Source organism: Emys orbicularis, chromosome 2 (genome assembly GCF_028017835.1).
Source record: "Emys orbicularis isolate rEmyOrb1 chromosome 2, rEmyOrb1.hap1, whole genome shotgun sequence".
In the NCBI taxonomy this organism is placed as follows: Eukaryota; Metazoa; Chordata; order Testudines; family Emydidae; genus Emys; species Emys orbicularis.
In genome coordinates this window covers 57,809,582-58,386,297 of record NC_088684.1, presented here as the reverse complement: position 1 = coordinate 58,386,297, position 576,716 = coordinate 57,809,582, and the positions used below count along the sequence as shown (strand labels likewise).

The following is a 576,716-nucleotide window of genomic DNA, read 5'->3' as shown; positions in this document are numbered from 1 at the left end:
CTACCATGAGGTCAACTATGTCATTAGCAGCACCCCAAGCAGACCCCAATTTCACATTAGACCCCAGGCAAGGTTGTGGCTTGGGCTCAGAGGATTCTGACGCAGGCCAAGAGTAGCTGGTGCTTCCTGCTCCTGATCTCAACTAGTCCTACCTTGTCCTGGAGTCCCAGACCCTGTTTAGGACCTGAATACACTACCCCAAGTACACCAAGTGCTTATCACTGTATGGGTCAACTGGTTTTGGGGCAACTTTGGAACCTGTGACCAGTGAATTGAGCAACAGCCTTTTTAAAACAAAGTATTTGAATTTAGCAGTCAGAACAAAGCATTAGAAAAAAAAACAGATTTTAAAACAAACAGCTTGTGTGCACAGTTTGTCTTATCTTACCTAAAATACTGCTATCCCATTATGACTACCCTGGCATACTTATCTTCTTCAAACACCCTCATGGGTTTTAGTGTCTGAGTCTGTCTGGTTCTCGCCTACCTCTTGAAGGCTAGGGTTCTTCATTCTCCAGGAGGCTTCAAGTATTGGCGGCTTTTAACTTCTCTTGGTCAAACCAGTTGCATTGGTAGTCTGAGGGAATGAGGTAAAGTCATGAGAGTTAGTAGTTCTGGTTTTATCCATTAATCACTCTTAAATGGAAGCCGTTAGATGACCATCTCAAAACATTTTCTCCGCCCTGCCTGGATTGTCCCAGAAAGTCCCTTGTTAGGAAGCTTTTAAACAAATATTTGTACAGAAATATCATGCAAGTGATAGATCCAGATACAGTCTTGACGGTTACAAAAGAGCACTCCCATATTTGTCACACTGTGCTTTAGAGATTTTTTTTTTTAATTACAGGTCTAAGAATATATGAAGCTATCATGGAATGTTTGTAGCATGTTTGGCAGCAGCAAGTATGAATTGCTAAGAAAAATGAAAGTCATGAAACAAAAGAAGCAAGCAATTTTATTGCACTTTAATTAATGCTTTTCATTCAAATCTCTACCAAAGTCATATTATCATTGAAAGGAGATGAGTTTAAAAATACTATGTGGTGAAATAAGATCAGGAACATTTCGTGTCTTTCTTTTCCCCTTTTTTCACCTCGGTCCCTGAGTACACCACACCAAGTACATCTATAAACAGTTTAGATCGGCTGTAAACTGGAAAAGTGAAATGTGATGTTATTTCCTTTTGTGTATATACACGGAATGGAAGTGGAATAAATGAGGTATTTTTAAAAGTTTTAATTTCTTGCATGTTATACTGTATAAGGAGTATCCACCCTATCCCTTCAACCATAAGTTGGACTCAAGCGCCAAAGCTCAGGATATCTTCAAGCTACAAACCTTTATTTCTTTGTTTTTCTTTACAGTTATTAGCAAACTACTAAGTCCCTTCTTGAATCTTGGGGGTCTGAACATAGTAACAAATCATTCAATTTTAATTGTATATGTTTTCTGTTATTTTTGTATAATATGTAACTTTTCCTTTATTATACTGTATGTTTGTTTACCCGAATACACTTTTTTTAAAAGGGAAAATATCTTAAGTTTTGCTGCTAATTCAAAAAGACTCACTCCAAAAATTCACACACCAAAGACAGACACATCTATTTCCAGTTTTCTGGACAGCAAAAGCAAACAGAATTTTCCTGTACTGTAATTTAAAACTACCACTAGAAGGCATTTGAAGCACTGTGTGCACCTGCACATATTATATGCATGGTAGAAGAGACATGAATGAAAACTCTTTACATTTCAGACTTTCAAAATATCTCCTAGGTTTTAATCACCTGACTATACGAAGACAGTGAGAGCCTGGTGGTTGTAGTCTCTTACATGCACCATTAAGGAAACAGAAGTGGAAGCCACAGAACTTTAGTTATTAACTTTTTATTGATGTTTTTATATTGTCAGAGAACTCAAACCCTCAAAATGAGTGGATTCAAAACACATTCTTATCACCCTTACTTTCGGATGAATAATCTCTGCATTTCAAAGTAGTTGCCTTTTTCAAAGGCTAGACAAGAAGAGAAAATAGGTTTACGGTAAAATGGCTTCCACTCAAGATATTCTAAAGCAACTTCAATCATTTAGAAGCTGATACTGTAGAATTTATGTGGAGAAATGGGGCAGCCACTATGCTTTCAGAAAGAGCAAAGGAAAGCTTTGGCAATTAAAACCTATTTTATTTTATTTTATTGAAAGGGGACATTAACCAGGACACCATAGTTATCACCTCTCATACCTGTATAAGATAATGTCACTTTCTACAACTACCAAATCTGACACCTTTCACATAGAAGATAGAAGCAGATGAGACACAAAAAAGCACACATGCGCACACACACCTGCAGTGGGGGAGGTGATTGATTAGGGAAGTTGCTTGTTCAAGCTGGTGGTGTGTTTGCATAATAGTGGTATGGCTGATTAGTTAGTGGGACTGATGTGGTGGTTCAGCAAAGCATGGTTGCTGTGAACACAGCAAACTCTTCAACATGATCTCCAACTAACAATACGTCCCCCCAAAAGACTCCCAAAACTGTCATGTTTTCCATGCCTTTACCCAGCCCTCCCCTGGAAATTCATAGAACATCATAACAGACTCACACAGGTAATCAACACCATACAGTCTGAAGCACGGGGACTGCTAATGTGGGCAGCACCTGAACAGACATAGAATGGGTAGGGGATGGAAGGAAACTTCATGCTTGCTCTTGTGCGGGCTAGGGGCTGCTCACAATCTGAGCCTAAAAAGAGATATAAAAATACCAAACTAGATATACCTTAGTTATTTTTATTAAACAGTAAAAACCAAACTCCAATCAATGGTAATGCTTCTAGCAGCAAAAACTGTTATAACCCTCTGGTGTAAATTTCATTGCACAGTACATAAAAACAGCATTAAGTGACAACCAACCTTCACTGAGACACAGCACATCAGCTCATTACTAATCAAATGCTCCCTTAGGAGCCAAGTAAATATTTGCAGACAATCCTCCTGTGTTGAATAAACCAAAAGAAAAAATAGAGTGGAAGCTGCAATCTAGACTGTTAGAAAAGACTTCAAAGTCTATAATTACACAAATCAGCCAGGAGGAGTCACACCTCCATCTGACACTCACTAAAGTTCTAATTTAGAAAAAGTATTCAAATATCTGCTAAATTTTAAACATGTGTTTAAGTCCACCCCTATTTAGCAAAGTACTATAATGTTATGCAGGGAAAGACCATTTTCAAATCTCACCTAAATCTGGGTTTATTAGGCTGGATAAATAATCTTGCAATCTGGGTAAATATTTTAACCAATTTATAAAAGAAATTAAGTGGGAATTTGTACACAGGGATGGCTCTTTTCCCAACTTCTAAGTGTTTAAACCTGTCTCAAGGGAGTAATTTAAGGTTTCCAGCAAAAAATAGATGACTCTATCCACTAATGGTTTGATTTCTGGCCCAGTTTCAGGAAAGCACTTAAGCATGTGCTTAATTTTAAGCACGTCAGTAATGCCACTGATTTCAAAACAAGGGATATGCTTAAATATCTCATTGCATAAGGGCCTGAAGTCCATTCAAATTAATGGCAAAATACCTATTTATTCTACTGGTAGCATGACTGTGTTTTATAGTAGTTATGTTCAAAAGGAACTACAGTCCATCTCCTTTTCCTTGTTATGCTTCTCAAGGTCTTTTAGAATTTCATGCACTGCACATTGGTTGGCTTTGTCCAATTATAATAATACTTTGTCTCTTTTGGCAAGTATGTCTTTTCTAAAAATGTAAGCCATCTTCCCTGATTATTATATGAGAAATGAAACTGCGTTATAAATGTCATCAATTCCCTCATGATCTCTTTAGGACTCAATAAGGGCCCAGACTCTCCCCTGCATTCTGACTCCTCTGCAGAAAGGCTGGAAAGCAGCTGACCAGGCCAGCTGAGAGTTCCCTTAGCACAGGGAAGCTCTCAGATTGTGCAGAGCCAGCACACTTGGACTAGCACCACCTCAAAATGCAGATTTGGTGTAAGACAAGGGAAGGCGTAGGTATGACTGGATTATAGTGCACTCTGACAATCCACATGTGGTGTACAGTGGCTTGGGCTGGGGCAGAGTGGTCCAGAGAATTAGGGAGCTGTAACTGGCTCCATGACATCTGCATCCCCATGCTGAGCATAAAACGGGATAACATTGTCTGGGGAATGAGTTATGTCATTGGTTAAGACACTCATATTAAAAAGTCAGTATTCACCAACGCAACCACACAGTGGTTTGAGATAGATCTCTATCCAAAGTATAAGGCGATAACTGGTGTGGCCAGCTGATCCTCTGTGGTAACTCCTGGTCAGTGATGACATTTTACATATGTTCTGTTCTATTATATACATTTTATTTTAGCAAGTCACAAGTGGCAACTACACAGGTGGCCAGCTCCTCAGCATAGCACCATTGAAGCCAGTGGAGCCAATTTACACAAGTTGATTGTCTGGACCTCTATTTTTACCAGTCATTTCACATTATAACCACAACTTCTAGAGTGACAACAAAAATAAGTATCAGAGGGGTAGCTGTGTTAGTCTGGATCTGTAAAAAGCAACAGAGAGTCCTGTGGCACCTTTAAGACTAACAGATGTATTGGAGCATAAGCTTTCGTGGGTGAATGCCCACTTCATCAGACATGCCATTACATGTGTCTGACGAAGTGGGTATCCACCCACGAAAGCGTATGCTCCAGTACATCTGTTAATCTTAAAGGTGCAACAAAAATAAAATCCCTCAGTTTTGTAAATAAATAGTATCCTTAAGTTTGGTTCTTAATTCTCTCTTGACCCTCTGAAAGGGTTCTTCCCCAACTATATAGTCTTGACCTCTGTCTTTCTCAGCTGTTTCTTCATATAATTTGCCCTAAAATTCTTGTCTGAGGTTGAAATGGCTAAGCAGAGTTCTAATTCTATTGACTCTTAGGCAGACCATATCCAATAGTATGCCGTGTAACCCTACAGTTCTGAGGAGGACTTCCAGGGGGACAAGACAAGAACTATCTGGTAACGTGAGACACATGGGAAGGTTGTCCTTCTATTTGGTCTGGGTCTACTAAATTTAATTGGGTTCAGCCTCTTGGAACTTCCTGTGAAGTTCGGAAGCAAGTTATAAGCATTAAATATTGCCATTCTCCCCCTCCCCCCCCCCACATACACACCATGCAGAAATTTAAATTTTACAGAGTTTTTAAAAACTGATAAATTTAACCAGTGTTCAAAATCTGCTATATTTCTGTGGGGAAAAAAATGGTAGAAAAGCCAGAAAGAGTGAAATATCACCATAACACAATTTTGCAAGCTAGTCCATTCTTTAGGCTCCTGAACTCTATAAGGCAGGAATGTAATTCCTCATTAGAGCTGGTCGAATTGTTGGGTCAGTTTTGATAAATCTTCCAATCCTAAAATTTTTTGAAATGGTCTTGTTTTAACATTTTTGAAACAAAAAAATGTTAATTTTCTGGTTCAGAATGACTTCATTTCAAAATTTTACTGAACTTATAAGAAAGAAAAGTTCTTAAAAAGTCAAAGTTGAAATGAAGCATTTCAAAATTATCAAAGCAAAATGTTTTGATTGACCCGATTTGAAGTTCAGATTATCAGTTCATGGAAATTTCAGATTTCAATCTTTCGTCCCAATTTGTGATTTAAAAAACCTTCAAGATCTTGTGAAATGGCAAAACCATTACTTGCCCAGCTCTATCCAGCATGCCATTTTACATGAGAACTATGTAGGATTGGGACAGCAAGTATCCAAAAACTGAAGAGACTGGAAAACAGATACTCCAAAGGATGAGGTGGGGAAAATCAGTTGAGAGGTATGAGTGAAAACTGGATACAAAATTCACAGGCGTAATGAAAAGCAGGTAGTATTAAAGTGGGCAATAAATAGTGAAAAGAAATAAATTGCATGAGTGCAGATAATTTAACTTCTACCAACACATTTACACTGTATGTTGTGCAGAGAGTTACAATACTTAACTTATTTGAACTTTGAAGCACCTTACAAACACTGAGTAATCCCCATACAGTTATGAGATAGATAACAATTGTTAGCCTTTCCACTGCACATATCCAACAAGCAGTCACATTTCTTGGGCAGAGACCCATGTCTCTCTCCCTCCTGAGTCAGATATTCCCAGGCTGCACAGTTCTCTGTTTACACTTTGAATTCCCCACCAACACAAACTGCCTCAGTAGGCCTGATTTGCCTTCTCCTCAGAAGCTATGAACTGCTGTGACGGGATCACCAGCATAGAACCTGGAACAGTGGGACCACTGTGCCTGGGCTATCTCTCACAATTTTTTGCCACTGAAAAGCAGCAAACCCCTCCAGGCTGTTATCACTCAGTCAGCGGTATGCAGAGACTCACCCAGCTAAGTGGCATGAATGCTCTCCAAGCCATTTATGAACTATAGAGAGGGCGACACCAGAAAATCCTTCCAGCCCCCAGCCTTGTACCCCCAGAAATGTACCATCTTACACTGCTCAAGACCATCTCTTGAACAATGCAAGCTCATTAGTTTGCCACTTTGTCAAAGGATAGTGGACATGCACCAGCCTTTGTAATCTGAGCAGGTTCCCCAAGCACTTTTGACAAATTCACTGGTAAGGATAAAACGTTAAAATAAGTTTATTAATTACAGAAAGATAGATTTTAAATGATTACAAGTGATAGACATAAAAGTCAGAGATAGTTACTTAAGAAAAAAACCCGTCAACACACATTCTAAATCCTAAACTTTCAGACTAAGCAGGATTTGAATCAAATACCTTTAACCCCAGTGGATGTTACAGGCAGATTACAGTTCTTAATACACAGGCTGAATTTCCTTCTCAGCCTGGGACCAATCTCCTCAGTTCTAAGTCTTTGTCTTCCCAGAGTTCTTGTTGCCTTCAGAGTAGGTGGGAGCAGGAGAGAGGTGGTCTCATTATGACACTTTCCCTTATTTTATACTCTCCATTCATGTCCGAGGAAGATACCCAGACATGTCCTGGTGGGCCTTGCTGAGTTACAGAGTTGTGCAATCCCCAACATGTGGTGCTTGCGCAACTGTCTCTTACAGAATTGTAAATCTCTTGTTTACAATTCCCCTGGTAGTCAATGGCTCATGATAGTCCCATTTGGGTGTGGGTCACTTCCATTGTTGCCACTAGAGAGCTAGCAATGAGAGTCTCCAGGACACACAATATTTCAGGAACTACTATATTGCACATATCATAATTCCATATACTATGATGGTACACATATTTTGACAGAACAATAAGTTTTAGCAGATACCTTGCAAGGCATGCTTTGTATGAAATATCACAACCAGATACAAATGATGAATATGGGGGTTACAGGGTGCTATTTTAAGGTACAGTATGTCACAACCGCCTAATTACCCACAGTTGTCACCATACATTCTTAGTGCAGTTGGGGAGGTTTAGGTTGGATATTAGGAAAGACTTTTTCACTAGGAGGATGGTGAAGCACTGGAATGCGTTACCTAGGGAGGTGGTGGAATCTCCTTCCTTAGAGGTTTTTAAGGTCAGGCTTGACAAAGCCCTGTCTGGGATGATTTAGTTGGGGACTGGTCCTGCTTTGAGCAGGGGGTTGGACTAGATGATCTCCTGAGGTCCCTTCCAACCCTGATATTCTGTGATTCTATGATTTATTCTTAATGTAAAAGCATTACAGAGAAAACATATTAAAAAACAATAAAGAACCTAAATGAATTTTAATAAACTGAGATCACCCCCAACTCCAGCAGGTAAACTGTCCTTAAAACCCTAAAGAGGGGGTTTCCTGTGGTTACAAGTTCACAACTCCTTTTGCCTTGCTCAGAACAAGAACACCCATGAATCTGTGAGTTCCTCTTTTATGCCATTTGGGCCTTTTCATCCAGGGAATAAATAATCTGTAGACAAAGGTTTCCTCCCAGGGCGAAGCTTCAAGAGATCAGATCTGGAAATGGGCATTTGCATTCTCCTCCTTGCAACTATTTCCTAGGAAACCTACTCGTTGCGTAGTGGAAGTAGAGACCAAAAGGATTAAATCCAACAAGGTTTTATTTAGACAACTACCATGCATCTTCAGAAGTAGTTGCAGCAGTCGTGCCTGACCACAGTTGTGACACACACACTCACTCCCTGCTTCCTGTTAGTTTTTGTAACACAAAGACCATAACTTCCATCATGCAACACCGGATCTAGCAACACCACATTTCCCCTTATCTTAGAAACAAACCCAATCTTACAAATTAATAAACACCCATGAAGTAATTAGCAAATAACTAAGAAGAAATGGTTATGTAACTATAACACTGCTCTACAGCCAAAATGCTTCTGAAATAAATGTAGTCAAACTTTACTAATTCTGGGTCACTGAGAACGAAAATGATGCTTAAAATTGTTGATTGGCTCTAGTTTTCAAGATATGCTATTGGGTCAGTATATACGACCCTTGACTTGGGAATGGCAGAGGATAAGTGAGTTATAAAGGGAAGGGATCTCAATTTAAACCAGAAATGACTAAAATACATCTTTGACTGAATCTATGAATAAATCTATGACTGGGTTTGGACAGTACTTGCTTTTTAGGCAAAACAATGAATGATGCAATCTGAAGCTGGTATTGCGTCATACATGATAGGAATTGCATCATGTTATTCCTAGAAGTCATGGATGATGCAATCATAACGAAGCTTACATCACTCTGCTGAACAAATTGCCCTATATCAGCTCTAGAAATCATACAGTGTCGTGCTCTCTTATTTGTCAGTGTTTGATTTTGCAAAGGGACACATTTCTGTTTAGCCAAAGTGAGCAGAGATGCCTCGTACTTGTGTGAACAGTGCAGATAACTTCTGCTATGTTTGTGGTGAAGTGACTTTTGCATCACAAAAGTGCAGTATAACCACTATGGTTAAGAAAGCCTATCACCTTTCTTTTGGCTGCAAAATTGGAGATCAGGACAAGAGGTGGGCCCCACACATATAATGCTGCAACACTTGTGCAACAAATCTTCGCCAGTGGTTGAACAGGAAAAGGAAATCTATGCCTTTTGCAGTGCCAATGATTTGGAGAGAGCCAACAGATCATACCAGCAATTGTTACTTCTGCATGGTGCCTCCAGTTGGGAAAGGTGTGTCAAAGAAGAAAAAGTGGACTGTGCATTATCCAAACATTCCATCAGCTATACGCCCGGTACCCCACGGAGAAGGACTGCCAGTTCCTGATGCACCAGAATCATTCTCACTTGAGTCAGACGAGGAAGAGGAAGAGGATGAAACTTCTGGTCCTGAACCATCAATGTCACAGGACCCACATTTTCTCCCATCCTCCTCCTCTGAACCACACCTCATAACACAAGGTGAACTGAATGACCTTGTCAGGGATTTGGAACTACCCAAGAGTAAGGCAGAGCTGTTGGGCTCCAGACTACAGCAGTGGAATCTCCTGGCAGGTGATGTTAGGGTTTCCATGTTCCGTGACCGTCAAAAGGATCTTGTCCCATTCTTCTTCATGGAAGGTGATCTTGTAGCCTGCAACAACATCGATGGTGTGATGGCAGCCCTCAACATTGTTCACGATCCAGATGAGTGGAGACTGTTCATTGATTCATCGAAGACGAGTCTTAAAGCTGTTTTACTGCATAATGGCAATGTTTTGCCCTCAATTCCACTTGGTCATGCAGTCCATATGAAGGAAACCTATGACAACATGAAACAACTTTGGAGGTGCATAAACTATGACCAACATCAGGGGCAGCTTTGTGGCGATTTGAAGGTTGTTGCTCTCTTGCTTGGTCTGCAGACTGGATACACAAAGTACTGCTGTTTTCTCTGCGAATGGGATAGTCGTGCAAGAGATTCCCACTACATCAAGAAAGATTGGCCACTCCAACAGTCATTGGAGCCTGGGAGGAAAAGTGTTCAGCATCCACCACTTGTTGAATCAAGGAAGATTTTGTTACCACCCTGACACATCAAGCTGGGTCTGATGAAGAACTTTGTCAAGGCCATTGACAATACACAAGCAGCTTTCAAGTACCTCCGTGAAAAATTTCCAAGGTTAAGTGAAGCTAAGATAAAGGAAGGTGTCTTTGTTGGTCCTCAGATTCGTGAACTTCTTCGAGATGATGCATTTGACCATGCACTGCATGGCAAGGAAAAGACGGCATGGAAAGCCTTCCAGTTAGTGGCAATAAATTTTCTCGGAAGAAACAAGGCAGACAACTACAGGTTGTTGGTGGAAAACCTCCTCTAGGCATACAAAAGCCTTGGTTGCAACATGTCACTAAAGATACATTTTTTGCACTCTCATCTAGATTTTTTTCCACCGAACTGCGGAGCAGTGAGCAACGAGTACGGCGAGTGATTTCACCAGGACATTGCAACAATGGAGAAACGCTATCAGGGCAAATGGAGCCCATCAATGCTTGCAGACTATTGCTGGACAGTGACAAGAGATGCTCCATTTAATGAATACAAGAGACAAGCCAAGAAGCGCTGAGTAGACACTGAATAGGACTAAACTATGTACAAAATAGTTTTTTGCCTTTTGTTTCATAATAAATTTTATTTATATAACCCTTTTGCTGATTTTTAAAGTGTTACATAAACAGGACAGGTGAAATATTATCATGTAAAGCAACCATAAACACATGAAAAGACCTAGGTTTACAATTTATGATTAAAACTCTACTATCTACACAATATACATAGACATAAAATGTAAAAACTTAAAATATCTTAGAAACAGTAGCCAATCAGTTGTTTTAATTGTCATATTTGAATTCAGCACATCAAAATACATAATAAATAGAACATTTTATCTCTGAAGCAGACGACTTCTCAAAAATTGTAGACCAGTGTAATTAAACCACTAATTATAACAAAAGACTAATATTTTTTGGTTAATAATTACATAACAGTCTCTAGTCCATACAGGTGGCTGTCTGACTCTGGGCCTGACAGACATGCTGTCAATGTCCTGTCGGTTATCCTATACTGTCAGTGGCAAAATAAAATCATCTAAACCAGTTAGTTTATCTGAAACATATCTGCTTTGTTCATGGTAAGCAAGTGCAAGATGAATAGCATTTCATACCCAACCATCTGACAGTTTGTAAGTGTATGGTCCTTTTTTATAACAATTTTCAATGGAGATGTGAACCTGGGTGTTCCTTTTTGTAAGATGCCAAGTTTTTGTACTCATATAAACAAACCACATTTGAATTTCAGTGCCTTGGTGTTTATCTGTAGACATCTTATATTTTTGGTGTTTCTGTTTAACCATTGGTCTTATCTGGCTGCATGGATATATCAGATGTAGGCCCATGTAATCCAGCAATATTTAATTTAGTCTCTACCATGCAACAATGTAGCAAGTGACTTGTGTTGTGGCATGGCACATAGCCCTGTCAATCTGTAAGAAATCAGTAGTGAAGGTTGTCCACACTTTTCTTTCCAACATAGCTGTCTGCAGACTATCTTCCAAACTTCTTTTGAATTGTTCAATTTCTCCGTTAGCATGAGGGTAATACATGGATGATCTTCTATGTCTAATATTCCTCTGTGCCAGAAAGTTTCAAATTCCAATGAGGTATATTGCATTCCACTGTCAGATGCTAATCCTTTGGGGCTCCCTTTCCTGCTAAAGGCTGACAAAAACTTGATCATTGTAGCAGAGGCAACCTGTGACAAACACCACTTCCTTCCATTTACTGAAGTAGGGTGATAGTGTAGCGACAATCACTGGGTGCATTGTCGACTGGACCTACAGTATCAATGTCAACCTTTTCCCATGCCGCATCTTCAAGAAGAATAGGTTGTAAGGGTGGCACATGCATCACCACCATCTTATCCTGTAATTGGCAAGTAACTCATGTTTTTATAGCTTAAACATCCATTCCGGACCACCTATTCACATCCTGTAGACACTGTTTCATTCTGACAATTCCTTGATGTGTGTCACACACAAGATGTAAGAATTTTGGCTGCTGTTCATCTGGCACAATTAACTGACAAGTACCTCATATCACGCATCCATCTTGTAGAAAAAATTCATAGTGTACCTATAAAGTAAGGTACCAAATTAAAGCATTTGGGGTTCTGTGGCCATTTTACTATCAGCAGTTCCCACAATCTTTGTTGAATCTGGTATGCTAAAGCAAACAGTTTTGAATTGTTCTTGTGTAATGCCTGCATTACAAGTAATATAAGTGTTACTTTATAAGTGTTACTATTTCTTTATTGTCATCTATCTGTATGTGAGGTGAAGGCAAGGACAGGCAGGACAAGCAGTCAGCTGTCACGTTTTTAATTCCCTGCCTATACTCTTGCATACGTGAAAGACAGTAGTCCTGCTGGCCATCTAGCAATTTGGCTTCCCACTCATTCGAGTCCTTTAGATGCTAACAATGTCATAAAAGGGCTGTGATCTGTATGTAGTATGGAAGTAAGTCCCTGTCACATTTTGGGGTGCAATCCAGACCAGTGAAGGGTTTCGCTGCCTGCCCTGTAATCCTGATTGCCTCAAAATGATCTGCTGCTGTAGCTCTTTTGCCTGGATGCTCCCAGCCATCATACAAGCATGAACGGCATACAAACATGTCTGTGTGTTAACCAGCTCTGGCTTAGAAATTCTGATTCCAGCAGCCTGCTTGTTACACCACTGCCACATTCTGGCTTCTACCAGTCTTGATTACACTTGGCAAGATAACCCCAATATTTTCCAGTCCCAAATTTTCCCAAAACCATACAGTCAGCAATGTCCAGCCCTCTCCTGGGCCATTCAGAGAGTATTAAGGTTTGTTTCTTTAAAAAAAGATGCAATACCCAGCAGCTTGCCATATTAACTGGAGTTAACATTCACTTTAAGTCAAACACAGAGCTGGGTTAATTCTGATTAAAAGTAAAACAAATGTATTAACAAAAGGGGAAAGGATTGTAAGTGAATTAAAGTACAAAGAATAGAGTTAGAAATGGTTACAAGCAAATAAAAGTGAAAAGTGCTTTATAGAACCTAAGAATTAACAAAACAAGCTATAGATTTTGTTCAAGGTAGTTTCCGGCAAGATGGCTGACCACCCCCTGGTCAAGATTGCCCACAAAGTCCAAAGTGCTTGGTTCCTTTGCCTTCTTAGGTAAAAGATAAAATAAGGGCAAAAAAACCCCAAGTTATAATCCAGTGCACCTTTGAGATAGATTTTTCTGAAGATTACCCCTCAAAGTAAAGTTCATTCAAGCTGTGAGGAAGGTGACATGGAGTTTGGTGGTGAAGGAAGTGCTATGCTGGTTTCTTCCCCTGCTGGTGTTTGCTAAAATGCAAATTGTTCCATTTCCTCCAGTCTCCTCCCCTTGTTGGCTATATGGTCCTTAAATTCACTTAAAGCACTACCGGATGTCAGTTAACCCCTTGCCCTTTTGCATTAGGATGCTGTTAGGGTCACCACTTCTTTGTCACCACTATCAGTGGGACCCATTCAGATAATGCAATCTCTTCAATACCACTATTCTGTACTAAATTTTTTTTTTAAGTTCTTGCAATACAGCGTCCCTAACAGAGTGGTAGATGGTGCAACTTCTGTCATACAAGGGTCACATTAGGTGAAAGTTTAATTTTGTGAATAAATCCAAATGCACAGCCAATGGCCTCCTCTGTACCATCCTTGTTAAAGGTGGAGCCTGGAATATGTGTTGTAGCGGTGCCAGATGGGGTAGAGGCAATGTGCCCATTGACTAACTGCATGTTCAGTGCAGCAAACAAATCTGTGCCTGATGTTATTGTTTTGAGTGTGAATAGAAGCAGGAGGGAAGCCTTAGGGCAGTAGAATTAATGTTGGACATCAGTTCAGCAGTTTCTATACAGCCTGAATCTATTTACTTGCAATAGTTTGGCCATGTGCCTTGGTGCCGGATCTCTTGCTTGGTCTGGGTGCCCACCCTCACAGCAGCCAGAACAACTCCCTCTGCTGCTCGGCAAGCTGAGCCACCCAGGCCCTCCAATACAAGTCTCTTTTCTCCACCATTTTGTCTCAGTCTCTCAATGTGGCACAATCTGCCTAGTCCTCGCACTTGCCCCTTGCGTCAGGGGCGGACCGCAGTGCCCACATTCTCCACCACTTGTGACTGGGTTGGGATTCACCACTGTGGCGCCTCCTGCTGGTCACTCCGGGAATTAGCTCAGTCCATGGGGAGCGCCCTCTGCTGATGGTGTCCCGTCCATCATCTGTTCTCTGCTGGTGTCCGGACCCGCGTTGCTCCCTGCTCGGCGATGTCCATTTCAGGCCACTGCCCTCCGACAATGCCCCCTAGTCCATCCTCATCCCCTTCCGGGGGGGGAATAAGAGGGTTAAACATCAGTCTTTCTCTGTGCCCCCGCCATAGTGGTCAACCACATCCAAAAGTCTAACCCCTTGTGTCAGGGGTCTGGTGCAGTCCGCTACTGCCACATCCAATGGCTAGGTGTATGTGCAAGGGGGAAGGGGGGGACCCAGGCCCGCCCTCCACACTGGGTCCCAACCCAGGGACCCTTTGGTGGCAGCCTTCCTGCCCTCCTTCTCTCCCCCTGATTGGCTCTCAGTAGGCCCTTCCCTGATTGGCTGCCGGCCTGCACAGCCACTCTGGCCTACTCTAGCCCCCTCTCGCATGGGGGTGGGGCAGCCACCCCACCACATTCACTTTTTTAGAAAAAGTAAGTATGAAAACTAAAATGACTGGACTTGCTTCATTCCACCACTTGGGAGCCATCCCCGGAATGTGAAAATAACTCATGGATCCTACTCTCATCTACTCATCTGGTGTACACATTCTCTCTTTTCAATCATATAATAGAATATTTAAAATTTCAATTTACCACCAGACTAAGATATTTACCCAAGCGCCAGGTGTAGAGCACTAATCGATTGTGGTAGAAAAAGAAAGAGACTAAATGTTCTTGACCTCATTTTACCACACAGAGTTTTGATATTGTTCATCTCATTTCAGGCCTATTTTAGATATTTGAGTTGAAAGTATTAGCTGGGTGAATGATGTAACAGGCAAATGGAAAAATCTGCCTATACCACAAAATGGCTGATTCAACACTTTTAGTCTTGTTTTATATTTCATTCTTACAAATTCCCCATGTGTCAATCTACACTCTTCTTTGATGCCACCCAATTACTTTGGATAGACCTGCCTCCTCCCAGGACTTGAGACTACAGGTCAGGAGAAAGGTCTTTTCAAAGTAATATTCAGCCCTGTTGATGATGAATGCATGATGTCAGCATCAAATATGTGTTAAACACAAAGATTTCAGTTTACAGGTGCCTCTAGATAACATTTTAGATGACCTCAGTCCTAAGTGATTCAGCATTCCCAGTGTTTTCATCCCCAGTGGTCAGCATTCCCCATGTTTTCAACTTCTCTAGTTCTTATACTTTTTGGGGGGGAAGAAGGGAAGTGGATAATACAATACTAATATGTACTCATGAAATGTGCCACTTCAAACACTCCTTATTTTTAACATGCTGAGTTAGACAGATTATCTATAGCTTTGTTCTGATGGATTACCTTCATTGGACTGTGATTACAGAATGGTTTACAATGTACCAGAGAAAGGTTAGCAGATTCCATAACTGAAAACCAATAGATGAGCTGAAGTGCTTAAGTGCAGATATATTATCTTGTAGAGTAGCTTGTGTGCTTCCGAAGGGAACGGGAAAGATTATTCCTTCCTTCCGCCTTTTAATTTATTTTTGTTTTGGCCCAAACCAGTGCCTCAAACATTGGTCTCTATTCATTTGTAAATGATTGGTTTCAGTTTGAGAGAGTGACTCAGACTCCACTGGAGCTGTCTCAGTCTCCAAAGGCCAGATTTTCCAAAGTGCTCAGCCTTTAGCAGCTCCCATTGCAACACTTATGGCTTGAACATACTGAGCTCTTTTGAAAGACTGGCCATAAGTCTTTTATGTTTTTTAATGACACGGGGCCTAATTCTCCATTCACTGAAACTAGTTTTACATCCTGATAGCTTTGTTCACCTCACTAGTGTTATTCTTGATTTACAACGGAGAAAGTGAGAAGAGAATCAGGCCCATAGTGCCTGATCCTATAAACCCCCTCCATGCAGAACTCCCACTGAAGTTAATGTGAGCTCTGCAGTCAGTTAGTGAAACTGACCTCTGGGCGGTGCACCAACACTAGCTCTAGGCACCACTTATGTCCCACTTAAGTTCTCAAAGCTTAAGTGGACTTACCTGGTACATAGAACCTATGCTAAGGAGTCTGTTTCTCCCAGAGGGCTTGCAGGATTATTTCACAACCCTGTTAAAGTGTTCTATTCAGAGAAGGGAGTTTGCAGAAATAGCAGCCTGGAGTTCCATGATTATTGTATCAGTGAAATCCACTCTAATTCATTGTGTTTACAAGTTAAAAGGAGCTTTTTTTTTTTAATTGCTACCCATTAAAACTCAAGATGGCTTCAGCAAATCAAGCTGGGCTGCTTTTGTCTTGCACTTCATCATCAGTAATAAAAATTCTTCAGTTGGAACGTAATGCTTGATCCAAAGTTCTCTGAAATCAGTGGGAGTCTTTTCACTGACTTTAGGGCACTTACACCCTATTCCTCTGTCTCTACAGCTTATCCTGGGGTAACCCTGGCCATTCTTAGAGATTCAGTTATCGTACCTGCATGAAAGATTCACAAATCTTCCTCTCTATTCCTGACATATGATTGCCTTTCTGATATGTTATTTTGGATGGTCCACTGCCAGGCAAACCCCACAATGGCTAAAACCAGGCATAACTGACCCCAGTTGGACTGTCTACAGGGTTTGATATTTAGCATTAAAAGCATGAGCCTCTAACCACTTGAAGTAAAGAAGTATCTCCATTAGCTAGCAGCAATAGACTCAGAGTATGTCTACACTGCAATTTAACACTCACAGCTGACCTGTGTCAGGTGACTCGGGCTCAGGCACCAGGACTGTAAAATGACAGTGTAGACGTTCGGGTGTGGGCTGGAGCCTTGGCGCTGGACCCTCCCCCTCAAGAAGAGCCTAATTTCAAGTGGATCTGAACACCAACAATTCCCATTACATTCCCATTAGACCCGAATAGGCAACTTATTTAGATGCCTACAAATATTTAACAAATAAAATATAGAGGGGGTTGGAAGAGGGAAAATTGAGAACATTTGCGGAAAATGTTTCTTGTTTTCTCATTGAAATTTAAAATGGTGACCAAAAATGTCATCACAATTTTGTAATCTGAAAAAATTTGACGAGGTCTAAATAATAATTAAGATTAAACTTTTGGTTTATATAGCACCTTTCTTCACCTCCTTTCCTGTGTATTGGCTCTTTTCGTTTTGCTAATAGACAACATTCTGCTGGTACTGAGTATTGACCCAGAGGGTAGAATGTGTTTCTAACCCCTTTCCCCAACCCATTCAATAAAGCAAATTATTTCCTAAAGTAGTTTTTAATTGTCATGGAAGTCAGGAAGCCACTTCTAATTGTGGCTGAAACCCTTGAACAATGCCATTAAACAAAACCTCAGTCCTCCGAAGACAGTAATATTGAGATAAGTTTCCCTTTAGTTTGTGAGATCAAAATGTCACTTTAAAGCTTTTATTGCCAGCAGACTGCTTATAATGCAGACTACTAGCTATAGAACTTTGCTTCACTTAAAAAAAAAAACATTTTAAAATGAAACATCTTGAAAATGATTGAGAATAGTAGACTCGAAGTTTAGCAAAGAAAAAGCATTACTGACCACTTCAAAATGTAATTCTTACCACAAGCAACAGACCACATTCACATGGCAAAAAAATGACTTTAAATCTGAGGGCAAATCAGAGCAACAAAATGTTTTTTTCTGTATAGAGAGAAGTGGTTTCTAAACTTGCAAGTAAATATGCCAGAACAGTAAAAATATGAACTAAATAGATAGTGTCCATGCTTTAGTTCACTGTTGAAACACACTTACTCCATATATATTTAAATATTAGACAAATGGGGGTCATTTTCAAAGTCATGAATTGGACTTGAGTTCCCAACTCCAATTGACATTTCTTGTGACTTTAGCGCTTAACTGTTCTTTGTGTCTTTGAAAATCTTTCTCAATAAACATAGATACAGATTACCTTTAACCTGAGGTTCATAGTCCATATAGGTTGTATGTTTTCTCTCTTTGTGTGGAGCTGCCTGCTCAGTGAAGTTTAAACCAACCCATAACAAAATACTGGATGTATGCGGCAGTATTTTGTTATAGGTTGGTTTACACTTCACTGAACGGGCAGTTCCACACAAAACACAGGCAGAAATGGAGGCTGCTCAGGAATCTGAACTGGGGCTTGGAGCAGGTTTGCTGGATAGTGTGTGTGTGTGTGTGTGTGTGTGTGTGTAAGACAGAGAAAAGCAGAAGAAATACTGAAGAATCAGAGAGAGAAGCAGCAGAAATCCAAGGACATGGCCAGAATACTAGGAATGTGGCCCTGAGAAAGCCTAGAGAGAGAGAGCTTTAGTGCAAAGTGCTGGCTGGAAAGGAGCTGTGAACCATGAGCAAAGAAACTGTCCCCTGCTGTTTAATACCTATGTGTTCAGGAGAAAAGGACTTTGTACATTCTTTGTAAATAAATAGGATTGTATAAAAAAAAAACCTGACTCTGTCATCAATTTTTTCCTCATGACGGAAACAATCCTCAGGACCCTGAATTTTAACTAACTGCTGGGATTAAAAGGGGGTAATAATATACTATTCGGGTTTTTTTTTAAATATATCAAATAGGCCATATAAGAGAACAATGAGGAGAGGGGTAGTACAGAGTAAGTTTGAAATGTTAATGTCACTCAATTTATTGGGAATTTTAAGAGTGAATCGTAGATTTCACTGTGCGACTCTGCAGTTTCATGTACTGTAAGCAAAGTACCTGCGTAATGACTGTATCATTCTGATGTTTGGAAGTAGTCTAATGTCTTTAAACCATTTCAACCCATTTCCACACCGAGTAATATATTCATGATTTGCTCTTAATGTTGGTGCTGTATGTTTGGGCTCTATTTTTTGCATAGCTCAGTGGTTTAGGCATTGGCCTGCTAAACCCAGGGTTGTGAGTTTAATCCTTGAGGGGGCCATTTAGGGATCTGGGGCAAAAATCTGTCTGGGGATTGGTCCTGTTTTGAGCAGGGGGTTGGACTAGATGACCTTCTGAGGTCCCTTTCAACCCTGATATTCTATGATTCTGGATCGGTTTAATTAACTTTTCTGATTTTTTCACAATACATTTGCTTCCTCCTTAGGTTTATTTTTTCACTTTATGTTTTGTTATTTCCCAGACTAGGGAATTCCTCATAACTCATGTAATCAGCAGAAAATATGTATTGCTAATAAACTCTTAGAGAAGCAGAATGAGCAAAATCATTAAGTACACATTTAAATCCCTTTTCTTCCTTGTAATAAGGCTCTCTCTAATGAGCTGGAATATAGCTTTTCTTGCCCTCTGTCTTTGTTGACATTGATGGCCAAGTATTATCTGAATAGCGTATTTTTTTAAGATAATATTTATAAATTAACCAATAAGCTTTCAAAATATTGTTAATGTTGGTAAAACTTGTCTTGGAGAGTGAATGCCAATATTTAGCTGCCCAACAGTTAAAATGAAGTCAGCAGCAATGTAGGATCCATCCTCTGGCCTGCCAATATGCCTTCACACCAATCTGGAAGGACAATATGTCTCCATGTCCAGTGAGTATTTGGGCTTTCAAAAAAACTTAACTAAGCTGCCAGCTAGTGCCTGTTTTGTTGATGGTTTTTACAATAAGGATACCTGTCCAGCAGAAATGGAAAGGGGACCAACAACTCATTTCACCTGATACTGAACAATCATAAAATTATGACTTTTTTCCACTACTTATCTGGTCTGGATTTGAATCCAAATTCACTCTAGATGTGAAATGCACTTTATCCCTTTATTGATCTTCTTTAAAATAATGTTCATTAAAAACAAATGTCAAAATAACACTAAAAATGGATTGTCAGAGATGGCCTGTGCGTTTGCATATTCAATTATTACTTTATTTTAAAAATGTTTCTTCTAGTGAATCATCGGCACAAATAATAGCAGTTAGGCATGTAGCGTCGAGGTGTCTGCTGGTGTAAACTGGCACAGTTCTATTGACTTCATTGGAACTGCATCAGAAAAGAGAAGTTGGCTCTTAACTAGTTCTTTGTACCTATAAGTCAGGTCATTAGGTTCTAACTAGTAATGTTTGTTTCTGCAATGAATTTTAGATGCAAAAATGCAGGCACCGTTATTTGAGGACACAAAAATTACTGGGTCATAGTCTGTTGTAAATCAGGTCCTAAAAGGATACTGTCAGCTCACATTTAACCCACAATTCTGACTTTCCAAAAGGAAGGATTTACAAATTGTAGAACCAAGAGAGATGTGCTCATGGCATTTTAAAAAAAAATCTAATGAAAACAGTTCAGTAATTTTTTTTTAAAAGCTGTACCTTTACTCATTATATAAATTTTGACACTCTTCCATGATACTGTGCCAATAAATGCACATCTTTACACTGCGTGGCCCCTTTTTTTCCCACCCTCTTTTTTTTTTTTTTTTTTTTTTGTCCATTGAGCAGGTTGCATAATTTTGGAAGTTCCTCCTACCCTTTCATCCCTTTCCCGGAGCCTTTAGGTTTCTTTTTGGACCCAGAGGACATTATGAAAAAAACAATTTTTACATATGATTTAATTTATCATTATTTGAAGCATTATAAATAACAGAGTAAATAGAGATTTTATGCCTCATCCCCATTTTAAGAGGATTTTTTTTACGTAGTTAGTTTATTTCTAAATAAAGTCTTAAGGTCAGAAGACTAAAGAAGTATTAAAACATATACAGAATCACACATTTTCAAAGAAAAATGTTTTTATGCATTTACATAGTACATTTTTTAAATAAAGCTGATTAAACAATTCCAGAAAGGCCACAAAATATTAGTGATAGAGAGTGAAAACATAACTTTAGTGGTATTTACCTTTTTGTTTTACAGTCTTCATTCAGAGCTGTCCAAGAAAGTTTTTAAAAATCCATAATGGAAAAAAAGAGAAAAGAAAAGCAGGATACCCCGTTAGCTACTAGCAGCCAAATGGCAGAACTTCAGTTCTGGGGGCTTGCAAGCAACCCCACCTCACCTGCTGAGCCAACTAGAAGACAATCTTTAACCACATGACCATTAGCGCAAACATACCTCCCCCTTTCCCTGAGCCAACCAGAATATATCTGCAGCATGGTTGGGGTGTGGCTACTGGCTGTTGAACGGTTTGAAAAATGCATCTTTTTTGCAAAGCCTGTCAGAAATGGTCTCCTGCTGATTGGGGCACTAGAAAAACACTAACCAAAAACTGTTTGACCTTTGTGAATAAAACCAGGCTTTTTTGCAAGAGATCTTTGACAGGGAGCCGAAAGGTTGGATTATGGCATTTTGGAAGACACCTACAGGCTCCAAGAAGCTTGAACTGCCTTTGGGTGCATCTGCTCGTGATCAGGAAAGATGACCTACCTACACTTATTTCACTGAACTGGCAGCACTGATACTGAATGCTGTTTTCCATCTAGAAATTGATCCAAAGAAGCAGGGAGATCCCAAGGAGATATCCATGCCTGTAAGTGGGGAAAAAGACATAACTGTACCATACATGCTTGAGGAGAGGGTGCCAGGAGCCCTCTTGCCTGCTTCAGAGCAGACAGAGTCAAGGTATGAGGTAAGGCATTCTACAGAATTTTATAAGAAGTTGCTGTAAAATTATAAGAAGCTAAATGTATTTATGTATTTCTTGATAGAGGTAGGAGGAATAGCCCATATACATGAGCACAGTAGCTGGGGGGCCATTGGAGGACATCAGGAGCCAGTCAGTATTTGACAATCCAGCGATAGATGACAATGTCATTACAGTAAAGCTACTGACTTTTTTTACTATCCCTTTGTCTCTGAAAAATTATCACAATTAAGAGTCTAAAACAGGCTCTCTTTTCTTTGTTGTTTTGTTTTTGATATGTACCTAGGACTGAGAGTCACCTTGTTACCCTCCTACCTCTAGCATGAGGCAGTCTTGCCTGTACTTAGCTGGGTGTCAGCTTCCAAACACCAACAGCCTTCTAGCCACTCAAGCACTCTCCTGTGGGCTATGCCAGCCCTTACTTTGACTTGCGGGTTAATAATAGGTGCACCCCAGTCCCCAAGTCCCTTTGAGGCATTCCCCTATGATATCCAGGCCTTGTCATGGCTACTCACAGAAATACCAGGTCTGCTATCCCCAAAGGACCAGTATATATACCAGCTTGTAAAATTCAGCTCTGGTCCAGAAGGTTGCTCAATATCACAGCTCTTAGATATATTTATAGTGAAAACAAGAATAAGTTTACTAAAAAAAGATTCAAGATTCAAGTGATAGTGAGTAAGGATATTGGAAACAAAACATGTATGTATAAAACAAAATCATAACACACTTTCTACAGACTAAAATTAACTAACAGGTTAATATCAAGCCTAAAGTTTTTCACCCAATGTCTTTTGCAGCTTTTCAACCAAGGTTGGCGTTTCATGAATGTAAATGCTCTGCCCGTTTACTTCCTGGGTGCAGGATGAGGGAGTGTCTTCTTTGCCTTCTACTGATACTCCCCACAGTTCATTGTCTGTACTTTGAGACTGGATAGCCACCCATGGCTTATTTTTCCTATGTACTGCTTGCGTGTTGATTTCACATCTCTTTGTTGACTTCATATGTAAATGGATATCCATTGTGTTAGCTTACAATGCTTAATTTACATCCTAACAGAGAAAGAGATGAATAAATATCTCTTGTCTGACAGAAAACCTTTTTTCTTTTCACCTCTGCTGGTAATTCATACCTTGATACAGAGTCTAAGAACATATTTTCAGGATATATACATAATTCTTTACATAGTATCTGTACATACATTTCACAACTGTATTAATGACTAGTGTGACCCCGGCTTTCATTTAAGACCGCACATGCCATTCTTTGGTGAACCAGAATGTACGTACTAGAATCAGGACATTCCTGTAACCCCCTTGCCAGCTGGCATTAAGGGGTTCTTGGGTCACACAAGCCATGTCCATGCTGGATTACTAGCAGGATGAGGAATAAACTGCCAATGAATATTGAGCAGCCTGAGCAAGAGGTGGATGCGGAGGTAACATTGCATAGAGCATTTTGAAAGAAACTGTTGTAAAATTACGTGGGTGTGTTTTAGTAGCTGGGAGCAAAGACAAAGGATATGGACAAGGATGTGAAGACAAGATTGGCAGAGGACAGCAAGAGTAAGACTAATGGAGTGACCCTGGGGGATGATGGTTCAGAAATGGACAAGAGAATGCTCAAGGTACAAGTGAACGTTTTTCAGATTCTCTCTCTCTCTCTCAAATTACTACAATGTAGAATCTAAAATGTGCTTTTTTCCCTCTGCATTTGACAGATATCTGATGAATCTTCAGAGCATGAAACAGATTAAGAGAATTGCAAGTCTTTGGGAATAAACCTCTGTTTTTAGGAGGTACATTTCTGAAAGGGATGAAGCTTTTTTTAACCTCTGTTCTTTTTAATATCTTCCCCCTGTCTTTCTACACAGGCTTTGGACCTGCAAAATAGCTTACAGCTGGGGCATCTCCTTTCCCCATACACTTCAGTGCATTCTGTGCTAATACATATATGGCGGATTTTTTTACAGGCATGATGTTTGTGGCTGTACAAAGTATGTCAGTGCATGCAGAAATATGGTACCCTATGAATGCTTTGATAGTTAGGATACCATTATAATGTTTGATAAGTAACAGAATAAACATGGTTTTGGGGCACCATTCCCAACCCGATGTGAAAATGTGCCAATCCTCTCTTTCATGATACATTACTTTAATAGTCATACCTAAATGTTCTTCAGAAGAGCTCATATCAGTAAAACTGACCTTTTTTTGGTCTGAAAACCCCAAATTCTGGTGGAGATGGTTAGTCCCTTTCTAATAGTTGTGCATCTGTGGGGTTTTTGTTTGATAAGCGGGCCAGGATGCTACCGAGAAAACATAGGTTATTACTCTGGTTATTTAAATCAATTAAATGTTTCCTTTTTGGGGGATAATTTTAACAATGCACAATAATCTTGAAGGGCCTAGCAACCTGCCTTCCCTCTTTCAAAGGATTGTCATAGTCGGCTATAGAGAATCAGTCCCCACTATCTCTGCATTAGTCTGCGAAATTTTGATGATGTTATTTAAGAAATCTGCAGCATTTATGTCTTTCCAAAATCACCTTTGAGAAAAGAGAGGGTAGTTTAACCCTGGATCATCTAAACGTAGCTGTACATAATCAGAAACAATTGGGTTTCAAACTCTTCCTGCAGAATTTGAATAGCATCGTGAATGGCACCGATCACCCAAGTGAAGGTTGTCACTCTGTACCAATTAGCAAAATAACATTCTTGAAAATACTATAAGTGTTAAATGCTCTTTGATGTCTTACCCACTGTCTCACATACTCCAGATGCACCTGCAGAAACTCTTCAGGTTCATCAGGAACAGGATCTTCCACTCCTTCAGAATCTGGGAAAGAGGGGACTATGACCGTTCCTTCTGATTCGGGGTTAAAGTTATCTGTACTCATTCCTGAAGTGCTGGATTAGGCAGATCTACTTCCCGGTTTTGTCTGGGGGAATTTTGTGAGCATACCCTTCTTCCTAATATGATTTTAATCTTTCTTCAAAGTGTTTTTGCTTTTTTAAGTTTCTTTGCTAATCTTCCCCTCAATATTTTAGACCTCTCTCACCTTTTTTCCTACTCCCCTTTACATTTTCAGGATTCATGTGTAGTCAAGACTGACATTGTGAAGGCCAAGACTATAACAGCATTCAAAAAAGAACTAGATATGTTCATGGAGGATAGGTCCATCAATGGCTATTAGCCAGGATGGGCAGGGATGGTGTCCCTAGCCTCTGTTTGCCAGAAGCTGGGAATGGGTGACAGGGAATGGATTACTTGATGATTACCTGTTCTGTTCATTCCCGCTGGGGCACCTGGCATTGGCCACTGTCAGAAGACAGGATACTAGGCTAGATGGACATTTGGTGTGACCCAGTATGGCCATTCTTATGTTCACTTTACCATCCTCAGCTTTAACCAACCTTATAAGCAACTCATGAGTCTCTGTTATTTTTTGTTTTAAGGTCTCCCTCTCATTCAGAGAATCCAGTTTTTTTAAATACTTCAAAAATTAGATTCTTAATTTTTTTTCTCTATTGCAAATCTAATAGCTGCAGATCTTTGCTCATTAGCGATAACACCCCCACTCAATTTGTAACTGTTGAGGAGTCAGAAATGTTTAACCTTCCAGACACTGTGAAATGCACCGCAGACCTGGGGTCCTCAGGGTTATGTGTAAGGCACGCCCTGGAAGTACGGAGTTGTTAAAAAATCAGGATTATGAACACCACTTATGGGCAGTCTATTGTGTGGGCACTGCTTACCACTAGTCTGGTCATCCTTGGAAACTGTAGCTGAGTCTGAACCTCTTGAATTTCTTAAAACAGGGGTTATCTTTGCCCTTTTTAAAGCTAGTTCTTGTGAGCTTTCTTCTTCTTGTTGCTGTAGTGTACCTTGGTGGGTAATATTTGAGTCTGACAAAGAACATGTATAAACCCTTTTAGGATTCAGCAAAATATTCTAGAAGTTTAAAACAAAATCCTAGGTCTTTATTAATTATATTAAAGTGTCAAAAACCTGCGCAGACATACAGCCCACTGTGTTATAAGCCCAGCACCTTAAGCAGTTGAGCAATCTCTGAGTCAGAATCCTGCTCCTTAACAGTCTGCTAACCAAGTTAAGATACAACTTTGCAAATTCTTGTAGTAATGTTTCCTTAGTATGTAAAAGCCTAGCAGGGTTGTAAAAACAACACACACTTTCACACTAAAAAAAAAGAGGATAATTTAAAAAAACTTTATACATGCATTGTCATGTTTATTTCAAATTAATTTTGAGTGAAACAAAACCAAACTGCTTAGCATTAACAAAAAGGGGGGAGGGGTGTGGAATGAGGAACATTCTAGTCTAACTTAATTCCTTATCTCTGCAAAAACAGTTTGGTAATTACAATCCTGCTTCTTTAAGTAGAAAATAGTGTTACTTTATATTGTACAAAACATCATATTTTAACTCCTATAATACTAAAATATTTGTAATTAGTACTGGCAAATGATTTTTAATGCATTTTAAAGCCTTGCGTATATTTAAATTAAAAGCAAAACTTTAATATAGAGTTATTTCAGAAACTAACCAACATCAACGCTTCCCACAACCATATTGTAAACAAAGCCAGAAACCGTTTATTGCAAATAATTATGAATACCAACAATTCTTGGGTATTATCAGGAATAAGTACATAGTTTTGAATTTGAATGCTGCCTTGATCGAAGTCCAATAATAAAGAGAAAAACAAACTTTAAAATACAGTTATTTTATATTTGCAATATTATTAATAATGTTAGTGTACACTGTTTTGTGGAGTTATTGGGAACAATGACAAAAATTAGAATTTTACCAAAATAGGAGCTATTTGTATTAAAAACTAAAAAACCCAAAACTTTAAAATACAATTCAGAGTTGGAGTATTATTAAAAATAATAGCACATACTACCTTGTGGGTTATCAGGAACAACTATAATTTCTTGAGTTTGACTTCTATCTTGGTTTAAATTAAAAGGTAAAAAAAGTTAAAACAGTTAATTCTCAGATAAAACATAATTTTGTAACATATTACATAACTTATCAAAATTTGTCAACCCTTCTACCAGATCTTGTGAAAATTAAAGGAAAACCTCACCAGTCTATTTAAAATAAAATTCAAACATTTATTACTAAATATCACATGTGTTACACACACACACACACAAAGTATTTTTTCTTCCTGTATCGTCTCCCATTGTGGCAAAAGTCTTACGTAGAAATACATCAGCAACCTTTCATAATTCCTTTATGATGCATGCCCAGTTCTCTGTATATAAAAACACATCTCAAAAGGGAACAACCCTTGTAATGGCTCAAAGAAAGGGTATTTAAAATTAATCCATACAAAGAACCCACCCCCAGCCCCAAATAACACATTTTAAAATTTAGAAATATCCTGGTATTGACGTCTAATTACTAACTAATACGTAATAGCATTGTAAAACACATTAACACGGGTTTTTCATTTTTTAAGGGTGGTATAGATTACATTTTAAAAATTAATTTTCATTCCCATTTTATTTAGTCCTTTATTAAAAACAATTTCTTTAGCAAAGGGATATTGAAAGAATGGCCTACATGACCCCATAAACCCCACATAAAATCCCTTGTTTTTAGCTCAAGAATTTAGAAATCCAAGACTTGAATTTTATTTTTTTTATGGAAACACAGATGTAAAAGTAGGTATAATAAATATTGACATTCCCTTGTATTTATGTCTGTACTTTAGACAATTAGAAAGAGGTTTTTAAACTTACAAACACACATTTGTAAATGGAGATACTGCTATTGCCAAGACACCTGTTTCTTCCCAAATTACAAACTATATCTGTATAAACTATTTTTACAGGAGATTTTGCATATTACACACTTTGTTTAGGCAAAGCTTTGCTAAACTTGAGATGTAACAGGGACCTGACTCTCTGGTGCAGAATGATAATTATTTAATTATGGAAATTATGTAAACTTAGCAATTTCCTGTTCTTGGCCTTTCTAGGATGTAATGTATAGATCCAATCTAAAAACAGACGCATGTTATGTTTAAAAGGATGGACTAGTATAGCTTTTAAACATTTTATTTCAAGTCTCATTTTATTTAATTTTAATCCTATGATTAAAAAAATATTTTGCTGAATACACTGCAAAAGATGGGTTTCTTAGGAAAAAAGATGAGGGGTTGTGGGGGACATGTTTCTCAGGGCAAGTCTACACTACAAAATTAAGTCGAACTAAGTTACATTGACGTACAGCCACCGCATTAATTGAATCAATTTTACGGGTCCGTACTACCCTCCTTTTGTTGGTGGTGCACGTCCTCACCAGGAGCACTTGCACCTATTTAACTGCCAATGTGGGGCATTGTGGGATGGTTTCTAAAAGGCAGCAATAGTCGATGTAAGTAACGCAGTATCTACACTGACACTGCATCGATCTCACTACAGTGACTTAAGCGCTTCGCCTCTTGCAGCGGTAGAGTTATTAAGTCAGTGTAGTGGGTGAGTTACATTGGTGGGAGCTACATTTTAGTGCAGATGCTTACAGAGCTAGGTTGACGTAAGCTGCCTTACATTGATCCAACTCCGTAGTGTACTGTAGACCAGGCCTCAGGAAAGAGTGTCAGAGGGGGCAGTCTTTATCTATCTTCTTCACACAGTTACAAAAATATAGCTTGTCTTTTTAAACTTTTTTTTAATTGTAAAACTCCTTTGTAAATTGTGGAGATGATATGCGGATCTCAAAAATCTTCACAATTTACAAATGGTGTCCTGTAAACTGGGGCTACAGAATTTAAATTCAGAGGCCTGCACACAGCTGAAGTCAAAAGACACCTATTTCCAATAAATATAAAAGGCTATGAAGAAATATATTACTTTAAGTAAATAGAATAAGGGAAATTGGTATAAAGATTAGGCACGTTTTTCATTAGGGTCTGTCTATCATTTTTTATAGACCAGGGTGGCCAACCTGAGCCTGAGAAGGAGCCAGAATTTACCAATGTACATTGCCAAAGAGCTGCAGTAATATGTCAGCAGCCCCCCGGCAGCTCCCCCACTCCCAGCTTCTCCCACCCACCAGCAGCCCCCCCATCAGTGCCTCCTCCTCCCTCCCTGCACTTCCCAATCAGCTGTTTTGTGGCATGCAGGAGGCTCTGGGGGAGACAGGGAGGAATGAGGGCATGGCAGACTCAGGGGAGGGCATGGGAAGGGGTGGAGTGGGGGCAGGGCCTGTGGCAGAGCCAGGGGTTGAGCAGTGAGCACCCCCAGGCACACTGGAAAGTTGGCGCCTGTAGCTCCAGCCCCAGAGTCGGGGCCTATACAAGGAGCCGCATATTAACTTCTGAAGAGCCGCATGTGACTCCGGAGCCACAGGTTGGCCACCCCGTTATAGACAAATGCTAAAGCCATGATGTAGAAAGAAGAAGTTTGGTTCCTGGTACAGGATTAAAAACAAATAAGGCTGTCTGCTAAATTTGCATAGATTTTGTTAAAAGGTTGATAAAGAAATCAACATGCACATTCCTTTTGTTTGGTATTTTAGCTCCAATTTACATTTTAACATGATGCAATAAATAAAGCAGTGTGTTCACAGTGACTGAAAAAATATGCAGTAATTAAATATCAGTGGATAAACCATAACGTGCTGTGTTCAGAACAACACAGAAAAATTTGATGCATTTTAAAAGAGGCCCCTTGGTTAAAGACTACCTTTTGATTGACTCAGCCAAGCAGGCATAGCATCAGAGGGTTCGAAGGGCATGGTTTGTCACAAGCTCTCAGGACAGGGGTTTCTGCCATTTGACCAGTAATAATCTGTGGGTTGAGATGCTTTTCTCTTCTCTCTGACTTTTACCCTTTCTGGATATTTTGAAACTTTCTTGGTCATCTCTGAAAGGTGCCTGTCCCTTGTAGTATGCAACTAGCCCTCTGGTTATAGTTTTGCTCTTTATAACTAATATTTTGTGACCTTTGTGCAATTGTTTCATCAGCTTTATTGAGAAATGTACTACCTGCATACAATTATTTTTTTCTGAAAATGCACGCTTCTCTCTATATTAATACTTCTCCTTTATTCCTCTATCATTGAGACTTTGTTCAATTGTTTTAATGACTTTATTTAGAAATATACTAATTGCATATAAAATATTTTCCTCTAACAATGAGTGTTAACATGTATATGTATTACCACTTCTTTATTCCATGGTTAAGGTTTTTGTAAATTATTTAGTGAGTTTATTTTAAAATGTACTAATTGTGTTAAAGTTATTTTTCTCTGAAAATGAAAAAAATGCATGTTAACATATTTTTGTCTTAACACTTCTTTATTCTGCTGTTACCAAGATATTATTGAATGTCTTTATTTAGAAAAGTATTAATTCCATTCCAATGTTTTTCTCTGAAAATGCTTGTTGATGCATTATTCGTCTGTCATTCAGACTTTGTGAACCTGTGTACTAGACTTTGTGCAGAGTTGCACTAAATAGGTAAAAAGCATGTTCCTCTTAAAATGAGGGAAAGGTATGAAAGCTCTATTTAGCCATTTAGTTCTAAGGCATTCATGAGAGCAAATTAAATGAAAATTTAAAAAACCTTTTAGCTCTATTGGCCATTTAGAAAAAATGCTCATGTCAAAAAATGAGACCTAGGATGAGGCCTAAAGCAGAAAAGAGGCAGGGAAATGTACACCATGAGTCAAGGTATCGCTTTTTTTTACTGCTCAGCTCTTTTAAAACAAAACACACACCTTCAATATGGGTAATTCAAGCATCGCAGAACTAAGAATTGGAAAGTGAAACTGACACCATTAAGTTTCATAGATTCATAGAGTGCAAGGTCAGAAGGAACCACTGTGATCATCTAGTCTGACCTCCTATATAGTAGAGGCCATAGAACTGCCCCCAAAATAATTCCTTTTGGGGGCCGATGCTTTAAAAAAAAGTTCAATCTTGATTTTAAAATGGCCAGTGATGGAGAATCCACCACGATCTAGGTAAACTGTTCCAGTGGTTAATTAGCCTCACTGTAATTATTTCCAGTCTGAATTTGTCTAGCTTCAACTTCCAGCCATTGGCCTTTTGTCTCATATCTTCCCCCTTTTTACCCTCACCTTCTGTGGTTTGTTTAAAGCTCTCCTTACTACTCTAGCAGCCAGTCCTAGAAGAGATTGGTTCCCCTTCTGCTGGGGTGGAGGCCATCCAAACTATACAGCCCTCTCTCCCCATAGAGGATGGACCAATGTTCCACCAAACCAATCTCCCTTGCCCTCTTCACCACATATCTAGCCAGTGGTTCACTTACAGAAATTCTGCCTTCTGTCTTCCTTCTCTCATGGGACAGGTAGAATCTTGGACATTCTTCTTCTTCTTCAGCATGCTTCCAAGTTCCCTGAAGTTATCTATCATCTGTGAGATATCCCATGACACAGTATCATTAGTGGTGATATGACCAATGGATCCTTGCCAGTTGACTTCAGAAGTCTACCCAATCTCAGAGTGATGTCTTGGTTCTTGGCTCTGGGAAGACAATACACCCTTATGGTGTCTGCCTGTTGCTTGTAGAATCTTCTTTTGATTCTTCTTAGTTGTGAATCTCCAACAAGAATTCCTTGGACAGTTGGAGATCTGTGTGTTCACTCTCAAAACTGAGAGAATAGCAAAAAGTAAATACATGGCATATACAGTGAAAAGTAAATAGTATTTCTTTAATTTTCTTTCCATTTTAATATTCTATGGTATTTGGTAACTGTTATAGATTTGTTAATTCTCTCATGTATAAAATAAAAGCCAGAACCTGTAAATAATCACATACTGTGTGTATGATCATGGCTTGTTTTGAGACTATAGCCCAAGTCCATATACCAAAACTTGTAATTTATTCAGCTTTCAGATGCCTTTTGTTTGAAGTGGCATGTTTAGTTTGAAATAAACAAATCTTAGCCAAGCTCAGGTGATTGTGTTTGTCTCTGCCTAGGCCATAGTCAATTTGAACCTGTCTTCAACAAAAGAGCATGGGACAATCCTGGGAGCTAAAAAAAACAATAACCCTTACTTCACGCCACTACCGAGTAAATTAGCTGAAAGAACTAAAATGATAAAAGAGATTGACAGGCATGGCAAACCAGCACAGCTCTGTAAAATAAAATCCTATTTCAACAGCTTGCTAGAATTCTTTGAGGAAGTCAATAAACTAGTGGATAAAGAAGTGAGAGTATAATACATTCAGCTTTGCAACAAGCCTTTGATAAGGTCCCTCACTAAAAATATATATGTTCTCACTATTTTCAGGTAGATTTTTACCTGATAATTTTCAAGTCTTAGAGTAAAATTGACCTTGAAAACCATATGCTGATTGGCTTATCATTCCAAATGTTTATTTTTCTGCAATAGGTGCAGATACAAAGGTTAAGTATCAATATCATGTGGATCTATTTGCTTATTATGAATCAGCCAATCCTTCTCAAATGTCAACGTTGACTAAAACATTTAGGAAGGATGCCAGATATTGGAATGGTTTTGATGGAAAAAATAGAAAAACAGATGGTCCCAGCAGAATCATCCCAATCTGAGGTGCAAAATTATTGCTGGAATTTTCAAAGGAGGCTAAAGGAGTCAGGTGCCCAGTTCCCACTGAAATTTTTATCTTTCAAGGATCATGGAAGACAAAGGGACTTAAGCACATGCTGAAAGTTAAGCACATGCTTACATGGTTTGCTGAATCAGGGCTTTACTGAGTAAGTGGCAGTTATAGGGAGAAATTAGGAGATTAGAGGCTCTTTGCTCCATTTGAGATATAAAGCAGGTACAGCAGTTTTCCCTCTGTTTTGAGCAAGCATTTTGAGTGTCTGTTCCATGTGAGAACCTCAAAAGGATTCTTCTACACAGCCAGGGATCATGAGTGCCAATTTTCTTCTGTATTCAGGTTCCTCTAAAACCTGAATGCACAGCTCTTGCCTTGTTATAGGAAAATCTGGGAGTATCACATTCTTGGTGTCAAGTATCAGAGGGGTAACATTCTTGGTGGAATCCCTCTAACTCTGACTTCAAAGAACTAATTATTGCTCAGTGGGATTTAAGTACATTCTTAAAGTTAAACACATGCTTAAGTGTTTTGATGGCTTGGGGTCTAGGTGCCCCTTTCCCTCATCCCCTGGTGGTTTCCATTATAACACCAGCCTTTTCTCCTTTCCCTCTAAATGGTGCCTACCTTCCCCTGGCAACTCCTGTCCCATTCCCTTTTGTATCCACTTCCCCTCCTCCCCATTTCCTTTAGGAGAAATCAACCTTTGGATTTAGGGGACAGTCATCAAGATTGTGTTTTGGCTCCCCTACCCCCACATAAAGCCCCACTGTGTCTTCAGACTTCACAGGCCCCAAAAATCAACCCTGTGAAGCAATAGGAATTATTCAGTTTCTGGCAAGGACTGCCTTATAAACATATTTAAACAAGCTTTTTGAGTCCTGTGATTTCCTTATGAACAAAAGCAATTCCATCCCAGCGCAATGGCAGATCTAGTACTTCTTGAGACTACTTTAAACTTTGCCTCTAACAGAAATGAAGCACTACTGAAAATGGAAAAAAAAATATTATCTATAACTAGGGTAAAAGAACAAATTCCACTATTAATGCAAGTCACTGCAACAAAGTCAAATAAGGCTAATCTAAACATTCTTCTCAGTTCTGCATTTAGATTCCTGGAGCTCCTAATCACTCAAGAATTTCAACCACAATTTACATGAGATATCCTGTTGCAATAAGATGAAGATAATCCTCGATGAATAATCTTCCGTTGGGACAAAAAAGCATCACTCTGACTTGGTGTATACATGGCAAGGCTTACCAAAGCGCCAGAAGCAATAACAAAACAGGGAAGGTGAAAAGCAGCATCTGATCATTTGAACGGCCTGGACCTCCACAGACATATAGTTCCTGTTGCAGTAGAATATCCACCATTATTCATCCCCTTCCAACTACACTTAGCACAACCACAGAGAGAGAGAAAACTGAAATGTACTTACCATGCCTCATAAAAACTAAATCTAAAAAATAGTTTAATATTATGCATAGCCAACAATTAAAATAATAGGGCTTTTTTATATCTTTATTATTTTTTGCCAGTGCAGTGACCTGCTTCTACTGGAAACATACCCTATAAGTATAACTTTCCATTTTACCTAGGCAGCATGAGTTTTCTTAGCTGTACAAAAGCAATTGTCCTGTCTCTGGGTAGTCCCTGTTAATACTGACTATTAGTTTAGGCAGCTTCCAGAAATAGTTATCTGACTTCACAAGCAAGGAAAATCCTGCAGGGACAAGCACATTTTGGTGCTCAAGAATTTCATTTGGGGTGTCCTTACTGTGAGGTATTTAAATAAATTGCCTTTCAGATCAAATTTAAGGGTTTTATAAACTAAACAATTTCAAATGTCAGTTTCCTATTAGAAATACACAGGGAACAAATTACAGGATAAATCACAGGGTGCTGTATATCTACTGAACCCTATACACTGCTACAGTGATCAACAGTACAAGATCTATGGATCCTGCACATTCCTGTCACAACACGTGGCGGACCTCATCCAATGCACTAAATAGCACAACAACAACTATGTGGGTGAAACCAGACAATCACCACACTCTCGAATGAACTCACACAGGAAAATGATGAAAGACAAAAACACCACATCACCTGTGGGTGAACACTTTTCACATCTAAATCTGACCTCTTAGTCCTTATCCTGAAAGGAAACCTGCGCAACACCTTCAAAAAACAAGCCTGGAAGCTTAAATTCATAACTTTGCTACACACTAAAAGTCATGGATTGAATAGAGACACTGAATAGATTTAGCAATCTATAACCCACTAACATCCTCTCCTTCCTTTCCTCCCTGTGACTGGAGGGGTGTTAATGAGTCTCTTCACATTGAAATTTCCCTTGAAATATGTGTTAACTACTTATGCTAAACAATCTGTTCCACCTTGTATTTAGCTGTCACACTCTAAGGGTAGGTTTACACTACAAACTTGCACTGATGCAGCTGGGCCACTGTAGCGCTGCTGGTGAAGATGCTCTAAGTTGATGGGAGAGAGCTCCCCTGAGAGACGGTAGCTATGTCAGCGGGAGAAGCTCTCCCGCCGACATAGTGCTGTCTACACAGGGGTTAAAGATTGGTATAACTTTATGCTGATGTCTATGCCCATCATCTCTTTGATGGACAAGATTTCCACCAGCAAGAAGTGGTACAACTCTATTTGGAATGAACACAGCTCCATGAAGTCTTTCTACTTCAATTTTTGCAGCACTAGTGATGAACTGCATCAGCTTATCATAATTGATGCACAATCCATGAAGGTGTAGCATATCAATTAAATTGTGAGACCGAACGTCACGGTGTAGCTGTGCAGCAAGGCTTATGTGCAGTGGTGAGATAATTTTGGAATTTCTGTGTACTCTGTAATTGAGAGATATCTTCTCTGAATGTCTTCTGAAGGATGATACTCATTGCTATCTGAATTATTTACCACTTTATCTATCAACCAAAGGTAAAACTCCTGCACTAATTAGGGCTCAAAATTGGTTGACCTCTGTAAGCCACAATCCTCTGGCTTTGGATAATATTCTGAGGTTTTCGTTTTGGCTATTTCAGACCAAAGGATTGAAGTGACATTTTACAAAACCACTTCTTCATTTGAAAGCTGTTCATCGGGCTCACTTACCGGAAGAACATCCCTTTGGAAAATTGAAGTTTCTGCTCTGGATTGCTAGCAGCTTGGATAACATTAGCTAATGTTATTGCGCTGCATAGAACAATGGTAGATTTGCCTTGTCCATGTTGTGCATGGAATGAAATTGCTGAACCATAGTGCCAAATATCAGAGGGGTAGCCGTGTTAGTCTGTATCCACAAAAACAATGAGGAGTCCGGTGGCACCTTAAAGACTAAAGATGCAACATGTTGCATCTGAAGAAGTGAGGGGGTTTTACCCACAAAAGCTTATGCCCAAATAAATCTGTTAGTCTTTAAGATGCCAATGAACCATAGTGTTTTCCTTATGTTGCCTGTAATTTGTTACTGAAATAGCTTGCGGTTTCTGCATCTGAGGGAAGTGGGGCTTTATATCTTTGTTGCAGCTTGGGCAGGAGAAGAGCCTTCTTGTTGGCTATCTCTTCAATCAGCTGATAAAAGGCAAAGTTGTAAGGTGACTGTATTGTTGCAGTGTAACTAGATGGTTTTGCTTTAAGAGTCGTTTTACTTAAGTAGGAAGAAAGGCACATTGAGTGATAAACAGCGTTCTTAGCAATCAAATCTTCCACAGATATTACGAGCAACATGTCATCATCTTCTCGTTGAAGTGCTGCTTAGATAGGTTGATCTTTCAAATGTTTATTTTTATGAAGTTTCTTGTCTTTCTTGTGAGTATTTCTCAAGCAAACAATGTGAGAGGACCAACAGCTGGAGGGTATGCTTGTTCTGGTGGCTGTAGAAGCAGGTGAACATGATGTTCTCTGATAAGAGTCAGAGTCTGTTCTCTCCCCCCCCCCCCCCCCCCGAGTTCAATCCAACTCTGGGATGTGCCAAATTCGACTTACTTGAGTATTTCTGAAAGCAATGCCTATGAGAGTATTGGTGGCACATCATCTAAACCAGCAAACTCATCCACTAGCCACCAATACAATTAATCTCTCCTGGCTTCTGGTGCCAGCACCACAGAATTCCACCCAGCACTGGTGGCTTTTGACAATTTTGCATTCTTTTGATTTTCTTGACAAATAACACATTTTTCAAAGTTTGTGGCGAATCTTTTTCTCTTTTATGCAAGCTTAGAGGGGCTTGTATCCTCCATGTCTTCATAGACTATAACTTCCCTGTAGAGGTAAAATTCCCAAAGTATATTGTTAGCATTACGACCACCATTTTTCATTTTGTACAAATGTATAGACCAGTGCTAAATTAGATATAAATTAGATCTATATGTTATTATCAGAATTGACATTTTTGTCGAGTGAGCACTTTGATTAAAGTGCAATATAAAGCTGTGTAATGTCATGTCTATGGCTAACATTGACTTGTGCATAAATGTCACTGAATTTAAAAACTAGTTTCTAGAATGTTTCAAAGGCTAGTACTGCATGCATAGGCAATCTTCTACCAGGCAGACTAGATGCTACGTTGTATTTACAAAAGCTTACAAATAGAGAAGCATTGCTTTAGGAATTCATGTACATTTATAGCTACCCACTATGCAGTACAAACTGTAGGCACACAATCTACTTACACTGGTGCATAGCCCTCAGTTTGAGGCTGATCTGGTCAGGAAATTTCAATTGAAAATATGGAAAAGTATTAGAATCACTTGTGAGATACGTTGACAATTAAAAATATGCAATGTGAAAGCTTTCATATTCATATTTCATATATCACAAAATGTTAATATTTGCCATTTTTGCTTCATGCTAAGGGAGGAGCCAGGGAGATAGAGGTGGCTCTCCCATGGTGGCTGCAGAAGTGAGAAGTCCCTGAGAGAAGGACTCTGAGCCAACGGATGTGGTTGGTGGCTGGGAGATGGAGGAGACCCTACAATGGCTGGTCAAACAGCAGGAGCAGATGCAGAAGGCCCTGCAGGGCCTCCAGCAGTCCCACCAGGCCAAGAGACAGGCCTTGCTAACCTGGCAGGCAGAACAGCAGAAAAGCCTACAGGACTTTATAAGAGAGCAGGCCAGCGTGCAGCAGCAACTCCTGCAATGAAAGCTGAGTCCCTCAGTAGGGGATGGCACCCAGCCGCCGGGCTAGGGACTCTGTAAAATGTGCCCAGCAGATTATCTGGATGCCTTCCTCAGTACGTTCGAGAGGGTAGCCATGGGCACTGGATGGGATAGGGCAACCTGGGTCCTCCGGCTGGCTCCCTACCTGACGGGAGAAGCTCAAGCGGCCTACATGGCTTTGAGCAAGGAACAGACCTGGAATTATGAGACAGTGAGGGCAGCCATCCTAGACCAGGTGGGCCTGTCGATGGAGAAATACCACCAAAAGTTTCGGTCGGCCAGATGGACGGGGGGCTATGTGGCCCTGGGCATTCACTCAGAGACTGATGGACTGGGCCACCTGTTGGCTGACGCCCAAGACGCAAATGGTGGGGGAGATAATGGATGCCCTTGTCCTAGAACAATTGCTACAGGGCCTCCCTGAGAATATCTGAGTCTGGGTCAGGCAACATCAGCCAATCAGCCAAGTACAGTCGATGTGGCAGTCAAGCTAACTGAGGAGTACACGGAGGCAGATGTTCCCCAAACAGAGGGCCGACCCTATAAAGACAGAGAGTTGGGGAAGAAGCTGAGGGATCTCCTTCCTGGGAAAGGCCCCGAGAGGAAGGAGGAACCCCGAGGAGCTCCCAGTAGAGCCGGTGTGATTGTTTGCTGGCAGTGCAGGTGGCCGGGACATAAAAAGGGGGACTGCCCAGATATGGAATGTGGGTGGGCTGAATTTTGTGGCTGGACTAATGCTGGAAGGCAGACAAAGGGGCAGAGGCTATCCACCATCCCAGTGAGGGTGGGGAGGAAACCCCATAGGGGCCTGGTGGATACAGCTTCAACCTGCTTGCTTGTCCAGAGGGGGCTGGTAAAATAACACTGGATAATTCCAGGTGCATGGATGGCCCTAGAGTGTATCCACAGGAACAGGAGATACTGCCTGGTGGCCCAGGTGCCCCTAGAGTTGCGGGGCAGCTTTAAATGGAAGTGGGTCAGGGTAGTAGAGGGGTTACCATACCCCATTGTGTTAGGTACAGACTGGGGCCCTCCCCCGGAGGGAGAAGGAAAGATTCCCTGAAGAAGGGGTGGGGACCCCTACACTGAGAAGCCCTGGGAAGGAAGAGGTGCAAGGTCCTCAGGGTAGCAACCATGAAAACCCTAGACAACAGAGCCCAGATAGGGTAGACAGAGGAGAAGGAGATGCAGGGAAGATGGCCAGCCCAAGCCCCTTAGAGGGAGAAAAGGGGCAACTGGAGCTCCCCACAGTGCAGCTCCCAGGAAAAGAAACGGGGACCCCACTTGATGGCTTGGGAGAACCTGAGGTCCGAGGTGTCCAGCAGGAGATCAGGATTGGCCCTGACTCCCTACCGTAAGAAAAGGGGATAAAGGAGAAGGGACGCCCTCAGGGGTGCGATTGGTGTGAGGACCTGTGGGTGGCAGCAGAGCTATGGGGACACCCAACCGGTGTACTTTTTGCGGGTGGGGGATGAAGGAACCCACAGGATTCCTGGCTGGGATGATTTAGTTGGGGATTGGTCTTGCTTTGAGCAGGGGGTTGGACTAGATGACCTCCTGAGGTCCCTCCCAACCCTGATATTCTATGATTCTAGGAGATTTTGCAGGTGATCACCCGAAAGAGTGGGAGAGACTTCCCCAGACAAACCCCACCGGAAGGGGGAGGAGAGGCCGAGGAAGGACAAACCTGGTGGTTCATAAGGGGGTGTGTGTGTGACAGGGTGCTGGCTAGGAAGCCCTGAGCCAGACCTCTGTCATGCCAGCTCCAATCAGGAAAGGGGAATTGGAGCTGGCTGAGTAAGCCCAGGCCTAAGTGGCATATGGGGAACAGCTGCTGGCCTTGTTAGCCAGGGGCTACATAAAGGCTTGCAAGAAGGAAGCCAGGGGGAGAGGAAAGGGAGGAGCCAGGGAGTTAGAGGCTGCTCTCCTTTGGTGGGTGAAGAACCTAGCAGTCCCTGAGGCTGTAAGCCTCATGCTGTCTGTAGCTACAAGGTGGTGGGAACATGTACTATAAATAAAGAGCACGGGTGATTGCGCTAACACAGAGATCTCTGGCTGGTTTGTGGGCGCAGAAGTGGCTGAAGATAAAGAGGCCCTGCGCCCTGTTACAGTGGGACTTCAAATTCAAACACACTTTAGAAAAAGTTTAGATTCAGAGCCTAGCTTTGTGCCTTTATCAACTAAGAATGCTAAACAACTAGTTTCAAGAGGCAATGTGTATTCACAACAGTAATTCTTGAAGATGCCCATTTGTGTGGGATTGCGGTCTGTTACTTTCTCAAATATAACAATAGTAACTAAAAAAAGCAATCTAGATCTAACATTTTTCAATCAACCAGCTGATGGCAGCATTTCCCCAATGTAGTCGAGCAATAAGGGTATGTTACTGAGAAGTGCTTGTTTGTTTGTTGCCCATTATATTATGAGATGGTACTACCTATAAAAAAATTGCTGTTTTTGTGCCAATTTTCCCATGATCTGCATTTATTCACATGTGATCCTTTGTATTCCCTGCAGTACCTTACTTAATGAAGACAGCAGTTCTTAGGTTATTAATAGCTCCTCCGACTTATCCTGTAATGCTTATTGTCCTCCATTTCAGCTTATGTAATTACAAAAGTGTCACTTTGGGAAATAAACATTAAGGAGCAAGTGGTGCTTTGACTAGCCCAGGTGCATAGGAACAAGAAAGGGCACAAGGAGCCTCTTGAAGAGAAGCAAAGAAGGAGCAGTGTCAAAGGAGCAGTTCAGACCAGGGATGTGCTTATTGCGCGACCTGGAAGACTAACCCTGAGATGCACAAAGGGATTTAGGCCTTGCAACACTCAGCATCACAGTGCCTAATTTTTTGACCCCTAGAAAAATCACAGGAACAACACTGTGATCCACCAAGCTAAGTTAGGCCCCCAAGACCTCCAGAGAGTTAATGGGAAGAGATAGGTGCCTAGGAATGCAATCCACCAAGCCAGTAAATTAGCAGGAAGCCACCTACACCAGCCAATGGGAGACTCCAACGAGAAGGGTGTGTACTAAGCCCCACCCCTCTATCAGAGATAGTTGCGTAAGTCTAGGCTGCAGGGAGGCACCTATCTGTGCTTGAGATGCACGAATGGGAACCCACCAAGTGGAGTCAGGCAGCTTAAGAACATAAGATATTTCCTGCAGGAATGAATTAGGTGCCTGCCTTGCATCACACAAAACTGCACCCCAGCCTTAGAAAACTTTTAGCTCGCCTGGGTTCAGTTCCCTCCTCTATCTGATGGGGAGAAAGGAGTTAAACAGGAGTCTCCCATCTCTCAGGAGAACGGTCTGATCACTGAGCCATGAGATAGTCTGATGTCAGTCTTCCTCAGTCTCTCCTGTTGAAACTGTTCCCCTGTGGATAAATAATGAATGAGTAACTGGAATAGAGGGACCGGATACAGGATCTCCCACCTCCTGGGTGCATGCCCTAACCATGGCACCTCACAGTCATCCCCACTCTCTCTTTCTCTCACCCAATGACTGGTCCTCTGTAGATAAATAATGAAAAAGTCATGGGCCAAAAAGAGTCAGAGAGAGAGAGAGAGAGAGAGAGACTCTCTATAGCCCAGTGGTTAGGATAGCCACCTGGGAGGTGGGGACCCCCTGCTCAAATCCACCAAGAAAACAGGAACAACACTGCGCTCCACCGAGCTAGCATGCTAAGTGGCGAGCCACATAGTCCAGCCAGGCCTCCAGACAGCAGCCGTGACTCAGACAGGCACAAGCCTGACCCCACACTCAGATGGTCGTGCAGGACAATGGCTCCAGTGAAACTCTGCTCTAATAAGTTCCCCACATTGGACAGCACAGGGACACACAAATGATCTGTGAAGTACATATCTTACATGGATTGCAAGGACACACTCAGAAAAGACACCACCAGAATCTGGGAATCCACTAAGTCCCGCACATGGTCCCAGTTCTGGTGATAAAGGAAGCCCTGCCCCACTGGCACAAGATTGTTCCTGCCTCCCTATCAACCAGAATGAGGCTGGGCATGCTAAAGGCCTCGATCAAATGCTGGGATGGACAGCTCAAAGAGTCACGTGAGAGCACTGTTCACCAAGGCTGGGTTTACAAGGCCATTTCATTGCAGAATCAGGAGCTGGACATCCAGATTGCAGTGGTTAATGGCACAGCTGATACATTTATGCTTATGGTCACCCATAACCAGGAGGTGCACGTTCAACCCACACTAGCAGGGTCTCAGCATTGACTCTGCTGGAGACCAGCCCCCACCCCAGCACCCCCAGACGTTCACTGTCATCACATGGGGCATGGCCATGCTGCAGATTGCCCTCTTACCCTCCCACTTCCCCCCAACCTTCTCTCTCTACTCTCTTTCTCCTTGCTCTACTGTCCTTCTCCCCATCCCTTCTCTTCTGGCCCTCCTCTTCTCTCTCCTCCTGCTCTCTGTCCTATCTCTTCTGTCCATTCTCCTCCTGTTGTCTCATATCTATTCCCTCCTCACTCACCTCCTATTCCTTCTTGCTCCCCTAATCCCTGTCCACCTCTGACCTTTTCTCTCTGCTCTCTAGTCTCTTCTTTCTATTCCTTCTCACTTCCCTTCCCTCTTCATATTCTCCTCTGAATCCTGGAGCCCCTCCATGTTCCTCCATCGAGAACTCTCATCCTGTCCAGGCCCCTCATCAATCTCTGCTTGTCTCTCAGTTGCATTTGTCAAGCACCCCATCTCTTTTCTCTGTTACCCACTTTGGTCAGCTCTTGACAAATGGCTTGTTCCTCAGAGTGCAGTGCTACCCACTGGTGGTTTTTTTACTTTTATGTTCAGCTCTTCCCCCTCCAGCTCCCAATGTGGTCCTCTCCTCCTGATCTTTCTCTCCTGCTTCTCCTCCCCAGCTCCTCACCTGCTTCCTGACCCACACCATTCCCTGTCTCTCCCTGTCTGGGGGCCTCCCTCCTCTTTCTCCCCACCCAGTTCCCCCACAGAAGAAGCTATTCCACCCCTAACCTTGACTTTCTCTTTCCCTCTTCCCGGAGCATCCCTTTTTTGCTAAGATTGCTAAGAACAGCTCTTGCTCCCAGATTCTCCTTCCTCTGTCAACCAGGGACAGTGGGCTTCATGCACATGACCCATCATGGATGCTGGTGTCGCCCAACCTTGGCAGCCGCAAGAGGTTACTCCTCCTCCTCCAGCTCTTTCTTCTCTGTGTGTGTGGCCCCTCAGAACAGGAATCCCCCACTACTTAGCAATGTTATACAAAATGCAGCATGCCAGGAAGATCCATCTGGGACTGTACTATAGTGTCCCACAGGAGGTATGGGAGATGCTGAAGGATCTCTTTATCACCTACCGGGTGGTGGCATGGGCACAGTTGTACCACTCCTCTGCCCAGCTGGAGGGGTTCCTGATGGGGGTGAGGAGTCCAGGTTAGACGAGAGATCCTTTGTCACCTGTGGGGAGGACATGTGTAGCCGGGGTTAGACACCTATCCCCATAGAAGGATTGGACATGGTGGGTTCTGAGTGGTCAGTATTGGCTTGGGTGGGGCATGCATTGGACAGGGGCAATGGAAGAATATATGGGGTGGGGTGATGTGAGGAAGGGAAGCCTACTCCCAGATCCTCCAATGTATGTAGGCTCCTAACATCCATTGAACTCAATGGGAAATTAAATTAAATAGGCTGCATATGATGTCATGTATTGTCATAGTGGAAGCACTATCAACTCATAAATGTTAATTAAAACAGCACTATAATAGCATAGTGTATAATAGTACTAGAAAAAATTAGTATAACACTGTTATAATACTAAATATTAAAAAATCAGACTATAAATCCTCCAGCTTCAACATATAAGCCAACATCTAATTATTTTTGAGGAAACTTTCCCTGGAGACAGGTTATTCCATAACTGCTTACTACAGGGTTTTTCCTTTGAAGCAATTAGTACAGGCCATTGTCAGGGACAGGATGTTGTACTGGATAAACGATTTTTCTGATTAAATATGGTAAGTCATACTTTCCTGAGAATTGCCGTTCCCAACTGACTCCTCAAAACAAACTTAATTCCCTCATCAGTGAATTGACTAACTTTTAAAAAGCATACCAGTGTCCAATCCTCTTCCACATATACTGCATACATGTAACTAAATTCACTCACCCTCTACATCTCCAGAAAACAAAAATTGTGGCTTCCAAATGCTATGGAATCATTTTAGCCAACATAAAACGACAATTACAACTACAAACATTATTTAAACAACAGCAACTACAATTTAAACAAGAATGCTAATAAATGTGTTATTTATTTAAATTAAACAAACTCGACTAAAATTAACATTAATCCTATGGTAGTGGAAAGTTGGCCGGTCTATGTATCAAAGTGACTGCTGCTCTCTGCTTCCATCAATTATCTATGTATCTATCTTGGGTACCTGTATGCCCCTCTTACCATAGCATCCGAGTACCTCACGATCTTCCATTTATTCATCCTTACAATACCCCTCTGAGGTAGGGCGGTGCTATTATTCTCATTTCAGACACAGGGAATTGAGGCACAGACACACTAAATGACAATATTAGGCCTCACAGAATGTCTGTGGGACCCCATGGAATTGAACCCTCATCTCCTAGGCAACGACTGGCACCCTAACCACCAACCCATCCTTCCTCACATTGGGGAATAAAACTTGTTTTATTTTAAAAAGGATAGGGAACTGACTCATACATTCAATCAAAATGAAATCTCTGTTGTTTTGCCTATAAACACACTACTATTAGTTTTATAATCAAAAAGAAATGAATCCCCAGGTTTGATATAGCATTTATAGTAAGTGTATCAAATAAGCAATGATAGGATAGAAGTTGTGACTGCTCACATGGCTTAAGGCAGTTAAAAATCAAATTGCCGCAGAGGCATCTAAGCCATGCAAATAGAAAAGGGCAAGGAAAAAGAAAAAGAGCACTGAGACATAGGTTCTATCCTTCCAGAACAAGGAGGCAAAAAAGATTGAAGGGGGTTGAAGCTTCAGTAGAAATACTTTCCTTGAGTGACAGCTTTTGCCTGCCCCCCTCCTGTCCTTGTTAGTGGAGACATGTTGCACCAAACAGTGCCAAAACCATGATTCTCTGAGTACTTCTCAGTAGTCTGTGGAGAGCTGAGTTTCTAGCTCTGCTTCCTTTATTCAGCTACAGCCAGGACACCTGTGGAAGGAAGGAGGAGCACCTCTAGAGGGTATTCTATAAGGCCTGACAATATACTTGCTGCACATTCAAAACTTTCACTGACTGTAACAGGAGTTTTGAGTATGGTACAACCGCAAAACTGGGCCTGTAGTGGTTAGTTTATTATATTGCTACATGATGTGATACTCAGCTCTGAAGCCTTGGGTATGTCTACAGAAAGAAAAACCCACAGCACCAGTCTCACAGCCCAGGACAGCTGACTTGGGCTCTGGCTGCAGGGCTAAAAATAGCAGTGTGGACATTTGGGCTTGGCCTGGAGCCCAGGCTCGGAGACCCACCCCCCTCGCAAGGTCTCAGAATCTGGGTTCCAGTCTGAATCTAAAAGTCAATACTGTTATTTTATAGCTCCACAGACCAAGCCCCACAAGCCCAGGTCAGCCAACTAGGGCCATGCTGCAGGTCTTTTATTTTCAGTGTGCCCTTAGAGTATAGGCATTTTAAAAAATTTGTTCTAATGCTATCAGTTGTTGATACAGCTTCATCACTTCTTTTTTTCTACCAATGAAACCCCTCACTTGTCCAATTCCACCCCTCTCTCTGTTTTAAGAACATAAAAATGGCCATAGTGGGTCAGACCAAGGGTCCATCTAGCCCAGTATCCTGTCTTCCGACAGTGGCCAATGCAAGGTGCCACAGAGGGAATGAACAGAACAGGTAATTATCAAGTGATCCATCCCATGGTGCCCATTCCCAGCTTCTGGCAAACAGAGGCTAGGGGCACCATCCCTGCCCATCCTGGCTAATAGCCATTGATGGACCTATCCTCCATGAACTTATCTAGTTCTTTTTTGAACCCTGTTATAGTCTTGACCTTCACAACACCCTCTGGCAAAGAGGTCCACAGGTTGACTGTGCATTGTGTGAAGAAATACTTCCTTTTGTTTGTTTTAAACCTGCTGCCTTTAATTTCATTTGGTGACCCCTAGTTCTTGTGTTATGAGAAGGAGTAAATAATACTTCCTTGTTTACTTTCTCTATACCACTCATGATTTTATAGACCTCTATCATATAGCCCCTTAGTCACCTCTTTTCCAAGCTGAAAAGTCGCAGTCTTATTAATCTCTCCTCATACGGAAGCCATTCTATACCCCTAATCATTTTTGTTGCCCTTTTCTGAACCTTTTCCAATTCCAATATATCTTTTTTGAGATGGGGCGACCACATCTGCACGCAGTATTCAAGGTGTGGGCGTACTATGGATTTATATAGCGGCAATATGATATTTTCTATCTTATTATCTATCCTTTCTTGATGATTTCCAACATTCTGTTCGCATTTTTGACTGCCACTGCACATTGAGTGGATGATTTCAGAGAACTATCCACAATGACTCCAAGATCTCTTTCTTGAGCGGTAACAGCTAATTTAGATCCCATCATTTTATACGTATCATTGGGATTATGTTTTCCAATGTGCATTTTGTTGCCCAGTCACCCAGTTGTGAGAGATCCTTTTGTAGCTCTTCGCAGTTGGCCTGGGACTTTACTATCTTGAGTAGTTTTTATTATCTGCAAATTTTGCCACCTCACTGTTTCCCTCTTTTTCCAGATCATTTATGAATATGCTAAATAGGACTGGCCCCAGTATAGACCTCTGGGGGACACCATTATTTACCGCTCTCCATCCTGAAAACTGACCATTTAGTCCTACCCTTTGTTTCCTATCTTTTAACCAGTTACTTTGCTCCCGCCCCCCCGTCTTCACCCCCACACTTACCTACTTCACTCTCGCCATTCTTATTGTTCTGTATGTTTAGCAAGTGGCTTTTTATTGTTTATCTATCTTTGTTTGTCTCTTGTCTACTTAGATTGTAAACTCTTTGGGGCAGGGACTCTCTTCTATTCTATGTGTGTACAGTGCCTAGCGCAGCAGCCTGAGCTACTGGAATACACATAATAATAATTAACTCCCACAATCCCATCTTCTTTCCACTTTTCCCCTTTCTCATTTCAACCCAAGTGCCCATTCAAAATATGCATACTATAAATAAAATATTAGCTCAGATCATACTATCACTAAAAGATATAATCACAGCTTAACGCGCACATTAGGACATATATCCTTCATACATGCCCCAGCAACATTTTCAGAAGTGGCCACTAATTTAGTGGGCCTCAATCTTTAGGTGCCTAACTTGCCACACATTGTTCCTGGTTTTCAGGAGCTATTGAGGATCTGTAGCTCTACTGAAGTCAGTAGGAGTAGGACTGAGCCTTTAGGGACTGATCTGCCATGAGATGTGTGAGGGTGGACACCTGTGCCTGTATGGAGCCCTAGTGAAGTCATTGGGTCTCCAGTGGGGAGCAGGGGTAGGCTTTTACACCTCTCAGAGCAAGTCTTTGTTTGTAAAGACATGTATTCATTCTGAACCAAAAGACAGACATGGTATTGTCTTATACTTACTGAAGTCTGGGTTTTTCGGGGGGGGGGGGGGGGGGGTTCAGTGTTGGACACAGCTCTCCTACCTAGTATACATGGGGAGAATAAACATGAATTTCTCTCACTTATGCACAATTTTTGATCAGCGTGTGTATAAGTACAGCAATAATTCAGTCCACTCAGGAATGCCTTGATGAAAACAATACTGTAGACTGCAAACAGCTACCAATGCTTAGAAACCAGGGGACAAAACTCTCTGTTAGCATAAGTGGGCAAAACTCCATTGAACTCAGTGAAGCTGCACCCTTTTACACTAGCAAAGAATTTGGCTCAAAGCTGATGGACACCTTAGAAATAAATAAAGGGTGAAATCCTAGTCCCACCAATGTCAATGAGAGTTTTCCCTTTGACTTCAGTGGGGCCAGGATTTCACCCAAGGTACATATCTTATCTGTCACAATTTACCTAATTACTCTTCAAACAGGGAAAGCAACTGGAATTTAACCCTTTCACATATAGAGACTAATCACTGTGTGGCAGATTATGTTTTTAAAAATATGTCCAGGGAGATACATACCACATAAGGATACCGACCTGATGGAGATCTTGATTTGCCATTCTTGGCATAACTTTTTGACAGCTAATAATTCATTCTGCTTCATGTTTAAGGCTGTACTGTTATCATCTCTATAAGTCAGCAGAGCATGAAGATGTTGGAATCTGTATTCAACTATAACCAAAGAGTCACCACAGTAATGTTTTAAAGTTCTTCGTTTTGAGGCGTAATCTATTGCAGATGAAACATTAAGAGAAGAAGCAAGAGCTAAGCCACTGAGATATATGAACACAGACTCAAGTATAATGAGTGTATTAACTCTGTTTACAGATGACATTAGACAATGCAGTACATGGAATTTTAATCACTTACACACCCAAAGAGCTGTTTGCAGGTTTTTCCATATGCGGCTTCTACAATGCTCATAGGTTTCAGAGTAGCAGCCGTGTTAGTCTGTATCCGCAAAAAGAACAGGAGTACTTGTGGCACCTTAGAGACTAACACATTTATTAGAGCATAAGCTTTCGTGGGCTACAGCCCACTTCTTCGGATGCATATAGAGTGAAACATATATTGAGGAGATATATATACACACACATCAAACTGTCTGTACTGAGCCATCTTGATTATCACTTCAAAAGTTTTTTTTCTCTTACTTAATTGGCCTCTCAGAGTTGGTAAGACAACTCCCACCTGTTCATGCTCTCTGTATGTGTGTGTATATATATCTCCTCAATATATGTTTCACTCTATATGCATCCGAAGAAGTGGGTGGTAGCCCACGAAAGCTTATGCTCTAATAAATTTGTTAGTCTCTAAGGTGCCACAAGTACTCCTGTTCTTTTTACAATGCTCATAGCAATTTTGCTGTGTAACATTAAATATCTGTGCCAAAATCAACAGCAGACTCCTTTTTCATCCTCTGCCAACTAAATACTTAGCAGATGATACAACAGTTTATCATCAGTAAATACTGATGTGATTGATGTAGGAATTTGTTAACTACCAATCTGTATTTTTTCATTTACTCTTTGTGGTTATGTTCTCTAGCTCTTGGGTGATCTTTGGTTAATACTATGATATTTGTTCTTTCAACTACTTCCAAAATAAAGAATACCACAAACAAGCATGCAATACTTCTACAAGATATATTATCATGAACAATTAGTGTGAAATGTTCTTCTTGTCTTGTCCCTGAATTTACAGTTTCTATGCTATTCCAGATTCCACAGTGAAGCTGCGTGATCTGTGCACACTGATGTACTTGTCCAGTTAGAATAGAAAATTTACCTAATTTACCTGAAAAAAGGTAGCCCTTTGTTCAGAATATTGCCCTTTACCAATGTAAAGGAAACAAGTGGCAACATGTAAACAATGCATCTCTTTTACCAGGCCTGGTATTCTTCCAAATATGTCTGGCGTATTTTTAAATTTCTATCTCTTACCTTGGCCATCACACTCTGCTTGAGTTCAAGGCAAGAAGGCAGAACAGAAGTAGGAATTAACTATATTATGTCCCATCCAGAGTTTTCCCCATATCTTTGCCAATACTGCTGAGATTTTTTTCACAAATACATAATACAAGATCCTAGATTTCAAAATGTTAAGGGAATAATGTTGTTTCCGCATGCTCTGGTGCACTTGACAGTGCAAGGACCATCCTTCCCTTGAACCCTGCATATAGGGGCCAGACACAGCAGCTGTCCATGTTCTCAGGGACTACAAGGACTCCACAGAGCTAGTGACACTGTTAGTGTAGCCCCTTCTCCACCCCGGTATCAGTCTGCAGAACTGACTGAGCACAGAGGAGGGCAGATACATCACCTTTTCCAGGAGTGACCCAATGGTTGGGCTCCCTGGACTCTAACAGGCATTGTGCCTGAGTCTGGTATGATGCTTCATAGAGCTATTGCTGGGACAGGTCACCCTCTACAAGGTCTCCAGTGCGTGGTTCTGGCAATGTCACAATCTGGCCTTACCATAACATTGCATCATGCTAGATGTCTTAATGTATTATGAAAAAAATATTATTCCTAAATGTCATAGGCACAGGTACGTTGTATGTAAGAATGTTCAAGGAATGGTTTGGCAGGGACCCATTCACCGGTGCTCGGTTGGCTAGAGCCTTTTGGATCGAGCCTGCACAGAGACATATTGCATTTGTTGTTGTTTGCTGTTTTTAAAAGCTGCACACAGAAGGGGTCTCTTGACACACAGTGTAAAAGGTTTTAAAATCCTGTTATGAAAAAGTACAAAGATGCCTTACATGTATTTCTTACTGTAAATTTTTCAGCAGCTGAGCGATAGTTCTTCAGAGGACTTGGAGGTTCTGGACACCGACAGCTCCAAAGAGCCGAGCGGATTGGGCCCGATCTGTTTTTGCCCAGACCCAAAACCAGATGCTCAACAGAATGCTAAAACAGAGGGGGATGTTTATTCCATAGGCCTGTACTGTCTAAAGTTGAGGGAGAAATTCGGTATTAAGCCTGTGCAAGTTCATACCTGTAAAATCATGATGTGTGCAATTGTGCGAGCAGCTGTGCACAGAATCATCAAGCACTCCCTGAGAGAGAAACAAAATGAGGATTGCCCTGGGTGTGCCATAGATGCCCCTGGTCAGAGGCATCACAACTGCGTGTACTGGTCTTTAGATGATGTGAACTGTAAAATTAAAGAAATTAGTTTGTGTATGGAGAGTGTGTTAAATATCATCATCACATTGGGATACGCACTGCAGTGCCTCTGTTTAACCCAGGAACATTTAGCTCTAGGGGCAGAATTGGTGGACAAAGTGACAGAGGCCGAGGACCCAAACAGCGTTTTAGATGAAATCATCAAACCGACAGTAAATGATTAATGCGAAATGTTGAATGTCTTCTTCGTTCAGCAAATTACAAAATCTTACTAAGAAAAAACACTAAAAGTTAGAGCGTATTTGGGGAACAAAACAGGGCATGTTGTAAAATAAAATGTCAGTTGAAAATAACAGTGTGAAGCATGTTTTTATGGAGTTCAAGGGGTGTGGGATATATCAAAAGGGAAGTAGATTGCCCCCGTAGTATACATGCAGTTAGGTTACAGTTTGTCAACAACAAGAGGTATATAAGTGGCTTGTTCCTCTAACAAAGACCCACCCACCCTACCCAGCCCTGGCGCCTGTGCATGAGGGATAGAGGTGGTTGGGGCATCTGGACCATTGCAAAGCAACCCCTCTTAAATCATACTGTCTTCCGCTTTGGCTATTCCTTTTCATTCCCCCTCGCCCCCATCCCGGGCCCTCTGCATTAGGGCTTAATCATGACCCCTCTGATTTCAACAATGTCTCAGGTCTCTCATCTACTGGTTCATATTATTAAATGCTGTACAGCATCTAGGGCTACAGTTTGCATAAAAGTGTTTTATAAAAACAAAACAAAAAAATATTCCCTAGGGGCTTAGATAAGATACTGATAAACAAAATTGTAATTGTTGCTTTGCAGGCACTGCTACAAAGTAGCTTTAAGTCTGTTTTTGTTAATATTTCTGATAGGTCATAGGATGGGGGAGATAATACCTCATAAAGTGGGAAAGGGTTTCCGACTGACCAACACTTGACCGTGCTAAAGCATAACAACTAACGCAGAATGGCTACCTACAAAACTGATTCACTAAAAGAGTTATCAACATTCCCCCTAAAACTCAGGACAGCTTTCTTACCCCCATGGCCTGATCTCTACAGCTGTGGATTTTTAAAAAATTTGTTTGTCCTCAGTTTAGATTTTAAAAAACATTAGAAAAGAATAAAGTGGGGCGGAGGGTAGGGAATGAATAGGAAGTTGGGGGGGGGGGAGAGGGCAGACTCTGTATCTCTGGTAAAAAAAACAGCTAACTTTTTTTACATAAGCTAATTTTTTCTTGTGTTTTTTGTATAAATCCAAACTTTAAAAAGCAATCTTGTGTAATTTTTTGTTAATTTTGTTTTTTTATTAAAACACATATGTAAATTCCCCTCAATCGCCAGTTTTCATATTTTTACCCAGTTGCTGTTTTGGTACTTTAAAAACACTATTTTTAAAAGGACAGGCTAGTATCTTAAGCCTTTTTAGTTCACTAAACTTCTACAAAAGATCCCTAAGAGTGGCCTTGTTTTGTTTCAGCTCAGTCAATATTGCTTTTTCATGTTAAACTTTAAAAAAAATAAAAAAAAAAATGCTTCAAATATAGCATACAGAATATCCTTATAAAAGGTCATGTTATATTGCATCTCAGTCAATGCTGTATTTTCATGTTAAATGTTAAAAAAAAAAGTTATATAATGAAACACTGCACTTTTAGCAAGTGTTAAAAGTATGGGGGAAAGTCAAGGGGCAGGGTGTTCTTCAGATAGGCTATCTGTGAGCTTCATGCAGTCACAAAGCGATGGTTTTTGTTTTTTACAATCAGTAAATGGAATAAAATACTTGTTATAACTTTCACAAAGTGTCTTTCAATGCAATCTCACCATTTGTTAAAACTTTAACAGCGTTTAAAAAGTTAGGAAAGAAGTCTGTGTAAAAAAACAAGCAACCTGAAGGGGTGACACCTGGAGCATTGCTAAGGTAGACTATAGTGTATGGATCACTGGATAGCTTAATTAGTCTTATCTGTTTTTAAAACGTAGAGAAAGCCACAGCTCCAGCCTGTGATGTATTATTTTAATAAAATCTATCGACCCAAAGTAAACACAGGAGCTTGTACCTGTGTCTCAGCACACGGGTTGCAAACATTTAAAAACAAAAACATTCTGATAATGCAACAGAAAAAAATCATACTTAAATCTAAAAGTCCTAAGAAAATGAAAGCTTAATATAACTTTCACATGGATTTGTTAAAAAGTGGGGAGGAAAATAAAGTTCTCTCTGATCCACTGGATTACAGAATAAGGGGAATATAAACTAGCTGTTACTAAGGTCCTGTGGTTTTAACTCTGGGGTGTTTCTCCAGGCTCATTTTTTTTTATTGAAAAGCACATGTAAAAATGTTAAATGAAGGTCTGTCAAGGCTGCTTCCCCACTTTGAACTTTAGGGTACAAATGTGGGGGCCTGCATGAAAACTTCTAAGCTTAACTACCAGCTTAAATCTGGTCCGCTGCCACCATCCCAAAGCTGATTCCCTTCCCTGGGTAGCCTTGAGAGACATTCACCAATTCCCTGGTGAATACAGATCCAAACCCCTTAGATCTTAAAACAAGGAGAAATTAACCATCCCCCCTCCTTCCTTCCACCAGCTACTGGTGAATACAGTTCCAACCCCCTTGGATCTTAAAACAAGGAGAAATTAACCACCCCCCCCTCCTTCCTTCCACCAACTCCTGGTGAATACAGTTCCAACCCCCTTGGATCTTAAAACAAGGAGAAATTAACCACCCCCCCTTCTTCCTCCCACCAACTCCTGGTGAATACAGATCCAACCCCCTTGGATCTAAAAACAAGGAAAAATCAATCAGGTTCTTAAAAAGAAGGCTTTTAATTAAAGAAAAAGGTAAAAATCATCTCTGTAAAATCAGGATGGAAAATAACTTTACAGGGTAATCAAACTTAAAGAGCTCAGAGGATTCCCCTCTAGCCTCAGGTTCAAAGGACAGCAAACAGAGATAAACACTCTAGTAAAAGGTACATTTACAAGTTGAGAAAACAAAGTAAAACTAACACGCCTTGCCTGGCTGTTTACTTACAAGTTTGAAATATGAGAGACTTGTTTGGAAAGATATGGAGAACCTGGATTGATGTCTGGTCCCTCTCAGTCCCAAGAGCGAACAACCCCCAAAACAAAGAGCACAAACAAAAGCCTTTCCCCCCCCCAAGATTTGAAAGTATCTTGTCCCCTTATTGGTCCTTTGGGTCAGGTGTCAGCCAGGTTACCCGAGCTTCTTAACCCTTTACAGGTAAAAGGATTTTGGAGTCTCTGGCCAGGAGGGATTTTATAGTACTGTACACAGGAGAGCTGTTACCCTTCCCTTTAGTTATGACACGCCCCTCAAATCACAGATAGTGTTGGACAGCCGGTTCCACACTGGCTGTGATTTCTTCCTGGAGCTCTAGGAGAAAACAGAGTTAATAAGACACATGCACCTTTAGACATACTACTGATTATATAAAAACTAACAATATGTTCCACATTCCAAGAACAATTTTTAACCAGTTGATTCTGGAAAACTTTCCCGGGAGAGTGCATCGGCCACTTTGTTAGAAGGCCCTGAAATGTGTTGTATTTCAAAATCAAAATCTTGGAGAGCTAAACTCCACCGAAGAAGTTTTTTGTTATTCCCCTTGGCGGTATGAAGCCACTGTAGCGCAGCATGGTCTGTTTGTAGTTGGAAACGCCATCCCCAAACATATGGGCGTAGCTTTTCCAGCGCGTACACAATGGCGTAGCATTCCTTTTCGCTGATTGACCAGTGGCTTTCCCTCTCAGACAGTTTCTTGCTGAGAAACACGACAGGATGGAATTCTTAATCCGGTCCTTCCTGCATTAAAACTGCTCCCATGCCCCGCTCGGACGCATCTGTGGTTACTAGGAACGATTTGTCAAAGTCTGGGGCCCTTAGCACAGGGTCAGACATGAGCATCGCCTTAAGCTGGTGAAAGGCCTTTTGACACTCATCAGTCCACTGAATTGCATTTGGCTGTTTCTTTCTCGTTAGGTCTGTCAGCGGGGCGGCGATTTGGCTGTAGTGTGGTACAAATCGCCTATAATATCCGGCCAAGCCTAAGAAGGATTGGACCTGTTTCTTTGACTTTGGAACCGGCCACTTTTGGATAGCATCCACTTTGGCCTGTAGGGGATTTATAGTTCCTTGACCCACCTGGTGCCCCAGGTAAGTCACTCTGTTTTGGCCTATTTGACACTTTTTAGCCTTAACAGTTAGTCCTGCCTGCCGGATGCGCTCGAAGACTTTTTCCAGGTGCTCCAGGTGTTCTGTCCATGAATCAGAAAAAATGGCCACATCATCGAGGTAGGCAACTGCAGATTCTCCCAATCCCGCTAGGAGACCATCTACAAGTCTTTGGAAGGTGGCGGGTGCATTTCGCAACCCGAAAGGGAGTACATTGAATTCATACACCCCTGCCTGGGTGACGAAGGCTGACCTTTCCTTAGCGGGTTCATCTAGTGGTACTTGCCAGTACCCTTTGGTTAAGTCTAAAGTAGAGATGAATTGGGCATGTCCCAATTTCTCCAATAGCTCATCTGGGCGTGGCATTGGATAGTTGTCAGGACGAGTTACAGCATTTAGCTTACAGTAGTCCACGCAAAAGCGTATTTCCCCATCTGGTTTTGGAACTAGAACCACTGGAGATGCCCATGCACTGTTAGAGGGGCGGATTATACCCATCTGTAGCATGTCCTGGATCTCCCTTTGTATAGCAGTTTGGGCATGAGGTGACTCCCGGTAGGGTGGGGTTCTAATTGGGTGAGCATTACCTGTGTCAATGGAGTGGTATGCCCATTCGGTCCGTCCTGGAGTGGCTGAGAAAATTGGTGCAAAGCTTGTGCACAGCTCCTTGATCTGCTGTCGCTGCAGACGTCCAAGGGTCGTGGAGAGGTTCACCTCTTCCACGCCACCATCCTTTTTTCCTTCGTAGTAGACACCTTCAGGCCACTCCGCGTCATCTGTTTCCTGGGCTGTAAACTGGCAAACATTTAATTCTCTGGAATAAAAGGGCTTAAGAGAATTAACATGGTATACCTTAGGCTTTATGTTGGAGGTGGGGGAGGCTATGAGATAGTTAACAGCTGCTAGGCGCTCCTGGACCGTGAATGGTCCTTCCCACAACGCTTCCATTTTATGGGCCTGGAGCGCCTTTAAGACCATGACTTGGTCTCCTACTTTGAAGGACCGTTCTCTGGAATGTTTATCATACCAGGCCTTTTGCTCTTCCTGAGCATCCTTTAGGTTTTCTTTAGCAAGGGCTAAAGAGTGTCGGAGGGTGCTTTGTAGGTTGCTTACAAAGTCTAGAATGTTAGTTCCTGGAGAAGGCGTAAACCCCTCCCATTGCTGCTTCACCAACTGTAATGGCCCCTTAACCTCGCGGCCATACACAAGTTCAAATGGTGAAAACCCTAAACTGGGATGTGGTACAGCCCTATAGGCAAAAAGCAACTGCTGCAACACTAGGTCCCAATCATTGGAGTGTTCATTTACGAATTTACGTATCATGGCCCCCAAAGTTCCATTAAACTTCTCCACCAGGCCATTTGTTTGATGGTGGTAAGGGGTGGCAACCAAGTGGTTCACCCTATGAGCTTCTCACAGGATTTTCATAGTCCCTGCCAGGAAATTAGTTCCCGAATCTGTAAGGATGTCGGAGGGCCACCCTACCCTGGCAAAAATGTCTGCTAATGCCTGGCACACACTTTTAGCCCTGGTGTTGCTTAAGGGTACTGCTTCCGGCCATCGGGTAGCAAAATCCATGAAAGTCAGTATGTACTGCTTTCCTCTGGGTGTCTTCTTTGGGAAAGGACCCAGAATATCCACAGCTACTCGCTGAAATGGGACCTCAATTATGGGTAGTGGCTGGAGAGGGGTTTTAACCTGGTCTTGAGGCTTTCCCACTCGTTGGCACACCTCACAAGACCGGACATAATTAGCAACGTCCTTGCCCATTCCCTCCCAGTGGAAGGACTTCCCCAACCGGTCTTTGGTTCTGTTCACCCCAGAATGGCCACTGGGATGATCATGGGCTAAGCTCAAGAGCTTTACCCGATACTTAGTGGGAACTACCAACTGTCTTTGAGGATGCCAGTCTTCCTGGTGCCCACCAGAAAGAGTCTCCTTGTATAAAAGTCCTTGTTCTACAACAAACTGGGATCAGTTAGAAGAGCTGAGAGGCGGTGGGGTGCTCCGTGCCGCCGCCCAAGCTTTCTGAAGGCTGTCATCTGCTTCCTGCTTGGCCTGGAACTGTTCCCTTGATGCTGGAGACATCAGTTCCTCCTTGGACTGTGGACTGGGGCTTGGTCCCTCTGGAAGCGATGCAGGTGCTGGGGCTGTTTCCATTGACTGTGAACCGCTGTCCGCTGGTACACTATGTGGTATTTCAGGCTCTGGCTGAGTCTCTTGGGTAGGGTTATCTGCTGCTTCCGCCAGTTCAGGCTCGCTGGTGCCCTCTGGTGTTGGAGTGGTAGACAGGTTTGCAAGCGCTGGACTCAGTGCTGGCAATGGTTCTGGCGCTGGTTGTGTTGCCAGTTCCGGTTCTGGGACTGGCTTTGGCTGGGTCTCTGGGATTGGATCCACTATGGCTGTTGCAGTCGTTGGCAGGGGATCCGGTTCCACCCCCTTTGGTTGGGTCTCTGGTAACACAGACGGGGCCCTGGTGGATGGCTCAGGAACAGGGATGGGGGTGAAAGCTTGCTTAGCCTGGCTGCGGGTGACTATTCCCACCCTCTTGGCTAGCTTCACATGGTTGGCCAAGTCTTCCCCCAGCAGCATGGGGATGTGATAATTGTCATAGACTGCAAAAGTCCACATTCCTGACCAGCCCTTGTACTGGACATGCAACTTGGCTGTAGACAAGGTTACAGACTGTGACACGAAGGGTTGAATTGTCACTGGAGCCTCCGGGTTGATGAGTTTGGGGTCCACTAGGGATTGGTGGATAGTTGACACTTGTGCCCCAGTGTCCCTCCAAGCGATAACCTTCTTTCCGCCCACTCTCAAGGTTTCCCTTCGCTCCGAGGGTATGAGAGAGGCATCTGGGTCTGGGGATCTTTGGTGTGATTGTGGTGTAATGAACTGTAATCGGTTGGGGTTCTTGGGGCAGTGAGCCTTTATATGTCCCAGTTCATTACATTTAAAACATCGCACTGCTAAGGTATCACCGGGGCGATGTTGGTTGGTGGAGACTGGTGTGGTGGGGTGAGAAGGCGTCTGGGGTTTCCCTTGGGATGTGGGTGGGGCCTTGGGTTGTCCCCGGTGGTAAGGTTTGGTTTCGGGTTGCCCCTTCTGATATTCGTTCCAACTGCTACTAGTTTTTTTCTTTTCTGTCACCTCCACCCATTTGGCTCCAATCTCCCCCGCCTCGGTTACAGTTTTGGGCTTCCCATCTAGGATGTACCTTTCTATTTCCTCAGGAACACCCTCTAAAAACTGCTCCATTTGCATTAGGAAGGGCAACTCTTCCGTAGATTTAACATTTGCTCCTGATATCCAGGCATCCCAATTTTTCCCAATGTGGTAGGCATGTCGGGTAAATGACACATCGGGTTTCCACCTTAGGGCTCTGAACCGCCGATGGGCATGCTCAGGTGTTAGCCCCATTCTGATTCTGGCCTTGTTTTTAAAAAGTTCATAACTGTTCATGTGTTCCTTAGGCATTTCAGCCGCCACCTCTGCTAAGGGTCCACTGAGCTGTGGCCTCAGCTCTACCATGTACTGGTCTGCAGCGATGCTGTATCCAAGGCAGGCCCTTTCAAAATTTTCTAAGAAGGCCTCAGTATCATCGCCTGCCTTGTAGGTGGGGAATTTTCTGGGATGGGAAGTGGTACCTGGAGAGGGGTTGTTAGGATTGGCTGTTGTATCCGGCCTAGCCCTTGCTACTTCCAGTTCATGCTTCCTCTCTTTTTCTCTCTCCTCCATCTCTTTTTCTTTCAGCTCCATAGCTCTCTTGTGGGCCTCCTCTTTGGCTTTCTCTTCTCTTTCTCTCAGCTGCATCTCTTTTTCTTTCAGCTCCATAGCTCTCTTGTGGGCCTCCTCTTTGGCTTTTTCTTCTTTGGTAGTCATTTTCCTGTTTTCTTGTGCTGGGCCACACCCCTCTGCAGTTGACTGAAACTGGGATGCACTCAGCTCAGGCTTAGATCTAAAAACAAGGAAAAATCAATCAGGTTCTTAAAAAGAAGGCTTTTAATTAAAGAAAAAGGTAAAAATCATCTCTGTAAAATCAGGATGGAAAATAACTTTACAGGGTAATCAAACTTAAAGAGCTCAGAGGATTCCCCTCTAGCCTCAGGTTCAAAGGACAGCAAACAGAGATAAACACTCTAGTAAAAGGTACATTTACAAGTTGAGAAAACAAAGTAAAACTAACACGCCTTGCCTGGCTGTTTACTTACAAGTTTGAAATATGAGAGACTTGTTTGGAAAGATATGGAGAACCTGGATTGATGTCTGGTCCCTCTCAGTCCCAAGAGCGAACAACCCCCAAAACAAAGAGCACAAACAAAAGCCTTTCCCCCCCCCAAGATTTGAAAGTATCTTGTCCCCTTATTGGTCCTTTGGGTCAGGTGTCAGCCAGGTTACCCGAGCTTCTTAACCCTTTACAGGTAAAAGGATTTTGGAGTCTCTGGCCAGGAGGGATTTTATAGTACTGTACACAGGAGAGCTGTTACCCTTCCCTTTACTTATGACAAGGTCTCTGTCTTCATATAGGCTTGTCTTTTAAAGTGTTTATTCCTTTACAAATCTTAATATAACTTTCACTTGTATTCGTTAAAAAGTGGGGGAAGAAGCAGCCTTCTTAGCTCTGATCCACTGGCTTACAAAAGCTGTCTAACAGTGGCTTTGCTGCAAAAGCATAATGCTTCAAATTATCCTTACTGAAAAATGACCAATGTTAGACTAAAACATAGAGGGAAACTTTTTTATCACTATAATTTACTTTTATAAACGGTTCTCTGTGTTTTTTAACCCTGAGGTGTTTCTGCATGCTAACTTTTTATTGAAACATACGCAAAAGTGTTAAATGAAGGGATGTGTCTTCATATAGGCTTGTCTTTTAAAGTGTTTATTCCTTTACAAGACTTAATATAACTTTCACCTCTATTTGTTAAGAAGTGGGGGAAGAAACAATCTTCTTATCTCTGATCCGCTGGCTCACAGACGCTGTTTTTGCTGCAGCTTCAAATTGTCCTCACTAAAAGCATAGGGAAAAGCTTTTACATACTTTTTGTTAGTAAGGGTTTGTGGGTTTAACCCTGGGGTGCATCTGCGTGCTCATTTTTTATTGAAACACACATGTAAAAGTGTTAAACGGAGGGATGTTTCTTCAGATGGCCACTTGGAAAAAAAAGCCTTCTTCTTTTCTAATCCACTAACTTAGAAAGGCTGCTTCAAATTGTCCTCACTTAAAAAATTATCAATGTTAGCAAAAGCATAGGCAAAAACTCTTTTTGTTACTATAAATTAATTTGATAAACTGATTGTCTGTGGTTTTAACCCTGGGGTGTTTCTGTATGCTCATTTTTTATTAAAACACCTATAAATAAAGGGCTATTTCTTCAAATAGGCTTGTCTTTTCAAGTGATTATAAAATAGAACTTTATTCCTTTACAAAACTTAATATAACTTTTATTTGCTTTTGTTCAAAGGTTTAAAAAGAAACAAACTTCTTATCTCTACGTTCTGGACATCTAACAACCTTCTTCTAATTCACTGGCTAACAAAGCTGCTTTTGCTGCAGCTTCAAATTATCCTCACCAAAAGCATAGGGGAAAACTTTTAAAAACTGTTTGTTACTAAGGGCTTATGGTTTTAACCTTTATTAAAGCACCTATGTAAAAGTGCTACATGGCAGGAAAGATGCTTGGGGTCTGTTTTAATAGATAAGAATAAGGCAGTTAAAGGGGAGGGGAGGAGGAGGGTAGTGAGGGGAGGCAGATGGTTCTTGTTTAAAATTTTTGGGACTATAGGATTGGTTCAGGAGAACGTATTCTATGACAGCTGTAGAACAGCATCTGATTGGTCCGATCCAAAGGCGGAGATAACTAGCCTGAGGAGTTGTGAGCCTTGGGAGCTCCCTCTTTCCCCAGGAACAGTCGCAACGGTAAGATCTCTCTCTCTGACTCAATCATGTGCTGCCTATCTTTGCCCTTTGCAAAGGGGCTTTCTTTTCCCTTTTCCTGCCATGTTCTCTCTTTTAACTTATCTTTATATTTTTGTCTTATTGAACTCTTTTTAAATGCTCTTTTCTTAACCTACCCTTTTATTTAATATTTTAAATGCTTCTCTATTAACTAACCTTTATATTTTTACCATGTGCTTACTAAACAGTTTCCTTTATATTTTCTCTTTTATTTAATATTTTAAATGCTCTTTTCTTAACCTACCCTTATATTTAATACACCTTTTCAATTTATCTCAATTTTTTTTATTCTTTAATAACATGCCAAACTAGTCCTTTAAAAACAGCTCTCCTTACTAAACCTAACCAAAAATCTTTCTTTTCTTTAATAACTTAGAATACCAGGGTTGGAAGGGACCTCAAGAGGTCATCTAGTCTAACCCCCTGCTCAAAGCAGGGCCAATCCCTAGACAGTTTTTACCCCAGTTTCCTAAATGGCCCCCCTCAAGGGTTGAGCTCACAGCCCTGGATTTAGTAGGCCAATGCTCGAACCACTGAGCTATCCCTCCCCCGTAACTTACCTCTATTCTTTCAAACTAACCCTTTAAAAACAAAAATCTTTAATTTTCTTTAAGTTCTCTCACTCTATTCTTTCAACCTTTTTCTCTAAACAATCAACCAAATGTATCAAAGCACAAGCACGCAACATTTCCCCTATTCAAACATAAAAGTAATAAAAAAAATTCAAAATGGCCGACGGCGCCAAACCTCGACACCAACGGAAACAGGAACAGAGGGCGGGACCTAAGCCCTAAAGGGGGCATGGAAACCTGTAAAAAAAATATATGGTGATGAATACTATCTAGCCATATACTACTAAGCTGCCCTAATTAGGCCCCCAGAGCTTACGTTGGCATAAGGGGATCCCTGTGTGATTGGCATAGTTGGCTCTATCTCACCTAGACACATAGAGGGTAGGAGTAGGGGCATAGCCAGAGCATTTTGGTACAAATTAGAGCAGCACTAAAGTAAAGCCTTCTTGTAATTGGGAGGAAGGGGACACTGAACTGGCTCCCAACAAACCCAGAGAGAAGATAGAAATAAAGATATCAAGTCCTGTTTGTGCCATCTCCTGTTTGTGCCATCCCCTGTTTGAGTCCAGTGCTGAGCAAATAAATGATTTGTCAATTCAGTGGATGAACCCAAAAATCTGAAGAAAAAAAAATATTGTTTCCTTTTGAACTGGAACTGAATTTTTTCAGTTTCTAGCTAAACAAAAAAACAAACACCCAGAATGTTGTTTGGATCAAACAAAATGTTTCTAATGTTGATTGAAATTGACAATTTTAAACAAAATGTTGATTTGAAACATTTAATCTAGAAAATGTTGTTCTGAAAGGAAATGTCGAAGAAGTTCATTTAAAAAATGTTGAAACAAAACATTGACATTTCCCCCCGCCAAAGTTCTATTTTTTTTCAGCCCAAAACTATTCCCCAAATTTGAGAATAGTTGTGGTGCCCCAAAAAATCCTTTTCCCTCCTCTAATTTTCTCAACTCCAGTGCTGAATACAGCTTAGCCAGATTTGAGGATCAGCACCTTAAATTCTTACTGACTTTAAATGCAAAACAGTGTACATATTGAAGAGTCTTCACAAGTCTCATTTCCGGGGGTGGACACAGCAGGTGTATCCACAGCACTTTCTGTTTGCACACACAAACATGAACACCCAGATCAGGTATTTGCAAATCTAGCTGTACATTAGCACATGCAGTTACTGGATTTTCAAATGTAAATGCCTTTTATAAATACAGAAGCTGGGGGCTGTCTGTACAGCAAGTGTATGTGATTTTTAGTAGGTTCATCTGAAAACTTGTCTCCTCTTCTCAGCAATTGTTGATTTGTACAACTTTACTTTCATTTGTTACATAATCCATTAATTCTACCATCAAAACAATCCCAGCCATGACAGATCACAAATCAAAAGTACTGTATTCAGATAGCCCTCTGGAACTGTGTGAAGTATGAAAACAAATGCCAAGTTATCCTGACATTACTAAATTTCTATTTAGTTTAGTGACAACCTTTTTTCAAATGGTTGGTAACCCAGTGCCCTCCCCTCTCCCTCCTCATCCTCCTGGACAAGGCTACTTACAAGTAACACAAGAGAAAGAGGAGAAACAGACCAAATTCTTACTCCTAATTGGAGGCATCTCCTAAACCAAAGCAGATGGCAAAATAGACTGTGGAACAGCTGACTCATCAGCTGATCAACTATATTTAAAAGAGGAAAGCCAGAGCAGGGATCATCAGATTATCTCTCAAGAAAGTCTCTGACTGCCTGTAAGAATGTTTGCGAAATGAGAAAACTACCCTAAGATAAAAAGAAGACATTTGTTTTCCTGAGGAGGGAGGAATAGTATGTCAGCCATTGCAATCTTTAAGTTTACCCTTCCAACTAGCTGTTGAAGGCGTAGAGACACTTTCCAATATTAAGAAATTGGTGAAATGAAAATTAATGCGTTAAAGTTTCTCTAGAAACAATGAGTGCCTGATCCTACACTCTTCATTCAAGCTAATCACCTGTTTGCTTCAATGGGAATTTTCCAAGCCTCAGGACCACAGGACTGAGCCAATTGTTATTGTACATGATAGCAAAATTCATATTAAGTCCTCATTACTTGATTGCATGATAGGTATAAATAATTGTTAGTGGATTTCCTGTTTCTAAATATAAGTAAATCACAGCAACTCTATGTCAGTTTTAATGCAGTTTTGAATTATTCAACATGTTACAGCTTTTTTTTATGGTAGCTCCCTTATAATACTTATGGATCAAATCATAGAGAAAGTTCACAGGCCTGATTCGCCATTGCCCTGCACCATGCATGGTCATCTGCATGCCAGATTGATAGTGTTTTACAATCACTTTGCATTGGTATAAATGATTATAAGAGATGCTGGCCAATAGAGTATTCAACCCTGCATATTTTAACCACATTTCTTTGAGAAACATGCTTTGCTACCTTTTGAAAACATTAGGAGTAATTTAACACCACACAATATAGACATACTTGTGTTGTACTTGATTACAGGGTAAGTCATTCATCTTAGGCCGAGATCAACTCTGTCTCCCATTACCTCTTATTGATTGGCATTAGAAATGCGGATTCATTAAAATGAAGTTACAGAAAACTTTAAATGTATTACAGAAATGAATCCCACATCATTTCAAGCTTCCTGCTCAACTATTGCTGGAAATGCTTTTCTAATGATAATGGGTAGCCTTATAATGTATGTTTCTAATTATAATGTACAAGTGCTTAGATATTATGGTTATTAGTACTTTAAAATGACCAAATAAATAAAAAGTCTGTTTTTATGTCTTTTGATATTATCTTTCACACATTTTCAAGCCCTATGTTCCACATTTGAGTCATGGAGAGTTGAAAGCTATGTACACACTTGATCTATTAGAACTAATTTTGTGCTGGATCAATTTCTGTGTATCCAGTATTGGTACAATTGTACTTCACCGGCCTCACAAATCTATTATATGCCATATGCAAGAGTTTGTAATGCACCAGAATGAAAATCTTGGATGAAGGTGCTGTAGTATTTGGTCCTAATTTTGCATTTAACTTCAAATGGAGTTTTGGGTTTACAGACAATGTAAACTCGGGTCCTAAAAGCACACAGTATTATTTATTTATACCCTCTCTACCTCTGATCTGCCTCCTTCTCCCTAGTCCTGCATCTCAGCCTGTCTCTCCAACATGTCTTGGATGGCTTATCATCATCTTAAATATAACTCACTCTCTATCAATGTCAATAACGTCACCATCTGCCCCATCACTCAGGCTTTTATTCTGGCAGTTAGTTTTTACCCTTTGCCCCACACATGCATGCCATATCCAACTCCTGTCACTTTTTTCTCCTAACCATCTCCAAGATGTAACCTTTTCTTTCCATCCCCGCCGATAAATCTCTCATTCAGGCTACATTATATCCCACTTTGGCTACTGCAACAATCTCCTCTCTGGCTTTCCTAAAGGCCACATTATCCCTCTCCAATCCACACAAAATGCTGCAGTGAAAGTCATTTCTTTGCCTGGGGATTTGATCATTTCAGTCCCTTTCCTGAGGCCCCGATCCAACAAGGTGCTTAAGCACAACTCTAACTTTAGGCACATGAGTGGCCTCACTGAAGACAATAATATTACTTACATGCTTAAAATTAGACACATACCTAAGTACCTTTTGAACCAAGGCCTTAATCCCTCCACCGACTCTTTGCTTATTATGGTATCAAGTTCAGCTATGTAACTCTGTCCCTTTGCTCTGCTTAACGAGCTTATATCACTTCTTTTTGTCTGTCTGGAAAGTACCTATCAAATACAGGGTGCTACCACCTCATCATATTAACCTTTGTTCCCCTTTAGTGCCTGGACCACGTAAAGAGATTTATGACTCTGCTATTGCTTGTGAGCACACAGACCTGGTCCTTTAGCTCAACTATTTTGAGACTCATGCTTTTTAGATTCAGAGGACCTGAATTCATATGCTGCTAGCCACCTGATGAAGGGCATGGTTACAATCATAAACAAGTCAATAATAATAAATATGCAGAATGAGACTATTTGGATATTGTGCTTATTTTTAAATGATAGGAATTATGTTACTCACTCTTTCATCTGATAATTGTCATTTAAAATATAAGTTTTATCTATTTTTTTCAACTATGTCATCTCCTTACTCCCAGCACGTAAGATCCAGCCTCATTATTTGAGAGATCAAACTGGAAAATAAATATGAAAAACAGATACCAGTATAGCATCCTACACCATGCAGTGTCCAGAGGTCTTCTGAGAAAGTGATGCACAAAATCATGAAGGCATTTAATAAACCCACATTTCTATCACTGCAAAAAATCACACTTCAGCAGAGTTACATTTCAGAGTCTCAATGTTTAAAATAGAAACAAAAGAAAGCCAAAAAAATACCATTAACTCTTTAAATTGGTTATTTTATGGATGTATGTATTTTCCATTAACATAAATTATCTGTTCCATTTAAAATGTTAAAGCAGCACTTTTTTATTTTGTGAATATCGGAACATAGGAATTCCTATGCCAAATCAGAACAGTGAAAGGTGCAAGCAACCCTGCTAAGGACAATTCTGAAATAACTTCCCCTATTGGCTGGTTTTCTCTACCCACTCATCCCAGTCAGGCAGTGCTGGGCTTATGCTTTCAAGTATGAGGGTTTATATTCTTTGGACAGTGTTTTATCCTATTTGACATAACTGTGGGTGTTACTATTATCCAGATACGTGTCTAATCCTTTTTTGAGTTCTACTAAGCTCTTGACGTCAATCATTTCTTGTGGCAATTGATTAAATGAGTATTTTCTTTTTATCATGTATTGCATTTCAATTTCATAGGCTGTCCCCTTTTTTGTGCATAATGAGTGAGGTTAATCAGGAGTGTCTGGTTAGCCTCTCTATGCCATTTGCTATTGTATATATGTTTATCACTCCTTTATCTGCTCTTTAAAGAATTCCAATCTTTTCAATGTATTTCAGTTTCTACATCCCCTGTTGCAGATGTTAATTATAAAAAGGTTATTTTTTAGTGATTATTGAAGTAATGTTTTTATAATATTCCTTACACTGAGTAAAGATAAAGGAAATTCTGTATACCTTTAAATGACATTAAGAATGTGTGTGATCTTAGCAACTCGTTTAATTCAGAATCAGATTAACAGATAGGCCAGAACCTAGGGCCCTAGCTCTGAGAGTCACCTGAGGAGATCAGAATCTTGGTTCACATTTTAAAAAAATGTTTCTCTCCTTCTGTATGCAAATAAGAACTTCACATTGTGACCTCAGTGTTGTCGCTGCCTGTCTGAGTCTGCAGACAGCCTGGAACAATAGCTCAAGGAAGTGTAGGCTGTCCCATTCATCTTAACTTTAAATCCTGCTGCTATCACAGGGAGAAGTGGAGACATGGCATGGGGGCAGAGTCACAGCATGAGACTGGGGCCATGATTGAACCATGTATGGTATGCTTAGGGCTCCATATTGACTTAAATCAAACCTGGTTTTGGTGCATTAAATGTAACAATTTATTTTTTCCCTAGATTTACAGATAATAGTCAAAAATATGATTAATTTGAACTGAGATGCATCATGTGAGTGTAACCTAGAGGAGGGGAGAGTAACCCTAATAACCCAGTTATATAGGTTAGCTCTGTGCTTAACTTGATGGTTTCAAAAGTTTTTCAAGAGCCAGAGTTTTGAAACACATTTTTCAGTACTTATCAAGATTTTAAACATGTATCTCTCTTTTGCATTATTTAATTCACCTGGTATATCATTGAGAACGTAAAGGGCTCCTCTTAAACTGAAAGTACATTTTGTTTTTTTTCTACTGAAGGTACAATTCTTTACAATCCCAGAGTATGACAACGCTGGGCCACTTGTCCACAATCCTTCCAGTACAATCCAGACTACTTGGAATAATTCTCATTGTAATGGCAGAAGTGTAAAGAAGTGAAGCTGAGTAAATTGCCACAAAATAACTTCAGTGAATATTTGCTTGAATGCAAAATGGAATGACCTTCCCGCCTCTGTCTGTACCCCTTCTGTGAATTTTCTAGCAAACAGGTTGATTGTTAGGAATATCCATGGAAACAGCACATTTTAATTAAATTTTAGAGCATATTCTTTGAAAATGAATGTTGAACTTGTAAAAAGGATTACTTACTGGAAACCTGAGTCTAAGTCTAAGAGTTAGGCCCATTCAATCCACCAGGCATCAGAAACAGTAATATGAAACCTAACCAATGCAGCTCAACTATCAAATACTTGTAGCAGGTTGTCAACAATCTGTGGAACAAGAATTAGTCACAGATAATAGGAAGCAAATAGCTTTGAGTAATAAACATTTACGAAAGATGCAATCTGCTAGTGGACAATTTGTGATCAGAACGCTTTGAATACAGTATTTATCACTATATGACTTATTCACTCAGCCCTAAAATGAATGCACTTATTCACTTTCTTTTTAGCTTCACTCTGTCATAGTTTATGATGTCACCAGAAAAATACCCTTAATAGAATTATAAGCCCATCATTCTGCTTTTATTCTCCTGGTATTCTCATAGACTCACGGACTTTAAAACCAGAAGGGATCATCATGATCATCTAGTGTGACCTCCTGCACATTGCAAGTCACAGAATCTCACCCACCCACTTCTGTAGGCCCATAACCTCTGGCTGAGCTACTAAGTCCTCAAATCTTGATTTTAAGTCTTCAAGTTACAGAAAATTCACCATTTACTTTTGTTCAAACCAGCAAGTCACCCGTGCCCCACGCTGCAAAGGAAGGTGAAAAAACCCCACTGTCTCTTCCAATCCCGACCCCAAAAATGGCGCTCAGCTATTCCCTAAGCATATGAGCAACACCCACTAGACAGAAGCCTGGGAAAGAATTCTCTGTAGTAACTCAGAGCCTCCCCCTCTAGTGTCCTATATCCAGCTACTGGAGATATTTCCTAATGCAGTGTTGTTGTAGTCCTGTCTGTCCCACAATATTAGAGAGACAAGGTGGGTGAAGTAACATCGTTTATTGGGCCAATTTCTTTTGGTGAGAGAGACAAGCTGAGAAGACGAAGAGCTCTGTGTAAGCTGAAATGCTTGTCTCTCTCACCAACAGAAGATGGTCCAATCAGGGCCGGTGCAAGGATATTTCGCGCCCTAGGCAAAACTTCCACCTTGCGCCCCGCCTCCGGCTCGGGGAGCCCTGCAGCAGCTCCCCGCACCGCCCCGCCCTGCGGTGTCCCCTCTGCGGCAGCTCCCTGCCCCGCCCGGGGAGCCCCCCTGTGGCAGCTCCTCGCCCCAGCTCACTTCCACTCCGCCTCCTCCCCTGAGCACGCCGGCACCGCTCCACTTCTCCCGCCTCCTAGGCTTGTGGCACCAATCAGCTGTTTGGCGCGGCAAGCCTGGGAGGGGAGGAGAATTAGAGTGGGGGCGGCATTGTCAGGGTAGGAGGTGGAGCGGAGGTGAGCTGGGGCGGGGAGCGGTTCCCCTGCGCGCCCCCTCCCCCCGTTACTTGCTGCGGGCGGCCCTCCCCACACACCCCTGCCCCAGCTCACCTCCACTCCACCTCCTCCCCTGAGCGCGCTTTTTGGCGCCCTCAACCACTTGGCACCCTAGGCGGCCGCCTAGTTCACCTAGTGGTTGCACCGACCCTGGGTCCAATAAAAGATTTACCTCACCTACCTTGTCCCTCTTATATTTGCTAATTGCAGTCATGGATTGGCCATATGCCATTGAAGGCAATCTCATCATACCATTCTATATGTTGTATCAGGCTACATACACAACTCTCAGCTCGGTGGGAAACATTCAGTTAGGTCTGTTTGCTACTTATTTGAGTTGTAAAGCAACTGGACTGCTCAAAGTGTCATTTTTGCATTTCTCTATAAAAGTCTTGTCTTTTGTAAGCTTCCCTGTTACTAGCTCTGTCTGTAGAGAAGTCCCAGCAGACATCAGAATGAGGCATTTGGGGAAAATGTGGAAATAATGAAAAAAGGCCCTGTTAGAAGGTGTTGAAGTACTGCTGCAGAAAATTCAGTCGTGAACTAAACACAACATCGAAAGCACACAACAAAGATGACAAGTAGACAGGCCTTCTTGTTCTTTTTCAAACAGATTTCACCAATCCAAAAATATGAACCATTTCACTCTATATTGAGCAAACCTCTGCTGTGTCTACAGTGAAGTAATGCGACATAAATAAATAATGAAGTGGTGCTCTCAGAAGCATGACTTTTCTACATAATGAGAATCAGAAGATCTGCAACAAGACTAAGACTAGTTCTTAGGAAGTGGTGTGGCTATAAAAGAAAACATTTTTAAAAAACCACTAACATTTGAAACAGCAAGGTTTTAAAATCTCTCTTTTTTTTTTTTTTTTTTTTCCCGGCAAGAAGATGGGTCTAAATCTGAAGGGATTTCTAACAAAGCATGGTGATCTTTCAGAGAAGTCATCCAATTTAAAGAGTATGTTGGACAAAACCATTTGTCTGTGACATTTTCTTACAAACAGATGTATGCTTGGTGGAGTAACCCTAAAATGGAGCAAATTAACAGCATTTCCTCACCAGACAGCTGTCTGCCATCTGCTTTGTAATTACTGTGGTTAGAATGTTCCATTTTATTCACTCCCTTAAATAAAATCTACAAATAAAGAAGAGAGAGTATAAATGTTTCACATGCATTTTAATTCCCTTTTTTCTTAATTTTGGTTGATAGGGTAATTTTCCATTTGGCTTAGGTTATCAAAGCAATTACTGGTATGTCCTTTGATGAAATCCTACCATAAACCACTTGATGGCAACAAAGCAGTTCAAATACTAACCAAGTTTAGAGTGCTGTTTTATAGATATATAAAAGTCTCCATGATCAAGATAATTTTAGACATCTAAACTAACAGACAAATACTTTGACGAGTATAAACCACAGGGGACCAAAGTTCATCTTGCAATTATTCCAACAGGTTCCTTAGCTAAACCCTCCAACTCAGGAATGAAGGCAGATAAAAGGGATAATTATCAAAAGCTACTCCCCCTTAAAGACTGTTGACTACGGGGCTCTGTGTTAGAAATAGAAAGTGATACACCTGCCAAAGTCTTTTGATCCAAATGGATAAATGAAAGGACAGCACAGCACATAGGAGAGGTTCTATTCACTCCATTTTCCAGTGGTAGAAGTAGGTAGAATGAAGGTTGCAGTTGCTCAGTGGCAGAAAGTTCACCTGGAAGGGAGTTACAGCAGCACAATGTCCTTACCAATCCCTTCTCTTCCTGGGGGCCTGGTGCCAGGCAGCACAGCCCCAGAATAAACAGCACTGTCAAGGGAGAGGGTATGGTAGGGGTGCCTGAGAAATACACTGGGTCTGTGTATCTCCAAGGCCTTCTTTGTGTAGCCCCAGCACAAAGACAATGGGGATGTTACAGGTAATCAGGGGGTGATATCATGGGAGAAAAATTATTTCCTGTTATGGGGAGACAGAAGAGACTGTAGATTGTAAACCTCCCAGAACAGGAGCTCTTTTAGTTTGTGGAGAGCTCAGCAAAATGGGGCCTCGATACTGTTGAGGGCTGCAACAACAATAATAATAATAATAGGTAACAGTATCAAGGAATTTGAGGGGCGTAAAGAACTGGCTGGAAAATAAGATAAGGAACTGCTTGATTATTCATAGTACAAGAGATACCCCAGAGCTCATTAGATTTTAATACAGATGCTGGTCCAATGATACTGAGGCCTCACAATGAAGTTGTCAGGATGTCAGCAAAAGATAGAGTGTTCATGGAAGAGAAGCCAGGTCAAGAAAAAGGAGGGGCTGCATAAGGCTGAGGAGGAAAGTGACTCAGAGGGAAACAGTTTACCTACATAATTAGAAACACCTGAGTCTAGGTCAGGACAATGTCAGCCATACAACTGATTGCACTTAGAAGGAGGAAGAAAGAAGGGAAGCAAGTTTTAGTTGTGGGAAATGGGGAAAAGGAAGGTTGGGAGGAGGGAAGGCAGACACCAAAATAGTTAGAATATGGTTTGGATTGGCATCAATACTTGGGGGGCGGGGGAGAAGCGGGTGCACCTCCCCAAAGAGGAGATGGGCTCTGCATCTTGATTCAACTGACAATTGGATATTTGGTATTTAAGGAGACCATAAAGAAGTAAATTACAACAGTCTAGATAAGAAATCATCCTCACAAAAGCCAAAGTAAGAATATTAGTAGAGTAGTGGTTGAAAAAGCACCCAGTGTGGGCACTATCTTAGAGGTGAGAGTAGTAAATATATAACTGAAAGATCTGAGAGGCAGAAGTGCTTACGGTCAAGGGAGAGGAGAAGGAACCATATATGAGAAATGCTAGTTATGTAACTTAATGCCTTTCTGGAAGGCACTCAGATGGGCATGAAAATCCAAACAGAAAAGAAGAGAAGAGAAGATAGTCCCTAAAAAGAGATTTCTACTTCTCTCCTGCTGCAAATCCATATTCAAACCACACTGAAGCAGTCAACAGTTCTCTCCATTTTTGTTCACTTTTTTATGTAACTCCTCACTTAATGTCATCCCGGTTAATGTTCTTTCATTGTTATATCCCTGATTTGTTAGAGAACATACACATTTAAAGTTGTGCAATGTTTCCGTATAATGTTGTTTGGCCGTGGGGGCTTGAAACCAAGGTGGGCCAGCAGTCACCTATCGGATCTCCTCCACCACCACCCCAGCACCTCCTGCCTGCCGGCGGCCCTGCGGATCAGCAACTCCCCCTTCCCCACGCCTCCCACCTTCAGCAATCAGCTGTTTCGCAGGCATTCAGGAGGCTACCAGAGTTCAAAAGGTATGAGTGGGAAATAATCATTATATACAAAATGAGATAGGAAGGCAAAGGAGAATACTAACACAATGACCATAGATACTGACATCAGGAAGAGAAGATGCTGGATATCAGGATGGAATCACATTGGTGCTGAAGCCAAAGGAAAGCCAGGCTCTTATAGCATTTAATCTGATATCTCCTCATATGTTGAAGGTAAAATTCAGAATCAAATCCAGTGCAGTCACAATAATACAAGTATATGAGCCAAACTCAGCTGTACCCAAGGAAAAAATTGACAAATTTGACAATGATCCTTAGAAAACAATATAAAAAGTTTCAACACAAAATGCATTATTGGTGAGGAGAGATTTTAATGGAAAGTAGGCTCCAACTGGAATTCCGAGACTGAAGCAATAGGAAGATTCAGACTTGGTGAAGAAAATGAAAGAGGGGGACATTTCTGCCTAGTTAACAACCGGGTGATAACAAACATGCTATTTCATGCGGTGAAAGAAGAATTGAACACTAAAGATACATGTAATAGTGTAAAAAACAGGATTAAGAGTGGCTGAACAAGGGCTGTCTATAAGGCCAAAACAAAGAAATCAAGGTGGATAACAGATTATGTGTTTCAGCTGAGTAATGAGCATAATATCATGACCGGGGTGAGGGCTGTCAGACCTAATGGTCAAAGCAGGAGTCAGGCCAGAGGGCAAACCAAAAATCAGGAGGCAGGGAGGGTCAGGTTACCAGGAGATCTGGGTGGTGCACCAAGTTACAGACAGCAACTGAATAGTGAAGTCAAGACAGACCAGGGTCAGAAGCCAGAGTCTAGGGTCTATAGCAAGCAGGGCGTGGAGCAGAGACAGGCAGGAGTCTGTGTTGTTGCTCAGACAGCTCCCTTTGTGGCTTCCTGGTTTAAATACTGGTATTGGCAAATCGGGATTGTGAGGGGCTGCCACTCAGGTCCTGCTGGGTGGTACTTCCTGCCAAGCCCAGCCTCATAGGGTCCTCTCATGGGTGCCTAGCCTAAGCCTCCCGTGGCGATGCAGAGGTGGTCAGCAGCCCAAAACCAACCAGGTTCCAGCCCTGCTGGTTCTAACACAAAGGAAGCTGAAGGAGAATAAAAAGGAAGATGCAAGTCTAAGAGCTGAGTACAATAGGTTGAGCAGAGAGATAGTGAAAAGAGAAAGAAGCAACTGGGTATGTGAACAATGTATAAAAAGCAGAAGAATACATGAAGAGAAATGCACTACAGAAGTTGTATTTCAAGATAAGAGGACTGAGTGGGACATATGAGTTGAAGATGTTGGCAGCAAAAGATAAGTGCAGACAAATAATTGAGAGTAAAGAATAAGTGATAGAATATTTTAAAGAGCTGTACAATGTACAGAATACGGTAGATGAAATGGTCCTAGAGAAGCTTCCCAGTACAAATAAGGGAAAGCAGAATTCTTAGAAGAAGTAAAGATTTTAACAGAAAATTTGAAAAAGAAAAGAGTGCTAGGAAGTGACAACAACTAGTGAACAAAATTTACAAATAAAAGCAAGCAACCAGTGAATGGGGGAAGCAATAATAGTGCCAATCTATAAAAAAAAGAGATAAAAGAGTGAGTGCAAGATCTAGAGAGGTATCAGCTTATTGAGTATGTTGGGGAAAGCATTTACCAAGATATTGCAGAGGAGAATGAAGGGGTATGTGGAAGCAGTGCTTGAAGAGGAATAGACCAGAATGAAGTACGATAGATCAGCTATTTGGGATAAAACAGATATCAGAGTAGTACACAGAATAAACCAAACCCGTTACAACAGCTTTATAAACTTCAAACCAGCTTTTGATAATATTTGGCAGGAAGGATAATGGCAAGCCTTGTGAATGCATGGCAGCCCCGAGAAATTGATCAACCTGATAGAAAACATCTGAGTAAGTCGATGAGTGTGGTGAGAGAACACAAGAAGCTGATGGATTTGTTGAGGATGACCATAGTGAGACGAGGCTGCACAATATTGACAGATTTGTTCAGATCTATCCCCATGGTTAAAACAGAGAGGAAATCTAAGGTGCATAACATGATGGTCATACTGGACACCAGCATTATGTTTTTTTATTTTGGTTGCTGATATCTCTGACCCGGTTTCAATGATGTCAGTAATTTAGTCTCTGTTACATATTTTGAAAGTTACAGCCCTCTAGCAAGTATAGTACTCTGGTATCTATAGGAAACAAATGTTGTATTCATTATTATTGTGCTTTAGATGTGTTCATGTTAGTGAAGGATATGGTACTTCACTGAAAAGCTGTACATGTAATTGCATTCTATTGTCAAGCAGGCTGTAGGGCAAAAATATTATTAGGGGACCAACAGCTCCCATTTACTTCCAAAAGTTAATGCCTGGCTTAGGGTAACAATCTTGCCCACCCCAAGCTTTACTGGCTTTCAGGAATGAGGATGCTTCTTAGTTCATTACTTTATGTCCAGCTTTGCCATACATTGAAACTGCTTTACTACGTTTTAAAATCCCTAATTCCCTATCTCCCTCTCTCAGAAATTGTCTAACTCATCATCCAGAGCTGCATATTAATGTCCCTGAGAACTGAAGCTAATACAAATATGACAGGATTATACAGCCAGAAGTGACTAGAGATTGATATGATTCCAAAATGTTTACACAATTTAATTGCAGGGAATAATGCATTGGATAGAATATTTATATATAGACCAAAAATCATGAGTCAGAGTCTAAAAAATTATGAGATTGGCCCCACAAATCATCAGCTTTAAAAAACATCATTCACCCATGTTTTTAGCCAGCTTTCACTTTTTAACTGTCCTCTATCCTTCTGGCAATGTGTATGTGTGAGAGAGAAATAGTAGAGAGAGAGATATTCTATCTTACACTGCTCACGACCTACCCTTGAACAGTGCAAGCTCATTAATTAGTTTGCTGCTTTGTCAAAGGATAATGGACATGCACCAGCCTTTGTAATCTGAGCAGATTCCCCAAGCACTTTAGGCAAACTCACTGATAATGACCAAACATTAAAATAAGTTTATTAACCACAGAAAGATAGATTTTAAGTTATTATAAGTGGTAGGCATAAAGGTCAGAGATATTTATCTTAAGAAAATAAAAATAAAAAGTAAACATGCATTCTAAATCCTAAACTTTTAGACTAAGCAAGAGTTGAATCAAATAGCTTTTCTCACCCCACTGGAAGTTTCAGGCAGGTTACGGTTCTTAATACACAGGCTGAATTTCCTTCTTAGCCTGGGACCAGTCTCCTCCATTCAAAGTCTTTGTCTTCCCAGCATTCATGTTTCCTGCAGCGTAGGTGGGAGAGGAGAGAGGTGGTCTCATGATGTCACTGCCCCTTACTTTATACTCTCAATCCATGTCCCTGGTGGGCCTTGCTGAGTCACAGAGTTGAGCAATCCCCAATGTGTGGTACTTGAGCTTATATGGTCTCTTACATTTGTAAATCCCTTGCTTACAATTCCCCTGCTGATCAATGGTTGTTTAATGCCTGCCTGGGTGTGGGTCACCACCGTTGTTGTCACTGGAAAGCTAGCAGTGAGCATCTCCCAAATTTACAACATATTTCAATAACAACCATATAGCAAAATCTAATAATATCATATACAATAATGATATACATATTTTGACAGAACAATGAATTTCAGCAGACCATGGCATTTCATATGGTACCTTGCAAGGCATGCCTTGTATGAAATATCACAACCAGATACCAGTAATGAATATGGGGGTTACAGGGTGCTACTTTGAGGTATAACAAGTCACACCCTTCCGCCCACAATACAAGGGGACAGATAAGGACATTTGAAAGCCCTGGCATGAGAGGGTATCTGGACCATGGGGCCCATAGTAGATGGCCAAAAAGCTGATGTAAGGACAGTGGATTATTATTTGGTTGGACTTGTTATCCTGGAATGGATAGGACTAAAACATGACCTGGCCAGAGGGCAGTTACAATAAGAGACAGACCACCATAGGATTGGCGTAACCATCAATAGGGAGTGCAAGAGAGGAAAGAACTGCTGTGCCATGCCCAGCCACAAGGGGATGCACCGTTAGTGAATCAACTCTTCTACACTTCCATTTTAATTCTGATTGCCCATTCTAAAAATGCACTTCCGCCTGATTTTCTACCATTATAACTAGGTTGGTAAAAGATGTGATTTTTATACTGATCTATATGGCTGCAGTTTTTACGGCATAGATATTACAGGTTCTATCAGTATAATGGCGCCTTAGGTCAGTATATCTTATTTCTAGGGCTGTCGAGCAATTAAAAAAATTAATCGCAATTAATCACACTGTTAAACAATAATAGAATACCATTTATTTAAATATTTTTGCATGTTTTCTACATTTTCAAATATATGGATTTCAATTACAACACAGAATACAAAGTGTACAGTGCTCACTTTATATTTATTTTTGTTACAAATAATGCACTGTAAAAAACAAAAGAAATAGTATATTTCAATTCACCTAATACAAGTACTGTAGTACAATCTCTTCATAATGAAAGTTGAACTTACAAATGTGGAATTATGTACAAAAAATTACTGCATTCAAAAATAAAACAGTGTAAAACTTTAGAACCTAGAACTTTAGTCCACTCAGTCCTACTTCAGCCAATCGCTCAGACAAACAAATCTGGTTACAATTTGCAGGAGATAATGCTGCCTACGTCTTGTTTACAATGTCACCTGAAAGTGAGAACAAGTGTTCACATGGTACTGTTGTAGCCAGCATTGCAAGATATTTATGTGCCAGATGCGCTAAAGATTCATATGTCTCTTCATGCTTCAACCACCTTTCCAGAAGACATGCGTCCATGCTGATGACGGATTCTGCTTGATAATGATCCAAAGCAGAGAGGACCAACACATGTTCATTTTCATCATCTGAGTCATATGCTACCAGCAAAAGGTTGATTTTCTTTTTTGGTGGTTTGGGTTCTGTAGTTTCTGCATTGGAGTGTTGCTCTTTTAAGACTTCTGAAAGCGTTCTCCACACATAGCGTTCTCAGATTTTGGAAGGCACTTTAGATTCTTAAACCTTGGGTCGAGTGCTGTATCTATCCTTAGGAATCTCACATAGGTACCTTCTTTGCGTTTTGTCAAATCTGCTGTGAAAGTGTTCTTAAAATGAACATGTGCTGGGTCATCATCCGTGACTGCTATAACATGAAATATATGGCAGAATGCAGGTAAAACAGAATAGGAGACATACAATTCTTCCCCAAGGAGTTCAGTCACAAATTTAATTAACACGTTATTTTTTTAATAAGCATCATCAGCATGGAAGTATGTCCTCTGGAATGGTGGCCAAAGCATGAAGGAGCATATAAATGTTTAGCATATTTGGCACGTAAATACCTTGCAATGCCAGCTGCAAAAGTGTCATGTGAACGCCTGTTCTCACTTTGAGGTGACATTGTAAATAAGAAGCAGTCAGCAGTATCTCCCGTAAATGTAAACAAACTTGTTTGTCTTAGCAATTGGCTGAACAAGAAGTAGGACTAAGTAGACTTGTAGGCTCTAAAGTTTTACATTGTTTTGTTTTGAGTGCAGTTATGTAACCAAAAAAAAAATCTACATTTGTAAGTTACACTTTCACAATAAAGAGATTGCACAACAGTACTTCTATGAGGTGAATTGAAAAAATACTATTTCTTTTGTTTATCATTTTTACAGTGCAAATATTTGCAATAAAAAATATAAAGTGAGCAATGTACACTTTGTATTCTGTGTTGTAATAGAAATCAATATATTTGAAAATGTAGAAAAATATCCAAAAATATTTAATAAATTTCAATTGGTATTCTATTGTTTAACAGTGCGATTAATCGAGATTAATTTTTTTAATCGCAGTTATTTTTTTTAATTAATCACGCGAGTTAACTGTGATTAATCAACAGCCCTGCTTATTTCCCCTCCTGTAGAAGACAGCTTTGTTTGTAGACAAGACTTGGGTGACCATGGCAATGAGCATGAATAAGATAGACAGAGCAAGCCTTCAAAATAATATTTTTGTTATTATTTGTGTGTGAGTCTAACCCCCCCCCCCCCATGCAGTGAGTCTTGAGGTGAGGATGCATGGATTTTTCCTCATTTTGTCCAATTTCTAGATTTCTTCCTAGGACTTTCCTCAGAAAATGGTTGAGAAATTTGCAGTGGCTCACTGGATATTACATTCAGCTGCCTCTTTATCACAGCTTTAGCCTACTCTACTTGGTTGTTCACTTAATTTGAAAAAGTTCTGAATGCTATCGTGTACATTAAGATAGACAAAGTAGGTAATACCTTTTATTGGACTGCCTTCTGTTTGTGGAAGGGACAAGCTTTCACGATTCACAGAGGTCTTCTTCAGGCCTGGAGAAGGTAACACTGGTCTACAATTTTTGAGAAGTCGTCTGCTTCAGAGATAAAATGTGCTATTTATTATGTATTTTGATGTGCTGAATTCAAATATGACAATTAAAACAACTGATTGGCTACTGTTTCTAAGATATTTAAGTTTTTACATTTGATGTCTATGTATATTGTGTAGATAGTAGAGTTTTAATCATAAATTGTAAACCTAGGTCTTTTCATGTGTTTATGGTTGCTTTACATTATAATATTTCACCTGTCCTGTTTATGTAACACTTTAAAAATCAGCAAAAGGGTTATATAAATAAAATTGATTATGAAACAAAAGGCAAAAAACTATTCTGTACATAGTTTAGTCCTATTCAGTGTCTACTCGGCGCTTCTTGACTTGTCTCTTGTATTCATTAAATGGAGCATCTCTTGTCACTGTCCAGCAATAGTCTGCAAGCATTGATGGGCTCCATTTGCCCTGATAGCGTTTCTCCATTGTTGCAATGTCCTGGTGAAATCGCTCGCCGTGCTCGTCGCTCACTGCTCCGCAGGTCAGTGGAAAAAAATCTAGATGAGAGTGCAAAAAATGTATCTTTAGTGACATGTTGCAACCAAGGCTTTTGTATGCCTTGAGGAGGTTTTCTACCAACAACCTGTAGTTGTCTGCCTTGTTGTTTCCGAGAAAATTTATTGCCACTAACTGGAAGGCTTTCCATGCCGTCTTTTACTTGCCACGCAGTGCATGGTCAAATGCATCATCTCGAAGAAGTTCACGAATCTGAGGACCAACAGACACCTTCCTTTATCTTAGCTTCACTTAACCTTGGAAATTTTTCACGGAGGTACTTGAAAGCTGCTTGTGTTTTGTCAATGGCCTTGACAAAGTTCTTCATCAGACCCAGCTTGATGCATAAGGGTGGTAACAAAATCTTCCTTGATTCAACAAGTGGTGGATGCTGAACACTTTTCCTCCCAGGCTCCAATGACTGTCGGAGTGGCCAATCTTTCTTGATGTAGTGGGAATCTCTTGCACGACTATCCCATTCGCAGAGAAAACAGCAGTACTTTGTGTATCCAGTCTGCAGACCAAGCAAGAGAGCAACAACCTTCAAATCGCCACAAAGCTGCCACTGATGTTGGTCATAGTTTATGCACCTCCAAAGTTGTTTCATGTTGTCATAGGTTTCCTTCATATGGACTGCATGACCAACTGGAATTGATGGCAAAACATTGTCATTATGCAGTAAAACAGCTTTAAGACTGGTCTTCGATGAATCAATGAACAGTCTCCACTCATCTGGATCGTGAACGATGTTGAGGGCTGCCATCACACCATCGATGTTGTTGCAGGCTACAAGATCACCTTCCATGAAGAAGAATGGGACAAGATCCTTTTGACGGTCACGGAACATGGAAACCCTAACATCACCTGCCAGGAGATTCCACTGCTGTAGTCTGGAGCCCAACAGCTCTGCCTTACTCTTGGGTAGTTCCAAATCCCTGACAAGGTCATTCGGTTCACCTTGTGTTATGAGGTTTGGTTCAGAGGAGGAGGATGGGAGAAAATGTGGGTCCTGTGACATTGATGGTTCAGGACCAGAAGTTTCATCCTCTTCCTCTTCCTCGTCTGACTCAAGTGAGAATGATTCTGGTGCATCAGGAACCGGCAGTCCTTCTCCGTGGGGTACTGGGCGTATAGCTGATGGAATGTTTGGATAATGCACAGTCCACTTTTTCTTCTTTGACACACCTTTCCCAACTGGAGGCACCATACAGAAGTAACAATTGCTGGTATGATCTGTTGGCTCTCTCCAAATCATTGACACTGCAAAAGGCATAGATTTCCTTTTCCTGTTCAACCACTGGCCAAGATTTGTTGCACAAGTGTTGCAGCATATGTGTGGGGCCCACCTCTTGTCCTGATCTCCAAATTTGCAGACAAAATAAAGGTGATAGGCTTTCTTAACCATAGTGGTTATACTGCGCTTTTGTGATGCAAAAGTCACTTCACCACAAACGTAGCAGAAGTTATCTGCACTGTTCACACAAGTACGAGGCATCTCTGCTCACTTTGGCTAAACAGAAATGTGTCCCTTTGCAAAATCAAACACTGACAAATAAGAGAGCACGACACTGTATGATTTCTAGAGCTGATATAGGGCAATTTGTTCAGCAGAGTGATGTAAGCTTTGTTATGATTGCATCATCCATGACTTCTAGGAATAACATGATGCAATTCCTATCATGTATGACGCAATACCAGCTTCAGATTGCATCATTCATTGTTTTGCCTAAAAAGCAAGTACTGTCCAAACCCAGTCATAGATTTATTCATAGATCCAGTCAAAGATGTATTTTAGTCATTTCTGGTTTAAATTGAGATCCCTTCCCATTATAACTCATCCTCCGCCATTCCCAAGTCAAGGGTCGTATATACTGACCCAATAGCATATCTTGAAAACTAGAGCCAATCAACATTTTTAAGCATCATTTTCGTTCTCAGTGACCCAGAATTAGTAAAGTTTGACTACATTTATTTCAGAAGCATTTTGGCTGTAGAGCAGTACCAGAGACTCTAAGCTAAATACAAGATGGGACAGATTGTTAAGCCTGTAGGAGACCACTTGCAATGAAGTGGGCAATTAAGGATTAGCAGGCAACTGGATATGTTACAAACACAAGTATCTCTGTATAGTCCATTATTTTTAGTGTCCAGTAGCTTTATTCATTTAAGTTCCCAGGTTTATCTTTTGAAGGTGGTATGCAGGTTTCCTTTGAGGACAAAGATTAAGAGGTCAGATATGGAGTGATCACTTTGTGGAAAAAGTGTTCTCCCATGGGTGATAGGGTGTTTTTCTCTTTCATAATTTTTCTGTGTGAGTTCGTTCAAGAGCACAGTGATTGTCTGGCTTCACCCACTAAGTCATTGTTGGGACATTTGATGCACGGGATGAAGTACATCACATGTTCTGATAGGCATCTGGAGTGCAGGACCCTAGATCTAAAGGGGGGGTATTGTTGTGAGGGGTATTGATCATCATAGCAGTGGAGATATATCTGCAATTTTGTTGTCCTGGCAGGTCTGGTGCCTCTTTGAGCTGGTATGTCATGGTCCATGGTGAGCTTGCTTCTGATGATGAACTTGGCAAGGTTGGGAGGCTGTTTGAAGGCCAGAAAAGGAGATTTGGGAAATATTTCTTTCAGGTGTGGTCCCCATCAAGTATGGCTTGTAATTATTTGATAAGCCACATGACTTCTATTATAGGATGGTAGGTGACAACTATGGGTGCGTAGTCAATGAGGTTTTCTTTCTCTACTGAAGCAGGTTTTTCCAGTACTTAGGTGACCATTCCATGATGTGACCTACTTCTCTGGTAGAGGGTCCTTTTTTAGTGAAGGTGGTTAGAAGAGTGTATTTCCAGACTTTCTCTTCAGAGCAAATTTTGTGGTATTTAAGTGTCTGGCTGCAGATAACAGATTTGTTGGTGTGGCTGAGGTAGCTGCTGGATCTGTGGAGGTAAGTGTGATGATCTGTGGGGGTTTTGAATATAGTTGTTTGTAGGGTTCCATTGTTAAAGCTGATTGTGGTATCCAGGAAGTTGATGCTGGTGTGGGAGTGTTCCAGAGAGACTTTGATGGATGGGTGGTGACGGTGTTTGAAGTTGTAGAAATCTATGTGGGAGTTTAGGTTATCTGTGCAGAAGATGAAAATATCATTGATATATCTCATGTATATTGTTGGTTTTGTGGTTAATTTTTCCAGAAATTATTCTTCTTCAAGGTGGCCCAGGAAAAGGTTGGTATATTGGAGAGCCATCTTAGTACTCATAGTTTGGACAAAATGTTTGTTGTTAAATATAAAGTTGTTGTGAATGAGGAAGAAATAGATGAGTTTGGCAATGTATTTGGGGTGGCTTTCTGAGCCTTATTCATTATCTTGAGGCAGGAAGTGATGCCATCATCATGGTGAGGGATGTTGGTGGATAAGGAAGTGACTTCCATGGTGCCAAGGGATGGTGTTCTGGGGGAGGTTGTTAATGGTGCAGGGTTTCTGGAGGAAGGCAGTAGTGTATTGGAGGAAACTGGCCCTTTGTATGGTGAATGGTTTGAGGATGGTTTCTATGGGTCCTGATATTCCTTCTGTAAGAGTGCCATGGCCATATATGATGGGTCTGACTGGGTTCCCTTGTTTGTGTGTCTTGAGAAGCAAGTTCCCTGGGTGCGTTACTGGAATATGAGAATGTAGAGTTTTTTCTTGGAGTTTTTTGGGGAAGGATTTGATGGTATCTTTAAATTCCTGTGTGAATTTTGATGTGGGGTCTTCTTTGAATTCTTTATGGTAGGTGATGTCAGACAGTTGTCTTCTGGCCTTGTTGACGTAATCGTCACAATTAAGAACTACAATGGCACCCCCTTTGCTGTTTTGATCACTATTTGGTGGTTGGATTTCAGGGACTGTATAGCTATCCTTTCGGTGTTGGAGAGATTGTGGTGGATGTAATGTTTGTTGAGGATTTCACAATACATTTTTTTCCTGATGCAGTGATCCAGTGTGTGCAGTCCTCTGCTGGAGGCTGTTCAGTCAGATTAGTCTTTTTTCTTATGACTGTCTATGAGGATGAGGTAGTTGTGGGTGATGTCATATTTGTTGTGAAAGAATTCCTTAGAAGAATTCTTCTACCAACTCCACCATTCCTCTTCCTACAGAAGGCTCCCATTTTAGTGCTTAGGCTTGGAAGTCCCATCCTCTGTTCTCCACATGTTAGTGTGGTGTCCAGTTTTGTGGTGAGGGAGAAGGTCAGTCCATTCGAGTACAGATACTTCAATACTGGTTAGGGATAGTTTTGATAGGTTGATGATGTTGGGCTGTCACATAGTGGGTCCTGGTGTTGTGGCTTCTCCTAGAGTTGTATTCTATTGGTTGTAGAGTTATAGTTGGTTCTGCTTTCTCTGTTGGATGGCTGTCAGGGTTCTTTATAGTAGTTTCGGGTGTCTTCAGTGATATACAGGGAGGTTCCTTGATTTTTTTTCTTCCACTGTGTGGGAGCATGTGATTATTTCTTGTTTGAGGTGTTCCTTGCTGGAGTATGTAAGGTGCAGGAAATAGTTCCTCGGTTTTTCTGAGGTCCTTTTGCAGAGCTGTTCAGCATATTTGGAGTTATATGTAGTGGTCAGAGGTTCATAGATGGTGAGTCCTCTGGGGATGATGATTTGTTTCTCACATCTGCACAGGAAGTAGATGTCACCGTTCAGTCTGGCTTCCTTCTCCGTCCTGTGAAGTTTCCATTTTAAATCACAAAATTCAGTATCTTCCATCATTGTTTGCAGTGTTGCTGTAGCCATGTTCATCCCAGGATATGAGAGTGACAAGGTAAGTGAGGTAATATCTTTTACTGAACCAAATTCTGTTAGTGGAAGGAACAAGCTTTTGGGATTCATAGAGCTCTTCCTCAGGTTTGAACCTCTTATGCTTAATAATCTGTCCCACCTTGTATTTAGCTTAGACACTCTGGTTACCTTCTCCATAGCTGAGGAAGAGCTCTATGAAGCTCAAAGCTTTTCTCGTCCACCAAGAGAAGTTGGTCCAATAAAAGCTATTACCTCACCTACCTTGTCTCTCTGCTACCAACACTGCTAAAACACACAAGCAATTATGTACATTTTTAGTCTCTCCTTTGCTCATTAGGCTTCCAACATATCAGACAGTCAGAGTGGTACCAATTTAAAAAAAAAAGTCTTGAGGAAATATGTAAATTATCATCCTAGTTTACAGTTCTATTTCTGCCAATAATTACTGAAAATTATTGCAACTTCTGCAACACCTCATGAAGAAACAATTTCACACATTTTAATTGAGAGCAAAGAACTGCCACTAAGCAAAATGGGCCTGTTTGTAAATATCTGGCATAATCACCTTTTCAGGAGAAGGTTAGAATTCAGTAAGAGGAATATAGTGATATCAGAAAGACCTGAGGAGAAGGTTGCAGATATGTCACAGCAAAAGTCAGATGGAGACAGCTGAGGGGAGGAATAGAAGAATAAGGAGCTGTTTTCCTTTCCTTTTACAATAGGCTCTGGGAGAGGGTGATTAACTGTTTGAAAGTTAAGTAAACCAGACTGCACATATAGCAGAATAAGCAGAAGTTCATTCCTACAGTAACTAGAATCACAGAGATTGTGTATTTTTTCCAAAGTATATTTGATTCTTACAAAACTAGGATTGATAACTGTGGAGCTGTAGTATTAAAAAAATACCTCACTTTCACAATACAGCTGTGAGACTGCACTGGGCTGTGGATGTAGTGCTCTGTTTATATCTTCCGACCAGAGTTTTGTTTTTGCTTTCCCACCTCATATTTTTGCACCTCACTAAGGCATTTTAGACATCTGACCACAAGCTTTTGCTTCAGCGACTGAATACTTACAACATTTCCAGTGCTACCCAAATAGTTTAAGTACTGCCAGAGATCTATCTTGGGACATATTTCTTTTGGAGTTATAGGCTTTCATCCGGAAGTATTATACATTCAGTAGTCTCCAATATCACTCGGCTACATGTTGGTCATTTCAGACTTCATGAATTGTCTCTGCTACTTGCACGTTTGCATATGCTGAAAAATATGCCCTAATAGACTTCATGGAGTCTATGGCTCTATTCCCTTTTTGGGGTAAAACTCAGCTTGGAAAAGTGGTTTTGTTTATTTGTATTTGTGGATTTGTCTGGTTCAATTGTTTGTACATTATTTTATTTTATTTTTTTTGCAAGGTATTGTATTGAAGGGGTTGAAAACGTTGTCATTCTTGACATGGTAGAAAGCCTTTTTCAGAGAGGAAGATTTAGCAGCATTTTCTAGAGATGTTCAGAGTCTGGATGCATGTAATCTTATCTAGAAATTAATTCCATCTTCTCCCTCCCCCCCCCCCCCAAATGCTTTGTACCAACTCTCTCATGCGTCATTCTGGGATTGGTGATCTGCATTTTCCGGAAGTATTACTGACTCAGCTGTGTGTAGACTGAAATTCAGTCTTCAGTGTAGCTGGGGCTTGATCCATTAACTCCTCTTCCAGTTGTGTTATTCAACATCTCTAAAAGCCAGCGAAGGTTAAAGGGAGAGCTTGGAGCCTGGTGAGCAACTAAGGTCCTGGTCAATTCAAACAAAATTCCAAAGAGTTGAAAGTTAAATCCACTAGGTTTAGGGCCTGGCAGGAAACCGAAAGGTTTGGGTATCGTAAGGATATCCAAACCCAGTTTTGAGTGACTTAGGGCTTAGGTCTACACATGACAAAGAAAATAAAGATACACCATTCTTCCAGGGTCTGCTGGGGGCCTTCATTCTCTGTTGGAACAGAGCTACGCTCTGACTTACTATACAATTCTCAACAGCCACTAGTGCTGCTTACCACATCAGTAAGCTCTGACTCTTACGTTAAGCATACTTTCCTCTGGGCTTCTTTTTTGAAATCTCTCAAATATAGACAAGAAGTTTTTACTTTTAAAGAACTCTTTCCTCTCCGCCTCTAAGACTAGAGCTGGTCAAACTATCATTTTGAACCTTTATCTGCTGGATTTATCCCCCTTTTCTGTCTCTGAACAGCTCCTGCTTTATACATTTTTATTCATTATTCAGAGTTGTTCCATGGATAGTTTTTATGCACCTGTTTGAGCTCTGGATTATTCACAAAGTCATTATAATGAATATTCAGTCACTTCTTCACTATTGGAATTGGGTGTTGGAGCACTGTGGCTGATCACCTATGGGACATTGTATTGGTCCCTCACTGGAGTACTTAAACCTAATAAAAGGTGAGACAACTAGAAGTGCTGACAAGAGGCTGATCTTTATTTATTTCCTGGCCCCAGTCACATGACATGCACCAGGCTTACAAAAGGCTAATACCACTGTCACATGGAAGAGGTCAGTATTCACTGATTTCAGTGGCGACTGTTACAAAGACCTTAATAAGCTACCTTTTCAACTCTAAATCCATCATGTTACATCCCAAAACAAATTTTGTTCTGTGATTACAGGAATCAATTACAGGCCTTCTTTGCTTTCTGTGAATATTCCTTGGTACAACATTTCAGTTGTGTAGGCATTTGCAAGCAGTGAATAATAAAAGCCTAGACACAGGCCAAATCAAACCCCACATTCTTATTCAGTACACAGTTTGTGAGATGGATTTTACTTTATTGAGCTGGCTCTACTTAGCCTGGTGCACATAACGTCTTCTTGTGTTGGATTTTCCGATGTAATGGTAAGTGGGAAAAGGGAGGCAAGAGGAAGTCATTAGCAGATTGATTAATGAACTTGAATGTCAACAGATGTGAACAAGTGTAAAGAGGCATGTGACACCAATGTGGCATTGCTGTCACAGAAGAGGGGCTCTCTCATGAAGAGATGGCAGTGTTTTGCCAGCCGCCTACCTAAAGCTTTGGTTGGTAGTTGTCTCCTACTAAAACTAGCACAACGTGTTGAAAACGGGCACCATTCCATCTCAGCAAATAGGCAGAGGTTTATATACCCAAGAGACAATAGTAGCAAATTTGTTATGTGAAACAGAGCCAAAATTGTGTAAACAGATGTCTATCCTGAGACTGCAGGCGTGTGTTTGAGGGGTTGTGCAATTGTCAAGTGAATTCAGAGCTGCATGGATTTCAGAACCTCCCCCAGAACATGTGCAGCCACAAAGGTGAGATTTGTTTTCACTTTCCCCACCAGGAATGGGGAAAGGCATTGTAAAGAAGCCTACACCACCATTTTTCTTCCTACAGAAGACTCCCATTTTAGTGTTTAGGCTTATTATTCTCACTGTTTGTAAGATGAGAGGCATACAGCAAACTATGTAACCTGCAAGAGAAAAAGTTCATTTACTTGAATATATTTTCATCACTTGAATCCATATTTTAGGTCACCTAATTACCGGTAAGTTGATTTCGGTCCCTCAAAGAAACAGCAGCACACTGGAATATAAGAGTGAAGTTATACAGAAAAGCCTCTATGTCTCGAGTGCTGTCTGATGTATGTCACCACAATATTTGAGAAGGGCAGTTATGTAACAAAGAAATGCAGCTAAGTGTGTTACTGCTTTTATTTCCTACAACTTGAGCCTGATTGTCCTTTCACCTACCCTAGTATAAATCAAAAGTATTCCCACTGAAGTCAGTGTCAGAACCGTGTGAAAGGAGAATCAGAGTCTCCCCTTTTAAATGGAGGAAGGACATTTTAAAAGCTTAATTCCTCTTTTTATGAAGTTATTTTAAATATATACATATTTAATTCTGATGTCTTTGTGCTGTTCAGGAATCAGCACCTGCAATTGTCAGGCAGTGGCCACTGAAATTTTACCAGAGATTTTAGCAATTGTTGTGGGCAGGTGCTCACTAACAATCCTGTTCACAATAGCATCTCGGTTTTTGTAATTCAACAGGCCTCTAAAAATCTAGTGGTTCAGCAATGGAAAGAAAAAGTACATTTAAAAACTATAGGGGATTAATCTTAACCAAGCTACAGCATGCACACTGTTCTAATTCATTTTCCTCCCACCCTCAAAATCCTCACATGCAGCCTGACAGCTTAATCATCAACATAGTGTCAAAATCCAGGTTTCTGGGTTCATTAAAGGAGTCAAACCCTGAAATATTGCCAAGTCAGTACAAGTAAAATAAAAAATGTTTTTAGACTTCTCTTAGTCCCGTAAAACTGTTTGTCCATATCACATAATCACCACCCAATTTAACCTACATCTCACTCTGTCTGTGCTAAAAAAGAGACCAGTGACTGGAATAGCAGGAGTTCATGAAGGTCAGGATTTAGATACATTGGCAGAACTGTTGGGAAGCTTGCACAACACCTGTCCACATTACATTTGGGTGCAGTCAGTGGTAATATTGATTCAGTTTCCTGAGTATTAATTTTAAGAACAGAGCAAAAACCAACACCAAGCTGAGTTAGGCCATGTCTACACTACCACTAATGTTGCTCAGGGGTGTGAAAAAAACCACACCCCTGCTAAGTTCCCTCTAAACTGCGTGGCCGCGCAGCAGGCTATAAAGGGCCACGCAGGTACGCAGCCACAGGGGCCTGGCAGGGAGGGGAGCAAGTTGGGGCATGCAGGGTTGCCGCAGGCCTCTCCCCCAGCCCCAGAGCTCCTGCCAGTGTGGAGAGGTGCCTCTCCCCCAGCCCCAGAGCTGCTACCGGCGGGGATAGGGCTGGGGAGAGTCCTCCGGCCCCAGCCTTGGATTTCCTCATCAACCCAAATTCCTCATCCCTGGCCCCACCCCAGAGCCCATAACCCCAGCTGGGGCCCTCACCCCCTGCACCCCAATGCTCTGCCCCAGCCCTGAGCCCCTTCCCACACTCTGAACCCCTCAGCTCCACCCCCGCCACATCACCTCCATATTGGTGCACATAACAAAATTCATTCCGGACATGGATATAAAAAGCGAGAGGGAACATTGCCCCTGAGCGACATAAGTTTCATTGGCATAAGTGTAGTGTGCACAACGCTATGTCAATAGCTACTGAGGCTCGTGGAGGTGGTTTGATTATGTCGACAGGAGAGCTCTCTCCCATCGACAAAGAGCGGCTACACGAGCGATCTTACAGCGGCGCAGCTGCATCGGTACATCTGTGCCACTGTAAGCTCGCTAATATAGACATGGCCTTAGTCTCCATAATTCTAAATTTCATTTTAGAAATGTCCAGAATGGAAATAAATGCTATTTAGAGCGCCAGCAAATTATCAATGGAATATTGAAATACCCTTATTTCCCATCTTACATTTCTAAGCCTGGATGATTTTCATCCCATTAACTATGTACAAAAATGACTACCTGGAGATGGATCAAATACAGCCTCTTCTTTGCATAACTTCTGTATCAAGGAGGAGGAAAAAGCAGAATCATGAAGCACAGAGGCAATAAATGGGAAGCAATACAAAAGAAAAGCATCTCATTTATTAGTTGTGCAATGCATTTTCCCTCAAACAGCTCCTATCCCAACTCACGCTAAGTTAAGCAATTATGATGCATGCACAGATGGCTCAGCAGTGATACATTTACAGCTGCATCTAGCTCTCACACACAGGTGTCTCCATTAGTATTTTCTACCTAGCCAGCAGCTGTAGCGGCAGAAATAATTGTGGGGGAGGGAATCCCATACAACTGACTGAAACAGAAATAGAGAGAGGGAAAAAAAACAAAGAGACTAGTCCAATTTGTGACAGGTTCAGAGCTAAAGCCTGAAAAAGTCACTCCCCTCCTGCCATGTCTGAATCATTTGCAGATTTTCTTACAGCAGATGGATTGGGCAATTAATTGTTTCTCTGGCATTAAATGGCATAGGTATTACAATGCTCTTTGCACTCACGTGAAACAGCAGCTACGAGCTCTTTTAATTCACATTAGTTCAAGTTTTTTAATCTAAGTGGTCAATAGCTTAGCATTGTTTTCATATTGCTGCCTGATCTGAGAAAATCATGCTGTCATTCAGTAAGTGTTGTTGTTTTGCTGAACAGTACCCATGTCAATAAAAAATAGCAATATTAGATGCATAATTGACGTCCCTTTAGGTCTGCTTCGGCAGATGCTATTGAGCCTGTTTTAGTGAGATCTGCTGTCCTGGCTGCAGACATTCACTTTTTAATGTGTCCCTTTGCATGTACAATTAACTGTTTTGCATGATCAAATGTAAGTTTTCATCTGAGCATGAATATTTGGTGGGAGCTTCTTAGACAATGGGGTTTGAACATTTCAACCTAGGAATATGTTTTTCCACAAGAACTTTCACTTTCTGTGAATACTAGGATCATAGCTGAATCATTGCTTAAAGTATATGTGAATATGGGAAGACAACCGCTCTACCCCATTTTGCCTTGGTGAATTAACGTCCAAATAATCTCAGTGTTGATTGGTTGTTAGTAAGTAGGTTGTTTTTATTCTGAATTTGCAGCATACAAAAACGAAACCTAAATTATATGTGTCTATTAACCATGGCTTATTCTGCCACCACTACTTACATACTTTATACTGTAAGTACTCCTATTAAATCCAATGGCGGTGACTCATGGAGTAAAGGAGTAAATGTAGCAGAATCAGGTGAACTGGTAATCATTCCGTTTAATTAGTCACTGAGCTAAATTCACCCCTAGTTTATACCCATTTCTGCCAATGTCCCCTATATCTCTTTGGCAACTGGAGAACTATAGTTGTACTCCTGTTATAGTTGGTGTTGCTGACTGGACAGGTTGACTAGTACCAGCACATTCACTTAGCTGCCTCTGCTGAGGGACATTGGTGGTGGACATTGTCTGCCTTTCTCTAGTGGTGTTTTCCCCTCTGCTCTCTCCCCAAAACATATCTGCTCCTTCCCCTAACACACCTCTGGAGTCCTGCAGGCCTTCCTGGCACAGGGAAGTGACTCTAACTCCCTGTCATTGTGCACGTCCAAAAACGGGACGCACATAAAAAACACAAGGAAGGCACTTAAAAGGTTATCCAATTTCTAAAGCATAAAACTGCATGGATATCAATTATTCATTTCAAGTCAATCTTAAAATGCTTCCAAACTGATTTCCTTCCCCCTTTATTTGTCCCTCCACGTTCATTTATTTCTAATCCGGGAGGTTCATTCTTTCCTCCAGTCGGTTACCCGAGAAGGACAAATGGACTGCCACTTTGATAATGTACCCACAGAAACATAGCGATACATCATAATTTATAAAGGTCAAATAAAATCTTATGATTTACCAAATCAATATTGCAGATCAAAACTATGCTTTCAGGTATCAGAATGGAAAGGTCTGCCAAAATACAAACAGCTATATACCCTTGATCTTTGAGCAAGTCTCTCATTGACCTCAAAAGGAGGAAGAGCAATTTTTGGCCCTGAGAATGGACTGAACATCTTCCATACAAAAAAGCCAACGAGCAGGAAGTCCAAACCATGTGAACAAACCCAGCCTTATGAGCCAGACACATCTATGGCAAGAATGCATTTCAACTATCTAGCCAGCATATAACACCATCTCTGAACTAAATAGTATGATTGCATCCCTTTAAATTTAGTACATTTGGAAATAGATATTCAGTTAGCAAGGACATCAGTCCAGTTGTCATCTTGACTAGAATTTTGTGAATCATCTTTCCATTTTGCTTGAAGAAATACAATCTCTTTTACTCAAGCACTGTGTGAGGGTCAAATATATTTTAGAGATTAGCTTGAGAGAGAAGGATGGACCACGTTTTGCTCTGTTTTAGATAGAAAGGGACTGTAATTGGCTTATGACACTTATAATTCTTTTTCTTTTTAACAAGTACAAACAAAAACCCTAATATGTTTTTAAAAACCATAAAAAGATTTCAGAAGCTGAAACCTGTCTGACCACTGAGGAAGTACAAAGTAAATTAAGTTTTCTCTTAAGAATCTGAACCCTTTGCCAGAGTTCAAAATAATTGCCAAACAGGAACATTAAAAGAAAAATAAGGACTTACACCTAAATTATGCATGCTATCACACATAGTTTGCATGTACAAAGTGAAAAGTTTCTCAGTATAATCTTCAATTTTACCACTTCAAGTCTGCTATTAAAAGGACCATTGTAGCCACTGAAGATCCATGAATGAGGAGAATATAAAATTATATCCATTGATAGGCTTTAATAGTGAAGTCTCAACATAACACTTCATATTGGACAAGCGTTCCCCCCAATTTTATAAGAACTAGAATCTTCCAAAAGTGCTTGGAGTGACAGTATAACATAATGTAAGTGGGAATTTCTGCCTTAGATGAACATCATCTTAACATTTGCTACTTTCAGAGCAAAGATAAATGATTCCAACCTTTGATGTTTTTAACCAAAAGAATATAATTAATAGTAAATTCCATCAAGTCAAGAGTTATATGTATAACTAGGTCTTTGAGATTTGCTATCAAATATGCCAAAATAAAATATTATCAAAACAAAGTAATCATAATGTATGTTAATAGTCATGTAGTACCAGACGTGACCGCTGATCTTCTTTATGGGGCTTCGCCACCAGCACCCACTGACCTTTAAGACAGGTATATGTCAGTGTGCTGGTCTCTGGGTTTGCATCCCAGAGACTCCATGGGATAAAATTCTGGCCGCACTGAAGTCAATAGGGCCAGGATTTCACCTAGGGAGAATATCCACCACTACTCCATCAAACTTGCACACATTTGTCCTGAGCTTCATTCCCTAGTCAGAAGGTAGAATACTCATTTTGCATGATTTGAAAGAGAGTTGGGCTCTACTGTTTAAGTTGAATCAAAAAGTCAAGAGGTGCAGGGTGAGAAGGACAGGGAAATAGGGCCTTTAAAAATAATAATGTGGAATAATTGTTCTCCTTAGTAACATGCTATTCAGAATAGTGGCAAATTGGTATGTGAAATGAGGAACAGGACAATTTTCCTGGCACACCTTAGTGAGTATGGAACAAAATATTAAGGGCTCCGTTCCGTCACATTTAAAGCACTGTCATGATCAAATCCTGCTGCCCTGTCCAGAATTTCAGAACACTCACAGAAAATAAGCCAGATAATAATATCACATGATATTCCCACATGCCAACTGTCATTGGAGAGTAGCCTGACCTCACAATGACCCCAAATGTTATAAACTGGAAGGATTAAGAACCAGGAATAGTATATTCTTTTGATTACTTTTCAGTGAGGTAGGCCAAAATCACAACACTAGGAAGAACAAACCTGCTTAATCAAACCAGTCTATTATGTTAGTTAATGTTCATCAGATGCTTTGAGATACTAATGTGTAACTGCAAAATGTTGTTGTTCTCCATGCACACAGATGATTTCTATTAACATAAGTGAAAATTATGATGTCACCGAAAGGAGAATGTACCCCTCATTAAGTACTCACAATAGATATCTCACAATATGGCTTCCACCCTACATTTCACCCACTCCAGAAGATACTCTAAAAAATGAGCTGCATGTTTTGGACTACTAAACCCAATAGAATAAATTAATTTTGAGGTTGTAGTGCAGTTTCCTGTGGACAAGTGTCTATGTCAAAGTCCACCAACATAATTACTCTTCATGGAAGTCTCAGAGGATCAGGTTTAAATGAATATTATTGATATGGAATTACATCCTCGCCTATAGATAACTTATAGATGTGGTCTTGGGAAGCTCATGCTGACAATGATTGTGTAGAACACTTTTGGAAATAAATAGTTTTTCCAAGATTGTCCAACCAGAATCTTTAATAAGCATTTTTTTAAAACCACTTTCAGTTAGAAGAAAACATTGTTTTTATCAAGAAGCGAATATTTTATGTCTAGTCAAGACATGGCAAAACAAAAACACTATTAAGTGAACCATAAGGTTTCAAAAAATCACAGGAGGGGATTAGTCCTATGGAGCTGAATTACTGTTGCACAGGGAACCTTAATTCTGCATTTCCTAACTTTGAGTGCTTGACTTTGCAACCTTAGTGTTCTTTTAACATAAGATACATATTTAACACAGAAAACTAAGTTTTTAAAAAAAGTAAACTGAAAAAAAATTCCATCAGGTTTGTTGTTGATTATTGGTATTATCGTAGCACCTAGGAGCCCAAGTCATGTGCCCCATTGTGCTAGGTGCAGTACAAATACAAAACAAAAAGAGTCTCTATCCCAAAAACCTGTGAATCTAAGCATGAGACAAGAGACAACAGATGGATACAGATAGACGTGGATTACCAGGAAACAATGAGGCAATATCGTCTAAATAGATAAGACAGACTTAGGGTGGGAGAAGAGACCTAATAGTGTCAACTGTGATGGAAGCAAAGGTAATGTTAGTTCCATGATTTTTTTTGCAGAGAGCGGGTACAGAGGGAAGCTTGATGTCCTTAGGAGGCAATCAGGTAAATGGGAAGGGAAGGGATGGAGGGGGACAAGGAGGGGCAAAGAGTAAAAGGGGCAGACATGGAAGGAAGCTGAGGTGAAGAGACTGAGGAGGGAGAGGGAGCATTGGAACAACCAGAGAGTCACCACAGGGCAGAGCAAGGGTACGTCTATACTTACCTCCGGGTCCGGCGGTAAGCAATCGATCTTCTGGGATCGATCCTGGAAGTGCTCGCCGTCAACGCCGGTACTCCTGCTCCGCGAGAGGAGTACGCGGAGTCGACGGGGGAGCCTGCCTGCTGCGTCTGGACCCGCGGTAAGTTCGAACTAAGGTACTTCGACTTCAGCTACATTATTAATGTAGCTGAAGTTGCGTATCTTAGTTCGAAGTGGGGGGTTAGTGTGGACCAGGCCTAAGTCAGAACATTCCACAGTTTTGACTGGAATGTCCAAAGGTCCCCGCTTTGGCTGCTTCTGCTACTACCCGCTGTAGTCTCTGGCTTGCTTCTCTCTGCAGTTTTCCCCAAGGCCACATAATGGGGGTGCGGAGGGAAGGCATCACCTAGAGCCCCCACCAAAGTAGGGGGTCTCTGCTGCACAGTTCTGGATCCAGGGGGTGTAGGGCTGACCCAGACTAGCCCCATTTTACTCCCTCCCCCACAGTGCAGCAGTCGCTGCTTTGGCAGCTTCTGGTCCTACTGGTTAGAGTCTTATGTGGCTTCATATTGACAACCATATGGGTCATCAGCAGGGTTGGAACCTTTAGATCCACTGCACAGACCTCTGCCACTTGAGCTAACAGAGTAATTTATAGCAATAGTAGGTTGTCACCCTGGACAGGGACCAGTACTAGGAGGGATGAGACACACAACTCTCGCCATTTCTTCAAAAGTCACATGAGTTTGGTGGGCCTGGAGCCTGTCAATGACACAAGACAGTCCAGCTCTCTAGCAAATTTCAGCTCTACCTAAGGAAAATCCCCTCAGATCGGCTCCCTGCCTCCTGTGGAACAGCTGCAAGAGGAGCAGAGGTAAGGTGGGAAGAGAAAGAGCGGACGTGGGAACAGAATTGATGAGGTTTGGTGGGGAAGAACTGAAGTGGGGGCAGAATTAATTGTTGGGCAGGGGCTGGGCAGATGTGGGGGTGAGAGCTCCTGCCACAGGGGCCGAATATCACCTTACTACATTTGGGAGCCTTAGCCAGGCAAATTATCACACACACACGCACGCACTGGGAGAGTTAAAAAAAAAGTCAAGAGACAAACACAATATAACCTTTTAAAATAATCATGATTTTTGGGCCAATCCCATGATTTCGGAGGGACTGATTCATTTTTTGTATTCTTTGGGGTTAGCAATACTGTTTCCATTCCATCTCTCTCCTCCACCCACCTCATCTGTGGTCCTCAGAAAATCTCAGTGCCTCTCCCCTACCCTACCCCCCAGCTTCCTGTGTCAGGCTCTTTGCCCAACCAGTCCCAGCTTTTCCCCCACACCCTGGGTCCTCAACAGATCTTTACCTACACTCCACTAGGTCCCAGTCTCCTTACCCAGCCAGTCCTGGTCTCCCCAGCTCCATGTCCAATCTGTCTCCCCCACAGCCTACTGGCTCTCAGTTCTCTCACCATTTCCTCCTTGGCTTCCAATCTCCTTGCCCAGCCAGTTCCAGTTTCCCTCTCCCCCTCCCAGTTTCCTGTCCAATCTCTCTTGCTTCTCCTCCACACTGCCTGGTCCCAGTAGGTGAGCCATTGACAGCACAGGAGATACAGGCTCCCTTGCTTTGACTTCCTTCCAGTGCCTCATCTCCAACCAGGACCACAGTAGCCCAGAGCTTTAATTGCAGGAAAGTCCTGTTTAGGCCCCTGCCGCTGCAGACTGGGTATGTGTGTGTGTGGATAGAATCTTCAAGAAAATTAGCTGTGAAGCACTAGCAAGATGGCAAAAAAACCACATCAATTCACAAAGGCCACCTCCTGCCAAATTTCATGTCCCTGCACCAAAGCATGAGAAAGCTAGAGTTTCTCAAATAAAAGGTCACCATAATTTAGCATGGGCAAAATCATGTATTTTATTTTAACCATATTCTGGAACATGGCTGAACTATTTTGACTAAAGTTTTCCAGAACAACTTGGCCTAAGGCAGACCCCTGGCATGTAAAATTTCAGCCCAGATGGTTAAAGTTGGGCAAAGGTATAAGTGTCAGGCAACCTTAATAAGAGACAGAGCTACCAGCCTTATCTCTAATAGAACATTTGGCTTCAGGGTTCTAAGCTGACATTTAACAAGGAATACTCCCTTTCCCTTCTGACATGTCCCTATATATTAACTCAGGTTTGTTTTAGTATGTGAAACTTTTTATTTAGATTTTATAGTGGGAAAGGAGGCTTTCCAGCATCCTCAGGTTATGGAACTAGGCTGTGGTAATCCAAGGAACTGCTGCTATTCTCCTCCAATATGCTCTCAGTGCTATCATTTCTTTGAGCAGCAGAGATGTGAGAGCCTTGAATACTAGAAGCCTTTCAAAACGATTGAGGACAAACATTTGAAGACTGAAAGTGTTGAATATTTAGGGAGAATTCTATCCGTTTGTACACTTCCAAAGTATTTCTGATAACCCTTCCCTTCATTTCCCTGCTGAGAATGTGAAGTTGTCAGAAGTTCTTGGTTTTCTTCTGTAAAGCTGAGTGAAACTTTGCAAATTAAACCTGAAATCTGGCAACGTTTATTGCCTTCCAGAAATTTAGCCCTTGAATCTTTTGGCAAATCTTGACAGAGTTTCAGGCCCATGCCTCTCCAAAGGATTCTCATTCCTGGCCGCAGGCCCCAGACCCAACTTCACATTGGGCAGGACAGCCTCTGGGAGAAAAGGTATTATCTGGCTGTGCATAAGCAGGTAGATGAGGCTGACAGAGGGGTCAATGGTTATTTTCACACTATAGTTCTTATAGATTCATGGCCCATGAAGTTTGTTTTGAGCTGCAGATAGGAATGAATCCATAAACTCAAAGCAAAATTCAGCAGAAATTAATGTTTGGTCTGACTAGAGGTTGGTCTGGCTTTGGTCTGTAAATTAATGTTTGGTCTGGCTAGCAACTATGAGAAACTGCTGCGTTTCACAGAGTTTCCCACCAAAATCCCACCCAGGACCCTGTCCCACTTCCAGCACTCCATCCCATAACAGACCAGCCATTCATCATAAAAGGACTCATGAGGGAAAACTGCAAATGCTATCCTTTGATCCGTGCCATTCTCTTTAGTGTTGTTCTGTTGCCTACATTCTGAGTTGTAAATTCTAAGGGGTTGATTCTGAGAGGAGCTGAGCACTTGCAAGCACCACTGAAAACAATGTGAATTATGGGTTTCCAGCACTCTCAGCATAAGGTTCTTGCTGTCTAATAGCCCCATTTTCAATCAGATGAGGTCCAGAAGTTGTAGAGGAGAGCAGATAATCTGTGCCTCTCAGTTCTCTCCCTGAGAACTAGTGCTCCTTCTTTTCCCTCTTCCCTGCATTCTTCAGCTTATTCTTCCATTTCCCTATCTGCTTTACTTCTCACCTCCAGTTACCTTACATATCGCTCATCCGAGCCCCAGTCTCTGTGATAAAGGTCTTATTCTGTATTTTTCAAGCAGACATTTCAAGACTCACTCTTTTTTAAATCTTCCCTAGTTCAAATTAACAACCTGGTGGCCCTCTGAATGATTTGTCTCATGTTTAATTAAAATGTAGCACTAATTACATTTTTAAATAACAGCTATTACATTTTTTCCCCATTTTTGGAATCTGACAAACAAGTTTAACTTTGTATGCTTTTGCAATTTAGGAAAGCTAATAAAATGGTTTTTAATATGATCAGTGATGATAGTAAGTGTCTGAGGGTGGGGGGAAACCTCAGAGACTTAGTGCTCCTTGCCCCCTCCCCATTACGCACAGCCTCAGTGACATAGCACATGTTGAAACCCATCTAAAAACAGCATTCATAGGGGTCTGGTTTTCCACTGATTTCTATGCAAGATTGAGTTTCTCTCCATAGAGTCAGAGTTCAAGGCCAGAAAGAACCACCAGATCTACTCTGACCTCCTGTATTTCACAGACCACAAGCAGCACCAAACAATTGAAATTAGACCACACTATTACTGCCAACAGCAGACTAGACCAGTATGTGCCACAGGCAGAGAAGAGGAGGGACTGAGGTGCACCAGTGTCTAAGGCCCCTGCATTGGCAGGGAAATGATTAAGGAAGCTATACCCAGAAAATCCTGGCAAATGACCCACACTCAGCAGAGGAAGGCAAAAAACTCTGGAGTCATTACCAATCTGACCTGTGGGAAAATGCCTTCCGAACCTCACATATGGCAATCAGACCCCGAGCATGTGGGCAAGAACCAGCCTGCCAAGCACCTGAGAGAGAGAATGCTTCATGCCAACTCAGAGTCCTGGCCTTATGTCCCATCTCCAGCCATGGCCATCTCTGCTGCTTCAAACGAAGGAGACTAACTCCCCCTAGAATTCACTGGCCGGAGCGGAGGGGGTGTGTGAGTTGGGGAATCCCTTCCTGACCCTGCAAGTGGCCTGCTAAAACCCTGAAGCATGAGTGTGTAAGAACATAAGGCATAAACCAGAAGTGAGCCCCAGGGCTGGTGAGCCCTGTCCACTACCATAACAAACAATCCCAACATGCAATCACACTCAAATTTGTCCAGCTACCTTAAACATAGGTGACCAGAATAGTACACAGTTTTCCAAATGAAGTTTTACCAGTGCCTTCTAGAATGGCATGAATACCTCTCTCTACTGGAAATGCCTCCCCTGATACATCCTAGGATCGTAATTACCTTTTTCACAGCCACATCACACTGGTAACTCACAGTCATCCTGTGATCACCTCACAAATCCAGGTCTCTCACCTCCTCTGTTACTTCTAACTGATAAGCCTCTACCTTGTAGCAGAAATTCTTTATGCTAACTGCGCACAATTTCTGGAAATGTCTGCCTCTGAGGAGTTAAATTAGAGCCATAGACAGCACTAGAAATGTGGGAACTAACTCAACCTGCCATTTCCATTTGTGCAGTAATAGCCTCCTCATTCCACCACCAAATGAAAACAGGTTTAAAAAGTAGAGCTATCGTAATACAGTCAATCCAGGAATTAGCAACCTGAAATGACTGGGGAAAATATGTTTTAAAAAAGGTTTGTTACAAAAAATTACATTAACTGTTAAGGTTGGGATTTTCAAAGGCATCTTAGGGAGTTGGGCACTGATTTCACTGGGCTCCTTTGAAAAACCCATCCTAAATGAATGACACAATCCATACCTTGAAATAAACATTCTATAAAGGCTGAATTCCATGAGATGTTGAGGCCTCTCTGCTCCCTTTGATTTCAAGAGGAGCTGAAGGTGCTCACTCTCACAACGCTCTCAGCATCCTGCAGGATCCGGTTTTCAAACCAGATCTGAAGCTATTTCAATGCTTCTCACACTGCAGTAAAATGTCCAGTTTACCTCTGAAGTCAGCAGTGCTGTAGTGTGTAAATCAGGCAACCTTGCCATAAGTCCATGTGCCATAGTTTGCATAGGTTCCCTGTCTATAGGTAGTGGGACATTCCATGTCTCTTTTTCTCCATGTAATTCTACATTCTTCTTACCATACTGAATTTTAACATGTTCATTCAATATATGTTCACAAATTGTTTTGGTTCAGAATTTTAAATGGATTCTTTTCCAGCTTCTAGGTGTTCACCTCGTAATCATGGGCTTTCCCGTTTGACAGAAGAGTTTGCTATCCCGGTTTCTCCTGAGTTAATTTAAAACCAGTGTAAAAATGATCACTGAGGATGCACCCCATTCCCAGGTCAACAAATGACTGAGCCCAAGGAGTGTCTGCTACCAGCAAGTCCCGTCTTTTTTTAGGACTATGAGATAAAGTCCTAACTCTCATACACTTCCATTTCTGTGTGCAAATTATTCCTGCCACCGCATAAATCACATTCTGTAATTAGAAACCTTGAGTGTCTTTTGTTTGGAACAGGCTGCCACTAAACAGCTTCCTTTCTCGCCCATATTAGGAACTCACTGATGGATAGCCCCTGGCTCCAATGTATCTATAGCAATAGCTTCTAACAGGGAGGATCCTAATGTTCCTCTCACTCCATACCCTCTTCAGCTCCTTGCCTTATATTTATTGATTACCTATAAATGGCTCTCTTCTTCTTTACTACTTGCTTTCACTGCAGTAGCTTTTGCCTGCCCAACTACAGTCACTTTATTTTCCATAAAGCTGCTAATTATGCATCTTCCTCCTCCCGCCATGAGATTCAGACAGTCCCGTAGCCTTTTCTTAACACTTTTCATTATTTGACACAAAGCCATTACAAATAAAGTGGGAGTATGTAGGGCCCACAGGGAGCTGGAGAGTAACCTCTCCCTATATAGCTGGAGGAAGGAAAGAAGTGGGGAGGGGGGCATTTTGCAGCTCTTAGGAGCTGTCCAGGCATTGCCACCAAGAAGTAACTCCCCACTTCTTGATCCCTCACCACCTTTTTATATAGAGAGGTTTCCCTGCAACTCCTGTGAGCATGAGACAACCCCACTGTACTGCTAATAGCCTTTGGAATCTGCACCCCCTGCATTTCTAGCAGGATGGCTCTAGTCACTAGAAATATCCCCTGTTGCCTATTTGCATGGCTATTAGGAGATAGAACAGAATTTAGACCTGAAATTTGGGATGGTTTGCATACTGGGACCTTATACAAATTGTACTCCCACCCCCCAGCCAGCTGTAGATTTTCTGGGTCCTAAAAGCTGGCCATGAAATCAGATGCCAAATTTTATTGGATGTATTTCTTCCATGGTTGTAGGTCTCAAAGTCTGGCTATACTTAGGAATGTCTCTTAATCCTTTAAAGACTGAAAATGTACACAAAGTATGTGTATTTCCTCCTAAGCATTTGTATGTCAGACAGCCTTGAAAATGTCAGTATTCTGAAGGGTACATGGAGCCAATTCCTTCCCGGTGTGCATTCTATGTCATTAGAATAATATCCAGAGAAAATATATCTTTGCTGCTCCAGAATAGCATTCTTGGGCATATGTGCAATTTTCAGGACATACATCTAGAAGACACTATGAGATCAGCATGATTCCATCCTTTCTATATTTAGAATTTTTCTTTCCAGACTGCTACATGCCCCTCTATAGGATCTATATCAATATGCAAAAGTGAAGGTATATCATTTTCCATAAATCTGACCCAATCAGCCAGAATTCCTATTGTTTAAATTAAAATCCTGGAACGGCTGTGCTCTTCTACATGGTCTTTTAGTGGTTTTATATTACAAAATCCAACTCAGCAACTTACTCACTAGTGCTGATTGTGCCACTGTTTGGAAAACCAGCATATAAGACAGTCCTATAGCTCCCCATTTTTCTCAGACTGCTTTTCATGGAGACCAATTTTGCATACATTCCTTCAGGTTTTTTGTTCTGGGGAGCTTAAAGCTGTATTCACGTTATCATTTTTATCACTTGAAACTTCAAACAGCTCTCACATTATATAACATCACTCTCATGAGATGATATAGGAGAGGCCAGTAGGCTGCAAGAATTTATAAAATAATCTTGCCTGTCTCCTTTATTTTTTTGCACTTTTATTTTCCTCCACGAATTATATTTTTCTGGCTTCAGCAAATTCTTAAGGTAAAACTCAAATAAAACTGCAAGTGAAAAAGTACAAAATTAGCTGCCTCCGCCAGAAGCTCACTTTTTGGACATGCCCTCTCAACTTACTGTATTTCTAATAGAAATAGGCCTGGACCCAAACCCTGGATCTGTGTTTTGCATTCTGTAGTGGGAAGAACCAAACCCCTGGATGTCTGATTCTCCACTGCCTTGATCTTTGTGCAGTCATTTATATTTCTGCAAAGTGGGTCTGAAACACTACCATCCTGATAAGGTAGCATTTAACTCTTGCTTTGTATTCACTTTATGCAAATATAAATGACCATGTATCCGTTTCTAAAAATGCCTCCTTTCACTTTCAGTTTACTACGAGTTTACTTTGTTCCTTCTTCTTGGATGAGGATTTGGTCACAATAATCCAGGCTGGATAACTGTAACTCATAGGCCTGGTCTACACTAGGAGTTTATATCGAATTTAGCGCCGTTACATCGAATTAACCCCGCACCCGTCCACACCACGAAGCTATTTAGTTCGACATAGAGCTCTCTTAAATTCGACTTCTGTACTCCTCGAAAACGAGAGGAGTAGCGCTAAATTCGAAATGGCAATATCGAATTAGGCTAGGTGTGGATGGAAATCGACGGTAATAGCTCCGGGAGCTATCCCACAGTGCACCACTCTGTTGACGCTCTGGACAGCACTTCGAGCTCGGATGCTCTGACCAACCACACAGGAAAAGCCCCGGGAAAATTTGAATTCCTTTTCCTGTCTGGGCAGTTTGAATCTCATTTTCTGTTTGGACAGCGTGGAGAGCTCAGCAGCACTGGCAACGATGCAGAGCTCTCCAGCAGAGATGGCCGTGCAATCTAATAGAAAGAGGTCCCCAGCATGGACTGATCGGGAAGTCTTGGATCTCATCGCTGTGTGGGGCGATGAGTCCGTGCTTTCAGAGCTGCGCTCCAAAAGAAGGAATGCAAAGATCTACGAGAAGATCTCTAAAGCCATGGCAGAGAGAGGATACAGCCGGGATGCAACGCAGTGCCGCGTGAAAATCAAGGAGCTGAGACAAGGCTACCAAAAAACCAAAGAGGCAAACCGACGCTCCGGATCCCAGCCCCACACATCACGTTTCTACGAGGCACTGCATTCCATCCTAGGTGCGGCCGCCACCACTACCCCACCAGTGACCGTGGACTCCGAGGATGGGATATTGTCCACGGCCGGTTCCTCGTCGGAAATGTTAGGTGACGGGGAAGATGAGGAAGGAGATGAGGAGGACGAGGCAGTCGACAGCGCTTGCACCGCTGATTTCCCCGACAGCCAGGAGCTCTTCATCACCCTTACCGAGATCCCCTACCAACCGTCCACAGCCGTTACCCCGGACACCGAATCAGGGGAAGGATCAAGCAGTGAGTGCTTTAAACATCTCAACATTTCATTTTAACATAACTGGAATATTTATATTGTTAAGAATGGGCTTTTCAGTCACTCATTGAAACATAGAAACTTTTATTTATAACAAAACAGGAATATTAACTATATTTGTAATTTGTTGTTCATGATTTAGTTGGCTTAGTCAACTATTTAGTCCTAACTATGTATAGAAAATCAAATAATGTCCGGATATTCATGATTAGGCCACCACAGGACGCTCCACTCTGTAGTCCCTTATGCTGCACTTAAATGAAAAGACGGTCAATGTGCCCGGGAATGGACAGACAGTCCTCCTGGGATAGCTCGGCATAGCTCTCCTGGAGGTACCGCTCAAGCATGCGCATGAGGTTCTGCGGCAGGGCGATCTTGTTCGGTCCCCCGTGGTAACACACGTTCCCACGCCATGAGTCCATCAGGTAGTCCGGGATCATTGCACGGCACAGCATGGCGGCATACGGCCCTGGCCTCTGCATGGTCTCACGAAGCATCCTTCCCCTCTCGGTCTCCGAGATCCTCATCAGTGTAATATCACACATGACGCCCTGCTTTAAATTAGGGAGGGGAATGTTAGTATTGGGACTGCTTTACAGCCACGCGGTGGAGGCGGCAGAGGGGCAGCATACAGGGAGCTTTCCCGGGGACAGCCGCGAGGTGGTGGGACAGGGGCAGAGCTCATGCTTCCCTGATTGCTGCCAGCAGAGAGTGGCCTTGCATTCATTGCGAAAGGAGCCCAGTGCTACTATTACATTTTTAAGCTGCAACAAGTCTACGGCTTACCATGTTTTCCTGCAACAGAAGTAGAGGTGTCCTGCAACGCTTCTCTGATCGCAACTACAGGACCCCAGGCAGTCAAGGCGAGGGCCGAAAATTCGACCTTGTCCTGAGTGCGCATGTGAAAGGCCCAGTGCATGGTGTTGTTCACAGAGAAAGACTATGTTCTTTGTTAGCAACTTCATTTATCTGTCTCAGGAATTTACTCCCTTTTTCCCATTCCCACAGACACATCTGCGAATGTCTCCCAACCCAGCCTGGCATCACACTCCCAGAGGCTAGCGCAGATTAGGAGAAGGAAGAGAAAGACGCGTGAAGACATGTTTTATGAACTTATGGAGTGCTCACGAGAGCAGGCAGCCCAGACGACACAGTGGAGGGAGAACTTGTCACAAATGCACAGAGCAGTCATGGAACGGGAGGAGAGGTGGTGCCAGGAGGACCAGCAGGCTACTCAAACCCTGCTTGGACTAATGAGGGAGCAAACGGAGACGCTCCGGCGCCTAGTGGATGTTCTGCAAGACCGGAGGCAGGAGGACAGAGCCCTGCTGCTGTCTATCTCTAACCGCCCTCCCCCGCCACCAAGTCCCACACCCCCCTCACCAAAAGTCCAAAGAAGGAGGGGCGGCAAGGGCCGTTAAAACTTTCAGTCGGCCCCTGCACACTGCTGCAGCAATGGAAGGCTCTCGTTCCAAAGTTTGAAAAGTCCTTTCCTACCCATCTCACAATAGCCCACGTCCAAGTTTCTTCCCCCCCTTTTCATGTGCGGTTCATAATAAAACATCTGTTTCTGTTAAGTACTGTTTCCGAGAGTGTCTGTTAGAGGGGATTCTGTCTGAAGGGGGGGAAGGGGTTTGTTACTTGGACAGGACAGTCACCTGTAGCAGGCTACAGAGGCGGGGGCAGGTCCAGCATCAGGACACATACACAGTACAGTCACCAGTTACCCTGGTCAGTCTGGGAGGCGGTTTTCATGTTCTGGGGTGCGAGGGGGTTGATCTGTGATTTTGTGGCGGGGGAGGGCAGTTACAGATCTTCTGCCGCGGTCCTTATCCTGGATCACAGAGCCACGCAGCAGGGGATCTGTTACCCTCCGCCCCCTGCCAGAAAGTCACTTGGCCGACACATACATGCAGTCCCGCCCATGACTGCTGGCAGGCTGCGTTGAAACAACCAATCCAGCACTGCGGAGCCTGTCATTCCCAGAGTTTAGAAGCATCATTTGCATCAAAACACTAAACCCGCCCCCCGCCACAGTCTGCGTCCCCGGTTTAAAACATTCCCGCGAAAACAGTAAGAAAGAGAACCTTGTTCAGTAACAAAACGGAACAGATTTTATTTGTTGGGAAGGTGGGGAAGGGGGTATGAAACTTGGAAGGATAGTCAACAGTAACTGGGTAAAGAAACGGGGGCAGGTTCAGCATCTGTGTCCACAAAGTAAACAGTCACTGGAGACCCTGCTCAGTCAGGAACCTGGCTTTCAAAGCCTCCCTGATGCACAGCGCGTCCCGCTGGGATCTTCTAATCGCCCGGCTGTCTGGCTGGACGTAATCAGAAGCCAGGCTATTTGCCTCAAGCTCCCACCCCGCCATAAAGGTCTCCCCCTTGCTCTCACACAAATTGTGGAGCACACAGCAAGCAGCTATCACAATGGGGATATTGGTCTCGCTGAGATCACAGCGAGTGAGTAGGCTTCTCCATCTCCCCTTGAGACGGCCAAAAGCACACTCCACCACCATTCTGCACTTGCTGAGCCGGTAGTTGAATAGTTCTTTCCCTGAGTCCAGTGCGCCAGTGTAGGGCTTCATGAGCCAGGGCATTAGCGGGTATGCAGGGTCCCCGAGGATGACTGTAGGCATCTCCACATCCCCAACAGTTACTTTGTGGTCCGGGAAGTAAAGACCTTCCTGCAGCCGTCTACACAGACCAGAGTTCCTGAACACCCTAGCGTCATGAACCTTGCCAGGCCATCCAACGTAGATATTGGTAAAACGTCCCCGATGGTCCACCAGTGCTTGCAGCACCATGGAAAAGTACCCCTTTCTGTTGATGTACTGGCTGGCCTGGTGGTCCGGTGCCAGGATAGGGATGTGAGTCCCATCTATAGCCCCACCGCAGTTTGGGAATCCCATCTCGGCAAAGCCATCTCTGATGAGCTCCACGTTTCCCAGGGTCACTACCTTAGATAGCAGTAGCTTGACGATTGCCCTGGCTACTTGCATAACAGCAACCCCCACGGTAGACTTGCCCACACCAAAGTGGTTAGCGACGGACCGGTAGCTGTCTGGCGTTGCGAGCTTCCAGAGGGCTATGGCCACTCGCTTCTGGACAGTCAGGGCTGCCCGCATCCGGGTGTCCTTTCGCTTCAGGGCAGGGGACAGCAACTCACACAGTTCGAGGAAAGTCCCCTTCCGCATGCGAAAGTTGCGCAGCCACTGGGATTCATCCCAGACCTGCAGCACTATGCGGTCCCACCAGTCCGTGCTTGTTTCACGGGCCCAGAATCGCCGTTCAACAGTATCAACAAGATCCAGTGACAGCGAGATGTCCTGGGCGCTGGGTCTCATGTTCTCAGAGAGGTCGGAGCTAGTGTCCGACTTCATGCCGTCACGGTGGTGCCGTAGCCTCCTCTCATGATTGATCTGCAGCTGCCTCTGGTACAGGTGGAGGAGAAGCTGCGAGGAGTTGAGAACTGCCACAACTGCAGCGATGGTCGCAGCGGGATCCATGCTCGCACTGCTGTGGCGTCCGCGCTGTCAGTAATCAGAAAAGCGCGCGAACTGATTTCCCGCCGGCGCTTTCAGGGAGGGAGGGAGGGAGGTTGTGAGTGACGGACGGATGACGACAGGCGCCCAAAAGCACCCTCGACACATTTTTTTACCCAGAAGGCATTTGGGGCTCGACCCAGAATTCCAATGGGCAGCGGGGACTGCGGGAACTGTGGGATAGCTGCCCACAGTGCACCACTTCCAATGTCGACGCTTGCCCCGTTAGTGTGGACTCACAAAGTCTCACAAAGTCGAATTACTGTCCTTAGTGTGGACACACACGTTCGACTTAGTAATATCGATTCCACATAGTCGAATTAACTAAAATCGAAGTACTCTCGTAGTGTAGACCAGGCCATAGTATCTGAAGTTGTATGTGAAGACAATGCACAGATTTCAACTGGTACAAAAGGTGGCTGCTCACCTCATCCATGGTTCAGGCCATTGTGAGTAAGTCAGGTCTGTGCTCAACTCCCTCCATTGACCCCCCAGTCAGCTTCTGATGCCACTTTAAGGCCTTGGTCCTAATTTTCAAAGAAATGGATGGATCAACCCCCAGCTGCATCAGAGATCGAATTTCAGTTTTTAAACCACCCCAACAACAGTGTTCCTCTGGGACAATGCAGATCACCAAGCCCAGGACAAAGCATTCTCTACTGAGGAGATCCAATTATAAAACACTTTCTCAGAAAACATTAGCCAAATCCAGAGTCTGACCATCTTTATGAACATCACAAAGACTTCCTCTTGGAGAAAGCCTTTCTGCCATAAGTGATGCAATTTGAACAATGTTTTTATTCCCAATCCCCTCCAGAGCACCCTCTCTGAAAAATTACAAAAGCCCTAACCCCAAGCAAACAGGAAATAAGGTGTACATTTTTAACTGTGAAGGTAAGTAACCATTGGAACAATTTACTGAGGATCATGTTGGATTCTCCATGTCAGGACTGAGGGCTCAAACCCTAGCCTAGGGGCAATGTCTAAGTCAAGAGTGGTTGTTTTTTCTAAAAGATATGCTCTGGGAATTATTTTGGAGACGTTCTATGGCCTGTATTATACAGGAGGTCAGACAAGGTGATCACAATGGTTCCTTCTGGCCTTGGAATCTATGAGCAGAGTTCTGACTCCTCACAGAGAAAAGTGCCGAAGACCCCAAGAAATCCACTGGGACTTTGCTATTGATTTTATGTGGAAAGTGGTCAGATACTGAGCAACAATGTGAAATTTTAAGATAGACTGATTAGTGCAAGAAAGTGGAGAATCACTTCTGGGTCTGAACACATCTACATAGCAAGTTCTACCCACGTGTGCAAAGGTTTCAGGGTCAGATCCTGCATCAGTTACTTCATAGATCATGTATTAATCTCCAAAGTATCTAAGGGTTATAATATTTATTCCCCTGGTAACAAGCATCACCATCAGAAAAATCTGGTCTTCATGTGGACCAGTGCTGGCAGAAACAGGAAAATAAGCACTGCAGGTAAAGAGGATTATCACATGAACTGGGTAGGAGTTAGCATTCAGGCCATTAAGGGAGGGATGAAAGGCTGAGAGTGTTCTAAATAGGCAGGATCACTAAAAGAGAAGGGAACGCAGAAGGATTTAAGACCCAGGAGATAGAGCAGCAAACATCCAGGGAGGTAGGAAGACAAAGTGATCTAGAAACATTCATGTGCAATGCAGATTGTTTTCCCTTTTTAGCCTCAAAATAGTCCAATCTCCTAACTTAGGGAAAAGTCACAGGCCTTGTCTATATTATCGTATTAAGTCGACCTAAGTTACACGGTGTCTACGGGACACGCTCTCCCATCAACTTTCCTTACTCTTCTTGGGAAGCTGGAGTACTGGAGTCAACCAGAGAGCACTCTGTGATCGATTCACTAGACCCGCTAAATTGACACTGCTGCATCGATCACAGCAGTGCCGATCTACTGGTAAGTGTAGACATGGCCAAAATGTCCAGCTTCCACTCTTTGCTGCCTTGTTCCCTACCTCTTCCCCCATAAAAGAAACCATGCACTGTTACATATATGGTAGGCTGTGAACCTTTTAAAAAAACTTTCCCCCATAGATACATACACAAAAAGTAATTATTCTTGTTTTAGTTTTTCCCCTTTTTTTTGGTCCTTGTCCCTTCATGAAGGGAGGTTCACACCTTAAGAGCCAGACATAAAAATTTGCTTGTGGAAAGAGATGCGGAGGCCTATAACTGTCTTCAACATAGTTCCATTTTATTAGCTACAATAAGTGAACAACACATGGTGATTTGGTCCCACGTAGGTAGGTGCTCTAGAGTCTCACATGTCTTTGTGGTAGATAAAAAGGGGAAGAAATTGCAGCCAGAATTTCAAGTATCCATTGATCTTGTCCTAGAGCAGGGGTAGGCAACCTATGGCACGCGTGCCGAAGGCGGCACGCGAGCTGATTTTCAGTGGCATTCACACTGCTCAGGTCCTGGCCACCGGTCTGGGGGGGCTCTGCATTTTAATTTAATTTTAAATGAAGCTTCTTAAACATTTTAAAAACCTTAGTTACTTTACATACAACAATAGTTTAGTTATATATTATAGACTTATAGAAAGAGACCTTCTAAAAACGTTAAAATGTATTACTGGCACGCAAAACCTTAAATCAGAGTGAATAAATGAAGTCTCGGCACACCAAATCTGAAAGGTTGCCGACCCCTGTCCTAGAGTATTTCAAAATGGTCACCCCAAAATTGACGCACCTACAATCAGGGACCATTTTTGAAACTATTGGATTCTGTTCCTAATGGGAGATCATGCTCTCTGACTGGGAACTCCTCTCAAAGGAGTGGAGATACAAAACCCAACTTCCTTATTAAAATGCCAGTCCTTATAATTTATTCTCTTGAACCTCATGGCAGCTTAAAGGGTTGTAATTAAACAGTCACTATTGAGCAGGTATCAGGCTAAGAAGCATTTAATCAGTACTCGTAACAGTGGCATGATAAGACACTAGGTTGTGAAAATAAGTCATGCACTGCTGGAAAAAATCTTGCCTACTATAAATGTAGTTCAGGTGTGTTTATTAAAAAAAACAACTTACAATAACAGACGGTGGAAACTAATTTATCTGTTTAGACAATTCATATTGCAGCCCCAGTAATTCTATTTTTTGGGAAAAAAGCTCATTTTTCAGATAGGTTTTCAAAGGAAGCAGTAGAAGTTTCATGACAGCCAAAATTTCAGACTTCTTGAAGATTTTTATTTCTGTAGTTTTAAACATTGTTCTAAGCTTGTACCTTGTCTATAAGCCAGGTGGGTAACTATGAGTAGCTCTAGTGGGGAAAATGGGTTGAGGATCCACTAGGTGCTGACAACGTTACACCTTAAAAATACACAGAATTGCAAAACGCTCTTCGCTGGATAATGAAGTCATTATGAGAATAATGCAGACTTGCCTACTTCACGGGGGTATTAAGAATTCTCTTAGATCTCTCAAAAATCACTTGTAGCCAATCCTATATTAAACTAAGGATTTATTAACTAGGAAAAAGAAATGAGTTATTTACAAGGTTAAAGCAGGTAAACATACACAAATGAGTTATTCTTAGGTTTCAAAAAGTAATCAAAGCTGCTGTAATATGCAAGCTCTACATGTCCTTTAGGGCTAACCAAGCTAAGCAGCTTGGAGATCTCTGGCTTATGCTTAGAAATATTGCCCTCTCCAAATTCCAAGCAGCATAGTGGTACAGATCCTTCTGGTCAGGGATTTTTATTCTTCCCCCCAGAGTTCAAACTGTGATGGGACAAGGGTTTGTGCACATCCCCTTTTCATAGGTACTGGGGGAGTCTTTTGTCCACTGATGTTCCACAGTGGTTTGTCTGGTATCTGTACTCTTTCTCTTGTTGGGCAGGCGATGACACCTCTTGTGGTAAACTCGTATTTCACACTTGATGATGATTTTCTTCTGACTGTGGGGGTTTCCAGTTTCATAGCAATCACTTTGATAATTACAAAGCAAACACTTACCGGTAAATATTACCTTATAACATGGGCTACAGATATTACAAGTGAGATTAATGCACGCAGCAACCCACAAACATTTCATGAAGTCCAAACACTAAATGCACCTCTATAAATCTAATACCTATTTTAACAATACTCACACAGACAGGTTTCCAGTTATGCATTTGTCAGTATTCATTGGGGCCTAAGGGTCTTGGCATAATCTGGCACCAGGTCTGCCAGCATCACATTTAGCTGGGCACATCACTGTTAATTGATTGCTAATGACTTCCTCTATCCATTTTTATGAAAACTATATGTTGTATCAACAACACGCTCAAAATAAAGTGCTATAGCACCTGATCTAGTTGAATGGCAATGTAAATGCTAATTTCCTTTGAACATTTTATAATTCCTTTCCGACCTTGTAGCCAGTCAGTATTATTCCAGCATTGAGACTAGTGCCAGATAAAGCATCATACGATGGTTTTCATATCCAAAAATAGAACTAAATCCTAGTCAATTTTGCCCTTTATGTTTTGTTTCTTTTAGCCAAGTGTTTGGGATCACCATAAATCAGATTATGAAAAAGCGTTACAGAAACTGTAAAGCTGTCTTCAAGTTAAAATACATTGGAGCAGGAATAAGTAAATACGGTCATTGTGACTGGTATTCTTAGGCAAACCTCAGCTATTCTCTCTGCTTCAATGCTAAAGAAAATACATTATCAAGGTTTCTATTTCAAAATTCAGTTTAATAAAACTTAAATGTTACTATGTGTGAATGGTTAAATTCACCCTTGATTTAACTCCATTGAGCTCAGGGGAGTTGGTATACCAGGGATAAATATGGCCCATTGGAGCCAATTCTGCTTTCATTTACACTATTACCAATTGTAATAACTCTGAGGAGTGCAACAGTTACCCAGATTAACGCAGGTGAATGTTGAAAGCAGAAGGTGGCCCTCTATGTGCAGAAAAAGCCACCATATATCAGTGTATGACAGTTATTTCATAGAAACAGAACATTTTAAGCCTTGTAAATAAAGTATAGCACACATGGCTTAACGCTGAGTAGAGCAACGTACGTGCCAAAGAGAAGGACCTGATACCATTCAGTTAGGTGGGATTCTACTGCAAAAGCAATCAGTGATTAACTCCTTTCAAAGCTCGGAGAAAAAGAATCCAAAGTCAATGTTATAAGTCAGATTCTGTATTTTCTACCAGTCCTATCTATATCCTGCTTTGGCAGGATCTTTTGCAGAAATCAAACTATTTTGACATTTGCTTACGTAGGTATTTTCTAAATGTACTGTATCACTTAGACATTTCAATGGAAAGGGACCGACTAGCCTGATGAGATTTCTAGCATCAAATTTAATCTTAGCCAAAAAAGGACCTCAAATGCCACAGTGATGGACTCAACATAAGAATCTGAAACGAAACGAGTAGACTAAAAAGGGCCACAGCTTATTAAATTTAACCCATAATCTTTATCTTGTGCAATTACAAACCTTAGAGGCTGTGTTTCTTACTCTATGAGAGTAAGGAAACAGAAGAAGGAATCCTGCTAAACAACCAGTGGGGCCACTGGATGATTGAGATGCTAAAGGAGCACTCAAGGAAGATAAGGAGAAACTAAATGAATTCTTTGCATCAGTCTTCATGGCTGAGGATATGAGGGAGATTTCCAAACCTGAGCCAATCCTTTTTGATGACAAATCTGAGGAATTGTCCCAGATTGAGGTGTCATTAAAGGAGGTTTTGGAACAATCTGATAAATTAAACAGTAATAAGTCCCCAGGACCAGACGGTATTCACCCAAGACTTCTGAAGGAACTCAAATGTGAAATTGCAGAATTACTAACTGTGGTATGTAAATCGGCTTCTGTAACATATGACTGGAGGATAGCTAATGTGACAACAATTTTTTAAAAAGGCTCCAGAGGCAGTCCTGGCAATTACAAGCTGGTAAGCCTAGCTTCAGTACCAGGTAAATTGGTTAAAACTATAGTAATTATAGAATTACAGAATTATCAGACACATAGATGAATACGATTTGTTGGGGAAGAGTCAACATGGTTTTTGTAAAGGGAAATTATGTCTCACCAATCTACTAGAATTCATTGAGGGGGTCAAAAAGCATGCGGACAAGGGGGATCCAGTGGTTATAGTGTATTTAGATTTTCAGAAAGCCTTTGACAAAGTCCCTCACCAAAGGCTCTTAAGCAAAGTAAGCTGTCATGGGATAAATGGGAAGGTCCTCTCCTGGATCAGTAAGTGGTTAAAAGACAGGAAACAAAGGGTAGGAATAAGTGGCTAGTTCTCAGAATGGAGAGAGAAATAGTGGTGTCCCAAAGGGTCTGCTCTGGGACAGGTTCTGTTCAACATATTCATAAATGATCTGGAAAAAGGGGTAAACAGAGAGGTGGCAAAATGTGCAGATGATACAAAACTACTCAAAATAGTTAAATCCAAAGCAGATTGCAAAGAGTTAAAAAGGGATCTCACAAAGCTGGGCAACAAAATGGCAGATGAAATTCAATGCTGATAAATGCAAAGTAACGCACCTTGGAAAACATAATCCCAACTATACATATAAAATGATGGGGTCTAAATTAGCTGTTACCGCTCAAGAAAGAGATCTTGGAGTCACTGTGAATAGTTCTCTGAAAACATCCGCTCAATGTTCAATAGCAGTCAAAAAAGCTAACCAAATGTTAGGAATCATTAGGAAAGGGATAGATAATAAGACAGAAAATATCATATTGCCTCTATATAAATCCATGGTACACACAAATCTTGAATACTGCATGCAGTTCTGGTTGCCCCATTTATGCCAAGTGCAAAGAGACTGACTTCCTGGTGTCTCCTCCAAACTCTTCCCTCCTGCAATCTGTGTTCCTTCTTCCAAGTTATGTTCAGGTTGCTACATCTTTCCTTTTAATGATGTCGTTCTTGTATTTTTTATGCAAGAGTTTTCTGACTTGATGAGACCAGAAGTTACTAGTACATAAACCACCATAGGGGCAAAATCTTTATCATCAATCCATTGTAGCCTGTAAGGCCTCACAGTCCTTCAAGTTTCCTATAATTCTTCAGGCTAGTCTCCCACTTCTAGTTTGTGTTAGTGCTGTTGGTGGAGTTGCTTCCACCCTGTTGCTGCCTTTATTCTACTGGGTGGGGTCTTGTTCCTCTGTGACTCATATAACTTGTTTCTTCTGACTCTCCTACATTAGGCCATCTGTTGGCTGAAGCTCTTTATAAGTCCTCCTGCCCTGCCTTGCCCAATCTGTCCAGGGGTGCTAGTTGTCTGCTGCAGCTTCACAGTTATCTTCACCTTTGTCTCTGCCACTGTCCTGAGCTGTGGCTACCTCGTGTATCCCACTGCAACTTAGACTGTTGCCTTTTGCCATTGCTTTGTATGACTATTTGATATTGGACCCAGATCTGTTCATTTGTGCATTGTGGCCTCAGTTCATTGGCTCCTTTATTGTAGGAAGCTGGGTGCTTATCTTGATGTTCTCTTAACTGCTTCTCTGTCCTGTCCATCATTCCTCCACTGGGCTACAGCAGACTACGCCTCATGGGAAGCAGAGGATTCTCTGGATCATCAGTCCCTGTGCAGGGCTACTCTAGTCCTTGGGAGGCTGTACTGAAATGATCCAGCATTGCTAGGTAGGGATCCCTTCCTGTCTGGTTTGGCTTTGCCATCAGTTTCTTAGCTGTCTTTACTGGTGACTCTGCCTTTTGGTCTTTGTGGATACCCAGCGGAAGAAGGTTTGTGCTCCATTTCCCATTTGGTGCTGAATTGTTTAACTACTTCTGCAGTGTACTGTGGCCCTGTCCAAGCAAAGTGTGTCAGCTATGCCATACCTTGCAAAATGTGCCTTCAATTTCTGAATCACTGTGACAGAGTGCTAAGAGATGGAGCTTGAGCCAGCACTCTGGTCACTATCAGTACCAATTAGGTTCCCCCAAAGAAGGCCTAACTGGTCAGGGGTGTGCCTGATCACTAGGCCAGACTGGGGTTACGAAGTTATGAGCATTAACAGGCAAGTAGTTTAAAAATAGCACAGGAATGAAGAGCTTGAAAAGGAAGGGGAGAGAGAGACAGAAGAAAGCTAAGAGATCTTAACAAGGGGAGTTCTGAGTAAAGGCACCTCAACTCCCCCTCACTTCCATAGGAGAAGGGAGCAGAAAGCTGGAAAACACTGCAAAGGTGTGGATTCAGTAATATGTATAGGTGGAGGGACTGAGACACTTTAAAGTACACACCAATGTTTACAAGCAAGAATGTCTGCGCGGTCTGTGTTCATAGAAAAGGTGGGGGAAGGGTAGCCACATCCCCATTATATGTAGGGACTTGTCCAGGATGTTGCCTTGATTCGTGCAAATGAAGAACCTCCTAGAGAAGGTGAAGAGTCAGCTGCCTGGACAATGGAGGAGACCCTGCAGTGGCTGATGGAACAACAAAGGGAAATGTAGAAGACCGTGCAGAGCTTCCAGCAATCACACCACCTGGAGAGGCAGGCATTGCTCACCTGGCAGTTGGAACAGTAAAAAAGTATGCAGGATTTCATGTGGAAGCATGCAAACGTGCAGACAGCAGTTACTACAAAGGGTAGTGAGCCCGGTGGCGGAGAATGGCAGCCAAACACAGGGACCGGACTATGTAAGATGGGCTCCATGGACAATTCCAACACATTCCTGGGCATCTTCAAGAGGTTGGCTATGGGTGAAGGCTGGGACAGGGAATCTGGACCCTGTGGCTGGCCCCTTATTTGTGGCCTACATGGTTCTAAATAATGTGCAGGCCAGAAACTATGAGGTGGCTACCCTGGATCAGATGGGTCTGTCCACCAAAATTTATAGACAGAAGTTCTGAGTTGTGAAATGGACTGTGTGTGTGGGGCGGGGGGAGTTGTGGCCCTGAGCATTCACCTAAAAGATGACAGATTAGGCCATGGCTGACATTGGATACCTGAACTGTAGGGGTTTGATTTTGGACTTTTTGATTTTGGAGCAGTTCCTGAAGAGCCTCCCTGAAACATACAGCTGGGGTACCTTAGATGCAGCAGTTAAATTGACCGGAGTTCAGAGGCAGACCTCTCCAGGAAAGAAGGCCAACCATTTAGGGGACCGTATCAGGGGAAGAAGTCCAGGAAACCTACTGCTGGGAAGGGTGTAGAGAAAAGGGAAGAGTCCGTAGGAGCTCCGACAGGGATTCATATCCTTACCTGTTACCAGTGCAGGGAGTAAGGACATGTGAAGAGAAACTGCCCATACATGGAGTGCAGTTTCAGCTTGCTCTCTGGTATGGTGGGAATTGGAGCAAGATTGAAATTAGAGTGCCCATGGGGATTGGCAGAGATATCCCTGAAGGTCCCCAAGAGGCTGAGTTGGGGTAGTGGATAGGTCACTCCATCCTGTTGTGTTCGTCACCAACTAGAGGCCCTTCCCATTGGGAAGACAAACTGGCATCGGGAGACCCAGGCAGGAAAAAATAAAACCCAGGTAGGAGAAAACAATACCCAAAGGGAAAGGAAGAGATCTGAACCAGGGATAGAAGCCGCTAGACAAAAAGACAAGACAAGATGAAAGGGAAGAAGGGAAAGTCCCCCAAGATACTGAGGGGGAGGATGAAAAAAGATCCAGGAGTGGAGGTAACATGACCTCATCCATGGAGGTTGAACAGTTAGTTGAGTTCTTACTTCTAGAATATTGGGAGGAGGCACCTCTGGAACTCTTTCGAGAGTTGGGCAAAACAGACCCCCATAGTGTCCAGGAGGAAAGAGAGCCAGTGCAAACCCTGACAAAAAAAGAGGGCGGAAGCAGAGAGAATAACTCAACAGGCTGGCCTTGGGGTGAAGATCTGTGGGTGGAGACAGAACTATGGGGGCAACCTCCACCAAAAAAATGTGATTTTTTGGTGTGCGTATAGAATGGTGAGATCCTATAGGAGTATCCAAGACTATGATCCTTAGAGAAAGGAGAGGGATTGCCCTAATAAAGCATCCTGTAAAGGAGAGAAAAGGAGAAGAAACTTCCTTCTGTTAGGCCTGGGGGAGGTATGTCACAGGATGCTGAGAGATGGAGCTTGAGCCAGCACTTTGATCACTATTAGCACCAACTATGTTCCCCCGGAGAAGGCCTAACTGGTCAGAGGTGTGCCTGATTACTAGGCCAGATTGGGGTTAGGAAGTGAATGAGCTAATTATCCCATCAACAGGCAAGTGGTTTACAAAGAGCACAGGAAGGAAGTGCTTGAGAAGGAAGAGGATAGAGAGAGAGAGAGGCAAGTGAGAGAAGGCTAAGAAAGCCTGACAATGGGACATCTCTAAGTAGGGACATCTCAAACTCCTCCACCCCTGCAGGAGAAGGGGGTAGAAAGCTGGAAAACAGTGCAGAGGTGTGGATGAGCTGATGAGTATTGGCAGAGGTACTGAGAAACTCTAAAGTGTGTTTACAAGTAAAATGTCTCAGAGTGGTCTGTGATTGTGGAAGATGTGACGGTTTGGTAGCCACATCCCTGTCACAATCACAGTTCTTGCTAGAATGTCCACCTCCCAGAAAAGGAAGTAGTAATCTACTGTGACCATGTAGTTCCTAACATTAAAAGTGGACAGGTTGTTTTGACCTTCTCCCAGGATTTGGTTGGGATTTCATGAGGCTACAGGGTCTCCTTGGATCGAGCACTATACTCTTTGCACACCTCTCATTGTTCCATGTATGCTTTCAACTGGGCAGTAGATATGCTACCTGATACATCTCAGGCATGCCTCTATACCCAGGTGGAAAGCATGTATCTGTCTTGTGATGTCAGCTCTTACAACTGCTGGGATTACTGCTTGGTCCACTTTAAATAAAATCCCATTTTGTACACACAGCTCATCCCTCACCTGGTAGTAGGGGGTAACCTCCTGAGGCACTTGCTTCTGGTTCATCTGGCCAGCCTTGGAGTGTGAACTGTTTTACTGCTTGTAGCATCCCATCCTATTTGGTGCTTTTTTGGATTGCCTGGAGCCTCCTATCAGAGATGCGAAGGTATTGTAGCATGTTGATAACTCTGGAGCAGGACATAGTTTATCTGTGTTGCACTCTGGAAGGTATGCTTTGCTCAGTCTAACTACCACCAGTAGTGACTTTCTTGCACTGGAGTCTCAATATGCAGTGTAGTTGCTTGGGTGCATTCAGCAGTGGCTTCTTCATGATGCTGTCTAATGGCCTGGGATCAGACTGCACATTCACCTTGTGCCCAAAAGTGAACTCATGGAATCATTCCATTCCAAAGAGCACAGTAGCTACTTTTCTAGCTGAGCACGTCAGGGTTCTACTAGCAAATGCTATGGTCTGCTGGTTTTGCAGCTGAGCAGCGTTTAGGCCCCTCTCGGAGGCATCACACTGTAATCATGCCCTGCAAGCTTGTAGTACTTTAGGACTGGTGCCTCACTTATGATTCTTTACTCTTTCAAATGCCTATTCTTGGGTCTCTGACCATTCCCATGCTGCTATGTGTGTGTTAACCATCTCAGGGGTTCACAGGCTTCTGGTAGGTAAATGCAGAATCTGGATAGTTAGCCATTCCTATACATTGCTGAACTGTTTTCACATCCTTTGCTCTAGACAGTTCCCTAATGGCTCTCAGTTTCTCAGGGTCCAGGCAGATTCCCTCAGATGTCAATAGAGGTCTAATGTAGGGCAGTGGTTCTCAAAGCTGGTCTGCTGCTTGTTCAGGGAAAGCCCCTGATGGGCCGGGACATCCCTCGGCCCGCGCCGCTTCCCGCAGCCCCGCATTGGCCTGGAGCGGCGAACCACAGCCAGTGGGAGCCGCGATCAGCCGAACCTGCGGACGCAGCAGGTAAACAAACCGGCCCGGCCCGCCAGGGGCTTTCCCTGAACAAGCGGCGGGCCGGCTTTGAGAACCACTGATGTAGGGGACCTGAGTTTTCCTCAGCTTCAGTTTATCTGCATTTAGCCTAATATTCCATTCCCAGTGCCTGTTGAGGAGTTGTTGCAGCTAGGTATCATGGTCCTGGATTGCCTTTTCCTTGATATCTCCTTCTCCTACAATCAGAATGTCATTAGCTACAATCCTGACGCCTGGGAGTCTCTAGTGTCTGGAACACCTTTGGGACCATGCTGATACCCATAGGCATTTATACCTAGTGGTATCTGCCAAAAGGTGTGGCAAACGTTGTCATGTGGCTGGATGGCTTAACTAGCTTACTATGCCAGAACCCATTCTTGATAGCACAGACAGTTAACAATTTTGCCTTGCATACAGCAAGTAGTATATTCTCAGTCATTGGTAAAGGGGAGTGATGTCATTTCAATGCTCTGTTAAGTGGTTTTGGATCAATGAAGATCTCATTTAACCTGAAGGTTTTCTCACCACTACAAGGCTACTGATCCAGTCTGTATTAGTTTCAACTGTAATGATGCCTCTTCTTTGCAGCATGCCAGTCCCTTCTTCCATGGCTCCATCAGAGCTAATTAAACTCTGTTAGTCTCTCAGACTTCACATCAATGTCTATTTCTAAGTTCAGCTTGCCCTCTAGATGTCCATCTCCTTGAAATATATCCTTATGTTCTATTAAAATGCTGAACACAGCCCACGATGGATTGCTGTCCCACACCTCCCATGTTGAGGATATTATGGTGTTGTATTGTGATCAAATCCATGACTTGGACTGCCCTTCTGCCCAACAGTGGGTGGTGCTCTTGTGTGTCACTACTCTAGTCTCCAAGCAATAATGACTCTTGTTCATGGGTTTCTTATTGAAGGCCTGAATTTGCCCACTGACCTCAGAACACAAAGTGGTTCTGTTTCCCACACCCCTTGCACTGTTGCCCATGGTCTGCGCATTTTCTTTCTGCCTTGCATGTTCTTGTTTTCCACATTACACACTGGATCATGAAGCTTGTATTCTCAGTCACTCTGTCTCTGTCCTGCTTTCTGGGTTCCTGTAGCTTGAGCCTGTGTACTTGTTCTATACTGGTGTCTAACATTGTTAAGAGAAGCCGATCTAAGTCTAGAGAAATGTTTCCAAGTAACAAGGACAGCTGAACTGTCCAGGGAAAGGATAAAAACAATCTCTCTTGTAAACTGGAATCACATGTCCCACAAATGATCCTCTATCTAATTAGAAATCTTTTACCAAAGCTCTGGATGGATGCCAGAGGTCTCAGTTCTGTACCTGAAGTATCTATTCCCTATTCTGTTTCTTGGTTTTGGGGTATGTGGGAGTGTGGGGTATCTCTACAGTCACATTCTGTCTGGGGTCACAGTACTCATCAGTATTTTATCAGCTGTTCCAGAGTTTTGGGCCTATTCCTGGCAACGGGGTCTCACTCATTTCGCATGCTTTTTTCCAAACTAGATAGTAAAAAAAAGCTTTAGTGTCATTTTCTCACATTTATCCTCCATGATCAGCTCTGTATACAGACTCATTTCATGCTTTCAGCCTTGTGGAAGCTTTTTGGTCTGGAGTTGCAGAATTCCCCTGTTCTGTTTCCAGGTGCTGTTTTATTTTCCTGTTAACACTGGTCTACAATTTTTGAGAAGTCGTCTGCTTCAGAGATAAAATGTGCTATTTATTATGTATTTTGATGTGCTGAATTCAAATATGACAATTAAAACAACTGATTGGCTACTGTTTCTAAGATATTTAAGTTTTTACATTTTATGTCTATGTATATTGTGTAGGTAGTAGAGTTTTAATCATAAATTGTAAACCTAGGTCATTTCATGTGTTTATGGTTGCTTTACATGATAATATTTCACCTGTCCTGTTTATGTAACACTTTAAAAATCAGCAAAAGGGTTATATAAATAAAATTTATTATGAAACAAAAGGCAAAAAACTATTCTGTACATAGTTTAGTCCTATTCAGTGTCTACTCGGCGCTTCTTGACTTGTCTCTTGTATTCATTAAATGGAGCATCTCTTGTCACTGTCCAGCAATAGTCTGCAAGCATTGATGGGCTCCATTTGCCCTGATAGCGTTTCTCCATTGTTGCAATGTCCTGGTGAAATCGCTCGCCGTGCTCGTCGCTCACTGCTCCGCAGGTCAGTGGAAAAAAATCTAGATGAGAGTGCAAAAAATGTATCTTTAGTGACATGTTGCAACCAAGGCTTTTGTATGCCTTGAGGAGGTTTTCTACCAACAACCTGTAGTTGTCTGCCTTGTTGTTTCCGAGAAAATTTATTGCCACTAACTGGAAGGCTTTCCATGCCGTCTTTTACTTGCCACGCAGTGCATGGTCAAATGCATCATCTCGAAGAAGTTCACGAATCTGAGGACCAACAGACACCTTCCTTTATCTTAGCTTCACTTAACCTTGGAAATTTTTCACGGAGGTACTTGAAAGCTGCTTGTGTTTTGTCAATGGCCTTGACAAAGTTCTTCATCAGACCCAGCTTGATGCGTAAGGGTGGTAACAAAATCTTCCTTGATTCAACAAGTGGTCGATGCTGAACACTTTTCCTCCCAGGCTCCAATGACTGTCGGAGTGGCCAATCTTTCTTGATGTAGTGGGAATCTCTTGCACGACTATCCCATTCGCAGAGAAAACAGTAGTACTTTGTGTATCCAGTCTGCAGACCAAGCAAGAGAGCAACAACCTTCAAATCGCCACAAAGCTGCCACTGATGTTGGTCATAGTTTATGCACCTCCAAAGTTGTTTCATGTTGTCATAGGTTTCCTTCATATGGACTGCATGACCAACTGGAATTGATGGCAAATCATTGCCATTATGCAGTAAAACAGCTTTAAGACTCGTCTTCGATGAATCAATGAACAGTCTCCACTCATCTGGATCGTGAACGATGTTGAGGGCTGCCATCACACCATCGATGTTGTTGCAGGCTACAAGATCACCTTCCATGAAGAAGAATGGGGCAAGATCCTTTTGACGGTCACGGAACATGGAAACCCTAACATCACCTGCCAGGAGATTCCACTGCTGTAGTCTGGAGCCCAACAGCTCTGCCTTACTCTTGGGTAGTTCCAAATCCCTGACAAGGTCATTCGGTTCACCTTGTGTTATGAGGTGTGGTTCAGAGGAGGAGGATGGGAGAAAATGTGGGTCCTGTGACATTGATGGTTCAGGACCAGAAGTTTCATCCTCTTCCTCTTCCTCGTCTGACTCAAGTGAGAATGATTCTGGTGCATCAGGAACCGGCAGTCCTTCTCCGTGGGGTACTGGGCGTATAGCTGATGGAATGTTTGGATAATGCACAGTCCACTTTTTCTTCTTTGACACACCTTTCCCAACTGGAGGCACCATGCAGAAGTAACAATTGCTGGTATGATCTGTTGGCTCTCTCCAAATCATTGGCACTGCAAAAGGCATAGATTTCCTTTTCCTGTTCAACCACTGGCGAAGATTTGTTGCACAAGTGTTGCAGCACATGTGTGGGGCCCACCTCTTGTCCTGATCTCCAAATTTGCAGACAAAATAAAGGTGATAGGCTTTCTTAACCATAGTGGTTATACTGCGCTTTTGTGATGCAAAAGTCACTTCACCACAAACATAGCAGAAGTTATCTGCACTGTTCACACAAGTACGAGGCATCTCTGCTCACTTTGGCTAAACAGAAATGTGTCCCTTTGCAAAATCAAACACTGACAAATAAGAGCACGACACTGTATGATTTCTAGAGCTGATATAGGGCAATTTGTTCAGCAGAGTGATGTAAGCTTCGTTATGATTGCATCATCCATGACTTCTAGGAATAACATGATGCAATTCATATCATGTATGATGCAATACCAGCTTCAGATTGCATCATTCATTGTTTTGCCTAAAAAGCAAGTACTATTCAAACCCAGTCATAGATTTATTCATAGATCCAGTCAAAGATGTATTTTAGTCATTTCTGGTTTAAATTGAGATCCCTTCCCATTATAACTCACTTATCCTCCGCCATTCCCAAGTCAAGGGTCGTATATACTGACCCAATAGCATATCTTGAAAACTAGAGCCAATCAACAATTTTAAGCATCATTTTCGTTCTCAGTGACCCAGAATTAGTAAAGTTTGACTACATTTATTTCAGAAGCATTTTGGCTGTAGAGCAGTGTAATCAGACTCTTCCTTGCTATGCCCAAAAGGGCAATTTAATTGTTTGTATAATGCCACTGAAATGGGGTTACACCAAGGCTGAATTTGGCCTGATGTTTACTTTAAAATATCTACAGTATCTATCTAATCAATCTTTCTAGCGCCCTTACAGAACACTAATCAGTGATGGATCTAAAAACATTGGTGCAATCAGACCATTTTTATGGTCCAAGTGTATATTAGTATGTGAGGTAGCAAGACATCTGTAACCATTCTACTTCTGTACCATTAAAATAGCAAGAGGGTTTTTTTCTTAATTTGTAAAAAAGAATGAATACATTCATTCTTTTACGACTGAGATCAGGGTCCTAATCCTGCAGTACTTGTTCAAGCAACACTCAGTGCGAAGTTTCATCCTTAGTAAATCTTCTTGACCTAGTTAAGAAGCTGAACATATGGGGCCAGATTCATTCATGCTGGTGCAGGGAAGTGCCATCTGTCCTGCTGTGCCCCCAGGGGTATTCATCTGGTGTCTGGCAGATTGTACTATTGCTGCCTGATTCCCTGCGTAGTTTCTACCAGGAGGAGGCAGTTTTCAAACCCTGCCAAGGATTCCATAACACAAACAGGGTGTCCTGTCCCCATTCTGTCCAATGCTATCCACTTGGTCTCCTGCACACCCTCTGGAGGAGAAGAAATGTCTACCCCACAGTAGATTTCCCACTACTAGGGGCCCTCTGCCAGGATCTTTGCTAGGTTCTAATTTTTTCTGAAGGGAATCTGCCCCAAAGTTCAAAGTAAATTCAAACTTAAACCTGACTCAGCAAAATGCTCCACATGTGGAACTTCTCTAGAAGTCTGATGTGAGGTTTTCTGTATTATTTGGTGAATTTCTAATATAGATTTCTGGCTGACAACAATGACTGTATAATCACAGATTCAACAGAATCACCTCTGGTCAGTCTGACTGACCTTTGATTGCGTCATCATTTTTTCAGACATTTGATTTCAACATCATCATAATAAAACTGTAAAAGGTAGACAAGAATCCCATCTGCCCAAGATGGCCCAGAGATGTACCTCTTGGCAGCTTTCATCTGTGTATTGGCTTCTGAACATTGTTACAAAGAATGAATTAAAACAAACGGATGCATTTTGCTTCCTTCAGTGAAGAGAGCTCCCATTAGACACGACTCTGTTCCTTCATTATAAAAAGCAGATTCCTTTGGGGAAAAATGGAGAAAAAGCTAAAGGGAATAGTGAGCTTCTGTGTATGCAAAACACACCAGGTTACCTCCTCATAGTCTCTGCATTCAGTCTATGCAAGACCTGCTTTGTTGCCAGTTAATCTTTCACGAAGAAGGCCTAGTGCTAGATCACTGAAAAGTGCTATAATTTAAATGAATACTGACAGAAATAAGCTATATATAAAATCTTTGTCTTCTTTGTTTAGTTAGATTGTAAACTGTTTGGGGTAGGGATTGTGTCTTACAATGTGTTTAGGCAGTGCCTAGCGTAATGGGGCCACAATCTTGGTAGGAGCTTCTAGGAACTACAATAATACAAATAATAACTGATTGTGAATAATCTCTCATTTCCAGCAGGCTTGGTTGAGACACTCTACATCCACAGTGCTGGATACCCTCTGAAAAGTAAAGTTATTCTACCACTGAGGTCCCCCCCCCATCACACCTTTTCATCTCATTCACATACGTCACAAGCAATAGGCATTGTTCTCTGTCTGTGCCTCTTGGAAAACAGGTTGCTAAGGAAATGGAGATCTTCAAAATGTTTTCAAGAAATTCACACAAGCAAATCTTTACCAATGTGTTATTAAATCATGCAAACCAGAAATGCAAGTGATTGAATGAAAGTTTATTTGGGGGAAAATGTATTATTTATAGCACCTACATTCAACAGTGTATCTCCAGTGCTATGGAGTAGTGAGGCACAAGGAGTACCATGGGAGGTATAGTGATTTGAACAAACAGATAACAATAGAAATCCATTGAGAAGCAGCGGGCTAATTAAGACCCTGCGATTTCTTGGCATTCTCTTGGGTGACTGCTCGACTGAAATAAATCGCTCAGTTTTCCGCATGCAGCTAAGTAAAAGGCCATGAATGAAACTGCAGAACTGAAAATGTCATTGCAACAGCCATTCAGAATCCTATGAAGGTATGTGACCCTGCAGATTATGTAATGCACTGAAAGGGCATGGCTAGCTTTGGAGCAATTTTTATTGAGACAAATGCCTTCCGCATTTTATCAGTTTTCTTTGTTTTTGGCTACAGTTCTGAAGAACAAATGGCGCTATTCTGTTGTTACTCAAGCCGGCCAAGCTCTTAAATAATGCAATTATTTACACCTGCTCCCTCTTTTCATGGCTGTCATCACCACAAATAGTTTTCTTATTATAACACCCATATGCTTTGATGTACTGAAGCATTTTGAAATCACAGTCAGTGACTGAATACTAAAATGAATTCTTACCGAATAATTTCATCAGAACTAAAAGCTGCAATGGTGGAAGAACACCACAAATCACCATGAGCTACAGCATGTGAGTGCATCTCATTATGGGCTAGATCCCACTCCTATTGAAGTACATCTATTCGCTTTGGTGGGAGATGGATCACATCCTGTATTACCATCTGGGAAGTCCAAATACTATTCTGATGTGAGAAAAGAAAGCAACTCACATATAACTTAAGCAAAAACACCTCTGACTGGAGTTTGAAGGAGAAACACTGGAAGTAGGAGGCACGAATAAAAGGAACTGGAAGGTGGATAGTTCTTTTTGTTGAAGAACAAAATCCCAAAAGAGGAAAAGTGAAAAAGCAATTGAGAACTGATATATAAGTGAATAGCTATATAAACATAGTATATAGGACATGAATCTAAAACTTACTAGAATCTTAAGAAGCATTACGCTTCCAAATGTATTTTATTTCATGTTAGATCTCAAATATAAGGCTTGTTGAATTTAGCTTATGAATCAGAAATAAAAAGACTTAGATGGACATTTTAGTGAATGGCAATACTTCCCTTGATTTCAAAGGGAGCAGGGTCTGGCTCTAAATCAATGAGCATGTTTCTTTGACATTATGAAGCATTCTTGTCATGTCAGAGAAGTGACCTCTTTTGTGACTCTCATAATGTTTTGACATCCAGAACAGCAACTGGCTACTGCTGCTGTTGAATAGGAACAAGATTTCATTACCAAAATGTGAAAAATAAATAAATAACATAAAAAATAGCACAAGGACTTGCCCGTCTATGTTTATATTTTTATCAGGGTTGCTCAATCAAAAAAACCCCAAAATTTATAAGGAAGTGCATAATAAATGCACTATTCTGTGCTGGAATTTTTTTCCCCATAGAAAAAGTCAGTGAAAACAAAAAATTATTTTCATCAAAATTTTCCACACAGAATTTCTGGCAAAGAACCTAAAAGCAAACATTTTTGGCTGAAAACAAAGTTTCATTTTAGAAATTCCACTACAGTGTCTCATGGGATGGGTAGTTCAGGTGCCTCCTGCCCCCATTCTCCTTTATGGGCCAGGGTGCTTGGCTGGCTACATCTCCCATGAAGCATCATGGTCTCTTCTCTTGCTGAGCCACCACAGTGCATCATGGGAGTCCAGTGCTTGGAGAACTGGGGCATAGAGCAGAACAGGGGCATGAGGCACTCAAACAACACCTCCCATGAGGCACCATGGCAGGATTTCCAAATCAAAAAGTTCAGTTTTCGGCTTTCGGATTATTTACTTTTTGACCAAAAGTCAACATTGTCCATGAAAAGCAGACACTTTTCATGGACAAAGGCTTTCACCAAAGGCTCTTATGTAAATTAAGCTGCCATAGGATAAAAGGGAAGGTCCTTTCATGCATTGAGAACTGGTTAAAAGACAGGGAACAAAGGGTAGGAATTAATGGTAAATTCTCAGAATGGAGAGGGGTAACTAGTGGTGTTCCCCAAGGGTCAGTCCTTGGACCGATCCTATTCAACTTATTCATAAATGATCTGGAGAAAGGGGTAAACAGTGAGGTGGCAAAGTTTGCAGATGATACTAAACTGCTCAAGATAGTTAAGTCCAAAGCAGACTGTGAAGAACTTCAAAAAGATCTCACAAAACTAAGTGATTGGGCAACAAAATGGCAAATGAAATTCAATGTGGATAAATGTAAAGTAATGCACATTGGAAAAAATAACCCCAACTATACATACAATATGATGGGGGCTAATTTAGCTACAACAAGTCAGGAAAAAGATCTTGGAGTCATCGTGGATAGTTCTCTGAAAATGTCCACGCAGTGTGCAGAGGTGGTCAAAAAAGCAAACAGGATGTTAGGAATCATTAAAAAGGGGATAGAGAATAAGACTGAGAATATATTATTGCCCTTATATAAATCGATGGTACGCCCTCATCTCGAATACTGCGTACAGATGTGGTCTCCTCATCTCAAAAAAGATATACTGGCACTAGAAAAGGTTCAGAAAAGGGCAACTAAAATGATTAAGGGTTTGGAACGGGTCCCATATGAGGAGAGATTAAAGAGGCTAGGACTCTTCAGCTTGGAAAAGAGGAGACTAAGGGGGGATATGATAGAGGTATATAAAATCATGAGTGATGTGGAGAAAGTGGCTAAGGAAAAGTTATTTACTTATTCCCATAATACAAGAACTAGGGGTCATCAAATGAAATTAATAGGCAGCAGGTTTAAAACAAATAAAAGGACATTCTTCTTCACGCAGCGCACAGTCAACTTGTGGAACTCCTTACCTGAGGAGGTTGTGAAGGCTAGGACTATAACAGAGTTTAAAAGAGAACTGGATAAATTCATGGTGGTTAAGTCCATTAATGGCTATTAGCCAGGACGGGTAAGGAATGGTGTCCCTAGCCTCTGTTTGTCAGAGGGTGGAGATGGATGGCAGGAGAGAGATCACTTGATCATTACCTGTTAGGTTTACTCCCTCTGGGGCACCTGGCATTGGCCACTGTCGGTAGACAGGATACTGGGCTAGATGGACCTTTGGTCTGACCCGGTACGGCCTTTCTTATGTTCTTATGTTCTTATGAAAAATTTGGTTTAATCAACCCCCCAATTTTCCATTAAAAGCAGTTTCAATGGAAAATTTTTGATCGGTGCTAACATGCACCTTATCAGCATATCATTGTAAAGGTGCCAGTGGTGCTTAGCTTCATGGATTACACATTTACTGTACACAATGATTCTTTTTATCCCTGGCACAAGTGGGTTCCATTCCACTGATTCAGCAGAAATTCACTTAATTACACCAGAACTGAATTCAAAACTTTCTTTTCTATTTGACTTTTGCCTTCAGCTGTGGATAGGAGTGTTGCTTTATACCAAATCACTCCTGGGTAACATCACAGAAGTCCGTTGTAACACCAGGGATCTGTCCCATCCGGTATAAATAGACGGTATAAATGTATTTTATATTGTTGAGATCCAGCAATAACAGAGTCCCATTTTAGAGCACGATTATTTTTAATAAACATACTTAAAAATGTGGAAGCATTGATGCTTAATTTAAATGTCTAGCCATGCATAGTACCTGGTAACCAAATGGTTGGCACGTTGAAGAGCAAAGTGACCAGCAAATGAACATACAGTTTCTAACAGGTGAAGAGATACTTACCACGGACTTTGTTCCATATAGGTCAAGATTGTCCCTGGTCTTTGCACAAGTGCATAGGGGTGAGGGTTGAGCACTGGAGCTTCTCCCTTGTACAACTTTTGAAAGGGATGATACGGCCCCTGCAATCAGAAATTGCAGGAATTGCCTCTTCTGTGTATCCAGAAAACATACCAAAGAGTGAGGGAAGGAGGAAAGATCAGGCTTTGCTCCCTTCTGCAGTGGCCCACAGACCTGGAGTAGGATTTAGATGGAGAAGACTGTAGCAACCCAGTAATGATGGAGCAATTCACAAGAGTAAGACTCATGGGAGATGAAAAGATTTCTCAGTGGCTGGTCGATGAGTATAGAATTGCCTTCCTGAGGAGATCAGAAAGACCTTGGATTTCATCACCTTTAAATCTAAGTGCAACACCTATCTGTTTGCTTTAGCTTTTCCTCAATGATAATAGTCAAACGCCACCAGATTATAAACCAGCAAAATTCAACAAATCAATAACTAGAACAAAATATCTCTCTCTACTTTGGGATGTCAAGTATCAGAGGGGTAGCCGTGTTAGTCTGAATCTGTAAAAAGCAACAGAGGGTCCTGTGGCACCTTTAAGACTAACAGAAGTATTGGGAGCATAAGCTTTCGTGGGTAAGAACCTTACTTCTTCAGATGCAAGTGATGGGCAATGGACAATTGGGATTGACAATCAGAGCAGCACCTGGCAATGAACCACCTGCATTTTGTTCTTGTAAGATGCAACGAACATGGTATCAGTACCTAGATAGATTAGACATCATTGAATCAAAGGTAAAATATTGTCACCCTATAATAAGAATAGTCAAGAACTGTACTTTGCTTAATAACAGGTCCTTTGTTTAATACACACTTAAAAAAAAAGTTTTGGTACAGAGTTTGGATATAAAAAATAAAAAGATATAGATGTGAAATAAAATATTGGAGTATTGTAAAAATAAATGTCTATTTAGGGAAGCATCTGTGTGTGCTTTATTTTTTTGAGATACACAGGACGACCAGTTTATGCTGCCTTTGAAGTGTTTGGGTTTGTAAAGCAGCTTTAAAATAAGTTCCCCAAATGGTTCTTTTTCGGTAGATATTCTTGGCTCGTTCCTTATGTAGTACCATTTTAGACTAATGCAGTGAATAGAAGTGTCATAAAGGCTTACGTGAAGGAAGGAAAACAATGAGTGCTAGACAATCTGCAATACTGCTACAAAAATGACATATAGTTCTGCACTTAATTATATTCTAATGCCCTACTCTCACCCAAAAAAGCCCCCTAGATTAAGTGGCCTATTTTACATGTTCAGATGGGTTGGAGAATACAGGTAATTGTTAGAAGCTTTCTAATTAGTCTCATAGCATATTTAAATGATCTTGCTTGCAGAATATAGTTAGGGCTTCTGATTTTAGGTTTCAACTGATAAACACTGATAAAATACCCTCTGATGCAAAAATAAAATGTGTTTATCTAATAAACACTGGAAAACACAGGAAATGGTTACCTGTATGTATGGGCTTGTCAACACAGAGCAGTAATGTGGACTATTGGGATGTGATTTGTAAAGCACACTAACATGTTGCACATTAATTGGTCCATATAGACCCTGCTGGTGTGCACTAAAGGTTTCCTAGTGCACTTTAACATAGCCCTGTTTGAAACAGTACTGTCAAAGCACACTAGGGAACATTACAAAAAGATCACTCATTACAATATATACAAAGAGATCCCCCCCAAAACCCATGTTGAGACTTCTACATAAAATTCAAAAATTGCTAAGAATAAACTACAAAAATGAAAATAAACCCTGAAAACCCTAAATATATTGTAGAAACTCAATATTTACATTTCATCTAAGAATCTCTTTCACAGGCTGACAGTTGTAGAATACTTAGTCTTTAATTAGGTCAAACTTTGATGATTCTGTAAGGAACTAAAATGGTTCACTATCACAATTAGCACTAATTGCCCCCCAGACTTCAGAAGTGGCCAAAAGAGACTGATTGGAAGTGGACATTAAATTACTCTCACCCTCTAGAACTGGGTCCTGCATAACGAATCCAGCTGTCATTGAATGGATCCAGCCGTCACTGAAGCAAATGGGAACAGCTTTTGTGTCCAACCGTATGGCTGTTTGAAGCAGCTTGTTTTGTTATTGTCCTTCTTTACCTGTTCTGTAGATAAATAAATGACCTTAGCATCCAGAGTTGCTAGTCTGGCGCTTGTGTCACATCTAAACAAAACACCGCCAAAAAACTAATCAAAAAGCTCTCAAAGCATGATTAGTTTCAGGGCTAAGGAATAAATAATGCTTTGGGTTTTTCAAAATTATCCATAGCCATGATTCAGGAAAGTACTTATGCATGTGCTTAAGTCCATTGTTATTCAGGAAAGCATTAATGAATGCCTAATTGGACTTAAGCACTTACTTAAAATGAAGCACCTGCCAAAGTGATTTCCTGAACAGGAATGTTTTCCTGAATGTGGACCTATTTCTCTAATGGTCATATCAATAAATGGGACAATAGTTATTTCCCTCCCTTATTTTGTTGTTGTAAAGTTTTATCAAGGAATAAGGTAATCTGAATCAGTGTTCTGTTCATGGCACTGTATAGAAGGTAAGCACAATACAAGTATAAATGGTGGCTTTGCTCCTCCCATTTGGCAGGATAATCACTCACTTTAGGATATGTGAAATATGCCCAGTTATTACAGGGGTGAGTGCCTTAAAGATACTTATAATAATAGTAATAAATAGAAAATATTTGTGAAAAAATGGCATCTTTTGGCATAGGTCTGGTCCTGTTTACTGTACAGGAATTATTTACATTCATACTGCCCAGAAGTTTCTAACCCAGTTTCCAATTTATGTAAAGAAACAATACAATTGCCCAACAGTGGTTTCTTTGATCTCTCTACAGATTCATTCTGATATTATCAAAACATAGAAGTGTTTTCTCCATGGCAACATAACCCTGGACACTACAGCTTCATGTAAAGTGAAAAGGATCTCTTAATGGTTTTGTTCATGAGGATATCAAGCACTAAACCTCCACTGAAACGTTTGGAAGGACTGCTGGGGGATTTGCTTCTAGCAATGCATCACTTCCACTTCAGTTCTCAGTTGCATTAGTGGCATTGCTCAAGTGACAAGAATAGCAATATTATTGCTTGCACATATATGCATTATAGTTATTTGCATGAGATTGACAGGGAATGCCTGCCTGTCCTCAAAAGCAAACCAAAAAAGGAAAATGACACCTGATGTTGTAAAATGACACATGAATTACCTCACTTTCTGATCCCAACTTGTCTCCCACTACAGCCCGTGTTGTAGACACAGTTGACATACTGAAATTTGAAATGGAACTATCACTCAGAGCGAGAGGAGACTATTCAGCTTGCTAATCCACTGGCAAAATAGCTCATTTCTTTTCAACTGTACATTATTAATTCAAATTAGGCCCAATATTTAGATTTTACAAAAACAAACATTTACAAAATGTAAGACAATGTATGGGAAACATTTCCCTAAAAGAAGAATTCCAGCAAAAACAGTTGTTTTAAACTAACACACCCTTTTAGGCAATATTTGCAATGCAAACATTGCAGCTCTGGCAACTGAAAGTGAAACTGACTATATAGAGTTAAAGAGACAAGGTGAGTGAGGTAATATCTTTTATTGGACCAACTTCTGTTGGTGAAAGAGACATGATTTTGAGCTAAACAGAGCTCTGTGTAGCCCCAAAAGTTTGTCTCTTTCACCAACAGAAACTGGTCCAATAAAAGGCATTCTAATCCTCACCCCCTTGTCTCTCTAATATCCTGGGACCAACATGGCTACAACACTACAAACATATATAGTATTGTTGTATCCACCAAGCAAAGTATTAACAACTTCAACAGAACTTTATTTACAGTGGAAGTCTCTTTTCCAAGCTGTAGCTGCACACTCTGTAACTCTCCCAGCCTCCTCAACTCCTCACCCCTCCTTCCTGTTTCCTGTCCTTTCAGACTCCCAACAGCCAGTGCTCCCAGTTCTAATAATCACATGCAGTATCTAAACACCACAAGTATCAAAGTGACTTCCATGATTTTAATTGTCTAAAATGAGAGAAAGACAAAAGAGTAAAAGAAAGTGACAAGTAAATTAGATTTTTAAAATTATTTCTAATTCAATAATCAAAGGTGATATCATATACAGTTTGGGTCTGTGAAATGTCCAGTGCCTCCTAAGGAGTTCACAATATATGATTTTTAAGTTGATAATGTCTAACTATAGAAGGAAAAGCATGTGACAGAAATTGCTCTCCTGAACACAGGTGTATGAGGGAAGAAAAATAAGACTCGCAGAGAATCCAAACAATCCGGTCCAAAGAAAAAGAAATATCTGCCTCATCTTTGTTTGTTGTCAGTCCACCACTGTTAAAATCTACCTGCAGACTTCTGAGGTCAAAATAGTCCTCTGTTAGGAATCATTTTACTATGAATCATAATGAGAGTTGAAGACTTACTGATCTTTCAGCCAGCAGTGGATCAGTTGAGGTCATCAGAAATACTGGCCAGCAACAAGTATTAATGTTTGCTGAATGTTTATTGTATAAAGCTTGCAGTGAATGAAGAGAAGACAGGAGGTGTTAGCAAAGGAGTTATCAGTGGCTTCTCAGCCACTCTGAATTGTAGTTCATTTCTGCTTAGTCATCTGATTCTTGTCATTTCATCTATGATTTCATTGTACAGAACAAAACAAAGTACATGGATGTCTGACAGTCAAGAGAATTCTTCCTTATATGTCCCTAGTCTTCTGCATAAATACAACACAGAGAACAAGTAATTACACTGGATCATTGTTTTTCTCCAGTGCTAGTGACATAGTTTCTGGAAGGTTGTTAGAAAATTTGTAAACCAAATACAAGATTCCCATTTGGTTACATTTGTTTGTTATTTTATCTTCAACTGTATTAAGCGCCAAAAAATTTAGGTGATGACACTTTAGAAGGAAGATAAGGGATATATAACAACACACAAAGGCATAATCTTTGGAAATGTTTGGAAACATTTTAATTAAGCAATTCCTTCCTAACGCTCCAGAATACAAGTTTTAGGCATACACGTCAATTCTTTTTGTCCTTTCTAAAGCCAAAAAAATTCTCAACAATTCCCAAAGCAGTACTGAAGCCAAGAGCTTGGCAGAAATCAAAAAGGGATTAGATATTTATATGGATAAGAAAATAGTCATTACAATTATAATTCTGGCTAAGAAAAATAAAAAAGATAAATAAAGAAGAGTTTTATAAGATGCATAAACCCTCATATTTCAGGGTTTAAGCCATCCTCTAGCTACTAGAGATTAAAAGGAAACTTTCCATGTGGGCATGTCATTCCAATAAAGAGATCCTGGAGAATGTCGAGCACTTCCTTTACCTCAGCAGCCATCTGTTGCAGAAAGCTGACATTGATGAGGAAATTCAACACCGCTTCCAGTGCACCAGTGCAGTTTTCGGAAACATGAGAAATTGTGTCTTTGAAGATCGTAGCATCAAGAATCAACCCGAGCTCCTCATGTACCAGGCCGTTGTTATCCCTTCTCTCCTGTACGGTACTGAAACCTAGGTGATGTACAGTAGACACCTCAAGGTTCTTGAATGATACCATCAATGGTGCCTCCGCAAGATCTTCTGAATCAAGTGGGATGACTAACACACCAACCTCAGTGGATTTCTCTCTCAAGCCAAAACCTCCAGCATTGAAGCAATAATTATTTACAACCAACTCAGTTGAGGTGGTCATGTTCTTCGAATGCCAGACAATCAATTCCCGAAGCAGATCATGTTCTCACAATTGAGCCATGGCCAAGGGAGGGGGGCAAAAAAGTGCTTCAAAGACATCCTCAAAGCCAACATGAAGAAGTTCAATATTGACAAACTCATGGGAAACCCAAGCCCTTGATGGACCAAAATAGAAAGGGATCTTGTAGCAAGGATCCCAGTATTTCAAGATCCAACAAAGACAACAGGAAATGGATAAAGGGGGAAGGAGGAAAGAATGCATCGCAGCCTGACTCAACAATCCATATCTGCCCCTTCCGCTGGGAAATGTCTGCCTCAACTGTGACAAGATCTGGAGATCAGGGATAGGTCTCATTAGCCACCTGCGGATCCACCAGCAATAACTGGCTATCATTTTATAGAAGACAATCATCCTCGAACTCTGAAGGATCACTGACAATTGGGGCAGGGACCATCTTTTTGTTGTGTGTTTGTACAGCATCTAGCACAATGAGGTCCTGGCCCATGACCAGGGCTCCTTGGCACTACAGTAATACAAATAAATAATAATAACATTACAGGGTTTCTTATACCTTGGATACAGGACTAGGGGGCCTGTTGGTCTGATCATGTAAGGAAATTCCTGGATTTCAAGGGTGAAATCCTGGTCCATTGAAGTCAATTGCCAAACTTCCATTGACTTCAGTGGGGCCAGGATTTCACCACCAAACTTCATCATCATACAAGAGTAGGATGACCAGATGTCCTGTTTTTAAAGGGACAGTCCCATATTTAAGCCCTCCTGCAGGGGTCCTGACTTTTTCTTAAAAATAGGCAAATGGTCCCATATTTTCCATCTCCCCCCATCACTAGTGGTGGGTCCTGCTGCCGTCTAGATCACTGCTTGCCAGCCACCCGCCCACCAGCAGTGAGGGGAGGGTCCAGTGGCTGATGATGGGGGTGGGTGTGCAAGGCTGGTGGCAGGGCAAAGCTGCAGCATGCAAGGCCGGCTGCTTCTCCTGTTGGTCCGTCAGTGCAGCCCCCACTGTGTGCCGGCTCTTGGTCAGCAGGGCCTTGCCCCCTGCCCCATTTCCGGCTGGTGCTGGCTGCACTCTGCAGCTGCTGGTGAGTGCAGGCAGGTGCTAGGCAGCGGCCAGTTACGTGTCGCCTCTGCTACCCAGTCAGCGGCCCTTTATGTGCTCCCCGTCTCACTGTCCTCTCCCTGCTTTGTCCCTTCACCTCCTCCAGCCCTGCTGTGCCTCCACAGGGCAGAGAACCAGCTCCTGGTCAGAGCACTCAGCTGACCAACAGCCTGGCCGGTAGGCTACTTCTTTCCCCCACTGCCTCAGGCTGGGCTGGTGCCCCGGGAAAGCCCAAGAGCTTCTGGCCTGGGGCACTGGCCAGGAGGAGCCAATCCCTGTGTGTGCCAAAGCCCCGCACAGCGCTGGCACGGGGAAGCCTCTCTGCCCCTTAGCTAAGCTCTGGAGTAGCAGGGGAACAATTTCCAGCCTGTTCATGCCCCGACCCTGCAGGCTCCACAGCAGTCCCCCGGGCAGGGGTTTAACACCCTCTTCACCCTCCTCCCCCACCCTGGGTCCTGCCCCCAGGACGCATGGGGCTGCTTCGTCCTCTAGGCACCCTCCTCTGGGTGGGTTCCCAGAAGCCCCTGCAGTCAGGTTCCCTGGGCCCTGGTGCACAATGCATCCTTAGGGCTTAACCCCTTCCTGCTCACGCTGTAGCCAGGAGACAGGAGGCGGCTGGGTTTTGTCAGTGGCCAGCAGCAGCCTGGAGGTGTTATTTGCCTTTGAACACTATGTGGGTAGGAAGGGACAATCTGCTTCCAGCCACAGGGGAGCAGGGGGAGAAGAGATGAGCTCTGCAAAGACACAGGATGGGTCATCCCTTCCTCTCCCCTCCTGTCCCTTCCCTCTCGAACAGTGCTGAAAGTCTGCTGCTGGCCACATTCTGGTGTGAACCCTGGCAGGAATCTGGGGAGGGAGGGCATGTGACCCTGCGTGCCCTCTCCCTTGTGTTGCATCAGGAAGATGCTGCACCAGCTATCAGGAGAGGCGGGTCTGTCCCAGGGGCCCAGCCAGGCATGGAGGGCAAAGAGCGCCAGGCAGGGAGGGTCGGGTCGGTTGGTCACCCCACCTCCCCATGTGAGAGAGGTGTATGGGAGTGTGTGTGTGTGTGTGTGTGTGTGTGTGTGTGTGTATGTGTGTGTGTGTGTGTGTGACCTCTCACCAGGTGAACCCTAAAGCCTTAAAGATAAGAAGGTAAATAAAAAGAATCCAACTACGCAGTAATTCTTTTGAACAGGGGCTCAGTCAACTTGATGCTCATTTGAACGTTTGTATTGCATAGTTCTGATTGATTGCCATTGAATTTGCTTGAATATGGGTAATTTTACCAGGTGTCCCATATTCAGCATAGGGAAATATGGTCACCCTAACCAAGAGGCACAGTTCTTTGCATGGCATCATAATTCAGCATTAGATATCAGAGAATAATTTCTAGTGAATAAACTGATAATTTTTTTTCTGCTTGTTGAATATCCATGAGCAGATCATAGTTTCTTTGAATGCCTTTACTATTCATATTTTTCTTCCCATTTGTTCTCAATGGAATGATCAAACAATCTGCTGAGAGTATTCAATGCTTTAAATATGAGCTCCCATACTTATTTGTGAGTGATTAAATAATCCACATAGTATTGTGTCTGTTCCTTGATTGGATGAAAGCTGAAGCATGTCCAGCATAAATATGTACATGTGTAAATCACAAATTCAATTTTCACAAATACCTGTTGGTCTAGTTCTGAAATTCACTTTCTCCAAACACTTGTCTATTATTAGTAGTCGTATTATGGTAACATACCAAGACCCTGTTGTGCTCAGTGCTGTGTGCCTCAAAGAGCTCACAGTCTAAGTAAAAGTTGGTTGCTGAAACTGTTTCCAAAAGATCAAAGGCCCTGGCAGTAGTTACCGGTAATTCATTAAAAAAATTGAAAAACTGGCAGAAACTTTTAAATGTATTTGTCCAGTGTATAGAACTCAATCTGAGAAAAAGAATAACAATAAAATACCAAGCATTCAAATAATATTGAAGCAGACAAAATTCATATTGGATGGAGCAAAAATATTCTGAGCTTCATTTCTCCTGGAATTGTTAACCCTACTCTATCATGACCACAGGAAATGTAATACCCAATAGAACAGTGGTCCATATGTTCTACCAGTGGCCAATACCAAATGCTTCAGAGGAAGGTGCAAGAAACCCCATAATCAATAATTATGAAATATCCCCCTGTGATGGGGTATTCACCACACTATCCCTGAAGGGATTAAGGAGTTTCAGAAGGGGCTAATCAACCTATCAAGCTGCTCCTGGGGGGAGACTTAGACATGACTGACAAACACTAATTGAAGATGGAGCCCATCTAGGCAGGAGTAGGTGGGGGCTTGTATAGATCTAGGAAATGAGAGCAGAAGGGGAAGCAGCATGGAGGGTTGCAGTCACTCTCCAGGCCTAATGAGGAGAACAGGAAGAAACCCAGGGGGCAGTAGAAGCCCTGAGATCCTGTCCCTGAAGGATGGGGTTTACCCAGAAGGGTGATGGAGGAGAAAGCCTGCAGAGGGTGGAGCAGGAGACGCCCAGGGAAATGGCAGCAAGGATTAAGATGGTGCAGACCTTGGCTGCTGATTGTATGGTCCCTGGGCTGGAACCTGGAGTAGAGGGCAGGCCCAGGTTCCCCTACCACCCACTGGGAAAGCAGCACAGTGCTGAACTAGAGGACTGCCTGGTATGGCACCTGGACAGCTGGTAGGAATAGGAAAACTATGGAGACCGGGCTGGAGGGCCAAGCCACGAAGAGGAAGCACTGCAACTCCTAGAGAGCTGGAGGGGCCGCGGTGTGAGTGAGCGAAAGAAGGGGGCATCAGACTGGCAGAGTTAATCCCCAGACTCAGCCATAAGGGGGCACTCTGTTACTCCTCCCAATAGTCTAATCCTTTTGTAAAATTCTAATGAGCTTTTGAACTCAGTGATCACTTGTGGCAATGAGTTCCACAGGTTGAATGTATGCTGTATAAACAGCAATCTATTTTAATCAGTTTAAAATGTGTTGACTTTCAGTTTCACTGGATGTCCTCTTGCTCTGTTACTAGCAGACATTTGTGATTAGTTTGGTCTTGGATTATGAGAACAGTGTACAGCATGAATTTCTTCACAGGCCAAAAGGTGTTAGGCATCTTGAATATAGATTTGTTAGAGATGTACATTACAGTGGGGTTAATGTTTTGCTGCATTAGATGTATTTATCTACCTTACTGTGCAGACACATTTAGAAACAGTGGCCTAGGGAAAAATATGTCCTGTCTATCATTCATTACATTAATGAATACTTCCTCTGGTCAGCACAATGCACTAAATAAACTCTTACATCCTCAGATCAAGGTCAGCTCCTCAGCATCACCTAACACAAGCAACCAGTTGGACCTTTACCTTGTTAGAGATACTGCTGGAGTAAAAGAAACTATTTTTTTCTACCATGCAATTAACTGTATTGTGATGAGAACCTAAAGTAACCCAAAAAGACACTATGTTGGGGTGGTGATAGAAAGTGCTAAATTCTGTTGCAGGTTTATCTTTGAATACTGCTGGCATCTGTCCAGATTAATCTGATATGCCAATGCTACCAATACACAAAGCAGTGTTTGTGCCATGCCATAGAGTCTTAGCTATAACACTTAAGCATTGCCTTATATACTGAATATTATTACAGAATGAACATTTGGCTTCTGGATGCTATGGCTTGTTCTCAGATTAATGCCTCAGAACAAGTTGAAATCAATGTGGTGTTTTGGAGTGGTCACATTTGTGAAAGTTCATTCCCTTCATCCCCCCATTCTCATGAATTTAATAGTGGTAATGGAGAGTGGACACTTGGAATCATCCTCCAGTGGCTGAAGTTCATTAAGTCTTATTAATTATGTGAGTGGCACCCATACTTCAATCAGCAGATGGGCACCATTGCTGTGCAAAGTGCAAACATGAAAGTAAAGATTTACATTTCTACTGTCTACTTAAATTAAATGGGGCAATATGTGTATGACTGTGTAAATCTTGCAGAACACAAATTAAACTAAAAACCATTTGGCTAACTCATCGCTATTGACAACAGTTGGCTGCTGTATTGTGTAAGACAATACAATGATAATTGGTATTAAATCTCAGACCTTAAAAGCTAGTGTTTTCATATGTTTTAATGGTCAAACAGCAGTTGTCTTATGTTAGAATCTATATGTCAAAATTCAGTCCAAAACTATGAAGCTATATGAATGATATTATAGTTTAAAATATCACTCTCAGTGTGGTACAAGTGCTGCGGTACAGTCTTCAAAAATTAGAAATAGTCTTTTGAATCTATGTCTGTTTTGTTGTGTTTGCTACCCTGTAGTATAGATACTTTGGGAGATACACAATATCTGTATGGGGATTATTCAGAGGTGCTGTTCAGTGATAGGAATCCTTTCCACTATAGTTAGAAAAATATTTTTTAATAGTTTCCATTATTCAAAAAAGTAAAGCAAGTAAATATTATGAGCTAGATCCTCAGCTGCACCAGCACAGGTCTCAGTGCAGCAGAGGGGTCTTTACAGACAGGGCCGGCTCTAACTTTTTTGCTGCCCCAAGCAGCAAAAAAAAGCGCCGCCCCCCGAGCCCTCCCCCGCCGAGCGCCGCGCCACGCCACGCCCCCCCCGAGCGCCACACCCCGTGCCGCCCCCCCCCCCGCCGAGCGCAGCGCCGCCGGAGCCCGCCCCCCTGCCGAGCGCCGCCGGAACACCCCTCCCCCCCGAGCGCCGCGCCCCGTGCCGCCCCCCCGCCGAGCGCCACGCCGCCAGAGCCCGCCCCCGCCCCCCGCCGAGCGCCGCGCCGCCGGAGCCTGCCCCCCCGCCAAGCGCCGCACCAACGGAGTGCCCCCCCCCGCGGAATGCCGCGCCGCGCTCCCCCCCGCCGCCCCTTACCAGGTGCCGCCCCAAGCATGTGCTTGGGTGCCTGGTGCCTGGAGCCGGCCCTGTTTACAGAACACTTTCAACCCCATGATCACAGCAAGAAGGTAGTTTGGCTCTTGATGCAACTTAGAACAGTCTTCAGGTTGGTCTATGTGCCTAGTTGCCTATGGTCCCAAAGGGACTATTCCAGCAGCATTCTTTGGGGAATAGTGGTATTCTGGCCACATACCCTTTCCCTAAGTAACTAACTACTTGTATCAGGAGCTAGCTAAATAGGGGAATTCAAGGTAGCCAATTAATCCATTTTTTCTTCTGCTTTGCACGATCCGATTGTAGAAGATCTGGCTGTACACAAAGATTATGGCCACATTGCAGAAAGTATTCATTATAAAGGGCATTTTTGCAATGCAGCTCAAATTAGTAAAAATTCAGGAAACTAGTGTTAGGATTCACTAAAGCACACTGAGGTCAATGGGAGTCTTCCACTGACTTCAGTGAGCTTTGGATCAGGTCAAAAAGCCCTATGGCTGCCTTCTTGAATTTCCTTTGGGCTGGTGAAGAATGTGGTAAGTCACTTTGAAATCCAGAAAGCTTGGTATTTCATTCTAACATCTTCTTTAAGTCTATGATACTGAAAGAGACTGACCTAAACAATATACAGTAGAAACAGACCCATGCAGCATAATCTTCACTTGTGCTATAAAATGAAAACAGGAGCTGTCTCCCAAGGCTAACACCAACTGTTAAATAGAGGACATGAAAAAAGTTTCCATTAAAATGTCACCTTGTACTGTAGTGTCATGGATACCAAAATTAAATTTGTGCAAATAAGCAAAGGATCTGAATTAATAAATAACCCATTTTTAAAAGGTCATTTAATAGAGCAGTGTAGAAGTTTGATGAGGCAAAGAATTTTGTTTTCAAGCAAGGTTAGAATAAAAGGCAGATAGTTACAGTATGAGAACTTTGAGAAAGCTATAATGCTGGAGGGTAAGACTTAGTGGTATAGCTTTAGATACGCGGTATGTCTACACAACAAAGAAAAACCTGTGGCTGGCCCATGCTAGCCAACTCGGGCTCATGGGGCTTGGGCTGTGAAGCTGTTTCATTACTGTGTAGACTTCTGGTCTTGGGTTGGAGCCCAGGTTCTGGGACCCTCCTGCCCCACAGGGTCCTAACACCCAGGCGCCAGTCAGAGTTCAGAAGTTTACACAGCAATGAAACAGTCCTGTAGCCCGAGCCCGTTGGCTGAGAAGGGCCAGCCGCAGGTTTTTCTTTGCTGTGTAGACATACCCTCAGGAACTACAGGTTGAAAACCTGTTAGTGTCCACAGACCTTTTATTTTCCCAAAGTAAATAAATGAAGTTTCATGCAGTTTACTGTGTGGGGATTTTTCAGATGAGACCTCAAAAACTTTGATTCTGACTGTTCAGTATAGATAAATGTGTAGATATACTTTGTACCCTAAAATTTATATTCACCTTTTCCATGTGCAATTGAATTATGGGCCCAAATCTAGGTACATCCACTTCTTAGTACCTAGGTACCTGCAAGTACAAATTGTCCTTTTGAAAATTTACCCTTAAATCCCCCAGGACACTATTTATAGGAGTAAGAATATAAGTTGGTGTCCTTTGCAAAAAAGAAAAGAGAATTCTCAGTCTATGTATAAGACATGACACAACAGTTGGATATAGGGTACGTCTATACTTACCTCCGGGTTCGGCGGTAAGCAATCGATCTTCAGGAATCGATTTATCACGTCTTGTCTAGACGCGATAAATCGATCCCGGAAGTGCTCGCCGTCGACACCGGTACTCCTGCTCCACGAGAGGAGTACGCGGAGTCGACGGGGGAGCCTGCCTGCCGCGTGTGGACCTGCGGTAAGTACCTTGTAGTTCGAACTAAGATACTTCGACCTCAGCTACGTTATTCACGTAGCTGAAGTTGCGCATCTTAGTTCGAACTGGGGGGTTAGTGTGGGCCAGCCCATAGACAGACTGGGGAGTGTAAGGAAACAATGAAACAATTTTGGTCAGCTTGACAGGTTGTGGCTTCAGCACACTAGCAGCCTAACCATTGTCAAGTTTTTTGTAGCAATCACCACAAAGGAGAGATTTAAGGCGGATTTTGGAGGATAATGGGTTCATTTTTCAGATGTTTGTGGGAAGCTCCCCCCAAGGATAAAAGAGGCAGCATGGGAGAAAGCACAAAGGTGTCTGATATGTAAAAAGATGCATAGATTGAGATTCCAAGGCCAGAAGGGACCATTGTGATCACCTAGTCTGACATCCTGTCTAACGGGCCACAGAATTCCCCCAAAATAATTCCTACAGCATATCTTGATTTTTAAAATTGCCAGTGATGGAGAATCCGCCATGACCCTTTGTAATTTATTCCAGTTTTTAATTACCGTCACTGTTAGAAATGTGTGCCTTATTTCCAGTCTGAATTTGCCTAGCTTCAACTCCCAGCCATCAGAGCATCATGTTGTACCTTTTTCTGCTGGTTTGAAGAGCCCATTATTAAATACTTGTTCCTCTTGTACATACTTATTAATTGTAATAGTCACCCCTTAGCCTTTGCTTTAAGCTAAATAGGTTAAGCTTGTTGACTCTCTCTCTCTCTCTCTCTCTCTCTCTCTCTCTCTCTCTCTCAGGCACAGTTTCTATTCCTTTAATCATTCTTGTGGCTCTTCTCAGAATGCTCTTCAATTTATCAATATCCTTCTTGAACTGTTGGCACCAGAACATAGTATTGCAGCAGTGGTTGCATCAGTGCCAAATAGTGAGGTAAAGTAATCTACTTCTACCCTGCTTATGCATCCCAGGATCACATTATTTCTTTTGGCTACACTGTTGCACTGGGAGCTCATGTTCAGCTGATTATCCACCACAACCCCCAAATCTTTTCAGAGTCACTGCTTCCTAAGATAGCTCCCCCCATCCTATATGTATGAACTACATTTTGTTTCCAGATTTATACATTTACAATTAGCTATATGAAAATGAATATTGTTTGCTGGCACACAGTTTACCAAGCAATCCAGACCGCACTGAATCAGTGACCTGTCCTCTTATTTAATTACCACTCCTCCAACTTGTTATCAAAAACATAAAATCATCACTGATTAAAGTTTCCTTTCAGATCATTAATAAAATGTTAAATAGCACAGAGCCGGGAACAGATACTTGCGGGACCCCACTGAAAACCTCCCCATTCGATGACTATTCCATGTTTACAGTTACATTCTGAGACCTATCAGTTAGCCAGTATTTAATCCATTTGATGTGTGCCATGTTAATTTTATATTCTATTTTTCAAAATGTAATGTGGTATCAAGTGAAACACCTTAGGGAAGTCTATTACACTGGTCGACAATTTTTGAGAAGTCGTCTGCTTCAGAGATAAAATGTGCTATTTATTATGTATTTTGATGTGCTGAATTCAAATATGACAATTAAAACAACTGATTGGCTACTGTTTCTAAGATATTTAAGTTTTTACATTTTATGTCTATGTATATTGTGTAGATAGTAGAGTTTTAATCATAAATTGTAAACCTAGGTCTTTTCATGTGTTTATGGTTGCATTACATGATAATATTTCACCTGTCCTGTTTATGTAACACTTTAAAAATCAGCAAAAGTGTTATATAAATAAAATTTATTATGAAACAAGACAAAAAACCATTCTGTACATAGTTTAGTCCTATTCAGTGTCTACTCGGCGCTTCTTGGCTTGTCTCTTGTATTCATTAAATGGAGCATCTCTTGTCACTGTCCAGCAATAGTCTGCAAGCATTGGGCTTGCATTGGGCCCCCAAATACACAACCTTATTATTGCTTCTGGGTTTTTTTGTTCCTATGATGTTATTACAAGAGAATGTTGATGCTTTGACATAATGATCTGTTTCAGCCAATGCCATGCAATGCTTCACTAAACAATAAATCATTCACATGTTTGAACTGAATTTATCCTGGAGATAACAGTTCAATATTTTTCTCTCTCTAGAATTTGAATAAATGGTTTACCTGCTCATTATTCCTTTACTTTAGATAGAAATAAATCAAAATGTGAATTATAACCAAGAGGAATTCGAATATATGGAAAAGAGAAGGAACATCTGAAAACTATTTTCTCTTTTTAAGAGGAAAAAGGGGAAATATCCATGACGATCTCTCTCCTTTTCTGCAACCTCTTCCCAACAAATTACACCACTTGTGACACTTATTCTTTTGAAACTGAGGGCATTAAACATCTCAGTCTTCTTGATATCATCAGTTATTAGCTTTCATTTCCTGCTAAGTAGAGGACCTACACTTTTCTTCATATTCCTCTTGCTCCTACATAAGAATGGCCATGCTGGGTAAGACCAAAGGTACATCTAGCCCAGTATCCTGTCTTCCGACAGTGGCCAGTGCCAGGTGCCCCAGAGGGAATGAACAGAACAGGTAATCATCAAGTGATCCATCCCCTGTCACCCATTCCCAGCTTCTGGCAAACAGAGGCTAGGGACACCATTCCTGCCCATCCTGGCTAATAGCCATTGATGAACCTATCCTCCATGAACTTATCTAGTTCTTTTTTGAACCCTGTATAGTCTTGGCCTTCACAACATCCTCTGGCAAAGAGTTCCACAGACTGACTCTGCATTGTGTGAAAAAATACTTCCATTTGTTTGTTTTAAACCTGTTGCCTATTAATTTCATTTGGTGAACCCTACTTCTTGTGTTATGAGAAGGAGTAAATAACACTTCCTTATTTACTTTCTCCACACCAGTCATGATTTTATAGACCTCTATCCCCCCTTAGTTGTCTCTTTTCCAATCTGAAAAGTCTCAGTCTTATTAATCACTCCTCATACGGAAACTGTTCCATACCCCTAATGATTTTTGTTGCCCTTTTCTGAACCTTTTCCAATTCCTAATGTATATAAAGAACTTCTTCTTATTCCCTTTCATGTCCCTTGCTAGGTGTAACTCATTTGCCTAACAAAATTAACATCTATATCAGAACATTCACATGCAGTTTTGGAAAACATCAGTAGTCAATCACACTATTCTGCTTTTGTGCTAAAAAGATTCATTCAACAAATTTTCCTCCCCCCAATGTTTCATTTTTTCTTTCATTATTGGAAAACAGTCATAAATTCCTCAGCTAATTAAATCAAGCTTAAGGGCCAGAGGCTGGGAAACTCTGTGGCCCCTTTATGCCACTCCAGCAGTGCAAAAGAGCCTAAGAGCAACCTTAAGTAGGGCCCAAGGGTTCTTGTTGCACTTACATGATCTTTGGAAGTATCTCATCCAAATACAAACCCAACTCAGATCTTCTTGTGAGATGTGACATGATCATCAATAATGAAAATGATAAGAAAAATTGTTGTCCAATATATGTACATTCTTAAAACAAGACTTTCCTCTAATAATAAAATTAAATAGATTTAAACTACCAAACTACATATAAATGAACGGGCTCTAATTCTCAGCTGTGGCCGAGGAGTGCACACAGTGCAACTCTGACAGACAAGTGTGTATGTGTGTCTGCAACGTGAGACTAAGCTCCTGGGACAATTCTGTATTGCCATCCTTAAGAGATCAAAAATCACAAGATGGATCCACTCAAGAGATCAAAAATTATGAGTCAGACCCCCAACAATCATAGTGGCCCCCAAAATCATCAGATTTAAAACACTATCACATCATGTCTTTTAGTCTATCTTTGACTCCAACCAGGAGCTCAGCAAAGTGAGTCCTAATGCACCTGAGCCCTGGGGTCCCACCTACCTTCGGGTAACTGGAGGGACTCTCTGTCCAGCAGCGGAGCGTGAGACTCAGCATCTCCTGCGAACAGAACAGGAACCCCCCTGGTTAGCCCAGGCGAGCCGTTTGTACCACACACACATTGCACTGGACAGCTGCGGGCTGCCTGCTACCAGTGATAGAGGATCCCAGCCCGGCTAAGCGCTGAGATCAGCGGGCCAGATCGGAATGGTGTTTGCAGGGCTGGGCCCTACCCGGGAAGCTCTGAACCTTTGAGCTGGGCTGGGGTCCAGGCTATCTTTTGACTCCCCTCTACCCTTCTGGCAATATGTGAGACAATTTCAGATTGAAAAGTCAACCTTTAATGTACACAAAAATGCATGCCTCTCCCTGGCTGTTGAAATGGATGTTCCTCTTACCCTATCCTCACCCCTAAGATAAGGGAACTGCTGTCCTTTTCCTATTACTGCCTTGACTCTCTCCCTTCCTAGTTTATTTCCTTTGATTAAAAAAATAGGGCTGGATGGTAAATAGTTTGAGAACTACTGTGCTAATTAATGCATCATGATTCACACTCACACAGAGCACTGATATTACTTGCTGGGGTTGCTGAGTTACAACTGTTCCTATTAACGAATTTTAAATGTTTATCAATCACTCATATAAGTGATCATGTCACAGTAAAATCAGTATGTGATTGGTTTAGCCTTTTGCAAGAAGTAACACTTCCCTGACACTCCCTTTCCCTATGGGTAAGATGTGGTCTGGTGAGACAAAGGCAGCTGGAAGAATAAGATTTCACAAGCAGAGGAAGGCAGGGAGGTAGGTTGGTGAGGACGTTTTGTTTCTGGGGGAGGGATTTGAGTGAGGATTCTCCCTTAACTTTGAGATACACTACAAGGAAGAACCCACAATGAGAGGAAAATGTTGTGTCACCAACATCATTGCTAGCTCTTCCTCTGCCTGCACCTGTAGGGGCCCCCACCAGCCAGGCATCCTGACCCTAGAGGTTTCCATCCAGGCCCTGGTCTTGATTTTCTGGGAATGCAGCCTGCATGTGCCCGTGGACAAAAGCCAGGTCTGAGAGGTGTCTTTTAGTGGTGTTCCTCAGGAAGCAGAGTTGCAGAAGGAGGTGGCTTGTCTCCATTGCATCTGTGAGCATGAGGACTTTGTCAACAAGATGCACTACAGCAGCACCAGAGAAGAATGTACTGTGGACAACATTTTGTTCCAAAAAGTGGAGGAAGTAACGAGGGGCAGGCCACTTTAGATTTATAAGATTAGAATGGCCATGCTGGTTCAGACCAGTGGTCCATCTAGCCCAGTATCCTGTCTTCTGACAGTGGCCATTGCCAAATGCTTCAGAGACAATGAATAGAACAGGACAATTTATTGAGTGATCCATCCCCTGTTGTCCAGTCCCAGCTTTTGGCAGTCAGAGGTTTAGAGACACTCAGAGCATGGGGCTATGTCTCTGAGCATCTTGGCTAATTGATGGACCTATTCTCCATGAATTTATCAAATTCTTTTTTTACCCCAAATATACTTTTGGCCTTCACAACATCCCCTGGCAATGACTTCCACAGATTGACTCAGCATCATATAAAGAAGTACTTCCTTATGTTTGTTTTAAACCGACTGCCTATTAATTGCATGGGGTGACCCTGAGTTCTTGTGTTATGTAAAAGGGTAAATAACACTTCCTTATTTACTTTCTCCACATCATTCGTGACTGTATAGCTCTCTATCATATCCCCTCTTAATCGTCTCTTTTCTAAACTGAACAGTCCCAGTCTTTTTAATCTCTCCTCATATGGAAACTGTTCCATATCCCTAATCATTTTTGTAGCCCTTCTCTGTACTTTTTCCAATTTTAATAAATGTAATAGTATTCAAGGTGTGGGCGTACCATTAATTTATATAGTGGCATTATGATCTTTTCTGTCTTATTATCTATCCCTTTCCTAATGGTCCTTAATATTCTGTTAGCTTTTTTGACTGCTGCTGCACATTGAGCAGATGTTTTCAGACAACTATCCACAATGATTTGAATATCTCTTTCTTGAGTGGTAACAGCTAGTTTAGACTCCATCATTTTGTATGCTTAGTTGGGATTATGTTTTCCAATGTTCATTACTTTGTATATATCAACTTTGAATTTCATCTGCCATTTTGTTGCCCAGGCACCCAGTTTAGTGAGATCCCTTTCACAGCCTGCTTTGGACTTAACTATCTTGAGTAACTTTGTATCATCTGCAAACTCTGCCACCTCATTTTTTACCCCTTTTCCCAGATCATTTATGAATATGTTGAGCAGCACTGGTCCCAGTACAGATCCTTAATTCTGACCAATAGGGAGGAATTGGCTGTAAATTGAATGTGAAAGGCAATGGGGTGAAAGTGATCATGAAATGATAGATTTCATTATTATAGGAAAAGGAAGAGAATGAGGGCAGCAGAACAAGGACAATGGACCTCAGAAAAGGCAGATTTAACAAACTCAGAAAACTGGTAGGTAAGGTCCCATGGGAAGACAATCTAAGAGATAAAGGAGTTCAGGAGAAAAAATACTTGGTCAAGGAGAAAATATTAAAGGCACAACTGCAAACTATCCTGATATGAAGGAAAGATAGGAAGAATAATAAGAGACCATGATGGTTCCATCAGGAGCTCTTTAATGACCTGAAAATCAAAAGGGAATCCTACAAAAGGAAAACATGCACTAACTGCTAAGGAGGAGTATAAAACAGTACCACAGGCCTGTGGGGACAAACTCAAAAGGCTAAGGCACAAAATGAATTATACCTAGCAAGGGATATAAAAAGCAATAGGAAGAGGTTCTTTAAATACATTAGTAGCAAGAGAAAGATGAAGGACAGTGTAGGTCCTCTACTTAGTGGGGAAGGAGAGCTCATAACTGATGATATCAAGAAGGCTGATGTGTTTAATGACTGTTTTGCTTCAATCAATTAATGGTGACCAGATACACAAGACATTTAATAATAACAACAAGGAGGAAGGGACACAAGCCAAAATAGGGACAGAACAGGTTAAAGAATATTTGGAGACGTTAGATGTATTCAACTTGGCAGGATCTGTTGAAATTGATTGTAGGGTACTTAAGAAATTGGCTGAAGCAATCTTGGAATCGTTAGCAATTATCTTCAAGAACTGGACAACACATGAGGTCCCAGGGGACTGGAGGAGGCCAACCATAGTTGCTATCTTTAAAAAAAGGGGGGGAACAAAGGGGACCCAGGGAATTATAGATCAGTCAGCCTAACTTTTATACATGGAAAAATACTGGAACAAATAAAAAAATAATTAATTTGTGAGCATCTAGAAAATAACAGTGTTATAAGGAATAGCCAACAGATTTGTCAAAAACAAATCTTTCCAAACCAACCTAATTTACTTCTTTGTCAGAGTTACTGGCCTAGTGGATAGGATGAAAGTAGTAGACGTGCTATATCTTCATTTTAGTAAGACTACAGTCCCACATGGCACTCTCATAAACAAACTAGGGAAATGAGGTCTAGATGAAATTATTATAAGGTGGGTGCACAGCTGGTTGAAAGATCATACTCCAAAAGTATCAATGGTTCGCTGTCAAACTGGGAGGATTTATCAAGTGGGGTCCCAAAGGGGTCAGTCCTGGGTCCAGTAGTATTTAATATTTTCATTAATGACTTAGCTAATGGAATAGAAAGTAACAGAACTGATACAAGGTTTACAAAACCTGATCAGGGCCAGTGCTACCATTTAGGCAAACTAGGCGGTTGCCTAGGGCGCCAAGATTTGGGGGCGCCAAAAAGCGGTGCCCCCAATTTTTTTTTACAGCGTTCCTACGCCCCCTCCCCGAGCTCGCGGTCGCTGCTCCACTTCTCCTGCCTCCCAGGTTTGCAGCGCCAATCAGCTGTTTGGCGCCGCAAGCCTGGGAGGGGAGGAGAATTAGAGCGGGGGCGGCATTCTCGGGGAGGAGGCGGAGCAGAGGTGAGCTGGGGTGGGGAGCTGCTGCACGGCTCCCCAGGCCGGGGGGGGGTGGGGATCTGCTGCGGGTGTGCCTCAGGGCGGGGGGGAGGGGAGCTGCTGCAGGGCTCCCCACCCCAGCTCACCTCTGCTATGCCCCCTCCCCGAGCACGCCGTCACTGCTCCACTTCTCCTGCCTCCCAGGCTTGCGGCGCCAATCAGCTGTTTGGCGCCGCAAGCCTGGGACGGGAGGAGAATTACACAGCTGCAGGATCACACTGAGCTGTGACTGGCTACACCAGCTTCAGGGCTGCTTCGTGCAGGCAGTGTAGGGCAAAGCAGTCAGAGCACAGGATTGTGGCCCCAACCTAAAAATATTTGCATTGGTTTAACTGCATTTAGTACACATGCACTGTTGTAATCTATTAGACTGGCAATGTAATAAAATAGCCAAAGAAACTAGTGTATAAAATACTTACGATCTAGTAGAAAGGCCTGCTTCTGCACAGTACTTGATCTAATATTCTGTAATTAGATAGACAACTGCTTTTTGTTGATTGGTGCCCATGGTCAAGATTGGGCCAATGCTTACAGAATAAAGAATACTGCAAGTAAGTATATTATTATTATTGTAGTAATAACATAGGGGATTTCTTGCTAAACAAAAGCCTTTACATATACAGTGATAATGTTTAAAGAATCTGGGGAAATATCTACATTTAAGACATTATTATTAAATTAGATGTAGTTTTATGCTAATGGACATCTGCCAGGACAATGTATTCAGAAATCTTCTTGCATTAATATATAGTAATTGGAATATTCTTGGCTGTTTATTGTACTATTAGTCATGATGATGAACTTAAATTCATTTAATTAATATATTCATTTGTTCCAGTTAATACGCTCCATCCTTGCGATACAGATCTCTTTTATAAGAGTATTTCTTTCGGATATTAGGCCAATGCAATTTGTATTATGAAACCTATTATAATGCTTTTTATGAAAAGATCATCTGTTTAGCATGGTCTAAATGTGTTTCGCGAGACCTGTGTTATGGTGAAGCAAGTTTTATAAACGTTCTCTATTTAAGATTTTCTGGCACATTCTGGTCATTCGGGTGAATGGTATGATAACACCTTGTATTGTTCAGTTTATTATAATACTGACTGCAGTCTCAACTTACAGTAAAAAATACCTCTGGGAACTGAGCAATAATGAGGACACTTGCTCGCTAGAGCTCAGTTTAACTTAAAAGGTAGCAGCATCCTGCAATAATATCAAGGGAAGCCAGACTTAGGGCCAGGATGAGCCTTTAAGCATCAGGCATATGGTGGAGATGTGGTGCAGAATTCTGGAACCACCACCTAGTGTGCATGAGGAGCTCCCCTAGTACAGCCTTCTTTGGAAGGGTGCAGCATGTTTTCCCCTCTATGGCTCTCAGCGCTGCTGAGCGATAGGTCTAGAGAGACTATCATGGGTCAACCTCTTCCCTATTCCAGGAAGCACTACACTAGCAAGACAACAGAGGGACTGTGATAGAATTTAGAACCTGCCTAGGAACACAAAGTATGAGGAAGGTCTCCTTATGCTCCTCCCCACCTTCACATTGGGCCCAGGACAATCTGTCTCTTGCTCTTTTTGCTCATGCTTATTTCTCTCAGTAATGGCAATGGAGTTATACATGTGAACCAAGAGCAGCCTGTGGCCTAAGAGCTGAACCGGTATATTCTGCCTTTCATTTAAAAAAAATCATCAGTGGTATTAAGCACATCTGTACTTAGGGATAAATTGAATAAAAATAGGGCGGAGTGGCAGAATACACAGAATACAGAAATCCATGGACTATCCAGGTTTTAGGCTTTCAGGCTGCAGAAATCTGAGTATTTCTTTTTTTAACCAAATCTGATTTAGTTTTACAAGACTGAAAGTGAAAGGCTGCAAACTTGAAAGCCAAAAACCAAGGGGCAAATTCTGCTCTCAGTTATGCTATGCAAATTCCAAATAACTAATTTGAAATCACTGGAGCTATTCAGGATTTACATTGGTGTAAAAGAGAACAGAATTTGATCCCAGGTCGAAACGGTGGGACCGCTGACCAATGGAAACCCAGGGATACACACAATCTTCAGCAACAATAAATATATTTTTGCTGGGGTGATTTTATGTAAAAAGATACTACAGAAGAGAATGTTTTTGTAAATTATACACCATTTATCATAAATGCACTTGTATGGCATAGCATGGAGTATGAGACATCAGTTGTTGGTAACATTTGGACTTTTAACAAGAAAAGTGACACAATAAGTGGTTACTTTGTGGGTGTGGTGTGCGATAAAGTAGGTAGCCATTAGGTGTCACAGAACTGTTTATTTTGTGCAAAAAAGGGTCACAAATCATACAAAAATAGAATACATCTTTGAAACTCAACAAAGCCCCTGTACTAGGGATATCTCTCAAGATAAACTCCTGAAAAATAAAAAGTTTTGGGAGAATCCTTCTTTAGATAAATCTCCTACTAGTTCTCTCTCTGGCAAAAATGTTTCCTGAAAAATGCCCCACTAGACAAAAAATACTTTTTAATAGCACCTCCCTTGATTTAATCACTCCCATCTTTCTAACGGTCTCTTCCTCCCTCCAGTGAGGAATTTATCAGTGTTTATTACAAATATTCATAGCCCGAGGAAGGGGAATGGCATGGAAGGCAGAGAAACAGGGCTATATGCCATCATGGCTTGTGCCGGTCACTATACAGCAACTTACTAAAATTCTGTGCACAGACCAATCCCCTAGTTGGCATGCTGCACAAGCAATTTATATTACAAAAATGGTGCTATGGAAAAATGGAAAGTTTTGCCATTAACTTCAATAGGGCCAGGTTTTCACCCACAGTCTCATGAATGCTCAAGCAAATATGTATCTGCCCAAGTATTTGCAATGGAAATCTCCATGTTGCCTTCTTGAGAATTTGAGAATCACCCAATCAGCGAGCAGCAACAACACCATGTGTGAGTTAGGTGACCAATCTCACAATACAAATACCAAATTTTGAATAATGAACACTAGTAAACACCGTTGGTCTGGCAAATAATCCATAAACTGAGATATTGTTGACTAAGCCATTTCTCAGTTTCAAATAATGAATACAATAATAATAATCCAAGTCTGTTCATAGGTAGTACATAATAAACAAGTGCATAGTAAGCAAAAAGAAAGAAAGAACAAAAATAAACAAAAGAAAGGACTAAATTTAATCAGGGCCTGATTTTCTGTTGCCCTGCACCTTATACAGTCATCTACACTAGTGCAAAGTGAGTACAAAACACTACTATTATGATACAAAAGCATTTTATACCCACTTTGAACTCACTTTTCAGTGGCACAAGTTAATATACAAGGCTCATTAAGGAATTGGGTCCAGTGAATACGTGTGTATACACAGCTCTAAAAGCAGCTGTTTTACCTTACAGTAAGAACAGAACTCTGGGTCACTTCCACCAGCATCCAAGCAGGATTCTCCATTTAAGCTCATGGTAATTTCTGTTTCCAAGCTGATGGAACAATATGGTCTTGTATGATAATACGATAACTGCGTTGAATTTGATGGCCAATATTATCTTTTAAAATACCATTGTATAAGTATTTTTAAGGTAAGATAACGGGAGACAGAGAACCTAGGTGATGGATTAGAATGTTAACCCATAGATTTGCCACTCTAATAAAAGGGTTCTTAAACATAATGTCACTTATCTTACTGTATTTTAATGTTTAGTGCAGCTACAGTAAGTATAAAAATCTCACAAGAAATACTTTAAAAGCGATTGTGGCATGTAACATGCCAACTGAGATTTGATATACTGCAGGAAAGCCTGTGGAATGAATACGTAATTTAAACAAAGTAAGATCTCCTTGACTTTAACAGCATCCACTGGTATTAATCAATCTCTACAGAGCCACTAACTTCAGGTCTGCAGAAGCAACAACAGAGCAGTGGCACTTACTCAGTTATTTGGAATTGTTCATCTATCTTATGAAATTACTGCAAAATGCAATATCGTTTTGATTATTTTTAATAATTATTATTTCAAAAGGCGTTTATAAGCGTGCTAGGTACCTCCCATTATAGAAAATGGGATCCTATCTTCAAAGAGTTTACAAATTAAGATTGTGGTCCTGTAATAAAATTGTGCAGATAGACCCTAGACCCCGTTGGCTTCATTAGAGCTCCTCATGGGTCAAGGGGGCTGCTTGAATGTATCTCACTTCAGGACAGGATCTAAGACACAAAAAAGGCTAAAAAGACAGTAGGATAGTGTGGGGATGAAGGACAGGAACAAGATCAGTCAGATTACTGTGTTACTCAATAAGGATAGTGTACAGCACAATGGAAGAAGGATTTTTTTGTGTATGTCTTTAGAAATAAAATAATTAAAAGTCATTTTTGCATTTATTTTAACTTGCAATTTTTTATAATACACATTAGGAGCAGAATTTGGTTACGTGGAATATACTATTCATACTTGAAGCAATTGGAAGTTATTGCAACTTATTTCTCCTGGGTTCAGGACTTTCTGGTAGTACATGTGTATTTTATTAATAAAAGCAGATATTCACAGGAATTCTACACCTGAAGTTTTAATTTGTTCATTTTAATTTAAATTTATAATTTTGATTTTACATTTAAACTTTAATTTTTTCATTTTAATTTTAGTAACTGGGAAAGAGTTGAAAGTGAAAATAATTATATAAAGTTAGATGTCCAGTCTAATTTTTTTACTTTGGAACATATCAGGATATTGTGCAGATGTCATAAGCTCCCCTTATTTGAGGTTTTACATTCAACTTGACAGAATTTCTCTGTCTGTGTGTAATGTAATAACTTTTGAACACTGCATCCAAAGAATTCAAAAAGTTCAGGGAATATCAGGCATCAGTGCCATAACCTTATTGATTTTGGGGGGAAATCAGAAAACTGAAAGGGGGAAAATGGGGGACACATGAAGCCTCTGCCAGCTCTTTAGGGGAGCAAACAGAGCCCCTACCATAAGGGGGAGGAGGAATATAGGGAGAAGGGGTCACATAGAGCCTCAGCCATGGGGAGAGCATGGGGGGCTCTGCTACGGTGGTGGGGAGACTGGGTAACTTTGGTATGGGGGGTAATGAGTTTGGAGAGAAATGAGGAAATGGGGTACACACAGAGCCCCTGCCACAGAGTGGGGAGAAGAATGGAGTACCCAGGAATGGGGAAAGGGGGCCACAGAGAGTCTCTGGCATAAGGGGGAAGTAGAAATGGGAGGAGGGGGAATGGGGCACACAGACTCCTTGGCAGGGGGAAATTGGGTGACCCTAGTATAGAGGGAAGGGAGGAATGGCAGGAATGAGGGGGAAGGGGAAATGGGGATGCACGCAGATCCCCAGGCATGGGGGAAGAATAGGGGATCTAGGAATAGAGGGGGAGAGGAATGGGATGGGGCACACAGAGCTCCTGGTGGCAGGGGGAGATTGGCAGAGCCTGTTATGAAGGAAGAGAGGTCACATAGAGCCCCTGGCATTGGGTGGGATGAAGGGCATGGGGGGAAGTTGGAATCAGAGTGCACACGGTATGGGGTGGGAGAATGGAGAGGTAGGTCAAATGGGAGTACACAGAACCCCTGGCAAGGGGCGACTGGAGGGAGCTTCAGGGAGTCACTGGCAGGAGGGTGGCCCAGGGAGCTTGTACTTGGGGAGGGAGGGAATGCAAGGAACCCCAGTGCATGAAATGAGCTCAGCCGACACAAGCTATAAAGTGTGTGATCCCTCTCATTTACACATACTCTTCTATAGCAATCTCAGTCTCAGAAGAGATACACACATAACAAGGCACAGTTGTTCCAACTCTTAAGAGTCTCCTTAGTTTCCTTTAAAGTCTCAAAGCTAGACTGTGCAAAGCCCAGTGTAGGGGTTTCTGGGGTGGAGCTGCTCTGCCCTTGGGTGGAGAAATGAAGAGAACTGTAGAAGAAATCTCTCCTGTAGTTCCCCAAGGTGCCTGTAGAAGGTCAGTGTGGGGCCATGTGTCATTTCCTCACCCCTACTACCTTCCTTCAGGATGGAGGAGGTGAGTAGTCCCTGCTTAGAGGGACTGCATTTGTGGTCAGCCCTTGTGCAGTGAGGGGTAAAGCAGCCTCTTGTCTCCAAATGACTGATCACAACCTGGCCCTTTCTCTAGTTGTCTCTAGAGTTTTCCTATTTCAAAATCCTGCTGCTTACCTCAGTTCTGAACCCTGGATGCTTCATAGCCTCTATGCACATTCAGCTGGTGATTCGGATTGGCTGCTGAACATTCCTCTTTCAAGTTCTTTTTCTTAGTTTACGTCGTTTTTTTCCTTCAACCTCAAATTGCACAGAAAAGTCCTCTGCTTATACTTAAATTATTGTGACACATTAGTTGTAATCTGTCAGTAATTCATATTTGACACAGAGCAGAATTAACTTTAAGAGAGTAGTCTAAGAATTATGAGTCCCATTTCTTTTAACTAAGAGGCAAAGCAGACAATGAGCTGTCTGTTAAACTAACATCTTCAGTCACGAACAGGAAATGTTAGAAAGAAGGTTTATTAGCTGTCGAAATATAATGTCTTCCACAGCAATCCTCTGAAGGCCAAGAGACAGGGAGGGGATGCTGTAAATGTAGGTGAAACACCCAATCTGAGTGTCTGTACCCTCAAAGGAACATTTGAATAAAGGTAACAGGAGAACAAATAAGAACTTCTACTCAGGGCAACTGATTATAACAGCGAATGACTTTAAAACAGAATGGACATTTCATAATAGATGGGGATAACCTCATCAGAGATGATATTTAATGAAACATCTTTCTTCATAATTTCATAGATTTGTAGAGTTTAAGGCCAAAAAAACCATTAGATCATCTAGTCTTACCTACTGTGCATCACAGGCCATTATTTCACCCAGTTACCCCTGTATTGAGCCCAGGTGTGGGGTATACCTGATCTATAGGCTAACACTATCAGGATCACAAGGATCACAGACTATAACTTTAATTGGACTGCTTTTAGAATGTCATTTAGGACCCTGGACAGAGTTAAACTGCAACTTCTGTGAAGAGGTAGTGAAGGAAGAGTGCCTGGAGTGTACTCTATTTGGGACTCTAGGTCAAAAGAATATGGATTAAGGTATGTTCTGCCATAAGGTATGTTACTTCCAGGTCTGTGGCCTTACAAACACATGAAAACATGGGGCCCATCTAAAGGATCACCTCATGCTCAAAAGTTTAAGGGGCTAAAAGTAACACTGTACAACCTTTCGATAGATAAAGAACTAAGGCCCAAATCCCCAAAGAGACTTACACATTGAACAAAACTGTAGGAGTAGAACAAAACTAGGGAGAGTTGTTATCTGCTTTTCCCTAGAAGAGTTAGGCGGGTGGGCCATGAGAAGCAGTTTGGATATGTACACAGGGATGTCCCTTGAATACTCCTGAGAGTTCTCAATGAAACTTTCCTGGAGGTACTCTGCAATCCTCTCCCAAAGGTTTCCAGGGATGGCAGCCTTATTTCTTCCTCCACACCAGTCAGCAATAACTTTGGCAGGCACCATTGCAATAAACAGGCTAACAGAATACAAGCTGGGGCAGCTTCAGGAGACCAGCACCAGTTGTGCTCTCTGTGCCTTTGTTACCCTCAGAAATGAAATATCTGCTAAAATTATCGCTGCCAGTGGAAAATGGTGCCAATACTCAGTGCCATTGCTTTATATTCATAGTTTCATGCAACTGAGCAAGACCCTTCTCATTTCCCTCACCCCGGTGGGTCAGACTCATCGTGTCTGGTGCTGTGAGTGGCACCATGTACAAGCACTCCAAAGCAGAAGTGTCCATAAGCATGTTTTGCTTAAAACTTCAGGGGAGCCAAAAGGAAGGAATTCTGAATCTTAACGTTTGCTTTCTGTTGTGACTATACTGATAACATGCCTCTGTGTGTTTTATCTGCAGTGGCTGCTGGTGTGGCTTGGAGGGGTTCCCCCTTCATACTTGCGGAACACTTGAGCCTGAGAAAGAGGAGAAAGAAGAGGACTTGGGATAACCTGTTCAGCAAGATCCTGCAAGCCAGTGCTGCATCAGACCATGACCAGAGGGCCTGGAAGATGAATATTACAGACTGTATGGAGAAGGAAAGAGCAGACAGGAGAAAGGCCCAGGAGTCAGAGAAGGAGATGCCTTCTCCTGCAGCAAACATAGATGCTGCAGACTCTTGTGGACCTACAGATTCAACTATCCTGAACTTGTCTTCATTTGCAGTCCATGGAGAACTCCAATATTGCACCTCCCCCAGCTCCCTCAACTTTCAACGTGGCATCAGGGCATCAACCCTATCCCTACCAATCCACACAGGGGGACATTAAGAACAACCATGGCTTTACATACACTGACCTGTGAGAGTCACAGATGAACATGACTGTCCATTTCCCTTGTTTAAACTCTGTTCCATGAATTTATTAAGGTTTTTTTGTATTTGCACAGGATTTTTTTTTAAGTGTTTTCATTCAGTCACAGCAGGAACAAAGCAGAGACAAGAGGGAATATAGAGGGGAAATCTAATAGACATCTTAGATGTCAGTATACTAATGCAAGAATTATGGGGAATAAAAAGGAAGAACTAGAAATACTAGTGAATAATCACAATTATGATATGACTGGTAACATAAAAACTTGGTGGGAAAATGTACCTGGCTTGAATATTGATATAGAAGGATATAGCTTTTTCAGGAAGGACAGGCAGGGAAAAAAGAAAGGGGGTATTGCCTTGTATATTAAAGATGTATACACTTGCACTGAGGTTGAGTTAGAAGTGAGAGGCAGACCAGTTGAAAATCCCTGGGTAAGGATAAAAGGGGTAAAAAGGCTGATGTCATGGTAGGGGTCTACTATAGACCACCTAATCAGAAAGAAGTGGTGGATGAGGATTTTTTTAAACAACTAACAAAATCATCCAAACACAGGATGTGGTAGTAATGGAGGAATTCAGCTACCCAGACATCTGTTGGAAAAATAACACAGCAGGGCACAGATTATCCAGCAAGTTCCTGGAATACATTGGAGACAACTTTTTATTACAGAAGATGGAGAGAGCAACTGGGGTGAGGCTATTCTGGATTTGATTCTGAGAAACAGGGAGGAACTAGTTGAGAATCTGAAAGTGGAAGACAGCTTGGGTGAAAGTGATCATGAAATGATAGAGTTTATGTTTCTAAGGAATGGCAGGAGGAAAAACAACAGAATAAAGATAATGGATTTCAAGAAGGCAGACTTTAGCAAACTCAGAGAATTGTAAGATCCAGTGGGAAGCAAATCTAATAGAAAAAAAGAGTTCAGGAGAGTTGGCAGTTTTTAAAAGAGACATTATTAGGGCACAAAAACAAACTATGCTAATGCATAGGAAAGATAGGATGTACAGTAAGAGGCCACCCTGGCTTACCCACGAGATCTTCAATGACCTGAAACTCAAAAAAGATTCATACAAAAAATGGAAACTAGTTCAAATTACAAAGGATGAATATAAAAGACAACAACACAAGCATGTAGGGACAATATTAGAAAGGCCAAAGCACAAAATGAGATTAAGCTACCTAGGGACATAAAGGGTAAGAAGAAAGCATTTCACAAATACATGAGAAACAAGAAGAAGACCAAGGTGTGATGTTGTATGATTGAATATGAGCATTTATATCATTGTTGCGACCACTCTTGTACAATTGCACTAAACTTGATACAAAGTGTATCACGTAAAGTGTCAATGGAAAAGTTACAATCTATCAAGTATGATTATCCTGGTTAAATCTGTGTATCATCACTGCATCTGATGTTATGAATATTGGCTATGCATTTGTATCTCCAATGTGTTTGTTTTTGGGGTGACACCCACAAGGTAGTGTACATCCAATCTTGGCCATCCATTGTGAATGGACTATTCAAACTTGATGGGCCATTAAGAAGATGCGCCTCTCCAGATAGCTCTTCCTGAGGATGTCTCAGACAGCAAGGAGCCAATGGCCAGTCCTGTGATTCAGCAAAATATGTAAGGGCATGTGATGTGGACATGTGACCTCAGACTCCATCTTTGTCAGTAACTTTCCATATACAGGGGCCTTGGGCTTTGTTTGTGACAATATATTTCCACGCACATGGCAGAGGATATAAAAGACACCCGTGACATCTCCATTTTGCCTCATTCCTGCTCCAATTCTCTGGACTATGGATTTAAAACTAAAAGGAGTGTTTTGAACTATGGACTGAGGACCTTCCAATCTTTTGGAAGTTACCAGAGAAACTTTTGCAAGCCAACAGTCTATTCCATCACTGCTACAAACCTGATCTAAGGATTTTGCAATCATTTGTATGTATATGATCTTTTTACCATTTATAACTATTATTTTCTTTTATTAATAAACCTTTAGACTAAGGATTGGCTGACAGTGTGATACATACATACACTGAGATATATAGTGACATGGGCATAAGTTTCTGATCCCTTGGGATTGGTAGAACTTCTTATATGGTGAATTGGGTTTTCAGTAACCTCTCACTATATTAGACCAATTTGTCTGGATGCGAACCAAGGGCTGGAATGTCTAAAGGAGACTGCATTTGGCTTCTTGTTAACCAGTGTGGTGCCACAGAAGCTCTTTTGCTACTGGTTTGGTGAATCTAATTATAAATAATCCACCCATTTTTGGGAATTGTCTGCTGTTTCTTGCAGTCTCCCCTGAGTGTCGCATTCTCAGTGTAGTCCATCCCAGGCACTCAGTCACACAAGGACAGGGTAGGCTCATTACTCAATGAGGAGGGAAAGACAATAGTAGAAAATACATCAATGTCCCAGGTGTTAAATGTCTTTTTTGTTTCCATTTTCACCAAAAATTTAGCAGTGATTGGATGACTAACACAGAGAACAGCCGTGTAAATGGCATAGGATCTGAGTCTAAAATAGGAAAAGAACAAGTTAAGAATTACATAGACAAGTTAGATGTTTTCAAGTCAGCAAGTCCTGATGAACTACATCCTAGAATATTCAAGGAAATGGCTGAAGAGATCTCTGAGCCATTAGTGATTATCTCTGAGAACTTGTGGAGAATGGGAGAGATAACAGAGGACTAGAAAAGGGCAAATATAATACATATATATATAAAGGGGAATAAGGACAACCCAGGGAATTTAACAGCCAACATGGATTTGTCAAGAACAAATCATGTCAAACCAATCTAGTATCTTTCTTTTACAGGATAATAAGCCTTCTGGAAAGGGGAGAAGCAGTAGATGTGATATATATTGACTTTAGTAATGCTTTTGATACTGTCTCACAGGGGTTGCAAACACTTTAGAAGTCAGAATTAGAATTCAAAATGATCTTGACAAACTGGAGAAATGGTCTGAATTAAATAGGATGAAATTCAATAAGGACAAATGCAAAGTACGACACTTAGGAAGGAGTAATCAATTGTACAAATTCAAAATGGGAAATGACTGCCTAGGAAGAAATACTGCAAAAAGGATCTGCAGGTTATAGTGGATCACAAACTAACGATGAGTCAACTGTGTAATACTGTTGCAAAAAAAGGTAAACATCATTCTGGGATGTATTAGCAGGAGTGGAGCCGTGAGCGCCGGCTTGCCAGCATGTCCCTGCAGCCCCTCAGCGAAGGGGCGATCAGTGCCGGCTCCGCAGCTCCCATTGGCCGGGAACCGCACTGCACAGAGCCCCCTGGCCCCTCCGCCTAGGGGCCAGACATGCCAGCTATTTCCAGGAGCAGAGCAGCATGGAGCCAGGGCAGGAAAGGAGCCTGCCTTAGCCCTGCTGCACCACCAACTGGGAGCCACCTGGGGAAAGCGCTGAACCCCCTCCCGCACCCCAACCCTCTGCCCCAGGTTGGAACCCCCTCGTGCACCCCCACCTGCACCCCAACTCCTGAGCCCCCTTCCATACCCTAACTCCGTCCCAGACCCCGCACCCCCACCCACACCCCAACCTCCTGCCCCAGCCCTGAGCCCTCTTCCACACCCAAACTCCCACCCTGAGCCCGCACCCCAAACCTCCTCCCACACCCCAACCCCGTGTCCTGACCCCACCCCAGAGCTCACACCCCCAGCCAGAGCCACACCCCCTCATGTACCCCATTCCCCTGCCCCAGCCCTGAGCCCACTCCCGCAGTCCATCCCCCTTGGCCCCAGCCCAGACTCCCCTCCTGCTCCCCAAATCCCTCATCCCCAGCCCCACCCCAGAGCTCACACCCCGAGCCAGAGCCCTCACCCCCTCTCACACCCCAACCTCCCGTCCCAGCCTGGAGCCCCTTCCCACACCCTGAACCCCTCATTTCTGGCCCCACCCCAGAGGCATGGGGAGGCCCTGAGCCTCCATGCCCCCCCCCCAGGGCTGTAGCCATGAGCACTGGCTCACCCCGCTGTGGGGGGGTGAAGCCCCGAGCCTCTGCCCCACTCCACGCGCGGAGCTGTGTGTGGCCCCTGACTGATTTTTTCTGTGGATCAATGGCCCCTGATAGAAAAAAGGTTCCCCACCCCTGGGTCATTATAAAGAGGAGGGTGATAACTTGTTCTCCTTAATCACTGAGGACAGGACAAGAAGTAATGGGTTTAAACTGCAGTAAAGGAGATTTGGGTTAGACATTAACAAAAACTTCCTAACTGTCAGGGTAGTTAAGCACTGGAACAAATTAGCTAAGGAGGTTGTGGAATCTCCATCATTGGAGGTTCTTAAGAACAGGTTAGACAAACTCCTGTCATGGATGGCTTAGATAATACTTAGTCCTGTCTCAGTGCAAGGGACTGGACTAAATGACCTATCAAGGTCCCTTCCAGTCCTACATTTCTATGATTACACAATAAAACTACTATTTGGCTAGTGAAAGCCCCCACTTACTTGTTATCGTACACTGTGACACAACTCCTAGGATCAGAGACAAACACACTGTAATAATAATAAAATGTACAGTAAGCACCACAGAATTAATATGTGCATTTAGGGTGACCAGATGTCCTGATTTTATAGGGACAGTCCCGATTTTTGGGTCTTTTTCTTATATAGGCTCCTATTACCCCCCATCCCCGTCCCGATTTTTTCACATTTGCTGTCTGGTCACCCTATGTGCATTGTCAGTGTTATATTCGTAGATGTGCACCAAGTACCGCACAATTCCAAACAGGCCCCCAACTGCAGGGCCAAGTAGAGCACAGTACAACACAACACATTACTGTAACTTGCTCTTAAAGTGCTCCTTCGAAGCCCCCCTAAGCTGTATAGCTCCACACTGAGCTCTACTGATAGCCCTTGTGTCTGGCTGTTCAAAATCAGCAGACAGCTGCTCCACCTCTGCCCTCCACCCCAGCGACAACTTCTTCCCCTTTGCTTCACAGATATTATGTAGGACACAGAGGTAGCTATAACCACTGGGATGTTTTTCTCACTGAGATCCAATCGAGTGAGTAAACAATGCAAGCACCCCTCAGTCTACCAAAAGCACATTCAACTATCATTCTATGCCTGCTGAGCTGGTAGATAAATCTTTCCTTGGTGCTGTTGAGGTGACCAGTGTACGGTTTCATGAGCCAAGGGAGTAAGAACTAGGTGGGTCTCCCAGAATCTCCCAGTATTTCAACACCACCAATGATAATCTGCCAGGTAAGAAAGGAAATCCCTGCTTGTAGCTTTCTGAACAGTTCTGTGTTCTTAAAGATGCAAGTGTCATGCACCTCCTTTGATTAGCCAACACTGATGTTGATGTGGCATTCCTGGGGATCCATCAATGCTTGAATAACCATAGAAAAGTAGTTCTTTCTGTCGGTATACTCTGTGGCAAGGTGGTCTGGTGCCAAAATATGGATGTTCATGTCATCTATTGCTCCACTGCAGTTTGGGAACGCCATTGCTGCAGATCCATCCACTATGTCATGCACATTGGCAAGAATAGCAAGAGATGATGGATGGCCCTGCACACTTGCATGACAACGGCCCCCACAGTGGATTTTCCAAGTCCAAAATGATTTTCCACTTACTGGTAGCAATTCAGTATTGCAAGTTTCCACAGTGCTATCACCACTTACTTCTCCACTGTCAGTGCAGCTCTCATTCTGGTATCTATGTGCAGTGGGACTTAGCTCGGTACACAGATCCAGGATGTGGCCTTGTGCATCTGAAAGTTCTGCAGCCACTGCTTATCATCCCTCTGCAGCCACTGCTTATCATCCCAAACCTGCATTACGATGCAATCCCACCAGTCAGTGCTAGTTTCTCAGGCCCAGAAGTGGAGCCCCACCATTTGCAGCTCACTGGAAACTCCACCAACTATCTTGACTTGACTCTAGGTATGTTCCACAGCAATCTGCCCTCTAGGAAATGGTCATGTTCCCAGTGGCTCTTCTTGCAGCTCTGCAAATACCTGGGATTATGTGTCCGGTGCTTGCAATGCTCATGACAGTAGTGCACAGCTGGGCAAGCTCCATGCTTCTGTCAGAGATAGCAGACAGTGACAAGCCCCACGCAGCTTCATGGGATTTTCAAAATAGGTGCAAAAAATATGGGCTAGAGCTGACATTCTGGGGTGGAGAAAGTTGGATGATGGGAACTTGACCCTGTAGTTCCAGTCAACCTTGCGCAACTTGTTTCTGCCCCATCAGCCATTGTCAAAGCTTCCCAAAAGACAGTGTGCTGAATGGTGGCGAGTTGTACCCTGTGATTCCTACCCATGATGCACTGCACAGTGCACCAAAACATGAACTCCTGGTGAGTACATGCAACATCGTTGCAAGAAGCCAAGTATGCACGTGCACAAGTAATAGAGTAATTGCGGTGGCTTTATGCTGGTGTAACTTGAACTGGCAAACATTTGTAGTGTAGAACATGCCCTAAACTGGGGATGGACGGAGGTGCCTGTCTCTGTTTGGGATGGGATCCACAGCCAGGAACACTCTCTTGGAATCAGGCACCTAAGTTGTTTCTTGCAAGAACAGCACTGGTGCACATCCAACTCCACACAAAACAGCAGGGAGAGGCTTCCCTTATAACCTTTAGACCAGTGGTTAGGGAACTCACCCAGGACATAAGAGCCTCCACTTCAATACCCCCTCTGCCTGATGAGATGAAGGGATTTGAACAGGGCTTTCCCACCTCTCAGGTGAGTGCTCAAACCATTGGGTTCTGGATATCTTGATGCTGGGCTCCCTTAAACTCTCCTGTTGAAGCTATGCCACTTTGTATAAATAATTAAATAGTGCAACGGGGATGCAGAGAGGAGCACACTATATTCCAGCCTTACAGAATCCTGTGCACCTGGGAGCTCCAGGCAGCATTCTGCCTGCCTAAGAAAAACAAGCTGCTAGAATTTCATACACAAGACAATGTCCAAATCTGAAATAAGTCAGCTTGTGCAACTGAGATTCTTTTGATATTTTATTGATGTGCGTCCGCTCAGTTCAAAGGGGGTTTATATTGGTGCTCTCTAATGTATGCACAGGATCTCTGCCCTGGCAGCAATTTCTACTTATTCATTCAGCTCTGTCCAGAGCAAAATCTTCAGTCCCTTGGAGGAGAAGAAAGGAGCAAGGAATCAATTTCATTTTTACAGCCAAAAAAGCCAAGGTTGTGGTTCATTTAACAAAGGCATCTTGCCCATGATTTGTCCTTTCTAAATGGGCTCTTTCTCTGATCTATTATTGTTTTTCATGATGCCTAGTCTTGTAAGCCTCCACTTACAGAGCTAGGGAGGAAGAGGCGGCAACAGCCATTGGGCCTGGGTGCAACTGTGCACCAAGCTATGGCACCTGTACCAAACAGTTTTTAAGAACTCGTGGCAGGGCCCTGTCTCTATGTCACCCAGTCCCTTCCCTGGAGAGACTCGCACTCAAAGAATACTTGAGCTGCCTCACTTGGCGGGAAGAGCTGGCAGCTGTGACTCATTCAGCTCCTGGGAGGAGGAAGTGACAGCTGTGCCACCTCAGTGGGGGAAGCCAGTAAAAAAGAAACAGAAGACCATGATGGGAGTGGAAAGTCCTCCTAGGGAGAAAAAACTCTGCACCAGCTGGTACCTAATCCAGACCTGGGGTAGGGAAAAGGTGTATATGGGGCAACTGACTGCTTGCCCTGAGCTGAGGTGCTACTGCCAGAGGCTGTTTCTGTGTATGAGGGCATGGAGGAAAACTGTTCTACAGCATCTATAGTGAATGTATCTCAGATGTGGGAAGGAGAATGAAAACAGATGACTCCAATTGCAAGCAGGGGAGAAGAGCTAGCTAAGCTATTTCCATTCCTGTCTTCCTAGGTGGAGGAACTGGATGGAGGTGGAAGACACCTAGGGAGCTGATCTCCCCCTTCCCCCCCATAATAGCTGGCCACCTTTTGTAGTTTTGGAGGGAAGAGGACAGGCTCTTGGCCCCCCCACATCCACAAAGACTTCAAGGGGCAATTTCCTGTTCTCTCTTGTCTTCCTGCACTCTTCAGGGATGGCTGCATGCCTTCTCCTCCATCTTATTTCTTAGGGAGGAGGCAAAGGTATGGCCCACTTCTCCTCACCAGTGCAGAAGGTGATATTGCCCTATGGCAGCTGGACCCTGATTTTGAATGTTCCCTGCTGCTGCTTCGTGGGTTCAGGCATTACTATGCAGCAGCAGGGCCCACAGGGAGTCTTGGCCCTACTTCCATGGAGGGTGAATTGGGGAATAAAGTGGTCCATATCTCTGGAAACACCTGCTTGCCATCCCTCCTATCACTTTCCCCCACCCCCCACCAAGGGATGGGAAAGCATCACTGTGACAGGGTGTACTTGCCCCGCACTGCACAAGGAGGGGTTAATGCCGCACTGTGGGCTGAGGAAGCCACGCCCCTCACCTCTGCTGGGCATGCTCCAACTGGAGCACCAGTATAAAAAAGGGAGTAGCCCAGCTCAGTCAGTGCTGACTGCTGAGGAGGGAGGATGCATATTGCCAACTCCAGCCGGGGAGCTGCAGAAGCCCTGAGACTCAAGCAGATACCTGGCTAACTGAAGACACCCAAGAGAGGTTGGAGCCACCAGGAGCTACACAGGCTGAGGAACCCAGAGACCCCGGAGTTGCCCAGACCACTGCATAGGCCACACAGCCCTGAGGGAGAGGGCATCTATATTGACTCTGGCCACTAGATCAGGCTGCCCTGAGGATAAGGGTGGTCAAGTGGACTTAGCTGTGGGGCTGCAATACCTTTGGCCTGCCTAAGAGGGGGACAGTGTGTACTTGTCCTGCAACAATCCCCCAAAGAGCACAGGAGAAGTGGGCTAGTTGGGCACCATCCAGGGATTATGGAGGTGAGGGGGAAAGACCTAATAAGCACTCTTTGGATGAGAGGTGGCTCTGAAGAGTCATAGGTGGAATGGGAGAGAAGGTATTCTGCAACAGAAAGATTGGATGTCTCCGCTATTCCTCCCCAGTTGATGAAAGCCTCATGTGGTACCTTCCCTCACCCCTGGGTTTGGATGATGGTGGACCCCAGGTTGGTGGGAGACATCTTGCTTTTTTTCCTCTGCTTAGCAGATGAAGGTTCCCCAATGGGAAAGGAGGAATTCTTTGACTTCCAGCCCCCATTTGTGGCAGAGCAGAGGAAGGTGTATATGCCTGCAAAAGTCCTGACTAAGCAAAGGAAACAAGTGAAGGAAAGGTCTTGTCTACCTGGGAAAATTGACCAGGATAACTATCATGGAATAACTATACCATGACAGCTATGCTGCTTAATTCCCTCCATTGGATGCTATTCCAGAATAATTACTCTCCAGAATCAAAGTTAACTTTATTGTAAACAGGGGAGTTACTTTGGCATAACTATAGTGGTGAAATTATTTGCTATAGCTATGCAGCTCAGTTTCCCTATGTAGACACACCCTTACAGCATGCGTGTTGTGTGCGCGTGAGGTATTCCCTCTACGGAAAAAGAGCAAAGAACCAAACATTAAAAGCAGCTGAAAACATAATCCAGTTCTATATAACACTTGCAGGCTTCAAAATCACTAACCATCTCACCCTAAACTGAGTATGTTCAAGACACTAGTGCAAAACACATAAGCATGAGGAACAACAGATCAAAAATAGCAACATGCTAGACTTCTACAGATCCCTTCAGTAAACCTTCATAGTAGCAAATTACAGTACAGCACAGCAGTGAAATGTGCAAAACCAAGGCAGACTCTTACCCCTCACAGAATCAGAGGTGGCAAGTGGAAAACAGGAAGTACAGGGCAAACCTCCAGAGGAACTGTTATACAACCAAGGTGAGAGAGGGGAGACTGAAATGGAGACTCACTTTCTAATCCAATATCCAAAATATAAGGGAGCATCAGAGAGATTTCCTCAAATTATCAGAAACAAGACTTCGTTATAAGGCAATGCAAAAAAAAAAAAAAAAAAAAACTGCATAAGCCGAGGGGGGAGGAAAGAGGCAGCAAAAATAATAGCCTCTCTAACAGCCTGCTACACAATCAAAACTTGCCAATAATGGCAAAGGGCACAAGGGATGAGACTTCCTCTGTGCAGAGGCACACTGTGTTGCACCGTCTCATAGACACTTAAGGTTTCCACACCTTTCACATGTTAGCGACACCTTGTTTAGGTTGTCATGCCAATAGAGCTTGTTAGTCTCTGAATTTGTTAGTGTGTGAATGTGTTACCTCGCTGGGAAGAGGAATGTGTGTGTAGAGAGGAAATGCTCGCGTGTGTTTGCAGGGGTGTGTGTACACACCCTGACTGGGAGGAGGAAGGCGTGTGTGTACACCCTGGCTGCCTGGTGGGAGGGTGTGTGCATGTGGGTGTATGTGTCCCTGGGTTGAAGGAGGGAGCTCTATACAGTGTGCCCACCCAGGCGAAGTGGAGTGAGTGAGGCTGTGTCCATGTGTTATGGCTGGGAGAAGGCTGTGTGCGCGCGCGTTTCTCTGGGTGTGTGTGTGCCTGCACCCTAGCAAGGAGCAGAGAGGGTGTGCACGGGTGTATACCCTGCCTGGCTAAGGGGAATGGAGCTCCTCAAGTGTGCAGTCCCTGTGTGTGCACACAGTGTGTGCCTGCGTGTGCCTCTGATTGTCTCCACAGCTCACTCCATGCTGTGCCGAGCTCCCGGCCCGCTGCTGTTCCCTTTACACAGCGCACACATCCGCAGACACACACCAACACCCACCACCAGCAGCAGCCACCACATCACATGCAACCGGAGGGAGATTACACTGGGGCGAGAGGAGCTTTTCCTTTTTTTCTCAGCCTGCAATCCTAGCCGCTCGCTGCACTGATTTTTGGAGGATGGCTTTCCCTTTTTTTGTCCTCCCTCAGCCCCCTCCGCCCCGGGGGGGATGGTGATTTGGGGGAGTCAGGAATACAGAGCAAAAATCAGCATCAGAAAAGAAGCCCCCAAAACAAACCTCTCCTCTCTCCGCGGGGTTGTCAACAGATCACTTGCAAAGGAAATCGGAGACCAGCCCCTGGAAGAAAGAGGGAATCCCTTTTGTGGTTCTCCAGCCCGTGTTTATGCTGAACGTGGTGTGTTTGAATAAGGTAAGCGGAGGGGCATTTCTCGTCTACTGTGGAGTCTTTCTTAAGAATGAATCACCACTGCTTCTTACGCTGATATTAGTTGCAAAGAAGATGGAAACTGCCATATGGCTCCAAGTGGACTTAGAGTGCCCAGATCTGACTTAAGATATTATTTATAAGTAAGGTAGCTGGGAGCTTTCTCCTTTAATGCACATGCAAAAGTGCAACATGCAGAAATGCTTCTTGGGGAGCTGTAAAGCGATGCTGTTTCCATGCACAGAACTGTTTTTAGACAGGATGCCTGGTAGGTTCAGTTTTTCATAAATATGATTCCCCCGTTGTGGATGGGGTTGAATGATTCTTATGTAGCATACACACAAAAAATTGTGCCTTCTATTTGTATTCCTTCAAAGCTCTTAGAGGAAGAATAACATTCTGTAGTATTCTACTTCCTGCCTTTGATGAAATATAAAGATAAATGCTCACCACTTGTTTCTGGTGCACTATACTGCTGGTGGGGACTTGGTGAAATAAAACCTCACATCTCTCAAAAGATATCTATTATTGTACTTTGCCAAAGTACCTAGTGACTTAAAGATCTTCCTTATCAAAGTAGTGAAACTATTAAATATACCCACACCGGTATAGTATGCAGCATACTGTAATTTTATATAGATTTATATACAAAACTGTATTTAGAAATGTGTGTATTTATAAATGTGAGTATGCTGCATGTTTATACATAATCTAATCAATATATTTTATTGATTTATAGCAATATTTAAATGCATGGGTACATAAAGCTATGTTTATAGCCTATGTATGTACTGTCCATATTTATAGTAGCTTTTGGACTTCATTCAAGTCAAGTTGCATAATGATTAAGATATAAATAAACAGTATATTTACAGTTTCTGGGACATTTTAACTCATTGCTGATGAGACTAACTCCAGTTCCCACATCAGTGCTAAAATCACATTTCACTTTTTCTATATATAAAGCATGTGTTAATACTGTCAGGTGTAAGAGATGTCCCTTAGCAAATAAATAGTCATCAAGACCTTGCGACTAAGAGGACACCTCAGAGAAAGATTCCAGTCAATAATCCTATCGTTTAGTACTGAAGAGCTGCCAGGGTCGGTTTAGATGAGGAAGAATAGCAGCAAAGCTGGACAGGCTTGGGGATGGTGGAAACCTGCTTGGTGAGGAAGCTTTGCTTTAAAACCACACAGAGTTCTCCAAGTTTACCCACCTGGTGTGTTTGAAGGAAGCTTCAACCAGTTTAGTGGAGAAATAGAATCAAGCACTTGAGGCTGAGCAGGAGCTGACAAAAGCTACACATGAAATCAAGAAGTAGGGCCTGATCCTACTTCCATCTGAAGGGAGTTTTGCCAGAGACTGTAGTGGCAGTAGGATCACTCAATTAATGGTGACTCTGAGATTTGTTGGCTATATGATCACCTTATATTTGGTATTAACGGTCTGGTGACCTTTGTCAGAAAGGTAAGGTGCAGGGCAAAAAAGTTTGTACACAATTTGTATTGCCCACTCCTCCCTGTCCTTTCAGACACTTATACACCCAGTCCCCTTTCCCAGCTTCTCCTGTACTTTCAGCTGCCCCAACTTGTTTTTAAAGGATACTTTGACATGCTGTTTTCAAAATAATTGTGTGCTCAAACTGCACTGCCCTCCTCCTTTCTCTGTCAGACACTCTCACTGATGTGCTGCACTGGCCTCAAGTTACCCTCAGTCATAAGTATACACACACTAAAAATGAAAATATCTTCAGGATCAAGATCAGGAGGAAATGATGTTCCAAATTACTTTATTTTGTTCTGATCATTTCTACTGGATTCAGCATTTTGAAATTTCCTGTTGGCTTGATGGTGCAATTTTCTATGCATTTATTTATGTTCACACTTTTTTTTGGCAAATTTAATTGACACACATCTGGCTTGCCATTTAGGGACAAGCTAAGGAGAAAAAGAGCACGGAGGTAAAAGCATAGAGGAGCTTCCTTGCCAGAGTTTGGAACTCAACAGTGCTTAATTTGTAATGAAAGAGATGCTGGGGCTCAAGAATGATTTACTTTCATAATCGATGTGGCAAGCCCAGAGGTGCCGGGGTTATGAACTGCCAAGCCTAGAGTTGCTGCTGCTGAGTCCCAGCAAGTCCTCACACAAATTAAGCACTGAAACTCAACCAGATAGTTGGCAGAGGGTGTTCCTATTCCTTTTCAAAAGAAAAATCTCCAGTTTCCAAGTTCTTTGAGCTCCATGTTAGTTCATGTGCAAATAACATCTTATTCTTGGGGCACCAATTATTTTTAAAGCTCTGTATCTGAGGGCATCCCATCCAATATTCTAGTTCATATTTTGTTCTTTTAGAAACTATATACTGGAGAGGGCTCTATAGTCTCAGTTCTGCATGATTTATATGAAACAGTCAGCTACATTAATGATATTTTGAAAAGTGGTTAGTGATTTTAGATGCCACCATTTTTTGGGGGGTGGGGACAGTCCAACTTGAGACACCTTCAAAGGGGCCTGTTTTTCAGTAAGTGCAGATATCCTCAAGAGGCTGGACAGAGAATGAGTTATCTCAAGTTAGGGACCCAAACACTGAGGCACTTAAAAATCACTAGTTTTGTGTAAAAGTTGGCCAGACAGTACACACACCCCAATTAAAAGTATGAATTTTTAAACTTTTGTGGGTCATTTTTATTAAAGAATTCTGTTTTTGCTTTATAAACTTTTATCTAGCAATAATATGCATATGGCTCTTAAGAATTGTGGGTGATGTCTATCTAATGGATTCTTTGTATGCTTATAATAATTCACTAGGATATATTTTTGGCAACAAGGTTTTCTAATTTTTAGACACCTGAACATGACCAACTCGGACAAACTTTATAAATGAACTGTTTTTACCCTCTATATCTGCAGCATCATTGCTTTTACCAGAACATTGGCATCATGAGAGAAAATGTATGGTTTCTTATAGGAAACTCTCATTTTTCTTTCTAGTGCATGGCTTGGATGGTGGTATTGGAAACTTTATTTGTTGGATTTTTCACTAAATGTGTGGAATGTCTTTTACCTATCACATTACAGTAGATAGAACCGATGTCCACTTTCTGACTGCAACTTTTATCTATAAATCAATATAACCCTTCAATTTTAAATCACATAACCTAAGCTCTTTTCATGTCTAGAATAGTTTCTCCCTCCCCCCCCTAAAAATAGTCGATGTACCATTGCTTGGGACATTCAAAACTATGCTTACAAAATCACGCAATTTTACAATAGAAAACAAACCTGGTTTGACTGGAAGATAGATGACCTAATAAGTCTGTCTCTAAGTCCATGATTCTATAACAGCATGGAAAGAATCTGTTTTGTTTTTTGTTGTTTTGCTCATTGTACATTTTCAGATAGCATCTTTTACTGTCTGCTGTAGCAAAGAGACTTTTATTTTATCTTGCTATTTTGCATGACAATTGTTAATTTTTACTCAGATTTCATTTAAAAATTATTAAAATAGCTAAATTGAACAAGAAGATTTTCATTTAATAAAAATGTGTCATTGTCTTCTCATCTAGTTTGATTTTGTGTGAGAATATAATCGTAATTTCATGTCCACATAAACCCTAGATATTATATGCATCAGTCAGAATATCTAAAATGTGTTAAGAGTATACTGGCCATATTCCCCTTTATGGATGGAGAGACTAGGAAGGCCATTCTATTTTCTCCTGATATTGAACTTGAGAACTACTGTACGAACTATAGTCTAGGTGCAAGTCAGACACACATTTGAGAACTTGCTAACTGTCAGCCATGCAAAATTAGTGTAAACTGAGGACTTGTGGTTGTTACCTTAAACTACAAGCAATAAAAATAGGGTAATTTTGAAATATATTTGTACGAGTATTATTTTGAAAACTCAAAATAATTCTTATTCATTTATGATGACCACACCCAAGAACAGCCTGCAAATACTAATGGAAAAGACTTGGTGCGATAAAAGCTTAGGTTTTTTTTAATGAAGAAAATCTACTCTTAACCATAATGACAAGTAAAGCTGAGTGTTTGTCTGGTTTCCATATGGCCCCATTCATCCTTTGACAGCTCCTCAGGGTCTGTGAATGAAATTACACAGACAGAAGTGAGGAGAATAAGGACCAATATCTTTTCAGATACACTGATGAGATGGATGGATGAGATGCAATATATTTCAGGCAGGGCATAATGAAGTGTATAGTGTTTAGTGGCCGCCAGCCGTATCCAGCAGCCATAGTTTTTATAGGGAATAACGGCAACCAAATTTTAGTTCCCATAATATAGTGAAAGCAAAACCTCGGTATACTGTGACATTGCAGAAGTTTATGCATGCTGCCACTGTAATGTGTGTTAGTTCCTTAGGAAATAAAATGTCAGCCTTTTAGGTAAGATAATGTGGCCAGGAAATAGAAAGTAAAGCTGTAATGAAAATTAATAGTGCAAAATCCTAAAATGCAAAATCCATTGACAACACCAAGAATGAGTTTATCCCATTGATTGTATAACAAGTTAACAAATAGAAATCAATTACTATCATTCTATTTCTAGGCAATACAACACAAAATAAACTTGCCTAGGAGTTTTAATAAGAATCATCTCAAAACAGTTCATATCATTTTCTTTATTAAGAAGTAGCTCATTAAATATGAACCTGTTAAAAATAAGCCTTATTTTCAATTTGCAAAGAAAGTGTTGATAAAGAAACTAACGGATGCACCAGCAGCAAAAAATGAGAAAATAGATAGGTTGGTTCCACAGAGAATTCAGTTACGCATTTTGATTTTTAAAACTTGGGTCATTGGTGAGTTTGATGGCCTCAATCTAATTGGATGAATTCCCACATCATGAACCTTATTGTCTGTTATCATATACTTAATATGAATGCAAAGATAGCTGATGCAAGGATACCAATGTTATAGAGAGATGCTAGGACATCTTGAGCAGGAAATGTACACAACCTGCAGTCATTTTGCTACAGCTGGAACAATTGCACTGATGTAAGCAATTGTTACTTAAAACAAACAGACTTAAAACAGAGAACTGCAATAATTGGCCTTGAAATTACAAATGCATGAGTGACAGTATCTAATGTGCTCATTCAACGATTGCCAAGGTTAGTAGCCCAAAAAAATGATTTACCTTGACATTGGTGCCATCTAGAAGGTCCCAACTTCCAGATTATTTCCATCTAGCTCTTTCCCCACACTGATCATTGCTGATGCTAATTGGATAGTCTTGTGCTAAAATTGTATTCTGGCCAAAATTGTCAAGCCTGGGTGCCTAAAGTTAGGCCTGAAAATTCGCATTTAAGTGAATGCTTAAATGCCAAGTTTTCAGAGCTGCTGCCTGCCACTGAAGTAAATGGGAGGTGTGGATGCATAGCACTTCTGTAAATTGGGCCATTATTATTCAGTAGGCCTAGATGTGGATTTATATGCTTAACTTTAGTGATGCAAGTTTTAAAATGTTGACCTCTCTATACAGGACTTCATTTAAGGGGCCTTCACAGTTTTATTACATATGTTTTGGTTTGATACATAGAAGGTGTTTTAGTGCATTAACTCATTTACCATGTCAACCTTAAAAGGACTTTCCTTTTAACAAGTATTTATTTCAAAATGCGCTATAACAATGATATTGCATAGGACTGTGCATATATGTCCATATTTGTTTTGGATTCCTAGGCCAACTTTTAGATCTCAAATATGAATAATTCAGATATCAGCTTTTCACAAGCCTGACACCTGCCTTTCCAAAACTCATGCAAGGCCCAGTTCTGGTAGGACTTAGTAAAATACAAAACAAATGTAAAAACTCCCTATGTTAGACTACAGTTCCCAGGAAGAAGTACTCTCCTGCAGCTACCAAAGCAAATGATAGCCTGGATGTAGCACAGCTGAAGAAGGCAAGGGAGGATCTGGGGGAGTTAGCAGGGTTTGATGGAAGTCTTGTAGGTCCACTTTTTTGAGGGTATCGACCAGAGAATTTGGGACACCTGGAAGTTCAAGGTGTTGGCTATTCCAGATTCAAGCTAGGGCATGGAAAGCCCCTGCTGATATTTGTTTATTTAATTTTTAGTGATAAAGGCTTTCCCGTGATGAGACTTTGCTGCTGAGGCCTTTTGTAGATTTCTAACTATGTACGAAGGCACTCGTTAAAACTGAGGCACACAGATATTAATTGACTTGCCCAGGAAAGTCTTTGGCAGAGCCATAAATTGAACTCTGATCTCCCAGATCAGTTCCTTACAAAGAAGACAATCTTTCCTCTGAATTTCAACTTACTGTAATTTTGGGATGCTCTGATTCAATGGTTAATTCCATCAATAAATTCAAGTTCTGATCTCAGATTCTGATACGTGACTTGGATTCATGGTTATGGTTTTAGATTTGCTTTTATTCAAAGATTAATACAAATCAGATAATCATCTTTAATAATCTGCTTCCACTGCTTTGTAATCTCACAGAAAAATGCTTAGTTCCTTATTTTTTCAGTTTGTTGGTGGCAGTGATAATTGTTATGAAGCAGGGAAAGAGGGAGATTTATGAAGATAGTGTCTTCATAAGGGTGCCACTGTTTTAGGCCTACCAATCTTGACAGCATCTCATGGAAGGAAAGTGCTGAATTAAAAATATCTCCCACAGTTTCAACGTGTTGTGATGACATTATGAAAACCCCAGTCAAACAGTAATTACAAAAATGGGATCTAATTTATTATTAATACTAATCAGTTTTCTTACAGTACGGCTCCGAGGCTTCACTCAAAACCAAGGCCCTGTAGTGCTAACTGCAGTACAAATATATAGTAAGACGCAGTCCCTACTCTGAGGATCTCAGATAATCAAATATTCAGTTCTGGATATATGAAAATAAAAAAAATTGCCCACAATTCAGCTCTGTTTCCCTGTGACAATTGACCCACACCACGATTTCCAGAGAAGGATGAATATGCAATGAAATACACCACAATGTTTTCAGCAATTCAATAGTAAGTCAGCCCTTAACAACAGAATGCAAAAGTGAATAGAAAAATGGAGCCTCTGTGGAGAATTAGGCCCAAAACCAAAACCCTGTGAGACATGCTAACATGCTTGTGTTAGATTAGATGAAATGGAAATGTATTTTATAAAATGAGCAGGAATACGTTGGAATTGATTTTGCTAGGATCAGATAGCCAGCTAGTTGTCAAAAGCACAAACAATGAAGTATTAATAATGAGGAATGACAGAGTACCAGAGTTAGCCTGCAACAAAATATCATTGTACATCTTTGCAAGGCTTGACTCAATGTGGTGACAGTATCTGAAGCCAGATTACAGTATATCAGATAAACTAAAAACCCAAAGATGGCACTAGAGCTGCTGTGCCACGGCCTCTACCAGCATTTTTACTACAGTTCAAGAAATGAGCCAGAGGCCTGAAAAATCATAAAGAGCTGCGATAAAATATTTTCAGGCTGTGTGTGAGTGTGTGTGTGAGAGAGAGAAGGTAGGGATAAAGTAGCTTGCAGTATTTTTCATTTGTGGCAGGTACCTGATAAGAAGACATGACATTTCCATCACTTTTATGGTAATAGTTGAATATTCCAGGGAATCAAAAAACATCCCAAGTGGTTTAGTTTAGTGTCCAAGCTACCGTTGAGTGTCATCGTAGTGTCACACCAGGCACAGAAGCTAAGAGCTGATAAAGTTTCTCCTATTTTCACACAATTACAATGGAAGAGCTGAATTTGGGAAAATAAACTAGGCAAACAAAGCTCACACTTATTTAAAGTTCTCCAGGTCAACTATACTTGAGCCTAGGGCTGACCTACCAATCTTTATTGGAGTTAAAATCCAATAAGTAATTACAAGTGCTATTGGGGGTTCAGAAAACTTAAATAAGCCAAAACATTCAAGGACTTGTAGTTACCAGGTTTTGTGAACATTTTACCAATTACCTCTCTCTTTTGCTGTCTTCAGGCTGCTTAACTATCTAATTCTGTCCAGCCTGGTTTGTCTGTCTGAGCCTTAAAAAAATAAAATAATATATTAAGTGCTACTCATTGGTTAAGTTCAGCTCATCATCCATGCTCAACCCGAAGAGAACAAGGAACTTATCAAACTGACTTAAGTGCTTGGACAGGCTTGTTTATAGAAGTTCCAAACCCTTGTAAAGTGTTCCCTACAGCTGCATACAGTCATAAACCTGGTCTGCAAGATCTTGGACAACTATTTTATTTTTCAAAACCGAGAAATATGTTTTAATAATTTAATAAATGTATGGAGTATCAAAGTTTAATTACTTTTCTTAAGTTTTCACATTTCTCTCTCTCTCTCTATCTGTTTGTTTGTGCGAGTGTCTGTGTTTTATGTGTGGAGCCTGGGGCACTGACTTTAGTTAAGGTTGCCCAACACTTTCCATTATCGAATCTCTTTCGGTTGCTTATAATTTTGTTGGTTTGGGCTGGAATTTTCCATGCTGGGTGTCTGCCTCAGGTTGTTTTTTTTTTTTTTAAGTTTGAGCTAAAAGAGTTCAACAACTTCAGAGATGAAATTAGGGGGGAAAATACTATTTGCCCATGCTTTAAAAAAAAATCTTGCAAGCATTTAATTGAGAAGCTCATCTCACCTCTATGATTTGGACAAGGAACTTGAAATGTGGAGGGTCAGCTTCGTATCAGGGATTTGTCTTTTGCTGTTCTCATAAAACTATGCCCAAAATATCTTAGTTATATTCCTCTGAAGAATCTCAGTTTGCACATGCTCAGTAGAAGTTTGTTAGTTTGTACTAAACATGATCCATCCATGGGCTGAGATGTAACAGGGTAGGAGGATGTTGAGGCAATATTATCTACAAGTTCATTACACTCCCCTTCTTTCTGTACCTGTACTTAGAGGCCAGGTGCAGTTCTCTCTTTTCAAAGTTAAACCTCAGGGTTATTGTATGAAAATCTTTCCTGTTCCCATACTGGGACTATGATAAATTGGGGCTCTGTCTGTACAATTTATTGTGATGTTGTCATATGAAAAACTGCTGTATCATGAACACCTGTGCATATGTGGATCCACCATTGCTCACAGGTCTTGTAGCAGCTTCGCACCAGAAAGATACAAATAGAAGCTGTTTAGGACTTTAATAACACTATCAGAACTCAAACATCTGGGAACAAAGAGTTAGCTGGATCCTAGAAATCCAATTTTAGCTGACCCTCCCCCCCCCCCCCCCCCCCCGAAAGGAGAGGAGAAAGTAGGTACAGTAGAAACTTACCAGGATAGAACAAAAGAGGAATGGGGTGTGGGGGGGGGGAAGAGGAAATGTGGGACTAGAGAGAGCAAGGTGGGAGGGAGAGGTCACCCATCATGTAGCAGCCTCATGGGATAAGGGGACCTGCATGCTTTCCTGAGTCCAAATGGCCCCAAGGACTCTGGACAACCCAAGGGTCTTGGACCCCAGCCAAAAGAATGCCATGAGACAGGGACATGCATTGAATGTTTATTGTCTTGTATGATCTGTACTCTCCTGTGCTTTGTATGATTAAGTAAATGTGGAGACTCTGAGCAAAGTGGCTCTCTCTATGTGTTAACTGCTTCATAACTGTTGCATGCCCCTGAGAGTTACACTGTAAACAAGAAGCTTCACACCTTTTGGGCAGAGTTCTGGGTCAGGGGTGTGTTTAAGTAACTGGGGTACCTTGGGGATCAGCACTGGTCCTGGAGGCCAAGGACAGTTGGGTTAAGGAGAAGGGGTAACAGACTGAGAGTCAGTGCCCAGGAAATGTTCCAGAGAGGCCAAAGGAGGAACCCGTACTTCAGCCTGTTGAAGCTTAGCACACCCCAGGACATCAGAGTACAGAAGCTTGGAATCCCCTCATGGCCGTCTTAGTGAAAGGCCAAAAGGGGTTCTTGCTAAGCTCTGTGACAGAGACAAAAAGTCAAAATCTCAAATTTTTGTGAACTGAACAAAGTCAGAACAGGTCAGTCAAAACGTTTTGATTTGATACTGACCTTTTACATTTTTTTACTATAAATCACCTTAAATTTCAAAACAAAAATCTTGTTTTGACCCAAAACTAGAACTTTTTGTTTGAAAAATGTTGAAATGAGACATCTCTACAGTTTCAAAACACCTTTTTTCAAACAATTTTCAGAACTAGAAATTTGTTGTAATGACCCTTTTCCACAAACAGTTTCGGTTTTGACAAATTGGCCTTTCCAATGAAAAAAAAATAATTCCAGCCTGCTCTAGTTAATAGTTGCCAGTCCACCTCAAAGAGAGAGTACCATATACTTTCTTAGTGAAGCCACCTTTGAGGGGGCATAGAAAGCAATGTAAGACGTGTAAAACATTCTAAATACTATATGGAATATGAATAACTTTTCAACAAAAACCATTAGATAATAAAATCTACTGTGTTTCTTATACAGACTTCCCCACTTTGTTGCTCTTACATATATTTAAATATATGGTTTCAACAAAACATTTTATACTCTTTAGCACACACACATAAACACATTCCCATCTGATCTTTTTTCAGAGATGATTTATCAGTCTTTATAGTGTGGCCTTCGTATGCAGTGTGTATCAGCTTGAGAAGAAAGGCAGCATCTCATTCAGAAGCCTTTCAGCAAACAGTCGGAGGTCTCCCCAGCTAGCAACATTCCTGCCCTTGGGTTAATGATTGATTGGTCCTCACTTGCTGGTGAAACAGCAGACCATAGCCTCTATCCAAAGTGGTACAGGTATGGGGACCCAGCTCACACAGCAGACACATCTCTTGGTCCTGTGTGGACCACCTGCTGAACCCACAGGGCTGTCTGTCTTTAACTCATCTATTTATAACTTTTCCTCTCTGAACTCTGATTGGCTCAGCTCTCAACTAGTGACTGTGCATGGGACTGCAAGTCTCCTTTCCCACCACGAAACCTTCCTTCACTGTTTCAGAAACAGCTACTGAGCATATCTAGTAACTGCCACACCCTACTTCTGGATGTTTCGGGGCCCTGTAGTTGAGTTGCTTTGCCCTGCACATGGGCAGAGTTAGAGTATTCCAACTAAAATCCATGTCTCCTCCACACTGTTTCTCTCCCTTTCTCTGGGCTAAACAAAGTCAAATGCTGCAGTATAAAGCATGTGGGTTACACAAATACGTCTGTTAGTCTGTAAGGTGCCAGAGGACTCTTTGTTGCTGGGTTACACAAGACTTTCCCTGAATTGCCCCTTCGGGTAGCCGGGGACTTCTGTGGCACCAGGGCTGAGAGAAGGGAGATAGTCTCTCCTGAGTTCTCAGTGCTCTTCTTCCTGGTGTCCAGGCATTGTGTGGAGGAGGAGGAAGCTGCTTGACTAGATTGCAGAGGGGTGAGAAATGGAAGGGAGGGTTTGCAGGAGCTAGAGCAGAGGTAGGAAAACTATGGCCCGCAGGACACATCCGGCCTGCGGGACTGTCCTGCCTGGCCCTTGAGCTCCCGGCCGGGGAGGCTAGCCCCCGGCCCCTCCCCTGCAGCATCACCTTGCCGTGCTGCCAGTGCTCTGGACGGGGGGGCTGCGAGCTCCTGCCGGGCAGTGCGCCTTTGAGAGCCGCGGGTGTAGTGTATTAAATTGCTCCCCAAGGAATGTGCTACTTACGGTGTACTACTTACAGCTGCCAGTATTGGTGCTCTGAGCGGCATGGTAAGGGGGCAGGGAGCGGGGGGGGGGGGGTTGGATAAGGGGGAGGGGGTCCTGGGGGCAGTCAGGGGAAAGGGAGCAGGGGGCGGTTGGATAGGCGTGGGAGTCCCGGGGGGCCTGTCAAGGGGCGGGGGTGTGGATAGGGGTGGGGGCAGTCAGAGGACAGGGAGAAGGGGGGGTTGGATGGGGGGGTCTTGGGGGGTGGTGGTTAGGGGTGGGGGATCCCGGGAGGGGCGGTCAGGGGACAAGGAGCAGGGGGAGTTGGATGGGTCGAGAGTTCTGAGGGGGGCAGTCAGGGGGCTGGAAGTGGGAGGGGGCAGATAGGGGGCGGGGGCCAGGCTCTTTGGGGAGGCACAGCCTTCCCTACCCGGTCCTCCATACAGTTTTGGAACCCCAATGTGGCCCTCAGGCCAAAAAGTTTGCCCACCCCTGAGCTAGAGGGAAGGTAGGAGAAGAGATGTGGGAGGCAGCTGGAGGTTACATAGGTGCAGAAGAGGGAGGGAGGGAGGGAAGAGCCAGACAGTAGTGGGATTGATCAGAGCAGAGGCAAATAGGGGCTAGAAGTAGAGGAGAGAGAGCTGGGCTAGGAGCTGGATAGTAGTGGGGGATGGGGACAGAGACGGGTTTGGGGCACAGAAGCAAAAGGGACTATAACCAATAGAGAACACTCCACTCCAGAAATTGGAATTGAACCCTTTGTCTCCTCTGCTGTCAGCAAACAGCTATGAATCCCACTGCAATGTGCATGTTTCTTTTCCTTCTAGTGGCTTTTCCATGTAAAGGATAGTAGCCTACTATTGCTGTCACTTACTCTGTTAGAGATGTGTAGTGTTGTAGAGATGTGTGGTGTGGGTATAGAGGTCTGAACCCTGCTCTTGACCACCTTGAATCAGTATTGTTCCACATGACAGAAATTCTGTTTGTTCAGTTTTGTTTTTTTTGGTTTTTAAATTAGGAAAATGTATCTAAAAATGGAACGTTCAGGTTACAAAGTCAGGCACTTAAAAGTTAGGAAATGCCAGAATTAATGTTGGCTGTGCGCCCTTAATTCATCCCCCTTCTGCACACACAGATGATGACACAGCCTTCAATTACACGATCATATGCTGCTTTATGCACTAGCTCGGGGGGATGAACCAGAGTTGTGTAGTGAAGGAGACTGTTGTCTGTAGGAGTCCCATTTGATTTGTTGCAGAAGTTGAAAGGTGTGTATTGAATGAGGCAGGGAACTGCTGGAAGAGAATGGTGGTCTCATGGTTAAGGGAGTTGATCTGCTCTCTGGAGGAATTGGATTGATTTTGCTAGTGTTCCTATCATAGAATCATAGAATCATAGAATATCAGGGTTGGAAGGGACCTCAGGAGGTCATCTAGTCCAACCCCCTGCTCAAAGCAGGACCAATTCCCAACTAAATCATCCCAGCCAGGGCTTTGTCAAGCCGGGCCTTAAAAACCTCCAAGGGAGGAGACTCCACCACCTCCCTAGGTAACGCATTCCAGTGCTTCACCACCCTCCTAGTGAAATAGTGTTTCCTAATATCCAACCTAGACCTCCCCCACTGCAACTTGAGACCATTGCTCCTTGTTCTGTCATCTGCCACCATTGAGAACAGCTGAGTTCCATCCTCTTTGGAACCCCCCTTCAGGTAGTTGAAGGCTGCTATCAAATCCCCCCTCATTCTTCTCTTCTGGAGACTAAACAATCCCAGTTCCCTCAGCCTCTCCTCATAAGTCATGCACTCCAGACCCCTAATCATTTTTGTTGCCCTCCGCTGGACTCTTTCCAATTTTTCCACATCCTTCTTGTAGTGTGGGGCCCAAAACTGGACACAGTACTCCAGATGAGGCCTCACCAATGTCGAATAAAGGGGAACGATCACGTTCCTCGATCTGCTGGCAATGCCCCTACTTATACAGCCCAAAATGCCGTTAGCCTTCTTGGCAACAAGAGCACACTGTTGACTAATATCCAGCTTCTCGTCCACTGTGACCCCTAGGTCCTTTTCTGCAGAACTGCTACCTAGCCATTCGGTCCCTAGTCTGTAGCTGTGCATGGGATTCTTCCGTCCTAAGTGCAGGACTCTGCACTTGTCCTTGTTGAACCTAATCAGGTTTCTTTTGGCCCAATCCTCTAATTTGTCTAGGTCCCTCTGTATCCGATCCCTACCCTCTAGTGTATCTACCACGCCTCCTAGTTTAGTGTCATCGGCAAACTTGCTGAGAGTGCAGTCCACACCATCCTCCAGATCATTAATAAAGATATTAAACAAAACCGGCCCCAGGACCGACCCTTGGGGCACTCCGCTTGAAACTGGCTGCCAACTAGACATGGAGCCATTGATCACTACCCGTTGAGCCCGACGATCTAGCCAGCTTTCTATCCACCTTACAGTCCATTCATCCAGCCCATACTTCTTTAACTTGGCAGCAAGAATACTGTGGGAGACAGTATCAAAAGCTTTGCTATAGTCAAGGAATAACACATCCACTGCTTTCCCCTCATCCACAGAGCCAGTTATCTCATCATAGAAGGCAATTAGGTTAGTCAGGCACGACTTCCCCTTGGTGAATCCATGCTGACTGTTCCTGATCACTTTCCTCTCCTCTAAGTGTTTCATAATTGATTCCTTGAGGACCTGCTCCATGATTTTTCCAGGGACTGAGGTGAGGCTGACTGGCCTGTAGTTCCCCGGATCCTCCTTCTTCCCTTTTTTAAAGATGGGCACTACATTAGCCTTTTTCCAGTCATCCGGGACCTCCCCCGATCGCCATGAGTTTTCAAAAATAATGGCTAATGGCTCTGCAATCTCATCCGCCAGCTCCTTTAGCACCCTCGGATGCAGCGCATCCGGCCCCATGGACTTGTGCACGTCCAGTTTTTCTAAATAGTCCCGAACCACTTCTTTCTCCACAGAGGGCTGGTCACCTTCTCCCCATATTGTGCTGCCCAGTGCAGCAGTCTGGGAGCTGACTTTGTTTGTGAAGACAGAGGCAAAAAAATCATTGAGTACATTAGCTTTTTCCACATCCTCGGTCACTAGGTTGCCTCCCTCATTCAGTAAGGGGCCCACACTTTCCTTGACTTTCTTCTTGTTGCTAACATACCTGAAGAAACACTTCTTGTTACTCTTAACATCTCTTGCTAGCTGCAACTCCAAGTGTGATTTGGCCTTCCTGATTTCACTCCTGCATGCCTGAGCAATATTTTTATACTCCTCCCTGGTCATTTGTCCAATCTTCCACTTCTTGTAAGCTTCTTTTTTGCATTTAAGATCAGCAAGGATTTCACTGTTTAGCCAAGCTGGTCGCCTGCCATATTTACTATTCTTTCTACACATCGGGATGGTTTGTTCCTGCAACCGCAATAAGGATTCTTTAAAATACAGCCAGCTCTCCTGGACTCCTTTGCCCTTCATGTTATTCTCCCAGGGGATCCTGCCCATCTGTTCCCTGAGGGAGTCAAAGTCTGCTTTTCTGAAGTCCAGGGTCCGTATTCTGCTGCTCTCCTTTCTTCCTTGTGTCAGGATCCTGAACTCGACCATCTCATGGTCACTGCCTCCCAGGTTCCCATCCACTTTTGCTTCCCCTACTAATTCTTCCCTGTTTGTGAGCAGCAGGTCAAGAAAAGCTCTGCCCCTAGTTGGTTCCTCCAGCACTTGCACCAGGAAATTGTCTATGTGGCTATGTGAAGCTAGCCACTCATGATTGCAACTCAAGTTGATTGGAGCTGTGCTTTGAACATATAAAGTGCTAAATAGTGCTAAGTATTCCGAAAAAACAAGCCCTAATGATACGTCTACACTGCAAAACAATCCCCGGCAGCAAGTCTCAGAGCCCTTGTCAGCTGACTCAGGCTTGCACAACGGGGCTAAAAATAGCAGTGCAGATGTTCTGCTGGGGCTGGAGCCTGGGCTCTGAGACCCGCTCCAGCTTGAGCGGAAACAGCTACACTGCTATCTTTAGCCCTGTAGCACGAAATGTGTGAACCCAAGCTAATGGATCCAGGCTCAGAGACTCACTGCTGCGGGTTATTTTGTTCGTTTGTTCCAGTGTAGATGTACCCTCAGTGTCTCAAATTGAGCATCCAAAGTTAGTGGATACTTTTGACCTTAACCTCTCTGGGCCTCAGTTCCCCAAGCGTAAAATGGGGTAATACCACCCCTCCCCCTCACACGGGTGTTGTGAAAATACATTCACTGATGTTTATAAAGCACTTAGATACTATAGTGAGAGGACCACAGAAATGCCCATGAGGAAATTAATAATTGTATAGTTAGGACATGGTTTGAATGGTGTGTATTAAAAGATGCCAGGGACCAAACACTGAATGAGGAGATGAAAAGAAATATTAAATAACTACTCATTCACTGAATGGCAGGGCTTCTTTGGAAACTCCCCTCCCTCCCCCCCCGCAGTTCATGATTATGGAATTAAAAGCTGCAAGGGGGCTGAATGAAGGCTGCACAGGCATTTCCCAACTTTTGAGTGAGTTTGCAATCTTAACGTTGTTTGAATGTAGTGATGTTGGGTTTTTTGATGTAATATATGTACACACATACATGCACACTATAAGGAAGGGAAATATATTCTATCGAAAGCTGCTTGTATTATATATTGTAGTTATTTTATTGTATCTTTTCTCTACTATTGCAATAGGATGCTAAGGATGTAATCACACTTTTTACTCTCAGGCCCAAGAGCAGTGTGTTGTAATTACACTGACCTATAAGACTCAAGCCAGTAAACTAAATGCTAAAGAAAAATATTAAAATCCTTTTCAGGCTCTAAAATAATTTAAACTTGCAATATCCAAAGAGTTTGGTTGGAGGTAGCCAAGTTTATTTAAAGCTATTTAAAGAATTTTAAAGGTAACCCTGATTGTGCACTTCTGTTTCCTAACTTATGCTTAAAGATTTGTGGTTATTTTGTATGTGTTTTATTATGTGGGTTATAAAGGTGAAAATGTTACTCTCTTGAAGTGAAGACTATTGATTACATCTGTGTGATACAGAGAGAGACGCAAACACTCTCTTCTACCCTCTGTAAACAGTTTCACAGTAATAGAGATTTTTATAACGTTATCTGAAAACAAAAAACAACAAAAAAGCATGAAGAGGCTTATGTAACAGGCTCAAAATACTTTTTAAACATTTCTTAAAAGCTGTTACTTGCATGTGATGTGCAGCATGCAGTGTACAGCAATATAAAGAACACAAATTAGAAATGATGCTTTGATTTTTGAAGAGGTTTTACTTTTCATCTTTTCACGACGCTGCACATTGTGACATGCTATTATGTGCAATAGCAATGCTTGAGTTTATTCTATAATATAGTGGACCCATTCCTCTGAACACTGAAATTAATAGGAGTTTTACCATTGACTTCACTGTAAGCAGAATCAAACCCATTGCTGCTATTTTAGAAATTCTTGATAAATAAACATTTCCTGAAACTTGGAGATTCAACCAGTAATCATGGTGTCATAATAAAAAATGTTTTGTTTTGTCAGCTTTGGCCCAATGCTGGTGGCAGTATAATTTTGCATTGTTCAACAATGCCATGGCACAGCTGTGCTGCACAAATAGTAAAACAAATTTGTGCCGCAAAAATTTTTCTTTTTAAAAAAAAATAATTTTAACTCAAAAGCTAATAAGGGTCTGGTTAGCCTAACCATATTGGTTGACTGACTGATTTCTAGTGAGTTTTACTTAAAGTTGCTAAAACTAGGAAGCACAGTTTAACAAAAATAAAGGAAAGGAAAGGGCTACACAATTGCCCTAAGTTCTCTAGAATTTAATAGAGATTAAACCAATGGACTTCTATAGAAATGACTCTATAAACCTACTGATTGAATTTAATAAAGACTATCATAACCTCTCTAAGTTTTTTTTAAATCTGTAGCAGGGATAAAGTTTCCTGTTAAATTCTATACAACAGCCTAAGAGACCTATACAGAAGTTAACATTGTCTATTAAGTTCTAAGGGATTTTTTCATAAGGGTTGAGATTGCTTTCTGCGATGATAAATATTCATGTATGTTATTGCAGTTGGTAAATATCTATTTATCTCCACCTCTATGTTAAATAATAGATAAATACATCCTGGACCCCTGGACAAAACCTAAGTGAACAGGCCATGCACAGAGAATCTCTCCAGGGGTAGTTCAGTACAGAATCCTCTCTCAAGGTAAGGAACACCTGTTAGCTGCTGTTTGTCTGCTATGTGGAGACTTGCATGAGTGGACTGCGTAGTTCTGAGGGCACAACTCTTACCCCTGCCAGTCCCAATACCCCATTTTGGTACTGTGCAGAGAGCCACCAGAGGGTGCAGATTGCAGGGTGTAGAAGCACCCCCCTCCCCCCCCAGTGCTGCATATGTGCAGCTGGTCCCCTCTGTGCTGCAGAATATTATCATGGTAGTTCTGCTACATTTAGGGCTGCAGTGAGGTGGGTGAGAAGACAGGAGCTGGCCCAGTGGGGAAAAAAAGAGATGCACAGAGTGGAAACATCCAGCCTGAGGGCTTTGATTTGATATGACATTTATCTCCTCAAGTGAAGTTATCAGGTGTCTTTTTCATGAATGAAGATAAATGTTATAGGCTTAAGCCCTCATGTAAATAGGCATTGAGCGGCTTTGGGCTGCCTCCTCAGTGCGTTTACTCTAGGAGATCAGGAGGGAGTTTCATTGTGCAGTGTGGAATGTGAAACGGCAGAATCCTTTTGACTTAAATGATTTCAGCTACTAAGATATTTGTTTTTGACAGTAAGACAGTAAGTTCTACACCGAATAAAATGTAATCTTGTGTGTCTTTTTATACATGCATACAAATATAAATACATGTTTTTATGAGGTGAAATATTAGCTGAAAGGATGTAGACCCTTTCCTTTTCTTTCCCTGATATTGCTTGGCATTGAAGGCAGGCAGTTCCAGTACATCACAGGATAGGGCCCAGATGTCTTGGAGTTCTTCCACCTGCTGAAGGAAGAAAGGAAATCTTTAAAAAATATAAATATAATAAAATCTCTAGGGATTTTTTACTTTAGCTTTTGTGTTGTAAACAGGATTAAATTCTTGTTCTTACATTTGTAATTAAACTGAAGTTATTTAGAATATAAGAACGGCCATACTGGGTCAGACCAAAGGTCCATTTAGTCCAGCATCCTGTCTTCTGACAGTGGCTAATGCCAGGTGCTTCAGAGGGAATGAACAGAACAGGTAATCATCAAATGATCCAACCCCTGTCGCCCATTCCCTGCTTCTGGCAAACAGAGGCTATGGACAGGGCCGGCTCTGGCTTTCTGGCCGCCCCAAGCGAAAAAAAAAAAAAAAAACGCAGCGGGCAGAACAGCAAAGCAAAAAAAAAAAAAAACCTGCAGCGCGGCCGGAGCCAGGGTGCAGGGGGACTCCCTGCCCTGCAGATGTGCCCCGGCTAGCGGGGGGAGTGTGAGGGAGCGGGGGGAGAGGGACAAGGGGGGCGGCCAGGGCTTCAGCGGGGCACTGCCACGCGGCCCCTCCCGCTGTGCCCCCTGCCGGGAGGGCTCCGAACCACTCCGCTCTGGGAGGGAAGGACGCGGGCTGCCCTGCCCGGCTTCCGGCAGGGCGCTCCTGTCCTCCACGCCGCTTCCCCCTACAGGACAGCCAGAGCGGAACAACAACAACAAAAAAGCGGCCGTGCTGCCCTAGGATTGGGCGGAATGCCGCCTCCTACAAGCTGCCGTCCCAAGCACCAGCTTGCTCGGCTGGTGCCTGGAGCCGGCCCTGGCTATGGACACCATTCTTGTCCAGTTCAGAAGAAGGGTCAGGCCGCAGGTAGGAAGACAAGTCTGTTCTCCAGTGGTGGAAAACAAGGATAGCTCTCACCTTCCCTATAAGAGGTCTGTCAGTCTATCTGTTATGTTCTTTTACAGACCCTGTCTGTCTAGCCTTGGTTGAGTTTTTTTGGCCCCTTGACTTGTCAGCATATTATCTAAACATAGTGTCTGGTAAATGAGCAAGAGATCATAGGGAGAACTATTCTTTGTGGGAGACTTGTACCACATTATGTGGGGACTACTTATTTGATATTGGTATTTCCAACTGGGGGTGAAGGGAAGCTGCACTTGTTGAAGGATTCTGCAGCATTAGGCAGTGAATGAAGATGAGCTTGAGGATTATCAGAAACCTGAAGATGCTGGTTGCTGTAATTCATTGGGAATCATGTTCCTGCAGCAACTTAACAGGTAGGCAAAGTGGTGCAGAAGAAGGGGTCTCTGACAAGATAGAGAGTGATATATATGCCTGCTGTTCCAATGTGCAACCCAAAATATAATGTAAATGGCTAGAACAGAGTCATGTGATGATGTTCAAATATCTGTAAGCCAGTCATTAGTTTCTAGCACTAGAAAACTTGACCAGTTATAATGGCAGTGGAGCTGAACTATTTTTAGTTACATGTCAAACCTTCCTTGGTCAATGAGAAGATGCATGGCCATGAAGTAATGTAATAAATCACATAATACCTAGAGCTGCGCAGAGAAAGGTATTTCCATTTCATGGAGGATTTTGATATTTTGAAATTTTGGCTTTGTTTCAATTCAGAGCAAAACCCCAGAATTTCAAAATGCTCTGCAACAAGGGAATGGAGCCACAGAACCCAGAGAGGTCTGCCTGGCAGAATACAGCAGAGCTGTGGACCCTGGAAGCCGGGACTCCCCAGTGAGTGAGGTGAGCTAGTAGGAAACCAGGCAGAAACCCTCCATCAGAACCATCTTGGCAAACTATTTTGATTTTAGATGAATTGGCAAATTCTCACAAAAATGTTTCACTGGAATTTTTCTGACTATCTCTGAAAATACTTTTGGTATTCCCAACTATTTCAATTGAGGCATTGTTCCTACTACCACCAGAAAAAAGAGCTTCCCTTCTCAGTGAGCAACATTACTGCACTTGTCATTATATTCTGATGTGTATATGAGAGTGTAGAAAGGGAGGTATATAGTCACATAAGAAAAACGCTGTGTGAATATGCAGTGTGTTCCAAGATTCCATTTATTTTTCTTTTCTAGCTCCAGGAATGGGGAGACCTGTCTAAAGAGGATCCTACTCGAAAATTTGTATTCTACAAGCTCATTCTCATAAAGACTTTGGTTTCACAGCTGCATCTGTTTCAGAATGGCAGAGAAGGCTCCACCAGCGATGAACAGGAAGTCTTCAAGGTCCACCCTTTCCCTCCCACCAGAACCAGTGGAGATCATTAGGAGCAAAACTTGCTCAAGGAGAGTTAAAATAAATGTAGGTGGGCTCAATCATGAAGTTCTATGGAGGACTTTGGACAGACTCCCAAGGACTCGATTAGGAAAGCTCAGAGACTGCAATACCCATGATTCTCTGCTGGAAGTGTGTGATGACTATAACCTGAATGAGAATGAATATTTCTTTGATCGACACCCAGGGGCTTTCACCTCCATTTTGAATTTCTACAGGACAGGGAAGCTACACATGATGGAAGAAATGTGTGCTCTCTCTTTTGGCCAAGAGCTTGATTTCTGGGGGATTGATGAAATATATTTAGAATCTTGCTGCCAGGCAAGGTATCATCAGAAGAAAGAACAAATGAATGAGGAATTGAGGAGAGAGGCAGAGACAATGCGTGAGAGAGAAGGGGAAGAGTTTGATAATACTTGTTGCCCAGAGAAAAGGAAGAAACTCTGGGACTTGCTAGAGAAACCCAACTCATCCGTGGCTGCAAAGGTAGGGTAAATGACATGCTTAATACCAAAGCACTAGAAAATTAAAAGTACATGACCTGTTTATCTGAAATGCATCAATGACTTTCACTCAAAATGTTTAATATAGAGAAAAACAAGGGTACATGTGATCATGTGAATACACCTGATTAAATGTCTGCTCCAAAGCCCATTGAAATCAATGGAAAACCTCCCATTGACTTCAGTAAGCTTTGAATCAGGCTGAAACACTATAAATATAAACTATAAACCTTCAGAGTTGTTGTATATAAACACAAACACACACACATAATGGTATACTGCATGTATGTCTAATCTTTCCCGAGTATAAGTATGAAACACTAGTAGCTTCCTTGCTTATAAAATCATTTTATTTGATTATAAAGAAATGTTTTCTACAACTTCAGAGTGTTCATACTGTTTCCATTAGGGGCATTGTATAGGTTTAAAATGGCTGTCTCTCAATTCATTAATTAAGGACATCTAATAAGTGGCATCAGCTTGACGGTCAAGAGAGTGGTCCAGCAGCCAGCGGGTTGCTTTGTATCTGGCAAATATCACAGCGATATTATCTCTGATAAAAAAACCTTTGAAACCCAGAATGAGTTCTGTATGAATATATAGAATATGCAGAGATAAGGAATCAGATTGTTTCATTAGACTATGTCCCAATCCTCCTGGCTTTATCCAGGCAAAGTAGGCAAATGTACTCCTGATATCAAGGGGAAGTTTACCTTTGTTAAGAAGGCAGGATTGGACTGGAAGGGCCAGATTCTGGTACTGTTACTTACAATAGAAAGCACTTGAGGAGTCCCATTGACTTCAGTGGGACTATTCATGGCATAAGGTACTACTCAATATGAGCAAGACCATCAAAATCTGGCCCTAAATTAATAGCACTTAAACTATACACAAAGGCTTAGTATACACGCATTGCTTAACTCTGGCTATGCTTTGACCTCTCACTTGTGGGGTACTAGGGTGTCAGTCCTATATTAATAACTTTAAAATATGAAAGTTTATACAAATTTAAAGCATGGCAACATTTCCATGAATTCGTTAATAATTATTTCGTAATAGTAGACATTTTAAAAAGCATATTATTTCTTGTTTTAATTTTTCACCATGGGCTGTATAATTGGATTGAGACTGGACAAAATTTTCTTTAAAGAGTCAAGGCCTGGTGTATAAAGATTTGTAACTAGAGTAAACAGCTGACAGTGAAAAACGAGGGTGTTCTAAAGAATGTTTTAGAAAATACATGCAAATGGGTTTTCTGCTTCTGAGAGTAGAGTATTCTGGGCCATATGTTCCTCTCCATTAGGAGGAGCAGAGGGAAGCAGATGGGCATAAGCTGTACCAAAAAAGTCTTGAGGAAGCCATGTTACACAGTTTGATCCAGTGGCATGGTATAGCGGTCATCAGGCTTCCTGCTGCACTTCTGTGATATAGCTGCTATGCAGCCTGCTGGACAGGGCTGAGTCAGTCCCTCAATGCTGCATATTTTCTTTGCAGTGCGGTTAAGTAAGCATGACCTCCCCCTAACCACCAGAAATATGAGTGCTCTTGTAGAGGGGAGAGAGAATGGCAGCACAGCAACAGAGCCAGCATTGCTGCCAGTGGTAGGGAGTGAGAGAGAGAGCCAAAGCCCCATAGAACCATATTAGATACGCACATGATGATGAAGGCTGTTGGGTTTGAACTCAGAGATCATTGGCTTACCTGTAGCTCCCTAAAAATAACAGGAGTACTTGTGGCACCTTAGAGACTAACAAATTTATTAGAGCATAAGCTTTCGTGGGCTACAACCCACTTCTTCGGATGCATATAGAGTGAACCATATATTGAGGAGATATATATACACACACATACAGAGAGCATGAACAGGTGGGAGTTGTCTTACCAACTCTGAGAGGCCAATTAAGTAAGAGAAAAAAAACTTTTGAAGTGATAATCAAGATGGTTCAGTACAGACAGTTTGATAAGAAGCAAGTGTGAAAATACTTACAAGGGGAGATAGATTCAATGTTTGTAATGGCTCAGCCATTCCCAATCCCTATTTAGCCCTGAGTTGATTGTGTCTAGTTTGCATATCAATTCCAGCTCAGCAGTCTCTCGTTGGAGTCTGTTTTTGAAGTTTTTCTGTTTTAAGATAGCCACCCGCAGGTCTGTCAAAGAATGGCCAGACAGGTTAAAGTGTTCTCCCACTGGTTTTTGAGTATTATGATTCCTGATGTCAGATTTGTGTCCATTAATTCTTTTGCGTAAAGACTGTCCGGTTTGGCCAATGTACATGGCAGAGGGGCATTGCTGGCACATGATGGCATATATCACATTGGTAGATGTGCAGGTGAACGAGCCACTGATGGTATAGCTGATGTGATTAGGCCCTATGATGGTGTCACTTGAATAGATATGTGGACAGAGTTGGCATCGGGCTTTGTTACAAGGATAGGTTCCTGGGTCAGTGTTTTTGTTCAGTGATGTGTGGTTGCTGGTGAGTATTTGCTTTAGGTTGGGGGGTTGTCTGTAAGCAAGGACAGGTCTGTCTCCCAAGATCTGTGAGAGTAAAGGATCATCTTTCAGGATAGGTTGTAGATCTCTGATGATGTGTGGAATATTGGTGTAGAGGGCTTCTACGTCCATAGTGGCCAGGATGGTGTTTTCTGGAAGATCACCGATGGATTCTAGTTTCCTCAGGAAGTCAGTAGTATCTCGAAGATAGCTAGGAGTGCTGGTAGCGTAGGGTCTGAGGAGAGAGTCCACATAACCAGACAAGCCTGATGTTAGGGTGCCAATGCCTGAGATGATGGGGCGTCCAGGATTTCCAGGTTTATGGAACTTGGGTAGCAAATAGAATGTCCCTGGTCGGGGTTCTAGGCATGTGTCTGTACAGATTTGTTCCTGTGCTTTGTCAGGGAGTTTTTTTAGCAGATGGTGTAGTTTCTTTAGGTAATCCTCAGTGGGATCAGAGGATAATGGCCTGTAGAATGTGGTGTTAGAGAGCTGTCTAGCAGCCTCTTGGTCATATTCCAACTTATTCATGATGACGACAGCACCTCCTTTGTCAGCCTTTTTGATAATGATGTCAGGGTTGTTTCTGAGGCTGTAGATGGCGTTGTGTTCAGCATGGTTGAGGTTATGGGGCAAGTGATGTTGCTTATCCACAATTTCAGCCTTTGCACGTTGACGGAAGCAATCTATGTAGAAATCCAGTCTGTTGTTTCGACCGTCCGGAGGAGTCCACGCAGAATCCTTTTGTTTGTAGTGCTGGTAGGGGGGATTCTGTGGGTTAGTATGCTGTTCAGAGGTATGTTGGAAATATTCTTTGAGTCGGAGACGTCGAAAGTAGGATTCTAGGTCACCGCAGAACTGTATCATGTTCGTGGGTCTGGAGGGACAAAAGGAGAGGCCCCGAGATAGGACAGACTCTTCTGCTGGGCTAAGAGTATAGCTGGAAAGGTTAACAATATTGCTGGTTGGGTTAAGGGAACTACTGTTGTGGCTCCTTGTGGCATTTAGCAGTTTAGATAGTTTAGTGTCCTTTTTCCTTTGTAGAGAGGCAAAGTTTGTCTTGTAAATGGCTTGTCTAGTTTTTGTAAAGTCTATCCATGAGGAAGTTTGTGTGGAAGGTTGGTTTCTTATGAGAGTATCCAGTTTTGAGAGCTCATTCTTAATCTTTCCCTGTTTGTTGTATAGGATGCTGATCAGGTGGTTTCGCAGTTTCTTTGAGAGTGTGTGACACAGTCTCTCAGCATAGTCTGTGTGATATGTAGATTGTAATGGATTTTTTACCTTTAGTCCTTTTGGTATGATGTCCATCTGCTTGCATTTGGAAAGGCATTGGCACCCTAACATCAGGCTTGTCTGGTTATGTGGACTCTCTCCTCAGACCCTACGCTACCAGCACTCCTAGCTATCTTCGAGATACTACTGACTTCCTGAGGAAACTAGAATCCATCGGTGATCTTCCAGAAAACACCATCCTGGCCACTATGGACGTAGAAGCCCTCTACACCAATATTCCACAAACAGATGGACTACAAGCTATCAGGAACAGTATCCCCGATAATGTCACAGCTAACCTGGTGGCTGAACTCTGTGACTTTGTCCTCACCCACAACTATTTCACATTTGGGGACAATATATACCTTCAAGTCAGCGGCACTGCTATGGGTACCCGCATGGCCCCGCAGTATGCCAACATTTTTATGGCTGACTTAGAACAACGCTTCCTTAGCTCTCGTCCCCTAACGCCCCTACTCTACTTGCGATACATTGATGACATCTTCATCATCTGGACCCATGGAAAAGAAGCCCTTGAGGAATTCCACCATGATTTCAATAATTTCCATCCCACCATCAACCTCAGCCTACATCAATCCACACAAGCGGTCCATTTCCTGGACACTACTGTGCTAATAAGCGATGGTCACATAAATATCACCCTGTACCGGAAACCTACTGACCGCTACACTTACCTACATGCCTCCAGCTTCCATCCAGGACACACCACACGATCCATTGTCTACAGCCAAGCTCTAAGATATAACCGCATTTGCTCCAATCCCTCAGATAGAGACAAGCACCTACAAGATCTCTATCAAGCATTCTTAAAACTACAATACCCACCTGCTGAAGTGAAAAAACAGATTGACAGAGCCAGACGAGTACCCAGAAGTCACCTCCTACAAGACAGGGCCAACAAAGAAAATAACAGAACACCACTAGCTGTCACCTTCAGCCCCCAACTAAAACCTCTCCAGCGCATCATCAGAGATCTACAACCTATCCTGAAAGATGATCCTTTACTCTCACAGATCTTGGGAGACAGACCTGTCCTCGCTTACAGACAACCCCCCAACCTAAAGCAAATACTCACCAGCAACCACACATCACTGAACAAAAACACTGACCCAGGAACCTATCCTTGTAACAAAGCCCGATGCCAACTCTGTCCACATATCTATTCAAGTGACACCATCATAGGGCCTAATCACATCAGCTATACCATCAGTGGCTCGTTCACCTGCACATCTACCAATGTGATATATGCCATCATGTGCCAGCAATGCCCCTCTGCCATGTACATTGGCCAAACCGGACAGTCTCTACGCAAAAGAATTAATGGACACAAATCTGACATCAGGAATCATAATACTCAAAAACCAGTGGGAGAACACTTTAACCTGTCTGGCCATTCTTTGACAGACCTGCGGGTGGCTATCTTAAAACAGAAAAACTTCAAAAACAGACTCCAAGGAGAGACTGCTGAGCTGGAATTGATATGCAAACTAGACACAATCAACTCAGGGCTAAATAGGGATTGGGAATGGCTGAGCCATTACAAACATTGAATCTATCTCCCCTTGTAAGTATTTTCACACTTGCTTCTTATCAAACTGTCTGTACTGAACCATCTTGATTATCACTTCAAAAGTTTTTTTTCTCTTACTTAATTGGCCTCTCAGAGTTGGTAAGACAACTCCCACCTGTTCATGCTCTCTGTATGTGTGTGTATATATATCTCCTCAATATATGGTTCACTCTATATGCATCCGAAGAAGTGGGTTGTAGCCCACGAAAGCTTATGCTCTAATAAATTTGTTAGTCTCTAAGGTGCCACAAGTACTCCTGTTATTTTTGCGGATACAGACTAACACGGCTGCTACTCTGAAACCTGTAGCTCCCTGGCCATGCCTGCTGCCAGAATAATTTTATACTGCTACCTTATGCTTCCCAACAGCTGGACAGTTTTGAGAGGGGAAACGGCATGGATGTTTTCTTGTAGGTTCTGCTCTGTGTTTGCTCATGTCAGAGAGGCGGCTATGGCCCATAGTACTTAATATCCATGAGTCATGCTACTGCCAGAATATACTGTAAACTAGAAAGCAAGACAATAATGCTGAGCAGATATGGCAAAAGTGAAACCCCAGGTCCTTTCTTTAGTCTATTAGAATGTGTTTTGTTTGGTTTTGCTCTTGATCGTTCTTTTACTTGGTGGTTAATTGTGTGTACATAGAAGGCATGGGATTTTCATCAATACTCAACATTAGTCTAATTCTGCTCCCATTGAATTCAGTAGCAGAACCCTCATTGACCTACATGAGTGGGAACAGCATTAGGCAAACGCTGAGCACTTCTGAAAACCCTGAACAAAGTGTTTATTGACAGCATACTTTACCACTGGTTTGGCCTATTTTGAAGGGCCTGGCAATATATTTGATTTAGGTAAAAAGTGGTACCCACAGTATTAATACCCTGTACAGGCAAGTTTTGAAAATCAAGGTGATTTATTGTTTTTACCTAGTAGGGCTCATATTTGTTTATTTTGCACCTCTTGATTCCCCCCCTCATCTGGCTGAACATGACTCACAGAACATATAGTTTTATTCTATTTGGTTGCAATGAAATGCATAATGTGCTTGTCTGTATGCTGCTATATGAAGCCTATTTGCCTAATTTAAATTGCCTTCTATATGACTTATTGCCCATTTTGTGTGATTCTTGGTTGGTAACTTGAACTAAAGCATATTATACAGTTGGAGTTGCCTTTCAGCTGTCCTCAGCTAGTGAATACATTATATGTAAATATTCAGTGGGTCAAAATCTGATCAATTACTCCCATGGAAGTTGTGGTTGAATAATGTAAATGAGAGCAGAAATTGTCCCAGTGGGCCTAGGCCAGGGGTTCAAACTTGGTTCGCGGCTTGTTCAGGGTAAGCCTCTGGCGGGCCGCGAGACGCTTTATTTACCTGAGCGTCTGCAGGTACGGTGCGGGCTGGGCCACTGCTTCCCGCAGCTCCCATTGGCCAGGAACAGTGAACCGCAGCCACTGGGAGCTGCGAGCGGTTTTACCTGTGAACGTTCAGATAAACAAAGCGTCTCGCGGCCTGCCAGGGGCTTACCCTGAACAAGCCACGAACCAAGTTTGGGAACCCCTGGCCTAGTCTAATGGAGAAGGTTCAGAGAAGAGCCACCAGAATGATGGCTTATAGCAGAGGTTCTCAAACTGGGAGTCAGGACCCCTCAGGGTGTTGCGAGGTTCTTACATGGAGGGGCCGTTTGCTGTCAGCCTCCATCCCAAACCCCGCTTTGACTCCAGCATTTATAATGGTGTTAAATATATTTAAAAGTGTTTTTAATTTATAAGGGGAGGGGTTTCGCACTCAGAAGCTTGCTATGTGAAAGGGGTCACCAGTGCAAAAGTTTGAGAACCACTGGCTTATAGTAATAGATTCAAGGAGCTCAATTTATTTGGCTTAACAAAGAGAAGGTTAATGCGTGTCTTGGTTAGATTCCATAAATAGCTACATATTTGATCATGGGCTCTTCAGTCTAACAGAGAAAGGTATAACACGATCCAGTGGCTGGAAGTTGAAGCTAGACAAATTCAGACTGAAAATACGGCATACATTTTTAACAGTGAGGGTAATTAACTATTGGAACGATTTACCAAGGGTTGTGGTGGATTCTCCATTACTGACAGTTTTTAAATCAAGATTATCCTATGGAGGTTGGGGAATCTCCATCTTTAAAGGTTTTTAAGAACAGGTTAGACAAACACCTGGTCTAGATAATACTTAGTCCTCACGGCAGGGGACTGGATTAGATGACTTATTGAGATCCCTTCCAGTCCTACATTTCTATGATTCTATGATTCATTTCTATGACTGCATGTTTTTCTAAAAGATCTGCTCTAGGAATTATTTGGGGGAGTTGTCTCGCCTGTGTTATAGAGGAGGTCAGACAAGATGATCAAAATGGTCCCTTCTGGCCTTGGAATCTATGAAACATTAGAAAATGAAGAACTAGCCTCATATAAACCAAGATAAACTGAAATTGGTATACATTATGTGCTTTAATACAATATGCTGTTGATTGGATAGCATATTAGGATATATGGCATGATCCTCATCTAAGGTAAAAAATTCAAATTTCAGCACTTTGTTTTAATGGGCAGCAGGTTTAAAACAAATAAAAGGAAGTTCTTCTGCACAAGGAGGTTGTGAAGGATAGGACTATAACAGAGTTTAAAAGAGAACTAGATAAATTCATGGAGGTTAAGTCCATTAATAGCTATTAGCCAGGATGGGTAAGGAATGGTGTCCCTAGCCTCTGTTTGTCAGAGGGTGGAGATGGATGGCAGGAGAGAGATCACTTGGCCATTACCTGTTAGAGTCACTCCCTCTGGGGCACCTGGAATTGGCCACTGTTGGTAGACTGGATACTGGGCTGGATGGACCTTTGGTCTGACCCAGTATGGCCGTTCTTATGTTCTTACATTTAAAGTGTAATTACATATTCACGCAGCAAATTATTAATTTATCCTGAAACAAGGGGCAAGAAGCTGTACTGGATAAACTCATTCCCTCTGTAGAAGGAAAATAGAAAAATTATTGTCTTTGTTGATCCAGTATCACTACAACAGCATGTTGCATCGCTATCTAGTTATATGTTTAGGATCCAAGCCCCCAGACTGGATATGTCATTGAGATGACTTGCTGAATTCCCAGGGAAAAGGGGCTAGTTCAACCATGCCTAGGACATTGTCTGCCAGCCAGTCAGAACAGCATTGGTGTCAGCTTGGCAAAGGACAGCTTTTCTGTCTTCTTGTTCAGAGGTGAAGTTTCTCTTTGTAAGGGAAACAATTATGGGATTTTTAGAATCATAGAATCATAGAATCATAGAATATCGGGGTTGGAAGGGACCTCAGGAGGTCATCTAGTCCAACCCCCTGCTCAAAGCAGGACCAATTCCCAACTAAATCATCCCAGCCAGGGCTTTGTCAAGCCGGGCCTTAAAAACCTCCAAGGAAGGAGACTCCACCACCTCCCTAGGTAACGCATTCCAGTGCTTCACCACCCTCCTAGTGAAATAGTGTTTCCTAATATCCAACCTAGACCTCCCCCACTGCAACTTGAGACCATTGCTCCTTGTTCTGTCATCTGCCACCATTGAGAACAGCTGAGTTCCATCCTCTTTGGAACCCCCCTTCAGGTAGTTGTAGGCTGCTATCAAATCCCCCCTCATTCTTCTCTTCTGGAGACTAAACAATCCCAGTTCCCTCAGCCTCTCCTCATAAGTCATGCACTCCAGACCCCTAATCATTTTTGTTGCCCTCCGCTGGACTCTTTCCAATTTTTCCACATCCTTCTTGTAGTGTGGGGCCCAAAACTGGACACAGTACTCCAGATGAGGCCTCACCAATGTCGAATAAAGGGGAACGATCACGTCCCTCGATCTGCTGGCAATGCCCCTACTTATACAGCCCAAAATGCCGTTAGCCTTCTTGGCAACAAGAGCACACTGTTGACTCATATCCAGCTTCTCGTCCACTGTGACCCCTAGGTCCTTTTCTGCAGAATGGAAAATCAAGAACAACATATGGAAATATCATTCAGCATAAACCTAAAACATATTGTTACTTTGCTATCTTTCAAAGAAATATGAAAAAGAATATCATATTCATTTAATCTACCAATATCTGCATCCTCATTCAGATACTTCATTGCACCTTAGCAGTTGACATGAACAGATTGTTATTGAATCTATTTCTTACACAGTGTGGGATAAACACTGAGGACTCAGTTTGGCTTTTTGGGTGTTTTTTGCCAGTTATCAAACATAATAAAATCCCTATGGGTCTGATCCAAAGCCTATTGAAATTAAAGGGAGTCTTTACATTGAATTCAATGGGCTTTTGATCAGGCATTATGGGAAAATCACACCCATTAATTTTCCATGTCTTTGGAATGAAAATGGATGTCATATGAAACATTTATACAAATTCCTTTGCAAGTCATATATTAACCCCTTGTTTGCCAAGCAGAGTGTTAGCCCAGTGGCCAAGCCACGTTAATGCTGCACTATTGATTTTCACAGAGTGTAGAGTTGAAGAATGAATAATATATGCTGCTTAGCTGGTTGTACACAGTGCAATGGCGAGTTATTATGCAAGAAAAATAGTGTATTATCAAATGGATGTTTCTATTACAAATGTCAGAGCTATCATGAGAATGGAAGAAGATACATTTCTTTACATTTACATCTTGAGTTATGCAGCCCAGACAAAATGTCTTTGCGTCCTCTGTTTTTATGTTAGGCTTAGGGTGTATAATGCTCTAGGTCAGCATGGTTACACTAATAACAATAATGCAATATCCACAAGACCCTATATTAAGGCTCTTTTTGCCCCCAGTCCTCAAGAGCTGTGTTATTCCTGTGTGCTCTCTTGTCTAATTACAGACCTAGGATGAAGGAGACAGGGAAATGAGGTTCTTCCTCCTTCTTAAAAGGATAGGCACCGCTTCTGTACTAATATTTATTCCTGAATTTTCACAAGAGTTTGGTTACCTCAGTACCTGACAGCTTGTGTTGAAAATGAGTGTTTTAATAACTGTTGGTCTGATTTTATTGATGATCCATAGATGGACTTACTATTGACCTCTAATTCCCACTGAGTTCATTAGGAATTCTGTCATGAAGTGGCTACAGAATCGTCCCCCATGCCTTTATCTGAATGCACTGCTGTTATGTCTTTGTCCTCATTCCCAGAACCACTGCCTTTAAGACACAATACTTCCAAAAATGAAGTTATGGCAAAGCAGATCCATGATGCAGCAGATCTGTTTGGGAGATTGGATGGATGCTCATGGATTATAGGCATTTTACCACCAGTTCATCCTTTATTTCAATCAGGACATTTTCCATCTTCACTTATAAGCAAATCTCATTTTCTGTGCAAATCTTTAATGGCAGCCAATGTGACTGTAAAAAAAAAAAGAGATTATATTTTATCCTTGTCATTAAAATTTAATAACTAAAGTATTTTAAAGTCTTGAAAGCTAAGTGAGTTTATTGCTATGCCAATATATATCATATCAAGGAACACAATGGATTGGTAGTAGTTAATTGATTTTGTTTTAAAAGCTTGTATATGCTGACTACTGAGTTGGTCATTAAAAGATTATTTACCTTCTGAAGTTTGCGCATGAAGTATCATGTAACTCATGATTCAGCATTTTTTGATCAGCATAAATATCAAGAAAAACAGGGCTGCCATTTGATCTGTCCTGCTTTGGCGTTTTAATACCTTCCGTTACATAAGGGTTCCTTCAGGTCGTGTGATGTTGTCTATGGTACTGAAAGTTCTTTCTGAGAAACAGAACTTGCTAACTGTTGATATTGGAATAACACAAATATAATGTCTTTTGAAAGTAACCTGTTGGGTATCAACAGTTAATTTTTAGTAATTCTGGTGTTTCAAGTATGAAAGCTATTCTGGGGCAGAGCTACAGTGAGCCAAATCCAGATAATCTATCACTGACTTCAAACAGCCGCACCAGGGAATATCTCCATTCATTAAATATGCAGGGGAAAAGGATCTTTCACATCATGAGCAATGAAAACTGACTTCACTGACTCTCCAGTCCTTGTTTATTAGCTCTCTCACAAGAAAACCATACTTCTGCTGGACAGGAAAATGCAAAGGGCTTGATTGTGAATTTTATTAGGAAAAAAAAAGGAATACCTAGAAAAAAAGGAACAGGTTAATCTGTTCTACATACTTTGTGTTAAACTTTGGCCGGTGGTATTTTCCTGTGCGAGGAAAGGGAAGTGGGGGGAAGTGCCTAGAGAGCTTTTTCTCTCACCGTTCACACAGGCAAACAGGAGCTTTCTGTAGTGCAGTGGATTACACAGATTCACCATTGGATGCAGCTCATTCCATAAAGCAGGATACCTCTTGTGTTGGTTTCATGAAAGAGCAAGACACTTATTCCATACTAGCCACCTCTGCTAAGGGCAGGATTTAGCCCTGTATTGTTTGCTTTGCCACCATTCTTCTTCTTCTATTTCTGACAGTTGTAATGACAAATTACAGATAGCCCAGCAGTGCTCTGTACCTCTGGATCACACTATTTTCTAGTTAGGATTGTAGCATTTTACAGAATATGGCTTGCCCCTCGGTCAACTCCAAGGCATATCACAAGTTGGCTTTTCAGGTCTGACATGTTACCTAAATTGTGTCATGCCTCAGTGGAAAAAACAGAGTGTTATGCCTTTCACTTCAACAGGAGGAAGGTCACATGTCCCAAAAGGCTGCAGTCCCCTTGCATATTTTTATAAGCAGTTGTCATTGTGTTGTGTTCTCTCAGGCATGATGTTTGAAAACAGTTAAGTAACATTAAGACTTATATTAACAAATAGCAATGAATTATACACAGGTGATATTTTAATTGAAGATTATCAATACTACATCTATCACATATCAAGTATCAGGGGGTAGCCATGTTAGTCTGTATCTACAAAAACAACAAGGAGTCTGGTGGCACCTTAAAGACTATGCCCAAATAGATCTGTTAGTCTTTAAGGTGCCACCAGACTCCTTGTTGTTTTTACATCTATCACAGATGACGAACTACACAGAGTATATAGCTGAATGTACTCCGCATGCAGATTTGGGGCTCAGAGCATAACAAATCCATATGATGTCCCTGAGTGCTGGCTTTTGCATTTGGCTCTCTGATTTGTGTATAAGATGGGTGACAGCACAAGAGGGCAGATGGCTCCTAAATGACTATGCAGCTAAAGAGGTTCCTGTGTGTTGCTTCTTCCAGCAAGAAAATGACATTCGTCCTGACACACGTTGGACTCACGTGTGCTCTTTTTTTTATGGGAGTATGTGAATATCTGATGCCTAGTGCTGAGCCCTGGAAGCACTCAACTCTCCAAACATTTGAGGACAGGCGTGTGAGACTTTCACCATTGTTTTTAAAATGCCTTTGGAAGCAAAACAGCATCCCAGTAGAGCTACCTCTATGAGTGGAGACCACAATCTGCTCCTCATATGCATTGGCAATTCTGGTAATTGTGATCCATACATGTGAAAATCACAAGCCCAGATTCTCAGCTGGTGGAAATTAGTGTAATTCTACTGAAACCCAGGGAACATTACTCATTTACATCAATTGAGACGCTGGTCCTCAATTCAGAATCTAGCCCTAAAGTTAAAGTGCATAGTGCACTTTCCATCTCATTAGAATGCAGGCTGTGAACTAATGCTAGATGTGATACATTTTGATAGTTTTAAGAAGCAAAGGAAGTTTAAGAAGAAAGTTTAGTGCTGGATCAATAAAATCTTCATATTATTGACAAACAACCCCCTATTTATAAGACTTGTATAGAATAAGCAGGAATCATTTTAGGGACTGCTAGAGGTTCTGATTATAGATAGTCCACATGTAGACCCTACCAGACAAACCTATTTGTCAGAATAACACTTTCAACAAAGCAGTTTTTGTTTAAATTCACAACAATGCAGTAGTGTGTACCTATCAGAGGCCTAGCAAAGTTGTGTCTAAGAATTGAGAACAGATGGGGAAAAGAGTAGAAGGCCATGTAAAAGGTTTACTTTGGGGACATAAAACTGCTCCAAATCTTGTTTGTTTTCTTGTCAAATTTCAGCTACTTATTATTGACAGTCATTCATGAATCGTAAATGTTATTCCAAAGTTTAGAGATGGACACCCCAAGATTGGAGGAAGTTTGGATCGGAATTAAGGTGGCCCCTGCTTCACTGTCATTATGTTTGGGCTGATCTGAGTCCAAACTTTGTGCCTCAGGTTCATCTGTACCCTAAGAAATGTTTAATGAATAGTGCTTGTCAAAAGTAGCATTTTGCACTCCACTAGACTCCTACCTGAAAGCTCGCACTCCACTCGGCTAATACAAAAATTTGCTTAGATTACCTAACAGATTTTCTATTCTGTCCTCTAATAAGTAATTTAACAAACCAACAGCTGCAAAGTTAATCACGGAATGGCTCTTAGAAGTCAGTTGTTCCCCAAGGTGGTTGTGAATTTCACTGCAGGACACTGGAGGACATTGTCACCTAAGCTTCAGTGTTTTCACTCATCTTTCATTGAGTCCCTCCTGATGCAACCACAAGGGCTGGATACCGCTTAAAATAGCTTAGGTATAGCACATGCCAGAATTATTCCAAGGGCAGCCAAGTAATAGTAATACAGTTCCGGATGTCGTCAGTCATTTGCAGGATGCCCCCTGGATGAGAGGAGTGATGACATTCCTTGCATTGTACAATGCTCAATTCAACTTTACTTTGCTTATTGTAATATCATGCCAGGTGATATTTTTAGAGAATTCACTCAAATCTGAATGACTCACTTCTTATCAAAGTTTTCTAAATCAATTAAGATGTTTACATGGCAATAGAATGAGACATCAAAAGAAGTTTTGTTCTAAACTTATGTTTCAAAGACAGCCTCATTTTCAGATATCTTCATTCCAGAGCATTGTAATCCCCACATTATGTTTGTTTAATTCTTAGGCTGATCAGTCTGCTCTGTTTTGTGAAATGTATGGTTTTGCTGGAGTGCAGTGATTCTTTGCATACCATGACTACATTTAAAAGGCAAAGTCTGTCGTTAGCAGATTATAACTGGGTACTGAAGAGAACAAAAGTAGATGAGCATCCAGTACTTGCCATAGGCTTGTTTTTGGGAACAACAGTGATCTCATTTTCTATTTCTACTTCTAGCAGTTTCACAAGTGCATAAAGTCCTGGCTGCAATTATATGCAATGGCATCACTTTCCAGAAAACTCACTTGTTCTCCTTTACATTTTTCAGGTATAAATTCCAGAGCAGGGCCGGCTCTAGCTTTTTTGCCGCCCCAGGCAAAAAAGCCTCCGACCGCCCCCCCCCCCCCCCCCCCCGCGGGGGGGGGAGGGCGGCCGGAGCCCCGGGGGGAGGGCGGCGAGCTCTCCCCCCAGCGGCCGGTGGGAGGGCGCCGGGGGGGAGGGCGGCGAGCCCCGGCCGGGGCTCCGCTCTCCCCCCGGCGGCCAGAGCGCCGGGGGCAGGGCGGCGAGCCCCGGCCGGGGCTCCGCTCTCCCCCCGGCGGCCAGAGCGCCGCGCCGCCCCCCTCCAGGTGCCGCCCCAAGCACCAGCTTGGTTGCCTGGTGCCTGGAGCCGGCCCTGTTCCAGAGTAACCTTGAAGTGTAAGCTCCAAGTTAAAAACATTTCCAAGTGTCTGAGCTCATTGCACACAAAATCCGCATGATTATCAAGGACTCAGTATCTTACCCATAGCCTACTGAAGTCCATGAAAAAACTATCATGGAATTCAGTGGGTTTTGGATCAGGCCCTAGCTTCATTTAACATGCAAGAGCAAAGCATTGAATATTTAAAAGGAAAACAAAGGTGCATGGCCCAGTCCTGCATTCACTGAACATCCCAAACTCCTATGAAATTCAGTGTGAGTTCAGATGCACAAAGAATGCAAGCAGGCTCATAGGGCTTTATCCCACAAGGCGCCAAGTGCTCTGGAATGAAGATATCTGAAAATGAGGCTAAGCCTTTGAAACGTAAGTTTAGAACAAAACTTCTTTTGATGTCTCATTTTATTGAAAATGTCAAGAAGAGAAGGAATTCCTAGTGGAGCACAATTTTAAACATTTCTCTTCGGTTGTCACTTATTTCTTAGGCCTCGATACTGCAAACACTAAATCACATTTACACATCAGTATTCCCATTGGCACATCACATGCCCATGCTTAAAAGCTCTATTGAATCAGGCCCAGAGGGTTCCATGCCTTGCAGGATTGAGCTATTAGTTTACAAAGTTGTATGTACACAAGCTTACTAGTCATTAAATACAGGTATTTAGTGATATGAGTTAACGTCCATCATGGATTTACTAAAAAGATGTGGAGCACAATCCATCTGTTGTAACTATTAATTTTAAGGGATTTATAATAGGACTGAATTTGGCCATGATAATTATTTAATGTTTGTATTATAGGAATACCCATGGTTCCATTTAAGTATACACAGATTTGTCTCTTGTTTTGCAACACTGATACTCCATAGCATTCTGTTCAATAAGTTTGACTGTAAATAAGTCTTCATTGTACTAGGTGGTATAGAAACACATACACACAAAAGTATGGTCACTGCCCCAAAGTCAATGGAACTGTTGATGTGTAAAGTTAAATGTTCTTTAGTGTTTGCAGGATTGGCGCCTAAAGAAATAAATGACCTATGAAGAGCAATCTTTAAAATTGTGCTCCAATAGGAACTTATTTTCTTCTTGCCATTTTCAGTCACCTATTTTGCTCAGCAGTTGTATCTTTTGACAATTTTTATCTCATGATTTAAGCCTCTCTGGATTTTTTTACAATGCATTATGCAACTTTGAGTCTGTTATTCTATTATTTTATAGTGTGTTGCACTTCATTGTATTCAGCTGCTAATAAGAGTGCATGGTGAGTGTTTTAAGGAATAACTCAGTAGATACACAAACAGGCTAAAGGCCAAGCAGTTCAGCTTTATGAAGGAACCTGATTAGAGCTTAGTCAACTTAGATCAGTTACTCTGAAAATGCAAACCTGCAAGCCTCTTTAAAAGTCTAAGAATACTTCTTCAGAAGGGTTCCAAAAATCTAGATTTGGATTTCTTCACGTTAGTAAATGATGAATGAGGGTTTTAAATAAGAAGAGCAGGATGCAGTGTTTTATGCTATGGGTAAGACGACCAGTATAAAAATACTTAAAAATTTGAGAAAAAACTTGGTTCATTCTTGACAGGAAATAGAGTGAAAGGTCAGTACATTTCTATTGTGTATGTCCCCAGAGGTTAACATAATGACATCTGGAATACAGTTAAACAAGCTAACTGATCAGATTGCATGTTAGAGTGCATCCACAGTGGCTGCAGTGAGTTAAAGGAAATATAGGCTCTTGCCATTTTCAATAAAATATAGGCTTTTCTGGACTTTTAAGTTCATTTTCCTTTAAATAAATGATTTCAAAGAAAATACCTGCATTGGCCTATACTGAGGTGGTATGGAGACTGCTTTGAATGCTTTCACTCTAACAGTCTATGTATTAACTTCTTGTGCTGGTGAATATGGTCTTGTGGTTAAGGCATGCACCTAGAGGGAATAGATCTGGGATATAGTTCTAGCTGGTCAGAAAATGGGGGCAGGGGTCACCTAAAGAAAATGTGGCTGCAGTGAGTTAAAGGAAATATAGGCTCTTGCCATTTTCAATAAAATATAGGCTTTTCTGGACTTTTAAGTTCATTTTCCTTTAAATAAATGATTTCAAAGAAAATACCTGCATTGGCCTATACTGAGGTGGTATGGAGACTGCTTTGAATGCTTTCACTCTAACAGTCTATGTATTAACTTCTTGTGCTGGTGAATATGGTCTTGTGGTTAAGGCATGCACCTAGAGGGAATAGATCTGGGATATAGTTCTAGCTGGTCAGAAAATGGGGGCAGGGGTCACCTAAAGAAAATGTTGACTTTTAGATGAAAAATCAAAAACCAAAATAATTGAGTTAGAAAATGGTGCTGTGTTGCCTCATGGGAATTGTCGTTTGGGTGTCTAATGCTCCCATTCTCCTCCATGGGCTGGGCTCCCTAGTAGAACTACATCTTCCATGATAATACAGGGTCTCCCCTGTTGGTAAGAGGAAGCAATACATTATGGGAGATGTAGTACATAGGGAGACCAGTCCATAGAAAAGAATGAGGACATGAGTTTTCTGATGCTCAGTTTTTCAGCAAAAGAAATAAAATTTTCCATGGACAGGAGACCCATTTCATTGCATCAAAAAATAGTTTTAATGGAGAATTTTGATCAGAACTAGTTGTAGCCCTGTGGGACCTTGGTCAAATCACCTAAACTCTGTTTCAGTTCTGCCACCTGTAAAATTGGGATAGTAACACTGCCCTAAACACAGGTATGTTGAGGGCTTAATTTGTTAATACATATAATATTTCTAAGAGCTTTTAGGTCCTCAAAGTACATAGTGCTCAATATTCACTTGGTCAGAATTCATCTTTCAGGTCACTCAATTTTTATATTTGCCTCAACAGATGTCAATGTCCGCTTATTGTACTCTGAATTTTATTATGCTCAGTTACATTTTACCGTATAGTGCTGAAGTGGATACGCATGTTTTTGACACTATACTATATGAAGGACATTAACCCAAAGCACTTTGTAGTTGCTGCCATCATGAGATGCTGAATAATTCCATTTAGTTCTTACATGGTTGAATCTAGTAAAAATGAACATAATCTAGTTGTCGTGACTTGTTTTGTACATGTACATTTTGATGAAAAACATATTCAAGAGAAATATTATTTTGATTAGAATAACATAGATGAGAGATTTCAGATCAAGAGGAATTTTGTTATATAAACTTACTATAAACAGCATAGAGGGGGTTCAGAATGGAAAAGGCTTCACTGTATTAACTATAGCATGATACTGTGACACTACAATTCTTATTATAATGTTATGTCACTGTGCCACAAGTACTCCTGTTCTTTTTTTAGTGACAACTGTGTGGAACATAAGATGCCTTAAATCTCTCTCTCTCTCTCTCTCTCTCCTTTTTGCCTGCTAACAAATCTCCATCCCGCTGAAGAGAGAGCTAGTCTGGATTGCTATTTTTTCCCCTCTGAGGCTGATCTTGTATTTATTTTAACATCAAAATTTTGTTTTATGGGGTATGAAACTGCAAACATAAAATTGCACGGTGCTCCTGATAATGTATATGATACATGCCTATGGTAATGTTAGTCATATTAAATGTAACCTTAGCATTTATAATAAATGTAACCCCAGCATCATCACAGGCATCTATTCCTTTGTTTAACATGTTTAAAAACCTCCTGGATGCCTGAAGAGAAAGCTTTTGTGACAAAGGAATGGTTAACAGAACACAATCACTGTTAAAAACAAATTTGCTGCCAGTCTTTCATTGAGGCATCCTCCCTTAGGGCTTCTCTAGAAAGGGATTGTGCATCTGTAAACTGCACTGTTCAGGCATAGATGTCTTCTGGGTGTTCAATGAAGCTGAAAGGCAATATGCAAGCTAAAGGAGATTCCACATCAGTCACTGCAAGCAGGAGGCAGAGCAATAATTCCCTCTGCTGCTTTTTCCCCTCCTCCCTTCTTTTTTAGAAAAGATAGGAATTAAATCCACAAGCTCAGTACCTCTGCACATTACATGATTATGTAAAAAGGATGTTATCCATCAGAAACTAGGTTGAAACTATCAAAGCAAAGTATTCTTTTAAGGGAGGAAAAATCCTTTGGGTGTATAAGCTAACTATAGCTTCTTGGGAAATCCCTGTGACAGTCAATTTGCATGCAGCAATCTACATATTAATGATTTCTCATTCAGTGGTGCCTATTGATTAAAGATGAACTGCAGAAAAAGAAGGGAAATAGGGGGAGAACTGCTTTTCTTTGAAGGCAAATACATTTACTGGCTGAAAAACCATTAAAGCTACAATAAAGGGCCTGACTAATGCCTGCAAAAGTAAGGATATTTTTAGTAAAGGCTTCCTCTTCAGCCTTTACTGTCCCTGTTGTGCCTATATATGTATGAGATGTTACGTTCCTTTCCCTATTGAATATACACAGCTGTACCTATGGGGGGAAAAAACAGTGTGAAAACAGCTCTGTGTTTCCCTGTTTTCTGGAGGGCTAAGGGGAAATACAATTTTTCTTTTTTAAAATTGTTGTTCTTATATTTCTCCAGGCTGAGACCTTGTGTGCCAAAGTCCAACCTACACGGGATTTTGAGAAAAGCCTCCCAAGGGAGTTATAACAGGAAAGTTGTCAGACTATTAACTATAGCGGGCACTGCTATACATTTGATTCAGTGCATGAGAAAAACTTTTACATTTTTCAGTGGATGAAAAAGCCTGATACATTTTTATACAATGATGTCAAATACTTTGGCATTCCGTATTTGGTGAGTTGTCACAGATAAGGTAGATTTCCTGGGCTTAACAGGGCTATTTTGGAATACAGTTGCTGTAAAAGGAGATTTACAGTACTGTAAAAAAATGGAACTGAGTTAATGGACGAAAAAGAAAAGTAAAATAAAGGGCCAGATTGTGTCTGAACAGGAGTGTTCCACCTTCCCCCAAAATGTGTAGTAGTGGACCTGCTCCCTTGTGCCTGCTGGGAATGCCAAAAGACACTGTGCCTCGCATACAGAGATTGGCCACAGTTTCAGCCATTGCACTCCCCTGCGCATAAGGAATCAAGGATCTTTCTGAGCTGACTCTGCTAGTGGTGCCAGCCCCTCCAAAAGGGGCAAGAAGCAGACAGAGCCTGTGGCCTGCCCTCTCCTACCAACCAGTATTGTTACCTGCAAAAATCTAGGGCACCCCGCCTATACCTTACCAAGGGCTCAAGGCGTGACCCAATCAATTTAGGCATCCCCACCCTTTCCCTTCCAACGGCCCAGGGTGTAAGGCACCTATTCTTACCCACGGGGCTCAGGAAGAAACCTGGTCAATTTAAGCACCCGCCCTTTCCCTCAGGGCTCTACGGATCTGTGGAACCTTCTCCCAGTGAAAGAGACTTAGATAGCTGTGCTCTAAACATCTATCTATTAGCAACACACAGAGAATACATATACCAGTCCCAACCAGTCACTCAATGGCCAGTCAGGGTGCACTCATCTGGGGTTTCCCGGTGATGCCTCTGCACGTCATGGTCATGCAGAGGTTTTCAGAGTTCTAGTAGCTTGATGTTGAACTGCAGTCTGGAAATGGTTCCCAAAGAGCACTGTTTTTCATTTACATTATATAGGTAAAACTAGCTACCTCCTTCAAATTTACTAAAGCTATCACATTATCCCACACTCCTAAATAACAGAAATTTTAACCAATTACACACTGACACCTATGTGTCCTCCTTCCTGCCCAAGTTTTTACATTTTATCTTTCATACCTAAACTGTAACTTAGTTTTGACCCGCTCTGTTTATGCAGATGATCAGCATAAAAATGTTGGTTAGAGCATACCGTACCATTTGAGTCTCTTTCTGTATCTTCCCTAATTTTCCAGCCCCTGGGTGTCTCTACTTTAAAACCTTGGTGGTTATAACTCTCATTAGGGACATTTCTGAGGTGGGGGTGCTTTATCAGCAGCAGAACATTCTTTTTTTTTAATTTTATTTTAGTGGGGAACTCCCTGAGTTTTACCCAAAGCTGGTTTAATATGGAGGTGGGGGGTTGATCAGGTCTCAGGCCTACAGTATTGCTGACTTTTCACAGTCACAACAGTATGCTGCACCCTCTCAAGATGTGTAACAGCAGATGTGTTGCCACTGTGCACCTGGCGTGCTCTCTGGGGCAATTCAATCACAGTCCATTTTGGACACAGGCCAGTGCCTGAAAGTCCCATCTGTATTGCCCTACACCAAAGAAATTTTAAACTAGATCTGCGGACAGATTCCAGATTGGTTGGGATAGCATCAGTTATGTTTGTGTGTAGGACCTATTGTTTCATCCTGTACTAAAAAACCTAATCCTTCCATCATTGAATTTAGCTAAGGACCCGGCACTGTTTCACATAATAAGGATTTAAGAAAAATGGAATGGACAATCAAGGTTAGTGGATGACTTCCCTAATGCCAGCAGGGGAGGAGAAGAGACCAAGGAACAGGGAGGAGACAAGAGTGGGAAAGTAACTGGATATCTTAGTATGCTGAAATCCTGATGTGCATCAGGGATTTGGCAGATAAAGCCTGTTGGTGGCTATATTGTTCAGCTCTCTTCCCAGACTCCCCTACTTCCCCACTGCTGGTTCCTGTTGAGAGGACTGGCCTTGAAGGAGGAAGCCAACAGCCTAGAGCAGTCTCCCCATCTCCTGGATAATTGGGGATGCTAGTTCTGCTAACTTTCTCCCACAAGACCTTCAGATAATCAAAGTTGTGTTTTCGGAAGTAAAACAGGCCACATCTCCGTTGACCAGGGAAAGCAAGAGTCCCATTTCTTTTCCTAATAGGGTTTTAATGACAGGGAATGACACAGCTCCAGCACGCTTTCCAGAAAGTTTCAGGATCAAACATACCACTCTCACTGTCACTTACTGTTGCAATCAAACATAATGTCAGGTATATAATATCCCTAGTGTAATGAACTGCCCAGGAACACAGGCATTTTTCAGTATGATCTGTGAATACTATGGATTTGGGATATTGCAGCAGCCACATTCTTATGCTGCATGGAAGTGGAAAGAAATGTAATTTCTAACACGAGTTGCTTCTTTTAGCTGTTGAGAAGGGGGTGCTGTATGCCATGTTTTCCATTGTTTCATCATTTACAACATCATAATCACGTATGTACCTGTGTCATCAGTACTTTTGATCCATAAGCCTGTGTAATTCCAAATCGGAATCCTGACACGTTCTGTTCAGAATCTCACAGGTTCCCAATCACATCTATTTCTTTGCTCGTTATTAAAGATTGGGGATTTTTGTCTGGGTTTTTTACACCTGTGTGTCTCCAAGGAGCTCATTTATAACACTATATTCAATATAAAGCTACCTAACTTTATTAAAGCCCTCATAATACCCTGGTTATAACTAAAGCTCTTTGTAAGAATGAAAGTACAGGACTTTCAAATATTGAATTTGCTCTCTCGATCACTCTTTCCCCCCACCTTGCAGTAGTTTCAGAATGCACAGTGGACAAAAAAAATAGACAAATTGTTCACAAACCACTCTGATCTAGTTTGTAAATTAGCACAGCGGGTACTAATCCAGGTACACTGCAGAGTTAGTAGTTAGGTTACTTTTCAAGGTAAACCACTTTATGGCTCAAATCTTTCTACCAAGTGTTTTGGGATTTACAAAGTATAACTAGGCTATGGTAAAAAGCAACAGAGGGTCCTGTGGCACCTTTAAGACTAACAGAAGTATTGGGAGCATAAGCTTTCGTGGGTAAGAACCTCACTAGCTTATGCTCCCAATACTTCTGTTAGTCTTAAAGGTGCCACAGGACCCTCTGTTGCTTTTTACAGATTCAGACTAACACGGCTACTCCTCTGATACTAGGCTATGGTAATTACCCAGCAGTTATTCAACCTTAGCAGAATCAATTCCAGGTTACATTTAGCAGTGTGTACTTTTGAAGTATTGTGTGTCACAGATGAAAACCCACTATTACTTTGCTAATCTGTTGAATTTTCTTGAAAACGAAACACGCAGTTCACAAGGAAAGAGTAAGTACTACTAAATTCCTTCTTGTAAAAATGGTTCTTCCTTCACCTAAGCCTACATTGCTATTAGCAGTAGCTCTAAATGAAGGCTGCCATGAAACAAAACTCATGCTTTCGAGTGCAAAGGAAAAACTCATTGTGTCACATGAATGACCTTTAAAATTCAGAACACTTTAAATAATGAGTATATTATCTACCAAATCATCGGGAGCTTTTTGGTTCAAGTTGCAATGAGTGCTGGGTACAAATGGAAGGTGGCAGTTGATTAGGGTCTGATGTGACAGTTCTCCAATATGCCATCATTTAACTTCTGGCAAAGGGCAGCAGGAGAGTGACAGCTATTTAATAACAATGAGAAAGGGCTCATATGTAATCTGATTGTGTTACTGCTTCTATGAATTCTTAACAATGTTTCCCTAGACTTTATAGCTCAGATTTTCAGAGTAAGCAGGGAACAATTGTATGCATATGTTTGCTCAAATCCAAGTTATTTGCATAAATACCCAATTTGCATACACACATCAGGTATTTGCATATAGTGAGGTAGGTACCTATTAGGCCATGTACACATGCAGATACCTGATTTGCATGTACATGAGAGGAAATCTGCACCGTACCTCTCAATCTGCAAAGGCCCAAATGAGGGACACGAATAAAGTATCCATGATAAGAAGCTTGCAATGATTTGAGGATCTCTGCCATTAGCAAAAATAACTCCCTGTATAATTGTAGTGTCATGATTCTTTATTTTTGATTAAAATTATTTTCAACAAGACATCAGATTTTTTTAGCATTATTTTGAGTCTGAAATGAGGGATTTAGACACAATCACCTGACCCTAATTTACATTACTGTATTTATCTGAGCATGTCACAATTTTTAACTAATTTATGCTTATAGCAGTCCTGTGAGGTAGTATTATCCCCATTTTACAGGTGGGGAACTGAGGCACAAAGAGACTAAGTTACTTGCCTGGTGTCATACAAGGAGTCTGTAGCAGAGATGGTAATTGAACCCAGCTCTCCTGAGGCCAAACCTAGCACTCTAACCACTAGACTATCCTTCCTATTTGGGCAAACACGAGCCTACATGTTTCAGACATAACCTGGACACAGTTTATCCCCACTGAACATAGCCAATCAAATTATGTTTCCATTTATAATTTTTGGCAGAGATTTTTTAAAGCTACCTAAGGGATTTGTACATCCTGTTCCTATTAAATTTAATAGGAATTGAGTGTCCAAATCCCACAGGCAATCTCAGCCTTTGTATTTTTTGGGTATGTGTCATGGAGTTTAAGGCCAGAAGGGACCACAAGCTCATCTAATCAGACCACCTGTGTACCACAGGCCACCAACACCACCCAGGCCCCGCACACTAAACCCAACAACCGCGTGTGTGTGTCTGCATGCACACATGTGTCTTGGCCACATAGTTCATTTGTCCAACCCGAGGTTATTGTTTAAAAGAAAGTGCTGTAGATTACATTATACTTGTCTAATTTAGTTGCTGTCCATAATAGTAACCGTTTTGCCCTGATCAAATTCCTTCAATAGTACATTGTTAGGAAAGTGAGTAAAGATTTTATTAAAAAAAAAACATTTGGGAGTAAAAAAAGAAGGAAAGCTGGAAGTAGAGATTAAAGATTACGGTTGTCTACAGGTAGGTCTGCATTTTATTTTAAAGATATTTTACTCATAGTCATGGACTCTTAATTCCTTCCTGCTCTTTTCACTGGAAATCTCCTTTTGTTCAGTAAGCTGTTATTAAACTATTCCTCTGAGAGCCAGCAGCCTGACTACTCTTTAAATGTAGTTTGGGCAAGTTGAAAGAGTTTATATTCAGTGCAGCCAGCTTCCCTTAGTTTCAGAAGCACAGTACATCCCCTAATACTTTGAACATTTTGGAATCAGCTGACTCTTGAAAGCACAGACGTATGCAGCCAAAACCTTTCAGGTCATCAGATGAAGTTGAATGATCTCTAAACTGGAAGGTTTAATTTACAATGGGCAAAAATTGCAATAAAAGCAGCTCTGCAGGAATGAATCCCCCTGGAGTTGATGAGGAGTGAGAGAAGTCAAACATGAGAGACAGATATGTCCCTGGGTGTTCTGGCAGCAAATGAGAGGAAGGTAATAGGAGACAAATTATTAGTGAGTGATGGAATTCTACTCCAGGTGAGATTGCAGGGGAAAGGTTAGGTTCCTAGGGCAGGATGAAAAACTCCGTTGAGAAGCATCGTGGGTGAGTGGCAGCAGGTAGTCAAGCGTTTCAGTCCTCATTCTGCTACTGGCTTTATGTGTGGCCTTTGGCAAGCTATTTAACTGACCCCTTTGTGCCTCATTTTCCCCATAAGTAAAATAGGGCTAATAATTACCTCACAAGAGCATTATAGGGCTAATTAGTTACTGTTGGTAAAGTGCTTTGAACGTGGAAGTGCAAAGTTAGGGTTAGTAAACAGTCAAATGAGAAGCATCAGGAAAAGAATACGTTTATGTATTGAAAAGATAAAGAATATAGGTTTAAGGGGGAAAATTGGAGATAATGTGGATCTGTATCACGTCATGAAAAGCAGAGGTTACGCAAGGGGGCCCTGATCCAGCAACGCACTTAAGCACATAGACACAAAAATAGTCCCATGGAAGTATTAAAATAAAGCATGTGCTTAAGAGCTTTTCTGATTGGAACCAAGAAACTGTTGTTAATTTTCAGGGATGCTGTGTTGTTGTAGCTATGGCCCCCCACCAAATACCCCCAAAGAATCTGCTTCAATACAGAAATAAACCCCCCTTTGACTGCACACCCCTAGTTGTCAGCTGTCACCCCAGATTGGAACCCATACGGGGTATCATCAAACAACTACAAACCATACTCAGTGGGGACCTCATCCTAAAAGAAATCTTTCCTGAGCCCCTCTTCTGGCCTTCAAACAACCCCCCAATCTCTCCAAACTCATTATCAGAAGCAAGCTCCTCACAGACTAGGATACACCAACTCAAAGCAGCACCAGACCCTGCCAGAACAACAGATGCAAAACCTGCAGGCATGTTTCCACTGCAACAATGATCAACAACCCCCACAACACATCTTTCAGGATCCATGGGTCCTACACATGACTGTCACAACACGCGATGTACCTCATCCAGTGCACTAAATGCACCTCATCCAGTGCACTAAATGAACCAGTAACAACTACGTAGGTGAAACCAGACAATCACTATGCTTTCAAATGAACTCACCCAGGAAAATGTTGAAAGACAAAGACACCATGAACCAGAGCCGCCGACTTCCTGAGTTCCCAGGGGATGTTCAACCCCTGCTCCACCCCAGGTCTCTCCCTGCCTCTTCCTGCCCCTGCTCCTTTCCCTCCCCCCCAGTGCCTCCTGCACGCTGCTGAACAGCTGATCACTAGCGGGCAGAAGGCTCGGGGGAGGGAGGGATGATTGGCAGGGCCCGCCGGCTGGCTGGAGGCCCTGGGGGGAGAGAAGCTGATTGATGGGACTGCCGGTGGGTGCTGAACACCCACTATTTTTTTTCCATAGGTGCCTCAGCCCTGGAGCACCCACGGAGTCAGCACCTATGGGGTGAACACTTTTCACAAAGCAAACCCTCTATAACTGACCTATCCAGTCCTCATCCTCAAAAGAAACCTGCACAACACTTTCAAAAGACAATCTGGGAATGTAAATTCATAATTTTGCTAGTCACTAAAAATCATGAACTGAAAAGAGACACTGGATTTATGGCTTATTACATCAGTCTGTAACCCATTATTTCCCCTTTTTGTCCTATGACTACAGGGCTTTAACAGGCCACTTCACCTTGAATGGTCCCTATAATATGTGCTAACTACTTATACTAAACTATCTTTTCCACCTTGTATTTAGCTGTTCCACTAAGTACCTTTTTCAGACCCGAAGAAGAGCTCTGTTTAAGCTCAAAAGCTTGTCTCTGTCACCAGCAGAAGTTGTTCCAATAAAAAATAATGCCTCACCCACCCTGTCTCTCTAATAATTTTCATGGATTTTTAAGGCCGGAAGGGACCATTAAATTATCTAGTCTGGCTTCCTGTATATTGCAGGCCAGAGAATTTCACTCAGGTCCCCCTGTATTGTGTCCAGTAACTTGCGTTTGACTAAAGCATATAGTCCAGAAAGGCATCTTGGCTCCCTGTGATGGTGGAGTCTGCTCCCCCAGTACACACAGCCTACTCCTGGGACAGAGCCATGGTCTTGCTTCTACTCTCTCCCCTCCTGGGCTATCCCTGAGCTCCCTCAGGTGCAGAAGCAGCAACTGTAATGGGCCCTTGCCTGGGCTGCACAATATGTGGGGAAGCTCCTTGAATTTTCCTTTCCTGAAGACCAGGTCAGGGCCTGTCACAATTTATCCTTACAGGAGCTGTTTAGATTTAATTGGGGATTGGTCCTGCTTTGAGCAGGGGGTTGGACTAGATGACCTCCTGAGGTGCCTTTCAACCCTGATATTCTATGATTCTATGTTGTGAGCAGGATATTTTAAGTGCCGGATTTGATAATGATGTAAGAATTTCCAGAATGAAAGAGTCCCCCTGTTGCATCCTAGCCATTTTATTCAACCCAAAATATAGCAGTAATATTTAGGTGTCACTGCCCGTTGGTGCCTGTTTGTCAAAGGATAAAGGAATTCTCCCAGAAGTAGCTAGTCTGAAGCTTCAGCCTTCTCATTCAAATGAGTGAGAGCGGTTAGCAAAATTGAATCACCCCTTGTTTCTCCTGCTTCATCAAATATTTCCAGCTGCTCTTCCTGTAAATTATGGTTCCAAGTGAAAATTAAGGAATTGTTATTGTCACAACTACCCGTCAGAAAGGCCCAAGCCCCTCCATGCTGACAGCGTCTCTGTCAGAGCAATGTGTATGACAATAAAACATGAGCAATATGAGCAGATCCCTCTGCCTACTGCTTTTGGATATGAAAAGTATGACCTGTTGTTAAGTGTTTAAGCTTCCAGCATTTAGTCAAGACTCAGGACCCATTTGCTCTGTGTGTCAAGGGGAATATTTTTACTACCCAAGGAGAAGCTGTGAATTCTGAGAATGCTAAACAATGTAACATTCACTATGCATGCTGATGTAGCGTCAGTATACACTGAGGGTATGTCTACACTACCCGCCGGATCGGCGGGTAGCAATCGATCTATCGGGGATCAATTTATCGCATGTAGTGTAGACGCAATAAATCGATCCCCGATCGCTCTCCTGTCGACTGCTGAACTCCAGCACTGCAAGAGGTGGAAGCAAAGAACGCGAAGTAAGTAATTTTAATTCGAGCTAAGATACGTTGACTTCAGCTACGCTATTCTCATAGCTGAAATTGCGTATCTTAGATCGATCTCCCCCCCTAGAGTAGACCAGGCCTGAGAGTGATGAGTGCTGTGTAATGTCAGGTCAAGATGAGGGGGCTGTCAAATAATGAAAACAAATTTGCTGATCAATGCCGCTACTGTGGCACTTAACAAGCCCTACTAGCCACGTTTCCAGATGACTGCCAAAAGCTGGGGAGGAACCGTGTTAATGAACAAATAAAAAGGCATATTTTGACCGTTTGATCAAGTATTTTTGAAAGAGAGGAAATCAAGTTAATTACTCATGGGTTAGGGAAGAGATAGAGCTACAACATGCTCATGTGGCATTCCTAGCAAGTAGTTCCCCAGAAATTTTCTGCAACTGTGCTTTGGCACAAGAAGGTAGGCAAGATGTCCTCCTCTGACTGTTATCCTTATGATTATTTCATACTGCAGAAGCACCTAGCAGTCTCAGTAAGGAATCACAGCCCCATTGTGCTAGGCACTGTACATATACACATAATGAAAAGAACACCTATTTCAAAGAGCTTATAGTCTAAGGGCTTGTCTACACTTACCTGGGGATCGAGGAGCAGTGACATCACGTAGATCTAAGCTACGTCAATTTGAGTTACACTATTCATGTAACTCAAATTGCGTAGCTTAGATCGAATTTCTCCTGTAGTGTAGACCAGGCCTAAGTATACGACAAGCAACAACAGCTGGATGCAACAAACTGATATGGGCAGCACAAGCTAACAGTGATACATTACCGTAATAAGCTGTGGTTGCAGCACACCAACTATGTCCTCGTGGGTTTCTGTAATGCACGGTATTCTCTCAAGTGAATCTGTCCCAATCTTCAAATCACTTATCAATGGTATTCACCTTCCTTTGCTTTCCCCCAGACTTCTTCCAAAACCTATCAAAATTGACTGATTCTCAAGTTTTAGCAGGAACTGGTCAACATTTTTTGAAATTGGGAAAAAATAGGGGAAAGTTTCATGAAAATTGTTTACCATGTTTTAGCCGACTCTACTTTTTATCCTCAAATTTAAACCATTGGAAGTGCTATATCAGAACTCACCTGTTCTCCTCCTCTGGCAAGGGCCAACGATAGACGTTTTAGAGAGTGGTCTAAAATCTGCAAATGCACCTTGTTGTGCAGTTCCCTGCCAACGGGGACAGTTTCTTTTGACTCCTGCTGATGGTCATCTAAGAAGCAGAGAATAATAGATTCATAGACCCTAGAGATTTAAAACACCTGTTGGACCATCCAGTCCATTATTCCTCATACTACATTCTCTAGCTCAATGCTTCAACTAGTTTCTTTGGGAGCCCTTTCCATAGACTAATAAATGTCACATCATCACAAGGATTGAGAGCGCTTATTTATTTTTCTCCTAACTGGTGCAACTGCAGATGCTATTGTGCTCATATCAATGTCCACTTGTTTTTATTTAACTTAATAAGCTATTTGTCTCAGTGTCCAGGGGCAATGAGTGCCATAGATTAATTGGTGTTATGGGAAAAGCATTTCCTTGTCCATTTTGTTCTCATCAAAAGTGATCTCTTGTTCTTTCTTTTTAGTAGAAAATAGCCTTCACCAGTCATTGTCGTCTAAATCTAGCTTATCTCCTCTTGCTCTTTTATTTCTTCATTGAGTGGTTATCTGTATTTTACTCCCTTAAGTGAGCTTGGTAAACTTTTAAATAAATAAATAAATAAATAAATAATTTTTAAAAAGCTTCCTCCAAAGTGAGTTTCCTCAGCTGTGATAAAACTTTAACGGCAATGGCCTTATCCAGTAAATTTGCCATTGTGTTACTTGTACCATCATCCCACACAGCCAATCAGCTTAAGTGCAACTCCACACATATTCTTTGCATCTCACATATCTGAAGAGGAGGCAGTTATCCTGTATAGCTAGAACATGAAGTTAATTAATAGAGGTGGAGTTGTAAAAAGGCACTTGAGGGAAATGTCAAGACGAATGCACCGCCCCACCTAATCACAGTAGTTTTGCTTGTTACCAGGCCAGAGACAAAGCACAGCTGGGGCTGACTTCTAACAGTGCTGCAGATAATGCGGCCTTGCTTTGTGACAGCTGGTTAGTGTCTTTTCTGCATCATGGGTTGCACAGAAGAGATCATTGTTTTTCCTTTGGCAAAAGCCCCTTTGGATTTTGATCATTTGGTCCCATTGGCCTAGATCCTCAAATCAATGGGTGCCTAAATACTTTTGAGGCTCTGAGCGGTTGTGCCTTAATGTCTATGGGTTTTATAAAGGGAGACATTTACCTACTAGCTACTTTTTCAGGGTCATAAAATGTTTTTGTATGGAAGTAAAGTATGGCAAATCAAGTGAAATGCTTTGAATGCAAACGTGAATTGTTTGACTGATGGCAAAGAAAGGAGTCCTTATTAGTCCTAACCGTCTGTGGAGAGACAATATTGAGCTGGAACGTGTTAGGGAGCGTATTATGTCAAAGCTGCTTCAGGGAGAGTTCACAGGGAAGTCTTGCTTGTCACATTATGCAGTAGTGCTTGTGCTACCCTGTGGATGTTGATTTTATTAGGGGCTAGCTAAAAATGAAGATTCATTTGGAAGGCAATTACCCTCTTGTTTCTATCTCTGTGGTGCCTCAGACCAGATGTGTGAGTGGATAAAAGTTGACAACCGTGGAGAATGAGTTCAAGACCAGAAAGGGTAATAAAATCCATTTTTTTTTATGCAATACTGTGTGAAAAACTGTTTTTTTGACTGAATGGTCAATGGAAATTACACCTTTGTTTATTGATTTTAAACAAACACATTGTATGAACACACTTGTGGCTATGCTTGTTCTATAAGATGAACTTTCATTTTTGTAGTTTGACTCTTTGAGTCTGGAATCTTGCTCTCTTTCTACTGATCTTATAAGAAATTCATTTCCAGTAGTGCATAGACTGTTGAAATATAACAGTGGGTAAATGACTTTAATATCAGTGAGGCAAAGGTAATATGAGATTTAGAAGTCTACTTAAGAAAAATAAAGTCACAATTGTTTATATTTTAAATTCAATTTTTAAAGCAAATTTTAGTCCCTGCATATACCTACTGGTTTTTAGGGGAGACAGTAACAGCATAGTGGCTATTTATTACACAGTAGACAGCTTGAGCATTTTAGTGCAATGAAATGAAATGCATCTCAAGGTAACAATGTAAAACATAAAAAGACCAGGATTTATTTGTATCTCTCATGACATTCTGAAACATCACTTGATAGGATATATGGTGGTATGTTGTTTTTTTTAATGTAAGGAAAGAAAATTATCCATGTGAGAGGAAACTGAAACAACATTCTGACTCTTTAGGCTAGCAAATTGTGCAGATAAAAGAGGAAATCAAAAGATTATTTCAAGTGTAAGCAGGTCATGTGATGGTAAGTAATCCCATCCACCAATCATTTTACATAATCTCCTAATGCACTGAGGCTTGGAGAGGTAGCACAAAGCCCTTATGGGAGAAAAAAAATCAAGAGGATTTCTGTGTAATTCTTCAGTACACAAAAGAGGAGGAAGGTATTAAAGATTTTCTTCATTTTTCAGAGATTTGGATTCAGATTCAAATCTAAACTTCCCCAGCAAATGTGTTTGGCTCTGCAGTGTTGGCTCAGCCTATCTCTGTTAATTAGAACTCCAATCCAAATACTTAGGTCTTCATCATTATTATTTATTATATGTTTTCCAGTAGCATCTAGAGGCACTAATAGGATTGCCAGGTGCCCGGTTTTCGACTGGAAAAGGGGACCTGAGAGTGTCCAGTTAGATCTACTGAATGGACACCCAAACAGGGCTGGCTCCAGGCACCAGCTTACCAAGCAGGTGCTTGGGGTGGCCACTTCGGAGAGGGGCGGCACGTCCAGCTGTTCGGCGGCAATTCGGCGGACAGTCCCTCAGTCCTGCTCGGAGCGAAGGGCCTCCCGCCGAATTGCTGCCGCAGATCGCGATCACGGCTTTTTTTTTGTTTTGTTTGTTTGTGGCGGCCAAAACCCTGGAGCCGGCCCTGCACCCAAAGTCTGGTTACTGAGGGTGGGGGAGGCGGGGAGGCACCAGGTCATCATCCACGCTAGTCCCTATTCAGCCAGGGCCACCTCCTACTTGCATTGGGCAGCTGCAGCTCCCAGCCCAGGCTCCACAGGCGAGTCCCTCCTGACCCGGGGGTGGGGGGAGAGAGGAAAAGCAGTGAGCAACGCAGGGATGGAGGAAGAGGAGCAAATGGTGGGTGGGACCTGGGGGGGAAGAGGCGGGGTAGGAGTGGGATCATGGGGGAAGAGGCAGCCTGGGTGGGGCATTGGGGGGAAGGGGCGGGGCAGAGGCAGGGCCTCAGGGGGAAGAGATGGGGCAGAGGAGGTTCCTGCTGCAGTGTCCAGTTTTTAAATACTACAAAGTTGGTAACCCTAGGCCCTAATCAGGATCAAAGCCCCATTGTGCTAAGTGCTATATAAAGACATAATAAAAGACAGTCCCTATACCAAAGATCTTGCACTCTAAATAGAAAAGACAGATGAAGTTTGGGGGAAACCGAGTACAGTATACTAGAAACTCTCATGCTCTGAGCAGGGTTAGATGACACAACCAAATACACACAAGTCCTCTTTACACCAGAGCTTCCAGTGGTAAAGCTGTACTCTTTGGGAATTATGGATCCTACTTTTCCCTGTGGTGATGAGGTGTGATAGTACAGTGGCAGAAAAGAGAAGTGGTATCTAATAGAGACAGTGTGGTCTAGCTGCCTAAATACAGTTGTAAGGCGCTCCTGAGTTCTAATCCTAATCTAATCCTATTTTATGCCATTTATTACTCTGTGGCCTAGAGGAAGTGATCTCATTTGTCTGACTTTTCTCATTTTTAATATTGGTATAACATCTACCTACCTTACAGACACATTGTGAGGAATAATTAGGTAATGTCTGTACAATGGTTTACAGATAAAAAACACTACTGTGCCAAGTATTAATATTAAGCAAAGGATTATGAATTCATCCTTTCCCCTTGCTCATCTCATTGAGTTATGAATTTCAAAGCCTGTAGGAGCTACTTAAATGATAACATTATTAAGCCCAGGCTTTCTCCTATGTTTTCCTAAAAAAGAAAAAAATACAGAAAATGTTCATCTAAATTAGGATTATGCATTTAAATGTACAAATAATCTTATATTTTTCTTCTCCTGATATCTTAATAATATTAAGTAATTCATATTGTGCATGCATATATTCAGGTAAAATCTAATTACTAATCAAAATATTATACATGTGCAATGTCAGTGAATGAATGGGCCTATGCTCAGTTACACTAAGGCTACGTCTTCACTACGGGGGGGGGTCGATTTAAGATACGCAAATTCAGCTACGCGAATAGCGTAGCTGAATTCGACGTATCGCAGCCGACTTACCCCACTGTAAGGACGGTGGCAAAATCAACCTCCGTGGCTTCCCATCAACGGCGCTTACTCCCACCTCCGCTGGTGGAGTAAGAGCGTCGATTCGGGGATCGATTGTCGCGTCCCGACGAGACGCGATAATTCGATCCCCGAGAGGTCGATTTCTACCCGCCGATTCAGGCGGGTAGTGTAGACCTAGCCGAAGGGCCCTTTACACTGATCTGTTACATTTACACCTACTTTAAAGGTTCTTCACGTTGCAAGAATGGTGTAAAGGAGGCTTAGTGCACATGGGAGAAAAGCCCAGTATGTGTATGAGAAGTGTAATTTTTGTAATTCCTTGCTTTTGTGCATTAACATTCAATTCACATAACTTTTGCCATTTCATTTTGTAAACTTATTTTTTTATTTTTTGTCTTTAATAGATCCTCTCTCTTTTATTTTTAAAGATTCTGCATTCCCTATGCAGAAAAACCTTCCCTGGAAATAAGTGGGAATTTTGCCTGAGTAAGCGCTTCAGGATCAGGCCCTATTTGCTTATATAATTATAGCTGAACATTAATATAGCTCTTATCTTTTTTATTTGTAATAATAAAAACATAAACTTATCAGCAAAGTTTCCAGTGTTTATCACACGGGAATAAACCCTCTTTATGAGCTGTTGGTGAAGTAAGCCCTAGGGACTCTGCTTGGGAACCAACATTTATTCCTAAACTGTATTAATGTCTTGCTGCTCTAGCTTTTTCATTAGTTACTATGATACCAAAGCCTCAGAGCCAAATACAAATTTTGTCTAGTTTCAGAGGAAAAAAGACAAAGTAGAACTCTTATAATGTGTTATGATCCCAAATAGTCTGACATAAATTTACTTTTATTTAGGTGCTTAGATTATTTAGGTGTTGAACTTTAGGCATCATGTTTGAAAATTTTTGGCTTTAATGATTAGTTTGCCAAGATACCACAGTGTCCTAATTATTATTATTATTATTATTATTTTTGCAAAATTCTAAGGTCTGCTTCAGTGTCCCCCTAAGTCAATGGGAGTCTTTCTGTTAACTGTAATGAGAGCTGAATTGGGTTCTTAGACTGCAATCCTGCAAAGAGAATTGCTGGAGAGGAACCAAGGGTCTTTGCAGAGAACCATTTAAGTCAATGAGGGCTCCATGCAGGTGCAGGGCTTTGCCCAAGCAGTTCCCTTTGCAGGGTCCGAGTCTTAGGGTATGTTGACACGCTAGCTGAAGGTGTCAATGCCAGCTGAAGGAGACATGCTTGTGTTAGTTCTAATCTAGCAAATGTGCTAAATATTTAAGTGTAGCTGTAGTGGTGTGAGCAGTGGGAGGGGCTTAGCCGCCTCGAGTACAGTCCTGTCTGAGACCATAGGGATGTACTCGGGGTGGCTAGCCCCTTGCATTGCCACAGCTACATTTCTATTTCTAGCACACTAGCTCGATCATGGTCTCCTCAAGCTGGAATTTACACCTCCCATTTCTAATCTAGACGTAGCCAGAGTTCTCAAAAGCATCATTTAAATAATACTACAAAATAAGAGTTGAATTCTGCAAAGGCCTGTGAGCATCCTTGGGGGGCGCGGAGCACTCGCAGCTCACGTTAAGTGAATGGGAGTTCAGGACAGTCAGTGAATGTTCATCATCTTGCAGGATCCAACCCATAACATGGCATGCCATAGAAACGAAGTCTTGGGAAACCAGAAGTAGTTTTTATTATGTTCTATTTTACTTCAAACTATAGCAAACTGCTAGAGAAAAAGTTTGCAGAAAACCAAGTGGAGGATACAAAATGTCACGTAGCCCCCTCCAGTTTAAAAAAAAAAAAAAAGCTACTCCATTGCAATCCACCAAAACTGATCAAATCTGGTGACACACATACAAAATACTAGCTTCTTGGAAACTTTCATAAGCAATTCCTTTGAAAACTTGACATGTTATTATTAAACCTCATTCTTTACCCTCATATGGGTAGTAGATTGTGACACGGTAAGCAAAGGGAATCAGACATTTCTTGTTCTTTTAGTCATGCTGTCTGTGCTCACTAGAACACGACCTTAGAATTAGTCTCTTCTGTGCTTAACTGATTTGAAGTTAATATCTTATCAGTCAATTGTAGCTGTTGTATGTGTTTTCATGGAGATTCCCTATGAAATGCCATATGCAAAATGTGAATACCTGGGGAAATGGAAATGGAAATTTAAAAATGAGAAGATGACTCTTTTATTTAAAGAATGAATCTGAAGATAAAGAGACGTAAGTTAATAAAGAGAAAAGCACATTCTGAAGTTCTCTGCTGAACTGATGCCTTTGAGCACACTGGCTTGGATAACTGGAAATGGGATCCAGAGCTATTCTATCTCCTGATGCTTCCCTAAATGTAATGGGAAAACAGAGGATCTTGACCTCTGGTGTTTGAATCCAGCACCTGGCACCAATTCTAAATTCACTTAAAAAAAGAAATAATCTAATGTTGTTCTTAACTCCTGGAAATTTAGATAGTGGCAGGCTAACAGTAGGTTAACATGCACAGTAGGGTTGTCAACTTTCTAATCGCACAAAACCAAACACCCCAGCCCCACCCCTTCCCTGAGGCCCTGCCCCCCACTCACTACATTCCCCCTCCTTCGGTGGCTCACTCTCCCCCATGCTCACTCACTTTCACTGGGCTGGGGTGTGGGAGGGGATGAGGGCTCTAACTGAGGGTGTGGGCTCCAGGGTGGAGCCAGAAATGAGGGGTTCAGGGTGCAGGAGGGTCTCTGGGCTGGGGCAGGGGGTTGGGTGTGGGAGGGGGTGAGGGCTCTGGCTGGGGGTGTGGGCTCTGGGGTGGGGCAGGGGATGAGGGGTTCAGGGTGTGGGAGGGGGCTGTGGGTTGAGGCAGGGGGTTGGGATGCAGGGGGTGAGGGCTCTGGCTGGGGGGTGCAGGCTCTGGGGTGGGTCCAGGGATGAGGGGTTTGGGGTGCAGGAGGGGGGCTCCAGGCTTGAGGGTGGGCACAGGGGTTCAGAGTGCAGGAGGGGGCTCTGGGCTGGGGCAGGGGGTTGGGGTGCAGGAGGGGGTGAGGGCTCTGGCTCGGGGTGCGGGCTCTGGGGTGGGGCCGGGGATGAGGGGTTTGGAGTGCAGGAGGGGACTCCGAGTTGTGGAGGGCTTATGGTTGGGGCTCGGGGTTGGCTTACCTCCGGCGGCTCGGCGGCACAGCGGGGGATCTAAGGCAGGCTTCCTGCCTGTCTTGTCTCCACTCTGCACCCCGGAAGCAGCCAGCAGCAGCAGGTCCTTCTCCTAAACGGAGGCATGGCACGTGGCTCTGTGCACGGTGCTACTCTCGCCCGCAGGCAATAGGAGTGCGGAGCCGGTGCTCGGGGCGGAGGCAGCACGTGGCGCCCTGTGGTCCCCCTGCCTAGGAGCCGGACCTGCTGGCCATTTCCGGGGTGCAGCACGGAGCCAGAACAGGTAGGGACTAGCCTGCCTTAGCTCCGCAGCACCGCCGTCTGCACTTTTAACGGCCCAGTTGGCGGTGCTGACCGGAGCCGCCAGGGTCCCTTTTCGACTGAGTGTTCCGGTCGAAAACTGGACACCTGGTCACCCTAATGCACAGTGATACATTATATTTTTGGTATTTTGTAATCCATCAGTTTTCAAGGTAAGGAAGTTTCAGGCTGAAACTGCTGAGACAAACCTTGCAGATTTGTTCTACAGAGGTAGCAGATGATAAATAAAAAGACACTGAACTCACACAAAACCAGCAGTCAAAACAAAAAACACTCACACCATCCAGCAGTCAAATAAACTGAAACAGACTTTTGGGAATGCTAGATGGAGGGATTCAAACATATTAGCTAATAGACAATATTATGCCTTTTGTGAAAAATTTCACCAGTTGCATCCTATTACAGATTGATGGCCTTAGTTCACTGCTAAAATTGAAGAAAACTCTTCTCTGCAACCTAAAATTTGTATACGCATTTTTATTGTTTTTTTTAAGCTTTGTTTGCTTGAGAGATTCAGTACCCTAGAGTCATAAAAATGATTACAGTGCTAAATAATCATCACGTTAGAGAGTCAGATCTAGATTAAATAAGTGCTTGCACTTGCACACTGGACCAAGCAATCCTCCAAAACTTTAAGGAAGTGTAGATTCAGATCCAGTTCAAGATCCAAGCTTTCTACTCAACCCCATCTGCTGTGTGGTTGTAGATGGATATTACCAGGGTTTTTACCAGGATGTTATCCTGCTCCATTCCTTCAAACGAGGGAGTCCACGCAGCACTGCTTTTCTGAAAAAGAATGTGTAATTTGTAACCATTGCTTGGGGAAGCATTTTAAGACTTTGAACAGCTGTGCAGAGTTTACCATAATGGAATTTGTGCAAGTAGGTCCTGAGCTTGTAAACACTGACACCACTGTTTTTGGGCTTGGGGCCTTAACTTGTACCAATCGGCTGCCAGGGTACTATCTCCCGTATAATGGCTAAGTCTTGCAGTTCTAACTCACTCCTTAATCAAGCCAAACTCCATTTGGGATTTGCCTCAAAAGGATTTAAAGTTTACATACCCTGTATCAGAGGGAGGAACTACATTTTCCCCTTTTTAATTTTGTATCCATGGGACAAATTCTTCTTTCATACATACTTGTGGAGTTTCCATTAAAATAAAATAAAATAAAATAAATATAAAATATAAAAATAATCAGATCCAGCATTAAATTTTCACTAATAATCTCAAGGTCTGTACATAATTTATCTGCTTGGTAGTAGTCAGGGTGGATAAAAATCAATAATTTTTTCAATTTAAATCAGATTTTTTTGATAAAATGCTTTTTGAGGAAAAAAACCTATCTAAAGATAGTTTTAATTAAGATACATTATAGCTCAAAGATATCTCATCATGGAATAGGGATTATAAATTCTAATTCTATAGTATGAGACAGTATATTCATGTAATGTTTAAGAAAAGTTTTGTAAATGAGTTCCAATAGTTCATGGATTAGGGACCCAATTTTATTGGGTTCCATAGGCTTCCGTATAGATTATTTAGGTTCATCTTTCTATCTACCCAATGGGACTCAGTGCTCAGTCTAGAAGATACCATCAGAGATGCTTAGTTTTGCAGTTCTCAGTGGATTTGTGTCTCCAGAGGTAACATGCTTGTTAACAGCAAAAATGTTTTAAATAAATAAATAATATATAGAGCTGAGAAATAACAGACCTCAACCCTATTGTCCCTCTGCAAATTTGTGTACACAGAGTCAGTCAATCCCTTACCTCTCTCTAAAAGTGCAAAGTTTAAAAAAATTCAATGAATAGAAGATTGTTGGGGGCGGAATAGATCTGGACAAGGAGAAGAAGCCTGGAGATAAATGTGAGAAGCGAGGGACATATGCTTTTTTGTTTTTTGTTTTGTTAAAATATTATATCTTTGCTGTTGAAGAAAAAAATCCAGAATACTTAACATTGTTGTTTTAGTTAAATAAAACAATTGAAATGTCTGTCTGGTGATGTTCTCCTAATACAGCATGGTAAGAAAATCCTCCAAATATTAATGATTAACCTGTTGAATTGGAGACAGTTCACCTCCCAGTGACTTCATAAATATCTGCTTCAATTATCTTTGGTAAATGAAATAACCAAACAATCATTCATTTTCTGATATAGCTATAAAACTAATCTGAAAAGTTTTCCAAAATAAATCACTGTTTAAAAATATATAGTGTGTACCTTCTAAAACTGAAACCTACATCTATTTCTGAGTTGTGAAGAATATGTATTAAGGTTATAACAACCAACAAGAATGCACTTTTATGTAGAAAACCATGATTAAATCGAGGCTTCCTGACTAGTGATTTAAATCAATTTGATTTAAATCAAATCCACCCTGTTGGTAGTCCAACAAAAGCACCTCATTTGGTGAAAGTACTTGTTTTGTTTATTAATCATTAATAAGATGGGGAGTATCCAGGAAATACTGTGTCCTGTTAATGGGATTTAAAAATAAAATACTTACTACTCATAGTCTAAGTATCAGGAATATGATACTCAAAATGTTATGCATCACATTGTGTAATCGATCTAGAAAATGTATCTGCTGTATGCAATCAGAATCAGATTCGTAGCATGAATCAGCTATAAAGAAAAATATATTTTCCATGCATCTTTTATTAGTCAAAGTACATCACACCTGCATCACACATGCAACACTTATACAAATTGAAATATGTAATTAAGTGAATTTTAAAGAAGTCATTTCCCCTATTTGATTCTGTGCAGGATCTTGAAAGATCACACACTAGTTCTTGATCCTGCAGCGCCTGGAGGGCAAAGCTCCCATATATTCAATGGTGCAGGATCAGGCTGTTAATGAGCAGCTTTTACTATGTTTAATTTGTGAAATGTAATTGAAATTTAACTACTGTATATGAGCAGATTGTTGGGGGTTTTCTTGTTGGTGGCAGCCATTTTTCTGGGAAATGATAAGATTCTGGCACTGGCTGAATGAATGTGTCCTGTCAGGAATCATAAGGCAGTTTGTGTCCTGCTGAAATGCTGGTTAAATAATCAATGAACCAAACTGACTGTCTAGTATATATGCCAAATATTTAATATTATATCGTATTCTTTTTCAGTGAATTAATCGATATTACAGCAGGGCAGAAACTGGTTAAGAATCTATGAGGCCAGGTCTCAAAACTGCCAGTATCACAGATGTTACATTTCAGCCACATGTCCACTTCCAGGAGGAAGTTCAGATGTGCCCATTTTTAATTCTGTGTTTGTTTGGATTCAGATATATTTCATGCTGTGAGAATCACTTACTACTCAGTATAAGCTTATATATTGGTATTTATGGCAGGCAACATGGGAATAGGCAGCTTTACTGCAGATTCATGAAACCAGTCAAATCACTATGATTTAATTTTGTCTGTATTTTACTGTAGCTCATATGTATTATAGGCATTTTTGTAATGAATTTGGTCACATATAAAATAGATCTGTGTGTGACTAGGGCTCATAGGTGCTCCCATAATACAGATAATAGTAATGATAATATAGAAAATCTATGTGCAGCCTCTTGTTTTGTGATCAACATTTGTTTTGAGAAACTAAAGCACTTAGACTTCAGAGGACAGGCAGCACAAAAGAACCTAAAGTGTTTCAAACACTTCAGAGGACAGCTGGCATTCAGAGGATGATGTTTTGATTTAGCATCAAACTCAGCCCAGCAATTACTTTTATATATATATATATATATATATATATATATATATATATATATATATATATATACTTTTGGATAAAGCTCACAAATCATTAAATTCTGCAAGTGCTCCCAATTCACAGCTGCTCAGACTAGATAAAGCAGCTACCATTGAGATCAGGTCCATTGTTCTAATCTGACCCAAGACCACAGCCAAAGATAGGCAGATTACTATCTGAAGATATGAGAAACCAAAGAACATTTAGCTAGTGGCTAATATTCCTATTAAGACAGAAAACAATTAGGCAGAGTGTTGTATGATTATACTTGAAATTATGCAAAAATGTTGCAAATTCAAATCTGCTGTAAGAATGAGTGAAGTGGAATTGTTTGTAGGTCTTGTAAAATAAGCACTAATAAGCCCCTGAATGGTTTGCCTTGTTGAAACATTTAGTGCAACCCCATAATTATTCACACACATGCTGTTGTGGATAGTCATCAAGATGAACAATTGCTGTCTTGCCTGTGCTCGTTCATAGTTTCAGTGAAGATCCGATGAGGAATCATATCTGTGATGTCTGAGATCTAGATTTTGTATTGTACTGAAAGTAACATGGAGTAAGAAAAGGTGAAGGCTTTATAAATCTGAAATTAGCCTGATAATTGGGCCTGGTTTTATTCCTGCTTGTAAGTGAACTGTTCCTGTTTATGTGCTGTCTGGGATAATAATTGCTTTTCCATCTATAGGATGTGATCCAGGCTCTCAAAAACTTCTAAGCACTTTCTTGAGCTGGGAGGAATAAACAGGTTTCAAACAACAGTTTGAGCAAATAAGACAAAATGTGGCTTTTAACAGTCACATGATCCACCAAATTACTCTTTGGACCCTCTGAGGCTTGTCATTATTGCAGCTTCTGTGGTGTAAAGCAGCAATGTTCTTTGATATGTCATCTCATCAACTTGTGACATAGCTGAGAAATGGTGTGACACCAGAGCTGCATCCTGCCACATGTGCCAGGTATGTAAGGAAGCAGTTTAGTTGGTTAAAAATGCTGGAAAAAAAGGTATCTGAACTCAATTCACATGTTTTCCATTGCATGTTTTGGACTGCTTTGAACTCAGCTGCATAACATCATCCATCTCCTTGTATATCTGTCTTTAGTAAGGCCTAATGCAACTGAATGTAGTGAAATAGAAGGAAAATCTAAAGATGAACACACTGGAAATGTGCAGAAGGCACTCACTTTCTAATTAAATTAATTCAAAATGTCTTGCAGCACATTGAGAGAAGTGAATCTCCGCTGCAATCTGTGAAGCTGCCATGGTGATACATTGCTGTATCAGCGGTACCCACAAACCAAGCACTGGCCATGGTCTGACAGCTACTCAAAATATTTGCGGAGAGCTTGGTATGTTTCTAGTCATTGTTGCCTTACTGTCAAATGTACAGTGTAAAGACTGTACAGATTCCAAACTATCTGGCTTTGAAAAAGTCTCTGACTAGACCCATATGTCAACACAGTTAAGCATTGAAAGGTTTAAGAAAATCCATAAAAAGTCATTACATCTAGCAATGTTTTTTTAATCTATTAAGTATCTGACCATCTGTAAATGTCTAGCTCTAGTGCTAAATCATGACTCACTCAGAGCTACAATGTACAATATAAACTCAAATGCTGCGGCTTAGCACTACAGTATATCTTAGCCCATCAGTGACGTCTGATAACTATGTTCACACGTCTGTCTAAGTTAATAGTATTACAAGACTGCGGAGTGGTTAAACAGCAGACTGGTAGTTACATTAAATACACATACGGTGCACTTGGTTACTAGTCTATTTTTTCCTTCATTGTGCTTTGTAGGAGTCATATTTTGAGTTCATTAAAAAATGAGCTAAATGCTGGGAACTGAATTTCTGGATTTGTTACAGTTATTCAGTGCAGTCCGCATCTATTCTCTGTGTATGCAGAGATTATGGGTTTAAACTCCCACACCATTCCTGGGATAATGACATAAACTCAAAGCATAAATGTGGACTATCTAATTTTAGTCAGGCGGCAGTAAATTCTCCTGCATAAATGCAGAATGTTATCTTTCTGTGAGAAGAAAACAAAACAACTGAACATACTGCTCATGTTAACCTTTCTGCTAACCTAGGAACACACAACAACAAGCACTGCTAAAAGAAGCTCACATTTTCTTTAGCCTCAGCATGTCCTCTCCCAGCTTTAAGTGATAGATACAGAATATTTGTCCAGGGCACAGCTGTGTCCAAGTTAAATTCTGGAAGAAAACTTGGTTTTAATACCTCACATGTTTAACACTGGACACGTACGCTGAGATGGTGACAGGGGCAGTGGCAAAGGGTTGACATGATTGTTAATTGACTCCCTTAATAATTTTTTGACTTCTAATCCTTTCTGTAAACTGACACATATACGCATAGTCTCCACCCCACTGAAAAATTAATTGATATCTAAAATAAAACAAACACAATTGGCGTCACCAGACCAAATTTGATCCCTGACATAAACATGCACAACTATCAGCTAAAGTCAATACAAGCTGTGTGCACTTACACCAAGGCTGAAATTAATTCACCATCTATAGCAGTACAGTGACATGCAATTACTGTGCTGTGCTTCTGTTTATTAGCCTATAATAAACAGGCAAAAGTTTAATGAGGTGTAATATATAAATATCACTGCATTCCAAGGTGTCCTCATTTGGGAACCTTAAAAGTTTTTTAAAACTATGAGCTACATTCTGCCATCCTTACTCATGCAGAGAACTATTTTACTGCACAGATAGTTCCATTGAAATCAATGGGCTGCTCAGAGTACTCAGTGTGAACAAGGTTGGCAACATCTGGCCCTTTGTGAAAACAGGAAATGGATATATAAAGATGTTTGAAAAGGATCCTGGAATTTAGTTAAAAGCTGTTTTTTCCCTTAGCCCAACAGAACAGTTACATTTCATTTTGGGGGGACGGTGGGAGGCAGCAGGGAAAGGTGAATATCTGGCAGATAAGGTGATTTCCTTGCAGAATTAAGCTGAACAGAGGACTCAGAAGACATGAACACTATAAGTGGCTGTAATCTGCTTTGATGGGTTTAGAAAGTCAACAGCCAAAAATAATACAAGAGGTCATTAAACAGCAGTGTACAAGGTTTGGTGTCATCAAGATGTCTGATGCCATGTGCTGGATGTCCTGAAGTATTCACTGTACCTAGGTCATGAAACCTGAGATGGGATATTGACAGAGGAGCAAAGCTTGTAAGATCTGTCTGGAAAGGCTTAGGCACACTATGAGATTATGTTTGTCAGCTGAAGGAGCAATGTCAAAGCCCACACAGACAGAACTAACCACTTTGAACCAATGCAGTAATTTCACAGAGCCTTGAAACACAAAGTTCATTCTGAAAGAAATCTTTATGATAAAATGGTAGATTTAGAAGCCACATCCCACATATAGCACATTAACATTAATAAAGTATCACAGAGCTGTCAAATCCTGATCATCATCTGCAGGTGAGTAGTCCCAATTATACCAATGGACAATTCACCTCAGTATGGGGAGCATGGTTTGGCACCATATTTGTAAATCAGCGATAAAGATTTATTAATGGATTGTATTTAACGTGCATTTTAGGGCTGGTGAGGGATCTAAAGCATAACTATACATTATACTGTATGTAACTCTCCGGTTTGAGATTCAAGCCCACAAGTTCTTTAGCACTATGTGTAATCAAGGTGAACTCCAACTTTCACTGCTTTGCGCCATTTTCTAGCTACACAGAATTCATCATGGCTTATCGTTACTCGTGTAATTTAGATGGAGACTACCAATGAAATCAGTCGGATGCATGAACTTGGCTAAGCCAGACAGCATGTTGGGAGTTAAATCTGATTTAAGGAGACATTCAAAGCTAGGGTGACCAGATGTCCCGATTTTATAGGGACAGTCCTGATTTTTGGGTCTTTTTCTTATATAGGCTCTTATTACCCCCCACCCCCTGTCCCGATTTTTCACACTTGCTGTCTGGTCATCCTACTCAAAGCTGAGAAGCTCAACATAAAAAGTATCTTCAATTTAATATCTGTTTTTATACACTGTATGGTTTTTTGTGGTTTTTTTTAAATATACTGTTCCTAGAAAAAAACAGTGGCACAGCTGCAGAGCATTTTCATATCATAGCAAAACAGAACACAGGAGATAAAGGGACGGTCTGAGGTTAAGGCATTGGACTGAGATTTAGAAGATGGGGTTTCTGTTCCTGTCTCTGCCGCAGACTTCCTGTGTGACCGTGGTCAATTCACCTAGGGCCTGTGCCAAAGAAGTCAAGGCAAAAGCTCCCATTGACTTCAGTGGGCTTTGGATCTGTCACTTAATCCCTATGTGCTTTAATCCCCCATCTGCAAAATTGAAATAGTAATAGTACTTCTTCTTGGAGTGATTGCCCATGTGTATTCCACTCTTGGTGTGTTCACACCCCACGCACAGTCAGAAATTTTCCCCTTAGTGGTACCTGTCAGGGCGGCTCAAGCACCCTCTGCTGCCGCGTGCCACTGTGCACCAGCATAAAGGGCTCAGCCACCCCCAAGCTCCCTCAGTTCCTTCTTGGCACACACGACAGTCACTGGAATCACTTGGCTTGCTCTCAAAGTGTTAGTACTTAGTTAATACCGTAGATAATGTAAGTTTACTTTTTTGCCCCAGTTGGGGGGTTTTCCGTTACTCGGTAGTACCGAGTGATGCCTCGGTCAGCCAGCTTCCAGCCCTGTGTCTCTTGTGCTAGGCCGATGCTCATGAACAACCCACAATCAAGCTGCTTGAAGTTTTTTTGGGGGAAACTCATATTTGGGATCATTGCCAGAGCTGCAAAGACTTTAAGCCTCGGACAAGGAAAGACGGAGAGTCCAGGCTAAAGTTTTTGCTCATGGAGGCGGCCCTAAGATCTCCATCAGAACCCGGTTGGTCAGATTCAGCACTGAAGGTATGTCTACACAGCAAAGAAACCCCCCCAGTGGGCCCCGTGCCAGCCGACGCAGGCTGGCAGGGCTCAGGATATAGGGCTGTTTCGTTACTGTGTACACTTCTGGGCTTGGGCTGGAGCCACAGTTCTGGGATCGTCCAACCGCACAGGGTCCTCATTAGTTCTTGAGGGGAAATCCGTAGCAAGATCTTCACTGCAAACTGTGTTGGATGCAGCGGACTTGGCGGTCCCTGGCTTCTGCAGTGGCCATGTTCAAGAGCTCTTGATTGCCATCCTTGAGGTCTCTATAAGAGGTCAAACAGACTTTACAGGACCTGCCCTTTGAAGGGTCTTTGCTGTTTTCAGAGCAAACTGACTCTAAGCTCCATGACTTGAAGGACTCTCGGGCAACTCTAAGGTCTTTGGGGTTGTACACTCCAATCCTGTCCAGAAAGCACTTCTGCCCACAGCAGACCCACTATTACTCTGCCTCTGCTCCTCAGCAGGAACTGCAAAGAAAGAAGAGTAGGGGTTATAGACATAGACCTGTTCCTCTTCCTTCTGCCTCTACACCAATACCTGCTCCATCTAGACACCCAGGTGCTCAACAGGTGTTTTGATGGGATGTTAGAGCAGGGGTGGGCAAACTTTTTGGCCCGAGGGCCACATCGGGATTGCGCAACTGTATGGAGGGCTGGGTAGGGAAGGCTGTGCTTCCCCAAACAGCCTGGCCCCTGCCCCCTATCCGCCCCCTCCCACTCCCCATCCCCCTCAGAAACCCCAAACCATCCAACCCCCCTGCTCCTTGTCCCCTGACCGCCCACTCCTGGGACCCCCGCCCCCTATCCAACCCCTCTGCTCCTTGTCCCCTGACTGCCCCGACCCCTATTCACATTCCTGCCCCCTTACAGACTCCCTGGGACTCCCACTCCCAACCCTCCCTGTTTTCCATCCCCTGACCACCACCCCAGAACCTCCGTCCCATCCAACCGCCCCCTCCTCCCTGACAGCCCCCCAGGACTCCCTGCTCCCTTACCCAACCCCCCCTCCCCGCCCCTTTACCACCAGCAGGAGCTCACAGCCGCGACACCCAGCCAGAGCCAACTGCGCTCCCCACACTGCCCAGCGGGAGTGGCGGGCCAGAGCGCAGCCGCGTGGTGGCGTGGCTACGGGGGAGGGGCCGGGGACTAGGCTCCCCGGCCGGGAGCTCAGGGGCCGGGCTGGACGGTCCCGCGGGCCGTAGTTTGCCCACATCTGTGTTAGAGGATGCCATGCCAGTTTCCAGGATGCCAGATTTCATTTTCCACGGATTTGCAAACCACCTTTCCCACTTCCTCAGGGCTTAATCCCAGATTACCTCAGACTAATGAGTATTAAGCACTTTGGAAGTGGGATATACCCTCCAATTTATATCTACCCCTTCCTCCCACCCTCTCTCCCCGTCCCTCTCAGGGGCCACTCTCATGAGGCGCTCCTAATCCAGGAGATTCAGTCTCTCCTTCAGGTAAGAGCCCTAGAGGAAGTTGTGCAGTGTCACAGATGAAAGGGAATCTATTCCCATTATTTCCTAATCTTGAAAGCAAAGGGGAGTCTTAGACCAATTTCAGACCCATGCCAGCTCAACAGATATCCCCAAAAGATAAATTTTTGCATGATCACCCTGTCTTCCATTATTTCCTCCCTGGATCCTGGAGACTGGTATGCTGCCCTTGATTTAAGAGACACCTACTTTCATGTGGCAATTTATCAAGGTCACAGGAAGTTTCTCAGGTTCATAGTGAAGCACTCTCATTACCAGTTCAGCATGCTGCCTTTTGGCCCATCAGCAGCTCCTTGGGTTTTCACAAAATGTATGTCTATGGTAGCAGTGTTCCTGAGATGTCTAGGAATACAGGTCTACCCTTACCTGGATGACTGGCTAATCAAGGGCTGGTATCACATCCACTGCTTTCCCCATGTCCACAGAGCCAGTTATCTCATCATAGAAGGCAATCAGGTTGGTCAGGCATGACTTGCCCTTGGTGAATCCATGTCGACTGTTCCTGATCACCTTCCTCTCCTCCAAGTGCTTCAAAATTGATTCCTTGAGGACCTTCTCTATGATGTTTCCAGGGACTAAGGTGAGGCTGACCGGTCTGTAGTTCCCTGGATTCTTCTTCTTCCTTTTTTAAAGATGGGCACTATATTTGCCTTTTTTCAATCATTCGGGACCTCCCCTGATCACAATGAGTTTCCAAAGATAATGACCAATGGCTCTACAATCACCTCCGCCAACTCCCTCAGCACCCTCGGGTGCATTAGATCCTGCCCCATGGACTTGTGCATGTCCAGCTTTTCTAAATAGTCCTTAACCTATTCTTTCACCACTGAGGGCTGCTCACCTCCTCATATTGTGCTTCCCAGTGCAGCAGTCTGGGAGCTGACCTTATCTGTGAAGACCGAGGCAAAAAAAGCATTGAGTACTTCAGCTTTTTCCACATCCTCTGTCACTAGGTTGCCTCCCCCATTGAGTAAGGGTCCTGCACTTTCCCTGACCTTCTTCTTGTTGCTAACATACCTGTAGAAACCCTTCTTGTTACCCTTCACATCTCTACCCTTTATGGGGCTTTGTAAAGATATATACATTAGTGTTTGTGAGGTGCTCAGTAACTAGGGTGATAGAGGCCATGTAAGTAGGTGCCAGGTTGATATACCATGTTTATGGTAACGTCACAGGGTTTAGTGACTGCTCCATGATTTTTGATTAAAAATGCCCAGATAAATGAGGGAGCACTGACCACTGCCAGCAGCGGGTTCCACCCCATCACTGCCACCCTAATCCTGGCCTGGGTGGCAAAGGGAGGTGGGAGGTCTGGAGAATGAGCCCATTCTGGACTCACCCTGGGCAGGGATGGCTTCTGTGTCCCCTGGGGCTGGACCCCAGGGTTGAGAGGGAGCCTGCTTCACACTCACCCTTGACAGTGGTGGCTCCTATTTCCCAGGGGGCTGAGCCCACCTCCCTGCTCTGGGTGTTGCGACTTGTCACACCGGGTCTCAGTGCCACTCAGGTTTGGCCCACTCCCCTAACCTTCCCTGTCATGACGAGAGGCAGTTGGGCTAACCTGAGTGGCGCTGCGATCCCACATGCCTGGTCATAACACCCGGAATGGGGATCCGGGCCCAGCCCTGTAGGACAGGAGTCACAGAAGCTGCCACTGCGGGGTGAGTTGCGGACACAAAAAAAGTCACAGACAAATGGGAAAATCACTCTCTGTGACCTTTTTTCCCTGCGCTGTAACCATGTTACAAGGAGAAGGAATAGGCTTCTCATTTTTCCTTTTGTTCTTAGTCAGTTTCACTTACTGGTTCTGATGAAGTCAATGGGACTACTAGCTTGATTTAGGACAACTGTGTCCACTATGCTAGTCACTATCATATCTGAACACTTAAAGGACTGGACTATAAAAGTCAGGCCCATACTACCTGACAAGACATTGTCTCTTTAAACATTTCTTTTCTTTTCCCTGAGTTGAGCAACATGATAGCACCACTCACTTCCTGGCTCAGCATCAGTGACTCAGGGCCGTGTCTTCCCCTTCTGCGCAGAAAGGGAGAACAGACGCACATAGCTGCATGGCCTTTGTCAAGCCGCCACACTACTGCATCCTTTCATCCAGCAGGTAGGTCTGGCAATAGTTTTTCCAAAGCCTGCATTTCTGTGGGAACAACGGGGACATTTCCCCAGGAACTCAGCTTATGCTTCCTTCAGGCCTCTTCACAACACAAGCAACACAGCAATCTTGCCTGTCATACTGGCAGTGTTCGACTTTCTATTAGCTGTCCACCAATACCCCAGCCTTGGACTGTAGAATCTCATGCCAGCAGTAAGTTTTAATGTATATTGCATTGTAAACTTCTGAGAAAGAATCATATTGCATAAAACAGCCATTCACCTGCTCCTCCCTCTTCTGACTATATCCTCCTAGCCGTGTGGAGATCATTTTCTCTGTAGTGAGCACAGAGAGGTTGCAGGTGGTTATGTGGTTGGGGTGAGGTTACATCCTCCTTTCTCCTGCATGAGGTCTCTTTACTCTCTCGCATGCTATTCTATGAATACTCCCAACTGTGTAATGCAAGTACAACTGAATGTTTTCGGAGATCTGTTAGACTGGATTGTACATTTCCCTTCCTAGAATGTGATGTGACCCAATGTTTTGTTAAATAGCTTTATGTAACATGACAGAATTAGAAGGTCTTTTTTTCAGCAGTTGCTTAAACAAAAGGCTTTATGATTTCAGTTTAAAATAAATGGGTTTGAAATATAATGAATTGTTTTTAGACATGTTTTGGGGGAACGTGTGATTAGAGGCTTGTGCAGAAATCTTTTAGCTGAAAGAATTCTTATGCAAATATTTTTAAAGGCTTCTCTGAAACATGAAAGGAAATTTAGTGCTGTTTGAAAAAGCAGAATTGAGAGCTCTGTATAGAGATATTGCATCCCGTAGTGTTGCCAATTTCCACATACACGTCTGTTAACAGACTTACATCCCAACAGCCTGCACTGCTCGTACTGTTTTAGCATTGAGCAGAGGTGATTTTAGGTAGCATGATGGTTTCATGATGTGACAGATATAAGGATAAAGTTGAGACTGACAGGTGATCTAATCTGAACTGGAACTCAGATCTCCATAGCTGAAAGACTAATGCTAACCTCAGACCTGTCTAGATATCATAACCCATAGGGCTTGTTTCTTCACTCTGTCAGAGCTGTGCTAACATGGAAGAGACAGTGAAGCAGAGAACCTATATACGTTTCATCCATTTAAAACTCAACATATGAGGTGTTGTTCTTCTCTACCCAGATGTAGTTCAAGAAATATCTATCCAAAATACATCCCAAAAAAATTCAAACACACACAATAAAAGAGAAAAAGGAAATAAGAGGCAACAAACATGAAATGATTGTGAGACCAATAGCAAACATAATGACCTTAGAAGGAATCCAACAAAGAGGATCACTAGGAGATTGCATGAAAGAGAGGAAGGAAGGAAGATTGGCTAAACCGATGGGTTTTCAATTAAATTTTACATTACTGAATGAAGTTCCATAAAATTAATTCATTTAGTCTATCTATAGCTCCACCTGTGCACAACAAGATCTGTGATTTCCCCCTCTTCGGCTACTTCTCCATGTTTAAAAGCTGTGGTCATGTGAACTGTCTCTGAAGTTAATGGGAGTTTTGCCTGAGTAAGAACTGCAGGTTGAGTCCTATGAGGAGCAAAGCACTTGACACATTATTATAAATTGATCCGTCTGTCTCTTTGCGTCCTGTAAATTCATAGAGTCCCCCTGGCAACTCTGATGACTATGAAGGGGTGGATTCTAACTGAAATCTAAGGCCCAGTTCTCTTATTTAGTGGAGAGAGAGAGGCTGAGATCCTGGGTTGTGCCTCTCTTTCAGGAGCCCCAATTCTTGGGGGGGAGGGATAGCTCAGTGGTTTGAGCATTGGCCTGCTAACCCCAGCATTGTGAGCTCAATCCTTGAGGGGGCCATTTAGGGATCTGGGGCAAAAATCTGTTAGGGGATTGGTCCTGCTTTGAGCAGGGGGTTGGCCTAGATGACCTCCTGAGGTCCCTTCCAACCCTGATATTCTATGATACAGCTGCTTTAAGACTCTGGTGGATTTTGGCACTAGAATTGGAGTAGATGGCCACAGGAATATCACTGCAGTGTAGGGAGATCACCTAGTGGCATAGAGTTGGCATAGAAACTCATTTCCCCCCCACTTCTGCTGTCAGCTGATGGGGCATGGTTAGTGCTTCCACCAATCTCTTGCTCTCATATCACCCTCTTGGGGGCACTGGCAAACAATGTGACTCAAAGCAGTCCTCAAGCTTCTTTACACTACACCAGTGGACTGGTTCAGAAAACAGCTGGCCCATGATCAAGGGAGCACATTTTTTCAACCTCATCCTAAGCTGCACTTTGATCTCTTGAGTCATAGCTGAGGGTGTTGGGTAGAGTTTGTAACTGTTTTCTAATGCAGGCTCAGTGAAGGGGAGGGTGTATAAAAGGCAAAATTATTTGATGAGTTTAGGATTGTTGTGACTTCTTGTCAGACCTGGTGTCAATTTTCAATAGTTCCTTCAGGTGCAAATTACTCTAGAAAACTTTGTGCCCACATTTTTGCAGAATGAATTGCAGTTGAAAAATCAGACTGTGTGTGCCTCTGACTATGTGATCTCAGCCCACCATCAGCAAGTTAGAGACTCAAGTGCCCACATTTGTGATCACCACAGTTCAGATTTTTCAGTTAGAAATAGTGTCCACAAAGAGAAGGCTGTCCTTTTAAAATTAAGCTAGTCTTTTAGACCACTCTCCTACTAGTACTGCACATTTTATGCATTAGCTTTTGTTTACTAGCTGAAAATGACAGATTAGCATTTAAATGCTTTTGTCACAGTTTTATCTGTTTTGTGATGTCATACCAAACAAGGTGTTATGCCTCTCTCAGAATAACACACAGTGTTGTACACAGTGATTTCCTGCCATTCCCCCCATTCTAAAGGAATGGATTAATAGAACATTTCACAGTATGTATGGCATCCTAAAGTTCTTCAGAAATCTATCATTCACAGGAAATTATGTCTAGCAACACTCTGAAAGCAATTACATTCCCAGTGGAGTCAGGGATACAGTTGCTGATTAGTGGGACTATGTCACTGTAGTTTTTTCTTTTTTTCCCTTTTCTCCTATCTGTTCCACTTCTTCTTGTTCCTTGATGAGTCATCGCTCTCTTTGTCGTTCTTCAACACATCTGCTCTCTCTGCTCTTTCTCCTCCAACCCACTACTTGTCTTCTCTCCCATTCCACTCTCCTTGGTCTTCTTTCTCCTACATTTCTCACACCCCTTGTTTTCTTCTTCTGATACCACTCCCCTCGTGATCTCCTCCTCTCCCACATTCTCTTCTCTTTGTATTCTCATCTTCCCTGATATCCCATCCATTCTCTCTCTCACACACACACACACACACACTTGAAGTTTCCTTTTTACTTCTCTCCACTTTTCTAATAAAAAAAATTCTATTTGGGGGACAGCCTCGTAAATTTAGGGAAGTCTCTTGGACACAGCTTTTCTGCAAACACAAATGGCTCATGATCATTTTTATTTTAAAATAAAGAGAGTTATTGTTGAACCATGCAGCCATTATGCTGGCAGCATCATACAATTTTAATACAGTTCTGTGACAGGGTCGGCTTACCCCGCACTAGCCTAGACAGGGTTAAGCCCCAGGTGTTGACAGCGGAAGTCCCGCCTCCCTGGCAAGACTGGGCATGCTCCAAGTGCTCTAGTAGTATAAATGGAGGGAGACTGGCTCATTCTGGGTTGGAGGCTGCAGGGGAAGGACCTGCCTGGGAAGCTCCTGTGGAGGGCCAGCCACAGCCTCTGACCACGCTGGGAATCGCAGCCGTCCACGGCCTGCCTGCACCCCGGTGACTGGAGGAGACCCTGGAGACGACTGGACCTGCCGAACACAGGGGAATTGATGTCTCATGGGAAACCCCCTACTGGGGCAGCCACACCCCAATGCTATAGACTCTGGTCACTAGGCCATGCTACCCTGCGCCAAAGGGTCGCTTTATGGACTCCGGCTGTTAGGCCCCACTGCCCTGCACCAAAGGGTGGCGCTATAGACTCTGGCCGCTAGGCCACGCTGCCCTGCGCCAAAGGGAGCACTATAGACTCTAGCCGCTAGGCCACGCTGCCCTGCACCGAAGGGTGGCGCTATAGACTCTGGCCGCTAGGCCATGCTGCTCTGCACCGAAGGATGGTGCTATAGACTGTGACTGATAGTCCACGCTGCCCTGACTCCAGGAGCGTGGACCGTCACACGTTCCATTTTGGTTTTAATCAGTTCACAGCACTTCGGTTCTAAACTCCAGGAGAAGTTAGAGAGATGTAGATTTTAAACTGTTCACATCAGAAATGTGGTGAACTCTGCAGTTTCACTTCACTGGGATCTCTACAAACATTTCCTTTGGTTTTGATCCGTCTGAGTTAACTCGCCTCCAAGTTATCCTTTGGGCTTTGGTTTTAAAGGAACCTAAAATCTCAAATTGACAGCTCAGTTGAAACCTTTAACTTCCACTTGACTTTGCACCATCACAGGGAATACCATGAATTTCTTCTGATTTAGAGATGCTTAATCATCTTTGGAAAGTGCTTTCAGGGATATGGATGAAAATAATGTTGTAAAAGTGTATTTTTATTAGTATTATTACTTTAAGTTACAAAAGTTCAGATTTTGAGAAAGGGAGATTAGAGGTTCCTAAGCAGTTACACACCCACATTTACAGGTGCAGTTGCACACATTCATTTGTATGTGTTTCTGCAACCTTTTATTTCTTAGTATTCAACCTCAGAACATGAGTCGCCCTTGATTTACTTGAAAATTGGCTTTGATTCGCTGAAGTGCTTTTTAACAAATCTTTCCCCAAATCTTGTCTGAGTTTTGAGTTTATAAATAGAATCCTAAACCAGACAAGTGTATAGCTCTGCCTGTTTGTCTACCATGCCCTCATCACTGCCATCTGAGTGAACATGTTGCACTTCTCTAGTGTACAGTCAGTCAATTCATATTGACTTTCACCCAGGTTCACATTTATCTGATGCAAAGCTATTAATTTCTGCAGAATAATTGCAAAACTAAACGGCATATACAGTATGGGAGCATGCAGAATGCTATATAAAAGAATAATGAAAATACCAACCCAGTTGTGGCACAACACATTATGCACTCTGTCTTGACAGTATAAAAGTATTGTTGACAATTACATCTTTCCTCTAAAAGAACTATGAAAAAAACCTCACCACATTGTACTGTACGTGTCTGTCTCCCCACCACATCACAGGGCACTAGAAGGTTTCCATGGATATCTGCCATTATTTCCAGGAGGATTCTTTCAAGATTCTGACAGTGGAGTTAGAGCAGTCAACAAACATAGACTGTATGAGGGTACGTCTACACTACGAGGGTAGTTCGATTTCTCTTAAATCGAAAATGTAGAATCGATATTGCAAAGTCGAACGTGTATGTCCACACTAAGGACAGTAATTCGACTTTGTGAGTCCACACTAACGGGGAAAGCGTCGACATTGGAAGCGGTGCACTGTGGGCAGCTATCCCACAGTTCCCGCAGTCCCCGCTGCCCATTGGAATTCTGGGTCGAGCCGCCAATGCCTTCTGGGTAAAAAAAAAGGGTTGAGGGTGCTTTTGGGTAATTGTCGTCATCCGTCCGTCACTACCGCCCTCCCTCCCTCCCTGAAAGCGCCGGCGGGAAATCAGTTCGCGCAATTTTCCGGTCAGTGCCAGCGCGGACGCCACAGCACTGCGAGCATGGATCCCGCTGTGACCATCGCTGCAGTTGTGGCCGTTGTCAACGCCTCGCAGGTTATCATCCCCCTTTACCAGAGGCAGATGCAGATAAACCAGGCGAGGAGGCTACGGCACCGCGGTGAGGGCCTGAAGTCTGAGAGTAGCACAGGCCTGTCAGAAAGCATGGGACCCAGCGCCGAGGACATCACGGTGACAATGGGTCATGTGGATGTTGTGGAACGGCGATTCTGGGCACGGGAAACAAGCACGGACTGGTGGGACCGCATAGTGCTGCAGGTCTGGGACGAATCCCAGTGGCTGCGAAACTTTCGCATGCAGAAGGGGACTTTCCTTGAATTTGTGAGTTGCTGTCCCCTGCCCTGAAGCGCAATGACACCCGGATGCGAGCAGCCCTGACTGTCCAGAAGCGAGTGGCCATAGCCCTCTGGAAGCTTGCAACGCCGGACAGCTACCGGTCTGTCGCGAACCACTTTGGCGTGGGCAAATCTACCGTGGGGGTTGTTGTGATGCAAGTAGCCAACGCAATCGTTAAGGTACTGCTCTCAAAGGTAGTGACCCTGGGAAACGTGGAGGTCATCATAGATGGCTTCGCCGCGATGGGATTCCCAAACTGCGGTGGGGCTATAGATGGAACTCACATCCCTATCCTGGGACCGGACCACCAGGCCAGCCAGTACATTAACAGAAAGGGCTACTTTTCAATGGTGCTGCAAGCACTGGTGGACCATCGGGGACGTTTTACAAACATCAACGTCGGATGGCCGGGCAAGGTTCAGGAACGGGCTCGCGTCTTCAGGAACTCTGGTCTGTTTAGACGGCTGCAGGAAGGTATTTACTTCCCGGACCACAAAATAACTCTTGGGGATGTGGAGATGCCTACAGTGATCCTTGGGGACCCAGCCTACCCGCTAATGCCCTGGCTCATGAAGCCCTATACTGGCGCCCTGGACACTGAAAAAGAACTGTTCAACTACCGGCTGAGCAAGTGCAGAATGGTGGTGGAGTGTGCTTTTGGCCGTCTCAAGGGGAGATGGAGAAGCTTACTGACTCGCTGTGATCTCAGCGAAACCAATATCCCCATTGTTATAGCAGCTTGCTGTGTGCTCATCAATCTCTGTGAGAGCAAGGGGGAGACCTTTATGGCGGGGTGGGAGGTTGAGGCAAATAGCCTGGCTTCTGATTACGCCCAGCCAGACAGCCGGGCGATTAGAAGAGCCCAGCGGGACGTGCTGTGCATCCGGGAGGCTTTGAAAGCTAGGTTCCACAGTGAGCAGGGTAACCAGTGACTTTTAAGTTTCTGTACAGAGAAGCTGAACCTGCCCCCGTTTCTTTACCCAGTTAATGTTGACTATCCTCTCCAGTTACAGACCCCCTCCACCCCCTTCCAAAAAAATAAAATCAGTTTTATTTTGTTAATGAACACCGTTGTCTTGATTACTGTTTTCGCGGGAATGTTTTAAACCTGGGACGCAGACTGTGGTGGGGAGCGGGTGTAGTGTACTGATGCAAATGATCCTTCTAAACTCCAGGAATGACAGGATTCGCAGTGGCGGACTGGTTGTTTCAACGGAGCCTGCCAGCCCTCCTGAGCGGGACTGCGTGTATGTGGGGGCTATGTGACTTTATGGCAGGGGGAGGAGGGTTACAGATCCCCTGCTGCGTGGCTCTGTGATCCAGGACAAGGACCGCTGCATAAGATCTGTAACTGCCCTCCCCCGCCACAAAGTCACAGAGCAACCCCCCCCACCCCCCACGCACAGAACATGAAAACCACCTCCCAGACTGACCAGGGTAACTAGTCACTGCACTGTGTATGTGCCCTGCTGCTAGACCTGCCCCCGCCTCTGTACCCTGCTAAAGGTGACTGTCCTGTCCAATTACCAAGCCCCTTCCCCCCCTTCAGACAGACTGTCCCACAAAAGAACATGATTGAAACCGTAATGAACAGAAACGTATTTTTTATTAACAAGCACACATGAAACTGGGGGGTGAAACTTGGACGGGGGCTTGGGTGAGGCGGGCAGGAAAGGACTTTTCAAATTTTGTGGAATGACAGCCTTCTGGTGCTTGAGCAGTCTGCAGGGGTCGAGTGAGAGTTTTCATGGACTCTGCCGCCCCTCCTTCTTTGGACTTTGGGCGAGGGGGGTATGGGACTTGGTGGCAAGGGAGTGCGGTTACTGATAGACTGCAGCGGGGCTCTGTCCTCCTGCCTCCGTTCCTGCAGAACATCAACAAGGCGCCGGAGCGTGTCCGTTTGCTCCCTCAGAAGTCCAAGCAGCGTTTGAGTCGCCTGCTGGTCTTCCTGCCGCCACCTCTCCTCACGTTCCATGTGTGTCCGGTGCATTTGGGACAAATTCTTCTTCCAATGGTTCTGCTGTGCTGCCTGGGCTCGGGAGCAGCCCATTAGTTCTGAGAACATGTCCTCTCTCATCTTCTTCTTCCTCCGCCTACTGTGCGCTAGCCTCTGGGAGTGTGATGCCAGGCTGGGTTGGGAGACAGTCGCAGATGTGGCTGTGGGAATGAGAAAAAGGTAGTGAATTCCTCCGAAACATAAATGTAGTTGTGAACAAAGAACATAGTCTTTCTCTGTGAACAAGACCATGCACCGCACCTCTCACATGCACACTCAGGACAAGGTCGAATTTTCGGACCTCGCCTTCAGTGCCTGGGGTCTTGCACTGCCGATCTGGGAAGCGGGGCAGGACACCGGAATTTCTGTAGCAGGCAGACATGGTAAGCCGTAGACTTGTGGCTGCTTAAAACTTTAGTAGTACCACTGGCCTCCATTCACATTGAAAGCAATGCCAGTCTCTGCTGCCAGCAATCGGCCAAGCATGAACTGTGGCCCTGCCCCACCCCCTCGCGGATGTCCCAGGGAAAGATCCCTGTATGCTGCCCCTCTCCCGCCTCCACCGCGTGGCTGTAAACCAGCGGTTACAGTTCTGTAAAGGAACTTGCAAGCAGTCCCAATACTAACAGTCCCCTACCTAATTCAAAGCAGGTCATCATGAGCGACATAACAATAATGAGGATCTCGGACAGCGAGAAGGAAAGGATGCTTCGGGAAAGCCTGCAAAGACCAGGGCCCTATGCCGCCATGCTGTGCAAGGCAATGATCCCGGAGTACTTGAGGATCTCCTGGCGCGGGAACGTCTCCTACTTTGGAGGACCCACTAAGGCCGCTCTCCCCAGGAACCTGATGAACAGGCTTTCCCATTACCTCCAGGAGAGCTTCGTCGAGATGTCCCTGGAGGATTTCAGCTCCATCCCCGGTCATATAGACCGCATTTTAATATAGCTGCAGTGGCAGGGACTAAAGAGTGGAGCAGCTTGGGCAGCAGAATCATGCACAACCGGACACTGTTAGATTTTTTTTAAATAGTTGGAACTGAATACTTAAGCGCCCAGGGTAAAGAAATCATGAAGAACACATTGTTCTTATTCTTAATATTCCAGTTTTGTTAAAAATAAATGTTTAGATGTTTAAAACACTTACTGCTTGATCCTTCCCCTGAATCTGTGTCCGGGTTACATGCTGGGGAGGGTTGGTAGGGGATCTCTGTAAGGGTGATGAAGAGCTCCTGGCTGTCGGGGAAATCAGCTTGGTAAGCGCTGTCGACTGCCTCGTCCTCCTCATCTCCTTCCTCACCTTCCCCGTCCGCTAACATGTCCGAGGAACCGGCCGTGGACAATATCCCATCCTCAGAGTCCACGGTCAGTGGTGGGGTAGTGGTGGCGGCTGCACCTAGGATGGAATGCAGTGCCTCGTAGAAACGGGATGTGTGGGGCTGGGATCCGGATCGTCCGTTTGCCTCTTTGGTCTTCTGGTAGCCTTGTCTCAGCTCCTTGATTTTCACGCGGCACTGCATTGCATCCCGGCTGTATCCTCTCTCTGCCATGGCTTTAGAGATCTTCTCATAGATCTTTGCGTTCCGTCTTTTGGAGCGCAGCTCGGAAAGCACGGACTCATCGCCCCACACAGAGATCAGATCCAAGACTTCCCGATCAGTCCATGCTGGGGCCCTCTTTCTATTCTGGGATTGCACGGCCATCTCTGCTGGAGAGCTCTGCATCGTTGCCAGTGCTGCTGAGCTCGCCACGATGTCCAAACAGGAAATGAGATTCAAACTGCCCAGACAGGAAAAGGAATTCAAATTTTCCCGGGGCTTTTCCTGTGTGGCTGGTCAGAGCATCCGAGCTCGGACTGCTGTCCAGAGCGTCAACAGAGTGGTGCACTGTGGGATAGCTCCCGGAGCTATTAGCATCAATTTCCATCCACACCAAGCCTAATTCGATATGGCCATGTCGAATTTAGCGCTACTCCCCTCGTTGGGGAGGAGTACAGAAGTCGAATTTAAGAGACCTCTATGTCGAACTAAATAGCCTCGTGGTGTGGACGGGTGCAGGGTTAATTCGATGTAACGGCGCTAAATTCGACATAAAAGCCTAGTGTAGACCAGGCCTGAGAGAGTACACCACTCTCATCTACCTCTTAATACAGACTTATCAGGGACTACAAAGGACAAGACTGGATGTTTTTCTAAAAGATATGCTCTAGTTCAAACTGGAATTAATTCAGGAAAGTACTACGGCTTATGTTATACCAGAGGTCAGACTAGATGACAACATTAGTCCTTTCTGGCATTATAATCTGTGACTCTGTGAACAGCCCAACAATTCAAGAGGCAATATTTCCAGGAATGATCCCCCTGGGCGCAAGACCTAAACAGTCAAACAGGAAGTGCACAAAAGCATAGGTGTTCAAATTTAAGCAGGCAAATTGAAAGGATGACATGAGCTTCTTTGAAAATGTGACTCTCCATGTCAAAAAAGCAAGTTGTTTAGTGCCGGGCTCAGGGAACTGGTAGTCAAGATTCTGGGATACATTTCCTGACTCTGTCACTGACTCCCTGTTTGACTTGGGGAAATTATTTAACCTCTCTGACTCAGTTTCCTATCTGTAAGAGCTCTCTTTACAATAGCCCTCTTTGTCTATGGGCCAGTCACCCAGTGCCTCAGCCATTTAGCTCTGATGCCACAGTCCCACCATTCACAAATGAGTTGTTCACAGCAGCAGAAGAGGGGAGAGGTAGGACAACATAGGTGGCAACTGTGATTTTATTTGTGGGTGCCAGCTAGTAGATATAGCAATTCTTCACTGTGGTGGTGTAAGAAAGGCCAGTTGACTGCTGTTTGTAACACATCTTGAGAACCTTAGATGAAAGGAGCTATAAAGGTACAATGTATTGTTATTTATCAGAGGGGTAGCCGTGTTAGTCTGGATCTGTAAAAAGCAACAAAGAGTCCTGTGGCACCTTATAAACTAACAGACGTATTGGAGCATAAGCTTTCATGGGTGAATACCCACTTTGTCAGACTCATGCGTCTGACGAAGTGGGTATTCACCCATGAAAGCTTATGCTCCAATACGTCTGTTAGTCTATAAGGTGCCACAGGACTCTTAATGTATTGTTATTGTTCCATTCAGAGCTGGACTGTACAACCCTTCCTCACATGGGTGAGCTCTTGCTCAGAAGAGTTGTCCCACTGAAGTCAAAAGGGACTATTTGTGTATGTGCTTACTAGTGCGAGGAGTAAACAATCCAACAGTGCTTTTCATAGTGCTCTAGCCACCTCAAGGGCAAAAAATCACAAAGGTTACCCCATGCTTGCTAAGTTGTTGCTGAGGCAGCGAACTACTCATTCTGTCCCTGGTTCTCCATGTGTATGACACTCCCAGATCAGTTAGGTTCTTTTTATTCAGCGAGCTTGTCAGATTTCCCCTCTAGTTTGTTTAATCACAGAGAATCCAGCTGTCTCAGCTGGTTCGCAGAAGGATTTTTTGCTCTGTTTAGAAATGTTCTAATCTGTTTAAGTCTCAAGTTATAATAAAGATTATGTAAAAATGTACTCTGAACATGACAGCCAGTGAGCTGTGACCCATGTGTGACTTCTGGAAGAAATGTCACTTGCCTCCTTGAGAAGCAAGTTGCCGCCTTATTTTTAAGCAAGATTGGTTAAGCAGATACATTGCTGTCTCTTTTATAGGTTAAAAAAAACAACAACCTTGATATGACATGTGGTAATCCAAAGTAATGAGACTTGAAGATAATGTAAATTAGAAGCTTTAGAAAGAAAACATTTGCTGTGGAGAAATCATGTTTGAGGTCTGGGAATCTAACCAAAAATAGAAAAGAAATTAGCATCAGTTAGAATTTATGTGTTTTTCCAGCTCTTCTGACCTAGTAATCCTTTATATGTGCTATGCATAATGCATACTCTGTATGTTAATATGTAATGCATTGCATAGGCTGTAAATGTCACGGCACAAAGAGAATGGCTGTCACAAATACAGCCTCTACCAGAGATTAGAAAATCCTTTGGGAAATGTCCAATGCTTTCTTACATGACAGAAATTCAGTGTAAAATTTGCCTCTTTTTAGAAACTTCATTAAGCTCTTTTTATTTAAGAACATAAGAACAGCCATACTGGGTCAAACCAATGGTCCATCTAGCCCAGTATCCTGTCTTTCAACAGTGGCAATGCCAGGTGATTCAGAAGGCATGAAAAGAATAGGCAATCATCGAGTGATCCATCCCCTGTCGTCTACTCTCACCTTCTGGCAAACAGAGGCTAGGGACACTCAAAGCATGGTGTTCCATCCCTGACCATCCTGGTTAATAGCCATTGATCCTCCAGGAACTTATCTACTTCTTTTTTGAACCCTGTTATAATTTTGACCTTCATAACATACCCTGATAACGATTTATACAGGTTGATTATGTGTTGTGTGAAGTACTTCCTTTTGTTTTAAAACTGCTGCCTATTAATTTCATTGGATGACCCCTAATTCTTGTGTTATGTGAAGGAGTAAATAACATTCCTTATTCACTTTCTCCACACCAGTCATGATTTTATAGACCTCTATCATATCCCCCCTTAGTCATCTCTTTTCCAAGCTAAAAAATCCCAGTCTTTTTAAAATCTCCTCATACAGAAGCTGTTCCATAGCCCTAATAATTTTTGTTGCCCTTCTTTGTATCTTTTCCAATTCTAATATATCTTTTTTGAGATGGGGCAACCAGATTTGCATGCAGTATTCAGGATGTGGGCATACCATGGATTTATATAGTGGCATTATGATATTTTCTGTCTTATTATCTATCCCTTTCCTAATGGTTCCTAACATGCTGTTAGCTTTTTTGACTGCTGCTGCACATTGAGCGGATGTTTTCAGCATTTAAAGCATAGCACACTGAACTGTTTCAGTTTTAAAATCAAAATCAAATCAAAACTTGTTTCTGAAATTCTAAAATATTCTGATAAAGGATACACATTCACACCACTTCCAGACTGGAAAAGAATAAATCTACAAGACATCTTCTGGCATGATATTTCTAGACATAAGTAGAAACACTAGGAATCTCATGAGACAGCCTATTCTCATGAGATTTCCAGACCAATTTTGCATAACCATGGGGTTCTGATAATGCAAATAAACTTTGAATATATATCTGAACTTTCTGAATTTCATCCATCACTTGCTGGTAATAGGGGATTGGACAAAGCTCCATCATCTGCGACCAATGAGAAGACAAGGTCAGAAGTAATTTAATTTACATCGGAGGAGTTGAGCCATTATAAAACTAGAATCTAGGCTTGGAATTTTTAGATATAGTTAAATACATTTTAATGAGTGTCAAAAAGATAACTTGTGTGAAAAACTCATGAAAAGAGATTTCAGAATTCATAACCAGCCTCGTAAATAACTTAGTCAAAGCAGCAAATTTGTTATAGGTTAATAATTATTGCATCCAGTCATAACAATTGATGATTAGGTTTTCTAGTTCATTCCATCTTCAATATCTCTAGTAAATTCTATGTAGCAGTTCCAGATAACACCAAAATGACTATCCAGTAGCTACCATCTGTAATTATCTTCTTGTTAAATCACCCAGCACTCAAACAACACTATCTCCCTTAACTGCCTGACCTAGCTAAAAAATATGTCCATGTTCTCTCTGTATACTGCAGAACTTTGATCACATGATTACAATCCCATTTAGAAAGATATTTCCATTAAGAATCAATAATCAAATAAACTTGTAATGAGCTTTACAGAATAATTCAATTCTTTAAACTTAATTAAGCCAAACACACACATACATATTTGTAATTCATTTCCCTAACTTCTGCTTAAAGAATGAGTAACCTCTTTAAAAGAATATAGGAGAGCTACAGCGTTGTGCCTTAGAGGGGCATTGAGAAGAAAGCAAACTTAAAAACAGGCAATATAAAGACAATCTTTCCTGGGATGTATTTTTGAGACTCCTTCTATTTGTGTTTGAATAAAAGCTGTCACCCTCAAAATTCAGCAGCTCTTCCCACTACGACGCTATTCTTCATTTACGACATCACAGTCTAGTATCATGTAAATGACTAGGTGTCATAAATACACCTTTAATGGGCCCAAGTTAGAAATGCAGAACTTTAACATGAACTTCTAATGCTGCAAAAGAAGTGTCATCATCCGCCAATATTTTAGCCAGCCCTAGGGAATTACAAGGTTATGTGATAAAGTATGGGGACCATGCCCACTCACCACAAACCCCACCTCTGGAGGCAGAGAGGACCTCTACTGTGGCCTCCCCAATTTTAGGGGAGTACAGCTCTACTTTTGCACAAGATCCCTAGACACGTCTCTTTAAACATATGCATACAGACAGAGGAGAGCCTGAAATGGGCTTAAGATTCAGTAGAAGATCAAGGTTGAGGAGAAGATGGACAGTGCAGAAGCAAATGCTTGCCAAAACTAGCATATCATATTTTGCATTTATATAGTTCCTTCCTATATTATTATTACAGCTGGTTGAAAAATGTAAAAGAAAAAAAAATGCAAATTTTCAAAGTTGCACAGAATATCCTTTTTTCTTTTTTGAAGGTTTTCATTAATTTGAATTAAATATTTTATATAAAACTTTATTGCAACCATTATTTAAATAGTTGTCAAAATATTTTTGTTTACCAAAACCCAAATTTTTGGTAAATGAGAAACTTCTAACTCTTTTTTGGTAAAAAATTTGATTAAAATATCACGACAAATTTTGTAAACAGTGGTGGTGGTGTGGGGGGGATTTATTCGTGACGTGTTTTTTGCAAAATGTTTCAGTTTCGAAAAAGGACAGTTTTTTTATTTAAAAAAACTTTATTTGAAAAATCTTGACCAGCTCTAATTATCCCCAGTTTTAAACATGAGGAAGTTGGGACTTCAATTATATGCTCTTTGGGGCAGGGACCATCTTTTTTGTTCTGTGTGTTTGTATTGCCTAGCACAGTGAGGTCCTGGGCATGACTAGGGCTTCTGGAAGCTATGATAAACAAATAGTAAAGAAGAAGAAGAGGAAGAACAGTTAAGTGCCTTGCCCTAAATGACACTGCTAGTCTGAGATGTAGATAGAAACAGAGCCTAGATTGCTTGGTTTAGGCTTTAGTTAAGACAATCCTTCCCCTTCTTTCCTTTGAGAATTAGAATGTCAGAAAATTATGAAAATATGAAAGATAAACGTATTTGTTTCATGTCTGATATGTCTGAAGTATTTTGTCATTTTAAAGTTTCTCTGTAAGAGAAGCCTAATCCATTTCCAGAGCTGCTTGGAATTCCACTGAAAGTAAATGAAAAGCCATTTAAGTGTCACTTGTTTATTTCTTTATTCCTCCAGGTTTTTATCTATCTTTCTGAGTGCGGAACTCCCATCTGCTACATAAAAATTGATGTCAGGTTGTGGACGGCCCTTTAGTGTCTAGTTCAACAGTACTGTATTATGGGACCTGTAGGAAAAACTCAGTATTTATTATTTTTCCTTTTTTAACATCAGACTCTTAATATACTCCTGCTGTGGACATGAGAGATGGCAAGAAAAAAACTGGAACAATGTGGAATGAAACAGAAGAAAGACAAAACAAAACAAAAAAAGAAAAAATATACCACTTTGTCCCGGTTTAGTGGCTTCTTGGTCTATTATTCTAAAAAGTTAGGGTCTTATAAGATATTAAAAATTAGAAGTGGAAAAGAGCTAGATCACTGGAAGTGGAAGTGGAAAAGAGCTAGATTACATTGCCCCACAAATACAGGATATAGAGTCTGATTCAAAACCCATCTGTAATGGAACTGCCATTCCCTTGGAAAGCAAAAGTTCTTGAAAGTTGTAAAAATAAATGTGTGCACACGCAAATATACACACTTGTAAATGTATTTATTTATTGAGAAAATGGAAACCCATTTACATGGAGGAAGATTGAACAAGTCACGTAACATATCAGTGCTTCAGTTTCCTACTACCGTACCTCAGAGAGGTATCATGAAGATAAATGAATATTACTATGGTGCTCAAGCACTACCGTGATAAGGTCCATATATAAACCTAACTAGATTAATATATTTGCTTTACAAACTGATCTTATTTAATTCTTGGAACGAAGTGCTAAATATCAACATTGAAAACAGTCTTTTTATTGGGTATTTTGATTGTATTCATATAATGTTTCTATTCTGTATGTTGTAAACAAACAGCATGAATTAGATCTTCAGCAGGTATAAATCTGCATATCTGTATTACCTTCACTGAAGATATGCTGATTAATGCTACCTGAGGATCTCACCATAAATGGTCGACCGCTGCCTTTCCCACAACATATGTGACTGGCAGACCTCATCAGAGAAATAGAAAGTTTACTTCCTGCCAAAAATCCAAGTCCAGGGTTCACTGTTTCTCTTGCAATAATTGCTAACATATAGGAATACGGAGAGAGGCTCTCTCTCTCTCTCTCTATATATATATTGTCTTTCATGTAAGTAAGAGCATAAGATATTGTAAGAGAAGTGGAGCCCCTAGATTGATGTCTTTGTGGGTAACTAAAAAAAAATACTGATTTTTACATAGTTTGTTTTTAAATGTAAAACTTTGGACCTAACTTTTCAGCAAAATATACAGGTACATACCTGCCTCACTGGGTATATTAATGTTTATTTCAAATACAAATGACCAATTAGAGGCATAATTGATCATTTGTGAGAACAGCTACCATTGCTGTGTTCAAAACTGCAGTAATTCTGCTAAATTATATGTATGTTTTTTTAAAAAGTTAGGCCTTTAAGGCTACACATATATGCTTAGTTAATAATTTTCAATCTGAAACATATTTAATGGATTTTTTTTGTTAAAAGCATCTAATTTCACCTTTAAGTGATGTATCTTTACAAACTAACAATGGTGACTTGCCTAAATTTTTGAGGATGTGTATTATATTACACAGTGCAAAACTTGAATAACTGTGCATGCAACGTGTGAGTCTCGTTGTCTAATTTGCAGTCACATAGGTAATAATTAAAACTATGATTTAGTCAGGGGTATTTTTAGTAAAAGTCATGGACAGGTCACAGGCAATAAACAAAAATTCATGGCCCATGACTTATCCATGACTTTTACTAAAAATACCCCTGACTAAATCTTAGCTGGGTGGCCGCTGCTCTGGGGGGACCCCAGGGGCCGCTACTGGGGGGGCCCCAGGGGCCACTGCTCGGGGGGGCACGTGGCCAGCAGCACCAGCTGCCGGAGACCGCTCAGGAGGTCCCCAGGGCCAGCCACACTGGCCGCTGCTTGGACATTCCCTGGGGCCAGCTGCCCGGGTCCACCCAAGCAGCGGTTGGTGCAGCTGGCCCCAGGACTGCTCCAGCAGCGCCGGTGCGGGCTGGTTGGGGGGCCGCCTGACTGGCTGGCTGTGGAGCTGCTCCAGCAGCGGCTGGTGCGGCTGTCCCAGGGGCCACCTGAGCATCTGGTCCTGGAATCAGCTGCTTGGGCGGCCCTTGGGTCAGCCACACTGGCCGCTGCAGAAGTCACAGAAGTCGTGGAAAGTCACAGAATCTGAGACTTCCGCGACCTCCGTGACAGACATGGAGCTCTAGTCATGGTTGTGGAGAAAGGCTAGTAAGTATAACCCAATTGTGTCCTAAACACTCAAAAACCAGCAAATAACCCCCCATTTAACAAACTGACAAAAACCTCCCCTGAAAAAAACCACCATGATTTTTAAGCTAATCTCATGAATTTTTGTGGTTTATCTCATGATTTTTTAATATTTGGGGTTGCCAGTACTCTAGGTCCTGTTTGAAACTCAGCTCAAGTAACAAGTAACTTTTGTTTGTTCAAAAACTGGATCTCAGCAGAAATATAAATTATGCATATCAGCCACACGTGTTTTGTGATTGCCTGGTTACCATATTCTGAGTGGAGATTATCTGTTCCCTTTGCTAGCCCCAATAGTCTTCTTTCTCCTACAGAATGGACTTAGTCCATGAATTAGAGCCACTGCTCTCCATACTACTCCTTCCCCATCTCCACTCCAGACAGCCTGATTCTGAGTAATACTTAGATTTTCATACACAATCATTGGAGGAGATCAGCTAGGGCTGTGTCCTGCCTTAACTCCGCATATAGAACTCAGCAGTGTCACCAGTGAAAGCCTCTTGCAGGAACAGAAAGGCTTTTAGATGGAAATTACATGGACACCTGCTGCATGGTCTGTTTTAATTCTTGGTACCCGTCTTCTCTTGCTCTTGATTTTTAAATTAGACAGTATAAGAAGGATGAAAAAGCAAGGGTCTGTAGCTCCCTGCCAGAGAGTATAGAATCACTGCTGGTTTTCTCAAATTGACAGCCACATTTGGTGTACGGCAGTAGATACTGACCTTCTAGGCGGAACCTGGGTGGAAAAAAGCCAATACAGGACTTGACTGAACAGCCACAGCTCACTTTTGTTACAAATATAGTAAATAGCCTAGTTCATATCTTCTGTGTCAAGACTGAAAAAGTTCAACACATCAGATGTTGACCTTTTAGAGACGTTTGCAAAGCATTTACCAGTGCTGTTCTGAGGTATCCATTTTCTTCATCCTCCCTCACTAAATGGATCAACCCATGAGCTCACGCACATGGAATAAAATAGAAAATGGACTCTATTTGCATTTACACAAAGGCCAATTGACACTGTTCTGACAGTGTAGAGGTGCCTCAGAGTGGATGCAAATATGGTTTACACCCACTTTAAGGCACCTGTAAACTGCCAGAGTGGTGTAAAGTGACGTTAGTGTAAGTGAGAATCAGGCCCCATTTGTTCAGATTGAGATCTTGATTATGTGAACTTTTTCGGAACATTAATTCTTTCATTGGCTCCCAAGCTGGGAAAAACCACTTAGTAGATAAACAACAAATCTTTTATAAAAGCTTATTATCATTCTGAAAAGCACTCACTATCTTTCATGAAGACATTTGTATAATATTAGTTCAAAATGATTTACATGACAAAAAATACATTTACCGGATAAATTGTTTCTAGAAAATCCACCCTGAAAAAAGTTGATTGGTGCCATTAAATTCAGTAGTAGCAATCCCCTATTCCTTCCTCTTCTTTCTACTATAACAAACTTTAGCTTGATGAAGCATTTATTAATTAAAATTTATTTCTAACCTGACTATTCCTGTAAAGAGCACAGTCAGAAACAATTCTAAGAATGTGAACATCATTGAAATCTTCACCATGAAGGCAATGGAAATTCAAACATTTTTTTAAAATTGACATAACCTGTCTCAAAATGTTAGTGCGGTGGTCAAATTATACAGTTAACATAATCAATAAATTCTAGTGATGAAGACAGTCACTATGAATGCATGCACTATGCTCACAATACCCAAACCATCTTCACATAAAACTATTTTTGACACCATGATATTCGTATGTCAGCCAAAGGTTTGAACTGACTTGAGCTCATGGGGCTCAAGCTAAGGGGCTGTTTAATTGCAGTGCAGACATTTGGGCTCAGGCTGGAGTCCAGGATCTAAGACCCTGTGAGGTGGGAGGGTCCCAGACCTTGGGCTTCAGCCCCACGAGTCTGAGCTCCGCAAGCCTGAATCAGCTGGCACGGGTCAGCTGTGGGTGTCTAATTGCAGTGAAGACATATCCTAGGGGCTAGATTGTGACTTGGATCTCATGCCTGCATAGGGGAGTAAGAGTAAGTCTAATGGCTACCTGGACTTTGGATCTGGGTAGCCACATACTCCTATCCTGGAGCAGGGGGCAGGAAGTGGTTGGAGCGTTGGCTCCACCTTTCCTACTCACTGGCAAGCTCTCGGTGTCACATGAATGCGTCCAGTGGCTGCTCCATGAGGTGGTGCAGCTTACACCCCACTCCTTGTTCAAGCTGAGGCTAAAGTTGAAGGCAGGAGAAGCACCTGTACAAATCACATCCTCGGTGTCCCAAGCTGGGCATCTAAAGTTAGTGGCCACTCTTGAAAAGTTGGGCCTAAATGTTTTTCAGTCACATTTGCCTTTTTGATTTCCCCTTTTTGTTCCAGGCTAATTGCCTATCTCTGTGAGCTCCAAAAAGACTTCTCTCAAATACAGGGCCTGATCCAAAAGCCCACTGAAATCAATAAAAAGATTCCCACTGATTTCAGTAGGCTTTAGATTAGGCCCATAGAGCAAATATACAAGGCAAGCAGATGCATTCTTGGTGCTGAGATTGCATTCTCTAATGCTGTGCAGTGAGATGTGTGCACCATTTGCTTACATGGAACTTTTTAAAAAAATGAGAAATATTTTTCCCTTTCGATTCTTCATGTGTTTCAGAGAGCTGCTCTTCCTCTCCCTTTACCCGCCTAGCAGCCAGCTAGCTGGAGCCCTTTGGGAGAGATCTGTCCCACACACAACCCACATCTCAAGTGAAAGCCTTTTTTCAAAATATGTTGAGAGAGAAAATACACTGTAAAGCTCCTACTAATACTCATAGCATAGTTCAAAAGTTTTGAGTAGGTTTTTATTCCCCCTCCCCCAACTTGATGCCATGAGCAGTCTGACAGTTAGAGACAAGCTGGAATGGCTGCTTGTAGTGTCAGCAATTCCTACTGAGGTAAGGTGGCACCAGAAATATGAAAAACCGTTAATGAAACTTCACAAGGATCAAACAGATGGGTACTCTGAGTGGTCTGACCTAGGAGCCTGGGCCATAGGAGATGCTGATTACTAATAGGAAAGTATGCTTATTTGCGGGGAGGAGTTTGGCCCATCTTTTAGATTTGGATACATTTTCCGCTGGAAGAATTTACAGATCATCTTGGTTTTGCTCTGTACCATTAAAGTATCCAGCTGACTTTATTGACATATTTATTCATTCCAGCTGATCTGCTGCTGAACACTTGGTAACAAGTGTAGATGCCAAAAGTAGACCTGCATTGAGAACCTGTTTCAGTACAAAGTCCATTGGTTAATATCCCCGTTTTTCTAGCAGGCTGTGCTGGTGCCAGCAGCTTTGCATGGTAATACATTTCCTCTGGTGTGAAAAGCCAAAGGGAGTTTTTCAGTGGTCTTTTCTTTATAAGAATATTGTAAGTAGGGCTGAACCAAATAGCACTTTCTGGTATTTGTCTGGATGTTTGACTTTGTATATCACATATGAAACAGTACAAGTAATACCAAATTACATGTAAATGATGCACTATTAGTATTGGGCATTGCATTGAAAACATTTCTTTCTGTCTTTAAAAATTATTCATTGTTCCATTAATTTTGTAAAGTTTTAAGCAATCAACTCTAGAACACCTCATAGGATCAGGCTTTTACTAATTATTTAATCAGTAATCAGCAGTGGTCGGTAATTGGAGCTTATCAAAGATAAATTTCACTCTCAAAATATAACTAGAATTAGCACCTTAGTATATAGTTTCATTTTTCGTTCAGAAGATCCTCTTTGTAGCAGTGGCGTTGGAACAGTTTTTATAGTCGGGGAGCTGAAAGCCATTGAACAAAACTGTAAAAACCCTGTGTATAATGGAAATCATTTGAAGCCACGGGGTGCTGCCACATCCTCAGCACTCTTACTTCCAGCTCCCCTGTATTATAGATTTTCAAAGGGTGGTTTTTAAAAGCATGGCAGGCATTGTTTTGGCTAGTACTCCCTGACTATTGGTCTGCAGAATCTCTTGTTTCAAACACCATTTTTATTACTCAAATTACTGTTCCTCTTATGGTGTTTTTCTTTATCTTTCTTTGCTTTAGCACCACTTTAAAGGAAATGGCATTTTGCAATCATGTCTATTGTCATTTTCAGTCCAGTTATTTAAATAATTTTTGCCTGACTGCTGATAAATACGTCTAACTTGATTCCGTAGGCAGGCAGAGGTGTTCTGAAGTAGTACAGCTTGGAAAGCACAGAAGCAGCCACGCTTTGCTAGAATCTCACTGTAAACCCTGTAACACTCCACCCTTTTATTTTTTTCTTCAACACCCACATGCTTTGCACAGATGGAGGGATGTGACAGATCATGGAATTAACAAACCAAGGCTTTTTGTTAAATTTTTAATCCACTCCTCCCACACCTCCAGAGTCCCTCGATTTACAGTTTTATTCAAACTCAATGAACTGCCAGTCTCTGCTAACAAGGCACCTGTTCATAGCATGTGTTAGCTTCCAGCCACATGTTTGACCCTTCTGATATTGTTTTTATTATCCCTTAAACAGAGAGGCCTATACTGAGGTGTGTTTATTACCAGATCATCACACTGTCAGGTCTTTACAAACACAAGACTTTGGCTAGCAATACTCATGTTTCTTTAATTCACTAAGGGTATGTCTACACTACGAGAGTAGTTCGATTTTAGTTAAATCGAATATGTGGAATCGATATTACAAAGTCGAACGTGTGTGTCCACACTAAGGACAGTAATTCGACTTTGTCAGTCCACACTAACGGGGCAAGCGTCGACATTGGAAGCGGTGCACTGTGGGCAGCTATCCCACAGTTCCCGCAGTCCCCGCTGCCCATTGGAATTCTGGGTCGAGCCGCCATTGCCTTCTGGGTAAAAAAAGTGTCGAGGGTGGTTTTGGGTAACTGTCGTCATCCAACCGTCACTCCCGCCCTCCCTCCCTGAAAGCGCCGGCGGGAAATCAGTTCGCGCACTTTTCTGGTCAGTGACAGCGCGGACGCCACAGCACTGCGAGCATGGATCCCGCTGCGACCATCGCTGCAGTTGTGGCCGTTGTCAACGCATCGCAGCTCATCATCGACCTTTCACTGAGGCAGATAGAGAGAAATCAGGCGAGGAGGCTACGGCACCGGAGTGAGGACCTGAACTCCGAGAGTAGCACACGCCTGTCTGAAACCACGACACCCAGTGCCGAGGACATCACGGTGGCAATGGGTCTTGTGGATACTGTGGAACGGCGATTCTGGGCCCGTGAAACAAGCACGGACTGGTGGGACCGCATAGTGCTTCAGGTCTGGGATGAATCCCAGTGGCTGCGAAACTTTCGCATGTGGAAGGGGACTTTCCTCGAACTTTGTGAGTTGCTGTCCCCTGCCCTGAAGCGCAAGGACACCCGGATGCGAGCAGCCCTGACTGTCCAGAAGTGAGTGGCCATAGCCCTCTGGAAGCTTGCAACGCCGGACAGCTACCGGTCAGTCGCGAACCAGTTTGGCGTGGGCAAATCTACCGTTGGGGTTGTTGTCATGCAAGTAGCCAAGGCAATCGTGAAGGTACTGCTGTCAATGGTAGTGACCCTGGGAAACGCGCAGGCCATCATAGATGGCTTCGCCGCGAAGGGATTCCCAAACTGCGGTGGGGCTATAGATGGGACTCACATCCCTATCCTGGGACCGGACCACCAGGCCAGCCAGTACATCAACCGAAAGGGCTACTTTTCAATGGTGCTGCAAGCACTGGTGGACCATAAGGGACGTTTTACTAACATCAACGTTGGATGGCCGGGCAAGGTTCATGACGCTCGCGTGTTCAGGAACTCTGGTCTGTTTAGACGGCTGCAGGAAGGTATTTACTTCCCGGACCACAAAATAACTCTTGGGGATGTGGAGATGCCTACAGTGATCCTCGGGGACCCAGCATACCCGCTAATGCCCTGGCTCATGAAGCCCTATACTGGCGCCCTGGACACAGAAAAAGAACTGTTCAACTACCGGCTCAGCAAGTGCAGAATGGTGATGGAGTGTGCTTTTGGCCGTCTCAAGGGGAGATGGAGAAGCTTACTGACTCGCTGTGATCTCAGCGAAACCAATATCCCCATTGTTATTGCAGCTTGCTGTGTGCTCCACAATCTCTGTGAGAGCAAGGGGGAGACCTTTATGGCGGGGTGGGAGGTTGAGGCAAATCACCTGGCTGCTGATTACTCCCAGCCAGACAGCCGGGAGATTAGAAGAGCCCAGCGGGACGCACTGTGCATCCGGGAGGCTTTGAAAGACAGTTTCCAGACTGAGCAGGGTCACCAGTGAATTTTAAGTTTGTGGACTCAGAACCTGAACTTGACACCGTTTCTTTACCCAGTTACCGTTGACTATCCTCTCCAGTTACATACCCCCTTCACCCCCTTCCCAAAAAATAAAATCTGTTCTGTTTTGATAATGAACACCGTTGTCTTTATTACTGTTTTCGCGGGAATGTTTTAAACCTGGGACGCAGACTGTGGCGGGGTGCGGGTTTAGTGTTGTGATGCAAATGATGCTTCTAAACTCCAGGAATGACGGGTTCCGCAGTGGTGGACTGGTTGTTTCAACAGAGCCTGCCAGCCCTCCTGGGCGGGACAGCGTGTATGTGTCGGCTATGTGACTGTCTGGCAGGGGGAGGAGGGTTACAGTTCCCCTGCTGCGGGGCTCTGTGATGCATTAGATCTGTAACTGCCCTCCCCCGCCACAAAGTCACAGAGCAACACCCCCCCACCCCCCCCAGAACATGAAAACCACCTCCCAGATTGAACAGGGTCACTAGTCACTGCACTGGGTATGTGTCCTGATCCTGGACCTGACCCCGCCTCTGTACCCTGGTAAAGGTGACTGTCCTGTCCAATTACCATGCCCCTTCCCCTCGTTCAGACAGACTCTCCTCCAAAATAAAATCATGGAAACAGTAATTAACAGAAACGAATATTTTATTATGAACCAGACATGAAACATGGGGGTTGAAACTTGCACGGGGGCTTCTGTGAGGTGTGTAGGAAAGGACTTTTAAAATTTTGGGGAATGAGAGCCTTCTAGTGCTAGAGCAGTCTGCAGGGGTTGACTGAAAGTTTTAACGGCCCTTGCCGCCCCTCCTTCTTTGTACTTTGGGTGAGGGGGGTGTGGGACTTGGTGGCGGGGGAGGGCGGTTAGAGATAGACTGCAGCGGGGCTCTGTCCTCCTGCCTCCGGTCTTGCAGAACATCCACAAGGCGCCGGAGCGTGTCCGTTTGCTCCCTCAGAAGTCCAAGCAGCTTTTCAGTAGCCTGCTGGTCCTCCTGATGCCACCTCTCCTCCCGTTCCATGACTGCTCGGTGCATTTGGGACAAGTTCTCCCTCCACTGTGTCTGCTGGGCTGTCTGGGCTCGGGAGCAGCTCATTAGTTCTGAGAACATGTCCTCCCGCGTCTTCTTCTTCCTCCTCCTAATCTGCGCTAGCCTCTGGGAGTGTGCTGACAGGCTGGGTTGGGAGACAGTCGCAGAATGGGAAAAATGGGAAAAATGGAGTGAATGGGAAAAATGGAGTGAATTCCTGAGACAGATAAATGAAGTTGTGTACAAAGAACCTAGTCTTTCTCTGTGAACAAGACCATGCACTGCACCTCTCACATGCGCACTCAGGACAAGGTCGAATTTTCGGCCCTCGCCTTCAGTGCCTGGGGTCCTGCAGTGGTCTTGCAGTTATCTGAGAAGCGTGGCAGGACACCTGAACTTCTGTAGCGTGCAATCATGGTAAGCCGTAGACTTCTGGCTGCTTAAAACTGTACTAGTAGCACTGGCCTCCTTTCACATTGAAAGCAATGCCAGTCTCTGCTGCCAGCAATCAGGGCAGCATGAACTATGCCCCTGTCCCACCCCCTCGCGGCTGTTCCAGGGAAAGATCCCTGTATGCTGCCCCTCTCCCTCCACCGCATGGCTGTAAAGCAGTCCCAATACTAACATTCCCCTCCCTAATTCAAAGCAGGGCATAATGAGCGACATCACCCTGCTGAGGATCTCGGAGTCCCAGAGGGAAAGGATGTTTCGAGAAAGCCTTCAGAAACCAGGGCCGTTTGCCGCTATGCTCTGCAGGGCAATGATACCAGAGTATCTGATGGTGTCGTGGCGCGGTAACGTGTCCTACCACGGAGGGCCCAATAAGATCGCCCTACCCAGGAACCCGATGAACAGGCTGGAAATGTACCTTCATGAGACCTACGAGGAGTTCTCCTATGAGGATTTCGCCTCCATCCCCGGCCATATTGACCGGATTTTCGCGTAGGTGCACTGGGACTAAAGAGTGGAGCGTCTTGGGCAGCATAATCATGAGTTACCGGACATTGTAAAAAAAAATTTAAATACTTGGGACTAAATTGTGAAGAGCCTAAGGCAGACAAATCATGAAAAACCCTTTGTTACTATTGTAAATATTCCAGTTTTTTTGCAGATAATTGTTTACATATTTAAGCACTTTAAGAAACAGCCATTGTTAATATTATAAATATTTCAGTTCTTGTAAAAATAAATGTTTAGATATTTAAAGCACTTACTGCTTGATCCTTCCCCTGATTCTGTCTCCGGGGTAAGGGATGGGGACGGTTGGTAGGGGATCTCGGTAAGGGTGATGAAGAGATCCTGGCTGTCGGGGAAATCAGCGGTGCCAGCGCTGTCGACTGCCTCTTCCTCCTCATCTCCTTCTTCATCTTCCCCGTCCGCTAACATGTCCGACGAGGAACCTGCCGCGGACAATATCCCATCCTCAGAGTCCACGGTCAGTGGTGGGATAGTGGTGGCGGCCGCACCTAGGATGGAATGCAGTGCCTCGTAGAAACGGGATGTGTGGGGATGGGATCCGGAGCGTCCGTTTGCCTCTTTGGTTTTTTGGTAGCCTTGTCTCAGCTCCTTGATTTTCACGCGGCACTGCGTTGCATCCCGGCTGTATCCTCTCTCTGCCATGGCTTTAGAGATCTTCTCGTAGATCTTTGCATTCCGTCTTTTGGAGCGCAGCTCTGAAAGCACGGACTCATCGCCCCACACAGCGATCAGATCCAAGACTTCCCGATCAGTCCATGCTGGGGCCCTCCTTCTATTAGATTGCACGGCCATCTCGGCTGGAGAGCTCTGCATCGTTGCCAGTGCTGCTGAGCTCGCCACGCTGTCCAAACAGGGAATGAGATTCAAACTGCCCAGACAGGAAAAGGAATTCAAATTTTCCCGGGCCTTTTCCTGTGTGGCTGGTCAGAGCATCCGAGCTCGGACTGCTGTCCAGAGCGTCAACAGAGTGGTGCACTGTGGGATAGCTCCCGGAGCTATTACCGTCGATTTCCATCCACACCTAGCCTAATTCGATATGGCCATTTCGAATTTAGCGCTACTCCTCTCGTTTTTGAGGAGTACAGAAGTCGAATTTAAGAGAGCTCTATGTCGAACTAAATAGCTTCGTGGTGTGGACGGGTGCAGGGTTAATTCGATGTAACGGAGCTAAATTCGACATAAAAGCCTAGTGTAGACCAGGCCTAAGTTGTGGCAATTTTAGCTGAAATAACCACCATTTCTTACATAAGAACAGCCACACTGGGTAAGGCCAATGGTCCAGATAGCCCAATATCCTGTCTCCAACCCTGGCCAATACCAGAGCTTCAGGAGAAGTGTACAGAACAGGGCGATTCTGGAGAGATCCACTCCAGTCTTCCCTTCACGTCTTCTGCCAGTCAGAGGTTTAGGGTCCCCCCGAGCATGGGATTACATCCCTGACCATCTTGGCCAGTTGATGTACTTATCCTCCATGAACATATCTGGTTGTTTTGGAATCCAGTTATACTTTTAGCCATCACAATATCCGATGTCAGTGAGTTCTACAGGTTAATTGTGCACTGTGTGAAAAAGTATTTCCTATTGTTTGTCTTAAACCTGCTGCCTATTAATTTCTTCGGGCGACCCCTGGTTTTTGTGTTGTGGGAAAGGGTTAGTAACACTTTTCTATTCACTTTTCCACATCATTCACGATTTTATAGACCTCTATCATATCCCACCTGAATCATCAATTTTCCAAGCTGAACAGCCCAAATCTTTTTTAGTCTCTTCTCATATGGAAGCCGTTCCATATTTTTGATCGTTGTTGCCCTTCTTTGAACCTTTTCCAGTTCTACTATATCTTTTTTGAGATAGGGCAACCAAAACTAGGCACAGTATTCAAGGTGTGACCATGCAACAATATGGAATTTCATCTGCCATTTTGTTGCCTAGTCACCCAGTTTTGTGAGATCCCCTTTGTAACTCTTTGCAGACAGCTTCGGACTCAGTGATCTTGATTAATTTTGAAAAGATAAAGAATAATAAAAGAAAGGAATGGTTGGTGGGACCATGTATTTGCTCATTGTCTGAGGTATCTAGTATATTTAGTGATCTTCAAAAGTAATTCACAATAACTGAAGAATATAAATTCAGTCATTCATGCAAAAGGACAATTTCAACTGAATTATGGGCCACATTGTACAGTTGTGATCTGCGTGCAAAGAGTCCCTCTGTGTGTGTCTCTCCCATTCCTCACACACAAGGAGGCTGAAACCTTCACAAAGTACCCCACTTGAGAGGGGGTGAAAAATTTTCTATCAAAACATTTTTAAAAATAAAAAATAGATTATTGGCTAAATTCAATTTTTTTGGAAATTTTATACTTTTCATTTTTTCTATGAAAAAGAATTCAAAGAAAAGTAGTTTACATTTAAATTATATACAGGTGGAAAAAAACAAGTTTTCTGAGCAGTTCTACTTCCCCCATGACTTTTCTTAGGTCTGTGTGGAAGGCATCTTCCTGCCTTGTGCCCTGTGGAGGTTTCTCCAGAAATCTAATACAGTCAGAACTGGATTATCCTTCCTGCCTGTCCTACCCTTTACATTGAGGATTCCCCCGCTGGAAGGGTTTCCAGGGCCATTCAGGGCCAGGGAAGTCCCTGCAGCACCACTCCAAAGGCCTTTCAAACCATTTAGAACAAAATATCATTATCTGGCCTACTCTAATACTGTGAAATAATTATGTAATTAATTGGTATGAATTAAATTCTAATAATGAATAAACCCCATTTGTTACTGTGCTTTTCCATGTGTAAGACTTAATTTGTACAATGAGCCTCTCGATCCATTAAGAACAAAGAAGACATAATCACTTTGCAGAGCTAGTCAGAATTCTGTGTTTGTTTTACCTGCACTTCTTGGTTTGCACTATCTAGTTGGTGAGTGGTTGGTAGTGACGTGGACAATATGGCCAAGATTTTCAAAACTGACTTGTGATTTTGGGTGCTTCAATTGTGGGATGCCTGATTTTGTTCATAGGGTGGGTGCTCAGTACTTTTTGAAAATCATGCCCCATCAGGTTGTCTCAAGCTGAGCTTTCAATAGCTGAGGAACCCAAAATTACAAATCACTTTGAAATTCCTTATCCAGGTGCCTTTCTTTGATTTGAGGGTACTTTACAAGCTAAGTACCTTCTCCTTCCCAGACACAGAATCAGCTAGGAAAATATAGACATTTGCAACATGGAATGTGCTCACCTGGAGCTCAGTTCTGCATGCCTACAGGCAAAACTCCCTTTGACTTAGCTCTTAGTGTGTGCGTGACTGGTGTGATAGATCTATCATTTACCATTTGGCCATATGCTATTTCTAATGTTTACAATTGCCAAACCAAATTCAAGTTCAATGTATAGATTCTGGAGTGGCAGCTGGACCAGACCAAGATTTGGGAGGCTAACTCTCCAGCCTACATATGAAGCCAAGAAGCTGTCACACATGAAGTTAGTCAAGAAGGAGGGTGGAAGTCAAATGGTTTGTGCAGAGACACAGCTTGTTCTCTGTTCCTTCTCAAAGCCACATTTTGCAAGGTGTTCTGAGAAGAAGCAACTCTCAGCTATATTTGTTATAAGTAATTTCAAAGCATTTCCTGTGTGGTCTTTTAAATCAGCAAGTGAGCTGTCTCCAGTAGTATATTTTATATTTCATTTCTGAAGCATAGATCTATGGGAAAATGTGGTTTTTGAATCTTCCAGGGCTAGGGTGACAAGGTGAACAATGGAGACTCAGGGCTTGGTCCAAATAATGGAAACATTTTCAGAGGAAGATAGCTGCAAAGAACACTTACCGTCATTAAACAATGGGACATGAGAAGCAACAAGGCCATGCATACAAACAAAAGGTGACCCACACAATTATACCTAAAGGGGTCCTACTCTGTTCTTGAACCGCAGTAGGACTATAATATTAATTAAAATGTTATTTTTTTCTTTGATTTCCAATTAAAATTAAAAGTTGTGATGTTCAAATATGGGTTTGGATCTGAATCTGAATGGGTTTGTTCAGGACTCCAACTAGACCCACTACTGAAGTATATCTGAGCTGCAAAATATAGGTCTAAAACTGAACTTCAGCAAAGTTGGTGAGGTTGTGGTTCAGGGCCATTTCTGTTAATGTTTATACTGTGATTTGAAGGTGGAAAGCACTTCGTTATGGCTACATATTATTTATATTTATTTATTCGTATTTCAGATCTGGTTATCAATGGTAGCTCTCAGTATTGACCCCACATCCTTGTTTACAGTCCAAGGAGAGGCAGCTAAGGCACCAGAGACCGAACCCCTTGTCAGCACTGAAGGATGCCCTTACCAAATTGGGGTTCAGGTGCACTGAGTGTGCTCTATGGGGAAATTTCCCTTAATTAAAAAAAGAAAGAACTATAGTATTCCACAATAATGATCCAAAACCCTTCATGAAGAGGGTAAAGTTGATTAAAGCAAGAGGGAAGCTCTCCTTGCAGAAGCCAAGTAGGAGTTCTGCTTCCTCGAGGCAGGGAGACAAGGGATAAGTAGCACTCTCTGATTACAGCAGAGGACTGGGCGCTGTATTGCCCCCAGTCTAGCCCCTGACTACACCTAAAGACTGCAGTGTTTGGGCAATCACTGTAGAATACTGTAGCAACAAGGGAAACTTCCCCACAGTGTAGCCTTCTGTGGCACTGCTGCCTTCTGAGTGCAGTATCAACTTGAGGATGGAGCTTATCTGTTCCAAGCCAATGAAATTTGGTGTCAGTGCAGCACAGGGGAAGCTGTGCCCCCGAAATAACATCCTGCAGAGGCAACCCACATGAAAAAAAGATTAAATCATTGTTCAGGGCACTTTAAAGATATAAGCGTAGAGCCTCATCTGGTCTAAATCAGCATAGCTCAATTGAAGTCAGCAGAGTTATGCTCATTTACATCAGCTGAGCATCTGACATATAATGTGCTACATATGTAGTTAGGTTGTTGCTATTTGGAATTTCACCATTTTAAAATCCATAATTGTATGGGCAAGTCTGAGTAAACCTTGTTTTCCTCGTTTCACGCAATGCATTTGCATTAACAGTATCATATTTTAAAGATATCTTTTTTAACTGGCAGAACGGCAACTTGTGCCAGTCTCCTAAAGATAATTAAAGAGATCGAGACACCAAGACTACACAGGCAGCCATAATGCACCATTTGTCATCACTGCCTAAAGTCATCCATAATATGGGATTATGAGAGAGATCATTTGCTGAAAGAATGAAATGTTTTAGAATTATATTAGAGTGGGACTGGCAGCAATCCTCTGAATGGAAGTGATTTTTTATCCTGTTAGATGTTAAGAAATTAAATGTAGACACAGAGCTATTGTTCTTTTTCCATTGGCCCCCGCGAGTTTTTCACTGGAGATGCATTTGCTAGGTAAAACATCCACTTCCCGTGGCCTTAAAAATTGCACCAGATAAGGTCTGTACTTTAGTGCCCGGGGAACAGAGACGATGACCTGGTGTAATTGATCTTTCCCACCTGTACTTTTAGTTGCAGAACACAGAGGGGAAAATAGGAGTGTGTCAACCAGAAGAGAAATGGAGGAGGGAGAAATTGTAAGGCCTAGATTGCGCCTGGCTCATAAAACAGATCCACGAGGGAGGGAGAGGAAAGGCACAGAGACCTTCAGCCCCCCTTTCCAGCTGTCATGCTCAGAGCCCTGTGTTCTCTTAAGTGCTGCCCCCTGCTAGTCCTTCTGAGCACAACTAATTCCTTTGAGGGAGAGAGCATTTCTGTAGCTTATGTGTGTTCTGTAAAGGTAGATCCACCCTGTCTTCCTCGGCTGGTAGCTAAATTGCTCCAGTGCAGGGCATGAGGAGTAAGAGTAACAGGCTGGGGTGGGGAAGAGTTGAGTCACAGATGCCTTTGGAGCAGTTTGAGGTATAAAGAAGATGGCTCCACTCAGGTCCCTAGGAAAGTATCAAGCACTGGGTGGGTAAACAAAACAGGATTCTGACGAGGCAGCTAAAGAGTTAGAATTCACAGATGTCTGTTTGGAATGACGACACTACTGTGCGTTTAATCCAAGCAGGAAGCTGCTTTATTACTAGTTCTCTGAATTCTTACAGGACAGCTGATATCTCCAAGTCAAACTCATTGTAATGAATGTGACGGCACAGCTAAGAGGTATTAGATAAATTATCAGCAAGTAAAGTAGCTTGGTTGCATTTAATCTGTACAGAAATTAGAAATCTATTTTGAGAACAGTTTCCATTATGTACTGTGGAATATAAAGAGACAAATTGGGCAGGTATCACTTTATAATCTAGTTCGGTGTAATCCTCTAGTTTTGCATCTCTCGTAGTGAAGGGCTATCCCCTCTTTACCTGTCTGTCATATGTTAAGGTTGTAGAGCAGCAGAAGGACTTTGCACTCATGATTTAATCTCTTGACTGCAGTTATGTTGTCTCAAGGGTCAGACTGCGTTACTGTCTAAGCTTCGATTTTATTCAATTCATTTAAATAGCATAGATCTGTAAGTGTGATATGTACCGTAGATTGTAAGTAGTGTATGGCAAAGGGAGCTAATCTCCTTTGTATGATGTTCTGCTTCTGCCCTCAGAGCTCCCGTTGATGTAGGTGGAATTTGAATACAATCTGATTCTGCAAAGTGCTGCGTGTCCTCAGCTCCCGTTAAGATTAATGGGGAATTGAGGGTTGTTAGTACCTCAAAGAATTAGACCCTTAGACCTATTTTTAAGTTGTGCTCACTGTGGTCACATTACTGCTTACTTATGTTATATTTATTTTTAAGATTTCCTAGTGTTTCATATTTTCCCTTTCCTCATGTTCCTCCTTTCTCCACTGTCTCTACCATTCATTTTTTCCCTCACTCCATTTTTTGGTTTTGTTGCATTTTCATGACCACTTCACAGAATCATATGAATAAAAGCTAGAAGAGATATACAATCTTAGGCCACCTGGAATGGATCCCAATTAATGCAGGATTAGTGCTTTTATAGTATTGGGCCTCTCTAATATTCTAATGTTCCAAACAGTGGCACCTTCATTTCTTCCTCTTCCCCTAGTGGTTGCACAGACTAGTATTTTGCATTGGCAAGAAGTTTTCCCTTATGCTCAGTGTAAATGTTTCCTTTCTCAATTTCATCCCAGTACTCCTACATGTACCCCTGTGTGCCACTCCAAGAAATTCATCTCCCTTCTTGTAATAGCTTCCCATATTTATAGAGCATTACAATGTTCTCCCCTCAGCCTTCACTTAGACAATCTATATGTTTTGGACTCTTTTAATCTTCCCTTATGAGTCAGTCCCTTCCAATCACCTAATCATTTCTGGTGCTTTTCTCGGAACTCTCTCCATTTTGGCAAAATCTTTGATAGTAAACAGAACTGCAATAGTCTTGGTACTGAATGCAATAGTCTCCTGGTGTGTTACACAGAGGGAATGGTGTATGTCTTCCCTCCTGCCTGATGTGATGCCTCTGCAGATGCAACTCAAGATTACATTGACCTCCTTTGGTACCTTTTTGTATTGCAAACTCTCATCTAAACGGATGTCTCCTATCACTCCTAGGTCTCCTTTGGCATTCCTGCTTTTTAGGCTTTCCTCTCCACTATTGTGTTTTAGAGCTTAAATTGACCAGCAGAATAAAGTCACTTTTATATTGGAGTAAAGTGTCCACATGGGGGAGTTATACAGGTATATCTATAGTGGAATAATTATTCTGCTATACAGTATCTATACTGATGAATTTCTCCATGTAGACAAGCCTTTAGATAAGTTTCCCTTCTTGTAACATGTATCAATATGCATTTTTTCAATTTACTGTTATGCTGCTCCTATTTCTAATCTAAGTCCCTTTGTGTTACTTAATCATCATCGAAGTACCCAGCTCTTCCCAGTTTTTTATTATCTACACATTTCATTAACATACTGTTTATTTCCCCTAATGAAGATAATTAGTAAGACTGAGTCTAACTCTGATCCCTATGGTACCTCACTAGACACTACTTGATACATTGCCATTCATCATCACCCTTTTGTTTATGCTCTTTGAGCCAATTTTCAATCCACCTGATAGTGTTTATATCCAGGCTAATTTGAATTAATTAGGAGAGTAAGATTTTTTTTTGAGGCACTCTTGAATGCTTCACTAAAATTCAGATTGCATCTACTAGTACCATTCACTCATTTTATGATTGGTCTAAAAAGTAATCAAGTTCGGCAAGATTTATTCTTTATAAGTGCAGGCTGCTTACTGTTTAGGGTTCTAGAATTTGAAGGATTTTTTCAGTTAATATTTATTTGTTCCATTACCTTACAATCGGTAGAAGCTAGACTTTTGGGGCCTGAGTTATCGCCAGATCATGCCAGCTTCTGCCCATATAAGAGTGCAGAGTACCCAGATAACAGCACCATGATGCAGCTGCAGCCGTCATTCTGCTGAAAAGCCAACAGCTGGCCATCTCAGCCCCAAATACAGGCAGTGCTAGCTAGTAAAGGAATGCATTGAATCTATGTATATTCTTGGCTGCCTTTGCTATTGGGGCTCCTATGGAGTCTCTAGCACACTTTAAAGCTATGCTTCCTTAGCTGAATGCCTTGAGAAAGCAGTAAATCCCATCAGGAAATCCTTCCTTGGGAATACCGTCCCCTGCTGACAGGATGCACTCTCGTCCACCAACATAGGTCACTCAAGCCCACGTAGGGTGACCAGATGTCCCAATTTTATAGGGACAGTCCTGATTTTGGGGTCTTTTTCTTATATAGGCTCCTATTTACCTACACACAAACACCTCCTGTCCCAATTTTTCACATTTGCTGTCTGGTCACCCTAAGCCCACGGGATGGCAATTGCCAAGACAATGCTGATTTCTTTTTGTGAAGATGAGCACTATGTTTTTTCACCAGTTTTCTGGTACCTCCCTAGCTCACCATAATTTTTTAGAATGTCCTCAGATTCTGGATCCTTCTCAATTCCTCTGCTTGTCTTTCCTTTTTTCTTCTCATCCTTTATGTCACGTTCTTTCCAAGTATATTCTGAAATTGCCCCAGAGTCATTCCTGACTCATTGTCCAGTATACTCCTCTCTATCCTTTTGACAGAAAAAGACACGTTTTAAAAAATGCTATTTCCATGTATGTGAACTAGTGCTCAAAATCTTGAAAGGCCATTTTTTTCCCATACAAAGTTTTCAGTCATACTATTTGGCACACTTTTCTTAACTGGGTTGGTAATGCAATATATTTAACTGCCAAATGAGCAAGTCAGGTGGGAGGTAGTAGTCATGAGACATCATTCATAAACAAACTAGGGAAATATAGCCTAGATCAGGGGTCTCAAACACGCGGCCCGCTGGGTTATTTTCTGCGGCCCACGAGCTCCTCGCGGCCCCCTGCCCTCCCCCAGCGTTTACCTAGAGCGGCTCCGGCCCGACGTGCACCGGGAGCAGGGCAGGCTCCCTGCCTGCCTGCCCTGCCCCCGCGCCGCTCCGGGAAGCGGACGGAACCTGGGGGAGGAGGGGCGCAGGGGTGTGTATGGCTGTTGCTTCAGACACCGCCCCAAGCAGCTCCCATTGGCTGCGGTTCCCCATTCCCAGCCAATGGGAGCTGCTGGGGGCGGTGCCTGAAGCAACAGCAACAGCCACACACACTCCTCCCCCAGGTTCCGTCCGCTTCCCGAAGCGGCACGGGGGCAGGGCAGGCAGGCAGGGAGCCTGCCCTGCCCCCGGTGCACGTCGGGCTGGAGCCGCTCTAGGTAAAAGCTGGGGGAGGGCAGGGGGCCACGAGGACCCTGCCGCACCCCCACAGCCCTCCTGCACCCCGACCCACTGCCCTGAGCCCCCTGCTGCACCCCGACCCCCTGCCCTGAGCCCCCTGCTGCACCCCGCACCCTGACCCCCTGCCCTGAGCCCCCTGCTGCACCCCGACTCCCTGCCCTGAGCCCCCTGCTGCACCCTGCACCCTGACCCCCTTCCCTGAACCCCTCACCGCACCCCGCACCCTTTCTGCACCCCAACCCCCTGCACCCTGACCCCCCTGCTGCACCCTGACCCCCTGCCCTGAACCCCCCGCTGCACCCCGCACTCCTCCTGCACCCCAACCTCCTGCCCTGAGCCCCTGCTGCACCCTGCACCCTGACCCCCTGCCGCACCCCTCACCCCTCCTGCCCCCCACACCCCAACTCCCTGCCCTGAGCCCCTGCCACACCCCACGCCCCTCCTGCACCCCCTGGGGGCAGGGAGGGGGCGGAGTTGGGGTGGGGATTTCAGGGAAGGGGTTGGAATGGGGGCAGGTAAGGGGTGGGAAGAGGTGGGACAGGGGCGGGGCCTCATGGAAAGGGTGGAGTGGGGGCGGGGCCGAGGGCGGCGGGGGGAGGTGTCAGTAAATGCGGCCCTCGGGCCAATGTACTAGTCCTCATGTGGCCCTCATGGTTATTTGAGTTTGAGACTCCTGGCCTAGATGGAGCTGCTATAAGGTGGGTGCATAACTGGTTGGAAAACCATTCCCAAAAAGTAGTTATGAGTGGTTCACAGTCAAACTGTAAGGGCATATTGAGTGTTGTCCCACAGATATCAATCCTCGGTCCAGTTCTGTTCAGTATCTTCATCAGTGATTTAGATAATGGCATAGAGAGTACACTATAAAGTTTGCAGATGATACCAAGCTGGGAGGGGTGGCAAGTGCTTTGGAGGATAGGAATACACCTCTACCTCGATATAACGCTGTCCTCGGGAGCCAAAAAATCTTACCGCGTTATAGATGAAACCGCGTTATATTGAACTTGCTTTGATCCACCGGAGTGCGCAGTCCCCCCTCCCCCCGCCCCCCGGAGCACTGCTTTACCGCATTATATCCGAATTCGTGTTATATCGGGTCGCGTTATATCGGGGTAGAGGTGTAAAATTCAAAATGATCTGGACAAACTGGAGAAATGGTCTGAAGTAAATTGGATGAAATTCAATAAGGACAAATGCAAAGTACTCCACTTAGGCAAGAATAATAAATTGCACACATACAAAATGGGAAATGACTTCCTAAGGAGTACTGCAGAAAGGGATCTGGGGGGTATAGTGGATGACAAGCTAAATATGAGTCAACAGCATAATACTGTTGCAAGAAAAGTGAGCATCATTCTGGGATGTATTAACAGGAGTGTTATATGCAAGACACGAGAAGTAATTCTTCCTTTCTACTCCGCACTGATAAGGCCAGTGCTTAATCTGTGCCGGAGCTTGCCGGGGTTGAGCCCCAGCACTCTAGGCTTGGCAGTTCATAGCATGGGTACCTCTCTGGCCACCCAGCTCTGAAGGCACCACTGCTGCCAGCAGCAGCACATAAGTAAGAGTGGCAATACCATACCATGCCATGCCATTATTGTCATTGGTAATGACAATAATATCACTGCACATTCAAAGTCATAAATTTAAAATTAAACCAGTGTTTGAGTCTGGCACCTCTTTCATTACAAATTAAGCACTGGAATATTGTGTCCAGTTCTGGGTGCCACATTTCAGGAAAGATGTGGACAAAATGGAGAAAGTCCAGAGGAGAGCAACAAAAAGGATTAAAGGTCTAGAAGACATGACTTATGAGGAAAAAATGAAAAAAATGGGTTTCTTTAGTCTGCAGAAGAGAATACTGAGGGGGGACATGATAACAGTTTTCAAGTACATAAAAGGTTGTTGCAAGGAGAAGGGTGAAAAGTTCTCCTTAACCTCTCAGGATAGGACAAGAATCAATTAGCTTAAATTGCAGCAAGGGAGGTTTAGGTTGGTCATTAAGATAAACTTCCTGTCAGGGTGGTTAAGCACTGGAATAAATTGCCTAGAGAGGCTGTGGTAAAGCTAGCACAGGTAAAGTTAACACAAATATGTCTACTTGAGCTGCAGTCACACCTGAGATTTCAGTACAAAATATACCATTATTCTGAGCTAGAAGACAAGCAATGAAACTATCCAAAAGTCCAAGTGCTATTGCTGAAAAAATGAATGCCAGGGCTACACAGTCTGCCACATGCAGCTGTAAGCTGACCCTTTCCTTACAAGTGCCAGGGCATTTCAGCAGTCAAGCAGCACACTCCACAAAGTGGATACTAATTACTAAACTACAATGGAGAGCCTATGGAATTTTATTTTATAGCCCCATGAAGACCAAACAAAGTGAACATGATTAATGGCACTACAGCAAATACCAAAAGACATAATAATGATTCACTATTTTGGAATATATTTTCAGTTTGCTGTGCAGGAAATTAGGAATGCAATTATTTTAACAGGTTGTTAATGGAAATTGCATACCTAATTAATTCCCTGTGGTATACTATGTTGAAAATTGATCTTGATGTATCGTGTATTGCCACCTGGGTCAAGTTTTAGAGCCATGCTGCTGCTAATGATATATTTTGAAAACTATCAGTGAGGTCAACAGAATCTGACGCTGCTCAGAAGTTTATAGGAACTATAACAGCAATAATCATCATTACAGAGAAGCTTACTTGGAAAAAGACATTTTTATAGCTATAGGCAGTCTGTATTAGAACACTAAGAATTGAGGAAATTCTTTTTTTCACTCTCATCTGACCACCACCACCACATTTTCCAAAGTATCAGAACCTATCTTGGCACAGAATTCTTTGAGAGTGGCCTCCCATGGTCCTATCCCATTGACGGTGGAAAATATCTTATGACAAACTCTATTAGCTTGATTTCTGGTAGCAGAGAAGGAAGACATCATGGTCTCTATCAGCACTGGTAATTGGAACAATCAGGTGTCTTGCTAGGCATGACCATTCTTCTCACTTCATTTGGGTTCAGCACCCATTGAGTTTTTCTATTAAGTCAGTGGGGGCTGAATCCGGCCTTTGTTGCTGTATAGTTCTGGAGAAGGTCTCCAATGGCCCAGCCCCATGTCAGTGATGATGAAACAGTGCTCCATGTTAGCCTACATTGTTGTGCCCTAAATCTAGTGCTGGATTTATACTCTGGGGTCCATACCCATTTTATGGCCTAGTAGGGCTGGGCTTCAGGAGTTCAAGAGGCAGCTCCAGTATCTCTCATGATGAAACTGAATGCATGTGGGTTTCCCTTGGTTCTTACAGCTGAATTCCAACATTGCCTAGGCCTGTCAGGTTTTATTTACATCGAATTAGGGGATCTGAGAGGAGAGAATGTCAGATTTGAATAGAGCTTTGATGCATTCACTCTGATATACAGTAGGTAATGGTAAAGCATTTCCTTTCTTTCAAGAAAAACATGAATGCCCTCTCAATTCTCTCATAAAGAGCCAAACTCTATCCAGCTGCTCTGTGGGTACATGAAGAGTGGAGAGAGCAGAAGAATCCCCCTCCACCATACACCTTTGTGTCGCTGCACAGCAGCAGGGCACAGTCTTAGAGTTCCCTGAAGCACAGAGACTAGTTTCTCCATGGATGACACTCCAAAGGCAGGTGGCTGCATTTCCATGTGCAGGAGAGCTGGCCAGACAAGGAGTGAGGTGTATTCTGTACATTCTGTACAGCTGAAGGAATGCAGCACTCTCTCTGTCTGGGGTTCTGCAGTTCCAAACTGGTCCCTGTGCAGGGCTGACCTTTAAGGACAGGGCTGAACCCTAATGTGGTAATGACTCATATTTTCCCTCCCCCCAGAAAATCCATCCATTCTGTTTATGGCTAGAGATGGATGCCACCCACAGAGATTGGCTTCAGATGTAAACTTAATTTCGAGTAGATTCAGATCTGGGTGTTTATTTTACCCCGTTACAGAGGCAGGGGCCAAACATGACATTCAGAGCCAGATCTGAATGTTCTCAAGTTTGGAGCTATTTGGTCCTGATTGTACTTTGTGCGCATTCATATTGAAGACAAAAAGGAGAGAGATGCTAATAAGGGCCAAAAATTCATTTGTAGCTTCTTGATTTTGCCCTGTGAATGTGCGTATGCTATTTTTTGTACCCACAGAGCTGTAGCTGTGGATGTGTGCCCTGTTTTAGGCACAAAATCAGAAGCTAGTTGGAGGCCAAGCCAGCTAAACATTTGGTCCTGGAGGTTTAACTCTAAAAGCAAAAACAAACAAACAATGACTAATGCTTTGATTTGTGTGTCATTGTGTGGCTATGTCCTTTCTCTACATATATACATTACAACACGAGTAGGGTTTCAGCCAGTCACATCCCTGTTCTATGCTACTCAAGTTGACTAACATTTTATCACCATTGTTAACATTGGTCCAATAGCAAAGCTAGGAACACTACTGTAGACCAGAACCCCAGGGTCACAGACATTTTTAACACAGTTTTTGATTAGATTTGCTTGGAGCAAGCTGCACTGGTGGGAGCAACGGGGCACATTATAGAAAAGCATCCCCATTGTAGACAAGGCCTGTCTGTTAGTGTCCAATGACATTACTCCATTTTCACACAGGCTATTCTCTGAAACAGTTATATTCTTCTTAGCATGGACTTTGGCCTTTTCTAACCCATCTTTTGAGGAGTTATTCCTCTAAGCCAAGTTATCTGCGGGAGTAGCACCACAGAACTTTCAAATAGGCGTGAGACAAGAGAAACCGTTGTTTGATGTTATAGTTTGTAGAATTATCTTGTTGTGGGATAATACTAGGCCAACCGCTGCGGTCCTCAGCAGTTAGTAGGAGGTCCACTGAAGTCAATAGGGATTTGGTTGAGTCAGGATTTGACTCACATTGATCACAGTGCTGAAGTATACCTGGAACAAATGCCCAAGTGGTTTTCAAATTCCTCTGCTTCACTTCAGCAGTTAATACCCACCAAAACTCTCTATACTCCTCTCCTGGGAACACTATCCCTTAAACAAGTTATATCTTACTGTGTAATATTGTACATGCCAGTACGTATAATTCAAAACATGTCAGGCAGCAACCTAGCTTACCACAATAATTGATTCAATCCTTCCTGCTCTTCTGACACAGTAGTTTCAGTAAGTTTAAATATGAATGGCAGCTCAACTGTGTAGTTTACATGTGCTTCTGGCATTTTTCTCTTCAAGTTGACAGGGGACAGCATATGCCCCAAACCAATTTAGGAAGGGCAATCATAATTATTGTTAAATTGTTCAAACCACAAAAGCAGTGCTGACCTAGAACCGGACACAAGGAGGCAGTGAGTAGTGGGGGGAAAAAGTACTCCTATTTGCCTGGCACGTTTGCTGGTTGTGGTAATGACTTATTCAGAAAAGCAAAAGTGAATTTCTTTTTCTTTGTCATTTTAAAAGAAGCATGTTAACCTCATTACATAATTAAACACATTAATTTCTTTCTCTCCAAAGGAAAAGATCCTAGTGTTAGCACGCCTAGCTAAGCGAATCTTCACTGAAGAGTTACTTGGTTATGTGCAAGTCTTTGTTTAATTATGTCTAATTGAACTCCACTAGGATACTGAAGTAGATAAATACTTCACTAAGAGATGATGAAACAGTACAGATGAAAGGGTCATTGTGAATGCAGAGGGTCAGGGCTCTGAGGATGGCAAGATAATTTGTTCAGCATAAGACTGACAAAAGTTGTCACTAATTAAACTCTTTGACCTGGACTTCTTTTATAAAGATCTCCCCCACAGAAATTGAAGATATCTTAGGTGATGTGGCAGGTCATCTTTGTCTATCTGGAATCTGTTTCTGTTGAATGCACAAAAGAAAGCAGTCATACAATTGAACAGATCAAATGTAATATTTTAATAGTGATTTTGATCTTCTAAATAGATTGAAAGTCTTGGTGGAGGAAGACTTAAATCAATTCATATGTTTCATCCAAGAAACTTAAGGCTGACTTGAAAAATTTTTTCCTTCTTTCTCATTTTTCTTTTCTTTTCTTTTTTTTTTTTTTTTTAGTTAATCTAACATGAAGTTTTCAGTCTGCCTTCTGTAGACTAGAAACACCAACAACAAAAAGAAAACAACACCAAAAACAAGAAATAAAAGGAAACAGGTATATTTCACTGGCTTTTTGTCTAGCTCAGAGACAGAAGCTAGTGGCCACCTTGTTCAGTTGGTGTGTGTATGCGTCAGCAAGGTCATCACATGCTGAAGCTGTTTCACAAATGACTTAGACACAGAAATAGCAGCCAGGTCATTGAAGGACTTCAGCAGCAGTAGATCACACACTTAATCAGACTTTGAGTCAGCTGTTGAACCAATCATATCTCTCCACTGCATCTTCAGCAGTGCGCACACAGTGATTGCACTCTGTCATTTTTATGGATGGCTTATCCAAGGATCGAAGAACTCAGCAAACACATAGCAAAGATTACCAACATGGAGGCAAACTACTGTAGATTATGAGGCTTTGGAGTTTGCACAGCTGAGGTTCAGTATATGCTTTTCAGTATGTGTTTGAATACATTCCTATGTCCTCTTGTTTTCATGCGCAATTCTGAAGTGCTTTGGGATACCCCATATCAATCTATGTACACCAAGACACATGTTTCTTGTTTACTGCACTGAGGAAGATCATTAAAGTAGAAAATGTCAAAGAAAAATAGTCCAAATGCTTGGATAATCCTCAGGGTTCAGCATAGTTTGATTGTGAGCTACTGTACTTATCCCACCAGAGGCTTATGAATTTCTGTTCTTGTAAAATACAGCTAAGAATCAGACATCATGAGTCCTGCTTGCTAGGCTTTTGCATTTAGAAATGTAACATGTCATTGTAGAATTGTGTTATAATCTATTGCTAGCCAGATGCTATCTTCAGTTAGGTGGATGTGAGCGCTTCAGGTAATTTTATACTTATATAAAGCAGCTGAAACAAGTATCTATAACATTTCCAACAGAATTTGAAGATGTGCTTTGCATACAACATCAAGAAAAATTGTTCTGCACTCTTATGTCAGTAAGGCTTATAAATGCAGTGAATCTAGGAGAAGGTACTATACCATCATCTATATGTTTGTGTGCAATAAATTATTTTTGTTCAAATGCAATAATGTTGAATTGTCTGCATTGGCTTTTACATACACCATTTATTTTTTGCACATGATAATACGCTGAAATTATACATCTATGATGTATATGCCCATTTCATATTGGTGCATGGCCTGATACTGCAAAGAATGTACATGTAATGGACACCATCTTGGCTGACACCAGAGATTGAACCTGGGACCTCAACAGCATGCGTCTCTACAGATTGATCTAAAGAGGCAGGGTCTCAAGCTGAGAACAATATCCTCTCTGTATCAGCACAGAGGGGGACATGTAACAGGAGCTGTCCACTAAAGGTATGTCTACAATGCAATTAGACTAGGGTTGCCACCTTTCTAATTGCAGATAACAAGACCCCCAAGACTCTGCCCTCTGCCTCACTTCTTCCCCCAGCCCCCGACACTGCTCCGCCTCTTCTCCCCCAAGACCCATCCCCCATCCCCCACTCCTCTCCCACCCTCCCCCTGTTGCTCGCTGAATCGTTTCAAGGAGCCTGCCTGCAGGTAGGAGGTGGCCCCCGCTGAGCAGGGGCTGGCACGGGTTAATGACCCAGCGTCTCTCCCCGCCCTGCGGTAACTGGACTTTTGTTTTGGGTGGCATTGAGGGTTGCCAGCTCCCCAGAAACCATCACCTGGCAACCCTCAATGGCACCCGGACACAGAAGCCAAAAACCATACTGTCTGGGTAAAAACCGGACAGGTGACAATCCTAAACTAGACACCTGCAGCTGGCCTGTGCCAGCTGACTTGGGCTTGCAAGGCTCGGGCTAATGGGCTGTTTAATTGCGGTACAGATGCTTGGACTCAGGCTGGAACCCAAGCTCTGGGACCCTCCCACTTCACAGGGTCCTAGAGCCCTGGCTCCAATCCAAACCCAAACGTCTACACTGCAGTTAAACAGCCCCTTAGCCTGAACCTTGCATTTCCCATCCACATGCATTGGCTAGGCTGCTCTCCCCATCATGCAGCTAAACACAATATGGGTCATAATTGGGCCCTGAGTGAATTTTCTATCAACATTTATTAGCATTTTTAAATAAATTGGCCTAGTCTTTGTTGGCAGCCCTTCTGTGTTTGCTTCCCAAGAATATTTTTGACAAATGAATGTGTTTAATGTTCATTAAACAATAAATTTTAAGCAAATATTTCAGAATGGTTTGTAGTTAGTGAATTTCAAATTCATATTCAAGAGTATTTTCACTGGGAGCCTGATCCTAAGTGGCATGTTCATCCTATCAGGGATCAGCAACCTACCACCTGTCCAATCAAAACAACTCTGTTTTAGCATAGTGAAATCTTCCAATGGACTCCTCTCAAATAAGCCACAGCCAAAGAATTACTTGCAGAAATTATTTGATTAGTTATTGCAAAAAATGAAAACAGTTGATGAGATTGCAATCTGTTCACAGACAATTTGTGAGCAGAAAAACAGGTGTATGTTTTCAGATACATTATTTCTTTTTACTCATCCCACTCTAGTACTGACTATAAACACAAGACTAGAAATAGTCACTGCAATTTTTCTCTATTTCTTCTTTTGATTATTATATGACAATTTCTTTATTAAGGAACATGAGCTTAGAATTTCACACCTAGTTAAACACCACTTAGCCCCCTGACACTGGCTGACTGTATCCCATTAAGTGAAATTTTGGCTAATACTATCCCAGTTAAGCAGTTGTCATTGCCATTCACTATCATTAGACTAAACAGGTTCTCTGGGACACCTCCTAATAAGGGCACCATCCTGATTACGCACATCCCAATTAAGTGAAGTATACTGTACTGCAGAGATATAAGTGTGTCCTGGGATGAATACATTATAGAAATCACTATACATTTCATTTGAAGTGCTAGCAGCTTTATGCATGAAAACAGATGGCCTTACAGGTCTGAATGGGTCTGATCTTATTTAGTGTTAAATGCTGGGCACACATGGATGTGGTGAATCCTTGATCTCATATGGTAGCCTGTATTTTACCACTTCCAAATACAAAATTGTTGCTGCAGTTGTTTTGTCATTTAAAATACAATTGTTTGATTTTATTTTTGGTCTTCACACCCGTTGCCAACATGAGTAACTTTAGTTACGTGACTAGTCCCATCACCTTCAGGCTTTCTGGATGTAAATCAATTCCCAAGACAAGTTCACTTTTAAATCTCACCTCCAACTTCATCAATAAAGTATGATTTGAAAATTCTCACCTCAGTGTAGGCTATCAATGTATATCAAGCACTGGGCTTAATTCTGCACTGGCAAAGTCCACGGGAATTTTTCTGTTCACTTCAATAGAGGCAGTATTGGGCTTAGAACAGACCTCTTCAAATCATCTCTAGCCACTTCTATTGAAAATGTAGCAGAATTTACTCTGTATTGTAATGTAGAAAATTTTTGAGCGACATCTTCTGAAGAAAATTATACAGTGAAATTAAATGGAGGCATCGATTCAAATCAGGTTCTTCCTACTACAAAATGGATCCCCTTGGAACTAAAAGGAACTAGTTAACTAGGGATGTGCACTATCCCCAGTGCACACATTCAACTCCTCTCGATGTCTGTGGGATCCATGCATGGATGAAGTGCAGTATGTAGCCCTTAGCACTGAATATGGTCTAATCAACTCTTGCCTAACAGATGTTAAAACATAGGCACACACATAATTGTCTCCATGATAAAGGGCACAGCTGCTTAATTGAAATAATTGGAGTCAGTGAAATTTGTTTCAGTGACTCTGCACATAGATACATGGCACTCCTCACCCATTTAAATAGCATGCCGGCTGCTGAGTTTACAGTTTGGCATTAGTGTTTGGTAGCATAAACCTCTTGCTCTACTACTTCATACAGCTTCCCAGGCCCTTTATGGCAACTGAATGAATCAACTGTGCTTAATAGTCATTTTTACAATGTTTAATTGCTTTATGGATGGCTTGTCTTTAAAGCAATTCATGAAATAAAAATTGAATGCTAGAACTCCCCTTGTAGTATTACGTTACTATGTGTGTGAGCAAGCTATCTACGGTATATGTCCCCCGTATGATATCTACATTAGATAAACTCCTCTCAGATGCATGAATGGACCTGGTAAATTGTGTTCTTCCTGTTCTACCAGGCCCAAGGGAAGATGGCTGACAGAGTCAGTTCAACCCAGTGGCTGAAAGGCTTGCCAGGTTTTTAGAGGAGAGTGAGTGGTAGCACTGTTTGGCACAAGCTCGGTCTGCTGGTATGAGCCTCTCAGCTCCAAGCCTGCAGCAACGACTCAGGGAATAATGGTTGCTGGACAGCTTACAGCCCAGAGGCAAGGACATGGTTCCCTGTTCATGAGCCTGCACTGATGGCTAATTTCTATGAACTTCTAATTGAAGCAATCTCTTTCCTGACATGTTTCTGTCTCCATGAGAACATGCCAGTTTGGGAGAGTCCAGTGCTGTACAGTATGTGTTACTTAAACTTCCAACAGATTCCTGTTCAGGTTTGTGTATACTGTGTGTCATATAGGACTGGATTTTCTAATTTATGTAGAAATCGCAGTTCAGTATATCATTTTGTGACTTATTATCAGCAAATTTTCTTTGTAGTTTGCCTTCTGCAATAGGAAAGATAAACCCATATGATGCCTGGCGATTAAAGGGTTAAAACCTTGGTTGCGGCAGCCAGAAGCCCTGCAGCTGCTGCCAGCAACCCACCAATTAGGTTTAATAAGTCATCAGGAGTTCCTCTGAGGGAGATGTGGACAAGCCTAATTGGCAGCAGGAAGCTGATTCCCCAGAGGGGGTGGAATAGAAACCTGATTGGCCGCAATGGTTTCATTCTGAGCTGCCGGAAATTGCCTGCATTTCTGTTTGCACTCTGTAGCAGGAAGACTCTCTTTCCACTTGAACTCAGAATAAACTGGGCCACCCTGGTGGCGAAATACTGGCCTCCCTCCCCCCCTGGGTGCAGTACAGCTTCCTTTTCTATAGCAACCAGCCACTGCACCAACCAGTTCATCACACCATCTGGTAGTTTTGGCTTTCCCAGTCTTCTGGTGCTCCTTAAACAACAGTTTTGAATCAAAATAATGGACTTCCATTCCAAAACATAATCAAAATAATAGCTGTCGTGTTTCACTAGCTAATCTTTATTGCTAACTTTGTTCAAAGTTGTGGCAAAGTGCACAATTATCCTACACTCCACATTCTGGCCAATCTCAGAGTAGTTATTGTAGTTACACTGAACTCAACCACAATCAAATTATTTATATGTATTATTTAGGACCCCTTTGGCTGAAATTTATCATGAGTAATTTCCAAAGAACTCCTGGACACTGGTACTAAAATACCAGCTGTTCTCTCTTGCCTGTGGGTATCTCATCCAAGCCTCCCCACATTCCCCGGTATGGCAGACACCCATTTCCTGAAGTTCAGTGCCACTTCCAAAGGGGGGCACTGCTGGGAAAGGTGTCACACTTAGATCTGGTTGGGAACTTTTTTGACTAAATATTTTTTTTGTTGGAAAATGCTGATTAATCTGGAAGGCTTCTCAAGAATGGAATTTCTGGTCAAAATGAGACAGTAAGACCCCAAAACAGCCAATAGCCCAATGGTTAGGGTGCTCACCTGTGGTGTGGGAGACAAAGTTCAAGTCCCCCTTCTGCCTGATTTGGATCAGGGATATGAACCTGGGTGTCCCGCATCCCAGGTAAGTGCCCTAGCGCTGGGCTATAGGGTCAGTCTCACTCATTGAATTATACACTGTCAAATAGCTCCAACAGGAGAGATTGCAAACAACTGAATAGCCCAGTGGGTAGGCCACTCGCCTGGGACATGGGAAACCCAGGGTCAAGTCCCTGTTCCAAATCAGGAAGAGGAAGGACTTGAACTTGGGTCTCCTACATTCCAGGAGAGTGTTTCAACCATCAGGGTGGGTCTCTCTCAGTGCTGGTGTCATGGTGAAATATTTTGAATGGTCTAGTTTTCATTCTGATGCAGGAGGAAAAAACAAATGACAAAACCTTTGCAAAATTCTTTGCTAAATGGAATTCCTGTTTTCCAGCCAGTCCTAGTCACGATGTCAATCATTCAGTGTTCCAGCTAGAGGTAATGAAGCCTCTCTGGCAGCAGTGGGACTGTGAATGATGTAAAATAAACATGGCAGCTTTTTGGAAAGCTCAGCAACAACTGTCACTTTATTTATAGTTATGCATAATAATTATTATTATTCTATATTCAACCAAATAATACTATATGCAACCAAAAGAAGCCATTGTTAGCACAATGTGGATATGAGCAAATGCATGTTTTAGCATAGAGATGAAAAGATGCCTGCACATGTTCTTCATCTGATGGGGATCCTCATGCTGTCCCAGAAATTGTCTTGGAAAGTCAAACCTTTCTTTTGTCTGTCGCTGGTGTCACTGTAGTAGCCCACATGATGAGTCAGGGAACTCAGACTAGACCATCAAATGTCAAGTAGACTCAAATCAGTTAAATTCCCCAAAATGGCAGGCCTGTTCTACTTGTGCAGAAGGTCCCTATGCACAGACAGCTGCAGTTTGTCTCCATAGACAGATATAATAAGAAACCCGTCTGTATCCAAAATGTGATCGTGTACTGCTTCACTGCTCTTCTACTCTGTGCCTTTTGTTAGGGATAGAGGGCAGCTCAAACTCAGTGTGACACCTTCCTTGCACTGGCCACGAGCATCATGTTTTTACCAAAATATAATAGGGAAACAAAATGGCAACCATCTCAATGGCTGAATTTTTGATAGAATTTTCATTGCAGGAGAACTATTGCTCACTAGGGGAACATGCTCTCTTGGTCCATGGTATTCACTGAAAAATCCAAGGGAGGAATGATACCCTGATGTTTTTCTTTCTACATTCCCTCCAAAGTTAGAAATGTGTCTCCTTTCATTACCTTACAGTTCATATCTGAAAGAGTATTATACTTGGAAGAGCTTTTGCTTTGATTTCATTCCCATTCAGGCTTTGGTTGATGAAGTAATTAGTTACATAAATAATTGTCCATTCAGGGGCTACTTGGTGAAAGGAGTGGAAAATATTTAACTTTTGGGAAGTTTTCCAAATTTATATTTCAGTTACAGTAATATTGGACAATGAAAGCTGTGTGAAATGGAGTTATGGACTGAAGTATTTACCGTCCAGTACTAAATTTTCTCATAAAACCTTGCTGTTGAAGATTACCTAACATTACAATCCATGGTGCCTTTGTGTCTGCTGAAGTCAATGACAACAGCTTTGAGCCATATTTCCCAGTGGTATAAGAGCTGCAACTGTAAAGTGACTTGTCTAAAGGCCCAGATGTGGTTCATCCATATAAATTTTACTGGGTATTCGTCTCCAGTTTGAAACACCTATATTAAAATTATTTTTTTATTTATTAGGTAATAGACCTTTACCAACTCATTTAATAACCCATTTCTGTAAATTCAGTTGTTAAAATAATGTTACACCGATCTACAAAAAATTGAGTGTATTTAATCTTGATAGGAAATGTGCTGTGAGGGTTTTGAACCTATTGAACATTGTGGGGTAAAAGTTCCCAGGTGCAAGGTCTGATTTCTATTTAAAGTTGTCACTTTAAGACTTAAACCAAGTGAATTTGCATCCTCCCAGTCCTTCTTCCTGCCAGCCCATCCAAGGTAACAAACCATAGACAGGGCAGAGCCAACATGTCTGGAACAAAGAGCAAATGAGGGCTTTAATATGATGTGTGTCATGGTAGATGTCTCACTGGAGATTGGATCCCCACTGTGTTAGGCAATGCACAGTCTCAGAGTGAGAGACAGCCCCTGCCCTCAGAGAACTAACAATCTCTTGGACAGACTGCGGACCCCTTACTCACTGGTGAACATTTACTCACATGAGTAGTTTCAGAGAAGTCAGAGGGATTCTCATGTAAGTATCTGCTCACTGGTCTAAGTAAGGGGCTCACGGTCTGCCCCTAATTAGACAAGATAGACAAAGGGTGGGAGAAAAGAAGTATTATTAGCCCCCTTTACAGATCAAAACTGAGGCAGAGTATGATTAAATGGCTTCCACAATCATCCAAAAAATCCAGATTTCCTGAGTCCTAATCCAATGCCTTAAGCATAAGACCATCCTTTATCAGAGAATGAGAGATCTTGTGAAGGGAGGTGGGAGTGAGTTGGAGAGAAAGAGGAAAGAGAAATACAGCTATAGAAACTCAGAGATAGGCGTCATGGGGCGCACCACTCACCGCTGGACTGGCGCCTCCTCCTGGTACTCTGGGGACTAGCTAGAAGCTGATGCCCCCCTTTCCACGGTTTGCACATCATCACCCTGCCTCTGCTGTCTGTCTGCAGCCACTCTTGCAGCCTCAGGAACCACAGCGTCCTCTTCGTGGCTCAGCCCTCCAGCCGTGTCACCATCCCTTCCAGGGGAATATAGCTCCTCAATAGTCCTAGGCAGTCCTCTCACTCACTGTCTCACTGCCACTCGCTCTGTGGCAGATAGGGGAACCAGGGCCTGCCCCCTTCTTCGGGTTCCAGCCCAGGGACCTTCAGCTCAGCAGTCTGGGCCTTCTCTCTCTAGCCTCTCTGCTCTATCTCTGGACTTCTTCCTGCCACTAGGTCCCTTTTTATTCCTGTGCTTACCAGTTCCCAAAGCCTCCTCCCTCTTCCCAGGGAGTGACTGCAGCCTGCAGTCTCCACTCACTCCTCCCTTTCTCCGGGAAGTGTCTGTCTTTTCCCAGCAGCCTCTTCTCCTTTCAGCTCCTGGGCTTTATAGTTTAGGCCCAAACTAAAAACGTAAGTGAGAGATCCAACCCTGTGAAATATGTACAAGGAGTGGGCTTACATACCAGGTGTGAAATCCTGGCCTCATTGATGTCAGTGTGAGCTTTGCCTCTATGTTTTCATTTATTTTTACACATAATACAATCAAAACTAGTGGGAATATATTAATTTTCTTCTCTGGTGTTATCCTATGTGGGGGGAAACAGTGAGCAGAAATGGGATAAACAGTTAGTAAAGCCCTGTACTTCTCTGGATTCTCCTTCCTTTAATTGCATTTGCTATTAGCTTTATAACTGTCTGTACTGTGATAACATGTTATATTAAAGGGGCCTTTTAGATGATAAATTAGATTGAGCTAGTAAAAGCCATGTCATGTCTTTTATTGCATTTTTCATTTGTTGTTATTTTATGAGAATTCAGGCTGCCAGCAACTGTAGTCTTGGTACCATTGGGAGAACAAGTAAGAACAAAAATGAATACTTATCAGTGTGGAAACTACAGGAGAGTTCAGCAGGTCTCAAACCTTATAATTAGGGTGACTATGTCCTGTTTTGGGCAGGACAGTCCCTTTTTTAAGCCCTGTCTGGGCCATTGTCACAGGGTCCGCACAGGTTTCTGCCTTCTCGCCCTGTGCTTAGGCTGGTAAAATAAGAGTTCTCACGCCTTCTTCGGGTGTTTCACCCTTGTGCTTTATTTTACGGTGCCACTATGCGGTCCCCTTTATCCCCCAACAGTTATCCCCTCTCTAACCCCTTCCAGGGTCCCTTGGCCCTTGAGGCTCCCTTCCTGTGGTGAGGAGACAGAGCTGTAGCCTCCTCACTGAGTTTTGTTCATGGCTTTTATAGCCCTCCCAGCCTTCAGCCCAGCTGTTGCTGCTTAGCTCAGTCTATTGCAGTGAGCCAGCCCTCGTTAGGGCCTGCAGCTGGTCTCCCTGCTGGCTGCTATGAGCCTCTGCCCCTGGCCTCTCTGCCCGAAAGCAGGGCTTAGCCAGCATTTTAGCAGGCCATTCAAGGGGTTTCACCCCGGCCCTGCCACAGCCATCCTGACTTTTTTTTCAAAAGGAAGCATTTATCCCATTTGCTTTTGCTGACTTGATCAGTTGGCAAAAGCAAACAGTACAGATGCCCACTTTTGTCAAAAAAGTTGGGTAGTTGGGTGCGGAGGAATGTGCGGGGGGGGCGAGCAGAGATGCCAGCCCCCCACAGATTGGGAGGCAGAGCTGGGGGGCAGGCAGCATTCCAGCAGGGTTCCAGGATGGTTGACAGCCTTGCAGAGGAGGGGCGCGAAGGGTTCCACGGGGGGGCTTGGGCGAGCGGCTGGGGGTGGGAAATATGGTCACCCTACTTATAATTAAATTAAGAGCCCTGGAGAAATAAGCCATTGTCTGGGCTGCTTTTTATGTCAATTCAAAAAATTCCCAATCATTGGAAACAAGATCACCACTGCTTTTTGCAAATTAATGCATATGTTCTTTCTGTTAAAGCAAGCACTGAACTGGATAAAAGCAGTCACAGCTGGCTGTGCAAGGGTTGTTTGCATCCAGACTAGAAATGGGCTCACATCTAGATCCCTGTTGTGAACATCCCCAGACTCTGAGGCGTTCAAAACCTGAACCCAGATTCTAACTTTGCCCCTTGAAACAATCTCTGTTTCGGGCATGTAGGTACACACTAACAGATGAAAAGGCTAATACTGTGTTTAATCATTCATGCCTTTGCTTGCCCACAGGAATAGTCATCTATCCCTTGCTGTCCCCATATATTCCTTGCTGGAGAATACCCCCTTCAGAACATGGTCATTACTGGAATGATGTAACAATGCCAGAATCTCTTCTGGAGGCAGCCCTTGTGGGATGCTATGAATGATAATGATCTTATATTTATATGAGGCTTTCATCCCAAAGTGCTTTACAAATTTAACAAACTGCTATATAAAGGAATCACTTCATCCACCACTAAATTTCAGGCAGCTCTCAGGTAAAACATGGGAGGTGTTTAGGAGAGTATACAACACTGTTCGACAGCTTAGGATAGGAAGTAAAGAATCTTTTATCCAGTTGAAATTATAGGGGAATTCAGGCAAGTAGGATGTAATTAAATGGTTTGGTATTTAGCAAGGGCTCCAGAGTTACCAAATAATATCATTTATGGTTTTCTAATGTAAAATAGCAATATTTTTATATTCTGTCTTTACAGTTTGGCATTAAACATTCTCTGGACAAAAACATGATATTACTACATCTCTCTTTAAGCGCATAATGGACCAGATTCAGTGCTCCATTCAGTCAGAATAAAGAGGGTATGCAGAACTGCTCCTGGGGAATACACCCAGGTTCTATGTATGGCACAGAGCTGGCAGAATAGCTCTATGCTTATCCTTTCCTCTGCTCCACCACAGAGGGAGGAGGGAGTAACCAGAGTACAATGGACTCTTGCTATTCTTAGGTCCATCTGGTCCCTAGGAGGCATGAGATTTATGAGTGCAGACTAGAGCAATCCTGAGGCTGCTCTAATCTACAGTTGTGGTTAAGCAGGTCCCCCAGAGTTCAGGAGTTGAAAAAGTAGCTTCACTACCCTCCCTTATTCATTTAGCAGGAGGAAGAGAGAGAATCCAGGCAATGTCTCCACATTCACAGATGTAGTTTTTGCATCCATCACTCATAAAATGCCTTCAGATATATAACGTATAATAGGTATCATAATATTACAGATTTCACCTGTGAAGAGAATTTGACGATTTCAGTCCACTTCCGAGTGGAAAGATGTCTATTTCATGCAAACTATCACAAGCACAATTGTTGGCAGCCTCAACCCAGAGATTAAGGTTTAAATGAGCATGGAGCATATTCTCCCACCCCTGGAGGTCTGAGTGACATAAGGAGAAACTGCTGTACCTGAATTGTACCTGAGCTGTACCTGAATTGTGCGTGGAAGGAGTTCTGGTTCTAGAGCTGTCATGAATATTGAAGTTGGTGGGGGACACTTTTTTTTTTTAAGATTTCATTTTGTTATACTTCCTGGAATGACATAGTAGGAGAAGTACAGGTATTTTTGTGAGTTGCTACTGGATAACGCAATGTAAGTTAAAAAAACCACATTTCTCTGCTAAAATGTCTTTAGATAGAAGTACTGTTAAGTAATTCTACCTTCTCTCTGATCAATGAGAAATAAAATAGCTTACAAGCCACTACTGCAACAGTATTAAAAGTCAGAGCTTGTTAGAGCTAGGATATATTAGCAATACATTTGGACACTAATTCACTGCCATTTTGTTGGCTGGGAGTGATTACTTCTTACGCTGTTCCACCCTGAAAATTTTGTGCTGCTAAAAATGCAGAGTATACATAGGCTGGCCAAAAGGCAGCCAATTAGAAAACTGTTGCTTTGCCATGATCTGTCTTTTTCATTTGTAGACTGGAAACTTCTTCCTTCCACAAATCTATTAAAGCAAAAAGAAAGAAAGAAAGAAAGAAAGAAAGAAAGAAAGAAAGAAAGAAAGAAAGAAAGAAAGAAAGAAAGAAATCTAGAGCACAAAGAGCTGGGTGTCAGAGTAGAGGATAAAAGAAAAGTCATGAGGGTTCAGTATAGTAGTTGAGTCTCTTTTTTTCATTCAAGCAATTATAAATGTCAGATATCATGTTAGCATTAAATTTAGGATCCCCAGCTGCCAAGTAGAACCTATTTAGTAGAGTTTCAGTCATTCAATCTGACAGTTGCACTTAACAATATTTACAGTAACCCTTTGGAGGGTGTTTACATAAAGTAGATTGCAACATATGTACTCCAAGGCTCTGATTTTGTTGGCAGTGGAAAATGCCAGTGATCTAAGGGTTAAACAGTTTTCGATTAGTATTTGAGTTCCTTTGGCTAACTCTTTTGTAAATGGTAGATTGTTTTTAAAATCTTTTTAATAGAACAAGCTTCAGGGGCTGCATCAATCTTTCTGATGATTGTGCAAGTACAGTATATCCACACGGCAAATGGTAGAACAGGCAAGATAGTTCCCGTAACCAGTGAGCAGAAAGCTTTCTCAGTGCAACTGTTAGTGAACTTGTCACTAATGCAACAGAAGCACAAAACCCTGAATCAATCTTTACTGTGTGTATAGAGATGGTATTTACACATATACAGCTTTTGTGAATGTGTATATATATATATGAATCTGTTGTGGATCTTCAATATAGGGTGAACAATTACTATATTGCAGATCTCTTGTGATCAGAATTTTCTATAATCAAAACAGCAGTTAAAGCAAAACACCAATTCGAAGCTTTCATATAAAATTGGCCTGGCATGTACAGGGTTTAGTTTTTGTTCTTTTAGGGTTTCCAGGCTAGGAATATACAAAAAGTTTATTATATGGATATTCTGTGAAGAACAGTAAGAAAGGCCTGTTACCTTTAAAACACTCATTGTTTTTGATGTTTGCCACACCAGATGTCTGCCTCTGCTAGGACACCATGTAGTAACATTCTGGTATTTTGATTTCTGAATAAACACTGATTGAATAATGAAAATCATTTCCTAAATCAGTTTTCATAGGTATTGACATTTTGTCAATATTAATATCTTTTAAAGATCTATTTACTACTTGCCCTCAGATTAGGCAAGTTAAATTACGTTTTAAATAATTCTAATATGCTTTTCATAATGGTGGGTGTTTGTTTACTTTTTGAACTTCAATCAGTTTGGTCAGGGATATAGACTGGTCACTTCCATGTTATATATTATCAATATTCTAATCCAGCAGTTCTCAAACTGTGGGTTGGGACCCCAAAGTGGGGTTAGACAGGGCTGGCGTTAGACTTGCTGGGGCCCGGGGCTGAAGCCGAAGCCTGAACCCCATCGCCGAAGGCCAAAGCCAAAACCAAAGGGCTTTGACCCTGGATGGCAGGGCTCAGGTTACAGGCCCCCAGCCTGGGGCAGCGGGCTCTGGCAGGCTCAGGCTTTGGTCCCCCCTCCTGTGGTTGTGTAGTACCTTTTGTTGTCAGAAGGGGGTTGCGGTGCAATGAAGTTTGAGAACCCCTGTTCTAATCAAATTTTCTTGCATTAGCCCCAAGCTTTTGTTTTTTGAATATACACAAAAGCAGATGAAAATATGCTCCAAGATTTTTTTTGAAAGCCATTAATACCATTGATATTCCATTTCTTTTCATACCATTATCTAAAATCATATTGGGTTATATTTTCGGTGACTTAAGAGCCAAAGTCCCATTGCCGCAAGTTGACTTCACTAAGAATATTTGGTGAAGAATTTGCAGGATCAGACCCTTAGCTCCAGTCCTGCGATCATGTACTCAGATGAGTAGTCCAATTAATCTCAGTGGGATTTCTCACATGTATAGAATTATTCTCCTGCAAAAGTGGTTCCAGATCAGGGAGTTAGTCTTCATTTGGCTAAGCTGTCCATATTTGCTGCTTTTAATTTCTCCTAACAAATCAATCCCCACAGTTTGTTAAGCAGGAGGGATAGCTCAGTGGTTTGAGCATTGGCCTGCTAAACCCAGGATTGTGAGTTCAATGCTTGAGGAGGCCACTTAGGGATCTGGGGCAAAATCAGTACTTGGTCCTGTTGGTGAAGGCAGGGGGCTGGACTCAATGACCTTTCAGGGTCCCTTCCAGCTCTATGAGATAGGTATATCTCCATATATGTATTTATTTTAGTTGAGACCCATGATAATTCTGCGTTTTCAGAGGAGACCATCCCTGTTCTTTAATCTTGATGTGATTAATGCATTTTCCTTTATGGTCATAATTTATTTTCTTATTTTAACAATAATCAAAGAAAATGTCCAAGTAATGCTTGGAGATGTAAGAGATGCAGAAAATTAATCCATTTTGGGGGGGTTTTTTAGGGGAGAGGGAAGAAGCATAACTTGTCAAAATAAAAAAAACAAATCATTCTCTATTAACTTAGCGCCTGTTCCAAAGCCCACTGAACTCAATGGAAAGATTTCAATCGATTTCAGTGTGGTTTTGACCAAGTTAATATATGTTCATAATTTTTAAAGTGTCACTACGGTCAACTGGAGTTGCTCGTAGTTTGATTGATCTAATTGATATTTTTGGTAATTGTCAATCCAGCTGAATTATTCCTCATAAACCACAGATCAATTTGGTCATCCATTAACTAAAAAGAAAAATGGAATGCAAAATCTGATCCAGGGAGCATTTAATTCACATACAAATCTGTTTCAAATGTGATATTCATTTGGAATCCCAACATGTCACATGGAATTTTATGCCTCACAGTATATGTTGGACAAAGTAAAATATATGATATCATCAGGATTATGTCACCTGATTGGGAAGGAGAACAATATAAGGAAGGATTTTTCCTAGGGCTAGATTTTGACATGAATTACACATCTGCGCAAGTTAAGCAAAAGGCAGCAAGAAAATTCCTTACCTCCTTACATCTCTATGGGCTTCCAGGGGCGTGAGTTCAGGTGCAAAAGAGTAAGCAGGGTTATGCACCCACTTACTACTTCCCCGGAGCAGGTGGGCAGGGAATGGGTGACATGCTGAGCTACACTTCCCCCTCTGGGATGCTCCATAGTATGGGTGGGTGTCCTTGTCACAAAATCTATCCTTTAAAGAGCTGTTATAGGGATGTGGTTAAATTCCAAAATAAGCAAGATAAAAAAATTAAAAGCCAGAAGATTATAGCTAGCGTGAGTGGAAAAGAAGTGTGAAAAGAAGAGGAAAAATACTTGCTCAATCTAAACTTTTAAAAATGCTTTACATTTAGAACGAACATAAAAGGCTTTACTAAACTTTTGATACAGAAACCGCTTTGCAGATTGGCACTTTTTCTTAAACTCATGGAAAGTATCTATTCTAAGAGGGAATTCAGGGGTTTTAAAGGGAGATTGCGGTAGGAATTATTCAGAAAGTTCCAGATTTGTCTCTTTTGCCAGCATATTCAGTCCACACTGGTTTAAAGTATTACTTTTCAGTAGGCACATGGATCTGTTTGACTTTGCTTTATTTTATAGAAAACTAGGCCATATTTCCCTTCCAGCAAGGCTTTGATATCTGGTAGCATAGTCTCTGGACATGTGACTGTAGTCTTTTTCCATTAACCTTTATTCTTTTTTACTAGCATCATCAGTCTGTATAAAAATTGGATGTTGCACAGTCAGAAACTGAATTCTAATTCTCTTTGCATTTAACTGGTTCTGTGACTGTGGTTGTTTCAAAAGATATATGGGGGGCTGAGGGAGATATGTATCCAACAGTTGCTAGGTCTTCAGTCTTTCCTGTGTCATGCAAAACTCTGGACCATTCAGAACCTCAAAAGAACACAGAATCCTATTAGATTCTCTTCCAGACACTCTCTGCAATCATCATTTATTTTTCTAAGACTTATGCCTAATCACTTTTTCTCTCCCTCTTCCTTTTTGTCTAGGTAGGGTGACCAGATGTCCCGATTTTATAGGGACAGTCCTGATATTTGGGCCTTTTTCTTATATAGGCGCCTGTTATCCCCCACCCACTCTCCCGATTTTTCACACTTGCTATCTGGTCAACCTACCTCTAGGGTGGCTTCCTTGGGCAGCCATCTTTTATTTGCAACACAGTATCCTGGTAAATATGCCTCTAGGTACTGATATTCTCATTGACGATACCGTGTTGTGGTCTGTGTATTATTTATTATAGGGTCTTTATCAAGTCAGTAGAAGTCTTCTGAGGCAGATGGTAAATAGTCTCCATTCCTATTTCTTTTCACATTCACATTCACATTCAAATCTTACATCTCCTTGTTGTTAGGAGTGGACAGTAGCTTTGTTCAGCCTTCCCTTTGTGCTGAGGTTTAGTCTGCAGCATTTTCATGGGGTTAAGCTTTTCAAAATGCTGCATCTGCTGTGCTAATACATGTCTTAATTTGCTTGTCAACTTCTTCATTTCCTGTGATCTTTGCTTCCTCATTAGCACAACTCATCAATCATATCGGTGTATTCTCTTCATTCATATTCAGATTTTAGTTTATGTTATCTTTGTCTTCTCTGCATTTATTCTGAAACAAATCTTGCCATCTTTTATTTGGACTTTGTCTTTGACATTAATCTAGCCCATGTTTTCCTTATGCCAGACAATATCATTAGCAAACTCAAGGCCATTAAATCTGATGTATTCCATTTGTATCCTTGACCCAGATCAAAACATTAAACTTTTAAATTACCCAATCAATGGATAAGGCAAACAATAGAATGTCACTTGCAGTCGAGTTTTCAAATGAGGGGGTGCCATATTAGGACATCCAGGTCTTCCACTTGGACTCCTTTGGGGTACTCGTTGAAAAAGAATGAATCAAACTGAGCATGAGTTGCACAACTGAGCCATAATTACAGTCACTTAATGACACCTTCCTTTAAATGATCATGTTACTTGTATATACCAGAGAAGCCGAGTGTAGTGATATACTTAAACCCAAACTTTTACCAAAGGAAGCTAATCTGAAAAAAGTTAAGCGAAAAACAAATATTGAAACTAAGTTTACAAATGGTAAATACTGAATTCTGGAGGATAGTCCATTACTCACAGCCACAGGGGACAGTGCTATCACCCGGCATGCAAACTCTGCTTCATGCAGCCTAACTTTATCAGTTGAGTTATTTTCATAACAGTTTATCATCTTGCATCATTTATCTTGTCACCAAAGATGGGCCCATTATATCTTTGCTTTCTGGAACTTACTGCCAAAATGGCACTTTAACATTTACAATCTTTACTCATCCAGGGCATCACGTCAGAGAGTCAGAAAGACATGCAGGGAAAGAAAACAAAGAAATTGGATGGAAATTTCATTTTCACGATTAAGTATAAGCTAGTGAGAGGAGGGAAAAGTGTGTTTCATCCACACAAGCACAGTCCATTATCACATTGTGCAGCCCTTACTCCAGATTACATTTTAATACATACAAACATGGAAAAACAGCTTTCCAAATTACATCAGAAGGTTGGATGTTGTGTGCTGCAACTGATTAGACCAGGGACCAGATTCGGCTCAGGCTTATGCTGGCAGAAACCAGAATAAACCCTAGTATAGGGCCTTGACAGCAGAACAACTGCCAGATGGAGGAGTAGCGCCAGAAAGCTTCCACAGCCTGCCAGGGAGCAAGGAGGGGTCCATAAGAGGCCACTGCAGCACCAGAAGTGGATGGCACTGTCTGGCAAAGAGATGTGAATGAGACAACTGAGGAATTCTCTGATTCAGTGTATTATCTCTAACAGCCTATTGAGCCCTAGCCAAAAAATGAACTGCCCCGCAAACCCTGAGGGGCAGAGTATCTGCAGAAGCATTACCAGCCCTCCTTTGGAGTGAATCCCCCTGGGGCACAAGGAAGCTAGGAGGATGGTGCATGGAAGTGTAATTCACATCTTTCAGCAGCTTCATTGAATCTGGGCCAGCTATTTCTCCCCTTGCATCCTAAAGAAATGTTTCAGAAGCCTAGAGCTTTCAGTAGTGTTAAAGCATTTTTAAGGTCATTGTTTGAGAAAATAATAGTCTTGTTTTATTGGGTCAATATTAGGAGCAGGTCAAAAATGTTCTGTCTACATATGTTTTTGATGGAAAATGTTTTTTAATTCAATGGAGATTTTTCCATTTTTGTGGGAAACTTTTGGGTAACTTTTGAAAAACAAAACCATAGAAAATTGTTGAAGAAAAATTTCGTAGATAACAACAAAAAATGTTTTGTCAAATTGTCATAGGGAAAAAACATTTCCTAACTAGCTCTCGTCGGTAATTTGAACCATGAGAAAAGCCTGAGTGGTCAAACATTGAACTTGTGCAGGGAAGTTTAAAATGCAGTTTTGTTGTAGTTTTATTATTTGGAGGCCTGATCCTGCAGACACTCCTGGGCATAGTCTTTACTACTGTGAGTAATTTCATTGGCTTCTGTGGACCTGATCCAAAACCCACCAAACTCAGTGGAAGTCCTTTCATTACTTTCAGTGGGAGGTGACTCTTGGTATAAGACTGAGCCTAAATGTGCTTAGTATGAATAAATAATACAGAATCTTTAAAATAATGGACTACAACTGTCACTTTTAAAGGAAAGCTGCATGAAAACATTATTTTTAAATATAAAATCAGCAGAAAAATGAATGAATAGTGAAAATGTTCTGTTAATCTCTGTGGCAGGTATTATTAATACAGAATTACTAAAATGTTTTTAAAGAAATAGAGAAAGAAATCATCTTTAATGTTATTAATTACAGTATCTTTGGAACAAGAGTGAAATAACTTGGCTAAATAATAGCCATTTCTGTCTTTAAATCCATTCTTCTTTTTGTTGTTGTTGTTAGAAATAACAATTTATATGGGCAATTTGTAGCATTCTAAGATTTTTTTTAAAGCTCAAGTGAGCTTTTTGGTTCTTTTGCTTCTTTTTTAAAGTAAGGGACAGGTGATCCTGTAAGCCAGTTGGATATGTGGTGTTGGTGTTAGGTAGCCTAGCAGCAGAATTTGATCTCTGACATTTTGCTAGACAATAAATCATTTTTTCCAGACAAATTGTTCAGGAACTGTTGGAAAGAACCAGACAAAAAAAAAATCTTTGCTCTCATCAGACCTGCTCATTTCCTGTGCAGCGAGTTGTACTTTCTTGTATATTTGTGAGGGGGCAGTTTGGAACATGAAGCCCTGATTCACTAGTGCATTGCCTCTTGTGTAGTCATTTAGGCCCTGCTTCAGGAAAGCACTTAAGCATGTGCATAACTTAGCCATAGTCTTAAGTCTCACTGATTCATTGTTCCCATGTACTTAAGCACATCAATATTTTAAAGCACTCTGTGTACTTTGCACTTGAGCCTTTTAAAGTTTCTGTACTTAGTGCATGTATTTAAGTACATTTTAAAGGTACTTAAAGCATAAGTAACTTTTTTATCTGCAAGTGCTTTTTCAAAATAGTTTTTTGAAATAATCACATCCCTCCCAACTGTACTGAATTCTGGTTGGCCCCCAGAACGCACTGTCCTGGCTTGGGAGCTTCAGGCCCAGAGTTCCAGCTGCCTGAGCACCAATTTTTCTAGGTTTTGCTTTTGGTTTTTGCTTGATAGATAATATATATATTACATCCATATCGTGTGTGTATGTGTGTGTATCTATCTATTATGGAAAGGAAATTTATACATTTATTTACATTCATAAATCATAAGAGATTTCTTCATTGTTATTCCATGCTTATTTGTGTATATGAATAAAATCTCATTGTTGCTTTTCTTCCTTTCTCCCCTTTCTCTTCCATTATATGCTTATATTATTTCAGTTGTTGTCCACATATTGGTCAGAGAAAGGGAGCCACTGTAATTGCAGTCAAGTGAACAGGCCTTTTGGTGGGTGAAAGAATTGATCCAGGGCTGCAGGTCGAATGCGGAGATGAGGGCAAAGAGAAGTGTGGCTAAGGGGTCAGATGGGTCATCAGAAGGGCCCCACCGAATTCCCGGCCTTGAAAAATGTGTCACAGACTGTGAGATCTGATCTCCCCCATGAAATCTAGCTATTGTAAGGGAGGTTGTTCCTACTTTGCACCAGGCTCTAGCTGCTAGTCCCGGTCAGTCTTGGGAGGGACAGGGCTTCCTCTTCCCTTGCAGGGGCCACTCCCAGGGCTGGGTCAGACCCACCTCCCGGAACCTCCCCCGGCTGCAGGAAGCTCCGCAGCTGCTGACTGGGAGCCCAGCTCTGAAGGCAGCGCAGAAGTGAGGGTGCTTTGCCTTCAGAGCTGGGCTCCCAGCGAGCATCTGCGGAGATTTCTGCAGCCGGGGGAGGTTCCCGGATGTGGGTCTGACCCGGCTGCAGGTGCAGCCCATGCAGGGGAAGCAGAAGTCCCGTCCCTCCACAGCCCCACAGCTGGAGCTTGGCGCACGATAGGAGCCCCCGGCTGGGGCACCCCAGCCCGGCCCCTCCCCAGCTCTGGGCCCAGCACTTGGAGGTTAAAGGGGCCTTGAGTTAGCTGTGGGGGGGGGGGGGGAGAGACCATGGTGCCCCCCTCACCATGGGGCCCTGGATGGTCGCTCACCCATAAGGCCAGCCCTGCCTCCCCCAAAGTGACAACCTCTCCAAACCCTGAGACCTTCACTGGCTTTAGAGCTGGGTGCCTGGCCAGCAGCCACTGCTCTCTGGCCAGCCAGCTCTGAAGGCAGAATAGGTGGCGGGTATAATAGGCAAGGAAGGCTTTGCCTTCCCTGGCGCTGCCGCTGCTCTGTTGTCACACACCTGGGCTGCGGTGGCCCCGGCCCTACCCTGAGACCCCCACTGCCTCCTCCACTCCATCCCCCCCTCCCAGGTCCCCGCTGCTCATTGCTGCTCATTTATAAGGAAGGCTGTGAATTAGTCCTTGATAAGCAGCATTTAATTTATTCATGCTGAGTACCGGGGACCGGGGGATGAGGCAGGACATGGCAAGCCAGCGGCCGGCAGACTGAGGAGGCTCAGACAGACACTGGGGCAGGCGGCTCGGCGGGGGGGTTAGGGCCTTCAGGGGCAGGAGGAGCTGGGGCTATGAGGATGGTAGCCCAGCGCTGGGGCCGGCCTGGCACTGGGGGAGGCCAGCGTCCGGTCCAGCACTGGGGGAAGCCAGTGGCTCAGCTTGGGGAGGCTGGTGGCTCAGCCCAGAGCTGGGGCCGGCCCAGCACAGGGGGAGGCCGGTGGCTCAGCTCAGCCCTGCACTGGGGGAGGCTTGTGGCTTGGCTTGGGAAGGTTGGTGGCTCGGTCTGGCGCTGAGGCCAGCCCAACTCTGGTGGGGGGGACACGTCAGGGGCAGGGGGCTGGCGGCAGCTTGGCCCGATGTGACTGGGGCAGGCGAGCCAGGGCTCCTCCAGTCATGGGGGCCCCTCAGACTCAGGGCTTCTCCTTTTATGGGGTTTGAGGGGGTTTTGGGGCTCCGGCGTGTGGTGGTTAAGGTCTTGGGAGAAAGGGGCGGAGCCGGCGGGCTAGCCTCCCCAAAGCAGGGGTTCACCCGCCGCCCATGGCAGCACCCTTGCCAGCAGCAGTGCAGAAGTAAAGGTGGCAATCCTGCAAACCACCACCCCCTCGACTCCACTTCAGGTTAGGACCCCGACCCAACCACTCCCCCATGGTTACAACACTGAGAAATTTCAGGTGTAAACATCTGAAACTGTGAAATTGACGATTTTTAAAATCCTATGATTGTGAAATTGACCAAAATGTACTGTGTATTTGGTACATCGATGCCTAGTCATCGGCACAGAAATAGAAGTAACAGAGGATGAGTGTGGAAGACTGTGAGGAAAGGAAAAGGGAGAGACAGGAGTCAAAATCAGAGGATGGTGGACCAGGAGAGGCTGGGTGAGCACTGGATGACAGAAAATGATAGGGCAGAGGAGTTAAATGCAGTCCTGTTCAGAAGAGGAGTGAGAGTGGGAATGGGCAGGAGGGAGGGGTTGAGAGAGGCAGGAATGGGAAAGTAGCAGCCCAACTGCTGCTGTGTGCTTGTGATCTGCGTTGCTGGAATAGTCCCTGGTGGGCTGGCACGGCATAGTGCAGTCTGGAAGCCTGGGAAGCCTTCAATGGCAAATCAGCGCCTGGCAGAGAGCTGCTAACATGGCTTCTCTGAGGACAAAATTTTGCCATCTGGATTGAAAATTATATTTTTGATTCTTCAGTTAGTTCTTCCCATTTGGCTAATGATATCACTTTCCATGGGTCAGCCAACAGGGACAGTCTAGCCTAGTGGTCAGAGCAGGCATCAGGCCTAGTGGCTGGGGTCAGAGCTGTAGTCAGGAGCCAGGGCTGATTGGTCAAGCCGGAGGTCAGAAACTAGAGCAAGTAGGGACAGGACAGAGGCAAGGCTGGTGCAAGGGAGGAGCAGCATGAACAAAGTAACACCAGAGCAGGCACATTGGGAAACATGAGCGTTGAGAAGCCAGTGAGCCGCTGCTGCTGTCAGAAGAGCCGGCCTGCTGGCCTCTTCAGCCAATCAGGTGGCATAGCTAGTCAGGCAGCCTGCTGCAGGCCAGCTGTACTGCTGAGACTGCCTGGAGACTAGCGGTGCTTCAGGCCCAGATGCCTGAGACCATGTCTTCTCTAGTGAGCTATAGTATTTGCCAGTGGAGAAGTCAATCCACCAGCACACCAGTCCAAACATTCTACCTATTGATGTGTGTTTACAAACAGTTCAGTACAGTATTTACAGATCTTCTGAATTACATTTCACTAATGTTTCTTCCAGACCACTGCATGTTAGTAACATCACTGCCAAGTTCTGTAAAGGAGTTGCTAGCTAGCGCAGTTGAGCAGCCACCCACGCTGGAAAGCCTCCAAACATTTCAGGAAATGCTGGTAGATATTGGCAGCCCTCTTTTAAAAGGAGCCTCGAAATGAACACCTACTTATCCAGCTCAAACACGAAGGGGGATCAAACAGGAGAGTGTGGTTGGTTTTGGTTCTTTGAGAATTGCATTTTTAATTTTAGGAAAAGGATCTCGTCATTCTTTAATGTAACTGTTGTGAGCCCAGAATAGAATAGCTTCACACGAGGAATGGGAGAAACAGCTGGGAAGAAATAAGAATCAGTCTTAATGCAGGCCAGCTCTTGAACTGCACCCTGAATTTTTAAGTGCCTGCCTCCCACTTCCTGACCACCAATCAACCTTTTGCTTTTGCAGAAATCCATTGAAATGGAACTGTCTGCTAGGCCTATTGCAGGCTTCAGATCTTGAGATCGGTAAGGCTAATGCATTATGGGGTACATCTGACCTTGTGAATGTGTGATAAAAATAGAGCACCTGGACAGATGAGAGTCATTTCAGAGTCTCCAAAGTAGAGAGCTTTCTGGGGAGGAAGCAAGGGGGAATGTTTGAGGATTTGTTAATATCAAGGGTCAACGAGATTGAGAGAGAAAGAGAGAGATGGTTCCTCTCTGACACTGGAAAGAGGGATCTGGAGTATTGAGGACTTATTCAAGTAAATGAGTATTTCAAACCTTACCAAACTTAAACTATGAACCTGCTGTGATTCACTCAGCACTACTTTGATCTTAGTCTATATACAGCCAAATTCTCCTCTTAGTTACACTGATGCAAATCTCAACTAACTTTGAGGCCAACTTTGATCCCAACTAACTTCAATGGCTATTAGCCAGGATGGGCAGGGATGGTGTCCCTAGCCTCTGCTTGCCAGAAGCTGGGAATGGGTGACAGGGGATGGATCATTTGATGATTACCTGTTCTGTTCATTCCCTCTGAAGCACCTGGCATTGGCCACTGTCGGAAGACAGGATACTGGGCTGGACGGACCATTGATGTGACCCAGTATGGCCATTCTTATGATGAACTCCAAATTATGTTCAATGAGTGTAGAATTTGGTCCAGCGTCATCAATTTATAAATAAACACTGAAAACTAGACTCTGATCTCACACCAGTGTTACAAGGATGTTACACAGCTGTAAATGAGATCAGCATCAGACTCTGAGCTTCTTATTCACTAAATATTAATTCTTCATTTCCAATGATTTTTAAATAAATCATATGTCCATCCAAACAAAGTCAGGAGACTTCCTAAGTGAAAACAAATTTTAAAAGTTATAAAAGAAGACTCAAGAAGGTGACAAGATAAGACCTGTTGAAACATTATCACAAAGTTGCCAAAAATAGATTTGGGAGAGCTTAGATCCCTTAGCGGAAATGCATGATCAATATCTGTTCTCACTTTTAAACTAGATGAGTACAAAGATTCAGATCAGAAATATCATTGAACATCTCTGGTGATGACATAGAACTGTGTAGGAATGTTTGAGCTATGAAGGCTGGTTAAAAGGAAAACCCTATCTTATTTGAATCATATTTTTCTTTTGACAGGTTGTCACGACAGTACAGGGGTGTTGGAGGGTCAGAGGAGGGTTTCTTTTCAGCTGTGTTGCTAGATACCACTTGGGATGTTAGCTGGGCCACTATGCTGATAATGTTGGAAATTGTAATAGCTAGAAAGTGGACCATCCCCACATGTATTTTTTTCTCCTGCTGTATTTAGCACTGATTCAAACTTGACCTGCCATTTAGCTGTGTAAGGAGAATTACTGTTTGTCACTGAAAAAAGGGCATGTCTGCTGCCTTGGGATACTGGTCTGATATCTGCGTTGATAGTGATAAAATTGTTAAAGGACAGCAGTGCAGTGATGAGGCCCTGGGTATCTACCATAGTTAGACTATCCAGTCATTTTGGACCCTTGGCAGATAAACTGTAATTTTATCATTTTATCAAATGCTTTATTTATCAGATTCTCATCCCATTCTTAAATCAAGTTCCAACAATTTAGGGATGGTCTACACTTAACTTTGGCATTGATTTAGTTAAATCAGTGTAACCATCAAGTGTGGATGCAGTTATACCACTATGAAAGTATTTGAATTGGTATAGCTTGTTTCAGAAACAGAAACAAACTATAGGGATAAAAACAAACCCCTTGATGTGGGTATAACTGCTTCCACACTAGAGAATTATACCAATTTAACAAAATGCTAAAAGTTAAGTTCATGTTTAAGGTCTTTTCTGAAGTGAGGCCTATGTTTTTAATTAGTTAAGCCTAGGACTGTCAAGCTATTAAAAAAAATAATCACGATTAATCGCGCGCTTAAAAAAATTAATTGTGATTAATCACGCAATTAATCGTGCTGTTAAATTATAATAGAATACCATATATTTAAACCCCAATGGGTTCTGCTCGATAAGAATCCAAACCAGTGTGGATCGACACATGTTCATGTTCATCATCTGAGTCAGATGCCACCAGCAGAAGGTTGATTTTCTTTTTTGGTGGTTTGGGTTCTGTAGTTTCTGCATCGGAGTGTTGCTCTTTTAAGACATCTGAAAGCATGCTCCACACCTCGTCCCGCTGAGATTTTGGAAGGCACTTCAGATTCTTAAACCTTGGATCGAGTGCTGTATCTGTCCTTAGAAATCTCACATAGGTACCTTCTTTGTGTTTTGTCAAATCTGCTGTGGAAGTCATCATCCAAGACAGCTATAATATGAAATGTATGGCAGAATGTGGGTAAAACAGAGCAGGAGACATACAGACATACAGTTCTTCCCGAAGGAGTCGAGTCACAAATTTAATTAACACATTATTTTTTTAATGAGCATCATCAGCATGGAAGCATGTCCTCAGGAATGGTGGCCGAAGCATGAAGGGGCATACAAATGTTTAGCATATCTGGCATGTAAATTCCTAGCAATGCCGGCTACAACAGTGCTATGCAAACACCTGTTCTCACTTTCAGGTGATATTGTAAATAAGTGGGCAGCTTTATCTCCCGTAAATGTAAACAAACTTGTTTGAGAAATTGGCTGAACAGGAAGTAAGACTGAATGGACTTGTAGGCTCTAAAGTTTTACATTGTTTTATTTTTTAATGCAGTTATTTTTTGTACATAATTCTACGTTTCTAAATTCAACTTTCATAATAAAGAGATAAAGAGTGCAGTACTAGTATTAGGTGAATTTAAAAATATTATTTCTTTTGTTTATTACAGTGCAAATATTTGTAATAAAAAATAAATATAAAGTGAGCACTCTACACTTGTATTCTGTGTTGTAATTGAAATCAATATATTTGAAAATGTAGAAAAACATCCAAAAACATGTAATTAATTTTGATTGGTATTGTATTGTTTAACAGTGCGATTAAAACTGCAATTAATCGTGATTAATTTTTTGAGTTAATTGCATGAGTTAACTGCGATTAATCGACAGCCCTAGTTAGGGATAAATAAAATCAGTGCTTACTAGGGCCCTAGCTCTTGCAAAGCTCTTAACACAGTGTGTAACTGTAATCAGTGGGATTACTCATATGCTTAAAGTTACTGACATGCATAAGTGTTTTGTTGAATCAGGGCCTTTAACTTTAATTTTGGGCGGGAATATGTTATCTTTGTGGATAGGGCAGTACTGCACTAGTCCTGTACAGATGTCATTACATTAAAACACTGAAGATGTTACATGGATAATCTCCAAGATGAGAGAATATGAGGTTTGGAATCTACATAAAGTCGTTGGCACTCATCTCCTTTCCCTTTTTCTTCCGGCATCATCTTTCTCTATTAATCTTACACAAATGGTGTATACATGGTGATTTCTTGGATTTGAACTAATCCAAGCCTTTAAAAATATTTTAAACTAAATATTTTAAACTCTTCTAAATCGTTCCTTCCTCTAAGCTTCCCAGTGTATCCCAGCTTCTCAGTTTTCCTTGACTAGAGTGTAAGCTCTGTAGGGCAAGGGCTGTATTCATTCTGTGTCTTGTACAGCATTGTCAGCATCTGTCAACAATGGCTTTGTATGAGCACATCCCAACTGTGGGTGGAGTTTAGATTCAGATCATAACTCCACAGCTCAGGACCATCTCTTGATTTTGATATTTTTTTGTACTTTGTCTTTCATTTTACCCACTTCTCTGGATCTGTGTCTGCGAACCTTGCTGGTTGGTAGCCTTGCCAAATGAAGTCCTCTCTCCTCATAACAGCTGTGGCATGGGCTGCCAGCTTCCCTGCCCTGTTCCACTAGGCATAGAGGGACCTCCTGTGGGGGTGAGAAGCCATTGCCTTTGTAGCTCATTTTGTCCTTGGCCTCCGAGCTGAGACTGCAAACAGGTGGTGGATTTGTGATGGAGACAGCTGTGCACTGGAAACTGGACTCATTTCACTCCTAGTGCATTTCACCTAGGACACTGAACGGCTCCATCAGATGGTAACATCTCTCAGTCCCTGCTATCCTGGGCTAGATTCAGAGGCCCAGAGGTGAAATACTGTATTCCCTCAGTAATCCTTTGAACCATTCCCACCCTCTCACTTACTATCGCTGATGTAATTATATGTTCCTTTATTGTTAAAATTAATAATGTTGTAACCTAAAGAAGCACTGAGAGTGAAATTTTAGCCCTCCAAGCAAGCCTGCTTAAAAGGCTTTGCATAGAAGAACTGTGTGGCTGTTGGGTAAGAAGTCTTCCCTCCAGCCCTGAAGAGTGGCTTGGATCACCTGGGCAGCTTAATTTGAGTACTGACTGTGGCCCACTAAGCCCCAAAACCTCTACCAGGGGGTCTGATCCAGTGGATCTCTGCAATTCATAGACCCACTGGCCACCTCCACCCATTCTCACAGTTCACCTACACACACCCCTCAATGCTACCACAGGGAAAGCTTCCACAGAGCTTGGATCTGCAGCATGCAAGGGGCTGCAGGGTTCAGACAGAGTGGCAATGAGGTATTTCCATTTTCCTTGGCCCTGCCTTGATTGTGCAGGTGCCTCAGGATTCAGCCTAGAGATGATGCACTTTGGTGTATTTCAGAGCCCTCTGATTTAGTATGTAAAGTCTTAACACATTAGGCACAGCAATGTGTCTGCCTCTGCTGTCCCTGCACACACCACTGCCAGCTGGAGCGGTAGCAGAGCTGGCAGAGCTCTCATACCCTCCCAGAACAGTAGGCACGCCTCCGAATCTGATGATTAAATATGGTGATTATTCAGAAATAGCTCCTGTTATTGTCCCTAACTGATAACTTTGTACTTGCTGCTTTAAAGCAGTAGTTTGTGCTATACACTGGAGTAACGTTAACTCTCCAAGTACATGCCAGGAATGAAAAATAAGGCAAGAAATGTCCTCTGGAGCGGGCTGTCAACCAAGCTCCGGGCTGTGTTAGAAATAAAAGGTTAGTTTCCTATTAATGTGTCTCTTCCGGAGCTCGGCAGAAAAAGCCTTCATGGTGAAAACATCACTTCAAATCCTGTTTTCAGTTCTCAGCTTGTGCTTTTGCCCAGGGTGTCTTTGTTATTTGGCTTGCAGCCAGGGTGAAGGTACCCTACTTCTATTTCTAGTTGAACAATAAAGGCTGCTGTATGTGTATTACCTCCTCTCAGATTCCCACTTTATTAACAAGTCTCTGACTGTTGCAGATTTGCCCTGAGCATGAAGAAGCCCTACTTTTAAAACTATTTAAATGAATATATTCTCAATGGGAAAAGAGAGAGAGTCCGTTCACTTCAGTGGAACACGTAGTCACGCTTCATACCAAGCTGACTGTGCAATGGGGAACCTATAGCTCATAGATACTCATACCAGCCCCATCCTCATGTGCATCAAATCACTGCTTGCACAGCACCACACGCCCATGAAAATATAGGCTTATCACTATGACACTGATATTTCTGGTCATTGGGAGGTATAGTATGATCCAATCATTACTGTTTCCTTCCCACTGAAGAAGCATACTGGAATCTTTGGGCCCAGCCCTGAAGTTCTTACTCAGTCCTGACTAAGGAAAAAAATCTCTTGCTGTTGCTATAACTTATTAAGGATAATGAAAAAATAATGTATCATTACTAATGTGTTGGCTGATTTGTATTTGTAGAGTGCTATGAATGTGCATGGCACTTAAATGAAAAATGAAAGACCTGGTACATGCCCTGTAGAGTTTTTGCAGATTAAATTTATGCATAATTAGATGATTACAAAGAATGTGGGGGAGGGAAAGAGGATGAAGGAAACAGCAATATGATCACTCAGTTGAGGAAGGTTCTTAGAATGTTTTATTTAATTTTCTCTCTGGACAGAATCCCATGTATATTTTAGCTGGGAGGAGATGCTTGTGATAAAGCCCCACTTGTAATTTCCCATTTCCTACTTCCTAGCAAAAAGAAGTGTTGAAGAAATAGGTGATTGATACTGGGAGAATAGCATAGCAGATTGTAATAGCCAAAAGGTGCTGGCCATTTGGGGAGCAAGGTGCTTTTCCTAACAAGCCAAACACTAATGGAGGAGTCTATACTGGACCAACTATCAGGCAGCCTTGTTCAAAGTCCCTGCTGCAGAGTCACTCATAACCTTATTACCCTAAATCTAGATCTTCATGATATACATCAAGGATGTACCACCTTCAAGATCCTCGAAGGACAGGAAAAGGCATAGCTTGTATAAACAGTGTAGCATTGTACACAGATTTATTGGGTGTTTTCTATTTAGTCATTGTGACTATTTTTTGGCAAAAGTTCTCAGTGTAGTCCTCTATAGAGTGAATTATAATCTGAGTCTATAGGACTGACCATATTTTTCCCATTTACTACCGGTTCCATATTAGAAATGTTTGCAGTGTTGTTGTAGCTGGGTTGGTCCCAGTTATTAGAGAGACAAGTTGGGTGAATTAATATATTCCATTGGACTAACTTCTGTTCATGAAAGAGACACGCTTTTGAGCTACATAGAGCCCAGACCTGAAGAAGAGCTCTGTGTAGTCTCTTTTTCCAATGGAAGTTGGTCCAATAAATGATATTAACTCACTCAGCTTGCTTCTCTAATATTAGCAATGTGGCGTTTGGTCAAATGCATATTATTCCCATAGGTGAGAGAGAATGACATTTACCACATATTTTTCTCTTTTCTTTTTTGTTTTAAGTTCATTTTCTTTTCATTTAGGGCAAAGTTCTTCTTTTTGACCCACACTCCCTAGTGCAGTTTTTATTCACTACTACAATGCCACCCTCAGAACTTCCACTAATATTAGAGAGCTCTAATATTAAAGCACCACCCTCAATTCTGGAAAAAATTAGATTGGATCTAAATGTCTCGGTTATAACCCATCCCTAATGGATTTCATTTCACCTGCTGTGATTGCATTGCACTTCCATTGACAACATCCCATTAGACCATGCATGGAGTAAATGCGGGACATGCATCAGCTATCTATAGGGCAGCGAAGAGAGAAGAGTTTTGCCTTTATTCGCTGTATTTCTCTGTTTGATTATTTTTTCATCAATGTGCATGTATTTTACAGCTTACCTTATCAGATCTTAATTTAAAACTTGTACAGTGACTGATTGTACATGTATTCCAACATAGTCCGGAAAAATATTAACTCTCAGTGAGCAGTTTTCTAAAATATAAAGGCCAATAGCACTCAGTACATCAATCAATTGGATAGCATACATATGAAGAACACTCATTTCTCCCATAGAATTCATGTGTAATACTTTTACATTATACCACTGATCTAAGAATAGTTGCCCCAGTGCTGAACCCAAGTCTTTTACATGCTACTACACTGTGTGCTGCCTTCAATTTCCCAGCAATTTCCCTGAGATTTTTTCCCTTTTCCAACGCGTAGTAACTGTGTACCAGTTGTTCTCTTTCTGTCAAGACTTCACGTGGGGGTTTTGTTCTTCGTGATACATCAGTGCAAGTCCCATTAATGACAAACATGCATTTATGGAGAGAGAAGAGACTTCTTAGTCTGGAGGCACCATCCTTGATCCTACCAGCAAATGAATGGTTGGAAGAAGAAAGCCAAGCTTACAGCTCCGAATAATGATTTCAAATAAATAATACAAATGAACACCAAGGGCTAAACTCATGCCTTGCTAACTCCATTGATATTGGTGGAGTTATACTAGGCATGAATTTGGCTGGTTGTGTTCATTTATATTGATTTAGTTATTAAGTCTACATATATTTCTGCAACCCATATCTTGAGGCAGTGAAAACACAGCTCAAGTGCTGACGGCAGCATTACTGCAGCTTGTCGTTGTGAGGAGGCAGGTTTTGTTTTGCTTTCTTTCTCCAAGGGGCTTGAAGACAAGGCTCAAAAGGGATCTTCTTGGCAATGGCTTTACAGAACCTTTAGTGTCACTGGCCATTTGTCTCGTTTAATAAAGAAGACCTGAAACGCCTGCATTTCCACCCAAACTTGTCTTCTGCTTGGGAGGGGAAGAAATTATATAGAGAAATTAGACCACAATAAGATTCCCTTTAGCATCATTTCTAGGAATCTGAGAAAAAAATATTCAAAACTGGCTGTTATAAATTTTTAATTGTTTATTATTCCTTTAAGGCTGGCAAATATAGCCATACTGCAAAAGGGAGGGGCTGAGCCCAGCATGGCTGCATTCATTTGTGTTTTTCAAAGCTTGGTATTTTATTCTGTTTATATTCTTGAAATTCTCTTCAGCTCATTGGGGTATGTAGCAGTTGTCTTTGCTAGTCAAATTATGGTGTTCCACACTACTAGACCTTGGTGTAGTCTGACCACCTCATCCTGGGAGTTCTGCATGGCAGTGTACTGTGGCTCCACTTCAGCAAAGTATTGAAGCACATGCTTACATTCCATCCCTATTGGGCACAAGACTGTAGCAAGTGCTGATTAACTCTGAAAACATGAGTCATTGAGTGGGGCTTAAGCACATGGTGAAATGCTTTGCTGAAGAGGGTTGTACTGCATAATTGGGTCCTATACACAGATTACAGGAACATTACGTGTCTGGCCACTGAGCATCAGAAACCAGGAAATGAACAGACACATCTCCAACTGCAAAATTTGGATGGTGACTAAATGACACACACAGAGTACCCATCAAGATCTAGCATTGTACTTGATGGTGATGACCAGGAAAGCAAACCTAACAGACTATTTTATCTGCTAATTTAGCAGGGCTCAGTGGGGTTGTTTTAAAGACCCTGTCGTTCCCACAAAAGATCCAAAAGGGGACTCAGAAATTTTAAAAAAAAAGTGTGACCAATCCCGTTGTAATAAAACTTCAGAAAGGCTGTGGTTTTACAATGGGATTTGCATAGAAGGGGGGGATGGTATGTAGCTGCTGAAATACATTTTAAATTATGGTTAGATCAAAGGGATGTATGTTTTCTCTCTCTGAGACAAAGCCAGCTGATGTGTCTTCTGGATTTGTTTTATTTGATTCCTAACTGTTATATACCCAAGGCTGAAACAGTAACTCAAGCTGGCAGTACCTATGACTTTTATCAATATGGCATATCATTAATTGCTGTGTCCTTGAATTTAATCTTTCCTAATTGCCATTCCTCCTCATCATAATTATATTGTTGATTTGTATTTGATAGCCTGCAGTTTGTTCTGGATATGTTTCACTTCTTAAATCTTACTTCGATTATTAAATAGAATTCTTTGGGTGGGATGTTACCAGTGACTTGTAAAATATTCCTTCTTACATCTGCTCCAGTGGACCAAATTAATCCCTACTATAACTCCAGTGAAGGCAGTGAAGTTACAACAGGGATGAATTTGTATCAGTATGTTTGAATAGTGACATCCTGGCATCTCTTGGCTGATTTAATTATTTCTGTAAATTTCTGGAGCGAGGATGTGAGAAATGACAAGGCAGTACCTACAGGAGTTTCGAGTTTCTCTAGGTGGCTCCATCTGCTGGCCCCCAAAAGTATTTGTCCTGTGTAAAGTAGCTTTAAGCAAACAAGTTTTTGTTGATGTCAGCCTTTTCACAGATATTTATCCAGCTATACAGAGGTTTGTGTGTGTGTGTGTCTGTGTATAAACACACACTTACAAAAGTGTACATAAACTTAATGTAATGAAACTTAAGGCACTGTTTCCTATATGCATCAATATATTATTTTACTGTAATCTTCTGCTATTCAAAATTTTTGTGGCTCTCTCAGTTCTTCGGGATGAGTCATTTTGCTCAATTATTTTGACATGTCTGGTTACCATTTATATTTCATTTTTATGAGACTCTCTGATCTGCCTTTAGATAGCAGGACATTTTTTTCTGCTCCAAGCAGAAGAAACAGCTGCCTCTCCTCCTTGGACCTAAGTCCTGTATAGTTTTCAGTAACCCTTTAAATTATATGTTTTAAGTACTCTTAACTGGGCATTTAACTTAACTTTGTACAGTAAAATACCAGGCCATTATGAACAACAGATTATTGACAAGCATTGACTAGATGGGACTTAATCATCTCTAATGAGAACAGTCTTTCTCATGAGATTTCCAGTCCTTCTAAAGTCTCAAACTAGTTTCTGGTATAGCTTTAGTTACTTCATCTAAACTGCTTCCCTAACTCCAAGCAAAAAGGAGATTTTTGGGGAGAAAATACTCTTTTTCTGGAAAAGCTGGCTTAAAACCTTCTTGAATTGCTTGAGTTTTTATGGAAGTGTACATTGTATACCCTCCAAAGTGGAACATACATGACATGGTAGTTTAGGCCACATGTCTGTGCAATGTATTGTCATGCCATTGCAAATAATTAATGTGCATGGTGGCATGAAATTAATCAAAGTACAACTAGGTTACTGATTGTTTCTTATGCTGTCCGTTATGTTCATCATGTGAAACAGATAAAGTTTGAAAACTTTCCCAACTTTCCCTGCATCAGGTACTGAGTTGTAGATAAGGGGCAGAGATGGGATGTGTAGGCATATTTGGCAGTTTATTCTAGACTACAGCATGAGTAAAAAAGAAGCAGATGCAACTTTATGTAAAGTGAATGGGAGTCTTTCTATTGACTTTAGTGGTATCTGTATCAAGCTCTAAATCTGTACTCTTACTTCTGCTGTTCCAGACAAATGCCAACAGGTAAATATGTTCCAGCACAAACTACCCCCATGCACCATATTATAACAGAGATATAACAGAACAGCATGTGTCTCTCACACTCAGGAAAGGGCAAGGTGACATTTCTTTATATGTGAATGTCATCTTGGTCTCCATTTAAATTAAATGGAACTGCTTGTATTTGTCTCCTAGCCCTTTGGGTCTCACCCAAACTGCTCCCTGAAGGCAATGTTCTGAAATGAGTTGAGATCATTGGGGCCCAATCCAGTATTATTACATAACATAAAAGAAAACTATATGACAATGGAAAAATTTGAAATGGTCACATTTACATTATTTAAAGTTATACATTTCAGATTGCACTCAGTAACTAAAGAAACATTACAGGCAGCTTTAGGAGATGCTCAGAGCTTGATTGGAAATAGATTAAGTTCACGATAATGAAGCACAGTAGGTCATTCCCTTAAATCAATGACAAGTGCCATGCACTACTAAAGTATTGATTCTTCATAATACTTATACCGATTATTTTAAATGACCTCTGCCAATTCTGTTTAGATTTATGCTGATCCACACCACAGCTGATCCATCCGTAATCACATGCAAGAATAATAATGGTGTTGTTCAGAGAGAGAGCGAGAAATATTGAATAAATTGCATATTTATACCAAGTTCTGCTTCTTTTTAGAACCTATCGTCTTCTCCCCTTCCCTCTGCCTAAGCAAATATGGCTGTTTCTCTATTGTCTAGTTATAACCAATGTTGCTTTTCTAACTGAGGACTGGTTTCCTGCTATTTGGCTGAATTTTCTAGCTTCCCACAACACCAATTTTCTAGCTTTCACTGTTTTGTAGCGAAAATGGCTTAAAACGTAATGGGCCAGATTGTCTGTCTGTTTCTCTGCCCATGGCATTTATCCCAGTCTAAAGTGGATGCAAAATTCTACCATTCAGAGGCTCTGATTTGGGAAAACATCCCTATTCAAAGAAAGGGTGCGTAAATGCTTTCAGGAATCAGGGCCTGATTTAGAATGGTTTTATTCCCTCTTTGCACAGGTGTAAATGATTGCACAAGGTGCAGGGAAACAGAATCTGGCCCATTTTATGTATGGAATTTTAGAACTAGAACCCTGATATCTGTCTGTCCTGATTGTAATAATAAAAAGCACTTGTCCCAATATTATAATAGTAGTAGTAATAATAACACCTAGCTCTTATATAGCACTTTTCAACAGTAGCTCTCAAAGTGTAATGCTTCTCAATTTGGTTCAGGGTGTTGGGATCTAGTTTTATACTTCTGTTGAAAGTTTCTCTTAATTTAGCAGTGGAGAAGGGAAGGCGTCAGGGCTTGGGTTAAAACAAGAAGTACCCCACTGGCTGCACATACGGTGGCCTAAAGATCAAGGTTGGATGGAATGACCTTGGACTAGCTCAGGAAATTTGGGGATATAGGGCCTGATCCAAAGCCAGCTGAAGCCTGACCCAAAGCCCAATTAACTTTGAACCAGGTCCATAAACTTTTAAAATGTCAAAACTTTGGTTTCTGATGACACCTGGCACTTTTGATTTTGCTCTCATACTGCTGTACTTTGTCTCCATGATTTTTAATCCTTTACAGCCTTTGAACAAATGTTGACCATCTTCACCTTGCAGCTGGTATTAGTGATGCCCTAGACTAGCTAGCAGCTGGAGCTGATCTGGGGATTTTGACATATCCCTAATCAGAAATAATTTTGAGTAACTGTTAAACTGCCACATAGCTATCACTTCATGTATACTGTGCAGTAACTGCTCACTCCAGTTTTACACATAAGTACCAAATATCCAATTTAGTGCTAAGTGATACTATAGTATATTACTTATTTCCCAGTGTATCTTTGCATGCTAAGTCATATTATAGGTTGACAAGGTCAACATAGTGTAGCAAGAGACATTTAATAAATGCCACTGTAATGCCACACGCACAGGGCACAAGGCAACACAGTCAGCCACCCAAATAAGGCATGAACTTCAATGGGTTTTGCGTCAGGCCCTTAGTAGGCAAATACACCTTTCTCCACGAACTAGATTATCTTTCAGTCAGTGGCATGAAAACTATAAATAAAACGATGAAGCCACCTGTTCTTTTGTAGAATGGGCTGGGGAGATGGTGTTTGGGTTAAGGTAGGATGAGAAGTTGGAAGGAGAATCAGGGCGGGGTTTGTCACTAGATTCAGTAATGATTGTGTGAGATTTCTGTCACATTTTGGGGACATTTTATTATGTATTTATTTATATTCCAGTGGAACCTAGAGGCCCCAGATGTAATTGGGGTCCCAGGTACACTGGCCATTGTACAAACACAGAGTAAGAGATGGTCCTTTCCCCACTGAGCTTACAGTCATAGAATCATAGAATTGTAGGGCTGGAAGGGACCTTGAGAAGTCATCTAGTCCAGCCCCTGCATGGAGGCAAGACCAAGTAAACCTAGATCATCCCTTAAAGGTGGTTGTCCATCCTGTTCTTAAAAACCTCCCTTGGAAGCCTATTCCAAAACTAAACAAACCATATAGTTAAAAAGTTTTTCCTAATATCTAACCTAAATCTCCCCTGCTGCAGATTAAGCCCATTGCTTCTTGTCCTACTTTCAATGGACACGGAGAACAATTGATCGCTGTCCTCTTTATAACATCCCTTAACATATTCGAGGAATGTTATCAGGTCCCCCCTCGGTCTTCTTTTCTCAAGAGTGAAACTAATTACAATCTAAGTAGACAAAATGGAAGGGGAAATAGAGGCATAGAGACTTGATCAGCATTAAAGAGCAGGTGAGTGGCATATCTTGACATAGAACCCAGGTTTCCTGGCTCCTACACTACTGCGCTATCCGCTAAACCATGCTGCCTCTCATTTTGTGTAGGCATTGGAACTATTTTCCTTGAAGTTCAAAGAGTTTTAGATTTGAGGTTCTTGTTTTGCCTCTGCATGGGCTGTTGGTTCAGTCTTGGAGTCTTTCCAGGCTCTCCCATTCCTGTAATACATGTGTTTAGAAAATATTATTTTTGTGTCCATTCATCATTTTTAACATTATACAAAAATAAAACTGCATTTACACTGCATTCTTCCAATATATTTCCAACCGTCTAGTTCCATTTTTCTCCCTCTTGAGAAGCTCAGACTAGGCCACATGTAATTCATTTTAAATCCTTCAGTACTAAGTTGGTCCTTTACAAACATGCCAGACAGATGAGAGGAATGTCAATGCACAATTGACAATGTGTATTTTTTCAGTGAGATATATGTAGGTCATTCTGGGGGCTAGAGTACTGGGCTGTAGGTTGTCAAAATGATAAGAAATCATGATTAAGAAAGGGTCAAGCAGGTTCAGAACACAGCAGGTATCTCTGAGCAGAGGACAAAGTCTCATTTAAAGATGAATTGGGACTGAGACCTTGCTCCCCTTGGATTATTGGAATTTGCTCTTCCACTTGCTGAAGAACAGAATATATAAAAGATTTTAAAAGTCCCCATCTCATTTAATTTTACAGCTCTTTCAATAGTATTTTATTGCACATAGATGGTGAAATGAAGTCATGGCTAAGGCACATAAAAAGGGAGTTTGCTGAAGTGTGGCCAATTTCTTTCCATTCTAAATCTGCTCTCTAGATAAACACAGAACTTCCCACTATCCCCACCACAGCATCATCCTATAATAGGGCTAGAGTGAGCTGAGCCCTGTGCAAGTATACAAGCGCAGGGAGTGAGTACAATATTGACACCATTTATAATTAAACAATAGAAATAATAATGATCAGATGTAGACGGTTCATTGATTTTATTATGTACATGTACAAAGCATTGAGGAAAAATCTTCTGCATGAAAATAATCCAGGATTTGGGTAATTATCATATTCTTTCAGTCTGAAAGAACAAATAAAAATGCAACTAAACAGATTAATAAATTACATTTGCCTCTTTGTTTCCAAAGCCCATTGTACTTGGTCTGTATTAGTATTGCAAATTGTAGCAGCAAATCCCAAATTTATCTGCCAAAATATTGCCTATGACTAGATCAATAAATAAAGTTGATTAATTGTTGAAAATGATAAATTTGGCACATGTAACATTTCTCCCCCTCCCCTTTTTTGAGTATATCCCTATGGCTAAAAGCGGATTTTATAAATCCTGCACTGAGATTAATCATGTTTTGTATTTTAGAGACAAAATAGAGCCCTGAAACTACAAATTTTGAAGCATTTTCATTCTATACTCATCCAAAGACCCCTTGTGTACTGTAGATTAGAAATAGGTCACAATTAAAAAAATATTCATGGCTTGGTGCCCTAACTAATCTTACTTCAAAAGCACACACCAGATATCCACATCTCAAGGAAACAGTGCCTGAAGCTAACCAAGTTCTGTCTAATCAATCACCTTGGTTGAGCCTTCAAGAATCTTGACATAAAAGCACACTAAGTATAGAGATGTAGACCCTCACAGGAATTCAGGGTCCAGTCACCTTGAACAAAGCAGACACACACAACTAGAACAGGCTTCCAAGGAAGGTTGTGGAATCCCTGTCATTGGAAGTTTTTAAGAACCGGTTAGACAAACACCTGTTAGGGATAGTCCTGCCTCAACAAGGGAGATGGACTAAATGACCTCTCCAGTCCAACATTTCTATGATTATATAACTCTGACTGTGTAAGCTCAAGATATTTAAGGGGGATTTTCAAAGTTTTTACCTCTTGTTTTTCTTTTTCTGCCTCCTCAGGGAATCAGTAGCTGCGCTCTCATCCCCAGGGATTTAGCTATCCACACATTTTTCAGAGAAACATCTGGGGATCTTAAGAAAGGGAGAACCTTTCTCTATTCATAGCCTCTCCACCTCCACTCTTTGATGTTTTTTAAGACTGAAAGACCTTTAAAGGGGATATAGTGTTTCCACTCATTGTGCTGTATCCATTGTGGTCTGTTTAACATTGTTACAAAATACAAAGGAAATGGCAGCCAGAAAGGTGGTGGTTTGGTCTCTGTATCTCCATGCTAACTGGCAAAATTATATTTCTACTTCTATGTAAATCTTTTTCTCTCCCTCTCCCTCTCTCTTCTATATATATGTAATATAATCAATCGCTGACTTTAATACAAATGTAACAGGCTTAGGGTCTTTTATCATATAATTTTATCAGGTATAAAGTTACGAATTAGACTGGTGGGAGATAACACGAAAGTTGAGACCTAAGGGTGATAATGGATATCAAATTAGATACACTTTTAGTATGCAATGCAACATGAGAGCAAAAGGCCAATGTGGTTTTGTGGTACATGTGGTACAATGAGACTTTGGCCATGATTTTGTGTTGTACCTCTCAGAAGACATAGCCTGGGGGGGTATAAGTCATCTTTGTAACTTTGAGATTCTGGACCTAGCTCGTGTGTAAGTTAGAGTAGCCCCAGAGTTCTCTGAGGTTTATGGCGGCTTCCCGTAGCTGACTATTGGCCACTTCGCCAGCCCAGAATAGCTGAAGTATAAAGTGGTCTAGCCACATCCTCTCCTTCCCCCAGCATTCATCCGCCCATCCACGGCACACCCCTTGACCAGTTGTCATCTACGGTTATCCCTCATGTGTTGGTTTACCTGCCTTCATGGCCCCTTTAGGGTGCTTGAGCAACCATAAAGGGACTTTAGTGGAGCACAGAATTGGGGCCGTTGTTACTATTAGAGCTGGCATAGACCTAAAAAATAATTCCATGGAAGTTTAGTTTTTAATGACAATTTTTCTCCATTATTTATTGGCAAAAATGTTCTGACCAGACCTAGTTATTCTTGGTTGTTGTTATTCTTTAAGAATATAACACTAAATGTGTGCTAGGCAGATTACTGACAGTAAGAAAACTAGGACCTATCCTGAAAAGATTGCAATCTAAATAGACAATGTACAGATAAAGGATGAGGTATAGCAGATGATGTAAAACAGTCTGGCTGAGCAGTGAAGTTTAGCATGCCTCTTCCTAGTTCCTTAGTCTGTTTAGTTATTTATACATATATTTTCTAATACCTAAATTGCAGAGCTAAGTATACATCATGTGATGGATCAGGGAGATGACTTCCCTGGTGAGACCTTACCTAGAATACTGTACTATGGAAAGCAAAGCAAAGACAACTATAGGTTTATCGTCCTACTCCTTGATTGCCTTGGAATTATAAGGAAGAGTAAAAGCACTTCCCTTCTAGCAAAACAAAAAGTGATTTCATAAACAAGAAACAAAAATGACTTTGATTTAAAACTCTTTAGGCATAAGTATCATGCTAAGAACTGGTGGTATATCACCCAACTTGAAACATTCTCATCTTTTCCTGGGCAGAAAAATACTACAGAAGCAGTAGTATTAGCAATACTATCATTTGGTCACGGATAGCTCTTGTCAGTGCACTTGCTTCTTGACAGATGATGGTCCTTTTCCTCACATCCTTTTTCTACGTATAATAAGCTTTCAAGTTTGGACTCCTTCAGTATTCTCCTCCCTATTAGTTCCTCATCTTTTTATTGGAGATCTCCATCCCTGTCATAGCATTGTGACAAGGATTCATAATCTCACTTGAAGGTTGTTAGTGGCTAAATTAAATAGGAGAGTGTAGCAACAGGGACAAAAATCAATCTTTGAACAAATGAATATTTCGACTGCAGTCACACAAACAGAATGTTGGGAATTATTAAGAAAGGGATAGAGAATAAGACAGAAAATATCATATTGCCTCTATATAAATCCATGGTACACCCACATCTTGATACTGCATGCAGATGTGGCCACCCCATCTCAAAAAAGATATATTCAACATGGAAAAGGTTCAGAAAAGGGCAACAAAAATGATTAGGGGTATGGAATGGCTGTTGTATGAGGAGAAATTAATAAGACTGGGATTTTTCAGCTTGGAAAAGAGACAACTAAGGGAGGATATGGTAGAGGTCTATAAAATCATGACTGGTGTGGAGAAAGTAAATAAGGAAGTGTTATTTATTCCTTCTCATAACACAAGAACTAGGGGCCACCAAATGAAATTAATAGGCAGCAGGTTTAAAACAAACAAAAGGAAATATTTTTTCACACAACGCACAGTCAACCTGTGGAACTCCTTGCCAGAGGATGTTGTGAAGGTCAAGACTATAACAGGGTTCAAAAAAGAGCTACATAAATTCATGGAGAATAGGTCCATCAATGGCTATTAGCCAGGATGGGCAGGGATGGTGTCCCTAGCCTCTGTTTGCCAGAAGCTGGGAATGGGCGATAGGGGATGGATCACTTGATGATTACCTGTTCTGTTCATTCCCTCTGAAGCACCTGGCATTGGCCACGGTCGGAAGACAGGATAATGGAGTAGATGGACCTTTGGTCTGACCCAGTATGGCCATTCTTATGTTTTTATATGTTCTTATGTGCTCCCGTTGATTACGTTGTTTGAATAGATCTCTGCGCTGGAGTGATTCCTGAGTGAATTCCTTCCTCTTCAAATGTTGTAGGAGGTTCGCAACCCCAAGGCAATGGTTAGGCATTCGGAATAACCTATCAAAGAGGGAAGCCCCCAACACACTTTGCTATATTGGGGACTTGTCAGAGCTGTAGCTCTGTAAGTGTATGCCCATGTCATACAGGAGGTTGTGTCCTGCAAGATGGCTTTGGCTTAATTGACATCTGGCTTTGACTACAATGATATTTGAGGGACTTAACAGGATGTGCTCAATACCTGTCAAAACTTGACTCTTGCATTTTGTCCTGAACTATCCAATGTGACAGAATTGTAGGGAAAGAAACAAGAAATCCACTGACATGTAAGTGATTTCAGTGCAAATAAATATATATAAAACCGCTCTACAATGCAGATAGAGGGCTGTTATCATTACATTTACAAACTTATTAAGCAGGATCTTTATTTTGGTATCAGCATGAGTCATGCATCTCAGCAAAGGAAGTGTGTGGTTGTTTCATTACTAAAGCAAACAAGAAACCTTTGTGTCAATGTTAGGTTCCATAATTTTTATATGTATGATTCAGCACGCTTTGTTCTTCACAATTTGTCAGTGGTTAAAGAAAAGGAAAACACCAAAAGACTGAAAATGTATAAAACACCATCAGATGTAATTAGTTTCAAGATTAAGTTACCAAATATTGTCAAATATCCATATATGCAAGAGTCATTTCCAGGAATCACACCAGTAAGTACAGGTCAAATGTTTTAAAAGGTGAACAAGCGTTCTAGTGATGGGAACAATGGGCAGTCAGCTATAATAAAGGTTTTTGCTCGAATTGACTGATGCCTCAAAGCAGTTGTTCTTTGTAATGGAAGGCAATCCAGGTGTAGTAGTTTCCCCAGTTTCCCCAAAACCTGCTGAGAACATGGCTGAATGCCCACAGCTGCAGCCAGTAGCCTGCTGATGTATTAAGAGCTACAGTTCAAGCTACATTAACAGTGCAAGTCCATTCTGAGGGAAGTGCAGTCCATTTCTCCTCTCTTTATTTTTATGTACAACACTCTTTGCTTATCTTTTTTGGAGATGTTTGCCCATTGGATGAGGAGGTTGGAAATCTAGGGGTACGTCTACACTACCCGCCGTAGCTGAAGTCGGCGTATCTTGGGTCGATTTACCTGGCCGTGAGGACAGCGGCGAGTTGACCGCCATCGACTCTGCTTCCGCCTCTCGCCACGGTGGAGTTCCGGAGTCGACAGCAGAGCGATCGGGGATCGATTTTATCGCGTCTACACTAGACACAATAAATCGATCCCCGATAGATCAATCACTACCCGCCAATCCAGCGGGTAGTGTAGACCTACCCTAAGTCCCTCCACCCTTGAGAACTAACTGGAAATTTACCCCACTGTGTCAGAAACCAACAATTAGAGTGGAAGTTCCCCCAGCGATCTCTCATGTCACAGTAAATATCTCAGTATTGTTAACAAACAGTTAAGAAGATTCTGATTGAAAGAGCAGCACACTTTGTTCTCTTTCTTAGGTCACTTGACTAATCTTACCACTAAATGTATGTGCTGCAGTTGTTGCTCTCTGCTGGCCTTGAAAATCTTAAAAAGAAAAAAAACAAGATAAAAAAAGAGAGATAAAAAAAGCATTCAAAAAATACCAAAAATAAAAAATATTCCCTATAATCACCATTTTCTGTGCAGTAAGTATAAAGAATAGGCTACTTCTGTCAACGCTTCTGCTTTTGGAATTACTGAAAATACTGTCCCCATATATGGACAGCTCTTGAGTAGTAAACTGATAGTGTAACTTTGCAATCGCCAACCATGGGAAGGCATTTCCATCCTTTAATATTGTGACAGATGTGAGTCGTAGGATGTGTAAAGAGTTCAGATGTTTGTATTGAAATGTGTCAGTCAAGCATAGACTTTTGGGGACAATATGTGTTAAAAGGATTTCCTGGGGAATGCATAATGCCACAACTCTGGTTATGCAAAAAAACAGGCTTTTGAAGCTACACCCTGAGGAGAGCACTAGTTACCTGTTCCCAGGGACTGGACATCAAATGCCCAAGTTGTATAAGGAAATAGTTGATCTGACCAACCTTGGTTCTGGTTCCTGATTTAAAGACTGATATGAATTTGTAACCAGTTGTGAGAAAACTCAGTTGTGGGATTTGAAGGACTGGCCTCTACCAGAGCCCTGTGTTGCAGTTGGGGGTGACCTCTGGTAAACTCTTTAGAATGTGTGTAGATTTTTTTATTGTTTTAATATGCTTAATGTGTAATGCTTTCACCTTAAGAATAAATGTGCTTGCTTAGAAGGAGCGGGGTGGTAACTTGTAATTATTGGCAGTACACAGGTTATAGTCTTCGGAAAGAAAGCAAAGCAGAGGTGCTGGCCTTTTAGGCAGACTGGCTTGCTGGGGATATCACAATATATAGAGCAGGGAGCTGTGCAGCCTTAAAACCCACGGTCAGTATAGAGTGAGACACAGGTCTCTGCTCAAGAGAAGTGAAGGCTGGGAGCCGGAAGTCTTTAAATGGGTGCCCTTGAGGAACCACAAAGGTGGAATGAAGGTGCAATTACCATGAAATTGAGACCTATCTTATCATCATCATGAAAAGAAGCATGGTTCAATGGATAGCTCATTGGATTGCAACTCAGAAAAAAAAGTGCAGCTGCACAGAAAATCATCTGTACTGTTCCAAAGACAAATAAAAAGAGGATATTTTGAGATGCGCCGGACTTTGTGTTGTAGATCTAGAATGAACACGTGGCCATAAATACTGTAAAGGCAAGACTTAGCAACTATTGCAAATTCTAAGTTAATGCTACTTAGTTATCTAAAGCTATTGACATGTTTTAAGCACAACCAGTATAAATAATATTAAAGATATTTGGGTTTGATCATACATTCCTTGAGCACACACATTCCATTGGAGAGAATAGATAAAACAATTCTGAAGATCATAAGGGCTGATAACCAGGACATGAAAATGCCCCATTTGTGTGGTCATTGTGAATCTGGATCCTACAGCCCATAAGAACAGAAGTATGTGGAATAGGTTGAGGAAGTGTTACTGAGAAAAATGGTTTTAAAAATTAAATTAGTTTGGGAAATGAACTGGATGATCTCATAGGACTTTACTCTTCCCAACTTTTATGATTTACAAGATGTATTTTTTTAATTATGCATCATCTCTTTTCTCTTTTTGACATATTGCATATAAACACTTTGGCAGTGTTACTGCAACATATGTTTTTGTATGAATAATTCAGTGATTGGACCATTCTGTGTCGCTTCTGTCTATATTCATTTGAATATGGGGAATATACACGACACTGACTAATATAGAAAGACTTGGATAGAAAACAGCACTGTGAAAATGTGTCTGACAGAGATGTTATTTTATATGTAAAATGTCTGCAGTTCTTTAAAACCAAAGAATAATTGGTTTTATTTTTTAAATGATTTTTTATTATTACACTGCTCTACAGCCAAAATGCTTCTGAAATAAATGTAGTCAAACTTTACTAATTCTGGGTCACTGAGAACGAAAATGATGCTTAAAATTGTTGATTGGCTCTAGTTTTCAAGATATGCTATTGGGTCAGTATATACGACCCTTGACTTGGGAATGGCAGAGGATAAGTGAGTTATAAAGGGAAGGGATCTCAATTTAAACCAGAAATGACTAAAATACATCTTTGACTAGATCTATGAATAAATCTATGACTGGGTTTGGACAGTACTTGCTTTTTAGGCAAAACAATGAATGATGCAATCTGAAGCTGGTATTGCGTCATACATGATATGAATTGCATCATGTTATTCCTAGAAGTCATGGATGATGCAATCATAACAAAGCTTACATCACTCTGCTGAACAAATTGCCCTATATCAGCTCTAGAAATCATACACTGTCATGCTCTCTTATTTGTCAGTGTTTGATTTTGCAAAGGGACACATTTCTGTTTAGCCAAAGTGAGCAGAGATGCCTCGTACTTGTGTGAACAGTGCAGATAACTTCTGCTATGTTTGTGGTGAAGTGACTTTTGCATCACAAAAGCGCAGTATAACCACTATGGTTAAGAAAGCCTATCACCTTTATTTTGGCTGCAAAATTGGAGATCAGGACAAGAGGTGGGCCCCACACATATGCTGCAACACTTGTGCAACAAATCTTCGCCAGTGGTTGAACAGGAAAAGGAAATCTATGCCTTTTGCAGTGCCAATGATTTGGAGAGAGCCAACAGATCACACCAGCAATTGTAACTTCTGCATGGTGCCTCCAGTTGGGAAAGGTGTGTCAAAGAAGAAAAAGTGGACTGTGCATTATCCAAACATTCCATCAGTTATACGCCCAGTACCCCACGGAGAAGGACTGCCGGTTCCTGATGCACCAGAATCATTCTCACTTGAGTCAGACAAGGAAGAGGAAGAGGATGAAACTTCTGGTCCTGAACCATCAATGTCACAGGACCCACATTTTCTCCCATCCTCCTCCTCTGAACCACACCTCATAACACAAGGTGAACTGAATGACCTTGTCAGGGATTTGGAACTACCCAAGAGTAAGGCAGAGCTGTTGGGCTCCAGACTACAGCAGTGGAATCTCCTGGCAGGTGATGTTAGGGTTTCCATGTTCCGTGACCGTCAAAAGGATCTTGTCCCATTCTTCTTCATGGAAGGTGATCTTGTAGCCTGCAACAACATCGATGGTGTGATGGCAGCCCTCAACATCATTCACGATCCAGATGAGTGGAGACTGTTCATTGATTCATCGAAGACGAGTCTTAAAGCTGTTTTACTGCATAATGGCAATGTTTTGCCATCAATTCCAGTTGGTCATGCAGTCCATATGAAGGAAACCTATGACAACATGAAACAACTTTGGAGGTGCTTAAACTATGACCAACATCAGTGGCAGCTTTGTGGCGATTTGAAGGTTGTTGCTCTCTTGCTTGGTCTGCAGACTGGATACACAAAGTACTGCTGTTTTCTCTGCAAATGGGATAGTCGTGCAAGAGATTCCCACTACATCAAGAAAGATTGGCCCCTCCGACAGTCATTGGAGCCTGGGAGGAAAAGTGTTCAGCATCCACCTCTTGTTGAATCAAGGAAGATTTTGTTACCACCCTTACACATCAAGCTGGGTCTGATGAAGAACTTTGTCAAGGCCATTGACAAAACACAAGCAGCTTTCAAGTACCTCCGTGGAAAATTTCCAAGGTTAAGTGAAGCTAAGATAAAGGAAGGTGTCTTTGTTGGTCCTCAGATTCGTGAACTTCTTCGAGATGATGCATTTGACCATGCACTGCATGGCAAGGAAAAGATGGCATGGAAAGCCTTCCAGTTAGTGGCAATAAATTTTCTCGGAAACAACAAGGCAGACAACTACAGGTTGTTGGTGGAAAACCTCCTCAAGGCATACAAAAGCCTTGGTTGCAACATGTCACTAAAGATACATTTTTTGCACTCTCATCTAGATTTTTTTCCACCGAACTGCGGAGCAGTGAGCAACGAGCACGGCAAGCGATTTCACCAGGACATTGCAACAATGGAGAAACGCTATCAGGGCAAATGGAGCCCATCAATGCTTGCAGACTATTGCTGGACAGTGACAAGAGATGCTCCATTTAATGAATACAAGAGACAAGCCAAGAAGCGCCGAGTAGACACTGAATAGGACTAAACTATGTACAGAATAGTGTTTTGCCTTTTGTTTCATAATAAATTTTATATTTATATTTTATATTATTTTATTATTTTATATTTATATTTTATTTATATTTTATATTATTTTATTTTATATAACCCTTTTGCTGATTTTTAAAGTGTTACATAAACAGGACAGGTGAAATATTATCATGTAAAGCAACCATAAACACATGAAAAGACCTAGGTTTACAATTTATGATTAAAACTCTATCTACACAATATACATAGACATAAAATGTAAAAACTTAAATATCTTAGAAACAGTAGCCAATCAGTTGTTTTAATTGTCATATTTGAATTCAGCACATCAAAATACATAATAAATAGCACATTTTATCTCTGAAGCAGACGACTTCTCAAAAATTGTAGACCAGTGTTATTAGTTGAACATGCACAAACTATGGAGAAAAAGAGGACTCACTGACCATCCCTACAGGGATCTTACAAGCAAATGACCAGATTCTGATACATTACTCACTCTGAATCAGGGCCGGCTCCAGGCACCAGCTCAGCAAGCAGGTGCTTGGGGCAGCCAAGGGGAAGGGGCGGCACGTCGGGCTCTTTGGCGGCAGGTCCGTCGGTCCCTCTCAGAGGGAAGGACCTGCCACTGAATTGCTGCCGAAGAAGCTGCTGCCGATTGCGATCGCGGCTTTTTTTTTTTTCCCGCCGCTTGGGGCGGCAAAAACCCTGGAGCCAGTCCTGCTCTGAATACAACCTTAATGTGTGTGTGTCCCATTGGTTTCAGTGGGACTACTCGATCCAAGCATTACTATTGCTATGCACCTGTGCAGAGGAGTAAAGGGGTGAAAGGACACCTTTACTGCTACGCACAGGCTACCAATATTGCAAGTAACAATGCAGTGAGAAGAGAACAGCCTCCATTAAGATGCTACTCTGCCTCCCACATGTGTGGATGGGGAGTGAGCAAGCGGGAGGAGGGGGAAGAACAGGAGGTAAAGAGTAGGGGGAGCCTTGGCACAGCTGAGCCAAGGCACCACGGAAAGTACTTTGCACCTGCAAGGGAGAACCCAGTGTCAGTCTAATTCTCTGTATTGCAATCTGGTTCTTAGTCTGCTTCATGGCAGCATAATCACACGTTTCCCCTTGTGTGTGGTGAAACCACAGATGAGCTTGCAGTAAGGTACCACTCATTTTGAATAAGGGAATCAGAATCAGCCCCAGAAGAACCATATAACAGAACATTAAGGGCCTGATCCTGGCATTCTGAATTTAGTGCAAGTTGGACTATTGCTTGCTTTAATGTGGCAGCTCCATTGACAATCTCTATTAGTATGGGTCCCAGGTGTTCACTGTTTTCTTTCATCAGCCAGGAAAGCTAGGGTCAAAGTTCTCTTCCATCCTCGTGTATTTCACTGTGACAGCACATCAACAGCGGGGCATGTTTTGTCACAAAGATGCAATGTGGGCTGCCTCATACATTACAAAAATATATACTCACATTCAAAACCACATCAGTAACCCTGAAAAACACACCCCGAGACACAAAACCAGCAAGGCTAGGATTGATTAGAAACAAAACAGAATATGGTTAGGGTGAAATACAAATGCACAGTGTAAAAAGACAAGGGTCAAAATATTTGCCAAAAAAAGTATAAATAATAAAATTAAGTACAGATATACAGATGGAATCAACAAAACATGTGCCAAACACCTGTCTGATCATTTTGCATGTATGTTATATTCTGTTTCCATCCCTTTGGTTATTTGCTTGTCTGCAAACTCTTTGGGGTAAAGCCAATGTCTTTCTATATGTGTGCGTTTATGCCTGTTCAAATTCATCTGTATTCAGAGAGTTAGCACAAGTCCCAGGCACTTTTTAAGTCCTATTTAAAAAGAAGGTGGCCAAAACTGCTGCAAATCAGTGGGTGCTCCAGTGTTATCAAAACATGGTATCAATACATTGCCTTTCATGAATGTACTTTGAAAGGGGGGGAATGGAGGAAAACTACCTGATGTTGAAATGCATTCATTCAGCCTTTGAAAGCAGCTTTTGTCAGCATCAAGACTATAGTGAGCGCGTGATGTGGCTTTATGTTTTTGACCTCTGTTGCTTTTATGGATGCCAGTTTGCTAAAACAGGCCACTTGTGCATCAGCCAGAATGCCAGTCATCCATTTGAACATTATTTTGTAGTATTTAATCTGGGGGCCAGATTGTGAATCTCTTACTCCCAGTGCTGAGGGGTTATTTGCATAAATAGTCTCATTGACTTCCGTGGGACTATTCCTCAAGTAACTTCTCGCCAGTGGGTATAAGAGGTGCACAATCTGGCCTTCACTAACTGCAAAAGAATCTAATTAAATGTATATTTATAGCTAATTCTTAGATAAATCTTAACAGGATTGTATTTATTATTTGAGGCCTGCAAACTACAGTATCCCAGTCAGCATGCACCACTGTTTCAGTTACCTATAAGTTGTTAGTATTAGCACAATAGCTTTTAACTGCCATGTTGAAACTATAAACAAGTTACAAAGGTTCTAACAATGCTTAGTCTTGACAAATTGGCCTCCCCTCCCCCCACACTGTAGGAATTGTATTTTTAACCTCTTTTTACATGTATTTTAAGCATTAAAATGAGTAGGACCCAAATAAATCAAAAGAAATTGTGTGCTTTGCATGTTTAAAAAAAATATATAGAGTCGTTTTAAAGGAATTGCCAGAGTGAAGGAAGAGAGAATTTCCATCCCATTTGATGCTTTTAATTACATTTCTTATGAATGGTCTGAATCTTTCATACCTGAGTTGCTGCATCGAGCAAGTTATTTTTAGTAGCTGTAGCCAGAAGCTACTGTTGCTACCCTACAGTGGCATATCCATAGATACATTTTCCATTCTGCAGTTTCAGGCTCAGTAGGTAAATTAAATGCATTACCTGATATGGCATCTTTAGTAACAATTAACAAATATTGGACAAATATTAACTGAAAGGAGAGGGAAGCAAAATAAAGACAGCCACAGAAATTGCCTGCTTTGTTTGCTCAAAGATGCCTTAGATACATAAAGCTCAAAAAGAACAGATTCTTTTTAAGGAGCAGATATATCAAAGCGCTTTGAGAATTGCCTTTCTTTTGAGTACACAAAAGAACCACATTTTTTATTTTAAAAAAAGGAGTTTTCAGTGTTTTCAAATTCAGGTGAAATGTTGTATAGAAAGTGATGTGCTGGTTCATTTTAGTTCTGTTGGGTGTTTTGTTTTGTTTTGGTTTGTTTCCTACCCAGTGCTAGGCGGTTGACTGAGAAAGCGGTCTCTGCTGTAATGAATTAGACAGCTTCTACTGTACAAAGTGCATTTTCATTAGGGTGAACAAAGGAGGCTGCTGGATGGAATTTGATGGGTAGCTTTAAATCGAAGGACAAGCTGCATTTATCTGAAGGCAATGCAAAGGTTTATAATGGGCAGCAGGGCCTTTGTCTTTTGTAACAATCCTCCTGCGAGTAGTGCTATGATTCAGAGTCAAATTATAGGCATTTCCTATTATCAAGGCCATTTTAACAGCAAGGTTCACAAACCTCTGTCTTCAAATGTTAAATGGTACTTGTGGGCTTGCTCCCATTTTTGTGTGTGAGCCCATTAGTACTGGTTAAAAGTACAAGCTCAGATCCGCCTGACCCCCTGGGCTGGAGCTCAGGTGGCTAGCTCAAGACTTCCCTGGTACCACAGTATCCACGCTGCCATTTGTAATGCACTAGCTTGAGACTATTTCAGATGAGTTTGGCTACCCAGGCTGGAGGGCACTCTCCCAGCTGCAGTGTAGACATACCCACAGAGGTAAACAGGATTATTGCTATTACATGCCATTATAATATATTTTTTCTTTTTTTTAAAGGAATGGACAAACTTAGAGCCCAAAGATTTAAGCCTATTTTAACTCAGCTCAGGCTAGAAGAAAATGAATAAGTGAAAGTCTCACAAAGCTCACAATCTCACTGTGACTTGCCTGGCGAGTCCAGGCTCCAGTACCATTTCATACCAATGATTAATCTGGGTCCTAAAGGGACTTATTTGGAGATTGGCACTACATTTTAATTTTCCTGTCAATCAAATGTACGTTGCTTTAGGTTGCTCGCAACTTTGTGAAGTGCTCAGAGGTAGCCAAAAAAATTTTTGGTAGCACAAGGACAAGAAGAGGAAAACCCAACACCCCCATCAGGGAGCTGTTTAAACTCATTTCAGGCACTGGTTCAGCAAAGACTTAAGCATGTGCTTTCCCATTGACTTCAGTGGGATTCAAATAAGTTCTTAGGAGTTTTGCTCAATTAGGGCCTAAATGAGCCTCCTGCACACTGCTACGGCCTTTGCTACATGCTGTCATTTTCATCATTCCTCTGTTTACTCCCTTCATTGGGGTGGGGGAAGACTCTCTGTGCAGCCTCAATAGGGAAGGGAGAGGTCCAAAGAAGCCAGCATCAGGAAGAAAATCCTGCCTCCATGCTGCCTAGGATGACTAGGGTAAGGGTGATATCATTTCCATGAAGCCAACTGTTGTATTCAATACAATGGGAACGGAAGTAAACTTGGGTGGCCACTAGTATTACAACTACTGTTCCACCAGACATCCCAGGGGAAAGGCACAGGGTCCTCGTACATAGCAGGGGTGTCACTTGCTACAGGGCAAGGGGAGAAGTTGCTCCTGATTTGCCAACCCAGATTTGCAGACCCTGATTTGCCAACCCAGACTCTTCCTAGGTCTATATGCTCCATTATGACTTCCACTTCCCCCTACCCTCGCCTGTGACTTTGAATGATATAATATAATCACATATAACGTTCTATATGCTGACACAACTTTGCCCCCCACAGAATGTTCCTGAAATGATGCCCTGGTAGGTAGCCTCCTGGGAGTGAAGACATTTGATGGTTTATGGGAGAACATTGTTGATTCTTCCTGCTTGTAAGCAAAGGTGGGCATGGACCAAAAATCTGGGTTTGAACAACCAAAACTTTGGGAAAATTTGGATCCAGATTCAAAGCTTGGTGCTTCAAGCCAGACTGTTCTTTTAAGTCCTAGTGCCCACCAGAGGAAGAAGCAAACCTGTTAATTCTACTCTTTTTTTATCTCACTAACCATAGGGTCATGTAGAAGTGAAAGCTTTCGTATTGGAGCGCTGCCTGGTAGCCTTCTATTAGCTGGATAAGACTAAGAGAGTACCTATTACAGAGGCTTCTGTCTCAGTGCTCAGAAGGGGTGAAATTTCCCCCTTTTGTAGAATGCCAACATGTGCCCCTCAAATGGGATGTAAGTGGGGCATAGGCCTGGGGGCTGGCCCTCTGCAGAGGACTTTTACCCTCAGTGACAGAAGCTTGGGCCCTTTTCTGGATAATGATTGGTCTTTTGTTGATTCTGCCCATGTTTTCGGAACTGGCTAAGTGGTGGTGACATTTGCTTTACAAAGAGTTACTATTCTCTGTGATGATAAATGAGGTTTAAACATTATTAGTGCTAGGCAATCAAAGTGCATGGGGGACAAAATAAATAAATAGCAAGTTGATCATGTTGGCACTGTTTCAGAATTAATATGGAGCTGAGGTTACACTTTCTGAGCTTGAAAATGTCCCTGCTTAATCGGTGCTAATTAGATGCAGATGTAGAAAATATTCTTTACACCAATTAAATCCTAGTTTTTCTTTCTTATTTATCCTTAGAGTGACTGTCCTAGCTATACTGAAGTGTGGTCCTGCTTGTGCCAATAGCCCAACAGCAATTTGAAAGTGTATTTTTAATTAGCTATGCTGTGTTAAATATTATTATTTATTATTGTTATTATTAATAATAATAATATTTAGAAAAAATAGCAAAAGTTAGCAGAAACAGGCAAAAGAGATGTCAGTGTCAGAAGATAAAGAGATGCTAACTTATCACAAAAGACTACAGTGAATTAGAAAGACAGCAGAGGCTTGCTTTCTTAGAAAGAAGAGAGGCTAAAGTAGAAGAATGGAAAGAAAAAAGTAAAGACGGGACAATTGTGATAGGATACGGAAGAAGGGAGTGCTCGGCTGCCAGGTTGGAAGCTGAAGCTAGACAAGTTCAGACTGGACATAAGTGGCAAATTTTTAAAACAGTGAGAGTCGATAAACAATGGAACAACTTACTTAGGGCTGTGGTGGATTCTCGATCACTTGTGGTCTTTAAATCAGAACTGGCTGGCTTTCACAAAGGGCTTGATGCTGAAATTACTGGGCGAGGTTCTTTGGCCTGTGTTATGCAGGTCAGACTAGATGATCATAATGGTCCCTCATGGCTTTAAAATCTATGACTCTGTCACAAGTGGGGGCTCCAACAACAAAAAAATTTGGGAATCACCTGGGCCAGATCTCCCGCTGACATAAATCAGCATGCAGCGATTGCAGTTTATATCAGCTGAGCATCTGGCCCCAGTACTTTAATAAGGCACATCCTGCTGTCCTTGTGCAAATAAAGATGCACACAGCTTGCAAGTTTGGACTTATAGGCTGGTGTCTCATTTACTGCATATTGGAAAACTGTCATCCTGTGGGCTGGATAAAGTGATTTTCATTAATAGGTTTCATACAGAAATATAGCCTGAATCAGAATATAGCCTGAATAAGACTGGCCTAGCCTGCAATTGCAGGGGAATGGACACAATCTCTAATTTCTTTGGACCAGAATCTGATCTCCCTGTTCATATTGGGCCTTAGCCACAGCCCAGTGCAGTCACTGGGAGTCTCTCCAGTCGTTTCAGGGGGCTTTGGATCAGGCCCATTGTGCATTTCCTTACTCTGAGGACGCTGACATTGCTCTGCAGTTCCGACTTCTTCTTAGCATGACTCAGGTGGCACGTGACCAGGATTCATCACCCAATTTGGTCCACTGGTTGGATCGCTAGCTTCCTCGGCCTGGACCTGTTACTGACGGGGAGTGCAACGTGAATGCTGATCCATGCCCCCCAGTTCAGACTAATGAGGCATGAGTAGCAGTGCACACCAAAGTGCTGTGGTGTAATGCCCCTGTGTGGACACCCCTAAGTGAGCACTTTAGTGTGCACTGCTGTTGGCACCCTCTTTGTCCAAACTGTGGGGCAGTGAAGACATGCCCTGAGAATAGTCCCACGGAGGTCAATGGGATCACTCATGGAATAATAAGATGCTAGTTAGTACGAGTAAGGGATTCAGAATCTGGCCTTTTGCTTGTTTTCCCCTGATAAAAATGATTGAAGCAATTATTAAACATTTCCCATCCAAGGATATTTGAAATGAACTACGTGTAAATGGAAATAGGGTTGAAATAAGCAATTTTGTCCACATTTAAAACATCGCTACTTATACCCTTAACACAGTTTCCGCAGGTCTCTGGAAATGCCTGCTGTGTGACTGAAATGATTATTCTTCAGAGATAATGGAATCTTTGATTTTAGACAGCCTGTGAATTATACATAAGGATTTCCCCCCCCCCCCCCAATCTGGTCAAAAAAAAGCAACTGCAGTTTTTCTTTTTAGGAACAATCTGGTGCTTCCATCTTCAAAGCTGTTGTTTACATATCAACAGCTTTGTTCAGTTACTCTATTCTTTGGCCAAGTGTGAGATTACAATGAAAACTAGAGAGCAGGGATGGCACTTCAAGAGACAGATCAAAAGAGGCAGGAAAGGAGTAAACAGGTCTATTATGAGAAGTAAACAATGGTGCTTAAAAGGACACAACCAAGTATTTTGTATTTTGTTTAAACTGATTTCACATTTACTTGTAAAATCCTCTTAGAAGCTTTAAAATATTTTTCTTTCCTGGAACCAATTTGGTTCTTTTCCATTTGACAAAAATGGGTTTTTTTCTCTGTGTATTGAATGAAAATAAAATAAATGTGTTTATCATGGGGTGTCTTTGTGGCCCCCTTGCTGGAGGCCCCACTGCTATGCTACACTCCTCCCTAGGAAATTGCCATCTGGGAGGAAAAGAGCAATGAATATTAGACCTCCAGTCTTGCCTAGAGTGTTCCAAGAGCAGCCATTTTGGGGAACCATTGAGATGTGTTCCTCCAGCAGCTAGAATGGCTGTGGACCATCAATAGGACAGCCAATCAAGGTCTAGCAGGCCAAAATAAAAGGAGCTGCCTGCTGCTAGCAAAGTCAGTTCCTGGCTGGAGCCCATGAAGTGAGGAGAGATGCTCTTAGGCTACTGCCAAAGAAACTAGGCTAACCCAGGGCATGTTGCTCACCACAATCAGTGGCAGAAGTTCAGAATCATAGAATCATAGAATATTAGGGTTGGAAGAGATCTCAGGAGGTCATCTAGTCCAATCCCCGGCTCAAAGCAGGACCAATCCCCAACTAAATCATCCCAGCCAGGGCTTTGTCAAGCTGGGCCTTAAAAACTTCTAAGGATGGAGATTCCACCACCTCCCTAGGTAACCCATTCCAGTGCTTCACCACCCTCCTAGTGAAATAATGTTTCCTAATGACCTTTGTACACCACCATTACCATTATCATTAATTGATGTCAATGCATCTCTGGGAGTAGCATTTGTAAATGCAGGGGTAGGCAACCTATGGCACGCGTGCCGAAGGCGGCACGCAAGCTGATTTTCAGTGGCACTCACACTGCCCAGGTCCTGGCCACTGGTCCGGGGGGCTCTGCATTTTAATTTAATTTTAAATGAAGCTTCTTAAACATTTTAAAAACCTTATTTACTTTACATACAATAGTTTAGTTATATATTATAGACTTCTAGAAAGAGGCCTTCTAAAAATGTTAAAATGTATTACTGGCACGCGAAACCTTAAATTAGAGTGAATAAATGAAGACACGGCACACCATTTCTGAAAGGTTGCCGACCCCTGTGTTAATGAATTGTTCTATTGCAGCAGTTGTTGAAAAAATGGGTGCCTGCAGTGATACTAGAAGTGAAGTGAATTTGGCTCAATGCGTTGATGTACCTCCTACAGCAATAGCGGCCTTTGGTACTATTAACATTTCTCAGTGGTGGAGTGGGAGATGCTTTAAAAAGTAATTCTGGGGGACAAACCTGACTTTCTTACTCAAATCCTTCCTATAATTAATGGGCTTTACCTCATTAAGTGCTGAATAAAAACTGAGTAAGGCTGTCTGCCTAAATCTTCAAAGGTATTTAAGCATCTAACTCCCATTGAAATCAATAGGAGTTAGGTGCCTAAATACTTTTAGGATCTAGGCTGTCGAGATTTAGCAGTAGGTATTTATAAATCAGAACATTTTCCACATCAGATTATAACTGCAAAAATAGGTCAAATTTAGGGCTGGAAAATTATGGGCCAAATGGGATATGTAGAAACCCACTGAAATGTATAGGCATTGTGCCTGTCTAACTAAGGGCCCCAGGGCAGTATTGCTTGAAAGATACTGAACCAGACTCAAAGATGAATTAAGATAAAGTTAAGAGAAGAAAAACAGCATGGAGTGGAAAACACTAACTCCAAGCAAACTGACTACCAGGAGTTAAGAAGATGATACAGGACAAACCCAGTATTTTAAATGGCATGGCAATGGAATGCCAAAGTGCAGCATAGTGTATTTCCGCAGGCAAAATGAGGGTCCCTTGCTACACCTTGTGGCTATAAAACACTTAAGGGAGTAAGGAGCAAGCACACATGATGATGAAAATAAATTCAGAAAATATAAAATTGAGATAGAATTCTCTAGCTGCCCAAAGAGAGCGGTGGGGATAACAAATCAAAGAAAGCCGTAAAAGAGGAATAACAGTGCTAAATGATAAAAATCAGATCTCCTTGTATTACTTTTTGATTTTCTTATATTGTATTTTATAGTACAATCTCAGCACCTAAGTACAACTGCTTAGGCTTTAACATTGGACCAGGCTGCATTTTGAAGGCACTGGCCTCCATTGTGGCAGGGGTAGTTCCAGGAGGCATTGTGGACACGAGGAAGGATGGAGGGGGGAAATTGTAGGCTGTGGGAAGAATGGTGCTCTATCTAGATCCAGCTAACAGATGGCTAGTGCAGACTGGGGAGCAGGACCATGTGTCCACCTCTCTTGAGGCTGCCAGTACATCAGGGTACTAGGAGGGAATAATCACTGCATTCAGGACAATGCAGGGGCTATGATTGTAACTGGATGTTATTTTTCTGAGTGACATTGAGCCCTTTCCTTCCTCCCTATGCTTTCTTATTCCTTGCACAATCATGCAAGGTATAGCCACTATCCAAGCCATTGAGTTCTTCTGTAGATCTCAAAGCTTTTTACAAAGAAGGGTAAATTTCACTATCCCCATTTTACAGATGGAGAAAATGATACACAAAAAATTTGGGTTAAATACCTAAGGTCACTGAGTGAGGCAGTTGCAGATCATGGAATAGAACAAAAACGTTATATACAAGAATCTCATTAGATATCGCTAAAACCCAGCTGGAGTGAAATGCGCAGGAGTGGCGCCAGGGTTTTTGGCGCCCTAGGCAGGGGTCCTTCCGCGCTCCCGGTCGTCATTGGCAATTCTGCGGCGGGGGGGTCCTTCCGCGCTCCCGGTCTTCGGGGCACTTCTACAGCGGGTCCCGGAGTGAGTGAAGGACCCGCTGCAGAATTGCCGCCAAAGACCCGGAACGTGAAGGACCCCCCGCCGCCGAATTGCCGCCGAAGGTGGCAAAATGCCGCCCCCCCAAAATCCTGGTGCCCTAGGCGACCGCCTAGGTCGCCTAAATGGAAGCGCCGGCCCTGGAAATGCGCCTTCTAAACCGTGCATAGCACCACTCTGAACATTTTAGGACGCAAAGTTGAATACCTCATCCAACTGAAAGCAAAAGGGGAAATTTACATGTGCAGAATGCAATTAGCCAAATAGAATTGAGTTAGGACACCTGCGTTTACTCCCCATTTACAAAGCATGAAAACACAAATATAAAACAGTTCCAAGGAATTATTCTTTCCTGTGACTAATTCTGATTGTCTATTTAAATTTTCTGAATCACGTATATCATTTATATTTTCATCCTCATTTTTGAAACCACACTCGCTCTTAGCCCTATAACTGAATCATAAAAAGGAAGTACCGGAGACTATTTCAGAGCTTTGGAGCAAATTAAATTGAGACAGAGACCAAGAATATTGGATACTAAAACCTTTTAATACTTTCATTTCAAACACAGTTAACACTGAAAAATACAGTGGGCCACATCCTCAGCTGATGTACATCAGCAGACAGCCTCTGACATCAGTGGATTGATGCTGGCTTACACCACTTGAGGAGCTGGAGCAATATCTTGAAGCCTCCCAAATTGTTGATAAAATCTGGCCTCTCTTCCCACCCACCCCCAGCATGGGTCTGTCTTCAGCTCCACAGGCCAGCTTGAGTCCATGGCCATGGATTGCAATTTGTATCCTGAGGAGGAGGCTCCTGCTCCCAGGTACTGCTGCCAGAGATAGTACTCAAGTGGTGGAATCTAGGACACTGCCCTGGTCCTTTGAATTATGATGTCAGGGGATCATAAAAACATAAGAACAGCCATACTGGGTCAGACCAATGCTCCATCTAGCCCAGTATCCTCTCTTCTGACAGTGGCCAATGCCAGATGCTTCAAAGGGAATTAACAGAACAGAGCAATCATTGAGTGATCCTTTCCCTGTCATCGACTCACAGCTTCTGGCAGTCAGAGGCTCAGGGACACCCAGAGCATGGAATTGTATCCCTGACCATCTTGGCTAATAGCCACTGATGGACCTATCTCTTCATGAACTTATCTAATTCTTTTTTGAACCCCGTTATAGTTTTGGCCTTCACAACATCCCCTGGCAATATGTTCCACAGGTTGACTGTGCATTGTGTGTTTGTTATGTTTTTTTTAAACCTGCTGCCTATTAATTTCATTGGGGATTCCTAGGTTCTTTTGTTTTGTGAAGGGATAAATAACACTTTCTTATTTACTTTGTCCACACCAGTCATTATTTTATAACCCTCTATCATATCCCCTCTTCATCTCTTTTTCCAAGCTGAATAGTCCCAGCCTTTTTAATCTTTTCTCATATGGAAGATGTTCCATACTCCTAATTGTTTTTGTTGCCCTTCTATGTACTTTTTCCAATTCCAATATATCTTTTTGAGATGGGGCGACCAGAACTGCTTGCAGTATTCAAGTTGTGGACATACCTTGGATTTATATGGTGGCATTATGATAGTGGCATTTCTGTCTTATTATCTATCTCCTACCTAATGATTCATAACATTCTGTTAGCTTTTTTGACTGCCACTACACATTGAACAGATGTTTTCAGAGAACTATCCACAGTGACTCCAAGATCTCTTTCTTGAATGGCAACAGCTAGTTTAGACCCCATCATTTTGTGTGTATAGTTGGGATTATGTTTTCCAAAGTGCATTACTTTGCATTTATCAACATTGAATTTCATCTGCCATTTTGTTGCCCAGTCACCCAGTTTTGTGAGACCCCTTTGTAACTCTTAGCTTGGTCTTCCTTACGTGCTCCTTTAGCACCTCGATCGTCCAGTGGCTCTACTATTTGTTTGGCAGGCTTCTTCTTCTGGTGTAATTTAAAAAAATTATGCTGTTTGTCTTGCTAGTTGCTCTTCATTTTCTTTTTTGGCCTGCCTAATGATATTTTTATACTTGACTTCATTCTCCTTTCAAGTTTCTTCATCAGGATTTGACTTGTGTGGTTTTTTGGTTTTGTTTGTTTGTTTTGTGTTTTTTCTTTTTAAAGAATGCCTTTTTGCCTCTAACTGCTTCTTTTACTCTGTTTAGCCCTGGTAGCATTTTTTGGTGTTTGTACTGTTCTTTTTGATTTGTGGTATACAATTTGAACCTCTATTGTGGTGTTTTTAGAAAGTTTCCATGCAGCTTGCAGGCATTTCACTTTTGAGACTGTTCCTTTTAATTTCCGTTTAAGTAGCTTCCTCATTTTTGTACAGTTCCCATTTCTGAAGTTTAAGGCTACTGTGCTGGGTTTCTTTGGTATCTCCCCCTCCCCCCCCCACCGTTCCCCACAAGGATGTTCAATTTAATTAAATTATGGTTGATATTATGGAGCAGTTCATCTATAGTCACCTCTTCGACTAGATCCTGTGCTCCACTTAGGACTAAATCAAGAATTGCCTCTTCCCGAGTGGGTTCCAGAAATAGCTGCTCCAAGAAGCACTCATTAATGGCATCTAGAAATGGTGTCTCTGCATCCCATCCTGAAGTGACATCTACCCAGTCAATATGGGAATAACTGAAATCCTCCATTATTGAATTTTCTATTTTTGTAGCCTCTTTAATCTCCCTGAGCACTTCACAATCACCATCACTGATGTAATTGAATGGGACTTTTCCATTTGATTATTTCTCTTCAGTTCCTACCTATATTCTATCAACTTCTGTCCTCCCTCTGTATGGACACTGCCCACTCAGCTGCAGAGAAACAGGACATTAGGTAGTTGATAGTCTGCTGTGGAAGGGCTTCACAGTCCAAAGAATGGTATTAGATGACCACTCTGAAAGAACATTTCTCCCACATAAAGCTCAATTACTTGCACAGTCAATTTCATCTATATGGGACCTGATTTTTCACAGGCACTTAACATTCACAGTTACCATTGAGTTCATTAGAGCTGTAGGTACTCAGCTTCTAAAAATCAGGCCCCTGGGGGCCTTAAAATCAAACTAAATAGGGAAATATAATTGCAAAAGGAACAAGTGACTCCATCCAGAGAGAGTTTTGAATGTGATTTCAGTGCAGCCTGCTCCCTAGGAGTCACAGGAGAGTTGACAAATTTGTGGGATTTCTCTTGGTAGTGGCAAGGATTAGGCTAGCTGCTTGGGGGAGAAGTAGAAACCCTCATACACACACAAATTATTTGTTAAGGTAAAGTATGGGACATCCTCGTATTGGAAAAGCTCATGGGGAAGGGAAAGGCAATTGCATACATTTTTGATAAGGAACAAACTGAGGTAGCCAGGGCAGCATTATCTTTAATGCACCCATTTCCTCTATAATTGAAGCTATTTGGATGTGTGTGTGCTAGAGCATCAGATTGCATTTTTAGATTTTTACCTGTTTTCCCTTTATGTTTTCTGTTTCGGTCAATCTTCAACAATTGGCATAGAGTGAAATTCACCCCTATGACTAGATCTCTGCACAACCTGTGTAAGCACTGTACTGTACAAGTAATTCTTTATTTGTTCTTAATATTTTAATGTTAAAAATCTAGTAAAAACGTAAAAGGAAAATAATAAAAACAAACTGGGGACTGGTCTGGTCAGTGCAGCTAAAATTGGGCTCTAACAACTTGGCACAAAATAGGCTTCTAATCATTTATACCTTAACAATTTCTAGTTTGATTGGTGCAGTTCAACAAGAACAGATGCTTTATAGATAACAAATATTATGAATTCCTGATATTGATCTGCACTAAACGGTTGTACATTGTCATTGATTGGAAATTAAATGTCATAATTCTTAATTGATAAATCATTTTAGAGGGCACAGATCATTTTTATTGCCTAATTGTTATTGAAAATGTAGACTTCATTCTTTAAATACCCATATAATGCCTGAATTTACCTTTTTAATGTTACCTAATGAACTGTGACTGTCATCTAATCCAGCAAACTGATTTTAACAAAAACTGTGAGTTCATGAGTTAATAAGCACATTGTAAATTTACAATAAATCAGTTATCATTTAGCACAAGTGTTACATTTTCATTTGAGTGGTATAGATACTGTGGGGTAGATATACACCCTTACAAACAAATTGCACTCAGATTCTGACAGCCAGATCCTAATCACAGTTACACTTATGTAAATCTCCTAAATTCCATTTTCTATCAGTGGAGTTACTCCACTCTGTGTAAATGAGATCAAAATTTGGCCCAAAGTCTTCAGATTTAGCTCTAGTTTTTGAGCCTGAAATTCTTTCTTATAGGTCTTTGGCCTCATTCTGATCTCACGTAGCAGTTTTACATTGATGTGACTCTGCTGATTTAAATTGAGGTACTCCTGATTTATCCCTAAATAAGAGATCAGAATCAGACCATTGTGAGGAGTGTGGTTATAGTTCTGTGTCCATAACCATGCTGAGGGATAGTCTACAGGATATATATGCCCCAATCATGCAACAGAATGCATTTATTTCATTTTGATGCACAAAGCTCAGTTTGGAAACAGTAAAGAGTAATAATCTTTTCAGTCTATACAGCAGTATGGGATGAAAACTTATGTTTTTGTCATATGTGTTAGTGATGATTTTAACAATTCATGCTGTGCACACTGCACTGATTTTTTCCCCCTCTTAACCACAGCATCTCTGAATGTGGTTGCTTATGAAAATTTTAAGGAAGCTTTCAAAATGTTTGTTTCCTGGAGTAAATGCTGAGCACAACAAAGGTCAAGAGGAATACCACTTAAAGAATCATAGAATATCAGGGTTGGAAAGGACCTCAGGAGAGTATCTAATCCAACCCGCTGCTCAAAGCAGGACCAATCCCCAGGCAGATTTTTGCCACAGATCCCTAAATGGCCCCCTCAAAGATTGAACTCACAACCTGGGTTGAGCAAGCCACTGCTCAAACCACTGAGCTATCCTTCAAGTTAGATACAAGCATGATCCCTGTGAAAAGTCATATAGATTTAATTTAAACATGCTTTTTATCATGATTTGATTCAACAATTTTCTCAGTTAACAGCTGTTTACCATAATTGGTCCAGCAACATCAAACCAGATATCCACTGCCAACCCTCTCATGTTTACTTTAAATTTATACTGATGACTTGAACATAGCAGGAAGTACTGTTTGGGTCCCATCTACTTTCCTTACACTAAATAAAAAAAAAAAACAGGCTGATATCCAGACACCTTTTTTATTACTATTGTTTTATTCTACTCAGGTCCAATGCCATGCATCAAAATGTTGAAACTATAAAGTACATTCAGTCTTGAATGTGTCAGGCCAAAGAGACGAGGAAGCCTTATTGGCCAGAGATCAATGCCATCTTTCTAGATTTCCAGCTCTTGGATCAGGTTGTCAGCAAAGCTGTAGCCCTTTTTCTTGGTCTCTCTGCCCTTAGGATCAATCAGTTGTCTTGTTGATCATGTAGGCATATTATTTCTCACAAGGAAGTTATATTTATTGGGCCAGATTGAGCCTTTATGTAAGTGGAAGCAATTCCACTAAATCAACCTAGCCTTCTTACTCCGGAGCTCAGTTGGTGCCATTGTTCTCTGCAGTGGTGTCAGGCACCTGAAACCCATGCAAGCACAGGGGCCCCAAGGTAACAACAGCTGTGGGGCCCTGAAAGCCAGATCTGGCCTGCCACGCGTCTGCTGCTCAGGTCCACCAAGGGCACAAAATGGCATCCTCTGCACAGTATGACCTTTGCATGCACCGTACATGGGACAAACAATACTGGTTCTCTGTTTGGTATTCTGAACATTCACATGGAGATGAGCAATTCTTACCACTGTATTTAAATCCAACTGTATTTAAAGTGTAAGTTTTTATACTGGGTCAGCATGTCTGAACCTCAGATTGATGGAAAGTGACAAAGTTTGTGGTTGGAGGCCTCAGAAGGACAATCAGAAGCACGTTTGTACTCATCCCCTATCTCATCACTTCTTGTCTTTTACCCTGGAGAAAGCCATCTGAAGAGCTGGGTTCTTCTGTGCCACAGAGCGGTTGCATACCTGTATGAAAATTCTCCACCCTCTCCTCTTGCCACATTTTCCCACTGTTTAGAGGGCCCTCTACAACTGCATGGAAGGACGCAGGATTTTTCCTTACTGATTGGCACCATTTTGGAACACATCAGTTAGCAGTGAAATCGATTCACATTATCCGAGCACTGTATAAAAATTAATGAACCACACCATTTTAAGTTAGGTGGGTATTATTTCGAGCTCGGCCCAAAACTAAACACCCTGATCCAAATATCCCCAAACCTGTGGGGAGGTTAGGGTCTGGATTTGATCCTGTCTCTATAATGGATTGAATTAAAACACAGGAATCAAATATCCCTGAATATAGGGAAAGTTTGGATTAAGGTACTGATCCAAACTTTATGTCTTGGGCCCATCTCTAGTATTAGTATTTTATTTTAAAGATGGGGCGATGGAATAAGACTGGGGGATTAACATGTGATTTACCCAATATGAAGAGAGATTTAAAAGACTTGGACTTTTCAGCTTGGAAAAGGGACAACTAAGGGGGGATATGATAAATGTCTATAAAATTGTAAAAGACATGGAGAAAATGAATAAGGAAGTGTTATTTATTCCTTCTCATAACACAAGAACCAAGTTTCACCCAATGAAACTAATAGGCATCAGGTTTAAAACAAAAGGAAGTATTTCTTCACAGAATGCACAGTCAATCAATGTGCAAATCATTGCAAGGGGATGTTGTGAAGGCCAAAACTATAAAGGGTTTCAATAAAGAATTAACTATGTTCATGGAAGATAGGTCCATCAATGGCAATTAGCCATTATGGTCAGGGATGCAACCCCATGTTCTGGGTGTCCCTAGCCTCTGAATGCCAGCAGCTGGGAGTGGATGACAGGGGAAGGATCACTCAATGGGTACCCTGTTCTGTTCATTCCCTCTGAAGCACATGGCATTGGCTACTGCCAGAAGACAGGATATTGGGTTAGATGGTCCATTGGTCTGACCCAGTATGACTGTTATGAGACAAAGAAAGAGGACTAGGCAGGAAGAGAGAGTGATTCAGTGGCAGCCTGTACCATACAACAGTTCCTGGCTCTGAGTCCCATACTCAGTCAACTAGACCATCCTGTCTATCCCTTCATTATACCACTCATAAAGGAAAGCATTTTTGAAGAATGGAATTTATCCCTGAAGGAAGCCTCAATACACTGAAAAGCATGTTGTGCAGCTAGACCTCTGCTCTGACATGATTTTTTTTCAGTGTTTGCCCCACAGAATTTATGTCTGTTTGATATGCTCAGCTCAATAATAAAAGCTAGCCAATCAAATACTGCTGCATGTTGGATATAGGCTCATTAGTCATTTATATTACTCACTATAATGTCTAGACAGCAAATTAGCGCTCTATTCAGCCCTCCCAGGAATTTAGAGTTGGGAAAAAGAAGATAAAAGGACCCCTGGTTCCTGAACTTACTGTCAGGAATCAACTCAACACATACAAAATTGCTTCCTTGGGGGGAAGATAAGTTGTTATTTCTAAGTAATAAGAAGACCTCCTCCTGATGATCTACTCTAGTGGAAATTCCAGTGGGCTCTATTAAAATCATTCAACTAGTTACTTTTCATTTCTGCTGCTGTCTGTTGATTTTTTTTTTCTGGTTTTTGTTGATTTCTACTGGAGGGGCCATAAATGCAAGAATCAGCTGACCAAACAGACTCAATCCACTGTTCCATGCCTGGTTGGCCAACTAGAACCAACTGAAAAAAATTAATTGGAATTTCCATTATGGCAGGGAACCCCCAAATTTCCAGAACCTAAATATTCATATCTGTTACTCAACGTTTACATGTGGTCATGCTTCCAAAATACATATTGAAATTGATAGGGTTTTGTAAAAATACATAGTTTTACCATGGTTTCAGATGTCCTCAAGACCTGTGTAAAACTGGGGCTTGCTCTGTTATGTAACATAATTTGCTCAAATATATCTCAAAATACATCAGATTTAGTATAGTCAATATAGAACAGCATAGTATTTGCAAAATGCAATATAACAATTAATGGGTATGGTAATATGTATTATTACACTTTAACATTTTATTATGTACATAGACAGAATTGTATAGTCTCCACGCAAAGTACTTTGTCTCAAATGTATCAAACTTTGTTTTTGTGTAGAGTGGTCACCTCATTAAGGGTCAGTTTGTGAAGTCCTTACTGAAGTCTGCAAGGCTACTTATGAAATACTGTACTACTCAGTGTAATTAAGAATATCAGTCTGGCCCTACGAGTCATTGACTTCAGTAGAAAAGTGATCAAGCTGAAAATGCTACAGTGTGGCAGAATTAAGGGAAAGTGCTTGAAAACATGTATGATCATGTTTTCATAATATATTATATTTAATAAAAGGATTTATAATCTATATTTTGATGACATGATTTTGTCTTGCGTTGACTAGATTACACATCACTTCACTTCAGCAGAGTTGCAGCTGAGATTAATTTGTGCTGCACCAGACCCAATATGTATCACTATTGATTTTTTTCTCATTTAAATTAGTCTCTGTAGTGACAGATTTCAGTATCAATAACCCATTTTACAATATGTTTGCACTAGCAAACAAAAAACAAAACAAAAACACACTCACAGGGAAATAAATTAAACAATACTCAGGCATTTCTAAGTAACATGATTTATTATTATGCCTCAGAGAGGAGTTAGCAGTACATCTGGAGCTTTTTCTTTATCATTTCCGCCCCATTTACCACTTGGAGCTTGGGAAATTGCTTGCCTATGTGATGTCATTGCTACGTAAAGTTCATGTTGTTTACTTTAATCTAGAGATGGGCCTGAACACTTCCGAATCTTGTAGGGGTTGATGGGGGCTTTATATCAGAACCTACATGCAAACTTTATGGCTGGCCATTTTCTCTATAGTGGGACAACCCCAGATTTGAATAGCCCCAAACTATTTGTGCTTTGAAACATGGATCCAGATCCAAATTCTGTTGCTCCGCTTCATCTGGTCTTATCCACACATCCTGTTACTCTTATTTTGCACCCTTTCTAAAGTTGTTACACCTGCAAAACTCCCTCTGAAGTTATTTGCATGCCTGTGCAGAGACTTAAGGATCAGAGACCCACAGAATGGAGTTGCCCAGCACTGTAAATATGACAGTTATTGCGTGGAGGAAACCACACACTTTTCTCCATCCTTAACAAAGTACAGGCAGGTCTGGAAATTCAGGTTGAAAATGCAAACTTAAGCCCTCTTGCACAATTAGTGACCATGTAAGAATAAGCAGCATATTGTCAAGGACCTTCAGTTTTTCTGAGTGCTCGCTTGAACCTTCAGGGAAATGAGAAGGTGTTTATAACCAAAGGAAAATGGATAAACCAGAACTCTAGCCTTCAGCTGTCAGCACCAGAATACTACATGTCAACTGGAATAAGAGTTGGCTTTGACAAGCATACATCTTGCCTGCTTTAGTCAGCCCAATTTGAAGCGACTTGATTTAAGTACAGATTTTTACTGCAGCAGTAGGATGCTTATCAGCAAAATCCATTAGCTATGAAAGCTGTTGTATTGATTTGTATTTATTTATTTTTTGGGAATAAAATGCTGCTGCAGAAAAGGAATAATATTCTAGTATCCTCACTGTTGACATACTGTATAAGGCTTAGCACTGACTTACTTCCAAAGCAGTAAGAAGTAAGTCAGTGCTTCTTACTTGTCTATCTAGCTTTAGTCACCAGCTTGATAGTTCTATCAGACTACCAGTACATTTAAAAAAAAAACAATATGGAATTCTCTAAAAGAAAGCAGATAACATATGAACAAAGCAGCAATATAAGATTGTGCTTCCATTGGGCTCAATCCTACTCTTGACCTTAATCCATTAATTCCATTGGCAAATTTTCCCTTATTAAGAAGTGTAGGATCTGGCTCATTGCATATTTTTACTAGTGCTTTGTGGGAAATGGGAAACATGTTGCTACCAGGAAATATCCTGCATAGCAATAGATTTCTGCTGATCCAAGTCATTCAGAAGGTAAAACAAATTTTATATTACAGTCTGGATTCATTTTAAGTTGTTCAGTTAAAAAGATTTTATTTACAAAAACAGAAGTTATAGATACAGATCCGCAGCGGGTGTAAATCACCATATAGCCATAAACTTCAGAGTAGTCAAACCCTTAGCTCTCTGAACTAATGGAGCGAGACATGCCCAGGCATCAGGGTGTGTGTCACTTGTATATGTTGGGAGTTCACACTAGGAATCGATTGTATTGTGTCACAGTAAGTATGTGAACCACATCACAGAGCAGCAGCCCTTGTTCAGTGCAGATTATTACTACTTTGGGAAGGAGTCACATAAATTAGATCATTCTCACCACTATGAGCAGTGAAATAGACGGGAAGATCAGGTCCTTTACCAATAGTGTATGTTACAAGTTTTATTGTGTCCAGAATATTTTGCTCAAAAACCAAATTATTTGACACTAACGTGTTTTAGCGTTTACTAATAACTCCTAATCTTGTATCAACATGGTTTTTGGAAGGCACCTTCTTTGAGTGCTATAAACAAGTGTTAATTTATATCTATAATTATTACAAGGGAGAATTACGTATTGAGGAGCTAAGAAGGAGTAACTAACATCAGAGTTATAAGAGAACCCTATAAAATCTTACATTTGAGGCTTATACATAAAGACTGACTTACCTTGAGTGGTCTCAAGAGATAGATGTTATCTGCAGAAATCATGTTACATATTTATTTTAACTGATCATCAAAACAGTTTTCTAAGAAACATGCACAACATATTTTAAGACTTTTATTAAAAAAAACCACTACACATGAACTGTGAATGTCACATCAGTAACCACTTCTATATTTTAAAGAACATTTTGAGTGGCGATAAGAATCAGTAGTGAAAAATATAGTTCTGAAAGTACAACATCTGAATGGGACCACTGCAAAGGTAGGTAATAGTTTGAGCATACTCGTCTTCTTTTAATAAAACCCTCCGACTATGCTTCATATTCATGAACACAGTGCCTTTGATTTCCCATGATAATAATTTAACTCCACCTCATACTAAGCATTTGGATTTCAAGGGGATGTTGTCAATTTTTTTGGCAAATATTTATGTTTGCAGTGTAGAACTTTATGCTCATGGGCCCTTGCTTATAGTTAACAAGTAAATGACTACAAACACCTGCTTCAAATTTATCATTTACATAACTCTAAAACAGTGTAGAATGTCACACTTCATCAGCCAACGAAAACTAAATTAATGCTTCATTTGTGCTCTAGTCATTTAAGTTCACTAGTGTCAGCTAACTAATTGGCATATGTGATGGGGCTCAACCTCCGTTACCTTCAAGACAAGGGAAAGGACCCCAATTAGTCATAGTCTGCATTTGGTGGGGGGAGAAGGGGGTAAATAATTGCCTTCTGAACAGAGGAGGCAGAGCTAAATATAGGTAGACTGAGGGAGCTCAGCTGGAGGGAGAGACTACAGAGGAGACAGGTCTCTGTGATGGAGAGAAGCCCTGGACTAGGGCTTATCAGGCAGGATACAACAAGGGAACTATAGTGAAGCCTGAGAGGGGTGGAAGGTCAATTAATTTGAAGACTTGTTTTGCTACCCAGTAAGGGGTTTAGACTTTTATGTCTCTCAGTCAGAGGGTCAAGCCATAGAATACCCTCAGGGAGAATTGGGAGACGATGCAGGCAGAGCAAGGGCATTTGCAGGTCTGAAAGAGAGTCCAGCAGGGGGTGGTAGAGTTGAGGACTCCATGCAATGAAGTGATGAGAGACAAGGAGGTGCCTATCAGGTGAGGATGTATGCCCACAGCATAGCAATACCAAGCAAATATAGATAAAGTCACGCACAGAGAGACTATTTTAAAATAACATAATTAAGGTTGCAAAGTCAATCACTCAAAAAGCAGAAAATCCAGAATTAAGGTTGCCTGTGTAACTGTGATGGCCTGGCACCTTGGTTAACACTCCAGGGATTGAACCAGGCCTCTCCAGAGCTGCTACAGCGTGAGTTGAAGGGAGTCATGTCTTTGTAGCTGCGGATGGTAATAACTTTTATCATCCTCTGCAGATTGGCACAGTGTAGAACCTATAACACACTCTCCCCCTTTAGTTACACAACCTTAACTCAGCCTCCTTGTGCATTTGCGTTATGATACACTTTCATTACATAGTCACATACTATTTTTTCATAGGACCCCGGCCTCGTTCAGTGTACGAGATGGAGATGCTCAGGAGATGGTTCAGAAATGTGTGATGAAGGAAATTGTTGTCTATAGGACTGCTGCTTTACATGTTGCAGAGGTTAGAAGTGTGTAGTGAATGAGGCAAGAGGTTACAGGAAGAGAAAAGAAGGTCTCATGGATGACAGTTTAACTCTGTCCTAGAGGATGGAATTCTATCCCTGCCATTGCTACAGAGTTCCTGTGTGATCTTATGCAGATTGCTTAAACACAACTTTTCAGAGGTGGTTTCTAACTGTCTTTCCTCATTTTCTGGGTGCCTGACTTCAGATCCTGGGGTCTGATTTGCGGAAGTGCTGAGCACTCACAGTTGCAACTGAATTCAATGCGGACTGTGCTTTGAATATGTTAAGTACTATATAATGCTAGCTGCTCTGAAAAATCAGGCAATGGGCAACCTTAATTTTGGCATTTTCTAGCTTTTGACTTTGCAACCTTAGTTTGAATATATGTATATATATTTTGAGTGTGAATATATCTATATATATTTGCTAAGTTTAAAAAAAAAAAGCAAACAAAAAACATTCCATCATGTGGCATCATATTGACACCCACATGGTTCATCGGCAGGGTTGCAGCCTTTAGCTGTACCACACAGCTATCTGACACTTGAGCTAATGGCGTAACTGCTGGCAGTAGTACAGTGTCATCCTCTATTTGGACCAGCAGTAGAGAGGGATAAGACTCATAGACTTTAAGGCCAGAAGGGACCATCGTGATCATCTAGTATGACCTCTGCACATCGCAGGCTACAGGACATCACCTACCCACTCCTGTAATAGGCCCATAACCTCTGGCTGAGTTACTGAAGTCCTCAAACCTTGATTTAAAGACTTCACATTACATAGAATCCACCATTCAATCAAATCCATAGTTCAAATCAGTCAATGGCTCATGACCCATGCTGCAGAGGAAGGCGAAAACCCCAGGGTGTCTGCCAATCTGACATGGGAAGGAAAATTCCTTCCGAACTCCAGATATGATGATCATATAGACCCTCAGTAAATGGGTGAGACCCACCAGCCAGAATTCTCTGTAGTAACTCAGAGCCCTCCCCATCTAGTCTCTCATCTCCAACTGTTGGAGATATCTGCTGATAGCTGACGTGGCTGGGTCATATGTCATTGTAGGCAACCTCATCATACCATCCCCTCCATAAACTTACCAAGGTCAGTCTTTAAAGAAGTTAGGTGTTTTTACCTCACTACTCCCCTTGTTTCAGAAGTTCACTCCTGTGGTGGTTAGAAATCATTTAATTTCAAGCCTAAACTTGTTGATGGCCAATTTACATCCATAGGTTCTTGTGCCAACATTGGCCCTTAACCTAAATAACTCCTCTCACACCCTGGTGTTTATCCCTCTGATGTACTTACAGAGAGAAATCATATCTCCACTCAGTCGTTTTTTTGTTAGGCTAAACAAGCCAAGCTCGTTAAGTCTTCTCTCATAAGGCAGGTTCTCCATTGCTCTCGGCATCCTAGTAGCCCTCCTCTGCACCTGTTCCAGTCTGAATTAATCTTTCTTAAATATGGGAGACCAGAATTGCACAGTATTGCAGATGAGGTCTCACTAGTGCCTTGGACAGTAGTACTAACACCTCTCCATCTCTATTGGAAATACCTTGCCTGATTCATCCTAAAATTGCATTAGCCTTTTTCACAGTCACATCGCATTGATGGCTCATAGTCATCCTGTGATCAACTGATATATTCAGGTCTTTCTCCTCCACTGTCACTTCCAACTGGAAAGTCCCCCTGCTTATAGCAAAAACGATTGTTGTTAGTCCCTAGGTGCATGATCTTGCACTTTGTATGATTAAATTTCATCCCATTTCTATTGCCCCAGTTTTCAAGGTCATCCAAATCTCCTTGTATGATATTACAGTCCTCCTCCATATTGGCTATACCACCCAACTTTGTGTCATCCACAAATTTTAATGGAACACTCCCACTTTTTGTGCAAAAGTCATTCATGAAAATGTTAAATAAGATTGATACCAAGACTGGTTTCTGAGGAACTCTACTAGTAACCTCCCTCCAGCCTGACAGTTCACCTTTCAGCATGAACCATTGTAGCGTCCCTTTAACCAGTTCCTTACTCACCTTTCAATTCTCATATTAATCCCCATCTTCGCCAATTTAGTTTATAATTTCCCATGTGGAATTGTATCAAATGCTTTACTAAAATTGATCAACTGATTGCTGTGGCATGATCTACCTTTTGTAAGTCTATGTAGTATTTTATCCCAATTACCGTTTACCTCTGTCTTTAGTTACTCTTTCAAATTTTGTTCTAAAACTTTGCATACAATTGAGGTCAAACTAACAGACCTGTAGTTTCACGGATCAGTTTTTTTTCTTAAATATAGATACTAAATTTGCAATTTGCAACCGTGTTGTGTTCAGTTTATTGTGGACTGTTATATGGAGACAAACATAATGTGCTTCTTTCATGGAGACTTTATTTTTGTTTTTTCATGTTGGTTTGTTCTCTAAATCTAAAATGTATGGTTGCTCTGTGAGTATGGAAAACATATTAAAAGGCATCTGTCCTTTTAAACAGGCATCATATTGCATCCAGACCCTTGGCCTTATTTCTTCTTACTTAAAGAAAAGGAATGGGACCTAATTTTGGTATGGCATGGATGTAAAACACATCCACTTGCTTTAAGTAGCAAACTCATCACTCTACCACCAACCAGCAAGCAGATATATATTATTTAGTAGCACTCACCAAAATTACTCTCGGTAGTGAAGAGCATCTATAGTTAGAAACCATCTGATTTGATCATTATATTGCAACATAAGTTTCATCTGTCCAGAAATAGTGCTCAAGCATTTTCATTTCCATGTGTTTTTTCCTGGAAAGGCAGATATGGAGGGATCCAGCTAACATCCTCTAAAATGACATTGAAGCAGCTGTTTCACAAGGGAAGATGTATACAGGACTAGTGGCTGTGCAATTGTCATCCAGTTTATGCAGAGAGTGGTCATCTCTGTGTGAAGGCGTTTTTAAAAGCTTTTCCTCTCTACATAAAAATGCCTCTGGAATTAATCCAACCCAATTCTCTACCAGCTTCTTTACTAGTTGTTTCTGGCCACGACCTCACACATTTCCGTCAGGGGGAAGGGTAGTTGAGCAGCTGGCATCGGATATTCATGTACAGGATAGTCAGCTGCCTTTAGAGACTGATCTGAAATGCTGAGCAAAATAGCCTTAGACACACCAAGGCCTCACAGAGTAAGAGCTTTGTGTAAATAATCATTTCCCCCCTACAACTTCACCCATTCAGAGAGGGCAGTCATCCAGATTATGGTGGGGCAGCCACTTCTATTCTCTAGTTTTCCTATGTCCTGTTATCCTAGTGATTATATTCTGCTTAAGAGACACCAGCCAGGGATCAAAATTCAGGGGCTGATTCTCCGGTCATTTAAATCAAGGGTAACTCCACTGAAGTCAGTTGAATTAGACATGTCAAAATGGTGTAGAGTGAGTAAGGAATCAGGCCCACTGTTACCAAAATTAAACATTTTCAAGGAGGAATTACACTCCCAGTATTGAAGGTCCATCCTGGCTTGCAAAACTGAGACTCTGGAAACCTTATTTCTTACTGATTCAAAATCAAATTCCATTTTCCTGACAATTTGCGATGTATGACCCACGTGACAGCCCCCTTTAAGAGCCAAATGGAAAATATATGTTTGTGTTAATATTGCTGAGATTGCTGTCAGATTCTCATCATGCCCATATTCCTTAGCCCTTCCAGAATACAATTTTCCAGATACTTTTTTGTTTTTATTTGCTACTAAAATAACTGGTTTAACATCTGAAGATGTTATGGGCTGTCTTTGTAAATCTCTCTAAACAGTGGTCTTCAACCTTTTTTCATTTGTGGACCCCTAAACATTTTGAATGGAGGTGAAGACCCCTTTGGAAATCTTAGACATAGTCTGCGGACCCCCAGGGGTCCACAGACCACAGGTTGAAAACCACTGCTCTAAAATAACTTGGCAATAGTCATAACATGAAATTACAGATAGCTGAAGGAAAATATGCCAAATTAATAATTGTAAAAAAAACAGGAGTAAATGTGACATAATCCACAGGATGAAAACATGTATCTGATCAATGTAAAAATTAACTCTTGCTTCCTAACAATAATAATGTTGTTAATTTTTCTAATTGAAAGAGAAGAGTATTGGCAGCTCAAGTCAAATACAGCAGAAGCAGTTAGAGAAGCAGCTCTTTTATAAGGCTAAAGACTTAGAATTTAGTCTGTAGTTTAGGGGCCTCAGTTCTCTTCCCCTGCTGCGGCTCCCTTGTAGCACAGAAGGGAGCAGAACACCTTCCTGAAGATACCCCTCGGTAAGGGGCTTTCCTGGTGGCAAAGGACTGGCAAAGCTGCCCTACCCAATACCACTCCTCACAGCCCCTGGTGTAGTAGGTAAGCGTGGGGTCCAGAAGAGGAGGAGGAAGTATGTTGAGGTACAAAGGGGAGAGGCTGGGGTCCACTGTAGAACCAACAAAATGCTCACAGGTGGCTCTGGGAAGCCACCTTAACTTAGGGGCTGGTCTAAATTGCAGTGGAGGGCCAGATCCAGGAGGCACAAATAGCTTAAAGCCTTCCTTCCCCAACCCTCACTCAGCCATTTCCCTGCCTGGGTTGTGCCTTCAGAACTGCTTCTCCTGAAAGGTACAGTTTAAAATTAGGGCCTGTGCATACAGTCACATCACAGGCCATAGGGATTTCTATAGAATAGCCCAGTGACTAAGACAGCAGAGAAGGAGGCAAAGGACCTCAGTTCTGTTTCTGGCAGATCACTGACCTACTTTGTGATCTTAGACTGTTGTGTGCTTCAGTTCACCACCTGGAAAATAACACTTATCCTCATCTATATAGTGCTTTTGAAATCTCTGATGGGGTATACAGGTCTTTTGGTGACTTGAAGCCTTGCCAGAGCCCTTCACAGTCAGACCTTTAAGAAGAGGCAAAACAGAGAACAGTCTGGGGATGTAGGTGTTAATTCTAAGCCAGGTTTCAGAAGTACTCCAAGAAAAGAGCTAATTAGTGCAGGTGAATCCTTTAGAATCAGTAGCATAAACAGGGGTGTCTTCCGCTCCTATGGTTTACTCTGTTTCATTCTTATATTATTACAATAACTCAGGACAGAGTTATGAAAGTATCCAGATGCTCATGACAATACTGTAGTGATTGTGATAACGGTGTACATAGAATCCCCTCAATTCAGGAGAATTTTACCTTGGAGTCTTGAGTTTTACCTGAATAGACCGGAGCTTTATTTGAGTTTCCATTCTGATAGAAAATATTTATATTACAAATGTTCAGTCCGGGCCTTTTTTTTTTCCATGTATGTCACTTTTGCATGTCTCCATTTGCTGATTGTGCCTGCAAAAGTCTCTTGAACTTGTTTTGTTTATGCAGAAGTTCTGTGCATGTGCCAAAGCTGGTACCAGAGCTTTTAGAGCTGGTCAGAAAATGTGAAAGGATAATTGTGGAAAAGTTCTAAAAATTGTTTTTCTTTAGAAACATTTTAAACAAGAATGAAATTTAAACAAACAGCTATAGAACTGCCTGGTTTGTGAACTCAGATGAGGGAGTTCCCCAGGTAGCCAAGGAGACCATATGCCAAAGAGTTAATTTTTAAGCTCTGAGAGTCTGCCAGCTTCCTGCCTTTTTTCCTCCATCATGCCTTTCTAATGGTGTAAACCTTGCCTGGGGCTGCCATAATTCTTTCCCTGTAGCTATCCCTCTGTACAAAATGACTCTCCCTCTCCCCTTCATTTAGATTATTTTAGGATTTGGAACAAGTCATGCCACCTGATAGTTTCCCAGTTTGTTATACTGGCTGTCATCTAGGGAGGTGCTAACTGAAACCTTATACAATTGCCAGAGAACTTTAGCACAGAAACACTGTGGTGTAACTCAACTCCTCTCTACACCCCCCAGGTTTTTGATTCTATTGTAAATCATAATCACCTTTAAGTGAAAGGGCAGTCTTGCTCCGACCCATGTGGATGAGATGCAGCCTATGTACCAGAACAGAAGGATGTAATGCTCAAAAAGTAGCTTAAATCTGTCTTTGGGGGGGATTTGTTTTAAATGGAAGCATTTCAGTGCAATATTTGTTTTCAGTTGAGGTACTGCAGAGCTATTGAATCAGCAGCTGAAGAAACTTCTTCCTAGCTTTGCAAGTCTGCATAAATGTTTTGATCAAATGAAGGTAAGCTGTCTGCTCTTCAGAAGCCCTGTTGAGTTCCAAGAGAACATAAGGGTTCTCAGCTGCAAGCCTGCCCATGTGAAGCTGTTTGATCACTTAAACTTCAATGACATACCTATTAGTGCTTAGCCTGACTCTTTAAAATGGGTTCATATTTTAATCCATGTGTTTGTGCTGCTTCCTCACAATTGAACAGAACACTTTCAGTTTTTTCCTCTAATTTTTCAGATCCACTGACTGGAAAAAGCATGACTGAATGGAATAAAGTAGGTAACCCATGGGATTGCCATTAGATACGGTTTTGGATACTTCTCTAGTTCTGTGGATGTGACAGAATCCATAAGATCTTGCAAAAGCTTGATGGTTACTTTAAGTTCAAGACCAAATCTGTCTCAAAAGAGTTAGAGGGCTTAGGTTTTTTTAGACCTTAAAGCTTGTCTATGTTAAGTTTCATCCACAGCATTCAACATCTGTGCCAAGAGTTCTCATTAAAACTCAAGTTCACCAGAGCTTGAGCAAACAGTTATACTGAAAGTATAAGGATTATACTTGCCTGTTGCCTTGTGATATCTAGTTTTCCCTGTTATATAAATGCCACTTGTGGCTGTTTGTGTGTACACTGCATATTAATCTACTTGAAATGCTAAGTGAGGGAGGATAAAGCTCTTGTCCTTCCCTGTTTTACTCTCTGTTCTTTATCTGTCTGTGAATAGAAAAATGTAACCTGCTGTATAAGCCCTATATTCTATTTAATTCTATTTATTTGCACAAATCAACTGGAAAGACAGGTGTTTGATAAACCTGCACTTCATTCTATTAGTTAAGTACCCTCATAAACAGAATTGCAAGAAGGTAATAAAAGAAATGGAAAATGGGTTAGAACCTCAACAAATTAAGGAATGTTTTTAAAGACTAACTCACTGCTGCTCAGCGGGCCAGTGTGAGGACTTAGCACCACTTAAGCCCCAAACAGACCTTAAGTAGGACCTAACTAGTGCTTGGGCCGTGGGCTGTCCCTCTCTGCACATGGATATGTTTGACTCAATGTGTTTGGAGAAAGTTACTTAAAAATCACATCAGTGAAATGTGAAGGGAGTTGAACAAGAAAACACTATTTAATTCAGTGGAAGAAATTGTCAAAAAGCACTGCTATAAGGTCTGGCACCTGACTCCACCTGATTCTGTCTTATGCCAGCGGGAAGCCAGTTCTTCTTTGGGCTGCTCTAACTTACATCCTTAGCTGCTTTCAGAATGTGAGAAACTTATAAGTACCATAAAGCCACCTTTGCATCCCTTATTCCTGGGCTAAGCATAGCATGGCCAGGCAAGACAGTCTGGACCTGAATGTGCAATGAAACCAATGAATAAAATTAGAACACATATCCAGGCTGATTGACAGCTGTGAATCACAGCAGATGTCATGCACCCTATGCAGTGCAACATATTCCCAGGCAGTGCAACACATGCAGTGTAAAACATGCAGTGAACTACAGCATTTTACCAACTAACTAAATCAAATATTAGTATAATCCTGCATAGCGTTTCTAAATATCTGTGCTGTTATAAATTAGTGGTTCCAGATATGGATCTAATTAAACCATCTAATTAAACCATGACTGTGTGTTGACTAAACACAGTATCAGTGATACTCACTTAGATTAATAAGAACATATTTATTGAAGATTCACAGCTGTGCAATAGACATTTTGATCAAATGACATGCAGCAAAAGCCAAAATATCTATTATAGCTGTTCATCCTCAAATATGTTCTCAGTCATCTAATCATTCAAAACACAGCAACTGTCTTATTACATCAAAGTGAAAAGAGTAGTGATGCCAATTAACCTGAAGAGTCACCAAGGTTCTTCTAAACCAAGGGCCAGATCCTCAGCTGTACTACAACCCCACTCAGTACTGGTGACGAATACGGGGTCCAAAGACAGCTTTAAGCTACTCTTACCTCTCCCAATACTGAGGTCATTATGGCCTAACTCCAACTGAACATGAATAGGACATTCAAGACTAACAGCTATTTGTTCATTCACTGTAGGTACTGCCTAACTTGGCTGCAAGTAGAGAAGCTTTTTGCTCATTTGTTTCACAAATTTCTATTTGTTTAGTTTAAAAAATTAAAATTAAAAGAAACCATTATAAATTTTGGGAGGCATCTCTTCACAGCCCAGCAACTGTCTGGGGCTGCCAGCACCAATCTCCCATTGCCTCACCTTTAGTGAAAGGCTGTTCTAACACATTATTGTCAGACACTTGCTATGACCATCTATTACATCTGGGCAACATTTTTCAAATTTTCATATTTTGACAAAACAACACAGGAAAAAAGTTAATGAAATTAATTTTCATGTATTTTTTGGATAGTTCTGTGCTCTACAGCAATGGCTCTCAACCAGGGGTCTGGGGCCCCCTGGGGGGCTGCGAGCAGGTTTCAGGGGGTCCTCCAAGCAGGGCCAGCATTAGACTTGCTAGGACCCAGGGCAGAAAGCCGAAGCCCCGTCGCATGGGGCTGAAGCTGAGGGCCCTGAGTCCCACCACCTGGGGCTGAAGCCAATGCCTGAGCAACTTAGATTCACTGGGGCCCTGTGGTGTGGGGTCCCAGGCAATTGCCCTTTTTTCTACCCCCTAACGCCAGCCCTGGCTTTTATATGCAGAAAACCAGTTGTTGTGGCACAGGTGGGCTGTGGAGTTTTTATATCATGCTGGAGGGACCTCAGAAGGAAAAGTTGAGAACTCCTGCTCTACAGGGTGACACATCTTAGATTCATAAGAACTCTAATGTAGGGTTGAAATTAATGTGACATGAAAGAGTATCAGAAATCATATGATACATGGATAGGGCCTCTAGCAGGGTGGCTTGCCCCATTGGCTGGAATGTCCAGTGCTAAGCCAACCTGATTATAGAATGAGCCCCACCTGGGGGAAATTAGGCAATTTCCCCATAAAGAGCAGAAGGTGGCTGCAGTAAAGAGGGAAAGACAGGTGTAAGTGGTGGTAAAGCTGGGGAAAGAACTGGTGGGAAAGCCAGGCAGGAAGCTCAGAGCGGTAACGAAAGCTCTTCAAGCAGGGAGGCCTGGGAGAAACCCTGATTAAGCAGGGAAGAGACTGGGAGACCCACAGGAGAACTTGATAGGCTGGGTAGGATGTAGGGTGACCTGGTGTCCTGGTTGAAAAGGGATTCTGGTAGTTCTGGCCAGCACTGCTGACCAGGCCTCCGCTCCGCATGGCTCCCGGCATGTCCCCCCTCCAGCTCCTAGACGTAGGGCAGGAGTGGGGAACCTAGGGCCCAGGGGCCGGATCCGGCCTCGTGGTTAATTTCATCTGGCCTGCTGTGCCCCCCAGCCTAGAGCTCCCTTCTGCACCTCAAACCCCTCATCCCTGGCCCCACCCCAGAGCCTGCACCCCCAACCAGAGCCCTCACATCCCAACCCACTGCCTCAGCATGGAGCCCCCTCCTGCACTCTGAACTTCTCATTTCTGGCCCCACCCTGGAGCCCTCACCCCCAGCTGGAGCCCTCACCCCCTCCCGCACCCCAGCCCCCTGAGCCAGCCTGGTGAAAATGAGCAAGGGAATGAGGGTGGGGAGTGCAAGCGACCGGGGGGGGAAGGGATGGAGTGAGCTGGGGGGCCTCAGAGAAGGAGTGGGACATGGGCGGGGCCTTGGGCGGGGCAAGGCAAGGGTGTTCAGTTTTTTGTGAGTAGAAAGTTGGCAACCCTAGTACGACGTGGCCCAGGGAAAACCATAGTACAGGATAAGAGTAGACCTACCTGTTCAGTACATGGCCCTGGGCCAGAATCTAGAATAGAGGGTGGGAATGAGTTCCCTTAGTGGCCCCTAGGAAGGGTGTATAGAAGCCCCTTGCAAGGGGTTTTTAAACCCATAGGGGGGCTGCAGCTAAGCCCTGGTGATAGATTGAGGAATAGCACCAGAGAGGGTGGAAGGATTTTGTTTGTGTTTAAAGTTGTTTTGGGGTTTTTAGTTAGGACAGTTATGACTCTGGAAGGGGCAGACTTAAGATGGTGACCTTGGCCAGAGGGCCAAGTCACTGGAAGAGATCCCATCGCAATGCTGGAGCAACTGTCTGCAAGGGGGCAGTCCAAAGCGAGAGAGCTGCTATGCCATGCCTGGCTAGGAGCAAGTGCTCTAGCAATGAGTGGACTCAGTTAAAAAGCCCAATTATAGCGGGTCAGAATTTTCTGAATTGAACATTTTTAACAAATATCTTCAGTGAAAATTCAATTTTCACAAATAACAACAAAACCCCCCTAAAAACTGTGGGGGTTTCAACCAGTTCTAACCCCAGTCAATAATCGTCCTTTAGCTGCTTTTTCCCTAAGGAAAATCCCCATCACAGTAAGCTAGACAGTGACAGAGAACTGGCAGAGCTGGCTCTGTACCTCCCCAAGCCTGTCATAAGGCCCTTGGAATAGGAGCATTCTGGGTTCTGAGGTGTGGCTGGGGCAGGCAGTCCTGTGCTTTAGCTATTCTCCAGATGCTAAGACAGCCCTCAAGATTGAGGGGACACAGACACTGCACCAGCCCAGGGACAAATTAGGTCCCAAAGAGCCAAATTCAGTTCTCAAAGTCAATGGAGTTGGATCCACTTACACCAGAGGTGACTTTTACCCTTTGATCCAAAAAAAAATCATGTAAGTTTCATCAGTTTGTCTAGATTTATGCCTTGAAACCAGAGCAAAGGATCAAAATACATGTAAGGGAATAAATACATGTATTTGAAAAGAAAATATTTTCCCCACCACTTACTATTTTTTGTGTGTACTTTCTAGCCTATCATAAAGAAAGTTATTGAAATGAGACGTAAAATGAAATTATGCAGGAAATGCATTCTTTAACACAATTTCTTCTAATTGAAGTAGGTTTTCCCTAAGGGAGGACAGTGCCATTTAATCAGATTTTTCCTGACACTTCATTTTACGAGACCGGGGTTTTATGGAGATTCATGTCATTAATAACAAATGTGCTGTTTTGTACTTATGTTTCCAAGAAATTTGGAAAGTTTTCTGATAGAGTGTAAGTAATGCAGCTATCTTTGCCTGTCTTAAAACCTCACTTTTTAAAAAACTGCTTATACAGTGGACAGTAGTATATGGGATATTTTTTTCTGATGGACTTTATTAGAGACCTTTTCTTGTTGTAGGAGTATGGAAAGGGACATACCATTAAAAATATGGAGTGGGCGCAGAGGTTAGAGAGGTCTGTTAGAGTGCACCCGAATCTCTTCCCGCTCCATTTCATTTCTGTTGAAACATTGGTTGTAATTGTTTACAAAATTTTACTGACACCCAAGGCAGCAGATGGATGCATTTTTATAAAATTAACTTTATTATTATTTGTGTTACAATATTGCCGAAAGGCCCCTGTCCTGATCAGTGGCCCACTGTGCTACATGCCATGCAAACGCACAATACATAGTCCCTGCCCCACAGAGTTTACAGACTCACTTTAAGATGCTACAAGTAGGTGTACCCAACAGTATGCAAGAGGAGGAGGAGACAGTGAGAAGAGGTTCTCACTACACTGCTGGCTAATGCACAGCTTGATACCAGCTTAGTTCTATTTATTTATAGAACATTTGGCCATTTGTATTTTACCCTCAGCCTCTTGCCAATTCTCTTGTGTTTATAAAATTATGTGGACATTACTCTTTATAGAAACATGATTTACTGGTGCAAAGGTTTATCCATTTCCTGTCAAAAGAATAGATTCCAGCTACATCCACACGGACCCTTTCCCTCTCTGGGCATTTCTTCTGTAAGGGGGAACCACAGTCTTAGTCCCAGTGTTTTTGGCTTGGAAGGACTGAAGCTATCTGGTGCTGTCCAGCCACATTAGGCTATGGAGCAGGGTTGATTAAGGGCACACATGGATTGCTGTATTTTTAAAGGGCTTCTTGGCTCCTTCTCTGATTTGTTCTCCTAACACTCCCAGAGGTATTTTGGTTGATTCAGCCAGGATACAGCTGGGGATTGATGTGGGCCAAAGTGGCTCCACACTAACTCACAGTTCAGTTGCTGGCTGTAACAGACCAAATAGACCAGAAATTTGTATGTAAAAACAAAATAACTTACAATAGGACAGCCCTTTAAAATGTAGTAAGACAGCAAGCAGTAGGATCATTCACTTTATGCTAATATCATGGATTTGTAATTACTTTTGCAAATATCAATTTAATAGGTTACAGATTTTCAAAATCATGCTTAATTTTTATATTATAATCTGGTCTATAAACAAAAGGCCTGGGTCAGGTCAAGCATGTGAGGCCTCCTACTGGTACCATGTAACACAATAAAATCTGCTTCAGATTGGGTGCTCGGCATCTAAACCAGGAACCCCACCACGCAGATCACATTAAGGCAACTACTCACTGAGTGGTGGGGTTTTTGCTGGAATGGAAAATAATATCCTCAAAGGAATAACTCCTGGCGCTGCTGCCTTTCAGCTAGTTTTTGGTTGAACAAAAGTTATGGCAGAAAACCCTGAACCAAATCCACTGTTGAGAAAGTGTCAGGCAGTAGCCAACATCATAAAGCTGTATAAAAACAAAGGAGATCGGAATGATTACAACAACTACAAAGGAATCTCTCTACTTAGTGTTGCTGGCAAGGAATTCCCATGGGTCATTCTCAAAAGACAGCAAGTTCTTGCTGAACGTTTATATCCAGAGAGTCAGTGCAGGTTCTGTGCCAGTAGATCAGTTATCAACACAGTCTTAATACTAAGGCAACTACAAGAAAAATGCCAAGAACAAGAAAGACTTGTCCGTATGGCCTTTATAGATCTTACAAGGTCTTTTGACCTGGTCAGAAGAAAGGATCTTTTCCAGTAGTTAGTTGGTTGCCCCCCACTTCTCATCAGTTTGATTTATCCCTTCCATGATGGGATGAAGGCTACCATCCAGTATGATGGCGATAAATCTGATAGCTTTGAAATCCACAGTGATATCAAACAGGGGTGTGTTCTGGCAACAGCACTCTTTGGTATATCCTTCTCTCTGATGCTTTGTCATGCTTTCTCATCTGGCATTGAGGGTGTACATCTCCATAAAAGATCAGATAGGAAATTCTTCAACGTTGCACATCTAAGAGCAAAAAGCAAAGCCAAACAACTTCTTTTCACCAATAATATAGTGCTAACCATACATAGTGAAGAAAAGATTCAGAAACTTTGCAATAGTTTTGGGCTAGATTGTGATGCATTAGGACAAACCATCATCCTAAAGTAGCCGTGTTAGTCTGAATCTGTAAAAAGCAACAGAGGGTCCTGTGGCACCTTTAAGACTAACAGAAGTATTGGAGCATAAGCTTTCGTGGGTGAATGCCCACTTGCGTCTTGCGTCTGATGAAGTGGGCATTCACCCATGAAAGCTTATGCTCCAATACTTCTGTTAGTCTTAAAGGTGCCACAGGACCCTCTGTTGCATCATCCTAAAGGAAACAATTATGGCACAAGGTGTGTTGACTGCACCAGAAGTTTCAGTAGCTAACACCACTCTAGAAGTTGTGCACAAGTTCTTCTATCGAAGATCAACTGTATCGGAGAACTTTTCTCTAGAGGACAGGCCTAATTCTCTCATTGGAAAGTCAGCTGCCACATCCAGGCAACTCACCAAGATTGTGGGGGATAACAGGAAACTAACATTGAACACCCAACATATGGGCCTACTAGACATGCATTCTGAGCATAGTGCTGTATGGTGTTGATCTCTGGACCATCTTCAGCAGGCGCTGGGCTGACCTAGGCTCAGGTTCAAAGACATTTGCAAGAGGGACTATAAAGCTTTCAATGTCAACATTGCAAGCTGGGAATATGCCGCTATCAACAGGCCACACTGGAGAGCAGCACTGCACCAGGAAGTCAGAGGCTGAAGAGAGTGTTTGAGAGAGAGGAATGTGCAGGGCCGCCTAGAGGGGAGGGCAAATGGGGCAATTTGCCCCGGGTCTTCGGCGGCAGGGGCCCCGCAAGCCCTGGCCCGGCGGCGGTCCGGGTCTTTGGCGGCAGGGGCCCCATGGCAGTCCGGGACTTCGGCGCCATTTCAGCGGCGGGGGGCCCTTCAGTGCTGCCGAAGACGAGGAGAGACTGACTGGCCCCCTGCCGCCAAAATGCCGCCGAAGACCCGGACCGCTGCTGGGCGAGTACAAGCGCCGCAGCTCCCCCGCTTTGCCCCAGGCCCCCTGAATCTTCTGGGCGGCCCTGGGAATGTGAAGACTAACATGCAGCAGGCCTCAAGTGATAGCAGTGTACCGGCTTCATCCACTGGCCCTACATAGAGCACAAATAGTGCAATATCTATTGCAAGGGTTTTTGTTTAAGAATTTGAGGTTTTTAGCCACTCAATGCTGCAGCATGATAGATAGTAAGTAGGGCTGTCAAGCAATTAAATAATTAATCATGATTAATCACACTGTTAAACAATAATAGAATACCATTTCTTTAAATATTTTGGATGTTTTCTACATTTTTTGAATTATTGATTTCAATTACACAGAATACAAAGTGTACAGTGCTCACTTTATATTTATTTTTGATTACAAATATTTGTGCTATAAAAAACAAAAGAAATAGTACGTTTCAATTCATCTCATACAAGTACTGTAGTGCAAACTCTTTATCATGATAGTTGAATTTACAAATGTAGAATTATGTACAAAAAATAACTGCATTCAAAAATTCAATGTAAAACTTTAGAGCCTACAAGTCCACTCAGTCCTACTTCTTATTTAGTCACTCACTCAAACAAACAAGTTTGTTTACATTTGCAGGAGATAATGCTGCCCGCTTCTTGTTTACAATGTCACCTGAAAGTGAGAATAGGTGTCCACATGGCACTATTGTAGCCGGTGTCACAAGATATTTACATGCCAGATGTGTTAAAGATTCATATGTCCCTTCATGCTTCAACCACCATTCCAGAGGACATGCATCCATGCTAATGAGGGGTTCTACTCGATAATGATCCAAAGCAGTGCAGACTGATGCATGTTCACTTTTATCATCTGAGTCAGATGCCATCAGCAGAAGGTTGATTTTCTTTTTTGGTGGTTCAGGTTCTGTAGTCTCCACAGCAGAGTGTTGCTCTTTTAAGACTTCTGAAAGCATTCTCCACACCTCGTCCTCAGATTTTGGAAGGCACTTCAGATTCTTAAACCTTGGGTAGAGTGCTGTAGCTATCTTTAGAAATCTCACATTGGTACCTTCTTTGCGTTTTGTCAAATCTGCTGTGAAAGTGTTCTTAAAATGAACAACATGTACTGGGTCATCATCCGAGACTGCTATAACATGAAATACATGGCAGAATGTGGGTAAAAAAGCAGGAGACATACTATTCTCCCCCCAATCAGTTCAGTCACAAATTTAATTAACGCATTATTTTTTTTAACGAGCGTCATCAGCATGGAAGCACCTTTGGAATGATGGCTGAAGCAGGAAGGGGCATATGAATGTTTAGCATATCAGGCACGTAAATACCTTGCAATGCTGGCTACAAAAGTGCCGTGCGAACGCCTGTTCTCACTTTCTGGTGACATTGTAAATAAGAAGCGGGCAGCATTATCTCCCGTAAATGTAAACAAACTTGTTTGTCTCAATGATTGGCTGAACAAGAAGTAGGACTCTGTGGACTCGTGGGCTCTAAAGTTTTACATTGTTTTCTTTTTGAGTGCAGTTATGTAACAAAAAAAAATCTACATTTGTAAATTGCACTTTCACGATAAAGAGATTGCATTATGGTATTGTATGAGGTGAATTGAAAAATACTCTTTTTTGTTTATCATTTTTACAGTGCAAATATTTGTAGTCAAACATAATAATATAAAGTGAGCGCTGCACACTTTGTATTCCGTGTTGTAATTGAAATCAATATATTTGAAAATGTAGAAAATCATCCAAAAATATTTAATAAATTTCCATTGCTATTCTGTTGTTTAACAGTGTGATTAAAAGTGTGATTAATCGTGATTAATTTTTTTGAGTTAATCACGTGAGTTAACTGCAATTAATCAACAACCCTAATAGTAACTGAACTGCTTTGGTGCTTACACTATCAACTTTTGAGACAGACAGCTGCCAATTAAATAAGGCTTGGTCTACACTAACCCCCCAATTCGAACTAAGGTACGCAACTTCTTAGTCGACGTACCTTAGTTCGAACTTACCGCGGTCCAGACATGGCAGGCAGGCTCCCCCGTCGACTCCGCGTACTCCTCGCGCCGAGCAGGATTACCGGAGTCGACGGCGAGCACTTCTGGGTTCGATTGCCTGCCGCCGAACCAGCGCGGTAAGTATAGACAAGCCCTAAGAGGCACAAGTATACATCAGTTAGTAGTCTGCTGTATTCTTCCCTCACAAAAGAGTTACATCACTTCTTTGGTAGAAACCAAACAGTAAAAAGTATATTCCAATGAACAATATATTGTTTGACTATCTCTCAGTATCAGAGACGTGTCTCTCAAGTTGCACACTAGTATTAATTAAGAACGCACAAGGCTATGACAGTTCCTAACTGCTTAACACACAGAGCTACACTTTTATGTCCGGCTTTCTGCTCTCTTCTTTACAAGCATAGTTAAATTAAACTATTACAAAGCTAGCATCAAGGTCATTGGCTTTGCGAGGAAGACTTTCACTCTTTGTTCTCTGTGGGCCTACTTCCGAGAGATGTTGAGCTGCTAAACGGTTTGTTTTTGTTGCTCAGGATCCATTTCTTTTAGTCCACATAATTTTATATATAGAATGTGCCCCAACATTTGAGGATTAAAGGTCTTCTACAAATGACAGGATAATCAGAAGATACACTTCATATAAACCTTGATTGTATTTGACTTCCTTATATCTTAATAAAAGTCTTGCTTTGAATTTTCACCAGGGGGAAAGTTGAGGTTGTAAAAATAAAATTGCAAAAGACAAGACCTAAGTAATTTGCAATAAAAAAAAATCCATTTGTAAAAATCTTATTTGCAAACTGTTTTGCAATATCCTGGTATTCTTACTGACACATTTGGGGGACTCATTTAAAAAAAAAAAAAAAAAAAAGCCATCTTCTTCGCTTTCTTGCTTAACTCACTGATAACTGTTTTTAGTGTTGGATACAATAGAGTGATCTGTCCATTCAGAGAGAAGAGACCTCATTTTTACCCAAACTCTAATTAAACACCGGTATGATTTTTTTTTCTTAAATGCTGTAATCCAAAGCCTCAACCATTAAACCAATCCAATTTACTATAGACACAAATTGTAAAGCAAAACTAATTTCTGCGCCTGATGATTTACTAAGTATCAGCTTAAAAAGTCTTAATGAGCACAGTGGAATTGGTCTCTGACAGAGCTATAGTGATCTGAATATAAAATCAAGAGTCAGGAACCTCATTAATTCTGGATATTAGCTCTGGCTCTTCTTTTGGGATGTTGGGGCAAGTTCCTTAATCCCTCAGTTTCTCTGTCTATGAAATGGGGATAAGATGGTCTACTTCTGATTCTAGGATATTGTAAGACTTGTTATCTAAATTGTGTAAAACATCTTGAAGAAAAAATCATATTAAAGTAGAAAATACTATTGGTGCCTTTTTAACACAATTTTGAATAGCCCGAATTCACTTAACTCTCATCTTCAGCTTTCATGTGTCTTATCTGCAGATTCTGTTGGTCTTACCTTTCAGGTGAAAGTATTTCCCTCTCCATTCATGCTCACCCTGGAAATCTTGATTCCCTTCTCTCAAGAACAGCAGGCTCCCCAGCTCCTGTAAACACAAATAAAGAAGATGCATTACCAGTCCAGTGTTTCTTGAGAGCTCTGATTTCCCATAGGAGGCTGATTTATCTTCCTCCACATATTCAACATGTTATTAAGCAGTGGATGAAAAATACTTGTATCTTGTGTAGCATACGGCTCCTACCATAACAGCAAATGAAAATTTTAGCCCTGGCCCACATAATATGAGGTTGCTAAACCTCATGACATGCGGTGTATCTTTAAATGAGGTTTTGTTAACCAAGGTAACACGAGTCATTTCTGATCAACTTTCTCAGGCTATTCAGAGTAGCATATGTCTAGTTAGCTTATCGACATCTATTTCATCTCCAGCAGTTGGTGTACTCAAGAAGAGCTGGGAACATTTTGTGCTTTGATACTTCTCTTTTATATATCAGCATGTATTAACAGTGACCACTGTTAGTCAGCACTGGCCAGCAGGACCACATAGTGGGATCTGAGAAACCAGTTATTTTGCCTATAGGGGGAGAAGGCAGCATCTTGGCTCCTATTCTGTGTGGTGACCTGTTGTCAAATCTTGACTCTCTGAATAGCAGTACAGTATCTTGTAAAGTTAACTCTTGCACATTTGAGCATAAGATTTAGTCCTTTATGTATAACTGCAATTATATGGTGCAGTAAGTCATAGGACCCACTGAACCACAAGAAGAATAGACATTCTAGTTAAATATTTGCTGTGGCAGGTCTCTTTCCCTCTTGAAGGTCCTTTTATTTATTTATTTTTCTCTTTGGACACCGTTCTAATTGGTGGGAACTGTCCGTATATTTCAAGGGCAAAATTTGATCCTGATTATATTAATGACAACCATGAGAAGACAGATGGGGAAATAACTGAGGTTTTTAAACCCACGTGGGTTTCATTGCTATGTCCTCGTGAGCAGTCAGTGAATCCAATGAAAAGAGATGGATGGTGGTTACAACCAGAACAAGAAATGGCAGGGTTCAGAGGAATGTAAATGTCATGATTTCTGAGTGGCTAGGAAGCTTTGTGCTCAGGTGGTGTGATTTGCCTCTCACTTACAGTAGTGGGGGTGGAGGGAAACAGTGTAACCCAGTTGTGAAGTTATTCAGTGTCTGGAGAAGAATCAGGCCCAAGGAATGAGTTAACTTTTGTTTCTCTGTTTTTTGTGAGGAATAAATAGGCATAGACCCAAGATTGACAAGATTTATCTATAATTATTGCAGGATATGACTTTTAGTAAAGATGGATCTTAAATAACAGTAGAAGCATTCTTAATTCAACTGCAGCTCATACAAAACTACTGAATTACAAAAAGAATTAGTCCTGACTAACTATAGTTCATCACTACTTCTCTTAAAGGATAATCCTGTGTGTGTCATCCCCCTCATCTGCTAAACACACACAGGTGCAGTAAAACTGGTGCAGTTCCATTGTGCCAGGTAAATTGGTTGCACAGATGGTCCATAATTCTTGAATGCAGTGGTTTGTTGTGGGAGAAGGGACATTGTATCTATTGTTATATGGATCTACCACTCATTCCACCAACCCCCTTTCTGAGGAAACAATTGAGCCATAGAGCTTTAGCTATTGGGCTAATATCAATGCTGGTTTAAGTCTGTCCAGTTCAATGGAGTTATGGGAGCAGAGAATTTGTCTCACAACAACCTCATGGCTGTAATAACTGCCACTCCAGGGCTTAGGGGAGAATTCCTCCCTCTCAACCACTTAATGGTCCCAAAGATCTTTTTAGTGCTGGCCACTCAGACTCCAGGAAAACTGGGATTTTGACCTTAGTTTCCAAAAGACTATGGGCCGGATACTTAGCAGCTGTAAATCAGCATGACTCCATTGACTTCAGTAGACCTTTGCCAGTTTTACATTAGCTGAGGATCAGACCCTCTGTCCTTTCACCCTTTCCCCCCAACAGTAAGATTCTTTGTTTTTGTGAGCATGTGATGCATCCCAGGTGTCAATCATCCGAGAGAATACCCTTCCTCTGCTTGCATCACTGTGCATAATTTTCTCTTGCCACACCAAAGAGACTGCCTATGGCAGAATTGTGGTTTATTTTAATACCTCAACATTTCAGAAAGATTTCTGCTCTTAGACAAAATAGCTGCTATTAGCCCTCCATATCTCACATAGTGCCCTCAGTTAGTCCATCATGTTACTGAGTTGAGAGAATTACTCTTGCTGTGTCAAGTATGAAAAGACCAGGAGTAGTAATTGAAAGGGTAGAATGCATTCTTTTGTCCTTAAGATTTGTACACTATTGTTCAGAGCTGTAGGTGCTCTTGCCATGGGTGCCATATGAGAGAAATAAGTTATAATAAACAGTAATAAGAAAATAGAGATTTTTGTGTGTAAATTAAATACTATATATGCTTCATTTTTTAAAAAATTGCATGCTCACTTCTGTAGCATTTTCATGCTCTTCACTCTAAATTATCTAACAAAGGATCCTGATGCAGAATGGATCTCACACACTCACTGCCTTGATGGCAGTTTGAGGTGCATAGCCTCTAGCTACTGAATGTAAGCCAAATAAAATGTTTTGAGTCTGAAGGTGGCACATTGGTGCACACAATTTTTATAAGCAAACAACATGTACTGTACCAGGCAGAGATGAGAAGTAGTCCCTGAAACAGCACCTTGCCTGTAGCAATGCTCTTTTAATCAGCTTTAAATGAGCACATTGGCACACTGTTCTCTCATTCAGGTCTCTTATTAGAGAATGCACAACAAAATGAGGAAAAGGGATTGTCACCTCAATGACAGAGTCTCTTTTAATGGAACCAGTTCAATAACTAAATCAAAATATCATTCCTTTTCTTAATTTAGTGCTGACTGCTAATAATTTCCCCATTAATTGGGAATGCAGAGAAATAGATGCAGCATTGCTCTGCATGATAATGAAACTTTAGTTCCCTGAAGCTGTTTTCCAGTACTCTTACAAAGCATGTCACCAGGGTTATCTGACCACATCTTCGTTTCTCCCAGGATGTTGTACTAAAAGTAGAAGAGAGACTCTCAAATACCCACAGTTTAATAACTGAAAGGAGGCAGGTCGAAAAGTCGCCAAGCGGTAGAAATACCTGTAATTCAAAGGAACGGAAAGAGTCCAAATTCCGCAGTCTTTAATCAAGCAAAGCTCCCAGTGCAGTTCAAGCCCCTCTGTACTTAATGCTATTCTTTCTATTTTCCTTTCTTCTCAAAAACTAAAACATCGTCTTTTCTGACCACTGCTAACATCTCTAGCTATGCAAATGACTTAGATTTTTTCATCCTCCAGGGCATAAGTGATCACCAGCAGGGGTCAAGAAGAACCCCCCACCCCACCCATACATAATCAGCTAGGTGTTTTGTGGGTCTTTATTATATCTTTCTCTGAAGTACAGAGTATAAGCCACTGCTAGAAGGAGAGTGAACCAGGTGGACCAATTGCCTGATCTGGTATGCAGATCCAGAAGGGAAAGACTCCGTTAATTACACTGGTTTAATAACTAGACCAACATAACAATAAAATCATTTTCATTGTGGCTAATGGGTAACATGGTGATGGGGAAGAATTGACAGGAAAGTGACAGACGCAAACATTACCGAATTGACAAAACACAATTCAAGAGCACAAGATCAGCAACTCAAAGGTGGGTTTTTGTTTTGTCCTGTGACAAATTAAACCCTAGAGATAAAAGTGAAGAAATAAATGCCTTCATATTTATTAGAGCTTGTCAAAATTGGCTTTTTTTCTTAAAGATTTTTGTGGAAAAACTTACATTTCTTCGTAACTTTTTTTTCAGTGAAAAGTGGAAACATTTTTTATTTTCTAAAATAACTAGCCATTCTTCCATTTTGGGGTTTTGGTTTTTCATTGAAAAAAATATTTTTTTCATTTCTTTCAAAAACAATGTTTATGGAAAATACCATTTTCTGAGCACCTCTAATATTTATCAAACCATACTAAAACAGTGGTGAAGAGTTCACCACAACATCTGTCAATGCACTCCACCTCTAAAATTACAATAGGATCTAGACAGCCAATTATGGTTGGCACTGAATAGATGAGTTATAGAGTAGAGAGAGTTCCTGGAGCCCCATTCTTCTGCACAGTGATCCTGTACAGGAGTCAGCCATGTCTTGGCTGCAAGCATTGGGGAGTGCTAGGAGGTGCAGTCAGTGCCAAAGGCCACCATCCCAGAGGGTGTATGTTTAAGTGTGGGGCTTGCTGGGCTCTGCACATTAGAAGGTATCAGCTGGTCAGGCAGTGCTACAAGAGTGCACTCTACTGCTTTTTAAAGCTGTAGCTGAAGTCACTGCTCACCACATTCCTACCAGCACCCCCATACAGACATGATGCCTCCCTCCATACTAAGTGGTAGTACCGGAGCACACCCCACCCCCTTTACCACTGCTCCACTGGTTAACCAGGTTATAGTTGTGTAAGTTACATTTCTAGGAAGCAGGAATAGTGGAAGTTGTATGTCTAATTCAATCATGTACACTAGATAGGATTTGACAACTTTGGGAAAGATTACATTTAGATATATAAAGTAAAACTTCACCCCATCCTCCAAATGTGGTAATTTTCATAAACTTAGTCTCCCCAGATCCTCCAAAAATATCCTTTGGAATGGGTTGTTCATTTGGTACCAGTTATTTTGGATATTTGCTGGTCGTTTAAAAAAAAAATTGCATGCCGTGCTATTTAAACAGCAACCTTTAAGCTGTTTAAAGGAGGAGAGTGCAAAGCACTGGATTAATCTGCTTACAGCCCATATGGCCAGATGTTCCAAGGACTGTAGAGGAGCACAGGTCACAGTTAACCCGCGTTCAAATGGCTTTCTCAGCAAGAGGTCTTTATTCCACTTGATGAATCAAACTGGATGGCATTTTTATCTCTAGTATTGGTCACTGTATTCTGCTTTATCAGGGAGAAAAATGATGTTCATGAGCATGCCCTTGGATTGCACACCAGGAGAACTGGCAACTATCCAATAAGTTGTTATGCTTTATACAAGTCAGCAGTATTTTGGCAAAGATACATGTGTAAAAATGGTAATGATTATTGTCATTCAAAGGGGTGGTAAGGAAAATAAACTTCTGCTTCAGGAAGAACACATAGATACATAAGTGAATTGTATAATCTAGTGAATGTAGGCAGAAGAGTAAGGGCTGAGAAGGAACTGTACTATAAATTAAAACAGATCCTTTTATGAACTGATAAATAGAGCACAATTAATAACATTTTAAAGATACAGTTAATGTATATATCCATTAAGCATTCACTCCAGCCACACACTTCCTGATATCTCATTTCCCTCTAAAAGAAGATGACTTCAGAAAATGCTTGTTGAGCCTTACTTTACAGAACCACTATTTGGCAAATTGGCACCTTGGGTTTGTGTATATGTCACATCTGTGTTAGATTAATTCATTAGAGTTCTAATCACAAATAGGCTACAGCTTCTTATGTTGTTTTCTTAAAGATATAGGAGTTGAGCCAAATGGCTTTGTTCTCTGCCTGAACAGGGAAAGGCTATAAAGACAAATATGTCTTCAGCTTAGAGAAGGTACATGACAAATGCTGTTTGTACAGTAAGTGATTTGGGTGCCTTTTAAAGGTGTAGAAAATCAATGTAAAGGTTTTATCTCCTAACCCATATAACTTTCAGTGTCCAGTATAAAATGAACAAGCTGTTTGATTCCAATGCTGTTAAAAGGAAGGTAATGTTTTTCACATCACCCAGAAGCACAGAGAAATTTTTAAATTTGCAGATAATTTATTGGGAAGTATAGTTAGGATTAATATGTTTGATCTGATTTACTTCAAGTTACTGGAAATTGTAAAACCATAATACCACACTAGTACTTTTCTGATTAATACTGTGGGAGTCTAATCTTTGATCTGCTGCATACAGTAAATAAACTGCAGCCTACTAGATTATACTTTTGTGACTAAGCAAAATAATTTTGTGAGATGAGTATGGAAAATCAGTAATAGGGTTGAACAATGAACATAAAAAGAATAAAACTAATCTAACTTTGCCTGTTTGTATAGGTTATGAATAACTATATACTTTTTGTGTAAGCTCTGTTTCACTAGAAGTAGTTGGAAATGTAATGCAATTAATCAAAAACTAAATGTTTTAAGCAAACATTTGTGCTGAAAGAAAACAATGAACAAATGTTTGATAAGATGGAAACATTCCATTTTAATCTTTTCTAAACAGAACATTTTGATTTTTTCCATTTCAAAATGGAAAATAAAATGAATTTTCCCTTCAATTTTTTTAAATGTTATGTTACAAAGTAAAAATTGGAACAATATTTTGATTTTATTGAAATGAAACATTTTGATTGACGCAAACCGATTTCCCCCCCCCCCGAGTTTCATGTTGTGGGAAAAATTGAATTTTTTGTTTTCATTCAGTTTTGGAATTGAAAAATCCAGTTCTCACCCCACTCGATATATCATCATATAGCTACACGACCATTACAAATATTCTGAGAGTCATGCTTGTGTGTCTACCCCTGTCATTACTTAAGTCAATAGAGTGTCTGCAGTGACTTCAACAGGAGAATGGGTTCCACAGTGTATTAAAAACAGTTACACAAACCATATAATATACATCAGCGGCTCTCAACCTTTCCAGACTACTGTACCCCTTTAAGGAGTCTGATTTGTCTTGCGTACCCCCAAGTTTCACCTCACTTAAAAACTACTTGCTTACAAAATCAGACATAAAAATACAAGTGTCACAGCACGCTATTACTGAAAACATTGCTACTTTCTCATTTTTACCATATAATTATAAAATAAATCAACTGGAATATTAAATATTGTACTTACATTTCAGTGTGTAGTAGTACATAGAACAGTCTGTATGAAATAAGTCATAGTCTGTATGATATTTTAGTTTGTACTGACTTTGCTAATGCTTTTTATGTAGCCTGTTGTAAAACTAGGCAAATACCTAAGTGAGTTGATGTACCTACTGGAAGACTTCTGCGGACTCCCAGGGGCACACATACCCCTGGTTGAGAACCATTGATATACATAATGTAGGGTTTTTTTCACCAGATGTATTCTTTTATAGGATGCAAGGTCCAATCCTAATTTCAATTGAAGTCAATAGTAAAATTCCATTGACATCAGAGGATCAAACCCCATGTTATGATGCCAATCTCATATAATAAATACAGCATAATATAGTTAAGCAATTACTAGTTAAAGGGAAATATCAAATTGTGTAAATTCAAAATATAACTTAAATGCTGAACATTTCTACTTATCTTTTGCCAAAATCCATGTAGTTGTTTATATGTTCTCTTTTTTTCCCCCTAACAAAGTACAGTTTCAGCAATCATAAGCAGCCCTACAATAACTAACCAATAGTTCATATTTTGATTTCATTTACATAGCTGTACTCCAGATTTAACCTCATATAAATCAGATCAGAATGTGGCACATTAGGCTCAAGTGACAGACAAAATATTAAACACCCTGAAAGTCTCCCTTTATTTCACATGATTACATAAATGTCACTTTTAAACTCTCTGATGTAAATTGTCTCTTTTACGTGAAGTAATTACAACCACATTCTGAACCTCTTCAAACTTCTCTTATGGAGTTCCAGTAAGCACCCTGGTCAGATTTACGGCAAGTGAGTGCAGAATGGCAAACTGTACTGTACTTAATGTGCACATATCAGGACATTGACTGTAACATCTCAAAAAACCTGCACTGACTGGACTTAGCTACCCAACTAATTGTCTACACAGTGTGCAGTACTTTTAGACCACAGTGGGACATCTTCTATTTGTACAGTGTTGCTAAGTCAACTATACATGTCACTGTTCAGCTGGGAGAGTTGACCCAAACAAATAATAGATCCCTGTACAAAAGGATTACGTTCCATTGATAACTGCCCATACCTGTTCTTTTTACTCTCTTCATAGTCTTAATTTAGTTAGTGTTATACCACAATCCCTAACAATACAAATAATACGTAATAAACAAAACAAAAAAATAACTTGGAACTAATCAGGATGGATTTGATTTAAATCAAATTGATTCAAATCATTATTTAAATCACTAGTCAGGAAGACTCGATTTAATCATAGTTTTCTACATAAAAGTGCATTCTCGTTGGTTGTTATAACCTTAATACATATTTTTCACAACTCAGAGATAGATGTAGGTTTCATTTTTAGAAGGTACACACTATACATTTTTAAACAGTGATTTCTTTTGAAAACTTTTCAGATTAGTTTTACAGCTATATCAGAATATGAATGATTGTTTGGTTATTTCATTTACCAAAGATAATTGAAGCAGATATTTATGAAGTCATTGGGAGGTGAACTGTCTCCAGTTCAACAGGTTAATCATTAATATTTGGAGGATTTTCTTGCCATGCTGTATTAAGAGGAGAACATCACCAGACACACACATAAATTGTTTTATTTAACTAAAACAACAACGTTAAGTATTCTAGATTTTTTTCTTCAACAGCAAACATATAATATTTTAACAAAACAAGCATATGTCCCTCACTTCTCACATTTATCTCTAGACTTCTTCTCATTGTCCAGATCTATTCCACTCCCAACAATCTTCTATTCATTGAACTTTTTGAAACTTGGCACTTTTAGAGAGATGTAAGGGATTGACTGACTGTGTGCACAAATTTGCAGAGGAACAATAGAGTTGAGGTCTGTTATTTATCACCTCTATATATTATTTATGTATTTAAAAACATTTTTGCTGTTAACAAGCATGTTACCTCTGGAGATACAAATCCACAGTTTGAGGACTGAAAAACTAAGCATCTCTGATGGTATCTTCTAGACTGAACACTGAGTCCCATTGGGTAGATAGAAAGATAAAACTAAATAATCTATACAGAAGCCTGTGGAACCCCATAAGAGTGGGTCCCTAATCCATGAACTATTGGAACTCATTTACAAAACTTTTCTTAAACATTACATTCATATATTATCTCAGACTATAGAATTAGAATTTATAATCCCTATTCCATGATGAGATATCTTTCAGCTATAATGTATCTTAATAAAAACTATCTTTAGATAGTTTTTTTTCCCCTCAAAAAGCATTTTATCAAAAATATCCGATTTTAAATTTAAAAAATCAATTTTTTTTTAGATTTTTTTTCTTAAAAATCATTGATTTTTATCCACCCTGGAACTAATAAGGGCAATGCCAAATATACCTGCTTAGTAACGTTGAGTGAAATTCTGGTCCTAATGGCAAAGACAAAGGCAAAACTCCCATTGACTGCAGTAGGACTAGGTTTTCTCTCTGCTTTTTTTATCTTGTATTCCTTCCTTCATTCCTTCATCGGATCTTAAGATCTTATTCTGCGAGAAGCAGAACACCTCCTGAGAGATGGACTCCATTGCCATTGAAGCCAGTATCTCTCCATCGTTTAAATGGAATTACTTATGTGGGCAACATTTCTAAACTGCATCAGTGTTTGCTCAATCGAGGCCTTCTATTGTAAGCTGTTTGGGGCAAATGCCTGTTTTTAATATCTGTAAAACACTATGCACACTAATGCAGGGCCAGCTCTAGGATTTTTGCCGCCCCAAGCAAAATCAATTTTGGCCGCCCCCCCCCCCCCGGGTTTTCTTACCCCACCCCCCCGGCCCCGCCTCAACTCCACCCCTTCCCCAAATCCCCAGCCCTGCCTCCTCCCCCCAGGCTCTCAAGCCTAGGAGTGAGGGGGGAAAGCGTCGCGCGCGCCGCGGCCACTCGGAGTCTCCCCCTCCCTCCCAGGCTCTCAAGCCTGGGAGGGAGGGTGAGCAGCGTCGCGCGAATCAGCTGTTTCGCGCGCCGCGGCCGCTCGGGATCTCCCCCTCCCTCCCAGGTTTGAGAGCCTGGGAGGGAGGGCGAGCAGCGGCGCGCGAATCAGCTGTTTCGTGCGCCATGGCGGCAGCCGCGGAGGTGAGCTAGGGCGGCCGGGGCACATTTTTAGGGGCGGCAGGGGCGGCATTCTGGCGCCGGCCATGCCGCCCCTAAAAATGTGCCGCCCCAAGCACCAGCTTGTTTTGCTGGTGCCTAGAGCCGGCCCTGCACTAATGGCACTGTAGACATAACGATTGTCTGGCAGCCAGCTGGTAAAGAACAGTCCCGGAGAAAGATATGGTAGCAGGTGCCATCTTTATGCAAATACTTTTAAAATGTGCAACTCTTAAAAGATGTTGAAAGACTGTGTGATGTTAGTCATTATTGATGTCACACATGTAATGTCCCAAAGTAACTCCCCCCCCAAAAAATAAGAGAATTTATCAAAATCAATGTATTTTTTCTTTGTACACATCTTATAATAGCAATACTGAGCAAGCCACAAAACATTTACTGGAGATAGAGGACCATGTGGGGTTAATGGCTAGAGGTTCCGCTCTTCTCAGGAACAACTCCTCTCCTCAGATATTACTTCTTACTTCCAAAGTTTGTGAATTGAAACTCAAATTTGGACAGGCTCGGAGATGCAAGGATGTTACTATTCCCAAAACCAAAGAGTTTAAAACAAGGAGTTGATGAAACTATGAAAAGCCCAAGTGATCTTCCATGGGAAGAAAATTCTAAGCCTGTGATTAAAGCACAAAAAACTCTTTCAAACCAAGTATGGACTCTGGAAGACTCATGTGGCGCACTGGGGCTCTGCTGAACTGCACTCTGCTTTCCCAGATTTTCTTTTGCAATGCAGTAATTTTTTAGTCTTTCTTTAGGAAACTCACTGTGGCTACAGATGGTGCATGGGGCAGCACCGGGGGGGCATTTGGAAGGGGAAGAGGCAGGAACGGTCTGAGGAAGAGACCAGATGATACACCACTGTGCAGATCTTTTGTTTTATCCCCCCTGCAGTGAGGATGTATAAAGCATGTGGAGGATTATTACAGCCCGTAAAAGCCAGTTAAATCTTTGTGCATAGTGTCCCTGTATTCAGTCTGTGGTGGGGTAGGAGATAAGGAGAGTCCTCCCTTCCAGGCAGGCAGCATGTCTGCCCTGCATCCACCTGGTACTTGGACTGCAGGCTGAAGGTAGGATGTTGGCCTATGGGGAAACATAGAGAGACCACTTAGGCCCTGATAATGCTCCTTACTCAGGCAACAATCCCATTAATTCCCATAAATGTGGTGCTGCTGTAAGGATAAGGGGTGTTTTTTCTGTTTGGGTGTGCTGCAGATTTATTGCAGTGTTTTAGTCATTCCCAAGCTGCTTGTCATGATATTTGGAGAGGCAGGGTCTACCTTTGCTCTGGAGACTTCTACCTCTTATGACTTTCATAGAGCAATAAGGTATCCATAGCCACTCAGGACATTACAGTTTTCACAATAGTACTTACTGTGGATGCTCAAACTTCACAGCAACAATGGAGATAGAACTTGACCCTCCTCTTTCAGCAGCACAGGTCTTCTCCATTGTTTTAGCACTATAGGGCTAATGAAACAGCTGAGCAGTTCTGTTCTTCTCCAGTAGAAGACAGTGGTATACAGACACATTAGTTATTCATTATAGTAATATTAGAATAGTTAATTTTTAAAGGGAAGATGGAAAAACAACCAATTCATTTTGATACAAAGAGAAATAGTTAATGTGGTAAAGGTGGCATTGATAGGAAATTTACAACTAGCGTAGGCTGAAAAGTTGGAGAATGGAGCTAACTCCCAGAGATTTATCAGAGTGCAAAGTATAGGTGCAAGTATATTTTTAATGGGACACGGAATCCATGTTTCTTTATGGTTAGACACTCTGAGAAGTAGTGCCCATTTTGAACATTGAAAAGGCATTTTAGGTTCCCACATATACTCAGCAAATTTTGATGGGGATTGACATAGGAGAAATCAATGATTTAGCTGAGGAAATGCGGTAAAATCTCATTTCATGGACGGATCTTTACTTCAGATCCAACTTCAAGCTGAAAATCTTTACATTCAGCTTTGTTTCTGAATTAATTTGTCCTTTGTCCCCTCCTACTCTCCCAGCCCTCCCCATATGTCTCCAAGACATGCTCTATTTAGCAATCATCTCCCACAATATACACCTACAAACAGAGCTTCCTGATCTCCAGAGGGATATTAGACTTCATTTCCTAAGAGAGTGATTTTCATTGGAAGCCAGAATTCTTATGGATGTATGAACTCCTTAGTCGATCTTTATTCAAATGTATATCTGCCAAAGCCCATTTTAATGGTACCCCCAAAGAGTGCTTTCTATTCTGTTGTGCATGTCACTGCATCAGTGGCAAAGAAAAGAGGAAAAACACAGGTAAAACATGAATTTTATGATTTGATAACAAACTATCTAACAGGCAAAATGCCACAGGCTAAATTCCTAGACCAGATTTTTATTGGGATCATGACAGATGTGACATTATTATGTCCTGGAAATTTCACATTGTATGACTCATAAGGGTATAAAGCACTATCTTTTATGGCTGGGATAATGATTATGATAAAAAAAATGCTGTGCTAATATAAGTGCCATTTGAACTATTTGCTGTAACATCTGGGGGGGTGGGATTCAAAAGAAAATACAGAAATGTGTTTGGGGACATTTCTTCTAATCTCTAAATAAATAAATACAAAGGAAATGGAAACTACCGGTTTACTTACTGGGGAGGGGAAAGTCTTCTGGTGTATTAATAGAAATGGGCTCAAGCCTCAAAGTTCAGAGCCAGATAAGGATTTTTGGTACTTCACAGTCCGCAGATGTTCAGATTCAGGTATTTGGTCAATTCCATTATAAAGATAGATCTGGGTTCCCATTTTGACAACTCCAAAATTGGATCTCTGTTTGGACCCGGCTTTTGCTTTGGGTCCATCTGTCCCTAGAAGTAAAAGAATAGTGGTTTTGAATGTAATTGCTTCGACTATTTTAGTTGTAGTACTGAAGTACTTGGTATTGTTGTACCATAGTTTGACTTCTCCAGAATCACTGCAATGTGGACTTGTACTAAGTATCAAATGTGTATATGCAGAGCTGTATCACATAGATTAAAAGCAGATTTTGGTTGAGTTTTGTTGATAATTAAAATGCCCCTTCTCCATGATCTGTGGTGCAGAATTTGTGAAAATAAGAATAATTAACAGGTTAAATCTTTGAGGATGGAAAAGTGGATAATAGGAAAATCAAGTTTGCTGATGAAGTAGTGGATAGTGATTTTTTTTTATTCCCTTATGCTCTAGTTGTATAAATTCAATTAAATGTTACTTTAAGATAAAAATGTATCTTATATGCATATTAAAATTAAATATGAATCTGGATGATTTAGGGGATTGTTAATAGGTTCATACAGCTCTGTCTATACATTGCAAAAAACATAATCCGCCATTGACCATTGAGTCGTGTGTGTGTGTGTGTATAGATACAAGGATGACCCTAACAGTGATACAAGGATGCAGCAGTATGTACCATGAGAACAATAATAAATGTACTCTTGACACTAATTATTGCCTCACCATCATGCTGCTCAGCAAGACAAATGAGGGGCTGCCATCTCGTTTACATCAGTACATGACATAATTTTAAGTAAGGGCAGAAATAGATAATGCTCCTTTTACTTGGCATGCAGCACTCAAAAGGAGAAGGGAAGTTGTTCATCAATAGAGCTGGTTAAATAAATAAATTTGCAATTGTTATATCCTTGTGGGCAACAGTTTTAGGAAGAAACCACTTGAGACACGGAGAGCTGTAAACCTTAAAAGCAGCCATTTATTGCCACACACTGAACTAACCAAAAACCAGCCAAAACTGGCTGGGCTATCCCCTAATAATCTAACTCAGTTGCCATAGCAACAACAAGATTCTATTACCACGACAACCAAATACACAACATATTCCTCCTTCCTTAATGAGAACATCCCCTAAATAAAACAAACACTAAACTAGAGAAGGAGGGTAGACTGCTTCCATTCCTGGCTAAACCCCAGGGATTATTTTGCCCCGTAACCGTGGGTTCACCCTACCTAAAGATCCAGCCATTGAGGAGGCCTTCTGTCTCTAGGTGGATTATGGCGGACTTCTGGTGTTGTCGCACCTGAAAGTGTCTTGGGGCAGGCCTGACAATGGGCTCAGGGTTCATAGAGCGAATGGGTGAGGATGTGGTATCAGCTCATTCCGTGCAGGGGGGTATCTCTCCCACCGGCAGTAATGGAGGGGGAAAGTCAGGAATAGGTGACTCTTGATTCGGTGTCTCGCCAGAAGTGGTGAAGTCAGGCAACTCAACTGAAGATGTGTCCTGAGGACTAGTATGAACTGGCAACAGCTGATCTACATGTCGCTGCCAGGTGAGATCCTCTGCAGTCCGGACTTGTAGGAAACAGATCCTGTTTTGAGCGATGACAGTGGCAGGGACCCATTTAGCTGCAGAAGTATAATTCTGAGCCAAAACTGGCTGTCCTGGACTAAAGGTTCGGTCTTTTGTGCTGGGTGTGTGCCTGATGACTTGATCTTCCTGCTGACATTGCACAATTTGTCAGGGTTCAGAAGGTTTCAGCAGATCAAAGCAAGTGCGCAGCTGTCGTCCCATCATTAGAAAGGCCGGGGATGCCTTGGTCGTAGCATGAGGTGTGTTTCTGTAGGATAGTAAGAAGGTGTCCAGACGCTTTTGAATGGATATTGTCCCCTTGCCGATTTCAAAGCTTGTTTCATTTTCTGCACAAATCTTTCAGCTAATCCATTGGTGGATGGATGATGTGGTGCTGAAGTGATGTCATGTGTCCCATTTGCCTTCATAAAATTTTGAAACTCCTGAGAGACGAACTGCGGTCCGTTGTCACTCACAAGTTGTTCTGGCAGATCAAAACAACTAAAGAGTCCCTGTAGTTTTTGGATAATACTCTCTTCAGTAGTGGACTGCATTATAGAGACTTCTGGCCATTTAGAATGGGTGTCTACCACTACCAAGAACATGCTTCCTTCAAGTGGGCCAGCGAAGTCAACGTGAATACATTGCCACGGGTTTTCAGGCCAGTCCTATGGGTGTAGGGGTGTCCACTGGGGCTGTATTCCTCACACCCTGACATGACATACAAGTTTTTGCCTTATCTTCAACTGTCCAATCCAGGCCACCAAAAATAGCTTAGTGCAATTTCCTTCATGCGCACTATTCCACAGTGACCGGAATGTAGCTGTTCTAACATCTGTGATCTCAGTGGTGATGGGATAATGACACATCTCCCCCACAACAAACAACCAGATTGGATCGATAACGCCGTCCTCCTGGACATATAGGTAACAAGGTCGGGTGAGACTGGAGAGGTTCATCAAGATGTTCCATGCATCACCAGGTCCATAACTTGGGACAATACTGGGTCAACGCGAGTTGCCTTCTTTACCTGAGTAGCAGTGATGGGTGTATTCTCTACCTGTTCAAAGTAAAAGATTTCCTTCTGGGCAATATCTTGATGTTTGACTGGCAAAGGCAGCCTTGAGAGACCATCTCCATTGCCGTGCAGAGTGGATTTCTGATATTTGATTTCATGTGTGTGCGTGGAAAGCAACAATGCCCAACGTTGCGTACGACTAGCAGCTAATCGGGGAATGCGTGTGTGGGGTCCAAAAATTGAAGTCAGAGGTCGTGAGAAGAGTAAACTTCTGTCTGAACAGGTACTGATGAAACTTCCAAATTCCGAAAACGATTCCCAATGCCTCACATTTGATTTGGGCATAGTTAATTTCTGCTTTGATTAGAGTGTGTGAAGCAAAAGCAATAGGCCTCTCTTCTCCCAAAGGCATAATGTGTGACACCACCGCTCCCACTCCATAAGGGGAGGCATCGCAGGCCAACTGTAGGGGTAAGGATGGATCAAAGTGCATCAGAACTTCAGAATTTAGCAGTGTACCCTTAGCTTTGTTAAATGCAACATCACAGGCTTCAGTCCACTTCCAGGCCTTGTTCTGCCCAAGGAGTTCATGAAGTGGTTTTAGCAGTGTGGCTAACTGTGAGATGAACTTTCCATAATAGTTTAATAGTCCTAGAAACGAGCAAAGCTGGCTAACATTTTGAGGAGGGGGAGCCTCCACAATAGCCTTAAATTTTGCAGGGGCCTTACGAAGACCCGTAGCATCAATGATGTGTCCTAAATATTCAACAGAGAGCTGGAAGAATTCACACTTGTCTTTGTGGACTCGTAGGCCATACTCTTCCAGTCTTTGTAGAGTAGCCTCTAAATTCCTTCCAGTGACCAGGATGTCATCCAGATAGCACTGGACTTTTGGCAAGCCACACAAGATCAAGAGGGCTATGGACCAGAACAGGGCGGGAGGAGACGTTATTCCAAAGGGTAGGCCACAGTATCACTAAAGCCCTTTATGCGTCACAATAGTCAACAGCTCTTGGGACTTTTCATCTTTTCATCGACGTGCATCTGTAAATACGCTTAACTCAGATCAATCTTACTGAACTTTTGTCCCCCAGCCAGGCCCACAAAGAGGTTATAGATGCGGGGGAGCGGGTATTGCTCTGCACACAACATCGGATTGACAGTGACTGTAAAATCACCGCAAATCCAGAGGGAGCCATCTTTCTTCATTATTGGAATGATAGGAGTTGCCCATGGGCTATGGGTAACTGGTATTAGGACTCCATTTGTGACTAGGTGCTCCAAGTCTGTTTCAACTTTTGTCCTGATGGCATATGGCACAGTTCTGGCTTTCAGATATTTTGGTTGACTGTCAGGTTTAATGTTCAATGTCACAGTGATTCCCTTCATACTTCCCAGATCCTCTCCAAAAACATCAGCATGTTTCCTTAGTATAGCGGTCAGACCGGTTTCTTCTTTAATCATTCGGTGCACTTCTGCCCAGTTGAGCTGAATCTTCCTAAGCGGTAACATTCCTGACTCCCCACAGTTTTGTGGATAGGTTCTTGTGACACCTTATGCACCCTAGGGGATGCACCGATGTATTGCACCTCCTTTGTAGCCAGTTCCATGGAGACCGCAAGATCAACAGCCTTCTATAAGGTAAGCTGAGCCTCTATCAATAGGCGCTTCCATATAGCTTCACTGTGAAGACCACACACTAACCTTTCACGTAGGGCGTCATTTAACATCTCCTTAAATTCAGTGTTCCGCAAGCTTTTTCAAAGTTGCTACAAATTGTACAACTGTTTCGTCGTCTTCTTGGTCTCTTTTGTGGAACCAATATCTTTCAGCAATTACCAATGATTTTGGAAAAAAACGGGACCCCAGGTTTTCCACAATGTCACTGTAAGATTTGGTCTCTAGCTTAACAGGGTGTAGTAAGCTGCGTAGCAGGGAGTAGGTCTTAGCCCCTACAACACTTAAGAATATTGGCACCTTCTTCTCTTCTGTAATGTCATTTGCAATAACAAAAAGCTCAAAATGCTCAGTATATATGTGCCATTGCACTATAGTCTCCTCAAAAGGTTCCAGCAGCCCCGTAAGTGTAGCCATGGTTTTAGTTTCAGTTTGCACAGTTAGTGCAAACAAGCCAGTTCTCACCCCCTTCCAACAGCAAAAAGGGCTTTTTTTGTACCTTGACTTCTACTTCCTTCTGTTGCTGGGGCAGCACAGGAATCCCACCTTCGTCGCCACATTGTTATATCCTTGGGGGCAACAGTTTTAGGAAGAAATCACTTGACACACAGAGAGCTGTAAACCTTAAAAGCAGCCATTTATTGCCACATACTGAACTAACCAAAAACCAGCCAAAACTGGCTGGGCTATCCCCTAATAATCTAACTCAGTTGCCATAGCAACAACAAGATTCTATTACCACGACAACCAAATACACAACAGCAATGAATAATTCATCCAACTAATTTAGCCTTTTATTCTGCTGTTGGAATATCCACACAAGTAGATCATAATTTCCATGAATTTATCTGTTAACATTTATTCAGCTAGTATTTTTAGTTCACAGTCAGTTCTGCTGATTGATTGTGAACAGTTAGCTGTGAATATTCCCTATTTAAAATTGGAGTTGTTTTGGTTAGTCCTAATGGGTCAGAAGTTTCTGTTGCCTCATTAAACAAGCATGGAAGCATTAGCAGTGCAAATACTGGTACGTACAAATTTAGCATTCAGTTTCCACAAACACTGATGACAAAAAAATCTCAAACACTTGGAAGTTCAGAGAAAGCAGCACAAAAGGGGCCCAGGTACTGCTAAAGCAAAGTAATCTAAAAATCAGACTTCATGGCAGACTTTTTTTTCAGTATCCTCCAAGCTCTGTTCATCAGCCTGGATGACAGCACCTCCCTGACACCAGCAATTGATAGCAGGTGATAGGGAGAAGCTGGAGAAGTCACAGCCTTAAGAAGCTGGGACGGGTGCTAACAAAATTTCCTAAACTGACTTTATCAGGCAACATCAGATTTCTAATAACACTAAAAGCACACAACACAGAAAAACAACACTTTTCATCAATAGGAGACATGGTTATTAGCAGTGAGTATACTGTAATAAAAATAAATATCATCCCCCAACATCCTAACAGGTCTCGGACTCCACCAGGGGAGCACCTTAGAGGCAAAAGAACAACTGCCTGTAATGATCATCCTACAGTTGGCTTGAGAAGGACCTGAGCCACTTCAGGACACTTCCATTCATGCCTGTAGCCTCAGAAGTATTTGGTGATCAATGATCTCAAATGCCATAGAGAGGTCCAACAGTTTAATTATAGATTCCTTCCTTTAATTGTGGTCAGGAGGAGATCATCCAACACAGCAACATTGCTATCTCTGTACTTGTTACATAATGCCTTATGTCCTTGTGAAGGGTGTTCCAGGCATTCACTCCCCCCTGCTGAAGATCCTGCTGCCTTGGTGCACCCCTTTAAGAAAAGAGTGGCAGCAAATTTTGGACCTTCAGGGTTGCCTAGAAAGCCTTCCCTAGGTGTGTTGCTGGTGGAATCGGGGAGTCTGGGTCCTCCAGCAGTTAGAAGGACTGGGAGCAGACAGCAGCACATCAGGGCTTAGTAGGCTGAATAAAAAAGGGGCTGGCTGCTCCTATCAAATGGCCGTTCCTGGTGAAGGGGAGGGAGGAAGGATCTTATCTCTACTATAACCCAGGAAGCCAGTTCTGGCTGACCACACTTTGCATTTGTCATTGAGAGACCTTTTTGATTTACTCTGTGCGAGTGTAAGGTCCGATTGGCTGACTGAGTTATACACTGAGGGACTACTGAAAATTAGTTGAGCTTACTTTACTTTATTGCCCGCTGGTGGCTCAGGTGAGCTGGTGAGCTGAAGACTCAATGAGTAGGTTGTAGGATACTGGAAGTAGACAGGTGTCATTGGAGACTCTTTTGTGAGCTTCCCCATTACCTTGCTTAGAAAAGTTAGACACCAAGCAGTATTTTGCTGTGCCGCTATCTTTCAGTGATGGTTTCTCTAGTATTATTTGGACTATTGCATTCTTTAAGGTTATAGGGTAGACTCTCCTCATCAAAGGAGGTACTGACAGCCCATCAGTGGGGTCCCGTATGTTTTCTACTTGTTTACCATCCAGAAAGGGCAGTGGTCAGAGTGACAGGTGGTGGTAGTTTTTGCCATCATTGCTTCTATCACTACATCTTGTGTGGATGGATCAAATTCTTGAGAGTATGGGGGAAAGGTAGATAGGTTCTTCTCTACCTGGAAGACATTGTAAAGGGTTATGTGTTCTAAGGCTGACATCCCTCTTTCTAAACTTTGTGACAAGTTGGCAGTAACCTCCATCAAATCACCCTTGAATTACAGCCCCTCTGTTGACAGGTGTTAATACTTTCCCAGCAAGGTTGAGTGGTTGCTGCTGACTCACTGAGGCATGTTGTTCATTCCCCACCACATGGCTATAAGGGAAATACAAATGGCTTTCTAGGGAAAAGAGTGGTCTGAGCTGAGCATTCCTGAGCTAGGAAACCTAAGAGCAATGAAGGCTAGGAAGGACGTTTGAGCTGAACTTTGTTGTATTGTTAATTTCTGTGCTTCTGAAAACAGACTCGAGGAATGAGGTAAGTGTGGGCTGTGTTAGAGAGCAGGTTGGGAAAAGCATCTCCTCACAAGCATGGTTGTGGAGACACAGAAGGGCTCCTGGACCATCAACCTCTTCTGCTCACCACCCACCCAACCACCAAACTACAAGGATGAGGGTGTCCCAAACTGCAATCAAAATGGGAAAGTCAAGGTCCTGCCAACTCTTATGTGAGATTTTGTTTCTTTTATTAAGCAGTTGTATTCCTCTCCCTTCTTATGGATCAGCACAGGGGAGCTAATAGAACTATAGAAACACGCACAGCCTGCTTTTTCCTAGACTAGAGAGTTGCAGTTCAGGGACGCTGGAGGCTCCATCAGCCCTCTTTGCCTCTGATTAGATCACACCACTGCACAGCCCAGCATGTGTAGCTTTTCAGTACATGCATGTCCCAGAAAGCTGTAAATAATTTTTGACAGATAGGGCTTTTAAGCCGGTCAGTTGTGCACAAGCCCTGTGGTTTCGGATAGGTCACATCTTTTGACTATGAAATTGTTTTAAAATTTGAAAAAAAAAATGGGTAAGTTGTTTGTTACATGCTATGTTATGTGATGCTTGCTCCTCACTGTACTACAGGGCCGGCTCTGGCTTTTTTGCCGCCCCAGGCAAAAAAGCCTCCGGCCGCCCCCCCCCCCCCTGCGGGGGGGGGGGGCGGAGCCTGGGGGGCGGGGGGGGCGGCGAGCCCCGGCGGGGGCTCCGCTCTCCCGCCGGGGGGAGGGCGGCCGGAGCCCCGGGGCGAGGGTGGCAAGCCCCGGCGGGGGCTCCGCTCTCCCCCCGGCGGCCGTGGGCAGGGTGCCGGGGGGGAGGGCGGCCGGAGCCCTGGGAGGAGGGCGGCGAGCCCCGGCGGGGGCTCCGCTCTCCCCCCGGCGGCCGGGGGCAGGGCGCCGGGGGGGAGGGCGGCCGGAGCCCTGGGAGGAGGGCGGCGAGCCCTGGCGGGGGCTCCGCTCTCCCGCCGGGGGGAGGGCGGCCGGAGCCCCGGGGCGAGGGTGGCGAGCCCCGGCGGGGGCTCCGCTCTCCCCCCGCACCAGAGGGCTTCTGCCCGGGCCACTGCACACTGGGGCCGGGAGCGCAGCCCAGAGGCTGCTCCAGCCCTGCAGCCCGTGGGGCAGCGTGGTGGGTCCAGGCGGAGCGGGCAGGGGCCCAGTGGGCAGCGCGGGGGCGTGGGCCGAATCCCTGCTGCTGCCGGGGAGCCCCGCGCCTCTCCCTCCCGCTTGCGGCTGCGGCTCCTTCCCGGCGGGACGCGCCCCCCCGGCCTGCCGCCGGAGGGGAGGGCGGCCGGAGCCCTGGGAGGAGGGCGGCGAGCCCCGGCGGGGGCTCGGCCCCCCCCCCCGGTGGCCAGAGCGCCGGGGGCAGGGCGGCGAGCCCCGGCGGGGGCAGGGCGGCGAGCTCGGCTCTCCCCCCGGCGGCCAGAGCGCCGGGGGCAGGGCGGCGAGAGGGCGGCGAGCCCCGGCTGGGGCTCGGCTCTCCCCCCGGCGGCCAGAGCGGCAGCCGGGGGGAGGGCGCGGGGGGGGGAGGGCGGCCAGAGCGCCGGGGGGAGGGCGGCGAGCCCGGCTGTGGCCCCGCTCTCCGCGGCGGCCCGAGTGCCGCGCCGCCCCCCTCCAGGTGCTGCCCCAAGCACCAGCTTGGTTGCCTGGTGCCTGGAGCCGGCCCTGCTGTACTAGAAAGCGCTATGGTTCAGCAGTTTGAAATGATGTATAGATTTGGAAAGATGATGTCCTTTCTTACCAGCACTGCCATCTTACAAGGAGGAATGTGTAACTAATGGCCCAGACCATATGACACCATGACACATCATAAACCTATTGTGTAAGTCCTAATAAGAAGCAAGCAAAATGCAGCTCATGCAGCTAAGCAGCCAGGTTGTAAACTATAGAAAGATTTTATATGAAATAAGCAGCACACATTAAACCAGTGATTCAGACTGCCCTCAAAAGAAAGGTATAATCCATTCAGCACACCATTCAGGGAAAGAAAGCATGCTCTCCACTGTCAAAGCTTCAGGAAATTGCTAAATTTGAGTTCTCAAATTATAGAATGTGGCTGTTGCATAATATTAAAAGTTAATGCTGAAGAATTTGGCTTATTCATCGAGGAGAGACATCTCTCACTGGCTACAACCTGGAGTAAGCTAGTGAGGTTCCATACATAACATTGTCTGCCAAGGCATGCCATTTAGGAAACAGTTCTAACACTTGTAAAGTCTGAGGGAGATTGGTTATTCCTACCCACCTCCACCTCAGTGATTACTTAGACTCCACATTTATTCAAACACATGCCTAACTTTATGCAGATGAGTAGTCCCATTCATTTCAACTTAAAGTTAAGCATGTGCTTAAGCATCTCATTGAATTTGGGCCTTCGGTTACAAACTACTTGTGGTAGGGACTGTCTCTCATATTGTGTTCACAATGTCTACCATGGGGCCTTGTTCCTTGAGTGGCTAGGGTTGCCAACTCTGACTGAAGCTATTCCGGGAGATTTTTTTTTTTTTTCCAACCTGACATAATGTCATTTTCTTAAAATATCCTATTAAAATCTCCTGGATAGCTTTCAATAATCACCGGCAGATCAATTCCAATTCCGGGAGACTCCAGGCCAATCCTGGAGGTTTGGCAACCCTATGAGCAGCCTTTGGGCACTATCACAGTACAAATAATAATAATTAATAATTAATTTATGATTGATACCCAACCTGTGGGTCTGGAGAGCCTCCATGTGTCAATTTACTACCTCAGTTCATGAATATGGTGTGTTTCTCTGTGTGTACTTTTCATTCCCTCTCCAAACTCAGGACTGATCTACACTACATAGTTAGGTCGATGTAAACTGCCTTCCGTCAACCTAGTCATGGAAGTGTCTTCATTTAAATTTGGCTCCCACTGACTCTCTACACTGATTTAGTAGCACCACAGTCAATGTAATTAGGTCAACGTTGCTTACGTTGATTGTTACTGGCTTTCAGGAGCTGTCCCATAATGCCCCACACTGACAGTACAATTGATACAAGCACTCCTGGTGAGGTCACACATCGCCAACATAAGGAGCCAAGTGTGCACACACAGGTGATTTAATAACTGCAGTGGCTGTATGCCGATGTAAGTTAGGTTCACATAATTTTGTAGTGTAGACATGGCCTCAGACAGCAACTTTCTCAATTTTCAGAGTAGCAGCCGTGTTAGTCTGTATCCGCAAAAAGAACAGGAGTACTTGTGGCACCTTAGAGACTAACAAATTTATTTGAGCATAAGCTTTCGTGGGCTACAGCCCACTTAATCGGATGCATAGAATGGAACACACAGAAAGAAGATATTTATACATACAGAGAACATGAAAAGGTGGGAGTAGCCATACCAACTGTAAGAGGCCAATCAATTGAGATGAGCTATCATCAGCAGGAGAGAGAAAAAAACCTTTGAAGTGATAATCAAGATGACCCATAGAAGGTGTGAGGATATTTTAACATGGGGAAAGAGATTCAATTAGTGTAATGACCCAACCATTCCCAGTCTCTGTTCAAACCTAAGTTAATTGTATCTAATTTGCATAGGAAGTGAGCTTTCTTGTAACAGGAACTTAGGGCTCTGGGCTGAACTAAGTGATTTTATTTATAACTTTGTTAGACATCTGTTTGAATAGCTGCAGGGTCTGGTACTAACCCTGCCAGAGATTTGTCAACCTCATTATTGAATTGCCAGGAGCATACCTAGAAAGGGCTTTTCATTTAAGGAAGACTTATCAGCTGAGGGCTTGGAGGCTACCTAGGGTTCTAAACATCTTGAGGATATTCAGGGTTCATCTAGAGCATTCTGCAGTATAAAATTCAGACTTTTTTATTTTTAAGTTAACTTTCTCCTGTTCCTGAGAGTAAAGCAGTAGCTTTTTTAAGGTGGTCCTGTGTGCATTTCAGCACTCCCAGTGTCTGTGTCACACTGGGTAGGAAGAATATGATGCGATGTCACAAAGGGGGCAAGGCTTCATTCTTAGGATTAATGATGTCTTCTAAGAGTATAAGCCTTGCTGGGGGCGGGGGGGAGAGACTTGCTACACTTAGGAAAAGGTACAGCCAGCACTCCTCCAGGAATGCTGGTGCATTAGGAGATAGACTTTCAATTCAGACATACCACATTAGGGACCGTCAACAACTCGCCATACCAAAAACTATGCCCCAACAAAGTCAGCTTGCAGATTGAACTAGGAGGGTGAAAGACTTCCTTAGCCTCCTGGGTCCACCAAAATTATTTTTCCTTGAGTCATAAACATGGGCAGGCAGTTACAATTTGCACTACTAGAGAACAGATACAGCTATAGAACACTGTGGATTTATTAATGCTTTGCTGAACTCAGAATACTTCTTATTCAATTATCTTTAATACTTTAATAGAAAGGTTTGATTTAGGGTAATTACAATAATCCTGGTGTTGTTCCAGATAAATACCCTGGAAAATATTCTGTGTTTGATTGTCAAAAAGCTTTTACTACAAGTAAGGAAAATGTGTCTTAAACTGGGATTTGAGAAAGATGGAGGGTCAATGAGGTGGGGAAAAAATTCAGATGCTTAAAAAAAGTCCACATTAAAAATTATAGATTACTGTACTAGGACCTAATATTGCTGCCCCTGAAGTTTATGGGATTCTTAGTTTGTCTTAAATGGGAGCAAATTGAGCCCTATGAGGCTTTCAATTGTAACCCTTCTGTATGTAATTAAAACTCGGGTTAGCCTGCTGAAAACAAATAATGTACCGGGAATTTACCGCATCATGAATGTCACTTTTTTCTTTTTTCTTTGCAGCACACTAGGGTCTCTGTCTATATATATATATATATATATATATGCTTAATGAATGACATCAACCTTTTCATCAAATTCTTTAGAATACCTTCTGCATCCTTTCAATAGACAAGTTATTCATCGGTTGATCTGCATTTGCAGACTTCCTTTCAACTCAGGCACACAAGACTTCCGATTCCAATGTTTCAAACTTCATTGACTAATATCTGTCTTGATATGGACATACCAGTCGCAGTGCTGTCACATGAGTTTGTTTTGTGCCTCCCCTGAGAAATAAGCATTCAGGAAAATTTGGAAGTGAGCAACCACCTTTTCCAGTTCTCTGCCAGGTACCCTTACAGAGGGAGTGTTTCAGGTAGTTTAATTTCTTCCATTTTTGCCTAAGATTTTGTTCCTCTTGGGACCATTTAATAAAGGCATGAGGCACATGAGTGCCGATGGGAGACTGAACTTTATTTCCCGGCCTCGTTCTTCAGACATAAGTCAGTGTTACAAATCATGGGTGTAGTTTGGGGTGGGCATTGCTCAGTGGTTTGAGCATTGGCCTGCTAAACCCAGGTTTGTGAGTTCAATCCTTGAGGGGGCCATTTGGGGATTTAGTGCGGGATTGGTCCTGCTTTGAGCAGGGGGTTGGACTAGATGACCTCCTGAGGTCCCTTCCAACCCTGATATTCGATGATTCTAAGGTGCAGAATTTACTTCTCCCCCCCCCCATGCATGGTTCCATTGGCCTGACTGGAGCTGCCCCCCCCCCCCAATTATAGAAGTAAAACTACATCCATAGTTATAATAGGTTAATAACCCTGTCACATGACAAAAATCACTATCCTCTGACTCTAATGGCTACTGTTACACGATGTGCAGAATCCAGAGTTCTCAAGGAGCCTACATACTGGAAGAAATATTCAGTGCTTTATTGTGGAACCAGTCAGTAATAACAGTTCAGATACTTTCTAATCTTAAGGCTTTCTGAGAAGCCTGTCCAAATGAAAACACAGCACTTTGTTACAAGCACCATTTGGTCTGCATGCAAAAGAGTAATCATTGTGAAAGTTTATTGTTCCAGGGTGTACAGGCTCCAAGCTGATCAAAGAAAACAATTTGCTTCCAAAGTACTAGAGGTTAACAGGTCTCTGATAAATAGAACTTATGTAAGCTGCAATTAATATGGAAAAAGCTGTACCAGGATATATATCTGAAAGGAAAAGTGTGATATTTGCATCCACCTCTACATTCAGCCTCAGCCAGCCCATATGCTGCAGCTTTAGCACATTTTTTGTGTGTGAATGATGTATCTGGCAAGAAGGCCATCAAGGACATTGTAAGCACTGTGACAAAGTTCCTCCTCTATCTTGGTGGGTCCTGCGCTTATTGGCGGATTTTCTTGCCTCAGAGATTCACCATGTGGGTTGGGGAACAGCCCAGAGACCTTCCCCTCTGGGAGAACCCACAGTCCAGGTCAATTGGGAGGTTTGGGGGGAACCCGGGCCCGCCCTCTACTCTGGGTTCCAGCCCAGGGCACTGTGGACTGCAGCTGTCTATAGTGCTTCCTGTAACAGCTGCATGACAGCTACGACTCCCTGGGCTACTTCCCCATGGCCTCCTCCAAACACCTTCCTTATTCTCACCACAGGACCTTCCTCCTGGTGTCTGATAACGCTTGTGCTCGTCAGTCCTCCAGCAGCACACCCTCTCACTCTCAGCTCCTTGCACCTCTTGCTCCCAGCTCCTCACGCTCCCACCACAAACTGAAGTGAGCTCCTTTTTAAAACCCAGGTGCCCTGATTAGCCTGCCTTAATTGATTCTAGCAGCTTCTTCTTAATTGGCTCCAGGTGTCCTAATTAGCCTGCCTGCTTTAACTGGTTCTAGCAGGTTCCTGATTACTCTAGTGCAGCCCCTGCTCTGGTCACTCAGGGAACAGAAAACTACTCATCCAGTGACCAGTATATTTGCCCTCTACCAGACTCCTGTACCCCACTGGTCTGGGTCTGTCACAGCACCAAGACCAGACGTCCAGGGGATCACATGGAGAATTCATAGTCCTGGTTCTCCACTGCCTTGCAGAAAGCATGTAAGATGTTACCTTCATTTAGCAGCATCTTACATGCATTTAGTATTTTACACCCAGTTTGCATTCACTTTGCGGAGAGGTAAATTACTACATAAAATGCAAGGCAGTTGACGGGCCTTATATGTTTCCATACGTCCAGTGTAACCCAATCTTAATACAAAAGAGCTGGATAGAAAAACCTTCAACTTCTAAATAGCATGTTGTTGATGTTAATATTTACTTGTAGGAAGCAAGAAGGTGCTTATGAATAGTTGAAAATTTTCCAACAGAAGAATTCTGTTTGGAAAATGCTGACTGGACCAATTCAAAACTTTTCATGGGGATGTATTGATTTCATCAAACTTTTTGATGAGAAAATATCAAAACATTTTGTTTTGACAAGGTCAAAACACTCCATTTTTGATGCTATTGTTTTGTTTTGACTATAATTTTGAATAGAGAACAGTAGTCAAAATGATAAAGTCAAAACAAAACATTTTGACCTTATTGGAACACAACTTTTTGATAAGGTCAAAAAATATTTTGGAATATTTTTTTCACAAAAAAATCAGAGATTTCAACTTTTCATCTCAATTTGGGACTAAATGAAATTTCAAAATCTCAAAAAATCCCACAGGACAGAAATTCAAGTGTTTTTTTGGCCTGTTCTAAGTAAAACCTATCACTACATTCTACCAAAGGGGTGCTGAAGAGTGTGGTCTGACTGCCTCTTTAAAGTTTTGGGTAACTGTCTCTCACCATGTCAGTAAAGGCTTTATAAAGTCTACCTGTCTAAAAAGAGGTCCTGAAGCCGGGTCTCTTTCACACTAACAAATGGCACAGTTGCCAACCTCCCAGTCTGGGTTTATTTTATCAATGTTTACTATTTTCCTTTCAGTCAAAATAAGATTGCAAGACCATCTGAGCAGATAATTATGTAACTGTGAAAGTTCAGAGCACACTGAACAAAACAAAATATGTTTTGACTAATTTATGCAAACAAAACATATGGTAAAGGTTCTGAAGCAGTCATTCTAAAATCTTCAAAAAATACTAGTTTCCCAAGTAGCCTGGCAGCGGAAGAATTGCATCCAAACTCTGTTCTGTCCTCTGAAACTGGAGAAGAGATTGCTAAACACTTCAGCCCCTCATTGTCTAAATCTGATTAGTTTACTTTACCCACTCCAGTATAGCCATCTCCAAGAATTACAAAACCGTTAGTAAGGCTCCTAAAAATCATGAGTTTGGCTTAAATCGTGAGATTGTTTTTTAATACACTTTGGATTCATTTTATTTACATTCTGGTTATTGAAACTTTAGGGTCCATTCAGGTCATGTTTCAAGCTTTTCTCCACAACTATAAAGGCTAGAAACATACTTTATTTTTAAATGAATGCTGGGATTCTCATATATTGACATGGCTCCAGGAGCTGGAGCTTTAAGAAAGACACCAAATATCATGAGAGTTAGCAACATTGCCACTTGAAGGGATAATTTCAAGATTATTAGGCCCAAAAGTCAACCTACCCACACATTTGTCCCATATTGTTCTTATTAGATATCAGTGACGTGTTGGTCATTAAGTCCTTGGTATAGCAGAAAATTAGAGAAGAGACAGGACTTCGGAAAACTGAATTCACAACACCTCTGTTACAGACTTCCTCTGTGACCTCTTAACATATGCACCAGATTAAGTGTTCACCAATTTGGCATGCCTCCATTTTTGTGTGCTGAACATATATCCCCCGGTGCCTGAATTTCAGGGGTGATGAGGACTCTTAACTTGAATCAGCTCCCTTGTTTAGATGTCTAAATATGGATTAAGACGCTAACTTTATGTGCCCAAGTTGAAAATTCTGAGCATCAAGAATATTCAAGGATTTCAAAGTTCTTGACAAAGAAAGCAACGTATAATTATTCCCTTTTTCAGAAGGGGACTTAAGTACAGAGAAGTTAAGTGATTTGCCCAAATTCATACATTTACTCAGTGGCAGAGTTGGGAATAGTGCACAGGTTTTCTAATTTCTAGTCCCCTTCTCTGCAGTCCCCTTCTAGCCTACCTCCATGCTTTTTTATCTGAGTAGTTGTTGCACATATCAGATACATCCAGCCTCTCATGTACCAAGCACTCTTGTTTTGCATTTCCTCACAGGTTACCATTTACATTTACAGGCTGCAGGAGTCTTACTTTTTGTATTTTCCGGTCTTTGCAAAAGACAGAAGAAAACTCAATCCTGACAGAATAGGCTTCCAAACTCATTCTCCTCTCAGTATTATGTCTGTCCATGCAATACCCTTTGGCGCTGCACTGAAATTTAATTTTTCATTATATTAATGGCAGTGTAAGAGATTATTTCTCCAGTCTAACTCAATGATAACTCACACACACAAAAACATACTTTTTCCTGTATGGTGGTTGCATACAGTTGATTACCAGTCTTGAAACTTGTTGAAAGTTGCTGAGGACCCTTGTATTTAAATGTCAGATATTCATTTTGCTTTTGCCCTCTAGATTTTCCATTTTTGATCACTTCTTCTGATGTTTATATCCAGACCATGTCCATGCTTAAAGAAAAAGTAAATGAATGTCTGGTAGGCGACTGTCTCTGATCCACTTCTTTTTCATAGTGACTTGTGTAAGGCTTTGAATGTGACTTTATGTTGCCCTGGTGAAATCCAGATTGAGTTGATTTGTGTGATGTGACTAGAGTCTTTGCTCAAGCCCTTTTATTCAACCTCCTGGATCTTGCTCTCACTGAAGCCTATGACAAAGCTGTAATTGACTTAATTGTAGGCAGGGGTGTGTCCATTGTGATAGGAATAAGTATTCCAAACAGTTTCCCAAATTCCAGCCAGTCAGCCAATCTCTGGCTGACAAGATTCAAATATGGAAACTTTAATTACATCAGTGCGGTGCAGGCTCAGAGGAGAGGAATCCTTATTCATTATTATAGAAATTCCTTCTCAAGTAACTAATATAATTCCTTATAGTTCTACTCTCCATGTAGCTGATGATTGTAAAACACATAAAACTCAGTGTAGTAACATTGTGCTCATTTTAAACACTTGCAAATTTTGCCTCAGATAGAGAGACAAGACTGGCTCAGTATATGCATTATTCCCTAAAGGAATTTAAAAAAATCTTACTATCTATTTAGGGCAAAATTGGCCAGTTTTTAAGAGTGACCACTGCACTATGCATTTCTAATAGTACCTTCAGTCCCAGGATTTCAAACAAGTTTAAAACATTAACGAATTAAGTCTTAAAACACTTCTGTCAGTATATCCCTAATTTACAGCTGGAGAAGCTGTGACAGAGGTTAAGGGTAAAATTTTCAGAAACACCTAAGTGACTTAGGACGTGGGACTCAAGCTCCAAAGTCAATGGGACTTAGGTTCTTAAGATGCTTAGGACCAGAATTGCAAAGGTATTTAGTTGCCTAAAGGTGCAGGTACATGCCTAGTAGTAGTTATAAAAATGCCTAAGCAGGTTAGGCACTTAATGCCTATTGAAATCAATAGGAATTAAGCATTTAACTCATGTAGATGCTTGTGAAAATCCCAGTGGCCATCTAGCTGCACCTTTAGGTGCCTAAGTACCTTTGAAAATTCTACCCTCAGAGACTTGCACATGATCATACACAAGAGTGCATATGGCAGAGTGAGTAGTAGAATCCGGCACTCCCACAAGACTGACTTTCACCTCTTATACAGAATTATATGCAGGGCAAGACTATGGAAGTGCTACTTGCTCTAACTCATTGGAGCAAAGTGAGGCATTTTACCTCAGTGATACACAATGCTTCCATCATGCAGGGGAAGCACACCCCCACAAGATAGTATGTGCTGCCTTCTGTAGCCAACCAGCTCTAATAGCCACTGTGGCAGGTAACGGGGTCATGTCTCTTCCACACTCCCTCTCAGGTGACTTGCACCGCATGAGGTGCTGTAAAAGTGCAGCCCGCAGTACACACTACAACAACAGTGCTGCAGATGTGCCTGCCTCGTGCATGAAGGTACTACGGTGGTGAGGATTGGAGATTCCTTGTTCCTTCCTCTACAAGATCACAATGGTCCTTCTGGCCTTAGAATCTATGAATTAGAATAAAAAATTCTTCTTAAGAGGGAACACTAGTAAAAGGGATACATTTTCTTCTAGTGTTTTTCAGTTACTCCGTATCAAGACACTTCTAGAAATAAGTGATTCATTCTAGGCTCAAACTTTTATTTGTTGTCACTTGTTATTTAAAGAGAATTATCATGGCATGGCATTAGTTCTATAGTCATCATCATCATCATCATCATCATGTTCCTATTATGCCTCTGGCGTTTAGGGCAGTGACGAAGCTCCTCCACTCCTATCTCTTTCTGGCAAGTCTTTCAATGGTTCCCCAGCTGTGCCCCAGGTTTTTCAGCTTGGCTTCCACAGCTCTTTGCCATGGTGTTTTCAGGTGGTCTCATTTTCACTTGCCTTCAGGTGTCCATCTTATTGCTACTCTGGTGATGGAATCAGTTTCTATCCGAAGCACGTGGCCGATCCATCTCCATCGCCTCCTGGCAATGATGTGCTCAGATCCTCTTGGTGGCACTGTGTCAATAGATCTTGGTTTGAGATTGTTCTGGGCCAAAAGATATGAAGGATTTTTCGGAGGCAGATTGTATGGAATGAAGACAGTTTGGACATGTCATACTTTCTCATTCCCCAGCATTCTGCACTATAAAGTAGTGTTGAAAGTACGCAGCTCTGATAAATCTTGAGTTTGGTTTTGTATTTTGATGATTTCCAGACTGTATTTAAGCTCCTGAAGATGTTCCTGGCTCTATTGATTTTGTTCCGGATATCCTGGCTTGTTCCACCATCCTGGCTGATGGTGCTGCCCAAGTATGTGAATATTTCTACATTGGTGAGAACATAATCCTCTATCCGTACTGGTGATGGTGAGGCAATATTAAAGGTCATGATATCTGTCTTATTGCGGTTGATTCAGTCCAATTTGCTGGCTGAATGCATTGAGTCGAGTTGTTTTTTCTTGTATATGGTGTTCGGTATGTGATAGGAGAGCGACATCATCTGCGAAGTCCAGGTCTTCAAGGGATGAGAAGAGTGTCCATTTAATGCCTCTTGGCATGTCTTCTGTTGTATGCCGCATTACCCAGTCAATGGCAATGTTGAAGAGGATTGCAACCATGACACACCCCTGACATACTCTTGTTTTGACTTCAAAACTGAGCTCACTGTGATCAACACTGCATGTAAGGTTGAAATAGAAGCTTTTGATGACGTTGATTATACGGAAAGGAATATGCCTGCAGAATCCACCATAGGCTGGTCCTGTGAATGCTATCAAAAGCCTTCTCAAAGTCTATGAAATTTATGTAGAATTGCCGTTGCCATTCTAAGCACTGTTCTATTATGTTTTGTAGAGTGAAGATCTGGTCTGTGCATCCACGCCCTTTCTGAAAACCAGCTTGCACTTTTCAGAGAACGCTATCAACTGCCTCTGATATATGCTGGATTATGATCTTACACAATACTTTGCTTGGCACAGATAAAAGTGTGATACCATGCCAGTTATTAAATCACTGAAAGTTCCTTTCTTTGGTATCTTCACTATAACCCTATTGGTCCACTCATCTGGCACTTTTTCCCTTTCCCAGACTGATGTAAATAGAGAGGCCAGGATAGATGCTGCTAATTTAGGATTTACCTTGAACAATTCTGCATTCAAATTATCCTTGCCAGGAGCTTTCCCACTTTTTAAGGATTTGATGGCTTGAATTATCTCTTTCTTAGTTGGGATATCAAGATCTTCTTCTGCCTCCTGGATGTTTGCTTCCTCTTTAGGTGGCTCCCTGTTCAGCAATTCTTTGAAATGTTCTGTCCAGCGCATTTCTTGTTCTTTTTCGGTTGTTTGTAGGTGTCCTTGTTTGTTCCTGATGAGAGTGTTTGTTGGTGTCTCCCGTTTACCACTGATAAGCCGCGTCATTTTGTAGACGATTCCTTGTTCACCACGAGCAACTGCATCCTCTGCTTGTGTTGCCAGATTATCAATATAGTGCCATTTGTCCGTGTGCCTAGCTATACTGCTCGTGGTATTTGTCCTTTAGTTTCTGGGATTTTGTGTCTAAAAATTTTCTCTTCACGGCTCATCTGGTTTCTATGGCGTTCCATGTGCTGGGTGTAATCCACTCCTTTCTTCTCTTCTGCCTGTAGCCTAGACAGGCTTCACTGCTCTGTTTATAAATTTTATAGTAAATAAATTTATAAGTTCTATAGTATCCTTCCCAATTTTTAATGTAATAAATCTTTAAGTTACTCTTAGAAAATAGACTCATAAAAAGGGCAGACAGATGGAAGTCCATGTGCTGTTTTGTAATATGTCCAGCATTACTTAAACTAGATAAATACTGAAGCCTTAAATCTGCCCTTTCCCTCACAAAATCCTGTGAGATTAGGAGAGCTCCACTAATCAAATGCCAACATTTAAAAACCAGCACCCAATGCAAAACATACTGCTAGGGCCATGGGATAGATGAATTAATTACCCATAAGTCTGCAAAGGTGAACTTTAACTCTTTCACACTGACTAAAATGAATTCTGAAATCCCAAATTCCAGGTATTTTTCTGCACATCTGTTACTATTCCACAAGTGCCTATTATATTAGTTATATGCAGTGTTGTTATAGCTGTGTCAGTCCCAGGACATTAGAGAGACAAGGGGATGAAGTCATATATTTTATTGGACCAACTTCTGTTGGTGAGAGAGACAAGCTTACAAGTTTATATAGAGCTCACCTGCCTTGTCTCTACTGTATTAGTGAACATGAAGCAACGAGGTAGAAGATTCCATCCCACTCTCACATGGTCCATTTGATCTTTCTGTGTCCAAGGGATTAACTTTCAAATGAGAGAACACATCCTGAAAACAAGCATTCATTTGAGGTTTTTTTAAACATCTTTCTTATATTATGGGCCAGGTTGTGACCAGCTGCATAAAGAGGTAGAGCAGTGGTTCCCAAACTGGGGTTCACGAAATGGTACAGGGGGTTCCATTGGCAAATTGTTCCAATGGTTAATTAAAAATGTATGCCTTATTTCCAGTCTGAATTTGTCTAGCTTCAGCTTCCGCCATTGGATCATGTTATACCTTTCTCTGCTAGACTGAAGAGCCCATGATCAAATATTTGTTCCCTATGTAGGTACTTATAGACTGTAACCCAGTCACTCCTTAATCTTCTCTTTGTTAGACTCAAGGAGCTCAATCTATTTAGCTTATCACTGTAAGGCATGTTTTCTAATCCTTTAATCACTCTTGTTCTTCTTCTTTGGCCCCTCTCCAAATTATCAACATCCTTCTTGAATTGTGGCCACCAAAACTGGACACAGTATTCCAGCAGCGGTTGCACCAGTGCCAATTACAGAGTTAAAATAACCTTTCTACTCCTATTCAAGTTTCAGCTGCATCCAAAAATTGCATTAGCCCTTTTGGCCACAGTGTCATACTGGGAGCTTGTGTTCACCTGATTATCCACCATGACCCCCAAATCTTTTTCAGAGTCACTGCTTCCCAGGATAGTCCCCCGTCCTGTACACATGGCCTACATTCTTTGTTGCTAGATGTATACATTTGCATTTAGCTTTCTATGTATCCCATGACCCACTCAGTCCTAGAAGTATCATTTTCATGATGTTTCAATGGGTAGTTTTATCCCAAGGATATCCATTACCTCAGTGGCACCCTGAGAGGTAGGGAAGCATTATTATCCCCATTCTGAGGCTCAGAGAGACCAAGTGAATTGTCTATGGTCACACAGGAAGTCAGTGGATTGAACCTCGGTCTCCCATGTCCCAGACCAGTGCCCCAGTCATTGGGCCATCCTTCCTCCCCTGCATTTAGGCATATTAAAATTGTTCGCACCCAGCTTACTGAGTGATCCAGATCACTCTGTATCAGTGACCTGTCCTCTTCATTATTTACCACCCCCTCAATTTTTTTGTTATCTGCAAACTTCATCAGTGATGATTTTATGTTTTCTTCCAGGTTAGTAATGAACATGTTAAATAGGGTGGGGCCAAGAACCTATCCCTTCAGGACCCCACTAAAAACACACCAGACCGATAATGATTCCCCATTTACAATTACATTTTGAGACCTATCAGTTAGCCAGCTTTTAATCCATGTAACCTGTGCTGTTTCTAATATAGTGCCACTTTGCTCTGACCCTCAGCTCCTTTTAAAATGAATTCTGAACTCAATTCTAAAGTGAATTCTGAACAAGTGTACACTTTGCTGTAACAGGAGAACTTCACAGGCATTTTACACTGGTGATGAGAGCAGTAGTAAATGGTCAATGGGATTAGACAGTTCACTGCTGCAGCTGTTCTCTGAAGCCCCTACCAGTGACATTTCTAGGGAGCACTGGCCTCTTTCCTCTACAAAATCCCAGTGGAGGGAGAAAAAGTAGGCTGAATACTCCTCTGAAATAAGTTTAGCTGTCCCATAGGGAGTAATTGGCAGTTCCCTGGGCCTGCTTTGCTGAATGTGGCTCAGAATGATTGAATCCAAAGAACCAGGTCATAAGAAGTACAACAGAAAGTATTTATATGCTGAATATACAGTGGGAGAACATATGTATCTAATAGTCATAGGTAATTATATTCAGCCATGACCATTGTATTGCCTAAGTCAGTGGTCCCCAACCTTTCCATGTGGTGGGCGCCGGACGACTAGCCGCCGAGGAGCGACTGGCTGCCGGACAAGCAGCCACCAAAATGCTGCCAAGAAGTAGCGTCATCAAGAGGCGTCGCTGCCGAAATGCCACCGAAAATCAGCAGCATTTCGGCGGCGACGCTTCTTGACGTTGCCGCTTCTCAGCGGCATTTCGGCGGCTGCTTGTCCAGCAGCCAGTAGGCGGGCGCACATAGATGCCCCGGCGGGCGCCATGGCACCCGTGGGCACCGCGTTGGGGACCCCTGGCCTAAGTCATGCTTTTCCTATTCAATACTGGTTTTCTTGTCTCTCAGATACTCTGTTGCTTTTGAGAAAGAAACTAGAACACTTAAAAGTGGTGTTTGTGGCTTAGTCTTTACACTCACTGCCTCCCTCTCAATTCCGCTGATATTTTTTTAAAGAATGGAGCTGAAAATTAGAGTTAGAGCAAGAACTGAGATGAATATTTGTCCACAACTGGACCCTAATCCAGCCCAACCTTTGTTATGTTTTTTAGATTCAACAAAAGTTCACTTAACTTTTTGAAAATTATGTTTTATACTCGTGTATTTCTGTACTTTCTAGCAGCAGGTGGGGATAGAATGCTAAAACACCATGAGCGAGGTTGTTCTTGCATTACTGCCATCCCAACTGGAAGAAAGAAGGGCCAGGATTCTTGCAAGACAGCTCGTTCTCACTCAATATCCTGCACAATTTTGCAGGTCCACGTGGTTTGAAAAAGGGTTACATAAGCTCCCAACCCTGTGACTGATCTAAACCTCAGAGGTTCACCCATTGCTCATGGAGCTTTGGTGCTCAGTCTATTTTCCTCTCTTTTCCTTACTTCCTATATTAGGCACTGATCCTATAAGCTGCCAGATCCCTTTTGGGCAGTCCTTTGGTGTCAGTTTGTCTGGTCCTCAGAAATGCAGGCGCAGAGTGCCAAAGTAAAGCCCGGTCCTATGAGGTGCTGAACACTTCATGTAAAGTAATGAGTACCCTCAATATCCAGTGAGATGAATGGAAGCTGAGTGTGCTCAGGAACTCCAGAAGGCCCATAGCTTCTGCACATGTGTTTGCTGGTGCACCAGTAATATTGTGAAACTATATACTGGAGGCAAGATCATGTCTGTTCTTTAAGTGGCAAAGGCCCACATTTTTAAAGGTGCACTTACAAAAAATGTGCAGCAACCTTGCATACAGTAGCGGATTTACCATGGAGCCACTGGCGCCATGGAGCCGGGCCCACACTCCAGGGGGGCCCCAACCAGGCCCACTCTTCTCCGCCCCCCGCTCTCTCCTGCAGGGGGCAGAAGCTTGGTGCTCCTGGCACTGAGGCTCCTGCTGCAGTAGGGCAGCTAAGCTCGCCCTCCCCTGCCTCTTCTCACAGCTTGCTCCCTTCCCGCCCTCCCCCTCCCTGCCGCCAATCAGCTGTTTGCCAATCAGCTGTTTGCCAGCAGGAGGGTGGGGGAGGAGCACAGCCGCAGCATGCTCACCTGGGGAGAGGAAGCAGAGAAGAGGCGGGGGTGGGGTCTTGGGGAGGGGGGTGGAACGAGCATACCTACTCTGACTGCAGAGCTGCACAGCCAGGCTGAAAAAAGAAGGTGCTGCTCAGCTCCCGGTACTTTGCAGCTGGACACCACCTTCTGGGTCCTAGTGCTGGTTGAGCTCCCTTCTGTGTGCTGGGAGCCATCCTTCATCTTCTACAACAGTGAGTGCCCGCGGTGGGGCAGGCAGGGCAGGGGAACAGAGGCAGTGGGGAAGGAAGGGGGTGGGATGGGGAGGAGATGGAGTGGTGGGGAAGGGGCATGGGATGGGGAAGAGAAGGGGATAGGGCAGGGATCGGCAACCTTCGGCATGCGGCACGCCAGGATAAGCCCCCGTGGTGGGCCGGGCCAGTTTGTTTACCTGCTGCGTCTGCAGGTTCGGACGATCGCGGCTCCAGGCAAACGGGGAGCTGCAGGACGAGGGATGTGCTGGCCGTGGCTTCTCGCAGCCCCCATTGGCCTGGAGCGGCAAACCACGGCCAGTGGGAGCCGCAATCGGCCGAACCTGCAGACGCAGCAAGTAAACAAACCGGCCCGGCCCGCCAGGGGGCTTACCCTGGTGGGCCACATGCCAAAGGTTACCGATCCCTGGGATAGGGGAAACGGGGTCCCAGCATGCGGATCCCCTTGGCAGCAGCTGGGGCTCCCCTGTTAAGCAGGCCCATCAAACCCTCACCCTGACAAGCCCCACCTCCCCTGCATCTGTACCACCCTGATGAGCCCCCCCAGACACCCTCCCCACTGAGCCCCAACCACCTACACCTAGACCCCCATCCAAATGAACCCTGTAGATAAATCTCTGTATTAAGCCTCTTCACATAACTTTCATATGACTTTGTATTATGCCTCTCTATATAACCTTGTATTAAGCCTATCCATATATAACCTCTAACTTTATATGACTTTGTATTATGCCTCTTCATATAACCCTGTATTAAGCTATTTTCATACAACTTTGTATCAATTTCTTTGACATAGGAACTTTGTATGCCATGGTGGAGCTTCCACATTTATTTATTATTAAAAAAATCAGAATTTTAAAATATTATGCACAGAATTTGATGCAGAATTCCCTCAGGAATATGGGGCGCTGTACAGCTGTGATGGTGGGACTGTGAAGGGGGTGCTGGACAGTAGGGGATCTGTGGGTGGGGGAGCTGGGCAGGGGGTATGGTGTGCAGGGTACTGTGCAGTTGTGGTGGGAGGGGTCTCTAGGCAGGGGGTGCTGGGCATAGGGATCTGTGGGGGAAGTCTCTGGGTGAGGGGGCACTGGCATAAGGGCAGGGCACTGGGCAGGGGGCAGTGTGGAAGGGGTATGCTGGCAGTGCAGGGCTGGATGGGCCAGTGTGCGTCTAGCAGTTTGGGGTTTGTAAATAGTGCCCTTGTGCTGGGCTGAGTGGGGCCACTCCTGCTGTACTGCGTCTCATTGCCCCGAACCAGCCCCTCGCTCTGTGGACTGCCCCCCATCACATGCCCTATTTCCCCAATGGGGGCCCACAAATATGTTTGGCGCCGGGCCCATAAAAAGTTAATCCGGCCCTGCTTGCATATATACAGGTTTTGTGTGCAAATCACCCAGGGCTTAATTCTCTGTCACGTTACTCCAGTGCATGAGTAAAACTGGTATAGCACAGAGGAGAATTAGGCCTTAATGCATGTAAACAAGTTGATTTGTGTGAACACAAATTCCCCACTTGTGTTTGCACATTGGGCATTGTGTGCACAAAAGAGTGAAAGTGCTTTCTAAAATGTCACCACCGTTCTAACCTTAGGCTTCCTATAACAAGGCATGTTCCAAATGTGACTGTTTTGCTTTCGTGACCTCCTTCTGAATGCTAACTTAGGGACAGATTTGTGGCACTCAGCCGCTGGCCATATTGTGGGAGGGGTCCGAAGGGCCATACAGAAGCTTGAATCTCTGGAGGAATTCTGCCTGACTTACCCAGAATTCCCCCAATAGCTCTAAGGATATACACATTGTGCACACTCTTGGGATGTCAAGGCTCCCTCTCCAGCATGCACTTTCCAGAGCCCTGGGAGTAATTTTGGAAGAATTCTGGCTGAACTGGCTCCTCTAGCTGGTGTAGAAAGGAGGCCCATCCCTGCGGAGGAGGCTGTCACTGCTAGCAGCACCAACCTAGTAGAAAGCAGCTTGAGGAACCAATTGATTTGCTGTCCAGCACTATGTGGTTTCTCCCTTTCTTTGTTGCTATCATAGAATATCAGGGTTGGAAGGGACCTCGGGAGGTCATCTAGTCCAACCCCCTGCTCAAAACAGGACCAATCCCCAGACAGACTTTTACCCTAGTTCCCTAAATGGCCCCCTCAAGGATTGAACTCACAATCTTGGATTTAGCAGGCCAATGCTCAAACCACTGAGCTATCCCTCCCCCCTCCTTCATGCTTCACCATAAAGCTGCTGGGCTCATTCAACTTTTGTGTGGACTGACCCTCAAGGGGCCTGTGAGCTTTGCTGGGCTGATATGCAGGAGTTTACCACTCTGGCTAACAGTGTGCCTGAGTTGTAATAATAAAATGTCAGGAATAATATGGGATAGCTCAGTGTGCCTAGCATCTTCCCCTTTCACATGGAAGGTGGATAATGCATTAAGAGATGACCATGAGCCATTTTTATAAAAGTTTCTAACCAACGGGTGGGTGGGAGGGAAGGAGGGGAACCAAACTCTGGGAAACATGCCTGGAAATGTTCTAGGTAACTGTTACTGCAAAACAGAAGTCAGACATAGGATCAAGGGTATTTTGCCATCCATAGTTATGAACTTGGCTCACATGCAGTTCCCCTGTTCCTCCCACTCTGCAGTCAGCTCAGTTAGATGCTGCAAATGAGAAGGAAAATCCTAACCAGTGCAAAAGCAAATTTATTTACATTTTTATGTTTGAAAAGAAGCAACAATGATGCAAGTTCTAACAATGCAAAGACAAAGCTGGTAGCACCAAAGGGAATATATACTTCGAGGAGAGATGGAGGAGAATGAGGCTTCTTCCTTCAGCAAGAATGTTAGGGAAAGTCATGAAATAACCATGCTGCCTGTAGGTTCCCCCTATCTTAATATGGATACCTTGGGGCATCTCAATGTTTAACCTAATTATGAGTTAAATCTGAAGTTTTAAAATATAATAGGAAGGGGGGGAACTTTTTCCCCACGTATAAGCTTAATTGGAGGATCCTGCTTTGTAAGTGGGGAGCAGGTAGGGTGACCAGATGTCCCATTTTTAAAGGGACAGTCCCATTTTGGGGGATTTTTTCTTATATAGGCACCTATTACCCCCGCCCCCCGGTCCCGTTTTTTCACAGTTGCTATCTGGTCACCCTAAGGGCATGGGGGGAGAATGGAAGCAGAAGGGAATAAGCCCTCTTTGCACATTTTTCTTTTGTTTTTAGGACCAAGTTCTACCCTTGGACACACAGGTGACTTCTACTGAAATCATCTGAGGGCATAATTAGACCATTCAGATATCAAAGGCTTGTAGTGAGAAATTGGAGGCAAAAATCTGACCACCCGCATTGCCATTATCATCACAGTGTCCTTCTGACCAAGGACAAAGGCTTCACACTCAAATGTTTTCTAAACCCAAAGAGATTTTTGCCTTTGTTTTTTTAGAAAGGAATGAAATGTCTGAGTTTGGATTAGCTTTTCATTCTACTGTCTACTGCAGTTTCTTTCAGCTCTGTTAATCATGAAAGGACCAAATTTTCAAAACCTTTTGGTTGGTTGACACCCCCAAAAGGCCTGTTTTCACATGCAAATCAAATACTTTTGCATATAAATGTGATATATCTTGATTTAAGTAAGTCTTCTGATACAGTCCCACGTGACATTTCTATAAGCAAATTTGAGAAAAGTGGTCTAGATGAAATTACTGTAAAATGGGTGCATAACTAGTTGAAAGGCCATTCTCAAATAGTAGTTATAAAGGGGTTACTATCAAACTGGGAAGTCATGTCTAGTGGGATCCCATAGGAGTCAGTTCTGGGTCTGGAACTATCCAATATTTTCATTATTGGAGTGGAGAGTATGCTTACAAAATGAGTAGATGACACTGAGCTGGGAGGGGTTAGAAGCATTTTGGAGGACAAGAATAGATTCAAAATGACCTTGACAAATTAGAGAATTATTCTGAAATCAAGAAGATGAAATTTGTCTGAAGACTAGTGCAAAGTACTACAAAATGGGGAATAATTGGCTAAGTGGTAATACTGCTTAAAAGGATCTCAGGGTTATAATGGATCATAAATTGAAAATGAGTCAACAATGTAATGCACTTATGAAAAAGGATAATATTCTGGTGGTATACTAACAGGAATGTTGAATAAGACACAGAAGGGAACTGTCCCACTCTACTTGGCACTGGTGAAGCCTCAGCTGGAGTATTGTGTCCAATTGGGTGCCACACTTTAAGAAAGATGTGGATAAATTCAAGAGAGTCTAGAGGAGAGCACCAAAAATGATATATGGTTTAGAAAACCCAACCTATGACAGAAGGTTAAAAAAACAGGGCATGTTTTTGTAACACCAACAGGCCCCCAGTTGACAGGATCAAACCAGGGACCTCTGGAGTTTAGTGCATGAGACGCTACAGCATGAGCTAAAAGCCAGCTGGCTGTTAGCTAAGGCTGTAGAGCAGACTCATTTTATCTCTCTCTTTAAGTGGTCTCAGTGCCACTAGATGGGACAGAACACCACACCCAGGAGGTGTGTGAGTTACATTTAGTCTTGAGAAAAGATGGAGTGAGGACCTGATTGCCTTCAAATATGTTAAGGGATGTTATAACTAAGATGGTGATCAACTGTTCTTCATGTGCACTGAAGATAGGACATGATGTAATGGGCTTAATCTGCAGCAATGGAGATTTAGATAAGATGTTAGGAAAAATTTTCTATCAGGGTAGTTACACTCTAGAATAGGCTTCCAAGAGAAGTTGTGAAGTCCCACTATTTTTTTTATCCTATTATAAAAAATAGGATTTTTTATCCTATCCGTCATACCCCTCTGTCCTTTTTGTTTGAAATTAATCTGGTTCTTTCTTCAGTACTGCTTTTTCTTAAAGACTCATTAAGAATATCTTATACTTATTACCCTAGGCATAAAGCTGTCATCTTATTCATAGTTTTATAATTTATAAATTATGTATCCTAACATTTTCATGTTCCTTGATTTTTTGAAAAGTTTGGATTAGTTCTATCAATCCTCTCTATACTGTTAGGAACTTAAATTAGATGACTATAAAAGCATCTCTTTCAGGGAATATAAACCATCTTCCTCAGTCTGTCATCTGAAACATCAATATTTAATGCAAGTTACCATTCTGGTTGCACTGTAATTTCCCCCCTTAAAACTGATTATGGCCTTTTTTTTTTTTTGGATGGGTAACTAGTACTGCAATGGCTCTCTGTTGCCACAGGAATCTGTTCTTTAACATCTTGTTTGTCACTTTCACTGGAACAGCACATTACTGTTGCGGGATTTTTTTTACATGAACTTCCATACCATATTTTCTTGTCATAAATATCTGCTAAATGTAAATATGTTTTTATATCTCCTGCTGTTCATTGTCCAGACTGATTTGTGTTAAATTGCATTTGCCAAACACTATACTCAGACGATGATGTAATGAGATATACTGGCCCTATAAACCACACAGAGCCTGGGGACAAACAACCACTGACAGAGAGGAAATACTCCTGGAGTTGGATTTTGCAGCTTGAGAAGAAACCTGGTCTGATAAGTCTGTTCAGAGCCTAGGACTGGAGCTTTGAAGTATGGCTTTGAGGCATGGCTTCCCTCTCTCTTGTTCAGCCAGTCAGGAAGAATCCTGGGATTTGCTAGCCTCTTCACTGAGACATGTTTGGAAGGGAGGGAGGATATAACCACCTCCTTCCCTCATAGGATGGGAGACTGAAGGGAATTGGAGGCAATAGCAATCTCTCCCAAAGCTAGGGAGAACTTTCCTCTCTCCCACCATTCACTCAGTAGTATTGCTGCCAGTCTCTGGGAGGAAAATAGATCCTTCTACCTGGGAGAAAGAAACCCCAGGTAGGAGCCATTTTGTTTGTTTTAAAACACTCCATGAGAGAGACCTCTCTGAGGACATTGGCCTTCTATGGAAACTATCCTGTGGTCTAATGATCCCCATTGGGTTCTGTCACTACAAAACTGGACATTCAACCCCACTGTTCAGGTCCTCCCTCCACTAACCCCACAAATGCATTACTTCTAACTCATTGTGTACTTCATTATCATTCTGTGGTTAACCCTGTATTCAGAGTGCCAGTTTCTCCCCACTGCTTCACTAACCTTGGTGTTAAATATTAACCTCCCAACTCTAGCATCTCGGCAAATGATAATAATACATAGCCCTTACATAGGTCCTGGTTCTGCCATCCTTATTCACACTCTGCAGTGGATACCAATGGGACTGCTTGCAGAGCAGGGTAGTACCTCAGTGTGGGTCAGGGTAGCAGACTGGACCCATTGTGCTCTCCATGTTCTAAGTGGTTTACAAATAGTGTTCAGTTAATCCTCTCAGCATCCCTGTGAGGTAGATAAGAAAATGTTTTATTCCCTGTTTTACAGGTGAGGAAACTGAAAGAGAGAAAGTGACTTACTTAGACCACAGAGAGAGTTAGTGACAGGGCTGGGATTAGTATCTGGGAGTACTTAGATACTTTGGTGACAGGTGCTCTGAAAGAACCTAGATAGATATAGCTTGATTGCCATGCTACGCTCAGACCATTAGCTAATGTCTCTCTCTGTGCCATTGGATTCTGCTTCCTGCCCTGTCATCTCTATAAAGAATTCAGACATATTAGTGAGGTATAAATGATCTCACCCTTCAGAGGCTCTTTGGCTATTTTTTACTCCTTGGTACCGAGATATTCAGGCTATTTCTACAATGGTGTTTTCAGTCCCTCAAGTACCCTCGTAAGATGTGTGAGTTGGGGGAGGGAGGGAGGCTTTATAAATAAAATGTATTATTATGCCTGTAATCAAGAGTGAGGCAAGCTAGGGCCAAACAGTTGATGTTTAAGTCTCTCTAGACTTTAGTTTACCAATATCTCTCATAAGAACTTCTGTCTGCCTGGATCAGCTTCATTTTAGAAATAACAGACAGGGTGGCTGTGTTACCAATTTGCCAATCCTTCACAATCTTAACTCCAAAGAGAGAGCTTGGAAAAGATCTGCCAAATTTCCCTTTGTACAGACTCACTATGCGTAGAACAATTTTTATCTTTTGACCTAATTCCATCTCCGTTTTTTGGGAGCCTTCAAGCTTTCTGTAATCATTTCCTCTACTTGCAGGCATTAGGCCATAATATAGCAATCTCCATTAGATCACTTCTTAATGCTGCATTACACTCTGTTTTATTAAGAACTACTATCTGAGTCCAGCACTCTGTGGTTTTATCACATTGACTTCATCTTTAGAGGAGAACAACATATTCATTTTTTATAAAAGGGCTTTAAAGATGATGAGTTAATGTCTTTTGAGGTGGAAAATGGACTGCAAGAGTTTTAGAAAATTGAAGGGGATTGAATGACTAACATTATAAATAATTACATGGGAAAACTGCAATAACTAATAGGTGATTTTTTTTAACCCCTAACTGTTGAATGGTATTGGTAGTATCAACCATATTAATCTATTTGGAGGAGAACACGGATAGTATTTCTTACCACTACTGTGTGCTCACAGTGTATCAAGCCACTCATTAAAGCCAAATCTTAATCATATATCTCAGGCTGTCCTGTTACTTCCTGCAAGTCAAGGGAGCCTTTATACTAAAGAGAGCCACAATCAGGGCAGGCAAAGGGATGGTGGAAATGCTGTGAAAAGGGAAGAGTGACATTTTTATTATTACTCTTAAGAATAAATTAAATGTACAAAGCAGCTTTTCATTCTGAAGAGTCCCACAATTCTTTATACAAACTTGACAAATTGCTATATTGTACTTATACAAATTACATATACTGTAGGAACTGAGGCAGATTAAGATTTATTGGGGCCTGGGCACAAAGAATATTAAGCCCTGGATGGGGAGGTGAGTAGGGAGGCAGTGGGGGCCAGTGGTGATGGGCGGACTGGATAGGGGGCAGGAGGCAGCAGCAAGGGCCAGGGGCTATGGGAGAGTGAGCCCAGGGCCGGCACCTGCTGCTGCATAGCCAGCGGCTGGAGCCCAAGAGCCCAAAGTCCCATGGCCAGATCCCAGGGCCGAAGCCCGAAGCCCAAGCCCAAAGCTCTGCAGCTGGGGGACAGAGCCCACTGCCATACGGACAAAACCCAGGGCCGGAAAAGGCAGCAGGGGCAAAGGCGATAGGGGAGGGGTGATGGGGCTGGAGCCCGTGGCCCTCCAGCCAGGGGACAGAACCCGCCACTATGCAGATGAAGCGCAGGGCCGGAGGAGACAGCAGGTACCAGCAGGTTTTCTGCTGCCCCAAGCGGCGGGGGGGAAAAAAGCCGATCGGCAGCAGCTCAATCACGCCGCTCCATTCTTCGGCAGCAGGTCCTTCACTCCCTCTTCACTTCGGCGGCAGCTCAAAGAGGAAGAGAGAGACTGAGGGAGTTACCACCGAAGACCCGGATGGGCCGCCCCAATAGCAGACGGAGTGCCGCCCCTTTGTATTGGCCGCCCCAAGCATCTGCTTCCTTAGCTGGTGCCTGGAGCCAGCCTTGGGTACCAGGGACGATGGGGATGAGCCCGGGGCCAGAGCGCACCACTACACGGCCGGGGGACAGAGCCTGAATCCCTACGGCCAGATACCAGGGTCTGAGCCTGAAGCCCCGCAGCTGTAGTCTGGGGCCCCCGGACCCTCAAATTGGCCAGGACCGAGGGTCACAGACGTTAATCCGCCACGGTGTAGATTGGGTTTCCTGCTACTGAAAAGTGGAAAATGAGAGGTCTCTACCAATTAACAACAACACTACCCAACAGGTTAGAACAGTAACTAAAGACAACTGTCATATCCAGATGAATTTTTTAGAGCTTGTTTTAGTATACAATATAAATATCCATGCTGGAATTTGACTAAAACAGTAAGATTAACACACTAATTTTTGCAAACACTCTCACTGGATCTTTACTTATCACAACTTTTCAGAACCTCGGTTTTCTCTCTTATGTGAAAGACCTTCAACACACATATCTCCATGCTGAGTCATTGGCTCAGTATTGAAAAAGACCACTTTATGTGGCACATAGGTGGTCTCCGTGGAAGTCTGCCAGCCAAATATTGACCCCGCTCAGTTTCACAGATATGGCAAATTTTAAATTCTACATACTAAATATATTAGCCCTACAACCTTGTGGTGTGATTCTAACATTACATACATGAAATTAAATTTTAACCTCTCTTCCTTGTCCCATATATGTGCTTCACCCTTGCTCTTGTGGTATTGTCTCTAGTGGTGAAAGGTAGCTCATTCTCCATGCTTATTCATCCCCTGCTGAGAATGCCAACAAAGAGGCCAGTTAGTGAAAATCATGATTAGTTTTTGTGTTGTAGACATTTGTCTGCCAAGAACTGCAGCTGTCTTTTTGACTCTAAGTTGGCCTGGATTTGAAACAGTGACTTAGGGCTTGCCTGTGCGAACAGTTACTGCATAGCATGCTGGGCTGTAAATCTATCCCATAGTAGCCTGCCACATATTAATTGTCTGCGTGGCCCCTGCTGGCTGCACACTAAAAGTTCCCTAGTCTCCACCCCCCCCCCTTTGAAACGGGAGTAGATCAAAGCATAGTAGGCAATTTCTTGTGTGCAGCAGCAGGGTCCGCACGGGGACAGTTAATGCACAGCAGGCGAGAACGAGGTAGATTTACACCCCAGCTTCCCATCATCAACTGTTCCTATTGACAAGCCCTTTGGAGGTGAAAGTCTCTGTGACCTCCCATTCTTCCAGTCTTATTCCTTGCATAGTTTGGTAATGATATGGATTTAAAATGAAATGTAATAATATAAAATTTACTAAAACAAAACCAATAAGCTTTTGTGGATCAATGATGTAAGTGAAACACATTTTTTTTAAGCTAAACATGTATTGGAGATGTTTAGATTTTGTTCATTTCATTTGTTTGGTTAACATTAAATAAAAAGTGAACCAAAGAAAGCTACACACACATTAAAATAAAGCTGAACATCTGACTTAAAGTTCTTAATTTAGACTACATGTTATGAGCCTCTGTTACCCAGAAATTTGTTAAATCACTGTTTTCTAATATGGATAAGAGGCTGAAACGGTAAGAATTAAAATGTTACTGTTTCATGCAGATCTACATGGAAGGAACAAATCCATCTGACTTTATGAATGTGCTGTACTGGTGGTTTGTTGCATTCACTGTGGAGATCTATACGCCCCAATTCAACAGTCTACCCCACTAGGCAAAGCATTTAAGCACGTGCTTAACTTTAGACAAATGCTTTTATCCAACTGACTTCAATGAGGTTTAAGCACATGTCTAATGTTACTGAATTGGGGCCTTTTTAAGGATGAGGCATAACAGTGAAAGATCTAACAAGGAGCTAAAAGGCCCCAGAAGTTTCAAGTGCCGCAGTAAACCGCTGAGACTCATGGAGTTTGAAACGACAGCAGATAGTGTTAGTAGTTTGAAGGGACTGCTGAACTGGGAGGCTAGGTTTAGTAACGTTATGAGACACCTAGACTGTGGTTACAAGTTGAACTTTTACCCGCATGTTTGATTTTCTCTAGTGAATGTGTATACTCTTCATATTTATGACTTGCTATTGCATTTCTATTGTTACCCTCAAAATAGAAGTTAATTATCTCACTCTTCAGAACCCTTAATCTTATGTACATTATTAGCAAGCCTTTGCTAAAGAAGCTAACTTTTAATCCTGTTTGTGCATTGATAAATCTGTCGTGGTCCCATGTGTTTACAAACAGTAGGATGATTGCCTTCTTAAAGATGTGACTTATTACTGGAGAAAATTGCTCTGATGTACTTCAGATGATATCAATACTTACTTCAGCTAGTTCATACATATTTTGAAAGAGATCTCCTTTTGTGAACTAGGATTTTTAAATGTATTCTATTTAAGGACCGGCACCCATGTTTGGTGAGTGACTACTCAACTCACTGCCGTGTAAAACTGCAGATTTGGTGCAACTTTGGATAACTGAATAACCCCAAATTTGCTGTACCAGACCAAGGTTTGGTCATGCAACTCAGAGTATTTTCCATCTCCTCCATGGTGGCCCCCATACAACAGCACTGCCATCCTCTTTAGAGGATGGCAAACATGCTCCCTATGTTGTAATAAGAATGAGGTGAAGGAAACAGGGACAACACTGGAGATGAAAAAGAAAGGATGGTGCCAATGCCTCTCTCAAGGAAAGGGAGACAGTCCATGCTTTCATACCTCAGTTATGAACTAAAAGTGCTAAGTAATCTGTAACATTTTCTAGCACATAAGAAGCCTTCCTGATGGACAATAGTTCATGCTGAATGGAATAACTAATTATGGGGCCAGAAAACTGCGAGGGCTAGAACAGAGGTTCACATATTATTAAAGCTAACATGATGCCATGATTTAGCTAAAGCAGCAAATCTGATTATGCAAAGTAGCTGAGAATCTGTTATACCACTAAGCAAATGTAAGCTGTGCTTTCTTACAATAGCACATTTCCTACCACCTTCACTGAATAATATTCAAGAGTGATTAACTTGTGTGTAGCCAGCCCAGAGCCTTGAATTGCATTTTGGAGGTGAAGAGGGAATTCACTAATGAAGTAGCTTGCATAATCTTTCTTTATTTGTATTTTCTTTCTTTCAAACCATTAGTTCTGTTCTTTCTCCACTCTGGTGCACAGTAATACCTGCCAAGGGGAGACTGAGGAGGTGGATAATCAGACTACTAAGGACCCTTATTAAACTAACAGATTAAAACACTGAAATTCATTTGGGCTCCAGCCAGATGAATTGCAAAAAGCTTCTAGACAGAATAGTTGGACACTAAGGGTCTAATCCAAAACTCATTAAAATCAATAGAAAGATTCAGATTGACTTTAATGAGGTTTGCATTGGGCCCTAAGTTTGGTTTTCTCCTTCCTTGGTAAACAGATGTTTGAACATTTCCTATCCTTAATAGGTTCCTTTTTGTATTAATTATTATATAGCTTAGAGGGATTTCTGGCTTGTCTATTTTGGGGCTATTTAAAAAAAGACTCTTGAAGGGTCAGAGTAAACCTTTGTATGCAATTACCATAATAAAGCTTCTTCATTTTAGATAGTGGGCCAAAAGGGGGCCTCAACCCAGCTTCCCTTTGTGTGCACACTGTGTTGAGCTTGCAACCACTTGGATGGCCAGTTTTTGCTCATTATCATTTATGGTTAATTGGTATGTGGTCACTGTTTCCTACATGCACTCAGAAAATAGTGCAAATGCCCAAAGTCTAGAGTTTTGACCATTTGCCCTCTAGACTCCCTTTTAGAACAGACTCTGCAACTGAACAGCACAGATCTTTGGAAATACAATCCTAGCAAAAAAATGATAATATTTGCCAAACTAAAGACCTACTACAAACAAATTGGACTAAATTAATCTCTGCAATGAATTTGGCCCATTCATTCTCTTTTTGGAATAGAACATATGCCTTTGTAAAAGTCATGGAATCAAATTCTGCCCTCATTTACATCATCTGGAACTCCACAGAAACCAATGGGACTGCATCGGTTTCCAGTCAATGCAAAAGCTGGTCCATTGTCAACTCCAAAATTAATACAATGGGATAATTAACCACTAATTTTACTGAGAGCAATAATGGCTATATATATCCATATATATATCGGAAGAATATATTGAACAAAAATGTATTTTCATTGGAAAGGTCACATGACTTTCCATTTGGCCTTTAGGAAAGCATAAGAACTTGTTGGAAGCCTGCCAGTTCTAAGAGTGTGATGAATTAGATGCCATTTTGCACACAAATAGATACAGTAAGTGAGGAATTTTGGTGCTCTGAAGTGTCTGCAAATCTAGCTGGTAATTGACTCAATTAATCTCTGATCCTGTTTCCACAAAATTATGTGCTTTGAACATGGAAAGACTGGCAGTGTCATGGATGATTAGAGAATATTGCTGTAGTGAGCCTTACAAAAGTATGAATAGTTAAATGACCGTTAATCTTCTGGAAAAAAGAGCCGTGCTTTCCACTCGCAGTCAGGAAAAAATAATTTTGGCATCAATGAAGAATTTTAAAGAACTGTTAAAAATGTGATTAAATACATTGATGGTTATTATAATGATTAACCATCTATGGAATATGAATAAGGCCGTCACTAAAAACAACTTTTATACCTTTTGCAGGCCATGAATTCTTCAGAAATTTGCTTTCTGGCAGCTTAAATGGTGCCTGACCCTTTTCTGAAGATTTTCTATTCCATATATGAGTTGTGTTAATGGCCCACTCTGGCTCAACACAATAGTCCAGTTGACACAAAAATAGGTGCGGTATAAAGAACCCCTATCACACATTTAAATATATAACAGGAGATAATGAATGTGGATAATGTATGATTGCTTGGAAAGGAGCTACAAACTAAGGTCAGGGTGGGGATTTTAATGTTTTCTCTGTACACAGACAAGTTTTGGAACATTATTTACCAATGGAGATATGGAAGACACAGAGAGGAAAATACTGTAGGAAGGCAAAGGACAGTTAAGGGTAATTGTAATAGGATTTCTATATATAGCAAGGATGTGAAGCCACTCTTAGCACTTACTCATTCTTTCCTTGCACAGGTTGACAAAGCATCTGATGTTTCTTCAAGAGCATTTTAGAACTGAACCATTTTCAGGCTTTATAACATTGTCACTTAATCGAATGTCATACATTAGATCCTAGTCCATTAAAATAAACACAGATATGACTGTCAATAAAAACGAGTTTGATAATCGGAGCCTTTAAAGTGGATAGGCAAAGCAGTTCACTGTATAGATTATTTTTCAATTACACAGAAATTGAAAATAGGCTTATTTATGTATTTATTTTTAGATGTATAAAATGTGTCCTTCCACAAAGCTTATCTAGGCCATGCCCAGATGACTGGCTATTAGTAATAATGAATGCCTTGGGATAGATTATGATTTGAGGCAGCTTGGTCTGTGACACTTCGGCTGTGCAATGGCTAGGGTTCAGGAGATTATTTTTTGTCATTTGTACAGCACTTAGGTATATATGGTGTTTTACATGACTAAAATCACAAGCCCCTGACCTGAGGAGACTACAGTTGTAAGTAGACAAAGCACATCAAAGGATAACAATAAGCAAAGATCATAGGAGTAGCCGTGTTAGTCTGGATCTGTAAAAAGCGACAAAGAGTCCTGTTGCTAACAAGTGTATTGGAGCATAAGCTTTCGTGGGTGAATACCCACATGCGTCTGACGAAGTGGGCATTCACCCACGAAAGCTTATGCTCCAATATGTCTGTTAGTCTATAAGGTGCCACAGGACTCTTTGTCGCTCAATAAGCAAAGAGAGGAGGGAAAATGTGGGAGGAGAAGAGTTAAAACAGTGGGAAAGCATGGTACACCTCTACCCTGATTTAACACAACCCACTATAACACGAATTCGGATATAACACGGTAAAGCAGCGCTACGGGGGGGGGGGGGGGGCTGCACTCTCCGGCGGATCAAAGCAAGTTCAATATAACGCGGTTTCACCTATAACACAGTAAGATTTTTTGGCTCCCGAGGACAGCGTTATATCGGGGTAGAGGTGTATATACCTCTGTCTGGTTATTCATTTCACAAAACAAAAAAACATATGTGTTTAGCACAAAATAATGTTAATATGCTAGGGTTTGTGGATAGGGTGCAGGGTGGGGCTCACCAGTAAAAGGTGAGGCTTCAGAAGGGTTTTGAAGGAGGAGTGTGAAGTTTCTTGGCACACTTTATCAAGGAATGTGTTCCCCGAACAATGAGAATGTCTTGAATTAGTATCTGGTTGTCTGAATTAGTATCATTACCCCAGTAGTGTATAGCTAATAGATTGTTTACAGAGTATAGTCCACACTGCAAGTGAGCAACCAAAGCCTCTCTGTTTCAGGTATTAGTAAGGTCTCTGTACCTTGGCATCTAAGGGCCTGATCCAACTCCCCTTGAAGTCAGTAGAAAGATTCCCATTAATTTAGATTCCTACAGGTAAAATCCTGGTCCCACTGGTCAATGGGAATTTTTTCAGTGGAGTCAGGATTTCACCCATTGATTTCAAGGGGAATTGGATTGTACATTGCTTCTGTGTGAGGTTAAAAAGGTAACTCAGCCGGCTGGCAGATAAATTTATTCCCCAACTGTGCACATAGCAGGTCTGGAGGAAAAGAAATCTGAATCCATCTAACTAATGCCTGCTTTTAACTCACAAGGATTGTACAGGCTGTGCTTGTCTACCTTTTTTTATATATATATACTCAGTATAGTATCTTTCAACATTCTTCACCTGTACTTTTAACTCATAAACCTTATGGTACATGGCAGATACATTCAGTACGCTTTGAATGTCATAAACGAATGTCTTTTGTCAGTTGCTATACAGCAAGTGTGTCAGACAAAATGCTGCTTCTGGAGTGAGTGCTAATATGCTACCACAGTTTTTCATCTCCTGTGTTGACATCTCTGTGGCTAGTTAACTTGAGTTTACACAGACTTGCATGTGAAAGTGGGGTTTATATTAAATGCAGCCACACACACAGTTCTCTTTGCCCAAAGCTGCCACTGTGAGAGGAATGTGTGCAGTGCATGGACAGTGCCCATATCCAGAGAGCTATCATTAAGCAAATAACTGAATAGCATAAAACCAAATTCCAAATAACATTTCTGTAAGCAAAAGGAAGGGACATAGCTGTCAGACCATTAAAGATAACTCTAATAGTAATACATTGTTTGTAAGACATTGAAAGACCTACGTGCTTATTGGAACAAAGAAGAGCTATTTGATGAGCTATATAAAAAGGAAAAGGAAAAGTTTTCATTTATTTTATTTAATAATTCTAATTATTTTCAAAGCTCGTTAAATGGAGATGGAAAGGCATTACACAGAAAACCAGAACTCTGATGGTGGACCCTGTCATCTTAAACATAAACTGTTTGCTGTTCAGTTTAATTCTTTAAATGAGGCCGAATGCTCAGATTGTGTAAATCACCATAGCTTTATTGACTTCCAAGGAGCTGTGCGGATTGATACCAGCTGTGGATCTGGACCATATTAACTATAGAAATGGACATTTATGTATTTCTCATTTCATGAGGGGTTGAGATAATATGTGAATGGTCGTTGTTTTTCAGAGGTGTTGAGCATCTGCTGCTCCCATTGAGCTCAGCTGGAATTATGAATGTGCAGAACTTCTGAAGAGCAAGCCTTATTTGTTTACTGTTCATTACAACATATTACTTTGGCTTTACATTTTCATCAGCCAACCATAAGCTTCTCATTTCATCTTACAAACGAATTAGCTACTAGAAACTAAATGCTACATTTGATTACACCCAGAGCCACAGCGCCAAAGTCCCTGGTGCAACTGAGAGTAGAGTCTGGTTCTTGGTGTCTAATATAATGTTCTTATAGAATTGTGTTCAACAGTTTGATATTAAGTTTCAGAAAGGTTGTTTCTAAATATGTCTTCCTTGGATTCATTTTAACTCTGTGCCTCAGATAACTACCAGAATGTCCTCCAGAGTACTGAGAATGCGTTCTGAAGAATTTTAGCCTATTTTCCACTTTTCTCAGAAGAGAGGAAAATAATAAAAAAATCACCAGAACATATATATCTATATCTATATATCCCTCCAGCAGCTCCCAGAGCCCTGCATTCCTTAGAAATCATCTATTGAAAAAATACACTATTTCTTTTCCAACTTTACCATCCCCACCCTCTTCCCCCAAGGACTGATCTGTATGGCTTTTAGCCTCATGACATAATTATCTTCACACAACTGATAGGCAGCATTGGGGGATGGAGTTGTCAGGCAGCTTACTGCCATTGAGAAAGGCAGCCACCAGGGTCTGGGATAGGGTCTTCTAAGCATCCAGAAAAGCATAACTACTGCTTTCTCTGGTGCAACTAATGCTGGGAAACTCTTCTATCTACTTAGTCTCTTTAGCCCCCATCACTTTAATTCCTGAGCACGTCCCAAGTGTTTAGCAGTAACAAGTTCTTTCCTCCTTCCCAGCCTCAATGAGAAGCAGCTTGCTTAGTTTATAGGTTTAGAGGGGTTGCTTGTATAAAGAACTTACTGAGGGAGCTCCATGTCAGAGTAATGAGTTTTGTGTGTAGTTCTGAAAGTGGTGAGGCCAGTGGCCACTGTTACTTCTTGCAGGATTGAGTGCCATCTAGGCCCAGTTTCCACACTTATGGTTCCGATGGGATGCAGCTGAAGTTGCAGAAAGAGAATTTGGTAGTTCAGGCCAATCCAGGGGCTCAGGAACTAGGGGAACTGGGGTAAGGCAGCACCCCCTGCCTTGTAGTAATAATAGTGACTTAATGCATGGCTTCCATCATATCCAGGGTTTACGGTTCAATGGCTTTTAGCACCCCCACAATAAAAAGTGTTCCAGCACTTCTGGGCCAGTCCTGTGGAGGGCTTTGAATTTTGAACAGACCTGAAACTCATCTCTGTTCAGTTGAGAGCCAGTGCAGGAAGCACATCACCATGCCAAATTGCTCATGGTAACTTGTCTTGCTCCCCCTACTGTTCCCTTCCTTCTCCAGTCCCCATTATATCTGGGACACAGTGCCTTCCCCAAACCAGGACCTGCTGCTTTTTTTCCCATTTCACTGGGAACATGCTGCCCCTCTGTCCCCTCCCCCCAGTCCTCTTGCCTCTTCCTCTGTGATTCACTGGAACCCACTGTCTCTTCTCCCTCAGTTCCACTGCTGCTCCTCCTCATTCCAGCAGGGACTGTTTTTTGTCCCTGCTCTCTATCCCCCTCTTTCTTCTCTGCTTCCCTCTCCTATGTTTTTTGCTACTACTCCTCTTGCTTGTTTTGCCCTTGCCACTTTACCTGGCATATCGGGATAGCTGAAAGGCTCTTCTCCAGCTCCCAGTTACCCAAGCCAGCTGCTTCACTAGTGACTTTATTATGCTGTTATGCATATGCACACAGCATACCTGCCAACAGTCAGGGGACACTGGCTGGGACATCATCTCCACACAGTGAGGTTTCAAATGAGGACTGTCCCACCCAATTCAGGACCTTGGCCAGATAGGTAAAGTTTGTATATTTTTCAAAAATTCTCTTAACTTGTTTGAGCTTGAAATTTGATGGAACTCTCAAGGAAAAATAAGCTTTCAGATGAACTTTTCTGTCAGACAGCAGAATACCACAAAAACAGGCTCTGCTGATAATACGTAAGGAAGTGTGTGTTCATACATTTGGGTGACTAGAACAACACTACTCTCCTACAAGCCCAAAAGTATCTATTTACTGTCTGACTTCCTGTGCTTTTATCCCCAATATGATATCAGTTCTGCCAGGGGCCTGATTCTGATCTCACATTAATGCAGATCAGAAGTAACTCCCTTGAAGTCAATACAGTTACACTTCAAACTGGTGTGCAAGGGGACATGGGCCTACTGGGAGATGTGTTAGTGTAACTGGTTGACTGCACAATTTGGTTGAGAAAGTCCAATGAGTCAGAATCAGGATGGACTGAGAATCAGAGTCAGACATATATTCAGAATAGATATGGTTGATTTGAGGGGATTTCTCAGATTTGTTTGCTTGTAAAGTATGGCTTACAATCTTAAAGAGATGGATGTATAAAATGACAAACAGATTCACATTTTGCAAAGGTAAATTTATTTGTATTTTAATCCCAGATTGTTTCACTGAGATTTTACTGAGCAAGAGTCTTTATTTTTAAAACAATATTTGGCCCATACATCTTCCTACTGTGATGGCAAAGTAAATCTACAAATGTAAGATGGAGAAAGGGGTTTTCTTTTTAGTTTTTAAAGAAAATTTAGTGCTTTAGAAAGGTGCTGGATTGATGGCCCCTAGAGTGCTCTATTTATCCACACAACAGGTATAGCATTGGCAAGCTGCCCTGCATGGCAGCTTTTTGTGTGTGTGTGTTCTCAGAAAGAACAGTCACACAAATTACTTGCATCAGTAATAATTATTTAAGACACAAGGTCAAAAAAGTTCCATAATTCGTCTCATGATTTATGTTCTATTCCAATAACCCTATATCTACCATATCAAGTGATTAATGACATTGGTTCTCTTCTTTTGGTTAATGAATAGCTCTGAAGAAGAATGACAGCTGCACAATGTAAATATGTGCAAAAACTAGTTTCTCAATGGCTCAAAAAATTAAAACATTATATGCTTCAGTCAAATCACAAACCAGCTCACTTCTAAGTACATATAAAGTTGTTCTTAGAAAATGGCATTGTTCACCACTTCAAAGTTGTTGTTTATTAATTTATTTTTTTCTAAACCAAAGTTGATAAAAAGGGACCATTTGTTTCACTGTAATCATGTGGCGTTTCAGCCTTGCTCAAACAGAGTATACAAATACTGTATAAAATCCAAACCTTTCCTGGGGGTTGGCTTTGCACATAATTCAAATAGCAATTGCAAAACATGAACTTCAGCCTCTATTTTCTCCTCTAGTATGGCTGTTCCTAGTATTTTTTCTTGCAGGAACTCCTGTGTCCCAGACCTTACTTTCCTCTACCCTTCAACAAGAGGCAATCCATTGCTTCTAATATTCTGTTTGAAGTTAAGATGTACCTGTACCTGCCACTATGACTCATCAGTAATTACTCTGCATCTTTATATAGGGTTCTAGCAATTGGCATGAGGAATAATTCAGAGGAGCATTGCATTTCTATGCAGGGTCCTACAACCTGCCACCCTGTTATGTACCTTCCTTCTCCAGAGTAAACTCTCTGGACCAGCCAATTGAGCACAATTCCCAGAGTTCCCTGCTGATGTCAGAAGATGCAGTTTTGCTGACTTGACAGGTTTGGATAATTGACATGATTTTCCAATAGCTACCCAGACTTCTGGGTAGTCCTCTCAATGGGGCCTCCAAATCTTTTGAAGTTTGCCCATTATAAATTTAAAGTATTTCCTTCCTAATGTATCAAGAAGAACTATTGAAATATAACCAGGCATGACTATATGCCAAAGTCACACAGCTGGTTGAATTTTTGAAATTAGAGGAACTCTCCCTTGTTTAGATATACATGATCTCAGAAGAAAAATCTGTGATATATGTAATGGCAAAGGTTTTTTTTTAGTTGCTTGCTGTAATATACACTTGCATTTCTCAGCTTTACAATATACACAGTGGACTAAAAATGTCAACCATAAGAATATTAATATTGTTAGTAATCAGCATAATAGTAGACCAAGGAAAAACAATGTAATAGTCTATGAAAATTCTGGACATTGAATACTTTCTGAATAGGTTTCTCTCAACAATAACTGAGAAATTCATTCTGATTTTCATTTTGGCCTTTCTCAATTCAAGGATATCTTCTCAGCATTTTTTTATCTGTTCTAGTAAACCCTTTCCTGCCATATTGCAGTTTGAATGTGCAATCTATATTACCACTTTGACAAAGACAGAAAATTGTTCTTTAGATGCAATTCATAATTATGGCATTTTAGCTGTGCCTTTTCGCTTCCTGTACTAAAATCAATTTCTGCCACATCTGGCAAGTCAGCATGTGTGACATTTGGTATTTTATGGTAACAAGATGTTCTGCTACAAGGAACATAAAACTACTTTCCAAAATGGGCATCTTGCGACTCTGTAATAAGAATATAAAAATCTTGGTAGGTGCTTTCATTGTGCTATCATATGTGTTTAGGATCCAATTCTGTTACCCTTACCCACATTTACTTTGAAAGGAGTTTTGAAAGGTATTATTCAGCATAGGCAAGAGTGGCAGACTTGTGTCCTTAAAGTGCTGTTGTACTCAGAAGTGCAAATCTGTAAAACAAAAAAAAATAGCATTTGGGATTCCATGTTTGTTTCTCAGTGACTCCATATCCAAATTTTCTCTGCTTGCAAGTAAAAAGATGGCTTTTCTAACTATCAGCCCCGAGGACTTAACCTGAGACTTGGATGTCATGCTCTATTGTTTCTAGTCCTTCCATCACCAATAGTAAAGATTCTGTAATTGCAACTTCATTGACAAAAATGTTGATGATGTTTGAAGCAGCACAGAATCCAGGTCACTTTTCAACACTGGCTCTACTGTAGGCACACTTCTTGCTCAAACACTGTACTGCAAAATTTATGCTCTGCTGAAAAGAAAAAAATTCTAAAATCCTAGTTTCAAATCACAATGGCCAACTTTGTTTTCTGTTTTTATCTGGGAAGGATGTGAGAATAGAATAGATGACACTTATCTATAGTCAAGAAAGTGCAATATGTCCCACACAGCCTCCCTGAGTTTAATATGCGAATTCATTCATTTGGAAGATGCATTATAATCTTGTATATATCATCCAAAACCAAAGGGAACTTAACTGTAAAAGCAAGCTGAAGTTACCACGCTCGTTGTTTAATGCATCTTTATTTTCTTTACATACCATATGAAACTTAATAAATACATAAAATGTCAGGAAATATAATAAGCAGTAAGATGAATTAATCCATAAGACTGTCAATGACCTACAATGTATAGCAGTGTAATACATAATACATATCTGTGAATTAGACTATGGAGATCAATTTACAGATGTAGAAATTAATCAAAAGTAACCAACAAGCCAAAATGTGCTTTCCCCCTGAAGTAATGACATAATTAAGGCCAAAACATTGCAGAGACGGATCACTGCATAACAACCATTTTGAATTGGGAAGAACCAATGATCTCTAGTTATCCCCACATTAAAAGGATCCATAGAGCAGCAGTGCTTATTAATCCTTTTGTGGAATATAGATTCCCTTCCTGGAGCTCAAATTTGATACTAGAAGCCTTAACAAAACAATGACTGAAGCCTCTACATGCTTTTTAGCCTACTTTCTGTCTCTCAAAGTGGCTTTGTTAGTAGCAATCACCTCAGCTAGGAGGGTATCAGAACTTGAAGTATCTGTGTTTTTCTCATAAAATAAAATGATTATTCAAATGTACCCATTGCTTATTTAATAAAGAAATCGTTTTCCACAGTTCACAAGAAGTAGCATTGCCCTTCTCTCTGTCCTAATCCTAAAGCATCCCAAGGAGACTGAAAAGCATAAACTGGCACTTAAAATCTCTCATAAGTGCACAGAGCCGTATCAGAGGTCCATGATACTTTTCATGTTGTATCACTCTGTTAGAAAAGGAAAGAATGCCTCAAAAACCTCCATTGCATGATGGATTAAAGAATGTATTTCTGAAACCTATAGAGCGTCTGGAGAAAATCAACCAGATAACATGACACCCCACTCTCTGAGGGACTCAGCATCCTCTTGGGGTAAGAGGTCTTGCACTCCATAAGAAGAAATGTGCAAGGCCTCTGCGTGGTCATCCGTGCACATGTACAAAGCACTACAAAGTTGATGTCCTTTCTTCCTCAGATGCAGTCTTTGGGAGAAGAGTATTTCTGAATGTGCTATGTGAGTACTGCTTTGCACTTCCCACTGCACAGACTGTCAGGCATGGAAGACTGTGAGAAAGGAATATTTCCTTCTTACCTGTGAATTCTCTTTCTAATACCCTCCCTGTCCAACAGTCTGACCCCACCCAAGGAGGATTCATTTATCTCAGAATTTAAAGTTGTTGGTTCTCTCCTCTGTTTGTCAGATTAGAAGGGAAAATACGTGTGCATCAAGGAAAATGCTCTGTTCGAGAGTCACAAGTTAGGTGATCTATCTTAGCTATGTTCTTGGAGAATTTTTCAGCATTGGAAGCTGTCATTCTGGTGTTCGCCACCAGCAGGGTGGTCCTAGCCTCAGGCTGGCTGTCAATCTTTGGTCTGAAAACTGAATTTCCTTTACCAAATTTTTCTCTTTTTTCATTACAAAAAAAACAAACAGCCAACCAAAAAAATGGGGGGAGCAATTTTTTTTCTGGCATTCAAAAATTGTCCTGGAAAATGCTTACCATTTTCCAATCAGCTCTAATTTTCAATATTTCTGACACATAGTGAATGTTGAGGAATTTGTAAAGACACATGGGTCTGATTCTCCATTCTGCTACATCAGTTTTATGCTGGAAACTGACAGAGTTGCACCAATATGAAACTGGTGTAGCATAGTGGATCTTTTTTTCCTTTTGTGAATATGACGGTGGCATGCAACAGTAGATGTATTCTCTTCTCATGCAGCCAGCATAGCTTCCTAGTGACGGTGCTTCAATTTACTAAATGAGAGACCTGAGTCTGATTCCCAGTACAAGTCTTATTCTAAAGCCATTCTGCGTGACCAAAATAAGAGCTGTACCAACAGTTCTGGCAGGAGTCTCACCTAGTCTTCCTTACCCATAAAGATGGAATGAGACCAGCTTGGAAAGGGGTGAACAAAATGAGAGGATCCTGGGGCTATGAGAAATACAATGGACGAACCAGAAAAAAAATGGTTCCCAAATGTGCATTTCATTGGATCTAAGAAACCTGGTATGTTAATAACATTAGATTGAAATGTATTGAAGTTTAACAACCCTGAGATATAGTCTATATGTATTTATTCTATAAGCTCTCATTTTAAATCTTCAGAGTCAGTGTCTTTTAATTCTTACTATGTTGAGACGTTATTTACTTTTTTTTTGCAGCTCTTTTGCACTTGGACTCTTTTTGAAGTCAGTGGGGGCTGAGTATATGGCAGGATAACAAGACCGAGTCCTAACAGCATATGCTCTTAACCATTGTATGAAAGGGAGGCTTGAGAAAAGACTGTTCTGGGTGACTGATTGCACAGGGAACATATAAAGAAACTTTATTTTCCAGTAGAGTAATTTCATCCCAGACTAACCCTATTTGACTATTAACTGTATATTTTTAATTACTTTAAAAAGCACTAGCAATCCAAATTAAGCTCCAGGAATTTAATGTTGTCTCAAACTCCCAGAGCTGACATAAATTAATTAAATCTTCCAAACCAATCCACTTTGTTACATTTGGCACATCTGCAAATTTTTGTATAATAAAATATTGCATAAAGATTTAGTAAATTTATTTAGCACATGCCAGCAATGCAGCCCAAAACTCTAAATGCTACTAAATTAAGACCCTGGTCTCTCAGTACTAGAGACTTGTACTATGGATCTTTAACAGGACAATATATATACTGACAGCTGGTGTATTTGGAGCAGAAGTGAAGATAAGCTTCCCTTGGCCCTCCCTTCCCACCTCTTCCAAAAAGAAAAAGAAGAAGAAAAGCCATTCCCAGTTTTGTGATTTTAGAAGTAATTTCATATAGGAAGGATAAGTATGAAGAATGCAGAAAGAACTCATCCCACTGAGTAGAACTGAAATGAGTTAGAAATGTATTTTCACCATCTGCTGCTCTCATGAAATCTGGGGATTTACAAATTGCAGTTTTGTAGAAAACTAAATCTGAGATTTGGTGACTGCTGCAAAATCTGTAACCTCAGGGCAATGTTCTGATATTTTAGACGTCCATATCAGTCATCCTAGATTAAGTTAAGTATCTTCTGTGGGCCATGTGGGGTGAATTGTCTGAGCGGTTAATTTGCCCTCCCCATTTTTACGGTGCACAACCATAAAGAGTAAAATGGCCAAATTCTGCGCTCATGTACAGTGATATACACATGGCGTAATACCTAAGTAACAGAGAGCAGAATTTGGCCAAAAGCATATAATAGGGGAAGTCAATACAACTGGCATAGGTGACCTGAGGCAGCTACAGTTGATTTAGCAGATAACTTGCTCTGACTCAGTACTGAACCATTGCCACAGCACAATGTAAGCATGCAGTTACAAGCAGATGACACCTAAAATTAAGCTGCATCTTTAAGAGGCCTGCAGCAAATTACTTTCAGAGTTCCTTCGTTCGTCTGTTGTGACGAGTGATATTTTGTATTCAACTATCTGTGGTTACCCCAAGATCTGCTGGGAGAAATGGCCATCTATACTGACCCCCCATGCCTCTACATTGCTACCAGGCCCCATTAGCCTCCTGGTGGCTCCAGGGCTGCACAGTTTGGATAGAACCAAAGTTTCAGAGTCTTCCTTTCCAGCCACTGCTTCCAAAACCCCTTCTCAAAAGGCGTTTCACAATATAGAAGGGGAGCTATCACAAGTTAAAAAACCAGGGTCAGCATTAACTTGCATCTGCTTCGTCTTTGGGTATGATCATGGAACAAAGCTGCAGAAAGGATATACCCATCCTGGTTTCAAATACAGACCAGCAAAATATCCATGAGGACCCAGGGAAAGCATAGGAAGCATGCATGGAGCTGGGACTTCCCCTTTCCACACCCTCCCTGACCGAATTGACTGGGCTGTACTACCCTCCACTTGTGGAAGCTCATGATTCTCTCTTGGGCAGACACTAGGCACATAATGCTTCCTGCTTGCCAATTGTTCTGAACTGCATAGTGGTTTTATGATGTGCACAAAAGACTAAGGAAGACCACTAAACTCACTTTCACTCATGACCTCAGGATCTTGTTTTTAAAGTTCTTTTAAAAGCCCCTTTTTTTAAAGTGAGATAATTAACATGAGAAAGAGGAGCCCCTGCTTACGTGTATTACTTTTGAGGTCAAACTTTCCATCAAATCAGTATCTCTGAGGGTATGGAGTTGGCTTTCCTCTTTCTATACAATCTCTGTTCAGACGACCAATTTTTTCTATGGCACAGCTACTTGTATTCCCATTCCTGCTTCCGGATATAGTTAGCTTTAATAGTTGTGGTGGTATTATACAAATAAGATGGTTTCTTATTGTTTCAATAAGAAACGAGGTATGACCTACCATAGACCATGAAGGGGCAGTGTATTTGATGGAGTATAATGCAGCTTCTTTAGTTTTGGAAAAATTCCAGAGAGAAACCTAGCACAGGAAATCCCTCTTAAGTGCCCATTAATGTTTAATAAACTGTATTCTAATGACATATATCAACCAGGCAAGTTTTATTTGCATCTGTTGTTCTCTCTGTTTGGCATTTAACTGGCTTTATTTAGAGTCGGATATAGATCAATACCAGTATTCTTGTTCACTAAACAGCACTATAAATAACCATGCATGCAAAGCAATAGGTAACGTTTTCAGTGGTAATGTAGGCTTTCCTGTACAGATTTAACCTACTGGTCCAACACATCATCGGCTGCTCTCACACGTTTTGAACACAGCATTCTGCAGGTCAGCTGTAAGTACCATCAATAAGGCATTTATATTGAAAGAATTCTGAAATTTCTGTCCTGATTGCATTCTGATCACTAGAAATCACTAAAAGGGTGTGGGTATGGGTGGGTGCGTGTGTGTGTTTCTTGTTATATGCTGTGTCTTAATACAAATTTCTCGATAGCTACAACGACATCAATGGGAACTAAAAAGCTCAGACAGGATGCAGTCAAGATATGGTCCACTGACAACAACTAATGTCAGTCTTCTGAGCTGGCTGATGTGGGTGGGTAGGGGGAGAGGAAAAAGATAATTTTCTGTTGTTAATATTCTTTTCTGCAAGTGGACCACGTAGAGACTCTTTTCCCCATGGAATTTGCATAAAATAGCTGCAAAAACTATTCAGTTTTGCCAGAGCTGCTCCAAACAGAGATATTGTCAGGGCAGAGGGCAAGAATCTAGAGATGTGCCAAAACCTGACAAATTACTCTAAACCACATCATCACAATTGATACTGTGGCGACCAGATCCAAACACATTGTGCTTTGGTGTTTAGCCCACCTCAAGTATTCCTTTTGTCCTTGGAGAAGATCTTTATTTCATTTTGTGGGAGAGGTAGGCGGAGGAATGGCTATCACAGTTGGTTTTGAGCCTGATTCTAATTTAAATTAAGGTCCCTCTATACCATGCTGGTAATTGCAAAGGGGCCTTAAAGTAGGTGTAAATATAATTTATAAAGCCTAAATTACCACTGAAAGTAGTAAATCAGGCTGCCACAACAGTGTAAAGTGGACTTAGTGTAACTGAAAATCAGGCACTTAATCTTTAAGCCGCCTAGAAGTCATGAAATTCTGAACTGTAGAAACATTCTTCCAAGGTGTACTCAACAAACACTGTATAGAGCAGTTAAGTTTGACCACTAGCTAGGTAAGTTTCAGAGTAGCAGCCGTGTTAGTCTGTATCCGCAAAAATAACAGGAGTACTTGTGGCACCTTAGAGACTAACAAATTTATTAGAGCATAAGCTTTCGTGGGCTACAACCCACTTCTTCGGATGCATCCGAAGAAGTGGGTTGTAGCCCACGAAAGCTTATGCTCTAATAAATTTGTTAGCTAGGTAACTAAACTTGGTAATCCTCCTTTTCCCATTCTCTTCACTACTATGTTTATTGCAATCCCATTCTGTGTCATGTCTAATCTGGATTCTTAAATCCTCAGGGCAGAAGTTTGTCATTTTATTTGTCTATAAATGATGCCGTGTAAATAATAACAAATAATTGAACTGGTAAGACAAATGTATTGTGTAATGCCATAGAGTCACACCATACAAAGGAGGACTTTTTAAGAGTAATATCACAGCCAAGGTATATACTAACTGGCCCAAGAGACATCACTTCCAGTACTTTCTATAAATTATTAGTAACAATATCTACCTAGGTATTTGGATTGCCCCCAGCACAGTTCTGAGTGCCTACTGGTCAGGATAATAACAATGCTTCAATCAGTCAAAAAAGATATATTGGAATTGGAAAAGGTTCAGAAAAGGACAACAAAAATGATTAGGAAAACGGCTTCTGTATGAGGAGAGATTAATAAGACTGGGACTTTTCAGCTTGGAAAAGAGATGACTAAGGGGGGATATGATAGAGATCTATAAAATCATGACTGGTGTGGAGAAAGTAAATAAGGAAGTGTTATTTACTCCTTCTCATAACACAAGAATGAAATGAAATTAATAGGCAGCAGGTTTAAAACAAACAAAAGGAAGTATTTCTTCACACAACGCACAGTCAACCTGTGGACCTCTTTGCTAGAGGATGTTGTGAAGGCCAAGATTATAACAGGGTTCAAAAAAGAACTAAAGTTCATGGAGGATAGGTCCATAAATGGCTATTAGCCAGGATGGGCAGGGATGGTATCCCTAGCTTCTGTTTGTGAGAAGCTGGGATTGGGTGACAGGGAAAGGATCACTTGATGATTACCTGTTCTGTTCATCCCCTCTTGGGCACCTGGCATTGGCCACTGTCAGAAGACAGGATGCTGGGCTAGATGGACCTTGACCCAATATGGCCGTTCTTATGTTCTTTTGTTCATGACTCTTCAAGGACATTACCAAACTTAATTTAGCCCCCAACACCATCTGTGTATTTGGCAACTATTATTATCCCAATTTTACAGGTGAGGAAGCTGAGACACTAAAGGAATATTCCCCAGATAACTATGGGCTTATTGGCATCAGTGGGAGCTACAGGTTTTTGGCTCCTCTGAAAATCAGAACACTTTTATTTGGGAGGCCAAATATGCACTTGGATGCGTAATTTAAGGCATCTGGTTTTGAAAATGTTGGCCTAGCTGCCAGTTTTGATAACTCACAGATTATTGACGCTTGAGTGACTTGTGATATCTTCACAACCATGAGATGTTTTTGTAGCTTTATTTACAAGGTTTCTGTAAAGTTTCTGATATATTTAATGAATCACAAAAAAATGTGGACAAGAAAAACATTTCTCTGTATGCCTGCATCTGTAACTTTCACTCTATCCATCTGAAGAAGTGAGGTTTTTACCCATGAAAGCTTATGCCCAAATAAATCTGTTAGTCTTTAAGGTGCCACCAGACTCCTTGTTATTTCTCTGTATATTCATATATGAGATGTCTGTGTTCCCTCTTGCACATTAGCTGTTTCTTCCCCCCCCCCCCCGAAATTTCTACTGCTAAAGATTCACTTTTACAAGAAAAACAAATTATGGCTATTAGGGGACAGGTGCTTAGCTGTTATAAATTAGTGTAGTCACATTGTCTTCAGTAGAGTCATACTGATTTAAAACAGCTCAGGGTCTGACCTGGCAACTCTGCCAATTCAATTTCAAAAGCTTTTTTGGAACAGCTGAATGCTAAGTGATGGGAATGTGACAGCAAAGGTGACTCATCTAATCAGAATTTGATGTATATCTTGATACATTAATCCATTTGTATACTATAGTCTTATTCGGTTAAAATGCATATTTAACTGAGGTGGCATTACGGCTGTGAAATAAATCTTTGTTTCAGCTACTTAGCCAGTTACAATATTGTTTGCTAGTACAAGGCACACTGATTCCTGCTGATTTAATAGGTCTTTTCCACCTCTAATTTCTATGCTCCAGTGATTCTAAATAACTTGAAATTTACCATGTGTAGTTTGAATCAATAACAATAGGTAGTGTACAGAGACAAAACAGAAGGAACGACTTTAGGACCAGTTTTTAGATTTCGTTTAGAACACACCAGTTTGGTGTAGGATTTGGATTTACTCTACTATCCTTAACTTGCGCTTTATGGACCCAATCCAAAGCCTGCTCATGTTAATGAGAATCTTCCTAGTGACTTCAGTGAGTACTGAATCAGGGGCTGTGTGCGTAGAATGTGTACGTAAAGATGTACTGTAAATGCATTCACACAGGCAGAGTTACAGACATTCCACAGTTTAATCCCTTAGTTCTGGTGGATCAAAGCTCATAGTGCTTAAGTGCTAATATCCTAATCCCAACTCCCAGTATCAAGAGGTTAATATGATGCCACTCCTTCAGTTATTTTTGATAAGACTGACTCACATGTTAGGCCAGAATTGATGGATCCATTTAGCAAATGGAAGGCCTGCTGGAAAAAATATACAACTCATTCTTAAACTAAACCTGATAAGCAAATAATGTAAATCATATAGCAGTTTCTAAAGCCATGAGAAATATTAAACCAAGAGGCAATTTTTACACACACTGACCAGAGAAAGTAAATGAATTTTAATAAATGAAGCAATATATTTGTATATGAAGGGAAAATAGCTTTTGCTTGGTTTGAAAAAATATATAAGAACAGCCATATTGTGTCAGAACAATGGTCCATCTAGCTCAGTATCCTGTCTTCTAACAGTGGCCAATGCCAGGTGTTTCAGAAGGAATGAACAGAACAGGCAATAATTGAGTGATCAATTATTCATTCACTCCCAGCTTCTGGCAATCAGAGGCTCTTGGGACACCCAGAGCATGTGGATACATCCCTGACCATCTTGGCTAATAGCCATTGATGAACCTATCCTCCATGAAGTTATGTAATTCTTTTTTGAACCCTTATAGTTTTGGCCTTCACAACATCCCCCGGCAACAAATTCCACAGGTTGACCGTGCACTGTGTGAAGTAGTACTTCCTTGTGTTTGTTTTAAACATGCTGCCTATTAATTTAATTGGGAGACCCTTGGTTCTTGTGTTATGTGAAGGAGTAAACAACACTTCCATATTCACTTTTTCCACACCATTCATCATTTAATAGACCTCTCTCATAGCCCTTCTTAGTCATCTCTTTTCCAAGTTGAAAAGCCACAGTCTTTTTAATCTCTCCTTGTATGGAAGCTGTTCTATACCCTTAATCATTTTTGTTGCTAATATATCTTTGTTGAGATGGGGGGACCAGAACTGCATGCAGTATTCAAGATGTGGGCATACCATGGATTTATATAGTGACATTATGATATTTTCTGTCTTATTAGCTATCCCTTTCCTAATGGTTCCTAACATGTTGTTAGCTTTTTTGACTGCTGGCGCTGCACATTGAGTGGATGTTTTCAGAGAACTATCCACAGTGTCTCCAAGATTTCTTTCTTGAGTGGTAACAGCTAATTTAGACCCCGTCATTTTATATGTATAGTTGGGATTATGTTTTCCATTGTGCATTACTTTGATTTATCAACATTGAATTCCATTTGAATTCCATCTGCCATTTTATTGCCCAGTCACCCAGTTTTGTGAGATATTTTTGTAACTGTATCAGCTGGGCCCTTCTTTTCCATTTCTGTGAAGAAGGAAAACTAGCCCCTTACATTTCAGGTTTCATATTTGTTATACAGTTTGTCAACACCTGTACTACTAGTGCTACTTATGTTTAACACTATAGTTGAATTTTCATTTGCATCCCTTCATTTATCAGCGCCATTCACTGTATTTAAGGACCAAATGTGAAAGGAAGCAGTATAAAAATGGAAGTACAGTACACTGGCACCATTTTCCTCTTTGGAACTATGCTTTCCACTGAGAAAGATTTGGAAACTGTGTTCACATTTTTTATGGTTTCTCTGGCCTGTAGGGGAATATTTTACCCAAATCATGCTGCTCTGAAACAAACCTCCTGCTGATAAAAATCCATAGAAGTTGCTTTTTGTCTTGTTGAATTATGTATGGTGTGCATCCCCCAACTGATCCATTATAGATGCACAGCAACAGCTCATTGGTGCTATGTGTGTGCCTATCTCCCATGATTCAGACTCACTATCAGATTCCAGCCACAACATGTACACGAGGAAATCTGTGTGTGGCAGTGCAGAAGATTTCTGCTCTAGTCTGGCTTTACCAAAGCACACAGAGAAACCACTCCTCAGGCCTTCTGTGATGGGAGTGTCAGAGGGGCATTCCGGGGAAAGCCAAAAGCCCAAGGGTCACAGTTTACGCTTTCATACACAAAAAGAGAAAGATGTTGTGACAGAAAATGGTGCAACCTCCCCTTTCCTAGGGGACTCTCAAGGGGCCAGTGCAGTCTGCAGTGAGAGGCGTGCATAGTCAGGATATATGCTGAGCCCCGCCCCCACCACCATTTAGAACTACTTCCTCAATCCCCAGCACAGTCCCTGAGTGAGGGTCAACTCATCTACCAAGTGTCGGAGGAGCAGACTAATGTAGGGAGGTGTAATTACATTTCCCTGATATGTAAACAGCAGGTCACATATCAGCCACACAGAACCAAAACTGAGAAGGGTACTTCAGAGTTACTCTGATAATTTACTCGTTAAACTCCATGTTGCATGAAGTTTTGCACCTTGATATGACAGCAAAGGCAGCATTGCTAATGAGTTGCTTTCAGATTAATGTTAACTCTCCTGTTACTAATGCCACACTTATGGCACCAAGGGCAACAAATCACTTACCTCCCACCTTTTATCCTTCAAATGTGCATGGTACAATTATAGAAGCATGCACTTCCATTATTATAAAGATAAATCATTTCACATCCAGAATCCAGCCACAATACAATCGCCATGTTTCTTTTAATAGCAATGAAATAAATCAATGTCTATTGGCTGCAGGTACAGTAAAAACAAATATTCTCTGATAAATATGTGTTCCTCATTACTTTTATGTACAGAGAATATATCAGGTATGAAGGACCTTTAATACAGCAGCAAAGTTACAGCCTGCAGAAGCAATTATAAATAACTTGTCTTCTGAAATAATGTAACTTTGTGCTGAAATAGTGCCATCTCAGAGAAATCATATAGAAGTGTATATTATCACATTATGGGCCAAATTTATTCTGGGTGTAACTCACTGATACTTGAACTATGCCAGGACTCCCCCTAAATGTATGTGCTGTGTACATACCTATCTTTGTGTGTGTGTGTGTGTGTGTGTGAGAGAGAGAGAGAGAGAGAGGATTAAAAGACACATGGATTTATCATCTTTCCTCCTACCGTAAATGTTATTTTTCATAAAGATTTTCATAACTTTGGCTAATATTTCTTAATGACTAATCAATAACACAGATTCTGACTAAAGGCTGTCTTGTCCAATGCTCAACCCCCTTCTAAAGATATTGGCAAATAGAGGATGCTATCATCCTTACTATCCTCATTTTTATGGGGGTGTGGTTTATTTAAAATACAGCATTTTGAATGTAGACTTAAGCTTTTTGTAATCTCTGGGTAGAGATAAGCAACATAAACACCCTCCATGTGAAGGAACAACTTTGAGTCTTTGTCATAAGTTGCCAGATGCAGGCAGTTAAAAGAAATAGATATATTTTATAGTCATCATATACAGAACAGATTTCCTGAAGACACAATCTGAGGATAATATATTTATACCATTTTCATGGATTCTTTGAAGAGAAATTTCATTGTATACAGTGTTAAGGGAAATAGCCGCATTATGATTGTGTTCACCTGAAGAATTTATTTTCAGATTTGTTTCTTTTGAATTGTAGACCTACTGATTCACAGCCACAGTCATGGAAATCTCTTGGGTCTCTGTGGCCTGGCAGTGAACTGTACAGTCAGGAAGATTCAGCAGACATTTTGGTCCCTTTCTCGCAGCCACGCAACACTGATTTCCCCCTTTGCAGTCAACTCCTCGTTGTTGGTGCTTTTGGGGAACAGTGCCTGGTAATAAGTCTTTTCAGGATTGAGCCTTAGATTTCCTGCTTATATCCCACGTTGTGCCTGACCCTCACATAGCTATGCAGTGTGGACGAGGGACTAAGGAGACTTCCCTACCCTTGCATGGCTGGCACAGGGGCCATGAAGAATTGCGCTCCTCTGGGCATGGAGACTGCTGCCTCATTATTCCCCCAAGGGCACACAGCATTCTAAAAGGGGCAGAATGGGGCAAAGAGTAAGTAGAATCATGGCTTTATTAGCCCCACTTGCCAGGAGCAGAGAAGGCTACCATGTGCACAGTGTGGATGAAATATGTTGCACCCCATGAGGGACTTTAGTAGTGAGCACATGCATTGTTCTCTCTTGGGGAAGTTCTTCTTCTGAAGAAGTCCTTCCCCTAACACAAGGCTGTGCCTAACTGGCACAATCAAGCACTAAATCACTGAATAGGATTTTGTTCATGTGAGCTACACTGCAAGCTAGGCAAAACTGCCCTTGACTTCATCAGGCCCTAAAAGGTTTCTAATGTACTTTAACTACTATGAGAGACAATTTCAAACTTTACCAATGTCTGAGGAGGTTTCAATCCAGTGAGGACAGAATCTGGATTGAAGCCCCCACAAACATTGATGCAGTTCAGAGTTTGAACCCAGATTTTGCACTTCGCCCCTCTCTTTATAGTGGGCTGAATTCAACATCCCAAATGTGAAGACCCTCCCACATAGGAGAACCAAAACTCCAGATCCAGATACTAATCTTGTGGCTCTTAAAACAAACAAGGGCAAAGATTACAAAATGGTCTTCTGCTGCATGATTCCTAGAAATATGGTAAAAACCTGACACAATTTTAAAACATTTCTATAATTCAAGAAAAGGTCAATTTTACAAAGGTTTTAGAATACTGACATTTTTTCTTATTTCTTTGGGGAAACTGATGGGGAACATCCACATATATATTAAAAAACATTGTGTCCGGTTTTGATTTTTTTTTCTAATTAGTTTCAATATTTTGAGTCCCGAATCACTATTTTTTTAAAAATAAAAGCATAATTATGTATGTCTCTAGACATTGATATGGAAATAATGCTACCATATATATTAATGCTTTTTCTTATGCATAGGGAAGTGGAACAAAATCTAGTAGAAAATAATTTTTCTACAGGATCTTGAAATTCTCCCATGGAATTCAATAAAAATTGAATATCCATGCAATAAAATTCTAGAGATGTGGTTCAAAAAAACCTATTCAAGAGTTTTATCATTCTCTATTACAAACGACAGATTTTTTTATTAATTTTGATAGAACTATATTAAATTATCTTTCATCCCTATTAATTTCTATAGGACTTTTCCAGAAGGGTGATTTTCAGAGGTGCTGAGCACCCACAGCTCCCACTGAAGCCTCCAGGAGCTGCTGATGGTCAGCAAATCTGAAGATCAAGCCAGCATTGATTAATAGAATTAAGGCATTTCTAGATTTTAATATATATATTATCATCGAACAGATTACTTCATGTGTTATTACAGCAGAAATCTTGGTATACTTGTCAACACCTGAATGATAAAACAGAGACATCTACTGATTAAAATAGGGAAACTTGCTTGAATGACTTTGTGAAGCTCTAGCTTAGGACTTGTGAGATCTCCTTTCACTGATGTCTCCATACCAATATTAAGTTCCAAAGTCTTAGTTTCTTTAGGCAGAAAAGATCTCATGTTGCTGTTAGTCACTCTTGAAGTAAATATTACCAATCCATTCAAGCACCAATACTGCTCCAATAGAAATCAATAGCAAAACTCCCAATGATTTCAACAAGAGCAGAATCAAGCCCTGAAGTGTAAGAAGGATGTAATGATATGGAGCTTAATAGATGTTTACAGGCAAGTAGATATTCCAGACAAACCAGACCCCTCCACAGTGCAGGAAGTGTGTAGCACTGTTCTAGGCCACTCCACCATTTGGAAGGAAGAATTCTTTCCTCGCCCATCTGTTCAGAACCTGACCTGGCAACTCAGGGCAGATGCTTAATCTGAAATATGGGCCTAAATTAGGAGACAGGTTTCAGAGCGGTAGCTGTGATAGTCTGTATCAGCAAAAACAACGAGGAGTCCTTGGGGCACCTTAGAGACTAACACATTTATTTGGGCATAAGCTTTCAAAAGCTTATGCCCAAATAAATTTGTTAATCTCTAAAGTGCCCCAAGGACTCCTCGTTAAATTAGGAGAGTTCACCTAACTGAAAACCTGCTTTCCTATTTAATAAGGCAAGCCATTAGTTTGAGTTCATAGAAAGATAAACTGATAAATGATGGGTGGATAATACATTTTGTATATCGAATCTTTAGTTGGTACAATCTGATCTTTCAAAACATGATATGATGACATTTAAATATTTGTTTTAAGAATTTAACTCAGTGGCTGCTTCACAGACTGCATCATATCATGGTAAAAGTAGCAAAGCATTGTATGTAACATTGCATAATTACGGATGAAGTTATGGGAGGGGTTAAATAATATTCTGGAGTAATGTTTAGACTAGAGATGGGCTTGAGCCCAAGCCCTGGGTCTGAACTACCCCAAACATTGGGGAAATTTGGGACAAGATATGAACTTTTTTAGCAGAGAAACGTTCACTATGTGCTTGCAAAACATCAGCTTGCCAGTGTGTGACTCTGGATGATCCAACTGAAAAAGAATTACACAATGACACTGGGCACACTTTTAGCAAAAGCAGGGAGTGTGGGTGATCACCCAGTATCGCCCTCCATACATTCTACAAGAGAATTGTTGTTCACCTGTAGCCTGGCTGTGAATTCACAGCCTCAATTCAGTGCAGTCTTCATACTAATAGTAGGAATATGTTTCTGTGCACAGCCCTTCCCTTTTCCAGATTATTCCTACTAAGAATTGCTGGGTTATGGAATATGCATTCATTAATATATGGACTATGTACACCAACACTTGACCATGCCCCAATGTACACTGCAGCTGCTGTCATGGAAGGTCTACAAAGCAGCCTATCCACACAGTTTCAAAAAGTCCACAACAGAGGCATCCAGCTTTTATCCCAGACTCTTGCTCCTGACCACAGGTTTGCTTGCTTGTGTCTCTGCCCACCCCCAGCAAGGATCTGACCCCATACTTTCCTTAATATTTAGAATCAAAGAATCTCTTGAGGTTGTAAGATACAGAAAAGATTAACATGGAATTCACTGCTATAAATATTTAGCCTGCTTACATTGGCTCAAATTCACTGATTTGACCAGGCTGTGCTTGCTGCAGGACACGAAAGGGCTTTATGCCACTTTTTGAAGCTCCCTGATCTTAGGGCTGATGCCTGGCACAATTTAGAGTAGCCTCAAGGCTGCTCTTATTTACACCAAGCAGTCTATAGCGCCAAAGGGCCATGTTGGCAACCAGGGATGGCCTCACAACACACACTGTTTATTAGCCATGTGTCCTATACCTGAGGCTGGGCCAATAGTGATGTAGAGCTGCTACTCCAGCTCTATGCCACCGAGGGATTCCTCATACACCTTACGCAAAGGAAATCCTCATATAACCAATCTAGCCATTTCACTGGTATAAAGCAGCTAGATGGGGAGAATTAGGGTCATCAATTTCTATGGGGTTACGGCAGTTTATATCAGGCAACATTGTGTTCTTTTATGGCATCATTCTGTAGAAATCTCACTTTGGTTTTCTACCTAATTTCTCATAATAATCACATTTAGTTTACCTAAATATTCTATTTTAAAATCTTCTTGTAATTTACTCTCAACAAGCTAAAAAATAATATCTAAGGATGCTGCCTTTTAATTTACATATGCAAAGTATTTTGGTTTTATTAATTATTCAATTGAAGCTCCTCCCATTTCTGACTGACACTGTTATTTTTGCCTTTGAATAAAATGTCTGTATGTTAATGGAGTCTCATGGATGAATCTTACTGTACATCTGCCAAAACCAATTTGGTATCTTTTTCATGGAATTTAGAAATGGAGTCTAGTTAAACACCAGCACCTTTCTTTTGTCCTTTAGCATTAATACTGTGTAAAACTGGATTTAAGTTAATATGTGTTATTTAAGACAAAGAGTATGGAATTTAGAACCTAATCAAGGCTATTGTGCAATGAAGCATAGGAAAAACTACTTTTTAAACTATCTGTGGGAGTTAAGTAATGACAAACAATTCATTTATCAATAGAGAAGTGATGAAATTGGGATTGTCAGATGATCTCTCTCTTTTAGAAAACGTGGCTGCAGTTCGTATACATTTCGGCATTCATATTCATATGTTTTCAGTATGTTCTCATTTTTGGTAGGATTATCATGCCATTATGTGGCATGGCAGGAGTAAACCCCCTTTAAAGCCCTGCCAAAATGCTGGCTGCAGTCTGCTCTCCAGCCAGGAGGCCAGGGTAGAGACACAGGTATTCAGCAGTGAGCCCAGCTGCAAGCCCTAATCAGGGCTGGCTCAGAGGAACATGCTGAGCTGAGTGCTGACAGCTGGGCTGAGGCACAGGCAGGCTATAAAAACCCTGAACAAAGCTCAGGGAGGGGGCTAGACTGGGAGGAGACAGGAGCGTAGTATCGCTGTCTCCTTACCAAAGAGGGAAGCCTCAAAGGCAGGAGACCCTGGGGAGGGTCTGTGGGGCGCTAGCTGTTGGGAGACCGGGGAACTGCACGAACACTGTAAATAAAGACACTTGGGTGATCCAGCAAGAGAAAGCATGGAAGACTCTTTATTATACCAGCCTAAACACAGGGTGCTGGCACAAAAGTGGGAGAGCCTGCACTGACCCTGTGACACATTAATAGAATTATTGAGCCTCATAAAACACATGAATTACAGAAGTGAATTTTGCTTAGTATATTTAGCACAAGCAAGACAGCTGTAAAACAAAAATAATAAATACCAGGGGTTAACTTTAAACTTAATTTGCTGTGATTGTTTTGGTTCCAAAAACAAAAGTGTTTATTTAGAAGAAAGTTTATAGACTTATGGGACCATGGATGCTGTGATGAAATCAAGTCCCTCAGATTGTGACTGGAGTTTTCATATAAGGCAGTGTCTGGGTGTGCTCCAACCTCCCCACTGAGAAGGCAAAGGGTTAGCTGGACAGGGTGCAAAGAGACCTCTCTTTTAGCCTCAATTTCTTAAAAAACTAAGTCTCTAGCTGCTATGGTCATGGAGAAAAAATTCAAAATCTGAAGTGAGTATAACTGATGTGGCAATATCTGCCAATGTTTGTAGAGAGCCTGTAACAACAGTTCTGAGGAGTGTTATCTCAGATGCCAAAGATATTTTAAATGTCAGAATCATTAACTGTCTGACTGTTCATGTAATAAAGAAGAGGAAGTATCATATTTGACTATCTACACCAATGTTTCCCAAAGTGGGGGTGCACGCCCCTCTCAAAGCATGCAAAGGACTATCTGGTGAGGTGTGTGAAGAAGATGTATGAATTAAGATGGGCAGGCCTTTAACTATACATGGTCGGGTTACCAGGGGAGATGACTGGTTTCACTTTCCTGAAGGGAGACTCAAATTTCACAAGTTTGGGAACCACTGATGTAGTTGAACAAAAAAATTGATCTGATAGATAATGGCCGTCATCAGTTTGGAAGATCAGCCATACTCCATGTATTATGTTACCTCAAGAAAATCAAGGCCAGTGATAGGTAAAGTTGATGAAATAAGAATGGTTTAACAATGAACTTCAATGTGAATGTCAAGTCAAATATAAATTCAAGTGCCTAAGAGATTTCAGCTTTAAATACACTCCATTAAAATATCAACAAATGTGAATAACATTCACTATGAGGCAAACCAAATACCAAAATATCTGTTTTGGCAGCATTTTTATATATATAAAATCAAATATATCCAATTTTCTGCTTCAAGTAAAAGCTAAAAAACTACAGGGTTCCTGTATCAAAATGAGTAACGTCAAAATAAATCTGTACATCAAATAAGCTGATTCCCATACTATCTAGTCAACAAACCATATTACAATTAATTACAGCTAAATGATTGTTCTTATCTGATTTTTCCTTGCTGCTACTTGTTTGGCTGTGCCTTGTTTTTCCTGCCATTTCTAACAACCTGTTTAACAGCAATCAGTAAATAGAAACATTTCACCTCTGGAGACATTTTCCAGCCTAGTTCAGTGGTATTCTGTCTCAGAAATAAATCTCACTCCAATATAACCCTTATAAACTGCTAGTATATTTTCACATCTTCATTTATATAAGGAGATGATAGCAAAAAACCTATGTTTATACAAGGCATGGGAATGGAACTATGTAATTTCAGTGTTATATCTAGTAATGTGCCATGGCAAGTTATTCAGCACCACCTTCATGGACAGCTCCATAGAGCTTTGCTATTTAATGTTTCTGTTATAGTCTGATTCTATCTGTTTGTCTACATTATTATCACCATGGGATAGTCAGCACTCCTTGGTCACCTAAAATGCCCTTAAGGCCAGTAGACTTTTGCGGTGTGCAAGGAATGCAGAATAGTGCCAACAGTGTGGAATGGTAATTTATGCAGCATCATTTATGTGGGAGTTCCAAAAAGTCTAGCACATTGTTGGCAATGATAATACTAAACTTTGTCCAGTCTGGCAAATTAGTAGAACTGTGAAAAGCTTTCATCACAAAATCCAAACACCAGTAAAACTCAGCCTATGATCATCAAAAGGCTTGCCAAGGTTTGTGGACCTTCTGAGTGAATGTGAGCAAAAATTTTAGTGAACCCACACTTTTCCCCCATAGGTTTCAGGGAGAGTTTTATTGTTTCATTCAACATCAGGCATAAGTCTGCAACATTGGCTGATTTTTCTCAGAGTCCTTGGTGTTTTTGAACCCCAAAGTGAAAGTGATGGAATCCAAATGAAAACAAACAAAAAGACCCTTGAATTGGCAAACACTTTGTAAATGGAAACGGCTGGTTTTCGTGCCACTCTTAAAACATCTCTCTTTTGCTTTTACATATCTTTTGGAGCAACATGACAAATTACATTTTAACTATATTCATCCCTTATGTTACCAGTAAACTTTAGCTAGAAATATATTTTATTTTTCTTTTAATCTGCATTACTTTGAATCATTGTATTAATTAAACAATTTGTGTTATATTTATAAATTAGTTATCAACACAACATCTGTCAATAATATGATATTCATGTTCAGCGCTTGATCCAAACCCCACTGATGTCAATGGAAAGATTCCTATTGACCTCAGTGGATTTGGATCAGGTCCTCAGTTATTAGAATGAACTAACATTCTTCTGCATTAAATGCTGCCTGTCAGTTTGCTATTGATTTCATGTCTCCATCTGAGATGGCCTTTCACTATTCAACAACAAAATTACCATAGCTGATTTGATAGGTATTTTTATCCTAATAGGATGAGGCATAATTATAATAGATTCTTCAAGTATTAACTGCAATACTAAGACTTCAATAGGAATTTTTTCCTATTTAACACATTATATATGTTGATTAAGACATGGAGGAGAATGAAACAGAGACAGTGATGAATTGTAAAGGAGAAGGCTGCACCTGCATTGACTCTTGACTTTAACGTGGGGGTTAACCCCATCCCCAACCTAAAAAAATGTATCAGCCATTTATGTTGGTCCAATGCTGTGTTACATGGCCTCGTGCCCAATAACCAATATTCAGGGTTGGTCCCCCTTCTGCCTAACCCCCTTCAGCCCACCTCTGAATCCTCTCACCCTCCCCTGGTGAGGGGGAATGAGGGTACTCATGAAAAGTGCTTAACTTTGTGAAAACATAAGATCTTCTCTTCTTTCTCCAGGCTAATAAGATCCAGCAGTTATCTCCCAGGTCTCTCACTCATGTTTATCCCTGGCGCATAGCCCCTGTATTGGCCACTGCAGGTGCCAGTGAATAGTTTGGCCACCCCTCCCCACTCACCTCACTGCCTGATATCTGTCTCTGACTAATTCAGTCTCCAATTTGTCTACACCACATATTGGCCCCTGTGTCTGATAAATGTACACATTTATCAGACATGTCTTAATCAACATATATAATGTGTTAAATAGGAAAAAATTCCTATTGAAGATGGGAAGATCAGTATAGAAAGTCTTTGTGAACAAACTGGAGGCTAAGCAGGGATCTGAAGGAATAGAGGTCATGGTTCTTATTACACAGGAAATGAGAAACTGTGTGGCGACGACACAGGAAAGGAAATAGAACACCAGGTTTCTGGTAGCCAGAGAGCTTCAAAAGCCTCAAGCCAAAAGCCTCCAGGAAAACTTTTCCTGGGGTTTTTATTTCTCTCCTTACTTTGTTTACAACACTTCTTAGTGGTTACATTCCTGCGCATAGAAAAGCCAGGCAGTATACAGGCACACAAGATAACAGACCCATCTCTTGAGCGCGTGAACACCAGCTGCGAGGGTAGGAATCAAATCAGCCAAAAGTTTCCCAAACACAGACACTGAGGCGAAGGTCACTCCTGCCTTGTGGCCATGGAAACAGTGTGCCGTAACCATGGCTAACAATTTGGGAGCTAGCATTCCTACATCCCCCCCTATTTTATTTTATATGCGGTGTTTAGACAAAGCACCTTCGCAGGGTAGCATACACAATATCACTAGATTGGGTATACGCTAAACAAAGCAACAAAGTAAAACGCCAAAAATCAAAACTAAGACCCCATACTATAAGAGGGTCTTTATCCACCCTAAGGGTGGCTATAACTAAATGTAATTCCACCAAGGAAGAAAAACGTCCTGGCGGATAGCTTAAACATAACATTTCAGCATATCAAGTTGCTATTGCATGCAATTACTATTATCAGTAAGCTTAAAACAGCACATTTCTTTCACTGTCTCACACCCCAGATGTTGCTGGGTGGTTTGCAGACAGGAACAAGGCAAGTACTTAACAGACCTTGCATTTCCGGGGCAACGGCCAGGCAGAAATCAGATTGATTTAATACTTCTGCCAGGTGGACCCAGATGTTAAACTGCAGCCGCTGCTTCATCTGGGGTTCGCCTTGGCAGCCAGGGGCCAACAGGAAACTTCCCAATACACACAAAATAAGGAGTGAATTAGCATTAAGGCAAGCTAACAATGTCACAAGGTAATTTTCTGCGATAGGTTCCAGCTGCTGCTGCGCTCGCAGCTGCTCGGCCTGCAATGAGAGGGCTTTAACCTGTCCCCAGGTTATGCGCTGCGGGGGCCCCCGCGGGGGGCGCTGGCAAGGACGCTCGGGATCCTGCAGATGTAGGTTGAACTGAGGAATGGGGTTCAACAGTCCCTGGTGCCAGTAAATGCATGGTACATTGAATGTTATTTAGCTGGCATCCATTTTCTCTGATGGTCTGAAAGACAAAAGAACAGAGGTCTACCCCATCTGGGCAGTCAGTCAAATTCAAATGATTCAGGGTAAAAGGCACTGCAGCCAGCCATTCCTGGCGGGGAGGAAGGCCTACTGGAATCCCCCCTTTCTGTTTTTGGCGAGCCAGGGCCTGTTTAAGCGCACGGTTGACCCGTTCCACAATGGCCTGGCCTGTGGGATACCAAACGTGTGGATAACATCCCACGTGGTACAAAAGGAGGCAAAGGCTGAACTGCAGTAGGCGGGGCCGTTGTCGGTCTTAAGATGGGACGGGTGACCCATGATTGCCATAGCGCGAATCATGTGATTAATAACATGACGAGAGGCCTCACCCTTCTGGGGGGTGACCCACACATAATGGGAAAAGGTATCTACACACACGTGAAGATACTGCCAGGGGGCAAAAGGCGAAAAGTGTGTAACATCCATTTGCCAAAGCTGATTGGCCGAGGTTCCACGAGGATTAACCCCTACCTCCGGGCTATTGGAGAGAGAAGCGCAAAGGTCACACTGGCGAACGATGGCCTGCGCCTGATGCAATGGGAGAGTGAACTGCTTGGCAAGGGCTTTGGCGGACTGATGAAAAAAGGCGTGGCTTTCAATTGGGGAGGAAAAAATCGAGGCCACCGATTTGACCGCCTGGTCGGCCACCGCGTTACCTTCTGTCAATAGGCCCGGTAGTGTGGTGTGACTACGAATATGTGCCACGAAAAGTGGGCTAGAGCGGGAGAAAAGAAGCTGTTGCAGGGTAAGAAAAAGGGCCAACAAATTGTCATCACAGGAGGGCGACACATAGGAACCTGGAAGAGACTTAAGAACATTAGTAACATAAAGACTGACAGTAATAAGATTAAAAGGGTCATCCTGGAAGCATCGGCAGGCCAGGATGACAGCGGCCAATTCTGCGCGCTGGGGGGAACGCTGAGGCAGGGTAAAGCGGACTTGCCAAATGCCTTGCGCCTGCCAGCTGACCGCACCTCGCGTTGGGCCGCCGTCCGTAAAAAGGGTAAGTGCATCCTTAATGGGGACGGTTGACAAAGACGGCCGGAGGTGAAGATAACATTGTTGTAGGAGTAAAAGGCGGGGGTCAGGGGGAATGCGATATTTAATTTCCCCGACATAGTCAGCAAGAGACAATTGGAGGGTGGCACTGCAAGAGACAGCGCGTTCCCAGTCTTTAGCCGGGATGGGGACAATAATGGCAACGGGGTCCCAACCCAAAAGGGTACGGGACCGTTCTCGCACTTTAAAAATCAGCTCGGCGGCCTGTTGAGGGAGTGTCTGAATAGTATGCGGAGGGGAGTGGGTCAAATAAATCCATTCAATTAAACGAAGACGCGCTGCCGCCCCCTCCTGGGTGAGGACCGCTGTCGGTTGTGGAAGTGTGGGAAGCAAAATGGCAAAAAGGGGCTGTTCCCTTTCTCGGCGGTCGACCCACACCTGGGCCAGGGTCCGGTTAATGAGGGCGACCGCTTGGCGCTGTTCCTGGGAAACGGGAATAACATCTCCGGGGAGGCGGCCCTGCCGAAGGCCAAAAAAAAGAGGGGACAGCATGGAGGTAGTCAGAGGGCAAAAAGGACGAATCCCAATTGAGGGACCCCAATAACTGTTGGAGCTGCACAAACGTAAGAGGGTTGGGCAATACCAACTCGGGACAAACTGGACGGGCATATGACTGGAGCATACGGTGACCAAGATACAAAAAGGGTGGCTGACGCTGGACTTTGTCCGGTGCTATAACCAGGCCACACGCCGCAAGCTGGTGGCGCAGTTCGTCCAGCCAGTCATCAGGAAGGATGGGGTGAGCCACCAGGATATCATCCATATAGTGGTAAATTAAGGCATCTGGGTGTGCTGCGCGGAAGGGCCGTAAGGCCTGCGCAACAAAGTGCTGACACAAGGTGGGGCTGTTTAACATGCCTTGAGGGAGCACATTCCACTGATAGCGTGGAGTGGGCTGGGAGTGGTTCAAAACCGGAACAGTAAAGGCAAAACGCACCCGGTCCTCAGGGTGCAGGGGGATGGTAAAAAAACAATCTTTTAAATCTATTACAAATAACTGGTAATCAAAGGGAATAAGATTGGGATTGGGGGTACCACACTGCAGGGGACCCATAGGCTGTATAATTTTGTTAATGGCGCGAAGGTCCTGCAGAAGGACCATTGAGGTCAGAGCATGTAGGGATGCGGTGAGAAAGGCCAAAAGCCGTGTAGAGTTGGACCTCGCGAGGGGAATTAAATCCAATAGTAAGAGGTTTTATAGCCATATAAATAGGAAGAAAACAAAGAAAGAGGAAGTGGGGCCACTGAAGCTTGCAGATGGAGTGGAGATTAAGGACAATCTAAGCATGGCACAATATCTAAATGAATATTTTGCATCGGTCTTTAATAAGGCTAATGAAGGGCTTAGGAATAGAGGGAGCGGGACAGAGGGGAATAAAGGAGGGGCAATTGACATTAAAGTATCAGAGGTGGAAGCCAAACTTGACCAGCTAAATGGGACTAAATCGGGTGGACCGGATGATCTTCATCCTAGAATATTGAAGGAGCTGGCGCGAGAAATTGCAAGCCCCTTGGCAATAATTTTTAATAAATCTGTAAACTCGGGGGTGGTACCGATGGACTGGAAAATAGCTAATGTGGTTCCTATTTTCAAGAAGGGGATAAAAAGTGACCCGGGTAACTACAGGCCTGTTAGTTTAACTTCTGTAGTATGCAAGGTCTTGGAAAAAATTTTGAAGGAAAAAGTGGCTAAGGACCTTGAGATGAATGGCAATTGGGACAAATTACAACATGGGTTTATGAAAGGAAGATCGTGCCAAACCAACTTGATCTCCTTTTTTGAGAAAGTAACAGACCTTCTAGATAAAGGAAATGCGGTGGATCTAATTTACCTAGATTTTAGTAAAGCGTTTGATACTGTGCCGCACGAGGAATTACTGGTTAAATTAGAAAAAATGGGGATCGATATGAAAATCCAGAGGTGGATAAAGAACTGGTTAAAGGGGAGACTGCAGCGGGTAGTACTGAAAGGGGAACTGTCGGGTTGGAGGGAGGTCACCAGTGGGGTTCCTCAAGGTTCGGTTTTGGGTCCGATTTTATTTAATCTATTCGTTACTGACCTCGGAACCGAATGTAGGAGTGGGCTGATAAAGTTTGCGGATGACACAAAGTTGGGAGGTATTGCCAATTCGGAGAAGGATCGGGATATTTTGCAGGGAGACTTGGATGACCTTGTAAATTGGAGTAACAATAATAGGATGAGATTTAATAGTGGGAAGTGTAAGGTGATGCATTTAGGGATGACTAACAAGAATTTTAGTTATAAGTTAGGGACGCATAGGTTGGAAGTGACGGAGGAGGAGAAGGACCTCGGAGTCCTGGTTGATCGCAGGATGACTATGAGTCGGCAATGTGACGTGGCTGTGAAAAAAGCTAATGCGATCTTGGGATGCGTTAGGCGAGGTATTTCTAGTAGGGACAGGGAGGTGCTGCTTCCGTTATACAAGGCGCTGGTGAGACCTCATTTGGAGTACTGTGTGCAGTTCTGGTCTCCTATGTTTAAAAAGGATGAACTCAAACTGGAACGGGTACAGAGAAGGGCCACTAGGATGATCCGAGGAATGGAAAACCTTTCCTATGAAAGGAGACTCGAGGAGCTCGGTTTGTTTAGCCTAACCAAAAGAAGGCTGAGGGGGGATATGATTGCTCTCTTTAAATATATCAAAGGGATTAATACCAAGGAGGGAGAGGAATTATTTCAGCTTAGTAGTAATGTGGATACGAGAACGAATGGATATAAACTGGCCGTGGGGAAGTTTAGGCTTGAAATTAGACGAAGGTTTCTAACCGTCAGAGGGGTAAAATTTTGGAACAGCCTTCCGAGGGAAACGGTGGGGGCGAAGGACCTCTCTGGCTTCAAGATTAGGCTTGATAAGTTTATGGAGGGAATGGTTTGATGGGATAATGTGATTTTAGTCAATTAGGCATTAACGTGCCATCGCAGGTAAAATGAGGGTCCGGCTGTAGAATCTTGCCTGTATGCTCGGGGTTCTGCTGATCGCCATATTTGGGGTCGGGAAGGAATTTTCCTCCAGGGTAGATTGGCAGAGGCCCTGGAGGTTTTTCGCCTTCCTCCGCAGCATAGGGCAGGGGTCGCAGGCTGGAAGATTCTGTTGTGGGTGGGTCAGCTTTTGTGGCCTGCATCATGCGGGAGGTCAGACTAGATGACCATATTGGTCCCTTCTGACCTTAAAGTCTATGAGTCTATGAGTCTATGAGAAGGCGCCACTTACCAGATTTCTTTTTAATTACAAACACGGGGGTATTAAAGGGGCTAGTGGACCCCTCCAAATGTCCTGCCTGCAGCTGGTCATTAACCAAGTGCTGGAGGGCCTCCAGCTTTTCCAAAGGAAGCGGCCACTGCGCAACCCATACGGGCTCGTCAGTGAGCCAACGGAGGGGGAGGGCCGTACGCCTAATCATCAATATGGATGGTGGCAGTGAACTGTATTAATAAATCACGGCCCCACAGATTAAGGTGGATGGGGAGAATAGTAGGCCGGATATGGGCGCGGCGGGTGCCCTGGGGTGCCGTAACCTCCAACCATCGGGCACTCCGTTGCGAGTCCTGCGCCCCGCCCACACCCCAAACCGCCGGAGCCTGCTCTGTGGGCCAATGGGCGGGCCACTACGTGGCGGCGATGACGGTGACGTCTGCCCCAGAGTCAATAACACCCTCAAACGGCTGATCGTTGAGGCAGTAAATGCGTTTGGGTTGGGGTGAGCCAATATCTTTAACAACCGCTGCCACTTGCGGGTGAACAGTGCGCTGGCCGGTGGACCCGAAGCCTCCGGTTCGGGGAACGTTTCTTCCCCCTGCCGGAAGGGAGTAGGGCACAAGTATGAGTTGCGCCCAGGCATCTCCCTGAAACAGCTGTTTCGGGAGATGGCTCCACAGTTGAACATGGATAATTCCACCATAGTCCGAATCCACCACCCCAGGCACCACAAACAGGCCCTGCTTGCTGGCGGACGAGCGGGGCAGGACAAGGCCCACCACGCCCTCCGGCAGCGGGCCCTGGATCTGGGACGGCATGAGGAGGACCTCCCTGGGGAGAGTAATATCCATATTTTCCTGATTAACCAGGTCAATCCCCGCACTGCCCCTTGTGGCAGCGGGGACGTCGTGCACGGAGAGGGGCGCGACCTTGGGTCTCGGGCTGGTCGCAGGCCCGCCTACTAGTTTCCCGGGGGGTTGTCTCGGTTGGCAGCCAAAAACCGGTTGTCACCCCCGGCCAAACGACACTGCGCAGCCCAATGGTAGCCGTTCTTGCATTTTGGACACAGCATGCGGGGCCTCTGGTCTGTTCGGGGTTTGGCTTTGTTTTTACACACACACCCCCCCCAGGGGCCCGACACTCCCGCCAAAAATGTCCGGGCTTTTGGCAGTTAAAGCAGTTCCCCTGAGGCTTCTGCCCCTTGTGCAGGGTAGCTGCCAGCAGGGCCATCTGATGGGTCTGAGTGCCCACGTCAGCACACGCCCACAGCAATTCTGCCAGGGTATACCCGGGGCGCCCGACCACTGCCTGCATGGCACGGCGGCAATCTGCATTGGCATTTTCGTAAGCCAATTTTATCATTAATTCAGTCTGGGCTTGCAGGTTATCAATCTGCCTCTGGACTGCCTCTTGGAGGCGGTCAATAAACTGGTGGAACGGTTCGGTGGCACCCTGCCGAGTAACCGCGAAGGACTTAGAGGACTCGCCCGCAGCGGGGACCCTGCGAAACGCTCGACGGACACACTGGCCAATAATGGGAAAAGCTGCCTGGGGCGTGCCCACCGCCTGCTCGGGGATGCTCGAAAACTGCCCTGTGCCATATAACTGCTCAGCGAGATAAGCCCCCCCACCTTGTGCTGCTGCCGCAAGCGCCTCTCGCTGGTACTCGCTATCCCACACAACGTATTGCGCGGGAGACAGCACCATGCGACACATGTCTTTCCAATCTTGGGGGAGTAAGAAATAACCGTTTGACACACCTTCCAAGATCCCCAGGGTGAAAGTGGATCGCACCCCGGTCTCACGAACCGCCTTGCGGAGCTCGCGCAGAACCGAGTAGGGGAGAGCCTCCCAGTCCACTATCTGCCCCGCATTTCCATTATCCCGCCAAGAGACGGGAAATGCCTCGAACCCACAGCTGGATTCCTCGTCGGTCAAGAGACCGGCCTTGCGCGCTCGCCGCACCGCCGCGGCGACAGCGCCCCCCCGCCCGACCGGTAGGCAGGGGGGCGCCGCCACGGGCGGCGGCGCAGGGAGGGTCAGCTGCGGGCAGGAGGGGGGCGGCCCATCACCTGGGGGCAAAGGGGAAACCGGCTTGAGGCCGTCGGGGCCGAACCCCTCCAGCGCCTCCTTGCAACGCTGCCAGAGCAGCAGGTGCTGAGCTGGGGCACGAGGTTCACTATACAAGGTGATCCCAATCCGTATCCAATCAAAAAGCTGTAAAGACCCGCAGTCAGGATACCAGGGGCACTGGCGATCTATTTCCCTTAGAAGGTCCTCAATATGAGCGACCGGGACAGCGACACATGAACGCTGCCGTATAATCTCTTGTAACTCTCTTGCGTGCTCCTTCTGGGCACTAGAAAGTCCCCCCCCCATACTCACGAATAAGGGGCGGCAAACAGCCGCGGGGCGCGCTCGGCGTATCCAGCCGTTGAGTAGAGGGGTATCACGTCGGGGTCACCAGATGTGGCGACGACACAGGAAAGGAAATAGAACACCAGGTTTCTGGTAGCCAGAGAGCTTCAAAAGCCTCAAGCCAAAAGCCTCCAGGAAAACTTTTCCTGGGGTTTTTATTTCTCTCCTTACTTTGTTTACAACACTTCTTAGTGGTTACATTCCTGCGCATAGAAAAGCCAGGCAGTATACAGGCACACAAGATAACAGACCCATCTCTTGAGCGCGTGAACACCAGCTGCGAGGGTAGGAATCAAATCAGCCAAAAGTTTCCCAAACACAGACACTGAGGCGAAGGTCACTCCTGCCTTGTGGCCATGGAAACAGTGTGCCGTAACCATGGCTAACAATTTGGGAGCTAGCATTCCTACACTGTCCCAAGCATAGGGGGCTGTATGACAGAAGTTGTGAAACAGAGAATGGTAGAGAAGAGAAAGGGGTCTTTTCCCACACATCTAGCAACTATGCACGATGTTCTTTAAGGATGTTATAAAGAATACCTATGGATTCAGTCTTCAAATCCTCAATCAAAACTCCCATCGAGTTTGACCTCAATAAAGACGTCTAGACTGAGCCTTTACCGTGACATTCACCTAGCACAGAAAGCCAGTAAAAAGACCATGTGTACCACTTACGTGCCACACAAGTGCTGCATTAAGTGGTTAGGCCCTTGAGCAGGCCTTCTACTTGGGAGTTCATGGCATTCTGAATGCATCTCTCTTCAAGGTCAATGGAGAAATTTCAAGCTGAGTCCTTAAAAAAAAAAAAACACACAATGATTTTGGGAAAAGCTGAACTTGAAAGGTCAGGAATTTAAATAATATCATTAAGGAAAGAGATCATGAGTAGCAGAGAGAAGCTGTTCAGTAATTACACACACTGTCAAAGTCTCATCAGATGTGCTAATTGTAATTGTAATACGGGTTTGATCAAATTTATGTTGTTCTGTTAAATTATTTTCCTCCCCTTCATTGTGTTTAGACTGCCACAGGAGTCTGAAGTCAGAGATCATGTTGGAGAGGTGAACTTTCAAAAGGGAAAGTTCACCTGTTGCTTTTTAGGAAAGGAAGTGCTGCTACAACTGCGTTGTCAAAATTCCATTACAAATAATGGTTTGCACAGTAACACACACAGCAGCATGTCATACATATTGTGTGAGCTCATGGCAGGGATGAAATCAACTCATGTCATCTCTGTACTTCATATAGGGTCAAATTCTGCTCTGACTATTGTGTTGTACACTGGTGTGGGCGAGCGTCCTTGAACCATCCCACAGGATGATTCATAGGGTTGAGAGACAAAACAATTGGGAATGCTCCTTTCTGTTAGCACCAGATGCCAACAGCAGCATCTATACATGCTGTGCCAAGAGCTGGGCCATGCATATAAACCAGCTGATCATGCTCCCATGGAGCATATCTGGGCATTCCACCCAATATTCAGTGGGGCCCTAATGGTTTGATCCAAAACCTGTTGAATCAATGTTTTCCATTGATTTCAGTGGGCTTTGGATCAAGCCCGGGATGCATATATCTTCCCTACCCTTGGGCAGATGCCTTAGGGAGAGAGACTCCCTGCACCCTGATACACCTTCACAAGACATTTGCTCATAATACAGAAGTTATTAATAATGCTTCAAAAGCATAATGGGCTACTGGTGTTTGGTTTTCTTCTTTTCCTGATGAAAACATTTAGGAGCCCATAGGTCCACACTTGTACCTGCATTCACATTAGCTGCAGGCAAACATCGTAGGCTATAAATTATTTTACTTGGTACAAATATAATTGTATTTGTATATAGCTTTAGTGCTTGTGAAAGCCAGGCTGACAGGGCTGGCAACTGAAGTTCTGTACACAGAAGAGTAGAGGAAGGGAAGTGACAGTGCAGGTTTGCCAAACCCTGCCCCATCAATGTGCATCAACTCCTTCCCAGAGGATAAATGGGTAGTTTTGGTTTCTGTGCCCATTCAGTCCTTTCCCTCTGTGTCAAAAAAGATGCCAAATATGATGGTTGTATGTGTGATGCAGACAAAAAATGTGTAACTGGAACTCAGATCAAAGGGGATAATATAGCTAATCTAGTTTTACCTAATTGCAAATTTAAACTAATTTAAGCTGATTTCCTTTACTGACTGATTCAGTTCAGCTCTGAATTTTCTTTTGGCAGGATGGCTGCATTTCAGTTTGGACCTAGTGTGTCCTTTCCACCACTTCATGCAATAATTTGGTTTTAATGAGAGTGACCTCAGAAGTAATTTTATAAAAAGGGTTGTTGCAGAGTGAGAGGAATGCAAGAATACCTAATGATCTTCAGATTTTGTATAATAAAAAAACAAAGTTTTTCTATGTCGTCGTAATAATGGTTGACGAGTTCAAGTAAATTAGATGCTTAGGAAGAAAGCCAGTTTTTAATGGCAGTTTAATATTGGAGATCTACCAAATTTCCTACAGCTTGCTGCTAATTCTTGCCATAAGAATATTGAAGCTTCAATATCTACAGAATCCCACTAAGGGTCTGATACTGCACTTTTGACATCAGTGGGAGTTTTGCTATTCACTTCAATAGAAGCACGATCAGGGCTTAAGTATTAGTCTACAGAGAAAAGATTTCTATGCACACATTACTTCAGAAACATTAGGCTAGCAGGAAATATTTAAAACACTGAATGAGGTTTTATTTTTGTAGCTGTAGCTAAATAGTATAAGTTGCCATTAACACTTTATCGATAGATGATATGGATATTCATTTTTAATGCAGAAAGAAAAAATTAAGTAAACTATTTCTTGTCTTGAATTATAGTTCAACTGCCATGCTGTTTCAAATGTCTTTTGTGCTGCTGTTCTAAACTACTCAGAGCGAGAGTAGGTTTTCCAAGAGTGAAATGTGGAGTAAGAAAGAACCAAAGCAAATTTCAAGAATAATGAGGTTTGTGTGTGAAAACTTGCATATGTGCCTGTAATGTGTGTGGGTGTGTTAAATGAATAAGCCTTTTAAAAGGATAAAATGTATGGTAAATGTGTCTCTCTATTCACAGGTTCCTCTGCTTTTTATGGCGCCTACTCATTTAATGCTAAACATGATACCTTATTATGTAGGTTGGTTACTTGATCTCCTAATTAATCACAAAATTCTGGTTAGGCATTTGGCCAAGTGGCCCAGCCGTATCTCAGATAGTTCCCTCAGTAATCCTAAATTCTGTGCAGCCACTCCAATACTGTATGAGGCAAAGGAGCCTGGAGGAGGTGACATGTAAGCTTAGCTGCAGCTTGGCTCTGAATCTCCAGGGCATTGTTTCTCAAAGAGTTCTGCTGTTCCCCCTCTCACTTTCACTCGTCTCCCTCAGGCCTGGTCTACACTTAAAAGTTTTGCCTCATAGTATGTTGGGTAAGGGTGTAAAAAAAATCACACCCCTAAACAACATAGCAGAAGCTCTAGTGTAGGTGCAGTTATGCCAGCAAAAAATACATTTTGCCGGTGAAGCATATTTTGTTCAGGCTGTTGGTATAAGGCAGGGGTGGCCAACCTGTGGCTCCCGAGCCACATGCGGCTCTTCAGAAGTTAATATGCGGCTCCTTGTATAGGCACCGACTCCGGGGCTGGAGTTACAGGCACCAACTTTCCGATGTGCCGGGGGTGCTCACTGCTCAACCCCTGGCTCTGCCACAGACCCTGCCCCCATTCCATCCCTTCCCTCCCCCTCCCCTAAGCCTGCAGTGCCCTTGCTTCTCCCCCCTCCTCTCCAGAGCCTCCATGCCACGAAACAGCTGATTGGGAGGTGCGGGGAGGAAGGGGGAGGCGCTGATCGGCAGGGCTGCCGGTGGGCAGGAGGCGCTGGGAGTGGGGTGGGGGAGCTGATGGGGGGCTGCTGACGTATTACTGTGGCTCTTTGGCGATGTACATTGTTAAACTCTGGCTCCTTCTCAGGCTCAGGTTGGCCACCCCTGGTATAAGGTATATCAGCAAAAGAACTCCTGCTGGTATAAGCTGTATCTCCACTGGGAGGGTATAGTTATACTGGCAACCCCTTTCTTGTGTAGACTGTTGCTGCTGTTACTATTGCTCCCCTGCCAGGCTTTGCCTAATGACTTGTAAAATCTAATTAATTGCAATACAGGGAGTCCTCGGACTTACGACACAATTTGTTCCTCAGAATTGCATTGTTAAGTCGAAACACTGTAAGTCCAAACCGCTTTTCCCATAGGAATCAATGGTATGAAGGGGGGATTGGTTCCTGAACCAAGGCTTGATACACTATTTTCATCACAATAACCCAGATTTTTGTACTAAATGAATTATAGCTGACTAATGCTGCAGTATCAATGTATTTACTGTACACTGTATTTTGTAAACAGCATTCAAATAAACATATAAACTCACATATGCTGCTCAGAATGCCGGGAACACAGGCTCAGAAAGCTGGGGAGAATGGCACACATGCTGAGCCTCAGCCAATCACTTTTCAAGCTTTCTGGGGCTGGGAGCCAATAAAAAACGAGCAACAAGCTATCCTGCTGCCTCGAAGCCAATCAGAAATGACCCCTTCCAGCTCCATACCAAGATAACGCAACCAGGAAGTGATTTCAAGTGAACTTTATGCAAATCGAGCATCATAAGTGTGAAACAAGCATCATAACTGCCTAGGGAGGTTGAGGAATCTCCATCTCTGGAGATATTTAAGAGTAGGTTAGATAAATGTCTATCAGGGATGGTCTAGACACTATTTGGTCCTGCCATGAGGGCAGGGGACTGGACTCAATGACCTCTCGAGGTCCCTTCCAGTCCTAGAGTCTATGAATCTATAAGGGATGAAACGGGCAGTCAATTAAAAAGCGTCATAAGTGGCATCCAACGTAAGTCAGGCGTCAAAAGTCCGAGGACTCCTTTTAATTAAAACATACTATGTGGAATGATGCACAGTTTTAATTACACTCCAAAGTCCCAATGAAATAAAAACTTTAAATTCTTGCATGCAAAGTACTCCACTTAGAAAGGAACAATCAGTTGCACACATACAAAATGGGAAATGACTGCCTAGGAAGGAGTACTGCGGAAAGGGATCTGGTGTCATAGTGTATTGCAAGCTAAATATGAGTCAACAACTGTTGCAAAAAAAGCAAACATCATTCTGGGATGTATTAGCAGGAGTGTTGTAAGCAAGACACAAGAAGTAATTCTTCCACTCGACTCCACGCTGATTAGGCCTCAACTGGAGTATTGTGTCCCGTTCTGGGCGCCACATTTCAGGAAAAATGTGGGGAAATTGGAGAAGGTCCAGAGAAGAGCAACAAAAATGATTAAAGGTCTAGAAAACATGATCGATGAGGGAAGATTGTAAAAATTTGGTTTGTTTAGTCTGGAAAAGAGAAGCCTGAGAAGGGACATGATAACAGTTTTCAAGTACATAAAAGGTTGTTACAAGGAGGAGAGAGGTAAATTGTTCTCGTTAATGCCTGAGGATAGGACAAGAAGCAATGGGCTTAAATTACAGCTAGGGCAGTTTAGGTTGGACATTAGGAAAAACTTCCTGTCAGGGTGGCTAAGCACTCGAATAATTGCCTAGGGAAGTTGTGGAATCGCCATCATTGGAGATTATTAAGAGCAGGTTAGACAAACACCTGTCAGGGATATTCTAGATATACTTAGTCCTGCTATGACTATGCAGGGGACTGGAGTAGATGACTTCACGAGGTCCCTTCCAGTCCTACAATTCTATGATTTTATTATTATAGGAAACCAAAATCATTTCCTTTGCACTAAACATCCTTCAATAACATGAACAGGTATATAGCTGACAACTTAATTCTACAATATTGCAAATCTGCCATTCCATGTGCATTTTCAACTCTTACTGAAACCCCTGGTGAACACAGGATTTGCATGTTACCAGCAACTTGCACCGAAAATGAATGACTCAGAGATAACAGGTAGCATCACCTTGATTCACTAAGTTGCTCTCTCTTCTCTGGACAAGAAGGTCATGTGTCCAAGTCCTAGAAAAGGGTTTGTTCTTGTATATAGTGCTAACAGTGCAGTGTTAGAAGGGGTGCTGTACTTCAGAGTCACCCATTCCTCAGATGAGATCTTCCCCTCTCCGGTCCTACTGCACATTTTGAAAAGTTCACAAGATAACCCCTATATCCTGGCCAGCATCCCCTAACTAAAGCGAAGTCTGATGACAAATTAGACAAATGCTGCTTTCATGATTTTATTATCTCAATATAACTCTGTCATGTACTACCTGGCTATGTCATATACTACTCTTTATATTCTGCGGCAGGCTGAAATGAGGAAGCAGTCTGTTTGGCTGACAGTAGCTCCCAGTTGCACAGTGCATGTTGTTAACAACTTCACAGTTCCTACCTTGGCCACATTGATTATGTATTTATTTTTCCTTCAAATTTTTAAAATAAAATTATAGTGTTATTAAATATTTTATAGAACCCAAGGATGTGCAAGCTACAATGATGTTATTCTAGGATGCTGAGGTATGTGCAATACCTCAGGCTTTATTTACGCTTCAAACCTTTACACAGGGAAACCTGATATTCTAACATAGATAAGGCATGTCTCACAGTTGAGTGAGGAGTGGTTGCACTGCAGTATGATTTGCTTGGGAATCCATTCCTTTGATAACTGACCTCAACTGAAGGATTTCAGTTCCAGGACCACTTATTGGTACTGGCTATGCAATCTTATCCCTTCCATGTTCTCTTACCATCCTGTAGCAGTTTGCTAACGTTCACTTCTTTTCCCTGAATGGGAAGTGGGATGACTTTCTATTGAGAACAGGCCCCCTAGCAATGCCCTGAATAGAGGTGTAATGATACATACAGCCCAGGTTAATTAGAGCACAGCTTCTTTCCTCCCTCTGCTTGGACTGTGGGTCGAAGGAAGACCAAAAGAGATGGTTCAGGATTCATTGAGCACAAGTAGATGGCTCTTATTGCCCTAATATAAATGGTTCTCCTTAGAAGGAAGAGGGTTGACAGGAGAGACTCTGGAGAGATGCATACCTGTCTGGGTTACTCCAAAGTATGGGTGATGGGTTCTACTTTGTATGTTTATTCTGCATTATTCTGAGTTGGAAAAAAACTTCGGATTGTATCTGGGAATGACTCTCAGACCTCTGTGGCCTTTTTTGTTTGTGTTTAGAGAGCGGAGTCTGCTGTAAGTTACAGCCCGACTTGAAAAGACTGGTGTACCTCTCAAAGTATGAGCTAGCCCAAGCCAATGGCCCCTACCTCTGTTATTTCCATTGGGGTCAATGAGTCAGCCGTCACATGTAGGACAGATCTGTATATTGTTTTATTGCACTCCACATTTTTTGTATATTAGAGCACTTCCGACTGCCTTATTGTATCTTTGGAAGAACACCAAACACCAAAAGATGGTTTTAAATGAACCATTTCTGAGAAATGAGAACAAAGGCTTTTTGACTGAGCATCAATTAAATAGTAAAGCAGAAAATAATTAACATTAGTACTTCTAATGGAAACCTTGAGTTACTTATGGCTTTTTTTTAAAAATATGCTTTTCCAAATAAAGTACTTCTATAGATTTGTTTCTAATAACTTTAAACTTTCATAAATAATTTCAAGGCTGCCCATATTCCTTTATCTTACAAATAATTGAACTAAAGGCTAAAACCATTAAATTCTGTAATATATTCTGTTCTTTTATCATAATGCTAACTATCTGAAGGAAAATGACCAGATATTCCTCACAAAATGAAAGCTACAAGACACTGACATTCCTGTTTCCCATTAAAATTAATGGCAAAATGTTTCTCCTTAGACTGAGATCAAGCCATTTCCACAACAATCTGTGGAACTTGTTCCATACAATGATCTGTGAGAACTTGATTTTGTTTGCCTTCAGGCTACTGTATAAGGCTATACTTCTCAACCAAGCTTTTGCCTAATCAAATGGCCATTTCCTTCATTCTTTAAGTGCGCCCAAACTGTCATAGGCATCACAGCAATGCAGGATCAGGCTCTTAAGGCATTTCTTTTTCTTTCCTTGTTTAGGCTTTTCTAGTTTAAAAATTGATGTTTGATTTTATATGTGATGAAATGAGAGATGTGAGCACTATGAATTATTAAATTAACTAAATTGCATGATTAATTTCAGAACATGTTAATCAGTGTAATAGGGTGCTTGGTGGGGTCAGGTGGCCTAGTAGTTACCATTCTTAGCGCCATCCTCTCTGTGGGTAGGATTTGCAGTCCTTCTCTTAATCAGAGGTGCACTCAGGTGGCAGGAAGTCTATGTCCCTCCTGTAATAGGGGTCGTTGGCAGGGGAGCCTCGACCCACACACTCAACCAGGCTCTGACCCATGACCCTAGGAGGGTCAACCATGTCTGGCCCCTGAAGGTGCCTTCTGAGTTACCCTCCCTGGGTCAGTTCCTACCGTCTGCCTTTCTCCTCCAGTCTGATATGAGGCAAAAAGAAAAGGCAACCAAAACTGTCAACCCAACCAGGCTCAACACATAGTCTTCCTCCCTCTGGAAGGCTTCTCTGGCATCCTTGTCAAGAACCTTCATGGAGAGTCTGTCCTCCTCCCCAGCCTCCCTCCTTCTGCGCTGGGTTGCTCTCTTTTCAACTCTTTCTTCAGTTGGAACATGCTCTGCAGGTCTGGAGAGGTGGGGCTAGCTGGGCCCAGTACAGCCCTTTAACCCCTTCAAGCCCAGTATGGGGTCATACACCCCATCACAATCAGCCATTCAGTTTCTCACCAGTGAATAAGGTTTAAAATAATTACATTTAATGCTGAATGCTAAAAGATGAATGTTTAACACAATTACAGAAACTGTGGCATTTTATATTCTTTGCCTGTAGAGTTAATTTGTATTAATGAATATCAACCTTTTTATTTTAAAATTATAGGCCAAATCATGCTCACCTTACTCATAAGTAGACCCTCTGGAGTCAGTAAGAGAAGCAGTATTTGACTTGATGTGGGTAAATCTAGAGTTTTTCTTTGTGAAAATCAAATAAAAGAAATAAAAAATAAAAGAAAAAATTTAGATAACTTTGACTTTATTTGGAGCACATAACACATTTTTTAAAGAATACAAGCAACCACTTACAAATACCTTTACTTTTAACTTCCAGGATGGTTTGCTAACCAGAACCTTGTTTATTTTGTTTTACAGATTTTGGCCATTGTATCCATTCTGTTCATCGTACTGTCAACCATTGCTTTGTCTCTCAATACACTACCTGAGCTTCAAGAAATAGATGAATTTGGACAACCAAATGACAACCCCCAGTTAGCACATGTTGAAGCTGTGTGTATTGCTTGGTTTACTATGGAGTACCTTCTGCGTTTCCTGTCCTCACCAAATAAGTGGAAGTTCTTCAAAGGTCCATTAAATGTGATTGATTTACTGGCCATTTTGCCATATTATGTCACCATTTTCCTCACAGAGTCCAACAAAAGTGTGCTGCAGTTCCAAAACGTCAGACGTGTGGTTCAGATATTTCGTATTATGAGGATACTAAGAATCCTTAAACTTGCCAGGCATTCAACAGGCCTTCAGTCTTTAGGTTTCACTCTCAGGCGGAGTTACAATGAATTGGGTTTGTTGATATTATTTTTAGCAATGGGAATAATGATCTTTTCCAGCCTTGTGTTTTTTGCTGAAAAGGATGAAGATGCTACAAAGTTTACCAGTATCCCAGCATCGTTTTGGTGGGCTACCATCACTATGACCACTGTAGGATATGGTGACATTTATCCTAAGACTCTACTCGGAAAAATAGTTGGAGGACTGTGTTGCATTGCTGGAGTGCTGGTAATAGCCCTGCCCATACCAATCATTGTGAATAACTTCTCTGAGTTTTACAAAGAGCAAAAACGGCAGGAAAAGGCCATTAAAAGAAGAGAGGCCCTTGAGCGAGCTAAAAGAAATGGAAGCATTATCTCCATGAACCTGAAAGATGCTTTTGCGCGCAGTATGGAACTCATTGACGTAGCAGTGGACACAGGAAAGCCTGGCGATCCAGCCAATTCAAAGGATACACCTGATGATAACCACCTATCTCCAAGCAGGTGGAAGTGGGCCAGAAGGACAATGTCTGAAACAAGTTCAAATAAGTCTTACGAGAACAAATATCAGGAAGTTAGTCAGCAGGGCTCCCATGAGCAATTGAATAATGCTGCTGATGCTGCTTCCAGCCCACAACACCTGAGTGCTCAAAAATTAGAGATGTTATATAATGAAATTACTAAAACTCAGTCTCAGCCTAATCTTAATGCTGGCTACCAAGATCAGCCAGTAAAACCACCTGAGTATGAGGAAGAAATAGAAATGGAAGAGGTTACTGGGCAAAGAGATCAGTTGCCAGCTGGACATACAGATGTAATAACAGACATGAGAAGCACATCTAGTATTGATAGCTTCACCAGTTGTGCAACTGACTTCACAGAAACAGAAAGGTCACCCCTTCCTCCTTACCTTGGCTCTCACATGCAAATGAGATTCCAGAGTGACTCTGTTAATCTAGAGGACAACCAAAGAACAAAGAGTTCTCAATTTGTATCACTCACAAGAGAGAAAATGCTTGCCCCTAGAGATGTCACTTTTGACTATAAGCCAATTGACACTGCTGCAAACAATGATGGTTGTGGCTCCCAAACTGTCCTGCATGGTCATTTGCATTTTGACAGTGCCATGGAAAGCCCCAAAAGTTCTCTAAAAGGTAACAATCCATTAAAACCTAGATCCCTTAAAGTTAACTTTAAGGAAAACAGAGGCAGTGCTCCACAAACTCCACCAAGCACTGTGAGGCCATTGCCAGTAACAGCAGGAGCAGACTTTACACAGTCTACTTCTCAGCATATTAGCACCATTCTTTTAGAAGAGAATTCACCCCAAGGTGAAAGACCCATCATGCTGGGTGCTGATGCCTCGATGCTTTGCCAGGGACCTCCTAAAAGATCATCCCCTCTGTTTCCCAAACAAAAGCTTTTCACTTTCCCTTCAAAGGAGAGGAGAAGCTTCACTGAAATAGACACTGAAGAAGAAGAAGACTTCATGGAGATCTCTGGTGTGAAACACGAAAAGAAGCAGGATATCAAAACAAATTGCTTTGGGGACAAACACAATGATGGCACCCATTTAACAGACGAGCCAAGAGTCAGCTCTTCTTCACCCAAAAGCATGGGTCACAACTGTACTCAAGACATTTACCATGCTGGGAGTGAAGTAAAGAAGGACAGTAACCAAGAAAGTTACAAAATGGAAAACCATTTATTTGCCCCAGAAATTCATTCAAATCCAGGAGAAACTGGTTATTGTCCCACACGTGAAACCAGCATGTGACTAGTCACAAAAGCAATAAAAAAAACTCTTCTTAAAACCACAGTTAGTAATGCCTGTGAACTAAAACATGGAAGCCTCAAAACAAAAAACAAAAAAAAGTGCATAAAATTGTTATTTTTGCATGGCATGAAGAGTTGTTTAGTTTACATACTATTTAAGTAAAGAGTTCCAAGACTGCTTTTTGTAACAAACAAACAAAAAGGGAGAAAAAAATGACTCAAGAACAGTGAGTAAAATAAAGAGAGCTCTGTTAGGAGCCAGTGTTCTGCAAAGTCTGACATTTTTAATCCTTTCACTTTATGATTGTAGACAGATTTTAAACTCTGTGAACTTTTTTTTCTCTTGGTTACAATGAGTTTTAGAATTTGCACATGAAAGGATTAAAAGTCAATGCATGCATTCATAATGATGTGAAACAAGGTGCTTTGAGCTTGCAAAATGAATATATTTGTAAATAGTTTGGGGTCGGGGGGAGAGCTACTGTTATCAAGGATCTGTGGACATCAAGTTTCCTGGGACACAGGTACTTCCTTCACAGCACATTGCCTGGAGGATTTGTACAGACTTATGTTGCAAAATTGCAACTTCTGCTTAAAGCATCTCACATATCTTGCTTTCTGTTAAAAAGCTCATGAGTATATCTGTTTATTTAAGGGACTACAGTATTTTTAGTTTATCTGTGCTGTAAATCATAGTATTTTTTATTTGCATAAACTTGGTTGTTGCATTTGTAATTTAAATTAAGGATTCTTGAGAAAAGTAAAGATTTAATGACCAGAACTGAAGCATTTGATATTTTATATAAGCACTGCCAAAATTTCATAATTTATAACAATGCCCCATCATAAAATAAGAATACAAACCATACAATTATTGCTGTGGCAATAAATAGGGCCAAATGGCCATCAAGAATGAAACAGTTTATATCCAAAGAGTTCTCACTCTCAATACAATTATTTTCAATTCTTATTTTTGCTGAAGAATTTTTTTCTTTCTTTTGTTTTATTTGATGATCTCCTGGGGGCCCTTTTTTAGCATTTGCCCCCTTTAACCTACAGTTCTCTTTTCTTTTTAACTATGGTGTCCATGGTCCAGCTGGAGGGCAGAGGAGCAGTTATCTTGAAGGCTGTTTTCATTGCCACTCCATGGATCAACAGAAAAAAAGCATTTAATTAAAGGAAAATATCAGCCACCCCATTCCCCCCGATGCCAAAGCATCTTTATTTTTAGGGTGTACTTGAGCTCTGTCTCAGCCTTGGGAAAGATGCTGAACCCAAACCTAGCTTACAATGCATCAATGAAGCTCTGCATGAATGAAGCTATTCATTTTTTTCTCCAGTAGATTTTTTCACTTCATAAATCCCCATATGTCTGATGAATAAGCAGATTCACAATAATGTAAACTAGCCAATATTTTTCCTTGTGAAAAACAAATAATTTCATTTTGATATTTTCCACTGATTACTTCAAAAATATAGAGCCTGATGCTCTTCTTACTGACAGTGGTCTTACAATGATGTGGACCAGCTCCTTGCCTGAGATGAAGGATTTTCCAGTGGTTAGGGAGGTAGCCTTGTACTTGAGAGACCCAGGCTCAGTCCCTTGTTCTACCACAGACTTCCTGTCTGACTTTAGGCAAGTCACTTAGCCCCTCTGTGCCTCAGTTCCCCATCTGTAAAATAGGAAGAACAATTCTCACAGAGGTCTTGTAAGGAAAAATATATTAAAGCTAATGAGGCTCTGACATACTGTGGTAATGAGAGCCATAAAAGTACTTGAGATAGAGAGCTGGTGTAAATCAGCATAGCTCTCTTGATCTCAGTGGAGCTTGGCCAATTTACAGAAGCTGAGGATCAAGCCATGTGATTCCATTCACTTAAGCAAAGTTGCCCCTCTCTTAAGTGAGTGGGACAGTCCGGTCCATGATGTACTTCTCTTAGAAGAGAGGACATTTTTGTTACAAAGCTGCCTTCCCCAAAAGATTACAGAGCTGATCATGCAGAGCTTACTCAGGTCTCACCCATGTAAGGGCTGCAAGATAGAACTCCAAATACCTGTTCAATTGGCTGGACCAAATAATAAGCACAGCATAGTTCCTTGGTTTAAAATAGGAAAATCTTTAATTGTTGGTCTTTTAAGGACTTTTTTTTTTACCAAAATGAGTCCAAGTGTTTCTTGTGTGATTTGAAACCTTGGTGTACGATATCATTTCTCCCAATCAGTGTCTGGTCATTAATTCTCAAAATAAAAATGCCCTTTCTGTCCTTAGTTGCAGTCCAGGTAACCCTATTGCTACATATAATTTTACCTATTTCTATGGCACTCTGCTGAACACTTTTCAACCATTTGTTTCACTGTTCCAAAACTTATCTCTTGAATGTTTGCTAGTCGTTAATCTTCTATATTTATTTTTATTGTTTACTGGTAGATATTTTCAATGACTCAGACTAAATGCCAGTCCATTTTATATGCCTAAAGTGTTGGTCAGTACGTATTTTCTATTTATAGTTTTGTGAAATCACACAATCCTATTTGATCTGCCTTTAGGTTCTAGCCAACAAAATGAAAACCAAGTTTAGTCCAAATGGAGCCCAGTCCTTTAGTCTTAACCTAGGGAAAACTCCCATTCAAGTTAATGACTCTGTTCAGGCAAACCCCCAGGTCTAGGATTCTGATGCCGCAATGTGCTCCACACAGATGGACCTCTGAACATGGTCAGAGCCCCTTTGAAGTCAGTGGCTTTCTGTACAGGAGCAGGAGTCTGACCATGTGGAGCTCATTGGAGCTTTAATCCTTAAGTCTCCCCTGAGTTAAACCAGTCCTTTATCAAGGCCCGATTCTGCTCCTAGTAAAGTCATTGAGAACTCAGTGGGTGTAGAATCAAGCCCTCATGTCTTGTGCAGGCAAATTCCCATTGAAACCAATGGGAGTTTGGCAAAATTAGGACTGAATAAAACCAAAGTAAGGACTTTGAGATTTGGCCCCTAGTAAAGTCAATGAAAGCTTTGACTGAGTAAAGATCACAAAACCGGGCCCTTATTGTCCATCGTATTTGAAACATTTTCAGAGAAGCACAGAAGCTTGGAATTGAACAGGCAAAGCCAATGCAGTTCTCATTAATAACAGTCACAGTAATTTTAGAAATCTTGAGAGCAGAAGGATCAGGCTTTAGAAATGTTTTTTATGATAGTCTAGTTCACGTAGCAAGTGTTGATCATGCTGAATTATATTTCCAGGAACACAGGCTTGCACAGTGGGCATTTCCAGCCTAGCCTAGAAACAAGGGGCCCAGTCCTGAACACCTAACTCATGCAAAACTCCAAATTAAAATATTGACCTGAGTAAAGGCTGCAGGACTGGGCCTGTCTCTTCCTCCAACAGAGGAAGCATGGTCCTGGGTGATTTGATTCAGTAAAATTAATCTGTTTAAAATTATGCAAAACTACTTGACCTACATTTTTTTCTGCTTTTCCTGAGACTTCTGAGCCATTTCAGACCCAATTCTGCTCCCATTTGCCATATATTACAATAGAAGGAGACCTTTCAGAGTTTGGGGGCCAGATTCTACACTAGTATAAACAGAGCGACTCTGGTAACTCCAGATTTACATGCACACCTTGCAACTGAAACTGGAGTCTGGTTCTTGGCATCCCTGGAACATGAAGATCATTCATGAAGATGATTTTGAAACATAGGCAAAGAGTATTTTTTAAATTTTTACATTGATTTCAGAATCCTGAATCAAAATTGTGATTAATTTTCCATGTTTTAGCCAAACTTACATGTTTAAAAGAGATTTACATATCAATCAGAACATTTTCTGATTGTCTAAATGACACTATTCCAGATGAGGGGTAGAAAGTAATATATTGCACAAAGTGCAAAGTAAATACATATAGTAAACTATGGTTATGTGGGAAACATATGTCTTAAGAATATAATATGGAGGATAAAGTTATTGCACTACACAATTTGTGTAAACCAACACCACCTTTTTTAATAAACACAAAAAGCCTTTTAAACTTCATTTTATAGAACATGTGAACCCTTATGCTGAGGCAGCAATATAATGCACTGCGTTCTCATTTCACAATTGGGTGTAGAAGTCAAACATTGCTACGGTTAAAGGGGTGGTTTGCCATCTGATACAACACCAAAGCAACTGAGTTGAACAGCTATTTATTTCCACTGCCATACTACATAAGCAAAAATATGTATCTAAAACCTTGTATTCTTGTTTCTACCCTTTAAATCAAAGCAGTAATTGGCTTCTTAGTTCCTATTAACAATAGATATCATCTGGTTTCTTCTAGATTAAAAACATTGACATGTTTTAATGGCTGTTTTATATATATATGGATCAGAAGCTTGTTTAAGGTTCTTTATGTCTATTTGGAATGATGTTTATCCTGAAACTAAATCCCAAATATATAAGTGAAAATAGAAATAGAAATTAGTTATGTTTACAAGCAAAATGAATTAGAAATGAGAGAATCCTGAATACAATGTTTAGACTCTTTACGAATGTCATGGAATATTGAATTTAAAACAATTTGAACTTTGAAGTTCTTGTGCTTGCAAAGTAGTTCATTAACTGCTTATGCTACTGCCTTTTAAAAATGGCTTTGCCACAAGGGCTCAATTCTGTTGTCATTATCAGGCCAAACTGCAAGCAAATTCAATGGGGAAAGTTGCAGGTTAGCCTGATAAAGGCTCTCACCCTAACTGATTACATGTTTTGTTTTCATTAATGCACAATTTTGGCTTTGATGGCAATGAAAAGATTTGATCATGTAAAACATTTTAAATGAAACAATGGCAGAAAGAGGCTGTCTCACAGTAGCCAGCCCAGGTCCACCAGAAAGTGCAAATGCAATAAAGGGGAAGAAAGGCAGAGAAACTAAGTAAACAAGGCATGTTGTCAATTAAAAAAAATATCGGTTGTTCTTATACATATATAATGAGGAAAATATGGGTATGAAATATAACATTAAGGCTCTAATTCTGACCCTAACTTACCTACAGTCTTGTATAGCAGTTCCTATGGTTCTTCATTGAGAGTCTCAAAACAGTGAATTATGTCTCCATCTACCTAGTCTGTCTACCTGGGCATTTATACCATGCTTATTATAATATTTGAACACTTTCCTGAAAAATAAACTCACAGTAAAGTCTCACTGTTAAGCTTTGCTTCTCCTCCCATTACCCCCAAATGACAGATATGGCTGTGCAAATATATAGAGAAATTCATTGTCTTGCGAACAGGGAGATTCATGCTCAGAGTAATCTCTCTTGGAAGGGAGTTAAATTTCATCCTGTATTCAGTGATGAACCACTATAGTATCCAGAACACCGAATACTTGCCACACTTTGAACCAGAAAGAGCTGTTTCAAAGCTGTTGCCCTCATTTCCTGTTAACACATGCATTGTAGCAGTCTAGCAGTCTAACTATGGCAAAGTCAGCATACAATAGGTGGGGGTAAAGGCATAAATAGAAGCTGGTGTTTCTGGAAGGCTTTAATTACTATTTGTGCATATCAGAGAAGTAAAAATGCCAGGATGATTCCAAGGCTATTGATTGTTTATATGATAAGTGCCGGTAGATCCACTCACCTGAGGCTGATGAGCAGGTTTTGGGTAGATTTTCAAAGAGACTCACTTTCCCACTGTCACTTCCATTTCCTCAGAGGTTAGCTTCAGATGGCTGCTTTTCATCCAGGCACTGATCTCCTTTAGGTGCTGGCATTGTTAGTATTTGATCTGAGGAACAAGCAGGGCTGGATGCCATCTCTAGCTATTGGTATTTGAGGCTATATGTCTCACACTGTCTCCAAACAGTTTTACATATATTTTGAATAAGATAGGCTAGAGTCTCGCAACACTGCCCAACTGAGGCCTGTGGCAGCAAAGGTGCAGTTTCCCATCACCACCCTCTATGATCATTCTAAGCAGCTCAGTGGATTTGCTCATCCCTAACAGGTCTTTGTGGCATACTAGAAGCAATTTTTAGTTGACTGTTGAAAGCTATTGAGAAATCATACAGCATAAGTATGGATGTTTGTCCCTTGGCCGTGGACTAGAGGAAATCATCAACCTAAGCCATCTCAGTACAGTGTGTGGTCTAAATCCTAGTTGAAAAGGATCTAGGATTCTAATGCAGGTCAAATGTTCTTGGAGGTGACTCTTTCCCAGCTTCTCCATCACTTTGCTTAGGGAACAGAGATTAGATATTAGGCAGTAGTTGGTAATACTGGTTGCATCGCATGATGGCTTCTTGAACACTGATGTCAGCCCAAAGAACATGGTTATACCATATGAGATGTCATACTAGTACAAAGGGGTGAGTCAAGGGTGGAGTAACAGATGTCTGTGTGTTTCCTGTGCTGGGAGTGTAAATACCTTTGGGAAATGTCCCACTGATTTAAGCAGAATTACCCATTAGCTTCAATGAGGATTTCTTCTAAAACATCAGTGGTATCATATGGCCCTGTACTATTACTTTAATGATTATTTTGGTATTTAATTTCCTTTATGAGGAAATTGGTGTGTTAGTCCCCAACTCTACAAAGGGATCAGCATGGTCCCTTTGTAGAGTTGGGGACTAACACACCAATGAATATTGATCTTCTTAATTAAAATTTCCCAGAGAACACAATACTAATTAATTCACCTAATTCAAAATAAAACATTATGCTGCCCAAATCTGCTAATTAAATTTAATAGTGATGTTTCATCACTCTGTATTGTCTGTACTCTTATGGTTAATGTAAACACTCATAAAATCTCTGCTGAACAAAAGAGTGGTCTGGGCAATTAATTTCATTGGGCTAAATTTTACCCTCAGGTAACACTTAGATCCTCCATTGACTTCAATGGGAGTCACACAAAGTGATCAGAAGGAAGAACAAGGCTCAGCATGAACACTAAAACAAAATGAGTATCCTAAATTACAGTGTCTTCAAAGGACACTTGCATATCTACACTGCAATTAAACACCTGAGGCTGGCCCATGTCAGCTGACTTGAGCTCATGGGGCTCAGGTGGTGGGGCTGTAAAACTGTGGTGTAGACATCTGGGCTCAGGCTGGAGCCTGGGCTCTTGGACCCTGCCCCCTCATAGGGTCATAGAATCATAGAATATCAGGGCTGGAAGAGACCTCAGGAGGTCATCTAGTCCAACCCCCTGCTCAAAGCAGGACCAACCCCAACTAAATCATCCCAGCCAGGGCTTTGTCAAGCCAGGCCTTAAAAATCTCTAAGGATGGAGATTCCACACCTCCCTAGGTAACCCGTTCCAGTGCTTCACCACCCTCCTAGTGAAATAGTTTTTCCTAATATCCAACCTACCTCTCCTACTGCAACTTGAGACCATTGCTCCTTGTTCTGTCATCTGCCACCACTGAGAACACCCTAGCTCCATCCTCTTTGGAACCCCCCTTCAGGTAGTTGAAGGCAGCTATCAACTCCCCCCTCACTTTTCCCTTCCTGGGCTCCAGCTCAAGCCCAAACGTCCACTGCAGTTTCACAGCCCAGCAGCCCGAGCCCTGCAAGCCCAAATCAACTGACACAGGCCAGCTGCCGGTGTTTAATTGCAGTATAGACACTGAAGTGCTTATACAGAATCTGACAGGAAATGTCACGAGTGTGACATTAAAAGTGTACTCTTGAAAGGCCTGATTCTTCAAACATTTGTATCTGAGTACCCTCTTATCTCTCTATCAGGAAAGATATCTGAATACCAACCATCACTTTTCAGGGATATAGCCAATCCTGCAGTCCTTGACCGGTCCTGCTCCTCTTACTCATGCAAATTGGCCCATTTGAAATCAGTGGGACTACTTGTGCATAAGAAAAGCTGGATTTGACCATTTGTGAAAGTGAAATTCTCACCACCTACATTCCTAGTTATTCCAAGTGAAGTGAACTGAGGAAGCCCATGTATGACATTAGCTAATGGTTTGATCATGTGACAGTCAAGATTAGCACTTCAGGCCTGATTCTCCAGTACTTTGCACCTTCCGTAGTCATTTACCCATGCAAACTGGGTGCGAAATGTTACCAAGTCGCTATGGTAGGCTAGTGGTGGAGCTAATGGAGTGGGCATCCTGTGGTGGCTATACATTTAGCATGTAGCCCCTTGTCTTCAGTAGAATTACTCTTGGTTTACACTGGTGTGAATGAGAGCAGACTCAGGCCTGAGGTGCATTACACCTACTTTTCACAAATATAAATGGCTACACAAAGTGGTGGACAATCAGGCCCTTGGACTGTATATTTGTGCCCATCTGAAATGAGCGTGTAGGATAGACCTCTTTGACTCATCAGTTTAAAAAATGACGTTTACTTTTTTTACAATTACAGGGGGAAGTACATATATTTTATACTGGTACTTGAGCTAGAAGTTCAGAAAACAAAATATGTTGGCCCAGATCCTCAAAAGTATTTAGACCCAATGGGAGTTAGGCGCCTAAATACCTTTTGAGGATCTGGGCCATTATTCCTGTTCCTGCAGTCTCTATAGAGGAAGCCAATGGGAGTTTTGCCTGTGTAGAACTGAAGAATTGGGCAACCTATTATGACTTTAGGCAAACCAAACAGTATCTATCACATGTTGCAAAATGGAAAAATAAAAAAGCTTGTTGTGGGACAATCAAGGGCACATTTGGTAGAGGCTGAGTTTTGGATTTATACCTTTGTATTTTCAAAGAGTTATGCAGAGTTTTAGCCATAACTCCTGTTAAAGTTAAGGGGAGTCATGCACATAAAATGAAACATTTAGGGATTAGTGTACAAAGAAGTTGAGAGTTGACTACATAACCTATTATTTTAAGATATTTGTAAATATCAACTAAAATATGTATTATTTCATCTTTATAAGTTATTTATTGTATTAGGTACAGTAGCATGTACTATAATTAGTTTTACTGAGTTTAATGAATTTTACTTTGTATTCTTTTGTGAATGCTCTGAATGCTGCAGAAAAAAAAAAGCACAACAGTATTTTTTCAAGTTCTCTCCGCACGATAGCAGTGTCTCACCTTGTTCCATGTTACAGGATTAGCAGCATTTCATTGTAAAACGCTCTGTTAACAACATATCTCTTTCTTTACAAAAAACTGTCGCTAGATGATAAAGGCATAATGTGATAAGTCTTGTCTAACCTCATTCATCTGCCTTTACAAAATGCCCCAGACTTGTGGGAGAATTTGCTGCTTTTGCTTCACATGTTGCTTGTCTTGGGGTGCAGTTGGGAATTATAACAGGGCATTTTGCAATGGTAATTGCATCAAACATGCTTTGTTTCATTATTATTATATTTACTAGAAATGTTTTGATTTAATTTCTTTCGGCAGATAATACCATTTAACAATAGTTTACTTTTTTTCAGCTCCCCACCTTACACCATTAGTATAATAACTTCTCACATTTAATGGTATTTGTATCAATGTCTCCATATCAGCTGCATTTTAACCTCATAAAAAAGGAAATGTGATTTTTTTTGTTTTGCTGAACTAGATTTTGCTAATCAACTAAATATTTCTGCACCAATCAACATATTAATATGCATGTGGTAGTCTGTACAATTGTTCAACATCAGAATACCTGTTTGATTTATGTCAAATGTCTGTAAAATGAATGGCATTGTTCTCCATTTCAGTCTGACAGAATAAGCAGGATAGTAAATAAATGTGTAAATGAATCATCTGTGTCTCATTTCAGTTCTCTGCATGAAGCCACTTTACATTAAACATTGCATACATACCAATACAATAATCCATAGTGTCTTTAGATTTCATTATTTTACAATATCATACCGGGAGCTCTAGTAGAAAATGTGTAAGGAAATAAATTAAACAACTATGCAAATGAAGTCAGAATCCATTATTTTTCCAAGAAAGTAAATACAGGGCTTCTAAGCTGTTTGTTTTCTCTCTCTAACATTACTACTACTACTAATACCTTGCATTTTTATAGATCAAAGACCTCCGCACTGTACAAATGGGTAAATATTATTATCCCCATTTTACAGATGAGGAAAGGGAAGCCTAGAGAGATTTAGCAGTGTTTTGAATTTTCAGCAGTGTCCATTAATCTTGGGTGCCTCGATTTTTGGACACCCAAACTGAGACACTTACGGGCTGATTTTCAGAGGTGCTGAGCACCCAGGATTCCAGTTCAACTTAACAGGCGCTTTAGGTGCTTGACACCTCTGACAAATAAAAGTTAGGAAGCCTGAGCATCCAAAATTATTGCACACTTCTGACAAGGTTAGCCTTAATGCTTGGAACACTGGGATCCTCTGCATGGAGGGTGAACCCAGCTTCCTCCACCCCCCACAACTCTGAAAGAAAGATAATCTGGAAACTACTCAAATGAAAACAGCAGTAGGAATAACTTGCACTTGTTTCCTTTTAATAACAGTTTTGATATAACCAAACATATTTTGTATATGAAAAAGTATTTTTTCATTTTTTTTCAATATGCAGAGAGTCTATATCATTTAGAAACGAATGCATACAACATTTTCCTCTCCAAAATGAAAGCTGTTTTTGAATTTCTATGTCTGATCTGTAAAACAATGAAATAAAGATTTAGGGCCAAATTCTGCCCTTTAATGTGCATGTGTAATTCCTACTATTATTGTTTATATCACTGTAGAAGCCCCATTCAGGATCAGGGTCCCATTGTGTTATGTACTGTACAAACACATATGTAGACACTTTCTTGTACTGAAGAGCCTTTTTGTGTTGATTTTTAACCTCAGGGCTACTTAATGCATAAAGCACATAGATCTTGGTAGCACAGATGAGTAAGTTTTTTTCTGCTCTTCTTTTATTTTCAATAAACAACCTTCCCTTTTTCTCCTGGCCCCAGAGGAGCCCTGCTCCACCCCTCTTAGTGCTCCTCCAATTTACCTACCCTGCCCTCTGTGCGACACCATGCACACAGAGAAAGAAGATTTTGGTTTGTATTAAATAATCAAATCTAGTGATTACTCTTAGTAGTCCCAAGTGTTTCAAAGTATCTCCTAGCCCATGCACCAGGCGTAGGAGACCTTTATGTCCTGGCCTTCCCCTGCCCCCTGCCAACAAAGTGCAGCAGCTCCTTCTTTCGTGCCCATTGCTCTACGAGTGGAATTTCCACTGACTTCAGAAAAGTCTCTAGGATCCAAAAAGGAGCTGTGGACTGATGCAGCAGCATACGCAAACTGATTATACTTGTTGCATCCCACACAGCATTTGATAGGAATGGACTTGATGATGCTAATATACGGTAAGTACAGAAAATGTCACTATTGACCTGGTGTCGGTGCAATTGATCTGCAATTGAACATGAAGTCAAAGGGGATTCAATGTTGGAAAGCAGACAGGCACTAGACCAGGCTATTTCATGAGAAGCATCATATCTGAAATGTACATGGGATGGGAATTAGATAAACAATATCTCCTAAGGACTGTGAAGGCGGAAGCAACCGCAGACGTTCAAGAAGGGAGCAATGTTCAGGGACCAAACTCAAACTGCATTGAGGCTAGTGGTTCTGGGTAAAGAGATCATCCTCTAGTCAACTCAACAAGCAAAGCTGAAGCACTACCTAAAGGTCAACATTGGAGAAAAATAGTAAAAAGGCAATGAACCATAAGGCAGGTTGTCATTAGAAGCAGCCTGAATGTACTGTATGGGCCCAACACTAAGGTCCTTACTCAATTTCCACTTAAACTTTATTCAGGCAAACCACCATTGAATTTAAGAGTGAATTAGAAGCTGACCAAAAATTGAATAAAGACCTCAGGATTTGACCCCAAATGAGGATTTGAGCAATCTTCTATCCCAAAATAGGATATAGATGGGAAATATAATAATAATCACTTCTAAAGTGTTTTTATGCAGAGATTTCAAAATGCGCTAAGGATGGTAAGCATCATTATCCCCACTCTGTGATAGGGAAAATGAGGTGCAGAAAAGTTTTCTACAGTCACAACAAGTAAGTTTCAAGGGCAGGGCTAGAACCCAGGTTTTCTGACTACTAATTATATGCCTTATCAACTAAAGCACACTGTGGCCTATCAAACCCCCCTTTCTACTTGGTATATTCAAACCTAATTGTTCATACAGCATGTTGTGTTTATGTTGACAGTTAGCCAACAGGCAGCGTATGTAACGGAAATAACTAAAATCAGCCATACAGCAACATTTGTTTGTTCTGACAAACGTGCATCTGTGCACTGAAGTCCCAGCAGGCTGAATTAGTGGACGCAATAGACTATAGGAATAAAGCTATCACAAGAGGAGGATACATAGGGTGTTGGTGATCAGGGACTCCCTTCTGAGCAGGACCAAGGCATCCATCTGCTGATCTGAACTGATGTCCCAGAAGGTGTGCTGCCTGCCTGGACCTGCATCTGAGACTTTACTGAAAAGTTGGCAAAGCTCATCTGTCCTTCTGACCACTGCCCTATGCTGCTCATCCATGTGGCCACTAATGGTACTGCCAAGTATGACCCTGAGCAGATCAGCACTGAATACAAAGCTCTGGGAGCGAGGGTAAAGGAGCGGCGGGCACAGGTGGTGTTCTCCATTCATCCGCCTGGTTGAGGGTAAGAATCCAGGCAGGGGGACACCCATCCTGGATATGAACGCATGGCTGCGCAGATGGTATTGATGGGAAGGCTTCAGCTTCCTCAAACATGGAGGCTGTTCTGGGAAGGAGGACTGCTAGGAAGAGATGGGGTCCATCTGACCAAGAAGGAGAAGAGCATCTTTGCACACCAACTCGCTAACCTAGTGAAGGGCTTTAACCTAGCTTCAAAAAGGAGAGGTGACAAAAGCCCACGGGCGAGCATAAAAAAGGCAATCTTAATAGAGGGCTAGATGTTGGGGGTGGGGGCATGGAAAATTAAAATAGGGGCATAGGAGCAACAAGAGGGAAATCAGTGCAGGAACTTGCTCAACATCTTAGATGTCTATACACAAATGCAAGGAGTATAGGAAATAAACCAGAAGACCTGGACATATTCATACATAAACTGAATTATGACTTAATTGGCATCACAGAGACCTGGTAAATCTCATGACTGGAATATCAGTACAGAGAGGTACAGCAGGCAAGAAAAAAGGGAGGATGTGTTGTATTGTACTTCAAGAACATATACACTTGTTCTGAGGTACAAAAGAAGGTGAGAGGCAGAGCAGTTAAAAGCCCTTGATAAAAATAAAAGAGTCTACTATAAACCACCAAATCAGGAAGAGGAGGTGGATGAGGCATTTCTAGAACAAATAACAGAAATATCAAAAACACAAGACCTAGTACTAATGGGAGACTTTAGCTACCCAGACATCTGTTGGAAAAATAATATGGAAAACACTAAATTTATAGTAAGTTCTTGGAATGTACTGGGGACAACTTTTTGTTTCAGGAAGTGGAGGAAGTAACCCGGGGGACAGCCACTTTAGACTTCATTCTGACCAACGGGGAGGAATTTGTCGCAAATCTTAAAGTGGAAGGCAATTTGGGTGAAAGTGATCATGAAACGGTCGATTTCACTGTGCTAAGGAAAGGAACCAGTGAGAGCAGCAAAATAAGGATAAAGGACTTAAAAAAAAGCAGACTTTAACAAACTCTGAGAATAGTAGGTAAGGTCCCATTGGAAGAAAATCTAAGAGATAAAGGAGTTCAGGAGAGCTGGCATATTAAAAGCACAACTGCAAACTATCCCAGAGCGAGGAAGAATAGTAAGAAGCCAGTATGGCTCCATCAGGAATTCTTTACTTACCTGAAAATCAAAAAGGAGTCCTACAAAAAGTGGAAACGTAGATGAATTGTTAAGGAACAGCACAAGCACGTAGGGATAAAATCAGAAAGGATAAGGCACAAAATGAGTTACACCTAGCAAGGGACATAAAGAGAAATAAGAAGAGGTTCTTTAAATACTTTGAGAGCAAGAGAAAGATGAAGGAAAGTACAGGTCCTCTATATAGTAGGGAAGGAGAGCTAATAACTGATTATATCAAAAAGGCTGAGGTGTTTAATGCCTATTTCACTTCAGTCGTCACTAAAAAGATTAATTGTGACAAGATACTTAACACAATACTAATGACAAGGGAGAAGGAAAGCAAGCCAAAATAGGGAAAGAACAGCATAAAGAATATTTAGATGAATTAATTATATTCAAGTCAGCAGGGTCTGATGAAATTCATCCTAGGATACTTAAGAAATTATTAGCTGAAGTAACCTCAGAACTGTTAGCAATTATATTTGAGCATTCATGGAGCATAGGTGGTCCCAGAGGTGCCAGAGGACTGGAGAAGGGCAAACAAAATACCTGTCTTTATAAAGGGATCCAGGGAATTATAGACCTGTCAGCCTAACTGTGATACCTGCAAAGATACTGAAATACATTATTGAACAATCGGTTTATAACACTGAGAGGATAATAGCATTAAAAGGAATAGCCAGCATGGATTTGTCAAGAACAAATAATGCTAAACCAACCTAATTTCCTTCTTTGACAGAATTATTGAGCTAGTGGATCGGGAGAAGCAGAAGACATGGTATATCTTCATTTTAGTAAGGCTTTTGACACAGTCCCAAGTGACATTCTCAGGGAAATGTGGTCTAAATGAAATTACTATAAGGTAGTGTGCACAACTGGTTGAAAGACCGTACTCAGATAGTAGTTATCAGTAGTTCCGTATCCTAATGGGAGGGTATATCTAGGAGGGTACCGCAGGGATCAGTCCTGGGTCTGATACTATTCAATATTTTCATTAATGACTTGGATAATAGAGTGGAGAGTATGCTTATAAAATGTGTGGATGACACTGAGCTGGGAGGGGTTACAAGCATTTTGGAGGACAGGATTAGAATTCAAAACAACCTTGAAAAATTAGAGAATTGGTCTGAAATCGACAAGGTGAAGTTCTGTAAAGACAAGTACAAAGTACTACACTGAGAAGGAAAAATCAATTGCACAACTACAAAATGGGGAATAATTGGCTAGGTGATAGTACTGCTGAAAAGGATGAGGGAGTTATAGTGGATCACAAATTGAATATGTCAACAATGTGATGCACTTGCGAAAAAGGCTAATATCATTCTGAGGTGTATTCATGGGTTGTCATATTCAAGAGATGGGAGATAATTGTCCCACTCTAGTCAGCAATGATGAGGCCTCAGCTGGAGTACTGTGTCCAATTCTGGGCACCACTCTTCAGGAAAGATATGCATAAATTGGAGAGTGTCCTGAGGAGAGCAACAAAAATGATCAAAGGTTTAGAAAACCTGATCTATGAAGAAAGGTTAAAAAAGCCAACTGGATTTGTGTTGGTAAAAGCTTATACACCATCCTACACATTTGGACTTTGGACTTAATAAAGGAATTTATTATTAAATTACTATCTGGTGGTCTCCAATATTAATAATTTCTTATATTATTAATAATACCCACAGTATATGATGACCTAGGTAATCAAAATCTAGTCAGTCATAGCTTCCAAAGTTAGATGTTTCTCATGGCAGCAGCTACAGAAAAGCTGCTCTGGTTCTCCCTGCCTTGAGGGGAAGATTCTGCCGGCTCTCTGTCCCCACTGGGATCACTTATGCAAGGTCAGTTTACTCAGGCTCTTAATGCAGCTCCAGATTTTGGACCTTATGAAATATTGGGAAAATGTACTGTTTGGGGAGATGGGGTTACTCAATATTAAAAAAATGAATAGTGGGGCAGCTCGAGTTCTTGAACAGGATAAAAAATAAGATTTTAATAAATATAAGTAACAAAGAAGTTAGCAAACAACAAATCAGTTCTCTAGAGTTATACAATAAAAAGACGAGTATATTTATGGATTTTTCCATAATGTTTCTGAACGCTTATCTTCACCCAGGAGGATGAGGATATCATTTAAAATATGTACCATTATATAAACTGTGTAGTAGACAATATCACTATGTGTGAAAAAAGTTTCACTTGAAAATTCCCAAAGGGGAAAATTTAGAGGGAATTTTCGGCTAAATTAGCATTTCCAGTCCTCCTATAATTGCCACATCATGTCACAGAAATGCTTGTAGAGCACTGAATGAAAAAAAACTGTAACCACCTGAACGTATTATTATATATTAACTTGACATTCATTTTGATATTTCTGTCAGAATAAACCCCTTTGTTACTCATATATTTTCAGTATACTTTCAGAAGCATCACCTTTCACAAAGATTAAGCTTTCAATGATTGACATTTAAAATAAAACATTAAAAATAATAGTGAAAAGGAATTGTACCAGTTTTAAACTTTTAAATTTTTTAATGACAGAAAATGATTCTTTCCTCATTTGGAATCATGATGTTGAGCCAGCACTACATTCAGTTTTGTCCAATAATTCACATCACACGCTTTGCCTCCTCGGGCATTACTTCAACCTCTGATCCTTTCTACCCCTTTTAGATGTAGCCTGATAAATCTATTTACATCTTTCCCTCTGTCATCATTATCAATGCTTTCACAATATAGTGTTGCGCCAATCCCCAACCCCTTACTTTCCCTCAAGCCTTTTAACACACATAGTGTTCAGATAACCAGTGCAGCCAGAAAATCACAATAGTTTCAACACCTTACTTTCATGGGAAGGAAAAGTTTCTGAGCTGTTAGTTCCTAGTGTCTGGCAAACTAAGCAAAGAATGTAAATTACAGACACTAGAACAGCTGGAATTTCTGCCTTCTAGACAAACAAAGTTTCTGAGAAGTTCCTAATAACCATGTCATGGAAATGTTCATGATCTAGGCCCACATTCTGGCCTGAGTAACAATGGTGTACATTGGGAATAATTCCACTGAAGTCAATGGAGTTACTCCCTATTGCACCAATATAACTGAGATCAGAATCTGGCCCATAGTTTGAAGGCCTTATTCTGCAAATCCTTACTCAAGCAGTCTTTAGCACATAAAATGAATTAACATAAGGAATATTTAAATGAGTAAGAGGTTGCAGAACGGGCCCTATATTTGTTTAATCTAAGGGCAGGTCTACACTACTGCTTAAGTTGATCTAATTTATGTCGCTCAGGGGTGTGAAAAAGCCCCTCTCCCCAGCGACGCAAGTTTTGCACTGTCCACACCAGCGCTATGTTGGCAGGTAACGCTTTCCCGCCGCCATAGCTTACACTTCTTGCTGAGGTGGAGTAATTATGCTGAAGGGAAAGCACTCTCCCGTCAGCATAGTGCGTCTTCACCAGACGTGCTAAAGGGGTGCAGCTGCTATGATGCAGCCTCGCCAATGTTGTGCTGTAGTACAGACTTGCCCTAAGTGACTGCCCGGAGTCCTTGCTCAGGTGAAACTCTGATGAAGTTCATCAGAAGTTCAGCCTAAGGACTGCAGGCCATGTCCTAAATTACTGTAAAAGAACATGGGAAAGGGTCCACAAAACTGTGAGAAATGCTGGTTTCTGGAAAGAAGAGGGACAGTTGCCCGTACTCTACACTGGGTTAGATTACCATTGTTCTTGTTAATGGAAGTTTCATACACTAAACTATCAACACTGGTTGTATACTCATTGCCACAACTGTGCTAATGGGTATAGTTGGTCAGACTGTCAGCTGCATTCTCTTAAACTCTGTTTGACTCTTTAATGTAGCTCCTCAGGAAAACATTTGGGTTAATGTGGTAGAATAAAATACCCTTGAACTTCTTTTCTGTGTGAATTAATCTTTGCAGGGGGGAACTGATCCCCATAGAGTTTGTTAAATTGAATCCCCTAATGTTTGTTTCTGCAGCTACCTCACATTAAGTGAGAATCATGCTACTGATATTCTTTTTGTAATAAATATCAGTTTAATGTTAATTTAAAAGTTGTTTAATATTTAATAATGCATAAAAAGGAGTGAATCTATATATGAACTTCGGAAATCCCACAAAATTATAAGCAAACCAAATCAAACAAGTGCTAACAATATTCACTACGGCATCTACACTACAAAGTTTGCGAATGGCAGGGGCGGCTCTAGGCACCAGCAAAGCAAGCACATGCTTGGGGCAGCCCATTTGCAGGGGCGGCAGGGATCCAGCATGGGAGCTGAGAACCAACAGGGGGCCCTGGGAGCTGTAGTTCCTTGGTTAGCTCCCTGCCTATAGAGCCAGCCCTGGAGCAGGGAAAGAACTACATTTCCCAGCATTCCCTTGGCCACTACCAACAGGAAAGAGGGGGAGGGAGTGAGGTAGCTGAGACCTCATGCTGCAGCCTGCTATGAATGGAGAGCTGCACTCTGAAGGGTAGGGATACCATATTTTAACATTCAAAAAATAGGACACTCCACAGGGAGGGAGGGTAGCCCCACCCTGCCACCATCCACTCCCTCCGACTGCCCCCCATAGAAACCCCAACCCATCCAACCCCCCCTGCACCCTGTCCCCTGATCACCCCCTCCCGGGACCCCTGCCCCTAACTGCCCCCCAGGACCCCACCCCCTATCTAAGCCTCCCTTCTCCTTGTCCCCAACTGCCCCCTCCTGAGACCGCCCCAACTTCCCCCCTAGGACCCCACCCCCTACCTGTCCCCTGACAAATCCCCGGGACTCCCATGCCTATCCAACCGCTGCCTGTCCCCTGACTGCCCCCCCCCCGAACCTCTGCCCCATCCAACCCCCCAGCCCCCTTACCGTGCCACTCAGACCAGTATGTCTGGCTCCGCGCAGCGCCAGACACACTGCTGCATATATGCTGCCGTGCTCCCCCGCGGAGCCACAGCCCCCCTCCCCCCCCCCCCCCCCCAGCACCTGCCTTCCAGATTTGAACACCTCAAAATTCAGGAGTGCTCAAGCTCAGTTTGGGCAGCTGTTACTTCATTTCTCCCAAATCAAATATACTGATCCACTGTAACTTGCTGTAGAAAAAGTAGGATAAAATTGAGCAAGAAATGCTTCCCAGTGGTTATTAGGACTGGAATTGCTATTTTCAACAGCCATTGCCTTTTTGTTTGTTTGTTTAAAAGGAAGACAGTGATATTGCATTGGCAAATTCCCCATAGAAAGAAAGAATGGAAGAAAAGAATAATAAAGGCACCTCAACTTTTCCTCATTTATGTAGGACAGTCTTATAATATGCATCCAGATATCCTCCAGTCACAGAAGCTGAAAATTGTTCCACTTTACTGTAGTTCTGTAACCATATGGGAACCAATCCTGTCTGTGTTCTGTGCACATCTAAAATTCATGCTGAATGCCCGGCCGTGGGAGCGAGTTACCAGTGACCCAGGGCTGCGGCAGAAGGAGGGTGCAGGTGGGGGAGGGTGGGAGAGAGCCCAGGGCTGGGGCGGCAGGAGGTGTGTGTGGGGGGCAATGGTGGGGGGGAATGAGGGAGCCCAGAGCTGGGGCGGCAGGGGGTGTGGGTGGGTGGGGAGAGCCCAGGGCTGGGGCAGCAGGGGGGTGCGGCGAGGAGCCCAGGGCTGGGACGGGGGGCAGCCAAAATTTTTTTTGCTTGGGGTGGCAAAAAGCCTAGAGCCGGCCCTGGCGAACGGAGCTATGTCGGCTAAGAGTGTGAAAACAATCACACCTGTAGCTGACACAGCTATGTTGGCAAAACTCCCAGTATAGACAGAACTATGCCAACAGAAGAGTGCTTCTGTCATCTCGACTCGCCGCCGTGAGGACGGCCAGGTAAGTCGAACTAAGATACTTCGACTTCAGCTACGCGAATAGCGTAGCTGAAGTTGCGTATCTTAGTTCGAAACCCCCCCAATGTAGCCCACGCTTTAGCTAATGCTGTAATGTAGTGTAGCTATGCCAGCTGAACTCCTGCTGGTTTACATGGTGTCTCCAATAGGGGGCTCTGCTGGCATAGCTATGCCAAGGAAGACTCTGTAAGTAGACAACACAGAGTGAAATATCTAGGCTTTCATTTATTTTAAACTCCTTTTTTTATTGCATGTCCTCAAGTTATACACAATTACAAACAAAACAAAATAAATCTATGTTACAAGAATATTATTTAGGTTGCAGTACTCAGAGTACTCAGAAGTTAAAATGCTCGATATACCGTTGCCCATTCAACCTTAATTTTGCCCACTTGTGCGTCCATGCACCCAACTGGAAAAAGGTTTAAAAAAAGAGCTACAAGAATTATTTGAAGTCTGGAAAACCTGCCTTTTACTCAGAGACTTAAGAAACTCAATATACACCGCTACCTCGATATAACGCGACCCGATATAACACGAATTCGGATATAACGCGGTAAAGCAGTGCTCCGGGGGGGGGGGGCTGCGCACTCCGGTGGATCAAAGCAAGTTCAATATAACGCAGTTTCACCTATAACACGGTAAGATTTTTTGGCTCCCGAGAACAGCGTTATATCGAGGTAGAGGTGTATTTAGTTTATCCAAGAAAAGATTAAGAGATGACTTGATCTACCAGAAGGCATACATAACAAGTTCAAATAGTTGGAAACTGAAACTATGTACATTCAGACCAAAAGTAAGGAGCAAATATTTAATAGGGAGGGTAATTAAACATTAGAAAAATTTACCTATGTGGTGGATTCTCCATCACTTAAGAGTCTTTAGATCAAGACTGGATATCCTAAATGATATGCTACAGCTCAAGCAAAAGTTACGAGAAATTATTTTGTGTGGATCTATGGCCAGACATTATGCAGGAAGTCAGACAAGACGATCATAATGGTTCCTTCTGGCCTTAACGTCTAGCAATTGGTTAATCCTGTGCACTGAATAAGGCAAGGATCCTGTGAAAAAATGCTATGTGATCATATAATTAAAGACTGTATCATAATGCATACACAGAAGGAGCAGAATTAAGATGTTGTCCAGACAAGTGTAAACTTGGCATTTCCTAGCTTTTGCAAGCTTGACTTTGCAATCTAAATATTATTTTAACATATTTTATATGTATTTTCTTTTTTTTTTAATTTCTCACAGCTCTGAGTGATGTAGTTATACTGATGTAAATTTGTAGCATAGACCTGGCCTAACTGCTGCTCCTGACAGAATGTCCCTCCTGCAGCTCTGTATGCCGCCAGGTTGGTGCCCAGAAAGGGCTTCATGCAAGAAGTGTGGGTGTGTAGGAGGCTGTGGAGGCGCCAGAGGGAGGATGTGAGGGGAGCTGCAGCGGGAGGGAGCTGCAGGGGTGAAGGGCAGCACGGAAGAAGATGCAAACGTGAGAAGTAGAGGGGCACCCGGGGCTTTCCTAAGGCGGCAGGGACCATAAACGGAAGGAGAGTTCCGCCAACCCCGGAACACACAGTACACCCCATCACTGCCTGGGGCTAGTAGGACGTGGTGTGTGACGTCCCTGTTCCCCCTCCCACCAGCATCTCCCAACCAACCAACCAAAGTCCCGCTCACCAGAGAGTTTTACTGACTGAACGCGGCCGTGAACTTGTCCATGTCCCCACATAAATTGCTTCAATGTAATGCCCCCAAACGCTCCCGCGCCAGACCCTTTTCCGCCCCCTTAACGTCACTTCCTGTCGCGGGGGGGAGGAAGGCTCTGCAGCGGGAGCGTTTGGGGGCATTACATTGAAGCAAACAGAGGTCGGGGTTTGCAGGGCGGAAGAGGCGGAGCCTGAATGAGGAGCACGCGCGTAGTGGTGACGTAATCCCGCCCGTACTGCGGTTACTGGCGGCGCGGGGTCTGACGTCATTTGAGCGCGGGTTTGAAAATACAAAGCGGGGCCGAGGTGGCGCAGCCGGGAGCGCGGCCCCGCGGGGAGATGGATGGGGCCGGGGAGGTGGAGGAGTCCCCCGGGCTGTTCGCAGAGACAGAGGCCGTAGCCGCGGGCTGGATGCTGGAGTTCATCTGCTACGCGCTGTGCCGGCACTTCCGGGAGGGGCGCACGCGGGACTTCGAGCGGAGCCGGGACACGGCGCAGGGTGAGACGGGCTGAGCCGGGGGCGGTGCTGGGGAAGGCGGGTCGCGGCCACTCCGTGATTGGAGCTTTTTGTGTCGTCACATCTCCGGCGGCAGGAGGGGGGATCTCCAGGGCGCAGCCAGCTCCAGCAAAGCGCTGCCAAGAAGACCAGCGCGGGCCGGGAGTGCGGCGGCAGAGCGCTCCACGAAACTGAGCTTCAGTAGCGAGCCGATGTATCTCACGGAGCGGGACGGTTAGTGGCAACGGGGGCTCGGCCCCCGAGACTGAGGAATCCTAAGGGGGGCCGCGAGATGCACTGGGGCCACGGTCAGAGCAGGGAGGGGCGACAGCTCAGTCGGCGACAAGAGGCAACGCGGGGCGGCCCTGTGTGGGCGCCCACGCGCGGGGAAGCCTCCACACGGCAACACGAGACGCGGCCCGGCCTAGCGCGCTGCCCGCACACCTGTAGCGGCCGCTATAGCAGGGCCGCCCCGCGTTGCCTCTTGTCGCCGACTGAGCTGTCGCCCCTCCCTGCTCTGACCGTGGCCCCAGTGCATCTCGCGGCCCCCCTTAGGATTCCTCAGTCTCGGGGGTCGAGCCGCCGTTGCCACTAACCGTCCCGCTCCGTGAGATACATCGGCTCGCTGCTGAAGCTCAGTCTCGTGGAGCGCTCTGCCGCCGCACTCCCGGCCCGCGCTGGTCTTCTTGGCAGCGCTTTGCTGGAGCTGGCTGCGCCCTGGAGATCCTCACGGTTGAACGTTTTTCCTTCCCCCGATCAGGTCAAAAAGTGAAACCCGGGAAAAGGTGCCGGGAAAGGGCTGCCAGGAACGTGCGTCTCTGGAGAACCTGCGCGGGGCTTTTCCGCTGCTGCCTGAAACGCGCTTGTAAAGTTCGCTTCCTTGCCTTAGGCAGGAGTGAGATTGACATTGACAAGAGCCTTCCCAGTTGGCAGCTCGGAGACGCCATCTTGATTTTTCCCACCGAACAGTTCACTTTCCCATGGAAAACTCCGACGAGCTCTAGGTAGCGCTTACAGTGAGACACACTTGTGAAGATTAGTTTGGGCGTTCCCCCAAACGTTTGTTCCAGGGTACAGACACTAGTAGTTCACCGTAAGGATCAGATCTGTGGGCATGTCTACATTTGAAAGTTGTTTGGGGTTATGCTTTTCCAGGTTAAGTAATTTGAAACCACTTCTTTCCAAACTAGTGCATCCGCACTACTTTCTTATCCCAGATTAAGCTAATTTCCTTCAGCATCTGCATGTGTATCCTCCCTGGTGTCCACAACATGCCAAAGATCAATGATGGCATTCTTTGCAAAAGTACAGGCTGGCTCCTCATAGTAGCTGCAGACCACATGCGCTCTTGTTGTTGTCCCTGATGCTTTTATAACCCTGCCAGAGCTCCTTCTCCATTTGGCCACTTCTAGATCTGGTCATTCCAGTGACTGCTATTCAGATGGTCTTGGGAATACTCTTTTCCCCAGAGGGCAAGGAAGTCCAGGAACTCAGCCTGGGGTATGGCTGCTCTATAATTGGAATAAGATTCTGGGTGTGTGAACTTGCCATGGGCTTGAATTGCTTGCAAAGGGGCGCACCTGGCTACACACCGGTATTTGACTGTGACATCTGGTCAGGATGACCCCAGAGTTTAGGAGGCATACATGTGGCTAGCAAAGCACTGTGGTAGAGCAGTGGAAAGACTGCCTGAGGCAGAACAGTGGATATGAAATAATTCTGAATGTCAATTAACTCACTTTGAAAGTGAGTTAATTAATGTGGGTTGAGATGCTGCATGATTCAAAGCAAAAAATGCTAGGGTGGGGAGGCAGGACAGTTTATCCTGGAAAAAAAAAATCAAGTTAACCTGAACCAACGTTTAAGTATAGAAACACATCTTTTGTCCATTGTCTACATTAGTCATGCTGATTTGAATTCTGAACTATTGCCCATCAGCGCTATTCTGCAATTGCAGTGTCCTCTGGATATGGTTCTCAGTTTCCAAATATCTCTCAGAAGCACTGGATTCTTGAAGATCGCAAAAGGCCACTAGTGACCTATGGAACAGTTATGGGAGATTAGATGAGATGCTCTTGTGTATCCACTTCCTTGTGTATCCACTTCCATCTGTCTACTGCCACGTGTCTTGTTCAGTTGTTGTCTGTTCCCTCTTACTCAATATTTTTTTTGTGGGGGGAGTTTTATATGTACAGTAATAGGAAGGGACTCAATGTACTATTATACTAGCAATTTCCCTCCACACTGGAAATAAAACAGTGTAGGTGAAATCTTTTTGGATTAATTTATATATTTGTGAGCCCCTTAATTTTCAGTTAAACTGATTTTTACTGAAAAATTTCTGGGTTTTACAAAAAGTATTATTCAGTTTTTTTTCTGATTTTTTTTTCCACCCTACTTTTGTATCATTCAAATATATAAAATAACTTTTTTTACTAGGAAAATACAATACATTGCGTGAGATATATGTATTACGATAGTGCATTAGTCTGTGTGTATATGCAAAGCTGTCTGTTGAAGTAAGGCTATGTATTCATCCAGGGGTCGGCAACCTTTCAGAAGTGGTGTGCTGAGCCTTCCTTTATTCACTCTAAGGTTTTGCATGCCAGTAATACATTTTAACATTTTTAGAAGGTCTTTTCTAGAAGTCTATAATATATAACTAAACTATTGTATGTAAAGTAAATACGGTTTTTAAAATGTTTAAGAAGCTTCATTTAAAATTAAATTAAAATGCAGAGCCCCCTGGACCGGTGGCCAGGACCCAGGCAGTGTGAGTGCTACTGAAAATCAGCTCACGTGCTGCCGTTGGCACGTTTGCCAAAGCTTGCCTACCCCTGTATTAGTCTAAAAGATGCACACACTAAACAAACGGGCACACAAGCTCTGAAGTGCGTGAGCATCTGAACGTACTGATGAATCTCACCCCCACCACGGACACATTTCAAGCTATTGGCAGATAACGGTTTAAAGATTTGACCCACTAAAATGGGAAGAAAATGACAATCTGTATCAGAATGTGTTACAGAACACAGGGAAATATTCAAAATTTAAAAAAAATAAAAACAGGAGAAAAGGATGAAGTTGTGTGTATGTGCTACAAATGGTGGTAGCCCAATTATTAAATGTAAATAGGCTAATAGTTGTAAGTCTACAACAGTAAACCATTAATTCACATGAAAAGTTTTATTTGGGGGTGATTTGTTTTCTTAAACTCAGAGGTGGCATTGTGTTTTGAGTTCTGTTTTAGTTTTGCAGCAAACCACCGTTGATGAACAGAATTCAAAGCATTAATCTACTGAATACTTTTTCCCCCGTCTTTCCATCCACCAAAATAAGCCCCAATATTTATCCAGAAAAACTATGAATAGTTTTTTGCACTGATTTTCACCTGTTTTTGTTGTTATAAACACTGATAAATTCCCAGGAAAAATAAAATAAACTGAAAACGAAGGGCCCTAGATATTTGGCAAACGTGCACCCGCTGTTTGTGTGTGTGGCTTTTTTTGTTTTTGTTTTTTTTGTGGGTTTTTTTTTTCTTCCTGTGCTATTTGTGCCATCTCTCTCAAGAGAGAAACTATGGACCAGCGAAGTTCTCCAGTCTTGGTTTAAGCAACCTAAATGTTGTATTTCTGGTTTTGGTATAAACAGTTTTCCAACTTGCTGCAATATTTGTCTGAAACTCTTACATTGAACTTTTATTATTCCAGTATCACAAAGCATTTTTAACAAGATAACTGACTAAAGCAACATCTTCTGAAATTCCATCTGTTCTGTTAGTTTAAAGTACGTTGATCAATTTATACCCGAACAGTATGTCAGATCATCTAACTGCAGTTACATTCAGTTTCATGTAAGTGGAAAGTGCTAATGTACAGGAACAAAGGCTCTTTCTGTCAGAGTTTGAAGGAAGGGGAGAGACAGGAAGGAATGCAAAAAACACGGTAAAGCAGTGATCATAGCTATCAATAATAGGACATGTGGTTGAGAAAACTCTTCCCTTCTCCACTCCCTTGAAAAATGTCCACATGTTTGCCTCCCTCCCCAGAGCTAGATAGAATTCAAGCTCTACTTTGCTTCAAGGTAAGGTCAAAATACACTATTACAACTGCACAGTACAGGTTTGATGTCAAAGATCTGGAAAAAATACAGCTGCTGAGGAAACTGGAATGTCTTGCACACTTTAATAGGTCCAGTGCAAAGACTTTTAGTTTCCACTATGGCTTCTACAGCTAGAGAAATACAATTCTTACACATTACCCATTCTACAGTTATTTGAAATCTAACTCCAAGTTTCTTTAAAATCTTCTGAACTCTGGCTCCATCTACAGGATACAGTAGCTAAGGAATGTACTATTTGTATTAGGAAATCATTATCTACAAAGTCCCTACATTACAAATGTAAAACTTAAAGTATTTGTGTTTGAGGGGTGCTATCCAAAACCAAGTTCTAGTTTGTCTAGTCTATTTTGGTTGCGATGAGGAAGGCCAATGAAGTAGTTCCACAATTTATTCTCACTATTTTGCAATTCAAAACTCTATTTCTCTAGCTGAAGTCTAGAGTTACAGTAGTCCCACTGCTCTTGCTCCCCATGTCCACACTGCAGTAGAACTGTAAAGAAATAGTGTAAAGGAAGCCTGGAAAGCAATACAGTATTTAGAGCTGTTGGGTAATAAACCAAGGGCTTTAAAATAAACTAACTTGTAAACACTATTAAATTTGTAGTGCCTGTTCCAACTTTCCCCATGGACCATGACTTACTACCGTAAGCAAGTAAATTAATTTGATTTTTCCTTATGTAAATACATCTTAAGTAAAATAGAATGACCACTGCCGCATACAGTGCGGTCTAGTGACGTTAACACTGGGCTTGGGAGTCAGGAGCTCCCAGATTCGAGCCCCAGTTAGCACAAAGTACATACTTAAGTGCTTTGCTGAATTGCTGTTCTCCAATCCCGGCTCTGCCTCTGATGCTTGTGTGGTCTTGGACAAATTACTTGACCTTCCTGCCCCCTTCCCGTTTTACTTTTCTCATTTGGCTACTTACCCTTTGTGTTGTGAGGGTTCATTAATTCAGTTTGTTCCGCACCTTACAAATAAATATGAACTTTATGCACTGTAACTTTACCTTGCTGTTTGATTTATTTATTTTAATACTAAACTGCACGTGTCTATTAAACAATGTTACAATGCCATCCACTTTCTGAATCTGATATTTTTAGCCCAAAGAAATATATTATATGTCTCCTTTCTACTTACTTGACCCACCCTGGTTTGGTCTAATATTTCTAATTCTAATGAATCTGTTTAGACTGATGGTCATAATCCCCTGGTGTTTCAATTACTTCTTTCCAAAAACTACTTTTACCCTAATAGGTATAATAGTAATATATATGCCCTTCTTCTTTCCTTGTGAAATGTTGCAAGAGGATTTCCCTTGCTTGTGCTTTAAGATGCTGCTGTTATGGTAACACACTTGCTTTGTCAGTCAAACAGCTACAATGAATTTTTTTCTAGGTAATCATATTTCCTTTGTTCCTGGTCTCTGAGGCAGCACATGCTTTTGGGATATTCCCCAAAATGTCTTTGAAGTCTCCAGTTGTATTTTATTTATCTCACTTAAGATTGTGAGCGAAACAAAAGCTTTCATTTACATGTGGTGTTGTGCGATTCTGAATTTAGCCAAATATTTTACAGAATATGAACCTCTGGTGTGCTCCATCACTTCTAGTTGCTGTTGTAAATCTCAAGTCATCTGTCTTAAATATGAACTAGATTACATCCTTTTGTAATGGAGAAGAAAGTTATTTACTAATGCACTTTTGAAAATGACTGCTAATACTTTTTAAAAGCATTTTACTTTGGTTAGAAGACTAGTAAAGTACTTTAAATCTGATAGATATGGCAAGTTCTGTGCCTCTTTTACCTCTATCCACAGTGTGGCACTGCTGGAACAAAACTGATTTAAGTTTACTCTTTCCTTTTTCAGCTATTATTAATGGACTGTCCAAAATAGCCACTCATCAGATGAAAACAGTGTACCTGTGTCAGTTTTTGACACGAATTTCAGAAGGAAAAACACTTGGTAAATATTTCTCAGTTAACTTTTCTCTTTTTTTTAATGTAGTTCTGATTTTAAACTATTATTTGGATGAAGCTGATATGCTTTTCTCCATTAATTGGTATGGTGCACCAGACGAGTTCTTCCTTTCCTTCCTCCTCCCCCAATCCCCACTTTTCTTAGTAACTGTGAATAATTAAATTGCTTTTCTTAAATATATATTTTTCACCTGATTACATTCAGACAGTGTTCAACTTTTTCTTGTTTTTAAATTTAGTGTCTGTTTTTCCAATTATCAAAAACAATCCTGCTTTATCAGTACTGAACACTCCCATTTGGCCTATCCTCGGCCCCCAGGGTTTTTACAGAAATATTGGTAGTGATAGACTTGGGTTGCAGGGGATTCACCTGTACACCCTTCTGGATGGCATCTTGATCAGAGCTCCATCACAGTGAAGAGCACAAAGGGACACATCTTGGATGTTGAATCTCTTCCAGGCATACAGCTTCATCTGTGCCAGGATAAGTTCTCTGGTGCATCCAGTATTCAGTATTCTGTGGCTCTGCAACAAGAAAATATATCCTCTCGCTATGCTTCCAAAGGCTAGGATTCCTGGTGTCGTGCATAGGGGTCGCTCCATGGGCACAATCACTCATCAGAAGTCTTCAAGCCTTCATAGTAAAGGTGTGGGACCACTTCCTCAATCAAATATGGGTTCCTTACGATGGTGGTCAGCCCATGACAATGTGTGCAAAGGCATGCCTATCTGCCTTCCAGATCCTTTAGTCCTCACAAGCACTGCAGATTCAACAACTGTGCCAAGAGCACAGTGCATATCCCAGAAATCCAGGAATTCTAACCATTCTTGACTTTCTCCAAGAAGGCACAGACAGAGGCCTTCAGCCTAGTACTATTACATATCAGGTGTCCACTTTTAGTAGCGTGCTATTTGCAGTATCCTCAGGCTTCCTGGCAGATAATCCACAAGGAGCTAAATTCCTTCAAGCAGTCAGACTAGCAGGGCACTTTCCCAAAATGGGACTTCTGCTAACTTTGGGGGTCCTGACAAGCCATCCCTTCAAGCCTCTGACTTCACTGGCGACCTTTTATTTACTCATTAAGACTTGTTTCTCAGTAGCTGTCACATCCACCAGGTGAGTATCAGAGCTGGCAGCCTTATCTATACAAGAGCCTTAATGCATGTTCCAAAAGGACACGGTGGTGGTCAGGACACCATAAACCTTCCTTCATTCTGTCCAAAACTACAACATCCATCTGAAAAGACATGGCACGCTTAGATGTCAGAAGAACTCTGAAAATCTATCTCAAGCATACAGAATCCATGAGAAGCTTGTGCTCCTTGTTTGTGTCCTTCCCCTCAAGATACCAGGGGCCCAGAGCTTCCAAGTCCTCCATTGCTAGGTTGATTAGACCAGAGTCTCTCAACCTTTCCAGATTACTGTACCCCTTTCAGAAGTCTGACTTGTCTTGCATACTCCCAAGTTTCACCTCCCTTAAAAACTACTTGCTTACAAAATCAGACATAAAAATATGAAAGTGTCAGTGCATGCTATTACTGGAAAATTGCTTACTTTCTCATTTTACTATATAATTACAAAATCAATTGGAATATAAATATTGTACTTCAGCATATAGTGTATAGAGCAGTATAAACAAGTCAGTCTGTATGAAATTTTAGTTTGTTCTGACTTCACTAGTGCTTTTTATGTAGCCTGTTGTAAAACTAGGCAAATATCTAGATGAGTTGATGTACCCTTTGGAAGATCTCTGCGTACCCCCAGCGGTACACATACCCCTGGTTGAGAACCACTGGATTAGACTATTGTGGAAGCTTACAAATCATCTAAGGGGATCTCTGAAAGGATCAAGGCACACTCTATGCGATCTTTAGCAATCTCATGTGTGGGACGAGCTAGTGGATCCACTTCTGAAATTTGCAGAACAGCCACTTAGTCTATAGCTGACACCTTCGTTAAGCACTACAAAATGCCTCCTTTGGGAGGAAGGTGCTGTAGGCAGTGGCCCAGAAATAGATTTCTTCAGACTCTTATAAATGTCAAAACGGGAGCTTTTGAAAGGCCACTAGTTGCAACTAAGTTGTAAGTTTAGTAGTAACTGAAGCAACAATATGAAGAGAGAGAGAGATGGAAATGTGTTTATATAAATATTTCTCTACTGTCTGAAGTTGAGGGCACTTCAGTTTTCTTTGAGTCTCCAGCTATACTGTAAGTGATATTAAGTGTGGCTGACTTTAAAACCTCTATTTCAATAGTTTCAGGAGGAATGATAATCTGTCTATAGTTAAGAAACATACTAAAAAATAGGGGGGAAAACCCTTCCAAAACTAAGGAAGATACTACTCTGTATGCGGTATATGCAGAAGAGGGAGAGTCAGAATTTAATCAGTTGAAATTAAGAGGAAAAACTGAGCCAGATTCCAGGTATTCATCTCTACCCTGATATAATGCTGTCCTCGGGAGCCAAAAAATCTTACTGCGTTATATCAAACGTGCTTTGATCCGCCAGAGTGCGCAGCCCAGCCCCCCCCGGAGCACTGCCTTACCGTGTTATATCTGAATTCGTGTTATATTGGGGTAGAGGTGTACATCCAAAATAAAGAAAATTCATACAAGCAATCATATTTAAACTTAATACCTATGAGCAAGAATACTGAGCTAATCACAACACTGAGAAGTATAACTTGCTTTAAAAACAAAGGCACAGTAGTGTGGTCACCAGTATGTAGGAGGGAGTTCAGTTCCTGTTGTGTTTTGCTAACATTGAAAAGACTCTAATTCAGCTCTGCAGAGCACATTTGAAGAAAATGTGAGACAGCAAATCCTCCACACACTGAAAATATTTTGAAGAGATGTGAATTTTTTAAAACACTAATACTCATTATGCACAGTGTACATAAAAAAAAAAATTACATAAAATTAAATATATTTCATGTGATAATTTCAGCTGTTAAGAAAATGGTGTCATGCTATTACTTTTTGCCACTTCAGAGGTAGCTCTTTCTTCTAAACTTTATTTCATTTTCTCCTTAAGGTCATCGCTTTGAAAGCGATCAGAGAATTTCACCTTTGGAATCTGCTCTGTCAATTTGGAAATTGCTTGAAGAAGAGCAAAGCAAACCAGATAACCTGCATGAAGACATTCATCGCTTAATTTTGATTCAGGTATATGTGTTGATCTGCATAAATGTTTTGAACAATCTAGTAATTCACATACTCAAAAGAAAACTGCCTGAGTTCAACTTACACTTTATACTCCTGGGGGAGTTCTGCATATTTTAGTTGTCAAAATAACACAATGTAGTCACGTTCCCGTTTTCTGCCCCCCAGCGGGAATGCTGAGAGGAAATCACAAATTCTGTGTTGGGGGAAAAAGTAAAGTTCTGCAGGGAACATTAATTCAGTGCAAATTGTGCATTGGGTAGTGGCACAGAATTCCAGCAGGAGTAATTTAATATCTGGTCTTTTAGTAAAACAGTAGCTGAATTGAATTGAGTTTGCATTCCAAATTCCTATTTTCAGGCCCTTATAGCGTCTGACTAAATTACTGTTTTGGGGGTGAAATTTTTTTATGCTTGACTTAACCTAAAGCCCTTTCTTGAAGTTCTTGATGAAACTCCATTTTGCTATTCTATTTCTCAAACATAAGGTCAGGTGAGGTTGAGGTGGAAAAACTTTTATTGTGCTGAAGTGATTATTTATAAGATACCAATCTTTACATTTGGATTTTTGAACTAGTGTCATTTACACACTTGAAAAAACTTTTATTTTGGTAATAAATTACTAAATTGTTTGTTGCATACATGCAATAAATGATTATCTGCTAATTGTAATGATCTGGAACATTCTATACATTGCAATATGTTCAGGGCTTCTCTCTCTGAAACTGACGTTACCCATCAAAATAAAGAGATGTAATGTGCTCATCTGAATGTGATTTTTAAAAATAAAATGAGGATGACACTAGTTCAAAAGCAGGAAAATATTACATATATGCAAGTGGGATGAGGTGTAACTGCTGTTGAGACCATAAATGAGAATTTCAGGGGAAGGTGCGAGGTATGCCACACTAGACAGTTGTGGGATAATCTGCACTTGCAAAATCTCAGGCATGGGGTCATTTCAAAACCTTTTTTTTTTTTTTTTTTTTTTTTTTTTTTTTTAGTATTAACTATTTCTGGGTAGTTCTTGCCATCCATATAAATGTCCAATCATTCTTTGAATCTTGTACTTCTTGTTTCTGTTTCTTACAGCAAAGTACTCACCCACACTGTACCATAGCTAGATGCAGAAAAATAACAAAATGAACTCACTTGCTCTAAAATTAATAGTAAAAACAAATTTCTCCCACTATAATACCTTATCATGGGGAATCAGTTAAAATCTGAATTTGAGTTTTAAGTAGACCTATCTTACTATAGATTTGGTGCCTTGAAAAGCTGCAGAAATTTAAGTTTTATACTTCCAGATTTTCTAAATGGTATTGCATTTTAGTATATCCTGTAGATATAATTTATTTACCCTCGTTATAGGCTGTAGCCGTCCACATAGAGAGAGGATACTTTAAGGAAGCTACAGAAGTCCTTGAAAGACTATTTGCAGAATCGGAATCCAATAAGGTAATAATGGTAACTTCTGGGTGTCTTGGTTTTGGGGGTTCTAAAGTTTTTTGTTTTTTATATTTTCACCTTTTGTGTAGAATTTAAGGGGGATAAAATCAGGCTGTTTAGCTTGGGGTTTGTTGTTTGCCATATTCACTCTGACAGCTGGCTCAGTGAGAGAAGCGGCTGAAAGTAATCTTCCAGGAGTAGACAATACAGCTTTGTCTAGATTAGGATTTCACCAGCATAACTGGAATTCAGTGAACAATTTTAGTGATTCACAAGCAGAAATAGAATCCACCTCATTCCTCATAATAGTTGTCAGTACAATTCAAACAGGAGTAAAGAGCAATTAAAAACTTTAGTCTCTAAAGCAGATGATACTCGTCATACTCATGAGGAACAGATTTGATCAATAAAGACTTCATTTTTATGTAGTTTCTTATGAGCAGAAGCACAGTCTAAGAAAGAACTTTTAGTGAATATTCAATCATCATGTGATAATTGTGCTGAGAAACAAGGTAAATCCATGCATGGATTGTGATGGGTTCCATAGCAACTTTGCATTTCCAAGAAACTTGAATGCTTTCTAGAAGCCTGGAACCTGAATTTTATTCTGGTCATACTCCTGAGTTTTCCACCTGAACCGCTGCAGAGTGCTCTATTCACTTCCTCTTTTATAAGTGAAATTTGTACCCTTATGGGGTGTCAGTTACCACAAACTGCAGCACAAGGAGGAGTTGAAATTTAAAGCTATGTCAGCTTCCAAAACATGAATCTGTAGTACTGTCTGCAGGATTTGGAAGGCTGTTGTCTGGAGTTCAGGTCACATCTTGACCCAACTTTTTCTCATTGCTTTAGTACTAATTGGCTCTTCTTTTTCTGAATATTACTAACAATTGCTAACCTCTTTGAGTGGTAATTTGCAGAGGCAATAAAAGAGAAAAGGTGTTATTTACTAACAACTGGAGTTCTCTGAATTGTCTGCTCTACTCTCCTTTTCCCCATTTCCTTGGAGTTGACGGATTGGCTTAAAGAAGGTGAAGAGGAAATAAGGGTCATTTGGAAAGTTTTGGAATCCATAGGTTACAGTTTAATGTTCATGCAACCCAAACTCCTTGAAATGGTTCTGGAACTCATAAGGCATGGTACAGAACCCAAAATAAGGATCTATGTAGGCAATACCTTCAGAGGACTCAGTTACTAGTAAATAGCTGTCCTTTCTTGGCCATTTTTGATAATTGCCATTCCCAGCCAGTGCAGAATAGAAATTTGAGAAGTGATATTAAGCATATTATAAAATATATTTGCAGGTGTTGCTTATATAATTACTTACAATACATGAATTTTTGGTATATTCTGAATTTTCTTTCTGTTATAGGCTTTAAGAATGAAGCTGGCCTTAATAATTAATGGGAACAATCCAGATCTGCCTTTTCTTCAGAGCTTCAGTTACAATCTCTTGATCGATAAAATCAAGTCTTACATTGATGTTTTCTTGACAGAAAACTCAACGAACTTTCTAATCAAGGTATGTTGAGTAAACACAAAGCTGATAAACTAATAAAAATGGTGCATGCTGAGGCAAAATATAGGGGATGGAAAATGTCCAGGAGATGAGCTGAACTAGAACAGTACCTTGAGCACTTTTAAAGAGAGAAGAGCCTTATCTTGCCACACATGGTTCTTTTAATAAACAAGGTAAAGCATGTGCTTGAGAGAAGAATAGTAAAATAAATTTCACAAAAATTACTACAGAAAATAGATTCTTAATGTGGGAAACAAAAGTATTGCACAACAAGCTTTGTTTAGAAAAGAGATATGAGAAAATAAGAATTGTATGATTAAAACTGGATCCTTTTAAACTTGTGTATTGGTAAGAGGGCCACTTTTTGTCATCTAGAACAGACTGTTTAAAAAATAAGCATGAAATAGCTAGTTACATTATTTTTTCTTTAAATCTATAAAACTTCTAGTATTATACAGCTTAGACATTTATTGTAAATTAATATCAGATTAAAGAATCTAATTATTTTCACTTCTCTCTCTATCTCAAAAATGATTTCAAATAGGAAGGAACAACACTTCTACTGCAGTTCATCTTCAGGATGACACTTTAATAAATTCCATTGTCTTTTACATAGATATTGAAAAGATATGTTATTGAAAACTATACCTAGTCAACAGTAAGGGGAAATTCTTTAATGTGTGCTTTTATAATTGAGTAATTAGGAGGATTGCTTCTAAAACTTTGTGTGGTATTTAACAAAACTAAAGAGAGGAACAAATCTTTAAATCAATGAATCTGAGCTTCTGTAACTTTTTTTTAGAAGCGGAGACCAGAGGAGAGCATTCAAAGTATTAAGTACACTTAAAGTATTCAAAGTGGCACTGTAATATGGGGGTCTTTATCTGCTAGTGTCCCCTTGCAGGAGAATGAGGAACTACGCCAACCTGTCTCCATTGTTCTTTATGCTGTCACACCCAACTCTGCATTTGTCAAGTCATTGTCAAGAACTGACCCCTCCTGGCCAGGTCTTCAAAAGTCTCTGTCCCCTTTAGGATAATAGGGAACAGAAGTTGTGTGACTCCAGTAGGAGCTAATCAGTCCTAATTCTTCTGGAGGTAGGAGCTTCTTCTGTAAGAGACCCTGGCTAGGGTAGGTAGGGGAACCCAGGTGCATCCACTCCACTGGGTTCCAACCCAGGGCCCTTGTTAGTAACAGCCAGCAGTAGACCTTCACAGACCCTTGCTGTTCCCTGAGTGACTTCCTACCTCTGTAGTCTTCCCCAGCTTCTTGCCCTGGTTCTCCCCTTTCAGTGGGTTGGTTTGTCTGGCAGCTTCTCACCGGTATACTGGAGGGATCCTTTCTCTGCTATCCCTCTGTTTCTGGCAGTTGCCCACCCTCCTGCCTTGCAGCCCTTTTATCCTCACAGCTGCTGTGGGGCTGCCAGTCAGCTCTGGCTGAGCAGTCAGTTGCTTTGTTAATCCATGACAGGCTCTGTTCTAACTTTTTTTTTTTTTTTTTTTTTTATTGGTTTAAAAAAAATTCAGATTCCTCTTAGGGCACCAAAGAAAATTTCCTTTAGATAATTCCCTGCTGTTGCTGTGTGTCTCTTCAGTAGAGGTGAGACAGGAAGGCCCAGGAGCTCCACACCAAATGTTCTGAGGCCCATAGTATACCACTCCTCCTTTCCTATCCATCCCTGTTAAACTCTTCAGGAGCATCACTGAGGTTAGTCCTTTCCATGTCCAAAGTACTTTCTGGTACATGCAGAGGAATCCTGGGGAACGAACAGCCCCCTCCTTCCATTGCACAGTCAGCTGTTTTTCCCCTTCTACACATATCCACGGACATGCCTGTACTTCCCTGGCATAGAGAAGTCCCACAACTCCCCCTCACTTGGCTGCATTGTCCCTTGGTACCATGCAGGGAGGTAAGTAAGGCAAAGGGGGCCCATATGTGGGTCAGAGTGAAGGGTGTCTTTCTTGACTACCACCAAACTCGGAATCTTCAGAAGTGCAGCTGCTACTGCTATTGGTGAACTCCTTGCAGGGCTTTGAAAAGAGCAAATAGGTAAGCTGTGCCAGAGCAATGTGTAGATAGTGTCATCAGGCTAGTACTGAGACAGGAGGAAGCGCCATCAAAAAAATCCGTCTGAATTCATACACATTAAATGGGGGGGGTAATTTTTTTTTTTTCTCAATTTGTCAGTTACAATCTCGTGTTTTAACTTTAACAATAACAGGTACAACATTTTCAGGCACAAACATGATTTTCAAATGTGTCCCTTTAATTTTAAATTTTCAAACATCTGACACACTGATAGCTGACTATTAATATTGCACTCTTTTTTTTCTGCTTCTCTCTCCACTTGTGTATAAGCACACAAATATATCCTGATTGCCTTAGATGATGATTGTTACTGTTACAGCCACACCAAAAGTGTCTGCTGTACATGTCGTACCAATATTCTTAAATTCTGAGCTATCAGAAATTTAGTTTTAAATTTAAAATTGCAAGAAAGCCGGTAGGATCTATTCATACAAGCAGTACCATTGAATCTGCCTTTAGAATAACATTTGCTCCGTTAGAATTGCTCTAAAATGTACAACGTGCATCCCCCACATACCCTTGTTTATTTGAACATGCATTGTAATGTACATAGCATCAAATGTGTTCCTCTCTTAAAATGTCTTTGGTTATTGAACTTTGATAAGTGTTCTGATGGAACTGTAGTTCGATGCATAACCTAATGAATGCTACTTTGAATATATTTATCTTAATGGCAAAATGTTACTATTAGAAATTTCTTCAAAGTAACTACTTTAGTATACCTAATGCATTGTAACAGTAATACATGTTGTTACTTAGCTGCAGTTTGTGTTCAAATAAATGCATCACTTGCTCTTACAATCCTCATAGGCAGCCACAAAAGAGGTGGAGACTAAAAGATTGGAAGCAACAATGTCACACAATAAACCTGAAAATACTATTGAAACAAATAATGAAAGTAATTTGGAAACAGAACAAAGGTTTGTAACTGAGCATCATACCAGTAACCATATAAGAATTTATCAGTGGTATTTAAAATTAGCTTAGCGAGTAAAATGTACTTTGTTGTGGGTGAGCAAAAAAAACCAGACTCTGGCAATTTGTGGGAAAATACTATATCTCTCTTTTTTTTTTTTTTTTTTTTTTTTTTTTTTTTTTTTTTTAAATCAATGTTTTAATACTCAAATTTAAGTGAGAGATAGAGACTTGTCTATTATAGCAGGAGTTAGTGTTTTATTTACATGATTTAAGCAAGATTTGTTTTATTCTTTTAGTGGTAAAAATTGTGTAAATTCCATTAATATACAATATATTAACCAACCATAGTTTTGGTTTTTTAGTACCATGGGAGACTCTCTCTATTGCAGGATCTAAGGTTTTTGTGGGTAGGAGCGGGATACAAATGCAAGAAACAATGTGGGACCAGGTATTAAGGGGCAGGATTAAAAAAATAGTCCCGTGCAGGGCTCAACTACAAAGAGGTAAAAGAATTCTTCCAAAAGATAATGTCCAACAGAAAACAAGTTGGTAGGGCTTGGCACGGACTTGGTAAGTATTTGGTGAAGATGCACATTTTTAACTTAAACAAATCTTGTCAGAGAACAAAACCTTGTGACAGTTAAATTAAATAGATTTCAATTTTTTTTCTTTATACTCAAGCTTTTTTAGTCCTGCCCTTCAAATTCAGGGCATACTGGTATATGAAGAAGAGAGAGCAGGGAGACAGGGGTTTCATGCCCTGGTATGCTGCTGCCAAAGTGGAGGGGAGAAACCTGTCCCTAGTTCACTGATGACTCTAGTAAATTAGATCGTCTGTCTACTAGTTGTGATCATAGTGTAGAGAGTAGTTTGGTCTCTTCCAAACCAGTAACCTAAAAAACTGATTTGGAGTAGAGCAAATGGTTTAACTTCTTAAAGCTTCTGTTTGAAAGCACTGACATGCTTTTAATAATGAGGGATGTTGTGGAAGTTTGACTGACTAAACTTGTAAATTTGGAGGCCTTTCTTTCTGACTGAATGTGCTGTAGTGATTATTGAAATCCTAGATCTGCTACAAGCTGTTTCTCACTGAGAAAGATGGTGGGCTAGAATAGATGATCTTCATGTGGATGTAGACCTCACTGCTACTGTTTTTATGCTTGATCTGAACATTTCACTAAGGAAGGTAACCTGGATGCAGATTAGACGGTTAGTGAAAAGTAATTGTAAAATGTTGTAAGGATGGTGCCTTACACTAATTACATCTCTTGAGAGAGAGTGATAGAATACAGGATAGGGAAGATTTAGTTGAAGAATACAAATGGTTTCCATAGGTTGTCTATAAGAAGGATTTAGAATTAAAGTTTGAAAATATGGGCATACTGCTCCTTGAAGGACTTCGTTATAATTAATATTTCAATTTTAAGCATGTATTATATTTAGTCATGTATTCTTGTTTTTTTGGCAGGCCAAGGGATTGCCACTAGTCTATTTTTTGTTTGTTTGTTTTTATTTTTTTGTTTTTAATACTCTGGGTAGATTTAAGGATAGGCTAATAATGGGTCTCTAAGGAGGTTAATGGTTCTACATAACTAACCTTTGTATACTTTGTTAGAAGCTTTATTAGAGAGGGTAAGGTCACTTGACTAGACAGAAGGGTTGAAGTCTAGGGGATGACTTTTGGCGTTTAAACATGTCTATCTTACTTTTTTAAGTAATCTAGAAGATCAGAGAAGTATTGCAGATGAATCATCCGAGAATGCAAGAGAACATCTAAAAAGGTAGAGAATTTTTTGTTGCTCTGTCTCACTAGAGCTGGGTGAAATTTTTATGGCGAATGGTAAATTTGCCAAAAAATGCAATTTTGAGGCAACCAAAACTATTTGAGAATTCAACCCAAATTCTTGAATAGTCTTGGCTGATTAAAAAAATGAGGAAACAAATTTTGAAAAAGTCAAAACAGCTTGTTCTTTTGCAAGCGATGGCATGTGTCAATTCCACTGTAGACTTGTGTGCACCTCATGCACAGATGTTGGAGATTTCTCTTTTACTCAGCAGTACTCATCAGGGCAGCTTGAAGGTTCTTTGTGGCCACACGCCACTGCATGCTGGTTTAAGAGGGCAGAGCTATCCCCCATCCCCCTCAGTTTCTTCATACCACCAGTGATGGTTGTCCAGAATGTATTTCTAAATGGTAGAAAACCCTCAACTAGAATCACTTACCTGCCCAAGTGGAGGTGCTTCTCCATTTGGGCTCATGAGAAAGGTATGTCTCCTCACAAAGCATACCCGAAAGCTGTGCTGAACTACCTTCTAGATCTAAAACAGAATGTGACCATTAGTTCCATAAGGATTAAAAAAAAAAAAAAGCAAACAGGATGTTAGGAATCATTAAAAAGGGGATAGTGAATAAGACTGAGAATATATTATTGCCCTTATATAAATCAATGGTACACTCACATCTCGAATACTGCGTACAGATGTGATCTCCTCATCTCAGAGATATACTGGCACTAGAAAGGGTTCAGAAAAGGGCAACTAAAATGATTAGGGGTTTGGAACAGGTCCCATATGAGGAGAGATTAAAGAGGCTAGGACTCTTCAGCTTGGAAAAGAGGAGACTAAGGGGGGATATGATAGAGATATATAAAATCATGAGTGATGTGTAGAAAGTGGATAAGGAAGTTATTTACTTATTCCCATAATACAAGAACTAGGGGTCACCAAATGAAATTAATAGGCAGCAGGTTTAAAACAAATACAAGGAAGTTCTTCACGCAGCGCACAGTCAACTTGTGGAACTCATTACCTGAGGAGGTTGTGAAGGCTAGGACTATAACAGCGTTTAAAAGAGAACTGGATACATTCATGGAGGTTAAGTCCATTAATGGCTATTAGTCAGGATGGGTGAGGAATGGTGTCCCTAGCCTCTGTTTGTCAGAGGATGGAGATGGATGGCAGGAGAGAGATCACTTGATCATTGCCTGTTAGGTGCCCCAGAGGGAGTGAACCTGGCATTGGCCACTGTCGGTAGACAGGATACTGGGCTAGATGGACCTTTGGTCTGACCCAGTACGGCCATTCTTATGTTCTTATGATACATTTGGCTGCTATCTCCGCTTTCCGTATACGGGAAGATAATAGGCCCCTTTTCTCCTACCCGATTGTTAGTCAATTTCTGAAGGGCATGGCCAGATTATACCCTCAAGTGCAGGATCCCATCTCTCCTGGGGACCTTAATTTAGCCCTGACTAGTCTAACGGGACTCCACTTTGAAACTTTCGTGACTTGCTCCTTCCTTCACCTTTCCATGAAGGTAGTATTCCTAGTATCTCTCCCTGCATCCATTTGTGCTACCAACTGTGTAACACAACCCCACCATCTCCAGAACTAGCACATTCTACTAGAGCACAAGCAGCTTCTGCAGATTTCCTGGCTTGAGTACCAATTGTTGATATTTGTAATGCAGTGACTTGGTCATCAGTCCACACTTTCACTTCTCATTACACCATCGACCGTCAGTGCACTGACGATGCCAGTTTCCATAGCTGTTTGCTTGTGAGTTACCTACAATGGAATTGACATGTGCAATCACTCAAAGAAGAAGAAAGTTATTTACCTTTCCTCAACAGTCGCTCTTTGAGGTGTATTCCACAACCTGCCTGCCTTCCCCGCTCTATTGGAGTCAAATGGGTACGAAGAAACAGAGGGGTTGGAATCGCTCTGCCTTCTTATACCAGCACACAGTGCCACGCAGCGACAGAGGGCGCTCAAGCTGCCCCAATGGGTACCACTGGGGGGGAGAGAAATCTGACATCTTTGCAAGAGGGCGTGAACACCCCTCTAGTGGAATGTACATGTGCCACACACCTCGAAGAACAGCAGTTATGGAAATGTAGGTAACTATTTCTTTTCAAAACTGTTAGTTTAGAAAGTTTCAAATGTCACTTCAGATTGATGTTTTGTTTGACAAGAAAAAATGAAAATTCAGTTTGTTGGAAAAAATATTTTTTTCCAGTTCAGTGACCAAACCGAAAAATTAGCTTGCATAGCTGTCACACGTATTCTGAATGTTTCAGCAGGTCTAGTTGTTATATCTTTATGTATCTTGCAGGTCACGCAAACGCCTTTATTCCTTAGCACAGCCCACCCTCTGGAAGCTAGAAAACGTGCCTTCTAATGAGATAACAAAACACAATAAAACCAGTTGTCTTCAAAGTGAGTATACTGTGGCTTTCATTAAGACTTGTGGTACACAGAATGCAATATAACGGTTCCCAGATAAATTATCTTGATACTCATGGGCTTTCAAAATATTGCCTCTACCTGACTGTTTTCCTCCCTTGAAATTTGCTACTAACTTGTTCAAGTACTCCACCATTTTTTGTCTGCCTTTGGAACAGGAAAGCAGCAATCACGGTGATTCAAGATTCTGCCTGATTTCAGATTTGGGGGCCAAATTCTACAAATTTTAGCTCTTAAAGTTTTAAAATGATTGGAAGGCACAAACCAATCAAAAGATCTAGGAAACAGTTGATTATGCTGTCCACTTCATGATTTATTGCTCTTTAGAGTATATTTTATTTATAAGAAAGCAGTTAGTAGTGCCTGTCCTGGATCTCTCCCCAGGGTAATTCTGGGGAGAAATTCCTCATTTTGTGAGGGAGGAAGAAGAAACAGGTAGGCAGTGACTAGCTTTTTAAAAAAAGACAGCTGTGACAAAGCTGCACAGACTTAGGATGTTAAAATAAGCCGCAGGGGAGATGGATAGGTAGACAAAAGTGCATGTAAATAGTTACAAGGTAGATTTTTTTTTTGTACTGTTTTATTTGTACTAATGGAGAAACGTTTAAATATTTAATAAACAAGAATTCTAAATAGCGTTAAAGTACAAGTAAAATTGTTCTACTGGTACAATCTCTTGCAGGAATTTAGTGGCCATTTCTAAGTATCCTTTTCTGAGTACCCCAACAGACGGTCTGATTCTCCACTGTGCTTATCCCATATAGACACTTACAATAGTCCAAAATAGATGTTCTTGCTTCTCACGGGTGTAAATGTTACAGTGGAGAATTAGGTTCAGAATGTCGACATTTATTGATCTTTGTGTGCTTAACTTATTGATTTAGGTCTCAGTGATTTGCAGAACATTGAAAATGATGGAAAATCTCTGTCTCACAGCCAAACTGGCCGAAAGAAGCGGGTGTGTATTGGTTTTATACTGTAAATGGACCTAAAATTAATTTACAAAATGTATGGGTATTCAGTTAGAGAAAATGTAACATAGCGTTCTTCCCACTTGAGTAATAGCAACATACTGCCCAGTAACTAATGAAACTCAAACTTGCAAAGTGTATTATTTGTTGCTATTTAGGGTTTCAGCATCCTGTATATCTTTTTTCAAACATACTCATTTACAGAAAACTAAGTCATGAATGGAAAACTTTAAATAAACTAGACCATACCTAATTTACATTATCTAGGTTATAGGCTTCAAGACAGCAGTTCCTTGCAGGAGCTTTGGACAAGCCAGCATCAATGATTTTGTCATGCAGTGGTTTAATGTTGGGTTGTCACCTTAGTGAACAAAGTGCTCCATTGTAAGGGTGAAAATACATAATTGGAGTTTTCAAAGTAAACCTATTACTGTGGTCTGATAACAGGCAACTTCCCATAATGCTGCATTTTATAAAGGCCTTATCCATGAAGAAAATGTAGAAATCTGTTTGTAGTCACTATTTTAAACACTAGTTACATCACAGACAAACTAAAGTGCCACTTAACTTTGGGAAACCTAGAAATGTGAGTTTAATATAGGGATGTTTGCTTGGGAACAAGACTCTACTTTTCTGAAATAATGCATCTGGTATACAGTTAACTTTCTGAAATGACTGTTATGATGACCGTTGAAATAATGATAAAATCTTCTAACAGTTAAAGCTAAAATATAGGCTTCAGTTTTCAACGTAGAGGGGCACTCTGAAGAGAGAGTCAGCACAAGATTGTTGGAAATCTTGTTTGAGTCGCCAAACTGTCATTTACAACAGTCTGACACAAGCTGATTCATCCTTTTACCTTGAGTTCATCAGGAAAAGATTAACTTATTTTTGTGACTCAAATTTTTAAGAATAACTAGAGAAAACAACTTTCCTATCAGTTTATTGTGGATAAATGTCCTTCTAGCACCTTTATTCCTCCCTTCCTTAACAGCCTATATCAAAGTCAAAGTACTGGTTAAATTTACAGGTACATCCAATCCTCAAATTAGACCATCTACTAATAAGAGATCCATTGTTAAGCCACCAACATCCATACCCCAGAGACTAATGTGGTGCCTATTTCCATATCTAAAACACTGAGTTGAAACACAATTTACTTCAAAGCAATGATTAACCGTGTCAAAAACTTTACAAATAATTACGGGACTGACCATCTCCTTAGAAGCTACAGATGTTTTATCAAAACAAAATTTTAGAGGAGCACATTGTCAATGTATTTGTTTGCCTTAAAATATTTATTCCTCAAATTGCTCAAAGCCAACGCCCCCTTTCCTCTTGTTTCGTTACTGATTAAGGTAGCAAAAACTGCCACTTAATGACATGAAGAATATTGGCACATTGCCACATGATTTAAAAAAAAAAAAAAAACCCTTATACTGCACCTGGTGTTAAGTTTTCACTCCCCACTAATACAGAAAAGCTGTATATATTATCAATATTTTGTTCTTTGCTATGGTAGTTGTGCATCAGTAGTTAATTACAAACACCTTTCCCAGACTTGTGCTGACTTCAGTGATGCTCATGCACAGATACCTTAGGAAGACCAGAAGCTATGATGGTTAAAGTTAAGTATATAGTTAAGTCAACCCTGTTAAAAATGCAGAAACCCAACAACATATGGAAACAGATAAAAGTTGGTAGGGGGGTGGGAAAAATTGTTAAATTCCTAAATTCTTATAAAGAATGGAAAGAAAAAAATTCAAATTCTACGTAATTGCTCTCCTGAACCTATAGAATTCATACTTTATCTCCTTGCTATTTCTGTGCAGTAGTCCTTGTCAGTGGGATCTCTAATATCAATATTACACAGAGCAATGTTTTTGGTATTCCAGAAAGTTGAGTCTGCTCATCCACATAATCGTGGGTTATATAAGACTGTCTGCATGCATGAAAGAATGCTGTGAATGTCACAGAAAGGGTTGTTGACTTTTAGAACTCCCTTTTCCATGCAGTCCCTCTTTCAATGTTGGCTTTGTTTGCTCTTGTTTTGTAATGGCATTTCATTGCAATGGTTCAGTGCCCATTTTTCAGCTTTTCATAGCAACGTTTTTCAGTTAAGCTACATATTTCAGTCTGATGCAACACTATTGAAAGGAGAATTCTCTCTAATTTCTAATGCCGTTCAGTAGTAAATTGAACTCTACAGATGCAAGTGCCACTTACTTATTTAGGGTGCTAGAGGGCTCCATTTTATACCCCTTTTTTGTGTGAGAAGTCCTTCAGTGACATGAGGAGCCCAACTGAAATCGGTGGGGCTTGCTGTTGAAGCAAGGGATCCAGAATTGGACCTTTATTAGTGGCAAAAAAGAAAATTCAGTTTGGGGGGGGGGGGAGGGTTTGTGGGGAGGATTCAACTTAACTTGCAAGTATGTGTAATACTTGTTTCCATACATGAGCAATTATACGTAAAGGATTTAAGAGGAGTTTGTAGTAGCTTATCACAGGGGATTTAAACTGTTAGCTTTGCTTTTCGTAATTATTTCTCACCAACTTTTCAGTTGTGGGTCAGTGCTGGCTTGCTCTTTTTGTGGCCCGATTCACCATTTGGCTTAACGGGTGGTAACTAGCAGCATTAACCCGGAACACCTCTAGCCCTGAACAAATCTAAGCTATTGAGTCTCTCAGTCTTTGTAGAGTCCTTCATCCTATGTTTCAGGAATGAGCTTTGGAAGGGGACACTCAAACTGTATGAGGAAGCTTGACATTTTAAACTAAAATCCAACTTATTTGAAATAGAAATGGAAATATTTTTAGGAGAGGAACTTTTTTAGATTGTAAACTCAGGGTGGGGACGGTGTCTGTTTTTTACGCACTTAACATAGTGAGACTCAGGCTCCTATCCTATTGGTACCTTCTGGGTGCTATCACAATGTGATTTTTAAATAATACATAGGAGTAAGAAAGGGTCTGGTGACATAAATCATGTAGTTTAGTGTACTAGCACTGCTGTGGTTATCCTTCTGGTAGCACTTCCAGAATAACTCACCCTTACAGGGTTATTCCTTTATCACTAAAACTCTTTATGATGCTGGGGTGAAAAATGACAACTGAGTACATTTAGATTTATATTACAAATGTTCACCTTATGAACGAACAGGGCAGAGGGAGGTAGGATCCAATTCTGAAATCTGCCAGTTGTTACTGCTGTTGCCTAGTTCTCTAGCAGATAGAGAATGCATCGTGCTATAAGGATATGCCAGTTTCCTGCTCTAAGCAGCTTACAATGTTACTTAAGATATGTTACAGCCAGGGATGATGCAAACAGTAAAATATGAGAATGAACAAGATAACAGTAAAAATTAAAAAATCAAGGGGTATATTTTAGTTCCCTCTTACTCTTTCTGTGTGGTTTGAAACTCTGTTTAATTCTGTATACTGTATATAATGCTGTTTGAGAGACTGGTAAGGTTCAGGAGTGGACATCAGCATTGGAAGGCTAGCTAAAAGTGAGTCTTTAGTAGGGCTATCAACTTCCAAATGGCTTGCTTCATTTTTTTGTGAATGAAATGGTACCTGTTAGAGCTATACAACTAGATTCCATTGGCTTCCCATTTGTTTCTGGATGGAATTTGAGATGTCTGAACCTGAAACATAATAGGCTTTATAGTTAGAGTATTTTAAAGGTTGGCCCTCTCCATGCTTTACCCTGAAAGTTGAGATCAGCTGGGACACTTGAGCTGACAGTTCCCCTAGATTTGTATGTCTTGAGAGCAGGGAATTGCCAGAGGAAGGGCTATGTTCTAGAGTTTGCTTCTCCTATTCATCGTTCCATTTGTCCAAAAGAGAGTTAAGTTGCTGTAGTAGTGTATTACAAGAACATTGTGTTTACTTCCTGGTGGATTGATTTAAATCACCAATTTAAATCATGATTTAAATCATCTTTTGCTTTTGTACTCTAGTTCTTTCCTAAAGAAAGGTTGACTCTCATTGGTTGGTAACCATTCCAACATGTTGATTTTTTTCGTTTAAACATAGCCTTAACACTAAGCTTGGTATTACTTTTTACTAATCAGGAGGATGCACCATATCTATATACACTTATTTAAGAAATATTATATCTCAGCTTTCGTTTATTCAGATTAATCATTTTTATATTTTTAATTATGTTTAAAAATGGAGGATGCATTTCTTTACTAGATTTTTTTTTTTTTAACTTGTGATTTGAGTCAAGCTCTAGTTGAATGGAAATTCTAATTTGATTAAAATTGCACACAAAAATAGCATTTTAAATAGTTTTATTTAATACAAAAAATCTTAAATATGCTGGATACATAGGTTTATCAAAACATGTTTTTCATTCAAAACTAACTGATTAATAAAACAAAGTATTATCTGCAGTTAGTAAATTGAACTGATTTTCCTTCAAGATTTTAGAACTAATAGAGCTCATCCTCTCACACTGATAGATCAGAAGAAGAAAAAAAGTTTTCATAGTTTGAAACTCCCCGTTGTTTCTTGACTCTGAATAAACTTTTCAGTCACATGGGCTGCATGAGCAGTTGTGCAGCACCTCCAAATGCCAAATACAGAAATGAAATGGCATTCTCCAGGCAGTGTGACCTCCCATGAACCAAACGTACAAGGTCCTACCATACAGAGTGCACCATTTTGTAGCACAAAATGACATCTTCCATGCAGCGGGACCTCGCACACATGGTACGTGCAAAGTCATGCCATGCAAAGGATGCCATTTTGTAGAGCAGGTCTCTGGCATGTGCAGCATTTCACTGCACAATGCTCTCTACATTCCAGGCAGCTGCTGCTGGGGGAGTGGACACCATGGGCACCATAAGTGGCCCATTGGCCGCCAGTTGGGCCACCCTGAACTAGTAATTGAACTGAAGTAGTTGAATAAACAGAAATGAAGAAAATATTCTCTCTGCACATACAGAAGAGGCTACTGCTGTCAGAAGTTAGTTTAGCACTTCAACAAAGTCTGATTCCAGGTGCTTAGCCTGTGACTTCCATCAGTTTTTTACATTGATCTTCAGCAGAAAATTTGTGCTGCTTAATATTTTTAATTTAAATAATTTTAATAAATTATAGTAAGTTTCAAATTAAATTTTAAATAGGTTTATTTTAAAACTATACCCATATTTTTTTTAATTAAAAAATACATTTTTAATTTTTTTTTTTTAAATCATGAATTTTTATCCAGCCTGATTCAGTTAATACTTTGGTCTAATTTTTGTTGTTGTTTTGTTTTACTGTGTGGGTGCTAGGTGGTGGTGGTCTCTCCTGATATACAGGAGAACAGACTAGATGACCTTGTTGTACCTTCTGGTCTTTAACTCTATGACTTAAACAGTGATCCCCAACCTTTTTCATCTGGCAGGCGCAGGACGACGAGCCACAGAGGACCGTGGCAGCGGGCGAGCATCCGCCGAAATGCCACCGACAAGCACCGTCATCCAGAGGCGTCGCTGCCGAAAATCAGCGGCATTTCGGTGGCGACACCTCTGGATGTTGGTGGCATTTCAGCGGATGCTCGTCCGCTGGCCAGTACGTGGGTGCACTTATACGCCTCGGTGGGTGCCACGGCGCCCGCGGGTACCACGTTGGGGACCCCGACTTAAGACTTTTTTTGAGGGTTGAGTTGAGAGGGTTTGTAGCTTCGTTGGGTTTGGAAGTGCTTTTGTCATATTTGATAACTCGATGCATTTTGTATGTTTAATTTTGTACTTGTGGGCCTATAATGATAGTTGCATTAATAGCAAAATACACTAAATATACTGCTGTAGTCTTAGATTAGTTTAGACGTAGCATGACCTTCTGGTTAGTGCACATGACTAGATGTCAGATGGGTAGTTGCTTTATGACCTTGAGCAAGTTGCTTACTGCTCTGTCTTAAATGGAAATAATACACACGCTTGTATTTAAAATCCTGGATGAAAAATACTAAACATATGAAAAGAACTAACATTTGAAATGCCATTGGTGTTGATGCACAGCATCTCCTTTTGATACTTATTTCTCAAGTGAAACTGTCACAGATAGCTACCTATGTATCATATGGAGAAGTACTGTTTTATGTCCTAATGGTCATTCTGTATGTCAATTAATATTAGATCATCACTGATAAAATTTTCAAGAGCCTGCCTAGCTTAGGTTCCTTAGTAAATTTTGAAAGCCAGTGGGTCATTGGGTAGAATTTTCAAAATGCACCTATATTTTTATTATGTGACTTCTGTGTGAAACTTGAGCAGCCCAAATTTATTTATTCTAAAGGGGTATCTACTTATTCTTTAACATTTGAACTGGTAACCTTTAGGCTGGATGCATATAGCCTCCGGTATTGTGGTCCTTGAAAGAAAGTGGCAAAACCAACCTAGTGACTGGTTTAAAAAGTTTATGCTGTCTGACAGTTTGAGCAAAACCATGTATAACTGCCAGCACTCCACAGCAGCTGTAACAGCAACTGTAATCTTCATGCTTTGTTGGTAATGTGCAATAACAGATGTTGTGTGTAAATCCTCCAAACCCAAACAGGAGAATATCTCCCAAAGTATCAGATGTAACCTGGAAATGTAGAATTAACCTACCTTTAATGTAGCATTATACGAATGCATGTAAACTAATAAGTGAAATATAAAAAATATTTTCATACATTTCTGGTATTTATACTAAATGTGTCAAATTAGAACTTTCTGTGGTGAAAATTTAGTGTATACAATTGTTCTCTTCTTTCTAAAGCGATGGACTTGGGAAGAAGACAGTAGACTGAAGGATGGGGTAAAGAAGTTTGGAGTGGGAAATTGGAATAAAATTCTGATTCATTATGACTTCAACAACCGAACCAGTGTCATGTTAAAAGACAGATGGAGAACTATGATCAAGAAAGACATTGCTTAGTTGGACAGTGAGAACTAACTTCAACTCTTGCACCACTTTTCCCATGAGGATAATGTTTGGACACCTAGCTAGCTTTTCCCAATAATTTTGGTTATAAAGTGTTGTGGGCAGTTTAAGTTGATATAAAATAGCTTCCTGTGTGTGCATTCATTAATACAGTAATGTAAGACTGTTTCTCTCTCTCTATGCATGTATATACTAGGAAAAGCAATAAGTGATAATGTAAGCTCTTAATCTTGTATATTTTCTCCTTTAGAATGTGTTAATATTTTTGAATTTTTTTAATTCTGCAAAGCAAAAGATACCATAGCTTGTCAGTTCTGGTTGGGCAAGGTAAAGTCTCAAAACTAGCATCCTGAAAGTGGAACCAGAACAATAAAAGGTATACATCATCTGTATATGCTCTTGTTTGAGTATAGATATGTAACTTAACATAAAAGATGGCATTTGTCTGTATAAAGTGGATGTTATCACTCATGAAATATAAATGTTTTACTTAATTTGTAAAATACTAATTATGTAATATTAAAGATGTAAATAGAATGTAAAACAGTAAGCTGTCATAAAGGCTTGCATCTGTAATTACGCGTGGGTGTTTTTTTTTTTTTTTTTTTAAATCAAAGAATCAGATTAAGGTAGGTCATGCAGCATCAATGTGATGTTTTTGATCTCTGTACAGCATTTCATTCTTGAGATATCTTGGTCAAAGTGGCTTGTACACTTATCTGCAGGCATGACTGCACAAAAATCTTGCATTGCTAATTTAAGATACTGTCTGCAAGTGTGTGTTTTTTGTAGAAATACTCACGGCATTACTCTATTTGTAAAGATGCCATTTGAAAGTTCCCTACGCTGCTGGCACAACTGAAAATTAATCTTAGCTCTTCTTTCACAGAAGAGGAAATTGGGGTGAGGGTAGAATGGGAGTGGGGAGTAATATTGTGATTAGTACTTATTCTTTGCAGGTCACTTAATCCTCTTGTGGGTCTCTCTCCTCTTCTTCCCCTCCCCAAAAAAAAAATCAGGCTGTGGAAGGTTTGAGACATGGTTCGGTAGCCTGTTTAGTCGACACATGGCAGGCCACTGTGCATAGGGAATGATATAGCTAGCTCAGAGGACTGCTTCTGTATTCTCTCACCGTCAGCTAGTGAAGATAAACTCGGGGAAGGGCAGCTCATGTAAGTGCATCAGGATGCTATTAGCTCATATCAAAAGAATGAGTGCTCCTAAGCAGGACAGTGTGCCACCTATTGCCTTGTAGGGAGCATCTAGGCTCTCTCTTCCATTCTTAAACCTGTGGTACAGAATGCCAAAATCTCAAGGAAAAGGCTTTGTAAGTCAAGGAGAAAACACATACTTCCCTTTCCACCAGGTCATGTTAGAAATTATTGTGGAATCATTAAGTTGCCTTTTCACACCTTTTAGAGGTTAGACCAGTACCACCATGATGGGTCTGGCAGACAACCATGGTTCATGATGACAAACAGCTGCTTCAATGGTGCACTGCCTATTCTTAGGCTCTTTAAGCAAGTTGCATTAGGCTTTTCACAATAACTCTCTCTCTTGAACACATTTCTCTTGCCACCATCCTGAATGTCAAGTTTGAGATCTCCAAATAAGATTTCCTGCTGCATCTAGTTCCTATGTCAGTATTCCATCAGAGCTCCTAGATTCAGGTGTAAACCAGTTTTCTCTGAGATCCTCTGTCCCATCAGCGAAGGAAAACAGAAGTCAAAAGATTCCAGAAGTGAGCTGCTGCCTAGGTAAGCAATGTAGGGTGGAACATTGGTCCACCTTCTACAGGGACAGGAGGACCTTATACTTTGGATGGCCTCCATCTCAATGGTGGGGGGGGACTAATCGTCTCAGGGACAGACTGGCCAGAGTAGTCAGCAGGGTGCTTAATAATAAAAGGGGAGGCTTAAAAGAGGAAGAGTATGAATGAACATTCAGTACCAAATCAAGGAATCAAAAGTCACACACAAAAAATTGCCTATACACTAATGCTAGAGCCTGGGTAATAAATGAGGAATTGGAATTGCTCATTTATGAGCATAAATTTGATCTAGCTGGCATTACTGAACCTGGTGGGATGATTCCCATTATTGGTATGTTAAAATCAATGGTTAATGCCTATTTGAAAGGGCCAAGTTGGCAAAAGGGGTGGGGGAATTGCATTCTGTCAAAAATGGCTTTACCTGTTTCCAAGTCACTTATAACTCAGAAGAAAATGATCTTGAATGCTTATGCATCAAGGTCCTAATAGATAACGCACAATATGGGGTATTGGTGTGTCTGTTGCAGCCTACCAGATTGTGCTGTGCAGCAGGCTGACTGGCTTCTTGCATATTATCAACAATGCGTAGAGAAAAAAGCTGAATGACTTTGATTTCAGTGACACATGCTGGCACTCTTATGTTGCCAGTACTAAAACATCCTTGGAATTTCTAAATATTATAGATGACAATTTCTAACTCAAAGTGTTGCGTCCAACATGGGGAAATTCTAAACTTTGTCTTGACAGGTAAAGAGGAATTTGAGAGAACTAAAAATTAATAGCAACTTAGGTACAACTGATTGACTTGATCCCATTTATCAAGTGCAAACAGAATAAAGTCCACACCAGTGACATATATACACGGAGTTATTAATTACTAAGAATTGTAGAAAATTGATAAGGGAAGCAAAGGTATACAAGGAGAAATCTATGACCAGCAGAGTTAAGGACAATACAAATTTTATTTTTTTTGTACCTAACAGACACTTTTAAAAGCCTTCTAACAATGGCATTGGTCCATTACTAGATTGAAATAGAATTATCAATAATAATGCAGATTGAACATTTCTGCCTTATAAGTATTTGGGGAAAAGAACTGATGATATAGTCCTACAACATTCCATTCCAGTAGTATCTCAGTATGATGTTAAAACAGCGGCTACTAATGTTAGACATTTTTGAGTCAGCAAGTGTAGTTAACTTGCATCCAACAGTTTTAAAAGAGCTGGTTGAGGAGCTCACTGGACCATTAATGTTGAATTTTCAACAAGTCTTGGAACACTGGGGAAGTTCCAGAAGATTGGAAGAAAGCTAATATTGTTGTGCCAGTATTTAAAAAAGGATAAATGGGATGACCTGGGTAATTATAGGCCTGTCAGTCTGCCAACAATCCTGAGTAAGATAACAGAGTGGCTGCTATTGGACTCAATTAAGAATTAAATGAGGGTAATACAACATTGGTTTATGGAAAATAGATCCCGTCAAACTAATTTGATAACCTTTTTTGGATGCGATTACAGATTTGGTTGATAGAGGTGATAGCGTTGATGTAATATACATAGACTTTGACTTGGAACTGCATGATACTCTGATTCTAGAACTAGAAGGATATAAACTTAACCTTGTGCACATTAAATGGATTAAAAGCTGGCTAACTGATAGGTCTCAATGTAATTGCAAATGGAAAATCATCAAATGGGTGTGTTTCTAGTGGGGTCCTGCAGGGATCAGTTCTTGGCTTCACACTATTTAACTTTTTTTATTAATGACCTGGAAGAAAATATAAGTTCATCCCTGAAAAGTTTAGATGACATAAATTGGGGGAGTGGTAAATAATGAACAGGACAAGTCACTGGTTCAGAGTGGTCTGGATCACTTGGTAAGGTAGGCCCAAGCAAAGAGAATCATAGGACTAGACGGGACCTCAAGAGATCATCTAGTACAGTCCCCTGCACTTATGGCAGGACTAAGTATTATCTAGACCATTCCTGACAGGTGTTTGTCTAACCTGCTCTTAAAAATCTCCAATGACAGAGATTCCACAACCTCCCAAGACAATTTATTCTAGTGCTTAACTACCCTGACGGTTAGGAAGTTTTTCCTAATGTCCAACCTAAACCTCCCTTGCTGCAATTTAAGCCCATTGCTTCTTGTCCTATCCTCGGAGGTTAAGAAGAACAATTCTTCTCCCTCCTTGTAATAACCTTTTATGTTCTTGAAAACGGTTATCATGTCGCCTCTTGGTCTTCTCTTTTCCAGACTAAAAAAACCCAACTTTTCCAGTTTTCCCTCACAGGTCATGTTTTCTAGACCTTTAATCATTTCTGTTGCTCTTCTCTGGTCTTTCTCCAATTTGTTCACATCTTTCCTGAAATGTGGTGCCCAGACCTGGACACAATACTCCAGTTGAGGCCTAATCAGTGGGTAGTAGAGCAGAAGAGTTATTTCTCATGTCTTGCTTACAAGACTCCTGCTAATACATCCCAGAATGATGTTCACTTTTTTTTTTTTGGCAATAATGTTACACAGTTGATTCATATCTAGCTTGTGGCTTACTATGACCCATGGATCCCTTTCCGCAGTACTCCTTCCTAGGCAGTTATTTCCAATTTTGTATGTGTGCAACTGTTTGTTCCTACCTAAATGGAGTACTTTGCATATGTCTTTCATTTGTCTATGAATTTCATCCTATTTACTTCAGACCATTTCTCCAGTTTGTCCAGATCATTTTGAATTTTAACACAATCCTCCAAAGCACTTGCAACCCCTCCCAGCTTGGTATCGTCCACAAACTTTATAAGTGTACTCTCTATGCCATTATCTAAATCACTGAAGATATTGAACAGAACTGGACCCAGAACTGATCCCTGTGGGACCCCACTCATGCCCTTCCAGCATGACTGTGAACAACTGATAACTACTACTTTTCAGCCAGTTTTGCAACCATCTTATAGTAGTTCCATCTAGGTTGCATTTCCCTGGTTTGTTTATGAGAAGGTCATGCAAGACAGTATCAAAAGCTTTACTAAAGTCAAGATATACACGTCTACCGGTTCTCCCCCTCCACAAGGCTTATTACCCTGTCAAAGAAAGCTATCAAGTTGATTTGACGTGATTTGTTCTTGACAAATCCATGCTAACTGTTACTTATTACCTTATTTTCTTCTAGATGTTTGCAAATTCATTGTTTAATTATTTGCTCCATTATCTTTCCGGGTACAGAAGTTAAGCTGACTGGTCTGTAATTCCTTGGGTTGTCCTTATTTCCCTTTTTATAGATTGGCACTATATTTGCCCTTTTCCAGTCTTCTGGAATCTCTCCCGTCTTCCATGACTTTTCAGCTCCTCGAGTATTCTAGGATGCATTTCATCAGGCTCTGGTGTTTTGAAGACATCTAATTTGTCTAAGTAATTTTTAATTTGTTCTTTTCCTATTTTAGCCTCTGATCCTACCTCATTTTCACTGGCATCCAATCGCCACCAATCTTCTTGATGAATACCGAATCAAAGAAGTCATTAAGCATCTCTGCCATTTCCACATTTTCTGTTATTTCCCCCCGTCATTGAGTAACGGTCCTACTCTGTGCTTGGTCTTCCTCTTGCTTTTAATGTATTTGTAGAATGTTTTCTTGTTACCCTTTATGTCTCTATGATCTCATTTTGTGCCTTTAGCCTTTCTAATTTTGTCCCTACATACTTGTGTTATTTGTTTATATTCATCCTTTGTCATTTGACCTAGTTTCCACTTTTTGTAGAACTTTTTTTATTATTATTATTTTATTTTATTTTTAAATTTTAGATCCTTGAAGAGCTCCTGGTTAAGTCAGGATAGTCTCTTGCCATACTTCCTATCTTTCCTACGCAGTGGTATAGTTTGCTCTTGTTCTCTTAATGATGTCTCTTTGAAAAACTGCCAACTGTCTTCAATTGTTTTCCCCCTTAGACTTGCTTCCCATGGGATCTTGCGTACCAACTCCCTGAGTTTGCTAAAGTCTGCCTTCTTGAAATCCATTGTCTTTATTTTGCTGTTCTCCCTCCTACCATTCCTTAGCATCATGAACTTTATCATATCATGATCAATTTCACCCAAGCTGCCTTCCACTTTCAAATTCTCAACCAGTTCCTCCCTATTTGTCAAAATCAAATCTAGAACAGTCTCCCCTAGTAGTTTTCTCCACCTTCTGAAATTAAAAAATTGTCTCTAATCCAAGAATTTGTTGGATAATCTGTGCCCTGCTGTGTTATTTTCCCAGCAGCTGTCTGAGTAGTTGAAGTTCCACATCACCACCAAGTCCTGTGCTTTGGATGACTTTGTTAGTAGCTTTTCTTTTTTTTTTTTTAAGCTTCATCCACCTCTTCTTCCTGGTTAGTTGGTCTGTAGTAGACCCTTTCCATGACATCACCCTTGTTTTTTACCCCTTTTATCCTTAGCTAGAGACTTTCAACAGGTCTGTCCTATTTCTATCTCAACCTCAGTCCAAGTGTATACATTTTTAATATATAAGGCAACACATCTTCCCTTTTTTCCCCTGCCAGTCCTTCCTGAGCAAGCTGTACCCTTCTATACCAATATTCCAGTCATGCATATTATGCCAACTATGTCATAGTTGTGTTTATTTACTAGCATTTTGAGTTCTTCCTGCTTATTCCCCATACTTCTCGCATTAGTATACAGACATCTAAGATACTAAGAAATAATGTGCATTTTTAATAGGCTAAATGTAAATATAGATCTAGGAACAAATAATATAGGCTATACTTACACTATGGGGGTGAACTCTATCTTGGGAAGCAGTGACTTTGAAAAAGATTTGGGGGTTGTAGTGGACAAACAGTTAAACATGAGCTCTCAGTGATACAGTGGCCAAAAGGGCTAATGCAATGCTTGGATGCATAAACAGGGAAACTTCAAGTAAGAGTCTAGTGGTTATTTTACCTGTGTATTGGCACTGATGTAACCACTGCTGGAATACAGCATCCAGTTCTGGTGGGAACATCTCAATAAGGATGTTGATAAATTGAAGAGGGTTCAGAGCCACAAGAGTGATATTAAGGGATTAGAACATATGCCTTATAGTGATAGTCTCAAGGAGCTTTGACAAAGAGAAGGTTAAGGGCTTACTTGATTAGTCTCTAAGTACTACATAGGAAACAAATATTTAATCATGGGCTCTTCAATCTAGCAGAGAAAGGTATAACACAATCCAATGGCTAGAAGTTGAAGCCAGACGCATTCTGTTTGGAGATAAGGCATACATTTTTAACAATGAGTGTAATTAACCACTGGAACAATTTACCAAAGATGATGGCAGATTCTCCACTATTGACAATTCTTAAATCAAGATTGGGTGCTTTTCTAAAATATATTATCCAGGAACTAATTTGGGGAAATTCTGTGGCCGGTGTTATACAGGTCAGACTAGATGATCAGAATAGTCCCCTTGGGCCTTGGAGTCCCTGAATCTATAAAACTACAGAAAGTCTGTCACATCAGGTGTCCATGATTTCAGGAGTGGACAAACCTAAAGTGTTGTGCTGCAATAGGAAACTTGTCTTCCATAACGTTATACTAGTCAAGCAGCCAAGACAGATGCTATGTTGAAAGCAAGTAATAGAGATACCTGCAATTCATTCTTATTCAGTGCTATTACAGTGCAAATTTCAAGAGTCAGTTCATCAGTGGTAAGAGAGCTAGACCAATACTCGGTGCTTTTGAAAATCCTACCCAAGACTTTTAGCCAGTGAACAGTGGTTCAAGTACAGTTAGTCCCTTATTTCACTGCTGTAACCCAGATACAATTTTAAAGTAAATGAGCATTTTTACTTTGAGATGGGTCAATCACCTGTTACATCACTGCAGCAGGGACAATAGGACAATGCAGTCTAAATTTACATTACCCTCCATTAAAGAGTACTTCTTTTCAAGGCTAACCTTAAGAATTATCTGCAATTTGGTACATGAGTGCTTTGTTTAGCATCATCTGCCAAAAAATCCCTTTGGTGGTAAGTGATATTAAGTCCTTGAGGTTTTCCATGCAAAACAGGAAGTAAACTAATTGAATAGCTTTAATTTTTAATATGAAGGTGGTTGCCTCCATTGGACAAGGGGAATACATACAGTGCTAATCCACCTTCTTTAAATGTTTATGTTCAATAACATGTATAGCTACCTAGACTTGTCTGAGATGGGGCACAGGATTTGAACTGAGATGCAGTACTAGTTCCTCAGTTTGTCCACTCTAAGCACTTCTAGTGGATTAAGGGTGAGGGTAACTTTTCCCACATTTGAACAGAGCACATTAGCCTGCCTACTGTGGAGCAGGGTCCGTACCTCTGATAGTGAAGGGTGCCTTGTAAGAGATGAAGAGGTAAGAACTGAAACTACTCACGTTGGAGGCATTCAATCTTTTTAATTACAAAAAAGAGAAAAAAGGTAGCTTAGAATGTATTCAGCAGTAAGAAGATCCATCTTAATATCTGGGTACAGGGCAAACATACACTCAACCAGAATGGCTCCTAAAGTCTTGTCTTGTCTTTTTAAAAGTTCGATTAAGGTTCAGCAAGCAAGCACAGCAGAAAAGTAGAGTTCTTGTGGCTTCACAAAGTGTTAAATTGATTTAAAGATGTTCATGGATGTTCTTCAAAGTTCTCTTTCCAACTTTTATGTAAAAATAAAACTATGCACAACAGGACATGAACATTGTTCCACTTGCCGAACTTTCTTCCATGTTCCTTGGCACCGAGGATTACCAACAGCTTGCCAACGGAGAACTTTATTTCTGAAATGTGACAGTAAATTATTATTTTTCTTTAAAAATAATTGAATGTGGGTTTTCAAATACTTTGAACTATAAATTTTACTTTTACTACAGTGCTAGATTGGATGCTTTTAGTAAATAAAACTGACAGGTCAGACTTGATTAGCCTTTGAAACAAAACATTTCTAGATAAATGAATCTTATTCCTTATACTGTAAACTCTCGGGAGCAGGGCCTTTCTCTGTACAGTGCCCAGTACAATGGGGCTTTATTCTCATTAGGGTGTTTGGGCACTACCATAATATACATGTTAATATATACTAAGGATTTTAGTTTGAATTATTAGAATACAAAATTGGATTAAAATCTGTTCCAAATAGTTGATGATTTTTAATCCCTGTTTGATTAACTACATTGGGTGTATGGAGTTCGAGAGAGTAATGTGCCAACCTGTAACTGCTAGAGCTTGGGATCAAATTCAGATTACAGCACTGCCACTTTAAAAAGTGTGGCGCGCCTGCAGTATCATCTGCACCATTCTACCTTTTTTATAGTACAACCGAAAGCTTTAAAACCACTACACTTGGCTGTATGACATTGGAGATATTCATCTAAAAATAAAATGAGATGTTTAAAGTTCTAATATGCACTTGCTAAATCACTAAATAGCTTGGCCATGGTCTCAGCAGCTACTGTAAATAAAGCATAAAGTTCTATCAGAAAGCCTAATGTAATGAATTTAGGCCTGGAAGAAGGGTTCCTTCTAGGCCAGGGCAGAATGGAAAAGTCATCTCAGCTACAGCAGCTGGTCAATGTGAGCTATTTCAGTTCAGCTTTTACATTGATCTTCCACCATTTCACTTCTCTTTAGCCACTGCCTAAACCCTGAGCATTCTTACATTCTCTCCTGCGATCCAGCTGAATAGAAGGTAAGTGAAATCTGAGCTCGGTGTTTTATATTAAAACTACTAAACAAAAAGCATTTAGACTCCTAAAATTGAAATATAGCTTACCCATCAGCACCGACGCCATCTCCAGAACAACGATGGTTGCCAGTATTCATAGCTGGAGGCTGGCAAGCTACACACACAGTATACCCCTCTCGTAGATACTGCATCCAGCGGGCGTATGGCCGATTCTCCACAGTGCAATGGTGAGAGAGTGATTCAGTTTTAAATTCCACACAATATCTGCACGGAGGTGAGGAAAAAATAATACCACTTTAACTGGCTTTAGTACTGATGAGCATAACTTTGTCAGACATTAGCATGTGAATCACTTTTATGCCATAGCCATGCATCATACAAAAAGTATTAGTGATACAGAGCTTAGGAAAGAGATGCTTATGAGTCATTTTCTGAACAATGGCTAAGTTCCACACCCTTTCAGCCACGACCAAACTATGGACCTTGGTTCTGACATTGATGCACAGCCCAAGCATGACATAATGTACAAAGTTCCTTAAATTAGGATGAAACACTTTAGTAGGATGCAGTCTCCCAATCACTCTTATTTTTAATCTAACGGTGAAAGATAAAACTCAACGTATGACTCATTGTTTTCAGAATGCCTATTGGTTTCATTGGCCCAGGGTAAACAGAGTAGGATAGAGCATTAGAGACAGTGATGGAGCTGAGTAGATCAGATCTGTGAGCTACATATTTGTACAGCTTCTGCCACCCAGCCCATGTAGAGCAGTCCTTGGGACTGGAACATTCAGCCAATTTTGTTTATGCAGCAATCTATGTATAACTTCTCAGGCTACTCATAGTTACAAATGTACTTGACTTTATGTTAGCTTTATTTATTAATTTTTTAAAAAAGCAGTCACTCTACAAAATTTCCCATGACCTCAATAAATGTCTAATTCAGGATACTTAGCAAATAAAATAATGACCTGGACTGACACAGAAAATAAAATGCAGTACAGGAGGAGAAAAATTAGATATGTGGTTATTTAGGGCTGTGTGCTGCCCTTAAATTATTCCATATCAAATTAAATTTCTCTGTGTAGATACAGGGCCAGTGCAACCATTTAGGCAACCTAGGCGGTTGCCTAGGGCACTAGGATTTGGGGGGCGCCATTTTCTTTGGCAGCGACCGCGGCGGCCGGATCTTCGGCCGCCCCGGTTGCCGCCGGCATTTAGGCGGAGGGAGCTGGGGCAGCGGAGCGCGGGGAGGGCCGCCTGCGGCAAGGGGGGGGGGCGGCACGCAGGGGAACAGTCACGGTGAGAGAAGTGAAGCAGCCACGGCATGCTCTGGGAGGAGGAGGAGCGGGGTGAGCTGCTTCACTTCTCCCGCCTCCCAGGCTTGCGGCGCCAATCAGCTTAGGCGCCACAAGCCTGGGAGGCGGGAGAAGTGAAGCAGCGACGGCGTGCTTGGGGAGGAGGCGGGGCAGGGGTGAGCTGGGGCGGGGGGGGTGCCTCAGGGTGGGGAGCTGCCGCAGGGGGGGCGCCTCAGGGCGGAGGGGGGGTGCCGCCGTGGGGAGGGGCGCCTCAGGGCGGGGGCTCGGGGACGGGGGGGTGCAAGGTGGAAGTTTCGCCTAGGGCGCAAAACATCCTTCCACCGGCCCTGTGTAGATAAATACTGTCTACTTAACAAGATGACCCAAATGTACATGTGAGAGATTACCCAGCTTCCTCTGAATCTGAAGACCACAGTGGAGAGACAGCTCGTCTTTTTCTTTCCTTACTGTATTCAGAGGTAGTTATGAAAGCAGGAACTGAGAGGGGAAAATAGTTAGATTAAGAACACAACCTTTGTGAAATAAGGTAGACATCTAATCTATATTTTACTTATAGCATCAATTATGTTGTCTTTATTAGAGAAATGATGGCTCATTAAAGATGTCAGAGATGGAAGTCAGTGGTTTATTGAAAACAGTTTCAGCCTGAGCAAACTTCTCTACTCAACCCTGCCAATGTCCCTCCATTCCAGAATGAGGAATGAGTGCAGTCTAATCTCTGAGATAGAATGGGAAATGTTTGGGTTAGATTGCGAACTCCATTTTGTAACCTCCATTTTCAATTAACCTCCATTTTGTGTTATGTGCTAACTGCCTAAAAAAAGGGAGGGGCAGATCTATGCTACAGAATTACTTTGATATAACTACGTCCCTGAGGGATGTGAATAATCCACACCCCTGAGCGACACAGTTATACTAACCGAAGCACAGGTGTAGACAGCACTATGCCAGCAGGAGAGCTTTTCCCACTGACATAGCTACCACATCTCAGGGAGGTGGATTAACTACACCAACGGGAGAGCGCTCTCCTGTCGGTATATAGCGTCTTCATTAAAGCACTACAGCGGCACAACTGCCCCAGTGCAGCGTTTTAAGTGTAGCCCTACAAAAGTTAAGTATTCCAGTCAGCTACATGCCCAGGAAAAATGCTTGACACATCATTGAAAGACAATCTCTGAGAAGCCATCAAGACAACAATCTAGGGCCATTGACTGTCTCTCAACTTCTGGCCCATCCACATGGTATGGAACAACAAATTTGCAACACAGGAACTTGGAGAGCGAAAGGGACAAGGCTGCCAGTGGCCATATGGCCAAAAGAAGAGAGTCAGGGCTTGTCTACATTTGAAACGCTACTGCAGCACTTCAGTGTGGACACTCACTACAGCAATAGGTGGGGTTCTCCTGTTGACTTTTGACTCAGAAAGGGTGAGATCTCAGGACTTTTATTTTGGAAAGTTCTGTACTTGCTAGTGCCTTTTAAAAGTACAGTGACTGTGGCTAAAAAAATTCCTGGCTAAACCTGTGTTCCTTGCTTTCACACTAGAAGTCAAAATGCTCCCAGTTAGGTAGAACTCTGGGGGAGTATATGTGAGCAACTGAGGACTTTGGAGTTTCAGAGACTAGCATACTTCCCAACATTCCCAGTGGCTAAAGGGGGACAAGTCCTGCCCCTGGGGAGTGGGAAGCTTGGGGGGTTGGATTCTGCCCCTAAGGAATGGGAAGCCCACGTGTGGAGTTGCAGAGCAAACCCATCCTGCACTCACCCCATAGCAGCAGTTCCGGTCGTGTGGGTCTGGCTGGGTTGACTCCCACTCCAGGCATTGCAACCTGGTCCCTAGCACAGGGAGTTGCAGTGCTGTTCACATTTGGTCTGTCCCCTGGATGAGGGGGCAACTGGGACAAATTTGGGTGAGTGGCACTGCTGGACTAGGGTGACTGGACTGTAAAGTCCCACATTCCAAGGAAGGGCTCAGAGAAGCGGTCAGTCTGCGAGTGCATCCTAGAGATGCAGAACAATGATTAGATTACCCAGACCGAGGGGGCTTGAGCATGTGTGATCCAGCAGCTGGGTCCACTTACAACAAACTGCTGATCATCCAGAAGGGGCACTGGGCCAAGATGTAATGGTCTCCATGCCCATTCAGTCCTAGCAAATGAACTGCCAATTGTGACAATTGCAACTGGATATTTTTTTCTTTTTTTGGTGGTGATATGGGCACCTATTAAGTAAGAACTGGATTGACACAAATTCATTTCATATAAGCCACTAAATTGGCATCTGATACCATGCAAACCACACATCCTCATTTTTATTTGCACAGCCACATGTGCAAGTCAATTAATCACATGCCTGAGTACCCAATTTGTTGCAAGAACACATACGCATTCATTTTGTTGGTGCACAGACTGGCAAAAACTTTGAAAAATCGCTTCTAACTTTCTACAAAGACAAAGAAACATAGCAGCTTAACTTCCTTTGTATTTCCAGTTCTGCCTCAAAGGCCTTCATTCGTTTCTGACTCTACTCTGTTCCCATTGCCACTAGTATGGCTGAATGGGTAAATCATTGTTTTCATCTGTTCACAAGGCAGGAGTAGTCAGTCCAGATGCAGGACTTCTGTATTCTGTTCCTCCCCAGCCCTATATGCAGGTCTGTTGTTTTCCTGCCTTACTGCAAGCAGCTGCAGTTTGTGTGTCTAAAATGCCACTTTCTTCCATGCCTAAAAGAGGTTCCAGAATGCCACAGAACAGGAGTACAAAGGAAATGTCCTTCCAGAAAGAGCCAGGCGAGAAGGGCTTAAAATGTTATTCTTGTGTCCCTGCCCCTGCAACCTTTTGGCAGCAGGCTTTTTCTGCACTCTCTTCCTATACACAGACACACCCCTTGTATGTAAGTGCAACGGCCAGGCCTGAGCCATAGGGAGCATGATTCTGTAGAAAACCCACATTCCAGCAGCCCCCTGTGGATTATAGACACCAGCAGGACAGGTCCAAGGGACTTTTAGGAGGAATAGGGCTCAGAAAGGACTTCTGGGAGGTAGGGGGATGCTGTCTCTTTAGGACTACCCTAACCCCTCTATTTTCATGAGAATTCTTTCATCTTGGAGCCATAGCTAAGATAAACTGGGCCTCTGTTGCCTCCCTTGCAAAGGATCCTTTTACCTCACAGCTAGGAAAATTTTCCTTCTTTAGTAAGGGAGCTCCTGGCTGTACCATGACCTATTGATCCTAGAGGCAAGAAAAGCCTTGTCCTTCATTTTCCCTTCTTGAAGAACCTCCCAAAGGCGGTGAGCTAGATTTGGATCTGGATCACCAAACTGTCTCTCTCATTGTAAAAATACCCTCAGAAGGTCACTTGTGAGGAAGAGGGTTGCGTGGTCACCCACATAACAAAAATGTCATGGTCTCCAATGGAGCAGTGATATTCTATTTTCTTCCCAAGGCAGCTTCTCTGGGGTGATTCTGCTTACCTCCCTTTCTGTTGGGAAGATGATGGAAATAAAGTTAGTGCTCTTGATTCAACACCTATCCCAGGAACTTACTCAGGCACTGCAGGTTGAACACTGACTTCCATAAACTGTGGTTGTCCCACCTGAAGGTGGATTTATTGGTGGCTTTCCATTCTAAGCTCATGGACCTACTTCTGGAGGCTAACATCCTTTTGTGATCCCATGTACAGGTAAGTAGAAGGGGCTGTTATTTAACAATTTACATGCGGGTGGCACTCAGACTGCTATTATAATCTATGCCTCGTACGCCTCTAGAGTGGCCATCCCAATGGCTCATGCAGATCTGAGGGGGCAAAGCTGTTTGCTTCAAGCTGCCCTTTATGGTATGTAGGAACCTCTTGAAATAGCTCATCTCAGTTGAATCCCCTCAACAACATGTATCAAGCTTCCATCTTCCTTTGGAGCCAACTTCTTGGGTGCTTCTGCACTGGCTCAGAGAGCTCTCCGGATCTGTCTCTGGGATGGGGATATTTCCTCCAAGCTTTGTTTCCTCACTCTTCCCTTTCAGGATCCCAGGCTGGTTGGAGATATGTTGGATATGGTCTTGGAGCATCCAATAAGGAGTGCCAGTTTTGTGTGTCTGACACATTAGTGCAAATGCTTAAAGGAATACATTGTAAGATGGGTTTAAAAACTATTGAGTGGCCTAAATCAAGAAAGTGAAGGGGAATATGTAGTTATAGTTCTTTGTACAATAAACTCCTTGTAAACACTTCCAACAATAATATATCCTCTGTAATTTAGGTGAAGTGCATTCACCTTATACACATTGTTTCCTTTTTATTGGGGCTGATTCTGCAAGATGTTAGGAGCCTCCTGTGAGATGTGGAGCATTTTACCTGTCACTGAAAATCCAAACCTGGCCCAAAATGTGTAAAGAAATATTTAAGTCAGAAAGAATAAGCAGCTATGAAATTATATGAAAGTAAAAGATGAAGTTTTAAAAGGGATGTCTGATGACCTGAAGAAGAGCTCTGTGAAGCTCCAAAGCTTGTCCACATCCGCCAACAGAAGTTGGTCCAATAAAAGATATTACCTCACCCACCTTGTCTCTCTCAAAGTTTTAAAATGCATTTGTACCATGTAGACTTTAACTGCAACTTATTGTCATCAATGCCTGGTGGCGGGGGAGGGGGTGAAACTACTATTAAGTGGTGACAAAAGACATCAGGGCAATTCAAATAAATCAGAGAGAGAGAGAGTACCGTGTTCATGTCCGCAGTCCTTCCCCTGGTAAGTCAGGTATTCCAGGCAGCCAGACTTCTCTTCAAGTATGGGGCAAGGTTCCCCACCATTTTTAGGTTCCTGCTTCACATAGCGCCTACGCATTCGCAAATTAGGCTTACACTGCTCTGCACAGCCACTCCAGTGACTCCACTCCCCAATGATGCACGGAAGAGCTACAAAGCAATATTTGAATATTACTAGCAGTCAATACCACTATCCTATTACAGTAGCACCCTCTAACAACTCTAGTATTAAAGCCCTCTGGGAATGCCCCTTTACTGAGGGGTTTAAGATGAAACTTTCCCTTTGGGAAGATTATTCCATAGTTGCTCACTTCAGGGTTTCTTTCATGTTTCTCTGAATCATCTGGTTCTGGCCATGCTGGAGACAGGATAATAGACTAGAAGGACCTGTGGTCTGATTTTGTATGGCAATTCCTGTGTTGCTAAATTTGGTTTAAAGGAGAAGAGAAATAAAACATAAAACAGTGGAGTTAGGGGGCATCTGCTCTTCACCTCTTTCCCTCCTTGGAGTTACTTTTAGAGTCTTTTTTTCAAGATGACCTTGCTGCTGGTAACTTATTCCCAAAGCTGGTAGAAATTTTGCCTCCACTTCTTTGTTTTCCTTTTGTTTATGTTGGGTGGTCCCTGCTTGCTGTGCATGACACTAGGTCAAATTGCCTTGTAATAACACTTTTTTCCTTCATTCACCTCAGAATATTGTATAAGAATATATATTATTGAGATCCCCTTTTAATCATTTCCCAAAGAACACAGTTCAAATTTCTCTAACCTTTTTGACTGATGTGCCTAGATTCTACTGTTACTCCAGATTTAGATTAGTGTAATTCCAATGGCATTACTCTAATATAACTGAGAGCAGGATGTGAGTGGAATTTATTTTAATTTCTGTACACATTGGTTACCCTTTCTCTGCCTTCATGTCCTTTTCCTTTTTGCAATTAGGTGACAATTCACAAGGTGATGCACAAAATTACAAATTTGGCCCCACGAGTTCCCTTAGATAACACTAGAATATTTTACACTACCTTAAATTTGTCAACGTTTCCCATTATTATTAAGCACCGTGCTGGAGCCAATACTGCCCCTAGAAATTGCTCCTCTGTATTTCAAAGGCCACATACCCCTAGCAATAAACACTCTTTGACGTCATGCTGCCACTTGTTCTTGCTTTGTATCTTTGGGTTTTGAGGGGGAAAGTGTTCTGCTGTGTCAGTCACAGTTAGAGTGATAGAGGGAGGAGGAGCTCCAAGTAAGCACTATTCTTTAGTTGGGGAAAAGATGCGTGGAAGCAGACACAGGCCTGGCCTACACTTAAAATTTAAGTTGACATAGCTACGGTGCTCGGTAGTGTGAAAAATCACACCCCTGAACGCTATAGCTATACTGATCTAAGCCCTGGTGTAGACACAGCTAAGTCAATGGAAGAATGCTTCTGTCGCCCTAGTTGCCATCACTCAAGGAGATGGTGTTCTGACATTGATGGGAAAAAACCTTCTGTTAGTATAGGCTGTGCCTACACTACAGGGTTATGCCAGCATAGATATGGCACCCAAGCCATGCTGCTATAGTCCCCATAGGGTAGATGTGGCCACAGACTACTGTATTCCTACTCTGTTACTCCCAAGAATCATCACTTTTGAACAGAGACTGAATGGCAAAAGCAACAAAGTGAAGCAGCTTAAGGTGAGAGGTTTGAAAATAACAATACAGGTAAACCAAAGTTCTATGAATTCCAATGTTAAGAATTTCTGTTTAATCTAAAATACCTCTGGGTCCCCCCAGACTGTAAACAGGCTATTGTATTTTGACATGATATTGCAAATCTCAATTTTACAAGCTTTGGGTGCCATCTAAGACTGTTAAATATCAGACTTGACCAATAATAATCATTAGTACACTGTACTTCCATATTATCTTCCATCCACAGAGCTCAAAGCCCCACAAACTTTATTAATGAACAAGGCAGTGAATGCATAAATGCCTCCCCAAGTACCTGTTAAGTGATACTAACTTGGGTATGATTGCAATACCTGATCCCATTTTTTTAGATACGATTGATAAACATATTGCTTAATTTCTTTATCACTTTCACATAATATCTCTTATGCATCCTTTTTTGCATGGAAATTTTGTTCTTACTGAAAGGCTCCTACAATACAGATATTCTACAAGAGCTTTGTTTTGATTGTTTGTTTGGTTTGTTAGGCCATTTTATTTGTCTTAGATAAAGGTGCACTAAGGATTGTCTGAAGAAGTTCTGATTTGATCTGGTTCTGTTAATATAAATATGAAGGCTTGATATCACTAAATTTACTGGAGACAAAATACTTATCACTTATATAATGCTTTTCATCTTAGATTCCAAAGTCCTTTGTCATTATTCCATTTTACAGATGGGAAAATGGAGGCACAGAGGATTAAAGTGACACATAGGTTACATAGTTAATGGCAGAACCAAAAAGACAACTAGTTTTCCTGAGTCTTATTCTTGTGATTATCCCCAAGATGAATTCTAAGATACATTAAACACAATGGATTAACTTCATTCCTGGTTTCCCTGGAGTCACACCAAGGCTTAATTGACTCAATGTGATCAGAATTCATAAATAAAGTTTAGGTTTCTAGTTAAAAGTACAAAACTTCACATCTCTCAAAGCTTCGTCTTCAGGTTCTATGGAAATCATTAGTTGAAATATTGAGTTTGACACAGTATAATATGAATTAACATTTTTGGCCACAATGTGACACACTGGGAATTCAACTACCAGTTCTCATGCACAAATTCATGAACGCCTTGAGAATCATACTTGGAAGCAGTGGTGAGCTGGAGCCGGTTCGCGCGAACCGGTTGTTAAATTTAGAAGCCGGTTTAGAACCGGTTGTTAAAGGGGTGGGCAATTGGGAGAGGGAGGTTTTTCTGTCGTTACACCCGCCCGCGGGCTACATCCGGCCTGCCTGAGCTCCCAGCTGGGGAGGCTCCCCCGGCCCCTCCCCCACCTTTCCCCCTCTCGCAGAGCCTCAGCGTGCTGCGCCGCCGGCGCCAGCGCTCTGGACCGTGCCTGGGCAGCTCTGCAGCTCCTGATGCTTTGAGTGGCATGGTAAAGGGGTGGGGCTGCAAGCTCCAGCAGACCGCGCCGCGCGGCATCCGTACACGCTGCCCTGAGCAGCATGGTAAGGGGGCTGGGCCGGGGCTGGGAGGAGGGGTTGGATATGGGGTAGGGAGCGGTTGGAGGGGGCGGAGGTTCTGGGGGGGCGGTCAGGGGACGGGGGGTAGGGTAGGGGGTGGGGTCCTCGGGGGCAGATAGGGTGGGGGGTCTCGGGAGGGGGTGGTCAGGGGACAAGGAGCAGGCAGGGGTTGATGGGTTGCAGGTTCTGAGAGGGGGGCAGTCGGGGGCAGGACGTGGGTGGGGGTCGGATGGGGGGGATGGGACAGGGGGCTTGTACTCACCGGGCAGTTCCCTACCGGGTCTTCAGCGGCACTTCGGTGGCGGGTCCTTCACTCGCTCCGGGACCCGCCGCCGAAGTGCCGCCGAAGAACCGGTAGGGAACCGGTTCTTAAGACTTTGGCAGCTCATCACTGCTTGGAAATGTTCACACAGCTCCACTTCAAACCTTTCCAAAAGCATCTTCTGGGGGGAAAAGAGCCAATATTTTGAAAGCAAATTTTGATTCAGAAGAAAAATTATTTTTCAAAGCAATTCCCTCAGAATTTTAGGAATACCATTCAATAAACAACACATATGCCACATTTTAACAGAGAGCTTATAAAGCCTGTTCTGTTTATATGTCCTTCCTCAAATCAGACTAATATAGTCTTTATTTTTCCAACGTTCTAGTGGAGTTCATTTTTCACCAGGTAAAATGAGTTTATGGCATAATGGCATACAAATATTGTGTGAGGAGAAATACCAGAACACATGGTCAGCTCATTGGCGATTTCAATCAAAGAAAAAAGGAAAACACTGTTCAACTAGATAAAACTTTTGTTTTGTATTATACAGAATTCTTCTGACACCTGCTGGAATGTTTAGCCCAAGTATGGCCTTGCATACTTTTTATGCAGCCGTATAGATGTATTGGATGGATCAGGCAGCCCTCTGAATCAATGCAAGCTGTAAAGACTGGACCATAAGACCTCGTGTTGATCACTTGAGAAAAAGCCTTTCAGGGTGAAAGTGCTTGTGATATAGAAGATAGAATTTAGGTGATACACTAACCAACTTTTAAATGTTTAAAGGTACTCAATGATAGTGCCTGCAGAAATTCTCAGTAATGGATCTGTTATATCTGATTCTTCCAAACTATCTCTTTCTTTATCTGCAATGCTTCCTTCTCTGGATGCATCCACTAAGGATTACATCTTCCTTGCATCTCTCCTCCATATTAATCATGATAAGCTTCTTTCTGCTCTATATTTTCCCTTTCCCTTGGATTTCCCATTCAAATTTTGACAAAACAGCAGCTCTGTCTCGTTTTACCTCTAAAAGCATGGACAACAGATCACAAAAGATGTCCCTGGTGGATACGGATACTCTGCAAGCTGCCTGGAAGAAAAGTTTTAGCAGCTTGTTTCCCAGATTCCAGAAGCAGGTAATGGATACATTATCCCAGGGTAAGAAACTGCCTAATGAAAAGATCTTTGCTTTGTTTGCCATTTAACAGTCACCTTACATTAGACAAACCCATACCAGCGTGACACACTGGCATGAGAGTTCAGCTTTCCATAGCGTCATCTCACCGAGACACTGAGAGTTACAGATTTTGAAAACTGTGCCTATATGGCCTGCTGCATATTTATTTGTTAAATTGTCATAAAGGATTGTATAGGTCTTTAAATTCTGTTCGTGAGATGATTATATACATTACCAGAGATGGCCCAGGGATAATGGGCTTTTAACTGATGCAAATATTTTCTGTGACTGAGTGGAGAAATGCAGGCATCAACTCTCTGCTCTCTAATAACTTACACAGTGACACTTGTTTATATGATCAGGACAAATCTTGCTCCTCTTACTCACAGGGGTGGTCCCATCGGGCCAAATTTACCCCTGATGCAAGTCCATTGACTTCAGTGAACTTGCATCCCTGATGAGTTTAGTCCAGTACCTTATTTCCGCTCATCTCCATCCATTTTGTCCAAAGTGGTGTGGCAAAATTATGTTACTCTCTTGCCATTTTGCCCATGTCATTCCCTCTTTAGATGTCTTCACTGGTCTCCTCTCTTCTTCCATCTCAAATTCAAGTTTCTTGTTTTCACTAGAGGTGCTAAGAACATAAGAATGGCCATACTGGGTCAGACCAAAGGTCCATCCAGCCCAGTATCCTGTCTGCCGACAGTGGCCAATGCCAGGTGCCCCAGAGGGAGTGTACCTAACAGGTAGTGATCAAGTGATCTCTCTCCTGCCATCCATCTCCACCCTCTGACAAACAGAGGCTAGGGACACCATTCCTTACCCATCCTGGCTAATAGCCATTAATGGACTTAACCTCCATGAATTTATCTAGTTCTCTTTTAAACCCTGTTATAGTCCTAGCCTTCACAACCTCCTCAGGCAAGGAGTTCCACAGGTTGACTGTGCGCTGTGTGAAGAAGAACTTCCTTTTATTTGTTTTAAACCTGCTGCCCATTAATTTCATTTGGTGACCTCTAGTTCTTATATTATGGGAACAAGTAAATAACTTTTCCTTATTCACTTTCTCCACACCACTCACAATTTTGTATACTTCTATCATATCCCCCATCGCCTCTTTTCCAATCTGAAAAGTCCTAACCTCTTTAATCTCTCCTCATATGAGACCCGTTCCAAACCCCTAATCATTTTAGTTGCCCTTCTCTGAACCTTTTCTAATGCCAGTATATCTTTTTTGAGATGAGGAGACCACATCTGTACGCAGTATTCAAGATGTGGGCGTACCATGGATTTATATAAGGGCAATAAGATATTCTCCGTCTTATTCTCTATCCCTTTTTAATGATTCCTAACATCCTGTTTGCTTTTTTGACTGCTGCTGCACACTGCGTGGACGTCTTCAGAGAGCTATCCACGATGACTCCAAGATCTCTTTCCTGATTAGTTGTAGCTAAATAAGCCCCCATCATATTGTATGTATATTTGGGGTTATTTTTTCCAATGTGCATTACTTTACATTTATCCACATTAAATTTCATTTGCCATTTTGTTGCCCAATCACTTAGTTTTGTGAGATCTTTTTGAAGTTCTTCACTGTCTGCTTTAGTCTGAACTAGTGTGACCAGACAGCAAGTGTGAAAAATTGGGATGGGGGTGTGGGGTAATAGGAGCCTATATAAGAAAAAGACCCAAAAATCGGGACATCTGGTCACCCTAGTCTTAACTATCTTGAGCAGTTTAGTATCGTCTTCAAACTTTGCCACCTCACCGTTTACCCCTTTCTCCAGATCATTTATGAATAAGTTGAATAGGATTCAACGTTTCCCCTGCTTTTTTTTCTTCCTTCTCCCCTCTCAAGAAGAAAGATAGTCTTGTGGTTAATCACTGAATTAGGCCTCAGGAAAATGGTTCAATTCCTGCCTCAGGTATAGATGTCTTGTGTGACCCTGGGTAAGTCACCTCATGTTCCTCAGCTGTAAAAATGAGGATGATGCTAATTCCCTCATTCACAGGGGTTTTCTTTACACCTCTCATCTAGTGCCTCCTTCCATTCTGCACCTTAGCACTTAGAAGGATCCCTTCTGTTTGTGAGCCAGGTGACATTCAGGGCTCCTTTAAATCCTTCCTTCAAATACACAACTATCTCCACATAACATCACACCTCCAAGTTCTTGCCATTCCCTGTCAGAGGCGACGCATGGGGGGACATGCGGGGTCAAGTGCCCCTCTAGATTGGTCTGCCCGGGGGAGGGAGCAGGGCCAGTTGCTTCTCATGCCCGCCACTCTGGGTCACTGCTCCAGGCTCGGCTGCTGGAGACAGGGGCCCAGCGAGCCATAGCTGGAGTCCCCTCTCCCCCCCAGGCACGTTTCTGGCTCACTCTGTCCTGTCTCCAGCAGCCAGGCCCAGGTGGGGAGCAGGCAGCCACCGCCAGGCTCTCTCAGGTAGCTGCTGCACTGCACAGAGCAGCAACCCGAAGCGCCAGCTTCAGCCATGTGAGAAATGGCTCCATCCCGCTCCCCGCCTGGGCCCGACAGCCAGGGAGAATGTGCGGGGGGCAAGTGGGAGAAGAACAGAGCCCTTCCTCTACCCCAGGTAACGTGGGGCGGGAAGAGCACGGCCAATCTAGGCTGGGCGCAGGGTGGGGAGGTCGCTGGGCAGAGGAGACACGTGGGGTGGTCATATGTCCTCCCCTTTAGATCGGGAGGCACAAGTCATCTATGCCTGATATACGATCTGGCCTATCTTTCTGGACCATATTGTCAGCTCCTTGGGACAGGAACCAAGTCATCATCTTGTAAGCTCTTTGTGCAAGGGGGCGTCTTTTTGTTCTGTTGATACAGATCTGTGTTTGTACAGCACCTAGCACAATGGAGTCCTGATCCATGACTGTGCTGCTAGGCACTACTGCAATACAAATACAATAATGTTATTATTGCTGAATGCTTATATAGTGCAGTTTGCACACTGCTGTTACTCCAGAAATAATAACACATAGCTCAAAATGTCATGTCCTGTGTAGTAGGTGTTTAACAGAATCGTAATGGCTTTAACTTTAGGCATCAATAATTTTTTTTCCTATTCAAATGATTGCAGTACAAAAAGCCTATAAGGCATACATGACAAGCAGAGAGTTAGTCCATGGGGTCATGAACAGGCCACGGGGGTAAGACTCTCTACACCTGTACATGAAAGGGGAATGGAATGTACTAAGTACAAAAGAATATCTGTTTGTTAGAATCATTATTGCCCTTACAATATTTTCTGTATTTAGGATACAAGATACTGTAATTTTTTCTCACACAGCCTGATCCAAAGCCCATGGAAGTCAATGGAAAGATTCCCGTTGATTTCCATGGGCTTAGGATCAGACCCATCTTCAGTATTAATTTGGTTTCGCTGGGATTTTTTGTAATGCAATTAGTATACATTTCACATCTAAGCACCAAGTCCTATGGGAACTGCATGCATACATCTGAGGGAATAGTTTGGCCCTTTGATTAAAAATTGAAATATTTATACTATGGTGCTAGTTTTCCTTTTTTCTAATCATTCTGTAGTGACAGTTGCATATCCATTAACATCTCAGTTTCCTTACAACCTACATCTAGACTTCACTCATAGCCAATTTTTTAAAATGTTCTTTTACATGTATATGTTGGTATTATGATAGCAACTACTGGTCCCATCTGAGATCAGGGCCCTCTTGTGCTAAATACAAACACATAGCAAGAAACAGTCTCTGCCCCAACGATCTTACAGTCCAAATAAAAAGGTGGACAAAAGGTTGGCAGGGAAACAGAGGCACAGAGAAGTGAAGTGCCTTGCCCAAGGTCACCTTGGGCCATTGGTGCAGCTGGAATTAGAACCCAGGTCTTCTAACTCCACTAGGGTCTTGTGACCTATCCACTAGATCATGTTTCCTCCCAAAATATCATCAAATATCAACGTCAAGTTTTCTGGTGCTGTTATTTTCTCAATAAAATAGTATTCAGTGTTGTGTAACTGAAATACCAGCTCAGTAATTATTATAAAACATAATGGTGAGCATATTATCATTATAGTTTCTTATTGATATGGAAATCTCTTAAGTTGTGTAAAGTTTTTACTTTGTCTGCATGTCATTTTCAGATATTAATCATATTTTGCTTTGCTTTTTCTAGTCCTTTAGAGGTAGCTTTTCAATATGGTGTTTGAGGAACGAAATATAAATCATGTTACAGTTATTGGGCACTGTGCCTCAGATTCACTTTGAATTATTTTGAAATGTAGCCCTTATTCCAATAGTGGTTAAATTAAGTTTTTTCTCCCATCCCATCTACATTTTCCCTTCAGTGTACACCACATGTTCTGGATCATTATTTTTCCCATCTTTCCTAATTAAATTTTAAGACACGGGGAAGATTTACAGCTTAATTTATATTAATCTTCTTCCAGCACCTCTTTTCATACAGCACTATATAGTCACAAGTGTCAGACTTTACTCCCATTTTAGTCTCCATTGCTGTTTTATGTTGTCATCTTAAAAAGCTCATTAATAACATTTATGAAGTCATTAATGGCTATCAAAATCCCAGACAGTATTTACTCCCTTCTGTGCTCCTTTGCTGAAGAAAGTTATAAAGCTTATTTAGAAAACATCTATTAGTTATGTTATCATTGCTAATGCAGACAGAGAATCAACATGTTCATTCACAGAAGTATTTCAGGCTCTCAACGATTCTCTAAGTAACAGAAAATGGGGAGAACTGGGGGAGGTGGAGAGTGAAATGTACTCGTCTCTTCATTGTGTCTGTCTGTCTGTCTGTCTATCTGTCTTCCACAAGGCCCAGATGTTGCCTTTTGTGCTCTCCAGTAACCACGTGATTCTCCTTGGGTTCTGTTGGCTGCCATCCACGAGAGAAGGGTAGTTTTAACTTGCTGGTGGGGAGGCTACCCAGGAGATGTGCTTTATGAGGGTGTCCTGGCCCCACCCCTCTCTCAACCAGCCTTGACTACTTTTGGGTGTCCCTGACAGGGGTCTGGTTGAAGGTGGCTTGTGACACTGTGCCCAAATCCTGGTGAACACGCTGCTGCCCAAGTGCACAGCTCTGTGTAAAGTGCTGCTTCTCAACCAAACATCCTTTCAGCATTGTAAACACTGTACGGAAATTAGTTTAAAAATCCCTGTACATAGGTTTTGCAGCCCACACCATACCAGAGCATCTCTTTATAGAGTACCAGGCATGCTACAGTGTCTAGGCACAATAGACCTTAACATTTGACTTGACAGCTTTAGAATGGCCTTTCTTTCGCTGGTTTCTGGCCCACCTTTAATGTTATTTCCGGGCCAGGGCCGGCTCCAGCTTTTTTGCCGCCCCAAGCAGCGAAGCAAAAAGAAAAAAAAATAAAGCAGATCAGCGGCACTTCGGCAGCAGCTCAAAGAGGAAGAGAGGGACTGAGGGACCCGCCACCAAAGACCCGGATGTGCCGCCCCTTTCCTTTGGCCGTCCCAAGCACCTGCTTCCTTCGCTGGTGCCTGGAGCCGGCCCTGTTCCGGGCAGTGCTTTTGTACGTCTTAATATATTTGTTAATTACTCAGATTTGAAGATGGTGGGCATTTTAACTATTTCTGTAATTCCCAAAGTATTTTGTCCAATAGAATCAGAAATTTGCAGTGCTGACGGGGATGGAATGACAAAAATGCTATAGCTAAAAACGTAGATGTTGGGTGGGATGACAAAAGTGCTATAGCATGATAGGAATTCCCCCAAATTACCTCTACCCCATTCCTCATCTGAAAGCATTCTAACTTCAGGTTCTTTGCTCTCAACCTTTGCACTTCCATACAAAGGGATACTCACGCTATTTCAATCTATTTTTCTTGATTTTAATGCCATTTTGGGTGGTTTCAAAACTTCTGAACTACTCAGAACCATCTTGCTAATGCTGTTTCTTGTGCATATATCTCAGTGTTTCTAAATGTGTGTATGCACGTGTGCATACATAACTAATAAAGTACAGATAAGTTTATTGATTTGCAAAATGTAATGTCTTCCTAGCCCTAGACTATTGAGGATGATACAAACTTCCATTGAAATAATATTTGGATTTTTTAAAAGTAAAACACAGTACAATGTTTGTTGGAGTTGCAGAGTATTTCTGAGCAGTCTCATTGAAAAGATGAGCTCAATTAAATTAGTTTTATAGTTGCACTTTCTGGCCTGGATGGATGAGTTTGTAGTTATCTGCCCTCTTCAAATGAGAAGACTTGTCGATGCTTCTGCATGCCTGGCTCCTGAGTTAATTGGGAGTTGCAGGCAAACAGCATCTCTCAAGATCAGGCCCTTTTGTTATCCTGCACCCCATTTTTGTTAACCATCTTCATCTTTCTTCTCTCTCCAGGACTTCACAGACACTTGTACTCCAAGTACATTGTGTTCCTCTGCTAGTTTCCAGGGATGCTTTCAGTAAGCAGGGTCATCCTGTATTACATTCCTAGCAAGTCTCTCCCTCTGAAGCCCTCAAACAGTAGCTCATAATGTCTTCAAACTATTTCCATGGAAGCTTTTCAGAGGTTCTCTTTAACTTTGTGAAGATTAAGCTACATTCTCCCATTTTGGTCTCTTCAGTTCCAGATCTTTTAGCTTAGGGCCAGACTGCCCCTACCCATGGGAAATCCCTCATGTTAGGCATTCTGGAGGAGGGGATTCCTCCAAATCATTCCATCAAGAAAGTGGGGTCTGGCCCCTGCCCCTCTTCTTAAAATGAACAGGGGCTTCACCCCATAACTGCTGAATCCCCCAAGATCCCTGCCTGGCCTCCCTTTGTCCCAGTTTTCTACTAGTATGGGCTCTACTCTTTCATTAAAAGAGAGAGTTCCGTTGCACGGAGGGGCACCACAAAAAGTGAATGCATGCTTTTTGGTGAATTTCCTTCTTGCGATGGGGGAGAGGCAGAAGGTGATGGACAATGCATATTTATTTCCCCAATGCTTCATCTCCCATCGTGCTGCCCTGTGGGGTTTATGGAAGGGGAGGACATGGATGTGGCACAACCTCCAACTTCACATCTATGGACACATCAATGTGAAGAGGGTTCCCTTCCTCATATACAGCTAGGAGTTGTAATTGGCCTATAGATAGAAAGTAGCAGTTACTAGATCCTCTTGAGTAACAGACACCTACAAGAGCAACAGTATTTGCAACCAAATTTCCAGTTCCTTTTTTTCATGTGATAGCTGCTTCTTTCCTCTCTGTTAGTTAAAAATGCCAGCTTGATCCAAAACTAAATCTGAATGAGCACCTTAAACATGGAACCGCATAATGCTATTTTTACTGAGTCCCTTTTCAAAGTATACCTGAATTTTAAGCATATATTGCCCAAGAGGTCATACCTGGAGAAATCCCATAGCTAGAAATCAGCTCATTTATCTTTTTGGGCCTCATGGAAGTTTTTAACCTGATTTTAACTCTTTTAATGTTGATTCAGTGTCTTTACATGATTGCTCCCGTCGAAGTTGTGTATAAACAACTCAGTTCGTTTTCTTGAGCAAGTGCAATGACCACAGAAGTCGTTTTGTTAATACTCCACCCACTGTTTTTCCAGCCTGAGATTACAATGTAAATTATATACTTTTAAAACTGCAGTTGAGACATTCTGTGTTATATCTTCTTGTGACTGTTTCTTCTCTGGTAGTATCAGGAAGGAAGGCTGGTTTGGAGATTAGGGCACAAGCCTAGGACTTAGGTGACCTGGGTTCAAGTTCCTGCTCTACCACAGACTTCCTGTGAGACCTTAGGCAAATCACTTACTCTCTGTGCCTCAGTTTCCCAGCCATAAAATGGAGATAATAACACTGCCCTTCCTCACACTGGTGTTTGGAGGATAAATACATTAAACATTATTGTAAGGCACTCAGATACTAGGTAATGTGAGCTCTATGAGTAACTAAGCTAGACAGCATCACCAGTCAGCCCAACAAAACATCTTGGAGCAAATTTATCTCTGCTGTGACTCCATTAGCTTTGTGGTCCTATATCCTCATTGTAACTCCTTTACAGCAGGAGAAAATTTAGACGATGGCTTAAAAATAAGATCCATAGCATTTTATGGGGTACATAAAAGTGGGCAGGCAAATTCCAGGCACAGCAACTACTGTTGAACCAGAAACGGGATACACATCCAATGCTGTGTGGAGGGATAGGTGAAAAGATTCTTCAGTCTCACTTTTCTGCTTAATGCAACTCCTAGCTGCTATGTTCACACGGGGCCAAATCCATCCCTGTCACTTCACAGCTTGAGGGTGAGTGACACCAATGATGAATTTGCCCCACCGTGTTTTGCATTCTAAAGAAAAGTCAACGCCTCGTTCACATCATCTTACGCCCATTCCCTAATCCAAACAAGCAAAAAAAAAAAATTAAAAAAATCAGGTGGAACATCAAGTACATAAGCCACCAAGATGCAACAAATAATGTTCTTATTATTCTTCCATCATTTTTACACTATCTTTACATCATCATAAACAATAACGCCAATGCAGTACCCCTCCTGGACTAAACTTTGCAAAGAAATGGAAGTTTGTTTCTCTGAGCTGCACCCCTTCACTGTAAGAAATAACTGGTCACCTTGAGTCATTTCCTTGCATTCTTTATTCTGTTGTGACTCACACCCTGTAAGAACTGGAAGAAAACTGGCTGACTCTACTGCTACTAACTAATGCCTCAGGTGGAAGGAAATGCCACAGGGTGCAGTTATTGTACCGAACAGCAGTGGGAGCATGAACAGCTGATAGCTATCAAACCTCAGCTGCCTGCACTTGCCTGCCCTATGCCGGGGTGGGTGCTGAGTGACCTACCTGGGCACGCCTGCGAGTAATCATAGCAGCAGTCCCCCGTGAGCTTGCAGGCTTCATCACAGAAACAGGTCCCATAGACTCTGTCCATCCTCCAGCCGGTGCTGGCACAGCTTGGGTCCCGGCCAGGGCAGCATCTTCTCTCTTCAGAGCAGCCCGCTTCAGCCCGGTGCCAGAGTCTCCACGGCGCCAGCAGCACCACCCAAAGGACACTGGCCAGGGCCCTTGCGCTCATTGCTTCCCCCTCAGCAGCGACGGGTCCGGAGTGAAGGATTCAGACGCTCCGGCTCCTTCGCCCGGCTGAGCTGCGGGCCCTAGCGATCGCCTCCCCCTAGGCCGCCTGCTGCAGCATCCCGGCTCGGCTCCCCCAGCCCGGCTGGCAGCACTGAGTCATGGTCACCGGTGGCCCTAAAAGCTCCGCCGAGACAAGCACCGGGTCGGGATCCACCAAGCCCAGTGCGAGCGCGTCAGACGGCGGGCAGGGAGCGCACGTGGGAGCAGGGCAGGGGACGGGGCGCTGGGGACATGCCGGGAGCTAGTCACTGACCCGCAGCTTCCCCACCGCCGCCCCGGCTTGATCTCCGAGGCTCGCGCTGCGTCTCCCTGCAGCCCGTGCGGGCAGAACACCCTGGCCTGCCCTGAGGAATGCGGGGCGGGTGGGGGCTCGCGCTGTGATCCGGGGCTGGCTCCATCCTCCTGGGCACAGCAAGGAATGTGACTGGCTGCCGGCCAGAGAGAGAGACAAGGCTGCTGGCGGCAGCGGCCGCTGCTACTTACTGCTGGGCCTTCTGGCACCACTTCCCGGTTCCTTCTGTCAAGCAGCCGCTTCAGATTGCCTCCAGGCAGGAGCCCTGGCAGCCCCCCTGGCCTGGTGTGACGTTATTGATATAATCTGGGACCATATAGATCATTGTTGCAACCAAGGTCCTGTAGGGGCACGCAAATCTTGTATAAAGGGGGTCAAATGAGGTGTCTAAGACAAGTTTATGGTTTACTGGTTATGATTAGGCTGTCTATATGTGTGTATCAATTTTGTAGTTGAAGTTATGAATATTGGCTCTATACTGTCTGTATTTCAAACTTATGCTATGCTGCTGGGTGACATCCCAGACAAACTGGTGTTAGCTCTGCCTAGCCTGCTTGATGGCCCATTAAGGACCATCAGCTATACAATGGACCCATTGAGAGAAGGCAAATATGCCTTGAGACTCAGCAAAGTATGCAGGGACTGGCCCAGGTGACTGCAGACTCCATCTTGCTGTAATTTTCCACAGTAAGAACAAAGAGGTGTTCTTACACCTGGAAAAGACTATATAAGGCTGATTCCTCATCTCCATCTTGTCTTCAATCCTGCTTCATACCTCTGGAGGAACTTTGCTACAAGCTGAAGCTGTGAACAAAGGACTGAGGACCCATCCCAGCGGGGGATGTATTCCAGAGACTTGATTTGAACCTGCAGTTTATTCTATCGCTGCTGCAAGCCTGAACCAAGAACTTTGCCATTACTGTATGTAATTGATTCCATTTAACCAATTCTAGCTCTCATCTCTGTCTTTTTCCTTTTATGAATAAACCTTTAGATTTTAGATTCTGAAGGATTGGCAACAGCGTGATTTGTGGGTAAGATCTGATTTGTATATTGACCTGGGTCTGGGGCTTGGTCCTTTGGGATCAGGAGAACCTTTTTCTTTTACTGGGGTATTGGTTTTCATAACCATTTGTCCCCATAACGATGGCACTGGTGGTGATACTGGGAAACTGGAGTGTCTAAGGAGATTGCTTGTGAAACTTGCGGTTAGCCAGTGGGGTGAGACCGAAGTCCTCTTAGTCTGGCTGGTTTGGTTTGCCTTAGAGGTGGAAAAACCCCCAGCCTTGGGCTGTAACTGCCCTGTTTGAGCAATTTGTCCTGAGTTGGCACTCTCAGTTGGGTTCCGCCAGAACCGCATCGTCACAGTGGCGTAGTCGGCAGGATCCTCAGAACCAGGTCAATTAAGCTTTGGGTCAGAACCCCACGCTATCCAAATTTGAATTTTGGGATTGAGAGTTTGGTTGGTTAAAGAACAGTTGCAATGGCTGAGCAAAGAGCATATGAGGGCCTTGACAAAAAAGCCCTGAAAGATTTGTGTTCAGAAAAGGGGATAAGCTTTAGAAAGAAAGCTACAAATCAAGAACTGAGAGATCTGTTAATGGCCAGTGATCAGGAGGCAGGAGATGCCACAGAAGCTGCAGAAGCAATTGGAATGCAAAAGGCAGCAAGTAAACTGCAACTTGAGCATGAACAAAGAATGGCAGAAATTCGATTGCAGGAACTAGAAGCTGAGGCAAAAGTGCAAAGATTTCAGCTCCAAGTCCAAAAAGCAAGGGACGAAAAGCAGGAATTGTATCCTCTTGAAAGTCCAGTTTATAACAGTGTTGGTATATTGCATAGCTCTGAGCAGTTGTCTGGGTGTAACCAAATGTACCCCAACACTGCCACCTTTTATGTAAATTCTGTTACTGTGTGTTCAGTAGAGGGTGGCTCCATAACTTGTGCCAATGCTCTATATGGGAGTGGTAGTGAAAAATTCACAGAGAATGTAAAAGTCAATGGTAAAAGCTGTTTAGGGCAAATTATGGCTTCTAACATCACTCTTGTTAAAGCAGATCTTGTCAAAGAGGAAGATTATTTACCAAATCAGAGTGTGAATGTTGTAGTCCTCTATGAGTTTACTGTAAGTGTGCCTTTAGCCAGAATCCACCTTGAATGGAATGGTGCTAAACATGAGGTTATAGCTGGCGTAAGGAAGTTATTGCCTAAAGATCTTTTGATTGGGGAAAATGTTAAAGCTTTGTTCAGTCCAGGTAGTCAGTCACAGGACAGGAATGATCTTAAACCTCTGTCTATTGTGGGCAATGATTTGCCTGGGGAGGGTTGCTCCAAAGGTTTGTCTGAGAAGAGCTATTTGTCTGTAAATGAAGTTTCTGAATGTCGGTCTAGTGTCTCAGAAGTGAATCTGGAGTTAAATCAAGAGCAGCAAAATCTTACTGGGCAGGAAAATGTTTCTCTGGAGCAGATTAAAGTGGATGGTCAGGTGGAAGCCCTAACTGAGGAAGGAAAGGGTGGATTTTTGATGGGTGATGCATTGGTGGCTAGTACAACTTGTAAAAGTGAACCTGAAAAGGGTAACTGTGATTTGCTGGCCGTGGCTCAGTGTAGTAAGAAGAGCAGTTTATCTGTTGGGAGTGGCAAGGTGCCTGGTAAGGAAGCTGCCCCACTCTCCCAGTCTTTGTCTGTAATCAGCCCTGTGTGCTGGGACAAAGGAGAGGAAGGCAGGAAAAGTTTGGAGGAGCCAAGGCAGCCTTGTGAGCTAATGGCTTTGTCTAGTCAGCAGTTTGGGAAGGCAGGGATAGTGGAAAATGAATGTCCCTATACCTTACCTGTTTCTTGTGTGGAGAATACTGATAGTGAAGGAAATGTGCCTGTATCTGTCAGGGGTATTGACTTGCCTATGGAGGAAGCTACCTCAGTCTCCAAGCAGTTGTCTGTGAACAGCCCTGTGTGCTGGGACAAGGGAAATGAAATCCCGAGCTGTGTGTCTGGTAACAAAGGTGTCTCCAGCTCTTTGTCTGTGGAGCAGACAGAAGGTGCCTTTCAGCCTGTGATGGTTGAGAATAGTGCAGTTGTCTCAGAGCTGGTTCTGGATTCAACTCAAGCCCAGGAAGGGAATGGTCCTAAGTCTGTGTCTGCTGGGGAGAATGGCACTGTAACTAGGTTGCATCCAGTTAGTGTCTTAGCAAAATCCCAGAGACCAGACAATTCTGGTGCTTATATTTTGCCTATTGCTAGTGTGTGGTTGGTAAAGGGTGTAGCAACTCTGTCTAATCAGGGTGATATCCTAGCCAGGGCACAAGGAGAGCATGAAGGTGATTTGGTTGTGTTACCTACTGATGGTGTGGAAACTTGTAGCAAGAAGGAAAGGATTCCTGAACTTGTGTGTGGCAAAGGGAAGGGAAATGTTTCTAACCTTTTATCTAGGAAGTCTATGGGTTTGCCTGAAAGGGGATTGTGTAGAAATCTGCCTGATGGGCCAAAGGTGATCCTGGGTGTAAGTAAGACCCAGAAAAAGTCTGTTGTTGCTCAGGGAAGTGTTCCTTTAGAGCAAGCCCTAGGTGAAGAGGGTAAGGGCAACATTTCTGTGAAGGGTGAATTGCTGCTTAGAAAAGCTCCTGGGGAAAGGAATCCTCATGGTAATCTGTGCAAGCAGTTCACTGCAACTGAAGGGTGTGAGAGTGATTTAATCAAGGAAGTTTCAGTTCCTAACAGCCAGAAATTTTCTGTTGTGAATGGATCCACTGACTTTCCTTTTGAAAGATCCAGTGTGGGTAGCTTTGAGAAGGTCTCAGATGGAGTAAGAGCTGTTAAGAAAGTTGAGCAGCCCTATAACCAAGTGGCTGTGTGTGGCCAGCTTGTTGGGAAGACAATGGTGTTGGGACAGGACTGTCTCCATGCTAATTCGTTAAGTGAGCAGTCTGTGCCTCAGGGTCTGAGGACAGATTTGGTTATTGGTGTTTCAAAGCAGAACAGTCTTATGGCCGAATGCTTGAGGATGCAGGGGGGAGCAAGCAAACTCTCACCCTCAGACTCTTTGGATTTGTGTGGTATCTCTTTAAGACAGAGTCGAGCCTTGGAAATGATAGCAGTTAAGGATATGAAAACTGGTGGACTGGCTCCTGTCTGTGGTAATGCAAATTATTTGTCTGGCTGGGAGAGGAAGGACTTGCTAATAGCTGTTAGCACAGAGAGCCCACCCCATCAGCCAGTGAATTCTGTTAAGCAAGAGAAATCAGGGTTTGATCCTGCAGGACAAGGAGGAAAGAGAAAATTGAATTTTGCAAAGGGAAGCAACAGGTTAACCCTAAAATGCCCAAACTCCAATGGTATTGAGCCAAAGGTGTGGCATGACAACCATGATTGTAGATGGACACTTGCAATGGATTTGTTGTTAATGCTAATAGTGATTTTGTAACTAATGTGTTGCTATTACCAAGAACTGTAAGAATGTACAATGTTCCTAATCTTTTGGAAAATCCCTTGAATATGTTAAAAGGAATACATGAGAACACACTTTATGTTAAAAGGCCTTGTTATACTGATGTTTCACAGTTGATGCCTGTAAACAGTATTGGAACTTTTCACAGGAGAAAAGACATTCCAGACCTAATGTGCTGTATGAAAAGGGAAACTGAGGCACACTACCATATTGCTTTCACGGCTAAATGCCAAGATTCCTGTACTATGAACATCATTAATATCTACATTGATTTAATGTTAACTGGGTTCCAAACATTTGCCAGAGCTTGTATGGATAAAGTAGCTGTTTTCTTTAGCTCTTGGCAAGATCACATGAGACATACAGGAACCATGCTGCAAGAGCAGATCCAATCCACTATTGTTCTAACTAAGTTTTACCTTGAGTTTGTAAAGAGGTTCAATCATGTTATTGAACATAATTTTGATAAACCATTTCTGTTATACTCTAATATGGCTTCTAACCCCAATACTGTAGTGAGACAAACCCAAAGATGGGGAGCTCTTGGGATGCAGTCAGTGATGTTTGTGTCATCCCTTCCTGCATCAATTTTGCGTTGGGGGTGTGACGTTATTGATATAATCTGGGACCATATAGATCATTGTTGCAACCAAGGTCCTGTAGGGGCACGCAAATCTTGTATAAAGGGTGTCAAATGAGGTGTCTAAGACAAGTTTATGGTTTACTGGTTATGATTAGGCTGTCTATATGTGTGTATCAATTTTGTAGTTGAAGTTATGAATATTGGCTCTATACTGTCTGTATTTCAAACTTATGCTATGCTGCTGGGTGACATCCCAGACAAACTGGTGTTAGCTCTGCCTAGCCTGCTTGATGGCCCATTAAGGACCATCAGCTATACAATGGACCCATTGAGAGAAGGCAAATATGCCTTGAGACTCAGCAAAGTATGCAGGGACTGGCCCAGGTGACTGCAGACTCCATCTTGCTGTAATTTTCCACAGTAAGAACAAAGAGGTGTTCTTACACCTGGAAAAGACTATATAAGGCTGATTCCTCATCTCCATCTTGTCTTCAATCCTGCTTCATACCTCTGGAGGAACTTTGCTACAAGCTGAAGCTGTGAACAAAGGACTGAGGACCCATCCCAGCGGGGGATGTATTCCAGAGACTTGATTTGAACCTGCAGTTTATTCTATCGCTGCTGCAAGCCTGAACCAAGAACTTTGCCATTACTGTATGTAATTGATTCCATTTAACCAATTCTAGCTCTCATCTCTGTCTTTTTCCTTTTATGAATAAACCTTTAGATTTTAGATTCTGAAGGATTGGCAACAGCGTGATTTGTGGGTAAGATCTGATTTGTATATTGACCTGGGTCTGGGGCTTGGTCCTTTGGGATCAGGAGAACCTTTTTCTTTTACTGGGGTATTGGTTTTCATAACCATTTGTCCCCATAACGATGGCACTGGTGGTGATACTGGGAAACTGGAGTGTCTAAGGAGATTGCTTGTGAAACTTGCGGTTAGCCAGTGGGGTGAGACCGAAGTCCTCTTAGTCTGGCTGGTTTGGTTTGCCTTAGAGGTGGAAAAACCCCCAGCCTTGGGCTGTAACTGCCCTGTTTGAGCAATTTGTCCTGAGTTGGCACTCTCAGTTGGGTTCCGCCAGAACCGCATCGTCACACCTGGCTGACCTGCTTTCCTCAGGGAACTGCCCCAAATGCTTCTGCGGTGGCCCGGGCAGTGATTAATTTTTGCCAGGGCTGAGCTTCTAGACTTGGCAGTTCATAGTCCCAGCACCTCTGAGTTTGCCAGACAGTTACGAAAATAAAACAATTGCTTGAGGCCCAACACCTGGTTCATTACAAATTAAGCACTGGGCCCTAGCCTGGTTTAAGATGGAAAGCTAGAGAGTGAGTTACATTGGAGGCCAGCTCCTGAAGTCCTTACAGGCAAAGCTCTCTGATTCATTAGAAGCCTGACTGAGTGGAGAATGAGAAACGCTCTCAGGATTTGGACCCAAAAAGATAGAGGACCTCACACTGCTCCCATAGCCACCGCTGGCAAACTCTTCCTGCACTGGCATGGCAGCCCAGTAAAGTGTTAGTTGGAGACCTTTGTACAACCATGAGTTTGTGAGGGTTTCTGTTCATAAATGCCATACTTTCAGGAAGGTGTGACTCCGCTGTGAAAAGTTGCTCTCGTCTAAAACATTGTCTCCGTGTAGTTATTTGTTTGTTTATGTAGATCTGGCAAGTGGAAATTGGCTGTGGAGGAGCCAATGGTTTGTTGTCTTAAGAATATTTCTGAGGTCAGGACACAATTAACAGGCTAAGGAGTATTTATTTCTTAATAAATAAATAAAAGTAGGTTGCTGGGGGGGGAACAAAATAAATTGTAATTGTTGACATTTTAAACAAGAAGCGGGCAGCATTATCTCCTGCAAATGTAACCAAACTTGTTTGTCTGAGCGATTGGCTGAACAAGAAGTAGGACTGAGTGGACTTGCAGGCTCTAACATTTTACATTGTTTTATTTTTTTAATGCAGTTTTTTGGTACATAATTCTACATTTGTAAGTTCAACTTTCATGATAAAGAGATTACACTATAGTATTTGTATTAGTATTTTTTAATTCACCCATTTCTTTTGGTTTTTATAGTGCAAATACTTGTAATCAAAAATAAATATAAAGTAAGCACTGTAAACTTTGTATTCTGTTGTAATTGAAATTAATATATTTGAAAATGTAGAAAACATCTAAAAACATTTAAATAAATGGTATTCTATTATTGTTTAACAGTGCAATTAATCACAATTAATTTTTTATTGCGCAATTAATTGTGATTAATTTTTTAATTGCTTGAGAGCCTTATTATCTACCATATATGCTCCAATACTTAAGAGACTTGTACCAACTGAATGTCAGTCTGAACTTTAAATTTCTCCCAGTTGATTTTCATCTGCTCAGTTAAACCAGTCAAAATGAGAAGTAACCCCTATAAAGTCAATAAAGCTTGACCAGTGTAAAAGTGGTGCAAGTCAATACAGTGGTGTGAGTTAACAGAGTTTACTTCCAATTGAGATTGGGTAGGCAAGAGGAGAATGATGCCCAGCCAGGAGCTGCATTTCCAAAATATCAGGGTGAGATCAGGACTGCCCCCTTCCTTGGGTTTTTCCTTTAGTTTAATATTATTCTTATGATTTCACTTGAAAGGCAGAGCATCAGCAAAGCTTTTAATTCCAAGGTGGAATAGCCTGTATAAATGGAACTTTCAAAGTTATCTGCATTAGTTACAGATTTTTGTGCCCAAGGGAGGGTTGAAATAAAATTAAAAAGGTATGATTAAAAGACAGATTAATCTCAATGAAAAAATTTAAGGCTTAATATGGAATTAGATCTATACCAGTCTGGGGGAAAACAAGACAAGACTGAAAAGCATATAGTTTTATTTTAAATCTTCTATTGGGAGAATTAAGGTAAGTCATTCTTCTAAGCAACCAGAAAAGAAAGTGATGATTAAAGGAATGAGCAGACTCATTCCAAACAGCAGTGGTATCTTGCTGGATAACAATATGCATCCATCTGGTCACTGGAAATAGGAAGTAGTTAACTTTGAGTGCTTCATTTTTGAAATACAAATGTATTCATTATTGTCATTACATAAATAAGTGAATATTATGAGCCAAATTCAGCCCAAATTCCACCAGTGTAAGGGCTGGTGCCAATAAGTTTCTTTCCAACCCCAGGAGTAAGGGAGGAACCAAAGATCATATTGTGACTCTCACAAATAGGCACTGCCCCTCATTCAAGATTTTTGGCAAAGCCACAGTCTATCCCTGTGTTAAGTTATTTTTACATTGATACATTTTTTTTTATTTCTTTTACAGTGGTTTAGCCTTTGCTAATCAAAAATCAGTTTCCTGATAACTTACATGTCTGTTAACTAGGCTTAGATTTTTATTGAGAAAGGCAGTAAACATCGATGTCACCATGCACACCCAAACCAATGAAAAAATATTTCCATTGATAATAGTAGAAATGTACAGATTGGCAAAGTAAGAAAAATGCTGCTTCAGAACTTATTAGAATTTAATGTAAGGCTCTTTACTCTGTATATTTTGCCATATGATGTTGACAGTTTGTGTTCTAATGGTATAAAGCTTTAACTTTTTGAATCTCAACATCTACTGTCATTAAATAACTATTGTCTGCCCCCCCCCCATAATTTCCTGTAACTGTGAACATTTAAATTGATAAAAATTGGAGGGGAGGAGAAGTTTACACAACTGTGAAAATTAAAATTGATAAAAAATGATTAAAGATAAACATCAATATTATCCATCAGAATTATATAAAAAAAAGTTGAATTCTGCCAAGCTTACTTTTAACCTAGAATGTTTTAATTACTACTTTGCAGTAAAGAATAAAATAAACCGAAGTATGTTTTTCAATCAATTTCTATAAAATGTGAATAGTGCATGTGAGCATCATTCTAATCTTTTCCCAGTTTCACACCAATATAATTCTATTGTCTTAAATGGAGCTTTTTTAAAAAATTCTTACTGTTATGAAAGCAGAATAGATCCAACTGTGTTTCAATATTGGACATTTAAAAAAAATTAACCTAACCCCTCTTTGGGCAATAATTTACTGTTTCTTCTTCAAAATTCACTGTAAGCCATGTATTTCCCAAACTCAGTAACTATCTAGCACTACTATGCACCTTTGTCCCATAACACTTGGAAAAAGGAAATGTCAAGAAAACTCAGAGTGCCATTTGCATCTGGGAGAAGTTCTTAATGTTAAGTCAATAACTTATATTATTCATTGTAAATACCTTGCTCTTATTTTTAAAATTTAAATGATAGCCATAGCAATATTGAGGCTCAACCTAATGATAATTCAGTTCAACTTACAAGTTTATTTTAGATATTGTCTGTCAGCGTAGAGCATTATACACACACACACACACACACACACACGAACTCCCTGGAAGACCCTAACTTGCATAAATAGAGGGTGCTCATTTTTGTTTCCTGTTAAAGGGGTTTAATTGATCAAGAAGAGAAGACTTCGTATAGTTTGTTTTGTTGTTATTATTAAGACTTGTGTTTGTTCAGGCCTAACTATTTAATTTTCAGAGATCGCATTCCATAAGAAGGGACATTCTGTTATGGCCGGGTTGTTGTCGGCCAGATCTAGGAGTCAGAGCCAGAGTCTGCAGTCAGGATATTGGGAGATCAGAATCATGAGCTGGGAACCAGAATCAGGTCAGGTCATGATACCAGAGAGTCAGAGGTTGGAGCCAAACTGAAGGTTAGGAACCACAAGTCAGATGTCAGGAGACAAGTAGAAGCACTAGAGCCCAGTTGTTCAGACCGCTTCCTGTTCCTGTCCCTGGCTTAAGTAGAATCAGCAGGCCAATCAGCTGCTCTGGGATTCTGCCAATCAGACTTCAGGGGAAGAGCCTCACACTAGGGCTAGGTTTCAGGGCCCCAGGTAAGCAGTAGTCAGCAGGCTGCCAGGTGGAGGGTTGGAGAGTGGCTGCTCCTCCCATGGGTCTGGGTTCAAAACCCATAAGTCATGACATGTTCTTAATTTTTTAAATAAAACAACACAGTAATTTATGTTGATACAAAGTCTACAGAATGTCCCCACTTCCGTATGCAAGGGTATGCTTCCCTTAAACACCTTCACCATCAATGCACTGAGTTTGTCTTGGGGGTGGTGGGGGATCTTGCTCCTGTTGTTCTGAAAAAGCAAGCCTCTATCTGACAAGAGTTAATTTCCCGCTAAACTAAATACTCAAAGCACAGTGTTTGCTAGTATAACAGTCAGGCAACCTAAAGAAATAACAGCATTTTGTAGTTCTAAAAAACACCATAAAGAGGTCATTTTTCTTTACTAATAATCACCCTATAACAATAAATATATATAAGAAGCTTTTCAGTGGTATCTGGGCCTTGTTGTTAAAAGGAGAGTACTGTGCTGCTCTGATCAATAGCTTAAACTATGTAGGTAAAATGAAGGCCAACCTTGAATTTTTCTTAAGAAAACATTATAAATAGCTTGTCATGTTTTACAAGGGCTACTGCTGCAAAACAGCCTTTAGCTTGTATCTATTTTAGCTGGTAAGTTCTAGCCAGACGGAATTTCACCATAGAAGCAAAAGTTGCCAGCTACATCGTAATTCCAGTCACTGGTGTTGGTCATGGCAGGCAATGATTCATTAACTGGACAAAACTCCACTTGATTTTTAGATCTCAGGATGAGCTTGCATTGCTACCAACTAGCACATTTTTATTTTGGCTTATAAAAGGCTCAAGCCTATGGCTGCTAAAGAAATGTGAAGAACCAAGACATTAGCACTAGTTGTTGCCAAGCGCCTGTGCAGAGAAATCTGAGCAAACATTTATGCCTTCAGTGAACAGAGTAGTGGTGATAATAAATAACACAGGAGAAGCGAGTGTGTCATGGCAGAGACAGATGCTAAAGTGCAGCCATTTTAAAGATTTCCAGTTACTTCTATTGGCAACCAGGAGTACAGTGTGCTCATGAGCTGCACTGAGAAGAAGCTGAGAGCAGTAGCTACCATAATCGCCAGTCATTGACAGAAACGTTTCAGAAGTTTCTAAGGATACCTGATCCCTCCCATTCCCAGCCAGCTGCTCAGTGACTCATGATGTGTACTGAGCAAGTGGTCTCAGATATCCATCATTTGCTCTTTTCCTATTCACACTCACTGTTATCCAGCATTATCTTATCTCTTAATATCAGATTGCGAGGAGATTGAGGTATGTTGCATTCTATGTGATGACTGTTAGAATGTCACTATTCTAGTGTGGGCCTGATTTACTGCATGAGCCATGATTAGGATGGAGGTAACTACTGGGAAAAGGACGGTAAGCCAGAAGCCAAGAAACCACAAAATGGCTTTGATTGTGTTGAGAGAAGCATAGGGCTTCTCCTTGCTCTTCATTTTCTCCTTTTCACTCCTGTACATGAAGCAGCATTTTATGGTAGGGGGGAAAGGCAGAGAAAGAGTAAACTCCTGACCAGCAAAACACTTAAGTTTGTGAATAACTTAAAGCACATGAATAGTCCCATTGACTAAACTGGAACTACACATGTCTTGCCCAAGATCCCATTGGAAGTCTGTGAGAGAAGTGGGAATAGAATCCAGCTTCTCTTAGTCTCTATTGTATGCCTTAGTCACACGATCCTCCTTTCTCCCACAGATCCTGTAGTGCGCATGTTGTTCTGTAGACTCTAGAGCAAATATTAGTCCAGGTAAAGAGCATTCAATCTCACATTTTGTCAGATTCTATGTAATTAGATGAACTGAAGATAGGAGTAACCTATTATCAATTTTATTATTATTTTAAGTTCAGTTGTACTCAGAAAAGTGACTGTGAAATTGGTTTGTGGGATTGCATATTTGTCTCTCATTAACTCCATATCAAATTGTGTGTGTGTGTATGTGCATAATTCCAGCCCTATAGGCTCAATTAGAGATACAAGCTTGATTCTTTCCTTGTCATGCATCATCCCTGGTAATAAAGCTTCTGCAACCTGAACTTAATTAACTGTTCTGATGATTGTGCATTAATTAGCCAGAGTAGAATCCTGCTCACTCTCACACAGCTGTTGGCTGTGTAGTGCTAACAGGAATAAACACTTCTTTTTGTCAATAACGTAAGCAGAAATGGCCATGATTTTATTTAATTTGGGAGCTGATCTGTTAAGAAAGAGAGTCACTTTTCTGAGCATAATCCTACTTTTAAAAAACCTCTGCCAGTCTTTTTACTGCTCTGTTGAAAAGGTGGATTTTGCTGACTTGAATTATTTTGAAAGTAAAAGGTTATTGTGGTGTACACTGGCTGGCAGAGGAAACTGTTTATATAATTCTGGGTTTGCTAATAACAAGCTCTTTGTAGCTAGAAATGATGCCAGTGAAGCTGCTGGCTATATAAAAAAATGCTTTTGCATTTCCTTGCTTTTTCTTGTTTTCTGTCACAGCCTGTTTTCTTTTAATTAGTATATGGACGGTGTTTAGTGTCCATGGACAAAAATGCATTGTGCAAACTAAAATGTGGCTAGGTAGCGTGAAATGTTATTCAGGGACAAATATTCAGGGCCAGGATCTGTCTTTGGATATAAGAGTTTTGCATGCTTAACCCAATTAGTTACACCCATGCAGGGCTGGATCAACATAAAGGCTTTGGGGGTTGCAGCTGAGGGCTTTGGATTTTGAGGGACCCCCCAAAATATGTATCATTTGCTCTATGGATTGGAACAACACAGATTTGATCATATGACCCCCCCTTGACCTGCAATCAAGTCACATGCCAGTTTTATCTGGCAGGGCTGTGGCATGAACATGACTCAGTGTAGAAGAACCTGTAAAAATGTCTGATATAGCATCTAGAAAGTATGAGAGTGGCACTAAAAGGCAGAATGCACAACAATCACAGTGTCTTCACAGGGAAGATATTAAAAAAAACCTCACAAGCTTTTTAATAAAATATCAACAAGTCTATGTGAAGGCACCAGTTCTTCAGAAAATAGATTGGAGAAAAATCAACAGAAGCAAATGACTGGTGCTGAAGTCTGGTGGAACATATCATAAGGCACGTTATCTCTGGGTGACCTAAGAACATAATTTCAAATGTACATACACATATCTCCTTGCATATTATCCACACATATATTTCGTGAAGAAGATGATGACCAGAGTGACACAGGCTTTAGCGATCTTACATCACACTCTTTGGTGAACTAGTATGTAAATATCAGACCCAGGAGATCCCTGTAGCCCTTATGAACTCCTGTGCCCTCTGTCAGTTAATATCAAGAGGACCTTGGGACACAGGGAGTTAGGCACCTAAATACCGGGACCAGGGATTTTTTTAAAAGACTCATCTGTTCAACCCTCCAGAATTCTTAATGTCCATAACTTCTATTTAAATAAAAAAAAAGCTATACAGAACCAAATTCTGCCCTGATTTACACCCATGCACAGGTGTTCTTGAAGGCAGAGTAGGATATTGTGAGCCATGATTCAGCTCACAATATCCTACTGGCTTCCCATAGAATTTAAAAAGAAGTTCAAGGTCTCGATCGTTATCTTCAAGGCATTCTTTGGCTTAGTCTCTGGGTACCTAAAAGATCAACTTAAGCACCAGGCCTAAGACTGTGGTCAACAACTCCACTTGTCTAGCACAATGACACACTCTACAATAAAGGTAAAGTTCGTTTGTGTGGGAGACAGCGCTTTCTCAGGAGCTGGTCCAACATTGTAGAATGAACTCGACCAGGAACTAAGGACCATCACAAACTTCACCACCTTGCCTTGCATTTAGTACAGACATTTCTTTGACCTTGCCTTCTCTAACACAGCAATATGTACATTGAAACCACAACAAGACACTCCATTGCACATGCTTCACTCCCTGGGGGTGGGGGGAGGGAGGAGAGAACTACACATGACAGATGTTAATCATGTTGCTTAGTGCACTATCCTCTGAGGCCTCCTTTCTCTCCTTTCCCAGATTGCCTCCCGAGTCCATCATTTCTTGCTCCTCCCTGCTGGCCCCATCTCCACTTTGCTTTTTGTGCTCTTGGCATGGCTGTATACATTCCAGCAGCCTTTGAACTCACATACTGTATGTGAGGCATAAAGGGTGTGAGGCATCTGAGTGAAGAAGGCCAGCTGAATGTGGGGAAAGTTTTGGATGAAACTCTCCATATCTTACTGCATGCAGGGCCAGCACTGTCACTTATGGAGTTAATTGAAATGGTCTATTAAAGATTGGCAGAAGGATACAGCTGAAGGACCTCGGAGAGAGTTTATGTTTTGTTAGTACTTGCTCCACTTACAGAACTATCCTATGCTTCCTTTTTTGGAATAGCAGTAACAGATACTTCCTTATTTGAAATACTAATCAAAAATGCAAGCAGAGACCATGATCGCAGGATGACACAGACTCAATGGCTCTGCCACGCCAAAGTAAATATTACTGACGGCTTTGCAGTTTCACTTGCTAATCTGGATATCGTTTTAAAGACAAATAATGTGATCTTTAAAAGAGGGCCAGATCCTCAGCTGGTGTCAATTGGCATAGCTCCACTGACTGCAGTGAAGCTATGCCAGTTGCTACCAGCTGAGGATCTGGTTTTAAATGTTTTGACTTTGTTATGCTCTGTTATAATTTCTGGGCTTTAAAACGGTACTGAGCCCAAATGACTGTCCACTCAGTTTAAACTCCTTGTGGTAATAGCTATATTTCCTTCCCCATTTCAAAAGGAGTCTACATACATTAATGAAGTGTATTTGAAGGAACATCTGCTCAGGTGCGAGCTGGGAGCATTGGATGTGTGAGAATCACAAGAAGAGATGAGGACTGGCAGCTACAGACAGACAGTGAGAGGCTGTTCTCCTCACATGAGATATACCCGTCTTCACCATTATAGTTAATAGTCTCAACTGCTCTATGTTGGCTCCACTACCCTTCATGTACTATTATGTTCCCCTTCTGCAAGTGCCTCTGTGCTTTCTCCCATTCTGCCTCCTGTCTCTGCAGTGACTACTCTGATCTCATGCTCCATGCAACTTTTATCTCCTATATATCGTTCTTCAAAACCCCTTTCTGATTCCTTTTCCAATGCTGAAAACCCAGCACTAATTTATAAAAATAACTAAAATTTAAAAACTCAGTAACCATTTACAAATTGAACAGTAAGCAATGGGATCCCCAGGATGGGAATCTTACACATATTGATAATATTAGGGTCATAATAGTGTCCATCTTGGCTTCCCCTCAACCCATTGATGTTTGATGTCATCTTTCCCCACCCATCTCTTACTTAGATTGTAAGCTCCTTGGAGCAGGGATGCTGTCTTCCATTTGTTTGTAAAGCACCTTGTACTTCTACGGCACTGTATAAATAACAGATTATACATCATCATATTGCTGTTAGAAAAGTCAGGGTGTAACAAAGCCATTTAAACTTGCTTTTAAGTTAATGAACATCCCAAAGGAATGGTGTAACTAGAACAGTCTATACAATATGAGCCCTCACATACACCTCATACAATCCCTTTTAAGTCAACTTTATTTTCGGTTCTCATACATCTATTGAGCACAACTTCTATCTGAGTAGATTATACCTCATCTCTTGACTTCAGTTGGGTTGTGTAAGGATGGTTAGGCCCTGAACTGGGATCCCAGTGACTTGGGTGCCAGATTTCCAGTGTGACTTTGGTTAGGTCACTTTATCTCTCATTGCCTCCATTTTTCATCTATAAAAAGAGGATTAATCACACTTCTGTGCCCCACAGGGGTACTGGAGGATAAATTCATCAATGTTTTTAGGCGCTCAGCTGTTACCATGAGGGAGGCCACAGAGGTACTTAGAATTTGGCTCCAAATGTGGGTATAGCCAATTCCCTCTCTTTCTATTCTAAGGACCTGGTTCAGCAAAGCACTTAAGTATGTACTTAACTTTAAGCATGAGAAATCTCATTCACTTCAGTGGAACTAACCATGTACTTAAAGTTCAGCATGTGCTTAAATGTTTCAGTGAACCAAGGCTTAAGTGCAGCTCTGCCCACTTTTGAATATGATGAGCAGTACTAACTGGCTGGATTAACTGATTAAAGCAGGGGTGGCCAACCTGAGCCTGAGAAGGAGCCAGAATTTACCAATGTACGTTGCCAAAGAGCCACAGAAATGCGTCAGCAGCCTCCCCCCCATCAGCTCCCCCCCACCTGCTCCCAGCACCTCCCACCCACTGGCAGCCCTGCCAATCAGCACCTCCTCCTCCCTCCCCGCACCTCCCAATCAGCTGTTTCGTGGCATGCAGGAGGCTGGGGGAGAGGAGGGAGGAGCGAGGGCATGGCAGGCTCAGGGGAGGGGGCGAGAAGGGGTGGAGTGGGGGCAGGGCCTGTGGCAGAGCCAGGGATTGAGCAGTGAGCACCCCCCCGGCACATTGGAAAGTTGGCGCCTGTAACTCCAGCCCGGGAGTCGGTGCCTATACAAGGAGTCGCATAACAACTTCTGAAGAGCCGCATGTGGCTCCGGAGCCACAGGTTGGCCATCCCTGAATTAAAGGTACTGTAAGGTGCTAAGGACATCCTGGGAAGTGCTGAGCTCCTGCAGTTACTATGGAGTTTGGCCAAATTAAGAATCAGACCCTTCACCCAAAATTTGAACTAAATTAATTGGAACCCATTCAGAGCTGGACTATTTTTGTAAATATAAAAAAAGTGAAAACAAGTTTTGAAAGAGTGATAATGGTGTGATGAAATATATCCAGATGTTAAAAAAAAAAAAACTCTCTTACCTTCCCTTTAAGAATGAATTTAGGATTTCCTGCCACCTCATGGTTAGAAATAGAAAGTGCACCTATGTTTCTTCATATGGGAGCTAATTTGGCCGAAACCAACACATTACTGAAGTTTGTGGGGCTAAATTTGTCCAATTAACTTTACGGATGATTAAGGATATTATTGATTTTAGGACTTTTTTCTTTGTAACTTGATTTATTTTGACATTTTTGTTAAATATAGTGGTGGGGGGGGGTTGGTTGTTGTTGTTTTTATAAATTGAACTTTAAAGTCACTTAATTGTGTTTATATCTACTAAGTTCTTGTATAGGTGCCTATCACCATTGTAACTGTGTCTAGTTTTGTCAACAGCTACAACCATATGAGTTCTATTTAGAGCTAAGCCAGAACTGTTGTACTCAGGGAAGTACAGATTCATATTTAAATTGCAATAAGCAGAGGAATACCTGGTAACACTGTGGGTCATATTTTGAGCTAATTCCCACCTGATGAATCTTCATTGACTTTGCAGGGATGGCACCAGATATAAGTCGATGCAGAAAGGGTGAGCTAAGTACAAACCTACCGCTCACCATAGGAACTGGCCCAATATGTCTTAGGCCTTGTCTACACTACACAATTTTGTTGGCAAAAGGCAGCTTTTGTCAACAAAACAGTGGAGGTGTACACACTACAATTCCCCTCTCACCGACAAAACTCTCTTGCTTTGCTGACAAAATAAAACCACCGCGACAAGAGGCAAGAGCTTTTTGCAGCAAAGTTAGATTGACAAAGCGTCAGTGTAGATGCGGCGTTCATTACATCCAGGAGGTATCCCCCAGTGCTCACCGTGACCGCTGTGCTCACTGTTTTGAACTCTGCCAGCTCCTGGCAGTAAACACACTCCTGCCTGGACTACAGGGGCGGGGGTGCATCTCCTGGGTCTGTGGGGAGAGGAAGCTGTGGGAGAACTCGGAGGGAATCACGGAATCAAAATATTAACGCGGAATCCTGTTCTCCCAGGCTCTAGGACCGCAGTGCAGGCAGGCAGAGCAGGCTGCTGCGGTGGGGAAGGGGGAGATGAGAGGAGAAGAGGAAGAGACTGCTGTGCTGTGCAGAGCCAGAGAGGGAGGTGGAGGCTGATGTGGGAGAGTGTCCCCCTCCCCCTGCCTCAGGTTTGTTCCAGCTGCTGTCTGAACTTAAAGAGACAGTATGCCAACACTTTCACTCTCCCCCAACACACACACTCCCCCAACCTGCCCAACACACACTGTCTCTCTCACATACACACTCCCTCCCCCCACACACAATCTCTCACACACTACCCCAGCACACACTCTGTCTCTGCCTCTCGCCTCCCCTCCGCGCGCACACACACACACACACACACACACACACACACTCCTTGTCACCCACTTTCCTTCCCTTCCCCCCCACCACAAACTTCAGTTGAAAAGTGGCTGGCAATCTAATAAGATGCCCATGGAACTATGTGATTGAGACCCCCTGCATCATGTGACACTGTACCTGCCCCATGAGGCATTGCAAACCCTTCCCAAAGCACCTTCAGCCGGTTGCACAGTGGGATAGCTACCACAATGCACTGCTGTCTTTGCCATTGCAAGAGCTGCTAATGTGGATGCGCTCCAGTGTCACAAAGAGCAACAGCAGGTTAATTCCAGCGTTTTAATAAAAGTGGTATAATTTGTGGCGCAGAAACTTGCCAGTGTAGATATATCCTAAGTTTGTTTCCCAAACCTCAACAAGAGCTTTGTGTACCTTGAAAGCTTGGCTCTCTCACCAGCAGAAGTTGGTTCACTAGAAGATATTACTTCACCCACCTTGTCTCTCTAGTATCATGGGACCAACATGTCTGCAACAACACTGCAAACAAGACTTTTATATATAGCCTTAGCTAAGATCTACTTGTTCATCCATTCTTCCCAAGGGGGAAGCTTGAAAGAATATGCATCTTCTCGGGTCACTCCTGTGAAACAATCCATGTGCATCTTGAAAGAATGATTTCAGATTTGCTGTACTAGGAAAAGGTTTGACAGTACCAAGTGTTGAATCTGTAAGGAGGTTAGTCTATTTTCAGAGCACATGCATAAATTATTAACATTAATGGGAATTGCACAGAATAGATGGCACCTCACATTCTCTCTTTAAAATGTTGGCTGCAAATAGAACCCCAGTAGGATAGTTTAAAGTCCATTAGAAATCCAGCAGATGTCAGCTGATGTCTTCTCCTAGGGCAAGTGATTTCTGTGTGATCATAGATTTTTGTATGTAAAGAAAAATCATCCAAACAGCCCAAAGTGAGGCACATAGTGTCTCAGTTTTACATACAGCCTCATATAGAGAATCTTTCTCAAATCTTGGCATAGTTCCATTGTTATTCTGTCATTGCTTCCCTGAGCCTGCTTGTTCCTTCACTCCCAGATCCTACCTGACCTGAAATTCAATGATGGGTTACACCTAAAGTCAGTGTTTACACCTCTCTTGCCCATTCTCACTCCTATCTCCCCTTCCCTCCCATGCACACTGTAAAAAACAAAACCCTTAACAGGACCATGTTCTTTTTTTGTCTCCATTTAATTTTGTCTCTGGCTTATTTAACTCAAATCCATGTTTCACTACTGGAGCACACGTTATTTGAAAAGACAGTAACCAGCCTTCTGCTTTGACAGTCAGGATTAACTTTAAACTCTAGAGCCACTAGAGATGTCTACAAGCAGATTTATGCACCTAGCTTACTTATTTTTGTGAAGACTCATGACAAGCATGTGACACAGAGATCAAAGTAGTCATCTAGTCCTCTCTAAGGGCCAAATTATGCGCTCAGGAGGAAACAAATGGACCTTGCAGTTTGCAGTTTCCCACAAATCATACCAGGGTGAGGGGATGAAATGTTTGCCCCGCAAGCAGCATGAGCAGTGAGCATGGCTCTCCTAATCCACAGAAGTCTCAAGGTCTCCAAGGCAATCTCTTGGATCTTGATGCTTCCACAGGGAGCCAGGACATTTGCACAGAGGCCATGAGGGATGAGGCCCACTCCTGCTATTCTTTGGGCCTCATCCCTCATGACAGCAGAGCTCCCACAAGTCTTGTGCTCCATCATTTCACCGTCTGTACCTGAGGCAAATCGCCTTTAGTGTGTGGGTGTATGTGTGGGGGTGTGTGTGTAAGTGCCCTTGAATATGATGTAAGAAGATGACGCAGTCAGCATTAACTTTATTGATGTGGGAAAATCAATCCAGGCTTGGAGTAGGGTGGTGCTGCAGAGAGCAGTTCATCCAAGTCCTGTCCCGCCATGCTTCTCCACGTGCATGTAGAACACACATGTACTTGGGCAGAGTTGGAGGGAAGGGATGATTATGCTGCAGACTCCTCTTCATCTGACAATATGTGGAGCTTTTCAGTAGATTTTTCTGCTGTTTTCCTAGCCTCCGTGTTTAAAAGGGGAGAGAAGGAGGGGGCCTTAAATGCTTACAGGACCCCCTTTCCCATTTGTTACACAATTTTAAAGGAAAAAATTCTCACTAAATAGAATTACTTTTTCTTGTGTATTCCTGACAGATCAGTTCACAGCATCTTTCTGAAGTGCTTTGGCCAAGGAAGCTGGTGAACATTCTCCTTTTAATAGATTTTATTTTTTCTAATACCAGTGCTAATGCATATTAGGCCAGGGTCTTTATAGGCCAGCACTCGCCATCACTACAAAACACAGAAGGTGAGATTAATCTCTTGTACTGCTCTGCTGAAGTCAATGTACCATAGCAGCTATGAACTTGAACCAATACATTCTGGCAAAAATGTGACTTTCGTTTTTAAGCTATGGAGACCAATGGGTCAGCCGTCCTACGTTGCGCTGCAGTTAGCGCAAGCAGCCTACACATCCATGTGGCAGTCAACAGCTTTTTGGGGGCTGCCTGTTTTCAGTGAGGAGAGCCAGGAGCTGAGCTGCTTCCCAAGCTTCTGTGCAGCAGTGTCAAGCCCAGGCGAGTGACTGAATTACTCCTGGGGAAATTCTGGGCCTGACTCAGTTGCTAGTCCCAGTTGGGCTGTGGGGCCTGGGGTGCATGGGGGGAGGCTGGAACATCTTCTTTCCCTACATGGAGCAGCCAGGGCTGGGTCAGACCCACCCCCAGGAACCTCCCCCAGCTGCAGAAAGTGCCACACTCCCCCCCCACACACACACTTCCTGCCCCCATCACTCCTCAGCCAAGGGGGAGGGATCACTGTATGGGGAGCTGCCTCCCATCCCATCCCACACCCAGAACCCCACCACCGAGCCCCCACCAGAGCCTCACCCCCTGCATCCAGAGCCCCCACACACTCAGATCCCCCTGCCCCTGGACCCCACGCAGAGCCTCACCCTCTTGCCCCCCAAATATAGAAGTCAAACTATGCCTATGCCTTTGAGGGCCCCTGCTGGAGGTCTCATGGTCCTACCACATCCTGCCCCAAAAAAGGAGCAGTAAAGATGGGACCTCCAGGCTTGCCTAGAAAGGCTGCAGGGAAGCAGCCAATCACAGCCCAGCGGGCTCAGTTAAAAGGAGCTGCAGGACCTGAGCAGCTCAGTTCCTAGCAGGGACCAGAGGAGTAAGGAAGGAGCTCCTGGCTGGAGCTCAAGGGAGAACCAGAAGATGGGTTCTGGTGACATTTGCATTCCATGAGGAAGGAGAGGAGAACTTCAGCCCTGAGGTAAGGGTGAAGCAGAAGAGGCTATGTGGGAAGTGTCCTAAGGAATAGCAGCAACAACTATTACAGGAAGCAACACTTGGCTGCTATTTATAGGGTCCTTGGGTCAGGGCCTGGAGTAGTGGGTGAGCCCACACCTGGTGGTGTGGCAAAGCCCCCAGAAGAGGATAAGGCTTGTTTAGAGGCCCAAGTGAAGGGTAGGACTTAAAGAGTCTCCAGGGAGAACATCTGCTTTATACCAAGGCACTACTTTATACTGGGGCAGGCACAGACTTAAAGCTAGCCCAGAAGGGGCTGAGGACTGAGCCCAGAGACAGGGCTAAAGATGTTACCAAAGGCATAGGGACAGGCCCTGTTGGACCTTTTACCCCAGAAGAGGTTTGTTCATTCACATATTGACTGTGTGTGACTTGGTCGGAGGGCTGAGCCACTGAACCCACCCACCCCCTGATGAGGTTAACATCCAACAGGAAGTGCTGGGAGCAGAGAGACAGTGTGCAAGTTTGCACCTGACTGACAGGAGGTGCTCATGATAGGTAAGTGTCACAGTCAGGAATAAAGAGAAATAGAGAGTGAGTGCAGAGATGTAGACCGTGTCTATGCTTACAGCAGCACAGCTGTATTGAAACAGCTGTGCCACTGTAAGAGCGCTTGTATAGCTGCGTTATGCCAACGGGAGAGAGCTCCCCCATCGACACAATAAAAGCAGCTCAATGAGTGGCGGTAGCTATGTTGTGGGATAGCATCTCCCACCGACATTGCGCTGTGCACACCAGCACTTATGCCAGCAAAATGTATGTCGCTCAGGGATGTGGGTTTTTTCACACCCCTGAGCGACAAATGTTTTGCTGACATAAGCACTAGTGTAGACATGGCCTTTGTAAAACTGAAAAATTAACTGCACCCATGAGTAACCTGGTCATTTAGAGAAATATAAAGGGTTAAACATATCGGGCTGGTTGGGGACAATGGTAGCTCAGTAAAGGACTGGCCTACCTATAGCAAGAGATTGGAGCTGTGTATCGAGGTGCTGGAACAATTTGTATAGTGGGGGAGCTGACAGCCATTGAACCAAACTGCAAACCTGATATATAATGGAAACCACTGCAAGCCAGGAGGTGCAGCAGCACCCCTAGCACCAGCACTGGACTGATGAGAAAAAGGTGCCCGTTTTAATGAATGTAATGGGGCCAAAATGTATAATCTGCTGTGCAGTTCACCAACTCCTATTAAACTAGCAGACTTGGGTACGGAGGCCTTGCAAGTAGTGGATAGTTAGTAAACACAGTTATTTGGACTCCACTGTGTACATGTGGTTCCTTCATATTATGTATATTGTGTAAAGAGCCAAAGACACAACAATATTGATTAGATATTTGTCTGTATTTACCAGTCACCACAGTTTCTGTTTTATCGTGGAGTTCACTTAACTCTCTTCTTCCCTGCTCTTTCAAGCTGAAATTTTCACTCATTGTCAAAGGAAACAGACAAATTTGCTCTGTGGCATACTGATCTGTTACAAAATAATCACGTAAGTGGCTGAATGAGCCATATATAACTCTTTTTACTACAATAAGTAAAGTTAGTAACTTTCACTGGTAGGTAGCCTAGATTTAACCTGTTGAATTCACTTAATTCTTAATTAGAATGCTATTTTTGCATGTGAAAATTCATCTGATTTCAGGCAGATGAAAATAAAATAATAAAGACGAACACTGATACCTTTAAAGATCTCTCTTACTGCTGATATACAGGGCAATTTAAGTACAAAGATCTGCAATATGAGAACATTATGGGCCTAATGTAGAACAAGAAAAAGAGTGAGAACAAATATGAATATTTCCATGACTTTCAAATAAATGTTTGCTTTGACCCATGTTCACATGTGCTAAAACTGCACAAAGCAGCCTTAGTGAGGCAGACAAGAATCCAGCCCTTCAGCCCTGATTCTCAGATGCCTTGCACCTTGTGGAGTCATTTACACCTGTGCAGAATGGTTGTAGAACACTGCCAAGTGAGAATTCCCCAACATTTGCACTGGTAGTAGCATTTTACACCCATCTTGTATAGATAAACAATTCCTTAAAGTATAAGGCAATGCTAAATTAAGCCTTTAAGGCCTAATTGTCCTCTCGGGCCATGTCTACACTGGGGCAAATGTATCGTGTTAGTAAGCATGTTGTAACGTTAAACACGACAAGCACTTAGTGTAGACAGGGATATGTCATGTTTGAAATGTGGTAGCTGGTTGTGGTTAACCTGGGGTTATCACAACCAGACAACTTGTATATAAACATGACTGTCCTTTTTCACATGAAAGGCAAAATTGTATTTAATATCTTAGTTAAAATGAGTCAGTGAATATATTTTCTGGCATGATGCATTTTCCCAGCGCAGGCAGGGCCTCGCTTATGCCAGTGTAAATCAGGAGTAGCTTATTATAAGTTGTGTCCAGGGCCGGTGCAACCATTTAGGTGACCTAGGCGGTTGCCTAGGGAGCTAGGATTTGGGGGGTGCCATTTTCTTCAGCAGCGACCGTGGCGGCCGGATCTTCGGCCGCCCCGGTCCCTGCCAGCATTTAGGCGGAGGGAGCTGGGGCAGTGGAGCGCGGGGAGGGCCGCCTGCAGCAAGGGGGGGGCGGCACGCAGGGGAACTCCCCGCCCCAGCTCACCCCTGCCCCGCCTCCTCCCCGAGCACACCGTGGCTGCTTCACTTCTCCCGCCTCCCAGGCTTGCGGTGCCAATCAGCTTAGGCGCCGCAAGCCTGGGAGGCAGGAGAAGTGAAGCAGCCACGGCGTGCTCGGGGAGGAGGCGGGGCAGGGGTTAGCTAGGGCAGGGGGGTGCCTCAGGGCGGAGGGGGGGAGCTGCCACGGGGGGGGGCCTCAGGGCAGGGGCTCGGGGACGGGGGAGGCGCAAGGTGGAAGTTTCGCCTAGGGCGCAAAACATCCTTTCACCGGCCCTGGTTGTGTCCTGTTTGTTCTCTCACTTACACTGGTTTAACTTATCCCTCCATCTCAGGTTTTTTCTTTAATACCCCTTGCTTAAGGATTTGGCTCCTTGAGTTTAGACAATCTCTGAAATCTTCTCCTAAACAAAACTAAAAAGCCCCCAATATCATCCAGTGACACCCTCCAGTATTGCACAACAAAGCCAGTTGCAAAAGAAGTTTACCTAAGTATCCACGAAGGGCAAGAGAGGAAAAAAATGCTTCCATATTAAGCATGCTAACCAGCTTCTTTAGATAAACAATTATCAATTGGACTTGTAGACTTTAAAGCCAGAAGGGTCTATCACGATCATCTAGTCTGACCTCTTAAACACTGCATGCCTTACAACCCACTCACTCCTGAAAAAGGCCCATGACCTCTGACTGAGTTACTGAAGTCCTCAAATCTTGATTTACAGTTAAAATAGCACCAGAAATTTACAGGAAACATACCCTGCCCTCTTCCTCTGAACAATTCCTTTACTGGACAAATTGTACCATTGGAGTCGGTGGGAATATTTTAGTTTGACATGAGTGGATCTAGGCGTGACCCTATACCAAGATGCTTAGCTTCCAGCTCTTAACAAAACAAAACAGAACAAAAAAACTGACTCCACAAGAGTATTTCCTGCTATTTTATCACTTATTACACAAAGAACCTGATTTTGGCATTTTTCCCAACAATGTCAATGAGAGCAAGGAGCCGGCTTGAATGCAGCTTTTCCAATTTTCACAATTTTTTAGTGTCTTTCTTAATGCCCCAAATGCTGGAATGAAGAAATTGCATGAGCATCTCAATTTTCATTTAAAAATAAAAGGAAGTTTCTAGACACTGGGTTGCAAAAAAAATCTTGAAAATGTGAGGCAAGTGCATAAAGGCTGAGAAACCAGAAGGAAATAAAAATAACCCAACATTTATTGTGGGTGTTTGTTTGTTTGTTTAAGAAAATATGATTTGGAGAGAGTGGAATCCTGATTTTTGAATGTTTGGGGTTGGCAATACTGAAAATTTAACACAAAAAACAAATATTTCCCTTTTCACTAACAAACTGAAAACAATAGGGCTCAGATTTACAAAACTGCCTCAGATTTGGACAGCTAATTAGGAGGAGTGTCAATAAGTGTTTGAAATGACTTTAAAGTCTGGATGATAGTTTAGGTAACAGAAAATCTATTGTTGGGGATTATTTTTTTCTTTTTTTACTAAGCTTAATATTAACTTTTTTTTGGTGGGAGGGGCTGTAAATTGCTGAGGTTGGAGGCCTGTTAGTACTATGAAGGGTTGAAAAGTATTCAGCTGGCTAACTGGAAACTGCCAGCATTCTGGAAGTTAAATGTTTTGTTTGTTCTGGCAGCAGGACTTCATCCTGTGCTAGTACTTCTATATTTAAGGAATCGTTTTGGAGTGGCTGGAATAGCACACTGTTCTCAAAGCTAAAGGTGTAGAGAATCAAAAGTAAACCTCAGGCCACTAGTGCTTAATAAACAACAACAAAGTAAAACAAACAAACAAAAAACTAAGGAATGCTAATATCGAGGGCACTTTCTCCACTTTCCAGGAGACATCAGCAAAGATGTAGTGCTTTCTCCACCTTCCCTCCCCCAAAAGCTAGGAAAGGGCTTATCACATGTTTAATATACCTCCGAGACAGTGCATTGCTCATTTTCTCTTCGGTACTCAAGATTTAACAAAAACCAGGTCATGTGCAAAAAAGAACAGGAGGGCTCGGATTACAAGTGAAAAACCTATATTTTGAACACTCCTCATTGTTTATTTGTTTTTTCCCCATCAATTCAGTCTTTTTATAGGTAGACACATACTCTTGCTGACAGGAAACATTTATTTCCCTGCCTAAAGATAGTCCCAATAACAACACAAAATATGACCATGGAGCAATTTGTTCTGCAAGTAATGAGAGAAACACCACTACTGAGACATTTTACAGTGCTGTCATGGGATGTAATGTTTCTCAGCCATTAGATTTAGTGATATTGAATGAACATAAAGAAAAAGTTAAACCTGTAATTATGTATCCGTGATAGAACTTGTTAATCACGTGTTTTCACAAAAGTTGTTAATGCCACTATAGTTAAAAACATGTTCATGGTTTGATGTGAATTACTTACTCTAGGGATAGGGGTCTATAACTCAGTCATGAGTATGGAACTTGGCATCCATACTGTTAGCCCAGGAGCAAAGTATTTTACAAAATCTGAAGAAAATCTATCAGCCTGGTTTTGAGTTGGAACCTGGTAAACATCATTAGCAATCTGGATTCTCTAGAGCCTTCATAAATCAAAGCAGTTTAGAGCCTTTCTATTAAAAAAAATTAAATTATGCAGGTAACTAGGGCCTGATTCAGCACTGCCTAGCATCTTGTGCCATAATTCCTACCTGTACAAAGTGGGTGTAATACTTTACCACATGAGAAGCATAGTATATTACACCATGAAATACCACTTTGAATGATACAATGGCTAGTGATTGGGCCAAGGAGGGTATAAGCAACTGATTCTACAGTCTTATAGTTGGGGCATTTGCCTTGGATTTGGGAATGCCAAGTTCAAATCCCTGCTCTAATGACTTTTTTTTTTAATTAAAAAAAATAGAACAGATTCAAGAGCAGAGATTGAGAAAGCCACATATCAGAATATCCCATAGCTCAGTGGCTCGGGCATTTTCTTTCCATGGGGAAGACCCAATTAAAGTATTTTAAGGTTTCTTGACACCTTAAATGACTGCTTCTTGGAGCAGCTAGTCCTGGAACCCACAAGAGGTGAGGCAATTCTTGACTTAGTCCTAAGTGGAGCACAGGATCTGGTCCAAGAAGTGAATATAGCTGGACCACTTGGTAATAGTGACCATAATATAATCAAATTTAACATTCCTGTGGTGAGGAAAACACCACAGTGGCCCAACACTGTAGCCTTTAATTTCAGAAAGGGGGACTACACAAAAATGAGGAAGTTAGTTAAACAGAAATTAAAAGGTACAGCGCAAAAAGTGAAATCCCTGCAAGCTGCATAGAAACTTTTTAAAGACACCATAATAGAGGCTCAACTTAAATGTATACCCCAAATTAAAAAACACAGTAAGAGAACCACAAAAGTGCCACTGTGGCTAAACAACAAAGTAAAAGAAGCAGTGAGAGGCAAAAAGGCACCCTTTAAAAAGTGGAAGTTAAATCCTAGTGAGGAAAATAGAAAGGAGCATAAACTCTGGCAAATGAAGTGTAAAAATGTAATTAGGAAGGCCAAAATGAATTTGAAGAACAGACTCAAAAAGTAATAGCAAAAAAATAATAATAATAAGTACATCAGAAGCAGGAAGCCTGCTAAACAACCATTGGGGCCACTGGACCATTGAGATGCTAAAGGAGCACTCAAGGATGATAAAGCCATTTCAGAGAAACTAAATAAATTCTTTGCATCGGTCTTCATGGCTGAGGGTGTGAGGGAGATTCCCAAACCTGAGCCATTCTTTTTAGGTGACAAATCTGAGGAACTGTCCCAGATTGAGGTGTCATTAGAGGAGGTTTTGGAACAAACAGTAATAAGTCACCAGGACCAGATGGTATTCACCCAAGAGTTCTAAAGGAACTCAAATATGAAATTGCAGGACTACTGACTGTAGTCTATAACCTATCATTTAAATCAGCTTCTATACCAGATGACTGGAGGATAGCTAATGTGACACCAATTTTTAAAAAGGGCTCCAGAGGTGACCCCGGCAATTACAGACCAGTAAGCCTGACTTCAGTACCAGGCAAATTGGTTGAAACGATAGTAAAGAACAAAATTGTCAGAAACATAGATAAACATAATTTGTTGGGGAAGAGTCAACATGGTTTTTGCAAAGGGAAATCATGCCTCACTAATCTACTAGAATTCCTTGAGGGGATCAACATGCATGTGGGATCCAGTGGTTACAGTGTACTTAGATTTTCAGAAAGCCTTTGACAAGAGCCCTCATGGGATAAGAGGGAAGGTCCTCTCATGGACTGGTAACTGGTTAAAAGACAGGAAACAAAGGGTAGGAATAAATGGTCAGTTTTCAGAATGGAGAGAGGTAAATAGTGGTGTCCCCCAGGGATCTGTAGTGGGACCAGTCCTATTCAACATATTCATAAATGATCTGAAAAATGGGGTAATCAATGAGTTGGCAAAATTTGCAGATGATACAAAACTACTCAAGAAAGTTTGCAGGCAGACTGCAAGAGCTACAAAAGGATCTCTCAAAACTAGGTGACAGAGCAACAAAATGGCAGATGAAATTCAATGTTGATTAAATGCAAAGTAACGCACCTTGGAAAACATAATCCCAACTATAGATATAAAATGATGGGATCTAAATTAGCTGTCACTCAAGAAAAAGATCTTGGAGTCATTGTGGATAGTTCTCTGAAAACATCCACGCAATGTGCAGGGGCAGTCAAAAAAAGCTAACAGAATGTTGGGAATCATTAAGAAAGGGATAGATAATAAGACAGAAAATATCATATTGCCTCT

General features: G+C 42.0%; 3 protein-coding genes across 3 annotated transcripts; 2 read left to right on the top strand and 1 right to left on the bottom strand.

Annotated features, from left to right (window-relative positions):
- Positions 1 to 190,464: 190,464 nt before the first annotated feature.
- On the top strand, positions 190,465 to 468,920 carry KCNB2 (potassium voltage-gated channel subfamily B member 2). The gene is made up of 2 exons (XM_065399293.1): positions 190,465 to 191,043; positions 466,749 to 468,920. The coding sequence occupies exons 1-2, from the start codon at positions 190,465 to 190,467 to the stop codon at positions 468,918 to 468,920; spliced, it is 2,751 nt and encodes a 916-aa protein (XP_065255365.1).
- Positions 468,921 to 490,628: 21,708 nt separating this feature from the next.
- Positions 490,629 to 518,152, top strand: TERF1 (telomeric repeat binding factor 1). The gene is made up of 10 exons (XM_065398295.1): positions 490,629 to 490,788; positions 496,776 to 496,871; positions 499,921 to 500,051; positions 501,419 to 501,505; positions 502,869 to 503,018; positions 505,914 to 506,023; positions 507,737 to 507,802; positions 510,136 to 510,239; positions 511,151 to 511,224; positions 517,994 to 518,152. The coding sequence occupies exons 1-10, from the start codon at positions 490,629 to 490,631 to the stop codon at positions 518,150 to 518,152; spliced, it is 1,137 nt and encodes a 378-aa protein (XP_065254367.1).
- Positions 518,153 to 526,590: 8,438 nt separating this feature from the next.
- On the bottom strand, positions 526,591 to 547,393 carry SBSPON (somatomedin B and thrombospondin type 1 domain containing). Its single transcript, XM_065400041.1, has 5 exons — positions 547,162 to 547,393; positions 533,649 to 533,843; positions 529,319 to 529,409; positions 527,701 to 527,877; positions 526,591 to 526,708 (listed from the first exon to the last, which is right to left on the bottom strand). Exons 1-5 carry the CDS (start codon positions 547,391 to 547,393, stop codon positions 526,591 to 526,593), a joined length of 813 nt encoding a protein of 270 aa, XP_065256113.1.
- Positions 547,394 to 576,716: the final 29,323 nt, after the last annotated feature.

What these genes read in the sequence shown, in the direction of transcription:
- KCNB2 (XM_065399293.1), top strand. Translation starts at nt 190,465, where the DNA reads ATGGCAGAGAAGGCTCCACCAGCGATGAACAGGAAGTCTTCAAGGTCC. An exon ending in ACTCATCCGTGGCTGCAAAG is followed by an intron (nt 191,044 to 466,748) that starts GTAGGGTAAATG and finishes TTTGTTTTACAG; the next exon opens with ATTTTGGCCATTGTATCCAT.
- TERF1 (XM_065398295.1), top strand. Translation starts at nt 490,629, where the DNA reads ATGGATGGGGCCGGGGAGGTGGAGGAGTCCCCCGGGCTGTTCGCAGAG. An exon ending in ATCGCTTAATTTTGATTCAG is followed by an intron (nt 500,052 to 501,418) that starts GTATATGTGTTG and finishes CCCTCGTTATAG; the next exon opens with GCTGTAGCCGTCCACATAGA. An exon ending in AATTTGGAAACAGAACAAAG is followed by an intron (nt 506,024 to 507,736) that starts GTTTGTAACTGA and finishes TACTTTTTTAAG; the next exon opens with TAATCTAGAAGATCAGAGAA.
- SBSPON (XM_065400041.1), bottom strand. Translation starts at nt 547,393, where the DNA reads ATGAGCGCAAGGGCCCTGGCCAGTGTCCTTTGGGTGGTGCTGCTGGCG. An exon ending in TTACTCGCAGGCGTGCCCAG is followed by an intron (nt 533,844 to 547,161) that starts GTAGGTCACTCA and finishes ATTGCTTTGTAG; the next exon opens with CTCTTCCGTGCATCATTGGG. An exon ending in GGACTGCGGACATGAACACG is followed by an intron (nt 529,410 to 533,648) that starts GTACTCTCTCTC and finishes TTCCCCTCTCAG; the next exon opens with TTCCTGCTTTCATAACTACC.